A 565,757-nucleotide genomic window follows, 5' to 3' on the forward strand; every position below is an offset into this window, starting at 1 on the left:
GGGAGTTTCGGAGGGCTTTCTTCTGGAAATCATGGTTCTGATGGGTGTCACACTGGGGCTTGTAGTACTGATGGGCATGGTTCTGTAGGTTCTGGTTCTGATGGGTCCAGTCTTGTGGGGACTGATTCTGGAATTTGGTCTTGCCGGGCTGTCCCGGTCATCATGAATTATCAGTCAGACTGTTTTGTTGGGAATTTCAGTTTTGAAAAGCGTCTGGAATCCGCTTTTAAGGGCGGGGGTACTGTCATGATCGCTGCTGCAGCAGGTATTGCTGGAAGTAGTAGTGCTGCAGCTCAGGCAGTTCTGATCTCTTTCCATGCAAGCTGCATAGCTTTGTCTGCCTTTCCCTGCTGTCAGCTTGTGACTGATTATCATTCACCTGTGTGGGAATCTGCATGTCTGCTCCCATTGGATGACCTCAGTATAAAGATCTGCTTCCTGCAGGACTCCTCGGGTTTTCATAGCTTCAGTTTAAGCCTGTCTTGCTGTTGCTTCAGCCCCCGATCGTGTTGCTTGTTCTAAAGATACTTTGCTGGTCTTTGCATCATATATTGGTTCATTGCCAATATATATGCATTGCATACCAGCACATTTATTATTTTCCTTGTATTCGTGTTACGTTGATACATCAGTGTCGCTGATGTATACGTACACGAACTGTTCATATCCTGTGTTCAGTTAGTCAGTTTTCCAGCACGTTTTGGTAGTTTGCGCGTATCGTGATCACCCGTGCTAAGCTAGTATCCTGCTCCTGGTCCTGTTTGTGGATTGCGTTCATCTCTGCGAGGAGATAACGAATCCTTCTGAATCCTGTCCTGTTACCGTTTGTGGATTGCGCTCATCTCTGCGAAGAGATAGCGAATCCTTCTGAGTCCTGTTCCCTGTATTGCTCCAGTGCTAGTCAGTGTTCCTGCTTATGTCATATATTGGTTCATTGCCGATATATACATATGTTAGTCAGACGTTACAAATAGTTTCATTGATAGCTGTAATTGTAATACGCTAGGAAAACATACTTATTGTATTTTTGTCTGTGTTACGTTCATCTATCTTGATCCTGCTATTTCCTGACTATCCTGTCCTGTCTTTGTGAGGCACGCCATCGCTGCAAACGCATTGGCTGCCTCATTCCAGTCTGTCTTGTTTTGGACGCTTGCTGTCACTAAGTAGCGGCTAGCCAGCAAGCGTTCATTCTGTCCACCTGTCTTGATCTCCTCAGTTCTGGTTTATGCGCTCAGCGCTACTTTGCGCTGAGACGTTATAGCAAAAGTATTGTTTGTGGCTGTCGGATCTGCACCGGCTCTGTGCGCCACAATCTACTATTGGAGTCAGTCCTCCCCTCCACTATACTAGGGATAGCCTGTTTCCTTGTGCTAGTGTGTGTACCTCCTTCACGTCAGCTCATGCGTTGCATGCTGACTGTGGAGAATACACCACCAAGCCTTACATTCAGCTTTTTAATATTACAGAGCCACACTAATCCAACATGCATACAGACTGTTACAGATTGATAGATCCTCATCAGTGCATGGCACCTGCATCACTCAGCCTACAATCAGGCCTGCTAAGCATAGGCTTATCAGGCTTACTATATAAATGCAACTCTAAGTCGATTAGACCTTGGTCGATTTATGCACCGGTATTTCAAAGTACACCAGTTTCTAAGTACAAAGAGAACGACCGAATTAGACCAGAATTAAGACATTCACCATGCTCCTCTACCCTCAATCTATTTTTTGGACTGACATCATGTTTTTCTGTTACAGGTATGATATGCGCTTCTGTGAACTTTCGTTTTTACTGCAATCCTTCTGTGAACGCAATCTAACTCTTATGGTATGATATGCGCTTCTGTGAACTTTCGTTTTTACTGCAAGCCTTCTGTGAACGCAATCTAACTCTTATGGTATGATATGCGCTTCTGTGAACTTTCGTTTTTTACTGCAATCCTTCTGTGAACGCAATCTAACTCTTATGGTATGATCTGCGCTTCTGTGAACTTTCGATTTTACTGCAATCCTTCTGTGAACGCAATCTAACTCTTATGGTATGATCTGCGCTTCTGTGAACTTTTGTTTTTACTGCAATCCTTCTGTGAACGCAATCTAACTCTTATGGTATGATATGCGCTTCTGTGAACTTTCGTTTTTACTGCAATCTGTGAATATTCTGAAGTGCTGTAATACTTTGCATTTTACTATAGCTAAGTGACTTGCTTTATATATTCCATGAATTAGTCTGCTCTCCTCTGGCTCCATGCTAATTTGGCCCCAACACCTATAGACAATTAAGCAGCTTCCTGCTTAATTACCTGAGTTGTACTGTGATCTGCTACAGGCTGAGCTCATTCCCTCACCTGCATCAGTCAGCCTACAATCAGGCCTGCTAAGCATAGGCTTATCAGGCTTACTATATAAATGCAACTCTAAGTCGATTAGACCTTGGTCGATTTATGCACCGGTATTTCAAAGTACACCGGTTTCTAAGTACAAAGAGAACGACCGAATTAGACCAGAATTAAGCCAGAAGAGACCAGAAGGAACAGACACAAGACTTTAGCAATCTGATTCACGGTTAGTGAAATAATGTTGTCTCTGCTCTTCATGATTAGCCTGCTTTCCTCTGCTATTCTCAAATCTGTACACTCACTGCATCCTCCTGCTGTCAGCAACACGCTCTACATTTCTCCCTCTCTTTTATCCTCTTCACAGGTTGCTTCTCACGAAACTTTCTTATTCATACAACCGCGCTATACATTTCATACTCCAACTACCCATAAATCTAAATCCCACCCTATCCTCCGCTCTCTCTGCCTCCTACTACTCCTTGCTGCAGGTGACATTTCACCAAACCCCGGACCCTCTCTACCGGCTCGCTCCTCACTCTTGCACACTAATCACACTGCTAACAGCCAACCACATGCACACCGAAACTGCCACAACCTTATTAATATTCCTCTTCTCCCCCCCTCCTCCCCCACCTATCTCTGCTGCTCTCTGGAATGCCCGCTCAGTCTGCAACAAACTTCCTTTCATCCATGACCTTTTCAATTCCAACGCCTTCACCTTCTTTGGGGTCACAGAAACATGGCTGACGCCTTCTGACACGGTCTCACCTGCCGCCCTCTCTTATGGGGGATTCCACTTTAGTCGCATGCCTAGAAGTGGGAATAATCATGGCGGTGGTGTGGGCATTCTTTTCTCTGATAGATGCTCCTTCAAGCCACTCACCCCCATTCCGTCTCTTTCTCTACCTTCCTTTGAAGTCCATGCAGTCCGTCTATACTCTCCCTCTAACCTCCAGATCGCAATAATCTATCGCCCTCCTGGCCCTGCTTCCTTCTTCCTAGATCACTTCTCTGCATGGCTCCTCCAGTTCCTGTCCTCCGATATCCCTACCATCATTATGGGCGACTTTAACATTCATGTTGACACCAACAATTCTGCCGCCACTAAACTTCTGTCACTTACTTCCTCCTACGGCCTGTCTCAGTGGTCCACTGCTCCAACTCACTCTAATGGTCATACACTTGACCTCATATTCACTCGTCTCTGTTCTATCACTGATTTCACTAATACTCCTCTCCCGCTCTCTGATCATAACTTACTAAACTTCTCTCTCTCCTCCTCTCTTCCTACCACCCTGCCTCAAGCACGCTCATATACACACAGGAACTACCGCAACATAGACATCTGTCTCTGATGCCTTGGCACCTCTCCTCACACAACCATTCACTGACCCTGACTCAGCAGCTGCACACTATCACTGCTCAATCACGCAAGTCATGGGCGAAATCGCACCCCTCACCAAAGTCTGCCCACACCGTGCCAGTCGCCAACCCTGGCTGACCAAAGCTACTAAACAGTTAAAGGGGTGCTCTAGGGTAGCTGAACGCCGTTGGAGAAAAACTAATACTAATGAGGATTTCATTACTTACAAAAAAGAGTTGAACAAGTTTAAAACCGCTCTCTCTTCTGCAAAACAATCATACTTCTCCTCCCTCATATCCTCCCACTTGCACAATCCAAAGCACCTGTTCAGTACTTTCAACTCCCTTCTCCGACCACCCCCTCCTCCTCCTTCTTCATGCTTAGCAGCTGAATGATTTGCGACATACTTTACAGATAAAATTGCAAAAATCCGTAGTGTGTTTTCCACGCAGACATCAAACTCCATCTCCACTCCTCTTGTTGACTGCTCTCTTTCCAGTTTCTCTCCACTCTCCGAACATTCGCTCTCTTCCCTTATCTCCAAATCCCATCTAACCACCTGTTCTTTGGATCCTATCCCATCACATCTCATTCCACAGCTATCCACATCCCTCATCCCTGCCCTAACATCGCTGTTTAACCTATCCCTCTCCACCGGAATTTTTCCATCCTCACTCAAGAGGGCTGTTGTAACACCACTACTTAAAAAACCATCTCTAGACCCCACCGAACTTGCTAACTACCACCCAGTGTCACTTCTTCCATTTGCATCTAAATTACTTGAACACCACATTCATGCTGAACTAAGTCAGTATTTATCTGCAAATTCCTTGCTTGATCAGTTCCAATCTGGCTTCCGGCCAAACCACTCCACAGAAACAGCCCTCACCAAAGTAGCTAATGATCTCCTCACAGCTAAATCCAAAGGCTATTATTCCATACTCATCCTTCTAGATCTGTCATCAGCATTCAACACTGTCGACCACACTCTACTCCTACAGATCCTTTCATCTATAGGAATAAAGGACCTCTCTCTCTCTCCTGGATATCTTCCTACCTCTCTGGAAGGTCTTTCACTGTTTCTTATTCAGATCAGGCCTCCTCTTCACATCCTCTGTCTGTAGGGGTACCTCAAGGCTCTGTCCTCGGTCCCCTCCTCTTCTCCATCTACATGCACGGTCTTGGTAACTTAATCAGCTAATTTGGTTTCCAATACCACCTATATGCAGACGATACACAACTGTACCTCTCGGCCCCAGACCTTAACTCCCTCCTCACACGGGTTCCCGACTGCCTGTCCGCTATTTCCTCTTTCATGTCCTCTCGCTTCTTAAAACTTAATATGAATAAAACTGAACTAATAGTCTTTCCACCATCCCTGTCCACCCCTTTGCCTGATATTACAATAAATGTTAACAACACGTCTATAACATCAGTTCCCAAAGCACGGTGCTTGGGGGTAATATTTGATTCTTCTCTCTCATTTACTCCTCACATTAACTCCCTAACCAGCTCCTGCCATTTCCAACTGAAAAACATAGCACGTATCCGACCTTTTCTCTGCCATGACACAACCAAAATGTTAGTACATGCTCTTATTATATCTCGATTGGACTATTGCAATATATTGCTTGGTGGACTTCCAACTAACCGACTAACACCGCTCAATTCTGTGCTGAACTCTGCTGCTCGACTCATTTATCTCTCCTCTCGCTCTTCCTCTGCTGACCCTCTCTGTCAAGCTCTTCACTGGCTACCAATTAATGAAAGGATTCAGTTCAAACTCTTAACCCTAACCTACAAAGCTCTCCACAATCTCTCTCCCCTGTACATCTCCTCACTAGTCTCCAGATACCAACCCAACCGCAATCTCAGATCTGCACATAAGCTTCTTCTATCCTCTTCTACAATTACCTCCTCACATTCACGTGTACAAGACTTCTCACGTGCCTCACCCCTCCTCTGGAATGCCCTTCCACAACACATCCGCCACTCTCCCACCTTTGAAATCTTTAAACGCTCCCTCAAAACCCACCTTTTCCAACAAGCATATTCTCTAGCTTAGGCCATGAACCCACTAAATAGCCTAATTACACACTGCCCGTACATATACTGTATACATCCCCACCTCTTGTTTCCACCCCATTCCTTTAGATTGTAAGCTCGCAAGGGCAGGGCTCTCACCCTTTTGTGTCATGGAATGTTATTAATTTAATTGCTTGCACACTGTTAGACATTTATACATTTTAGTCATCATGTTAAATCAAATTGTAATCAGCAGTGCTGTATCTTGTATCAGTGTTTATAGCTGATGTATATCATTGTCTGTATCATTCTGTATCCCTTGTTTGTTTTCTTACATTGTACAGCGCCACGGAATATGTTGGCGCTTTATAAATAAATAATAATAATATTAATAATGAAATGGATTAATATGGTTCTATGGAGTAGGACTTGAAAAAGACTACAGACTACTCATAAAGCTCATGGTGAACCATAACGTATGTGTGTAAGGGGCTACAATGGACCAAAAAACCCTCATACTAAAATGCAATGAAAACAAAAGTTTGCTTTCTTAAAACAGAAAGTATTTGCAATAATTCAGGTTTGAGTGAGCTCTGAGATGTCTCCCAGTGCATCACTGCTGAAATATGCAAATTATCCATTCTAGCGCATCTGGAGGTGTGTTTAGCTCACAGGGACAACAATTGATAATTTGCATATTTCAGCAGTGATGCACTGGGAGACATCTCGGAGCTCACTCCAACCAACTTTTGGATTCTAAGGTTGGTAGTTGAGACCAGACCAAATCTCCCTTCTTTAAAACAGGAATGTCCCCTCTTTTCTTGTCAGCAAATCTGTAGACCCTTACAATTCTCAGAAAAAGCCAAAAGGCTGTCCTATACCTCAGAGCCCACTGAACCTGGTCTGATATTAGGCAGAGTGGATGGGTAAAACCCGTAATTAGCAAAAGAATGTGTTTGGTTAGTAGAGACATGAACAGTATTATTAATTTATATGCCAACTCAGCGGTAGAAAACAGAGAGATCCAATCATCCTGTGAGGCAGATGTAAAGCATCATAAGTACTGTTCTAAGGTTTGATTGGTTCTCTCTGTCTCACCATTGGAATGAGGGTGGTAACCTGAAGGGAAAAAAAACAACTTAATCTTGAGTTTAGTAAACAACCCCTCCCAACATGTAGAAGTAAAATGCACTCCCCTTTCAGAAACCATGTCAGAACACAATTCGTGCAATAAACAATTTATTTTACAAAAATTTCAGCAGTGCTAACAGCATTGGGAGTGTTCTTCATAGGAAGAAAATGCACCATCTTAGTGAAATGGTCTACAACTACAAAAATTGTTGTAAACCCCTCAGAAGGTGGAGGTTCTATAATAAAGTCTATGTATAACTTATCTCTAAGATGAGAGGGCACAGGCAAAGGACTAAGTAATCCACAAGGTTCTGTCTGAAACTCTTGGACCTGGTACAAATACTGCAAAAAAAAAAAACATATTTACAACAGTTTTTTTTCTGATCTCGGTCCACTAAAAATCTGTGTAAATGTTCTAATGTTTTACTAATTCCAAAATGCCCTACCAAAACATGGCAATGCTGAAGGACTGTGACTTGAAGTTCCTAGCGTACAAAAAATGTATCAGACAGCAGAACAAAACCATCCTCTTTATGTAACTAAACAGCGACATCTGGAGGAAGGAGAGACTATGCCTGTCTAATCTGTGATTCAGAATCAAGCAAGCACCCACGGAGTGGAAATTGTTGATGTGCTCTGACTTGCAGTGTCTCTGCACAGGTAGACACTTAAACAGCTTCTCCTCCAATCAAGTCAGCACCATCTCTAGTATCAATAGCTCTTTATTGTTCAAGTCATAGGATCATCATCCCTTCAGCGACAGCTCCGCTGTTTCGATCCTCAGATCTTTCTCAAGCCAAATAGGATTATGTCACACTGTTAGATCACAAAAACACTCTTTAAATAGGTGTCCATGAGCCCCAGCACCAATCAGGTGCAGGCATCTTGGACCAATCGGAAAGCAGCAATGGTGGGGCGGACCACATAGAAGACTGCAGTCTTAATATGTAAATGGGAAAATCCCATAATATCCCAAGGCCAGCCCACATCCTCCAACCTCCCTCCTATATGACGCTGGGACGTCATCGTGACTTTCAGGAAGCGGCAGACATCGGGGAGGAATCAGCGGCGACCAGCGCAGCAGCTGATGGTAAGGTGTGCGCATATGCGCATAAACTAACATATATTAGCATAGCTAATGGGCGGTTTTCACTGTGGTCCGCCTGGGAACATATAGGAGGGAGGTTGGAGGATGTGGGCTGGCCTTGGGATATTATGGGATTTTCCCATTTACATATTAAGACTGCAGTCTTCTATGTGGTCCACCCCACCATTGCTGCTTTCCGATTGGTCCAAGATGCCTGCACCTGATTGGTGCTGGGGCTCATGGACACCTATTTAAAGAGTGTTTTTGTGATCTAACAGTGTGACATAATCCTATTTGGCTTGAGAAAGATCTGAGGATCGAAACAGCGGAGCTGTCGCTGAAGGGATGATGATCCTATGACTTGAACAATAAAGAGCTATTGATACTAGAGATGGTGCTGACTTGATTGGAGAAGTGTCTAATCTGTGATAACAGTTCAGGTTGGATCAACATGTAGTCGTGTAACGAACGGTGAAGCACAGAGAGGATCTGATTACCGGTGATCTGCAGTATCACTGGGAATACAGATGTATACCAGATTATAAGTGATCTGCAGTATCACCGATAATCCGATATACCAGCTAACCTCTGTTCACCTGAGTAGAGTGTAGTGTTTGGTGTAACAGTAACACTTAAGAGGACTAGGCCTCAGAGCAGTGAGGAGAACTGCGCAGATTCCTCCCGAAGACCTGAACTCTCCAAGACGGGAGGAGTCAGGCTGAGGGTGGGAAGGATAATCTGAGAGTGACACTCTGGAGGTAGTGTCACTCACAAGACAGGGAACCGCCTCTAATAGTAAGGTCGGTTCTCGAGGTCGGACAAGCCAGGTCGTAAACACACAGACAGATAAAGTACAGATTCAGAAGGCGGAGGCGGAGTCAAGGTACAGGCAGGGTTCGGCAACAGGGTATCAGATTAATTGAAGTACAAAATCAGGAGGCAGAAACAGAGTCTAAGGACGAGCCGCTGTTTGGCAACAGAGTATCAGAATGGCAAGGTACAAGATCAGAGTTCAGGAGGATAGTCAGGCAGGCAATAAGTCATAACAGATAATCACAATCAAACTAGTACTTTAGCTATCAACAGAATCTAGCTAAGTGTAGGATTACAGCTCCAGCTGGTCCCGGCACACTTAAGGATCTGACTACAGGTCTGAGTGCTCCCACGTATGTGTTCGCAACGCCAGACAACCAGCAACTGAACAGCCGGCAGTATATATACACATACATATCTCCAGCACCTCCCTAAGTGCTGGACCAATGAGGAGTGGAGCCAGAGTCAGCTGACTCACTTCTGACTGTCATAAAGTCCCTGCCTCCGTGCGCGGGCACGCGTCATTCTACCTCCAGAGGGACTACGTGTCCCAGCCACACCAGCACCGCTCTGCGGTGCCTCCGCAAAGGGGCCACGCTCGCTAACCGCCGCGTCCAACGCGGCGGTTATTCCGCGCTCCGCCATGCCCTGCACGGGGACAGCCGCCTCAGACTGAGTGGAGGCGACTGCCTCCCCGTGCTCTGCCACACTGTGTGCGGAAAGAGCCGCCTGCCGCTGACTCATGGCGGCGGCTCTTCCGCGATTCTTGACAAGTCGGTTTCAAATCTTTTTAGTTTCAAACAGTTTTATTAATTTTTGCAAAAGATACATTAACGGCCCCAATTGGAGCACGCCAAATTAAGATGTCAAGACGTTCAAATTAACAGTACACATATTTCAACAGTGAACAACCAAACCCACATTTTTCAAGAAAAAAAAAAAGAGGATCCACAGCAATGTCATAATGTCAAAGATTTAGCTCATGATAATCCCCAATTCAATAGAGACCAAAATTATGAGATTATTCCAGCTTCAAGTAGATTCAGTCATAGCCTAAACAGACAGCAGAACGAAGCTCATATTCATAACAATGATTTATCCTGTATATCTAATTATTGCTATATGAGGGTGGACAGTTCGGCAACCTAAACCAGGAAGATCCTGGTTGTTACCCTTTCTGAACCACCAATTAAATGCCAAAGTAGCATTGAGATCAGGAGGGTCTACCAGAGACAGTGGGGTTTCTTTCGCCTAGATCATAGAAGGAAAAGCAGGTGAAGAAATGTTAGAAAGATTTGGGTATTTTATAGGGTATTGGGGATATGGGCCCATTTTGCATTAGGAGACTGGACTCCAAGGTAGAGGGGATCTTCAGCTATATATCTGCAGGTTTCAAATCTTTTTAACATGGGTTCAGTGCTTCTCCAAGGAAGTGGAATCTTAGGTTCAGGAGTTAGAGGTATTTGGCCTTGTAGTTCTCACTTCTTGGAAAGATGGACCCCCAAAGAAGGAGAAAACCCGGCCCTGGATAAATACATCAACAGATTCAGACGCAGAATCTCTGACAGGATCCTGAGTAAAAGAAAGACACTGGCCCAGAATGTAACACCACAGGAGCGACAGGCCATCAGATCCCTTAAGGAGAATAAGGACATTATTATTAAACCAGCGGATAAAGGTGGTGCCATAGTCATAATGAACACCAGTGACTACATCCAGGAGGCACAAAGACAATTATCCAACACCGCTCACTATGCCAAATTACAGGGGGACCCCACAAAAGGCTACAGGATGGCACTCAATAGGATGGTTAACAGATTGCCTGCAAACATCAGACTACATGTAAGGACCCTTATCCCTGAAGAGCCTAGAACAGCCTGCTTTTATATGCAGATCCACAAAGAGGGAAACCCAGGCAGGCCTATAATCTCAGGGAGCGGAACTTTTACAGAGAACATCTCAGGGTGGCTGGAAAAAATCTTGAAACCTCTTGTCTGTAAAAGACCCAGCTACATACAGGATACCACCCACCTCCTGAACAAACTGACAGCCATCGGCCCAGTACCTGAGGGAACCATACTGGCCACGATGGACGTGGAGTCCCTGTACACGAACATTCCCCATGATGATGGTATTGCGGCCTGCCGTAAATATCTTCAGGGTCAGGGCATACCTGTAAAGCCTATTGCTGGACTGATCAAATTCTTTCTCACTCATAATTATTTCACTTTTGGACAGGACCTCTATTTACAGCAGATGGGAGTGGCAATGGGTTCGCGATTCGCACCACAGTATGCAAATCTCTTCATGGCCAAAATCGAAGAGTAACACCTCAATGCGTGTGGCATAAAACCCATGGCCTACTTCCGCTTCATTGATGATATTTTAATCATCTGGTCCGCAAGTGAGGATGATCTTCTACAATTCCACAGGAACTTCAATGCCTTCCATCCTACAATCAAATTGAAACTTACCTACTCTCACACAGAGATTAACTTTCTGGACACCACCATATACATCAGGGGTAACAACATACAAACCTCTGTGTATCGTAAACCTACAGACCGTCCCACATACCTAAGATATGACAGTTTTCATCCCAAGCACATTAAGAACTCTATAATTTACAGCCAAGCTATAAGGTACAACCAGATTTGTTCTGACAGGATGGACAGAGACAAGCACCTGGATCGCCTTAAGAACACTTTCATTAAACAAGGTTACAGTCCTCCTATGGCTGAGGCCCAAATCAGGAAAGCCAGCAACATCCCCAGGACTGAACTCCTGAAATATAAGCAAAACCAGAAAGAGGACCGTATCCCATTGGTTGTCACCTACAACCCACACCTGGAAATTTTAAGGAGGATTGCTAAGGAACTGCATCCCATTTTAACCAGGGATCACAGACTGAGAAAGATATTCCCTAAACCTCCACTCTTGTCATATCGGCAACCACACAATCTAAAACAGATGATTGTCAGGAGTTCTTTGAATAGGCCTCAACAAAACGGAACATCACCCTGCCGACAAAAAATATGTGGGACCTGCAGACACATTTACTCCACTGACAGGGTAACGATACCAGGTTCAAAACAGGAGTACAGAGTACAAGGTACATTTTCCTGTGGTTCCACCAATCTGGTATATCTGATCATGTGTGCTAAATGCCCCAATATTATGTACGTGGGAGAAACTGGACAAACTCTGCGCAAACGTATGAATGGACACAGGCACACTATTAAGGATACCAAATCTGGACTCCCTGTTGCTACACACTTTCGGTCCAACGGACACAGCATGGATGATCTTCGTGTCACTGCCCTGAAGGGTGGCTTCAAAACGTCAAATGACCGATTAATAGCAGAAACAAAATTTATAAATTGGTTCAAAGCTGTGCAGAATGGTTTGAATAAGGACAACAACTTCTTATATTGGTATGAGACTGATGATATTTAAACTTTCTCAGCCATCCTAGCTGAACTTATAAACTAAGAATTTACCATACCTCTGGGTCAATCCTAATCCAGGTCTGTGAGCAGGGAGTAAACAAGGATGCTTATCTTAGCTAATAACCTCTAACCCCCATTTAGATGGTCTGTTTGAATTAAGGCATCTTTATGACGTGTATTTATGCTTGAAAAGAATATCTGTTTTCCCTTTTGATGTTGCATGTATATAAGCTGTCTGTACCACCAGCCTGCAAACTAACAGGATATAAGCCAGACGAAGGCTGCAAGGCCGAAAGCTTGCTTGTTTTTATTCATTTTCAGTTAGCCAATGAATGGTATCATCCTGATTTAAAACTTCTTGCTTCTTGGAAAGAGATTCTGATTTCTGCAATCAAATCACAAAGCATACCAATGCTTGGTTGACTTTCAGCAGCCTCCATCTTGGCTGATTGTTGCTGTGAGCTGGTTATGTTAACTCCTGCTGGGTTCCTTGTGTAAAGTTTGAAATTGTGTTGCATTACCTTGCCTTGCCTGCTTGGACGTTCACTGCACCCGTGGGGGTACAGTGAAGTCTTTTCCTATCCTAACAGTTTGGAGACTGCCTTCACCACGTTGGTGACTGGCAGGATTCTTTCTTGTCCTGTTCCTGTGGACGTAACTATAGGCTGTGGTTGCTATTAGTTACGCTCCTACTTGTTTGTCTTATCCGTGTCAGTGTGGATGTTTGCTATCGCTGGGGAAGCGATTAGATTGGCAAGCATTCCGTCTGTCTGTCTGTTGTCTGTCCTTGTTACTTAGTGTGGTGGGTATCAGATGCTCAGTGCTGCGGTTGCATTGAGCAACCATTGTGTCGTTAGCTGGCAAGCATTCCATCTGTCTGTTGTCTGTCTTTGTTACTCAGTGTGGTGGACATCAGATGCTGCGGTCACACTGAGCAACCATTGCGTCTTGTTTATTGTGACGGTTATCGGAAGCTGACAAACATTCCATCTGTCTGTCTGTTGTCTGTCTTTGTTACTCAGTGTTGTGGACATCAGATGCTCAGTGCTGCGGTTGCACTGAGCAACCATTGTGTCTTGTGTGTTGTGACGGTTATCGGAAGCTCAGAGCTGCGGTCACTCTGAGCAGTCTTGCTCCCTTGTTCATAGCTCCTAGTGTGATCTGTGTAACTTCCTCCACAAAAGCATTCCACTATACTACCTAATATCACCCAGCTGCATAGTCTTGTTTGCTCTGGTGGTACTCTGGCTTTCTCGGCCTCAGCCGCTACACCTTGCATGTTAAGACCTGGGAGTAACCAAAGTCAGGAGACATATTCAGTGTCCTGTTAAAGCGGGGCTTGTCTACAGGTGAAGACGTAGGCCAAGCTCAGAGCTACGGCACTAGATTGGGGTATAATGGCTGAAAGAAAGCAGGAGCTCTGCCAAGCATTACACTTTGCTGCCAGGTAGCCACCAGGTCATGACCGCCAGGATTACCCCACCAGAGGCGAGAGAGAGCAGGTGACGCTGCGAAGTGGAAGTACTCATGGTCGGGTAACAAGCCAATAGATCGGGTCAGGTGGAGTTCAACACAATGGTAACAGGAGTGTAACAAGCGGCGGGGACGCCGTTTCTTCCGCTCTCTCGGCTCCCCTGCACGCTGGCCTCTCCCCCGCGCACACTAATAGACTAGTGTGCGCGCGCGGCCAGCGTCACGTTATTTACGCCTCTGGGAGGCGAGTCAGCTGACCGGCAGGTCAGCTGACGTCACAGGGAGCGGTCCTCGCCCCTGATTGGCCGGCTGGTGGGGGCGTGCCTGAGGGCTCCTCTGCCGGCATAAAGACAGCGAGCTGTCAGTGGCTTGCTGTAATGGAACGCGGAAAAGCCGCCGCGTGTACTGACAGCAAGGCGGCTGATTCCGGGTCTAGCGCGGCGGTTTGCCCGCAGCAGCGTGTGTCTGGTGTGGCTAGGTCTGTTAGTTCACACAGATTGAGAAATACGCGCGCGCGCGCTGAGAGGCAGAACCTTTATGACAGCCAAGGAGGGATCAGCTGACCAGGTTGGTCAGCTGACCTCAAAGCAAGTGACTATTGGTCAATCACTGATGGGTGGCGCCGGAGAGCGCTGCTCTATATATAGTCACTGCTGGTCAGTCTCAAGTTGTCTGCCGTTGCGAACACTTACGTGGAAGCACTCAGACCTTAGTCAGATCCTACAGTGTGTTAGAACCAGGAGGACCTGGGAATTCACACTGAGCCAGATTACTTCTGTTTATCATTGTGTTATACTTCAGACTAGTTCCAGGGTGTAGAGACCACGGACCTCACACCCAAGACTAGGCATTGTTTGATATCTGTTATGACCTACTGCTTTTCTGACTATCCCTCTGCTTTCTGATTTGGTACCTACGCATATCTGATTATCTGTTGCCAACCCTGCCTGCCTTTGGATACCGAATCAGCCTTCTGTCTCTGTACCTTGTCTGTCCGTGTGTTGCCGACCTGGCTTGCCCGACCTTGAGAGCTATCTCTCTCCTTAAGAGATAGTCTCCAGACCTGCTAGTGACATCCACCTTCAGGTGTCACTCACTCACAGGTCCTTCCTACTTTCAGCCTGGGACTCCACCCCTTTGGAGGTCTCAGGCTGCTGGAAGGTTTTTGCACTTCTCAGAAGGCAGTATCGCCCATACTACCAAAGACCACCTGCTCCTCGGGTGGTCTTACTCAAAGTCATTACTGTTGCACCAAACACTCACACTATATAGGTGTCCAGAGGTTAGTTATACTTGGATTATCGGTGATTCTGCAGATCATCAATAATCAGGTATATATCTGTATTCTTGGTGATACTGCAGATCACCAATAATCAGATTCTCTCTGTGTGCTGACACCGATCGTTACACTTGCTGTCTGTTGTCGTGAATACTAGTGTGTTAGCGCTCAGACCTTAGATTAGATCCTTTGTGTGTACTTTGACCCGGCAGGACCCCGGAGGAGTCACATTTACACTAGGATTGTATTATATTGTACTGATTATCTGTTTTGACCTTTGCTCATTCCTGACTATTCTCTCGCTCTCTGATTCTGTACTTCCGCCAATCTGATACCGTTGTCGAACCTTGCCTGACCTTTGACTCTGAGCCTGCTTTCTGATTCTGTACTTCAGCCATCTGATCCTGTTGCTGACTCTCCGCCTGCCCCTCACTCCGATTTCTGCTTACCGATTTTGTATCTTATCTGCCTGTGCGTTGCCGACCTTTTTCTGCCTGACTCTCCTAGTCACCAGTGGGCCGATTGCCACTGGTGAGGTTACTCCTGAGGTCCTCAGCTGATCTCGCCCACCTGGGAGGTTAGTGTGGGTATCTTCAGAGTACTACTGTGTGCACCAATTACTCCACACACGTACAATAAAGTTGAAATCTATATCGCTCTTCTCACTATATCTGTACTATTGGTGATTTTTCAGACCACCTAATAATCAGATATAGTATCTGTATTATTGGTGATACTGCAGATCACCAGTACTCAGATCCTGGTTGCTACACACTGTTACAGAACAACAGACCATATTATGGATGCTTTGTGTAACCAGGTTCAGGCCCTAACCACAGCAGTAACCAATCTGACGGCCACGGTTAATGCTCAACAAGACCAAATTAATCGGCTATCAGAGGCGGTTCGGGCCTTGCAAGACCCTGGGTTACCAGCGCCATCCCCTCAGGTGGTGGAACCGAGAATGTCTCTTCCCGAGAGGTTCTCAGGCCATAGGTCAGATTTTAGCAACTTTAGGAATCGTGTATATTCCTATTTTGAGTTACGGCCTGTCTCATCTGGCACGGAAAAGCAGAGAGTAACATTCATTAAGACTTTGTTGTCAGGAGACTCTCAGACCTGGGCGTACAGTTTGCCAACAGGTCACGAGGCCTTATCCTCTGTACAGAATTTTTTTGATGCTATGGCCGTCATTTACGATGATCCGGATATGGCGGTCACAGCAGAAAGGAGACTGAAAACACTCTGTCAGGGCTACAACTCCATTGAAGTTTATGCGGCTGAGTTCAAACGGTGGGCAGTGTCGCCTAGATGGGGTCCTTTTGCCTTGCTAGATTGTTTCCTGACAGGCTTGTCCGATGCCGTTTCAGATATCATGTTGAGTTATCCTGAACCCAAAACACTGGATGACGCCATCACCCTAGCGGTCAAGATCGACAGGAGGGTTTGTTATCAGAGACAGAGTCGGGCCAGAGGTTCTGCTAAGCCAGGGCCCATCCCTGTTTCCTCCCCTACCACTCAGGATGAGCCAATGCAGATTGGTCAGTCCAGACTGTCAGAGCTGGAGAAGAATCGTAGAAGGAAGGAGGGGCTCTGTTTGTACTGTGCAGAGAAGGGTCACATTGTGCAAAACTGTCCTAGGAAGGCGGAAAACTCCTTCGCCTAGGTGTAGTTAGAGGTACTACCCTAGGCGAGCCAGTTTTACCTCTACCTGATAATCGATGTTTGTTGCCCTGCTCTATTGCTTGGGGGGATCAGGTCATATCTAGTGTTGGGCGAACATCTAGATGTTCGGGTTCGGGCCGAACAGGCCGAACATGGCCGCGATGTTCGGGTGTTCGACCCGAACTCCGAACATAATGGAAGTCAATGGGGACCCGAACTTTTGTGCTTTGTAAAGCCTCCTTACATGCTACATACCCCAAATTTACAGGGTATGTGCACCTTGTTAGTGGGTACAAGAGGAAAAATTTTTTTAGCAAAAAGAGCTTATAGTTTTTGAGAAAATCGATTTTAAAGTTTCAAAGGGAAAACTGTCTTTTAAATGCGGGACATGTCTGTTTTCTTTGCACAGGTAACATGCTTTTTGTCGGCATGCAGTCATAAATGCAATACATATAAGAGGTTCCAGGAAAAGGGACCGGTAACGCTAACCCAGCAGCAGCACATGTGATGGAACAGGAGGAGGGTGGCGCAGGAGGAGAAGGCCACGCTTTGAGACACAACAACCCAGGCCTTGCATGAGGACAAGAAGCGTGCGGATAGCAATTTGCATTTTGTCGCCATGCAGTCATAAATGTAATACAGATGAGAGGTTCAATAAACAGGGACCGGAAACGCTAACCCATCACAGATGTTCATTGTTCATGTTACTTGGTTGGGGTCCGGGAGTGTTGCGTAGTCGTTTCCAATCCAGGATTTATTCATTTTAATTTGAGTCACACGGTCTGCATTTTCTGTGGAGAGGCGGATACGCCGCCGATCTGTGACGATGCCTCCGGCAGCACTGAAACAGCGTTCCGACATAACGCTGGCTGCCGGGCAAGCCAGCACCTCTATTGCGTACATTGCCAGTTTGTGCCAGGTGTCTAGCTTCGATACCCAATAGTTGAAGGGTGCAGATGGATTGTTCAACACAGCTACGCCATCTGACATGTAGTCCTTGACCATCTTCTCCAGGCGATCGGTGTTGGAGGTGGATCTGCACGCTTGCTATTCTGTGTGCTGCTGCATGGGTGTCAGAAAATTTTCCCACTCCAAGGACACTGCCGATACCATTCCCTTTTGGGCACTAGCTGCGGCTTGTGTTGTTTGCTGCCCTCCTGGTCGTCCTGGGTTTGCGGAAGTCAGTCTGTCGGCGTACAACTGGCTAGAGGAGGGGGAGGATGTCAATCTCCTCTCTAAAGTCTCCACAAGGGCCTGCTGGTATTCTTCCATTTTGACCTGTCTGGCTCTTTCTTCAAGCAGTTTTGGAACATTGTGTTTGTACCGTGGATCCAGAAGGGTATAAACCCAGTAATTGGTGTTGTCCAGAATGCGCACAATGCGTGGGTCGCGTTCAATGCAGTCCTAGGCCGAAGAGGTCATAGCCTAGGGTCACAAAACCTGTTTATTTGGGCAATTTCAATGGTGGCGAGTCTGACGTACATAAATCGCAGCAATGGCCGTTAGCAACGTCTGAATCTCACGAAATGTCTCATGCAGGTAGAAGACAAATTGTTAGACTTGGGCTCCAAAGATGGGTTCCCTACATCTCTGCAAACCAGAGTTACAGGGCTCCAAATTTGGTAAAATCCCCCATAGGCTTTCATTGGGCCTCCTATTTACAGTTCCAAAATCTCACATCTTTTCAAAGGGCAATTACTCAGCAGTACCAAATTTTCTAGCATTGTACGGACCCTTAGGGGGAACATGATTGGTGAGTTTCGGGCCCCTAGGCCGAAGAGGTCATAGCCTAGGGTCACAAAAACCTGTTTATATGGGCTATTTCAATGGTAGTGATGGTGGCGTACATAAATCTCAGCAATGGCCGTTAGCAAAGTCTGAATCTCACGAAATGTCTCATGCAGGTAGAAGACATATTGTTAGACTTGGATTCCAAAGATGGGGTCCCTACATCTCTGCAAACCAGAGTTACAGGGGTCCAAAATTGGTAAAATCCCCCATAGGATTGCATTGCCTCCCTATTTCACTTTCCAAAATCTCACATCTTTTCAAAGGGCAATGGCTCAGCAGTACCAAATTTTCTAGCATTGTAGGGACCCTTAGGGGGAACATGACTGGTGAGTTTCGGGCCCCTAGGCCGAAGAGGTCATAGCCTAGGGTCACAAAAACCTGTTTATTTGGGCTATTTCAATGGTAGTGATGGTGGCGTACATAAATCTCAGCAATGGCCGTTAGCAAAGTCTGAATCTCACGAAATGTCTCATGCAGGTAGAAGACATATTGTTAGACTTGGATTCCAAAGATGGGGTCCCTACATCTCTGCAAACCAGAGTTACAGGGGTCCAAAATTGGTAAAATCCCCCATAGGATTGCATTGCCTCCCTATTTCACTTTCCAAAATCTCACATCTTTTCAAAGGGCAATGGCTCAGCAGTACCAAATTTTCTAGCATTGTAGGGACCCTTAGGGGGAACATGACTGGTGAGTTTCGGGCCCCTAGGCCGAAGAGGTCATAGCCTAGGGTCACAAAAACCTGTTTATTTGGGCTATTTCAATGGTAGTGATGGTGACGTACATAAATCGCAGCAATGGCCATTAGCAAAGTCTGAATCTCACGAAATGTCTCATGCAGGTAGAAGACATATTGTTAGACTTGGATTCCAAAGATGGGGTCCCTACATCTCTGCAAACCAGAGTTACAGGGGTCCAAAATTGGTAAAATCCCCCATAGGATTGCATTGCCTCCCTATTTCACTTTCCAAAATCTCACATCTTTTCAAAGGGCAATGGCTCAGCAGTACCAAATTTTCTAGCATTGTACGGACCCTTAGGGGGAACATGACTGGTGAGTTTCGGGCCCCTAGGCCAAAGAGGTCATAGCCTAGGGTCACAAAAACCTGTTTATTTGGGCTATTTCAATGGTAGTGATGGTGGCGTACATAAATCTCAGCAATGGCCGTTAGCAAAGTCTGAATCTCACGAAATGTCTCATGCAGGTAGAAGACATATTGTTAGACTTGGATTCCAAAGAAAACAGACATTTCCCGCATTTAAAAGACAGTTTTCCCTTTGAAACTTTAAAATCGATTTTCTCAAAAACTATAAGCTCTTTTTGCTAAATTTTTTTTCCTCTTGTACCCACTCCCAAGGTGCACATACCCTGTAAATTTGGGGTATGTAGCATATAAGGAGGCTTTACAAAGCACGAAAGTTCGGGTCCCCATTGACTTCCATTATGTTCGGAGTTCGGCCATGTTCGGCCCGAACCCGAACATCTAGATGTTCGCCCAACACTACACGTGACCCGTTCGGCCAATCACAGCGCTAGCCGAACGTTCGGGTAACGTTCGGCCATGCGCTCTTAGTTCGGCCATATGGCCGAACAGTTTGGCCGAACACCGTCAGGTGTTCGGCCGAACCCGAACATCACCCGAACAGGGTGATGTTCTGCAGAACCCGAACAGTGGCGAACACTGTTCGCCCAACACTAGTCATATCCACCCAAGCATTCGTTGATTTGGGTTCCGCAGCAAACTTTCTGGACTACGACTTGGCCCGTAAGTGGGGTATTCCCAGCCAACCTTTGAACAGGCATATTGTGATCACCGCGATCGATGACTCCCCATTGCAGTCTAGTCACCCTCTCTCTCTGACGCCTAATCTGCTCTTCGGGGTTGGGGTGCTCCATAAGGAAGAGATACAGTTTTTTGTTCTTAAGATGGCCACTTCTTGTAACTTACCTCTTCTGAAGGAGACCGATGCGCCGAGGACAGCAACCCTTGCAGGTTATCAAATGGAGGCCCTGAAGTGGGTACAGCGGCAAGCAGTTGACAAAGGGCAGGAGCGCTAACAGGACTGATGGCGTGACGCCGAAGCGCGTGACCAAGGTAGCTCTGGAGCGCCCCCACGGGTCAAGTCTTGTAGTGCAGGGACTTGACCAACCAGCAGGAACTTGATTCTGGAGCAATCCGGTAGACAGGTAAGTAGACAGGCAGCAGGGTTCAGGCAGCAAGGCAGGTTCTCGGACAAGCAGAGGTTCGGCAACAAAGCGGGTACTCAGACGGGCCAAGGTCGGTAACAGATCGGGTAGTCGTACAAAGCCAGGGTCGGTAACAAAGCGGGTAGTCAGACGGGCCAAGGTCAGCATCAAAACAGAACAAATCAGGCAGGCAGACACTAAGTCACGTCACGGGAGACATAGGGAACTTGCTGCAAGACTACAGCACCGAGCACTGATCTCAGCAGGCTTAAATAGGCCGTTTGGCGCGAAATTACATCATGCGGAATGACGTACGCATTTGCCCGCGCATGCGTACTTTCAAGCGGAAATACATGTAAATGCGTAAATCCCTCCGCGTGTGTGCACGAACACATCCACCACCACAACTTCCGGTGCAGAGGCCACACGCAGCAACACACGCAGACACACCGCCGGACCCTGTCTCCAGGAGGCCGACAGCATTTCCCAGGACCCGCGGACACCCGTAAGTACCAGCTGCCAAGCCTGCCCATAAGCTGACCGTGACACTTCTACTGTGATTTTGGGTATGCCCTGGCTTCAGAGGCATTCTCCACAGATCGACTGGAGTTCCGGCCAATTGTTGAGTTGGTCTCTCTTTTGCCATCAACACTGTATTGACAAAAATTTCTGTTTGTACCACTCAAGTTCATGTAGAGGGTTTGCCATCACAATATTCGGCATTTTCTGATGTGTTTTGCCCAAAGGCTGCAGATAAACTCCCTCCTCACCGGAGTTTCGACTGCCCAATTGAGTTGAGGCCAGGTACCATGCCTCCTAGAGGACACATTTATAATTTGTCTGGGCCCGAGAAAACGGCAATGAAGGAGTACATTAAGGAGAATTTGGCCAAAGGGTTCATCCGCCCTTCTAAGTCCCCTGCAGGGGCCGGGTTCTTCTTTGTACAGAAGAAGGATGGGGGGTTACGACCCTGTATCGACTACCGGGGACTAAACAAGATCACGGTCAGAAATCGGTACCCCCTTCCTTTAATAGATGACCTATTCTCTCAGGTCACCAATGCCAGTGTGTTTTCTAAATTAGATCTCCGGGTGGCATATAACCTTATCCGTATACGAGAGGGGGATGAATGGAAGACGGCCTTCAACACTCCCGACGGGCACTACGAATACCTTGTGATGCCCTTCGGGTTGTGTAACGCACCGGCCGTCTTCCAAGAACTCGTTAATGAAATTTTCAGGGAGGTCCTTGGTCACTTTGTCTTGGTTTACCTGGATGACATCCTGATTTTTTCCAAGAGTTTGGATGAACATAGGGACCATGTCAAGTATGTTTTAAATTTAAAACTTAGAGGCAACCATCTCTATGCCAAATTGGAGAAATGCATCTTTGAGAGGACTGAGGTACCGTTCCTGGGGTACATCATTTCCACTTCCGGGTTGACTATGGACCCCAAGAAAGTGGAGGCAGTATTGGTGTGGCCTCAGCCTTTTGGGTTGAAGGCACTCAACGCTTCCTGGGTTTTGCTAATTACTACAGGAAGTTCATCAAGGGTTTTTCTTCCGTAGTATCCCCTCTTACAGACCTTACTAAAAAGGGGGCGGATACTTATCACTGGACCAAGGAGGCCTGTTCAGCATTCTCCTTGTTAAAAGACTTGTTCTGCTCTGCCCCTATTCTCCGTCATGGGGACATCCACCTTCCCTTCATTGTTGAGGTGGACGCCTCGCAGATAGGGGTAGGAGCTGTCTTGTCCCATTATTCAGGTTACCAAGGTCGCTTACACCCCTGCGCCTTCTTCTCCTGCAAGTTCTCTTTCGCGGAGAAGAACTATGATATAAGGAACAGGGAGCTACTAGCCATCAAATTAGCATTTGAAGAATGGCATCACTGGTTGGAGGGTGCTGAGCATGTCATCACGGTATATACTGACCACAAAATTCTAGAGTACATCAAGGGAGCCAAGAGACTCAACCCTCGACAAGCTCGCTGGTCTCTGTTCTTCTCTAGATTTAGATTCATTATCACATACAAACCTGGGAACAAGAATGTCAAAGCTGATGCCTTGTCCAGGTGCTTTGAACCAGAGTCTTCCCCACCCTCTCAACCAGCAACAATTCTACCCGATCGGGTGGTCCTGGCCGCCACTGAGATTAAAGAAGACCTGAAGGCCATGCTGAGCACTTTTCAACAGGATTCCCCTGAAGGGAAACCTGAAGGGGTTCTCTTTGTTCCCATTCAGCTGAGACTCCAGGTTCTGGAGATGTTTCACAGCCATAAAGTAACAGGCCATCCCGGTTTTGCCAGAACACTGGAACTGTTGTCCAGATGTGTCTGGTGGCCGTCTTTGTCTCTGGATTGCAAAGAATTTGTGAGGACTTGCTCCGTCTGTGCCAGGAGCAAGTCTTCTCATATACCTCCGGCTGGTACCCTGCAAAGTCTGCCTGTGCCTGAGGAGCCATGGACCCATCTGTCCATGGACTTTGTAGGAGAGCTCCCCAACTCCGAAGGAAAAACGGTCATTTGGGTGGTGGTGGACCGCTTCAGTAAAATGGCCCATTTCGTTCCACTGGAGGGTCTCCCATCTGCTCAGCAATTGGCAGATTTATTTATTTCACACATTTTCCGCCTACACGGAATCCTGGAAAACATAGTGTCGGACAGAGGGGTGCAGTTTGTATCTCAATTCTGGAGGGCATTCTGTCATCATTTGGGCATGGAGCTCTCTTTCTCCTCAGGGCACCATCTGCAGACCAATGGGCAGACTGAAAGGGTCAACCAGGCCCTTGAGCAATTCCTGCGCCGTTATGTGTCGGATGTCCAGCATGAGTGGGTTAAGTTCTTACCGTTTGCGGAATTCGCACATAACAACCTTAGAAGTGGGTCCTCTGGTTTTTCGCCCTTTCAGGTGGTCACTGGCAGATCACCAAAGTTCTCCCCCCTGTCTGTGGTGACCTCTCCTTTTCCTGCGTTGGAGACCTGGCAGGGATCTTTGAAGGAGAAATGGGCGCTGGTTAAAAGCAATCTAGAGAAGGCTTTTAGGGTTCAAAAAAGACAGGGTGACAAGAGGCGGTCAATGGAATGGATGTTTGAGCCTGGAGATTATGTTTGGGTCTCCAAACGTCATATCGCCCTCAAGCAGCCCTCAGTTAAGTTGGGACCCAGGTTCATCGGTCCGTACCTCATTTCCAAGAAGATCAACGATGTAACTTATGTTGTGGCTCTACCAGCAACCATGAGAAGTGCCAAGTCGTTTCACGTGTCACTGCTTAAACCTGCGGTACATGTGGATTCCTCTCCCACCCCCCCCCCCCCCCCCTGTACTTGTTGATGGTGAACCTGAGTACGAGATCGAGGAGATTCTCCATTCTCGTTTTGTACGGAATTCACTTCAGTATTTGGTTCACTGGAAGGGGTACGGGCCTGAGGAAAGATCATGGGTTTCGGGACATCGGTTACATGCGGAGGAACTTAGACTTAGGTTTCATCAATTACATCCAGAGAAACCTTGTAAAACGTGTCCGGAGTCCACGCCTCAAGGGGGGGGGGTACTGTAACGAGCGTCACGGTATTTACAGCTGGAGGCGAGTCACAAGGAGCGCTCATCGCCCCTGATTGGCCGGCTGGCGGGGGCGTGCCTGAGGGCTCCCTTGCCGGCATAAAGACAGCGAGCTGTCAGTGGCTCGCTGTCTGTTGTCGTGAATACTAGTGTGTTAGCGCTCAGACCTTAGATTAGATCCTTTGTGTGTACTTTGACCCGGCAGGACCCCGGAGGAGTCACACTTAGACTAGGATTGTATTATATTGTATTGATTATCTGTTTTGACCTTTGCTCGTTCCTGACTATTCTCTCGCTCTCTGATTCTGTACTTCCGCCAATCTGATACCGTTGCCGAACCTTGCCTGACCTTTGACTCTGAGTCTGCTTTCTGATTCTGTACTTCAGCCATCTGATTCTGTTGCCGACTCTCCGCCTGCTCCTCACTCCGATTTCTGCTTACCAATTTTGTATCTTATCTGCCTGTGTGTTGCCGACCTTTTTACAGCCTGACTCTCCTACTCACCAGTGGGCCGATTGCCACTGGTGAGGTTACTCCTGAGGTCCTCAGCTGATCTCTCCCACCTGGGAGGTTAGTGTGGGAATCTTCAGAGTACTACTGTGTGCACCAATCACTCCACACACGTACAATAAAGTTGGTATCTATATCGCTCTTCTCACTATATCTGTATTATTGGTGATTCTGCAGATCACCTAATAATCAGATATAGTATCTGTATTATTGGTGATACTGCAGATCACCAGTACTCAGATCCTGGTTGCTACACACTGTTACAAAGAGTTTCTGTGTACTGGGGATACAATTCGAAGGCCAGGACAGGCAGATAACAAGTGTAATCGGGTATCAGAGCCAAGTTCATTAACAGGTAATCAAGCAGGATGAGGACAAGCCAACAAGCAGAGTGCTAACATGCACTCTAAGCTGACAGAACAGTCAGCACTGACTGCTCTGTGAACGAGCCTTATATAATTTAGGGATTTGTATTTTGGCGCAAATTTGCATATGCCGCACACACCCAAAATTGCCAGGACTGCGCATGTGCATGAGTCATTACGCCATATGGTGTGACACCCTTTACTAAGGTAATAAAGCCAGGACCTGCTGCGCATGCGCACGTACATGCACAGACAGTACACTGACTAGGAACAAGTTATGACATTTATTTATAATTTGACCCATGAAACAAGTATGCTTTGTCCCCTTCTTAAAGTGTACCTGAGGTAAACCTCGGGTAAGAAAACTCCTACTCATCTAAGAAGAGGGATGCCTCTGAATCCTATAGAGGCTTCCCACGGTGTCTTCCAGTCCCCCGTTGCCAAGCGCTGACCCCCTGTAGCCTGTACATTACCGACAAGGGATTGCAACAGGTATTGCCATGGCCTGGCATACTTTGGAATCAGTATGATAACTTGTGAAATAGCAGATCTGTACTTCCTCTCCTCTCATCTATTTGATACCATCTGTAGCTTTTAAAGAGAATCTGTACTCTAATATTCTTACAATAAAAAGCATACCATTCTATTCATTATTTTCTCCTGTGCCCCTCTGTGCTGTTTCTGCCACTCTCTGCTGCAATCCTGGCTTGTAATTAACAGTTTTAGGCAGTGTTTACAAACAAACTAACCAGCTTCTAATAGGCTCAGCTAAGCATAGTGTGTGAGTCATTCAGAGTATGCAGGGGGCCTGCAGAGGGTGTGTATCGCTTCTATCCAATCACAAGCAGCCCTGCACATTCCACACAATCAAGCTTTAGCCCGACAAACAGGACAGAGGAAAGATACATTGATTTATTACAGAGACAGTGCAGTTAGGAAAGACTGCAGTAAGCCAGAGCAGATTAGAACAGGCATAGGAACTTATAGGATACAAGAACTAAGGCTGAAAAATTTGTTACAGAGTCTCTTTAATGTGTCCATGTCCATCTCCTGTTGGCTCTAATCGGATGTCATATGAGAGCCTATGGGAGATGCACAATCAATCGATTCCGGACTCAACCCTTGCACGAATAATCTTCAGAATTTATTGTAATAATGTATGCGGTTATACAGCAGACAAAAAAGCACAACGTTTCGGGCTACATGCCCTTTCTCAAGCACTTGAGAAAGGGCATGTAGCCCGAAACGTTGTGCTTTTTTGTCTGCTGTATAACCGCATACATTATTACAATAAATTCTGAAGATTATTCATGCAAGGGTTGAGTCCGGAATCGATTGATTGTGTATGGACTGGATTATGATTGGAGGCTTGATGGACCTCCTACGATGATCTGTGACTCCCCGAGATTAACAGGGTGATTCCTGAGGTCTGTGGACAACCCCCGTTGTGTTTGTTAGCCTATGGGAGATGGACATGGATGGGTAAAGGGAGCATAGCTCATGATTACAAATAACTATGCTTAACTCAAAATGCTTTCTTGCACCCAGTCTCTGCATGGAGCCACCAATTTGAAGTGTTCTAAATATAAAATGTTATATACAGCACTTACCTCAGTAGTAGGAAGCCTCTGGATAGCCAGATGCTTCCCATATCTTCTTACAACCCACCATTCCAGCGCAGTCTTTCTTCTGGACTCGCTCCTGGCCTGGACGAGAGCATCCCAACTGGGCATGTACAACAAGAGTAAGGTCCACTCTCGCCCAGTAGAATGAAGCTGCTCATGCACAACTTTTTCCTCCATCACCTGCTGGTCCGGGGAGGACGACAAGCTAGAACTCCTGACTGGGTCTCCCTCAGCTCAGTGTCACCTGCTCAGCTGCACGGACTCCTCTCCTTGCTGTCTTGCCACTGTATACTTTGCTGTCACATGACCCTTGTGAGGCTGTATAGCGGACAATACAGCAGTTAGGACTAAATGGAGAGGTATCCAAGTGGCTGGAGTGGAGATAATTAGAAAGACACGCCTGGCATGCTTCATATGCTTGCTCTGCTGGATGGCTAAGACCTGGTGGTTCTGTTTCTTGCTCCCACCTTGCTCACACAATTGCACTCTCAGTTGTGGCTACACTTAGTGCATATCACTTGCAAAGGTGTCCTGGGCTACTACCCAGACATCTGTTCAATAAAATTGCCCTAATAATTAACAGTATCACATAGCTTTGCAAACATGTTAAACAAATTTTTGCCACTTCTTTTTATTAAACCCCAATGCCAGAATTTTGGGATACCTAAGTCCTTCTGTCCTTTTACCTACCATAGATATATCCAGGGCCAGATTTACAATAAGGCACTGTAGGCATGTGCCTACAGGTGCCTGATGATGGAAAGGCGGGTCACTCTCCTCCCTAAGCTCCTCCCTCTCTTTTTCTCTCTGCAGAAATCTGATGAGAGTGTAAATGAGAGGTTACTCACCCAGCTCCCGGCATTCCACTGCTGAGATCTCCCTTCCGTCAGGGGTACCTCTAGCTTCCTAATACTTGCGGTCACCTCTAGCTACTTAATATTGAAGGTTCTTCTGGCTACCTAACACTATATAATAGTATAATCTTTTCTTCCATCTGAATGAATTACATTTATCAAAAATATGATCGTTCACTAAAAATCGCACTGGTAATGGACACCTTTAGATTGTAAGCTCTCAGGGGCAGAGCTGTTTCACCCTTCTGTGCCTTGGAATTTGCAATACATTTTGATCATCATGTTACATTTGTCACTGTAATCACTACCTACCTATTGATTGAAGCCCATGGTGGGTTACATGACCTCCCCCTGAGTGTGCTGGTGCTGCCAGTTATCCTTGTGGTCCCCCCCTCCCAAGACCTTTTAACTCTTCACCCACCAGGAAGTTTCTCTGATCGCCTCCTAGCGATAATATGCTGCATCTGCGCAGTGAATGAACATGCCCGTGAACAAGCATTTGCTTTCGCTGTGTTCGCGCGGTTCAGAACTGCCCCAGCACAGTTCTCAGTCGCGCAGTGCTGCTTGCGGGATATAGCAAATGACTGGAGGATCCCATCAAATATGCAGAGGACCGGGATGGGGAACTCCAAAGAAAACGAGCAGCGCCAATCATTCATTTTTGGGGGTCTTGGTTCAGGTGCACTTTATTTATGAATGTTGATATTTTGTCTGTATTATTATGTACCCCACGTTTTTTTTTTTGCTCTGCACAGCACCACGGAACATGATGTGTATAAGTCAATAATTATATTAATTTCTACAATTCAAACTTGTTATAATATATTCACTGTAATACAGCTGCACTTTAAAGGGACCCTAAGCAGCACAATAAAATGGGCAAATGAACTTACCTAGGGCTTCCTCCAGCTCCTCGTAGTCTATGAAGTCCCTCGGCTTATGGCAACGGGCGTGCAAGCGAGATGGGCATGTGTAGGGGCCACGCAGGCGCAGTGGCCCATGACCTCTGCTGAAGTCGCTGCCCTAACTGAGCCTCCTGGGGTAGAATGGAGGGAGCCTGGAGGACACCGAGGGACTTCATCGACTGCAGAGGGGCTAGAAGAAACCCTAGGTAAGTTCATTTGCCTGTTTTATTGTACTGCTCAGGGTCCCTTTAACACAGCAAACATTAATAATATAGGTCATATATGGAAAATCAGCATGAGTTGTCCTTTACAAGGTGTTCATTAATAATACAATAGTGTTTGTACAATCATAACAGATCTAATAAGGGTAAACTGGGTGAATATACTTGAATGGGTACTATAGGTAGTTTCTCATATTACATACAAGTGGTAAGATGGTAAAATGAATATTGTATCATTTGTGGGCACCTATAAATGAATGGAGACCTGGTGATTAGAGATAAGTGAATGCATCATGTATCCCATTGACAGTAGATGCCCCCATGTGATTGTCTGCATACAGTCATCAGGCATGTATGGATGGATAGATGGATGGAAGGATGTAGGCAATTACACTCGTATTACATGACATGCTACTGCAAAAACCAATCTGACGACATTCTGACGAAATTTACTCTAGTCTTCCAGAAAGTTATTTGGGTGAGACAGATGGGACGAGCAGCCAATCAGAGCAGCCAGAGCTGCCACGGCAAACCTTCTCATTGGCCAGGTGAGGGGAAGGTGGAGGACGAAGAAGACCTAGACAGCGCATGACGTCACGACAACGTGTGCGAATCCGCGACCGACAGCTTGGGAGCTAGCGTCCAATCGAAGCGATCCAACGAACGGCACTCTGACCAATCACAGCCCTCCACGACCCTGACCGGCTGCTAGGGTATAAAATTAGGCGAGCGGCGCATGGTACGTCAGTCTGACAGCAACCGGCGAATAGAGATTATAGCGAAGGAGTGACAGCAGGGCGCTGCCTGATATTGGTATGTGGCTGCTTGGGCCTGCTGGGGTTACTGGAGGACGGATGTCGCTGCGGGGGTTCGCCTTGCTGGCCTTGGCCTATGATGTGTGCTAATCCTGCTACTGCATAGCTGTGTGCGTGGACGCCCTCATTTGCAATGACTCTCCTGGGCTTTCTCTGTCCCTGTAGCAGTGATTGTTCTTGCCATGTATTGTAGGCTTGTGTGACAATCGGGCTCTAGAGGATCTTTTATCCTTTGTAGAACTACAAGGTTTATCATTCATTCTTTCACAGGGTATGCTGGTACTTGTAGTTCTTAGATTCATTGTCTTTGGCTGCTCATTTACTTCCTGTTTTGTTGCTGTACTATTCTAGGGAGACTGATTGCTAGCTAGACTTTAGCCTGGTGTGGACTGATGTTCATATTTGATGATGCTCTAATGCAAAATGTGTGATCAAAGTCATTTATGCTGGTACTTGTAGTTCTCTATTAACTATCTTTGGCTTCTCATTTACATTCACTTTGTTGCTGTACTATTCTAGGTAGGCTGATAGCTAGCTAGACTTTAGCCTGCTGTGGACTGATGGTGATATTTGGGATCAAAGTTATTTATGCTGGTACTTGTAGGTCTAGATTAACTATGGCTGCTCTTCTACATCCATGTTGTTGATGTCTGCTTATAGAGAGACTGATGACTGTTCTTTAGCTTTGTTGTGAACTGATTGTGATATTTGGTAATGATGCTCTAATTCAAAAATGCATTTTTACTTTGTACTCTGTTAGATTTGTGTAACCTGAATGGCTATGTAGAAGCAATAGAAAGTTGTACCATGTTAGCCAGCAGAAGTTGTGCATTACAAAGTACTTGGACTTTATGAAATTGAACAATGGCAATAAACACTGTAAAATATCTAAATGTTGTTTTATCTTAGTTTGCAGTGTAGCTCTTGTGGTGGTAGCATGTTAATTTCGTACACTTTAATGAAATTCAGTCAGTAAAATCAAGACTGGTGCTCTTCTTCTTTTTGTTGCCAAATTTGCCTGCACATTATTTCCCGCCCCCCCCCCCCCCCCCCCCCAATCACTGTGGTTTGATAGAAGGAGCTTGATCTGAATGCTTTCTTTGATCACTAATTATCATCTTCTAGAGGCTTTCCTCGAAGTCTGTTCATCTAACTGCTTCTGGGGAGCAATTTTTACATGCTTTAATACAAAATAAAAAAATGGTAATATTGTATGAAGTGTTTAATACTTGTGGCTTATAATTGTAGCTTGTACAGGTTATCTTAATGCTGTGTTTCTACATTGCTTTCAGGCATGTAAAATGATGTCAATGTATTAGATTGGGGGCTGTACAAATGACAGGTTGTAGTTGTCCTGTACAGTAGCCTGTGGCTGCCTAAGAAGTACATGTGCTCTGTCAGGGCTTGAATCTCCTCTGCAGAGAATGGGTACCTTGCTGTCTCTCTAGAAGCTTCTCTCCCTCCTTCCTGCCGCCTATGATTCATCACTGAGCCTTTTCATTGGCTGGGAGGAGGAATGCGAAAATGGCACCACCCTGCTCTTTTCCTGCCTACGGTTTTTCAGCAGACGGGGTTTTTTTCCCCCTTGCAGCTCTGCAGTTCACGAGCGTACTTTCTTACTGTTTGTATTAAGTGTGTGTTTTGCAATTTTGCAGTACTAGGTTTTGGTTTAATTACATTTTTATAATTTTCTCTTTTGCAGGCTATTGTTTGTTTTTCACAGAGACCTTCTGCATTTCCTGTTGTAGTGGAGAACCAACCCATGGTCACCATGAAGTTGCTAGCAGTTGTGATGCTGGTTTTTGCCAGCACTTTTGCTGATGAGGATGACAAGAGGGAAGAAGTTGGCACTGTGATTGGCATTGATTTGGGAACCACCTATTCATGGTATGTAGAACAAACATGGTGTTTTGAATGTCAGCTCTTAGCTAAAATGTTTAATATTTGTTGTAAAGGATTTTCTCTGCAGCTTTCATCTATTAACTTGAATTAACTGAAATATAACTTAATTGCCCACGTCAGCCTTGGCAGCTAGTTTAGTTCTTGTCTGCTCCTTCTTCTTTTTTTATTTATTTATTTTTTTTTAATTTTTTTTAAGGAAGGAACCAAAGGTGAAAAAACATGGAAGGTGCCATATGTCTTGCCTTTTAAACCATACCAGTTGCCTGGCAGTCCTGCTGATCTTTCTGGTCAGTAGGGTCTGTATCACACACACACAGCAAGCATGCAGCTAATATTGTCAGACTTTTGTCACAAATCTCTGATCTGCATGCTATGTCTAAAGTAGAGGCAGAGGATCAGCAGGAGAGCATGCATCTGCATTTAAAAATAAACAAATATCACCCTCCAGATGTCTCTCACCTTGGTTTCCCTCACTTCCTGTTCCAGGCTACTAAGTGAAGGCCTTTAAAGGACAACTGAAATAAGACTAAAGGCTCATACACACATCAGACTATAGTCTTTGGAAAATGAAAGATCACAGACCAATGTTACCCCCTTCCATGTAGTATGAGAGCCATACTCTACACAGTCTTTTCTATGGAGCTGATCTCCACATCAGAAAAAAATCTTTGCAAGATGCTGCACACACAGATGCTGTACAGACACAAAAGATCAGTATCTGCAAAAGATCTGTTCCTGCCAAAAATCCATTCCTGCAAATTGCAATGATAGTCTATGAGATCTGCAGATCATCATACACACATGATTTAACTGACATTCATCTGCAGATCAAGCAATCATCTGCAGATCTGAAAATCCATCCTGGTGGATCTGATCTGCAGATGAATGTCAGTTAAATCATGTGTGTATGCTGATCTGCAGATCTCATAGACTATCATTGCAATTTGCAGGAACGGATCTTTGGCAGGAACAGATCTTTTGCAGATACTGATCTTTTGTGTCTGTACAGCATCTGTGTGTGCAGCATCTTGCAAAGATTTTTTTCTGATGTGGAGTTCAGCTCCATAGAAAAGACTGTGTAGAGTATGGCTCTCATACTACATGAAGGGTGGTAAGATTGGTCTGTGATCTTTCATTTTCAAAAGACTATGGTCTGATGTGTGTATGGGGCCTAAGGATCAACACACACCATACAATCTAGGTTGTTCAATATTACCACTTTCATGTAGTATAAGAGCTTATCCAATCAATCATTCAAGGTATTTTCAATCTGTTGGCCCTTATACTACATAGATTTGGTAAATCTGTACAACCAAGATTGTATGGTATGTGTTGAGCTTAAGGAGGATTCCATGTTTCCTTTTTAAACAATACCAGTTGTCTGGCAGCCCTGCTGGTCTGTTTGGCTGCAGAAGTGTCATGTCTGATCTGCTGCATGCTTGTTCAGGGTCTATGGCTGAAAGTATTAGAGGCAGAGGGTCAGCAGGGCTGCCGGGCAACTGGTACTGTTTAAAAGGAAATAAACATGGCATCCTCCATAAACCTCTCTTCAGTTGTCCTTTAATCAAATGGGATGTAGACTAAAGCCCTAGCTGAGATATTATTGGCCTTCCCCCAACCTTGCGGGGGGGGGCTAAAACTTTTAGGCTTTGTTCACCTCTAAAATTGCAAACCTCAGCGTTTTGCAATTTTGTGAGATTATTTCTTTTTTTTTTTCTCCTTGCGCTTACCTACGCGCTACAATTTTGTGTATATCGCTTTTGCAGAGCTGTTTGTCAGTCAGGAAGTGAACGGTTTGACCCGGAAACAAATAATTACAATGTATGTATTCTTAAAAGCGCAAACGCAATCACAGCACAAAGCGATTTTGTGAGCGTTTTGCAGTTTTCCCATGTCTTTTCACTGTAGCAAAATTGCCCTAAAAATGGTACATGCTTTGCTGAGCGGAAAGCAGACCAAAACGCTCTGATATGAACTATCCCATAAGGATTTATTGCACTAGCGCTTGATAGATTTTTTTTTTTTTTTTTTTATAGCCGGCGCTCAAAAAAAAACACAGCAAAATGTGCCCTAGGTGTGAACGAGCCCTTCCTGGAGTTCTAATTCAAAATGCTTGTCTCTTTAGAGAAACTTCCTGTTGTGCTTATAGAGTTACTAGGAAGTGAAAGTATTGGGAGATGTAACAGAGACACAGACAACAAAACAATCAGAGCATGTTAGAATCCTACCTAGCCATAAATACAATCAGAGAATGTTAGAATCCTACCTAGCCATAAATACAATTTTGGCTAAAGTTAAACTGGATAATTGTTAGGAATTTATGCAAGGTGTTTAGGAATACTTCAAGGTGTGGTTTTTGTTTTTCAATTAGGTTGGTTGTAGGCTAAACTAATTTTTTATTACAGTGTTGGTGTCTTCAAAAATGGCCGTGTAGAGATTATTGCCAACGACCAGGGTAACAGGATCACACCCTCCTATGTTGCATTTACACCAGAAGGGGAACGTTTGATTGGTGATGCTGCCAAGAATCAGCTGACTTCCAATCCTGAGAATACAGTGTTTGATGCCAAGCGTCTGGTTGGTCGCATATGGAATGATCCATCTGTACAGCAGGACATAAAGTATCTGCCTTTCAAGGTGAGTGTTTAATCGATTTTTATTCCTTTCCACAATGTTAAGCCCAGCGTGTTAAAGCTTTTACTTCCAAATTACAGCCAGAGTCCAATACCTAGAGGCAGCCCTTCACTGGTCCCTATAGACCTGTCTGTAGATGTGCCTTGTGTTTACATATTTTCAGTGTGTTAATGACTATGCCTTCTCTTAATAGGTTGTGGAAAAGAAAACCAAGCCATACATTGAAGTTGATGTTGGCGAACAGAGAAAGACCTTTGCCCCAGAAGAAATCTCTGCTATGGTCCTGGTTAAGATGAAGGAGACTGCTGAGGCTTACCTTGGCAAAAAGGTATGTACTCTTGGTGTGCATAAAACTGAAAGACAAGTGTGTTCCCTGCCTTAAAGAGGAACTGTTGCGAAAATCTTAAAATGTAATACTCCTTCAAATAAGTACATTTTCTTCGAGAGTAAAATGACCCATAAACTACTTTTCTCCTATGTTGCTGTCACTTACAGTTGGTGGTAGAGATCTGACAATACTGACAGGTTGTGGGTTATTCCAGATCTCCATAGGGAATTCTCAGCATGGCCTGTATTCTTTATAAAGACATTCCCTGAATAAGATTTATACAGAGATGCTGGTTTTTTTTTTTTTTTTTTTTTTTTTTTTTTGGGCAGTTGGACAGAGCAACTGCCATTCACTAAGTGCTTTTAACAACAAAGAAAACCCTAAGAACCCCCTATGAGAAGATGGGCTAGTCCAAAATCTGTCGGTAATGTCAAATTTCTACTACTTGCTGTAAGTGACAGCAACATAGGAGAAAAGTAATTTATGGATCATTTAACTCCGGAAGAAACTTCTTATTTGTATGTTAACATGTATTTTAACTTTTAAGACTTGCGACAGAGGTCTTTTTAATGTGAACATGAAGCAGGGCACAAAGTAAATCTAGCATACAACAACAAAACATCTTGTAAAGTGCTTTTCTCCCCAGGGGTCCCTCTAGATAGTCTAAAAGCTTTCCTTATCCTGAAAACCCACCAATCCAGTCCTGGGGCACTCAAAGCATATCCCACAAAGGTTTGTCTGATATAGTTTCATGGCCATGCTCCCTTCTTTCTATATTCTAAGTCGCCATTTTCCTCTGAATGTGGGAACAAAATCACAAATGCCTCACCCTCTATATCAAGATGGACCCTTCTGGCTGCCAAAGATGATACTCAACATGGGTTCATGGAATTGAACCTACCATTAAGTAGTGAGACCCGGGTCTAAACCAATAACCTGAATAAATACCACTTATAAAAGTCTCCTATAAACCAAGGTAGAAGGAAAAACAAAGTGATTGTATGTGACAATATGCTCATGAGAGATGATAAATATAGTCATGTATGAACAGTGCATATAAGGATTCAGGAATACCTGTGTGTTAAAGAGAGTCTGAAGCGAGAATAGATCTAGCTTCAGACCTCATATATAGCAGGGGCACTTGTGCCCCTGCTAAAACACCGCTATCCCGCGGCTTAACGGGGTCCCTGTCCCCCCAAATCCCTTCGGTGCAGCGGGGGAGCGCTTCCTGGTTGGGGCAGGGCTAACCGCCGCAGCCCTGCCCCACGCGCGTATGTCAGCGCGTATCTCCGCCTCACCCCCGCCCCTCTCAGTCTTCCTTCACTGAGGGGGGCGGGGGAGAGGCGGCGATGCGCGTCTGATAGACGCGACTGGAGGCAGGGCTGCGGCCGTTAGCCCTTGCCTCCAGGAAGAAAAATCCTACGACTAACTTTCCGACCAACTTTTGCGGGGGGTGGGTTGGGGGTGAAGGGACCATCGTGCAGCCGCGGGATAGCGGCGGTTTAGCAGGGGCACATGTGCCCCTGATATATATGAGAGCTGAAGCGAGATTTAGTCCGCTTCAGTGTCCCTTTAAGGGATATACATACGTAGCCCAGGGTGAGTGGTAGAGGCAGCCATGAAGTAAGGGTGGAGGGAGGCACACAAGACGCTCCACGCGTGGCGTGGTTCAAAAGGACCACTTCCTCAGGAGCCCAAGGAGCTCCTGAGGAAATGACAGGCTTCATATCCCTCACACTGGTGTGTGTCCCCCCCCCCCCCCTTTTTTTTTTTTTTTTTTTTTTTTTTTTTTTTTTTTTTTTTGTGTTTTGTTACTTATCCTGTACTTTTGTCTTCAGGTTACACATGCTGTGGTCACTGTACCTGCCTACTTCAATGATGCACAGCGTCAAGCCACCAAGGATGCTGGAACTATTGCAGGACTGAATGTGATGAGGATTATCAATGAGCCGTAAGTAGCTTTTTAAAGCTGTTATATGATCAGGATATTAAATATTGTGTCCTTGATTTTATTTTAAATGTTTTGGTTGTATTCTAAAGTTCTGTTCTGCAATTACAGAACTGCTGCTGCCATTGCTTATGGCTTGGACAAGAAGGAAGGAGAGAAGAACATCCTTGTCTTTGATTTGGGTGGTGGTACCTTTGATGTGTCTCTGCTTACAATTGACAATGGAGTATTTGAAGTAGTGGCTACCAATGGTGATACCCATTTGGGAGGTGAAGACTTTGACCAACGTGTTATGGAACACTTCATCAAGCTCTACAAGAAGAAAACTGGCAAGGATGTTCGTAAAGACAACAGAGCTGTCCAGAAGCTGCGTCGTGAGGTTGAGAAGGCCAAGAGGGCACTTTCAGCCCAACATCAAGTTAAAATTGAAATTGAATCCTTCTTTGAGGGAGAAGACTTTGCTGAAACCCTTACTCGTGCCAAATTTGAGGAGTTGAACATGGTAAGGATCCTTAAGCACAAATTGCAGGTCTATCTGCTAAATTTCTATTGTTCTATTTGCTGCTTTATATGTTGAGGCCACACTTATGAGATGGTTTTTGAATTGACAAATTTTACTTAATTCTAGGATCTTTTCCGTTCTACAATGAAACCAGTCCAGAAAGTGCTTGAGGATGCTGACCTGAAGAAATCTGACATTGATGAAATTGTATTGGTGGGAGGTTCTACTCGTATTCCTAAAATTCAGCAATTGGTTAAGGAATTCTTCAACGGCAAAGAACCATCTCGTGGTATTAACCCTGATGAGGCTGTTGCTTATGGTGCAGCTGTCCAAGCTGGAGTACTGTCTGGAGACCAAGATACTGGTAAGTGACTACTACTGTAATATGAAGTTTAAAAGGAAGGTGGGACAGTGCACTCCTTTTTAAGACTAGCAGTAATAAATTCCTTTACTATTACTACTTGTTTTAGGTGACTTGGTTCTTCTTGATGTCTGCCCTCTGACCCTTGGTATTGAAACTGTTGGTGGTGTCATGACTAAACTCATCCCCAGGAACACTGTTGTGCCTACCAAGAAATCGCAGATCTTCTCCACAGCCTCTGATAACCAGCCCACTGTCACAATTAAAGTCTATGAAGGTAAGGAACTGAATATGTGAAGTTTTGGAAACTCTTAACCAAGTATGGCTCTGCATATCAGTGTTACCAATGATTTCTTCTCTTTTGTCCTGGACTTAACTCTCGTAACCTGATAGTCAAACTGTCGCCATTTACTCGATTAGATCCAACAAAGTTTTTTTAGCATTGGTGCTACTGTATTACTTTCAGACTATAGTCTGACAGGACTACTTGATCCACCAGGATAGAATGTATACAGACAAAGTGACAGTGCTCAAGGATGCACCTGAAATGTAAGCCTACAGAGGCAATGCAGAGCCCCTCTGGAACTAAATACATGCCTTGAATACAAAACGGATGCAAATTATGTGTTAATTCTAATCTAAATTTTTTAAATTGTAGGTGAATGCAGCTATCCACAAATATACTTGCATTCAATTAGCACAGTGGGAGACATGGCAGTGCTTTCAAACAAACATTATACCTGAATGATTTATCTGCATTGATGTGCAGAGCTCCAATAACTGGACTATATTACACAACTAGCACTCACTACCCCCCCCCCCCCCCCCCCCATTTTCCTGTAGTGAGTGCTAGTTGTGTAATCTAGTCCCGTTATTGGAGCTCTGCACATCAATGTAAATCATTCAGGTATAAGGTTTGTTTGAAAGCGCTTGTCTCCCACTGTGCAAATAGGATAGAATGTATGTGTTTAGAAGTGTCAGTCTGTAATGGACATTGTCATATATCACTTTTTTAAAGGGAACCTGAGGTGAGAGGGATATGGAGGCTGCCATGCGTATTTCCTTTTTAAATAATCACAGTGGCCTGGCCGTCCTGATTATGTGTCCTTAATACATTTAGCCATATGCTTGTTCCAGGGTTTTGACTTGCACTACTTATGCCAGAAGTTCATCATGGCTGCCAGGCAACTGGCATTTTTTATAAGAAAATAAATATGGCAGCCTCCGAATTCCTCTCCCTTTGTGTTCTCTTTTAATAATTGAAGTCTGAAGTTTAAACATTACTCAGTGCAGTCCTCAGCCCTATCTTAGGATTTTAGCAACCGTGGGCTTTGGGACTTGAAAGTTTCAGACATAGAAAGGTTGCTTTATCATTGTATGTGCAAAACTGCATTGGTTTCCCTAAATAAGACTTGTTCCTTTTTAGTATCAGAAGCCTGATGGGTTAATCTGGACTACTACTTCACATATTATGCCTTACAGATGCATAATGAGTGCAGCATTGAGGGGCCCAAACTAATTGTTTCCAATACATAATTTCACTTAACTCCAGATTTTCACTCCTGATCTCTGGTTACAGTAAATCCCACCAGAAACAAACATGCAGTTCATCTTGCCCTGAAAATGTCAAACGCCTGATCTTGTTCATGATCTATGTCTGAAAGTATTAGTCAGAGGGGCAGCACGGCAACCGGTATTGTTTAAAAACAAATAAATATGGCAGCCTCCATATCACTTTCACATCAGGTTCACTTGAAATGAAATATGAAAAAATGTATTCACTTAACAGATTTATGGCAGATTTTATTTATTGTGGTTATAACGTGCCAAAATATTACGCTGTGCTGTACATTAAGGTTACAGACAGTATTTAGGGGTGACAAAGCAATAAGACATTACAGGAATACATGCAATCCAGATCATGCAGCACAGGTAATGCTTAGTCAGTCACTGGATGGGAGCATGGAGATTAGGCCAGTCGAGTTCACTCGGATCCATAGGTTGGGTGTATGGTAATGGAGGTGCGAGATCAGGTAGGAGACACAAGGAGGGCCCTGCCCGAAGGCTTACAATCTAGAACCAGGGCTGCTCAAATCCGTCCCGGGAGACATCCAGATAGTTGCTATCCGGATCTCTCAGGAAAGCTGTGGGGGGGGTCAATCTTAGGCCTCCCACGATGCGTTCCAAGCACCGGTCACGTGACACAAACACTTCTCCTTCAACCCGGAAGGAGGAAGTGTTTGTAGTTACGTGACCGGTGCTTTGAGTGCATCATGGGAGGCGACGTACGGACCAGAAGAAGTCATTCTGATAAGATTGACACAACTATACCCTTTTTCCACTGGTTGTGAGGCAGATTTTCAAATTAAGTGTCTGGATGGCTTTCTAGCCACTCCAAATTGTTAGTTTACTTTGGAAGCCCACAAGTGAAACCACTTTTTGTGTGTGTTGGAAATGAAACTTTTTTTTTTTTTTTTTTTTTTTTAAATTCTAATCTAAATTTTACTTCTTTAGGTGAACGTCCATTGACCAAGGATAACCATCTTCTGGGCACATTTGACCTTACTGGTATCCCTCCAGCTCCTCGTGGTGTTCCTCAAATTGAAGTTACATTTGAAATTGATGTAAACGGCATCTTACGAGTAACAGCAGAGGACAAAGGCACAGGCAACAAAAACAAGATTACCATTACCAACGATCAGAATAGACTAACACCAGAGGAAATTGAAAGAATGGTTACTGATGCTGAGAAGTTTGCAGAAGAAGACAAGAAATTGAAAGAGCGTATCGATTCACGAAACGAGCTAGAAAGCTATGCCTATTCCTTGAAAAATCAGATAGGAGACAAGGAGAAACTTGGTGGAAAGTTGTCATCTGAAGACAAGGAAACTATTGAGAAGGCAGTAGAAGAAAAGATTGAGTGGTTGGAGAGCCATCAAGATGCAGATATAGAAGACTTCAAGGCTAAGAAGAAGGAGTTAGAAGAGATTGTCCAGCCCATAGTTGGTAAACTATATGGTGGTGCAGGTGCACCCCCTCCTGAGGGAGAAGAAGCTGAGAAGGATGAGTTATAGGCCACCGTGTGACCTTTGGCTGCTGTAAAACTGTAAATACTGGACTCAGGAACTTTGTTTTCTTTTGAAAGAAGATGTTGAATGATAAACTCTAATGTTCATGTGGATTCTTCACCTCAGTGGAGACAAATGCTAAGCCGTTATGGCTGTTTACTGCTTTTCATTAGCAGTTGTTCACTCAGATCATTATTTTTGTTTGGTTGCTTCCCCTGGGGGTGGGCCTGGTATTTGGGTGAGACAGGTATGATGTGGTTTAAAAAAAGTTGCCCAGATGTTTTATTTATTTGAAAAACTTTGGTCATGTGCATTCTATGTAGAACTTTTTTCTACCATCTTTGACCACAATAAATGTTTGATAATTAAACTATCCACAGTTGTACATAAATGTTATTTCTTCTGACTCAACAGTCTTTAGGAACAATATATCGAGGGTTGTGTTTTTTTTTTTTTTTTGTTTTTTTTTTTTTTAAATATTGGATGTTTAAGCACCATTGCAGTAACAAAAATTAAACAAACCTGCTAGGTGCATGGAAATCATCTAATTGCCTTTAGGAGCTGGTACCAATCACATCCCATGCATGGCCCTGGCTGCTATAAGGCATGTTGGGAGATGGAGCCACATTGATGGACTACATCCCCCAGCCTGTGTTGGTGGGGGGCTGTGCAACTTCACTTTGGCAGGTACAGATAAAACAAAACAGGCTGCTGGCACAATAGGATCTGCTTCAGCTGGCACCATAGCGAGGGCGGCAAAGACAATATGCCGCTAACCTAATTGGGGGGTGGGCTGGGCTGAAGGAGCAGCAGGCTTATGCTGCTGGCACAATAAGGAGGCTGCTGCTGGAACTATATTCACTCACCAGTGGCCTTTGTTGGCCACCCCCCAGCCCCTCCTCCTCCATGCTAGTTGTAGTTCACACACACTGGCTCCCTCCATGCTGTTCCACTCTGCCTCCCTGCTCATAGTAGGAGCAGGGCTACAAAAAGTCCCTGCCCGAACTACAGTCAGAGCAAGGGAGAAGCAGGGAGAGACTGGGACACTGAGTGGTGACACATAACACAGGCTGCCACAATACTCAACGTGTTGCGCCACATGGGTTGGGAACCTGTGGCTTAAAGAGCAACTCCGACCAAGAATTGAATTTTATCCCACTCAGTAGCTGATACCCCCTTTTACACGAGAAATCTATTCCGTTTTTACAAACCAACCATCATGGGGGTGCTGTATGGCTGATATTGTGGTGAAACACCTCCCATTAACCATCCTGGCGGTATGGACGAGCTCAGCTCGTCCATCACCGCCGGAGGCTGCCGCTCGGGCCCTGCTGGGCCGATTTTTAGTGAAATAAAAAGCAGCACACGCAGCCGGCACTTTGCCAGCCGTGTGTGCTACCTGATCGCCGCCGCAGCGCGGCGATCCGCCGCGTGCAGCGGTGAAAGAGGGTCCCCCCAGCCGCCGGAGCCCAGCGCAGCCGGAACAAATAGTTCCGGCCAGCTCTAAGGGCTGGATCGGAGGCGGCGGACGTCGGCTGACGTCACTCCACTCGTCGCCATGGCGACTAGGTAAGCAAAACAAGAAAGGCTGCAAGCCTTCCTTGTTAGTTCTGATCGCCGGAGGCGATCGGAATTACACTTCAGGAGCGCCCTCTAGTTGGCTGCATGTAATAGTTATTTATTTATTTTTTTTTTTATTTAAAAAAAACCCTCCCGCAGCCGCCCTGGCGATCTTAATAGAACGCCAGGGTGGTTAAAATTCTGAGTGTGTACTCTTGGCAGTTTCCTGTCTGTGAACCTTGCTGCATTGTGGGAAATGCTGTTTCCAACTGCCACAAAAGCATGCAGCAGCTACATTCCCTGCCAACAGTAAAAATGGCACCATGTAAGATCAGAATGTAAATCGGGGATTTAAACGATTTTACAATGGGCAAACACTGACTAAATCCATTTATACATAATTATTGTAAAAATGAAGCTAATTTTTATCATTTTCACTGGAGTTCCTATAAGATTTTACGGTTATGGTGCTTTTAGGTAGTGATGTACTCTACTCGCTAACTACAGATTATTTTCAACCAGTACTTGGTGAAGCAATCCTGAATGAATCCTAACCTTTGACAATGTCCGCTTTGGCTTTTTGTCAAGACCTGCATAATGTCAAGTCTTTTTGGGAGTTTTCTTACTGAAAAATCAGAAGAAATGTAATACTTCCAGAGTTTCTAACTGCCACAGACTCTATAACAGGGCTGGGAAAACAGCCATGGGCTTTCAAGTCCAGATGGACTCTAAGGCCTGGTGCACACCAAAAAACGCTAGCAGATCCGCAAAATGCTAGATCTTGAAACGCTTTTTCTTTTCTGTAGCGTTTCACCTAGCATTTTGCGGTTTTGTGAAGCGTTCTTGGTGTAGTAGATTTCATGTATTGTTACAGTAAAGCTGTTACTGAACAGCTACTGTAACAAAAACCACCTGGCAAACCACTCTAGTGCCATTTTTCAGAGCGGTTTGCGTTTTTCCTATACTTAACATTGAGGCAGAAACGCATCCGCAATCCAAAATCTGCAGCAGCCCGGGAGTATGCATTTCTGCAAAACGCCTCCCGCTCTGGTGTGCACCAGCCCATTGAAATACATTACCCTAGCGGATCCGCACCCGCAAGCGGATCGCAAACCGCAGCCGAAACCGCTCTGGTGTGCACTAGGCCTAATTCAGAATTCTGATGAAGTCGAATGACTTCAGGTGTGACCGTGGGGGTTAACTTACCCGGAAGTCTCCGATGTTTCATTACGTGCATTGAAAGATGCGTTGCATTACTCATACAGTGCTTTCTCTTTCAAGGAGGTAGTGCGGTAGTGAGTGGTGGAATGCAGATTTCATTAACCCTACGAGGTGTAATGGAATGTAGGCGTGCCGGAGATTTCTGGGTAAGTTGACACCCAACGCCTGAAGTCATTAGAATTCTGAATTGGAGTCCGTCTAGACCAGGCATGGGCAAACTCGGCCCTCCAGCTGTTAAGGAACTACAAGTCCCACAATGCATTTGCCTTTATGAGTCATGACTGTGGCTGTCAGACTCCTGCAATGCATTATGGGACTTGTAGTTCCTTAACAGCTGGAGGGCCAAGTTTGCCCATGCCTGGTCTAGACTCCAAAAGCCCATCCTGGCCTGCATGCTACTCCCTTCTGGAGAGTGGACTAGAGATGGTAATAGTTCCAGGTTAGGCGTAGGCATTAGTACGCCGCCAGTGAGATGGGTGCAGGGTGAGCTGAATGACTGCTCACCCTGCTGCCACTCAAATCCCTGGCAACATAAAATACTATTCCCCCTCTGAGTCGTAGCAACTCGGGAAAGTTGAGCCATACCCAGGAGCCTAAAGAAATTGCTTGTATTAGGTGATGGTCCCTCCCACTTTTTCACTCTTAAAGGGACTCCAAGCACCTCTCATAGGTATGCCTTTAAGCCAGACTACTTCCAACAAAGTCGTGCTATGACCCCCTCAGGACGAGCCTCTTGCAATGGCTATACGTGTCACTTTTCTCTTCCTGCTTCATTCAGTGATGCACCTCTCTAACAGAGAAGACAGGTGACCTGGAAGTTATAACATAGCCAAGATGGCAGCCACAAAAACTATTTGTTGTAGATTCGGGCATCAAATGAGAGGAGAGCACAAGTTATAGAAATGTATGCATCTTCAAAGGGACTCCAAGCTCTAACTAAAATCAAAATCTGAACTTACCTGGGGCTTTCTCTTGCCCAACGTAGGTCGGGAGGTCCCTCGACGTCCATCTGGCTCTTCTCCCAGGGCCTGGTCAGAAATGGCTCCCGGCGACACTGAGCCCGAGTGTCGGGCTCCTTCTTCCTGAAAGCTGACGTCAAGTCGTCATCACGGCGGCCGGCGTGACAGTACGGCGCATGCACAGCAGGGCCAGGCAGAGGCAAGGGAGGCTCCAGCCTCAGGGCGCAGTATAGGAGGGGGCACAACTCACTCAGCTATCATTCCCCTCTTGTGTTTGAAGCTGAGAGAAATAAAAAAAAAAAAAGAAAAGATACATGACAGTGACTGCAAGCCAGATAACTAGAGATTAAGGTGTTGGGGACTCTGGGGCACCTAGTCTAAGGCCTGGTGCACACCAGAGGAGTTTTTCTGAGCGTTTTGAGTTTTTAAATCTGCTGCTAATGTTATCCTATGTGTCTGTGCACACTGGAGCAATGAGGTTTTGTAAAAAAAAAAAAAAAACATAACATTACATTGGGAAGAGCTTTTAGAGGTTTCAAAAGCTCTTCCCAATGTAATGCTATGGGGTTTTTTACAAAACCTCATTGCTCCAGTGTGCACAGACACATAGGATAACATAAGCAGCAGATTTAAAAACTCAAAACGCTCAGAAAAACTCCTCTGGTATGCACCAGGCCTAATAGCAATCAGTGTGTGACGGCTGGGGTGGGAGGGATGGAGGGGCGCATTTTGGTGTCCCAGCCTTGGGTGCTGGAGGACCTTGTCCACGGCTCTGATGCACAGTACTGTCACGCCGGCCGGCGTGGTGACGACTTGACGTCAGCTTTCAAGAAAGAGCCCGACACTCGGCCCCAATGTCGCTGGGAGCCGCTGGGGAGCCATTTCTGACCAGGCCTTGGGAGAAGAGCCAGATGGACGTCGAGGGACCTACAGTGGGCTGGAGAAAGCCCCAGGTAAGTTCAGATTTTGATTTTAGTTAGAGCTCGGAGTTCCTTTAAGTACTTTGCAGTACTGGTCGGAGTCTCTTTAACCACTTGCCGACCGCACGCTTATACCGTGCGTCGGCAAAGTGGCAGCTGCAGGACCAGCGACGCAGTACTGCGTCGCCAGCTGCAGGCTGATTAATTAGGAAGCAGCCGCTCGCGCGAGCGGCTGCTTCCTGTCAAATCACGGCGGGGGGCTCCGTGAATAGCCTGCGGGCCGCCGATGGCGGCTCGCAGGCTAAATGTAAACACAAGCGGAAATAATCAGCTTTGTTTACATTGTACGGCGCTGCTGCACAGCAGCGCCGTAAAGCAGATCGGCGATCCCCGGCCAATCAGCGGCCGGGGATCGCCGCCATGTGACAGAGGACGTCCTGTCACTGGCTGCACAGTACGGATAGCGTCCTGTGCAGCCCGGATCACTGGGGGGACAGGTAGGAGAGGGAGGGGGAGGGAATGTCGCCGCAGGGGGGGGCTTTGAGGTGCCCCCCCCCCGCAACATGCCACCAGCAGGAGCGATCAGACCCCCCCCCCTGCACATCATCCCCATAGGGGGGAAAAAAGGGGGGCGATCTGATCGCTCTGCGTGCCCTCTGATCTGTGCTGGGGGCTGCAGAGCCCACCCAGCACAGATCCCATCAAACAGCGCTGGTCCTTAAGGGGGGGTAAAGGGTGGGTCCTCAAGTGGTTAAAGTCCTATCCATGAGAGGTGCTCGGAGTCCCTTTAAGACTTACAAGTAGTACTTCAGAGTGGAGTGTTTCAGCGTCCAGTAGAAGAGCTCAATGAACTTAAAGAAGAACGGTCGTGAAAATCTTAAAATTTAAAACGCATACAAAGAAGTACCTTTTTTTCCAGAGTAAAATGAGCTGTAATTTGCGTCTTTCCTATGTTGCTGGCATTTACAGTGAGTAGTAAAAATCTGACGACATCCACAGGTTTTGGGCTAGTCCATCTCTCCATGGGGGATTCTCAGCATTATCTTAAAGGGACTCCGAACTCAAAATAAAAACGAAATCGGTATTCGGGGCTTTCTGCAGTCCAGTGTAGGTCGGGAGGTCCCACAGCGTCCATCTGGCTCTTCTCCCAGGCCTTTGCTCAGAAATGGCTCCCCGGCGGCTCTGGGCCTGAGTGTCGGGTTCCTCTTCCTAAAACGTCATGTCTGTCGTCACCACGCTGGCCGCATCATGCCGGCTGGTGTGATAGTACTGCGCATGCGCCGTACTGTCACGCTGTGATGACGCGAGGTGGCCGGCGTGGTGACGTCAGACGTGACGTTTCAGGAAGAGGAGCCAGACACTCAGGCCCAGTGTTGTCGGGAGCTGCCTGGGAGCCATTTCTGAGCAAAGGCCTGCGAGAAGAGCCAGATGGATGCTGTGGGACCTCCCGACCTACACTGGGCTGCAGAAAGCCCCAGATGAGTACCGTTTTTATTTTGAGCTTGGAGTCCCTTTTAATCCTCTATAAAGAAAATTCCTGAAAAAGATTTATACAAAGATGCTGGCCAGCCTCCTTGCTCACCTTACACCTTTTTGGCAGTTGGGTGGAGCAAGCGCCATTCACTAAGTGCATTTTGAAAATAAAGAAGTCCCTGTGAATGGGGGGATGGGCTAGTCCAAAACCTGTCAGTTCTGTCAGATTTCTACTACCTACTGTAAGTGACAGCAATGTAGAAGAAAAGTAATTTGGCTCATTTTACTCCGGAAGAAACGTACTTCTTAATTGTATATGTTAACATACAGTATATTTTACATTTTTAAGATTTTTGTGACAGAGGTCCTTTAAACTCCCATTTCCACACTGCTTTATAACATCTATGCCAATCCTCTGGCAATACTGAACACTTTAGGTGTACACATCCCATTTTGATTGTCAAAATTTTTACCACTTCCAAGTAATTTGAGCACTCATACACAATCTGTTCCGAGCATTAAAATCTGTTGCCCCTCGTGCTACATGGAACTGCCAAGATTGGCCAATCAAAATGTGGAAATGTGTATGTTAACCCCGCCCCTAACCCCCGGGAATTTGTCTATAAATTTGTGACCTGCCCACATCCTCCTGCTTTTTGATTAGTCCACCAACCAACTGTGTTTCCAGGGTGGGTCCTCCGTATGCTGCCATGGAGTTAAACAGGAAATGAAAATTACGTGAGGTAAGTATACAATTTTCCGTTTTCCTGTCCAACTCAATGGCAGCATGCTACGGGGACTTAACTAGCAATATAATGGGTGGGAATACCATGCTACAGAAACACAATCGTCTGCTTAACACACAAATTTATTTGGTTGATACTAGACTATGATCCATTATCACATATCGCTGTCCTGGCCGCTGCCAGGATCTCCTTCCCGAATTAGACCGTGGACAACGCCCCTGGGTCCACTTTATAGTGTTTTATAAATGTATTTCCCGAAGACCAGCTTGCTGCTCGACAGATAACCTCCGGTGCCATCTTCGTTAATGTTGCCCACGACGCTGCGATTGATCTCGTCGAGTGTGCGGTGACCACTTCTGGAGGAACCCTGCCCATTATTTTGTAAGCCACCTTGATTGCTCTCACCAGCCAACCTGCGATTGTTCTTGACGTTGCTGGGTGTCCCTTTCTATAACCCTCTGGGATTATAAAGAGTCTATTAGTCTTGCGTATGTCCTTCGTCCGCTGGATATAACTCTCCATTATCCGCGGAACATTCCATGCCTCTGGCGTTTCCGTGTCTGGGTCAGAGAAATATGGGAGATTCCATTCTTGGTTAAAATGGAAAGAACTCGCGACCTTCGGTATGAACTGTTGAACTGGCCTCAAAGTTACCCTGTCTTGGAAGAACTGTATATAGGGAAAATCACAGCCCAGCGCCTGAAGTTCTGCCACCCTACTGGCCGACACTATTGCTGTGAGGAACACTGTCTTTAACGTTAGACTATATAGTGTGCAGTCGTTAAGAGGCTCGAAGGGTTGTTTAGAGAGTGCCGCCAAGACCACCGGTAAGTCCCATTGCGGATACCAGTCCTTCTTTGGTGGTCTGATTTTGTTGACCGCTTGGATGAACTGCATCACTAGCGGGTCAAATGCCCATTTCCTGTGTGTTAGCGCAGAGATTGCCGAGATCTGAGTTTTAATTGTTCTGAGAGCTAAGCCTAGTTCAAGACCCTTCTGCAGGAAATCCAGTACATTGGTAACATTGAGATTATTCATCTGAATGTTTCCCTCTTCTAGAAAATCCAGAAACTTGTTCCATGTCCTATAGTAAGTCACATTCGTAGTCTTCTTTCTCGATTTCAGTAGGGTCTCTATGACAGAAGGGGAACAACCCAGAGTCTCTAGTCTTTGCCTTTCAATATCCAAGCCGTAAGGTTTAGAATTTGAGGATAAGGATGTAGTATCTCTCCCTGCGTTAGCAAATCCTTCGGATATGGGAGTGTTATCGGGCTCTCCATTGCTAGATTCTGTAGTAGCGGAAACCAGGGCCTGCGTGTCCAATATGGTAGGATTGCGATTATCATACTCCTCTCCTTCTGAATTCTCTTCAACAGGCGGTGTCGGTGGGAATACATATCCCAGAGAGAATTCCCACGGTGTTGTCAGGGCATCCCAGCCTGCTGCCTGATGACATTTGCTCCTGGAGAAAAAGGTTACACATTTCCTGTTCTCTGCAGTGGCCATCATGTCCACCTGTGGGTTGCCCCACTTCGAGCAGATCCAGTTGAATATGTCCTGGTTGAGAGACCACTCCTTGTGATCCAACCACTGTCGGCTTAATGAATCGGCTAGCTGGTTCCGTATTCCTGGTATGTAGATTGCTTGGAGTGAAGATATGTTGTTCTGAGCCCATTTCATGATGGGTGCTACCTCGTTCAACAGGGTTCTGCTGTGTGTACCCCCCTGGTTGTGTATGTATGCCACAGCAGTGGTGTTGTCCATTCTCATCATCACATCCATTCCTCTGACGTGGTTGCTGAAATGTAGAAGTGACTTGAATGCCGCTCTCAGCTCGATGACATTCGCTGGTAGTTGTTGAGTGTTCCCATTCCCCCTGGGCATACCTTCGATACATATGTGCTCCCCAGCCCCACTGGCTGGCATCTGTCGTTATAATAATCGGTTCTGCAAAAACAAGACTGTGGCAGTTCCGTAAATTGCTTTCCTTTGTCCACCATTGTAACTGACTCTTCTTAGTGGGAAGGAGGTTGATTTTCTGGCTGTAGATCTGCCCTGTCCACTGCCGCAGGAATGACATCTGGAATTCTCTTACGTTCCATCTCACCCACTTCACCATCGGTATGGTGGATGTAAGCATTCCTAGTATCATTAGACATTGTCTGGCTGTCATGAAGGATAGCTGTATGACCTCTGTTACTTTCAAGATTATCTTGAGTATCTTCTGCTCCGGCAGTCTGACCGTATTTTGTACAGTGTCTATTTCCGCCCCTAGGAATAGCAATTTCTGTGAAGGGTCCAGCCTGCTCTTCTTTCGATTGATTAACCAGCCAAAGTCCTCGAGCATTGTTAATAAAATTTCCCTGTGCTGCTCTAATCGCTCTTTTGAGTCTGCCACTAATAAGATGTCGTCCAAGTAGTGGTGTATACATAGGGCCCTCAGTCTTAGGATTGCAATAAGTGTCACCAGGATCTTTGTAAAGGTTCTGGGGGCCGTACATATTCCAAATGGCAGAACGGCAAATTGAAAGTGATGTTCTCCTATAGCGAAGCGTAGGTACTTCTGGAAACTTGTTCGAATCGGTATGTGCAGATATGCATCCGCCAGGTCGACTGCTATTAGCCAATCGTTTATTGCTATTGATGGTATGATGCTTTGTAATGTCTCCATCTTGAATTTCTCTATTCCAATATGCCTGTTTAGTAGGCGTAGGTCTAGGACTGGTCTTAACTCTCTCGTCTTCTTTGCTACGAAAAAAAGTGGGGAATATATTCCTGTAAACCTCTCTTCCTCGGCTACTTGGACTATAGCTTTCTTTTGAATTAGTTCCTCTACGTATTGAAAAAGTATCTCCCTCTTCGCCTCTGAAGTCGGAATATCTGTTACAACAAAGTGGGGCAGAATAGGAGCTGATTTGAAAGTCCAGTAATGGCCCCATCTCAACATGTCTATGACCCAAGGGTCGTTTGTTTTCCGCCCAAGTCTGGACATATTGCTGTAACCGGCCCCCCACTGGCTCCAGATGGGCGGACCGGGAGTCAGAAGGATTTGGTGTTCTGCGTGGAGGCAGTGGAACCGCGCTGCTTGTTATATCTGGCCAGTGAGGACTGTGTAGGTTGCCATGACTTACGAAAGGAATGGCCTCCCCTGCTGTTCTTGAAATCTTTTGATCTGTACCGGAACTGTCTTTTGTCGGCAGGATGATTATTCCTCTGTCTTCTGTCCTGGGGGAGTAGCCCCGATTTACCCCCCGTCACTCGTGAAATGGCTGTATCCATTTTATCTCCGAAAATATTTTTCCCATCGTACGGGATCCTACACCAGACTGACTTCGAATTAGAATCTGCCGACCAAGGTTTCAGCCACATGGCCCGCTTTGCCGTGACTGCGTTTGATATTCCTCTTGGGGCCAATCGAATTGGGTCGCCTGAATTGTACGCATGTACGCGTTCCCTCCGCCTTGATCCGCCTAGCGGGTGTGGACGCGGGGGAAACGCTATGCGTACATCAGTGCGCATGTACACGTTCCCTCCATACTGATCCGCATAACCGCATGCGGACGCGGGGGAAACTCCATGCGTACATGCGGAGAATTGGACGCATTGCGCCTCCGCCGCCACCCCTTGCTTACTGCCTGCCTCAAGCGGTGGTGGGATTGGGTGGGGCTATGGGGGAGTGGTGGCGTCCTCTGGCCGCTCACTGCCATTTTAGGCCGGCTCCTCTCTCCCACAGGCAGCACAACTTTTGAGCCTGCCCTGATGATGCTGGTACTCTTACCAGTGAAACCGGTTGGCTTTCTAGGGCTCTTTCTTTGACCAGACACACTTGTGGTGGCAGCACATGGGCCTTTGTGGATGGACCTTGCAGTGATCTACCTCCTCAGATGAGTATATCTCAGTGTTATGTATTCCTGCTGGTGACTTGAAAACGGCCTCATCAGGAACAATCACTGTTTATTATATTGATACATCCTCCTAGTATGCACCTATATGCTGTTGCTTGCTGGAACTTTGAGTTTGTTTATGTCAAGTTGATGCTGCTGAAGGGGTGACCCTGGCGGACTGTTCTATGAGTGAACTTTATCAACCTCAATATCACATTATCTATACCTGCATATGCCTGGGGTTTAAACATGTGCCTGTAAGAATGTGCTTCTGACTGGGGCACCAACCCTGACAAACTGCCTGTCATTCCTGGGGTCTGCGGATGTGTAAGGCCTGCTGTGAAAATACTGTCTACCAGCCCAAAGTGCTTGCCACATACAGTGTGCGCCAATTTATTTACTTCAGTGCACTTGGCCATCATCAGAGCCCTAAATGAGACAGCCTGCCTGACCTCCGGACTTATACATCAATTTTTTCACTATGTGCCAGCATATGCAGTGAGATCACTTGCTGTGATGAATTTAAATCTTTACCGGCCATTACCCAACCTCTGATCCTATAAACCACTGGAAACATTGCAGCAACACAGCCAAAACTTGATACATCAGTGCTCCCTTACTAGGACGTCCTTTTCCATCTAGGTCTTTAACACCTGGTCCTTAAAATCAATGGAACAATTTTTCTTAGAGGTCCTTTTTTGCTCCAAAATCACCTACTAGGAGTCCTTTCCCCCCCCTTTTTTTTCTCCATAAAGATATCTGATAGACTGCGCACTATCAATATTAAACATTTCTTGGGGGATCCCTGACATTTTTTCATCAGGCCTGGTTATGGTGGCCCACCTGTGTGTTCTGGTCAATTTTAAATAGATTCATATTATATATGTTTGTATTTTGGTCATTAATAAAATTTGTATTTTTATATATAATTTATTTCCTCCTGCTCTTTTAGTCTTACATCGGTCATATTGAAAAGTCTCAGACTTGTGGAGGATCATCTTTGTTAGGAATTTTTAGGACCCATTTGTCTAAATCACATCGATAGCTGCTTCTCCTATAAAGTCTGAAGCCAGGCGGAACTCATCCAGAGCTGATATGAGTGTATTCTTATCCACCTCCGCGTTGATAGCTCCTTCCAAGTTATCAGTCCAGGTCCTCATTGCCTTCGCAATTGATGTAAGAGCTATTGCCGGCTTACAAGCTCCCCCTACATTCGAATACATTCTTCGAAGGTCCTGATCAACCTTTCTCTCCATGGGGTCCTTAAAGGCTACCGAATCCTCGAGTGGTAGCGTCACGTGTTTTGCTAAGCACATAACTGACGCATCTACCAAAGGTGGGTTTTCCAGATTTGTAATCAGGTTCCCTTCCATGGGATACAGTTTAGGGAGCCGGTTGGATAAGGGAGATTTTCTTTCAAGCCTTGACCATTCGTCGTGCACCAATTCTTCAATTTCCTCCATTACTGGAAATGAAATTTTACTTGGTGGTTCCTCTGTGTCCTCCCACTGTATCGCCTCTCTGACCGACTTGATCAGTGTTGGGACTAGTGAAAAATCGAATCCTACTGCCAAGCCGTCTACCTGATCTGCTGAGCCAGCTGCGTCCTCCTCTGGAATCACTGCGGCCGCACTGGTTGAAGGCAGTTGCTCTGTCAATGTTTGCTTTACAATCTCTTTTACTAGGGTTGGCAAATCCTCGAATGCCTCCTGGTACGGGTCAGAGTAAGGTTCATCTTCCGTCTGCATTGAATAGAAGCAGTTGGCGCAGACTAGCTTCCCTGGGAGCGTCCTGTCTCCGCATGCCCAACAGTCCTTAGGCCTGTTAGAGGGTGGTCTGTCCTTACTACCCTCGTTTCTGGAGGCTGACTGATGGGAGGAGCCGGATGATGTTCTTCTCACATCTTTTGAAGTGGAGGCTTGTGATTGTGAGGAGCTGTGAGAGAGGAAGACAGAGAAAGCCAAATGTGCTTCTAAGTACCATGATGCCTCAGAATAGGTTTGCAAAAAATAAAAATAAAAAAAGTCAAATTTAAAAATAAATTACTCTTCCGGTCCTTACCAATCTTTATGTGGCTGGTCTGTTTTTGGGGCAGGTTGAGGTTCCATGATGGTATTTTGCAGAAAGAATATATACAGTATGTGTTGGGTCAATAGTCAAATGTATGTTTGCCACGCTATATTAGAGCATTAGATGCTCACCAGAGTAAGTGCTTGATTATGTGTAGCTTCCGGCCGTCTGACAACCTCAGAGTCCCGACCTGCAACCATGTCATGCATTAATATAATATTAGCATCAGGCACCTCCTTCCATCCCTGCTCGGTGCATTTACAAACCTCCGTCTGCCGCATGCGAGGCTCTGCCGAAAGCGAGGTGCGCCGCTGCCATGCCCATTTAAATACATTTCCTTTCCGCACTCCAGTCCGCCTCCGGGGACGACTTCCGGGTCAAACCGGAAGTCACTCTCATTTCCGCGTCCCAGCGTGGTTAGCGCGACATTTCCGGCGTCTCTCTCCGTTACAGCTCGCTCCCACAGCCACATCTTCTTGCCCCATCCAAATTCCGCCGATTTACGGCGTACTCGTGCCCATTGTCGCCCCAGAAAGACCAGCAGAAAGAGGGGCTCCACCGCAAGCCCTGTTTAAAGGCATACACAGGGACTTCATGCTAGTGAGGCATTTAGCATGGAGGCTGCCAAGAAAACAGCCAGTAAGAGAGAAAAAATAAGAATAAAAATAAATGAATATCTACTTTACAGACACTGTCCCTAGGTAGGACGGAGAAAAAAAGCAGGAGGAGGTGGGCAGGTCACAAATTTATAGACACTAGTCCCGGGGGTTAGGGAGCCCCCGTAGAATGCTGCCATGGAGTTAAACAGGAAAAACATGCGGCTAGAGTACAGTTGCATCAATCGGAACAGGAGGTGCAACCGAGAACACAGTTCAGAATTGAGCAAAAATACAAAAGTAGGATAAGGAGAAGGAAAGGTACACGTAAATCAACTAAACTAAATAAATGTTAAAATATCATGGCTTTTATTAGTATTTCAATCAAATTAAAAAGACACATGGCTTTGCCGGCTCCCCAGGTTCAAACAATACGCACTCCATCATACTTATATGCCCCCTAATGTACTCCTTTAGTAACTGCCAATCTCTGAGAGAGGATCTCCATATGAGATAATTCAAGGGATGTTCCCAGGATCAGCACAGTTCAGTATATCTGCAGCAAATGATCAAAGCAAATAGGATATCGACAGCAAAGCAAGGAAAATGCCATAGCAGGATAGTGGTCAGTACAGCCTGTAAGCAGTGAGATATATAGCAACATAGCATGCCATGGCTGCCGCCACATATATAGCACTGAATCAACAAGCAAGAGATGGTCACAATGCTGTATATTGTACCACACTCATAGTGACAGAAGTGTTCCACAAAGCTGTAGTGAGCATCCAGACACGCTGTGTAAATCCGAAAGAGAGGCTGGTTAGTCCAGTATCGCTTGGAGGCAGAGCAGCATGGTACCAGCAATGCGAGAGGTGATACCGCCAGTGACAGGCAGGAAGATTCCAGACAGGAGCTGTGTGGTCATCCGTGAAGCAGGGGCTGGGATCTAGTGTCATGCCAGCACGCTCTACAGTCCTACATGTTTCGTCGGTGACTATTTCTGGCGAAAGGGGGAGTGTTCTGACCTCCGTCATGCAGCTCTACCCTTAAAGGGATACTGTAGGGGGGGGGGGTCGGGGGAAAATGAGTTAAACTTACCCGGGGCTTCTAATGGTCCCCCGCAGAAGTCCTGTGCCTGTGCAGCCAGTCACCGATGCTCCGGCCCCGCCTCCAATTCACCGCTGGAATTTCAGACTTTAAAGTCTGAAAACCACTGCGCCTGCGTTACCATGTCCTCGCTCCTGCTGATGTCACCAGGAGCATACTGCGGAGGCACAGACCATACTGGGCCTGCGCAGTACGGTCCTGGTGCCATCAGCGGGAGCGGGGACACGGCAACGCAGGCGCAGTGGTTTTCAGACTTTAAAGTCTGAAATTCCAGAGGTGAATTGGAGGCGGGGCCTGAGCATCGGTGACTGGCTGCGCGGGCACAGGACTTCTGCGGGGGACCATTAGAAGCCCCAGGTAAGTTCAACTCATTTTCTCCCGACCCCCTACAGTATCCCTCTAAAGAAAACCTGAATTGAAAATTAAAAGTCAAAATAAACATACACAAGTCATACTTACCTCCTGTGTAGGCTACTCCTCAATCTCTTTTTCCTCTCCTGCGTCCTGCTTGTCCACTGTGATCAATGGAATTCTCCGTCCTCCATTTTGAAAATGGCCATTACACCATAACAGCTTTCTGGTCAGCACACAGTTAAACTGTAACATCGCCCACTTGAGCCATAGGGAAACATGGACACATCAGTTCTCCTCTCAGCTGTAACTGTCAGCAACTGATATATAACAGACAGCAACTGATATATTTCAGTTCTGACAAAATGTCAGAACTGGAAGGGATTATTGCCAGAAGAAAATGGTGAGCTTCTGAGAGGAACTGATGGCAAGGTAATTATGTAATGTTCATTTGAAGTTACCTCATGTGTTTATTTTAAATAATTTTACTCAGTACAGGTTCACTTTAACACTGCTTCTCAGCCAATCAGACAGCCGTATCCAGCAAGGCACGCCCACAGCCCAGACAAGCATCTGCAGCCAGGGAGGGGGGACGCCGAACAGGAGGCAGAAACCTGAGCAGCCACAGCAGCAGACGGGGCAGCGACCAAACCACACACAGCCAGAGTATGTCTGCAACAGACCATCACAGTGTTAGGAATGGAGCAAAGCTCCGACAATCATTTAGGTGTACAGGTTAGCCCTAGATCATGGATCTAGCATGCCTCTCTGTGAAGGGCCAAGCTATCAAAATTGCCACCGCATATACAGTGGCTTGCAAAAGTATTCGGCCCCCTTGAAGTTTTCCACATTTTGTCACATTACTGCCACAAACATGAATCAATTTTATTGGAATTCCCCATGAAAGACCAACACAAAGTGGTGTACACATGAGAAGTGGAACAAAAATCATACATTATTCCAAACATTTTTTACAAATCAATAACTGCAAAGTGGTGTGCGCGTAATTATTAAGCCCCCTGAATCAATACTTTGTAGAACCACCTTTTGCTGCAATTACAGCTGCCAGTCTTTTAGGGTATGTCTCTACTGGCTTTGCACATCTAGAGACTGAAATCCTTGCCTATTTTTCCTGGCAAAACAGCTCCAGCTCAGTCAGAATAGATGGACAGCGTTTGTGAACAGCAGTTTTCAGATCTTGCCACAGATTCTCGATTTTAGATCTAGACTTTGACTGGGCCATTCTAACACATGGATATGTTTTGTTTTAAACCATTCCATTGTTGCCCTGGCTTTATGTCTAAGGTTGTTGTCCTGCTGGAAGGTGAACCTCCGCCCCAGTCTCAAGTCTTTTGCAGACTCAAAGAAGTTTTCTTCCAAGATTGCCCAGTATTTGGCTCCATCCATCTTCCCATCAACTCTGACCAGCTTCCCTGTCCCTGCTGAAGAGAAGCACCCCGAGAACATGATGCTGCCACCACCACATTTGACAGTGGGGATGGTGTGTTCAGAGTGATGTGCAGTGTTAGTTTTACGCCACACATAGCGCTTTGCATTTTGGCCAAAAAGTTCCATTTTGGTCTTATCTGACCAGAGCACCTTCAGGCTTCATCCACATGTTTGCTGTGTCCCCCGACCCCCACATGGCTTGTGGCAAACTGCAAACGGGACCTCTTATGCTTTTCTGTTAACAATGGATTTCTTCTTGCCACCCTTCCATAAAGGCCAACTTTGTGCAGTGCACAACTAATAGTTGTCCTATCGACAGATTCCCCCACCTGAGCTGTAGAACTCTGCCACTCGTCCAGAGTCACCATGGGCCTCTTGACTGCATTTCTGATCAGAGCTCTCCTTGTTCGGCCTGTGAGTTTAGGTGGACAACCTTGTCATGGTAGGTTTACTGTTGTGCCATACTCCTTCCATTTCTGAATGATCGCTTGAACAGTGCTCCATGGGATGTTCAAGGCTCTGGAAATCTTTTTGCAGTTTAAGCCTGCTTTAAATTTCTCAATAACTTTATCCCTGACCTGTCTGGTGTGTTCTTTGGACTTCATGGTGTTATTGTTCCCAATATTCTCTTAGACAACCTCTTAGGCCGTCACAGATTAGCTGTATTTGTACTGACATTAGATTACACTCAGGTCCAGGTGCACTCTATTTAGTCATTAGCACTCATCAGGCAATGTCTATGGGCAACTGACTGCACTCAGACCAAAGGGGGCTGAATAATTATGCACACCCCACTTTCCAGTTATTGATTTGTAAAAAAACGTTTGGAATCATGTATGATTCCATTGGTCTTTCAAGTGGAATTCCAATAAAATTGTTTCATGTTTGTGGCAGTAATGTGACAAAATGTGGAAAACTTCAAGGGGGCCGAATACTTTTGCAAGCCACTGTAGTTCTATGCACGCAGTCTAAACCAATAAACCATAAGCCATCAAACTTTTCCCCATGAACAAACTTGAAATGCAGAGCCACCAGCAACCAGGTAGATGGATCCTCATTTTAACTTTTAATATTTGTTATATGTTCATTGATGTGCCTTCTGAACTCCCTCTTAGTCTTTCCCACGTAGAAGGCACCACATGGGCAAGTCAAGAGGTATATAACCAGGGTCGTTTCACAATTAAAGTGCGAGAATGTCTTGCAGCTTGACATTCCTTCCCACCATCATGTAGCAGCACACAGAGAAACCCCCAGCCCCCCATCTATATGTACCAGTTAATCTGAAATGGTTTGAGGCCACTCCTGTCCCAGAAAAATGACTACTCACAAGCATGTCTCGTAGAGACCGTGCTCTCCGAAAGACGAAATTAAGGGGTCTCCGTTACTATAGATCTTAGTTTGGGATCATTGCGTAAGATATACCAATGACGCTTTACAATATCAGTTACCTGACTATGCTGCGAGCAGAATCTAGTGTAAAAACGTATCTTGTCATCCAGTTATTCCGTCAACCAATTCCCATTAATCATGGAATCTCTATTACATTGTGCAGCCCACTGGTAAGCTTGGCTCAGGCGTACGTCATGATATCCCCTCTCCCTAAATCTTGGTCATGGGCCACTTCCTCAAATATTTTCAAATCGGAGCGGTTCCTTTCCATCCTCAGGTACTGCCCCACCGGAATACCCCTGACAGTATGTGAGGTTTAGAACTAAAATGATAGCTAGTGTGAAAGGAAAGCATACAATTCATGGAGCCCCGATCTGATTAAATGTATTGAAAGTAGATTTCAATGTGTGAGTGATTTGTTTCATGTCAACATCCACCACACCTTATGCATAAGCCAAGAAGAGGGAGGCAAAGGACCTTTCCAGTATCTAGCAATCAGAACTCTATTAGCGGCCACAAGTTTGTTCTGATGCTTATTCATGCCAGGATAATTCTTACAAAACAGAGCTACAGACATATCTTTGTGGAGGGGAACGTCCAACATCAAAGAAAGTTGGTGAAAACCATTCATCCCATGCTTTTTGTACAGGCGGACATTGCCACCAGCGTATCTGCCAAAAGGTGATATGCAATGAAAATATTGTGAGTAAGGACATTATACTTGACCAGCTTCACAGGGGTGAGGTACCATTCGTAAAGTATCTTACATGGTTTCTCCTTGAGTACAATATTCAAGGGGACCATAATTTAAACTGTTGCGTGTGTTTACAAATGCTGCTTAAAGCATGGTACACACATGCAATTTTGATTGGCCAATTTTACCACAAACGTAGTACATAAGCTTACTTACACATTGGGCCGCTCTATTCACAAAACTTCTCATAAATTACTTATTTATCACCTAATTAATTTACAAGCAAAATAATCACTCAAGCTGTTCCTGATTAACTTCATTTCAATATTACTTCCCTTACCTTGCTCCTTGGGAGCTTAAAAAAGTAAAATAGATCAGGTGAAAATGCTTTGTGAATCATGTTCATAGTATTCAAGACTTGTTGGCCCTCATACTACATGGAGGTACTAAAACTGGTTAGTGATTGGTCATTCAAAATTGGATGTGGGTATGTACCTTTAAGACTTGCAGCTTTCACTATGCACAACCTGTGGCTCAACTACTTTTCTTCCCCCCTCCATCCACTTCATATCACAATACGTCTCTAAAACCTGCTATGCCAGACTATCCCCGAGCGGCTCCGTGCTACTGCACAAGTGCGTATTACTCCTGCAGTGTTGCCGCACTTGTATTCCTTTTTATTAGAGGATGAAATAGAGGCTTCCCATGTCCTCCTTGACCTCCATCATTGGCGCACTTGACCCTATCAGATATGTTGTCGCAGCTGCGCTCTCCTTTGTGAATGAGCATGGCTGTGCTTGTGCAATATCACACAGCTGCGTCCGCAATTGTTCACAAACGTGAGAGTCACAAGCTGTCTGAGGTTCACGGCCAGCAATGTTGGTAAGATAGAAGACCCTGAAAGCCTCTCGACTATTCCCTCCCTCTACCTGGGTATCTAACTTTTTGTCTCCTGGAGACTAAAGGTTTACTTAAAGGGATTTGATGAAGAGACGGATTAGGGTTAGCTGAATGATGGGATAGAAGTACCAAATTGAAGATAAAATCTGCTAGCTGAGTATTGGTAACCACAGTACTCTAGCTATCACCTACAGGTGCCAAATCTAAAGCTTCGTACACACGCTGGATGGTTTGGGACCTCTTCTGCCAATAATCTAGTGTTTATACATTTGTCCTCGATCCCCCTCAGCATGTCAACCAATGACCCAGCTGTCAAATACACTTGGCCTTGGGCGTTGATCTTTTACTCACCCCGCCTGCTCTGTTGCTCCATCAGCTCTCCTCCCCCACGTGCACAGCAATAAAATGGTCATATAGCCTCAAGCCCGAACAGTACCCTCTCGAGTGACAGTCCTCATACGAGGATTTTACCTAAATGTTGTTGGAGAATGTATGCTTCAAATCTATGCCACTGGGAGCTGCCACAGGCTGATGAATTGGAAGAGTTTACTACAGGGCTAAAAAGACTACTCACTCTGCTGTAGGCACACTCCGGAGTGGTGCTAATGCTATTCCCCTTCTGAGTTGTCACAACTCGGAGGGGGGGGGGGGGGTGAGGGTGTTAATACATAATTTGGGCACCAGCTGAGTGCCGCTATAGCCATAATTCTCATTACGGCCTATGGTGGCGCCCAAAGCGATGCGCCAAAATTAGCCTATTCGATGTATAGGGTAGTCAGCAGGTAACTAGCAGTTGGCTAGCCATTGTGCAATAGCTTGCACATAAAAAATAGGAAGGGACAAACTCAATCCAACATAAAAAAAATTTCTTCAAAATTATGATCAAACAGGAAAGTTTCTGAAAAGCTACACAAGATGGTAGCTTAAAGGGGAACTGAAGTAAGAGGTATACGGAGGCTGCCATATTTATTTCCTTTTAATCAATACCAGTTGCCTGGCAGCCCTGCTGGTCTATTTCTCTGCAGTAGTATATGAATAACGCCAGAAACAAGCATGCAGCTAGTCTTGTCAGATCTGACTTTAAAGTCTGAAACACCTGATCTGCCGCATGCTTGTTCAGGGGCTATGGCTAATAGTATTAGAGGCAGAGGATCAGCAGGGCAACTGGTATTGCTTAAAAGGAAATAAACATGGCAGCCTCCATATACCTCTCTCTTCAGTTCCCCTTTAAAAAACACCCACTTTTGAATAGCCCTGGTTGTTAGCTTTCCATATTGGTGACGTGTGGCCTTGTTCTGATGTCCTTATTCTTCTAGGGCTATGCAAATAAGGAATGCTCTGTAACAATTAGTGCAAAAAAAAAAAAAAAAAAAAAAAAAAAAAAAGGGACTGTAAAAAAACAAGTGGGTGCACCTTGAAGAGAACTGCATTTCTGTGTATCCAGTTTGTTATCTAATGAGGTATATGTGACCTTATTTTAATCGTAATGAGTTGTACAATACATGTTGATGTGTCTTGAACCCACGTCACATAAAAAAATAGGAAGGGACAAACTCAATCCAACATTTAAAAAAATGTAATTTCAAAATTATGAACAAAGTTGGTAAAATTTCAGCAAAGCTATAGAAGTCAGTAGCTTACAAAATATCCAGTTCTTATTACCTTTCCATTATGGTGATACATGCTGCCATTTTCTGATGTCCAGACTCTTTTGGGGCTATGTAAACAAAAAATGGCTCTAAAATAATTTGTGCAACAAAAATAAATAAATTTTTTTTTAAAAGAAAGCAACATGCATACTTTGGAATTAGATAACCTTAACGGAAAGGGTAAAAAAAAAAAATCAATACCGTTAATTGCTGAGAAGTTATAAATAGAAGAGAAATCAAGAAATTATTGATATTCACCCTGTAATTTGTTCATATTGTTTAATTTACAATCAGTCTGCACATCATCATCTTTACTAAAGGTAGACAAGAAAACCACACAGCACTGCCATTATCTATAACCCTACCCACTAACAATGTGGCAGGCTAAAATGTTGTTTTGTTATAGATCTACATATGCACAGAGGGAGATTGGCATGTATGTAAAGCACCATGAGCATAGCTTAAATGCTGCATCCCCGTGGCAGAATGATGTAATTAAACCCCCCAAATATCCGTGGCAAAATTCGGGGCTCCTCCCTGGTAGAGGCAGAGCTTTGTGCAGCAGCTCTGCCTCTACTTACGTCAATCTCCGCGGATCTCTGCCTCCTCCCGCCCCTCTAAGTCTTCTTTCACTGAGAGTGGCAGATAGAGGGGGCGATCAGCGGAGATTGACGCTAATGGAGGCAAAGCTACAGCGCTAAGCTCTGCCTCCCCGGGCAGCAAAATCCACGACCAGTCGTGGAATTTTGTCCCGGTATTTGGGGGGTATAATTATATTGTTCTGCCTTGGGAATGCAGCGTTTTAGCTGTGTTCATAGTGCTTAACATAAATGTCAAATAAAAAGGATTTTTGAAAGGCTTCAGACTCTCTTTAAAGCGGATCCATTCCTATATGAAAAACTAACTATAACAAGTAACTTGTCTATATATCTTATCTAAAGTTTAGATAGTTTACACAGCAACTCTAGCTGCAAACAGCTTCAACAGTATATGATTATGTCTTGCTGTGACACGAGTGCAGCCATGTTCTGTTTGTGATCATTACACACTGCCAGGCTGCTCTGCATCTCCAGCCCTCAGCCTGTGAAAACTTCACTTCCCTCGCCTCCTCACTCCTCCCCTCTGCCTCTGAAATCTCTGGCTAGTAACACCCCCTCCTCCTCCTGCCCAGACTGAGCTCCCATAAGCTCCCATGGGTCTGAGAGTTCCAAGGCACTGGAGAAGATGTGGGTGAGGCTTGTTTAGTTTATTGGGAATTAGTGTTTTCAAAAAAAAAGTATTTGGCTTGAGGAATGCCCTATAAACTATATGAAAGGAACACAATTATGCAATGAGTAAAGGTTTATCTCGGATCCAATTTAAGGAGACCAGGGTCTCGATTCTCGGCTGTTCTTATTCAGTAAGTGTGAAAAGACATTGCTCGACCTTCCATAACTCGACTGGGGGTGCTGGACAGCAAGTTGCCAGAGAAATATATTCAAATGAAGTCTGCACACTGCAGGTAGTAGAAAAGTCCCTTTCTTCAGCCCCATGAGCACCGATGCGTCCCTCAATCGTTCTCCCGGGCAGCTCCATTCACCTGGTATCGGTCCCGATAATTGGCTCAACTGCGCCAGTCAGGCTCTTCTGCTCGTGGCACGACTAAGCCAGATTACTGGGACCGATACCAGGCGAAAAGAGGCACTCGGGAGGATGGCGAGGGGCGCATCAGTGCTCATGGGGCTGGAGGAAGCCCCGGGTAAGTATAAAATTTTTTAGTGTGCCAATCTTGGGTACACTTTAACACTGCAGGGTGGACTAACGAGTGCGCCCTTAGTGGCTGCAGCTCTCAAGCCCTTTGAGTCCAACAGGAGAAATTAAAAGCATGATACTAATGTTGGTTGGTATTATTATGTTTATTTAAAAAAAAAAAAAAAAAAGATTCTACCAGAGAACAATTCTTGCAGCCAAATAAAGTTTCAGTCTGTTTTAAATAAAGTTATTTAGTGAGAACAGTTACACTGCAGTCATTGTAGAGTTCTCCACAGGTGTCCATGCCACCAAAGACAAGACAAAGCACTACTTGACTTGACTTTCCTGAGCTGTGACCTTGAGAATCATTGGTACCTCCTTCCTCTGTCACTTTATCCTGTTCACTGTCTAAATCTGAGTGGTTAGTCCTTACTCTCCATGGAAGGAGACACATTGAATGATCCAACCGTGCTGCAGGACTAGGAGAGTCAAACATTATTAGTGTCCATGTACGGTTTCCTGTAGGTAGATGGGTAACCATAATCATCATTAATTTGATACAGGTAGTATACTGTACTTCCATAAAACACAATCAGCACAAATAAAAATTCTATAAAGTTTGGTTAGTGCTCTGTTTGTGCCCACTTGCTCCAAAAATGAAGATATGTGCACTCTACACTCCATGCTATTGGATATTTTTAGATACTTAGGGGTTGATTCAGAAAACTAATGCATCATATAAGCACATGAGGAGAGACAATTCATGACATATATAAAGAGAGAAACCATGAGTTAAGTCAGTTAAGGAGTGATAAATCATGAGTTAGGTTAGATAAGGAGAGATAAATTAGGAGTTATGTCATTTAAGGAGAGATAAATTGTGAGTTAGTTAATAAGTAAGGTGAGATAATTCAACAGAGAAGCTTTGTGAATCAGCCCCATAAGGTGTGTACACAAGTCTGATTTTTCCAAACGACCGGTCGTTTGGACATCAATTCAGACGTGTGTGCAAACGATCATTCAGCTGATAAGACTGGTTTTGACCAATCCGCTGATTGGTCAAAACCAGTCTTATCAGTTGAACGATCATTCGTACACACGTCTGACTTGACGTCCAAACCCGGTCGTTTGGAAAAATCAGACGTGTGTATGTGCCTTTAGATCAGGGGGGATAAAGAGGCGCCCAGAGGTATATATAAATAGATTAAAAACAACTGTGGAAAAGGGAGGTAGCTTCCCTCAATAAACACAACTTCATATAGAAATGAAATTTATTATGCACTGGCTATGCGTTTTGTGGGTCTAAACCACAATCATATAATCATATTATACATTTTATACCTATGTGTAGTTGGGACGCCCTACTTGTATATGTAAATATTCAAAAATCAGTTTGTATATATATCTAGATGTGTTTTACGTCTTATATTTTGTGTGCTTGAGCACTGAGCTCCTTGTATATAATAATTTTAGGCACTATCATTTGGCCTGAGGAAGTGGGCTCAGACCCATGAAACGCATTGCCAGTGCATAATAAATTTCATTTCTATATGACGTTGTCTTTATTGAGGTAAGCCACCTCCTTTTTTACTTTTAGTTGTATCTAATTTTATATACCTCTGGGCACCTCTTTATCCCCCTGTGCTTCTCACCCTCCATTGGAGGGGTGTTCTTGGTCCAACGTGGCTCCACCATAATCAGTACCTCGTGTTTTTTCTATAAGAGTAACTGCTTCCAGCATGTCCTGAACACCTGAGTGGAGACGAGGTTGTGAATCTCCACCTGCCTTATGTGGTTGGTTGCCCCCAGTGCAAGCCACCTTTCTGAGTACCACTATTTCTACGTCTCTGCATAATTCTCGTGTTGGAGACATATTGCGCTATTTGGGCTCCCATTGTCTCTGTGCTTCCCTTTTCAAGGTGTACAGCTACATCCTCTTCAGCCCCTTAGATACTTACCTAAGAAGAGTAAACACTGGTGGAGGCGCCCTAAGTAATATATAATAGATGGTGGGGATAACTGTGAGAAGTGTAACTTCTTACCTTCTTGAAAAAAAAAAAACCATAAATAACAGATAAAGGAATAGTTTATTCATGCACGTTAGACAACGCGTTTCTCAGGACACAGCCCACTTCCTCAGGTCAATAACACATGTCTGCAGAATGAGATGAAACCGCTAGGGAGCAAATATCATTACAGACACTTGGAGGTTGCGAACAACCAACAAGGATCGACATTTCCCTACCTAGAGCCTTCCTGAGGTTCTCACTGTGCCATCGTTCCACTGCTATCCCCAGTAAAGTTGTTCGGCCAGGAAGTACTTGCACCCCGAGTACTTCTGAAGAAGAGAGAATCCTTACTGCACATGCACGAGTCTGGGCTCATGCATTTGTAGTATGGCTGCACTCCACTTCAGAAGCACTCAGGGACGCCAGTGCTACGGAAGCTTGCTGAGGAGTCCTGAAGGCACTAATTGTGAATGGGACAGCGGTGGAACAAGAGCACTGAGAAGACCGGGAAGGCTCCATGGGATCCAGAGTCTTCCATCTTCTTAGGTAAGTATCTAAGTCTTTTTTTTCACGTTTCTTTAGGTTGGCTTGGAAGGTATCATACTCCCATTGCAGCATAATGATGTAGCACTCACAGTATGTACAGTCCTCGAAGCGCTCTCTCAGTACTTTGTTTATTTTTATATAATTTTTATTTTCTTTGGTCTTTAAAAAGAACTGCACTGAGAATATCATTTGTTTACACATTCTTCACTTTGTGCTCTCCAGCATACAGTATATCCACCATCCAGTCATATTTGCAAAATGCACTATACTAGTATAAGCACAGGAGCACAAATAGTAATTATAGCAGCAGCAAAAAGAAATATTGTTCCCCCTCATAGCAGCGTTGCCTAGAGCAAGAGCAGTAATTATAGCAGAATTTCAGAGTTATTAAAGTAGCATGGAGGCAATTACAGCAACACAGTAAAATACAGCTTACAAATGTGCCACTGAAACAGACAATACCAGCAATACTGTTTCTAGCCATAAGTGCACTTATAGCTTTATAAGCTTGTCCGTGGCAATGCATTTATAAGCTGTATTTCCCCCATGCTGCTATACTTACTGTGCAATGCTGCTCTGAATGGGTCCAACATTTCCCTTGATGTCGCTTAAATCAATGCATCCCTGCTTATGCTCTGGTCATGGCAGACTAAACCACAAAGATTCTATAGGGACCAAAGGGAACGTAAAAGCTCCCCACCCCCACTAAAAAAAATGTTACATTGTCTTCTAAAAGGAAACCTGAGACTATGTAAACAAGAAAATTTATACATACCTGGGGCTTCCTCCAGCCCCCTGCAGGCTGATCAGACTCTCAGGGTCCTCTCCGCTGCCTGGATCCTCCGCTATAGGTCCCGGTAAGTGAACGTAGTGCGCATGCGCGACCCATTGCGCCTGTGCAGTACTACTGCGCAGGCTGCTTCCACCCACGAGAGCGCAACAGGGGAGCGCGTACTGCTGGACCGCGCTGACTGGCTCACTTACTGGGACCCAGAGTGGAGGATCCAGGCAACAGAGGAGGACGGTGAGGGACAGATCAGCCTGCAGGGGACTAGAGAAAGCCCCAGGTATGTATACATTTTCTGTTTACGTCATCTCAGGTACACTTTAACTGAAGGCATTTGCAATTATTCAGCTTTACGAGATGATACTGCTATAAATTACTTCTGCTCAATGAGTGAATATGCAAATCAATATATACCAGTATGTTCACTCAGTGAGCAGAAGTGTTGCATTATTAGATTATCTTCTTGCTCATGTAAATCTGAACAATTTAAAAACAACAAACAAAAAAAAACCCACAAAACTTCTGCTTTAAAAATATACAACGCTACAGAGGGAAAAAGAAGTGGGGGGAGCACCTGTAGCCTTTCCAAATGTAAATCTCCCAACATGCATTTTGTTTAGTTCAGTCTCTTTATCACATGATCAGAAGCCCAAAAATGTTTTTATAATTTTTTTACCATTACAAAGTATTAAAAAAAATATCAATAAAAACTAGTTATCTGGCCAGCTAGTGATTTTAAAGGGATACTGTAGGGGGGGTCAGGGGAAAATGAGTTGAACTTACCCGGGGCTTCTAACGGTCCTCCGCAGACATCCTGTGTTGGCGCAGCCACTCACCGATGCTCCGACCCCGCCTCTGGGTCACTTCAGGAATTTCAGACTTTAAAGTCTGAAAACCACTGCGCTTGCGTTGCCGTGTCCTCGATCCCGCTGATATCATCAAGAGCGCACAGCGCAGGCCCAGTATGATCTGTGTCTGCACAGTACACTCCTGGTGACATCAGCGGGAGCGAGGACACGGGCGTGTAGGCGCAGTGGTTTTCTGACTTTAAAGTCAGAAGTTCCAGAAGTGAACTGGAGGCAGGGCCGGAGCATCGGTGAGTGGCTGCGCCAACACAGGGTGTCTGCGAGGGACCATTAGAAGCCCCGGGTAAGTTCAGCTCATTTTCCCCCGACCCCCCTACAGTATCCCTTTAAGTTCAATTCCAATTTATAGGTTTGTTTTAAGAGAAAGTCTGTATTTAAAGGACAACCATCTTTAACCAAGTGTTATAAAAATACAGTGTACAAATAACGTCTAGGTATTATTTAACCCTCCTGGCGGTTTATCAAAATCCGCCAGGGGGCAACAAAGCCGTTTTTTAAAATTTTTTTTAAAAGGTCTCGCTACATGATAGCCTCTGGCGATCGGAGATCCCGTTCAAAGAACGGGATCTCCTGGAGGGCTCCCCCCATCGCCATGGCGATAGGCGGGATGACGTCACCGCCGTCGTGACGTCAAAGGGGACTCCGATCCACCCCACAGCGCTGCCTGGCACTGATTGGCCAGGCAGCGCACGGGGTCGGGAGGGGGGGGGGGGGAATTCTGCGGCACGACGGATAGCGGCGGCGATCGGATTGCACACGCAGCTAGCAAAGTGCTAGCTGCGTGTAGCAAAAAAAAAAATTATGCAAATCGGCCCAGCGGGGCCTTCCGGCGGGATAGCCCGGGCTTACCGCCAGGAAGGTTAATAGCTGTGCAAGCACTCCTATCAGAGTCAAAAGCTCTAAGTTCTCTGTGGCCCACCCGCATGGTGGTTTGGGGGCCCCGGCCAGTGAGAGAGTCTGGGGCCCCCAGCTGTCGTGTGAACCAGTGTTTGTGGTTTTAAATTCTTTTTTTGCAGCTTCCAGGATGCAGGTGAAAAGTGAGAGGTTAGGGAGGGATCCCTGTGGGAACAGTGCCTGCATGGGGCGGTCCTGCTAGTGATATAATCTATGATTACATGCGACCGAAGCCAACCACCTGAATGCTGCCTAAGTTATGCAATTCCTGCTAGAATTGGTACGGCAAGCAAAGGGTGTATAAATGTGCACCTGATTGGCTGACAGGCGCCTGCTGACCAAATAAAGGTAGGAAATTGCTAGAGCTGGGAGTGAACAATTGTGTGTGTTGCAGTCAGCATTCAGTATAGAGGCAGTGGGGGTGAATTCCCTGGTGATGAGAGTTCCGGGCCCACCCGCACTTTCCTCTAGGTATCGCATGGAGGTTTGGTGGCTCCGGCCAGTGAGAGTCCGAGGCCCTCAGCTGTCGTGTGAACCAGTGTTTGTGGTTTTAAAAGCTCTACTTTACTAAGAGTAAGTTTTAGCAGAATCGGAATGATGCTTTAGCAGAGGGGAGTCTGTGTTTTATGTGAAAAGTGACAATACAGCTAGTGCTGGTCTCTGGGTCTCTCAGAGTATTTTTTCTTTGACAGCAAAGAACTTTAGTGTGAAAATCCTGCCTTGCTATCAAGTTTCACACACAATTAGCAGAAAATTTCTACTCATAGCAGAAAAGAAGTACACTTCCCTCTGCTTAATGCTGCACACAGGTCTCAACGCAGTCTCCTCAGACACTTAAGTTATCCCTGGAGCCTGGCATCTGATCTGGACAGCTCATTCAGAGATGAAAAAACAGCAGATGAGGTTTACATTGTTTGCAGGCGATAGGTCTCACTAGCTTAAAGGGAACCTGAAGTGAGAGGGATATGGAGGCTGTCATATTTATTTCCTTTTAAAGTCAACGGGAACCTTAAAAAAAAAAAAAAAAAAAACACAAGCCAGATACTTACCTAGAGAGAGGGAAGGCTCTGGCTACTACAGAGCCTTCCATCTCCTCTCCCGATGCCCGTTCCAGCGAAGGGAGGCTTCGGAAGTCTTCGGGCCGCTCCATTCTGCGCACGTGCCCTGTCTCTCATGCTTGCGCGTGCATTGTAAGGAGCCGCCTCCTTACTATGTAAGTAAGGAAGGCTCATTAGGACCCAGAGCTTTCCCTCTCCTTGGGTAAGTATCATTTTTTTTTGTTTTTTTAAGACTCCCATTAGCTTTAAACAATAGCAGTTGCCTAACCGTCCTGCTGATCTTTTGCCTCTTAAGGTAGCCATACACAGGTCGATTTGCCATCAGATTCGACCAACAGATAGATCCCTCTCTGATCAGAGAGGGATCGTATGGCTGCCTTTACTGCAAACAGATTGTGAATCGATTTCAGCCTGAAACCGTTCACAATCCCCCGCATACATTACCTGCTCCACCGGCGCGACTCCCCAGGTCTCCGCTGTCTTCTTCTCCGCTCTGGTCTGGTCTCCGGGTCCGGCAGGCTTCACTTCTTCATGTCTGGGGGACGTTTAAGCAGTAGAGCGCCCTCTACTGTTTAAACTTCCTGCCGGGACAGGAAGAAGTGAAGCCTGCTGGATCCGGAGACGGAGCAGCGGTGACCGGGGGGATACAACGCCAGCTGGATCAGGTAATGTATTGCAGCTGTATTGCGTTGGTCATCGGGCACTCGAACACCGCTAGCGATGCGCTCCCTACCCGCGGGCGATCGACGGTAATTTCCCGGGATCGATCTATTGCAGGACGAAATAGATCGAAATTTAGCGGTAACGTTAACGATTTGACAGCAGATTCGATCCCAGTGATCGAATCTGCTGTCGATCGGCGGGGAATCGGCCTAGTGTATGGCCAGCTTTAGTTTAAAGCGGGATTGTCACCATAAAAATCTAATTTTAACAGCAACTGGTCTGATTGTTTTAAGTGATAAAGATGCTAATCCTGCATTCAAAACTTTTTCTGCTGTTATGATTTGGAGTTATCACATACTTAATGAGCACTGGCATTTTAGTAGTCAGTGCCAAACAGTTGCATGCTGGGGGTTCTTTTATCTATATTATATTCCTCCTCTTCCATTTATTTCCCTGCCTAGCTGCTTATCTGAAACCTGATCCCCTGCTCACTTGTGTTTACAAGCAAGGCTGAGGTGACTCAGCGATTGGAGGAGAAAAGAAAAAAACGTAAAGGGCAGAAATGACATCAGGATTTAGCCTAAACTGTGGGCAAAAGACATGGTTCCCACCAGGAATAGAATTCTTTTAATTTACTATATACTATTCACTGAAATCAAAACGTGGACAGTAAAATACTGTACATGTGTTATGTAAGTAGATCAAGTATTTATCTACTTTTATATGTGTTTTTTTTCCCTGGCATAGTATGGCTAATCCTCCTGCTTTAAGTTATAGACCCTGAACAAGCATGCAGATCAGATGTTTCTGACAAAAATCTTATCAGATTAGCTGCATGCTTGTTTCAAGTGTGCAATTCAGACACTACATCAGCTAAAGACATCAGCAGTACACCAGGCAACTGGTATTGTTAAAAAGGAAATAAATATGGCCGCCTTCATGTGCCTCACAATTCAGGTTCCCTTTAACCACTTAAGTACCAGCGGTCTCTGCCCCTTAAGGACCAGAGACCGCTCATACAGAAACGGCAGAATTCCGATGAATCGCCGCACATACCCGCCGCAAGTCCTGAACCTGGACCACTCACTCTGCCGTCTCTATGATGGCAGAATTCCTGTGAGCCGGTAAGGAGCTGCTTTCATTGGCCAATGGGAGTTGCTTACATTAAAAGACAGTGCCAGGAGCCCATGAAATCGGCTCCTGACCGCTCACAGGGCTCTGCCGTCATAGAGACAGGCAGAGCAAGTGAGCTGCGACAGGAGACAGCGGTGAGATCGGCGGGAGTGACGAAAATGGCGGATGCGCGCATCAGCGTTGAGTTGAAATCTACGCCCTGGCAGCCAGATAACCATCAAAACAGGGCGTAGATTTCAACTACGGCGGTCCTTAACCCCCCTGGCGGTATGAATCGCTCAGCCGCGGGAGGGTTTTTCTCATTTTTTTTTTTTTTTTTAGCATGTAGCTAGCCTAGCGCTAGCTACATGCTTCCCCCCTCCCCGCGGCATCCGCCCGTCCCCTCCTATCGCCGTCGGTGCCGCTTGCCCATAAGGAAATCCCGTTCTGAACGGGATTTCCTTGAGGGCTTCCCCCGTCGCCATGGCGATGAACGGAGTGACGTTATCGACGTCGCCGACGTCGTGACGTCACAGGGAATCCCGATCCACCCCATAGCACAGCCTGGCGCCGATTGGCCAGGCCGCGCAAGGGGTATGCGGGGGGGGGCCCATGTATCGCGGCGGGTAGCGGCGCATCGGTGGCGATCACAACAAACACGCAGCTAGCAAAGTGCTAGCTGCGTGTTTGAAGAAAATGATGCAAATCGGCCCAGCAGGGCCTGAGCGGCACCCTCCGGCGGCTTACCCCGTGTCCAGCACGGGGTTACCGCTAAGGAGGTTAAGTAGTTAAAGTACATACAGGGTTAACAGATGTAGGAAGAGGGAAACCGGGACAAATTTAAAACAGTACTTAGGAACACATGGACAAGCTATTCCCATCCCAGTTTAAGAAATATGTTTCTTGATAGTTAACCTTGAAGCACAAATTTAAATACTTACCTAGGGAGGAGGAAGCCACCAGTGGCTTCCCCTGTCATCCTCCACCAAGCCATTTCAGCGATGAGATCCCTGAAGCACAGTCGCACTGCGGCTCTGCAGTAGCACAGGCCTGCTCTGTCAGAGAAAGCTGAGCCCGACTGGGACTGTACTATTGTGCAGGAGAATGTAGCTTGCGCATGCACAGCAGCACGGACCTGATCGGGCTCGGCTTTTTCCGCCAAAGCCCAACCGGGACTGTGCTACTGCGCATGTCCAAGCCATTGTTGAGATGGGGACAGCGTTGGAATGGCCTTGCAGAGGATTATAGGGAAAGCCTCTGAAGGAGTACCCATTCGGGGCACTTTTTTTTCCACAGATTTCCTTTAAAGAGGATCTGTAACGTCAAAACATCCCCTGGGGGGTACTCACCTCGGGTGGGGGAAGCCTCCGGATCCTAATGAGGCTTCCCACGCCGTCCTCCGTCCCTCAGAGGTCTCGCTGCGGCCCTCCGTGAAAGATGAAGTCAATATTTACCTTCCCGGCTCCTGCGCAGGCGCTCTGACGGCTGTCGGCTCTGAAGTAGGCGGAAATACCCGATCGCCGTCGGGTCTGCTCTACTGCGCAGGCGCAAGTTTCCGGCGCCTGCGCAGTAGAGCGGACCCGACTGAGATCGGGTATTTCCGTGTAGTTCGGAGCCGAAAGCAGCCACAGCGCCCCCGCTGGAGCCAGCAAAGGTAAATATTGAACTGACAGTCGGGTCTGTCGCCGGCTGTTCGGAGGGCTGCAGCGAGACCCCCGTGGGACAGAGGATGGCCTCATTAGGATCCGGAGGCTTCCCCCACCCTAGGTGAGTACCCCCCAGGGGATGTTTTTGATGTTACAGAGTCTCTTTAAGCAATAACAGTTCAATATCATTCAAAAGACAAATAAATACCTGTATCATATCGGTGCATAGTACTTATCGGTCCGGTTTCATTTACTCCACCAAAGATATAAATATATTTTTCCCACGACACTGCAGCATGGGCGGCACAGGCAGGAGGCGTATCTCCCTTCACCGACTGCTCTTTCCACTTCATTGTCTCTGAAGATAAAAATGAGGTTTTACAGGGAAGAATTGCTCGCATCATACTGGGAGGACGGTAAAAATTGAATACTCAGCAGTAGAGATAGTCAAAGACGTGCAAATTACAATAACGGGAACGATTTTGCAAAGTTACCATGGGAAAATCGATCCCATTATTGATCAGGAGCAGTTTGGACATGTACACATGATACAACTTCCCATCAGATTGACAGTTGATCAGAAATGGAATCGTGCGTACCTAGCATTAAGCAACATAAACAGTTTGGATTGTCTTCGGTCAAAAAGCACTGATCATGATCATCTTGGGGGGAAACATAAAGTGTGTGCCCTTACATTATTGTCCTTCCTACAATGCCCAATGCACCTTTCTGTTTTGGGAACTGCAAAGGAAGTTCCTGCAATGCGGTGCGTCTAATGTCCTCCCCCTCCCATCTCCATGGAACACAACATGCTGCTCAACAGGGAGCAAAACTGCCACCCAACACAATTTGTAAGCATCATTTTGGGCAACACATTTTGGAAGTGTGTGTGTGAAGCTTTAGATTTGTGAACCAGGCTGAGGTTCGTTCACCTTCGCAGCAGTTGTCTTTGTATGAAAACAAAAATCATGTTTTACTTATTTGTATATATGTGCCTCTTTAAGATACAGGCAACCAAATAACATCTGTTACAGATCCATCATATCATGTAACCGAAAGCATGCCAAATCATTATTTTACCTGTGTCAATGCAGAACAAGTCCTTAAAAAAGGTGCTGCCTGCCATCCCCCCATGAACATACAGCTTGGTTCCTACAGCGACCAGGATGTGTCCATGACGTGGCTTTGGGGGAACACCAGATGTCTCAGGCTGTGTCCATGTCAGGTTGTCTATAAGAAAAATAACCCATAAAGATTAGGCCAGTTAGAGAAAGGAATAACCCGCGATAAAACGTTCTATATATTAATACTACATTCTTCTGCATCAAAGGATTAAAAATGAATCAGGATATATTTCTGAAATAAAATGACCTTACCTGCATCAAACACATGAAGTCTCTGATCAACAACAGGGTCTGCACCCTTCTCCCCTCCCCCAAATACAAAGAGTTTGTTTCCAACGGCAGCGGATGATGTGTGGAAGGTCCGAGGTGAAGGAGGGGAGCCGTCTATCTTTGGGCTTTTCCAACAACGACTACCTAATAGACAGCAACAGAATCACATGGTATACTTAAAATGTTAAATTATTTCATAGTGAAACGTTTTTGAGCAAAATAGCTACTCCGCTCAGTATAAAATGCCAATAACTATTTTAATTTTTTACAGTTATTTCCTGTATAATGAGAGTGACCAGGGCCAAGCTTAGCACTAGGCACATAAGGCATGAGCCTAGAGGGACCAGTGTGCTGAAGGACTCACAAACTCATGCGGACATTACTGCCCCAGGAGGCGAGAGAGCTTGATGGGCAGGCTGGATAGGACTATGTTACATGGATGGAGCTACAGTAGACTGGTCATTGCCCACGGTGCATAGAGGTAGTCCCATCCAGCCTGCCCATTCAGCTATCTATCCTCCAGGGGCGGGGCCATCAGCACAGCTCCAGAATTTTGAACGTGTGCATATCGAGAACGGGGGAAAGGTGTTGACAAAGATGGCTAGGGAACAAAGTCAGCCCGCACAATTGCAGTGCAGTTCTAGGTGTGAACCCCCTTTGCATCAGGATTTGCAGGTTGGGCGGAGGGCAAGTTTTCGGGCACCTAAAGAGTACAGGGCATGTAGATATGCACTTGCTAATACACATTTGAACAGATGCAATAACAGCCACAGAGCTATACCCACTGTCCTGAATAACAATATGCAGCAAACCTTTCCAAACGTATTATTATTTCCAGATTGTTATCTTATGAACAGGTACCAGTATTGGTGATGTCTCACACCAAGCATCAGCTGCATTAGTAGTTGCACGTGTATTATTACTTACATTTGAAGCCTTCAGGGGCCACATAAAATGGCTTGGAGAGTTGCATTTGGCCCACGAGCCTTGAGGGTTCTGGGTCAAGACATCCATTTCCAGCAACCTCTGCTGAATTCTACTGGGTATACAGTATGAGGACCTTGTTTCTACCATACATAGAAGACATCAAAAATCTGGTTGTGTGCAGTCACTGGCTCTTACCTGCCCTACTGCAACATCCACTTGCGAGGTCCTTCCTGCACTGGACTCCCACTTCTACAACTGATCTTAAATTCTACTGCAAGAGTTAGCCACCTTTCACCTGCTGCCCCTCATTGCCAATCCCTTCACCAATTTCCAGTTCATTCTATACAAAAAAAACTAACTGTCCCTGCATCATCCACTCTCCCGGTCTGTCCGTCCGAAGCTTTTTTGTACTGACAGCCGTTGGGACGGGAGGGCGGGCCAGGGAGCAAGGCAGACGTGTGCGCGCTGACTGGCGGCGGTAATTTCTTTACCTAGAGCCCATTTTTAAACGGGCTTAGGTAGGCTAGTCTGAAAATAAAATTCAAACACCCTTCCCTTCAAATAACTTCACAACTCGTGTAACTGTATTTCTGAACTCAACTGTATTACTAATCTAAAAAATGAAAATACTTCTTTCTTCTTCATTTATAAAATCCTTTATACAGCTACAAGACTTCTCTTGAGCTATCACCCTTCAGTGGAACATTTTACTCCCTGCCCTGTAAGGTGTTCTGCAGCTTCAATATATTTATGCTTCAAAAATTTTACTAAGTTTTTCATAAGAAATGACCACAACAAAACAGTAGAAAAATAAATAGTGATCAATCATATTCTGAAATACAGTGCACTCCTTCAATATGTTCAATCCCTCAATATTGTTTACCCAATCTTTTCTTGACCCTAAGCCTTCACTCACACTAAAACTCCAATCATCTCCAGCTGCTTTTACTGTATTGTTTCCAAGCCTCTTTGAAAGTAAGCCTGATAGGTCAGGGTCTTCTCTCTTTTCAGAGCAGAAGCATCAGGCTACAGTGAGCAGAGAAAGCTAGGAGGTAATCATCCTTTGGCACCATTACATGATACTGCACTATTAAGGTGGCCATGCACTTATAGATGGCCATCAGATTCCATTCCACTATCAGAAAGATCCCTCTCTGATCGTAATCTGAACAGAGATGGATCAATTACTGATGCACACCGTACACAACATGAAACTTACTGAAAACCACTGCCTCCAAGACCCTGAGATTTCAACCATCTAATGCTCCCCCCCTCCCTGCTGTCAAGAGTTTTGGCAGAGGGGTGTATGCTCACCTGTCCACCAAGTGCCCTGCTCCTCCTATGTCCTCTCTCCATTGCCGATGGGGCTCAAGGACCGTTGGCGGCAATGACTGTCTGGTCAAGGGACACAGGCACATTAACAGTAATGGAGTAGGCCAGCAGACAAGTGAGTGTGTGCGCCACTGCAACTCTCCATGGGTCTGGGGGAGCACAACTGGGGTAGGCGAGACCGAGGGGGGAAGTTTCCGATGGTTGTCCCAAAATCTACAGCCGCTACCACCATGCACCCAACCACCCCTTTTCGAGCCCTTCCCTACCAGCACTATCAATAATTGTTATCGATTTCGACTGGAAATTAATTGAAATTACTATTGGGCGGCCATGTTGTCTCATCGATCTCTGGCAGATTCAATCATAATGATCCAAACCTTCTGGGAAAATCAAGCAAGTGGTTAGTTACCTATAGAGGGAGAAAGCAAGCTTTTTACCATCAAAAGTAAACTTTTGAATGCTGTGAGCAGGTTCTATATAATTTGTAATGCCTGCCCTGCATATAAAGACATTCTATAGGTTCTAGGTTCTCTCAAGCAGGCTTTCATTAGCCAAAAACAAGTACAGTTAATATAAAATACTGGTAACATGCTTTGTTAAAAAAGAGGCCAATAAAAGGCACATACCTGGATTCAATACTTGAACAGTATTCCTATTTTCAGCCTGGTTGGCTCCCCCAAACACCCAGATGCTCCCCGGATTCCCAGCAGTGATAAAGCTAGCATGTTCATAGCGCGGCAACAAACCCTCCCAATCTGGACATTCCCATTCATAGGTATCTACAGAAACCAGCAGTACAGGGAGACAAATATCAGTAAAGGTCTACTAAAGTCAGCCAGATACAAACACACAGCTGTCAATATTTCAAGTGTCTATAAGCAGTATTATTACACTAATATTACATACAAATACTTACGTTACAGATAACAAAAGTTATTTCTTGCAAACTGCCAAGATTTCTCTCTTTAGGCCGGTTTTATCATTGCAAAAAAACACAGATACCTGTATATGACCCTGTGGCAGAGTGCGCCGACAAAGTCATATTCATAGCGCCCCTCCCCTTGCCCAGTGGTATACTCCCTGCTGAACAGGAACTATGTCACTGGGATTCCCGGGGAATGCAGCTGCCAACCATTTAAAAAAATGTCTGCATCGCCTATTGACTTACATTACTTCCGCCGCCGTGGAAGTCTGCCGGTAACGTGCTATTGACTTAGCGGCAGCTAAGGCACTCTGGCGCAACACAATGCAGTAAATGTGCTAGGCTACATTGCCTTCCATTGTCGTTGCGTTACCCTGCAGCAAAACTGGGTAACACACCGCAAACTTGCAATGCAAGTGTAAAAGAGGCCTTACTCTTCAGGTTAAAAGGTTGTGTGCTTATAAAGGGCATTTACCCTACAGAGCTGTCAGATTTTATCTAATTACCCTAAAAAGTATCAAGCAGCTACAGCGAGGGAAACAAGTATTTGGTCTGCTAATTTTGCTCGTTTGCCCTCTGACCGAAGTATGACCAGCTTAAAATTGTATTGGCAGCTTTATTGCAGCTGTGAGAGCAGAATAACAACAAAAGAACCCCAAAAAAACAGTGCCCCAAAGTCAGAGCTTATCATTTCTTGGTCAGAGGGCAGACCAGCAAAATGAGCAGGGGATCAAATACTTCTTTCCCTCACCGTACTGCCACCAGTCCTCACCTGTGGGTACCATGGGTCTGGTGCTGCCAATAGCAGACATGCCATTTATTTACATGGACTGTTTCTCCCTCTGGCCAGTAGGCGGTGCTATGCTGTAGATGTTCTCTCCATAAATTGCAATGTGTAACATCAAGTTAGCCAATTTGCAATATTTAGCTTATGGCCCACAGTAATGCCATACCTGTGAAAGCTGCAACAATTTTCCACTACTATCCTATCCTATGCCTTGCTCTTCCTATCTACTGCCCACGCCCACAGAACATTGCATTTAGTACAAAACTACAGTGTTAACTGACCTCACACCCAAGCAGGGGAGTTGCTAGGCTCCTAAGAGATCTGGGGCACTTTTGGGCACGCCAGCCAGAAAATGGGTGCGGCCACGCACCAGAATGTGGGTGTGACCATGGGTGGAGCCAAATTTGCATTAACTTAACAGTGGTCTAAGGACCGCCCAGCAAAATGTTGGATGAAGCCCCCCTCTCCATTAATACAAAAAACCCTGAAAAGCAGTACATCACATAAATAAGCAGAGTTACCTGGCTTCTGTGCTGGCTGGTCTGGCCTGCCGCCAGGTTATCTGGCGTCCCCCCATAGCTTCCCCTGACCTTCTAGTTGACCCCCTACTGTGCTCCCACAGGCCTCCCATTGAGGCACCACAACTACAAGCATGCCTCCATAGAAGAACCACAGCTCCCTGCATGCCCCCATATAGGCATCACAGCGCCAAGCATGGCACCACAGCACCCAGTATGTCGTCGTACAGGCACCACAGCACCCAGCATACCCCCGATTGATGCACCACAGCTCCCAGCATGCCCACCATTAAGGCACCACAGCTGACTCTGCCTGGGGACATCCGGGGCACCACAGAATGGATCCGGGGCACGTGCCACTGATCTTTGGGGCTAGCAATGCCCTTGCACCCAAGTGACATCAATAATTCAGCTATCAAACACTGTATAGAAGGGCATTTCTTGTGGTATTGTATAGGAAGGAAGTAAAGTGGGTGTCAGAGGAAAGGAACTAAGGAAAAATAACCACAACAGGGACAATGTCAGTAATAATAAAGTGTCCTGTTTCAAGCTTGAGAAAGCGTTAGTACCTCCGCTAGGCTGCTTTTGTTATCTGTGTTTCTGGGTATGTCACAAGATACAGGAAGTAGAAATAATTCTTCCCAGCAGAGAGGGGCATAGACAGCAGAAACAAGCTGACTGTGGTTCTACCCCTTTTAAATTGAAAGATGCATTTTGGGTGAAATTGGGCTTTAAAATTAATATGAACAGGGTATTTTCTCCTCTTGGGTGACTGTGTTGCTACTGGGACATCATCATGGAAGTGCCAGTACTGCAAGTTGCTGGCCCAAAATAAGCATGCAGATTAGATGCTTTGACTTTGACTCCTCTGGCTGCATGCTTGTTGCAGGAGTATAACTCAAAAACAACTAAAGTCAAAAGATCAGCATTGTTTATAAGGGAACTTAACGTTTTGAAACCAAACCTTACAATAAACCCTGTACAGTTAGTCACTGAAGTGGTACTGTAGGGTGCAAAGGGGAAAAAGAGTTGAACTTACCCGGGGCTTCTAATGGTGCCCCGCAGACGTTCTGTGGCCGCACAGCCACTTGCCGATGCTCCGGTCCCCGCTGCCGGTTCGCTTCCGAAATTTGCCACTGCGTCTGTGCAGCCTTCTCCTCGCTCCTGCTGACATCACCGGGAGTGCACTGCGCAGGCGCAGTATGGCCTGCGCCTTCGCAGTATGCTCCTGGGGACGTCAGCGGGAGCAAAGACAAGGCCACACAGCCGCAGTGGTTTTGCGACTTTAAAGTCGCAAATCCAGGAAGTGAACCGATGGCGGGGACCAGAGCATCAGTTAGTGGCTGCGCGGGCACAGAATTTCTGCGGGTGAACATTAGAAGCCCCAGGTAGGTTCAACTCTTTTTCCCCTTTGCCCCCTACAGTACTCCTTTAAAAGGTGTTACTGGAATCAGCATTTGTTGGTTTGATGTCTGAATATCTGCTCCACGACTAACACCTGACCATATTTCACTTACTTCAGGTCCCCTTTAAACAACAGCGATGACTGAGGGTACTGTTCCTCTCCTTACCCTGCCCACTGGAAACTATTCTGTCATGCACCGCATCGTTGTCTCTCCTCCTCCCCCCTCCATATCAACAGTACACGTCACCAGGCTGTAGCCTAGCGACATGTCTGTACAGCTCTTAGGTCCGAGCTGTTGCTTGAGATATCGAATCATGATCCCTACAGGTGACAGTGATTGTGCTTGACTATGCACCTTAAAACTTTGCAGCTGATAAAGCTTAAGGCCGGCTTTAGACTGTGTATTGGCGGTAGTGCGGCCCGGAGGCCACACCGCACCGCCAAAAACAAGCCTTCAGGGATTACTGCATTAGTATGCAGTAATCGCCTTCTGGCCAGAATCCAAACAGGAAGTGATGTTCGCTTGCGATCACTTCCTGTTTTAGAGATACGAAAGTGTGCGGAAGTGTATTGTAAAAATACGCTTTTGTGCATGCACTTCACAACGCCAACATTTTGGCAAACCGTGCGTCACCATAGGCTTACATGACTTCTGGTCTGCTGCATGGCCCCGCAGAGGTCGTGCGGTAACGTTGGTTTGTACGCACGGTAGATTGACAACTTCCGGCACAACTCACGCTATATGAAAGCACCCATAGGCTTTCATTAGCATAGCAGTGAGGTGCGGTATATTGACCCTCCGCACCACACCAGTGTGAAAGGGCCCTAAGGTGTACCTGAGATGATTTAAAAGGAAAAATGTACACATACCTGGGGCTTCCTCCAGACCCTTTCGGCCTAATTGCTCCCTTGCTGCTGTCCTTCGCCTCCTGGATCCTCCGCAATCCTCCCGGTAACTTTGGCCAGTCTGCATGGCCAGTAAGCAAAGGCGTAGTGCGGCCGCTCGTGCTCCTCCAAGGCCCGGAAGCATTCTAAATCTGCACAGTACTACTCCTGGGAGGAATTGCGGAAGGATCCAGGCGGCTAAAGATAGCGGCAAGGGTGCAATCAGGCCAAAGAGGCTATAGGAAGCCCCAGGTATGTATACATTTTTCCTTTTCATTCTTCTCTGGTTTACAAAATTGTTTTAAAAGATGTAAACTGCAAATGTTAATTCCAATCATTTCTCAATCTGATGACACTATGGGTAGCATTCACAAAGCTTTAAAGCATGCGGTAATGCAGAAAACAGCTGATTTTACTAATCATATAGTGAAATGTCAATTCACTAATGCTGCTACCATATGGCAAGCTGAAATTACCGAGCAGTGAGGAAAATTACCAATTTATGCGGTGAGCGGTGAACACCTCAATAAATGCCAGCAAATGTCAATTAACCAAGATCTGAGCATGGGGTAAAGCCCAGAAACATGTGTGGTGATTACCGGCAGTTCTCATGTGTTGAAAACTAGCCTCTGCAATGGTTCAGAGTGGATATCCCATGACTGGCATGAGCAGAGAGCCAATAATAACAGCCCCTGTCTCCTGCAAGCCCGTCTCCTTGCTGATAGGATGCGACACCTTCTCCGGAGGAACAAGCTTTTCTACCCCCCAGGCAGCGGAAAAGAGAGCCTGCACAAAGGAGGTTTCCCCTGCAGCCCTACAGACATTTAACCCTTTAGGTTCCTGTTTGAAGTTGCGGAGGAGCAAGTGGGGAAATCACCTAAGCATGGTGTATTTAACGTTTCTTGGAGTTCATCTAAGCTGTGCCAATAAAATGTTTAGAAAAACTAATAGACAGATTCAGAGGGAGCAGAGGAACTATAGCAAATATATACATTCTAAAGGGACATTGGCGATGCCTTTTACTATTTAAATACTGTCACTGCATGGAACAACATGGGACAAAACAGAGACAGCTCCACACACTTCTGCTGTTACCGAACAGGTTTTTTGTGAATTGAAGCCCATTTTTTTTGGTAAATTACAGAATTTCTACTGCACCTGTGAAAATCTTTGTGAATTGGGGGGGAAAAAAAAGACTTAAATACTAAATGCGGTATTTTACCGAGCTGATTTTTTTTAAATTAACGAGTCCTTTCTGAATGCTGGCCTTTGTGGAATTCTCCTTTTAATAGTAAAGGTACCTACCATCATAAGATAATAGTTGTCTACCCCGATATCTGCTTGATACTGGCAGATATCCTGGGACAAGTCATGTATAAAGGTGGCCATACACTGATAGATTTGCAGCAGATTCGACCATCAGATAGATTTCTGCCAGATGCCTGTCAGGTTGAATCTGACAGGAATCTATCTGATGTGTGCCACACACTAGGAACAGAAATCTATTGAAAATCGATCTAAAGGCATTACTGCACTATCCAATGCAACTCTATGGGCCATCAATCTGCTGCCAGCAGCAGATCGACCTACATTTTCCATCCTGTCAGATAGATCAAATCGATCGAAATCGGACACAAATCGATCAATCGGCTGTTCGATCATGCATCGATTTGCGATCGATCGATCTATCGAACGCTGAAATCAACCAGTGTATTGGCCCGTTTATTCATACATGGTCTCCAGTGTTCTGTCATATCCTCAACCAACTTTCTGTATTTTAAGCTAACGCATGTCTTTTTTATCTGTCCTGAAATAAGGTAAATACTGGTATTGTCAAATGAACATCAATGATCTCTTTTACCTAGATTAATGATGTAACAATCAGAATAGCAGCTCCCGGGATCAGCTCCACCAACAACCACTATTCTTCCCTTTCCACCTTCTTTTTCACCAGGCAAATACATGCAAGTATGACCAACCCTTGGGCTTGGGGCAGTTCCGCCAGGGACAAAGGCATACCTGCAGGGAGATTTCCAAGGGCACATACATTAGTTATATGTGTGTGAAAATGTGTGTGTGTGTGTGTGTGTGTGTGTGTGTGTGTGTGTGTGTGTGTGTGTGTGTGTGTGTGTGTGTGTGTGTGTGTGTGTGTGTGTGTGTGTGTGTGTGTGTGTGTGTGTGTGTGTGTGTGTGTGTGTGTGTGTGTGTGTGTGTGTGTGTGTGTGTGCGGCCTGCACAATTTCAGACAGACTCAGCAATAGATTTTAGCTCCCTAAATAAAGGGAGGGGGGGCACCAAGAGCCCAATAGTGTGATATTGTATAGATGAAAATTAATAATGAGTAATATAACAATTTAATACTCACAAATCAGGGTTACCATTAGGCAACCACTGTGAAGGCTCCCTGTAGATGGGAGAAAGATGAGTACAACCCTCCACCAAGGGTGGACTTAGCAATATGTAGAAGCTTTCCAGAGGCGCCAATAGAATAAAAGTCACTTAAACGAGCTTAAAATCGATGGGGCAGTGGTGGACCTATCCCATCCATGTGGACAAAGCAAACAAAGGAAGGACTGTGGCATCAACAGTCAAACAACAATTTATTTATGCTCCACAGCAAAAATAGGCAACGCGTTTCACGGGCTCAATCCCGCTTCATCAGGCCAATCAAAAAGGAGCATACAGCTTATCAGCATCAAAACCACACTGAGCGCCACAGAGGCGCTCAGTGTGGTTTTGATGCTGATAAGCTGTATGCTCTTTTTTGATTGGCCACAGAGGTGCTCAGTGTGGTTTTGATGCTGATAAGCTGTATGCTCCTTTTTGATTGGCCTGATGACGCAGGATTGAGCCCGTGAAACGCATTGCCTATTTTTACTGTGGAGTATAAATAAATTGTTGTTTTATAGGTAAAAGTTGGTGGGTCTGGGCCTATACTCAGGTTGACTTATACTTGAGCATACACATTATATGAAAAAACACAGTCACAACCTTGAGGAAAGCCTATACTCAAGCAGTTTCATAATATGCTGCATTGAAATGTTGATGTTGTAATAGTAAGTATCCTCCTGCATCCACTGCTACACAGTCCATCACCCATTGCTGCATTCTGACCCAACACACAATAAAGGGGTAAACAGCTCTGTCCAATTAGTAAATCAATGCTAACATTTGTTACAAGGAATATACTCACCACATCAATTCTTTAGGAGAATCCTCTGGTTCTAAAACACCCATAAACTCCATTGCGTTGAAGAATGTACTGTAAATAAAATCAATTTTTTTTTAAATCAGACACAAACTAAAAATGAGGAGCAGCTAAAAAAAAAAAGTTTAACAAAAATGTTCGCCCGGAGCTGCCAGCCATGTAAATGGTGGCTACCAATAGGCTGCTAAGTGTCTGCTATTAGTAGCCGCAGTTTGCATAGCGGCAAACATTTTTGTTTGGGGGGGAGGGGGGTAAGGTTTGGTGCAAGGGGGAGGGGTTATTAGTTGCCCACCAGGGAGGATTCTGTGTGAGCATAAGGAGAGGTTAAGTCATAGTAAGATATCAGCAAATGTTACCAATATTTCACTATATCAATTATATAATAAATAAATTAAAAAAAAAACAACGTAAATGTACTGATATTCTACTGCTATATTAGGTACCCTTCATCTTTAATTTCAGTTAACCCCACGCCCAAATTAGCTTACAGCATTTTTAAATGTATGCCTAAAAATATGTTGCACAATAACAAACATCAATACAGTATGAATTATTGCATTTTTTTTAAAGTACTGTATAAAAATTACTTTAAAGGAATACTGTTGGGGGGGGGGTCAGGGGAAAATGAGTTGAACTTACCAGGGGCTTCTAATGATCCACTGCAGACATCCTGTGCCCGCGCAGCCACTCACCAATGCTCCGGCCCCGCCTCCGGTTCACTTCTGGAATTTCAGACTTTAAAGTCCGAAAACCACTGCACCTGCATTGCCGTGTCCTTGCTCACGCTGTTGTCACCAGGAGCGTACTGCACAGGCACAGACTGTACTAGGTCTGCACAGTACGCTCCTAGTGACATCAGCGGGAGCGAGGACACGGGAACACAGGCGCAGTGGTTTTCAGACTTTAAAGTCTGAAATTCCAGAAGTGAACCGGAGGCGGGGCCGGAGCATCGGTGAGTGGCTGTGTGGGCACAGAATGTCTGCGGGGGACCATCAGAAGCCCCAGGTAAGTTCAACTCATTTTCCCCCGACCCCCCTACAGTATCCCTTTAACTACTTCAAAGCTGAATCCTCTCCCCCTCTTACTATTCTGCCAAGGCAATGGATCTGGCAGGATCAAGCTCTCAATTAATGATTTGCATGTGAACTTGCTTAGCAACTAAAATAAGTTCTAATCCCACCCCTATTCTTGTAAATAAAGCCTGGTTCACACCTTCGATTCATAATTTTACCACTTCCATGTAATGTGAGGATCAACAGATTTTGAATACTATGAACAGATTGGGCTCTATTCACAATCACACATGCGGTAAGAGATTTTTTACCGCTATATTACCGCCAGTAATAATTTCCGCATTTTTTTCACATTCACTAAAAATTTTCTTCTGCATGCGTGAACAATGCGTAAAAAAAGGGGAAACATGCGTAATTACATAATAAACATGCAGAAACCATACGGAAAATAAGTGGAATAAAAAAAGTGTCAAAAAAAATAAAATAAAAATCAAGGTCCAGCGAACACAGCGCTCAAGAATCCAGACTCCATTTAAATGGATACTGTAGGGGGGTCGGGGGAAAATGAGTTGAACTTACCCGGGGCTTCTAATGGTCCCTCGCAGACATCCTGTGCCCACGCAGCCACTCACTGATGCTCCGGCCCCGCCTCCGGTTCACTTCTGGAATTTCTGACTTTAAAGTCGGAAAACCCCTGCGCCTGCGTTCCCGTGTCCTCGCTTCCCCTGATGTCACCAGGAGTGTACTGCGCAGACACAGACCATACTGGGCCTGCGCAGTACGCTCCTGGTGCCATCAGCGGGATCGAGGACACGGCAACGCAGGCGGAGTGGTTTTCTGACTTTAAAGTCAGAAATTCCAGAAGTGAACCGGAGGCGGGGCCGGAGCATCGGGGAGTGGCTGTGCCAACACAGGATGTCTGCGGGGGACCATTAGAAGCCCCGGGTAAGTTCAGCTCATTTTCCCCCGACCCCCCTACAGTATCCCTTTAAGTGGTTGCCCTTTATAACCACCATTCGAGACCAGCAGTCTAATGACTGCACTTAGCAGCTTGACACTCTACAGCTCTAGCAGATATTGATGTAGACCATAGACATTTTAGAGCAACATAATTTTGATTAATTTAGTGGTGCATCATGCTTTGGGAAAGGCCATTAAGCTTTAACTGCTCAAATGTACAGCCAGCCAGGCTCTGCCTGGGACTAGCAAGTAGTGGTGCTCAACACAACCTCGTGATCACCGAATAGCCATGATTCACGAGCATTTTTTCACTATCCGACATCGTGATCCGAATCTGTGATCGGACACGAAAATCCGGCTTGTGATTACGATCGGAAATCCGTGATTGGCGAAAATTAGGTCCCTGGGCCAATCAGAGGCTCCCAGTGAAGGCCCTAGCAACCAATCATAGGAGGGGAGGCTCTGCCCTCCTCTCCTGTATATAAAGCAGCGGCCATTACAGAGCTCCGTCCTTGCTAGACTATGGCACTGAGAGACCATCTCCAGGCCAAATTTGAGAAAGCAAGAGCATTTTTTGTGTAAAATACATTTCATTGCTCTATTACTGTATTTGATACTTGTATTTAGCTAGCTAGCCAGTGATTAACTAAAGTTAGTTGTAGTCAGTGTAGTCGTCAGTGACAGTGTACTGAGTGCTGTGCAGCTTAGTGCAGGGCTGCAGGCAAGGTGTTCACTGATTTTATTGCTCTATTACTGTATTTGATACTGGTATTTAGCCAGCCAGTGGCAGTAAGTGATCAACCTAAGTTCGTTGTAGTCAATCAGTGTAGTCAGTGACATTGTATTGTGCCAGCGTGCAGTTACTTTGCTGTGCGTAGTGCAGGCAGGTGTTCACTGATTTTCGTGCTCTATTACTGTATTCAGTACCGTATATACTCGTGTATAAGCCGACCCCCCAACTTTTGCCCAAAAAACTTGGGAAAAATGATTGACTCGTGTATAAGCCAGGGAGGGGATGCAAAGGTCTAAGGTCATTGTTCCATTTGCCATACACTACACAACAAGCACCCAATCCAGCATATGTGGCGTGGTTTAGGAGGATATGCGGCCATGACTGTGCCCCTGCTCCCCTTCCAAAGCAAAATGGAAATTATAGTTGTGTGCGTCTCGGCCAAAGTATCCCACTCTTCTACATAGTGCTGTGTGATTAGGGCACATATGTAGCCAACTAGCCATGCCTGTGTCCCCATCCCCTCTCCAGGGCAGAGCAGTATGTAAATAAAACATGCATTTTAGCCAGAGTATCCCCCTCTACACAATGATGAATGTATGGGGCACATATGCAGCCATGACTGTCCTGTCCCCTCTCCAAAGCAGAGCAGTAGGTATGTAAATAAATCATGCATTCTAGCCAGAGTATCCCCCTCTACACAATGATTAATCAACAGGGCACATATGTAGCCATAAGGGTTTCCCCTGCCCCCCTCCTGAGCGGAGTAGTATTTAAATGACAGCCGTGTCCCCCGAGTGCCTCCCCTGCATACGTACTGTGGTTAAGCCGCACTGACAGTGTCGGCTGTGTCTCCCCCTTCCCCCGTCAGAGCGGAGCGGCATGTAAATATCAGCAGTGTGCTGATCCGAATGCCGCTCTCGCTGTGTGCAAAGTTAAAAGCAGCGGTGCGGGCTTTCTCTACTTACTTTCTAAAGTCCGTCCGTGCTGCGGGGATTCCTCTATAGCAGGTCTGATGCCGGCTCATCTCTATGACAGAAGCGTCCCTAGATGGCGTCATAGAGATGAGCCGGCATCAGACCTGCTATAGAGGAATCCCCGCAGCACGGACGGACTTTAGAAAGTAAGTGGAGAAAGCCCGCACCGCTGCTTTTAACTTTGCACACAGCGAGAGCGGCATTCGGATCAGCACACTGCTGATATTTACATGCCGCTCCGCTCTGACGGGGGCAGGGGGAGACACAGCCGACACTGTCAGTGCGGCTAAACCACAGTACGTATGCAGGGGAGGCACTCGGGGGACACCGCTGTCATTTAAATACTACTCCGCTCAGGAGGGGGGCAGGGGAAACCTTAATGGCTACATATGTGCCCTGTTGATTAATCATCGTGTAGAGGGGGATACTGCAGAAGGGACATTGGCATGGTGCCCCGTGTATAAGCCGACCCCCCCACTTTTGGACCACTTTTTTGGTCCAAAAAATTCGGCTTATACACGAGTATATACGGTATTTGCACCATCTGTGCATTTTTTTTCTTTTCTTCTGTTTAAAAAAAAATAAAAATCAATAAATAAATTCCCCTGTTATATTCCGTCTGTCCCTACACACCTATTATTGACAGTAAAAAGCAGCACACTTTCCACCTTCAAATCTTGTGCACAGAGAATGGCTGGCAGGGCCGTGGCATGAGAGGGAGTGCTGCGTCTGGGACGGGTCCACCGACAGGGAGAGGGCGCTCAGCTGTAGGGGATGCAGGAGAGAGGCTTCCATCAGCAGCACAGCGGGTGGCACCCATTTTTAGCACCTTGGGTCGCCATCTGTCCATTCAGGAGAGTTGGTCAGAGGCAGTGGTGGAGATGATGGTGGAGGACCAGCCCATTACTTGTTCCCAGACCTCCGCTGTGACCAGCACTCCCAGCAGCGGGCAACGCCCCCCACTTGCTGTGACATCTACCCCAGCAGCCAGTGGTCAGCCCTCCCTGGACGAGAGCGTTCTGCCCCTCAGTCCGGCATCTGGGAGTGTCTGGATGGCTGTCTATGATGAGGTCATGGGGCCTCATGTGGAGGAGGTTGTGCTCGAGGATGAGGAGGGGGTCTGTGTCTGGGGATGTTGGGGCAGAAGAGGTGTGGGGGGGTCAGGAGAAGTGATGTTTTCTGACGAAGAGGATGATTGTCAGGAACGTCCTTATGTGCCTGAGGTCACATGTCAGGCAGGGGCCAGGTTGTATTGCCACATGTCAGGCAGGGGCAGGTCTAACAGTGGGCGTGGAACACAGGCCACTGCTTCAGCCGGCACCGCCATCAGCAGCAGCACCACCACCACCACGCAACCACCAACCAGAGGAAGAGCCGCTGCACCCTCTGCGTGCCGTATGGGGGTGTTTACGTCCCCAATATGGAATTATTTCCATGTGTCCTCATCCCTCCAGGCACACCTGAAGAGCCATCACTGTAATGATTTTGCAGAGTTTAAGAGGCTGAAGAACCAGGAAGGGGGTGGTCAGAGCAAGAGACCCACAGCGTAGCATTTAGGAGCAGCAGCATCATCATCATCCCTCCCTCATGGTCAGCAAGCCTCCGCGGCTCTCAAATGCACTTCTCCCTCCAGTGCGCCCTCGGCAGATCATGCCACAGACATTGAGGCTGGTGAGGCCAGCAGTCCTCATTGACCTCCTCTGCTCCTTCCAGTGCTCCCTCTTCAGCTTCTCGTGCAGGACATCGGCAGACCCTGCTGAGCGACAGCTTTCACGGTTTGAGCAAGCCTGCCTCCTGGCCCCAAGTGCATCTGGAAGCTGCATGGCTTGCTGGCCTGGGTCATGTGTTCCCAGTTCCTTCCGTACTCCCTGGTGCAGGTGGGGCGTGATATGCATGTGCTGCTCCAGTTTGGGATCCCAGAGTGGCAAATCCCCAGCCGCCACTACTTTGCAAGGACTGCCATCCCAGCACTGTACGAGTTTATGGTGGCAAACGTGGCCCGTTCACTCAACTACACTGTGGGCGAGCGGGTCCATATCACCATGGACTCGTGGAGCCGCCGATTTGGGACAGGCCTGTCCATTACTGTGCACTGGTCGACATTGGTGGAAGGGGGGATAAGAAGAACGCAGCAGTAGCAGCAGCAGGCCAGCTGATGGAGCCACCACGCGGGATCAGGGGGGATTTAGCAGGCTCCTCTGATCCCATTCCCTCCACAACCCGCAAGCAAGCCCGCCGCAGCAGCAGCGCAAAGCCCCCCCACTGCCAAGCACTGCTGAAATTGGTCAGCCTGGGAAAGAAGAAACTGACGGCCACCCACATCCTCGCCACCCTCAGGGAGCAGGAGCAGAGGTGGCTGACCCCCAGAGGCCTCAAAGTCGGTTACATGGCGTCCGATAATGGGTCCAACCCGGTGGCCACACTGCACCTGGGAAAACTTAAGCACATCCACTGCTTGGCCCATGTTCTCAATTTGGTGGTGCAGTGCTTACTGTGCACCTACCCGGGGATAGACCAGCTGCTGGAAGCTGCCCGGAAGCTGGTGTGCCATTTCTGCTGCTCCGCCACTGCCTCTGCAACCCTGGCCCACGTGCAGCAGCGCGAGGGCCTGCCATCACAACGCCTGATCATAGATGTCCCAACATGCTGGAACTCGACCCTGGCAATGTTGCAGCGGCTGTGCAAGCACAGGAAGGCCGTCACCAGGTACATCTGTGAGGGAAACATCTCCGGCTCCACCAACCTGCAGCTGATCTCTACAGATCAGAGTACTCACATGCAGCAAGTGTGCCTGGTCTTGGTTCCTTTCCTGCAGGGAACCAACATGGTGACCCGTGCGCAGTCATCCGTCTGCGAATGGGTGCCCCTGGTTTGCATGCTGAACAGGGTGCTGTGTGATCTGATGGCAGAGGGGCAGGCAGCCCTGGCCCAGCTGGATCAAGAGCAGTTGGCAGCACAGTCCAGCTCACAGGAGGACGACGACAGGTCAGGTAGTGGAGGAGGAGGTCCCTAACCTGGATGCTGAGGGGGAAGAGCAGAGCACCGCTGCCATTGTGAGGTGATGGCGGTTTCAGGCAGACATGGTGCAGGAAGACAAGGACAGGCACGTCCTCTCGGACGACGACGATGAAGATGTGTCTGCCAATGCCGGCCTCTTCCCCAGGGCTTCGCACATGTTGCGCTGCCTTCGCAGAGACCCCCGGGTGATCCGAATGCGTGAAAGTGAAGACATCTGGATCACCTTGATCCTGGACCCGTGTCTGAAGGGAAGCTGGGAGAGTTCATGTAGCCACCACAGAGCGACACACAAGGGAGTTGGAGGGGGCCCTTGTGCACAGACTGCAGGAAGCATTTCACCAGCCTTCCACCCCCGCTGTTGCTGTTCTGCCAACCCAGCAACAGGTGCCTGCGGCCACCAGCAGCAGCAGTAGCGGAAACAGCAGCAGCATCTGGCGCTCTGCAGACCTGCTGAGCCTATCAAAGAGCCTGTATGCAGTGGAGCTGCCCAGAGCACAGGTGCCAGCCACAGCATCCTCCTCCAACCAGCGACTGACTACATGGGGTCATTCACCGGGCTTGACAATGACAGCCACGTTGACCCCATGGAGTACTGGGTCAAAAGACTGGAGATCTGGTGGGAGCTTGCCCAGTATGCCCTGTCCTGCCTCCCTTCCAGTGTCCTCTCCGAGAGATGCTTCAGTGCGGCCGGTGGCGTGGTCACCGAGAAGCTCTTTTGGCTGTCCAACAACTCTATGGACAAACTCACCTTCCTTAAAATTACCCAAAATTGGGTGGAAGGTGAGTTCCTGGCCCCTGCTGTCGGTGACAGGGGGACATAAAGTGGCTGGAAATTTTAATAATGCCTGCCTTTCCAACGCAGGTTACAACCTACTCCTAATTGGCTTGATTCATTACATTTTTTGCTGTGGTGCCACCCGTCATGTTCCATGGCCTCATATGCTGCAGCTGACACACGCTGCTCCTCCTGCTGCGGCGGCATTTCCCTACTAAAGTCTGTGTTCCAACCAGCAGGGTCCACAAATGCATATCATTTTTGGGCAGCATTATCATGCTGTGGTACCACCAGTGAGGTGCCATAGTCTTCTTCTGTGCTGCCGCTGACTGCTTAGTCCTCCTCCTGCTTCCGCTGATGTTGTAATTCACTACTAAAGTCTGTGTTCCCACCGGCAGGGTCTACAGATGCATATAGTTTTTGGGCAGCATTATCATGCTGTGGTACCACCAGTGAGGTGCCATAGTCTTCTTCTGTGCTGCCACTGACTGCTTAGTCCTCCTCCTGCTTCCGCGGATGTTGTAATTCCCTACTAAAGTCTGTGTTCCCACTGGCAGGGTCCACTGATGCATATAGTTTTTGGGCAGCATTATCATGCTGTGGTACCACCAGTGAGGTGCCATAGTCTTCCTCTGTGCTGCTGCTGACTGCTTAGTCCTCCTCCGGCTTCTGCTGATGTTGTAATTCACTACTAAAGTCTGTATTCACACCGCCAGGGCCATGGACAACTCTGCTGCCATGTCATTGCCATCACTGTAAAAAAAAAAAATACCCCAAAACTCTGGATGTTTTGGTGGTGTTGTCCACTCTTACCACCGCCAGGTGCCATTGAGACTGATCACCTGCCTGCATGGTTGTAGTTTGCTAGGAACTCTGCATGGGGACTCTGATTGCTTAAATTGTATTTCCCTGTATAAAACCAATAAATAGCTGCATTTAAAGTGTTAATTTAACTTTAAAATCGATTTTCTCAAAAACTAAAAGTCCTTTTTGAATTTATTTTTTTAAAGTTGTAGCCACTACTCACCTTTATAATCTATGCAATTTTGGTGATTGTAGCATATATGGGGGCTTTGCTATTAACGTTAAAGCCAAATCCGTGATTATGGATTTTACCGGCAATCACGACGAAAATCCACGTCAAAGTCCGTTTCAAATTAGCCGGATTTGGATTCTGCTGTGGCTGGATTTAGTCAAATCCGTGATAGGGGGTATCCAAGCAACACTGCTAGCAAATACAGACAAATTGCCTCAATTCCAAAACACAGCAATTCCTGGAATCCAGAGCACAAGTCAGCGGAAGCTCCCATGCAATGCTCCAGTGTGAACCTACCATGAGGGCCCTTTTCCACCAGCGCGTTTGCGCTGGCTGAATCGCAAAGTCGCAAACCGCTAGCGATTTTACAATCGCTACGGTTTGCTTTTTAACATAGGAATCGCGGTAGGTCATTTCCACTACCGCGATTTGTTTTTTACCCGAACGCGCGGCGGAGCGATATTTGCCGCGATTTTGCTATGCAGTGCATAGCATAGCAAAATCGCGGCCGCAAAACGTCGGGGAATCGCCGGTTTTGCGATTCAGCAATCGCTAGCGTTCACGAGCGTGAACGCTAGCGACTGCAGGTGGAAAAGGGCCCTGAAGGTGATATATCAATTTGCTAAGATACAGTATTCAATCTTTCACACCAAATCATTTTCAATTTGATTCATTGAAATGCAGTATTTTACATCAGACACAATCATTTTCAGTAACAGATTTATTTTGTTCTTTCATTCTGTCATTTTTTTTTCTTACCACAACCACACTGAAGACTGAACTATAATAATAATAGTCTGAATTACTATATGAATGTCCCATAAGCTCCAGTGTCCATTCATAACTTGTGGCAGTTTTGCTGCACAATAGTATATATGGATTTTTCTACTGAAAAGTGTGTTTAATGGACTCCAAACTTTATTCCCATCCTTTAAAATGCTATATTTCAATTTTCAAATGTTGATATGAAGGAAAATGAACCAGCATAGAAAGGACCAGGATGGTTTCAATGACAAACCAACATATTTTTCCTATGAAATCTTAATGATATGCATGACTAGGGGTGTGCGAGGGGCGTAGCAAGGGTGTGGTTTAAGTGTCCCTCTTTCTTATCTCAAAAAGTTGGGAGGTATGGGTAGGGAAACTGCTATCTTAAACCTTATATTTACACAGATCTGTACATCAGTCCTGAAAGAGGGACAAATGAGAAAGAAAGAGGGACAGAGGGATTTGGTTCCCAAAGAGGCACTGTCCCTCCAAAAGAGGGACAGTTGGGAGCTATGGAATAAAATAGGACAAGAAAGTAGCAATACAAATGCAGTGCAATACTGTCACCCACCTCTCCCCTCCTCTCCTTCGTCAGGACCTCTGCAGACTAGCAGCACTTCCCCACAGCCGCTGCTAGGCCACCATCACCATGGCAACAGCTTCCTGCACTCCTGGTTACACCGCAGCCGTTTCCTTTTTCTTCTTTTAGTACCGAACCCCAGACATCCTTTCTACACATGCGAAGCAGAATAAGGCCATATTCATATCTGCCACCGCAACTAGCTATGCCTGGGAAAAAAGCAGTGTAAGAGCCACGTTGTTTGTTGTTGATAAAGTTTATTTTATAGAAAGAAAAAAAGGTTTCCGCAGTTCTTCCTTTTCCGCGTCTTCAACCCCCAGGAAGTGAGGAAGGTGCTCCGGGCCGGAAGTTACGTTCTCCCGGTGCCTCCCGCCCTAGCAGTTGGTACCTGAGGCAAAGATGGCTCCCCTGGACTTGGACAAGTATGTGGAGATCGCCCGGCAGTGCAAGTACCTCCCGGAGAATGACCTGAAGGTGAGCGGCGGGGATGGAGGCCTCCGGCTGCTGGCTTCTATGTGGATGTGTCATGGCGGAGCTGAGTGCATCGAACTGCTCTGCCCAGTGCTGTATCACTGCTAGCAGCCACTAATTGCAAATTGATAGATGTGGCAGCCGAGCTGTTGGCCTCTTACGCATGTAGCAGTGAGTGGTAACCTGCTGGCTTTCCTGTGACCCCAATCCTTCCCCCCCTACAGCTCAGTCCGTCAATTTAGTATAGAAGACTATGCAGTGCAAAATAAAACAAGGGGTGATGACAACATTCAGTAACTGATCTAGGAGATTTTTGGATAGATGGGCCTGGTTCCTGATTCCAGTTGCAATGTAGTCTGTGACACACCTCCCTTGCCTGAGACCTAGAAGTGAAACTAATTTCATAAGCTAAGTGAATATACACATGTTAACTAAGTTGTAGACAGAATACCTTTATCTGGGGCAGCACGGTGGTGTAGTGGATAGCACTCTCACCTTCTATCACTGGGTACCTGGTTTAAATCCCAGCAAGGGTACTTTCTGCATAGAGTTTGTATGTTCTAAACTAATTGGCTTCCCCTAAAAATTGGCTCTAGACTACACTGGACATATGACTATGGTAGGGATTAGATTGTGAGCTCTTCTTAGAGACAGTTAGAGACATACAATACATTAATAATATAAATATAATATTTGTGGAGTGCTTTTCTCCCATAGGACTCAAAACATGACTATAGAACTCTTACGTGACATACCTTGACATGACTATGTACTCTAAAAAGTGCTGTGGAAAATGTTGGTACTATATAAATACTAATCATGGGCCAAATGGGTTATATTTGACACAGAATCACTTTAGATTGTAAGCCTGCCCAAGGGTAGCGTTCTCTCATTCTTTTGTATCTTGGAATTTGCTATACATTTTGATCATCATGTTACATCTGTTGTAATTTTGTCAACCAATTATGTACCAATCTCTATACTTTGTGTATACCCTTGTCTGTATTATGTAGCCCATGGTTGTTTCTTACTTTGTACAGCGCCACAGAAGTGATAGGACTTGTAGTTATTAGATGTTGAACAGTTGTAAGACCATGGTTTGCTAACAGGAAGGTAGTGGTTTGCTAACAGGAGATAGTATAGGTCTTATGTTTGACTGCATTTGCTGCATGCATGTTTCAGGTGTGTGATTCAGATATTGCTAATGAAATAAAAGATCAGCAGGATGCCAATCAACTAGTATTGATTCAAATAAATATGTCAGCCTCCATATCCCTCTCAGGTCAGTTGTCCTTTAAAGTAACTCTGTAGTGAGTCATTGCTTCCCATATGGTGGGAGTGGTACTTGGGGTTGCTGATATTTAAAGATCTACAGTGCTGACCATAATTATTCATACCCCCTGGCAAATTTTGACTTAAACTTACTTTTTGATGGGAAATGACATGGGTGTCTCCCAAAAGGTAAGATGATGTACAAGAGGCATTATTGTGGGAATTAAACATTTCTCCGCTTTTATTTATAAATGAGCAAAAAGTGTCCAGTCCAAAACTATTCATACCCTTCACAAACTGTCAGTCTGTGGGAAAATCCAAAGTTCTATACCATTCCAAATAGTCCAAGCTGTTCTAAAGTATCCTAATTACCCTGATTAATTGGGAACAGTTGTTTTAATTAACTCAACAGGTGAAAAAACAGCAGCTCTCTACAGTTGGTTTGTGGACTAAGACAAAGGAGCTCAGTGAGGACCTGCGGCTGCGCATTGTGGCTGCTCACAAGTCAGGAAAGGGCTACAAGGCTATTTCTAAATGTTTTCAAATTCCAGTGGCTATTAGTATTAAAAATACAAGATATTCCACACTGTGGAGTATCTCGGAGGACGTGGTCGGAAGCCAAAAGTGACGCCTGTGTTGGCCAGGAGGATAGTGGAAGAGGTGAAAAAGAATTCAAGGATCACCACAAAGGCCATCCTGGTGAATCTGGACTCTGCTGGTGGCAATGTCTCAAGGCAGACAATCCAACGGACACTGCCCACTGCTGGGTTCCACGGATGTAGACCAAGGCCGATACCACTTCTCCAGATAAGGCACACAAAAGCCTGCTTGGCCTTTGCAAATGCTCATCTGGACAAAGAAGACGACCTCTGGTCTTCTGCATTATGGTCAGATGAAACAAAAATAGAATTTTTAGGTCACAATGATGTTTCCGTCATTTGACGTAAAAAAGGAGAAGCCTTCAATCCAAAGAACACCATCCCCACTGTCAAACATGGTGGTGGGAACCTAATGCTTTGGACAAATCAAAAAGGAATTAGTGCCATCACTCCACAGGTACCATGTAAAAAAGCAATCTTTATTGGTACAAAACGCTTAAGAAAGAGACCAAATATAAAAAAAAAAAACGAAAAACACTGGAGCGCTCCGTGCCCAGACACACTACACCTCACTCTTCAAACACCACCCATACAAAGGTACCGGTACCGTTGGCAATGACTTCCTACAATGCAGGGGGGGGGGGGGGGGAGGAGAGAAGGTGCAGATATATCTGAAAAAGTCACTAGTTTTCAGGCCAGAATTCTCTACTCACTACTCTCGTCGTGTTGCCTCCCTCAGTGGAATTGCTATGCAGCGCAGAGCTCTCTGTATGCTTCGCCGGACCTCAGTCCTATAGACAGGAGATGTTTCCGGCGCCAGAGGCTGGTAGCGTGCAAACCAACAGCTGTTTGTCTTCAGTCGGCCAAGGAGAGACTCCAGAGCGCTTCAGGACACAGTGCAGGTTGAGGCCCTGCCCACCTACGCATTGTGCCTGCCTCTTACGGGCTTCAACTGGGTGTAGCTCACCTAATGCTTTGGGGGGGTTTTCAGCCAGTGGACCAAGTGACCTAATCACAGTAAACTGCACCATGAAAAAAGAGCAATAGATGAGGATTCTCAACGACATCAGGCAGTCTGCAGGGAAACCTGGCCTTGGGCACAGTGGACATGTCAGCATGACAATGACTCAAAACGCACAGCAAAAGTGGTAAAGAAATGGTTAGACAACAACATTAACGTTTTGGAGTGGCCCAGCCAGAGTCCTGACGTGAATTCAATTGAGAATCAATGGAGGGAGCTAAAGATCAGGGTGAAGGCAAGAAGACCCTCCAACTTGAAAGATTTGAAGTTCATTGCTAAAGATTAATGGACAAAAATACCTGTGGAGACATGCAAAAATCCCATGTCAAAAGCAGTGCCCTTAACCAGTACACTATCCAGCCACTACATATGACCCCTAACCTCCACTAGAGTTATATTGCCAGATTTATTCTGCTACAAGTATTGATCCAATTATTCTTAGGAGCTTCACGTTTTTCAAAGAATATTTTAAACTCTTCAATTTTGGATTTATAGTGGAACAAACCTTTTTCAGCGAGTACCCCTCAGCTTCTCGTGAAAACACAGCATTGCAGTCCGAAGGTACATTGAATCATTTGTAAAGCTGCTCTAAATAGAGCTGTGCATCAATCATTATTAAAGAGAACCAGAGACAAAATACATAAAAGCTTGTATACATACCTGGGGCTTCCTTCAGCCCCATAAGCCTGGATCGCTCCCACGCCGCCGTCCTCCGCTGCCTGGATCCGCCGGTACCGGATCCCGTCATTTCTGCCAGTTGGCCGGCGGACGCGACCAATTATCTGCATCACAGGGCCTCCCTCCATACCCTTACGCGTGTGGCTCCATACTGTGCAGCCGCATGCGTACGGGTATGGAGGGAGCCCCTGTGCATGCGGATAATTGTCCGCGTCCGCCGGAAGTGATGGGACCCGGTAGCGGTGATAGAGGAAGCGGAGGATGGCGGCGTGGGAGCGATCCAGGCTTATGGGGCTGGGGGAAGCCCCAGGTATGTATACAAGCTTTTGTCATTTTTCACTATCGTTCGTCTCTGGTTCCCTTTAAACTCTAACTTGAAACAATTATGAATGATTCTTTTGGGTGATAGTGTCCAAGATTGTGTACGCTCATCACAAGTGAAATCTCAACACCATGAATAAATGCATGCAAATTACAGTACCAGTAGAGTCCTATGCAAAACCCAGAGCTGCATGACCCTTTTTTTTCTTTCTGATGCATACAATTAGCAAAGACAAAAATCAAGATGTCTGCTTAGACGGATTTCAAATTTTATTTAAAGACCATATAATTTTATCTTTTAAGGGGGATAAGGTATTTCTGTGTAGTTCTTTATATGGTCCTTTAAATAAAATTTGATATCTGTTTAAGCAGACACCTCCTTGTTTTTTGTCTTTGCTATCTGGGTGATATCTCATGAGGTGGCTTTCCCAATTGGGGTGACAAGTGATTCATTGGTATTCTAGAGCTCCTCATTATAATATAGTGTTCGATGCATACAATTGCCACACATTGGGCGCAATAAGAGCACCATCCAGCGAATCGTGACCTGATGCATGAAGACACTGAAGGTGGCCCAATCATCCAAGGGGATTGGAAAACGCTAGGATATTTCGCTGTGCTCTCTTGACGTAGCCATGCACACACATCCAGGCTGTGACGCCAGAAACAAGCATGCATCTTATCTAGGCAGATCTGACTATAATGCCAGAAACATCTGATCTGCTGCATGCAGGGTCTATGGCTGAAAGTATTAGAGGCAGAGAGGATCAACAGGACAACCAGATAACTGGTATTGCTTATAAGGAAATAAATATGGCAGCCTTCATATCCCTGTCGCTTCAGGTTTCCTTTAAAGGGGTTCTGTGGGGGGGTTTGAAATCAAAAATTGACACTTACACACGCCATCCTCTACGATTCGCCATTCCCCACCGTGCAGGCACATGACAGCTGAAGGGGCCGTTTAAAAACCCCACAGAACCCCTTTAAGGGCCAGGGGCTGCAGGTACTCAAGTGGTTAAGTTGACTTATAATAAGACTTTGTGGATGCTGCAATGGCTGACCTAGTTATAGAATTCAAAAAAATAGTTTTTTGCGTAAAAACTAACAGCATGCTTGTTGAAGCTGTGTGATCCTGCGTTCCAAAGATCAGCAAGGCAGCCAGCCTGCTAAAAGCATTTTTCCCAGAATGTGACTTCTAAATGTCATAATTTTTTTTATTTTTCCTTGTTATGTAAGAAATTTTTTTTTCTCAGAAGCACGATTGGCTAAACAACTGTACATTGTATGTTAAGTCCAATTCCTTTAGATATTTCCACCCACTGCCAGTCTACAGTCAATATCTGAGTAATGGTACTTCAGAGGCAAATATCGTGTAGCTAAAATGCCTCGAAGGAGAACCTACAACTACCTTTTATTCAGAAATGAATACAATTGCAAAAGAACAGTTGGAACACCCAGATTGTGCAGCTATATATCTACTAAGCTTCACTAAGTTACATATATCAAGTAGTCAGGCATCTTAGAACTCAACTTAAAATCGAACTTAAAGAGAACCCGAGGTGTGTTTAAAGAATGTTATCTGCATGCAGAGGCTGGATTTGCCTATACAGCCCAGCCTCTGTTGCTATCCCAAACCCCACTAAGGTCCCCCTGCACTCTGCAATCCCTCATAAATCACAGCCGTGCTGTGAGGCTGTGTTTACATCTGTAGTGTCAGTCTCAGCTGCTCCCCCACCTCCTGCATAGCTCCAGTCCCTGCCCCCGTCCCTTCCCTCCAATCAGCAGGGAGGGAAGGGATGCAGGCGGGGACCGGAGTTCTGCAGGAGGCGGGGAGAGCAGCAGACTGACACTATAGAGATAAACACAGCCAGCTCTGACAAGCTGTTTGTCAGCAGCGTGGCTGTGATTTATGAGGGATTGCAGAGTGCAGGGGGACCTTAGGGAGGTTTGGGATAGCAACAGAGGCTGGGCTGTATAGGCAGAGCCAGCCTCTGTCTGCAGATAATATTCTTCAAACCCACCTCGGGTTCTCTTTAAGCTTTAATAGCAATAAGGTTCATAAGTGACTGTTAAGTGTGGAAGCATGACTGTTAAGTGTGGAAGCAAAGTAAAAGTTTAATGAGTCAAATATCATTACACTATAGCTAGCTTACGGCTCTCTCGAGGTTTAGCTCAGGGGTCAGTAAATCTGGCATGACCATGTGACGTCTAAAGTAGGAATCACTAGGCCAGGTTACATAATCCGTCATAAGAGTAGAAAATGTGATTGAGGGTGGTTTTGAAAGCCTTCGACAAGGATGGCACATGGATGTAGTTAGCATATTTGTTTAATTAACTGCTTGGTGAATTGCCACTTATCCATATTCAGGTTTATGCAGAGAGAAGGGCAGACACTTTTATCAGTCATTCTGTGGGCACAGGCTTGTAATTCACAGAAAATGAATTTTCAAGACGTCTGGGAAAGTGAACCTGTGCAGGTGTCTTGCATCTGTAGATGGTGGCTTGATAGTGTAATGGTTAAGGGCTCCGCCTCTGACACAGGAGACCAGGGTTCGAATATCTGCTCTGCCTGTTCAGTAAGCTGCACCTATTCAATAAGGAGTTCTTTGGGCGAGACTCCCTAACACTGCTACTGCCTACTGAGTGCACTCTAGTGGCTGCCTCACAAGCACAGAGTCCGATAGGAGGAAGCGCTGTACAAAAAAAGGAAAAGGAATTATCTGAATGGATAAATGTACAACTGTAGGCAAGCAGATGTGCACAAATACGGTAGATTTTTACATTAGAAAATGCAGTCCCGAAAGAAATACTTTTAAAAATGTGTGCTTTCAGATTTTAAGGTTTAGGTTGACTGTAAGTAAACCTGAAGTGAAAATAAATGCTGAAACTGGCGCCGGTACAAAAATCATCCGACTCAGCCCTGATCTTTAAATAGGATTTTCTTGAAATTCCAGTCTTATTTTGCATCTCATCTAGAAGTTTAAAATGTAAATTTAAAACTTTATTTTCCCAGGTAAATTTTTACTTTCAGCCCCCACACAGACAAATCTTGAACTATTGAACTTATGTCTCCTGCTCTCAGAATTAGGGATGGCCCTGCCTAGAAAAACTCTGAGAAGCATGTGAACAGTTTGATCAGCAGATCGATTTATAATGCTCTATTTTGCTGGTCATGATCAAAGGTTAAACAAGGAAGTCTCCACAGCAAATCAGAACCTTACAATTCTACCAGTTTATCACACTGATCACATGCTTTTCCATGAGTTCTAGGCAGGGCCTTCCCTACGCTGAAGTGTTCCTCAAGGTGTGTACACACACCATAACTGTGCATCCCCCCCCCCCCCCCCCCAAATAGGAATCGGGACCCAATCCCTAGTTAGTTCCTGGCATGAGCCTAAATAAAATGCCTTTTAAAGAGACACTGAAGCGAAAAAAAAAAATATGATTTGTATGTGTAGCACAGCTAAGAAATAAAACATTAAGATCAGATACATCAGTCTAAATGTTTCCAGTACAGGAAGAGTTGAGAAACTCCAGTTGTTATCTCTATGCAAACAAGCCATTAAGCTCTCCGACTATAGTCATGGAGAGGGCTGTTATCTGACTTTTATTATCTCAACTGTTCCTGGACTATTTACTTTTCCTCTGCTAGAGGAGAGGTCATTACTTCACAGACTGCTCTGAAAGAATCATTTTGAATGCAGAGTGTTGTGTAATCTGCACATATTAGAGAATGATGCAATGTTAGAAAAAACACTGTATACCTGAAAATAAAAGTATGAGAATATTTTCTTTGCTGCTAATCTTCTAGTAATTATACATAGTACACAACCAATTCATTACATCATATTTTTTTTTTCCGCTTCAGTGTCTCTTTAAGCCAGCAGCAAGCAAGAAAATATTCTGAATAATTTTGACAGTACTTTTAACCTGTTTTTTTTTTTTCTACATACTTTTTTCAATTGCAGAGAGCTAAATTATGAAAACGTATCTTCTAGGAGTAAACCTGAATTGGATCGGGCCCGATGGGTTTTATTCAAGTAACTTTTTATACCAAGTTTTCTCCCCAAAGATTTTTTTTTTTCATTCTCAATAGAAACTTTTTAGCACCTAGCAATTTAGGGAACAGTTCTCCAATCCTAGTACCCTCTACAACTATTGGGCTAATATTGTGGATGTAATTTACTACAACCGCTTGAAAACCCGCCATTTTGAGAGGGTGCCGCCTAATCATGTTAGTTGAAAATGTAGGCAACAGTACTAGAAATCTTTTTTTTTGTGTGTGTGCTGGGTGCTTTAAAGTTATTTAATTGGTAAAGTTAAAATATCTCATGGGGAAAAAGTTAATTGACTGTGGACCATTGTCTTCTCCTGGTCTCCCCCTTACCCATTTCTCACACACTTCCCTCCTCTCACCATCGCCAGCAAATCTTTTCTATCTCAACACTAAAGCAACGGTGCTTTTTTGTAGTGAAAAATACTGCCAATGCATCCCATATTCGCTCACCCTTTAAAATACATCTAAGGGCCTGTTTCCACTAGGGTGCTGCTTCCGTTCCCATATCAGAGGCAGCACCCGTGCTGAAGCGAAATCGCATCTGATTCCCTCTAGCCGTGCCATGCACAGCTATGGGGATTTGGATGCGATGACCGGAAAAATACAGCAGGCACTATTTCTTCCCCATGTGATTTTGAAGCGGCTTATTAATTGCAATTGGTTGAGATTCCACATCTGAAATTTGCATGCGGTTGGAAACCTGCCCTAATGTTCAGGTACGAGTTGCCAAAACCAAAAAGATTTGACGAACATAAATCTTTGCCTCATTCACTGACGTTTTTAAAGTACCTCGGCTTCTAATAGCTATGCTGTTATTGGGGCATAGGAATCAAAGCTGTTGTAGTTTCTGTTGTGTATTATCTGATGGCAGAAACTGATTAGCTTTTGCAAGTATGCTTTGTGTACTGCGCTTTGTAAGTTTATTAAGTGACTCACACTTTCTCTCTTTTTCTTAAAGCGGTTATGTGATTATGTTTGTGATCTGCTGCTGGAAGAATCCAATGTTCAGCCGGTGTCTACGCCAGTCACAGTTTGTGGAGACATACATGGGCAGGTAAATAGCTGCATTCCCGTGTTGTTTACATTGAGTTTATAGTTTACCTGTAGAATTGCACATCCTCCTTGAACTTGTCAGTTCACAGATAAGACTTCAGGCTCTAGCACACTAATTATGTAGTAGCTAAAGCCTGGTACACGCCATGCAATTTCTCATCAGATAGATGGGTCGCATAGATACTTTCCAGTCTGATTTCCGATCATTCTTCTGATCAATTTGCATAGAAGTGATCAGAAAAACAATCGGAAATCCGATCAGATCTGTTGGAAATGATTGACCCATCTGATGGGAAATTGCATGACGTTTACCAGGCATAAGATGTGTCCATGTGACAGAAGCATATAGCTGGCTGCTGTATGTATCTATCACGGCTGTCGTATCCGTACAGAAATCATCCGACTTCTCAGTTTACCGACTACAGGTACCCAAACTTGCTCCGCCTCCTCGACTCCACCTCCTTAGTCTAATACTTACCAGGGCTGTGGAGTTAGTACAAAAATCCTCCGTGTCCTAAGTTTATGAAACCCCCGACTCCAGGCACCCACACATTGCTTAGACTCCATAGCCCTGGTATATATGTAGCTGCTAGTTGCTGCATGTGATATAGACATTAGCAGCTGCATCTATGAATCCCATGGTGGGCTAATTTATCTCCTCCCTAGATTCCTGTTGCTGCTCATTGTCTTCAGGGTCTCTCCTGTTCCCCATCCTCAGCATTTTACTGGATCCATCAAATATCTTCCCAGAAGTCCCCACCCCACCAGTGTTGAGCAATTCTGAACTGTGCAGGTGCGAGTTTCGAACTGCACACACAGATAAGGTAAGCTCTCGTCCACTGCGCATGTTCAGCTCTATACTCGTGTGTGCAGTTCAGAATCAATCAGTGCTGCTGGGAGAAACTTCTGGGGGATGGGGAGTGAAAGACTGGGGACCCTAAAGACAATAAGCAGTTTCAGGAGGCAGAGTAAGTCTAGCCCACTGTGATCTCCATTCATTCCCCTTCCCCATTTCAATGGTGCTTTAACTGGCATTCGCAGTACTAAAGGTATGTAGTTGCAGAAATTCTCTGCTGCATGTTACCTTTGTGATGTAGCTTTTCTATAGGATTTGGCGGTAACTCCGAGCCATGCTCTGGGTGAAAAATAAGGAGCAAGGAATGGTAATCCCGCGACTGGTCCGGGGTTACCGGGAGGTATGGAGGCACAGCGGCAGTTAGAACTCATCTCTATCGGGATCTGGGTGCTTGCAGCTGGTCGTCTTCCTGTACTCAGAGGTGCTTTTTCGCTTGGGAGAGATTGCCGTTTGTCATATGACGACAGACGGTGATCTCACCATAGGGATAGAGTGCCACCTGAAGGACAGGAAGGATAATTGCAGCGCTGGATCCTGGGGAGGTAAGTAATGTACAGGACAGGGTTGTGGGGGGGGCGAGGCGTTGGAGCAGTTTTTGGGTACTTGATGCATGGGCTGTTGTAGACTCTCTGCAGTATGATTCCCCCCCCCCCCCCAATTTTAGGGTCTAAAAGCACAGGAAAAAATGGTACCACTTTTAGACCCTAACATTAGGGAAGAATCATACTGCACGGAAGGTTAACCCTTATGATTAGGGATGGTCATTGAGATGCAAATGTATGCAGCTTGAAAATGGTGCAAATTAATGCAACTTTTCCACTTGAGCCAGACCATGACCAGCCAGCGGGAGTGGACACCATAGTGTCCACACCGATAGTCTGTTGAGGCCGGGTTGGAGCCTGGGGTACATGCGTTTTGACTAAAACCTATATGGGAAACGCATCCGCTTCCCCGTCGGTTTACCCCAAGTTGCTGACTGACACGTGAGCGGATCCGATTTATAAAATAGGATTTGTCTGTCCGTTTTGAGATGCAGTAAAAAAAAAAGACAAAAATTGTCCATTTTCCGCTGCAGTGGGAACACAGCCTAAATCCTGCCAGGGTGGAATTCAGTTGTTCCATTTTCAGACTGCATACATTTTGAATACAACATTTGCGTAACCCTCTTGCACCAGAGCTGTCCTTTCCCTATTGTGCCGTGTGATCAGTGTGATTGGCTCACAGTACTGACCAAGATGCGGAAGCTGTGCTGTCACTGAGACAGCAGAGCGGGTGCAGCAACGGCACAGATGGAATGAGTGCGCGGCAGTGAATAGTTGGAATGTATGTCCTGCCAGAGCTGCACAGCCACCAGCAGCATGTAGATTCTAACTACGTCGGTCTGGAAGTGGTTAATCTGGTGTCAGCTTGACACTATTTGCTTCTTATTGACCCTCCCTGCTTATGATCTTCAGCAGCTAACGATAGGCTGTGATTTTTCCATAGCTTATGTAAAGGTAATGCTGGTGGAGGAAATAGTTTGGGCTTGTTCACACTCGGGTGCTTTTGGCGAGCGATTTGGCAATTTGCTGATTACCTGCAATCAAGCGCTGTGACTGATATATCCTTATGGGGTCATTCTCACTGCAACGTTAGCAATTTCTATAAATCGCAAACGTGAAATGTGCTGCATGCAGCATTTTGCAGCAATCGCAATTTGATTCTTTACTTTTGAACGGAAATTGCTGCAAAATTGCAGTAACTGGGCGATTGCTATTTGCGCTCCAAGTGTGAAGCAGGCCTTACTGAAAGTAGCCTGCCAGGGTTGCATGTTGCTGTGCTTTACTCCAAGCAGAGCTTTCATTTTCAACACCATGTAGTGTGTAGGAGAATAGTATTGGCACTGATTGGATTTGCTTCTTTAGTAACTGAGTAGAATTATTATCTATACACCATGCAAGCTTCATGTTATTGTTAAAGCCCCAGTTCATGGTGTGACAGCAGGATACAGTGGCCAGAGTGAATGGCAGGGTTGATTGAAATCTATGCTTTGCAGGGATAACCGCTACCAAAAAAGGTGTAGATTTAAATCACCAAGGTCCGGAAGACTTTAGTCTGTTATTCAGGCTAAACCAGCTGCATATGACATTAAACAGTCCAAACTCGTACTGTCTTATGATCTTCCACATGATTTAGACAGGGGGAATGCACCAGCTGGTCTTTCAATGTGAACACAGAGCTCACCCTGTCTGCCTTCATTGTGCTTCTAAGGGAGATCAAGGGTCTGTCTCCACTGCTGTGAATTTGCAGCGTTTACCCACATGCGAATGAGGCAGGGAAACACAGCCTGATTAACTGAATAGGCTACTGTCTGATTTGCATGCAGTAAAAAATCGTCTGGCATACTGCATTTTCTCACATCCAAATGCATATTATTATTTTTTTGTTCATTTAAATACATTGCAAAATGTGCAATGCAGATAAATTTGTGTGTTGCTAATTAGTGCAAACTTGCTATCAGCATATCTGAGAGAGAAAAAACAAAAACTGAAGGCTGAACTAGGGTTTATGGCCGAGAAACAATTGCAAAATGTGCTGATGAAACTGTTTGTCCACCTTCACAAAAGGCAAACAGGTAAGTAGCACACTGCTTTCTGTACCGAAGGAGGGACTGCTGTGACACGGCAGGTCTGGCTGCAGGTCAAATAGCGGTCAAATAATTACACTGAGATATGGAAGGAGCTATTGCAGTCTCCCTTCTGAAAATGCTGCTTTTCTAAGTTTTATGGTGAAACTCTGCTTTTATTACTTTCTGAATGGACCTGAACGAGTATCTAGAGCAGGTGATCTGATTCCATACAAACATCACAGGCTGCATGCTTCTTACATATGTGTGACACAGAAAATTCTGAAACCACAGGATGACTATTGCAGCCAAGCGTCTTCATTTAGCAGAAAAATGAAAATGGTAGGCTCTATATGCCTCTCAGTTATGGGGAGACTAGGGTAGTTGGTTGGTGGGTGTTCTTGTATTTAGGTTTGGGGCAAGGTGTTTCTGTGTCTGGAAGTCTTAGTGGAGATGGATCTGTAGTGGTGGCCTGAAGGGAAGGGACTGAGGAAGCAAGAAGGGTCATTTGCTATTCTGATGGCTCTGATTCTCAGTCTGGAGAGTCTGAAGAGGTCCAGTTCTGGAAGGGGCATTCCGGTGATCCATGGCCCTGATCACCCTCTGTTTTTTGTACCTGACACTTACAGGTGCCCACATACCAGACAATACTGACACCAAAGTGTTTAATTTAAATTACAGAAGTGGTTTCTTACCCTGAGTATCGTCTCAATTATCCAGCCATATAGAAAAAGAAATACTGCATGTGACTGAAGCCTGTTACTACTGACTTCGGGTTTCCTCCTTACTACCTCCTTTTTTGATGACCTAATGCGGTCTTCTCTCCAACTGGGCATCATGAGTCCTCAGAATAGGGGTGTCTTGTGATCACATGGGAGTGAGCAAGTTGTGCTGTGACTTGGCCACTCCATATGGCATGATCAGACAGGAGAAAAGGTTTCCAGGGTTACAAATCTGTGCTTTAATCTTTTCTATTTTAGGATAAAATGGTGAATTCATATGAATGGATCTACTGTATACAGGGTCCTCTAAAATAAGCAGCCAGTTGTTTCACCAGAATTGGTACTATATTTCCAGGTAATTGTGGAAGAGTACTGTATATACTCCAGGATAAGCATGCTGTGTGTGTAGGTGGGCAGGGAGAGACCAGAGGTTTTTGTTTGGGGAAAGGGGGGGGGGGCGCAATAGCTAATGGCAAGATGCACTTTGCCTTATGTCTTCTGTTTTTGTTTCTTCTTCTAGTTTTATGACCTATGTGAACTATTTAGGACTGGTGGACAGGTTCCTGATACAAACTATATATTTATGGTAAGTAACCCTGCTCATTTACTGCTTCATATTTAATGTATTTAATGCAGGTTACTTAGGACTTATTTTCGAACACTGATAATTTTGAAGTGTACCTGAACTGACATTAGACAGACAGGTGTGTGTGTGTGTGTGTGTGTGTGTGTGTGTGTGTGTGTGTGTGTGTGTGTGTGTGTGTGTGTGTGTGTGTGTGTGTGTGTGTGTGTGTGTGTGTGTGTGTGCGCTTTTCTCTGTGCAAATGAGGTAGTGATCAACAGTGGAAGGATCTCCTGAAAAGTAAACAGGAGCCAAAACACTTCTGTACCCCCCATGGATAATTGGCAGTAAAGAAAGCCTTTAGTTTGTTTTCTTATATAACTAATTAGAAATATACTGTGCATAAAACCTAATGCAGGGAGACAGGATATGAAGGCAAGAAAAAGTAAAGAAACCAGGTAAACAGCCGTTGCTCAGCTGAAAACTTTTTTTTTTTCTTATTACTAATCCGTGTGTTTTTCCCTTTTTTGCATGGTTTACCCCCCCCCCCCCCCCATTTTTTTGGTCCACTGTTGACGAACAGCGGACCATTCTCCCCAGCTCTTGATGTTGTACTACGTCCGACAAGGAACAATATGACTGCCGCTGGCCATGCAGCCATTGGCTAATTCGAAACAGCGTCAGGCCCTTTTTGATCAGTGTTGAACTAGGTCTGACACTTTGATCCTCTGTGGCACCATGCCAAGTAATACAAATATTAGTTAGGTGTATTTGAGCTGCACCGCCATCTTATTTATTCCAACACAGGCCCCTTTAATCAAAGTGTCGGACGGAGTTGGGTACTTGAATCTCCCCTGACACCACACTGCCCCGCTTAAAAGCATATTAATGCATTGCAGAGTGGGGCTAGGATGCACCCCCTAGCCCCACTACCAGGGATTTGGATTTGAAATTGTTATTCAGAACTTGTGTTATCTAGCATTAGAACGGAGATGTTTTCAGTTTATTTATTGCCACTATGACTCATACGGACTTTCCCAACTCCTGCTTATTCTACATGCTTGCTGGTAATAGAACTCAGACAAAAATGATTAATAGAGTAACTTATGTAAATGAGCAATCATTGGCTAGAGTCAATTGAGAAAGCATCAATATCTCTTTTAAATACAATACTCCGCTCAACAGAGCTTGTTGCCACGCGCTCCTCCTCATTCACTAGTACCTGTAAACAAATTTCACAGTGTGATACTGTCTCGATTCAATCAATCACAGTCAGCAATAAGAACATTCCTCCAAAGTGTTAGTTCAACACTCCATGCAGTGAATAGGTGACCACTCCGTGCACTTCACTTCCCAACACACTGAATACTTCTAGCAGCTCACCAGATGTAGCCCACCGTTGGTCACTGGTGGTAATCACACTTTGTCAACAGAATGGCTCAGCAGCCTCACTTCCAAAAACCGATCAGTTTAATATTCAAAAAATAAAAGATAAAACCCAGAACATCATAGCGTATTATGTCATAACAATTCAGCCAAAGCCTGCTGCCAATTGCACTTACAGACTCCGGCGCTTGTATCTTGCGTATCTCAATATCTTTATTGATGTCCACCCCCCTCTGGCGAGTACCATGCGGCGTCCCGCTCTCTGCTCGTGTTTCGGCTAGGGCTTCTGGATTCCTGCGCGCTATGCCGGCCGGGCTCTGTGGCGCGATGATGTCATACGTTAGACTGCTTGCTCCACGCTATGCATTTCGTCGTCCTATCCGGACTCATCAGGGGCATGGGAGCGAGCAATCACTTCGTTCTTTAGTACTGTTAGTCCCTCCTTCTAGTTTCTAAGGTTACCCATGTCCGCCCACACTAGAGGGAAGCGGACATCAATAAAGATATTGAGATACGCAAGATACAAGCGCAGGAGTCTGTAAGTGCAATTGGCAGCAGGCTTTGGCTGAATTGTTATGATATAATACGCTATGATGTTCTGTGTTTTATCTTTTCCGTCTGGAATCTTGCGGCAGCGATCCTGACTGAATGAGAGCGTTTATTGATAAATGAACTGGCGCAGTAATCTGTTTGAACTGAAATATCTCTTTTAAATTGACAGTCAAATCTGCAGAGAAACACAAACTGCATAGGCCTGCCTCCAGGTGCAAATAATGTCTGGAGCATTTATTTTATAAGTGAGGTGTAGTTACTTTTTTTTGGTTGGTGCAATCCACAGTTTTGTCACTTATCTGCAGTTTAGAATGTATATGATACTATTTACCATACAGTCTAACACTGCTGTCATTGCTTACCTTTTCATTTTCAGGGAGACTTTGTAGATAGAGGATATTACAGCTTGGAAACCTTCACCTACCTGCTTGCTCTGAAAGCCAAATGGCCAGATCGCATCACACTGCTGAGAGGGAACCATGAGAGTAGACAGATCACACAAGTATATGGATTCTATGGTAATTATACACTGAGATATTCTAAAAAGTGCCTTTGGAAGTTTTGCTTGAATCTGAGAACCACAAATTTCATCCTCATTTTCGTAGTCAAGATCAGAACCTGAAAATAGTGGGTAAAAGTTAATGCATATCAACTTTCATGAAAACCAAAGCACTTTTTGTTCATAGTGGAAATGATCAGCCTAAAAGGCAAACCGGAAGCGAAAAAAAAACTTATTACAAATTGCATGTGTAGTGCAGATAATGAATAGAACATTAGTTAAAGGGACATTTAAGCCAGAAAAAAAGAGATTTACTCACCTGGGGCTTCTACCAGCCCCCTGCAGCCCTCGCAGCCACTCACTAATCCTCTGGTCCCCCGCTGCCAGCTAGTTTCGTTTTTGCCGTCAGGCCCGACAGGACTGGCCACGCGTAGCTTTCTCTGCATTCCCGACTGTAATTTGCGCTATTGCGGGCCACAACACGTACAAAAATACGCGTTGCCACATATCTATGCGTAGGTAATGCGGCAATGCGTATCTTTGTACGCGTTGCGGGCCGCAATAGCGCTAATTACAGTAGGGAATGCGGAGAAAGCTACGCATGGGCAGGCCTGTCGGCAAAAACGAAACTAGCTGGCAGCGGGGGACCAGAGGATTAGTGAGTGGCTGCGAGGGCACAGGACCGCTGCTGGGGGCTGGTAGAAGCCCCAGGTGAGTAAAACTCATTTTTTTTTTCTGGCTTAAGTGTCCCTTTAAAGAAAGTCTCCTTTTTTTTTTTTTTTTTTCCAGTTATATAGGTTTGTTTGTTTTTTTTGTTTTTTTACATTGCTTCATACTGTCACAGTTGCAGTTTTAAAACCACACATTTAAAGGGAAACCTAAGATGAGCTGGAGAGAGAAAAAAATATACGTACCTGGGGCATTCTCCATGCTGATTGCTCCCTTGCCATCCTCCGCCGCCTGGATCCTCCGCAATTCGCATCGTAAAGTCCTCTGTTCTTAAGCGTACTGTGCATGCCTGGCAACACCAGTGCCCCTGTCACTGGGAGCGTCCTGCACAGTACTACTGTGCAGGCGCAGAATGCTCCCGGCCACAGGAACGCATGGCCAGACTGCGCCTGCTTCGACTGCAGGATTTTTTTGGGCGAATTGCAGTGGATCCAAACAGCGCAGGAGGCTGGCGAGGGAACAATCAGCCTTTTTTTCACTCCAGCCCATCTCAGATACAGGTACACTTTAAAGAGGAACTGCAGTGAAAATAATGAAAAAGGGTGCTTCATTTTTGCAATAATTATTTATAAACAATTCAGTCATGATTTATCATGGGAAAGGGAGTATCAGCTACTGATTGGGAACAAGCTCAATCCTTGGTTACAATTCCTCTTTAAGCTTTAAAACAAAGCAGAAATAATGACCCTTCGACCCTTCCTGCAGTAAAACCTTATCAGAAGCTGTCTCGCTTTTTCTTGGCCGTTTAAAGGACAACTGTAAGGAGACGTATATGGAGGCTGCCATAATTATTTTGTTTTAGGCAATACCAGTTGCCTGGATGTCTTGCTGATCCTGTGCTTGTAATACTTTTAGCCATAGACCCTGAACACGCATATGCAGGTCAGGAGACCCTGAACACGCATATGCAGGTCAGGAGACCCTGAACACGCATATGCAGGTCAGGAGACCCTGAACACGCTTATGCAGGTCAGGTCTTATTGACATTGTCAGATCTGACAAGATTGGCTGCATGTTTGTTTCTGGTGGGATTTAACACTATTGCAGCCAAATAGATCAGCAGGGCTACCAGGCAACTTGTATTTCTTAAATTGAAGTAAATATGGCAGCTTACATATTCACTACAGTTGTTCTTTAAGTGCTTCAGAAAATAGAACTGTATTCACTTCAGTTATCTATGCAATTGAGCTCAGAGAAGCTTTTTGCACAGATAACTGAAGTGTTTTCCTATGCTGGAAAACAATATGAGATTCTTTCATTTGCTGCTAATGTTCTATTTTTTAGCTACACATACGATTCATTATCTCTTAAGTTTATTTTCGCTTCACGTTTACTTTAATATAGATTACCTTGTCATGTGTCAGTGATCTGCAAACTTGGCTCTCCAGCTGTTAAGGAACTACAAGTCCCTCTATGCATTGCAGGAGTCTGACAGCCACAGTCATGATTTATCAAGGCAAATGCATTGTGGGACTTGTAGTTCCTTAAAAGCTGGAGATCAGTTTGCAGATCACTGTCATATGTGAACGATTTAGCTTGTGTGCGAGTATACTGTAGAGTGTAATGTTATGTTTTGGGATGCAGCTAGATATGCCCACTACTATTTACAGTAGTATTGCTGCTTTGTCTTTTTCCATCTATGGTAAGCTGACGGTAACCTCTCATCCATGTACTTAATTCTCAGTTTATATTGCAGATGACGCTGTGTGTGAAGAAAACAAGTCCATGTCTATTTAATACCTTTCTCTTTCAGATGAGTGCCAAACAAAATATGGGAATGCCAATGCGTGGCGCTACTGCACCAAGGTGTTTGATATGTTGACAGTAGCAGCTGTGAGTAAATGCACATTTTATTCTTGCACTTATGCTTAAAGAATACTTGACCTGAGGCAACGCTACCTAATGGGAGCACGGAGGTATGGTCATGCTGGAACCACATGTCTCTGTGCGTTGTCCGTTCTTCTCCTTGTTCCCCCGGTCCCCATAACCACTCCTTAAAAAATTTGACTGGGCTGAAGTCAAATGTTCGGACAGGAAGAGGCATGCTTGCTGTAATGTTCCCTCCTATGTCCCTCCCTTTCCCTCGTCTTAATGGGGAAGAGCAGGGAATGGAAGGGAACCGCACAAGGAGTCTGTATCTTTTTGTCCAAAGATTTCTTTAGTCATAAGTCAATAATTTTTTAAGAAGTGATTGAGGGACAATGAGAACGAGTAGGGGAATGCACAACGCACATAGGTATGTAGATCCTTTAGAATGTAAGCCTTCGGCAGGGCCCTCCCTCCCTGTAGTGTATCCTACTTTTTGTGCACTCTGCTCACAGAATAGTGCGAACTTGTATTGTTGGGACTACTAATGATCACATTGTGTGTCTTACTGCTTAATACCAGTATTGTGTTTACTGTCACACCTATTATCATTGTCCAGTGCTGTGTAATATATTGTATATAAATCCATTAATAATCCAGCATGAATATACCTCTCTTTTTACCTCAGGTAATTTTACCTCTGGTCAGATGTGCTTTAGCTGACCTATTGGCCTTTTTAATGAATACATTGGTATTATAATTGATTTCTCTGGGTCTTTCAGTTAATAGATGAGCAAATACTTTGCGTACATGGAGGCTTGTCCCCAGACATAAAGACATTGGATCAGATCCGGACCATTGAACGCAATCAGGAAATCCCTCACAAAGGAGCCTTCTGTGACTTGGTGTGGTCAGATCCAGAGGATGTGGACACTTGGGCAATCAGTCCTCGAGGGGCAGGTTGGCTGTTTGGAGCAAAAGTCACTAATGAGGTAAATTTAAAGATAAACTTTTTTTGTATTCTTGCCATTTTAAAGAGAACCCGAGGTGGGGATATGGGGGGCAGATGGGACACAGAGCCATGTCTTCTGCCTAATGACATGGCTCTGTGTCCCCCCAACCGCCGCTTTCAGCCCCCCAAAGATTAGGGACAAGATTTGTCACTAACTCGGAGGTAGACAGAGGGGAGAGGAATTCCCTGTTTAAAACTCCTGCCAGGGGCGTTCCTACAGGTTTTCCTGAGCTGCCATCGGGCAGCTCTCTCCCCTGGCCACGCCTCCTGCCGCTCCCCCTCCTCCCTGCACGCTATGAGAGACAACTCGGTCTCTAAGCTCAGCGTCATGACCCAGGGGTCAAGCAAGTGAAAGTGGGCTATTGCAGCCCACGGGAGCAGCGGTTTTTGCGGCTACCTGATCCGCTCAGCCCTGTGGATCAGGTAGCCTACTTTTTTTTTTTTTTTTTTGAGCCCCGCCTTTGGCTCTCTTTAAAGTTTATCCCTTAAGGTGGCCACACACGATACAATAAAAAGATCCGATTTTACAGTAATTCGATAAAAACGATCGTATCTCTCGAAAAAATCGAAAGCTTTTTTTTTTTTCATTCGACTGAAAAATCCGATCGGATTTCCCGTTTTTTCGATTTAAATCGATCCGGAATGCCAGATATTTCTCTTCAATTTCTACTAAAGATTGTATGGTGTGTGTTGGATTGTTAATTTATTAATCTACACACCCTAGCAATTTTCTCTGAGTTTCCAATTATTTTTATCATAATTGAGGAAAAAATTGAACATAGGTGTGTGGTACATTGGTCATATTTTTTAAATGTTAAAATCAGTCAGAAAAATGTATTGCAATTCTTAAATTGAACAGATATTTAAAAAATTGTATGGTGTGTGGCCACCTTTAGACTGCTGTCAATGTCTATAGGCATTTCCGCATCCATACACCATGGACGTCCAAAGACATTGAAAAATTAACTTCCTTTTTGCAGCAGACGTTCATAATAAATATATAATAAATATAATTCCTTTTCCTTGGATATCTAAGTGCATTTAGTACAAAGTTTTGAGTCACTAGCAACTTTCTACCTTGCGTGAGATATACAAATAATTTTGAGTTAAAGCAGAATTATGCAAATGTTATCTGTTCAGCTTGAAAATGGATCAAGTAAATGCTTCACTGTAAGATTTGATTAGAAATTTACATTTTCGATTCTTATAATAATTAGCATAATACTGGACAATAATTCTCAATCATCTCAAATTTATTTGCTCCTCAATGACAATACCTACTGACTGTTAACGTAGAGATTTGGGCAACACATTTAATAAGCACAATTCAGACATAGCTGGCACTGGCGAGTAGCTTTTTAAAAATATACTGGCAGTCTAAGGGTTAAAGGAAACCTATACTGATAGAAACTAGCAGACTGTGGTCATTAACCCTCTTCTGAAACCGTTCAGCTTTCCTGATATTAAAGGGAAGGTCCAAGCAAAAAAAAAAAAATGAGTTTCACTTACCTGGGGCTTCTACCAGCCCCATGAAGCCATCCTGTGCCCTCGTAGTCACTCACTGCTGCTCCAGTCCCCCGCTGGGAGCTTTCTGACCTCGGAGGTCAGGGCCGAATTGCGTACATTTTTACACATTCCCGCTCCTGCAGGAACATTAACGCATACATTTTTACGCGTTAGTGGTGCAACGCGTAAATTTTTGTTCCTGCACTAGCTGGAATGCGTAAAAATGTATGCAATGTGGCCCTGACCTCCGAGGTCAGAAAGCTGCCAGCGGGGGACTGGAGCAGCAGTGAGTGACTACGAGGGCACAGGATGGCTACATGGGGCTGGTAGAAGCCCCAGGTAAGTAAAACTCATTTTTTTTTTTTTTGCTTGAACCTTCCCTTTAAGAGCTGGGGCCTACTAGTAGCCATGGTGGCAATTTCCAAATTGTAAAGTACTGCCATGTTCAGTGTGATTCCTGGAGCTATCACCATTTTTCCTCAATTGCTTTGCATACCATCCGGGATTGCGGCAAAAATGCTGCAGGCTGCTCTTTTTCCATCGTAACACTGCTCTTGAACCACTGCCTTGGGGTTCCACTGTAATTACGCTTCTCTTATCACTGGCTAAAGAGCTGCTACTGGGCCTTAGGCTTATACACGTCATTTGACTTGATTATTTCTGATTATTGGACTTGGGCTAAAGATTAAAGGTGGCCACTCACCATACAATTTTTTTAAATACCTGTTCAATTCAAGAATGGCAATCAATTTTTCTGACTGATTGTAACAATTCAAAAATCTGACCAATGTACCACACACCTATGTTCAGTTTTTCTCCAATCACGAATAAAATCTTTGGAAGTTCAGAAAAAAATTGATTGGATTTGTATATCAAGTAATTGACAATCCATCGCACACCATACAATTCTTGATAAAGTTGGTCTGAAATTTCAAACATGTCCAATCTCCAAAAATTAAAAAAAAAAAAACAGGAAATTCAATCGGATTTATCGATCAAAAACAAAGAATCTCGATTTTTCAGGGGAACCAATTGAAATTATCGAATTGGTGAAAAATGTAATCTTTTAACTGTATAGTGTGTGGCCACTTTTTTATTTTTTGACGTTAGAACACATGATCAGTCTTCTTATTTTGGGTTAGAGAATCAGCATGACAGCTAGGGCATCTTTTAGAACAGAAACCCTGGGTTTGTTTAAAGGGACTCCGAGCAGTAAATACAATCAAAATCTGAACTTACCTGGGGCTTTTTCCAGCCCACCATAGGTCGGGAGGTCCCTCGGCGTCCTTCTGGCTCTTCTCCCAGGCCCTGCTCAGAACTGGCTCCCGGCGACACTGGGCCCGAGTGTCAGGCTCCTTCTTCCGCAAAGATGACGTCAGTCGTCATCACGGCGGCCGTCATCTTTGCGAAAGAAGGAGCCCCCGACACTCGGGCCCAGTGTCGCCGGGAGCCATTTCTGAGCAGGGCCTGGGAGAAGAGCCAGAAGGACGCCAAAGGACCTCCCGACCTACGGTGGGCTGGAGGAAGCCCCGGGTAAGTTCAGATTTTGATTGTATTTACTGCTCGGAGTCCTTTTAATGAAGTAGTCCTTCTACATTGTCACTGCGGCCGTAGCTAGAAGATGCTCGGGTTAAGAGTGCCTAGCTATGTCTGGGCTTCAGAACAGCAGTGGAGGTTGAATGGAGACAGTGGATGTACAGGAGTCCAAATTGAGCAGAAGTTTATCTTAGACCAGGGGGTTGAACTCCAGTCCTCAAGGACCGAGGTCCTCGCACAAATTTGCCACAGTTGAAATTAGTTTATGGGGCTGAATTGGGTAGAACACATTTCTCAGTCCATCCTAAACCCTGACATGAATGTGGCCCTCGAAGACTGGATAAATACACCTGTGCCTGATACAAATCCAGTTTGCATTGTAAAGGACACCTGAAGCGAGAGAAGTATGGAGGCCGCCATATTTTTTCTTTTGAACAATGCAAATTGCCTGGCTATCCTGTTGATCCTCTGATACTTTTAGCTATATAGACCCTGAACTAGCATATGCAGATCAGATGTTTGAATCACACACCTGAAATGAGCATGCAGCAAATCCAGTCAGACACTACTGATGCCAGAAAGATCAGGGCTGCCAGGCAACTGGTATTGTTTAATAGGAAATAAATATGGCAGCCTCCATATCCCTCTTACTTGTCCTTTAGCAAAGTTCTCCAGCCTTGGTAAAAAATAATAATCCCATTTATTAAGACAGCCATAGGATGAGCACGACGCCCAGTGACTTTCAGTCTATTTGCATTACGATTGGTTGGCTTTTACATTGAAGACAAACAGTGAATACAGAGCTCAGAGCCTACCCTGCTGCTGATGTTGCTTATTTGATGATTCTCCCATTTATTTAGGATTTTTACATCTTGTATGTGAAATGAATAGTGTTATGATTTTACATGCTGTGTTTTGTTTCTTCCCTTTTGTAGTTTGTACACATAAACAACTTGAAGCTGATCTGCCGAGCACATCAGCTGGTACACGAAGGCTACAAGTTCATGTTTGATGAAAAGCTCGTGACAGTTTGGTCGGCCCCCAACTACTGCTATCGCTGTGGCAACATCGCCTCCATCATGGTTTTCAAAGATGTGAACACTCGAGAGCCAAAACTATTCCGTGCTGTTCCAGATTCAGAGCGAGTCATCCCGCCTCGGACCACCACACCGTATTTCCTCTGAAGTCCCTCCACATTCTGTGTACTGCGCTGGATTTTTTTCCCCCTTTATTTGAAGCACTTTGCTGCTGAAATGCTGCATCTTGCCTTTATTTTTCTTTTAAATTATCGAACGTATATGCTTTATATTTCTATTATTTTGTTCTTTCGATAGGCTTACACAAATGAACTGATGGTGCAGCTCAAAGTGATACACAGAACATCAAATTTTTTTTTTTTTTTTGTAATATCCTTCTCGCATTGTGTTCCTGGATTGAGGGGTATTAAAGTGGACCAGAAGTTAAATATGAGATAAATATAGATAAATGCGTATCTATAGTACTAATACTAGTTAGAGGTTTCCTGGAATCCTATAATTTTTTCCTTTGGTTTTAGGATTTGCAAATCTAGATTGGCAAACTACATTCTCATTGGTTTCACCTGCTCTCTATTTGTTGAAAAGGATGGCCAATGAGATGCAAATGTATGCAGCTTCAAAATAGACCAATGAAATCCTGCCAAGGGGGAGTTCGATTGGTCTATTTTCAAGCTGAAAATTGTGCATCATTTTGCATCAATCAGAATTGACTGTTCCTATTTACGGAGTTGTAGAACCTGAGCAATGGATTATGGTGTCGGGGATAGAATAATGCTAGCTGCAGATATTAGACTTGAGCCAGCTGGAAGAATCTTTAGCTGACATTCTACTAGGTTTGTTACAGTTCATGCATGTTTGGCTCTGTACTGTCCTATGGAGGAAAGGGATAAAGGAAGCTGTCTGCAGTTTCCCGAAAGACAGACCAATCTACTGAAAAAAGTATCACAAGCAATTCCTTGTTGCCCTTTATTTGATGGGCACAAAATATGGCTGTTGCCTATGCATACATTTCAGCTGAAATGGTCAGGAACTGTGCTTTCCCCATCAAGACTTTAATATGTGTATGTAGCTATAAAGAGACACTGAAGCGAGAATAAATCTTGCTTCAGAGCTCATAGTTAGCAGGGGCATGTGTGCCCCTACTAAAACGCTGCTAACTCGCGGCTAAACGGGTGTCCCTCCAACCCCCCCCCCGCAAAATCAATTACCAAATTGGTTGTAGATATTGCTGCTCCTAGAGGCAGGGCTAACGGCTGCAGCCCTGCCTCTCAGCGCGTCTATCAGCAGCGCATCGCCGCCTCTCCCCCGCCCCTCTCAGTGAAGGAAGACTGAGAGGGGCGGGGGAGAGGCGGAGATATGCGCTGACAGACGCTTGTGGGGCAGGGCTGCGGCGGTTAGCCCTGCCTCAATCAGGAAGAGATCCCCGGCTGCACGGAAGGGATTTCGGGGGGTAAGGGACTCACGTTTAGCCGCGTGATAGCGGTGTTTTAGCAGGGGCACACATGCCCCTGCTAACTATGAGCTCTGAAGCGAGATTTATTCTCGCTTCAGAGTCTCTTTAAAGGATACAAGGGGGGGAGCTTTACTAGCCCCTAAAAGTCTGTTAGGTTCCACACCGTACTTCTGCTCCGAGCCAGGACTCTGCTCTCCCCTCCGAAGGATTGCGACCGGGATATTCTGCGTGTGCTTGCGCAGTTGCAGCCGCAGAAGATTCTGGCCATGGGTTACAATTTTGTAGAGGAGAGCAGAGTACTGGCATGGAGTGGAACTACAATGTGGGATCTAACAGACTTTTAGAGGCTGGAGGAAGCCTCAGGTGAGTTAAACTTTAACACCCCCCCCCCCCCCCCGATGTATCCTTCAAGCAACAAATATGGTTTTGGTCTTACTGGGTCTGACTAGAGAGACTGCATAAAATAGCACTGGGTTGTTAACTCTTACAATCAAAATAGAGACAATGGAAATCGGGCAAGTTCTAAGTAGGATTAGTACTGTAGATACGTGTTTATCTCACCATGCCACATGTCATTTTAAAGTACATGGACTGGAGATTGCATAATCCAGAATATTAAAGCTGAACTCCAGGGATCTGTAAAAGGATTTATGAAATTATTAAAAGTATTTTAAATTCTATTTGTATAGCTACCTGAACCTGTCTTTCCACAACGTTCTTCCTATCCATTGTCCTACTGGATTATATTTAGGAAAGGGAGGCTTAGTTCCCTTTTTGGTTCTGTTCCAGCGCAGTTTTGTCAATCTTAACTACATTACAGTGCATTAAGACTGAAAGTGCTGCACCCACCATCCTGGGTGTCCCACCACTTGCTCTGAGCGACTGGCTGTATTTTTGAAGTAGATGACAATTGTAGGAAACTGTGCCCTGGACTTTCCATCTGCCAATACTTCAGTGGACAGTGAACACAGTGCCAATAAACCTTCATCCCCCAAACTTAACCATTTGCAGCCAGCAACAACCTTTCTGAAGTCTTTAAACAGAACACTGCTGCAGATACACATTGCCTGAAGAAGTTAACAAATGTTTCAGCAGTAAAGCTAGCATTAGTACATGAATCCACATTCACACTGAACAGCTTTTTGTTTGGCACCACCTACTTATCCTTAAAGGGCAACTGAAGCGAGAGGGAAATGGAAGCTGCCATATTTATTTCCGTTTAATCAATACTAGTTGGCTGGCTGTCCTGCTGCCCCTCTGCCTGTAATACTTTTAGCCATAGACCCTGAACAAGCATGCAGCAGATCAAGTATTTGACATTGCCAGATCTGACAAGTTTAGTTGCATGCTTGTTTCTGGTGTTAGACCATACTGCAGCCAAATAGATCAGCAAGACTACCAGGCAACTGGTATTGTTTAAAAGGAAAAAAATATAGCAGCCTCAATATCCCTCTCGCTTCAGTTTATCCAGCCCCCTGAAGTCCTCCTGCTCCTTTGCCATCATTCCATGTTGCTCTGTTCCACTGATGTCCCCTTCTGAATGCTGCATTTGCTGCCCAGTGCCACGCGCCTCCTCCATAGTACTCCCATGGCTGGGAGTGTTCTGCACTTGCGCAGTAATTAAAAACTGCTACCGCGCATGCGCTTCTGGCCACGGGAGCGCAATTGAGGTGTGTGGACAGCACCATGCATTTGCAGTGGCTGGTGACTCGTGGAGTCGACTAGCTTAAGAAGGTGGACACTGAGGGAACGGAGCAGTGCAGAATGACGGCAAGGGACCTGGAGGCCTTTGGAGGGCTGTATGGTAAATAACATTCCTTTTAACTAGTCATCCCCCACCACCTTCATAGCACAGAGCAGGTGACTTGACTGTAGCCAAACAGAATTTCTGTACATCGATCATTCAACAAGAGTCACCTGAAATAATCCACAGTTATTCAGAGTGTACAGGCCTCAGTACTGGGAGCTTGCTGACGGAGGAGAATAATATTAGTGGAGCATTAGATAAGCTACTTCACTATGCAGACAGCAGGACTGAGAGGAATTGATGAGCACTTCACCAAATAAAGCCCAATTAAACCTAAACTGAACAAGGGAAAACCAAACTCAGAGCAGTGGATTTCTTCAGCAACTACCATATATACTCAAGTAGAAGCCGACTTTTAAAATGGCCTATAAGTGGGGGTGTAGGCTTATACTGGAGTCACCTCTCCCAAGTACCCCTGCCATGTGAAAAACTGAGGCGGCTGTCTTTTTGAGTGCCTTGCCGGCATGTGTTTAAAGCGGGTGTCCCCCTCATAAACAATGTTGTGAATGGCGTGCGGTGTTATTCGTATATGCAGAGTGATGCGAACTGTGCCCCCCTGGATGAGCCCCCCCCCCGCCCCGGAAATATACAGAGTGATGCGCAACGGAGCGCGCTTCCTTCACTCACCGGTCATCGCCGTCCGCCTCGATTCCGCATCAGCCTCTCTCTCATCGCTATGACACCCGGTTAGCTCCATCCACCTCGATGCCGTATCAGCCTCTCTCTGTCTCACCGCTATGACGCTCTCTGGTGGCGGAGGGCGACATAGGGATGAGACGGAGAGAGAGACTGATACAGCATTGAGGTGGACGGAGCTAACCGGGTGTCATAGCGATGAGAACGAGAGAGAGGCCGAGGCGGACAGCGCCGAACGGTGAGTGAAGGAAGCACACTCCATTGCGCATTGGGGCTGCACTTCACAATCATCACCACCGCATGCATGCACATGGAGGGGGGGGGGGGGGCAACAAGGATCTGCACGCCAGCACAGCACTGTTTAAGGCGGAAACTTGCTCTATACACAGGCGGGCAAGGCACTAGGAGGGAGACGGCACTCTGTGTGAAGGGAGTGCTGTGACATTTACAGGCAGCACCCTTCTTGGTACCCTCCCTGGCCTTTCATTACTGCCTGGGTCCACATGGCTCGCAGACAATATCACACTGGGCTAGGAACAATGACCTGATTGAGACTGGGCAGTGAGCATGCTTGCAGAATAGGAAAGGAACAGCTGCAACCTCTGAGCCCCTGTTCTTATTCCATTAGACAACATTATTTTTGATTATTAGAATAATAATTGCACCCATACCACCAAAAAGTTTCCATTTACATACCTGGGGCCTCTTCCAGACCCCCAAAGTCTATTGGGTCCCTGCAGCATTTACTACCCTCGGCTTATAGTCGGGTCACTCACTTGTCCCTGTTTTTGGGGGGTCGGCTTATACTCTGGTCGGCTTATACTCGAGTATATACGGTACTTGTGGAATAAAGAGTTTTGATTGTGTGCTGTGCAAGAGTTCCACCTTAACAAACTGAGGTATTTTATTTGCTCACCACTTGCTGTCTGTGACTACAGGTCCCGCCTTGTTTATAGACATACCTGTATGGATTTGTACTGTAATGCAAACATTTTTAGAAATTAACTGTTCTACTACTTGTAGTAGTATGGTGACACCTGCTTGATTCACCCACCAACTGAATACAGAGAGCAGGGGAAGCTGAGGTATATTTGCCTTATTCAGTCTCTATACACAGTTCATATTCTCTTATCGACCTGATTACTAATACAGTTTACCTTGTCCAATTTTAGGTTTAGTTGTGTTTTAATCCTCTGAAAAGAATTAGCTGGCCGTACTGCTTAGCAGACGTGCTCATCAGAATGAAATGTTTTAGCAGGGAAGACCTTTGACATTTTATATATTACGAAACATGGACTTCAATCGGTTTTCTATTTCAATCCCATCACAGCTTTTTTACTGAAAATCTTCTTTACCGTATTAGACGCAGATACAAGGTTACATTAAAAATGCGGTCAGAGTGGCAACAGCCCGTCTGCTTTTAATACAATAAAGATTTTCAGTAAAAGCTGTGCTGCATTGAAGTCCACTCTACAAGTCCCGTTGCTACACGGGTGATCCCTTGCATGCTCACACACCTGGGACATTTGTGTGCTGCCCTCTTTCTCATTTGGACTGTTGCATAGATTAGAAAACAGACATCTGAATCTGAAGTGATTCTTTTTCAGATAATCTCTTTATGTGCCATTTATTATCACCCTTGCATTCTCCCTTTATTTCTGAAGGTGTGGCTCTGTGAAGCAGTCCATCCCTAATGTAAACCCTGTAGTGAGAGGCTGACATATTCAATACCTTTGTAAAACATAGCGTGACTAGTTGTTTGCTGTTCCTCAGGCCTTAAAGGGAACCTTAACTGAGAGGGATATGGATTTTTCCTTTTAACCAATACCAGTTGCTTGGTAGTCCTGCTGATCTTTGGCTGCAGCAGTGGCTAAATCACAGACCTGAAACAAGCATGCAGCTAATACATTCTGACTTCAGTCAGAGCATCTGTTCTGCATGCTTGTTGAGGGGCTGTGGCTAAAAATATCCTATACACATGATCAGTGGCAGAGTCAGGCAACTGGTATTACTTTTTAAAGGAAAAATCCATATCCTTCTCGGCTTAGGTTACCTACTTCTGATTCACTGCTACAGAATGAGCATGCTTATTAGTTGTTCTGAAAGTTTGATTATTCCAGATATGTGATTCAACCTACTTCAGCTAGAAGGATCAGCATGACAGCCAGGCACCCGCCATTTTCCCAAGCAAATAAAGATGGCAGATGGCACATTGTCACTACAGGGTCACTTTGAAGGGAACCTGAAGTGAGAGGGATATGGAGGCTGTCATATTTATTTCCATTTAGACAATACCAGTTGCCTGGCAGTCCTGCAGATCTATTTGGCTGCAGTAGTGTCTGAATCACACACCTAAACAAGCATGTGGCTAATTCAGTCAGAAACAGACTCAGCAGGACAGCCAAATAATATTCATTGTTTAAAAAGAAATAAATGTCAGCATCCATATCCCTGTCAGTTAAGGTGTACTTTAAAACTGCACTGAAGCAGCAATACATGGGGACATTCTGCTGTGTCTGCAGAGAAGCATGTAATCGGTGATCAAAATATAGCTCATCATCTGCAGAGGTTTATTTTGACATGGAGCAGTTTTTGGTTGTAGAGTAATTTGAAATTTTTATCTGCAGTCACAAATGCAACAGGCTTACCTCCTTTCCTTCACACCCAGTAAGGCTACAACTGAGTTTACTTCGAAGCTATTGGTCGCTAGTAGATTATCTAGCTTGCATATGCAAATACTAGAATTACTGAGCAACGTTTTCTGCTAGGTACACCACGCAATACAATTTTCTGCAGATTTACCTGCCAGATCGACGATTTCCAAAATGTCCATTATGAAAATCAATCGGAAACTCGATCGAAATTCAGGTGAGTGAATGAAAAACCGATCGAAATTCAGATCGGACATGTTGGAAATAGTTGATCTGGCAGGTAAATCTGCCAGAAAATTGTAATGTGTGTACCTAGCATTAAGCTACACCAAGGTTTATCAGCTCCAATAAGTTGTTGGTGAGAGCTAGACTATGATTGGATTGCAGAGAAAGTGTCTTCACAGCCTTTGATGCTTCACCCTTACAATGGAGGAAGCTAGTTCTAAGTAGGATTGGGACTTTATAACCTTTTTAAAGTTATGCACACACCTTAGATTTACGTAATCTAAGACAATGGTTTGTGTTTATCTCGGGCAAAAATCAATAGCAGAGGTCCCCACACTGTTTAGGCTTGTGAGCTACTTTCAAAATTAGCAAGTCAAAATGAGCCACCTATGTACAATTTTAGGAACACAATTGTATATAGAGAATGATAAATGTAGTGCGGTTGTGATCTACCATGAAGTCTTTGCGATCTACACAATGGACACCCCTGATCTAGAGTATAAGTAATCTATGGAGGAGCCCCTGTAGGGTTAGAACGATTTTACCCACTGCTAGCTGGAAAACAACGGTTCCCAAATATTTCTGATGAATAAAGATGTAGTTAAAAAGAACAGGTAGCGCAGGGTATTTGAATACACAGTTTTTGTACTTTAATTGGTATTAGATCACGTAAAGTCATATAGAGTTAAACATGTTAATGTTCAGAAACACTATTCACATAAATCGGATAAAATGAATACTGTTTAAAAGACATCAATAATCATTCTCTTTATGATGGATGTACAGGTCCCCCACCTCTGCCCCCCCCCCTCCCCCATGCCATGGATGTTTTTGTGGGAACAGTGCCTTTTGCGCTTCCTCCTCCCTCCTCTGTCTGTAGAACAGAAAATGCTGCTCCATAGAGAGCCAAACAGCATGCTTATACAGTGATTGTTGCCAAACTGTAATGATGGATCTTTTCTGGTGAAAATGTGTATGAAGTATAAGGGATTTCCACAAAGAGCACATCCTTATAAATGATCATTCTGCTGGAAATGAAAAAGGTTGATAAATTTTAATTCTTCCTTCTGGTCGTATAAACTGTTTCTTCATTTTCATCTTTTTTATGTCAGACTTATTAACAGCAGTTAAATGTAAATATTTTTTTACAGTTCTAACTAGGCTAGTATTTAACTTGTTTTTTTCTCACCATCTTGGGTTCATTTTAAAGAGACCCAGTCACAAAAAGTGAATGAAAGTCTGGACACATTGATGTATTAAATATCTGCTGGGTTAAGTCAGTTATTATAATTGTTTAATGTTTTTCCTTGATTATAATCTACTTTTATAGATTACTTAAACTGTTCTTTTTTTTTTTTTTTTTTTGCTTCATTCTATTGTTCTTTATTTCTAAAGCATTGCAGCAGGCTTTCACTGTTCCCCTTCCCAAAGGTTTTAAATGCTCATATAAATGTTCAATTGCTGTCACTCTATACAATTGCTGACTTTTTAGGTCAGACTTATTGGAATGATCTCTGTGCAGATATGCTGCTACTGTTCTGTGGGGAGGGGTGAGATAGGTGGGCGGAGCTGGGGTGTTTGGACCATAGTTTTACAACATAGATTATTAGTGTTTGGATGGAGTGGATCTAACAACAACATGGAAAACCTGTATAAACACTAGGGTTTCAACCGAGACAATACTAAACTATTCTTTCAGGTGACAGTAATCTAGAGTCTGTATGCTTAATTCCCATGGCATCTGATTGAAAACTCAATAGACAAATTGTTTGCAAAATATTAGCGGAACACCATTTCTTATGAGACTGCTGCTCCTCTGTGGGTGTTCTGGACTGATGGCCTCCCCTGCAAACAATTTTGGGCTGCCTGTTTACCTTGTCAAAGGTATTTACAAGCATTTTACGTGTACATTTTTAAATCTTGTCATATTGGTCTAGTAGTGGAAGAGGGAGGCTGCTGGGAATGTAATATGTTTGCCTGGAAAGGGGCTCCGAAATTGTTCTAAATATTCTAATGATATAATTCTAGTTCCAGAATGATGATGCTCCTCTACTACCTACCTGTTGGACACTGGGTGACTGTTAGCTGCCAGTACTGACAATGCTGAATCCCAGTTGCTGATGTCCGATTGCAGTTTTGATAGCCATCATGTGACAATGGAAGAAACATAATCTCTGTAATTAACTTCTGTTATCTTAACACATTTATGCAAAGCCCAGTCCAAAGACACTTAGCGGAATACTTCTTTAGATGACAGCGGTTGGCATCTTAAGTACAGGAAGCAGTAGTGGCAATAGCACTAAAACCTCAGTCTAGCCATACTCTGCCAGCTTATGAGAAGTCCATCTCAGAATTGGATTTCAATCACCTTTACACTATGGAGAATTCAGCAGGAATGGAGTGGAGTGGTTTTGAGCATGTAACTCACATCACACTGTTTTGGGTTGGCCCATGAAAGGGAACCTGTTTTTTTTTTCTAGATGTTACACCTGCTCATTCTGCCTATAGACGTCATTGGTTTTTGGGTGATTGTCAGATGGCTCTTGCACATCAAACAGCAACTTCAATAATGGTGGTAGGGACTGTAGCATATAAAATCTCACTGGTAACTTGGTCCTGGTAACTGAAAATGTACTTTATTTGGTTGTTGTTGAATTACAGTCATAACATTAGTGTAATTAAAGTGGACCTGAACTCTTGCACAGGACAGAAGGAAAACTTAGAGAAATGCACCCTGAATGTATTTAGAGAGTTTAGCCTGTTTAATTCCCCCTTTTGTGTGTAATCACAAGTTCTAATTTGATCCTCCCCTGTGTCACATGATTGCCTATGGCAGATAAGCCCATTTGAAAGCACAGGCTGTAAACAATATGTAATGTAAAAAAATGTCTGCTTCCATGAATCAGGACGTAGAAACTGCAAATGGATTTTAGCATTTGCATCAGCTGTAACTAAGAAATGTTTTTGTTCAAAGGTTATGCTGTTGTGTATCTTTTAGAGCAGAGAGGAGTGTTGAGTTCAGTAATGTGGGGACTAGGGGAAGGGAAATATTTGAGTTGAGTTCAGGTCCACTTTAAAATGTATACCCTGATTTTGCTTGCACCAAGGTGCCAAAATAGATTTATACTGGCAGCTTCTTGCAGGCATCATCATGTGGCCACAACCCAAGAAAATGGAAAGTAGAGCACTTTAGATTTCAAACAAAAATACATTTCAAATATTGTGTAGTGACACTAGCTCATCTTTAAGATCACTTGTCTATTAAATTACCGTTTTAGTGTTGACATTTCACAGGATGAATTTGTATGACTATGGAAACTTCACAACCCAAATTAACATTTGTTTTCTCACAGTGTGCCTGAACTTCGGTTGATTTTTTTTTTTTTCCCCTTCAATTTCAAGTATTTGTTTTTCTCTGAATCCTGCCCAGCCAAATACCTTTTACTACAAATGTGTTTGTGCCACACCCCATTCCTCAGATAATCTCACTTCCTGTCTATAGACCTACTGCTGGTCTTCATCTAAGGAATGGGATGACACAAAGACACTTGTAAAGATATGTAGAAATGTAAGCTACATCACTTTACACCAATATTTATATCTTGCATTTAAAAATGCAGAGATCATGATGCTCTGTTTTATCTAATTGTTTTTAAAATAGAGCCATGATCATTAAATGCATTACGCTTGCATGATCACATTTTGCTCCATTTTAAAGGTACTGGAATGTCAAACCCAGTACACCCAATAAAAGCTACTCTGTGCCTTTTTTGTCCTCCCTACTTGTATAGTATCCCTCTGCATTCCTTAACCTATCTACGCATATCATTATTAGCACTGAGGACAGAGTATAAAATGGGCTAGCCATAAATCATCATTATTGGCTTGATGTGTTATTATTATACAATTGGGCTAAAATCTATAATTCAAGTGTCATTATGGACCAAAGCATGTTTTAATCACACATATGCTAACACTGTGTGTATGGGAGAAGCCTTTTTTCCTAGCATGACTTATCACTTTACTTACAATCCCCATCCTAAACATTTTTTTAATTAAAAGTAGAGGTTAAGATGGACATTTATAAGATACTTCTCTATAGTCATATAGCTTTAGGCTAAATATTCTGCTCTCTTGGGCTTATTTGTTAAACTGTCTTTCACCAACTTGGTTACATTAAACTGAATTAAGACTGGCTGTATGTCATCTCTCTGCTCCACCTTACAGGATGAACCTGAGCTTGATAGATTTGTTTTCATGTTGCATTGTTGAATGACCCATGCAGTTTGCTGCTTCCTGGATTGATCTGCTCAGGCATTGCAACCACCTAGAGCTCTCGGCCTCCTATCCTCATGTTCCAAGCATTATTATTATTATTATTATTATAGATTTATAAAGCGCAAACCTTGTTCATTTTTATCGCTTAGTAGGACAAGAAAAGTTCCAGAAGCAAAGTTATCACTGGATTGATTGTAAATGGCTTGTGTTGTAAGTGTGTGTGAAAATGTAATTCACCCTTCATCAGATATGTTTTAATGCAAATATTTAAATGAAAAAGTTAAAGCATTTGTCAAGGGCTGCAATGTTTTTGTTTTCCCTATTATACAGAGATTTTCATTTCTTGCAGCTTTTGGACTTGTACCTGTAAAATAATTGTACTTATCTTAGGTTATTTTCCCTTCCAGATATCTTGTATTTTAATAAAGTAATCATAAAAGCCACATAAGAGATTAAATGGTGGAAATAAAATACATTTGTCTGTTATCTTGTTTTTGTATTTTACAATGGACTAATGTTTGAACTAATGGATTTATTTGAAATTCTTATGCTGGGCATACACGGAATTTCCAGTCCTTATCAATCGAGCTGCTGATGGCTCGATTGATAATATCCGACAGGTCTGATGACCTGCCGGATAGATTCCCCGCCGGCGGGGAATCGAGCGGGTGATAAGGAGCACCGGCGGGGATCGATCTGCACGGACGAGTGGGGATGCGCCGGCATCGAGCCAGAGGCTCGATCCGGCGCATAATTGGCTAGGTGTATGCCTAGCATAAGGGTAGGAATACACTAGGCATAATCACATATGCATTTTCCATAGCACATAGTGGAAAACTCATATGTTATTCTGCCTAGTGTGTTTCTACCCTGAAATGGAACCTGAGGTGTGAGACTTATGGAAGCTGCTATATTTATTTCCTTTTAAATGATACCAGTTGCCTGGCAGTCCTGCTGATCTTTCTGGTCAGTAGGGTAAAAAACACAAACCTGAAACAAGCATGCAACTAATCTTGTCAGATTTGTCATAGACATCTGATCTGCATGCTTGTTCAAGGTCTATGGCTTAAAGTATTAGAGGCAGAGGATCAGCAAGACTGCCAGGGAATATGCATTATTTAAAAGAAAACAAACATGTCAGCCTCCATATCCTTCTCACCTCTGGTTCCTTTAAGGTTATGTTACTTGATTTTCCTGTTTGAGCAACCGTGGAGAATAGATCTGTTCCATTCTGCTTGATCGATGGAAATTGGCTAATATCTACCCGAATCGTTAAACTTACTCAATCGAGCAGCATAGAAAATATTGGACGCTCATAAAGGAATCTGCTAATGTTCACACAATTTTGAACCATGCAGAATCAGTTTGGTTTCAGAGCATAGAAGCACAACATTGTTCAGATCGATTAGTGTAGAAGAATCGCCAGAATCTCGCTTGAAGTGTGTGGGCTACTAGTAGATTTACTTTTGATTGTCCACAGTTTTTGATCACCCAATGAAGTCATTGTTTAATCCCTTGATGGAAAATTGTGTAATGTATGGGCACTTTTACTTCTGTTTTATAGATTCTAGTGATTGCAGTGAACACCTGATAAGTAGCGAGTGTTTTTTTGTTTTTTAAATGGATGGAGGGTAATCTTGCATCCTTTTAGATTCATAACCAACCCTCCCAAATGATAGGCATAGGAAAATGCATTTCTAGGGATTTAGATTAAGGTTTTTATCATTTCCTGCTTGCTTAGGCAACCACACAAGTACAGTTACACATTATGGGAAGCAATGTACACAAAAGTAAAGTTGGCCATACACTATTCTGTTATAAATCGATTTTTCTTTTTTCAATAGATATTATGGTTATTATTACAATCAATATTATGGTTAATTATTTTCTTGACTGATTAAAAACCAACATTGTGAATCTATGTTTTGATTGATTTCTGCCCCTAATATTGATCGAAAGCAAAATCAAGTGATAACTGAATAATCAGTGGTCAGATTCAGGCCACGTTCACAGTGGTCGTTGTGTGGCTTGTAACGGCAAGAACTCAACGGATCAGGCCTGCGACACTGTAAGTCATGCTTGTGCTCGGTACTGTGAAGCATACAGTCAACAATAAAAAGTATTGTTTACCCATACTGTTAATGTGCACGTTTACTGGTAATGTACTGCTTACAGTGCATTACCATACGACAACCCGTTATACTGCAATGCACTTGCAGCATTGCAAACATCACATAGGTGGTGCATTGCAGTAAGCCACGTTACAAAGCGGCAGTTACAATGCAATGCACAACTGTGAACGTGGCCTAAGTGCAATTTGGACTATTTGATTTGTCTACAAAATTAAGTGTGTTTTGGTTCCCCTCTATTGACTTTCATTGGCAAAGTGCTTTTTAGAATCCCCGGCAATTGTCGGCGATCCAAAAACTTTGCTAAAATTGCTCAAGTGTGTCCCAGGTCTAAAGCACTGACTTTTAGCAGAGCGTGGCGTCTGTTTCTTTTATCAGCCAGATCCTCTGCTATGGTGAATTTTGCCTGTAAAGCTGTCTGGCAACTCATGGTAAGGGGGGAGGGGATCCCTCTTCAAAATCATTTATGTTAAGTGATCCTTCACTGGAGAGCAACTGCTTATGCCAGATCTCAAGAAAAGGCAAAGCTTTCACAGATAAGAAAAATTGATTTTCAGTAAATGTTCCTTGCAGGTTAAAAAAGTGCCTCCAAACTAGGGACCATAAATTCAGCTAATCATAAATAGTGGTCCTTTTATAAGATTAACAAAAGGTTCGATTTATTTCCAGTCTTCATCCCAAATCCAGCTTCTGCAATGACAAAATGAGTCAATTATATTTTCTAGACTAGTGTCATGCAACAGTTTTATTCTGTAAACACATTCGATGGATCCCCTTCGGATAAAAAGTTATCATGACCTGCTGTATCTTTTTCTTTCAAGTCTTTCCCCAAGCCTCATATGCGCTGACTTCTGGTACGTAGCCCCTCCCCCTTACAGCCAAGCACTATGGTGCTTCTATGGCACTAGTCTGGAAGGGGGCAAGGCAACACACTGGAAGTAAGCACATAAAAGGATCGATTGGGGGAGGGCTAATGCTTGACAGAAAGAGTCATAACTATTATCCAAAGGGGATCCATCAAATGTGTAATTTAGGCTTTATAGTCTCTTTAAAGATCTGGCATTACAGTTATTATAGTGATGACCAAGTATATTGCTCTACTCTTTACAGTTGTAAGCAGGAAACTGCCCTGTCCTGTGCCGCCATTCCTCTTCCCAATAGCAACAGGATGCATTGCTTTAGTATACCAGAGCAATGTCCCTGCACAGTGCTCACTCCTTGTGGTGCCACCTACGAGATCATACTTGATGACAGGTGACAGTGTGTGTATGCATGTACCAGAGAGGATAAAATAGATTTGCTAAAGGCTGCCATACACTGGTCGTTTGCCACCAGATCGACCAGCAGATAGATCCCTCTGTGATTGAATCTGATCAAAGAGGGATCTATTGGCTGCCTACACTGCAAACAGATTTTGAGTCGATTTCACTATGAAACCGATTCACAATCTGTGGAGCTGCCACTGCTGTCATGCCCCCCTGCATACATTACCTGATCCGGCCGGTGCGAGTCCCCCGATCTCCGCTGTCTCTCTTCTCCGCTCTGGGCTCCAGGGCTCCAGCTTCACTTTACTTCCTGTCGGTGGAAAGTTTAAACAGTAGAGGGCCCTCTACTGTTTAAACTTCCTGTCAGGACAGGAAGTAAGTGAAGCCAGCCGGAGCCCAGCGCGGTGAAGGTACAGCGGGGACTTGCGTCGGCCGGATCAGGTAATGTATTGCCGCTAGCGTCGATTGTCGGACATTCGAACGCCGCTATCGACGCACTCCTGACCCACCAGCGATCGAGCAAAATCTTCTGTGTGGACAGATCGACGGGAACGATCGATTTTGGATGGAAATCGATCGTTCGGTCAGCGTTTGCGCAACGATTTCACAGCAGATTCGATCACAGTGATCGATTCTGCTGTATATCGGCGGGAAATCGTCTAAGTGTATGGGCCCCTTATTTTAAATTTTACCTCACCCCACAAATCTAGAGGATTCAGGAGACTTTGTTTGCCAAACAAAACCTTATCTATCCATGAGACAGACCGGGCCTGCTTTATTAGAGAATCTCCAGTGGGGAGTTCATAAGTAATCTAGCAAACATGGACTGATAGTTTATTTCTTTTTCACCATTGGTATTAAAGTACCCCCGCATCATGGAAATTTTTTTTTACAAAGTCAGTGATGGGCTACACATCAGCTCCTCTATAGACTGAAGTTGCTTGTCTTCAGGATTCTTCCCGTTCCCCGGTCCTCTAAGTATTCAACTAGATCCCTCCGTCTAAGGCTGCATTTCCACTTGTGCGGTGCGAATCGCCGAGGTAAAAATTCGCATGCGGATGCGAATTTCGCATGCGGGTGCATGCGAATTTTCATAGGTGAGGGTATATGCGAAATTAACCATGTCACTGCCTGTTTGAATTACATTGGTACATATGCGAATTCGCATGAAAATTCGCATACCATAGCCGCATGCGAATTTCCTATTAAATACATTAGCGGCGATTCGCATGCATTCCACTCGCAGGCGAATTCGTTGGCTCTTTTGTGCGTTTTTTTACCGCTGAAAAAAACGCACCTCAACAACGCTACAGTGGAAACAGGCCCATCCACTTGCATTACATGTGCAAATCTGCATGCGTTGGACGCATGCAGATTCGCGATAGTGGAAACGAGCCCTTAGAGGCAGATGATCAGCAGGCTAGCCAGGCAACTGGTATTGCTTAAAAGGAAATAAATATGGCAGCTTCCATATCCCTCTCACTTCAGTTGTCCTTTAACACTAACCTACTCCTACCAACTCCTAACATTAACCTACCCCTAACACGAAGCCCCCCCCCCAAAAAAAAGACCCCCCACCTACGGCTATTTTGCTTTCCTGATACCAAGTGTGTTACACCCTCCATTTATTGCTATAGCTACTACAACCGGTTTGCTGCAGCCGCTAATTTTTGTGTTTACACTGTTCGTTACAACCACTTCACTGTCCTGGCACCAAGTGTGCTACAGCTACTATTTATTTCTACAACAACTACTGTGGGCACATGGGCCGGATTTACCATATGGCACTGTAGGCATGTGCCTACATGTGCCTAATGATAGAAAGGCAGCTCACTTCCCTCCCCAAGTGCCTCCCACCTTCCCTATAGAGAGTCCACAGTAGTGTATAAGAGGTTTCTTAAAGAGACTCTGAAGTCTTTTTAAAAATCCTTTTTTTATCACAAAATATTGTATAACATGTTAGCCCTAACTAAACCGCCGCTATACACTATCTAAATCCCCCCTAACTCGCCGGGGGGCAATCCTGGCTGCGTTTCCTTGAGAGGCAGAGCTATGTGCTGCAGCCCTGCCTCTCAGCGCGTTTGTCAGCCCAGATCGCCGCCTCTCCCCCGCATCTCTCAGTCTTCCTTCACTGAGAGGGGCGGGGGAGAGGCGGAGATATGCGCTGACAGACGCGTGTGAGGCAGGGCTGCAGCTCATAGCTCTGCCTCACACGGAAGCGCACAGGGTAGCAAAATCCACGACCAAGAAAGTTGTGGATTTTGCAGGGAAGAGGGAGGGCCAGTTTGGAGGGATTTAGATAGTGTACAGCGGAGGGGACAGAGCCGGATTAAGGCTAAATGGGGCCCTAAGCAAAGTAACTGATTTGGGCCCCCCCATCATGTCGTAATAGAATCAGAAGATGCAGCTGCACAGCAACATGCCGCACACACCGGGGCAGCTGAGCTACTGGTTGCTATGGGCAACATCACGCTTTCCTCTGTGGGTGCACAATGCAGGGAATAGCAGCGGCAAAATGCAGAGTGAGAGATGAATGGCTGGGACATTTGCACTCAGGGGCTGGGGCACCCCTGTGAAGAGGGCGCCAGATATCACAGCAGCAGCACTTTCCCCCTGCATCTCCAGCCTGGCAATAGCAGAAATCTCTGGACACCGCCAAACCGGAAGCAGTTCCCCAGACAGAATTACATAACCACTCCCACCACCGAACAACCAATTTCCTCCCAAACTAGACAGCCACCATGCAGCCTCCATCCCAGTGAATAGTCCAGCAGAGAAGGCAGCCGCAGTGGGGGAGAATGACAGCACCAGATGAATCACATTCACCTATTGCGATCCAAGCAATAGAGGTCCCGTCATCCGGAGCCCATCTGTCTCCTCTACAGTGCTGCCGCTCTGTTACTACTACTATTACTACTTCCTACTTCCTGTCTGATCTGAGAATCAGGAAGTTCAGAGCGAGCGGCTGCACTGTAGAAGAGACAGATGGGTTTCAGATGACGGGATCTCTATCGCTTGGATCATGGATAGGTGAGTGAGCGGTTGCCATCTGCTGCTATCATTCTTGCTGCAGCTGTGGTTCACTGTGGGAAGGGAGGGTAGAGTGGGCAGCGGCAGAGCGCACAGTAGCATGAGGGGGACCTAGGAGTAGGGATGAGCGTAATGACCTAATTACGAATTTCCGAAATTTCGCGAAATTACTACAATTACGATTTCAGCAGTAATCGAAATTTCGTAATTTTCGCAAATTACGCAAATTTTCGTAATTACGATTACGAAATTTAGTATTTTAAAGTTTGCAAAGGTTTCTATCCCTGTAGATGCCTAAAATGAATAACCAACCTCCTCCTTCTTTTCTCTCTTTCTTTCTCTCTCTCTCTCTCTCTCTCTCTCTCCAGAGATTTGTAGTATTTCAAAACCATACTCACATTCATGACATGTCCAGGGATCAAACCCAGGCCAACCACATGGAAGACAGCTATGCTCACCACCATACCACCAAACACACACTAAATAGACTGCTAACCTAAATCTTACTTGTAGACAGTCATATGAGACACATGCTGGGTGCAGGGCTTTGTGATTGGACCATGCGATAGAGTGAGGTGCAAAAATGAAATCATGCCTAGCAGAGGATGGTTTCACAGTGCTAAATGCTAGGCTGGCTGTGGTGCAATTGGTTAGTGTGTCTGGCTGGTAACAGCAAGGTTACAGGTTCGATTCCATCCAGGCATGTCTTTTCCTTTTGCGTTCAACAGTTGTCCAAACAGAGCCAACAGAGCCCCAGATAGCCATGTAGAGTTAGGTCACAGCTAGCCTGGCTGTGGTGCAATTGGTTAGTGTGTCTGGCTGGTAACAGCAAGGTTACAGGTTCGATTCCATCCAGGCATGTCTTTTCCTTTTGCGTTCAACAGTTGTCCAAACAGAGCCAACAGAGCCCCAGATAGCCATGTAGAGTTAGGTCACAGCTAGCCTGGCTGTGGTGCAATTGGTTAGTGTGTCTGGCTGGTAACAGCAAGGTTACAGGTTTGATTCCATGCAGGCATGTCTTTTCCTTTTGCGTGCGCGCGCTGCGCCATTGAACCCCATGGGGTATTTTGCGTGCGTAAAACTTTACGCATGCAAAACTTTGTGCTCGGTGTTTGGACAACTGTTGAACTCAAAAGGAAAAGACATGCCTGGATGGAATCGAACCTGTAACCTTGCTGTTACCAGCCAGACACACTAACCAATTGCACCACAGCCAGGCTAGCTGTGACCTAACTCTACATGGCTATCTGGGGCTCTGTTGGCTCTGTTTGGACAACTGTTGAACGCAAAAGGAAAAGACATGCCTGGATGGAATCGAACCTGTAACCTTGCTGTTACCAGCCAGACACACTAACCAATTGCACCACAGCCAGCCTAGCATTTAGCATTGTGAAACCATCCTCTGCTAGGCATGATTTCATTTTTGCACCTCACTCTATCGCATGGTCCATGGTCCAATCACAAAGCCCTGCACCCAGCATGTGTCTCATATGACTGTCTACAAGTAAGATTTAGGTTAGCAGTCTATTTAGTGTGTGTTTGGTGGTATGGTGGTGAGCATAGCTGTCTTCCATGTGGTTGGCCTGGGTTTGATCCCTGGACATGTCATGAATGTGAGTATGGTTTTGAAATACTACAGATCTCTGGAGAGAGAGAGAGAGAGAGAGAGAGAGAGAGAGAGGGAGAGAGAGAGAGAGAGAGAGAGAGAGAGAGAGAGAGAACGACTGGCTGTGCTATTCATTTTAGGCATCTAGAGGGATAGAAACCCTTACAAACCTGAAAAAGTAAAATTTCGGTTGGAGACACGAAATTCGTCATTACGGGAGTGAAATTTCGATTACGAAATTGTAAATTACGATTTGAAAATTAATTACGAAATTACGAATTTGGGTCGTAATGTTAAATTTCGCATTCGTAATAAAAGCAGTTCGAAATTTCGAAAATTTCGGCTCATCTCTACCTAGGAGGAGAGCCTGGCTCTGAAGACAATCAGCAGCGCACGGCATCATTTGACAAGACAAGACAAATAACATTTATATCGCGCTTTTCTCCTGGTGGACTCAAAGCGCCAGAGCTGCAGCCACTAGGACACGCCCTATAGGCAGTAGCAGTGTTAGAGAGACTTGCCTACGGTCTCCTACTGAATAGGTGCTGGCTTACTGAACAGGCAGAGCTGAGATTCGAACCCTGGTCTCCTGTGTCAGCGGCAGAGCCCTTAAAGGGACTCCAAGCAGTGCCTGTGGATATGCCTTTAAACATACCCACAACTAATTCATTACATCCTCACACCTACCAGCATGATGTTTGTAATTATATCCCCCTGGGTTCCTTATATTTCATTGCATTGTGCTGAATCGAGCTGCCAACTTTGGAGAAAAGTCGTCCTGTGGCCGCGATTTCGATCGCAAAAATATCGAAAACTAAAAGGCATAGAGCAGCCGTTTATATATCATTGAAAAGAGGAGAAAGAGAGCTTTAAAATTATATGCATCTTTCCATAGTTACTGCACTGCTCAGAGTCCCTTTAACCATTATACCATCCAGCCACCGCTGACTTTGGAGAAAAGTCGTCCTGTGGCCGCGATTTCGATCACGAAAATATCGAAAACTAAAAGGCATAGAGCAGCCGTTTATATATCATTGGAAAGAGGAGAAAGAGAGCTTTAAAATGATATGCATCTTTCCATAGTTACTGCACTGCTCAGAGTCCCTTTAACCATTATACCATCCAGCCACCGCTGACAGGATGGCAAGGGCTGGTTTATGTGCTGATGGGGCCCCTTTGACTCTGAATGGGGCCCCAAGCGACTGCTTTTGTTGCCTGGTCGGTAATCCGGCCCTGGGAGGGGATGCGGCGGTTTAGTTAGGGCTAATATGTTAAACAATATTTTGTGATTAAAAAGAGGATTTTTAAGAGACTTCAATGTCTCTTTAAGCAGGTCTCAGCGTTCCACTGACAAGATCTCCCTCCAGTCGAGGGCACCTCTAGCTACGTAATACTTTGGGACACCTCTAACTACTTAAAGGGAACCTTAACTGAGAGGGATATGAATGTTTCCTTTTAAACAATACCAGTTGCCTGGCAGTCCTGCTGATCTCTTTGGCTGTAGTAGTGGCTGAATCACAGACTTGAAACAAGCATGCAGCTAATGCAGTCTGACTTCAGTCAGAGCACCTGATCTGCATGCTTGTTCAGGGGCTGTGGCTGAAAGCATTAGAGACACAGTATCAGCGGGAGAATCAGGCAACTGGTATTATTTTAAAAGGAAAAATCCATATCCTTCTCAGTTTAGGTTCCCTTTAATACCAAGGATAGCTCTGGCTACCTAATACTAAGGGGCTCCTGTAGCCCCCTATGAGGGACATGGAAAATAAGATCTCGTTCACATTGGGTGCGTTCAGAAACACGTTAAAGCGCATGATAAAAAAAACACGTGTTGGTGCACATTTTAGTGTATGTTTCAGTGCGTTGCAGTGTGCTTTTTTTAAGCGGACCCATGCTTTTACATGCGCTTAAATACATTTGTTTGAGCATGTTTTGCTTATTGTAGCAGTAGCAGATGTCAATAAAGATTTGTTTTCATTTGATAATTTTTTTCTTTAATTAGGGGTAAAAAAACATATGTGCTTCTATGCGCTAAAAAAGCGCACCCATTCACTTGCATTGATGTGCGCTTTACAGCTCAGTGCACAGAAATGCATGCAACACCATGTTTTTGTAATGGACATCACAGTGCAGCGCATAGATGTGAACCAGGCAGATTCAATTACATAGGAAAATCATATACCTTGGAAAATGCACAGCGCAATGCGATGTGAAAAGTGCACAAACACGGCCCTGGTGTGAACGAGGCCTAGGGCAGAAGTGACAGCTCGGCCCTAGTATACTTGCAGTGCGGTTCGGCAGGGGTTTGTGGGTTCATGGAGGGCAAAGTCTAGGGTGACAGGACATCTGTGCTCCTGCGATGTAAATCCTGGCCTGGTGGGCACTCATTTTTCCGTGCTCCATTATTTCTGTGTTCCCACTAATTAACATTATACTCAGTAGTGGCAAACTAATTGTTCTGTATCCGTATGTAGGGACTTGATTGTGAGCCCCTCTGAGGGACAGTTAGTGACAAGACAATATACTCTGTACAGTGCTACGTAATATGTCGGCGCTATATAAATACTTTAATAAATAAAATAATGTGCCCAAATTCTCTACCTTCCTTCTAGCCCATGGGTTTCTGTTTTTAAGCACTGTGCAATATCAACGTTATACATGCACATAAAAACAAAGTAATCTAGCTGAGAATGTTTTCCATAATTTCTTGTAACAAAGGGAACCAATCTAAGGACCAGACTACAAATTTCCAGTTTTAGTGGAATTCCCCTTTAATTACAGTTTATTTTCCCGCTCTGCCTATGGTAACTGTAGTAACGGTTTCCACACGAACGGTATCGTCTTCGTGTTGCCGCAAGAGGGCACTTATTCTCCTTCTATACCAGATCAACCGAACGAAAGGGGAGGGCTGCCGCAGCTAACAGGCAGAAGTCTCTGCCAATCGCAGATAGCTGGCCTCCCTGAGCTGACGAGCGCCGACCAATCGCAGGGCGCCAAGGGCCGGTCTGAAGCAGGTCGGGTTTGGTTGCATAGTGCAGCATAGCACGGCTACAGCAACTGGACGGGAGCCGCGGTTGGGTCGGGAGCGGGGCCGGAGGGAGAGGAGGCCGGGAGATAGCTTGTGCTGAGGGCTCGGAGAGCGGGTATGTCACATGACACTGCATGGGAGCCCCATGCCCTGTGCTGGGGACTCTCATGTCTTATGCTGGTCACGTACAGATTCTGCTGCTGCTACATATATAGCATACACATAATGGGATGTCATTGCATGGCTATTCTATGTCACCAATGTAAATACTCCATAGGTGCCAGTCAAGCTGCAGCTCTCTCATGCTTATCAAACCCAATCTCCTATTAGGGTTTCTTAGGTTTTTATATGTGATTGTGTATATATTGGTGTGTGATGAATGTATAGATCGCTATGTAGAATGCTGTGGTTTGATTTGCAGGGACATGTTTGTGCTCAGGATACCTTTGCTGGAGGTATAGCAGATTCTGTCACTGGTGACAATGATGTCCCCAGACAAGGGATAGCACTTTGTGGTTTGTGTCTGTGACATCATGGTGTTAATATGCTGGCAGTGATACCATCACCAAATAAATGTGGCTAGAAACTGATCGCTGGAGCCATGCAAGCGGTTCCTTTTTCCAAATGGTGGTTTGGTGCTGACAGCGATGGCTTTTTCTTCTGGCCTCTTATTGTTTTCCTTTTTGTGATTTTGTTGGTTTTTTTTTTGGGGGGGGGGGGGGGGGGGGGGGGAGATCACCACAGTTATGTAGTAAATGGATTGTTTTATTACTAATCACCTGTACACTTTTCTTCAGCCTTTGGCTCCATCGCCGATCATCATTACTTGCTCCATCACTTATCCCCATGACATGCTCCATCACTGATCCCCACTACTGCCGCTCTGATTTTGTATCTCCATCATTGATTACACCTGCCTCCATTCATGTCCTGCTCTCCCATCTCAGATCCCTACTGCATCCTCCCCCATTCTGCTCCTCCATCTCTGATCCCTACTGCTGCCTCCATCATTCTGCTCCATCACAGATCCCTTCTCTCTCCCCCTTCTCTTATATTCTGCTTCTTCATCTCTAGTCCTCACTGTCTTCTCTCATATGCTGCTTCTTCATCTCTGGTACTCACTGTGTTCTCTCATATACTGCTTCTTCATCTCTGGTCCTCACTATCTTCTCTTATATCCTGCTTCTCCATCTCTGGTCCTGGCTGTCTTCTCTTGTATCCTGCTTCTCCATCTCTGGTACTCGCTGTCTTCTCTTGTATCCTGCTTTTCCATCTCTGGTCCTCGCTGTCTTCTCTCATATCCTCCTTCTCCATCTCTGGTCCTCACTATCTTCTCTCATATCCTGCTTCTCCATCTCTGGTCCTCACTGTCTTATTTATTTAGTTTTATTTATTTATTGTATTTATAAAGCGCCAACATATTACGCAGCGCTGAACATTAATTTAGGTTACAGACAATATTTAGGGGTGACATACAGCAATATGACAATACAGGAATACAAGAAAACCAGATCACACAGCACATTATGAGTAACAGGTAATGCTTAGTCAGTCACTGGATGGAGCATGGAGATTGGGCAAGTTAGGTTCACTCAGATGCATAGCATGGGTTCACAGTAATGGAGGTGCATGATCAGGTAGGACACAAAAGGAGGAGGACCCTGCCCAAAGGCTTACAATCTAGAGGGAGAGGTAAGGACACGAACGGTAGGGGACCAGAGTTCAGCTGTAGGTTTAGAACACTTGTGAGGGGTAGTAGGCCAGAGTGAAAATGTGAGTTTTGAGGGCTTTCTTGAAGATGTTGAAGGAGGGGCTGCCCTAATGGGTGGAGGTAGGGAGTTCCATAGTGTTGGAGCAGCTCTTGAGAAGTCCTAGAGGCGTGCATGGGACTGGGTGATGCGGCGGACGGTTAGTCGAAGTTCATTGGAAGAGCGGAGTGAGCGGCTAGGTGTGTACCTCTGAGTAAGATCGGAAATGTAGGTTGGACAGGTTTTGTGGACAGATTTGTAGGTCAGACACAGTATCTTCTCTTATATCCTGCTTCTCCATCTCTGGTCCTCACTACCTTCTCTTATATCCTCCTTCTCCATCTCTGGTCCTCACTATCTTCTCTCATATCCTGCTTCTCCATCTCTGGTCCTCACCCTCTTCTCTCATATTCTTCTTCTCCATCTTTGGTCCTCGCTGTCTTCTCTCATATCCTCCTCCATCTCTGGTCCTCACTATCTTCTCTCATATCCTGCTTCTCCATCTCTGGTCCTCACTCTCTTCTCTCATATTCTTCTTCTCCATCTTTGGTCCTCGCTGTCTTCTCTCATATCCTCCTCCATCTCTGGTCCTCACTATCTTCTCTCATATCCAAGTACTCCATCTCTGGTCCTCACTGTCTTCTCTCATATCCTGCTTCTCCATATCTGGTCCTCGCTGTCTTCTCTCATATCCTGATTTTCCATCTCTGGTCCTCACTGTCTTCTCTTATATTCTGCTTCTCCATCTCTGGTCCTCACTGTCTTCTCTTATATTCTGCTTCTCCATCTCTGGTCCTCACTGTCTTCTCTTATATTCTGCTTCTCCATCTCTGGTCCTCACTGTCTTCTCTCATATGCTGCTTCTCCATCTCTGGTCCTCGCTGTTTTCTCTCATATCCTGCTTCTCCATCTCCGGTCCTTACATCCTCCTCCATCTCTGGTCCTTACATCCTCCTTCTCCATCGCTGGTCTTTAATCCCTTCTCGCATCCTGATTCTCCATGTCTGGTCCCCACTGCCTCCTCTCTTGGTTCCTACTACTTTCTCTCTTACCTTGTTTCTCCTTAACTGTTCTCTCTCACATCCTGCTTTTCTTCTCCTGTCCTGCTTTCCCATAATTCATCCCCTCAGCCTCCTTTCCCATCCTGCTTTTTCATCACTGATCCCCACTGCTGTGTCTCCCATCCTATCACTAATCACCGATTTCCCCCCAGCCACCTCTCATTGATTATTGATCCCCGCAGCTACTATCCTGCTACTCCATCTCTTATCCCCACTGCTTGCTCTATCACAGATACCTTCTCTCATATCCTGCTTCTCCATCTCTGGCCCTTACTGCCTCCTCTTATATCCTGCTTCTTCATCTCTGGTCCGTACTGCCTTCTCTTATATCCTGATTCTCCATGTCTGGTCCCCACTGCCTTCTCTCTCATACTGCTTCTGCATCACTGATCCTTACTGCCTTCTTTCATATTCTGCTTCTCTATCTCTGGTCCTCACTATCTTCTCTCATATCCTGCTTCTCAATCTCTGGTCCTTACTGCCTTCTCCCATATCCTGCTTCCCTATCGCTGGTCCTCACTGCCTTCTCTCATATCCTGAATAGCCATCTCTGGTCCTCACTGCCTTCTCTCATATCCTGCATCTCCATCCCTGGTCCTCACTGCCTTCTCTCATATCCTCCTCCATCTCTGTTCCTTACTGCCTTCTCTCATACCCTGCTTCTCCATCATTAATTCTCTGCCTTCTTTCACATCTTTTCCATCACCGGTTCCTACTACTGTTTCTCTTACCTTGCTTCTCCTTAACTGGTCTCTCTCACATCCTGCTTTTCCTCTTCTATCCTGCCATTCCATAATTCATCCCCTCAGCCTCTTTTCCCATCCTGCTCTTTCATCACTGATCCCCACTGTTGTGTCTCCCATCCTACTCTTCCATCACTGATTTCCCCAGCCACCTCTCATTAATTATTGATCCCCATAGCTACTATCCTGCTTCTCCATCACTGGTCCCACTTATTTCTCTCACATCCTGCTTATCTTTTCCATAACTGGTCCCCACCACCTCCCTCTCCTATCCTGCTTTTCCATAATTCATCCGTTCTACTCTGTCTTCCATCACAGATCCCCACTGCTGTGTCTCCCCTCCTACTCCTCCATCTACAACTAATCTCCCCACCAGCCTCCTCTGACATTACTGATTATTCGAACTTCTTCTCCTATTCTTCCATCAATTCTGCCCTCTGTCTCCTTCCATCCATCGCCGATCCCCACAGCTTTGTCTACTATCTGGCTTCTCTCTCACTGTACCTACTGCCTCCTCTCACATTCTGCTCTTCTGCCTTTGCTCCCTACTGTTTCCTCTCCGATACTGTTTTATCAGCTCTGATTCTGAATCTCCTCCCCACTACCAGCCTGCTTTTCCATCTTGTATTTTGTATACTGATGTCCACAGCCTCATCCTGCTCCTCAATTACTGATCGCCACTGCATTCTCTCTCATTCATGCTCTTCCATTACTGATCCACACAGCCTCTTCTCCCATTTTTCTCCTCCCTATTTTTCTCTTTCATCACTGATCCCTTATGCCTGCTCCTACTCTCCCATTCTGGTGCTTCACCAGTGATTCTCACTGCTGCCTCTCTCAACTTGCTCCTCCATCATTGATCTCTACTGCTTCAGCTCCCAAAGTTCTCTTATGTTTTTTATTGCCATTACCTTCTCTCTCCTCTATCACTGATCTTTTCTGCTTTCTCTCACATCCTTATCCATCACTGATCCCCACTGTCTCTTCTCACATCCTGCTCCCCCATCACTGATCCTCACTGTCTCCTCTCACATCCAGCTCCCCATCACTGATCCCCACTGTCTTCTCTCACATCCTGCTCTTCAATCACTGATTCTCACTGCCTCCTCTTACATTCTGCTCCTACATCACTGGTCTTATTACATCCTGCTCCTCCATTACTGATCCTTACTGCCTCTTCTAACGTCCTACTACATCATTGATTCTCTCTGCCTCCTCTCTCATATCCTGCTCTTCCATCACTGCTCCCCACTGCCTCTTTTTACATCCTGCTACATCACTGGTCCCAACTGCTTTCTCTCCCATCCTGCTCCTCCATCACTGGTCCTCACTGCCTTCTCTCATATCCTGCTCTTCCATTACTGGTCCCCACTGCCTTCTCTCATATCCTGCTCTTCCATTACTGGTCCTCACTGCCTTCTATCACATCCTGCTCCTCCATCACTGATCCCCACTGCCTTCTCTCATATCCTGCTCCTCCATCACTGGTCCCCACTGCCTTCTCTCACATTCTGCTCTCCCTTTACTTGTCCCCACTGCCTTCTCTCACATCCTGCTCCTCCATCACTGGTGCTCACTTTTTCTTCTTTCATACTGCTCCTCCATCACTGGTCCCCACTGTCTTCTCTCATATCCTGCTCTTCCATCACTGGTCCCCACTGCCTTCTCTCATATCCTGCTCTTCCATCACTGGTCCCCACTGCCTTCTCTCACATCCTGCTCCTCCATCACTGGTCCTCACTTCTTCTTCTTTCATCCTGCTCTTCCATCACTGGTCCCCACTGTCTTCTTTCCCATCCTGTTACATCACTGATTCTTGCTGCCTTCTCTCATATCCTGCTTCTTCAACATTGTCCATCCAGTGTTGCCAACTCATCCCTTTAATTACTGACACATCTAAGTTATACAGGTTCTGGGGCTATTTGCACATAATCAGTGCCTTAACTGCATCTACCTAGCCACAAAACCTGTATAATTCATATGTGTCAGTAATTAAAGGGATGAGTTGGCAACACTGTGTCCATCCCTACTGTCTCCTCTTCTGATCCCCTGGGGTTCATCTCTTCTCTTTATCACTGCATCCTTTTCCTTTTAATTCTGCAGTCACTGATTTTCCAGTGTCACCCCTTTGATCACGCACCTCCATAACTAATCCTCACTGCCTCTCTGTCTCCTATTCTCTGTCTTATGGTGGCCACTTATGATCCAGTCTTTTTTGTCCAATCTTACCAAATCTATGTAGTAGAAGGGTAAACTGAGTGAATATATTGAATGGATACTTTAGGCAGTTCCATATATTACATAAAATTGGTAAGATTGAATCTTTAAAAAGCTAAAACTAAGACAAGGGTTAAAAATTTCAAGTTCATGATTTTAATTCATTTACTGATTCCTTTTGAGCTGTGTGACTGCCACTGTTTTTACAAACAGCTCCTCACTTTGTGCTATACAATACTCCTGCTTGAAGTTGCTTGTTTTTGTTTGTCTCCAGTGTCCTGAATGCTGCTCATAAGTGGCTTCTGAGCATCTGTTCCTCTGTATGAAAAACCAGCCCATTGTTACGGCATGAGCAGGCTTGCTGTGTATGGTTATAGGCTATGCTTGTTTTTAGAACTTGAACTCAGAAGGGTGTATTTTTAGGGACTGAACAAATATCTGCACTTTCACTGCAGTGTTTATAATATTTGATGGGGACTATTGCAGATGGTGAATGCAAACTGAAGTATTGGGTAAATCTGCAGCTATTTAATTTTTTGGCTATTGTGGTTAAAGGGAGCCTGAAGTGAAAATTAACTTATGAGATGATGAATTGTATGTGTATTGCAAATGATAAATAGAACATCAGTAGTATAGAAAAAAAACCTCATATTTTTATTTTCAGTTTTTTAGCTTTATTTTTAAGATTGCATCAGACTGTCAGAGTTGCAGTTTAGAATCCACACTCTGCCTTTTAAGCTGAGAAAGAAGCAGAAGTAATGACCCTTTTAACTTCCCTGCATTAAAGCTCTGTTGATAGTGATTATTCTCCATGTAGACTGATCTTTCTTGGTGGAACAGTTCAGACGATAATTGGTGTTAGTCATTCATACCGAATGATAACAAACGATCGCTCCATTTCACGCTTCTGCTAACAGTCCAAATGGAAGACCGTTGTTGTGCTGTCATTTAATTCAAATGTTCTCTGACGTCGTTCGCTCAACGCTAATCATTGGAGTTCTTCGACAAGCTGTTTGACAAGCTAATTTGCATGGATAACAATGTTTTTACCTCTTATGGAATTGGAAAACAGAAATGGACTTCAGATGTTTTTCCATAGGGATATGACTATGTCTCCCTATATCAGGAAAATGGCGCTACACACAATGACCCAGACCTGCTTGAAATTGTACTTTCTTAAAGGAACAGTTGATTCGCCTCCTGCTATTCATCAATAAACCAGATTAAACTAAGGTGTCAGTACCCAACAGATAGTAAATAAATTGCAGAGTCCACAATCTTCACAGTCCTGAAAGGAGAACTGTAGTGAGAGGTATATGGAGGTTGCCGTATTGATTTCCTTTTAAGCAGTACCAGTTACCTGGCAGCCCTGCTGAGCTATCTGCCTGCAGAATCACACTAGAAACAACCATTCAGCTAATCTTGTCAGATCTGACAAAAATGTCAGAAACACCTGATCTGCTGCATGCTTGTTCAGGGCCTATGGCTACAAGTATTAGAGGCAGAGGATCAGCAGGATAGCCAGGCAGCTGGTATTGCTTAAAAGGAAATCAATGTGGCAGCCTCTATCTACCTTTCACTACAGCTCTCCTTTAACCTGCTGAGCGGTCTGGACGAGCTCAGCTCGTCCAACACCGCCAGAGGCTGCCGCTCAGGCCCTGCTGGGCCGATTTTTGTCAAATAAAAAGCAGCACACGCAGCCGGCACTTTGCCAGCCGCGTGTGCTGCCTGATCGCCGCCGCTCTGCGGCGATCCGCCGCGAGCAGCGGCGAAAGAGGGTCCCCCCAGCCGCCTGAGCCCAGCGTAGCCGGAACAAAAAGTTCCGGCCAGCGCTAAGGGCTGGATCGGAGGCGGCTGACGTCAGGACGTCGGCTGACGTCGATGACGTCACTCCGCTCGTCGCTATGGCGACGATGTAAGCAAAACAAGGAAGGCCGCTCATTGCGGCCTTCCTTGTTTATTCTGGGCGCCGGAGGCGATCGGAAGAACGCCTCCGGAGCACCCTCTAGTGGGCTTTCATGCAGCCAACTTTCAGTTGGCTGCATGAAATAGTTTTTTTTTAATTAAAAAAAAACCCTCCCGCAGCCACCCTGGCGATTTAATCAGAACGCCAGGGTGGTTAAATAGAATCTGTATTGTTAAAATCGCTCAAAAGTAAACATACCAGTGCGTTAGGGGACATCTCCTATTACCCTCTGTCACAATTTCGCCGCTCCTCGCCGCATTAAAAGTGGTTAAAAACAGTTTTAAAAAGTTTGTTTGTAAACAAACAAAATGGCCACCAAAACAGGAAGTAGGTTGATGTACAGTATGTCCACACATAGAAAATACATTCATACACAAGCAGGCTGTATACACCCTTCCTTTTGAATCTCAAGAGATCATTTGTGTGTTTCTTTCCCCCCTGCATCTCTCATGCACTGAAGTTTCAGGCTGCTCTTTTCTTCCTGCAAACAGCTTTGCCCTTGTTTGTAATTCCTCAGTATGTGAAAGCCCAGCCAGCTCAGAGGAGGATTTATCCAGCTGATTAGAGCAGCTTCTCTCTTCTCTCTTATCTAAATAACACACAGGCAGTGTGCATAGAGGGGCCAGGAAGGGTGAGTTCATAGCAGAACCACAACACTGAAGAACTTGGCAGCCTTCCAGACACAGGCCGACAAGTCTGACAGGGGAAAGATACATTGATTTATTACAGAGACTGTCATAGTAGAAAGTGCTGCAGTAAGTCAGAACACATTAGAATAGCTTTTGGAACTTGTAGGATGATAAAAAACAGGATGCAATTTTTGTTACGGAGTCTCTTTAAAGGGGAACTGAAGAGAGAGGTATATGGAGGCTGCCATGTTTATTTCCTTTTAAGCAATACCAGTTGCCTGGCAGCCCTGATGATCCTCTGCCTCTAATACTATTAGCAATAGCCCCTGAACAAGCATGCAGCAGATCAGGTGTTTCAGACTTTAAAGTCAGATCTGACAAGACTAGCTGCATGCTTGTTTCTGGTGTTATTCAGATACTACTGCAGAGAAATAGACCAGCAGGGCTGCCAGGCAACTGGTATTGATTAAAAGGAAATAAATATGGCAGCCTCCGTATACCTCTTACTTCAGTTCCCCTTTAATGTCAGTAGTGATCCTCTCAAAAATGGCACAATTGGTCCACCACCACACCACCTGATGTATACAGACTCACTAGATCCACAGACCTATGTGTAGGTCAGCAAGCATAGTGGAATTTGCATATACAGGAGTGGTTCATCATGGGAAACAATAGTTGCTTACTTAAAGCTGAATTATTGCAGATACTTTCTGTTTCAAGAATGTAAAATTATATTTAGTACCAAAGCAATGTTGCGAAGAAGAATGGAATGGAATGAAAGCCAAAGCCCCTAAGCAGTGATGTAAGAGTCTGATAGTCATACAAAAAAAACCAAAAACGAATGCTGCTAAAAGTGAGTCTATTAGCTGCTGATTTACAAGGGTGTGCATACCGTGTTTCTTTGAAAGTAGGACCTTCCCTGAAAATAAGCGCTAGCATATATTTGGAGCATGCTTGAAATATAAGCCCTCCCCTAAAATAACCATAGCACCTGACATATACAGGAAGTAAACAGAGATGTCACTTCCTGTATACAGCACCATTACTGGGCAACACTAGCTGCCTTCACTGCAGGTCACGCTGATTTGAGGTGTGAAGTATGTCGTTAGGCAATTCAGTAGGGGTATCTGGACTTTCTGGAGGAGGGGGCCGGGAGCAGAGGAGGTAAAACATCAGCGGGGGAGATCTGGCTATATACAAGGGGGATATGGCTATATATACTGGCCATATACTAAAGAGGGATCTGGCTACCCCCACAAAATAAAAGACCTCCCAATAAATAAGTCCTAGCACATCTTTTGAAGGTAAAATTAAAATAAGTGTCTTATTTTCAGAGAAAACATGGTAGTGTTTCAAAATGCATATACAGTATTAATCAACACCATCCAGTTGTAAAATACTTTTTATGGCATCATAATAGACAGAATAAATGTAGAATTATAATTGGAACTAAGCACAGCTTCTTTTTCAATCACCATCCAATCTCATCTAGTCGACTACATGTATTTTTACCCATGTCCGTGTTACACTATAAAAAAAATCAATAACTAGCATATTCAAATAAATCAATCCTCACTGATTCCTGTACAAGCAGACCTGATGGGGAACTGCATTATAACAAAGCATCATACTAGCGTTTGCAGGCGATTCCACAGTCAGAACCTAATGGGCATCCAGAGCTCTGGTGGGTGAGAGAAGCAATGCAGCCAATCTGTACCAGAGAGGAGGGGAAACTTTACCTCTCCCGAGGACCTACTCACCACCAGGTGGAACATGGTCATCAAGAGTGGCGTGGATCTGATGGGGAATAGCATGCATAGCACCCAACATAGGGAGCACATCGTTCCATCATGCCCACATTCCCTGGGACCCACTAGGTGCATGTACATTGAACACTGTTCTGCACCACCTGGTAGTTAGAAACGTTATCATAATAGTAAACAGCATTGTATCCGGCACAACTCATGCCAATGCTGATTTGGACAGGCTGTTGCTGTCCCACAATATGCTAAGGCTATGTTCACAGTGGGTGTTGTGTTCCCTGTAAAAGCAGGAATGCAGCAGAATGTTGTGTAAGTGTTGCATCACATACAGTCAATGAAAATTATGCTTCATTGTCACTATTAAAGAGAATCTGTAGTGAACCCCCCCCCCCCCCCCAAAAAAAAACCAAAAACAAAACACAGATACTCACCTAAGGTGAGGGAAGGGTCTGGGTCCTTCCTGTGCCCCTCCCGGTCCCTGCATTCCCATGTATGCTTCACTGTTCAAATATCGCGCCACAGGAGACTTCGGAAGTCTTCGGAAGCACTCTGGCTTCTGAAGACGGGCGGCTTGCACATATAAAGTACGGAGAAGCCCGAGTGCTTCCAAAGACTCCCATAGCCCACCCAATTCAGAAGAGAGCAGTTTGGAGACTGCTAATGGGGGAGTCTGCGGGGGAACGTGTGGTGTACAAAGCTTAATAAAGGCATCGGTGTGGTATGGAAAACCTTAGACTGAAAGAGTATATATGTATATATATATATATATATATATATATATATATATATATAATATATATACATACTAGACCTGATGCGTCCATGGAGCAGCGGTGTCTTGTGGACCCTTTCCCTCTAAACTACTCTTTTTAAGCTACACTGCCCAGCTATACTACAGTACCCCCTGCTGCCCACACAAGTTACACTGCACTACACTACTTTAACCCCTGCTGCCCCACCAGCTAAGCTACTGTACACTAACCCCTGCTGCCCTACCAGATATGCTACACTGCTCTGCACAGTTACTCTACAACTTTGTTGTAAGCTCTCAGCTGATCCATCTGCTGCGCTCCTCTTTCCCTTTGCTCCAATCCTGCTGCTCTAAATGCGCTCCTCCGACTCCTCTATCTGAAACTGCCCAGTATACACTGCGGTTGCCTGCTGCTATCCGTACTTCCTGTTAGTGGTTCCTTGTTACTGCTTGACCCCATCCCCGGACTGCATTTTATGGACATATGATAAAAAGTAGTTTTAACACAGAGGAAATTTGCATTGATACCAGACATAGAACACTTAGAGAGAAACGTATGTTTTCACAGGCTTGCTTTCTGTGACAGGATTTGAACATGCATTCACGTTCCGTAGAGTTGTGTAGATTATGTGGCTGATGTTTTGTTTGATGGAACATTTCTGTGATTTGCTGAGTAAAATATCACAATATAACACAGCTAAGCTTGCAGCCTGCTAACGATGCTTTGCTGAAGGCTGGCACACAGGCTTTCACTAAGGCAACACATTCTAGGACTGATTTGCATTCTAGTAAGAACCCTGCATTGTTTTTGCATCATAATTACAGTAGATTGGAGTGGGGGTTGGGAGGAGGGATTGAAATATGTTTTTATGTATTTAAAGCAAACGTGATCTTTTATTGTAAAAAAACAACAAAAAAAAAAAGTGATGTGACGGAAGTGCTTCGAATAACGCACAGGCGACGCAGAAACTCTAAAGTGCATACTACAGATTTTGTGGTGCGCAGGGAAGTCGCTTGACGCACTTCCTGTGTGGAAGTGTGCACGTGACTTATATGTCAGACAAGTCGGGAGGGGGGATTGCAGATTTCCTTGCCACCACTATCTGCTGCAGAGACAAATCTGCATGCAATGGCTCTGCGGTAGGCTCTTCTGCGGCTAGGGATGAACTCTGGATCAAATGCAGATGAAATCCGAATGAGTTTGATTCGGGGGGGGGGGGCCTTGGGTAAAACTTTCCCCGCAGCCTTCTTCTTTATGACGCGTCCAGCACTGCGTTCCAAGCGGAAGCAAACACTTCTCCCGGGTTGCAGGAGGAGGCGTAATAGTCACGTGACACTGCTTGGAAAGCAGCGTGGGACGTGCTGTGGGATGGATTAAAAAAGACGGCTGCTGGGTAAGTTTAACCCCCCTGTCCCCCCCCCCCCCCCCCTTCCCCTGACACATTCGCTCAGCTGCACTAATTAGGAGGATGAAATCCGAATGAAACGCATTTGTTTCTGCAGCAAACAAATTGCACCACACCAAGGTCCATATGCAATTCAACTTATCCATAAAATGCCTTTTAAGCCACCAGAAAGCAAAAAAATACTCAAAAATAATGTTAATAATACTTTTTCATCTACTGTTCAGTATGTTTTCAGTTGAAAAGTGCTGGAAAGTTTATTTTACATTGAAAATGAAAAAATATCTCCTAGGAGAAAATTGAAATGCATATGGGCCCAAGTGTGCATCAGCCTCAGATGTAATGCAGGCAAAGAAGCTCTACTGACCATTGTGCACCTTGATTGACAAATATTGTGTTCATCAATGTGTTTGACTCTAGCAACAACGAATGCTCGTACACTTTGAATCATCGCACCGCATAACCATGTGCAAAACCGTGTCCATTACAGCGCAATGTGTCACTTCAGTGTTCTCCCCAGAATTTTTTTCCAGCCGGGTGGCATGAAATAGTAGCCGGGTGGCATGAAAAAGTAGCCGGGTGGGTCGAGATGAAAATGCAGGGCAACTCTGCTTACAGCATAGGAGGAGGTGAAGAGGTGAGCCGATGACAGCCGGGTGGTCACCAAATCTAGCCGGGTGGAGCACCCGGCTAAAAGAGCCTGGGGAGAACACTGCACTTGAAAGTACCCTAAGGGCTCTTTCATACTTGGATGGTTTCGTTTGATGCGCTGTTAAGGTCGCATAACGTACCGCTAACGCAACGCATGTTAGCTTTGAAGTTGGACTCTACATTGCACTGCGTTATGCGTCTCTTGATGCGTACGTGATGCGTACTTTTTGACGCATACGGATCAAACGAAAACGGTGCATGCGGCACATTTTAAAAAAACCTAAACATTACTGAGCATGTGCAAACAGTCTAATGCAGCCAAATACGAGTATAACGCACAGCACGCTGCACTTTCATTTAACGTGCAGCGTTATACTCCAACGCAACATGGGCACTGTGAACAGCCCATTGATTTTTCATTGCTGTGAGTTGGGCTGCGTTACAGGCTGCTCTAACGTGCGTCTGTAACGTCCCACTGTGAAAGCAGCCTAAATTGTATTTTTGGTTCAATATATAGACAACATATTTGATTTTGGCTCAAAGATTTATTTTCATGCCATGTGGATATTGTCACCTTACAAAGTGGGTCACTTAAAATACCCCTATATAGTGCCCTTATTTATTATACCCCCTTACTTGAAGTGCCCCCTACATAATGCCCCCCCCCCCCATTATAACTCTTTCAGATTGTTGTGCCCTCTCATAGTGCCTCCAGTTCTATAGTAACTTGTATTTAATTCCCTCTGTGTATTATTTCCAAGTAGTCCCTAGTGGTTTCTCCAGCCTCCTAGCCTCACAGAGATCAGCATGGGAAGCAGGCTGGGAAAGTATTATAGTTGCCTCTCTTTGTGCAAGCGATCACGTTTCTCCCAAATCCTGTTCTCCAGCCAGCTTCCTCTGCCATCTGTACCACGTCCAGTCTGTACTGATGACATCATCAGGCCTGGACTCCGGGATTATGGCAGAGGAGATTGGCTAGGGTACAGGGCATGAGAGCAATCCCATCAAAGCTGCCACAGGGAGTGGTGATTTTAAAGTGAGCTGAGCTGAAGCTGGGGTTCAAAAACAGATACTTACCATGAAGAAGGGGAAGCCTCAGGATCCTATTGAGGCTTTCTTCGGTTGTTGGAAGCCCCCCTTTGATGAGCGTGCCCCCCCCCTCCGCATCGTGACCGTGCAGCTCCTTTTCCGAATTGTGCGTGCACGGGCGCTAATCGTTGGGGGGGGGGGGGGGCAGCGCTCAGCGACAAGGGACAGCAAACCAGGGACAATATGCTGTCTGAAGCCAGCCTAAGGGCCCTTCACACTGAGTATGTTGGCCGGTTGCTTTGCACTACGACATGATTGCTGCGCAGTGTGCTTAGTGTGAAGGTGAAGCCAACAGTGTGGAAAAAGATGTACTAAGGGACAACTGAAGTGAGAAGATAACAGAGGCTGTCATATTTATTTCCTAACAGTACCATTTGCCTGGCAGCCCTGCTGATCTATTTGGCTGCAGTAGTAGCTGAATCACATCAGAAACAAGCATGCAGCTAATCTTGTCATATCTGACAATGATGTCAGAAACACCCAATATGTTGCATGCTTGTTGTTCAGGATCTATGGAGAAAAGTATTAGAGGCAGAGGATCAGGAGGACAGCCAGGCAACTGGAATTGCTTAAAAGGAAATAAATACGGCAGCCTCCATAACCCTCTTGCTTCATTTCTCTTTTGTTTAGCATTGTGCAGTCTTTTGATCCAATGAGCTAAAGAGGAGAATTCTAGGTGGCTTTTTCACCAAACTGAATTGTTGCTATGGTTACTAGCAAGTTTCCTAAATTACAGCATCAGTAGACATGGGCTGGATTCACAGTGGTCCATTGCGTAACACACACTTTATAATGCGTGTGAACTGCAATGGAGACCAGGCATAAACATTAGTACAAGCCTGCATGCCATGAGTTAGAATAACACAATCAGTGACAACGCAGTACTGTGAACAGGCCCATAGAATTGTATGGGCAGTGAGCTGATACAAAGAATTATTCTACAACACAACTGAGCATTGTGAACTAGGCTTGAAGCATAGTATAATATTTGATACTGTAGAAGTATTTGTGGCTTGTATAGTTATGACATGTATACTAACCCTTACCTAATCATAGTACTAGTCAGACTGTTTATGGACCGGTTCACACGACAAATGAAAAACACGCTTTGATCCAGCGGATGTGTAAATAGATCCTATGTTAATCACGCCGCACGGACCCTTCTCTTTTGTTATTCGTACTGCTCTCCTGACGCTGTACCCCACTTGCGCTGCTGTCATACCGACAGCCGGGAGCTACTGACCCTGTGATCACTGTGAGCCAATCACAGATGAGTGGGCTGCAGTAGCAGCAGAGCGGCAGTATTGGCGGGAGCATACGGTGCCGTGTGCTAATTAAAATCTATAATAAACCTAACATTTATAGCGCTTTTCTCCTGTTGTACGCGAAGCGCTCAAGAGCTGCAGCTACTAAGGGTGCACTTAAAGGACAGCTGTAGCGAGAAGTATATGGAGGTTGCCATATTTATTTCCTTTTACGCAATACCAGTTACCTGGCTATCCTGCTGATCCTCTGCCTCTAATATGTTTAGCCATAGGCTCTAAACAAGCATGCAGCAGATCAGGCGTTTCTGACATTATTGTAAGATCTGACTGGTTTAGCTGCACGCTTGTTTCTGGCGTGATTCAGTCACTACTGCAGCCGAATAGACCAGCAGGGCTGCCAGGCAACTGATATTGTTTAAAAGGAAACAAATATGTCAGCATCCCTATTCTCCTCACGACAGGTGTCTGTTAAGGGTGTTAGTAAGTTTTGCCCAAGATCTTCTTACTGAATAGGTACTGACCCTAACTAGGATTCGAACTCTGGTCTCCCATGTTCAAGGCAGAGACCTTAACCAGTACACTTGCAGCCAAATCTACGCCCTGGGAGGGATAACCGGTCCCAAATAGGGCTTAGATTTAAATAACCGTAGTCCGGAAGCAGTTAAGCATGAGAGCAGAATGGAATCAGGAGCGAATCGCATATTCCTGACCAGCAGGATTTTTCCAGAGGCCGCAGACACTGCATATGTGCAGAGAATCAGTGCAAGTTTCTGAGAATGGACAGTGTCTGTGTCCACTAGGCTGTTTTCCCCCTCTGTTCCTGCTGTAGTGACCTTGTCTTCTATGTCCTCCGCCACAATTGAGCTTCTCCACCGCTGCTAGGCTTGGGGAGAAGCATAGGGCTCCCATTGGATTGCTCAGCAGTGGTGCCAGCATCGATGGAGGACCTGAATGACAATGGCGGCAGCAGTGGACTAGATGCTCAGCGGTGGCGAGTGTGAACATCTCCCTGGACATTGTGACAGGGCAGCATGATCCTTCACATCTGCTTTAATGTGAACCTAGTCTAAGCCTAACAAAGCTCTGCAACTGAGCGCCTATACAGGTCAGGAGAAACCGTTGTGCAATGTCCCGATACGTCGCGATCCTGCTGCTACAGCGAATGCAACGCAGTGGCCTCTGTGAGGCCTCATTCTCACCTAAAAACGCAAGCATTTATGTTTTTCCCCTCTCGGCACTCCACTGCGCGCTGCATGTTTTGAAAAAGCGCTTTTCTAAGCGCGTTGCCAGAGCGGTTTTGTCATTCACTCCCTGACGCAAGTCAGGAAGTGAACTCTTTGACCCAGAAAAGAATAAATACAATGTATTTATTCTAAAAAAACGCAAATGCAATCGGCGCATAAAGCGGTTTTGTGAGTGTTTAGCGCTCTTCCTATACCTTCCATTATAGCAAATACTCCCCAAAAATGGTACAGGCACCGCTTTGCTAAACGCACAGCGCATGAACCGCGCTGATATGAACCTTCTCATACAGATTCATTGCACAAGCGTATTGTGGGCGATTTTAAAAATTGCCTGCGCTTGAAGAAAGGCCGAAAACACCCCTAGTGTGAATGAGCCCTGAACGTGGCCATAGTAAAATTAAACATGCAATGTGGTCCATAGCTGTAGCAAAACTGACCCCTGCCAGAGGTTGTGAACAAAAGCTCCATAATGTTTCCTAAGTACTCGTATAGCACAACACACAAGCAAAAAAAAAACCTCTTACTGTACAACACACAAGTATATTATTGCTAACGAGCCCTTTCTAGTTATGGTTCCATTAATGCAGTAAAAGGGAATTGAGAAAGCCATTCTTCCATCAAGACTTGGTAGCTGCCGCAGCTTCCTGTATTGGCACGCTGCTAGCACTATCAGGCACTAGAAAATACATTTGCATTCAGGATGAGGCTGCCATTTCCAGCCCTGTTACTGTGTGTTCTGTTTCTGTAGTGTCAGAGTGTTGCCACCTGCCAACCTGGCAGCAGCTTACTGTAATAGAATAAATTACCCGTATCTGTCTGACCTCTTAATGCTACCATAATAGGCTTCCGATGCTTCTCTAAAAATGGATTCAGTCTGTCATTTTTTTTCTTCCTCCGCTTTTCTACTTGCATTATAAAGAAATGTGAATATAAAAAATTATCCTGGGAGAATCTAAAGGAGAAACATTTAGATACTTTGCCTATCCCTCTCTTTGCCTCTGTTCCAGCGCTGGGGCTCCCCAAAGTTTTCCCGCACTGCGCAGGTGCAGAGCGCATGAGCTTGCGCTCGAGCTTGGTGGAAAAAGCTGTGCCTGTTCGTCTCTATGCAAGTGCAAGCTATTGGTGGGCCTGCAGGGGTCTCCATGCTGGAATAGCAAGAAGGAGGGCAGGATAGGCTTACATCTCCCAAGTTAAGAACCCAAATTGGGACCTTTTTCAGGAGGACCCAGACGTTTTTCTCTCCCAAGGTAAGTACCCAAACTGGAACCTTTTTCAGGAGGACCCAGAAGCTTCTCTCTCCCAAGGTAAGTACCCAAATTGGGACCTTTTTCAGGAGGACCCAGAAGCTTCTCTCTCCCAAGGTAAGTACCCAAATTGGGACTTTTTTCAGGAGGACCCAGAAGCTTCTCTCTCCTATTGGGACCTTTTTCAGGAGGACCCAGAAGCTTCTCTCTCCCAAGGTAAGTACCCAAATTGGGACCTTTATTTGAAAGCAGGTGCTTTTGGCGCACATCGAAACAGGGCTGTGGAGTCTGAGTCGGAGCAGTTTTGGGTACCTGGAGTCGGTGGTTTCAATAAACTGAGGAGTCGGAGTTGGATGATTTTTGAACCAAATCCATAGCCTTTGTAAAAATGAGGCTAAGGAGTCGGAGTCAGAGCAATTTTGGATACCTGGAGTCGGAGTTGGTGGTTTCATAAACTGAGGAGTAGGATGATTTTTGTACCGACTCCACAGCCCTGCATCAAAAGCCATATAGTTCCCAACTTAGGCGACGCTATAGCACCACTAGTGCTATAGTGAATGCCCTGCACCGATCGATGAACCTCGAATTACTTCTCCCGCCGAAATTGCTACAAATGCAACGAGGCTTCGTGGACAGATGCAAAGAACTCTAATCACGCGTGCAATCCATTGACTTTAATATGCAGCAGTGTACATTTCCCCCTGATTCTGATTAGTGTGCTCCCGTTTTCCGTGCACTACTTCTTGTTTTCATTTGTGATTTTTAATGACTGACCACTTGTTCGGGCCAGTGAAAGCCACGCAGTTCGATCTATTTACAAGTGACGCATCAGCCATTACCATGGTCACATGTCACTACTAGCGTGGACGGGAGGAGTGCCAGTGTGCTGGGCAAAGAGAGTTTATGTCTTCCCGGCACCGTCTGCTTGCTTGGGGGAAACTATGTTACAGGGAACCTCCAACCCTCCCATAATCCGTGAGGTCCATCGGCGTCCTCTGGGCCCCCTCCGTTATTCCGCTGGTTGCTCCATTAGAACAGGACGCTCGTGGGCAGTTGCGCATGACTCCCAGCCAAGTCGCACACTAACGGAGCCACCAGCGGGAGAATGGAGAGAGACCTCAAGGATTTTGGGGGCTGGAGTAAGCCCCAGGTAAGTTCAGTGTGGCATTTTTACTTACTGTTCAGGGTCCCTTTAAAAGGAAATAGGGTAAATATGGCAGCCTCCATATAGCTTTCGTGTGGGGGGGGGGGGGGGGGGGTCTGGTTTTTCTGTTTTTTACCTACAAGATGCCAGCATAGTCTTTGTCTTGTGTATACCATTCACTACATTTGGCCTTTTGCTTTTACAAATGAAAAACCAGGACAGACAGCAAAATATTGTGATCCATCAACCTCCCCTTCTAACCCAAACTCTACTTTTTCCAAACAAAATACATTTTAAATCCACATTAACCACATAAGTGCACTACATCACATTCAAATTGTGCTCTGATCAATAATGCAATTATAATGAATTATTGATTTAGACCCCTGCAGTGATCTGAGAACCCCTTACACAAGCATTCTTTATAAGCACTTCCCCTTTAATGAACTCCAGACTAGAAGAAAATCCTCAGATCCATTACATATAAAATTGAATAAAAATGAAACATTTCAGGAAACAGAGAGCCATCCTTGAGAATCAGAAATGGTGTGATTTCTTTTCTATATTGTGTTTTGGAAAGGGGTCAGTTGGACTTGAGCTTAATCAAGCCCTGTGGCCTTAGAGAGAGCATGTGGCTGATATAGCTCATAGTACTTGCTGTCCTGCCATAAATAACATGGTCTGATAAAACCGTCTAATGAAGACATGCGTAGAGTGCTTGCGGCCCTATCCGAGTGTGACCTTGCTCTAGGCATTTTGTGCAAATATGGCCTAAATAGCTATATATATATATATATACACTATACACCTCGTATGCTTGTTCTTCTTTATCCACTATCTTCCCTTATTGCCGATCTTGTATGTTGCTAAATCAAGAAACATTCTGAATGAAAATAGAATGAGATTTACATGAAACCATTTCTTTGCTGCCCTAGATACGTACCTATATAGCTAAAAAGAAAACCCACAGGAGAAGCCTGACAAAGAGGATACTAGAAAATAAAAATGCCAAAAATCTCAAATTTTTTAATGTTTGAAGTGTTTTGTCTGTTTTTTGTTTTTGTTGTTGTTATTTTAAAGCAGTAAGGCTACGTTCACAGTAGTACGCTGCGGAGCTGCGTCATAAAGTCTTATAACGCAGCTTACTGCACTGCAATGATAAGCCTATGGGACGATCACAGTGCAGCGTTAGCGTCGCATTGTAACGTTTAGTGTTATGGTAACGCACTGCTGCAGTGCGTTACCTCTAAATGCACACGTTACCGGGTACAAGAAAGCATACTTTTCATTGCCTGTATGCATTACTGTACCTACTGTATGCAACGGTAACACAGTATTAATGTGCAATACCACCTTTTTTTGTGTTGTAATGCTGCTTTGCGACTTTAACGTTACATCGCAAAGCAACTGTCCCACTGTGAACCTAGTTTGTCAGTCAGAATGTTTCACTGCAGTGACCTTTTTATTTTAAAGTGGACCTGAACTCTTGCACAGGACATAAGGAAAACATAGATAAATGCACCCTGAAATGTATTTAGGCTGGTTTCACAGTGGGACGTAAAAGTCCCCTGCTACAGCAGCCAGTAACGCAGCCTAACTCACAGCACTGTAAAATCAATGGGCTGTTCACAGTGCACACGTTGCGTTACATAGTAACGCAGCACGTTTAAACAAAGTGCTGCATGCTGTACGTTATACTGGGCTAAGCAGCGTTAGACTGCTTGCACATGCTCAGTAATGTTCCGCAGCCAGCCACATGGCCAATTAATATTCACTGCACTGTGGAGACTCATGGTGGGACTGTAGTGTTGTCCGGATCATGAACGAATCTTCATTTGATCCGGATTTTTTTTGTGAGTCGAATCATCCGGATCATCACATAGGCCTGGTGCACACCAGAGGAGTTTTTCTGAGCGTTTTGAGGTTTTAAATCTGCTGCTAATGTTATCCTATGTGTCTGTGCACACTGGAGCAATGAGGTTTTGTAAAAAACCCATAGCATTACATTGGGAAGAGCTTTTGAAACCTCTAAAAGCTCTTCCCAATGTAATGCTATGTTTTTTTTACAAAACCTCATTGCTCCAGTGTGCACAGACACATAGGATAACATTAGCAGCAGATTTAAAAACTCAAAACGCTCAGAAAAACTCCTCTGGTGTGCACCAGGCCAATGAAAGATTCGGTTCACAGTGGATGTCTGTCTGAAAGAAACAGGAACATACAGAATGTACAGTGCAGGGAAAGTCCTGTCCTGCTAGTCATTTCACCCCCAGTCTGCTTCCCTAGTAAAATGATTCAAATGATTCGGTTCAAAGATCCGGATCTTTTCAATGATCCAATTCAAATGATCCGAATCCTTAAAAAGATCCGGACTTCCTATCACTAACCTGTAGCGGCTGCTTTGAGAGCTGCATAACGCAGCTCAATCTGACGTCCAACTTCAACACCACCATGCGTTGCATTAGGGGCACGTTATGCGGCCTTAACGTCCCCTAAAACGCAAAGTCTTGGTGAGAAAGTAGCCTAAGACAGTTTAGTTTGTCTAATTCCCCCTCATCTGTGTCTAATCACAAGTTGTAATTTTACCCCCAGCTGTCACTGCCACGGTATAGAGGCTAATTTGAGAGCACGGGATGTTAACAAAATGTCTGCTTCCGTGAAAGCAGGAAGTAGAAACACCAGATTTATTGCAGGATTTGTATCAGCTGTTACAAAGAAAGGTTAAAAGGTTATTATGCTGTTGCACATTTTTGAGAGCAGAGGGGAAGTTATGAGTTTAGGTCCGCTTTAAGAAAAACTGAGACATACTTTAAAGTAAAAATAAAATAAAAAAGAAGCATATGCAAAAGTATAGCAAAAAATTAGAGGCAGTGTTAAATTCAAGTCCAACACTGGACAGGTGTTGAGTCTCAGTATTTGGCAGTGTGGAAAACTTGCGTTTTCCCTAATGCATTTTGTAGGAGACTATGCACGGCCACCTGTGTCATTGATTTTAATGAGGAAATGCACACTGTATATAATATTGTACAGCAAGTTCTAAGGGTTTTTCCCCCCAAATGCGAATATCACATTTATATGTGAATGAGCCCATTGAATTGCATTGATTGTAAGTTCTAATGCAGATTCGCATGCAGGAAAATCCAAGTGTAAACCTTGCTACAGGCACTGTTTACTTCACAGACTCGCTGAGTACCTGTTTAAGTCATGGCGAATCTGAACTGCTAGGATTTTGTACGAGAGTAAAAGGAATCGAAAAGCCTGCATGTCTTGCACAGATAAAGGCCAGTTTAGCCTGAAACAGCTGCTGTCTGCAAGTTGGATTAGTATGGCTGTGTAAAATGAATAAGCTATAGGCACACTGTACACCAGCGACTCTGGATGTGTGTGTGTGACTTGCCAGGGTCATAAAGGAATGATTTGTATAGTCACACATTGAACCAAAGTATGCTTCATGCCAATTCCTTTTTTCTCACATATAGCTGAATATTTGCAACAACTTTATGTTGTAAGAAGGCAAATTTTATATTCAAAGACCCTCAAAAAGAGATTTTGAAGGGCACTGATAGGAATTTAAGCTGCATGAAGGGATCTTGGAATCTACTAGATGCATTTAGGCTGCTTTCACAGTGGGACGTTACAGGCGCACGTTAGAGCAGCCTGTAACGCAGCCCAACTCACAGTAATAAAAAAAAAAATGGGCTGTTCACAGTGCCCACGTTGCGTTACAGTTTAATGCTGCACGTTCAATGAAAGTGCAGCAGGCTGTGCGTTATGCGGTTTTAGCCGCGGTTGTTTGCACATGCTCAGTAATGTTGTTTTTTTTTGTATTTTTAAGTGCAGGAGAGGAGGAGGGGAGAGTCCGCTATTATGCTTAGCCACATGGCTAATTAATATTCACTGCACTGCAGTGTTTACTTCCTGGAGCGGCCGCTTATTGGCTGGCGGGACCACGTGATGCGGAGTGTTCCGATCACGTGGTCTCCACAGTCTTTTAACGCATGTGCATATCACTATCGAACGAAAACGGCGCACCAAGAGCTGCATAGCACGGCTCTATGTAACGTCCACCTTTAGCACCACCATGCGGTGCATTAGGGGAAACGTTATGCAAACTTACCGTCCAAGTGTGAATGAGCCCTTACTGTATCTTTTTTTTTTTTTTTGCATTTTGTCCTACCATACAAATTGCTAAAATGTGACATCCCTTGTTAATCAATGGTTTAACCTAGTTCACATCTAATGTGTTTTTTTTTGTTCATGCAGAAATAAAAACTTACAGCCTGTCTCCTCTTTTCGGGACATCATTTTCTATTAACTGCATTGTTCCGCTGTTGAAAATGTGTATGTTTTTTTCAATGTAAAATGCATGAGGTATCTAGAAAACATTGTGAGAAAAAAGTTGGTCCCGACTTACGAACGCCCGACTTCTAAACAACCCGCTGATACGAACGGCATGGATTCTCCGTTTCCATGGGAACAAGCCAAAACAGTTTTTTTTTTAAAAGAGAACCCGAGGTGTGTTTAAAGAATGTTATCTGCATACAGAGGCTGGATATGCCTATACAGCCCAGCCTCTGTTGCTATCTCAAACCCCACTAAGGTCCCCCTGCACTCTGCAATCCCTCATAAATCACAGCCGTGCTGTGAGGCTGTGTTTACATCTGTAGTGTCACTCTCAGCTGCTCCCCCGCCTCCTGCATAGCTTCGGTCCCTGCCCCGGTCCCTTCCCTCCAATCAGCAGGGAGGGAAGGGATGCAGGCGGGGACTGGAGTTCTGCAGAAGGCGGGGAGAGCAGCAGACTGACACTATAGAGATAAACACAGCCAGCTCTGACAAGCTGTTTGTCAGTAGCGTGGCTGTGATTTATGAGGGATTGCAGAGTGCAGGGGGACCTTAGGGGGGTTTGGGATAGCAACAGAGGCTGGGCTGTATAGGCAGATCCAGCCTCTGTATGCAGATAATATTCTTCAAATCCACCTCGGGTTCTCTTGTAGTTTTTAAGAAATACAATTTTAAAAAATTCAAAGGAATAATGGCTTTTAAACTTGTTTAAGCAGGCACAGAGGTGACACAGAGGGGGACACTGGAGGCACAGAGGAGCTACAGGGGACAGAGATAGCACATTGTTCCGACTTAACAGATTCAGGTTAAGAACGGACCTACAGTCCCTATCTCGTTGGTAAACTGGGGACTACATGTACATACAAATTTTCTGCAAGTGGAAACCAGGTCCTAAATGTCATGTTTGTTCATAACTGAGTTGAAGTACAGTTCATGTGAGTTCTTTGCAAGAAATATGTTTACTGGTACATTTGAGTCATATCACTAGGAGGAAATAAACCAAATGTGGACATGCAAATGCGATCATTTAATTCTATAGATTCTACTTTTTGTGCAGAAACGAAACATGGCTACCATGCTATGGTACCTTTTGACCAATTTAGTGCACACTCATAAAAAATGAGTTTTAGGACAAAGTAGAAAGCCCCTCCTCCTGATTAATTTAATTGGGTTGTAAGAAATGGTCTTATAGGTACAGGGAGTAATGAGGTATTATTAATCTCATGTCACCATAAATATAAAACCTTTACTTGGCTTATCCACTGTGAAAAATGGTATTAATGTATAAATGAATACAGTATTGTAAATATAAGCAAGTTAATTCATAGTTCTACACAGTACAAGTTCCTTTTTAAGGGCTGGTGCACACCTAAAAGCGCTAGCATAATCGCAAACGTTTTTAGAAGTGATTTTTCTGAGTAATTCTATGCATTTTCCTAGCGATTTTCTAGTTATGCCTAGCGATTTTATTTATTTATTTATTTATTTTTTTGGAGCGTTTTGTTGTAGCAATTTTTTATTTTATATAGTAGGGCTGGAAGTGTACAGTTTTTGTCAAAAACACTTAGAAAATCGCTCTGTTCTAGTATTTTTTAGAGCGATTTTTCCACTTTCCTATACTTAAAGGAAACCTTAAGTCTGCACAAAAAAATTATTTTTACTCACCTGGGGCTCCCCTCAGCCCCCTGCAGCTGAACGGTGCCCTCGCCGTGTCCCTCCGATGCGCCTGGACTCACCGGCGGCCACTTCCGGTTTGGCTGTCACCGGCCGACAGGCTTGGAACGCGGCTGATTATCCGCGTTCCCGGCCGCAATAGCATTATAGATGGCACTATTGCGGCCGGGAACACAGCTAATCAGCCGCCTTCCCAGCCTGTTGGCCGGTGACGGCCAAACCGGAAGTGGCCGCCGGTTAGTTAAGGCGCATTGGAGGGACACGGCGAGGGCACCGTTCAGCTGCAGGGGGCTGAGGGGAGCCCCAGGTGAGTAAAAGTAATTTTTTTGTGCAGACTTAAGTATCTCTTTAACATTGAGGCTGAATCACCTCAGAAATGCTGCAGGACCCGCGTTTGCATTTTGGGAAGAAAGCACACTGCCCAGGTTACATAGTTACATATAGTTACATAGTTACATAGTTATTATGGTTGAAAAAAGACATACGTCCATCGAGTTCAACCAGTACAAAGTGCAACTCCAGCCTGCTCCCTCACATATTCCTGTTGATCCAGAGGAAGGTGAAAAAACCCTTACAAGGCATGGTCCAATTAGTCCCAAAAGGGAAAAATTTCTTCCTGACTCCAGATGGCAATCAGAGAAAATCCCTGGATCAACATCATTAGGCATTACCTAGTAATTGTAGCCATGGATGTCTTTCAACGCAAGGAAAGCATCTAAGCCCCCTTTAAATGCAGGTATAGAGTTTGCCATAACGACTTCCTGTGGCAATGCATTCCACATCTTAATCACTCTTACTGTAAAGAACCCTTTCCTAAATAAATGGCTAAAACATTTTTCCTCCATGCGCAGATCATGTCCTCTAGTCCTTTGAGAAGGCCTAGGGACAAAAAGCTCACCCGCCAAGCTATTATATTGCCCTCTGATGTATTTATACATGTTTATTAGATCTCCTCTAAGGCGTCTTTTCTCTAGACTAATCAAACCCAGTTTATCTAACCTTTCTTGGTTATCAATTTTGTTGCTCGTCTCTGCACCTGCTCTAAAACTGCAATATTTTTTTTTGTAATGTGGGGCCTAGAACTGAATTCCATATTCCAGATGTGGCCTTACTAGAGAGTTAAACAGGGGCAATATTATGCTAGCATCTCGAGTTTTTATTTCCCTTTTTAATGCATCCCAAAATTTTCTTAGCTTTAGCTGCAGCGGCTTGGCATTGAGTATGATTATTTAACTTGTTGTCGATGAGTACTCCTAAGTCCTTCTCCAAGTTTGATGTCCCCCAACTGTATCCCATTTATTTTGTATGATGCTAGACCATTGGTAAGACCAAAATGCATGACTTTACATTTTTCAACATTGAATTTCATCTGCCATTTATGTGCCCATATAGCCATCCTATCCAGATCCTGTTGCAATATGACACTATCTTCCTGAGAGTTGATGATTCTGCACAATTTTGTATCATCTGCAAAAATAGCAACATTGCTCACTACTGCATCTACTAGGTCATTAGTAAATAAATTGAAGAGCACTGGACCCAGTACAGACCCCTGTGGGACCCCACTGCTAACAGTCTCCCATTTTGAGTACGATCCATTGACCACAACTCTTTGTTTTCTGTCCATTAGCCAGTTCCCTATCCATACACACAAACTCTTCCCCAGTCCTTGCATCCTCAACTTTTGCACCAGACTTTTGTGGGGAACAGTGTCGAAGGCCTTTGCAAAGTCCAAGTATATCACATCTACAGCAGGTGTGATTCATCCCAGGGAAAAACTTTAGCCAAGCGCTTTTCAAAGCGCTAACGTTTTTAAAAGTGCTCAGAAGAGCTCTGTGTGCACCAGCCCTAAGTTATGAGAAATTTGAATCATGTTAACAATCCTTGAGTTTTAGGCTGCTTTCACAGTAAGACGTTACAGGCGCACGTTAGTGCAGCCTGTAACGCAGCCCACCGCACAGCAATGAAAAATCAATGTGCTGTTCACAGTGCCCACGTTGCGTTACATTGTAACGCAGCACGTTCAAACAAAGTGCTGCATGCTGTGCGTTATACGCGGCTAAGCCGCGTTAGACTGTTTGCACATGCTCAGTAATGTTGGAGGAGGAGGTCTCCCCTCCTCCTCCGCGGCCAGCCACATGGCTAATTAGTATTCACTGCACTCAGTGACGTGCAGTGTGAACTTCCTGGTGCTACCGCTCTGTGCGGCAATTGACCGGTGGGACCACGTGATGCAGATCACATGGTCTCCGCATTCCATAGCATAAAAAAGGTGCACCAAGCGCTGCATAACGCGGCTCTTGGTAGCGTCCTCCTACAACACCACCAGGTGTTGCGTTAGGGGCACTTTATGTGACCTATAACGTCCCCTATAACGCAACGTCCTGGTGGGAAAGAGGCCTAAAGCTGGTATAATTTGACAAACTTCTGTATAAGGCCTCTTGCACACTACATGCGATTTCGATTCTGATTTTGATTTTTAATCAATTTTGACATGCGTTTCCAATTTTTAATCGGCATTGCATGCTGCCTTTTTTTTGCGTTTTTCTTTTTATAGCATCCAGGGAAAATCGAAATTGCAAATTGGATTTGCAGTGTGCAGGGAGCCTATAGGTATCATGAATTGAACTTGCATTTTCAATGCTGGTACATAAGAGCAGTATGATTGCAGAAAAGATGTGTGTTTATGTTTTAGCATGCTATTTAGCGTCATCTCAGTAAAACTCCTGCAAAAGCATGGCCGCCTTTTGTTCCTCCATTTCAGAAGCATGGTGCAGTCCATCAGTGGTTAGTACTCGGTTTCCGGCATTCAACGGCTGCGGTCACGGGCATCTGGTTTGCCTCTAATTCTCTTAGACGCTGTAAGCGCTATTGTATTTTTCCCTTGCAGGGACTGCTGACTTGTCGAACATTACGCTGTGTCTTTGAAAGCCAAGTGCAGACGTAGCACAGGTAAAGCGTGAACGTCTGGTAATTAATATGCTCTGCGTAGAGCAGGCCTCCTGATACAGACACAGCAGAGCAGCAGGGGCTGATTTCTGGCTGCTGTTGCTGGTGACTGGAGAGGAGTCTGCATTGATTGCTTTGTTGTAATACAATAACGTGCCTGGTGTTCACTCTCCAGTATTTCTGTCCCGCTGGGTGATTATTGTATGGGGAGAAAAATTAACTATGTCACCTCCAGTAGTGCCAATAAAAATGTCAAAGACTGTGCTGGCTGCCTCTGGTGAGAGCGATTTGCAACACGTCCTCTTTTTTTAGAATTTTTTCCCCCCTTCATTGTGTGTGCTAATTTCATGGCTGCGGTCTAGTCGGTTCCTGTTGCCTCGGAATAATTGTTTTTCCCCCTTATGTAGATAGAATTTGACCAGCATTTCTTCCATTACTATAGTCTGTAGTACTGTACTCCCTTATAAAAAGTGGTATTTACCAAGTTCTCTGTGATAAGGGTAGTGTTATGTCAGTACACCTTAATGCAGCCTTTCTCAAACGTTTTACCCTGGAGTGGGGAAGGATAAACACTTTATTATTGTAATAGTCCCCATTCCATGTTTCTCCTTTACTGGACACCCATTTCACATCCTCCATTATTGCACTCCTCACCGCCCTGTGTAAAGGTTTTCTCTCTTTCCTCTTCATCTGCTGTACATATATCCTTATTTCTGGCATCCCACATCACACATTTATGCGTATGCATATGTACGCCGCTGGTGAGGAGGGCGCAGGGTGAGCCAAATGACGACTCACCCTGTCCAATAGGATAAAATACTATTGTCTCTCTGAGTCATTGCAAATCTGAGGGAGATGCAAATTAAGGTCTTGCAATCGCTGGAACCCCGAATTACCTTTATGTGCCCTTTGCAGTATAACATTACTGCTACAGCGACTCCTAGTTTGCACCGAAACCGCCTGCTTTGCACATTTTATTCATCACTAATCTAATGTGTCACAACAGCCCTGTGGCCATTGCACCCGTGAGGAACAAGTAGGGGTGCTAGAATACAGGATGGGCTGAAAACAAATGAAGAGGACATTCTTCATACACTCATAATTGTGTAGAAATGACAGTTATTTAGTGAGGAACTCCAGTGAAAATAATGTAGTAAAAAAAGTGCTTCATTTTCACAATAATTATGTATAAATGATTTAGTCAGTGTTTGCTCATTGTAAAATCTTTCCTCTCCCTGATTTACATTCTGACATTTATCACATGGTGACATTTTTACTGTGGGCAGATGATGTCACTGGAAGGAGATGCTGCTTGCTTTTTTTGGCAGTTGAAACAGCTGTTATTTCCCACAATGCCACAAGGCTCCCACGGTGTGATGACAGGACCTCAGAGCTGTGAGGCAGTGACATCACACTGTGGGAGGGGTTTCACCACAAAATCAGCCATTCAGAGCCCCCTGATGATCCGTTTGAGAAAATATATCTCACTGATTGGGATGAAGTTTACTTCTTGGTCACGGTTTCTCTTTAGTTCTCAACAATACAAATACCTGGCTCTCCTGCTGATCCTCTGCCTGTAATACTTATAGCCGTAGACCCTGAACAAGCATGAACATCAGATGTTATTCTGACTGAATTAACTGCCTACTTCTTTCATGTATGTGTGATTCAGACACTACTGATTCCAGAATGATCAGTAGCTGGTATAGTTTAAAATGGAATAAATATGGCAGCCTCCATACACCTATCACGTCATGTTCCCTTTATAGCCAGTCTTTACCTTTGTTCTTTTTTTTTTTTTTTTTGTACCCCTCCCTTAAACCCCAACTAACATTAATGTGCCCACCTCTTACAAAACCGCATTGTACTCCTCCTTAACTGCAGTTTTAGTGATTATGCTCTTGGGTTTCAGTCTGGGTCTTTTTGGGCTAAAGGAGGTTGTCTTTTACGTCACTGCAGTGTCCCTGCCTGCCATGGTCACTTATGCAATTGGGTATGGCACACATGTCACTGCCTCCTCCCATTCACTGCCAGTTGGAGGGGGAAGATTAGCTGTTGCTGTCCCTTCAGTCCAGGGCTGCAACCTAATTTCTACATTTTCAGAGACCGAAACATATGGGCCTTTAAAAATTTGGATGGACGGAGTCAGTAACGCACTTTTTGGGAGATGGGGTAGAGCTAAAATGTGGGTGTGCACTCCATAAAGCCTTGTACACACTACGAGTCATGTCGTCGGTTGGGGATCAGTATGCATGCTTCGGATGACATGGCTAGGCCAAGGCTGACAGACACATAGTTAGCCTGCAGGCTAGTGACATGTACTGTTCCTATTCTGGAGGACAGTGCAGGTGTAGTGTCATGCTGCAGGTGGTGTAAGTGGAGAGAACAAAGCTCTTGGCTGTAAGTTAGCCGTAGCAGAGCGGCTGAGAGGGATCAGGGGCTGCAATACACATGCTGGATTCTCGGTAGGGGCGGTAGATATTGACCTCTTTGGCTGAGTTATATCTAGTGTGTGCACGGGGCTTAGAGTGTACCTGAGACATGGTACATTGTAACCTATTTATACTTGCCTGTGACTTCCTCCCACTCCATGAGGACCATAGGCTCCCTCGCTGTCCTCTCTGGCTGCTCCGTTGTCCGGTAGACACCTCCGGTATCTTCTTCATTCGGGGCCATTCGTAGTGTCCTGCACATGCATGGCCTGGCCACACACGCCTCCTTCATGTTCCCGTGGCCAGGAGCATTCTGTACTATGTGGGCCTAGAAGCCGAAAGCGTTACAGGGGGCATGTGCCTGGGCTGCGTATGAACAGAACACCATGACTGAAGAAGATACCGGAGGCAATGACAGGACAATGGAGCAGCCTGGGAGGACGGCAAAGGGGAGTCCACGGTCCTCATAGGGCTGGAGGAAGCCCCAGGTAAGTATAAATTAGGCACAATTAACCGATATGGAGAAAGCAACTATGATCCTTCAAAACAAGGGCAGCATTCCCAAGGCTAGTCCATCATCACCAGCAGCCTATGAATAAATACGCCGCCGGTGAGCTGAATGACGGCTCTCCCTGCTGCCACTCAAATCCCGCGTCGTAAAATACTGTTCCTCCTCCGAGTCGTCACAACTGACAGACAACCGAAACAGTCAGTCACAGAATCCCCCTCTACCATACACAAGCCTTGTAGCCTTATATGCTGCTTCTCTGCTTGTCTGCGTTATACAGTAATGGCCACATGGCATCCTAAACTGACTGCCCTGCAGTGCTTATTTCTTGTCACATTTTTGACAAATGGAAGCACTGCAGGGCAGCCAGCTTAAGATAGTTAATGTGGCCATTACTGTACAACATAGGCTGACAGTGACACACAGCAGCATTTAGGGTTCACAGCTAGCAGTGTAAAGTGTAAATGTCCCACTCACAATAAAGAAGCAGGCAGTCAGAGGTAACTGACATGACTGTAGAAGTCAGCGAGGAGGCTGGAGCTGTTCTGCCTCTGCAGTGCCCCTGGGGCAGCCACAAAGGTGGAGAGAACTTTGCAGCTGGGCGGGGATTCAACTAGAGGGTGAAGTGCTGGGCTGGCTTGGTCTCGCACTGGCCCTTATTGGTTCAGAGAAGGAAAGGCGTGGGAACTTACGGACAGTGCCTTTGCTGTTAGGCCCGGTTCACACTGGCATAAAAAGATGGATGCTTGACAACCCTGCTGCATTCTATGCAGTTTTGTCTACCCACTTACTAAACTTGCTTGATAAAATAAATCTTTAGTGAGCTCTGGCCTGTCCCTAAGTATGAAAGCCCTACTACTCCCAGTGGTCCATCCACTTACTCTAACCCAGAAGCCCATGTAACTTAGGTGGATGAAGAGGAACCTTGATGTTTATATCCAAAATCCTTAGAAATGTGGGAACCTGGCCTCTGGGCAGAACCTTCTGAGATTCAGCGTGAATTGCTGAGGCTTAATTTCAGACATTCGTAGTTAGCAAGTGTTAGTGTACATACAATACACCCTCAATAGCATCTGAAAAACGATTGCCTAGTCTCCAGTCCCCGACTGGTTTTGGCATTACGCCATCATCAGGGATGATTGGAGACTGAGCCACACTAATAATACAATCTATTTATGTATTTTTCATCTGTTTTCACACATTTGCGGTAAACATATTTTTGTTTGTATACAGTTTATCTGTACACCTTGAAAATGTGCAGCGTATGAATGCAAACCCCACTGCAGATTTTCATGTATCATTCATTCCTGTTGTTCACAGCTATATTAGTGTATCACAAATTGCAGCATGTCGTATTTTTAAAAGATGTGCTGAGCTACAGCAGATATTAATAAACGGGCAGACATTTGCTACTTTTGTTCCTCCACCGTTATTTTTTTTCTCGAAGTTGAGCTGTTTTAGGTATATTTGACTTAGATATACCGGTATATAAATGAAAAAAGCAAAATGGTAGATGAGATATTTGTTTCCAGATGTGATTAGAGCTTCGTGTCCTCTCTGGATTCAGCTGCTGGATTATAAATGACCATATGATACCTGTCTACATGTTTTACCATGTTTGTATTATATTTATTTTATTTATGTATTTATATAGCGCCAACATATTATGCAGCGCTATACAGTATATAGTCTTGTCACTAACTGTCCCTCAGGGGAGCTCACAATCTAATCCCTACCATATAAAGGGATGGGGGACACCAAGAGCCCAATAGTGTGATATTGTATAGATGATAATTACTAATGAGTAATATAACAATTTAATACTCACAAACCAGGGTTACCATTAGGCAACCACTGTGAAGGCAGGTGGGGAGATTAACCTGACCCCACTCAGGATTAAAAGTCGCTCTCTGTAGATGGGAAGAAGATGGGTACAACCCTCCACCAAGGGTGGACTTAGCAATATGTAGAAGCTTTCCAGAGGCGCCAATAGAATAAAAGTCACTTAAACGAGCTTAAAACCGATGGGGCAGTGGTGGGCCTATCCCATCCATGCAGACAAAGCAAACAAAGGAAGGACTGTGGCATCAACAGTCAAACAACAATTTATTTATACTCCACAGTAAAAATAGGCAACGCGTTTCACGGGCTCAATCCCGCTTCATCAGGCCAATCAAAAAGGAGCATACAGCTTATCAGCATCAAAACCACACTGAGCGCCTCTGATCCCTACCATAGTCATATGTCTATGTATGTATTGTGTAGTGCATGCATCATAGTCTAGGGCCAATTTAGGGGTAAGCCAATTAACGTATCTGTATGTTTTTGGGATGTGGGAGGAAACCGGAGTGCCCGGAGGAAACCCATGCAAACATGGGGAGAACATACAAACTTTTTGCAGATGTTGACCTGGCTGGTCTACGCTACCGCAGCACTACGCCACCGTGCTGCCCATTATAGTAAAAAGGAGTACCTATGTGAGGAGTTGGATCTCTGTAGTCCCAGGAAGTACGTGTGGAGCAATTGAAGACCTCTGTGCTAACAAGAAAGGTGCCTGGTAGTTTGCTCTGTTGCTACCATATTTAAGGCGCTTGGCTATACTATAGCCGAGCACCCACCTCTACTTGCTGCACCAAAATTAACCTGGCACTCGACTATATTTATACTTGATTGCCCATTTTGTCTTCACTGACGAGCCAAGCACCTGGCCACTAGCCTGAGTTCGGCAATAAAATAGCTGAGTGCTGGCTCCCAAATTATACAGTGGGTCCCGCTATAGCTGCAAATACCAGCCGGGTGCCCCAAATCCCTGCTCCGCTCAGTGATTTTATTTGATTATGCACCAGGCGGTTTTTCGTGGTTGTTTTAATTGAGATTTCTTGGTTTTCTTGGATTTCTTATCTATTTAAAGCAAACTTCAAGCGAGGAAGCTCACTTCAGGTTAGATACATACCTGTGTAGAGGGAAGGCTCTGGATATTACAGAGCCTTGCCAGTCCTCTCTTCTTCACGTTGTTCTAGGGCCGTTCCCCGTTGAAGTTCTATGACCGGCTGTATCTTCAGTAGTCCTCAGACAGCCTTCAGAAGTACTCGCGTCACTGAGTGCTTCCAAAGATGGGCGCATCTGTACTGCGCATGTTCAAGCCTGCACTCCCTTGGGCACAGTATGGATGCGCTAGTCTTTAGGAATGTGAGTTTTCTCACTCCAGGTTCACTTTATCCATAGAAATGTATGAACGATTTAGATTTTGTATTATTCTGACCAGGAAGAGCCCATTTCAACCTGTGCCGGCATCCGTTTCCAAAAAAAAAACTATCGCCAGTACTTGTGCTGACATAGGTATGCATCAAAATCCCTCTAGCCAAGCCATGCACAGCTATCGTTGTTCGGATGTGTCATCCGAAAAAATGCAGCCGCCTTTACGATTTTTTTCCCCCCACATGCGAATTTGGATGCAGCCTATTGATTTTTAATTCTTCAATTCATACCTCTTTCTCTCCATTTGTTTCTCTTCTGTATCGGCCCTCTTCTTTCCATGCTCTGGTTTGGTTTTGCTTGAGGTACTTTGTAGAGGGCCTTTTAGAGGATCCTAGCTAAACTCTTTAAAGGGACCCTGAACAGTCAAAAATGAAATTAGTACTTACCTGGGGCTTCCTCCAGCCCACCGTAGGCCACAAGATCCCCCGGCGTCCTCCTGGCTCCTCTCCCGGTCCCGCTGGAGGCTCAATTACCCACAACTTTAGGGCTGAAGATCAGCAGTACATTTCCTGGACGGGCACGCTACGCGTCATCATGCCGGCCTACATGACAGTCCTGCACATGCGCAGTTCAGAGTTAGAAAACCGCGCATGCTCAGGACTGTCATGATGGCATGATGATGCATAGTGGCCGTTCAAGAAGTGTACTGCCGACTTTCAGCCTGAAAGTCGCTGGTAAAGGAGCCGCCACTAACGCTAATCAGGTGCCTCCGAACGCCTAAATGTACCTTCCTTGCCGCATATTGCAGCTGTGATTTTGCAGCAAAGAACATACATTTCGGTGCTGGGAGTCACCCTATTGTGGGTGCCATTGTGCGCCCAAACTTCCATCCTATGTCGCAAATCGAGGCTTTTATAATAGGTGCCTATGGAGGTGCATTTCTTTCCATAAGAACTCATGCGCCCTTTTTTCCTGTTGCACTCTCCACCACCTGAGCCGAGTGCTAGCAAGTATGTGGTCACTGCTCAGGAGCAGCTGACAGGTGGCAGATTCTGAATTCACCACCTTCAGCCTCCCATGTGAAAGAGACCTATACGCACCTGAAGAGTGTGTGTTTAACATTACAGAGCTGACCTGAATAGGTTGTGTTCCCCCCCCCCCCCCCCCCCAACAGAAGTAGCGTTTTACTTTATGGCCGGCTTTATCCATCTTAGAAGTAACAGTATAAACTTGTTTTTACAGGATCAGTCCGAACATTCGATTCCAGCAAGCAATTCATCCATCCAAAATGAGTTTGCCCTTTTGTCCCTCTTTCACTGGACTGGGAATTCACAGAGAGAGTAGAGTTCATTCACAACTCTCTGTGTGGCAAATTAATCCTTGAATTGGAAGGTAATCCAATACATGAGCCTGTAGTTGGTGTGACCAGCCATCCATGGTTTAACCAGCTGCCTTAGCTTTGTAACATTTCATCCTCTTCCTGTATCCAGATTCTCCTTCTGTACCCAGGGATTCCTAATTATGGATTTTCTGAGGACTGCATGGCTGGCGGTGTGAACCTTTTCTGTTACCGGGGGCCTCTCTGTAGTGACAGTGATAATTATCTATTGGTTTTAGTCACAAACATGAATGAATATGTAAATGCTTTAGGAGATTATCATAATGGAGAATATTAAAAAAGAACATGAACTCCACAGGGGTGCATTGTGAGAGGTGTCATGAGGTGAGCGGTGCAAGCCAGGTAGTTTGGTCTATAGTCGTTTTGTGGTCTATTCCCAATCGCACTCAAATCGCAAAATGCATGCAAAATAATGGAAATTGCAGGAAGCCTGTATTACTTCTGCGTTTTGCTTGTGTTCCCTGAAGCCAGTAAACATTGCAAAATGCAGAAAAACTGCGTTGTAAAATCACACTGTGTTTTGCTGTGTGAGAAGGCCTCTTCCTCACTTGTGGGTTGTGATATGCAGCACAGCAAAAGTACATAGACCGCACTGTCTGATGTTGCCAACCATGTGGTGCGCTTCACGGTGGTAATGCAACGCATGGCTGCATGCAATTTTCAGTAAACCCAGTGTGATTCCATACATCATAAATGAATGGGATCTGAACCGAATTAGAGCTACGCAAATTACGTTTGTTGCTACGGACACCTGCATTGCACACAGGCATCAGTAGTGTCTGAATCTGTGACTAATCCAGTCAGACTTCAGTCAGAAACATCTGATCTGTATGCTTGTTTAGGGAATCTCTGGCTAAAACTATTAGAAGCAGAGGATCAGCAGGACAGCCAGGCAACTGGTATTGTTTAAAAGGTAATAAATATGGCAGCCTCTGCATTCCTGTCAAATCAGGTGTCCTTTAAGCCATGCACACATAATGAATCTAGCGTGTGTACAGGAGCTCCTGATGCCACATAAACATCTGGTATGAAAGATCTTTAGTGATGTCTGACAGACCCCCATTGTATTGTTCTCCTACTCGCCCCAGCCGCTAGAACAGCCATGGGCAAACTCGGCCCTCCAGCTGTTACGGAACTACAAGTCCCACAATGCATTTGCCTTTATAAGTCATGACTGTGGCTGTCAGACTCCTGCAATGCATTGTAGCACTTGTAGTTCCTTAACAGATGGAGGGCCAAGTTTGCCCATGCCTGTGCTAGAAGCTGCTCCATTGTGTATTGCTTGGCCTCCTTCCTCTCCCCTCCAGTGACAAGACACTGTGTCTGTACAGTGCTCGGTCCTGAACTGTCGCCAGGGGATTGAGTCCCCATCCTTACCAGCGACAGTAATTATATGTGTGGATGAGTAGATGAGGCTTTAGGTCCTGGTCAGGAGCCGAGATGCAGGCCTCTTCCATCATTACTGACTGTCTGTGCCATAGGCTACAGACCTCACAGGCAGTCTGTGCCTTCTTCCTTGCAGTCTAAATGGTGGGGATGATACATGATACAGTCCAAACACCAGGAACAGGCACAGCCATACAGCCTGAAACAGACTTGCTCCATTTTGTTGCTTTTGGTCATGTGATATTTCAAGACAGGATTTTTAGCTGCAGTAGCCTCATGCCACACAAAAAGGTACAAATAAACTGTTAAAGGGAATCTGATGTGAAAATAAACTTAGGAGATAATGATTTGTATGTGTTGTACAGCTAATAAATAAAACATTAGCAGCACATAATCTCATATTTTTTCCAGTACAGGGAAAGTTAAGAAACTTAGCTTGGCTGGCTACAGTGCTGTTTTCTGAAGCACTTATTTCAACCTGTCTCTCACTATTTCTTGATTGTTTAAGGTCTTTCTGCCAGGAAGTTCAAAGGGTCATTAGCTCTGCTCTGTTTCATCATTTAAAATACAGAGTGTAATTTGTGAACTGCAAATTATGTTATAGAAAAACAGCTATATACCGGTAACAGAAAATAAAAATAAGAGACTCTTTTCTTTGCTAGTAATGTTGTATTAATTATCCGTACTACACATACAATTTATTATATCATACTTTTTTTTTTTTTTTTCCGCTCCAGTGTCACTTTAATGTTACATTTAGATCTGTGTCTGGAGGTTGACTGAAATGTTATGGTGATCCTGTACAAGGTACTAAATACAGTTGTGTAAAATGCCCCCTCAGTCTCTTGGACAGTCCCTATTACACCTGAAACCTGCCCCCTTATTGTCTGTTCCTGGGAATCTAGAAAAGTAGCACAATGCCTGTTTGCATGCAGCATTACCTCACCATCCTGGGCATTGGATCTACTTTGCGCTAGAAATTACACTAAAGGCACGAGCCCACGCTCGATAGATGCTGCCCGATCGGGATCACATTCCGATCTCACGGGTAACATTACTGGGCTGAGGCTGCAAATGTGGCGTCAGGCAGTGGGCAGGGCAAGTGGCGACAACCAAGAGATCAGCCTTCGCTTGGGCGAATTGATCTGCCTGGCACATTGCTGGCTAGACGGCGGTCAGTGATGCTGTACACACACCAGACTATCAACTCTGATCTGAGGAAGGGGATCCTGCATGGCCCCGAAACAATTGTCACCTTATGGTGTTTGACACACGATTCCAGAATAAACATATGCTCTTTGAGAAGTGCCAAACTATCCTTCCTACTGCCAGACTATTGGCAGAGGCATGGTCGTTGTCGGAACACCTCAGTTTAAGAGTGATTGCAAGCCTTAATTCGCTAGTGAGGCGGCATGCTTACCACTCAACATCTGTTGCACAATCTATATTACCATTCTGTTATTCTCTTACCAATAATGAAAAAATGAGTGGCATTCAGTTATGTTCTAGACTAGAGATTATAATGTTATTGATAAACATAACCAGTTCTACCGATCAATTTTTAGAGGATAATTTAGCAGCGTAGAGAGGGAAATGCAGCAATCAAAGTTTTATTAGATTATTAAAAGATTATTTTATAACCCCCCCCCCCCCCCGGTTGATGTTTTGAATTAATCACTAATTACTAAAAAAAACCAAAAAAATACAAAAAACCAATATACAGTGAATTGGGTGGTTTTATATCATGTCTTCTGGATTTTAATTTGTAGATCTGGTGTGAGACAGTTTTTTTGTTCTACCAAGGGCTTCTTTTGTAAATTTCCCCCTCTAGTGGTCGCTATTAGTATTGTCTCTGATGTTAAGCTATGCTAAAATACAATCAAAAAGAACTAAACCTTTAGGCCTGGTTTTAGTTAAAATGGTGCTCTACACTTCAATATATTGTGTCATTACTACAAAATCATTTTATAGGAATAATTTGTCTCAATATGGAATATTTTACCACAGGAAGTAGTTATGACAAATTTTATATCTGTATTTTTAAAAGAGGTTTGGATGCTTTCCTTGCATTGGACATCTGAGGGAGTAATTACTAGTTAATTTTCAGTAAAGTTGATACACAGATTTTATCTGACTGCCACCTGGAGTCTGGAAGGATTTTTTTCCGCTTAAAGGTTAATTTGCTTGTAAGTTTTTTTGTTTTTTTTTTGCCTTTCTCTTACATCAGCTAGGATATGAGGGTGAACGGTACCTAATGTTTTTTTTTTTCTTCTGCTTGGAATTGTTGGAAAAATGTATTTTTTCAACCAAACTATGTACAAGTAAATTTACAGTCACAGTGATTGCCATTATACACATAACACAATATTTACTCTCAAACAAACTAATCAGAATGTTTTTGACTAGCTTCATGGGATGTAGCTATTCATGTGGGCGGGAGGCAATGGCAACTGGTCATGTGAGTGGAATGTGGCTGTTGCTAACCCTGTAGACAGTAACAATGGTGTTCAAGCAGCCATAGAACTGTAATAGTTAAAAGAATTGTCAGGGGAAAAAAAAGAGTTTCACTTACCTGGGGCTTCTACCAGCCCCATGCAGCCTTCCTGTGCCCTCCTAGTCACTCACTGCTGCTCCAGTATCCACCCACCAGCTAGTTTCATTTTTACATTTTTATGCGTTGCACCACTAACGCGTAAAATGTATGTGTTAGTGGGAATGCGTAAAAATGTATGCAATGCGGCCCGCCGACCCCGAGATTGGCAAAAACGAAACTAGCTGGTGAATGGAGACTGGAGCAGCAGTGAGTGACTACGAGGGCACAGGATAGCTGCATGGGGCTGGTAGAAGCCCCAGGTAAATGAAACTTTTTTTTTTTTTTTTTTTTGCCTGACAATTCCTTTAACCGGTTCGGCCTATCTGGACGAGCTTTCTCGTCATGATAGGCACTGCTGCTGCCGCCGGCTGGTGCGCGCGATCGGGCACGCCCCTGTGCGCGCTCCCGCCACCCGTCGCTAGCCCCCCGATCAGTGAATGGGAATATAATTCCCATTCACCGATCTAACTTCCCCGCAGAAATACCGACGCTTTCTATCCAGAGAGCGCGGTATTTCTGCCCCTAGGAAACTTTTCCCCAGCATTTTAGTTCCTGGATGCGAGATCGTTCGCATCCAGGACTTTTTTCACTGTGGCCATCTTGTGGCCAAATAGTAAACTGCACCCACATACATTTTTAATAAAAAAAAAAAATATTATTTTACATTAAAAATTAGCAATTTTCCTCCCACACCAAAAATTGCCCACATACATTTTTTTTTAGTTAAAAAAAAAATACAATTAAAAAAAAACAAAAAAAAAAAGCATAAATAGTTACCCAAGGGTCTGAACTTTTTAAATATGCATGTCAAGAGAATATGTTATTATATTATTTAAAATTATAAGCTTATAAATAGTGATGGACGCAAATTGAAAAAATGCACCTTTATTTCTAAATAAAATATCAGCGCCATTAATTGTGATAGGGACATCGTTTAAACGGTGTAATAACCGGGACAGATGGGCAAATAAAATACATGAGTTTTAATTACAGTAGCATATATTAATTTCAAACTATAATGGCCAAAAACTGAGAAATAATGATTTTTTTTTAAATTTCTTTCTTAATCTTTCTGTTAAAATAGATTTAGAAAAAAATAATTCTTAGCAAAATGTACTACCCAAAGAAAGCCTAATTAGTGGCGGAAAAAAACAAGATATAGATCAATTCATTGTGATAAGTAGCAATAAAGTTATAGGCGAATGAATGGGAGGTGAACGTTGCTCGGATGCATGAGATTTTCGGCACTGCGGCGTTGAACCGGTTAAAGAAAATAAGATTCTGAGATGCATAAAATGTGAAATAAAGTCTCAAGATGCTAGTATACGACTCCCTCTGTACAAATCACTTGTGAGGCCACATCTGGAGTATGGGACAAAGTTATGGGCATCAGACTATAGAAAAGACATTGACCTTCTACAACGTGTACAAAGACTAAGCTAAATTAATCAGAGGAACGGAAGATCTTACTTTTCACGAAAGGCTGGACAAATTGGGTCTGTTTAACTTGGAAAAAGGGCGACTGAGAGGTAGCATGTGTTAATACATCAGAGGGCAATACAAAAGCTTGGCAGATTAGCTTTTTGTCCTTAGGGTTGTACAGTGGGCAAGGGGACATGATCTGCAAATGGAAAATAGCGAATGCGAATGATGGAAATGAAAAAAAGGCTTTTGCCATCTATTTAGAAAGGGGTTCTTCACAGTGACAAAATCTGGAATATTTTACCTCGGGAAGTAGTTATGGCAAATTTAAAGAGGACTTGGAGGCTTTCCTTCCACTGAAGGGTATCTACGGCTATAATTATTAGGGAATTCCAGGGAGAGTTGATCCAGGGATTTATCTGACTGCCATCTGGAGTCTGGAAGGAATTTTTCCCTTTCAAGGCTAATTGGCTCAGGCCTTGTAAGGTTTTTTCGTTTCCCCCTGGATCAACTGGGATACGCACGGGTTCAGGATGTTTTTAGTTTTTTTTTTTTTACCTTCTGGTGGATGGATGTCTTTTTTTTTTTCTTCAACCAAACTGAAAATAGACGAACTAAACTATAGTTCGGCAGAATTCAATTGGTCTATAGTTAAACTGCATATATTTGCTTAAAAAATGTGCATAATCCTGCAGCAGCTCTGAATTAGTTGCATCTCAGTGGCCATCCCTATTGGGCAATGCAGGGCATCCTGTAAGTAAAGAGAAGTTGTCAGTGCAGCAGAGAACAGCTAAGCTGTGTAAATGTACAGATGTAAGTTAATGGGGAAATGTCTATTGACAGCCAGGAGGGCACCTTCAGCAAGCAAAATCAATAATGCTTTAGAAATGCATTATAATTGCATTATTGATCAAAGGTTAGTTAGGGATGTTTTATTGTATTCATAATGTAAGTTGACTCCTCCTTTTATGAAATCTCCCTTCAAAATCTCAAAATATTCTTAATATTTTATTTCTGAGCTTAATATAGCATTACGTTGTACAGTCTGTGTAGCTAAAGATAATGCTCAGCAGAGTTCAACTGCACTGCCCTTTCCAATAATTGTAATTTACTGGGATTGTAACTTTCTGAAAGCAATACAGCTTTAAACGTGTTTGACACAACAGTATTACTGGGAGGAGGATTGTGCCTATCGATATTTACAACTGCCTGCAGGTATGAACTTGGGGGTGCAGGCAGCGGTGTAATGGAAACCACTGGAGCCTGGAATACATTTAACATTGGCACATCTAATTTTGCACAGCAGTGTTTAGCAGGTCCTATTGATCAAGACCACAAGGTCAGCAGCTGATGTGATCAGCGCTACTAATTCAAACGGATGTGTCAGCCATGTTTGAAACTGTTTGTATGTGTGTTGGTGGGAAAGCTGTAACTGAAATCAGATGGCAAGGGAAAATTCCTGAAAAAGATGACTGTTTTCATACTGTAGAGGGCAGCATAGATTTAAAGCAAACCTGAACTGAAAATTAAAAGTCAAAATAAACATACACACATCATACTTGCCTCCCATGTAGTCTTCTTCTCAATCTCTTTCTCCTCTCCTGTGTCCTGTTTATCCACTGTGATCAATGGAATTCTCCATCCTCCATTTTTGTAAATGGCCATTACCCTATAACAGCTTCCTGGTCAGCATACTGTTAAACTGTAATATCTACCATTTAAGCTAAACATGGACTCTACCTTGCTCATCAGTTGTGCTTTCAGTTATAACTGGCCTCTACCATGCTCATCAGTTGTCCTTTCAGTTATAACTGACAGCAACTGCTATATAACTGACAGCAACCAATATATTTCAGTTCTGACAAAATCTTGTCAGAACTGAAAGGAATCATCGTAAGAAGAAAATGGTGAGCTTCTGAGAGCAATTGAAAGCGAGGTAAGGATGTGATATTCATTTGCAGGTACATCATGTGTTTGATTTTAAATAATTTTACTCAGGTTCAGGTGTACTTTAAAATCACTTGGGACTGAATTACACAATTGTCCTGTTGAAGTGTACAAAAAAGCTCATAGTTTGTGAAAACAAAGGAGTTATTTGAAGTCTGAATTGAGGCCACTGGCTATTTTCCTGCAACACAGACTACAGGCTGCACTCTTCTCAAAAAGATTCAGTCTGTGCCTGCCTCCTTTCAGTATTAACAAGATGATGTAATCCAAGCAACAGCCACATCCACAGAGCCTGAAACTTGACTCTGTACAGTTCTTTATGGTCATGTGATGAAAAACACAGCGTTTGTTGTTGTTGTTTTTTAATGCAGAAGCTTCACTTAAAAAGGGTAGCATTTGAGCACCCTGATTACTCAACTATTAGATGGTATTTATCTCTGTGCCTGAAGATGAGATGAAAATGACAGGAGCTCATTAGCCTGTGAATATGCAATTTTTACCAATCTAGATTTTGTCTTTTTTTGTGCAAATTAGGTTGATCAAATATAAAAATGAAAATTCTAGACGAAAACATGTCGGAACTTGCAACATCTGTAAAGTGATACTGCTTCTCAGTTACATTTAACATACCGGTAGCTTACCTGGTTCTTTTCCTGTATGCAGGGCTGTGGAGTCGGTCCAAAAATCCACCGACTCCGACTCCGACTCCTCAGTTTAGGATTCCACCGACTCCGACTCCACGACTCCGACTCCTCTAATTTGCATATTACAATTTTGTTGATTAAAAGTATGTAACATGAAATTCGTCTCTTAATTGCCAACGCTTAGGAATTTTACAAGACAACTGAAGTGAGAAGGATATGTAGACTACTATATTTATTCCCTTTAGACTAAAACTAGTCCTTAGTAATAGTACTTGTAAAAGGTACAAACCGGAACAAATAACATCTATCAGGCCCTAGGCAATGTAAGTGTGGGTACATGTAAGAATGATGTGCAGGTACTCTGCAGGGGAAGGAGGAGATTGTAAACAGACAACACCTCTGTGTTCAATGTGCACAGCATTCTCAGTGGATTCCCTGCAGCTCTGTGAGGAGTGCATATGTAGAGTATAGTACTACTGTGTAACAAAGTAAACCTGAGACAGATGAAATTAAAGTTTTATACATACCTGGGGCTTCCTCCAGCCGCCTTCAGGATAATCAGTCCCTCGTTGTCCTCCTCCACCACCTGGATCTTCTGCTATGAGTCCAGGTACTTGAGCCAGTCTGGCGTAGTGCGCATGAACACACTCCACCGCTAGGAGCATACTACACCTGTGCAGCACTATTGCGCAGGTGCAGAATGTTCCTGGCTGTGGGAGTGGCATGCGGCCGGACTGCGCTGACTGGCTGAATTACCAGGACTCATAGCAGAAGATCCGGGTGGTGGAGGACAGTGAGGGACTGATTAGCCTGAAGGGGGCTGGAGGAAGCCCCAGGTATGTATAAAACTTTACTTTTCATCCGTCTCAGGTACCCTTTAATTTGTAGTCACCAAACCAAATTTTAATAACATATCAAATTATTTGATTTCATCAGCAAAGGGAGTGCATACATTTGCATAAATCAGCATCAGTGCAGAATTATTTCCATCTCATTGACCATCTCTATTAGTGACACAGCTACACATCAGGCTTTATTCTTACAGCATAGATGTTATTTAGTATATATAAGAGATTCCTGTGTACGCATCATATATACAGTCACAATCAGATATGTATATCTGACCTTAAAAATACGGGGACTGCTTTATTGAAGCAGCACAAGTAACTAATTTTGATTGGTTTATTTCATTTTTGTGGACTAAGCACAGCTATTACTGTATATATACATTATTTTTAATGACTATTATCTGAGAAATAGAACATTTTATCATATTTTCTATTTTAATTACAGTTACAAATTCATTAGGAGTCGGAGTCGGTGCATTTTTTCCCGACTCCGACTCCAGGCACCCAAAATTGCCCGACTCCACGACTCCGACTCCACGACTCCGACTCCGACTCCACAGCCCTGCCTGTATGACCTTCATTTTCTGTACACACTGACAGAGGGTGGGACTTGTCTGTCATGAGCTCATTACTGTCACTTTCAGCCATCAAGTAGCGCAGCTGAACTACCAAAGACAGCGCTTTTACTTGTTTGTACAAAGCAGAAGAAGGTGGATCATACCTTCAGCTCTGAGAAGGCAAGGGCCCTCATGCTCTAGGAAGAGAGCATTATAGTTTGCTAGTTTTCTCTCGTGTTTTTGCATAGCAGAATGAGGTGGAACAATACCTTCAGGTCTGAGGCAACAAGTGCCCTCATGGTCTAGAACACAGGTGTCGAACTCCAGCCCTCGAGAGCCATATCCATGCCAATGTTTAGGATGGACTGAGAAATGGAGAAATGGTTTCTACTGGATGAACCACACCTTTCCTGACTCAGTCCTGTCAGCTAATTTGAGCTGTGCCAAAAATGTGTAAGGACCTCTTCCCATATGGACTGGAGTCCAACATCCCTGCTCTAGAAAGTGGGAATTTCAGGTTGCCTGTCTTCTCTCCACATACCCAATCAGGTCCATTGGTTCTTGAAGGTGAACATTCTTTTTTTTTAAATTTATTTTATTTATTTATTTATTTTTTATAATAAAAGGCTCAAAGCCTCTTTGCAGTGGAGAACCAGAATCTGAATTATTTGCAGGCAGATATACATGTAATACTTTTTGTACAGATTGGTTTGTTGCTGTGAAGCAGGTTATTTGTGTGCCAGCGGCGATGCGGTAAAATAGCCGCCACATAGACTGCAATGTTAATTGTGGCTATAGCTGCGCCCAGAGGGCAGTGTTGATTAAATATTGGGATTAGGGTGCTGACGCAAGATAAATAGTGAAAGAGAATGTGAACTAAGTGGCGATTGAGCACATCTATCGGTGGCAGGTGGTTAGGTTGGTGTTAAGGTAGAGGGAGAGTTAGTGGTAGAATAGGTTTTGTTTGAGCAATAAATATCTGCAGAGATTGCGGCAGGAAAGGGTTAGGCGTCGGTAGAGGGAAGGCTCATGTGAGAATAGGCTTAGATGTTAGTAAAATATTACCAATATTTTACTATCTGAATTAGCCGCTAACTATAGTGGAATATCTGTAATTTTATCGATATTCCACTAGTGGCTTTCCCCGGTGCCCAAAAGACTACGGCACTTTTTAAAAAAATTATACCTGGAACAGCTTGGCTCTGCATCTGCTGTGCAGCCTATTAAAGGGAAGGTTCAAGCAAAATAAAAAAATGAGTTTTACTTACCTGGGGCTTCTACCAGCCCCATGCAGCCATCCTGTGCCCTCGTAGTCACGCAGTGCTCCTCCAGTTCCCCGCTGGCAGCTTGCCGACCTCGGAGGTCAGCGGGCCGCATTGCGTACATTTTTATGCATTCCCGCTAGTGCAGGAACATTAACACATACATTTTTACGCATTACTGGTTCAATGCGTACATTTTTACCTTGGACCTTAAATTGGACCTTCCCTTTAAGCCACATACACACATTGTTAAATGTCGCAAGAACTGTCTTTCCTGATTGTCTTAGGTGATATTCCCCCCCCCCCCCCTGTTCAATGCAGCCCATTCTATAATACGGAAAGGGGAAGGAGGAGCAAGAGCTGTCCTGCTTTATCCCAGGCATTCTACACAGGCCTTACTCACATTGTTATTATTTGCAATCTAAAACAAATGTATTATACATTGTCTAAATCAGAAACTGAGGGATGGTGGTGTCGGTTTTCTGCCAGTCGGTGGTTTTGTGCCTGTGTTAAAATAAGTATTGACTCCTGCACACATTCAGCAGGGTGGGTGTTGATGGGCACTTTGTACTCCAATACGGTTGCCATGGTCGCAAAGAAGTGCATTTGACGTTTAGATTCTGGGAGTTCCAGCAGATGAATTTCAGATTCGGAAACCCAGGTACCAGTAAGAAAAGGAGACACAGAGCACCAGGAGCGCCAATAGTGTAGTATTCCTGGGAAATGGGGAATGCAAAGAAATAACAACTTCTCACAAACTTGGGTTGCTATGGGCAACCACAATTTCAGACATGTGAAGAAAGACCATCTCCATGTGGTTATGAGTACTCAGTTGGGTCAACGTGGGTCATGCTCCAGCAAAAAAAAGAAAGAACCACTGGATGAAGTCTCAGGTAACTTCTGGGACGAGGAGGAGACAATGCAAGATGGGAGGAGGCACCCCAATTGTCAAGTAAATAGGAATAGTCTTACCTCATAATAAAATGGTTAAGATTGTTATAGTTGGACACCAATAAAAAGATAACCCCTTTCACGGGACTCTCCTGCTTCCTCAGATCAATATGAGACAATGGCCTCAATTCACTAAGATCATGCTGCAGATAACAAGGCAAGTGAAAACTTACCTCCACACAATGAGAGAGTTATCTTATCTCTTCATTCCTTAAGTTACCTCCTCTGTAGTTATTTTCACATGCAGTTAATTAACAGCCTGTCTTTAACTCTGGAGTTATTTTAAGGATTGAAGAGTTATTTTAAAGACAGAAGAGTTAACTTTAGGTTTGCCTGAGGTAAAATGTTTCCTGAATACTACATGCCTCGTCACCATGGTGATAACTATAGAAACGTTATTAAAGACAGGAGATAAGCTTAGTGAATCGAGGCCAATGTCTGAAACATTTATCTCATTTCCAGAGCGCTCTGAAACGGACCTATGTAGCTAGGACACTCTTATATTGACCTGAGGAATCGGGCAGGTCCCGTGAAACGCAATGGCCTCAATTCACTAAGATCATGCTGGAGATAAGGCAAGAGAAAACTTACCTCAACACAGTAAGAGAGTTATCTTATCTCTTCATTCCTTAAGTTACCTCTTCTGTAGTTAATTTACCTCCTCTGTATTTAATTTACCTCCTCTGTAGTTAAGTTACCTCCTCTGTAGTTATTTTCACAAGCAGTTAGGGCCTGTTCAGACTATATGCGTTCCTAGCCGTTTTCAGGGAACATGTCCGGGTACCAAAAACGCATAGAAACGGCTCCTAATGCTTTTGAATGGGCTAGTTCACATGTATGCGTATGATACGCATACGTTTCTCATCCGCATTGCTGCACGCAGTTCTGTGCGATACGCATAGAAACGGACGCAATGAAAGTCTATGGACGCGTATCAAAAACGCGTACTATTGCGTTTTTAGCGTCCGTTTTCCTCTGCGGTTCCCATAATTCTTTTTTTTCCCCTGGGTCACGTGTTTGTGCAAAACGCAATAGAAAACTCATTCAAACGCAAGAAAAACGCATGCGTTTTTCAACTTGCGTTTCTTTGAATTTATACGCGTTCTACAAACGCAGCAAGTATTGAACAGCCTGTCTTTAACTCTGGAGTTATTTTAAGGATTAAAGAGTTAACTTAAAGACAGAAGAGTTAACTTTAGGTTTGCCTGAGGTAAAATGTTTCCTGAATACTACATGCCTTATCACCATGGTAACAACTCTAGAAGAGTTATTAAAGACAGGAGATAAGCTTAGTGAATTGAGGCCATTGTCTTTTTATTGGTGTTTAGCAATAAAAATCTTAACCTCTTATCATGAGGTAAGACTGTTCCTATTGCTTACCTCCACTCACTACATATTGTATCACAATTGGGCTGCCTCCTCTCATCTTGCATTTGGTGTTTTAGAGTCATTTTTGTAAATGCTTAGCTGGCTGTGGATTGAAATTGGAAGATAATTTTGAATAATAAAGAAGTCTTGTGCCGCACTGATCTATCGCTATGGCAGTTTTGTAACAGAAATGGACTGACAGATGCTGGATTTACTGCCTGCTCAGCACCTGTCATCTGCTTCTGTACGTGGGCGGTGCTTGGCAGACAGCTTGAGGTGGTGATGGTATCAATTAAGCAAAATCTTAAGTGGGTGGTTAACATTGCCAGACAGTACATTTGGCGGTTTTGAACAATGCAGTTCATTAATTTCCACCTGTGTGGATGTCCACAGTCCTTTCCATGTGCAGCAATTGAGGATGCGATAAATGGCCTCCCACCTGTATTAGCTCTAAATGCTGACAGACTTGCTGTGCACATAGTGCACAAGTTCTGTCTGCCTGAGCCATATCTGGCTTTGCTGCAACTTCCCTGCCGCCTGCTGTCTCTCTTTTTAAGTTACTCTACAGACGCACAATATTTCCTATGTTTTGGGATATTAGGAGTGTTGATTACCATTTCATGGAACAAACATTAGAAGACAGGTCCAGATCTCTTGACAGACACAGTATGATTCCTCCCTCGCACCCAGATGCTGCTGGCATTCCTGCTCGTAAAGACAATTCACATCTCCAGACATGTTTAAATATTTACTCTAATGGGTCAGGTCTGTGCCATGAACACAGTGCTGAAAGTCAAGCCATGTGGGCTGCATGCAGGGGTTATTTCTAGGTACAGTGTGGGGAGCTGGATCACTTCAACTACAAATGTTGTGTAAAAACATTGTGACTCATCTCCTGGATATAGTCCCACGCATTCTGTGCCAGCCATGCTCCCCCACACACACTCCGAGCCTGGTGCGCACGAATGACAAAGGATTATTAACAAAACAGCATTAAAATCTTTCATTGCAATTCAGTTAGGGGGAATAGTTCAAACTTCTGTCCTTTGTCTACTGATACAGGATAGAAGAAGAGGATGAAGTACAAGAAAAGTGCAGTTAGAGAGATAAGATGACACAGCACCTTGATAAAAAACAAAACACAGAGACAAAGGGAGTCCAAACAGTGCAGTATGTTCTGGGAAGATGGCCGGAGAGGAAATGAAGAATACTTTCAAAAGTAGGTTGCTGTGCAGGCAACCAACCAATAAGGCGTGTGGAGAAAGCTTAACTCCACCTGGGTAGTCTGGACTTGGTCTCTGTGTGGTCACTCTCTTTAAGAAAAAAAATAGGTTCACCAGCTAGGTTCCTGAGGGGGGAGTTCATTGAGGGGGGGAATTCATTGGGATAAAAAGGCACCCCACAATAGAGAAAATGGAGGAGACTTACCTCAGGGATGACACAATTCAATGTGTAAGATAGCAGTTTAAAGGACAACTGAAGTAAGTGTGATATGGAGGCTACCATATTTATTTCCTTTTAAGCAATACCAGTTGCCTGGCTATCCTGCTAATCCTCTACCTCAAATACTTTTTTGCCATAAACTCTGAACAAGCATGCAGCAGATCAGGTGTTTCTGAAAGATTAGCTTCATGCTTGTTTCTTGCATTATTCAGACACTACTGCATCCTAATTGACCAGCGGGGCTGCCAGGCAACTGGTATTCTATAAAAGGAAATAAATAAGGCAGCCTCCATATATTTCTCACTTCAGTTGTCCTTATGTCCCCCTGAAGCTACTTCCGGGTAGGGGTGGTGTTTAGTTTGTTACGCATTGCGCTGGTGATGGGCATCCTTGATCCTGCAGCCAGGAGCGCTCTGCGTATGTGCACTATGTTACAACTACGTAGTTCCCATGCACAGAGCGTATCGCTGGGCATCACCTGCGCAGTGTGCACCGACCGTCCCGAACCGAAAGTAGGTTTGGGGGAACCTTAGGCCTTAACGGACGTGGACTGGACGGAGGAGAACGGGGGAGCGGTGGGCATGAGGAGAGCATCCTACACATGCCTTCTTCCCCCCCCCCCCCCCCTCTTCTTTTTAAAAGAGCTAAGGTATCTTTTAAAGAAAAATAACCCGGTGTACTTGACCTGTCAATGTTGGGACTTTTTGATAATCAAAATCACTACAGATAATAGGAAAGGCTAGGTTCACAGAGACACATGGCGTTTAAGTGCGTTTCATCCTACATAGTAAACATACAGTCAATGAAAAGTATTCTTCACTTTTTCTGTTAACGTGCGTATTTTGCGGTAATGCACTGCATGCAGTGTGTTACCATGCCATACTCCATTATACCGCAATGCAGCCGCTGCACTGTGAACGCCACATATGTAGTGCATTGCAGTGTGGTGAGCCACGTTACAGCACGGCAGTTATGGGGCCCATAGACTTTCATTATGTGCAAAAACGCTTGCGTATTCCACAGCGCAGCCGATTCTGCTAAGTGTGCTCCTAGCCTTAAGGAGCCTAAAGGGAAATAAATATGGTAGATTCCATATCCCTCTTACTTCAGGTGTGTTTACATTTTTCAACTCTGTATATGTACATGGTTCATGCTGAGGTTTACTGTGCAATTGAGGTTTTGAGTCTGGTTAAACACCTGGTATAGTGGGCTCTAAACCACTGACATCTGGCTTACAAACTGCTGTATGCAGTTTTTTAGGTGTTTACATAATGCTTTTTAACTGGCCGTAAAGGATACCTGTTTGATATATATATATATTTTTTTTGATTGGCTATCACGGCAGTGTGGGAGCTAATTGGCTGTTGAAAATACACTAAGCTCAGTGCTGATAACAAACGCTCATAAAACTGTCAAATTTCTAAGTTGTTAAGTTATAGTGGTAACAGTATGTAACAATCTTGAGGGGTTGGTGGACCCAATAGAACAGATGGAAGAGACAACGGAGCGCTCCTTGGTGTAATAACGTTTTAATATTGGTAGACATGCAACATAAATACACTTACAGGTCTGACGAAGGCGTGGTTACGCCGAAACGCGTCGTGGCGTCATACGGCTCCAGCGCACCAGGCTCCGCCCACCGCGTGTCACTCCCGCTGCCAACATCGCTCCCGTAGCCCCGGCCAGGCACAGGAGCTCGGAGAGGGCCGCCAGCAGGCTTGATAAGCGCTTACTCCACTGAAACACTGTAAGTGTATTTATGTTGCGTCTCTACCAATATTAAAACGTTCTTACACCAAGGAGCGCTCCGTTGTCTCTTCAATCTGTTCTCTTAGGATTGCTGGCACCACCCAGCGAAAGGAGCAGCACCTGAAACCCATTCAAGTATCAGGGCAGCGCAGGGCAGTTTCTATCTTTGGGCCCAATAGAACAGAATGCCTTTAACATGGTGTAAACTATTCATATACCCCTGCCTTGGTTGTCAAATATCAACAAATACACAGAAAGGGCCCGTTTCCACTTGTGGGGTGCGAATTAGTCGCGGAAAATGCGAAAACTAATTCGCACGCGGATGCAAATTTCGCATATGTTAATAAGTGTGCGAATTTAACCATGTCAGTGCCTGTATGCTTTTACATTGATTTTATGCGAAAACGCCCGTGAATTTGCAGTAAAATTCACATACGAAAACGCATGCAAATTTCCTATTAAATACATTGTGTGCGAATTCTGATGGCTCTACCGTGTAGATTTTTTCTGCACAGAAAAATGCTCAGAAATCCTGACAAGTGGAAACAGTCCCATTCACTTGTATTGTCTATGCGAATCTGTATGCAGGAAACGCATGCAGATTCGCTCTAGTGGAAACGGGCCCTAACAGCCTATCACTGGATTCATGGGCGCTTGCACGGGATCACCTTTGGTTTACTATTTTTTATTTGATTGTTTCCATTATAATATTTTTTCTTTTGCAAAAGGGTTTTAAAGCAGCAGGGGCAGTCATACTATCCCAGGAAACAACAACACATATATAAGTAGATAACTACCTGTTCTACTTAAATAACATACTGTATGTATTGTCCTGCCCACATTTTTATTTCAGTTAATTTATATAGTACATATATAGAAATCTGTTCCTGGCATTTGCCATCTTGAATCTCTCTGACTGAAGCCAATCCTGGTGTTATTTCCTCCCTTACTTTTTTTTTCCTCCTAGAAATTGCGCTGTCATGGCCAGATTGCTTTGTAAACACATGTGAGGACTGCATGGATCAGATTTCAGCAGCTCACTGAACTGCCCTTCGCCAATGAGTGAGGAGCAGGAATGTGGGAGGGGTGATGACAAGATACCATGTCAATGGCAGAAATGGAGCCAGGCTGACTGAGATCTGATTTATTACTGCAGAAACGTTTCTGAAAAGATTGGAGGGCTTGCAATGCAGGGTAAGATTGCATATTAGACACAGAGCAGTGGGCAAATGGAATTTGATTTTGTGGCTTACAATCTTATGTTCTGTCTTATATTAATTTTAGTTCTAAAAGATGTGCTAGGGCTTATTTTCAGGGGATGTCTTATATATCAATCAGGAAGTGTTTCTCTGCAGAACATTTCCTGTTCCTTTGTACTCTGCTGTTCCTGGATTTGAAGGTATGTTACTGTACTGATTAGGCACCTGCCCTGTCTTCCCTGCACACAGCTGATAACCTTGCTATGTGCTGGGATGACAAGACTGGTGCCCAATTGGCACTGCACCACTGTGTCCCCGCTTGTTGGCTGCCCCTTCCTCCTCTTTAACTTCTGCTAGGGCTTATTTTTGGGCTAGGGTTTATATTTTAACCATGCTCAAAATTCCAGCTATGGCTTACTTTCAGGGTAGGGCTTATTTTCGGGAAAAAAGGGTATTAACGGTGTAAGAATGGCGACAGTTTAAATATTTCCCTTGAAAATGAATAGGTGAATTTTGATTGGTTGTTGTAGACTCTCCCGTTTTACTGAATATTAATACCAGTAACCAAGTGTGCCAATTATGAAAACCCTGCAATTAACAGGGTCGGCGCACACCTAAAAGCGCTAGTGTAATCGCAAACGCTCAGCTTTAAAACTGATTTTTCTAAGCGATTCTAGGCATGTGCCTAGAGATTTTCTAGTTATGCCTTGCGATTTTTGGAGCGTTTTGGTGTAGCGCTTTATACTGTAGAGCTAGAAGTGTACAGCTTTTATTAGAAAAATGCTTTGAAAATCGCTCTGTTCAAGTGCTTTTTAGAGCCATTTTCCACTTTCCTATGCTTAGCATTGAGGCTGAATTGGCTCAGAAATACTGCATGTCCTGCGTTTGCGAAAAAAATCACATCACTCAGGTGTGATTCATCCCATAGAAAAACGTTAGCCAAATGCTTTTCAACGTGCTAGCGATTTGAAAAGAGATCAGAATAGCTCTAGGTGTGCACCAGCCCTAAGAATGGCTGCAGCTCACATTTTGCCATTGAAAATGCGTTTCTCAAATTTGATTGGCTGTTTTATGCTCCGCCCACTTTCCCTGAATTTTTCACCTCTGTGCCAAGTTGGGTACTCTGGCTTTTATTGCTGTGAGAGTGTGAGCCTTTAATATTTTTTCCATTGACATGAGTAGGGGAAATCTGATTTGCTGTTTGTGGTTCCGCCCAAGTGTGCAGGGGGGATGCGATACCCCCAGAACATATCATCCCAGGTAGTAAGGGATCTGTATACCACGTTTCGTTGAAATCGGTCAAGGCGTTTTCGAGTGATGCACCTGCCAAATGTAACCATATCAATGGAAAATATTTCAAACACTGTCACATGCAAATTCTAGGAAAAGATGATGCATCAATGAAGCATATGACATTTTTCACATACCTTATTCCTAAGGTTATTTACGTTTTTTCTTTTCTGCTTTTGGACGTCAGCAGTTGAAATATACGCCCTGTTTGTGTCTGCCCAAGCCTGCCAGGCGTAGATTTCAAATTCTGCACACCGCTCTCCTGCCATAGCAGAGCTCCGTGAGCCGGTCAGGAGCTGATTTCATTGGCTTCTGACCACATGCTCACTGAGCCAATCTCATTGAGGAGATGGTGGTAGTGGTGGTGAGGAAGTGTGAAGGTGTGGGCGTCTTACCACCAGTTGCCATAGGGGCAGGGTTTGGATACAAGGATGCCAATTGTGTTGGGGGGAGGGCGGGGTAGGGGCAGTTGTTCCATGAGTTGGACAGGAAGGCAGTGCGCTGTTTTTATTTTTCTGCTTACAGTGATGGACATTGGAAGCTCTCGGGGGCCTTGTGTTTGAAACCTGTTGCCTATGAGAACGGACAGTTTCCGTTCTCACTGTTTGCCCTATACATTCATGCACTTTCTTCTAATGTATTGCTGTCTCCACTCAGTTGCGCTGCTGCTGCCAGGGACAAGTGCCACAATACCGACGGGACAATGGGAGCCCAGGTAGAAGGATTCTCAATTGACCAATAAAGTTCCTAATTAAAGTGCATGCTCCTAACATGAGAGCAAGGGTTTTTTTTTCAACACAAAACAACTGTTGTATGTCCTCCTTTTCCTTGCGCCCCACTTCATGAAGCCACCTTCACTGGCTTTTTGACTGGTTCTTTTTTCAACCAAGCATACCTAGTAGGTTTCTTTGCCTGGAACTAAAGACAGGTGAGCCCTCCATGCAATGCTGAGTTGCTTGGTTGTCTACACCCCACGATCACCGAATGCCGAGTTTCACTGTTCTTTGTTGTTCTTTGTTGTATGTAGGATTCCTATTGGTCTGTTTCAACTCAGTGGGGAGCCCCAGGAGTATGCTTTTGTCAGGGGTTCCCATCAGTATTGTGCAGCTTGTACCCAGCAGTGGTGGACCCAAGCGGATGCACGACAGTGCGTCGTGTGAATGAGGCAATGCATGCTGTGATGGACATAATGTATCCATACAGTGTAGGCTGTGAACTGACCCATCTTAGCGTCAATGTAGCCTTATCCCTTTAAAACCTTTACTTCGTCACATCTTTGACCGCATTAATAACATGTTTTACTGTCTTGTGCAGTTTTTTATTTTTGTAATAGATCTTCAAGTAGTAATAGTGCACTTCTGCTTTTCTTGGTCTTTTACGACTTTGATTAATGAGCTTCTGACCTGCTCTTGGACGTTAGTGAGCAATAATGGTCTTTTCACAAGAATTATGGTCCTGTAGGCATAGATGATTATAAATGCATGCGAGTTATAATTTCTAGAGCTGCCTGTGTTTGTGTGTCCTCTAACGAGTTCAAACCATCAACTTCTAACGTACAAGTCCCAGGATATTTCTTATCACTGGTTAAAAATCTCAATGTGTAGAATAGAAAACTTGTTTTACTTTTCGATGCGTGAAGTTCTGCATATGAATGAGAGATAGATCTTGTTGACACTTATAATATCCTTGGGAATAATAGATTTCAAATTGCTATAAATGATAGGGTGGTATTTGTACAGCTAGGACTGTTATTTTCGTAGTCAGTGTCTCGTTGTTTCTGATTTTTACAAGAAGAACTTTTCGTGTCAGAAGAAGGTCATGCAAGCAAGCATCTATTATACTGCTGCAGCATGGTGACGTAGTAGATAGCACATCCTAGAGTCCCAGGACAATTGGCTCAATTCTGGTATGTGAGGTAAATATTTTTTGTAGGTAAAATACCTCATGAGGTATTTTCCTCTTTTTTTCAGCATTTTTTTTCTCTATTTCTAAACATGAGGTAAATGCATAAAGTGAGGTAAAACATGAGGTATTTACTATTTCAGCGGTAAGCATGTAGTAAATAAATAATAGTAGTCTTTAATTGTCTTCCATTACTTAGGATAGTCTTTGGAAGATGGTTTGTTGAGGGGGTAAGGTGTATTTGATTATGTAGCACCCTATGAAAAGTATATTTATAGGCATCCCTTATAAAAAAAAAATCAGTAAATATTTGAAGTTTTATTTCTACTATTCTTTTCTATTAAACAGCAATAGGAACTCCACTGGAAACTGCAAAATGCATACAAATTGACTTTACCTCCAGGTACAGGCAGGTCTTAAACTAATCTGTAAATGATGTGCTAACATGCCCCCTAATTTCCATGAGAAAGGCTATTTTCGGTAAAATTACCCCATGAATTACCAACAAAACAAAAGTTTGCCTTCTTAACCACCCTGGCGTTCTACTAAGATCGCCAGGGCGGCTGCGGGAGGGTTTTTATTTAATACAAAAAAAACTATTCCATGCAGCCAACTGAAAGTTGGCTGCATGAAAGCCCACTAGAGGGCGCTCCGGACGCGTCATTCTGATCGCCTCCGGCGATCAGAATTAACAAGGAAGACTGCAATGAGCGGCCTTCCTTGTTTTGCTTACCTCGTCGCCATGGCGACGAGCGGAGTGACGTCATGGACGTCAGCCGACGTTCTGACGTCAGCCGCCTCTGATCCAGCCCTTAGCGCTGGCCGGAACTGTTTGTTCCGGCTACGCTTGGCTCGGGAGGCTGGGGGGACCCTCTTTCGCCGCTGCACGCGGCGGATCGCCGCGCTGCGGCGGCGATCAGGTAGCACACGCGGCTGGCAAAGTGCCGGCTGCGTGTGCTGCTTTTTATTTCATAAAAATCGGCCCAGCAGGGCCTGAACGGCAGCCTCCGGCGGTGATGGACGAGCTGAGCTCAGCCATACCGCCCGGCTGGTTAAAACAGAAGGAATTTGCGATCATTTGGAGTGAGCATATGATGTCTCTCATGATGCATCACTGCTGAATATGCAAATTATCCCTTGTTGTCCCTGTAAGCTAGCCACACCTCCAGAATCGCTGGAATGCAATGACGTGTCAGCTTGTTAAAGGTAACAAGCACTTTTTGGTCCTTTGCAGCCCCTTACACACTCCAGTGAGTTCTGGTTCACCATGACCTTGCTGGGTAGTCTATAGGGGACTAAAGAGACTGAAAAGCCCTCCTACTAAAATGCAATAGTGTAGTTTGCGTTCTTACAGTGAATCCGAGCACCTCTCATGGGCATGCCTTTAAGACTCTGACCAGTACTGCAAAGTACTTAAAGATGCATACATTTCTGTAGCCTGTGCTCTCCTCTTTCATCTGATTCCTAAATCACCGTTCTACACCAAATAGTTTTCGTTTAATTTCAATTTCAAAATCGCGGCTGCCATCTTGGTTATGTTATAACTTCCGGGTCACCCAGGCCTTCTCTATTAGAGAAGTGCATCACTGAATGAAGCAGGAAGAGGAAGTGACACGCATGGCCATTGCAAGAGGCTCCTCCAGAGGGGTCATAGCAAGACTTTGTTGGAAGTTGTCTGCCTTAAAGGCATGCCCATGAGAGGTGCTCGGAGTCCCTTTAAAACAGAATGTATTTGCGATATTTCAGAAATGTGTAACTGGTTACCCACAATGCACCACTGCGGAATATGCAAACGATCTCTTTATGCCCCTGAAGCCAGGCTTACATTCAGAACCGCTGGTGTATAGCAAGCCTGTAGCTCATACATTTTACTGAGCCTCAGCAACCCAACATGCAGATTGGTCTTAGGAACAATAGAGGCACAGAACTATGAGTATGGTAGGTTTTAGATTGTAAGTGATTGTAACCTTTGAGGACAATTAGCAATGTCATTATGTACTCTGTACAGCGCTGCAAAAGAAGTCATCACTATATAGATATAAATGGGCATACTCATACCGCCCAACATTTTGAGATAAGATAGAGGGATACTTTAAGACACGCCCCTGCCACACCTCTAACCACACCCCCACTACACCCCTAATCAGGCATATCACAAAGAATTCAGAAACAAAAGACATTCCGTAGTTTTATGGGGACATGTTAACAGATCACTACTTATTTATAAATAGGCGGATATGACTTGTGCAACACCAATATATGTTATAATAGGGGCTGGGTCACACGGGTGACTGCTGGTGGCCGTGTAAGTCGTTTACATCTCAATACATTTACCATAAATTTTTGGGTACCTGGAGTTGGGAGTTTCATAAACTGAGGAGTCGGAGTCAGAGGATTTTTGTATCGGCTCCACAGCCCTGATTTGACGCCAATTGTTTGAACGTTGTAGTATCCAGCAGCAGTTGCGTTCTGCAGTTCCATATCCCCCTAGCGGCTGAAAATGTGATGCGATGAGAGCAACCAATGCCAAACTCTTTATTGCTCGGATGAAGAAGCACTGCCGGAAGACGCCCGTGGGAAGTGGGTCTAAGGTGGAATTTTTTTAATGCTCTAGGACATTAGAGAACGTTTCACCTTTTTGAAAGCTGTAATCGTGTTTGTGTGTACACGCACGCACGCACGCACGCACGCACGCACGCACGCACACACACACACACACACACACACACACACACACACACACACACACACACACACACACACACACACACAACACACACACACGTGTAATGTTCTGTTCCAGTACATTAACTGTTTGAATATGTGGCACACACACCACACACGCACCACACACACCACACACACACGTGTAATGTTCTGCTCCAGTACATTAACTGTTTGAATATGTGGCAGTGTATCTCCTCCTCTCGCTGCTTGCTACATGTTCTGGAGCCAGCAGCAGGATTGAGCAGTTTACAGTGATACATATTAATAAATCATCTGGCAGTGCTGATCACCGGACCGGTTTATGAATAATTTATTTGTTGTGTCCAGAGGCAGGGTAGATTCATGCTGCACGGAAGCTGTGGGTGGCTGTGATTCTTCTTGGAAACAGTCATAAAGGAGAAAGGGAAAATGATTTAGAATCTCCTCTGGAATGTACGGCGGTGCCTCAGAGTGGTCTATCAGTGGAAAGAGCAGGTGCAGCACAAGCAGTCTGTCTCAGAGCAGTTGGCATATTCACACTCTGTTCTTTTTGTTGTTAAGCTGCAAAAAGGTATTGTACTATCAGTTCCTGAAAGGATTGGCCATTTGCTGCTAATCAGTACAGGAGAGATATCAGAGGAGCATTTGTTATCAATGAATGGCTTACCTGAACTCAGAACTTCATCACTGCTCTAAAAGATAAGCAACAGCATAATAACCTTTAAAGAAAAACAGTTTTGTTACAGCTGGTACAAAATGCAATAAATCTGCTTACTGCTTTCATGAAAGCAGACATAGGGTTACCTTCCTGTGTTTACAAATTAGTTGCTCTGCTGAGGCAGCCAGCTGACACAGCTGAGAAATCAAATTACACTCATGATTAGTCACAGATGAGGGGAAATTAGACAGGCTAAACTCTCTAAATACATACAGGGTGCATTTCTCTCTGTTTTCCTTGTGTCCTCTGCAAGTGTGCAAGTCCATTTTAAAAGGAACAAACCGGAAAAGTAAAGTTGCCCATTAATGGTACAATATTTTCCACAGATGCGATCATTCGATCATATTTTCAGGATTGTGGGTAATCGTAAGGTAATTATCGATTGTTCCCATTAACTGGTTGTTTCGAGCACCTGTTCTCTTCAGATATGATGGTAAAGTCCAGCATTTGGGATTGCGGCGTACCATTATAGCCAACTTGTACATCAATAGTGATTGGACCCGAACGCTATGGAGCACAGTTTGGGGACCTCGGTGCTTTACAGATACATTGCTAGGCAACAGCACAGCAATGCACCTGTACAGTGTTGGGTCCTCCATCTGTCTTCCTAGTGATTGCGTCCAGTCACTACGGGTGGCAGCTATTACAGGTGTCCACTAATCTTAGGGCTAAGGATAGGTGACACAAGGGGTTAATTAGGTAGGAGTTAATCTTTTACTTGGGGGTGGAAACACTTTATTATTTAAGTGGTACACTGTCACTTTAATATTTTATTTTTTTTAACTGTTGAACTTTTTTTTTCTTTCTTGTTATCATGAATGAGTCCTGCTATAAGCAGAATGATTTACATTTAAATGAATGCACGCGTAAGCACGGCGGGAGCATGCGCGCGCGCTCGACGGAGAATTAACTGCAAGATGTGAATTTCAGGAGGGCCACTTAGGATGTGAAATACAATACAAGATACAATTCTGAGGCCGATAAATAGTTTCTATGCAAATTGATTGCAAATGATTGGTAGTGCCCATTGACGGCCAAATTCACGCTAACCAATTCGAGCAGATTAATGGAATCTATTCATTCTTTGGATCTATCCCACTTATCTGATCAATAAAATGTAAGATTAAGGCTACTTTCCCACCAAGACGTTGCGTTTTAGGGGACGTTATGGTCGCATAACGTGCCCCTAACGCAACGCATGGTGGTGTTGAAGTTGGACGTCAGATTGAGCTGCGTTATGCAGCTCTCAAAGCAGCCGCTCCGTTAGTGATAGGAAGTCCGGATCTTTTTAGGGATTCGGATCATTTGAATCGGATCATTGAAAAAATCCGGATCTTTGAACCGAATCATTTGAATCATTTTACTAGGGAAGCAGACTGGGTGAAAGGACTAGCAGGACAGGACTTTCCCTGCACTGTACATTCTGTATGTTCCTGTTTCTTCCAGACAGACATCCACTGTGAACCAAATCTTTCATTGTGATGATCCGGATGATTCGACCCACAAAAAAGATCCGGATCAAATGACCGATTCGTTCATGATCCGGACAACACTACAGTCCCACCACGAGTCTCCACAGTGCAGTGAATATTAATTAGCCATGTGGCTGGCTGGAGAAGGAGGAGAAGGAGGAGGAGGAGGGGAGACCTCCTCCTCCAATATTACTGAGCATGTGCAAACAGTCTAACGCTGCTTAGCCCAGTATAACGTACAGCATGCAGCACTTTGTTTAAGCGTGCTGCGTTACTATATAACGCAACGTTTGCACTGTGAACAGCACATTGATTTTACAGTGCTGTGATTTAGGCTGCGTTACTGGCTGCTGTAATGTGGGACTTTAACGTCCCACTGTAAAACCAGCCTAATAGTGATGATCTGCAGAGACATTTGAAGTTGTATAGCCCGAGCCAACATCATAGCTTTTGTACAAGCGATGTACAGGCAGTTAGCTTAGCTTAGCTTCGCTCTAGCAGAGCAACATGTACTGTTACTAGGGGGAGGAGAGAAGGGATAAAGGTGCAGCGCACAGTGGAGTGCCTTCTGGTGGGCAGGATAAGGAGGAGAACAATGCTCTCAGGGGTCACTGACAGATCTTTAAAGTGGACCTGAACTCTTGCACAGGACAGAAGGAGAAATGCACACTGTATGTATTTAGAGAGTTTAGCCTGTCTAAATCCCCCTTATCTGTGACTAATCACAACTGTAATTTGATCACTCAGCTGCTGAGTCAGCTCAGGTAGCCTCGGCAGAGCAGTTCATTTGTAAACACAGGCTGTTAACCCTATGTTTGCTTCCATGAAAGCAGTGAAGGTGGCCACTAACGGTCCAATTTCTAGCCAAAAATTGTTTGAGCGGTCAGAAATTCTGATCGGATTGGTTGTAAATTATCTCAGTTGATGAGCACAATCGATTACAAACAATTATAAAAATAGTCGTCCGATTGGATTTTTGTCAAACCAAAATTTGGATTTTCATGTTGGTTGTGATAGATAGGAAGCAAAGATTGGTTCGTTGATGGTGTAGTGAACGATTTTTCATCCGATCAGAATTTCTGATCGCTCGAACGATTTTTTGCTAGAAATTGGACTGTTAGTGGCCACCTTTAATAGACACACTGCAGATTTATTGCAGGACTAGCTGGTGGCCTGGCGTTGCCTGGGTATGTATTTGGCTAGTGTTAACTCTACCCACATTTTCTAATCCTAACACACAATTACTCAATTATACAATGACCTAGTTTGTGAGCCTTGCGGTCTTTGGCATGAATGATTTGCATTGAAATAAATCTAATTGGCTGTGGCTCCACCCCCCTTTTCTGAATTTGAACCCCAGTCACCCAATGGCCAACTGTACCAGGTTTGAGGCTTGTTCCATTAAAGAGGAGCTGTTAGGTATAGGGTCTCAGAGAAAAAAAACACATATATCAGTAGCTAAATATTGGCTTTACTTACATTACATATGCATTTCACTGTCCATGTTTGGATTTCACAGAATTTTTATATAGTATTTGCAGAGAATGATGCTCCTGACAGCTCATGGCAGGTTCCATGTTTGTCTGTCTCCTATGAAGCCAATTGTGATGTCATATCCTCCCTGCTTCCTGATGATTTGACTCACCAAAAAGATCCTAATGGTTCATGATCTGGACAACACTACTTTGCAGTGAATATTAATTAGCCATGTGGCTAGGAACAATAGCGGACTCATGCAGCATACTCTAACCGAACATGTGCCCTGTAATTTTTCAGTGCTGTGATTTAGGCTGCTGTTACAAGCTGCTGTAACATGAACCTGTAACTTCCCACTATAAAAAGCAGCCTTAGGGCATGATAGGGAAATGAAGGGGAGAACCCAAGGTAGTGCAGTGGGGAGAAGCAGCCCCAGAATGCTTTGCAGTATCTGTTATGCGTCCTGCCGGCCTCCTTAGGAGCTTGGGAATAACAGCCTTGCTGTTCAGCACACATCAAAGTAAGAGAGATTTTTAACTTCAGTATTGCCTTTTTGGCTTCCTTCTAAACTGTTTAACACAGGAGAATAGAGGTTTAAATTAGCTTTTGCAGCCTGACAGTTACTCTTTAACAGTGCAAGAATGGCAGCAATTACATGTTCCCCTTGAAAATCAATAGGTTAATTTTGATTGGCTTTTGTAGGCTCCACCCACTTTTCTGAATATTTATCCCAGTCACCCAGTGACCAACTGTGCAAAGTTTGAGAACCCTGCCATTAAAAGTGTAAGAATGGCTGCAGTTTACATTTTCCCAGTGAAATTTGTATTTGTCTCCGCCCACTGATGACCCGGCATTTCCTGGGAATGCACTTGGCTGGTGTTGGCTGTGCCCACTTTTTCTAACCCTGACACAGCATTTTTCAATGATCAAATTTGTGAGATTTGTGGTCTTTTTCATCAATAATTTGCATTGAAAGGAAACAAATCTGATTAGCTGTTTGTGGCTCCACCCCCTTTTCTGAATTTGAACCCCAGTCACCCAATGACCAACTGTACTAGGTTTGAGGCTTGTACCATGAACAGTGCAAGAATGGCAGCAATGAAATATTCCCCTTGAAAATCAATAGATGAATTATGATTGGCTTTTGTAGGCTCCACCAAGTTTTCTAATTATTAATCCCAGTCACCCAGTGACCAACTGTGCAAAGTTTAAGAACCCTGCCATTAACAGTGTAAGAATAGCTGCTGTTTACGGTTTCCCAGTGAAAGTTGTATTTGTCTCCGCCCACTGATGACCCAGTAAATTATTTGGCTGGTGTTGGCTACGGCCCATTTTTCTAACTCTAACACACGATTACTTAATTACCAAGTTTGTGAGCTTTGCGGTCTTTGTCATCAATAATTTGCATTGACCTGTAACAAATCTGATTGGCTGTTTGTGACCCCACCCCTTTTCTGAGTTTGAACCCCAGTCACCCATTGACCAACTGTACTAGGTTTGAGGCTTGTACGATTAACAGTGCAATAACAGCAGCAATTAAATATTCCCCTTGAAAATCAATAGGTGAATTTTGATTGGTTTTTGTAGGCTCCACCCACTTTTCAGAATAATAATGTCAGTCACCCAGTGACCAACTGTGCAAAGTTTGAGAACATTAACATTAGCAGTGTAAGAATGGCTGCAGTTTACATTTTCCCAGTGAAATCTCCACCCACTTTTTGGTTATGGGAATAAAACATATCCTATATGTTATTCCAGGTAATGTACTATGTGTGTGCCAAATTTCATTCAAATCCGATCAGCCATTGTTGCGTGATCGAGTAACAAACGTCCAAACATCCAAACTTTCCCATTTATAATATTAGTAGGATTTGTATCAGCTGTAACAAATTTTTTTTTTTCTTAAAGGGTATTATGCTGTTGCTTATCTCTTAGAGCAGAGAGGAAGTTCTGAGTTCAGGTCCACTTTAAACAAGTTTGGGGGACACCCGAGTTCGCGGTAGGTTTTCGGCTGAGACGGCTATGAACCATGTCTGCCTTTACTGATATCTGTCTGGTGTGTGTACACAGCTTTATTTCATGCAGGGCGTAAGGGATGTAAGGGTCTATTTCCAGTAGGATATTGCATTTCACATACGTAAGCAAATTTTCTCACTGACATGCAAATTTTCGTATGCATCTAACAATCGTTACATGATTAACAGAAGTGTGGTGCAGAAATCTGCAACATGCCATCCATAGTCTTTTGCATCGTACTGCATACCGAAATTCGCATTCAAATACTCCTATTAACATTCATTGGTTATATTTGCAATGTGAAAATTTGCATTGTGAATTCGCACTTAGAGGAAACGGGCCCTAAAAGATAAACATGGCAGCAGATTTACTTGAATGCCACTCTTTACCTTTCATATAGCTCATCATTAGCTACATAAAAAGACGTGAGTAAGCTGCAAATGAGGTTGCCACAGAGAATTATACTATTTGTTTTACATGTCTTGTAAAAGAATACCGGTATATCTTTTGTGCTCCCATCTTCTGGCTGCAAGGAGTACATATTTTACGGTGTATGTCCTGTATTTCATTCATTACTCACGCGACACCTGGAGGCACCACTATGTGCCACAGAAGTTCCAAACCGCTGCTTTCTGGTACACTGTCAAACTGTTTAAAGAGGAACTCCAGTGAAAATAATGTCATAAAAAAGTGCTTCATTTTTACAATAATTATGTATAAATGATTTAGTCAGTGTTTGTTCATTGTAAAATCTTCTCCCTGATTTACATTCTGACATTTATCACATGGTGACATTTTTACTGCTGGCAGGTGATGTCACTGGAAGGAGATGCTGCTTGCTTTTTTGGCAGTTGTAAACAGCTGTTATTTCCCACAATGCAACAAGGCTCCCACAGTATGATGTCAGTACCTCAGCGCTGTGAGGCGCTGACATAATTTATGGGAGGGGTTTCACCACAATATCAGCCATACAGAGCCCCCTGATGATCCGTTTAAGAAAAGGAATAGATTTCTCATGGAAAAGGGGTTATCAGCTACTGATTGGGATGAAGTTCAATTCTTGGTCACGGTTTCTCTTTAACTACAGATGAGGAAGCAACAACTTTATTTATACCACAATAACAGCATTATCCTTATTCCCGCTGATTCCACAGTGGAAGCCTTTAATTATTTAGACTTTGCCGACTGATAAAAATGGATGGAGGGGTAATGTGCTTTTTTTTGTTGTTGAGAAAATAATGGACATCTCTGCTAATAATGGATTGCTGATGACATGAACTTGCACACATATCTGCTAGGAAGTGGCTTTGCTGTGTACAGTATCATGCCCTCGCTCGTCAGTGCGTGCTCCAGGAAAATGATGTTGCTAAGCAAGGCAGAAAGCCTGTATTTAATGAATAGTGGCAGCATTAGAGTTAACACTCCATCACTTCTGCAAGTAGAAAGGTTATTTGCTGTGATGTTTCAATGTCTCTCCGCTTTGCAATTTGCATAGCCTTGCATAATCCTTCCCACCCATGAATTCGCCAGTAGCTGAACACAGTTGTTTTGGTACTGAAGCAAAGATAACATTGGGAATCCATGCACATACAGACAAGGGTTTGTTGGTACCTGTACACAAATGTAAAAAAATTAAACTGTCAAAAAGTAATTGGCACCCATCTATTATTGTGTATATTAAAAAATGAGACTTTTGCTTTTGAGTTTTAAACTGAATAAATAACACAAATGATAAAGCATGGGCCAAAACGATGAGACCCTTATTGTTTTGTTGAACAGCCTATAAAGGCAATCACTGCAAACAAGAGCTTCCATTTTGTAAGGAGAACAGAGGCGCCAACAGAATAAAATATATCTAAAAACTTTAAAATTCCTCGGGAGGCGGTGGTGGACTCATCTCCCCGAAGCAGACATAATAGTGTAGGTTTTAGTACAAACACATTTATTTATATACTCCAACATACAGTGCAACGCGGTTTCACGGGTATATTCCCGCTTCTTTAGGCAATAATTAACAGGAGTACACACAGTGCAGTCTTAAGGTCACGATAGGCGCTTCTGAGAGTGCTTCCATAGTTTGAGACTTTTGCACCTGTTGTTGGGTCGTTATTATCATTTTTTTTAATTATGTGCCAACATTTTCTGTAGGGCTGTACAAAACAAATAATGGGGAGCATAGATACATGGGAAGGAGGGGGAGGTCCCTGCCCTTGTGAGCTTACAATTTAGTTTGGCCCACTCTTCCAGAGGTGCCAGATTTGACGGGTACCTTCTTTTTACGGATAGTAGTGCTTTCCTATGGCAGGGGTCACACTTGCACCTGCATTTTTTAGTATGACTATTTTTTTTTATTTATTTATTTTTTTTTGCAACCACATTTTTACATTTACCATTTTTCCTCTTCATTCATGAGTTTCCATATTAAAGGGACTCCGAGCAGTGCAGAAACTATGGAAAGATGCATATCATTTTAAAGCTCTCTTTCTCCTCTTTCCAATGATATATAAACCGCCGCCCTACGCCTTTTAGTTTTCGCTATTTTTGCGATTGAAATTGCCGCGGCCGCGATTTCAATCGCGAAAATAGAGAAAACTAAAAGGCGTAGGGCGACGATTTAGGTGTCTCCAGAAAGAGGAGAAAGGGAGCTTTAAAATGATACCCATCTTTCCATAGTTACTTGTATTACACAGGACGACACTTTCCCCAGTGTCAGCAGCTCCATTCAGCAGAATGAAGCTGCTGACTTTAGGAAAAAGTCGTCCTGTGTAATACAAGTAACTATGGAAAGATGGGTATCATTTTAAAGCTCTCTTTCTCCTCTTTCTGGCGATACCTAAATCGTCGCCCTACGCCTTTTAGTTTTCTATATTTTCGCGATTGAAATTGCGGCCGCGGCAATTTCAATCGCGAAAATAGAGAAAACTAAAAGGTGTAGGGCGGCGGTTTATATATCATTGGAAAGAGGAGAAAGAGAGCTTTAAAATGATATGCATCTTTCCATAGTTTCTGCACTGCTCGGAGTCCCTTTAAGACCAATTTCATTGTAATTGGGGAAGTCTGAGAATGCATTTTTTTGTGAAAAAAAAGCAAAAAGCTGTCCATTTTAAAATGCCAAAAACAAAATCTGGTATCACACTGAATCATTAATCCAAAAGTTATTTCTGCATGATTTCCAACTATCACCAGAATTAGCACTACTCCTAGTAGGACTTGAAAAACTACCAACGCGTGAACAACCTAGTATATGTCATGTTATATTAACAGCCTTATCATTAATCCTTTCTAATTGGAAATCTGCAGACCAACTCTCTATCCCAACGCTTCTATCTCTAGTCAACAGAAATTTGAATCTCGAAGCAAAGATTAGGAGTAGATCCGCAGGTTCTCAACTCAATTTTTCCCTCCCAGAAACCTGGTTACAGTTCGCCCCATGAAAAAGAGTATATATGCTTGAAAGAGTATTGCTGACACTAGGTCGGAATCAGTGGACAATCCTTGTTCTTAGTTCTTAGTTTATGTTCTGTAGAGTTACAAGTTATATTCTCTCACAGCCGAGGATATTTCATATTTCATATTCTGCTTAGGTTATACAATGTTCTTTTACTTTCTAAATCTAGGCTTTCGATGGAGCTTAGGCTCACTGGCTTCGTTAGCCCTCACCACAGCACCTAGAACCCATGGTGTCAGCCTTGTCGGCTTAGCAAATGACACTATGATAGGTTTCTGTATTATAACCTTCAGGAGCAATATGTAATAATTGTACTATATATGATCCTTGTGGTTATGCCAAAATTGGCTAGCATTATCAATGATATCAAACAATGATGCTGTATAGTATCATTATCTGTATGCTTTCAATTCAATAAAAATTATTATAATGAAAAAAAAAAATGCAAAAAAAAAAAAAAACAGATTCCCAAACAGGTAATTGACTTCAATGGTATTGGTGTTGGTGCGTGTTTTGCCGCATAAGGCAAAACATGTGCGGATTGTGCAAATGTGACCTCTACCTTAGTCTGTTCTATTGGGACAGATACAGTAATGCAATATGATCATTAACAGCAATGTTTGATAATGTGTCTGTTTAGTTGTTTACTCCAGGTGAGTTGCAATGCGTTCTGCTTTGTGCACCTAAGCAATAAGTTACTTGGTTGTCTTTAACTTAGAGAGAATATAAAAAGTAATGATTTCATGGCTGTAAAATTGCAATTTTGGAGATTTATAGCTGGATGCAAATTTAAATTAAATTAAATTAAATCACTGATATACAACATAGATCTAATAATCAGATTGAATAAAAATCTGGTTGATTTTCGAGTATTCCATCTCCTCATGAGGGATTCTGTAGACCTTCTCTAAAGGGTCTACAGTATACAAAGATTTCAGGCAGCTTTCCTACTCATTTGCACACTATTTTGGCAGTTGAACAACTGGCATGCAGTAAGTGTTTTTGAAAACCCTGACAATCCCCCATGAGAAGATGGACTAGTCCAAAACAGGCTTTTACCGCAACTCCCTTGTGGCTGCGTCCCCCCTCTGCTCCAAGTAATTTCTCCACTGGTGGCAGCGGTATAGTATTCAAGCTGTGAGGGTGCCCTTTGACCCTCACGCTGATGCTGCGCGCAGTATACTAAGTCGGCTCTGCGCTGGCGCTCCCTTCCTGTCATAATCATGTGCGCCTGGCTGATGCATCCCAGGCACACATTGATTATTACATGAGGGGAACGCCAGTGCAGAGCCGACCTAACGTACTGTGTGTAGCGTCAGCGTGAGGGTCAAAGGGCGCCCTCACAGCTTGAATAATATGCCGTTGCCGCCACCACCAGAAAGAAAAATTATTAGTGAGGGGGATGCAGCCACAAGGGAGGTGCGGTAAGAGACCACACACCTCCCCGTCCCAGCTAGGTCTTATTTTCGGGGTAGGTCTCATATTTCAAGCATGCATGAAATATAAGGTAGGCCTTATTTTCAGGGTAGTTTTTATTTTAGGTGAAACACGGTAGTGACTTGCCTAGCTTAAAATTTAAACCAGCAGGTGGAGCACTAAGCAAATAACTTATCTTCATTCCAATTTTTAATATAAAAAAAATGATAAAACCAGATTTGAGAGGAATATGGACGATTCTGTTGCTGACTCATACCGATAGCCCGGGTAATCAGTGTTTTTAAATGTAATCATCGTGGGAACCTTCAGTTCCCTCTCAGTAGAAGTTTTGTTACATACTTTGAATCCTGGACCAAAAATCAAATATATGGATTTTGTATTATTCTTTTCTACCAGATGCTTAGATGTATATGACTGATCTATACATTTGGGGATGCAGAAAATCGGGCAGCTTCTCTGGTTTTATTATCCGCATGAAATTCAACACGGATCTTCTTGTCCACGTTAGTTGCAGTAAACAGCACATTAAAAATACCAGGTTCCCGCCAAGCAGACTTAGAAAGTGATTTATAAAAACAGCATTAATAATCTATTAAGCAGTGTAATTGATCTGCACAAGTTGCCACGCTGAAATATGAGCTGGCCTTGATTTCCTTCAGGAAGAGGAGGAGGAGGGCTGGAGGAGTGGATTCTGTGCTTATCGGCTGCCAGCTTCCCTCTTCAACACTTCATCATCTCTCCACAGACCATTTGCAGACTTCTCCTCAGTAACTAGACTAGGTTAGATTGGCAGAGACCTTGTGAATGCGACTAGAGAACACAGCTCTGCAAGCTGCCATCTCAGTAGGCATTTGCATTTAATATATTTGATATTCATTTTTTTTTATTTTTATGTTGCATTCGGCCCTGACCTGTTTCCCTAAGGGGTCAGTTTACCTATATAATATGTTAGGGCTGAAACCCAGTATGAATTTCTGCAGCGCTTTAAAATCATGTCAGCGCTGTTTGCAATTCCGAGGGCTTGTGTTTCCCGGCAATTAGAAGCGCTGTGCAGTAAATTGTACAGCACTTCCTATTAGCGACTCCTGTTTTGTTTGTTTTTCTCAATAAACTTTATTATACTGACCAAGTGTCCTGATGTCCTGCTTCCATCCGTATCCCTGCCCCCTAAAGGAAGGGGTCATAGGTGCTTCTCTAGGACCAATCAGAGAAGCACTTGTGACTTCTTCTGCTAGGGGGCAGGGCTATGGACGGAGGCCGGACGTCCGGACACCCGGTAAGTCTGAATAACTTTATTTAAATTTACAATTGCTCACCTCTCCCCAGCCCCCCCCCCCCCCCCCCCCCCCCCCCCCCCCCAGTCTCTGCATAATCGCTTTTCAAAGCCATTTTGCAGCATTTCTATGCACAGCATTGAGTGCAAACGCTCTAAAAATGCTGCATGTCCTGCGATTGTGATTCACTCTAATCACAATCGCATTAGTGGGTTCAGCTCCATTTAGATGCATTGGCAAAGCATTTTTGGTAATCACCAGCGATCCCAAAGCGCTGCCAAAAACGCTTTAGTCTGTCACAGCTCTTAATAGTTTTCAAGATCTGTTGGCCCTTATACTACATAGAGGTGGTAAAACTGCCCGATCATTGGCCAATCAAAATTGTATATGTGTATGCGCCCTGACATTATCCAGCTCATAGGATTAAGCCTGGTACTCACTATTGATGTCCAATTGTACCACCTTCATGTAGTATTGGGGTCAACAGATGTTGAATACTATGTAAGGGCAGGGCTCTCTCACCCTTTTGCGTCTTGGATTTTGTTGTTCAGTTCATAGCTCGCACTCTGTTATACATTTTATTCATCCTGTTACATCTGTCATTGTAATCACCAGTTCTGTATTTTGTACCAATGTCCATATTGGATGTATATCATTGTCTGTATCATTATGTACCTCCTTGTTTTCCTATTTTGTACAGCGCCACAGAATATGCTGGTGCTTTATTAATCAATAATAACAGATTGCGTAGGTAAAATATTATATTACATGGAGGTGGTAACATTGGTCAGTGATTGGTCAATAATAATTGAAGGTGTGTATCAGGCTTTTCCAGAGGGCGCAAATGTGAGATGCCATTGTACGCACACACAGAGGCGCTTTGCTTTGTACTAGACCTACATGAGTTTTATGCTCCGTTCACAGCCTGAAGAAGCGGGATATGCCTGCGAAACGCGTTACACTTTCTGGAGTATGGGAATAAATATTTGGTTGAACCCTATCAACATTTTGTGTCTACTTAGAAGTGAAATCCACCTCGGCCTCCCCCGATTTTTAAACTTTTTATCGACTTTTATCCTTTTGGGCGCCTCTGTTTGCCTGTACATTGTACACACAGGTTTACTTTAAACAAAAAGCAGATCTTTTTATGCTATTCGATACTCCTGCTTGGAGCAGGTAATATAGCTGTGTGGGTGTAACAGACTGCATGGCATTCTCTGTATGTGCAGACTAACAGCCCTGTTTCAGTATATGAAACGACTGGTTCACTTTAAGCAAAATGCCAGCTGCTGTTTGTATGACGGCCTTGCCACCCTTGTGTCTTCCACTCGGGCACCCACATAAGCTGGGATGCGTTGTTATATGTGACTGAATAGTGAATGAACATTTTCTTAATTAGAGCTCTAAACACCACTAATGCAAATTAATTGTATCGTGGAAATGTTAATAGGCTGCCAGAGATAATTGCACTTATTATAGGTTTCTGCAGATGAAAGAGTCTCCTAGATTAGACCTAAATATACAGAGCGAGAGGATTTTCATGGTTTTTCAGAAAACCAAACCGTTTCCAATAGGCTATATTTTATCTGTCCTGTATCCCCTGCAAGGGTGAAACGTTAGATGGTGACTGACACAGACCTATATTAAAAATCAGCGTGTTTATTGATCTTTCCTTCAGCCATTAGATAGAAATACATGAATTGCCCTTGTGAAGTTCTGTCATGAGTAGTGTAATGTACGGCTGCTTTGTGGCCTATTTTACCATGAAGGTCACTGGTGGAGCTCTGGTTATATAATACTGTGGCATTATCCGATATCGACATATGGCCTGCATAGTTTCCGTAAGGGAAAGATATCTTCTTGTTATTTACATGTGTCCTCTATTGATTTATAATCTCTGCAGTGCATTCATGGGCAGTCCCTTTGTATAAAATGCAGATTGTAATAATTATTTACTTAGTTGCTATGTTTTTAACCTAAATCAGCTGTTTTGGAAATAGGCTGACTTTTTGAGTCATTGCTGTCATGTTCATAGTTTTGCTTTACTACGTGGCAGTTCAATAATGCAGCCCATGCATCCAGCTGATGAGGGTATCGCAGACCTGAAATTGAGCAAGGTGCATCAAAGAGAACCCGAGGTGTGAGTGATATGGAGGCTGTGGCAATCAGTTGTCTTGCACTCACGATTGGTTGACTGCTGTTCTAAGAGGAGTACTTCAGCTGAAAGGAGGATGACGCCTCCTATTGTATGCAATCTAAGAAGAAAAGCTGGCCCCTCCTGCTGATGTTAACTAAAGCAGCCCATACACTCAGCCGATTTTCTGGCCGATCGATCCCGATCGATCGATCAATCGATTGCAAATCGGTTGGCCAATCGACCGATCGACAGCCGATTTCGATCGATTTCGATGGATTTCCATCGAACTTGGAGGGTGGAAAATTTAGGTCGATCTGATGAGATTGCTTATCAGTTTGCATTGGCCTTAATGGAAATCTGATGGCAAAAAAACGCCATCAGATCGAATTTCAATAGATTTCAAACTGAAATCTATTGGAATTCTATCCTGGTAAAAAATGTTCTAAAAACGCATCAGATAGATCATCAGATGCATTTCTTATCTATCTGCTGCCAATCTGACGAGTGTATGGGCACCATAATTCATAGAAACCTTCCAAAAAGCCAACATTTTGGGACCACACAGGGTCCCTTTATCAAGGCAAAGCCTGCTCAAGTCAAATATCTGTCTGTGGCTTGTGAATACAAGAACATTGGTTCTGCAAATAGGTGTGTTCACCTCCATGTACTCACCGAAGGGATGTGCAGTGTATGGGTGGCTTCAGCCATGGAGGCTGCCAAATTTATTTGCTTTTCAACAATACCAGTTGCCAGGCAGTCCTGGTGATCATTCTGGCTTCAGTAGTGTCTGCATTGCAACCCTCAAACAGGCATGCAGCTAATCCAGTCAGACTTGAGTCGGAGCACCTGATCTGCATGCTTGCTCAGGGTCTATGGCTGAGGGCCCATTCATGCTGGCATGCTTTTCTGCAGCATTTCAGCGCTTTGCTGATTGCCAGTGATCAGCAAAGAGCTGTGTACAATGTGTCCCATTGGGACCATTCTCACTGCAGTGCATTTTTTGAGTGATCGCTATGTGAATCCTATTCCCCGGATGGCAATGCAAAGCACAATCACTGCAAAATCGAAATGCAAAAATCACAAGTGTGAAAGTGACCTAAAAGTATTGGACCCTGGAACACAAGGCCAGGCAACATGCATCATTTAAAATGGAATCAATATGTATGTCAGCCTCCATATTCCTCTCGCCTCAGGTTCCATTTAAAATGGATCTGAGATAAACTTTACTCATTGCAGAATTGTGTTCCTTTCATATAGTTTATAGGGCATTCCTCAAGCCAAATACTTTTTATTGTTTTGTTTTAATACTCCAATTCCCTATAAACTAAACAAGCTTCGCCCACAGCTTTCTCCAGTGCCTTGGCACTCTGACTCGTGTAGCAAGGGCTTATGGGAGCTCAGTCTGGGCAGGAGGAGGAGGAGGTTACTAGCTAGAGATTTCAGAGGCAGAGGGGAGGAGGGAGGAGTACATTTGTCACAGGCTGAGGGCTGGAGATGCTATCAGCTTGCCTGTGTGTAATGTGACAAACAGAACATGGATGCCCTCATTGTATCACAGGAAAAATAATCATAAACTGTTAAAGCTGTTTGCAGCTAGATTTGCTGTGTAAACTATCTAAACTTTAGATAAGATATATAGACAAATTACTTGTTATAGTTAGTTTTTCATCTCAGATCCGCTCATCTGATTCTGGGTGACATTGGGTAGGTTGGGGCTGTTATATAAACGAGTGGAACTTCAAAATGATCCTTAAATAAGTGATCTGTGTTAAGCACTGCCATTTACTGCTGCAGCTGTGTTTCCAGATGGCCTTGTCAGTGAGGTAGTTTAAGGGAAATCCCACTTTCATTGTAAAACATACATTGTCCTGCGTTGTTACTTATTAAACTGATCTTTGCAATAAAGTTTAAAACTAATAAATTCAGAAGCTGATCATATTTTTATTTTATTTAGTTTGTATTTATATTGCGGTGACATCTTCTGCAGGCTTTACACAGTATGTAGTCTTGTCACCAGGCTCTTATATTAGCTGGTTGCTCCACTCGGCTAATTGTGGTGAGCACCCGGCTGTCACTGGCTTGCCTCCTCATTATTCTCCTATGCTGTAAGCAGAGTTGCACCTGCCCTGCATTCCCCCCTCGTGCCCCACCTGGCACGAGGGTTTCATGTCATCCAGCTGGAAAACAAATTCTGGGGAGAACACTGCTTGTCACTAAGGGCCCGTATGCACACACACCAGCACTTGCAGTGATAGACAGCTACAGGGATTCAGTGTGTATTGCGATTTTTTTTTTTTTCTTACTGTATGCCATCCATTCTTTCCCACCACATGAGAACCGGACAGCAGCCTATTGATTTCTATTGGCTACGTTTCCCTGTGCGAATGCACATGCAGAAAATGTAGCGAATTGCTTGTAATAGAAACAGGCCCCACCATAGTCATAAGTCCATCGTAGTCTAAGGCCAATTTTTAGGGAGTAGCCAGTTAAGTTACCAGTATGTTTTTGGGTTGTAGGAGTAAACCAGATCGCCAAGAAAACACGCAGGGATGCAAACTCCTTGCAGATAGCGTCTTGACCCAGATTTGAGCTGGGAACTAGTGCTTAAAGGCAAGAGTGCCATCCACTAGGCCAGAGATTCCCAACCCAAACCACTCTGCCTCCCCATATGTGTCTGTTCTGCCTCCCTGTCCACTCTCTGTACACCCATTGCAGTTACAATAGGATTGCAGAAATTGCCACCGGAGTCCTTATTTTGCAACACATTTTAGTGCATACTGAGTACACATTGAAAATATGTCTGCAAATGCAGACTCCAGCGGCCATTTTTTTTAGTCCTGCAGTAACTACAATGGGACTACGGAAAATGGCCGCAAGAGTCCCAGTCCAGGAGGAGAGGCCATCCCCAAACAGGATGATGAGCAAGGTGAGTGAAGAAAGTCCACATAGGGTGTAGCTTAATTTGGCAAGCATTTCCTGACATGTAGGGAGATGCACATATTTAGGCAACAGTCCCCGTGTCAGCAGCAGCAGCAGCCACCAATTAGAAGTTGCCACTGTACTAGCAGTATTAGAAGCCACTCATTAACAGCTACCAATATGCAAACGGCAGCAGAGGCCTCTCACCAGCAGTTTTCCCCATGCCAGCAGCAGTGCCTGCCACTATGCTAGCAGCAGTAACAGCCACAGATTAGCAGCTGCCACTATGCCAGCAGCAATAAAAGCCCCTCACTAGCAGCTACCACTTTGCCCCCAGCAGTAACAGCCACTCACTAGCAGCCACCACTATGCAAGCAGCAGTAACAGCCACTCACTAGCAGCCACCACTATGCCACCAGCATTAACAATCATTCACTAGCAGCCACCACAGTGCTAGCAGCAGTAACAGCCACAGATTAGCAGCTGCCACTATGCCAGCAGCAATAAAAGCCACTCACTAGCAGCTGCCACTATGCAAACAGCAGTAGCAGCCACTCTCCAGCAGCTATCAATATGCCACCAGCAGTAACAGCCACTCACTAGCAGCTGCCACAGTGCTAGCAGCAGTAACAGCTGCTCATTACCAGGCCCACTATGCCAGCAGCATTAACAGTCACTCACTAGTAGCAGTAACAGCTGCTCATTACTAGCCCCACTATTCCAGCAGCAGTAACAGCCACTCACTAGTAGTTGCTACTATGTCACCAGCAGTAACAGTAACTCACTTGCAGTGACCACGGTGCTATTAACAGTAACAGTTACTTACTAGCAACTGCCACTATGCCACCAGCAGTAATTGCCACTCACTAGTAGCTGCTACTATGTCACCAGCCGTAACAGTAACTCACTAGCAGCGACCACGGTGCTATTAACAGTAACAGCTACTTACTAGCAGCCGCCACCAGCAGTAACTGCCACTCACTAGCAGCCGCCACTATGCCACCAGCAGTAACTGCCACTCACTAGCACCCCCCACTATGCCACCAGCAGTTACAGCCACTCACTAGCAGCCACCTCTATGCCACCAGCAGTTAAAGCCACTCACTAGCAGCAGCCACTTTGTCTCAGCACTGCTGATTCTCCCCCTCTAGTACTTTTAGCCATAGCCCCTGAACAAGCATGCAGCAGATCAGGTGTTATTGACATTATTGTCAGATCTGACAAGATTAGCTGCATGCATGTTTCTAGTGCGATTCAGATACTACTGCAGCCAAATAGGTCAGTAGATCTGGCAGGCAGCCTCCATATTCTTCTTCTCACTATAGTTGTCCTTTAAGGCCTAGTTCAATGCTCAGTTGCATTGCAGTATAATTCTGTCAAACCGAAGCTTGAAAGAATCCAGGCACCTGGGCAAAAAGTCCAACAAGCATCACCTTTATTACATCTTCAGACAGAAATTGGAGAGAGAAGAGAGCGCTTCTGTGGTGCAATACCTTTTAATTCATTTTGCAAATTGCAATATTTTACTTTTCAGTTTGCAAAAACTGCACAGCTAATTACAGAATGTTTAAATATATTTCCCTTAAAATATTTTTCTGAAGTTGGACTTTAATGATATATTTTATCTCGACAATTTATGTCATGTATGCTTATCAAATAGGGAGCTTAGTCATAGATTAGATTTAAAGGATGTCTGAAGTGAGAGGGTTCCATATTTATTTCCTAATAAACAACATCAGTTGCCCGGCTATCCTGCTGATCCTCTTCCTCTTATACTTTTAGCCATAAACCCTGAAAAAGCATGTAGATCAGATGTTTCTGATTGCAGTCTGACTTGATTAGTTGCATGCTTGTTTCAGGTGTATGATTCAGACACTACTGCAGCCAGACAAATCAGCAGGGCTGCCAGGCAACTGGTATTGTTTAAAAGGATATAAATATGGCAGCCTCTGTATCTTTTTCGCTTTAGGTTCCCTTTTACCTCCTTGGCGGTTATCACAAGTCAGGCTCAGGGTGGAGAAAACAAGCCAGGAGCGGTAACCCCGAGTGTGACTTGTGGTAGCCGCCTGCAGATCTTTGCAGAGCATAGCGTTCAGCTGGGGTTTTCATTTGCCTCATCCGGGATCCAGACGCCGGCAGCCATTCTTCTTCCTGTCCTCCGAGGCTCTGCACCACCCTGGCTAGATTGCTGCTACAGCCGACAATCTCACTATGGGGTTACAGCACCACCCGGAGGACGGAGAGAGAACTGCCGCGCTGAATCCCAGGGAGGTGAGTAAGTGCTGGAGCTGCTGCAGATCTCTCTTCGGTGTGACTTTCTCCCAGTTTTAGGGTCTAAAAGCCTGCAAAAAAATTGCACCACTTTTTGACCCTAAAATCCGGAAAGAATCAGACCGCCAGGGAGGTTAATTGGTTGTTTAACCACTGAAGATGCGCTGTCCTTCAAACACCTCACCTTCTGCCCTCACCATGTCCCAAATTCGCCCGTCTTTCCATTTTAGTGCTCCGTGCTGTAGCAGAGTGCACTGGCAGTGTGCTCGGCCTTTACACAAAGGAGCTGCATCTAAATAGCTCCAGCTTTCAGAGCATGCTTGAGTGCTTCATTATTCTCTAGATTACAGTAATACCCGTGTTCCTAAGAATTACCACTATTATGCAGCAGTTATTGCTTGGCACAGGAAGAAGACATTGGAGCGCACTGAAATACAGCACAGAATATGAAAATCCAGATAAGGTTAAAATAAAGAGAGAGGGAAAACAGCCCCTGTAATCCAGCATTGTGCACAGAACAGTAAGTATACTGCATAATGTTTCTTGTTCACTGTTGGGGATAGAAATCGGCACACTAAATCAAGCTACGTACGGTATTGTGCGCTATAAGCCAGCAGTAAGTCTGCCTGTCGCCCACGGCTTCCTTTACATATTTTGTTCTTTTGATTACTCACATTTTGTATTGATTGGGAGAGTGGCAAGTTAACAGATGGGTGTCTACAGGCTTCAATTATTTGACCTTTTTAGTAGGTCTGGCACCTCCGGGCAGAGAGGCAGCCACGGCCACTGGTGGCTTACGGGAATCCACTCAAACTGCGCAACAGCCAAGCCTTTCTATTACACCCTTACCTGCTGGCTAACCTTTCTTTCAATGAAAATGTGATTGCAAATAGCGGTTGGTAGGGATTGATAAAGAGATGTGTGTCAGAACGGAAGAGTACATGTTTCCCCTTTGGTGGCAGAAAGCTGCATTTTCTGGCTCATTCAGTTTTATAGACAGTTTTCACTCTAGGGCCCGTCCAGTTCTATTATCCTTTCTATCAAGTCTGGTCAACATTGCTGTAGGGAAAAAAAATGCTTTTTTCTAGGTTAAAGCGGACCTGAACTCCGAACTTCCTCTCTGCTCTAAAAGATATGCAACAGCATAATAATGTAATAAAGAAAAAACGTTTTTGTTATAGCTGATATAAATCTGCAGCGTGTCTATGTCCTGCTTTCATGGAAGCAGACAAAGGGTTAACATCCTGTGTTTGTAAATGATCTGCTCTGCCAAGGACTGCTGAGATTCCTGAGCTGATACAGAGAAATCAAATTACACTTGTGATTAGTCACAGATGAGAGCGAATTAGGCTAAACTCTTTAAATACATTCTGGGTGTATTTTGTATCTGTTTTTCCTCTGTCCTGTGCAAGAGTTCAAGTCCACTTTAAAGAGAACCTGTAACTCAAAAAAAAGTTCCCCTGGTGGTACTCACCTGGGTAGGGGGAAGGTTTAGGGTGCCAATGAGGCTTCCCCCTCCGTTGTAGCTGCAGGCAATACAGCGCTGCAGCTGGTAAATTTATTTACCTTTCCTGGCAACAGCGTGTGGCACTGCTGCGGCTCTCAGCACGGAGATAGGCGGAAAGAGCCGATCTCCGTCGGGTCCGCTCTACTACGCAGGCGTAGGAGACTTGCGCCTGCATAGTAGAGCGGCCCAACAGCGATCGGCTATTTCCGCCTATCTCTGAGTGGAGAGCCGATACTGCACCTGCGCTGGAGCCGTGAAGGCGCCTGCGCTGGAGCCGTGAAGGCAAACATCCCTGCCGTTCGGAGGGCCAGAGCGAGACCGCCGTGGGACACAGGAGGACGGGGGAAGCCTGGATAGGATCCGGAGGCTTCCACCCACTGAGATGAGTACCCCCCAGGGGAACTTTTCGTTGTTACAGGTTGGGGGCATATGTGGGGGGGGGGGGGAACCCTTGTTCTTTGCAAACCTAGGTAAAGATATATATTCTTTTAGTCAAAAACGAGATGCCTTCCATGTTGCATAAAATGGTTACAGTAGGTCAAAAGCGTAATTTAAGGACACAGTGGGAAGTTGCGTTGTGATGCGACGTTACAATTGGAAAGCAGCATTACAACGCAATCAAGAAAATATGGTAATGCACATTAATGTTGTGTTATCATCACATACAGTAGGTACAGAAAAGCATACAGGCAATAAATGTATGCTTCCCAGTACCTGGTAACGTGTGCGTTTAGAGGTAACGCACTGCAGCAGTGTGTCACTATAAAGCTACACATTACAATGCTACGCTAACGTTGCACTGTGAAGTCCCATAGGCCATTGCAGTGTGGTAAGCTGCGTTATAAGACTTTATAATGCAGCTCCGCAACTTACCACTGTAGCCTCAAAGACTGAGATGACAGCAATGTGTACTGTTTGCAGCACTATGAAAGTCTAGCAGCCATGATGGAACAGGGAGGACAGATGCTCATTGACCCTTCATAATGCGGTCTAATGCCAGGCCCATAAAGCTGAATACTCACCTAATGACGCAGGAAGATAGATCATAGTGACATCACCCAATCCATGTACCTGCTGCTGGGGACACGTGTCAGCAAACATCGGACGCTAACGAGAGCTCACGCAATCTCGGTACTTTATGTGGGAGTTGTCGGGAATTTTAAAGATCTGCCGTGGCCGTCATTAACGCTGCGTGTCCCGAAACATTGTTCGTGTAATAGCGCGCCTGTACCTCCTGGTTATTTAAAAAACCATCGTAACATTGCAAAGTGGGTACAGGCCTTAATGGTTAAAATCTAAAAAGCACCCACATATGGCTTTGTAGTTAATCTCTACTGACCGACACAGAGAGAAATAGTTTTGATGTTTACCAGGCAGCAGTCTTACATGACCAGTTTTATACGGACATCATAAAATACTATGCCAGAAAGAAAGGCCACATGAAGGGAGATGGTTATGGAGGCTGCCGTATTTATTTACTATTAAACAATACCAGTTTCCTGGCAGTCCTCCTGATCTTTTTGGTATCAGTAGCAGAGCAGGATCATCCACCAGGCAACCCTAGGCAGGTGCCTAGTGGGTGTCAAGCAGGGCTGTGGAGTGGGTACAAAAATCATCTGACTCCAACTCCTCAGTTTATGAAACCACCGACTCCAGGTACCCAAAATTGCTCCGACTCCTTAGGCTACGAATTTGGTTCAAAAATTATCCGACTCTGACTGCTCAGTTCATTGAAACCACCGACTCCGACTCCAGGTACTGAAAATTGCTCCGACTCCAACACCTCAACTCCGACTCCACAGCCCTGGTGTCAAGGCCAGGGAACCACTTGCCTTTCTCTCTGACCTTCCTCCATCTCAGCTTTAAAAAAAAAGCATCACAAGGGACCACCAAATCCATATCCTTGCCTTGGGCCCCAATACATCTTAATCCATTTCTGATCATTAACATCTGAATCTCACATCTGAAACAAGCACGGTACACACTTCCAATTTTGATTGGGCAATTTTACAACTGCCATGTGGTAGGTGAGCATACCTACGCAATCTGTTTATAGTGGTCAGCATTTGTTGGCCCTCCTATTACATGGAAATGATAAAATTGGCCAGTCATTGGCCATAGACCCAAACAAGCATGTTGTTTAGAAATGTTGAAAATGTTCACAGATGGGGAGAATACAGGACACCAATAAATATCTAAAATTGATTCTGCCTCCTTACCACATTATCAAAAACGAAAATAAAAAATGTACTTGGGTTTTGAAGTAAAACTATAGACCAGCGAACAGAACAGGAAAACGTGAAGCAGATTCACAGTATTAGCAATGTTAAGGGTCCTTTCACACTGGCACGGCACAGCATTTTACCACAGCCTACCGCTAGGGTAATGAAAGTCTATGGGAGAGTTCCTATTGCCTGCGGTGCGGAGTGCTGTGTACCCTATTTAATACGAGCGCATACCTACGTTACCATGCGGCACCAGCGGCAGACCGGAAGTCATGTAAGTCTATGGCGACGCCCGTGTTTTGAAATGAACCACTACAGTTTTATGCATCGCACATGCGCGGAAGTGTATTTAAGCAATACGCTTCTGCACACATCATTGATTTGCCAACAGGAAGTGAGTGTTATTTCCTGCTAGGCCTGCTGCCAGACGGGGATTACTGCATACTAACGTGGTAATCCTGTTTTGGTGAAACCACTATCGCCAATCCGCAGTGTGAAACCAGCCTCAAGGTGAACGTCAAAATGTGTGAAGTAATTTAATACTGTATATCTATTTGTTATTTTTGCATATTGTTTTCTCTTGCCTATAAAAAATGACCCAAGGAGGTTTGAAATTGCTGTAAAGATTACTTTTAATGGTGTGAATTTTTTTTTTTTTTAGGTGTTTTATACCTCTACCTCTGAACTATATTGTTGTCTGGCGTTTACGCTCTTCTTGGAGTTGTGTCTTAGTCTGTTTATTTATCTATCGGCACATTTATCTCTCCTTCATGGCTACATGGGGAGTTTAAGGCTTGTAAAATCGTTTGCAGCTTTTACTTTTAATGCTGAAAATTCTTCATTATAATTTACGTAAATCCTAAACAAACACAGCTCAGTGCAGTGGATTTCTACAGCATTTATATGTGGAATGAAAACTTTTCATTGTATGCTGTTCAGGACTGCTGTAATTGTTGCTCTCACAAGTGTCACAAATTACCGGAAATGAAAGAAAAGTTTTAAAATATGAAAGCAGTGAAGACATTTTTTACCTGTCCCTGTTTTTTTTCCCCCATTTATTTCCCGTTCTGTTGACAAGTATAACTTTCTCTTTCTTACCTTTGATTCTTGCTTTCTCAAGTCAGTTAGTCAAAATGATAATTACCATTCCATTTTAGGCCATAGAGCACTAGCATGCCGGTCGGAAAAGCAAGGTAACAATGGATCCTTATGGAAGCGGGTCCACAGCAGTGTTGCAATCACTTGCTGCATTTTTGTTATTTCCCCAGAGCGTTAGCTATACATGGCAATTGAGGGCCTTTCGTGATTGCTACAGGAATCGCAGAGAAAATTGTGTCACTTGCACGATTCGAACGCAATTTTCTGAATCACTACCAAATGATTAAAAGCAAACCTGGGCATCATCCAGCCCCTTGTAGTCTTTGAGGCCTTTCAGTTTCCTCTGGGTCTCTTCCGTTGTGCCGATGTTATGGCAATGTGCTAAGGGGCATGCGTTGTCCTGGCCACGCCTGCTCCTGTCGTCACTTGGTCTCTGTAACATGGTCCTGTGGTCACTTGGTCTCTGTAACATGGTCCTGTGGTTACTTGGTCTCTGTAACAGGGTCCTGTGGTCACTTGGTCTCTGTAATATTGTCCTGTGGTCACTTGGTCTCAGTAACATGGTCCTGTGGTTACTTGGTCTCTGTAACATGGTCTTGTGGTCACTTGGTCTCAGTAACATGGTCCTGTGGTTACTTCATCTCTGTAACGTGGTCCTGCGGTCACTTGGTTCCTGTAACATGGTCCTGTGAGCCCTTGGCCTCTGTAACATAGTCCTGTGGTAACTTGGTCTCTGTAACATGGTCTTGTGGTCACTTGGTTTCTGTAACATTGTTCTGTGATAACTTGGTCTCTGTACCATGGTCCTGTGGACCCTTTGTCTCTGTAACATGGTCCTGTGGTAACTTGGTCTCTGAAATATTGTCCCGTGATCACTTGGTCTCCGTAACATTGTCCTGTGGTCACATGATCTCCGTAACATGGTCCTGTGGTCCCTTGGTCTCTGTAACATGGTCCTGTGGTCCCTTGGTCTCTGTAACATGGTCCTGTGGTCACTTGGTCTCCGTAACATTTTCCTGTGGTCACTTGGTCTCTGTAACATGGTCCTGTGGTCACTCTACATCTCTAGCATGGATTTATGGTTACATGTTCTTTGTGGATAACCAGAATAATTCCAGGCAGGCAACAGACACTTTTTTAGTTGTAATTTGTTGTGTTTTTGATAGCATTATGTAGAAAACTTTATTTGTATTTTGTTGCTATGTGCTGTAACTTTTCCTCCTGGTTTTCAGATCACTTTGCTGCACAACACTAGTCCTAACAGACACAATTCATTTTGTACAGAATCATTACAATTCTTCCCCCGTTGCCATTAAATTAGCGAACCGGCAAATAACCAAGTAATCTGGAAATCAGTGGGTGAAGTTTTATATGGGCATCAGATTTGTTAATCTGTTAAACGATTAATTAAGGTAATTCTATAGTTCAAAGAGAAGCTAATTAAAGATGTTAACATTCTGATCATAAACCTGGTTGTTCTTTTAATATGCTTTAATTATTTGCTCTGCCGTTTTAATTGAATAAAAGCATTGAGAACAAAGCATGGGGCTGCTGCATAAATGGACTGATTTCACTGATTAGTATCATAACATCTCAGCACCCTGTTCTGTTACAGTGATTTTTATATAATAAATGCTAGAAGCTGAATGTGTAGGCATCAGAGAGACAGAAAAAGCTAACTGCAGGCACAATTGCAGTATAATCTCATCATAGTAAACTCTGATATAGTAAACATTCGGGTATAGTAAACTAATGTCCAGGTCCCAGCCAAGCACCATTACAAATATATGGGAGTAACGCCTGTTATAGTAAGATATGATAGAATTATGTATCTGGCTATAGTGGAAAGTGGACAGGCACATGCGTCACATCCGTCATATAAGTCAGACACCCATGAGCTGCGGTGGGTAGATGGGCTGGCACCCATTTGTAGCCTTCTCGCTATCTGCACACTACTCTGGGCTTATGTGGATTACCTAGAAAGCACAAGCCAGTGAGACCTAAGCTTCCTGTGTAAGCTGCTGCCTGATTACTGAGGGAATTGCCTGTCATATGTTACTTGCTTGTGCATGGCTGCAACGCTACAGTATCATCCAGGCTGCAAAGAAATGTGGACAGAGGAGCACACTATAAGTGCAGTACCTGCATTAGCTGGTTAGATCTATGCTTCCTGTACAAGCTGTTGCATGATTATTGCATGCAAACCCCTGCATATTTGAAGACTGCGCATTTTGATCTAGCTCAGACGCTGCCTGTGCTCACTTGCTAAAGCACTGAAAAGAAACAATTACCGGTACTCCCAATTATTGACTGAATTAAGATACAGTACCATAGTGTACTTTGTGTTTGAGTATGACAATTTCTGATATAGTAAACCACTTTTTCTAGTCCCTTGGAGTTTTCTATAAAGGATTCTATTGTATTATATAAAAATAATTATTATTAAATGTGTATACAGCGCCAACATCTTCCACAGCACTTTACAGAGTATATATAAACTTGTCACTATTAGAAGATAAATCTATATTCCAGCCAGCCCACCATATTTAGACAAAAATGTTCCTAACATTTTGGGTCGATTTGCTGATGCCTTGCGTTGTGCCCAATCCGGAGGCTTGCCACCTTAGCGAACCTGAGGCATTGACAGGGCCGTTTTTAGTGAAGCCAGGTTGTACGTAAGCCGTGTAATGTTTAAAAAGTGGATACAAACCCCTGAGGCAAATGGTGCCTTGCCTGGGTTACTAAAATGGTTACAAACGGCCCTGCTCAGAATATACTCAAAGTGGATTACAGATAGTGTGGCTACTATTACAATAGACATATGAAGGACATGACAAGATGTAACTCCATCCAAAATTAGGCAAACAAATGGTTTCAATATGGGCCGCATATGTTCCGAGACAGCCAATATGTCCAGAAACAGCCCTGGGCATTGAACACTGTCTGCCTTTATAATTATCACAATACCCAATGTAGTAGCGCTCAGAGTATACCACTTTCCTCAGCCTGATTTCCACACATGTTCAAAACAGCCAGTAAATCGTAGCGAACACCTCAAAGTACACAGATTACATAAAGGTGCATATAGTCACCACATGACTTATCTTATAGCTATCACACGTGTTAGGGTAAGGGGTACACCACCTCCTGAAACTCAGGCTCTCCCCTATTGTAAGTTCCCTGCTCACCATGCGCTGCTTGATACAACTTCCAAAGCTCCTAGAAATCATTAAAACATTATTTCTAAGACTTAAAGAGGAACGCCATTGAAAATAATGTAATAAAAAAGTGCTTACTTTTTACAATAATTATGTGTAAATGAATTAGTGAGCTCATTGTAAAATCTTTCCTTTCCCTGATTTGCATTCAGACATTTATCACATGGTGACATTTTTACTGCTGGCAGGTAATGTCACTGGAAGGAGATGCTGTTTGCTTCTTTAGCAGTTGGAAACAGCTTTTATTTGCCACAATGCAACAAGGCTCCCACAGTGTGATGTCAGGACCTCATAGCTGTGAGGTGCTGACATCACACTGTAGGAGGGGTTTCACCACAAAATCAGCCAAACAGAGCCCCCCGTTGATCCGTTTGAGAAAAAGAAATAGATTTCGCATGGGAAAGGGGGTATCAGCTATTGATTGGGATGAAGTTCAATTCTTGGTTACGATTTCTCTTTAAAAGCCAGAAACGCAACATTGTGTAAAGCCTGACAAGTTTAATGAACTGTTAAAAGTCCATACATGTTAAAAACATATCACATCATATAGTCACCATCTCCCTGTTCTCAGGCAGTGACTGAGTCTGTGTCTCTTACTTCCTGTTTCAGTGTAAAACTGAAACCTGCACTAAAGCAGGAAGTAAGAGTTGTCAAAGAGTGGAAGTTGCTTCCATAGCACAGATCAGATATACTGGTAATGACAAAAGTCCACCTCCCTTTGGTTGTAAAGAGATAACTTCTTTGTGGTTAGCACTGCAGCTACAATTCAGCAGTTCATTTCTGCTTCATGTGAGTTAAAGTATTTTAGTCAGCTTACAGCCCCCACGTCCCCTTCATAAAAGCCACGCATTCCTCCCATCCCCCTGCACTACCTGTAATAAGAAGTTCTTGTGTTTGTGGGTATGTACTAGCTTTCTGAAATTCTTCAGTTCTTGCTGAGAAGGTTTTGGAAATGATACAAGTGCAGCATTAGGAGTACTAGTGTATATCTACTGATCTGTGTTGAAAAGCTTGCCTTCAGGGAAATATCACAGGTTTTCTCCTCTCTCCGTTCACTTGTAGATGATCTTATTAATGTGTTGGGCTTGACTCTGCATGAGACACGAAGTGTCAGAATTTACCAGCCGTCTCACACGTATTTCACGCCCACTATACTTCTACAAGTAGAGAATACCAGAACATGCCACCACTATTCATCAGCTCATTGAGGTGTTACACTGTTACTCCAGTTTGTTAACTCTTTTATTACGATCATAGTATTTTTAATGATGCTATGCCAGTGATTTATTGCAACACGGTTGTAAGAAAGGCAAGAACATGGTAAATCCTTTTTTGTAGTAACATAGGGGAATCTGTTTTCCTCTCACAAGGTCACCTTGTAGACAGCGGAGTAGCCTTTGTACTTCTGGAGGAAAAGAAAAAGTGAAAAAATACATTGATTATTTTAAAGCAGGATTGTCAGCCGCAAAATCAAATTCCATTTACCCACTGCTCTGTGTTTATTATGTAGTCTGCATGCAGTCTGCATTGCAAGCATTCCAATATAATCATAAATGTTTCTGCTGTAATGAATCTTATCTCAGTCATCTGGCTCTATTCTGGTACATTGCCGGGGAGAGGGAAGTTTATCTCCCCTCCCATATTCCTGCTCCTCAATGATTGGCTGAGGGCAGTTCAGTATGACATGAGGCTAAGAAGGGAAATACACCCCACCCCTCTTCAGAATTACGATCTATGCTGTGCTCACGTGTGTTTACAAAGCAAGCTAGATATGACAGTGCAGTTTCTAGGAGGAAAAAGGAGTCAGACAGGAAATTACATCAGGATTGGCTTCAGTCAGAGGCAGTAAGGATGGAAAAATGCCTGGAACAGTTTTCTCTTTATTCACAATATAAAATTCACTGAAATCAAAGCGTGTTATGTGAATAGAACAACTATTAATCTATTTAGGATGCGAGTCAGAGGCGCCAAAAAGAGTAAAATAATTATGAGTTAAAAACACTTGGGGGGAGCTATACTCACCACCCGTTTCACAGACCAAAAAACCAATAGAGACCACAATATTTGGTCAAAGCATTCACAGTTTATTAGTACTCCCAGGTGCTACGCGTTTCACGGGACTAACCCGCTTCCTCAGGCAAAACAGGAGTACAAGCTAAAAGATATAAAACAATAATGTACATAAAAATAGGCCCCAAATGCTTGTAAACAATAAAACACAGAAGTAGGTGTTCCATAGAATAAAGTGCAAATATCCATGCGGGTATATAGTATAGATCTATGATCATTGGGATTCATTAGGATATCAATATATACATGCATACACGTGCTGCAACATTATACCTACAACTCAAATGTATCTACTAGATGTCCCATAGACCACCAATCAATGGTTCTACTATCCACCAACTAGTGATGTGTAATAGCCAAGAGAGATGGAAATATTCTATTGCTGATTATAGGTAACCATACTAAAACAGGCTTGGCATAGAGGGGATGCTCCCCGGGTATATCCTGTACTGTGGTGCTATATAACTATATATATATATATCTCGTAAAGTCCTGTCTAGCGTGAGCAGACAAGGCAGACTTACCAGTTGGGGGTCTGGAGCTAGTATGAGCGCCTCAGTGGGGGAGCAAGGTGTGTTATGTCCTATAAGTAGTGTCTAAATGCGGAGAACGCCGTCTCCGTACTGTTCTATTCAACTTCCGCTGCGCTGGGCGGAAGTGACGTCTATCGCGCATGCGCCGGAGCGTATCGGCGCCATTTTGGAAGTGGGCGCTGTGGGCAATATGTACGCCGCTCGTAAGCGGCTATTTAATGTTAATAAAGCGTCCAATGGGACGCGTGGATGTATAGATTTAAGGCGCTACTTGCGCCTAAACGCCGGTGAAAACAATCGTAACGTTTTTTCGTGTGTATTCAACGGATAGGCCAGGTGGTAGGGGCTCTGCTAGGGGAGTATAGATCAATATCTGGATACCACTAGAATATGATAGGGGGGATTCTGATATATCCAATTTGGCATACCAATCTCCTATTGTCATATTTGTAAACATACATGCCAAAATATGTGACTGCAAATAAACAAACAGTGATCTCATGATCTAAAGATTGCAAAGACATGAAAAAATGTACAAACCAGCATACATGTGGATATAGTCACATAAACAGAAATCTCATGATCTAAAAATGCAAAAGCATGAAGAAATGTACAGATCAGCATACATATGGATATAAATCACTTAAGACAATAGACTAGAATACCTATGTAAATAGAAATGACATAGGTTGAAACAGAACTCAAATAAGAAAAATAAAGATAATAGTAAAATAAATAAAAAAATTTATATAAAAAAAGTAAAATAGATTAAAATGAACAATCAGGGACATTATTGTATCAGCATATAAAAATGATAAAAGAGAGCACACGTATAATAAAACTTTATCAATCGTGGTGCAAATGAGGCACGCATAGATTCAAATGTTGGGTATAGATACCGACTCTATTTTCTAGTCTAAAATGCTTTTTCCAAGACCTCGTTAAGACCGTTAGGAACCAGACTTTTTAGAATATTAATCCAATAAATCTCCTTCTGGCGCAAAGCTTCAAATGTGTTAGGAATGTGTGGGGAAATCGCCTCTATAAAAGTGATGCGGAATAACAAAGGATTGTGATCATGGTGAGTGCCAAAATGCCTAGAGACGCTGTGAAGTGCTAGATTATTGGTAATGTTTCTTTTGTGTTGGCCGACCCTGCTGCGGGCCTCCTGGGTGGTGCGGCCCACATATTGGAGGCCGCATGGGCAGGAGATCAGATAGACAATGAACCGGGAGTCACAATTAATATGTTGTTTAATGGGGTAAAGGCTGGAAGTAACCACTGAACGGAAGGTGTTGGTCGCATTGACAAACTGGCAAGCTGTGCATCGGGGCTTATTACATGGATAGGATCCGGGTGTGATATTACCTTTGGGTTGTGTATTCCTAAGTCTGCTGGGTGCAAGTAGATTACGTAGATTAGGGGCCCTCCTGTATGTGAGTAGTGGTCTATCTGGGATTGCCTGTTTCAGATAGGGGTCTTGAAGCAGGAGGTCCCACCTATTTTGCAGTACCGATCTAATGGTTTTGTGTTGAGCACTAAATCTAGTAATGAACCGTGGGAATGGCGATTCTGGGGTAGCGGTTGGTATAGGTTTAGTGAGGGCCTTTTGGGTTGCTTTAAAGAGACTCCGTAACAAAAATTGCATCCTGTTTTTTATCATCCTACAAGTTCCAAAAGCTATTCTAATGTGTTCTGGCTTACTGCAGCACGTTCTACTATCACCATCTCTGTAATAAATCAACTTATCTCTCTCTTGTCAGACTTGTCAGCCTGTGTCTGGAAGGCTGCCAAGTTCTTCAGTGTTGTGGTTCTGTGATGCATCTCCCCCCTCCAGGCCCCTCTCTGAACACTGCCTGTGTATTATTTAGATTAGTTCAGCTTCTCTCTGCTCTATTATCTTTTACAAGCTGGATAAATCGTCATCTGAGCTGGCTGGGCTTTCACATACTGAGGAATTACATACAGGCACAGCTGTCTGCACTCTGCAGGAAGAAACAGCCTGACACTTCAGTGGAAGATAGCTGCAGGGGGAAAGAAGCACACAAATGATCTCTTGAGATTAAAAAGGAAGGATGTATACAGCCTGCTTGTGTATGGATGTATTTTCTATGTGTGGACATGCTGTACATCAACCTACTTCCTGTTTTGGTGGCCATTTTGTTTGTTTATAAACAAACTTTTTAAAACTGTTTTTAACCACTTTTAATGCGGCGGGGAGCGGCGAAATTGTGACAGAGGGTAATAGGAGATGTCCCCTAACGCACTGGTATGTTTACTTTTGTGCGATTTTAACAATACAGATTCTCTTTAAATCTGGCATCTTTTAATAGCTTATTTGGATATTTACGTTCTTTGAACTTGTTCGTCAAAATTTTTGACTGTGAGTGGAAGTCCTCCTGATCTGTACAGTTGCGGAATATACGTTTATACTGGCAATATCATCTTCTATAAAAGATACATCGATGATTTAATTTTTATATGGCATGGTGATCATAATAGCATCATACAGTTTATTCAATATCTCAACAATAATACAGCGGGCCTACAATTTACCGCCCAACATCATTGCACCAGTATAGAATTTCTTGACTTATCCTTACATGCAGACGGAGAAAAAATAAAAACCAAAACCTTTTTTAAAGAAGTGGACGCGAATAACTACATTTGCTTCAATAGTCACCACCACAAACCTTGGACTACAAATACCCCTTATTGCCAGTATAAACGTATATTCCGCAACTGTACAGATCAGGAGGACTTCCACTCACAGTCAAAAATTTTGACGAACAAGTTCAAAGAACGTAAATATCCAAATAAGCTATTAAAAGATGCCAGATTTAAAGCAACCCAAAAGGCCCTCACTAAACCTATACCAACCGCTACCCCAGAATCGCCATTCCCACGGTTCATTACTAGATTTAGTGCTCAACACAAAACCATTAGATCGGTACTGCAAAATAGGTGGGACCTCCTGCTTCAAGACCCCTATCTGAAACAGGCAATCCCAGATAGACCACTACTCACATACAGGAGGGCCCCTAATCTACGTAATCTACTTGCACCCAGCAGACTTAGGAATACACAACCCAAAGGTAATATCACACCCGGATCCTATCCATGTAATAAGCCCCGATGCACAGCTTGCCAGTTTGTCAATGCGACCAACACCTTCCGTTCAGTGGTTACTTCCAGCCTTTACCCCATTAAACAACATATTAATTGTGACTCCCGGTTCATTGTCTATCTGATCTCCTGCCCATGCGGCCTCCAATATGTGGGCCGCACCACCCAGGAGGCCCGCAGCAGGGTCGGCCAACACAAAAGAAACATTACCAATAATCTAGCACTTCACAGCGTCTCTAGGCATTTTGGCACTCACCATGATCACAATCCTTTGTTATTCCGCATCACTTTTATAGAGGCGATTTCCCCACACATTCCTAACACATTTGAAGCTTTGCGCCAGAAGGAGATTTATTGGATTAATATTCTAAAAAGTCTGGTTCCTAACGGTCTTAACGAGGTCTTGGAAAAAGCATTTTAGACTAGAAAATAGAGTCGGTATCTATACCCAACATTTGAATCTATGCGTGCCTCATTTGCACCACGATTGATAAAGTTTTATTATACGTGTGCTCTCTTTTATCATTTTTATATGCTGATACAATAATGTCCCTGATTGTTCATTTTAATCTATTTTACTTTTTTTATATATATTTTTTTATTTATTTTACTATTATCTTTATTTTTCTTATTTGAGTTCTGTTTCAACCTATGTCATTTCTATTTACATAGGTATTCTAGTCTATTGTCTTAAGTGATTTATATCCATATGTATGCTGATCTGTACATTTCTTCATGCTTTTGCATTTTTAGATCATGAGATTTCTGTTTATGTGACTATATCCACATGTATGCTGGTTTGTACATTTTTTCATGTCTTTGCAATCTTTAGATCATGAGATCACTGTTTGTTTATTTGCAGTCACATATTTTGGCATGTATGTTTACAAATATGACAATAGGAGATTGGTATGCCAAATTGGATATATCAGAATCCCCCCTATCATATTCTAGTGGTATCCAGATATTGATCTATACTCCCCTAGCAGAGCCCCTACCACCTGGCCTATCCGTTGAATACACACGAAAAAACGTTACGATTGTTTTCACCGGCGTTTAGGCGCAAGTAGCGCCTTAAATCTATACATCCACGCGTCCCATTGGACGCTTTATTAACATTAAATAGCCGCTTACGAGCGGCGTACATATTGCCCACAGCGCCCACTTCCAAAATGGCGCCGATACGCTCCGGCGCATGCGCGATAGACGTCACTTCCGCCCAGCGCAGCGGAAGTTGAATAGAACAGTACGGAGACGGCGTTCTCCGCATTTAGACACTACTTATAGGACATAACACACCTTGCTCCCCCACTGAGGCGCTCATACTAGCTCCAGACCCCCAACTGGTAAGTCTGCCTTGTCTGCTCACGCTAGACAGGACTTTACGAGATATATATATATATAGTTATATAGCACCACAGTACAGGATATACCCGGGGAGCATCCCCTCTATGCCAAGCCTGTTTTAGTATGGTTACCTATAATCAGCAATAGAATATTTCCATCTCTCTTGGCTATTACACATCACTAGTTGGTGGATAGTAGAACCATTGATTGGTGGTCTATGGGACATCTAGTAGATACATTTGAGTTGTAGGTATAATGTTGCAGCACGTGTATGCATGTATATATTGATATCCTAATGAATCCCAATGATCATAGATCTATACTATATACCCGCATGGATATTTGCACTTTATTCTATGGAACACCTACTTCTGTGTTTTATTGTTTACAAGCATTTGGGGCCTATTTTTATGTACATTATTGTTTTATATCTTTTAGCTTGTACTCCTGTTTTGCCTGAGGAAGCGGGTTAGTCCCGTGAAACGCGTAGCACCTGGGAGTACTAATAAACTGTGAATGCTTTGACCAAATATTGTGGTCTCTATTGGTTTTTTGGTCTGTGAAACGGGTGGTGAGTATAGCTCCCCCCAAGTGTTTTTAACTCATAATTATTTTACTCTTTTTGGCGCCTCTGACTCGCATCCTAAATACAATACGGTCCACCTGGGGTGGCAAGGATTTTTCCTTACTTCTTCTACAGAGAGCGACATCTTATATACCTGAGTGGGGTCAGGTTCTAATTCTCCCCACCTGCATATGGAGTGGTTGCCTAGGGGCAACCTATGTTTGTGAGTATAAATCCACTTTGATTTATTTCTGCCTTTTTCCTCCTTGACATACCACACCATTTGGGCTCTCGGTCTTTTGTTTTTGTCTCTAAAGTGCAACTATTAATCTATATATATATATATATATATATATATATATATATATATATATATATATATATATATATATATATATATATATACAATATATATTGTGTTGCGCCTATGCAGATCAGCTGCAGGTGCTGTAAAAGGGATCCCACCTCCTTAATATATATATGTTTTTTTTTTCCTGAGATAGCATGACTGTCCCTTAACCACCCTGGCGTTCTATTAAGATCGCCAGGGCGGCTGCGGGAGGGTTTTTTTAAATAAAAAAAAAAAACTATTTCATGCAGCCAACTGAAAGTTGGCTGCATGAAAGCCCACTAGAGGGCGCTCCGGTCGCGTCATTCTGATCGCCGGAGGCGATCAAAATTAACAAGGAAGGCCGCAATGAGCGGCCTTCCTTGTTTCGCTTACCTCGTCGCCATAGCGACGAGCGGAGTGACGTCATGGACGTCAGCCGACGTCCTGACGTCAGCCGCCTCCGATCCAGCCCTTAGCGCTGGCCGGAACTGATTGGTCTGGCTGTGCAGGGCTCGGGTGGCTGGGGGGACCCTCTTTCGCCACTGCTCGCGGCGGATCGCCTCGGAGCGGCGGCGATCAGGTAGTACACACCGGCTGGCAAAGTGCCGGCTGGGTGTGCTGCTTTTTATTTGATAAAAATCGGCCCAGCAGGGCCTGAGCGGCACCCTCCGGTGGTAATGGATGAGCTGAGCTCGTCCATACCGCTAAGAAGGTTAATCTGCAGTGGCAGATTTCACCAACAAGTTAGTGCTGCCAACAAAAAGAAACTGCGCCAGCTACTAGTCCTCAATAAATCCACTCAATGTATAGTAATACTAATTAGCTCCATGGGCTCGCAAGCAACAGTGTTCCAAATGAGGTATACTTGTAGAAGGTTCCCTGCTACGCTCTCCACATATGTAGTTTCTGCAGTTGGAATAAAGCTCACATAGCGTGATACTGTATAAGATGCTTCAAAATGCGCCAAACCCATGTGGCGGTCCCTGCTACCAGTGAACAAATGTTTGTACGCCAAGCACACACCACACTCCTGCGCACACGCCACATTCCTGCTGTACAGGGGCTCACTGGATAGTTCCAACCTCAGAACCAGGTGGCGGTATCAAATGATAAGAGCTTGTATCAATATAAAGTATGTTGTTCACCTTTGCACTTGTATGACAATGACGTGGCGTCCTGCTCATTGCACTTCTCCCTCTGGTTTCCAGTCAGCCCTGGGAGAGGGGGAATGAGCGAGACACCACGTCATTTTTCACACAAGTGCCCCAGTGGACAACATACTTTCTATTGATACACGTGTTTATCGTCTGATACCCATAAGTGCATACCATCACGCAGGGAAAGGATATCACTGTTTTTGTATATTACACTATGGTTCTTTTATCTTGTCTTTTGGTAGATTGTATTAAAAAACTGGAATTCCTTGATATAAGGGAATGGTGCGATTTTTATTCACCTGGAGAGTCGCACTACATCCACCTGGTTCTGAGACTATCCAGTAAGCCCCTGTATGGCAGGAGTGCGGTGTGTGCTGAGCATAGAAACTGGCGGCAGGCACATGGTGCGGCGTGTTTTGAAGCACCTTATACAGTATCGCGATATGTGAGCATTATTCTACCTGCAGGAACTACATATGTGGAGAGCAGAGCAGGTGACCCACTACAAGTTGGTGCTGCAGGTGATATCTTCATCAGAGGTAGAGCTTCCACTTCACACAACAGTTTTAGAAGGTATACATTCTGCAGTTTTTTACACGTTTAGTACAAAATTTCAATTTTTTTTGTTCATGCTTTCTCTTAATTCCAAAAATCAGCTTCTATATAAGTAAAGTGAACCCAAGGCGAACCTTAGGTAAAAAAAACACCCACATACTCAGAAGAACAGGGAGGGCTCTGGAGGCTGTAGAGGCACCCTATGGTCTCCTTGCTGTTGCTGCCTCTTCAGGCACGAGCACGGGATGTGGTGCACATGCGCAAACACAGCCATGCCTGTGCAGCAGCACGGATCCTCTTGTGTGTGGCCATACGTATGCAGGCATAGTACTCTGCGTTCATGCCTAAAAAGGAATGCGGCCACGATCTTCAAGCTCTTGTTGGATATCTTCAGGGGGTTGGGGAGCGGCAATGGAGGCTCAGAGGATGGCATGGGAAGCATCTACGGGATCTAGTGGCTTCCCTCTTGTTAGGTAAGTATGTGTTTTTTAGCCCAAGGTTCACCTAGGGTACACTTTAAATTGTGTCCAAAATCCTCGATTTCACCTGGAAAAAAAGCCCTATAGGTGCACAAAAAAGCTTATTACCTTTATTAGTATAAATATATAGGAAAAACAGAGCCTCGTCGCCATGAATGCTCACTGCAATGATCTGTATACTCTGACTTGGGCTATAACTATGAGGCTGGGGGGTATTTTTGTGTAATTTGGTGGGGAGACTGTATAAATGTGTTTGTAAATAGCACTGCACTATTGTATAGCACCTTCTGACGAAGCCTCTCAAGGTGAAACATGTTGAGGGTTATGTATGGGTGTTTTAGTGCCATATATTATATATATATAGTTAGGAGCTCCCTATAAGTGTATATATTTGCTCTCCAGTGTCAGTCAGGAGGCTGGTTTTGAGACAGTACCATCTGTTGACATCCACTGAATACCAGTTTTCACTGACTACTACATTCAATTTCCAGTGGTAGTCTTCACTCCTCAATCCAGTCTTTCCTTTGGTGCATTGAGCTGTCAAGACATTGGGGATAGCCTCGCCCCACACTGTCCACACTGTTACACTGACAGTAGGGGTAGGGGATAAGCAACGACCCCCCTTAATTCTGAGTTTCAGTACAAAGTATACAGATCATTGTAGTGAACATTCATGACGGTGAGGCTCTCTTTTCACTATATATACTAATAAAGGTTATAAGTGTTTTTTAAGTACCTATAGGACTTGTCCAAATGGACAATGGTGCTCATTCGTTTTCCCTGGTTCCACCACTTTTTTTCAGACAATAGAAAAAAAAATGCAGTGCAAAGTTCCTTGCATGGATCAAAAATTGCGGGGATTTTAAACTCAAGCAAAAGCATTGCAGAACTGTACAAAGTGATTTGGTAACAGGTGGCTTATTGTGTTGCTACTGAACTGGTTAACAGTCTGGGCCGACTGATCCTACTCTAGGCAGCTGAGCTGAGTCACTTCCCATTGAATGATGAGGACAATGATAGAGTTTAAAACCATGTGGTAAATGTGTGTGGCAAACACTGAACACCTGCCAGTGTTACCCATCTCTGCAGGCAGTATCTCTCTGCTAGATTGTCAGGAGAGGAGATGACAGACGATCAGCAGTTTGTTGATAGACCAGCTTGATAACTAATCTATAACAAAGTACTATGGGGTGATTCACTAAACAGTGCTATTGAATAGCGCTATAGTGCTACATGAATTACGCACGGTAAAACTGATAGCGCACATTAATTTAAGCACGTAGAAGTTTACATGTGTAATGTTAACATTTGTCAGCTGTTTGCCTATATAAGCTTTGCTCAACAGCACTTGCTTCAGAATAGTTTGAGACTGGGCAAGTACCGTAAGTGTTTTTTGTTTGTATGTGTACTTTACTATTTTCAGCTGTTTTTGGCCTATGTGTAGTTTTTTTTTTTTTTTTTTAAAGTAGTAATTAAATTGTGTTGGTCATATGTACAATCCCAAGTAACCATAATTTGTATTAATTGTATATAACTGTATGCATTGTAACATGTGGATACTGTGTAGTGTGACTTGTGTTGTGTGCTGTGTAATATGTGTGTACTGTGAAGCTGCAGCACACTGCTGGGGACACTGTGAAGCCGCAGCACACTGTTGCGGACACAGTGTGTGCTGGAGCTGACATAGAGGTAAAGGGGACGATTGGCCTAGGGCACCTGAGCTCTGCAGGGGCACCTGCACTGCTGGACCGCAAGTTGCCCCCCCTCCCCCGCACCCCAGGTTCCCCCCCCATAGGGAACCTGTATTTAAATGGTGTTGTTGGCCCCTTACAGATGCTCGAATGTGCTTGATCACATACATTAGTATTTATGACATTTAAAAAGTATGAATAGTCCTGGACAAATGTTAATATTTTTTTTTTATATTTTTGTTTACCCTTTCCTTCAGTGATGGAACCATTTGAGGCTTGGCTGGATGAGTGCATGTTAGGTAATGAATGCTAACTTTGCTATGTTTTTAAAGCATACACTGTTAAACTACACACTATTTAAATTAATAACACATAATTTTGTATGCGCGTAATTCTTTAACGGCGCAAAGTATTACGTGCAGTGAAAACAACACTGCTCTTGATTATTTCCCTACCAACCCCTATCTAATGAATGCACTCTACCGTACTTGCTGATAGCGCTTGTGGCAGTATGCCGATAGCACGCACGTTACGCCGTACGCGCGTTATGAAATAGCACTGTTTAGTGAATCAACCCCTATATCTGTACAGCAAGCAAATACGGAAATCAGTAAAAATCAGAAGTCCGCAGCCAAAGTCCAGCTCTCAGAAAAGCATTTCTTAAAGATCTCCATGTAACCTGAATGAATGTCAAAACATTAACACGTCTATGACTTAGAATGCATTTGACAGTGTGTATTAATAATAATGGTGCAACTTGTTGCATTAAGCTTGTGATAAACTCACTTTAAAGACTTGAAATCAGTATTATGAATACAAAATCCTGATGGTGGAATTCTGTCTTGCAGGCGTAAGTACATTTGAAGGAGAAGTGATGTCGGCCGCTAATGATGAGGACATACCGCAGGGTGAGAGGAAGACTGTCACTGACTTCTGTTACTTACTAGACAAGTCCAAGCAGCTCTTCAACGGCCTCAGGTTGGTACCCCACAAGAAATAATCTAGGTGAATGAGACACTTGTGCTATTGTAAATGTATTGGAAAAATGATTTGGACTGCTAACAAGCTGAATTTTTTTTTCCTGAGCAGTCCGTAGTTTTTCCTGCCCTGGTTGTTTAAAGAGACCCAGAGATAACTAACTGTTTTATACATACCTGGGGCTTCCTCCAGCCCCATCAGCCTGGATCGCTCCCACGCCGCCGTCCTCCACTGCCTCTGTCCGCCGGTACCGGGTCCCGTCATTTCAGCCAGTCGACGCAAGCGCAGTGCGCTCCCTCCGGACTGTGCAGGCGCATGTGTAAAGAGCCGGAGGGAAGTGACGGGACCCGGTACCAGCGATAGAGGCAGTGGAGGACTGCGGCGTGGAAGTGATCCAGGCTTATGGGGCTGGAGGAAGCCCCAGGTATGTATAAAATATTTTCCTATTTTTTGTTAGCGTTGTCTCTGGTTCCCTTTAAATATACAGTATACAGTATACAGTACAGACCAAAAGTTTGGACACAACTTCTCATTCAAAGAGGTTTCTTTATTTTCGTGACTATGAACATTGTAGATTCACACTGAAGGCATCCAAACTATGAATTAACACATGTGGATGTATAGTACATAACCAAAAAGTGTGAAACAACTGAAAATATGTCATATGCTAGGTTCTTCAAAGTAGCCACCTTTTGCTTTAATTACTGCTTTGCACACTCTTGGCATTCTCTTGATGAGCTTCAAGAGGTAGTCACCTAAAATGGTTTTCACTTCACAGGTGTGCCCTGCCAGGTTTAATAAGTGGGATTTCTTACCTTATAAATGGGGTTGGGACCATCAGTTGCGTTGTGGAGAAGTCAGGTGGATACACAGCTGATAGTTCTACTGAATAGACTGTTAGAATTTGTATTATGGCAAGAAAAAAGCAGCAAAGTAAAGAAAAATGAGTGGCCATCATTACTTTAAGAAATGAAGGTCAGTCAGTCCAAAAAATTGGGAAAACTTTGAAAGTGTCCCCATGTTCAGTCTCAAAAACCATCAAAAGCTACAAAGAAACTGGCTCACATGCAGACCGCCCCAGGAAAGAAAGACCAAGAGTCACCTCTGCTGCGGAGGATAAGTTCATCCGAGTCACCAGCCTCAGAAATCGCAGGTTAACAGCAGCTCAGATTAGAGACCAGGTCAATGCCACACAGAGTTCTAGCAGCAGACACCTCTCTAGAACAACTGTTAAGAGGAGACTGTGTGAATCAGGCCTTCATGGTAGAATATCTTCTAGGAAACCACTGCTAAGGACAGGCAACAAGCAGAAGAGACTTGTTTGGGCTAAAGAACACAAGGAATGGACATTAGACCAGTGGAAATCTGTGCTTTGGTCTGATGAGTCCAAATTTGAGATTTTTGGTTCCAACCACCATGTTTTTGTGCGACGCAGAAAAGGTGAACAGATGGTCTCTACATGCCTGGTTCCCACCGTGAAGCATGGAGGAGGAGGTGTGGGGGTGCTTTGCTGATGACACTGTTGGGATTTCTTCAAAATTAAAGGCATACTGAACCAGCATGGCTACCACAGCATCTTGCAGCGGCATGCTATTCCAACCGGTTTTTGTATAGTTGGACCATCACTTATTTTTCAACAGGACAATGACCCTAAACACACCTGCAGGCTGTGTAAGGGCTATTTGACCAGGAAGGAGAGTGGTGGGGTGCTGCGCCTCCACATTCACCTGACCTGAACCCAATTGAGATGGTTTGGGGTGAGCTGGACCGCAGAGTGAAGGCAAAAGGGCCAACAAGTGCTAAACATCTCTGGGTACTCCTTCAAGACTGTTGGAAGACCATTTCAGGTGACTACCTCTTGAAGCTCATCAAGAGAATGCCAAGAGAATGCAAAGCAGTAATCAAAGCAAAAAGGGGATACTTTGAAGAACCTAGAATATGACATATTTTCAGTTGTTTCACATTTTTTGGTTATGTACTATACTTCCACATGTGTTAATTCATAGTTTGGATGCCTTCAGTGTGAATCTACAATGTTCATAGTCATGAAAATAAAGAAAACTCTTTGAATGAGAAGGTGTGTCCAAACTTTTGGTCTGCACTGTACATGCATGCATAAACCGAACCGTGCATGAAACACACACACACACACACACACACACACACACACACACACACACACACACACACACACACACACACACACACACACACACACACACACACACACTTATCACCTAAAAAAATAGGTAAAAAAAATGTGTACAAATAGGGAGAGGGAAATGTCCCCTGAACCAGCACCACTGTAATAAAGGTGCACACAAGAATTCAATTCCATATGAATAGCTTAAAAGTTCAATTTTTAATATCTATACATAATTACATTAATTACTAGTGCAAATAATAAGTTTTAGTTCGTACAATAGAAAACATGAAGAGCAAAGTGAGATCAAGACAACAGTAGTGCCGTAGATCCCGTGTGGTAATCCAAACATCGGTGGTCAGGTGACCACTATGTGCATTGTAATGTCACACCTATTGGGTGAAAACAAAATAAAAATACACGAAAATTAAGTACCTGGCTTCCTAACTCTTGTGACTTCCATGGTTACCTATTCTGGAGGTGCTACACCTGGCTAACTAATACTGGGAGCCTCTGTGAATAGCTTGACTTGGGGTGGGGATGCATCTGGCTACTAACACTGGGGGCTCTTTTGGCTACCTATCCTGGGGTAGGTATGCATCTGGCTACCTAGTATTGGGGTCTCCTCTGACCAACTCTACTGGGGGATGGGGGGGGGGGGGGCTGTACTTGGCTACCTAATTTTTGGGATTTCTGTGGTGACCTACACTGGAGGGGCTGCACCTAGCTACCTAATACTGGGGGGGCTTCTGTGGCTACCAATCTTGGGTTGGTGATGCACCGGGCTACCTAAAACTGGGGGTTCCTCTGGCTATTTATACTGGGGTTAGGAGACTGCTATTTAGCAAATAAACTTTCCTGATGTTACTGTTTATAATATGCTCATTAGGCCTATAAGATCCTCAACTGTTGTTTTTTGTGCTGCTGGCTGACAAACCTAGGTGAGTGTTTTCTAAACCTCGAGACTCAAGAACAGCGCATATTTTACTCCACACTGGTACGGAAATTCACACTAGTTATACATGCAAGCAAATGGGACAGCTTCTGGCAAGTCCTACATCATTAGTGGCCTTGAGGCCAGGTTTTCAGAACATTGACCTCAGTGATTTCTCAAGTTAGTAAAACTATTTATAATTCACACATGATGCTTGTAAGGCCCTTACTGGGTTCCTGTGTCTTCCACTGGATGACCGAGCTGGGTGATTCACGTAATACTGGTTGGAAAGTTGATGCAAGTTTGAGGGCTCTTGCACAGCATGGCCATGTCATCAAATTTCCATCAACTACCAAGATGAGCTTGTCATTGATCATCTCTCCTGATCCCAAGCAGAGTTTGCTTACCCTTATAATAAACGGGAAACATGTCAGCCTGACATAATCCTGGCTTTTCCAAGTAAGCGTTTATCGCCAATACCTTGAAGTACTAGGTATATTTTTTTCTTTGGTGTTTGGCTGAACTTCCATGTTTGGAGTAATGTTGGCTCTTGTTTATAGCTAGTTCATTAATGTTAATTTATCTAGAAAAATGTTTGTAGTCTATTTACCTGTCACATAATATAGCTGCACACAAACACATACGTTTGCGGTTTTGTTTTTAGGTGTGAATGGGGCCTAAATGTTTATGGCCAACTTAAAGGAGAACTGAAGTGAGAGGGATATGGAAGCTGCCATATTTATTTCCTTTTAAGCAATACCAGTTGCCTGGATATCCTGCTTATCCTCTGCCTCTAATACAGTATTGTTAAAAAGGAAATAAATATGGCAGCCTCCATGTCCCTCTCACTTCAGTTCTCCTTGAGGAGGCCTCAAGGAGAACTGAAGTGAGAGGGACATGGAGGCTGCCATATTTATGTTAAGTTGCGTTGCGACTTTTTTGGGGGCATTGCGTTGTAATTTGCGTTGCGACTTTAACGTCGCATCACAACGCAACGTCCTACTGTGAAAGAGGCTTTCACAGTAGGACGTTGCGTTTTGATGCAACGTTAAAGTCGCAACGCAAATTACAGCGCAGTGCCTCAAAAAAGTTGCAACGCAACAAAATTCTCCGCTACGGTTGCATACAGTAGAGCATACAGGCAATGAAAAGTATGTTTCCAAGTCATAACTGAGCATGTGCAAACAGTCCAACGCAGCTAATAACGTGTATAACGCACTGCATGCAGTACTTTCACTTAACGTGCAGCGTTAGTCACCAACGCAACGTGTGCACTGTGAATGGGGCATAGATTTTTCATTGCAGTGAGTTATTCTGCATTAAATGTTGTTTTAACGTGCGACTTTAACGTCGCACTGTGAAAGAGGCCTTAAGGTAGATGGAGATGCTGTAGAAGCATAAAGCATCTGCAGCATTCCGTTATGCAGTATACAGCCTGCTGGTCAGGATAAACTGTTTATAAACATAAGGCAGCCTGGGGTTCCTCCTGTCTTTTAGGCTGCTTTTATGCTTGTGCGGCGATTCTATGGCATGGCAGCCAACAGGGTCATATGCATAGGCCCGCCCTATTCAGCGATGTACTCCCTGCTGGACATGAAGTACGTCACCGGGATTTGCATCGGTCTGCGCATGATGAATGGATCAGCAGGGTATGCCAGCTTGGGACCGGAAGGACTAAAGGGGGCTAGAAGAAGCCTAAGGTAAGTTAAACTGGGCAGATTTCTTTGATTTTAGGTACCCTTTAAAGGTCAACTGAAGCGAGAGGGATATGGACGCTGCCATATTTATTTCCTTTTAAGCCATACCAGTTGCCTGGCAATCCTGCTGATCCTCTGCTTCTAATACTATTAGCCATAGACCCTGAACAGACAGTAGAGCAGGTGTCTGACATTGTCAGATCTGACTAGATTAGCTACATGCTTGTTTCTGGTGTAAATCAGACACTACTGCAGCCAAAAAGATCAGCAGGATGCAGGGCTGTGGAGTCGGAGTCGTGGAGTCGGGCAATTTTGGGTGCCTGGAGTCGGAGTCGGGAAAAAATGCACCGACTCCGACTCCTAATGAATTTGTAACTGTAATTAAAATAGAAAATATGATAAAATGTTCTATTTCTCAGATAATAGTCATTAAAAATAATGTATATATACAGTAATAGCTGTGCTTAGTCCACAAAAATGAAATAAACCAATCAAAATTAGTTACTTGTGCTGCTTCAATAAAGCAGTCCCCGTATTTTTAAGGTCAGATATACATATCTGATTGTGACTGTATATATGATGTGTACACAGGAATCTCTTATATATACTAAATAACATCTATGCTGTAAGAATAAAGCCTGATGTGTAGCTATGTCACTAATAGAGATGGTCAACGAGATGGAAATAATTCTGCATTGATGCTGATTTATGCAAATGTATGCACTCCCTTTGCTGATGAAATAAAATAATTTGATATGTTATTAAAATTTGGTTTGGTGACTACAAATTAAAGGGTAACTGAGACGGATGAAAAGTAAAGTTTTATACATACCTGGGGCTTCCTCCAGCCCCCTTCAGGCTAATCGGTCCCTCACTGTCCTCCACCACCCGGATCTTCTGCTATGAGTCCTGGTAATTCAGCCAGTCAGCGCTGTCCGGCCGCACCACGCTCCCACAGCCAGGATCATTCTGCACCTGCGCAATAGTGCTGCACAGGTGTAGTATGCTCCTGGCGGCGGAGTGTGTGCATGCGCACTACGCTTGACTGACTCAAGTACCTGGACTCATAGCAGAAGATCCAGGTGGTGGAGGAGGACAACGAGGGACTGATTATCCTGAAGGCGGCTGAAGGAAGCCCCAGGTATGTATACAACTTTAATTTCATCTGTCTCAGGTTTACTTTGTTACACAGTAGTACTATGCATCTACATATGCACTCCCCACAGAGCTGCAGGGAATCCACTGAGAATGCTGTGCACATTGAACACAGAGGTGTTGTCTGTTTACAATCTCCTCATTCCCCTGCAGAGTACCTGCACATCATTCTTACATGCACCCACACTTGATAGATGTTCTTTGTTCCGGTTGTACCTTTTACAAGTACTCTTACCAAGGACTAGTTTTAGTCTAAAGGGAATAAATATAGTAGTCTACATATCCTTCTCACTTCAGTTGTCTTGTAAAATTCCTAAGCGTTGGCAGTTAAGAGACGAATTTCATGTTACATACTTTTAATCAACAAAATTGTAATATGCAAATTAGAGGAGTCGGAGTCGGTGGAATCCTAAACTGAGGAGTCGGAGGATTTTTGGACCGACTCCACAGCCCTGGCAGGATGGCAGGCAACTGGTATTGTTTAACCACTATGCTACCGCGCCGGTTTAAACATCCTATTGGTCCCTGTTAACAGACCACAGGACGTTTTAAAATGTTCTCCCCCACCACCGCTACTGTGAACGATCGCGGGCCATCACTCACCACACTTACTGTCGGAACCCACAGAGGCACGATTGGTGAAAGGGAAGAAGTCTTCCCTTAACCTATCAAAGTGCCCATAAGCAAAAATCATGGCTTCAACGAGAAGCCAATGAGATTTGCTTTACAGGACATCCGAGGTGAAAATAAACTGATGAGAAAAACAATTCTATCTGTCCTCCTTCTCCTAAAACGTTTTTTTTTTAGATATCCCATAGTTTTAATTTATATTTAAATTTAGTTTTTGCGTTTCTATGGTTTCATTGTCTCTGCTCAATGACACCTTCATTGAAGTATGCTAGAGATCAAATCTATGAATTATTGACCCTTTTCATTTTTTTCCTGCTCTCAGAAACCATTTACTGAAAGGAAAGTGTTTTATGGCTGCAATTACTTATCAGTGAGGGTTATGCTATAGTCTGACCCAGTCCGACCTGGTCCCGAGCCAGACAGAAACTGTCACTAGCATTCCTGATGCTTAACTCTTTCAGGCAGATAAAGAATAAAGGAACACAGCCTAGTTATTTGTGTACTTGGCACTGTATACACATGTGTATCTCATCATGTCACATGTCACCTCTGTAGTTCTTTAACAGCACCCTCTCTGTCTCACAGAGACAGTGATGAGTGTGAGGACATCTAGTGGTAAAAAAAAACCATACAAAAATTAAAAGTATACACTACATATTACACATTAAATACAAATCAGTACCCCCTCTCCCCCCCCCCCCATAATTACCAAAATAAAACACAAGTTTAAAAAAAAAAATGACAGCGTTTAAAAAAAAATACTTAAATTGTTGCGTTAGGGACTCTGCTTTATTTCTGTGTATGGCATGAAAGTATATTACTGTTATATATGCATATATGGGCTTGTAATTAGTGATGGATGCAAAACTGGAAAAATTCACCGTTATTTCCAAATAAAATATTGTCGCCATAAATTGTACTAGGGACAGAATTTAAACGTTGCAATAAGTGGGAAAAATGGGCAGATAAAATACGTGGGCTTTATTCACAGCAGCTTGTTTTATTTTAAAACTGTAATGGCCAAAAAGAAGAAATAATGAATTTTTCCCATTTTTTTCTGATTATTCCTGTTAAAATGCATTTAGAATAAAATAATTCATAGCAAAAGGTACCACCTTAAGAAAGCCTAATTGGTGGCGAAAAAAACAAGCTATAGATCAGTTTGTTGTGACAAGTAGTGATAAAGTTATTGGCGAATGAAAGGGAGGAGCACTGACAGATGAAATTTGCTCTGGTCTGTTAGGGTAAAAAAACCTTTGGGTGTGAAGTGGTTAAAATGAAATAAATATGGCGGCCTCCATATACGTCTTGCCTCAGGTGTCCTTTAAGGGGAGAAATGTAATGGATTTTAATTGTAGTATTGATTGAGGTGGGAAGTTAATTTAGCATATTCATACTATAAATAAATGTATCTTTTCAGTTCAGGGTTCGAGTTTTCTACAAAGCTGACATGGAGTAAACATTGTCAGAAAACAACAAACCACTGTCCACAGAACAAAATAAGTGCTCTGTTTATTTGTACTGTCCTTCAGTTCAGGAAACTGGCAGTAAACAATAGATAATGCACTTAGAAAACTATGCATCATGTGGTTCAGTAGAGTCTTTTATGGGGAGGACATTATTAGTTGCCGTAAGTTCCGTAACTGAAATACAAATGTGGAAGTGCACTTAAGTGACAAACTGCACTTTGCTGTAGTTGACCATATTAAGTGCTCCACAGAAATACAGTATATTAATATACATTGCTCAGAGGAAGTCCCATCTGCTAAATGCATCTTGGTCTCTTTACTTATTGTTACAACCTCCATCCTGACCTCTAGCAATAAGAGAGTTATTTGAGTCCGGCCAATAGTAGTGAAATGTATAATGATCACCCCTGAACAATATCCGTCGGCTCCGTTTTCACAAATAGTTCCTGGATTCTAATAGGATCAATACATTGTGCTCATATGCTTCATCCTTATAAATGTATCATAATAGTTCTTGTGCGTCAGCAGAGGCTAAAAGCCTTAACCCCTTCTTGTAGTAGTCATCAAAGTGTCTTGCTTCTTCGCCCTTCAGGATAGAATAATTGGAAAAGAGTCACACTGTACCACCAACTTACCTTTTAATAGAAGAATTTGAGATAGGCCTATAAAGCCAAGTCAAAAATATGAACCCCACGCCCTATGTAGGGTTATTTAACTGAATGCCAGCAAGTGGTTTGTTATGCAATGGCAACATTTGGCACCACTTACATTGCTGCAGAGATGCCATATATAGAAGTTGCTAATACTACTTTTCATTTTTGTATCCTCTATCATATCTGTAACTAAAAAAAAAAAAAAAACCTCTGAGAGATGCTCACCTCGGGAGGGGGAAGCCTCTGGATGCTAACGAGGCTTACCCCGTCCTCCGGTGTCCCGGCAATCTCCTGCTGCAGCCCCCCAAACCGTGGCGAGGTAAATATGTCCCACGATCCTGTGCAGGTGCACTACCGGCTCCCTGTTCAGATTAAGTCGGAAATAGCTGAACCTGATTTGATCCACTCTATTACGCGGGTGCGAGTCCTTTGTGCCTGCGCAGTAGAGCAGATCCGATTGGGATCGGCTATTTCCGCCTTACCCGAACGAAGGCTAGTGCGCCTGCGATGGATAACGGAGAGGTAAATAAATCTCTGCTTGTCGGGGGAGGTCTCGGAGGAGCCAGTGCTGGATTCCCCGAAGCTGCAGAGCAGGAGGAAGCCTCATTGGGTAAGTATCCCTCAGAGGGCTTTTTTTTATACAGGTTCTCTTTAAGTAGAAAAAAAATGTGCCCATTTACTGACATGGTGCTTCTTCCAGCCCACTGAAGGCTTCCATGTCCCTCTCCGTCATCCCGCACTTTAGCGTTTCCCTCCAGTGCTTGATGGGTGGCCCCATGCTGCATGCCTTCTCCAACGCTCTCCGTGGCCGGGCACACGCAGAACACTGCCGCCGTAGGAGCGCAATAGGGGACGCTTGTGGCCAGCGCTTACATGGTGGCTGGGCAACCCATCAGTCGGCCGTATTACAGAGGGGGACAGGGGAGATACGGCTGTGCGGGGAAGCATGGCGCGGGACCAGGAAGACTTCAGGGGGCTGGAAGAAGCCCCAAGTAAGTAAATGGGCCATTTATTTTCACTTAAAGAGGAACTTCGGCCTAAACAAACATACTTTCAATAAGTTACATTACTTATGTTAATTAAAATAGATAAGTAATATAATCTCTTACCCACCCTGTTTTAAAAGAACAGGCAAATGTTTGATTTCATGATGGCAGCCATCTTTTTGGTTGTAATGAGGTGACAGGGAGTATGATACACAGTTCCAACTGTCCTGTTTCCTTATCACCCCTCCCAGTTGCTAAGCAACGTGAATAACAACATAGGAAATCCCATCATGCTCTGCACAGCATCAGGGAAAAAAGCCCGGGCTTTTTTTCTTTGATGGGTGGAGCTTAGATAAAAATACAGTAAAAAATGATGCTTTGGTAAGAAAAACAAAGTTCTGATGCTGTGAAACTGTTAAAGAAACACCAAGCCTTTTCAGTTCTGTTGAGTAGATTTTTAGTCCGGAGGTTCACTCTAAGCCACCCTTTAACCCCAAGGCCAGTTTTACACTAGCATTCACAACACACAAATGAGGCTTCGTGTGATTCTGCCCCACAGTGTTGCAACGGTCATATGCTTAGGCCTTATCAACACCCCCCCCCCCCCCCGGCTAGTGACATACCGGTACTTTCTGCTGAACCCATCAGTCCGCACATGCGCGTCACTCCGTGCTTCCGCCGTGCACACTGCCTGGGTGGCCCATTAACGTGCATTACTGCATAATATATAGTGTAGGCAATAAGCTGGTTGCAGAAAGAATATTTTAATAGCATTAGATTTTGTAAAGACATGTGCATTACTAATCTGTATTTATGGCAATTTTAAAACACAACTGGAGTTTCCTAATAGTTGAAAGACATTTTTGTTCAAGAAACCCACTTACAACCTCCCCCAGCCCCCCATTCACATTCTTACTACGCGGGTGCTGCTATAACTGGTCCTTAGCCCCAGAAAATGCGTAGAAGGCACATGTTTAGTTTATCTGGCCATGAGCTAGTGACATCATCAAGGAGGTCATCTCAGGACTTTTCATTTCTTGATGACCCCTTGGTGGGTAACCTGCTTACAACAATGTGCAGAGCAGCTCCTAGAATGTGAGATTGTTTTTTAGCCAAATATTTGCCACTCACTGAATAATACATGTTCTTGTGCTTGTTATATTTGCTAGCTTGCTGCAGTATTCCTTAATTTAACCACTTAAGGACCACAGTCTTTTCGCCCCTTTAAGGACCACAGTCTTTTTGCCCCTTAAAGTGAACCTCCGGACTAAAAATCGACTCAGCAGCGCTGAAAAGGCCTGGTGTTTCTTTAACAGTTTCACAGCATCAGAACTTTCTTTCTCTTATACAAGCCTCATTTTTAGCTGCACAGAAGAAAACTGCCCGGGCTTTTTTCCCCTGATGCCGTGCAAAGCATGATGGGATTTCTGATGTTGTTGTTCTCCTTCTGCTGTTTTGGTGCAATTTTTTTTTTTTTTTTACATTTTGAATTTGACATTTGAAGCCTAGTGTGTGCAGCTGGGAGGGGTTATCAGGACACAGGACAGTTGGAACTGTGTCTCATGCTCCCTGTCACCTCCTTTCAACCAAAAAGATGGCAGCCCCTATGAATCACAAACCTTTGCCTGTTCTTTTAAAACAGGGTGGGTAAAAGATTATATTATCTATCTATTCTAATTAACATACCTAATGTAACTTAGTGACAGTATGTTTGTTTAGGCTGAAGTTCCCCTTTAAAGGGGAACTTCAGCCTAAACAAACATACTGTCATTAAGTTACATTAGTTATGTTAATTAGAATAAATAGGTAATATATATTTTTTACCCACCCTGTTTTAAAAGAACAGGCAAATATTTGTGATTCATGGGGGCTGCCATCTTTGTCATGGGGCAGCCATCTTTTTGGTTGAAAGGAGGTGACAAGGAGCAGGAAACAGTTCCAACTGTCCTGTGTCCTGATCACCCCTCCCAGCTGCATGTGCTAGGCTTTAAATGTCAAATTCAAAAAGAAAAAAAAAAAAATTGCACCAAAACAGCAGAATGAGAGCAATAACATCAGAAATCCCATCATGCTTTGCACAGCATCAGGGGAAAAAAGCCCGGGCAGTTTTCTTCTTTGCAGCTAAAAATGAGGCTTGGATAAGAAAAACAAAGTTCTGATGCTGTGAAACTGTTAAAGAAACACCAGGCCTTTTCAGTGCTGCTGAGTCGATTTTTAGTCCGCCGGACGTTCACTTTAAGGACCAGAGCCTTTTTTTCCATTCAGACCACTGCAGCTTTAACGGTTTATTGCTCGGTCATACAACCTACTATCTAAATGAATTTTACCTCCTTTTCTTGTCACTAATACAGCTTTCTTTTGGTGCTATTTGATTGCTGCTGCGAGTTTTAGTTTTTATTATATTCATCAAAAAAGACATGAATTGTCAAAAAAAATTTATTTATTTTTTTACTTTCTGTTATAAAATTTGTCAAATAAAGTAAAACTTCTGCATATATTTTTGTCCAAATTTATTGTGCTACATGTCTTTGATAAAAAAAAAAAAAAAAACATTCAGTGTATATTTATTGGTTTGGGTAAAAGTTATAGCGTTTACAAACTATGGTGCCAAAAGTGAATTTTCCCATTTTGAAGCATCTCTGACTTTTCTGAGCACCTGTCAGGTTTCATGAGGTGCTAGAATTCCAGGATAGTATAAATACCCCCCAAATTACCCCATTTTGGAAAGAAGACATCCCAAAGTATGCACTGAGAGGCATGGTGAGTTAATAGAAGATTTTATTTTTTGTCACAAGTTAGCGGAAAATGACACTTTGAGACCAAAAACAAAAGTTTCCATTTCTGCTAACTTGTGACAAAAAAAATGAAATCTGCCACGGACTCACCATGCCCCTCTCTGAATACCTTGAAGTGTCTACTTTCCAAAATGGGGTCATTTGTGGGGTGTGTTTACTGTCCTGGCATTTTGGGGGGTGCTAAGTTGTAAGCACCCCTGTAAAGCCTAAAGGTGCTCATTGGACTTTGGACCCCTTAGCGCAGTTAGGCTGCAAAAAAGTGCCACACGTGGTATTGCCGTGTTCAGGAGAAGTAGTATAATGTGTTTTGGGATGTATTTTTACACATACCCGTGCTGGGTGGGAGAAATATCTCTGTAAATGACAATGTTTTGATTTTTTTTTTACACACAACTGTCCATTTACAGAGAGATTTCTCCCACCCAGCATCGGTATGTGTAAAAATACACCCCAAAACACATTATACTAATTCTCCTGAATACGGCAATACCACGTGTGGCACTTTTTTGCAGCCTAACTGCGCTAAGGGGCCCAAAGTCCAATGAGTACCTTTAGGATTTCACAGGTCATTTTGAGACATTTGGTTTCACAACTACTCCTCACGGTTTAGGGCCCCTAAAATGCCAGGGCAGTTTAGGAACCCCACAAGTGACCCCATTTTAGAAAGACAACACCACAAGGTATTCTGTTAGGAGTATGGTGAGTTCATAGAAGATTTTTTTTTGTCACAAGTTAGCGAAAATTGACACTTTGTGAAAAAAAAACAATAAAAATCAATTTCCGCTAACTTGTGACAAAAAATAAAATCTTCTATGAACTCGTCATACACCTAACGGAATACCTTGGGGTGTCTTCTTTCTAAAATGGGGTCACTTGTGGGATTCCTATACTGCCCTGGCATTTTAGGGGCCCTAAACCGTGAGGAGTAGTCTTGAAACCAAATGTCTCAAAATGACCTGAGAAATCCTAAAGGTACTCATTGGACTTTGGGCCCCTTAGCGCAGTTAGGCTGCAAAAAAGTGCCACAAGTGGTATTGCCGTATTCAGGAGAATTAGTATAATGTGTTTTGGGGTGTATTTTTACATATACCCATGCTGGGTGGGTGAAATATTTCTGTAAATGACAATTTTTTGTTATTTTTTACACACATTTGTCCATTTACAGAGAGATTTCTCCCACCCAGCATGGGTATGTGTAAAAATACACCCCAAAACACATTATACTACTTCTCCTGAGTACGGCGATACCACGTGTGGCACTTTTTTGCACCCTAACTGCGCTCAGGGGCCCAAAGTCCAATGAGTACCTTTAGGATTTCACAGGTCATTTTGAGACATTTGGTTTCAAGACTACTCCTCACGGTTTAGGGCCCCTAAAATGCCAGGGCAGTATAGGAACCCCACAAGTGACCCCATTTTAGAAAGACACCCCAAGGTATTCCGTTAGGAGTATGGTGAGTTCATAGAAGATTTTTTGCCACAAGTTAGTGGAAAATGACACTTTGTGAAAAAAACAATAAAAATCAATTTCCGCTAACTTTTGACAGAAAATAAAATCTTCTATTAACTCGTCATACACCTAACGGAATACCTTGGGCTGTCTTTTTTTTCTAAAATGGGGTCACTTGTGGGGTTCCTATACTGCCCTGGCATTTTAGGGGTCCAAAACCGTGAGTAGTCTGGAAACCAAATGCCTTAAAATGACTGTTCAGGGCTATAAGCATCTGCAAATTTTGATGACAGGTGGTCTACGAGGGGGCGAATTTTGAGGAACTGGTCATAAGCAGGGTGGCCTCTTAGATGACAGGTTGTATTGGCACTGAAGTGCAGGAAGCGCAGGATGTTCTCAAATCGTGACCTGGACATGGCAGCAGAGAACATGGGCATGTGATTGATGGGTGTCTCAGTGGGTGATTAGAGGAGAAAATAGATGCAATCAATGCACTGGGGAGGTGATCGGAAGGGGGTCTGAGGGGGATCTGAGGGTTTGGCCGAGTGATCAGGAGCCCACATGGGGCAAATTAGGGCCTGATCTGATGGGTAGGCGTGCTAGGGGGTGACAGGTGGTGACAGGAGGTGACTGATGGGTGTCTCAAGGTGTGATTAGAGGGGGGAATAGATGCAAGCAATGCACTGGTGAGGTGATCAGGGCTGGGGTCTGAGGGCGTTCTGAGGGTGTGGGCGGGTGATTGGGTGCCCAAGGGGCAGATTAGGGTCTGATCTGATGGGTAACAGTGACAGGAGGTGATTGATGGGTGATCAGTGGGTGATTAGATGGCAGAACAGATGTAAAAATGCACTTTGGAGGTGATCTGAGGGTGGGTCTGCGGGCGATCTGTTGGTGTGGGCGGGTGATCAGATGCCCGTAAGAGGCGGGTTAGGGTCTGATCTGATGGGTGGCAGTGACAGGTGGTGACGGGATGATTGCTGGGTGATTGACAGGTGATTACAGGGAAGAATAGATGTATACTGTACACATGCGGGGGGTCTGAGGTCGTTCTGAGAGTGTGGGCGGGTGATTGGGTGCCCCAGGGGCAGATAGGGGTCTGATCTGATGGGTAGCAGTGACAGGTGGTGACAGGGGTGATTGATGGGTGATCAGTGGGTGATTTGCTGGCAGAACAGATGTAAACAATGCACTTTGGAGGTGATCTGAGGGTGGGTCTGCGGGCGATGTGCTGGTGTGGGTGGGTGATCAGATGCCCGTAAGAGGCAGGTTAGGGTCTGAGCTGATAGGTGGCAATGACAGGTGGTGATTGACGGGTGATTGACAGGTGATTACAGGGGAGGATAGATGTATACAGTACACAGGGGGGGGGGGGGGGGTCTGGGGAGGATCTGAGAGTGTGGGGGGTGATCAGGAGCCCCCAGGGGGCAGTTTAGGACCTAATCATAAAAATAGTGTTGACAGATAGTGACGGGGTGATTAGGAGTGTGATTGGGTGCAAACAGGGGTCTGAGGGGTGCTGTGGACGATCAGAAGGAAGGGGGGACAGATCAGTGTACATGGGTGCTTACCTTGATGGCTGCAGCCTGCCCTGGTGGGCCCTCGATCACTGGGACCACCAGGCCAGGAGGCAGCCTGTATAATACGCTTTGTATACATTACAAAGCATATTATACACTTTGTATGCGGCGATCGGGCAGCTAGTAAGGGGGACGGAGCCTGTCGCCGGCTGCTGATCGCGTCACGCATGACGCGATCGCCGCATAACCACGCCCGCCGAAGGGCGTATTGCGGTCATTTGGGCCCAGCCCTTGCCGCCGCCCATGGGCTGTGGGCGGTCGGCAAGTGGTTAAGATGCCAATCGCCTCTTAAAGATACGTGAAAAAAAAAGAGATTCACTTACCTGGGGCTTCTCCCAGCCCCCTGCAGCGGTCCTGTGCACGTGCCGCACTGGAGTGATCCTCCGGTCCCCCTCCGCGGCTCACTTTCTGTTTCGCCGGTCGACTTCCGTTGAGCACGTTTACATTCATGCTTATGTTGCCAGGAGCGTTCGGCGCAGTGGAGATTTTTTCGTACTGCACCTGCACAGGACGCTCCCGGCTATGGAAGTGCGAACGAGGATTTGCACGGCTAGGCACAGTGGCCGTCGACTTGTAAGTCGGTGGTGAAGAAACAGAGCTGCGTTGGGTAACCAGAGGATTTTTGAGTACCGGCACAGGACAGGATGGCTGCAGGGGGCTGGGAGAAGCCCCAGGTAAGTAAATATCTTTTTTTTTTTTTCCACGTATCTTTAGGTCCACTTTACACTTTAAGTCATGGGATTATGAATATTTTTTGTTTTGATGTATGCAAACAACTTTTACATATCTAATCTCCTACGGCCTTGTTCACACTATACACGTTGCCATGTGTATTTTGGCAATGCATATGGTGTTCGACATGCAGGAACTGCACTGTCTAATGTTCAGACTACATGTGCTGTCGCACTGCTGTACGAATTTTTCATCGCAGCGCTGACGCATTGTGACGGGCATTGTGTTCTGATCGTACGGCCACCTGAGCTTGGAAATGTGAATGAGGCCTTAAATGGTAAGCTTTATCTATGTGGGTCATCATTTAATATAATAAAGCGGACCCAAACCAAACATTTTTAATTCAATATTTAGTTGCACCACTCTGACACATACAAAGATAAATAAACACTCCTTCAAGCCTATGAGCATTTCAGTGCATGCTTTTCAGCCTTCTCTTTTCATAACTAGGGTTATACAGGTGGCAGCCATTAGCAATTCCTCCTTTGCCAGACACTACCTACTCCACCACTTTGCCGGATTCTGGCAATATGAAAGGAAGGGAGGGATTCCTCCAATAAATGTAAAATATTTTATATTTGTCATCAGGCAGCTGAAAAAAGGCTGCTATTTATTATTATAATTTAGAAAATAGATTTCTGTTTTTGATTTGGGTCCACTTTAACAGCATTTTGATTGGAAAATATTATATGCTGGTCTGATCAGGCTGTTATTGACCCATGTATAGCCAGTATTGTTGACATCATTGTCTTGAGTTTTGCTTTTATTTTTGAACATCAGGCAGGATTGAAGTGAACCTGGAGTAAAAATAAACTGATGAGATAAACAATTATATTTATCCTACTCCTAAAAATTACTTTTTTTTTTAGATATCTCATGGTTGTATTTTATATTTAAACATGTACAATGTTTTAGGGCCTGTTCAGACTGTCAGCATTTGTAGAACGCATATAAATTCAAAGAAACGCAAGTTGAAAAACACATGCATTTTTCTTGTGTTCGAATGCGTTTTCTACTGCGTTTTGCACACACACGTGACCCAGGAAAAAAAAAAGAATTATGGGAACCGCAGAGGGAAACGTATGCTAAAAACGCAATAGTACGCGTTTTTGATACGCGTCCATAGACTTTCATTGCGTCCGTTTCTATGCGTGACACACACAACTGCGTGCAGCAATGCGGATAAGAAACTTATGCGTCTCATACGCATACATGTGAACGAGGCCATTAGAAAACATTAGTAGCCGTTTCTATGCGGAAAGTCTTCCTGTACGCGTTCTGGAAAAACGGCTAGGAACGCACATAGTCTGAACAGGCCTTTACTGTTTCTAATCAGTGACAGTCTATTAAGTGTCCCAGAGTTAGAAAAAAGGCAATAATTCATGTATTTTATCTTCCTCTGCTCTCAGAAGTTGTATTCTGCCAGGAAAACATTTATGGCTGTATTTTGTATATCAGTGATGTTTACTATATTCCTGACAAGCTGTCACTTCCATGCCTAGAAATTAACTCTTTCAGGCAGCAAAATAAAACAAATAAAACAGGTTATTAATATCTTTTGTACTGTTCATACACGTTTATCTCATCATGTCACATTTCGCCTCGGGTACACTTTAAAGTGAACCAGAGACGAAGCACCCTCATGTATTTTACCATATATGTCAGTGGGAACATTAGAGAAAACACCTACCCTGTGCTATGTTTCATCCTTCACTGCTCATCCTGCTTGTTAGCAGCCCTGATAAAATCCCCTAATGAGCGTTCAGTCTAACTTTGCTCAGGAATCATTATAGCTGAGTCTGTCTTCTCTGATGTCGTTTCAAGCCCAAGCCTGCCCCCTTCTTGCTTTGCTATAATGGCTCAGTTATAATGATTTCTGAGCAAAGCCAGACTGATTGCTCAGTCGGGGATTTTAACAGGGCTGATAACAAGCAGGCTGAGCAGTGAAGGATGAAACACAGAGCAGGGTAGGTGTTTTCTCTAATGTTCCCACTCATATATACGGTAAAATACACGAGGGTGCTTCGTCTCTGGTTCACTTTAAGGATTCAGTGCTGCGAGTTATCATCTAATTACAAGTTTGACGTCAGTAAAACTTTTTCAGCTCTGCTTGCATTTTGAGAATGATGGCACCAAAGTACATAATAGTTTTGCTAGACTTTTTTGCCAGCTGCTATTAGTGGATTTTGCAGTGATTTAGCAAAATGGACTCATTTCTGTGATCGAATGAAACAAAATTACCTACTATGTTACATCTGGTGAATGGCCAGCTTACACTCTACATGTTCTCTAATTAACAGCGAAATGTCTGTAAAGATTCTGCCGACGGTTATTGAATTGCACATTTTTTACTCTGTGGAGAATTGGCAATTTTTATTGGTTTCTGTGACTGGTATGGTGTAGTTGGACATAGAAGCAAAAAAGGCTAGAAATAACATCCTAAAATATTCCCTAGAAAAAGCTCATTAACCCAGCTATGAGATTTGGGTCTACTCTCACTATTAATCCTTAAGTAAAAATAAAAAATTAGGGGAATAAAACGCATACATGTAAAGAAGGCGCCAGGAAATTTGAGCACAGGGTGAAGCTGAAAAATGACTCATCCTGCTGTGGCAAATTTCCCGGCGGTGTAAATGGATGTTCCCCCTCCAAGGTGTTGTACAGTGGATTTTGGACTAGTCTATCTCCTCATGGGGGATAATTGAGTATTTCTTTATTTACAAAATCACTTACTGAATGGCAGTTGCTCAGTCCTGCTGTCAAAATAATGTGAAAATGAGTAGGTAAGCTGGCTGACATATTTGTATAAATCCTTAACAGAGAGTGTTTTTTGTTCAGTATAAAGGTAATACTGAGGAATCTCCCATGAGAAAATGGATTAGTTCTAAATCTGACAGGTCTTTCAGCGTTTGCTTGCCTACTGTAAGTGACAGCAACATAGGGAAACCCCAGTTTATAGTGCATTTTACTGTGGGAGAAATGTACATTTGTGTATGTTTGTACTGTATGTACTTGAGTATAATCCTAATTTTTGGGCCAAAAAGGTGGCCCAAAAGTGGGGTCTCAGCTGATACTCGAGTCACTACTCTTGAGTAACCCCCACAGTGCCCCCACTATATGCACGGTGGTGCATCATCTGAGGGAGACCACACACTTGACATTTCCATGGGAGGTCCCAGCTAACCTCATCTCCAGTTGTAGCCATGGAAGGCATACAGGGACAGTGTCTACTGAGTGGTGAGAATCCTTGCATTCTTATATCAAGTTTTAGATACATGACTATGTGGCTCTACATTCCTTACTTTATCTTTATGCCAGCTTAAAGAGGAACTGAAGAGAGCGGTATATGTGGAGGCTGACATTTTTATTTCCTTTTAAGCAATACCAGTTCCCTGGCAGCCCTGCTGATCCTCTGCCTCTAACACTATTAGCCATAGCCCCTGAACAAGTATGCAGCAGATCAGGTGTTTCAGACTTTAAAGTCAGATCTGACAAGACTAGCTGCATGCTTGTTTCTGGTGTTATTCAGATACTACTGCAGAGAAATAGACCAGCAGGGCTGCCAGGCGACTGGTATTGATTAAAAGGAAATAAATATGGCAGCCTCCGTATACCTCTTACTTCAGTTCCCCTTTAAACTTTGCATCAGAAGTTCTTTGCTTGTCCATCTCCATTGTAGGCCTATGTTCTGGCTTATTATTACAATCTGCTGAATTTATGCTGCTTTTCTAATATATGGTTGTGGCCGGCCATGGCTGTGAGTGGTGTTGTGGTTGTGGCTTTTGCCACCCCTGGTTTATACTCTGGTCAAACATTTTTTTACCAGTTTTTTAAGGTAAAAGTTGGGGATCGGTTTATACTCTGGTCGTCTTATACCTGAGTATATACAGTATTTTAAATAGTACAAGTTTTTGATGTAGTGGTCCTTAAAGAGAAACTCTGACCAAGAATTAAACTTTATCCCAGTCAGTTTCTGATACCCCCTTTTACATGAGAAATCTATTCTTTTTCACAAACAGACCATCAGGAGGCGCTGTATGACTGATATTGTGGTGAAACCCCTCCCACAAGAAACTCTAAGGACCATGGTACTCCTGGCAGTTTTCTGTCTGTAAACCTTGTTGCATTGTGGGAAATAGCGGTTTACAGCTGTTTCCAACTGCCAAAACAGCAAGCAGCAGCTACATCAACTGCCAACAGTAAAAATGTCACCATGTAATAAATGTCAGAATGTAAATTAGGGATTTAACCCTCTGGGCAATACAACTGCATCGCCCAGGAGGGGGCGCAGCACTTTTTTTTTATTTTTTTAAATCATGTAGCGAGCCCTGGGCTCGCTACATGATAGCCGCTGCGCAGCGGCATCCCCCCACCCACTCCAATCGCCTTCGGCGATCAGAGTAAGCAGGAAATCCCGTTCAGAACGGGATTTCCTGCTGGGCTTCCCCGGTCGCCATGGCGACGGGGCGGGATGACGTCACCGACGTCATGGACGTCGTGACGTCAGAGGGAGTCCCGATCCACCCCTCAGCGCTGCCTGGCACTGATTGGCCAGGCTGCACCGGGGGGGGGGGGGCTGCGCGGCACGGCGGGTAGCGGCGGATCGGCGGCAATCGGAAGTTACACGCAGCTAGCAAAGTGCTAGCTACGTGTAACAAAAACAAAATTATGCAAATCGGCCCACCAGGGCCTGAGAAATCCTCCTGCGTGATATACCCCGAGCTCAGCTCGGGATTATCGCCCAGGAGGTTAAAAGATTTTACAATGGGCAAACACTGACTAAATCATTTATACATAGTTATTGTAAAAATGAAGCACTTTTTTTATTACATTATTTTCACTGGGGTTCCTCTTTAAATGTTCTACATCTGCACTGACAAGATTGAAATTTCTGAGCTTAGCCTTATACTCATTTCACACCACATATTTCAGATGAGCCACCCAGGTATGCATGTGAGTTATGCCTCATTCTTGTGTCTCAAGCATCAATTCCTCCATTTTTCTAAGTCATGCTACTTCATCTATTCAGCCTCACATGGAAGGGAACTGGGATGTTTTCCAGCACCATTAATTAGATACAAGTAATTTACGGTAGGTACTATGGGAGCCTGAAAAGCTGTTTAATAAGAGAAATTCAGGAGTCTTTCCTACTCAAAATGCCATCATTTGCTTTATTTTGTGGCACATATCTTCCCAATATGGTTAAAGTTAATTACAACTCCACAATATATGTAATTAAAGCAAACTTGAAGCATGAAAAAACACCTTACGATATAATGAATTTTGTGTGTAGTACGGATAACGAATGGAACAGTAGTAGCAAAGAAAATAGTCTCATGCAGGAAAAATGCAATCGCACCAAATCATAACCGCTCCAAAAAAAGCAATTGCCCAAAAAAATAACTTCCTCTTTCTCGGCTTCAGAAAACAGGTACTTTCTCTTGACTGTGCAATAATTATTTACAGTGTGGGGGGAGATCATTTATACATTTTAATTAATGTTGAATTCATTTTTTTTATTTGAAAAACAGCTTTAAGATGCCTTTTGCTACCCTTAAAGTCAATGTTACCCGATCTAAACAAACAAAAGTCAGCCTTCCAAGTCCTAATGAGCCTTCCCTCTCCTCTGCCAGTGCCCGTTCCCGCTTAGGATCCCCCGTAGCAGCATTCGATCAATTTGGTCAAATCCTGCTATCTCCACTGCTGAAGGGAGGTTTCGGAAGTCTTCGGGAGCCCAAGTGCTCCCAAAGATGGGCCGCTCCATACTGCGCATGCGCGAGTGCCCTCTATCGCGTGATCACGCATGCGCAGTAGGGAGCCGACTGTCTTCTGGAGGACTCTGCTCCCGAAGACTTCCGAAGTCCCCCACGGCGGGGGATTTGAACGGAGGATCCTGAGTGGCACGGAGGGCACCGGGAGAGGAGAGGGTCGGCTCATTAGGACACAGAGCTTTCCCTCTCCTTAGGTGAGTATCTGACTTTTGTTTTTTTTAGCGTGGGTAACAATGGCTTTAAAGGACAACTGTAACGAGAGGGATTTGGAGGCTGCTATATTTATTTTCTTTTAAGCATCACGGTGACGTAGTGGTTAGTGCCCTCGCCTTCCAGCACTGGGGCTCCAGTTCGAATCCCAGCCAGGTCAACATCTGCAAGGAGTTTGTATGTTCTCCCTGTGTCTGCGTCACATCCTGAAACATACAGATAAGTTAATTGGCTTCCCCCTAAATTGGGCCTAGACTATGATATGCACTACACGATACATACATAGACATAGGACTTTGGTAGGGACTAGATTGTGAGCCCCTCTGAGGGACAGTTAGTGACAAGACAATATACTCTGTACAGCGCTGCGTAATATGCCGGTGCTATATAAATACTATAATAAATAAAATACCAATGCATTGAGTTATGCCTCATTCTTGTGTCTCAAGCATCAATTCCTCCATTTTTCTAAGTCATGCTACTTCATCTATTCAGCCTCACATGGAAGGGAACTGGGATGCTTTCCAGCACCATTAATATTTCTGCAGTGTTAATTAGATATCCTACCAGTAATTTACAGTAGGTACTATGGGAGCCTGAAAAGCTGTTTAATAAGAGAAATTCAGGAGTCTTTCCTACTAAGAATGTCCTCATTTGTTTTATTTTGTGGCACATATCTTCTCAATATGGTTTAAGTTAATTGCAACTCCACAATATATGTGCCTGGCTGTCCTACTGATCCTCTGCCTCTAATAATTTTAGTTATAGATCCTGAACAAGGTGTTTCTGACATTATTGTCAGTTCGGACAAGATTATCTGCATGCTTGTTTCTGATGTTATTAAGACACTACTGCAGCTAAATATATAAGCAGAAAAAATTATATATAGAACCTTAATGATGATCAGTGTGTGCTCTATGTGCAGGTACCAGCACTGGTAAATATACAACACTTGCAAAAAGAGGAAAGGACAAACCAGTAATTGCTGCTCAAAAACTGCACTTTATTAATTAGTCATTAAAACACACACATAAATTACATGGGAATGTCAGGTAATTCCTGACAGTAAATAGTACTGTGAGATACAATATACGTGCTGCAATCTAGGAGGACAGTAAGGAAAAAGTCCCTTATGAAGAGCCTGATTGGTCTATGTGGGGAATCTCCCCTACCCAGCTGGCTGCTGGTAAACAGGAGTAGGGCAAAGCTTATATGTCAAGCAAATGTGTAGCTGCCAGCCCACCCCTGAAGTCAATGAAGCTGATATAATGTCCTTGGTGACGTCCCAACTGTGACCCCAAAAGGGACCCAGGTAAAAGTATCCTGGGGGCAAAGACCACTCACAGAGGGCAGAAAGAACGTGACCAATATGATCAATGATCAGCCTCTCAGCAACCTGCAATAGAAGGGGAAGACACCCAAGTAATAAGACCAATATAATTCATTGAGTCAAAGATATTGAGGACAACCTATCCTGAATCTGTGAGGAAACCAATATTTGGAATTATTTTGTAAAGGTTATAACCACTCACAGAGGATAAGAGGGTGTGACCAATATGATCAAAAAAAGGCTATTCATAGAATGCAAAAAAGCCGGTAAACACAGCAATATAAACGAGTGCCGCCTAATAAAACATATTTTGTGCCAAGACCACACTGAATTCAAAACAAATATTCGATTCAAAAAGCCTCAAAAATGGGTATTGACTAGGAGAGCGCCACATGCACCATAGACCTAAAAAAGGTTCAAAAATTGAAAATCTAATTGCAGCATCACAAATGGTGTAGCTAGGAGCAAACAGGAGAGTCCTCCTATACTAGGCCAGCAATTAGTTGGTGTACAGTTCTCAGTCCAAGCATACTCCTTCAGTAGTGAATCATCTGCACATAGATTGTATACCACCGCAGCATTGCCTATAGGTCCACAAAAGATCTTGAATTGCCAGATAGTCTTAATACTAGGTCGTGCCAGATTCCACCTAAGCCAGCCAAACCACTGCTGTATCCACAGAGATCGCCCTGTTTAAATATGAATGCTCTTACGGGCAGTTTAGTGGACAGTGGATGGAACGCTATGGAGTGAATCTTCTGGTGCTACCAGTAAAGGAAAGTCACATAGTCAGTTGCACATAGAGGTTAGCACCACAATTTGTTTGTGAAGTTGCTGACATTTGGCAGGCATCTTGCAGTTAGTATAGCGCTACAAACAAAACACCAAGCATTTGTGATGGTATCAGGCAAGATAGCCTAATGCGCCATGCGGAAGATGTCATAAAAGAGTGCTAGGCATCTAGTTGTTGTAGAATCAGTGTCCGTAGCGTGCCATGAGTGCAAGCTATAAGTAGCAACAATACGTTGAAGTCACTTATCTGGTCCAATGGTGTGCTTTGATCGATAGGCTGCATACGGATTCCGTGAAAAACGGCTGCTGGTGGCTTGACTAAGTGGCGACAGGCAGGCTCTTCCACGTGTGGTAATGGCGGCGGCTCACATGCGTTAAACCCGGCTGTGAAGTGTAGTAGAGCGTAGCATGACGTCTACGCGTTTCGCCCCGCCCACCGGAGCTTCATCAGGACGTGCTACGTCATCACCCATGACGTAGCACGTCCTGATGAAGCTCCGGTGGGCGGGGCGAAACGCGTAGACGTCATGCTACGCTCTACTACACTTCACAGCCGGGTTTAACGCATGTGAGCCGCCGCCATTACCACACGTGGGAGAGCCTGCCTGTCGCCACTTAGTCAAGCCACCAGCAGCCGTTTTTCACGGAATCCGTATGCAGCCTATCGATCAAAGCACACCATTGGACCAGATAAGTGACTTCAACGTATTGTTGCTACTTATAGCTTGCACTCATGGCACGCTACGGACACTGATTCTACAACAACTAGATGCCTAGCACTCTTTTATGACATCTTCCGCATGGCGCATTAGGCTATCTTGCCTGATACCATCACAAATGCTTGGTGTTTTGTTTGTAGCGCTATACTAACTGCAAGATGCCTGCCAAATGTCAGCAACTTCACAAACAAATTGTGGTGCTAACCTCTATGTGCAACTGACTATGTGACTTTCCTTTACTGGTAGCACCAGAAGATTCACTCCATAGCGTTCCATCCACTGTCCACTAAACTGCCCGTAAGAGCATTCATATTTGAACAGGGCGATCTCTGTGGATACAGCAGTGGTTTGGCTGGCTTAGGTGGAATCTGGCACGACCTAGTATTAAGACTATCTGGCAATTCAAGATCTTTTGTGGACCTATATGCAATGCTGCGGTGATATACAATCTATGTGCAGATGATTCACTACTGAAGGAGTATGCTTGGACTGAGAACTGTACACCAACTAATTGCTGGCCTAGTATAGGAGGACTCTCCTGTTTGCTCCTAGCTACACCATTTGTGATGCTGCAATTAGATTTTCAATTTTTGAACCTTTTTTAGGTCTATGGTGCATGTGGTGCTCTCCTAGTCAATACCCATTTTTGAGGCTTTTTGAATCGAATATTTGTTTTGAATTCAGTGTGGTCTTGGCACAAAATATGTTTTATTAGGCGGCACTCGTTTATATTGCTGTGTTTACCGGCTTTTTTGCATTCTATGAATAGCCTTTTTTTGATCATATTGGTCACACTCTCTTATCCTCTGTGAGTGGTTATAACCTTTACAAAATAATTCCAAATATTGGTTTCCTCACAGATTCAGGATAGGGTGTCCTCAATATCTTTGACTCAATGAATTATATTGGTCTTATTACTTGGGTGTCTTCCCCTTCTATTGCAGGTTGCTGAGAGGCTGATCATTGATCATATTGGTCACGTTCTTTCTGCCCTCTGTGAGTGGTCTTTGCCCCCAGGATACTTTTACCTGGGTCCCTTTTGGGGTCACAGTTGGGACGTCACCAAGGACATTATATCAGCTTCATTGACTTCAGGGGTGGGCTGGCAGCTACACATTTGCTTGACATATAAGCTTTGCCCTACTCCTGTTTACCAGCAGCCAGCTGGGTAGGGGAGATTCCCCACATAGACCAATCAGGCTCTTCATAAGGGACTTTTTCCTTACTGTCGTCCTAGATTGCAGCACGTATATTGTATCTCACAGTACTATTTACTGTCAGGAATTACCTGACATTCCCATGTAATTTATGTGTGTGTTTTAATGACTAATTAATAAAGTGCAGTTTTTGAGCAGCAATTACTGGTTTGTCCTTTCCTCTTTTTGCAAATATATAAGCAGGGCTGCCAGGCAACTGGTATTGTTTAACTACTTGAGGACCGCAGTGTTAAACCCCCCTAAAGACCAGGCCATTTTTTGTTAAATTGTCCACTGCAGCTTTAAGGCCAAGCTGCTGGGCCGCACAACTCAACACACAAGTGATCTCCCCCCTTTTCTCCCCACCAACTGAGCTCTCTGTTGGTGGGGTCTGATTGCTTGTTTTTTTTAATAATATTTATATTTAATAATTATTTTCTATATTATTTTTATAATAAATTGTATTAGTATTATTATTTTTTTTTTTTTACCCGCTCCCTCCCTAACCCCACCAGCCAATCAGCGTGATCGGCTGTCATAAGCTTCAGCCTTCCGCATTACCAGAGGGGACAGCCGTGTCACACAGCTGTCCCCAGTACAGCGCTGCCTTAGATCGTAGCGCTGTACAGCATAATTAGATGGCGTTTTCGCCGTCTAACAGTCTCTGAGTGGCGATCGCCGCTGGGAGACTGAAGGCAGAGACTTCCAAGCAGGAGATGCGCGTGCAGCGTGCTCGCAATCTCCTGCTAGCCCCATAGAAGGCCATTCACGCCAATCCGCTTGGAGCGGTTGTGGGGCTGCCGCCGCGTTCACGCCAGTTGGCATGGAGTGGTCTGCAAGTAGTTAAAAGGAAATAAATATGGCAGCCTCCATAGTCCTCTTGCTACAAGTGTCCTTTAAAGACACAGTTAAATAAAGAGGAATATAGACGTTTGCGTTTTTTTGTACATACACAGATTTGTATCAGAAGAATAACAAGTGTAAATGTGGTGGACATGGTAACTTTCATCTGGAATGACTCGTTTACCCTTGACATTATGGCAGCTTCATTGGTAGCAGTGGGTTAACACTCATCTTGCTTTGTGCCTTGTGCTGTGCACACTGGAGCTGAGACATTTAATAAGGTCATTTCAGAACCGGGATTTCAGAAGCACTTAGGCTCTCGGTGCCGCTGCAATTCATGTGTGTAATGTCAATTTTCTGTTTTCTTTCATTTTCTCCATTTTTTTTCATGAGCAAGGCTAAAAAAATGTCTTCCCGAGCCCTGGAAAATCAGCAACTGTTGAGGTTTTCACTTTTAATTTTCAGCTTCACTGCCCATTTTCCTGCCAGTGGGATGATGTGCTCTGACTATACAAACTCTATTCTTGGGAGGCTGGAAAATTGGGGACAAATGAAGGGACGACATCTCAGAAATAACAGTAAAAGCTGATCTAAGGGACAAATGTTGGTGTTTACACACCAAGTACGAACCTAACCTCCTCAGTGACATAGAATCCTACTCCCTTGCTGAATGCGCTCTTTCTGTGGGCCCAAGTCACTACTGGCTCATGATTTTTTTTTTTTTCACGCTGACTGGGGACACTGGCCTATGCTGAAAAAGCATATTTAAAGCATTTTATGTGAAATCATCACTAGTTGCTAAGGCAGTAAATGCCCAGTTAAAGGGGGACAGGACTAGGGATGATCAATGAGATGCAGATACAGTGGGATGCGAAAATTTGGGCAACCTTATTAATTGTCATGATTTTCCTGTATAAATTGTTGCTTGTTACAATAAAAAATGTCAGTTAAATATATCATATAGGAGACACACACAGTGATATTTGAGAAGTGAAATTAAGTTTATTGGGTTTATAGAAAGTGTGCAATAATTGTTTAAATAAAATTAGGCAGGTGCATAAATTTGGGCACTGTTGTCATTTTATTGATTCCAAAACCTTAAGAACTAATTATTGGAACTCAAATTGGCTTGGTAAGCTCAGTGACCCCTGACCTACATACACTGGTAAATCAAATTATGAGAATGAATACTTAAGGGGGTCAAATGTAAGTTTCCCTCCTCTTTTAATTTTCTGTGAAGAGTAACATATGGGTCTCAAAACAACTCTCAAATGACCTGAAGACAAAGATTGTTTACCATCATGGTTTAGGGGAAGGATACAGAAAGCTGTCTCAGAGCTTTCAACTGTCTGTTTACACAGTCAGGAACATATTGAGGAAATGGAAGACCACAGGCTCAGTTCAAGTTAAGACTTGAAGTGACAGACCAATAAAAATCTCACATAGACAGAAGCGATGAATGGTGAGAACAGTCAGCGTCAACCCACAGACCAGCACAAAGACCTACAACATAATCTTGCTGCAGATGGAGTCACTGTGCATCGTTCAACCATTTGGCACACTTTACACAAGGAGAGGAAGCCTTTTCTCCGGCCACAGCACAAACCGAGCCACTTGAGGTATGCTAAAGCAAATTTGGACAAGCCAGCTTAATTTTGGAATAAGGTGCTGTGGACTGATGAAACTAAAAATGAGTTATTTGGGCATAACAAGGGGCAGTATGTATGGAGGAAAAAGAACACAGCATTCCAAGAAAAATACCTGCTACCTACAGTAAAATATGGTGGTGGTTTCATCAGGCTGTGGGTCTGTGTGGCTAGTGCAGAGACTGGGAATCTTGTCAAAGTTGAGGGACGCATGGATTCCACTCAGTATCAGCAGATTCTGGAGACCAATGTCCAGAAATTATAAGTTCAATGGAATGCGCTTCCCACCAAAGTTCTCATATAATGACAGTTCTCATATAATCACAGGTTGCCTCTGATAAGTCACAAGACGTATCTCCGCCCCAGGCACCACCATCAGCCGTTTCCGACAAAAAAACCGAGAAAAAGCGATCATAGCATAATCTGTAGTACACTCTTTAGAAGGGTAACCATCGCCCTATGGGGTTCTGGGTGCAGAAAAACGCTATTGTTGAGTCACCTCTGCCACCCTGTGCTCCACCAACCAGTTGGCACGCTCACCTGATAGCAAGGGTGCCCCGCCTCACAGACGGCAGTATCACTTATTGTGCAATCCACTTGATCCCCATCTATCCTCTCAGTAGAATGGTATCTCAAAAACATAAAAATTATATCTCATAGTGCAGAGGTTCTTATTTGGTTTAGGCCAAAAAAGCACAGTACACACACACACACACACACACACACACAGGCTTCCTTGCTCACCCTTTTGGACTGCTGCCCACCATCACAAACTGCTGTACTATCCAACAACAGGTATTTCTACAGACTAAAAAGCCTCCAATAGTGTGAACCAGACATAGTAAAAAGTATTATACTCACAAACATTTACTAAAAAGCGCTTTGTATGTTTAAAAACTCCAGAGGACTTCTCCTCTCCTTGCTGGTGGTTGATTCCTGCCTTTAGCTCCGCCCTACGCGTTTCGTCATCAGACTCATCAGGGGCACCATTGACCTTCTAATACTGTGAATATGCATGTAGCGTGTTGAGAGGAGTGCTGCAAGCCCGGATATTTTTAGGTTTGATATCGATTACAGGGGAGCGCAATTGCCTGGGAACTTTCATTAATGTCCAGGAATCAGTGACAAAGCTGAAGTTGCGCTGGGGCTGGATCTTTCAACAAGACAACGACCCTAAACATTGCTCAAAATCCACTAAGGCATTCATGCAGAGGAACAAGTACAACATTCTGGAATGGCCATCTCAGTCCTCAGACCTAAATATAATTGAAAATCTGTGTTGTGAGTTAAAGAGAACTGTCCATACTCGGAAGCCATCAAACCTGAATGAACTAGAGATGTTTTGTAAAAAGGAATGGTCCAAAATACCTTCAACCAGAATCCAGACTCTCATTGGAACCTACAGGAAGCGTTTAGAGGCTGTTAATTCTGCAAAAAGAGGATCTATTATATATTGATTTCGTCTTTTTTGTGGTGCCCAAATGTATTTATGCACCTGCCTAATTTTGTTTAAACAATTATTGCACACTTTCTGTAAATCCAATAAACTTCATTTCACTTCTCAAATATCACTGTGTGTGTCTCCTATATGATATATTTAAGGCCTCTTGCACACTGCACGCAATTCTGATTCAGATTCCGCTTTTTAATCAGTTTTTACATCTGATTCAGATTCAGATTTGCAGTGTGCAGGGAGCAAACTGCAAATCAGAATCTGAATCGGATGTAAAAACTGATTAAAAAGCGGAATCTGAATCGGAATCGTGTGCAGTGTGCAAGAGGCCTAACTTACATGTTTTATCGTAACAACCAACGAATTATACAGGAAAATCATGACGATTAACAATGTTGCCCAAACTCACATCCCACTGTATTTCCATGTTAGTGCAGGATTATGTAAATTCTTATGCAAAATGGACCAATAGACCAATCAAGTCCCACCCAGGTTTAAATTGATTGGTCCAGTCTCACGCTGCATATATTTGCATAACAATTTACATAATCCTATTTGTTATCAAAAATTAAAGGACCACTATCGCAAAAATGCTAAAATTTAAGATCCATGTAAACACATGCAAATTAGAAGTACGTTTTCGTCCAGAGTAAAATGAGCCATACATTACTTTTTTCTTATGTTGCTGTCACTTACAGCAGGTACTAGAAATCTGACAGGTCTTGGGCTAGCCCGTCTCCTCATGGGGATTTCTCAGGGTTTTCTTTACTTTCCAAACCACTTAGTAAATGACAGTATTTATTATAAATAATAAAGGCCATGCTGAGAATCCTCCATTAGACTAGTCCAAAACCTGTCGGTAATGTCAGATTACTACTACCTACTGTAAGTGACAGCAGCATAGGAAAAACCTAATTTATGGTTAATTTTACTCAGGAAGAAATGTACTTCTGATTTGTGTGTGTTTACATGTATTTAAAATGTGAGCAATTTTGCGATAGTAGCAGATATAGCAGAGTACACAAGTGTACCAGCATGCTAAACAGTCCCGGGGCAGTAGAAAGCAGCTGGTAAAGGACATCACTTTTCACTGTTTCCCACTATGCTGGGATAAATGGGTGACAGTGTATGTACCCTAAGGGTTCAGTGAAGGACATGTTGATAGTTCTTATCGGCTCCTTCTCCGGATGCATCATATCAACTGAAGCACAGCCATAGCCTTGTGCATTCAAATGTATGAAAAGAAGAGTCTGGCTGTTACCTGCCTCACCCTTGCTTTTCTTCTGTTTATGCAGTCTACTATTGCTGGTAGAGGGGCTGATATATCAAGGCACTTACAAAGATAAGTGGAAAGTTGGCCATATATCTAGCGACACTTGTAAGAGAAAAATGGGGGGGGGGGGGGGGGTGGGAGGGAATTGGGAAGCCAATGTAGTGTAGTATATTGTGATCAGGGGAAGCTTCAATAATTCTTGCAAGACTATTACTCACAAGAAAGGTTACCACAAAGCCAACCACTGAACAGACAGATGGGGATTATAAAAAGTCACTTTCAGTAGCTGTAGAACATTTGGAGATACACCACTCCACCATGGGTGGACAACAGTAGATATAAACGTAGAAGAAATAGAGACGCCAAAACAGAGTAAAATGCGTTTAAAAGGGAGGTAGTGGTGGACTTACCTTTAGTTAGTTGGTCACTCAGTGTCTATTATCAAAAGCGGTTTTTTATTCATTAAGAAAAAATTGACATCATCATTAAAGGAATACTATTGATGAATGCATTTATTTTTAAATGCTGTATGTTGTAGCACACATTAGGGCAAGTACTAGGAGCAATTTGATTCCTCACACAGCTGTTCCTCTCAGCTGTAAAATCATCCATCAGTTTTGGCATCAGTGTTGGATACAAAATGTATCTAATACTGATTTCCCAGAGGGCTAGACCATGTCTCTGCACAGGGGAGTTGCTATCAACTCCTCAGTTTATAGTTTAATTATCACCTTGCTGAAAGAATCTTGTTGATATGGTGGTAAGGGGTTAAAGATTCTAGCAATGTGTGTTTATTATCTTTGCTTCTCTTGACTGATAAAGATACTAATAATGCTAATTGTAGACAGTGGTCTGCCCCTCTCAGCAGCTTGTAAAGTGGATGCAGCCTGGAGTGAATCACCTCAAGCAGGCAGCCAGTCTGAGTGTAAACACAGACTATAGTTATAGCTAGTTATATTCCAGCAATATTACAGCTCATTTAGTTACTTGCTACCACCTCAGATCAGCCTATTTCTCCTCATGTCTGCTGCATGCTGTGAGTGACACAGTGAAATATATTTGTGAGCTGTGTGACAGAGTAACCAAGCAGCTCAGGGTGACCCAAACTACTATGAGCTGTGTGAGAAATGAATTTTTAAGCAGCGATAGCGAGAGAGAGACCTGGGTGAATAAATAAAGTGCCCCTAGCACTAGTGGTAATGTGTACACTAATATAGAGTATTAAAAAAAAAAAGTCGTTTCAATCGATAGTATTCCTTTAACGCCACTGTGACGTATTTTGTGGGCATAACTGCTTCCCCAGACAAATTGGTGGAGCCTCTGTTTATCCAAGCAATAACAACCGGCCAATTGACCATCCTAATTGATAATTTTATTGAATCGGATGAAAATTGGTGCCACATCAAGCATGCCCAATCGCTGAATGTATCATCATACTGAATAATCTTGGTCTGATGTGATTGATCGGGTGCATGGCGGTAACAGTGTGCGATATGGCAACAAATGCGACAGAACCATGGCTACTGTCCCACCAAATGTAAATGTGCCCGTCTATTGCTTTCCCCTGAGCGGGCGCTAGACGCGTGTATGATGTTACATGGTGGCACATGTATGACATCGGCGCACGGGGGGAACAGCAGACGAGACCAGGAGTGGCCTCAGCTGAGAATTCAGATCAATCGAGAATCCAACAGCCAGATTCGATCAGAGAGAGATCTGTTTTTTGGTCATTCTGCCCATACATCGCTAGATGAACCATTGCCTTAAACAACCAATCAGAATCCAGTTTTTATTTAACAGCTGAGACCTGATAAGGTGTGCTGGGCTGCACTTTAGCTCCAGTTTTCCTTGCACCTGTCATGATAAATCATCCCCAATATATACAGGTGATCAGTTCTCTCCAGCAAAGCTCTCCCACGTGACAGCATCACCTCTGATTTTTTTTTTCCATCTAGAAAAGCCAGCATTTCATGGGCTGCTGCCTTTTCTCTGTAATCTCAGCAGTTGGACATTAATGAGACATTTAGTACCTCTCGGGTGGAAGGATGTCAGAATCATTTCACAGTGTTCAGCATATCCTTGCCTGCTGCCTTCACTTTTTGTTGTTATTCTTTCTACTTGAGAGAGCATTGAATTATCTCTCCCTGACTTGCCTGGATGCCCTGTTTAACAGGAGCTATCAAAGCAAAACACATAAAACACGAGTTTACCTTCTACATCTTGATTAGACGAGTTTATGAGCTGTGCTTATTGGCTGCAGATTTCTTCCTTTTCGCAGTGTTTGTGAAAAATTGTTTCACAGGTATATATTAAATGCGTAGCATAACTTAAAGGATACCTGACTCGAGTTAAAGCTGCCTAAGGTAAGCACAGAGGCATGTTCATGCTGGATCCACATACCTCTGTGTGTTGTCTGCTTTTCTCCTCATTTACCTCCTTTCCTGTAATCCACTCCTTGAAAAATGTAACTTTTGGTTAGTCAAATTTTCAGACAGGAAGAGGCGGGCTTGCTGCAATGTTCCCTCCCATCACCCTCCCAAAGCCCTCCTAAGGGGAGTGAAAAGGGTGGAGAAAAAGAGGGAATGGAAGGGTGATTGGGCAATATTGTAGCAAGCCTTCCTGCCTCTTCCTGTCTGAAAATTTGACTTTCGGTCTCTTTTAGACGGACATCTCAACTGTGCACCATGTCGCGTCTGAGCACAGTTGCGGCCGCACTCAGATGTGGGGGGTGCCTGTCTAGCGCTGGTACAGAACGCTAACAAGCCGGTGCAGGAAGAATAGTAATCAGCCTGGGCCCGGAGTTTGTGCAGAAGCAGGGTGAGCAACTCTGTGAGTTTTACGCCTTCACCCATCACTGAGATGGTCCGTGCTGAGAATAAATAGACCCTATGATTGTGCTGTATGAATGAGTTGTTTCAGTTCCACATCTGCATTATAAAATCAACCGCATACATATTATAATGGTGTCACGCAGTTGGGAACAGGGCGAGCTGCCTGACGGCTTACCCTGCAGCCAGCAAAATTCACAGCAGCGTTGAAGTGAACCAGCGACCAAGCATCCTCATGTATTTTACCATATATATCAGTGGGAACATTAGAGAAAACCCCTACCTTGCCTTCTGTTTCATTATTTACTGTTCAGATTGCTTCTTATGAGCCCAGATAAAATCCCCGACTGAGCATTCAGTCTGGCTTTGCTATAATGACTCAGCTATAATGATTCCTGAGCAGAGCCACAAGGGGGCAGGCTTGGGCTTGAAAAGACAGCACAGAAGACAGACTCCGCTATAAAGATTCCTGAACAAAGCCAGACGGAATGCTCTGTCGGGGATTTTATCAGGGCTGATAAGAAGCAATCTGAACAGTAAATAATGAAATTGAGAGCAGGGTAGGTGTTTTCTCTAATGTTCCCAATGATATATATGGTAAATGCATGAGGGTGCTTCGTCTCTGGTTCCCTTTAAATACTATTCCACCTCCAAGTCGAAGCAATGTGGGTCTGTGTGCGTGCGTGTGAAATGATGACCCCTAATTCGGGGTCGAGCTATAGCCGGCTTCCAAATCACCGATATGCGTCTGTGTAATAAAGCATTGCAGCTATAGCCGCTCCAATACCAGGAGCTACACGGCCCACAGCGTGTGCTGAGTTGAGCTGCTTCAGATTAACAATAGCTGCTGCTCACCTGCTATTGCTTGGCTTTCATTATCTCAGGCTAGTTAACCGAGGCTCAATAAAGCAATATCAGTAGAATATTGCGTATGGCACAAACCCAAATACAAAGCGGCATCATGTGCCACAACGATTATTGCTGTGCAGTCATTCAAATGAGAAGCTGTACCATGTGCCATGGCGATTATTGCTGTGCAATCATAGTATGGCTTTTCTGGCAGTGTAACAGTAGAAAAAGGTGCTCAAGCAGCCTTTTTGCTGATAGAAGGTTGGAGTTTAGACTTTTGGGTAAATATTCACAGTGGCAGCTTGTTTCCATGGTAACCTCACCGCAGGTGTCTTAGCTCTGTGACAGTGCACTGCTGCCTTGTGTTGGCACGCATAAAGGACACTGCCAGTCTGAATGTGGTGAGAATGTGCTAGAAGACGGACGCCCCACACAGAGGCTAGCATAAGGTGCCTGTGGCTGAAATCTAATGTTGCTACTTTGTTAAACGGACGTCTTAAAACACACTGCATTCCTTACCCATGGACAAGGAGACACTTGGCAAGTTCTCAGCATCTCCCAGTGAGTAGCATAAGGTCATGTCATCAGAGGCAGCAGCGTCATCAGCCCCTGGTATCATCCTATTCCACTGCCCATTAATTTCACATTCTGTGCCGCAGCCAGTCATGTGACATCACGCAGATGCATCTAGTGCTCACAGTTGCTTTTGACATGTTAAGGCTAATTTCACACCAGGACGTTGCGTTAGAGGGGGCGTTACGGTCGCATAACGTCCTCCTAACGGAACGCCTGGTGGTGCTGGATCTGGACGTCAGAGTGAGCCGCGTTGTGCAGCTCACTCTGGCGTCAGTGATGCCGTGATGCGCACTCTTGTGCGCATGCGGCATCACGTGGTCCCGCCGGCCAATCGCCACACAGAGCGGCCGCTCCAGGAAGTAAACACTGCACGTCACAACGTGCAGTGCATATTAATTAGCCATGTGCCTGGCCGCTCTCCGCTCCTCCACAAGATTACTGAGCATGTGCAAGCAGTCTAACGCGGCTCAGCCGCGTCTAAAGTACTGCATGCAGTACGTTGTCTTGTGACGCAGCGTTACACTGTAACGCAACGTGGGCACTGTGAACAGCCCCATTGATTTTTCATTACTGTGCGGTGGGCTGCGTTACAGGCTGCTCTAACGTGCGCCTGTAACGTCCCACTATGAAACCAGCCTACTTAGATGTTATTTGGTGTAATGGAAAATCAAGATATTGTTTGTTTTGAGATAAATAAAGTTGAAATAATTCAATGTAGGCGACTAATGCTTCTGCTCTGTCTGCTGGTGCTGTGGTTGGAATGTGTGGAGTTCTTGTATCAGGAATGTCTTGTGCCTGAAGTTAGCCTTTATCCAGCTTTAAACAGGACCATTAGATTTATAGCGATAGTATTTCTTTAATTGATTGACTCAATGAATTTTCTTTATTAATGACAACACCTCTTATCTTGGTGCACAGATGCATCCTAGTCACTGACAATACAAGTAGTCTCGGTTTACACATTAGCTAGATACTGTAAATGTGTTCAATTTGTATGTTTTTTGGCACACTGTGCCTCTAGTGTTCACCTCTGGCTCTCTCCTGTCCCCCTGTGGCTGAAGTGTCCCACTGCACCCCCTTGTGCTACTACTATGCCTCTACAATACCCGTGTCTCACCAGTGACTCCCTACTGCCTCTCTATCTTCCTCTTGTCCCTCTGTGCCCCTTCTGTAACTAGTCTGTTATAGGGATTACCAACCTTTATTTCAGTGCTGTATTTCTGGGCCAGTGTGAATAATGTGGTGAAATCCAACAAATTCATTGTATTTGTCCTAAGGCCTGAACCATCTCTGTTCTTACATCAATAAATACAAAATAAGTCATACAAGCTATCTTACAATCAGGAATGGGTGGTTGTATTCCCTCCGGCTGTAAAGGCCTGAGCATACACGCAGGCTGAGCGTTTGATAGCAATGCACGGCACCTGCATTGCTCTCCATTGCAGAGCTGCCACTATTTAATAATACTGAATGGAACAGTGAATGGAAGTGCATTCTCAGAACACAATGAAGTGCAGCGCATATACATGTCCAGCAGACAGTGCTTGTACTTGCATATTGCATGCCTATCCTGATATAAGCACAGCAATGCCAAAGTGTGCTGAGGCCCTAATGAGGTAACTAAGGGTTCATCAGCTGTTCTGGTTGTAGCCTGTGAGGTAGTCTGGTATTTGCTTTGCACCATACTTAGTTAAATCCTTGCCAAAGTGACTTTAAGAAAAGTGAATACACTTTTTTAATAGCTGCATTTTGAATGTGGCCATTGAAGTGAATCAGTAAAATTTGATTGACTGTTCGTAGCTCCCACAACCTTTTCTACCTTTTGAAGCACAGTTATCAAATGACCAACTATGTGAACTTTCAGGTCCTTAGCTGTTGGTGGCTTCGCCCACTTTTTCAAAATATTTAACTCCAGTGACCTTGTGACCAACTGTGCAAAGTGTTAGGGATTGTGTTATTAATGCTGTAAGAATGGAAGCATTTTAAGTTTTCCCATTCAAGTTAATGATTGAAATTTGATTGGCTGTTGGTGGCTCTGCCCACTTTTCAATATTATTTGACACCAGTGACCTTGTGACCAAGTGTGCAAAGTGTGGGCATTAACGCTGTGAGAATCGCAGCATTTTACATTTTCACATTTAAGTATATATGAGAAATCTGATTGGCTGTTTGTTGCTCCACCCACTTTTCCTAAAGTTTAACCACAGTCACTCAGTGAGTAATTATGCTACGTTTTGTACAATTCACAATCAATTTATGATAATAGCAGCAGTATATATTTTCTTGTTAAGGTCAATGGCTGAAATCTGATCGGCTTTTGTTGGCCTGCCTCCTTTTTTGTCCAATCTGTGAGCCACAGTGACCCAGTAACCAACACTTTAAGGTGTGGAAAGCCTGGCATTCAAAGTGTGAAAATGGAAGCAGTTTTAATACTTCAATGGAAAACCAATGAGTGAAATTTGATTGGTTGATGGTCTTTGATATCAATAATATAAGAATTTAAGCATTTTAAATGTTCCCATTTAAATCAAAGAAATCTGATTGGCTGTTTGTGGCTCCACCCACTTTAATTTAAACCCTAGTTGCTCTAGTCATGACCGACTGTACCAAGTTTGAAGATCCTGCCATCAACAGTCTAAGAATGGCTACAGTTTAAATGTTTCCATTTAAAATTAATGGCTGAAATTTGATTGGCTATGTTAGACTCCACCCACTTTTTCAGATTTATTTTTTTGTTTGTAACCCCAGTCATCCAGGGGCCATCTGTGCCAAGTTTGGGGATTTTGGCTTAAATACTGTGAGAATACAATACTTTTGCAAACGTCTCTGGTTCTCTTTAAAGTAATCTGAAACTCAGCATTTCTTTTTTGCTCTAAAAAACTACTTACAGCTTTAAACCTACTACCAGAAAAAAAATTGTAGCAGAACAGCGTTTAATCAGTTAAAAGGTGCATGCACACGTCTGACTTTTCCAAATGAGCGGTAGTTTGGACCAGGGCTGTGGAGTCGGTCCAAAAATCCACCGACTCCGACTCCTCAGTTTAGAATTCCTCCGACTCCTCGACTCCGACTCCTCTAATTTGCATATTACAATTTTGTTGATTAAAAGTATGTAACATGAAATTCGTCTCTTAACTGCCAACGCTTAGGAATTTTACAAGACAACTGAAGTGAGAAGGATATGTAGACTACTATATTTATTCCCTTTAGACTAAAACTAGTCCTTGGTAAGAGTACTTGTAAAAGGTACAAACCGGAACAAAGAACATCTATCAGGCCCTAGGCAATGTAAGTGTGGGTACATGTAAGAATGATGTGCAGGTACTCTGCAGTGGAATGAGGAGATTGTAAACAGACAACACCTCTGTGTTCAATGTGCACAGCATTCTCAGTGGATTCCCTGCAGCTCTGTGGGGAGTGCATATGTAGAGTATAGTACTACTGTGTAACAAAGTAAACCTGAGACAGATGAAATTAAAGTTTTATACATACCTGGGGCTTCCTCCAGCCGCCTTCAGGATAATCAGTCCCTCAGTGTCCTCCTCCACCACCTGGATCTTCTGCTATGAGTCCAGGTACTTGAGCCAGTCGGGCGTAGTGCGCATGCACACACTCCGCCGCCAGGTGCTTACTACACCTGTGCAGCACTATTGCGCAGGTGCAGAATGTTCCTGGCTGTGGGAGCGGCATGCGGCCGGACAGCGCTGACTGGCTGAATTACCAGGACTCATAGCAGAAGATCCGGGTGGTGGAGGACAGCGAGGGACTGATTAGCCTGAAGGGGGCTGGAGGAAGCCCCAGGTATGTATAAAACTTTACTTTTCATCCGTCTCAGTTACCCTTTAATTTGTAGTCACCAAACCAAATTTTAACAACATACCAAATTATTTGATTTCATCAGCAAAGGGAGTGCATACATTTGCATAAATCAGCATCAATGCAGAATTATTTCCATCTCGTTGACCATCTCTATTAGTGACACAGCTACACATCAGGCTGTATTCTTACAGCATAGATGTTATTTAGTATATATAAGAGATTCCTGTGTACACATCATATATACAGTCACAATCAGATATGTATATCTGACCTTAAAAATACGGGGACTGCTTTATTGAAGCAGTACAAGTAACTAATTTTAATTGGTTTATTTCATTTTTGTGGACTAAGCACAGCTATTACTGTATATATACTGTATATATACATTATTTTTAATGACTATTATCTGAGAAATAGAACATTTTATCATATTTTCTATTTTAATTACAGTTACAAATTCATTAGGAGTCGGAGTCGGTGCATTTTTTCCCGACTCCGACTCCAGGCACCCAAAATTGCCTGACTCCACGACTCCGACTCCGACTCCACAGCCCTGGTTTGGACGTCAAAATGGGGCGTGTGTACAAACGGTCGTTCAGCTGATAACGCTGGTTTTGACGGATCCACTTGGCAGATCGGTTAAATCCAGTCTTATCAGCTGAATGATCATTTGTACACACGAACGATTTGACGTCCAAGCGACCGGTTGCTCAGACTTCCAAATGACCGGTCGTTTGGAAAAATCAGACTTGTGTATGTACCTAAACACAGCACTTTGCTCTGCACTGGAAAGCCCTTTCAGCTTATGACAACTTATGATCCGCATCTGAAGAGCAGATAACATTGTTATCTTCTGAACACAGTTCAGAAGAGCTTATTAGAAGATTGTAATATATAATAAAATGCAGCTTGAATAAAATGCAGTGGCAGCTTTAAGAGCAGATAAACTGTACTTTCTGAACGTGTAATTTTTAAATGGACAATATTACTTGTGCACAAAAGCAAGTACGGTAGCTGTATAGGTAATAAAAAGTAGGAAAATACATTTTTATTGAATGTTATATCTGAGCTTTAGTCCACTTTAAGTAGATGCAGGCCTTTGTTGTGACTGCATAGAAAGTGGCACCTCCTATATGGCATGACTTGAATAAAAACTGAAAACGTTGATTAGATCGGGAACCTGTCAAGTTATACCTACTGTATATTAAAGGATAACTATCAAAGTTAGCCCAAATTCTAAATGTCACATATATTTCCAGTAATTACTAGCTAATAGCAATACAAATGCTTTTTTCCATCTTTTCATTTGCGTGAAGAAAAATGACAGAGAAGAGTTCTCACTGTGGGCATTACTATGGAGGGCTGTGTCCAGGACATCCAACATACAGAGACAATTATCACTAGCAGTAATACTGTGAGTAAAATGAGTTCAGAATGATATAAAGCAGAAATATACCTTCAAATAGTGTGTAAATAACTAATCGGCTGCAACTCTGTGGGTGATCCTGTCTCTCTCTCTTTCTCTGCTCACGCAGTCTAAAGTAAACACAGTTTACAGCCAGGAATGGCTCATTGTGAATGGGGGAGTGGGACATGCACATACAGGTCTTTCTCGTATTATCTGTGAAAAATCTGTGTGTGTGAGCAGCAAACCGTAAATCATTCCTCTGCGAATAGTGAAAGAGAAGTGTAACCTAGCTACATGGTATGGCTCTAGCCTCTAGCATTAACAGTGACACCAAATTGTTACAAACAGCTGGGTAAACAAGACATTTTTTTTTTCACATAGGCTGTGCTGAGAGGCCTCTAAAAAGCTGTCTAATGTTGCTAGCTAAAATCGTTATAGGAATGTGGGGTTTACACAAAAATGGTTTCTTTCTTTAAGATGTATGTCGAACTTGTGTGAACTTTTGATTTCATTGCAACACAACAATCTTATTTCTGCCAATGTGTGCTTGTTGCAGGGATTTACCCCAGTATGGCCAGAAGCAATGGCAGTCGTACTTTGGAAGGACGTTCGATGTTTACACAAAACTATGGAAATTCCAACAACAGCACAGGTGAGATAGGAGCTGTGCAGCGGAAATCCATCCATGGAATACACAAGGTGGATTAAACTGGATTTATTTTAAACAAATACTGTTCTAGCCTTGAAAGTTCTGGGGCGTTTCCCCTCATTCGGATTTGGAGGAATGTAGCCTATTAAAATCATTTGGCTGCTGTGGGATTCATACGCAAAGACAAAAATCAGATGGCATGCTGCATTTAAACGCATCCAAATCCCCATAGGTTTGCATGGCTGTCCTAGAGGAATTTGTATATGTTTCACATCACGGCTGTGCCGGTATCACGTCTTGCTAGACACATGTCGTGCACGGGTTCATGTAATTAAGGCGCCAGGAAATTTGGGCGCAGAGTAAAGCCAAAAAAGGGCTCAATCTGCCCCTGCAAAAGTCCCGGCAGCGTTAATTACTATTCCCCAGGCAGCCATTAGCTCGGGGGTAAGATGTAATTTGGCTGCCAGCTCTTGAATTACATTCTTTTTAAAGTAATTTGGGTGCTGTATTTTGACGGTGCCCAAATTATTGACTGAGAGCTGCTAAAGCTGTAATTACATTCTGGCCTATGGCGCCACCCGGTGCACCCAAATTTCTAGCGCCATTTTTGCCTGACTTGCCTGTGCGCAGTGGCAATGGGTACTTCCTCAAACATGTGGTTTCCTCAGTTCAAATAGAAAGAAGAAAACCCAGAAATGTGTTACTAATGAATACATTTACAGTAGATGCTTCAGGCATTAGAATTTTTTTTCTTAAATAACGGTTTTCAAAAAAGCGTAGATTTAACCACTTCTGTGCCATCGGTATTTTTGCTGATCGGTGCTGCGTGGGTTCTCCAGCCCGCAGCACCGATCAGCTAGCAGCCAGGGCGATCAGACCTCCCCCCTTTTTTCTCCACTAGGGGGATGTCCTGATGGGGGGGTCTGATCGCTGCTTGCGCTTGTGGGGGGGCTCTTCAAAGCCCCCCTCCGCAGCGCTTCCTGGCCTCCTTCCCTCCCTGTCCCTCCCCCTGTGAGCGGCGCAGGACGGATATCCGTCCTGCGCCTGATGGGATAGGCTTTAGCCTATCAGATGCTGGCGATCCCAGGCCAATCAGAGGCCGGGGATCGCCGATCTCCTCTACTGCGCTGCTGTAGATGTTCCCCGTGTGTTTACATTTACCCTGCGAGCCGCGATCGGCGGCTCGTAGGGTGTTCACGGAGACACCCTCCGTGAACTGACATGGAACGGCCGCTCGTGCAATCCACTTCAGGATTCAGGGGCGTACTTAAGCGTACGCAGAATCCTGAAGTGGTTAAAAAGACACCGAAGCAAAAAAAAATATTATGATATAATGATTTGTATTTGCTAAGAAATAAAACATTAGGAGCAGAGACATAAGTCTAATATTGTTTCCAGTACAGGAAGAGTTGAGAAACTCCAGTTGCTATCTATGCAGAAGAGCCATTGAGCTCCACGGCTTTCAAAGTCGCAGAGAGCTCTATCTTCTGAAGCTTGTTATCTCAACTGTCTGTGACTGTAGTTTTTTTTTTCTCTGCAGAGGACAGTTAAAAAGTTCACTGGCCTGCTCTGTAAAATCATTTAGAATGCTGAGTGGTGTGTAAACTGCAAATATTAGAGAATGATGTTATAAAAACAATGTTATAAAAAAACACTATATAACTGAAAATAAAAATATGAGAATATTTTCTTTGCTACTAATGTTCTAGTAATTATCCATACTACACAACCAATTCATTATATCATCATTTTTTTGGCTTCGGTGACTGTTTAACCACTTGCTGACCGCCCACAGCCGATGGGCGGCGGCAAAGTGGACGCCGAAAGGACCGCAATACGCCCAAGGGCATTGCGTCCTTTCGGCATGCCGGGGGAGCGATCGCGTCATTGATGATGCGCGCTTCCCCCGGCAACTGGCTCCGCCCACCCGCGACGACAACCCGCCGGGTTGTTAACCCCGCGATTGCCGCATACAAAGTGTATAATACACTTTGTAATGTATACAAAGTTATTATACAGGCTGCCTCCTGCCCTGGTGGTCCCAGTGTCCGAGGGACCACCAGGGCAGGCTGCAGCCAACCCAGTCTGCACCCAAACACACTAATGTGCCCCCTGATCGCCCACAGCACCCCTCAGACCCCCTGCCCACCCCCCAGACCACTGTTTGCACCTAATCACCCCCCTAATCACCCATCAATCACTCCCTGTCACTATCTGTCAACGCTATTTTATTTTTATTCCCTAAACTGTCCCCTGGGGACTCCTGATCACCCCCCCCCCCCTGTGTACTGTATGCATCTATCCCCCCTGATCACCTGTCAATCACCTGTCAGTCACCCATCAATCACCCCCTGTCACTGCCACCCATCAATCAGCCCCTAACCTGCCCCTTGCGGGTAATCTGATCACCCACCCACACCATCAGATCGCCCGCAAACCCGCCGTCAGATCACCTCCCAAGTGCATTGTTTACATCTGTTCTTTCCTCTAAGCACCCACTAATTACCCATCAATCACCCCCTATCACCACCTGTCACTGTTACCTATCAGATCAGACCCTAATCTGCCCCTTGCGGGCACCCACACATACCCATGCTGAGTGGGAGAAATATCTCTGTAAATGGACAATTGTGTGTAAAAAATTTTTTTGTCATTTACAGAGATATTTCTCCCACCCAGCATGGGTATGTGTAAAAATACACCCCAAAACACATTATACTACTTCTCCTGAGTACGGCAATACCACATGTGTGGCACTTTTTTGCAGCCTAACTGCACTAAGGGGCCCAAAGTCCAACGAGCACCTTTAGGCTTTACAGGGGTGCTTACAATTTAGCACCCCCCAAAATGCCAGGACAGTAAACACACCCCACAAATGACCCCATTTTGGAAAGTGGACACTTCAAGGTATTCAGAGAGGAGCATAGTAAATCCGTGGCAGATTTCATTTTTTTTTTTGTCGCAAGTTAGAAGAAATCGAAACTTTTTTTTTTTTTTTGGGTCACAAAGTGTCATTTTCCGCTAACTTGTGACAAAAAATAACATCTTCTATGAACTTGGGCAGCACGGTGGCGTAGTGGTTAGCTCTCTCGCCTTGCAGCGCTGGGTCCCTGGTTCGAATCCCAGCCAGGGCACTATCTGCAAAGAGTTTGTATGTTCTCTCTGTGTCTGCATGGGTTTCCTCCGGGCACTCTGGTTTCCTCCCACATTCCAAAAAAAACATACGGATAGGTTAATTGGCTCCCCCTAAAAATTGGCCCTAGACTACAGTACTTACACTACATAATATAGACATATGGCAACAGTAGGGATTAGATTGTGAGCTCCTTTGAGGGACAGTTAGTGACAAGATATATGTATACACTGTACAGCGCTGCGTAATATGTCGGTGCTATATAAATACTAAATAATAATATTAATAATAATAACTCACCATGCCTCTCAGTGAATACTTTGGGATGACTTCTTTCCAAAATGGGGTCATTTGGGGGGTATTTATACTATCCTGGAATTTTAGCACCTCATGAAACATGACAGGTGGTCAGAAAAGTCAGAGATGCTTCAAAATGGGAAAATTCACTTTTGGCACCATAGTTTGTAAACGCTATAACTTTTACCCAATCCACTAAATATACACTGAATGGATGTTTTTTTTTATCAAAGACATGTAGCACAATAAATGTGGACAAAAATGTACATAGAAATGTTACTTTATTTGAAAAATGTCAGCACAGAAAGTAAAAAAAAACATTTTTTTTTACAAAATTCATGTCTTTTTTGATGAATACAATAAAAACTAAAACTCGCAGCAGCAATCAAATAGCACCAAAAGAAAGCTGTATTCGTGACAAGAAAAGGAGGTAAAATTCATTTAGGTGGTAGGTTGTATGACCGAGCAATAAACCGTGAAAGCTGCAGTGGTCTGAATGGAGAAAAAGGCTCTGGTCCTTAAGGGGTAGAAAGACTGTGGTCCTCAAGTGGTTAATTACAGCATGAAGAAAAATACATTTCTAGCTTGGGAATTGGCATTTGGAGATTGATTGATTGATTAATCATTAATTTCTAGCACCTTTAGCTCTTTAGACTGAATGAGAAAAGCTATTTCTGAGAATCCTTTACCTCAGAAAGTAGAAAGTAACTTGTTGTTCTTTTTCAGAAATGTAATGTTGGACATTATTTTGTAATACCTGTGCAATTACTGCTGCTGTTAAAATGAGAAGTAAGGGAAAGGCCACAGTTTTGTCCGCATAAAATGCTGGTGTTTTGCCGCAGACAGTTTTTTTTATCATATGTGGTTTTTTGCATACATGTTGTCCATTATAGCCTGCGGACACCTGCTAGCAGTGTATGGAAATCGTCCCCTTTGTGATTTTAAGCGGCAATGTATCATTTTTTTTTTTTTTTACAAGCGCACAAATCGTGGGCAAAAAATTGTGTAGTTAAGAAAAAACGCGTGTTTTGGCGTGTATGCGTGTATGCCTCACTGTACCCAGTGGAACGCATGGATAACATGCCCTGCTGCTGTATCTAACAGTCTGTTGCATTCCTGTCACAGGGAAAGTGATCACTGTGAATGGGGCCTATGCAGTGACACAGTCATTTCCCTGAGCACAGGCAGCATGCACATCTGCAGGGTTTCTGGCTTTGCACATAGTTCCATTAAAGTGGACCCAAATTAAAAATACAAGATTTCAGAAATAAAATCTATTTTCTAAATTATAATAATAAATAGCAGCCTTTTTTCAGCTGCATGATGACAAATATAAAATATTTTACATTTATTGGAGGAACCCCTCCCTTCCTTTCAAATTGCCGGGATTTTTCCGGCAAACTGGTGGAGTAGATTGTGTCTGGCAATGGAGGAATTGCTAATGGCTGCCCCCAGTATAACCCTAGCTATGAAAAGAGGAGGGTGAAAAGCATGCACTGAAATGTTCATAGGTTTGAAGAAGTGTTTATTTATCTTTGTATGTGTCAGAGTGGTGCAACTAAATAATTTTAATTAAAAAAATGTTTGGTTTGGGTCCGCTTTAAGGCTGGGTACATATCATGCAATTTTTATTTAAAAACCTATTTGAGTGATCTGATTGATATTCAGATCTGACATTGATCATTTATAGCAGAAAGCAAGCATACGCACTTATGCGATTTTTCCTGATTCCGATCCATTTTCTGATCATTTTTCCAATTGGATATTGATCGATAATGGATCGAAAGGAACAATACCCAGTATTTCTGTATATATTTTTCGGCACGTCCGATCTGCTTCTGATCAAGAAAGAGGTTGGGTTTTTGAGCCGGGGTTGGTCGCTTGCAATCAGTAGGCTGTACAATTTTTATCCAATCTTTTCCTGAATCAGAAATAGGGCCTGAATCAAAAATTGCATGGTGTGTACCACATTAATGGCACAATAATTTCCTCAGATGAGGTCATTGGATCAGATTTTTATGATCCAATTGTAAAAAAAGTAGTATGTGGAGAAAATTGTTGCAATTTTAAGATTGATTGGGGTGCAGAATTTTGACGATTGAAATGTAGGAATTTAGGATGGTATCTGAAAAGAGAATATTTTCTAATCGACAAGTCTATGGGAAAAATTGATATTTACCTTCCAATTACTTACTTTCTTGCAAATCTGATCGCATCTGAGGAAAATATTGTACCATTAAAGTGCACCTTTAAAAGACCACTACCACAAAAATCGTAAATTTTAAAATACATGTAAACACATACAAATAAGAAGTACATTTCTTCCAGAGTACAATGAGCCATAAATTACTTTTCTCCTATGTTGCTGTCACTTACAGTTAGTAGTAGAAAACAGAACTGACAGGTTTTGGAGTAGCCCGAGTCGGGCACACGTACAGGGCCAGTGGCGTAGCTAAGGAGCTGTGGGCCCCGGTGCAAGTTTTACATGGGGCCCCCCAAGCACTCTATACATAACAATTGATATGGTGCAGAACAATTGATATGGCGCACCAAAACCTGCCAAGGAAAACTCCAGTGTCAGAGTTGCAAGAAGGGTATGGGGAACTATTTGTTAGTGATCACTACTATTCAAAGCATCTATAGAAGTGTTTATTACCAGCACAGGACCAATAGAGAGCTAATACTGTGATAGAGGGTGGACCCTACTGGTCCAAGGGCCCCGATGCGGTCGCTACCTCTGCACCCCCTATTGCTACGCCCCTGTACAGGGCCAATTTCTGCCGTCTGTGGGTGGGGGTGAAGTTAAACCACCATCAAGCAAGAAAATACTCAAAATAATTTTGACAGTACTTTTTCATCTACTTTTTGGTAGAAAAAAAAGAGGTGGAAAAATGATCTCCTAGGAGAAAAGGTTCATGACATGTGGGCCTTTGTCTGCTGTCCTGCATTTTGCTGTAGCAGACATGTAGGAAGGGCCTATGTTTTTCTGTGGGCCCACTCTGACATGTTCATTGCAGTGTTGTCTGTTGTGGTACACTGCGCATGACTTTTGATGCATCCTGAGCTGCATTGCCATTCATGTAATGGATGATGCCTCTCTGCTCTTAAGTGCCATTGGAATAGGAAAAACACTCTGGAGCGGTACAGTACATCCGTACTATATATACAGTAGATATGGGTCTTGTATAGTGTGAACCGGACCTTAAAGGACACCTGAGGTGAAAATAAAGTAATTAAATTAACGATTGTATCTATCTTTCTTCTCCTAAAAATGACTTTTTAAGATATTCCACAGGTTTATTTTATGTTTAAATCTACTTTTTAAGTTTTAACTGTTTTTTATTGTTTTTGCTCAATGACACATTCATTGAAGTATGCCAGAGCTAAAATCTATGAGCTATTGACCCTTTTTATCTCTTTCCTGCTCTCAGAAGCCATTTTCTGTTAGGAAAGTGTTTAATAGTTGGAATTTCTTATCAGTGAGGGTCACACTGCAGTCACTTCCTGTCTGAGTCAGGACTGAGTCAGCCACTTACGTACCTGATGTTTAGCTCTTTAAGGCAGAGAAAGAAAAAAAGGAACACAGCATAGTTATTTGTGTGCTAGGCACTGTACATACCCATGTCTATCTCATCATGTCACACATCACCTCGGTTGTCCTTTAAGAAAACACCAAAGTAGAGATAAAGTAGTCTTTATAATTTCCTGCATCCTCCTTCTACTAGTCAGAGCTTACTAAAGTGTTTTGTTCCTCCTTATATTTATCACCCACTTTGCAGTTTTTTTTGTTTTTTTTGTTTTTAGCTTTATTCTTTGCAGCTATTTCATTTGTACATAATCCTTTTCCTTTCTATTTGCAGACAAGTCCTCGACAACCGATATGGCCTCAAACGCTGGCAGATTGGGGAAATTGCCTCAAAGATTGGTCAGCTATACTACCACTATTAGTAAGTACGGTAACAATAAAAGTAAAATAAAGTGTAAAAATACAAAAAAAAAAGGTGAATCAGTTGCACAGGGAACTGGTTAAATTAGTTGTTTACAACAGCCAATCACAGTCCTTGTCTCAATAGCTGAAACATCATTGGTCACCCTGGGCAACCGCTGCACTTTTAGTCCAGTTTTCTAAGCGCTTTTCTTGATAAAGTTGCCACTGATTCTTCTTCTTCTTCTTCTTATTATTTTTTTTTTGATAAAACTGACAGTTATTATAGTATATATTGCACAGTTCATTTGCTGTCCCTCAGGGGAGCTCACAATCTACCTCACTTATTCTGTGGTATACAACCTAAAGCTGGCCTAGGTTTCATTACTGTTTCCCAACAATTTAATTTCCGTGATCACTTTGGAGAACAGTTTTGGAGGAAACATTGTAAAGATATGCTTCTCAGCTGTCTTCCAAACAGTCTGTTCTCTTCTATGGAGCTGGAAGGGGGCGGGCAAGTGGGACGCACCATGCTGCAATGACTAATAATTAAGCATGATGACTATAGAGCTGTTATGGCTAACCTTGGCACTCCAGCTGTGACAAAACTACAAATCCCATCATGCCTCTTCCTCCCCGAGTTATGCTTAGAGCTGTCAGAGTATTGCAATGCCTCATGGGACTTGTAGTTCCACCACACCTGGAGTGCCAAGGTTAGCCTTCACTGCTATAGAGGGTTGCAGTCTTTTATCAAGGGTTGAAAATAAGTAACATAGCCTCTTGCTTTGTGCATCTAATTACTTCTGCAGCAAGGTGCACGTTTTTGGAGATTCTCATAGCAACTGTATTCCTGAGGCCTGTTCACACATATCTGAAAGAGGGATGATCAGTGAGATGCAAATAATTTCTCCTAACATTCAAATCTTATGTAAACTATATGCATCTGGAACTTTTACCAATAACAATTGACAGGAAGTTATTCTGACTGGACCATTGTCAATGTGCTTGTAGGGGTGCAGCGTGGCCGCCCCTTGGCAGTAACATGGAAAGGCTCGTGTACGAGCTGCTCTGGCTTACTGCGCTGGCATGGCCGCACTCATGTAATTTACAAGAAATGTAAATGTCAGAAGAATTTATTTGCGTATCATTGATCATCCCTATTCTGAAATCGCATGCATCATGTGGAGTTGAGACTTCAAATTCTTCACACAACTAATACCTTTCAATGACATCACATTCCCCCCCGCCCCCATGATGAGCTTTTCTTTTTGTGTGTGTGTTTTTTGGAAAGTAGCCATACATTCTTCATTCATTTGCCTGATCTGGTTTGTTCTCTTTCTCTTGGTGCCATTTGTGCATAGCACATTTAAATATTAGCAAATTTAAGTGAACCCGAGGTGAGAGTTTTAAGGAGGCTGCCATATTTATTTCCTTTTAAGCAATAACAGTTGCCTGGCTGCTCTGCTGATCCTCTGCCTCTAATGCTTTCAGCCATAGGCCCTGAACAAGTATATGCAGATCAGGTGCATGCTTGTTTCTGGTGTCAGCCTGCTTTCACAGTGCGACGTCAAAGGCACACGTTATAAAAAGTAATAACGCAGACTAACGCACAGCAACACAAAGTCTGTGCGACATTCACAGTGCTCAGGTTGCGTTGTGTGTAACGTGTAGCAATATTTAGAGAGTGCTGGATGCTGTGCGTTATAAGCGTTATTAGCTGCGTTGGACTGTTTGCACATGCTCAGTAATGTGGTTTTTTTGTTTGTTTTTTAAATGTAACGCATGCGCCGTTTTCATTCCATCAGTATGCAACGAAAACGGCGCACCAAGAGACACATAACACAGTTAAAAATAACGTCCAACTTCAAAACCAACATGCGTTGCGTTAGGGGCACGTTGTGCGACTTTAACGTTGCATCAAACGCAACGTCCCACTGGGAAAGAGGCCTTATTCAGACACTACTGTAGCCAAATACAGCAGGGCTTACAGGCAACTGGTATTGTTAAAAAGTGAACAAATATGGTAGCCTCCATATCACTCTAACCTCAGGTGAACTTTTAACTTCCACCGAATATGCTTTCTTGCCCCTCATAAACAGATCGGCCAATGTTGTTCTCTATGTATAATACAAGATGTTCATGTATATAAAAAACTATGTATTGCAATTGTGTATACAAAGGTCTGAAGTATGTCTAGAGTTCTAGGTATGGTCTGTGCCACGATCCTCTGTTTCTCCCACAGTCTCCGCACATCTGAGACAAGCTACCTTAATGAAGCATTCTCTTTCTACTCTGCTATTCGACAGCGCTCCTACTATTCCCAAGTCACCAAAGAAGACAGGTGAGAGTTTACAAATTATCACCCTTGCCTTACCAAACATTTTATTAATAGTTTTGCTTTGTTACAATAAGTTTACGTTTTTAACGTGGGAGATATCGCCCCCTAGGGACTGCTAGCTGATTTTGTGCCTCAGTAAACTCTTAGCTACAGGTATTTCTTGCAAGTACGTTGGTGGAACTATTCAATTGACACTGTATACAGTGTAAAGGTGACCACACACACACAGTACATTTTTTTTATTTTTTTTTCAATTCGACAAAACGCATCCAATTTTGCATTGATTAAAAGTTCTGTTGAAGTTGTTTGAGGTTCCACAAACAGGTGTTCGAGATTGCTGCGATTTTGTTCAAAAAAGATCTTATATGGTGAAACGATTGGTGAGATTAAAAAACATTTCACTCAATAATCAACTTTTGATCTTTTTGATTTTTAATGTGAATAGCTTTTTAGTATGGATTTTTCAAATTTTAAATCTTATCAATATTGCATACCCTCACCATTCTCTGTTTAGCATTACAATTACCACTGAACACCACATTGCTGTTTAAAAAAGTCAACATACTTTTTTTCATCTGCAATCACTCATTGATTTCTGTTTATTAATTAAAATAAATTAATAAACTTAATACAATATAGGTTAACAAAAAGTATAATTCTACCTAATAATCACTCTTATATATATTATTTTCACATTACATACCATTTAAAAAAAAAAATTATATATATATATATATATATATATATATATATATATATATATATATATATATATATATATATATATATATATATATATATATATATATATACACATACATTAGTAAGATTTATCCATCAACTACCAAAAAAACCCTTTTGATCGTTCTGTGCACCCAATCGTTTTCATCAAACGGCAGAAAAATCTAACAGAAAAACGTTACCATGTGTCCACCTTAGGATTTTACATTCATCTGTGTTCCAGATATTGGTACTGTATAGTGTTTTTGCTTTGTTTTTTTAAAAATAATTTAGAACAACGTCATAAAAAATTAATATATAAACAGGTGACAACAGCTTGTCAGAGAATCTATAGGTAGCCATAGGCTTAAAACTTTATCTTTCAGGCGATAAGCGGCAACTGACAACCATCCATCTGCAAACTAGCCCATAGACACAGTAGAACAATATCTGCTGAAACTAAGACAATAGGTCCGGTTTCTGATGACAAACTTCATCTGGCCATATGCAGTTGCTGCAATGGACAACTTTCTTTGTTAACTGCAGTGTGGGTTGCTATGGAAATATGCAGGGCTGTGGAGTTAGAGTCGAGAAGTCGGAACAATTTTGGTTACCTGAAGTCAGAGTTGGAGTCAGTGGTTTCATAAACTGAGGAGTTGGAGTTGGATTCGGATGATTTTTGTTACCGACGCCACTGCCCTGGATATATGACACATAACCATGCCTAATAAAAAGAATCCATCCTAGTTTTTATTCTGATAGCAAAAAATGTTTTCAACAAGGGATCGATATGAAGCATGTTTATGTTTCAATCTATCAGCTTAGCCTAACAACAGGTTTAATGCATTATTGGAATGATGTGCAAACTTGTACTAAAGTGAGTATGGGGTGGAGCAGTGACCTGTTTTTCAGGCCTATGCGTTTATAAGGCGGACGACACTCATTCTCTTTATTGTCCTGATCAGCTTTACTCACCATTTTTTTTTTTCACTTTCAACTGAAAGCTTTTTCACAATGCACTGCTATGGAGAAAAAAAAACCACGTACTAACGTATACCAATGCATTAAAGCGGTTTAACACCCAGCATTACAACTTTGCTTTAAAAGATTGCTTACAGCTTACAAACTATTATGCCAGATTTTTTTTTAAGCAGGAATTCACTGAATGGGTTAAACATGACATTTTAGTGTTGGATTTAACTAGGAATCCGCATCAGTTCTTATCTGTAGTTACAAAATGTATCTTTATTTGTAATACAAATAGACCTTTGAAAAGCCTGCTGGGGAAGCCCTCTTTGTTCTCTCAGAGCAGTGTTTGTTTGTTACATTGTAGATAGATACATTTGTAACTAAACAAGCAAGCACGAGGAGCATTTCTAGCTAAATGCAGCACTAAAATGTCATGTTTAATCCATTCAGTGAATTTCTGCTAAAAAAAAAATCTGGCATAATAGTTTATAAGCTGTAAGCAATCTTTTAAAGCAAAGTTGAAATGCTGGGTGTTAGACCACTTTAAGTGTAAAAGGGCCCTTAGCATAGCAACAGGTTTAGTGCATTATTCAAATTAAGTGTGTGTTTGTATCATTAAATGCAGAACTAACCTTTTTTCTAACTAGCATTGAAAATAGGTATCTCTCCATATGGGTTTAAAATGTAAACAAACAAAAAAAGTTAATCACAATAAACCACGCATTTTGTAAGCTGTAATGCAGGGAGATACTCTGTTCAGCCACAAGGTGAGGCAGAAATCATTGCAGAGGTGGGGAAGGTACTTTTCTCTGACAACAATGGAAACTTGTACTAAAGTGAGTGTGGGATGGAGCATTGACCTGTTTTTCATACCTACGCATTTGTAGTGCTGACTGCACTATTCTACTTTACCTATTGTCCTGATCAGCTTTACACACAAACTTTTTAGTTACGAAAGGCAAATGTAGCAGTTGATTGAAGATAAAATGCAGATCTTTTACTCCTCATAGATCTCTTTAAGCTTAGATTTCTTTATCACACTTTTATATTGGGGGACATTTATCAAGAGTGCCTGAGACTAAATATTGGTAGATTTTTAGAAATATGTGCAGAACTGTCTCAGGGAAGGAACACACCTGGCAGAATCACATCAGTTTTCCCCATAGCACATAGTGGAAAACACATATGCGATTCTGCTTAGTGTGTTCCTACTCTTCAACATATTAAGAAATCACCAAATAGTGCAGTTTCCTTCTTAAAGGGGAACTTCAGCCTAAACAAACATACTGTCATCAAGTTACATTAGTTATGTTAATTAGAATAGATAGTTAATATAATCTCTTACCCACCATGTTTTAAAATAACAGGCAAATGTTTGTGATTCATGGGGGCTGCCTTCTTTGTCATGGGGGCAGCCATCTTTTTGGTTAAAAGGAGGTGACAGGGAGCAGGAGACACAGTTCCAACTGTCCTGTGTCCTGAATACCCCTCCCAGCTGCACACGCTAGGCTTCAAATGTCAAATTCAAAATGTAAAAAAAAAAATTGCACCAAAACAGCAGAACGAGAACAACAAATCAGAAATCCCATCATGCTTTGCACAGCATCAGGGGAAGAAAGCCCGGGCAGTTTTCTTCTGTGCAGCTAAAAATGAGGCTTGTATAAGAGAAACAAAGTTCTGATGCTCTGAAACTGCTAAAGAAACACCAAGCCTTTTCAGTGTTGCTGAGTCGATTTTTAGTCCGGAGGTTCACTTTAAACTGTTCTTAAATATGAGGCGTTAGGAAGGTTTCTCAGACAGTGCAGTGTGTGAGGGAAATTGCTACTGCTGAGATAACCAATACATCTGCTGTATTGCATCAATGCCCAGCACTGGAAGGGTTAAGCACAGGACAGCTTCACAGGATTCTGCAGGGGGAGGAGCATTTCACAAATCATGTCTAGCCTGCACTGCACAAGCTGTGTCGATGTGCTATTAAGCACTTCTTAATCTGTGACAGTTTAGCAATGGATTTGCACTTTTCTTCTTACTGTCGGTAAAGCTTTGATACATCTGGCACATTGTTGTTAGCCTCTTAACTCTATGCAGATGACATGCGCCAATTACAGAAATGGGCAATGCGGAGTCTGGAAAATCCCATGTGCAAACTGAGGAATATTGCCATAGTTGCAAGGAAGATACTGTACATTTCCCATTTCATCACACTGGTATTATCATAGGTGGTTAAAGATTCAATTGAAAGGGTAACTTTTTTTTTTAATTAAAGAAGGACTCCACCCACCACTATTCGAGAGACAATCTCTCAGCTGTTAAACGTGCATGTGCTGCTCTTCCTATTTGAAACTTTTTAGTGTTTAATAGATTAACTATAGACTCTTGAAGGGGCACTGTAGTGACATAGAGTAAACTGCAGAAAATGATTCAGGATACCTACTTTTACGATAATTTTCCTAATATGCCTCTCCCTCCCTCCCCACCCCCCCCCCCCCCTCCACTCAATGCCACACTGCCTGTTGGACAGGAAGTACATCACTGGTTTACCGTCGCTCTGTTCATGCGGCCTGAGATCTCTTGTTTACACCTACTTGCTATAGACTTGCATTGTTGCATAATGCAGCAACGCATCAAAGAGTTTGCAATAGGCTTACAGTGATTTCGCTACTTTCATTGCACTGCATAGACTTACATTGCCCTTGTAACTACCTGTGGCTGGGGAAAGTAGCTTTAAAGAGACACTGAAGCGAAAAAAAAATTATGATATTATGATTTGTATGTGTAGTACAGCTAAGAAATAAAACATTAAGATCAGATACATCATACAGATACAGTCTAATTGTTTCCAGTACAGGAAGAGTTGAGAAACTCCAGTTGTTATCTCTATGCAAACAAGCCATTAACCACCCTGGCGTTCTATTAAGATCGCCAGGGCGGCTGCGGGAGGGTTTTTTTTAAATTTAAAAAAAACTATTTCATGCAGCCAACTGAAAGTTGGCTGCATGAAAGCCCACTAGAGGGCGCTCCGGAGGCGTTCTTCCGATCGCCTCCGGCGCCCAGAATAAACAAGGAAGGCCGCAATGAGCGGCCTTCCTTGTTTTGTTTAGATCGTCGCCATAGCGACGAGCGGAGTGACGTCATGGACGTCAGCCGACGTCCTGACGTCAGCCGCCTCCGATCCAGCCCTTAGCGCTGGCCGGAACTTTTTGTGCCGGCTACGCTGGGCTCAGGCGGCTGGGGGGGCAGAGCGGCGGCGATCGGGCAGCACACGCGGCTGGCAAAGTGCCGGCTGCGTGTGCTGCTCTTTATTTGAACAAAATCGGCCCAGCAGGGCCTGAGCGGCAGCCATCGGCGGTGATGGACGAGCTGAGCTCGTCCATACCGCTAAGATGGTTAAGCTCTCCGACTAAGTTAGTCATGGAGAGGGCTGTTATCTGACTTTTATTATCTCAACTGTTCCTGGACTATTTACTTTTCCTCTGCCAGAGGAGATGTCATTACTTCACAGACTGCTCTTAAAGACTCATTTTGAATGCTGAGTGTTGTGTAATCTGCACATATTATAGAATAATAGAAAAAACACTATATACCTAAAAATAAAAGTATGAGAATATTTTCTTTGCTGCTAATCTTCTAGTAATTATTCATAGTACACAACCAATTCATTATATCATATTTTTTTTTTTCGCTTCAGTGTCTCTTTAAGTACTGTATATGAATATGGTATGCACACCCACAATCAAGCAAATACCATCAGTGTAACTGGGTGCTAGTTATGATAAATAAGGCTGATAGCCCCTACAACACATTAAAAGTAAAATACACCTGCACACCAAAATGTATGTTGCAAAAAATATTTGTATTAAATATACATAATCAAAAAGATAGACAATCACATTTAACAACATTATTGCACAAGCTGAGACAAACACTCAATGTGGACACTCTGTCAATGGTAATACATCATAGAAATCAATGTAATTTGGAGCATTAAGCAGTTAACAGCAATAGGTCCAGCATAAATAGGACAAAGTGATGCCGGGGATGCCAAAAAGTAGAAAACTATAGTAATAACCAGACAGACCCTGAAAATACAGCAATTTTAGATCCTAGTAAAGCAGACATAGTGTAAGCTGGGAAGCACAGGATCCTACAGAGTCTGTAGCAGAGTGTTAAAAGTCCATTACCCTGACAGCGCTGTTTCGGATGAAAATCCTTCGTCAGAGGGTCAGGAGATGCCCAAAACCAAAATGACCAAAACATCTTACTTTTTGGTGCAACGACTGATGGTATCATTGCCATTGTAAAGCAAAAGAGGTGAATCCGCGGGCCTCAGGACCTTGATGGTGTTTGCAGAGGAGTCACAGACAATGGTACAAGGTCCATCAAGTCTCTAAAGCACCGTGTGACCAAACAACAAATCCAGTCGAGACTCGGCCATTGCTCTGGGAAAGTTTGGAATACTTTCCCAGAGAAAGGGTTAACTCCGGATTGGATTTGTTGTTTGATCATTGCTGTTTGTCTCATCCATTCCTCTACATGGGTTGATCTGCTGGTTACTTGGTACCCTGTACTCGTGTGCTTTTTGGGAGTGTTGATTGTTTGGTCATTTCTGGTGATTTGGCAGGTCCACTTTACAGCACTGATGGGATCTAATAAAACCTGACACTGTTTTCATTCGATTTGCCAGTAATTAAACCTGTGTTATTGGGCTCTTTCTGAGCTATGGAGCTTTAACCGTTTTGTAAGTAAGGTAGATGAGTTACTGCTTTTTCTCCAAGCCCCTTTGTCCAGCGCTCAGCTTTCCTCTAAATAATTTCAGTCCAGTTTGGTGCTAAGCCAGAGTGCTTTCTGTGACCCAACTCTCAGCCATTTATCTTCAAGCCACACATCACAGTGTAAAATATGGACTGGCTTGCCCCTATTCAGATTTGTTGTTCATGGACAGTCAAGGCAATCAGCGACCTGCAAGCTGCTGACATTGACTGTCTAGATAAATTACTGCAGAGGCTTTCATGGATGGGAAAATAACTCCTCACGACAGGTACAAACGCACTAGGGGAGGGGGGATATTTGTTGAGGAGTTAAGCTGCCAGCTCGACTCATTCATAAGCAAGACTGAGGCTAAGCTACCAGCAACTGGCGAATGGGAAGAGCTCAGCCTGGGTTATACAGTCCTGCTGGCGAAAACGGAGCAGGACACTCGCGGCTTTATGAGATATATGACCACAGTCCTAAAAAGATACCATCTGCTTCCTAATTCACTATTTCTTGTAAGCCAGACGATGGAATGACATGGTGGCATTTTTATATAGCTATACTGTCACGTTCTATGAAAAACTGGCTCTTTTATTGGTAATCCTATTGTAACAGAGATCTTGAGGCTGGTGCTGCTGACTTCTTGTAAAAGTCCTGGTCTTCTGGCTGTCAGGTTGATCATCTGGCTGTAAAACTTTGAGTTACTTACCTGGAACAACAAGCAGGGCTGTGGAGTCGGAGTCGTGGAGTCGGGCAATTTTGGGTGCCTGGAGTCGGAGTCGGGAAAAAATGCACCGACTCCGACTCCTAATGAATTTGTAACTGTAATTAAAATAGAAAATATGATAAAATGTTCTATTTCTCAGATAATAGTCATTAAAAATAATGTATATATACAGTATATATACAGTAAAAGCTGTGCTTAGTCCACAAAAATGAAATAAACCAATCAAAATTAGTTACTTGTGCTGCTTCAATAAAGCAGTCCCCGTATTTTTAAGGTCAGATATACATATCTGATTGTGACTGTATATATGATGTGTACACAGGAATCTCTTATATATACTAAATAACATCTATGCTGTAAGAATAAAGCCTGATGTGTAGCTGTGTCACTAATAGAGATGGTCAATGAGATGGAAATAATTCTGCATTGATGCTGATTTATGCAAATGTATGCACTCCCTTTGCTGATGAAATCAAATAATTTGATATGTTGTTAATGTTATAAACTGTTCTAATCACCTTGCTTCGACACCATCGTCTCACAGACTGTGAGATCACTTGACTCTCCACACCGCAAACAGGATATAGACTTTCTCAGGCTTCTTCAATGTTTACGTTATTTATTCAGGAAACAGGAATACAGATAGATACATACATCATATCCTAGCCATGCCAATCTTCATGTTGCATTACAAGCTCGTGATTAGACTCCCTGCTGGAGTCTATCAGGTACCTTCTTCCTAACTACGTTACACTAAACTACCTATGTACAGCATACATTATATCAGATTACAGAAAGGAAGAACATGCTTAGAAGTCGTCCCAGTCAGCCTTGCTAGCTAGTGCAGAAGGAAGAAGCAGAAGCAGAAGTGACCTCTCGTAGCTCCCTCAGCCTTTAATACTGACTAGGAAAGAGTTAAATATGACATCATCTTCGCCACCCCCTAGACCAGATTATTGGTGGACCCACTCGTGGTGTCATCATACACACCTACTTGATTAATAATCAATGAGGCATTTGGCCTATATGCAGGACCGTGGATGTTTAGTAAACATGGCCAATGTTTTCTGTTCCTGTGGTTGAGGTCAGAGTAGTCCGATGGCCTTCTTTTAGGAACATGTTCTCAGTATCAGCGTGTATCCTCTGCTACACGCAGACCCTGAGATGCCTCTGCCTGCATCACAAAACCTCTATTTATTTTAAAGGCATACACTGCGGACAAGCCTTTTACATAAAACTCAGGCCAAGTAACTGAGGCCTACTTAAATTATAACAGTTAAAATTTGGTTTGGTGACTACAAATTAAAGGGTACCTGAGACGGATGAAAAGTAAAGTTTTATAAATACCTGGGGCTTCCTCCAGCCCCCTTCAGGCTAATCAGTCCCTCGCTGTCCTCCACCACCCGGATCTTCTGATATGAGTACTGGTAATTCAGCCAGTCAGCACTGTCCGGCTGCATGCCGCTCCCACAGCCAGTAACATTCTGTACCTGCGCAATAGTGCTGCACAGGTGTAGTATGCTCCTGGCGGCGGAGTGTGTGCATGCGCACTACGCCCGACTGGCTCAAGTACCTGGACTCATAGCAGAAGATCCAGGTGGTGGAGGAGGACAACGAGGGACTGATTATCCTGAAGGCGGCTGGAGGAAGCCCCAGGTATGTATAAAACTTTAATTTCATCTGTCTCAGGTTTACTTTGTTACACAGTAGTACTATACTCTGCATATGCATTCCCCACAGAGCTGCAGGGAATCCACTGAGAATGCTGTGCACATTGAACACAGAGGTGTTGTCTGTCACCCAGAATCTCCTCATTTCCCTGCAGAGTACCTGCACATCATTCTTACATGTACCCACACTTACATTGCCTAGGGCCTGATAGATGTTCTTTGTTCCGGTTTGTACCTTTTACAAGTACTCTTACCAAGGACTAGTTTTAGTCTAAAGGGAATAAATATAGTAGTCTACATATCCTTCTCACTTCAGTTGTCTTGTAAAATTCCTAAGCGTTGGCAGTTAAGAGACAAATTTCATGTTACATACTTTTAATCAACAAAATTGTAATATGCAAATTAGAGGAGTCGGAGTCGTGGAGTCGGAGTCGGTGGAATCCTAAACTGAGGAGTCGGAGTCGGTGGATTTTTGGACCGACTCCACAGCCCTGGGAACAAGTATGCCTATAAGAGTTCTGACTTCTTTTTAATAGGTTTGCTTGTTACCTGCTGAAGGCAGAACATCAGCATGACAGTCCGACAGCTAGCAATCCCATATGGCGTTCAGTAATGGTGGCCTGAACATCCTCAAAGTTTATCTTATTAGCAATTTTGAATTTAGCCCTGTTGCTTTAAAGCAATATGCATGTGGCAAATTCTCAAAGTAATAATGTTGATTTGTGCAAATGAAAATTATTACCTTTTGACCCATTTTGTTCAGCTCGTGGTGCTCATGCGCAGAGCGCTCCCAGTTGCGGATGGGTAATTAAGGTTACGCGTACTGTGCACTAATGCCCAACCCAGCTGACCAGGAAGTAGCTGCAGGAGGCATTTCCGAGATAAATGAGGGGGATGAGGGAGAATGGGGGGAGCGGTGGACATGAGGACTGCTTCATATACATGCCTGCTCCCCCCCCCCCCCCCCCCCGCTTTTACAATCTGTTTCATCTCTGGTATCCTTTAACAAAATACATTTGCTTGTTGATATAATATCGACCTTTTTTTGTGTCTGCTTGGAGGAGGCAAGTCCTTCACTGCCTTCCAGCTTTTTTTTTTTAAGTTTTAGCTACTTTTATCCTTTTGGCGCCTCTGTTCATTTCCACATTGTTCGAGTCCACCCCTGGTGGAAGGGTGCTAACCCCTTATTTCCAGATCTACAGAGAGCGATTTCTTAATCCTGAGTGGGGACAGCTCTAATCTCCCCACCTGCATTTACAGTGGTTGCCTTAGTGGTAACCTGGTTTGTGAATATAACTTTACACACTTGCCTCTCATCACCCACATCAGTCCAGTACATACTGCACTATATTGGGCTGTCTGTGTTCACACCAGATATATAAGATATATAAAGTATAATTAAGCCTCTCTAAAAACAATCCACAGGATCCTGCTGCTGATATCAGACTGCCATAGAGTATTTCAGAATTACCTCAAAGAATCAATTGATCATAGAGTACCATAAAATGTTTAAAATAAATGTAAAATTGGAAATGCACTCACAAGTGTACAGCATATCAGGACTATGGTGGACCCTCCAGCCTGGGCTCCTGTAGCGTCCCACATCTGCCCACTGTCTGATCTAGCCTGTCTGCTAACAATCCACCTATGTGCCTCCCACAAACCACTTGCAAGCCATGCTCTGGTTAGCCCCACCCAACGCATTTCGTCATCTGATTCATTGCATAGAGCTAATGATAGCGCGGCTTGCAAGTTGTGTCCGGGGGAGCACAGGTGGATTTTTAGCTGGCTAAAAATCAGGCTCATCTCTCTTGAGTAGATTTCTCTGATTTGTATCTCACAAAGGTCTAAGCAGTCAATGGGTAATCCTGCTTGCCACTATCTTCCCATATCTAAGGCTCATACACACATCCAACAAAAGCACACAACCAACCCGACAACATGACCAACTGCACAACAAAGCAATTGCACAACTTTTATTTTAAACACACCAACTAACTGAACGACCAACTCATTAGCATACTAACGAAGGGCTGCACGATCTGGCTGCATTTAAAACAAGTACAAGTCGTTCAAACGATTTGAACACGTGTCCAACTGCTCGATATCAGCCCAAAAGTCATGTGAGTTGATCCGTGGATTGGATCGGGCAAACCGCCGGTTATCAGTCCCTCGTCTAGTCGTTTGCCATGCGTACTCACGCTCAACTGTGTATGAGGCTTTTAGGACACCTGAAGTGAGAGACATATGTAGGCTGCCATATTTGTTTCCTTTTAAACAATACCAGTTCCCTGGCGTCCTTCTGACCTTTTACAAATCAGAAGTGTCTGAATCACACACCTGAAACAGGCAAGCAGCAAATGTCAGATTTTTGGCTGAAACATCATCTCTGCATGCTTGTTCAGGGTTTATGGCAAAAAGTATTAGCGGCAGAGGATCATCAGTACAGCCCAGCAATTTGCAATGTTTAAAGAGAACCTGTACTGAGTAAAATTATTTAAAATAAACACATGAGGTAACTTCAAATGAACATTACATAGTTACCTTGCCATCAGTTCCTCTCAGAAACTCACCATTTTCTTCTGACAGTGATCCCTTCCAGTTCTGACAACATTTTGTCAGAACTGAAATATATCAGTTGCTGTCGGTTATATATCAGTTGCTATCAGTTATAGCTGAGAGGAGAACTGATGTGTCCATGTTTCCCTATGGCTCAAGTGGGCGATGTTACAGTGTAACTGTGTGCTGACCAGGAAGCTGTTATGGTGTAATGGCCATTTTCAAAATGGAGGACGGAGAATTCCATTCATCACAGTGGACAGACAGGACGTAGGAGAGGAAAAAGAGATCGAGGAGTAGACTACACAGGAGGTAAGTATGACTTGTGTATGCCTATTTTGACTTTTAATTTTCAGTTCAGGTTTTCTTTAAGGCTGCATTTCCACTTGTGCGGTGCGAATCGCCACGGTAAAAATTTGCATGCGGATGCGAATTTCGCATGCGGGTCTATACGAATTTTCATGCGAATTTGCATGGATGACGATGTATGCGAATTTAACCATGGCAGTGCTGGTGTGCTTTTCCATTGTTTCTATGCGAATTCGCATGAAAATTTGCATGCCCAAACCTCATGCGAATTTCCTATTAAATACATTGTATGCGATTCGCATAGCGGTATGCGAATTCTGGTGGCTCTGCCATGCGAATTTTTTCTGCACAGAATCCTGACAAGTGGAAACAGTCCCATTCACTTGTATTGCTATGCGAATTTTCATGCGAAAAACGCATGCGAATTCGCTATAGTGGAAATGAGCCCTTAAAGGACATAAATATGGCAGCCCCCACACCCCCCTCACACTGTTGAAGGTTGAAATGGAGAATAAATTATGTTCCTGGTCGAATCTACACATACCTGACGTCCTATTTCTACCCTTAAGTGGTTGGAAGCTGCGGTATAGTCTCAGACTATATCCAAGACAACCATTCCTCTCATAGTGATTGGGAACCGGCATATGTATTGTTGCCCTGGAAGTAGCAAACAATTTGTGAAGCAAAGAGCAGCAGCCTGCATAAGGCCAATATTTCATGACAAACCATATAAATCTTTAGTTTTTTATCCTCTGTGGCTTTTAGAAGTTATTACAAAATAATGTTCAATGCATGTTTTGGCCTGTAGGGCTGGACAGAGTAGAGCTTTGTTTCAATTTGGGGTAGTTGGGCCCTACTTAGTTGTAGTGTATCTGGGGATTCAGGAGCCTTCTGGGTATGTACAAATGAATGTAATTATTAATGCGGACACTGTCAAGTGCCATGTTTTAAAGGACAACTAAAGTGAGAGGTATAGAGAGTGCCATATTTATTTCCTTTTAGGCAATACCAGTTGCCTGGCAGCCCGCTGATCTATTTAGTGGCAGTAGTGTCTGAAAAACACCAGAAACAAGCATGCAACTAATCTTGTCAGATCTGACAATACTGGCAGAAACAACTGATCTGCTGCATGCTCGTTCATGGTCTATGGCTTAAAGTATTAAGGGGCCCATACACCTAACGATTTTCCCGCCGATATACAGCAGATTTGATCACTGTGATCGAATCTGCTGTGAAATCGTTGCGCAAACGCTGACAGAACGATCGATTTCCATCCGAAATCAATTGTTCCTGTCGATCCGTCCGAGCGGACGATTTTGCTCGATCACCGGCGGGTCGGGAGTGCGCCGATAGCGGCGTTCGAATGCCCGACGACCGACGCTAGCTGCAATACATTACCTGCTCCGGCTGGGCTCCGGGTCCGGCTGGCTTCACTGAACTTCCTGTCCTGGCAGGAAGTTTAAACAGTAGAGCGCCCTCTACTGTTTAAACTTCCCCCGGACAGGAAGTTCAGGAAGCCAGCCGGACCCGGAGACCAGCGTGGAGAAGAAGATGGGGGAGTCGCGCCGGCCGGAGCAGGTAATGTATGCAGGAGGGGGGGTCAGCGGCAGCTTCACAGGTTGTGATCGGTTTCATGCTGAAATCGATTCACAATCTGTTTGCAGTAAAGGCAGCTATGCGATCCCTCTCCGATCAGATTCGATCAGAGAGGGATCTATCTGTTGGTCGATATGATGGCAAATCGACCAGTGTATGGCCACATTTAGAGGCAGAAGATCAGCAGGATAACTAGGCAACTGGTATTGCTTAGAAGGAAATAAATATGGCAGCCTCCATATACCTCTCACTTCAGCTGTCCTTTAAGACAATACAGGTATTATTTAATTCTTGAACAGTCCCTGTTAAAATGCTAGTGACAAAAGTTCTTTTTTTTGGATAACTGCAATTATTGTCCCTTATTATTATTGTTATTGTCCCAATTATTAGACCTGAGCTGGTTGTGAAGAAATTGCGGTACTATGCCCGCTTCATCGTGGTCTGTCTCTTACTCAATAAAATGGATGTTGTTAAAGACCTAGTCAAGGTAATCAACGGCTTCCAAGTCTCAGTGATGAATGTATTGCTCCCGCACTGTGTCATTCCCATGAGCTTTGTGCTGTGTTGTTATGCTGGATGTTAGAGCATGGCATGCAGTCTCTGTCACAAAGTGCTGTGTGTGTATGTGTCTGTTAGTGTTCTGCACCTCGTATTGCTTTGTGTAACCCTTTGCTTCCCTGTTTTGGTGGAACTTGCCTTGTCAAATTATACACCAAGACAAAATACACACCTGATTATGTAGCAATACATTTAGCTAAAAGAAAATGGTAGCCCAGCCAGATTATAAGCAGCTGGAACGAAAGAGCAAGAGGACCTGTCTCTAAACTGAATCACAGACAATTAGCAATTGCACATGTTACCCATAGCCCCTGAAAAAAATGAACACATCCATATTAGGACACACATGATAAATCAAAATTAAAGTAGCCCTACTTGGAAGCTTTCAGCTGCAGACTCACAAAAGCATGGGTGCCGTGTCCAATTCGGAAACAGACACGGCAGCCCAGTGGAAATGTGCCCTTAGGTGTAGTAGCCACCATGTAGTTTTCATTGCCTGGAATAGGGACCTAGAGTAGCACAGAGGCTTTGAGGAGAGCCTATGTCTGCAGATATGGGCAACTGGTATCTTATGATTATAGTTAGACAGGTACTCTTGATGACCTGCTGTAATCTGAGTTGTAATGTTCTATTGTATTATTTGGTAAGATACTGGAATTTTTAAATTGATCTTGTGCATGTTTAAACTTCAGATTTCCAACATATCAGTTACCACTTCTTTTGATAGCAATGGTGCACATAGTTTGAAGGCATTGGGACTTTAAGCAAGATTGTCACAGCAAATGTCATAGTCACTCACTACTCTGTGAGTAAAAAAAGCATGCAGGTGGTGACAAAAAAAGACAATAAATGGTCTCAATTCACTAAGGAGTTTAGACTAGTCTACTGATGGTTTTTAGTCTGCTGATGGTTTGGTGTAAATCAGTTGCATCAAAAGGGAATTTGCTAATAATTACCAAATGTTTTAGACCTGGTCTAAAACATTTGGTGATTAGGTCGGTAAAGCAGGGAAAATGATCAAAAAGATGCAATTCACAAATGAGTAGCTATGACTGACTTCCTTCTCCTTTGATGAGCTCGTCTCTGAATACAATTAAACTCCATTCAAAAGGTTCCATCCTCACATCTAAAATGCCTCACGGAATTACTTTACCGACAAGAAATCAGCTGGTCTAATCTCTGTCAGAAAAAGTGGGCGTAGTTGCTCCTTGTTTGCCTTTGTGAATTGCATCTTTTTGATCGTTTCCCCTGCTTTACAGGCCTAATTACCGAAGGTTTTAGACCAGGTCTAAAAACAGGTCTAAAACATTACACCAAACCATCAGTAGACTAAAAACCATCACTAGACTAGTCTAAACTGCTTAGTGAATTGAGGCCAAAAATGAGCAGCTTCAGTTCTAATGAGTGGAAGTTCCTTGAAAACCAAACCTTTTGGTTGAATCATGTATGTCAACCTTCAGACTAGTGAAATGTCTTATAGAATAAAAATAATGTCTAGTTGAAGCTACCTTATATTTACTAGAGACATGACCTGAATAAATGGGAACCTTAATAGAAGCTCTCCCATATGTTTATTATAACAGGTTTTCTTTAAAGATGATTTTGACATAGCTTCCATAGAAATCTCATTTGAGAAAAGTACACTTCTTTTGACCTCATTTGGCAGAGCCCTGTTGTAAATTCTTGGAATGCTTTGATATCTCTCTACTAGCAGAACATATAGAAGCTGAAAGCAGATAAATTGGCTGTTGAAGCATAATATAGTGAAGCCATGATTAATAAAGCTAATCCATTCAGTTTTTTTTACCTGCCATACCATTTATCTAACATGTTCCTGATAGGATATCTGCCAATAGTAAGGTCTAAGAAAAACAGGCAGTTCTGTTGCTAGAGAACAGTTGCTTGTCGCAAACTGCTAAAATGCCCCTGTTAATGCCACCAAAAGTATCACTACCAAATGATGTGCTTTGTTGGTTTTTCTCTAGTGACTTGCATTTTATTAGTTTATCATTTACTATAGTGTAACACTATTACCAGCAATGGTGTGCATTCAGAGAACGCTACAATCGCTTGCTAGGTGCAATGGCCTATCTGTCATCATCCACTGCTGGTCTATTGATCAAGTCAATCCAAGCAGAGTAACCAGTGGAACCAAGTGGTGAGCTCCAGCGCTGTCCAACAATATATTGACTTAGCAAAGCGCATTACCACATGGCTGTTAAGATTTTAGTGCACTGTAGCCCAGACAGTAAATCTGGTTGCCATAGGTTATTGCAGGGTCTCACTAAGCATCCCTTTCTGTATGCTTAGATACACACTCTATATTTTGGAACTTGTTCGCTGGCTATGTTAAAATTCCACAGTCAGAGAAAATAGTATAAAAATAACTGTACTTTTAAGCTGCTTGTTTCAGTTTTAAAATATTTTTTTTCCGTTTTAAAACATTTTAACAAAGCCCCCATGAGCAATACTGTAAACCTACTCTATTATTAAGAGCACTCTGAGTTATGACAAGACAGCATGACTCTCTTGTATATGTTACGGCCAGAACCCGAAGTGTGGCCACTTCTAGTTCTGGCCGGCCACTTCGGGTTCTGGCCGGCCAATATGCGAAGTGGCCGCAGCGCAGCGGCCAATGTGAGAAATGTAATGTTTACGCCGTCTCGCTGCGGCAAAATTGATGACAAACTTGCTTAATTTAATGAAATATAGCCGGCGGCAATGTAATAGATGAAGCCGCCGGCTTTCGCACTGCCTCTCCCCGATCCCCCCTCCCTCCTCTCCCCGCCTCCCATACAATACGTAGCAGCCAGCGGGGACATGCAGCCGGAGAGTCGTTCGTCGCAGCAGGGGCAGCAGAGCAGGGGAGGCTGAAGATATCGCTTCTGCCAGCACCCGCTCTGCAGGAACGGCAGGATTCCCCTGCCGCGACGAACGACTCTCCGGCTGCATGTCCCCGCCGGCTGCTACGTATTGTATGGGAGGCGGGGAGAGGTGGGATCGGGGAGAGGCAGTGCGAAAGCCGGCGGCTTCATCTATTACATTGCCGCCGGCTATATTTCATTAAATTAAGCAAGTTTTGTCATCAATTTGGCCGCAGCGAGACGGCATAAACAAAACATTTCTCACATTGGCCGCTGCGCTGCGGCCACTTCGCATATTGGCCGGCCAGAACCCGAAGTGGCCGGCCAAAACTAGAAGTGGCCACACTGCGGGTTCTGGCCGTAACATATACATAAATCTGCTGCAACAAGCCTGTCTGCAGTGCTTGTCTGTATTTTTATTCCCTTGGCCCACACTTGAGGCCCCTTTCCAACTTGCCAATCTTTGGATCATTTCCGATTTGCTGAACGTGAGGGCACCGTTATTAACAAGTATTAGTGGTGCCCTTTTCTCACTTGTGTGAGTCGATTTTACTTAATCGCCAACACAGTGCATGCTGCATTTTTCCTGCATTAACGCTTAGGGAAAGTCAGTGGAAGCACAAGAAGAGCATTTAGCAATTTTGGTGCTATTGAATTCTCCTGCGATCCAAGAATTTTAACTATTTTACTGTTTTTTTCCCAATCCAATAATCATGATGCACTGATAATTGATGAAATCACAATCACATCCTACCACGATTTTATGTGGAAAAGATCTCTTTAGCTCTCTCCTGTAACATAGGAGTTGATGCAAAAAAGATCGGTAATAGTGCCGCACACACATAGTGCATGGTAATATTACATTTGCTTCCGCCTGCAGCATCGCCAGTTATGGTATTAGCGCGACTTGTGGTAACAGGCATTACCATAGCATTTGTGCTACCTTTAGTACCGCAAGTCACGCTAATAGCATAAATTGTGGTGCTGCAGGAGGAAGTAAATGTAATATTGGCGTGCACTATGTGTGTGCAGCACTATTACTGATCTTTGTACAGCAACCCATAAGCACTATGCGGTCTCTCCGTGCCATTGGTCCATCGCTGTCCCATCCCCGGTTGAAGTTGCTTCGACCAACTGGCTGAATACGCTTTTGGGAGTTTTTGTGAAGCTTGGGAAGTGCTAATGTCGACGAGTGGGTTCATACTGCACACACATGAATCCGGGCTTTTGTATGTACAGTATAGATGCGCCCATCTGCGGAAGCTTTCTGGGATGTGAGTGCTTCTGAAATCTTCCGAGTACTCCCGAAGGTGGGGAATTTCAATGGGGACAGGTGCAGAGAGAAAACCAGGAAGTTTCTATGGGATCCAGAGCCTTCTCTCTTAAAGGGGATAACTGACTATAAATAGCAGTGAAGAAAAAATTGCTGATCTGTTAGTGAATTGGCAATTTTTGGTAGTAAATATGCCTTTGTCACTTTTCCTCTAATAGTGCATGAAGACCTGCTTTTACTTCAGTTCATATAGCTGGTCTTGAAACTCTCTAGCTCTTCCCACAACCACTTCCCTGAACACCAGGAACTCACTGTAGGCAATGCCATTGCTGGGGAAGAAATTGGATGGCAGAATGTGAATTTGGAAAGAGAGTTTTTATATTGGTTCTTTGAGTGGTAAGATAACCAATGGTAAGATAACATGGTTCCCATGTGTGGCTTGCATACCTCTCCTCATGACATGTATTTGCGGTGGTTCTGGAGGAGAGATGGCCATGGCGGCGGTTTTTCATCGTGAATGTAGCTGCTGGCAGGGAAGGCTGTTTTTGTCCCTACTTATCTCACAAAACCATTGGAGGTTCACAGAAGCTTGTCACAGCACAGAACACCAGCACTTACTGCAATTTGGTGGTCATCTGATAAATGTCCCCATTATTTCATGATACTTCAAAGTAATGGTGTTGATTACAATAATTATTAGATCATGCACAGATTTCTGTCTTGTTGCCACTCGTACATGCATATTTATCCACACCCCTAGTCACTGATTCCAGAAAGAATTCAGAAGCAAAAGACAAAATTCAGAGAGTAATAAGAAATATTCAATAAGAAATATCAATTTTAAATGATAGAAATAACATTTAGGTACATTAAACGCGGTTTTTTTTTTCAGAAGAAAAACGCATATATCTGTACATGAATCCTGACAGAGGGACGACAGAGGGACAAATGAGGGAGAATGAGGGATTTAATTTCCAAAGAGGGACTGTCCCTTTGAAAAAGAGACAGTTGGAAGCTATGATAATGTATTGGGCGGCCTTTTATGGCACTAGCTTCATTTGCATTGCTCAAAGCATCTGAAAAATAGACCTGATGCAGTTATTACGTATTGAAGGTGATTCTGCTTTTGTCAAAGTGTACTTTATGTTTGCTGTTGCTTTAATAGATGGGCATTGGAACCCATTAAGGCCTAGTGCACGCAGGTCAATATTTATTTCCTATCAAATCATCAGACTGTCACAAAATAGAAAGTCAATTCTGCTGTAGACCTGTTGGAAATAATTGATCAGTCAGATCAATTAATCATAGACCTCACACCATCAAAATGTGTGGAAATCAAACTGGCACAACCAGAAAAGCTATTGTACACATGTGTACATTGATATGACAATTGATAGAAAGGCCCACAATGTTGTCCGTAGATCTGCCTGTGTGTACCAGGTCTAAGAGTAACTATACTTTAGCACTTGAATATGCAAGCAATATTTTTTGCTTCCAATCAAGATCTCGAACTCCTTGTAGGATTTTAATTTATCTCCAATACTGTGCTTTAAAAAAGTGGACCTTAACTCTTGTATGGGACAGAAGGAAAACAGAGAAATGCACCCTGTATGTATTTAGAGAGTTTAGCCTGTCTAATTTCCCCTCATCTGACTAATCACAACTGTAATTTGATTTGTCAGCTAACTGCCTCGGCAGAGCAGCTAATTTGTAAACACAGGATGTTAACCCTATGTCTGCTTCCATGAAACCAGGAAGTAGACACGCTGCAGATTTATTGCAGGATTTGTGTCAGCTGTAACAAATAAATTTTTTTATTTAAATGTTATTACACTGTTGCTTATCTTTTAGAGCAGAGGGGAAGTTCTGCGTTCAAGTCCGCTTTAAATGAGGTAGTTGTCAAAAGGGAGTTCTATCTCTTGATCTTCAGGAATTAAAATCTTGCACGTAATCCTGGCCTCATGCAGAATACTTTTATTCTGCGCTCTTTTATGTTTTCTTCATACTTTGGTGTCTTGAAGTTCTTAGTTGTTCTGTCACTTGTCTAGTACTGTGTGCTGATTATTTCCATTTTAAAATAAATGTAGGTCAGGGCCCCAGAAACGTGAAGGGAGAGGAATGTAGAAAAATAGTTATAGGGGGTCACTTTTATATCTATTTAATGTAAAACATATGTATAATAAACTTCAATTAGGGATTAAAGACTCTTCTGTATTCTTCTGTTTTTCAACTGTCATTTCTCTCTTCTTTTACTTCTTTCTTCTCCTTTAAATCTTGATTGAAGTCTCCCCCTGACCGCCTGTCCCCCAAGGTCCATGCTGTATGCCAAGCACTGCGGGCTGGTCACTCCACGCCGCCTGGGTCACTGCCACTGATACTGTCCTTTTGTCTGTCTTTCTTGGAGCCACAGCAAAAGCATCTTTGAATCTCCCGCTGGGGCTCCTATTCATCCACTAGTTGAGCCAATGAGAATCATTCTGATTCTCGTTGTACCAAAGCGAATCAGGATGTCTCTCATTGGTCCATCTGGTGGACGAATGGGTAGCCCCAGCAGGAGCTTCAAATATGCTTTTACTGGGGGTCCATGGAAGAGGGAGAAGAAGACAGCAGCATTCACAGTGGGGCCTGTGGCCAGCGCAGAGCGATGGGAGGCAGCTGTGCCAGCAGAGCCTGGCATGCAGAGTGGACATCAGGTGAGTGGCAGGCGGCATTGTTCATCTGGTGACGGACTTCAGGTGACAGCAATGGGTCCATGTGCATCTCCTGGTGAAGCAAGGCAGCAGTGCCGTGGTGCTGAAAGACAGCTCCACTGCACAAATGCCTCCTTCACATTGCGCAGGTTACTGGAGCATTGCTCAGGCAATAGCTAGTACTTGCCTGTGTGATGCTATTAATTCTGAGACATCGCTCAGGTGAAGCTGGCAATCGGATTTGCAGGTAAATTCTGGGCGATGTGAGATTAGATGCTCGCATGTTTTGAGCTTCTTATCAGTTTGAATTGCATATGGCCCATAATGTGCTACTTTTTCTTAAAGGAGACTGGTTGTGGAGAGGTGTACAGGAGGCTAATTAAACAAAAATGAGGGTGTTTCCTAATAGCTGCATATAACAATACAGTTAATGACTTTGAATAATTGCATAACTGGATATTTTAGCAGTTTGTAGTTGATATTGGTGGCTGGATAGTGTATGGTTTAGGACACCGCCTCTGACATAGGAGACCCGGGTTCCAATCTTGGCTTTACTATACAGCAAGCCAGTAACTATTCAGTAAAGAGTCCTTGGGCCAGACTCCCTAACACTGCTACTTCTTGCTGAGCACCCATCTAGTGGTTTCAGTTCTCAAGTGCTTTGAGTCCGACAGGAGAAAAGCGCTATATTATCATTATTGATTTATAAAGCGCCAACATATTCCGTGGCACTGTACGAAGTAAGAAACTAATATGGGGTACATAATAATACAGACAAATGGAATACACCAATATACAAAATACATAATTGGTGACCAAATAGAAAAAAAAAAATACAAAATACAGAATGACAGTGATAAAAGTAACATGCTGAATAACATGTATAATGAATTCCAAGACACAAAAGAGGAAGAGAGCCCTGCCCTTGTGAGCTTACAATCTAAAGAGTGATTTCACTCTTTATATACATATATAAATGTTGGTATTATTATGTATTATATTAAAATGGAACTCCAGCCAAAACGTTTTAGTTTACAGTAGCATAGTGAAGCTCAAGGAAATATGTCCAATGGTAGTGAAAATCTGGAATCGCTCCAATTTTCAGATCAACACCATCAGTCTGATTGAATTGTTTAGCGGGAATTTGATCGTTAATTAACACGATTGATCATTTCCAATCGTTTACCGCGGCGATTAGAAACAATTGACCGGCTGTGGAATTGTAAAGTTAATAGGAACCTTTAGTGTGAAAAATACCTTTAGGCCATGTTTACAGTGGCCGTTGCGTTCCCTGTGATAGCAGTAACTTAACGCAACATATGTTCAGATTGCATTTGATACAGGGAAGCATACAGTTATTAAAAAGTATGCCTCACATTTACTGTTAGCGCATGCGTTTAGCGGTAACGCACTGCAAGCATGCAGTGCATTACCATACCGCAACCTGTTATAGTGCAACACTCCTGCCACACTATGAACGTTGCATAGGTGGGACATTGCAGTGTGGTAAGCCGCATTACAAAATGGCTGTTACACCATAATAAAACCTACAATAGTGAACGCAGCCTAAGGGACCTTTCACACTGGGGAGGTGCAGCATTTTCGCGCAGCCTGCCTCGGGGCAATGAAAGTCTGTGGGTAAATTCACATTGCCTGCGGTGCACTGCGCCAGAAGTACCCTATTTTAACGCGAGGGCATACCTACGTTACCGTGCGGCGCACCGGAGGTCATGTAAGTCTATGGCGACGCGTGTTTTTAAACGACCTGCCTCAGTTTTACAAATGTGCGGAAGCGTATTTTAGCTATACGCTTTCACACACGTCATCTGTTGGCCAAAAGGAAGTGAGTATCACTTCCCGTTTGGCCAGCTGCCAGACGGTTATTACCACGTAATCCCTAAGGCCTGTTTTTGGCAGTGCAGGCCTCTGGCCGCTCTGCACCAATACTGCCAATCCGCAGTATGAAACCAGCCTAAGGATCCTTTTACACTAAATCTGTTGCTGTCAGTTATAAATGATAGGACAACTGATATGCAGCCCAGGTGAATGTCTTTTAACCACTTCAGGACTCAGCCTTTACCCCCCTCCTTAAGGACCAGCGCTGATTTCTAAGATCTGTGCTGGGTGGGCTTTACAGCCCCCAGCACAGATCAAATAACAGGCAGAGCGACCAGATCGCCCCCCTTTTTCCCCACTAGGGGGATGATGTGCTGGGGGGGTCTGATCGCTTCTGCATGCGGGGGGGGGGCACCTCAATGCCCCCTCCACGGCAGGATTCCCCCTCTCCCTCTTCTCCCTCCCTGCCCCGGAGATCCGAGGCTGCACAGGAACTCTAACAGGATCCTGCCTGTCATGTGACGGCGATCCCCGGCCGCTGATTGGCCGGGGATCACTGATCTAGTACAACGCTGCTACTGTTAGAAGCGTTGTAAAAATGTAAACAAAGTGGATTATTTCCGCTTGTGTTTACATTTAGCCTGCGGGCTGCATTTAGCCTGCGAACCGCGATCGGCAGCCCGCAGGCTATTCACGGAGCCCCCCGCCGTGAATTGACAGGAAGCAGCCGCTTGCTGGTCCTGCAGCTACCACTTTGCCGACGCATGTTATGAGTGGGCGGTCAGCAAGTGGTTAAGGAGCCCACTTATGAAACAATATTTTTTGTTCAATTCCAGTTCATTGTAATGGTAGGTACACACCATACAATTTTCTGTTCGATCGATTTTCCAATTGATTTCCATTCACTTCTGTGAGAAATCGACCAGAAAAAATGATTGAATTGAATAAGATCAAACACAACGGAAATTATCTATCGAACCATCTAACTAACAGAAAATTGTATTTTGTGTATCTAGCATAAATTCAGTTTTGAATATTGTTAAAATTAATTGGTCATCTTCCCTTTGAATACACTACTGCTGACTGTATTCTGTATACATGGTTCACGAGTTGTATCTAAATCCTTGAGTTAAAAGAGGAACTGTTACGGAAATCTTAAAATTTAAAACCCATACAAATAGGAAGTACATTTCTCCCAGAGTAAAATGAACCATAAATTGCTTTTCTCCTATGTTGATGTCACTTACAGTAAGTAGTAGAAATCTGACATTACCGACAGATTTTGGACTAGCCCATCTTCTCATAGGGGGATTCTCAGGGGTTTCTTTATTTTTAAAAGCACTTAGTGAATGGCAGTTGCTCCGTCCAACTGCCAAAATAGTGTGCAGCGAGCAGGGAGGCTGGCTTGCATCTTTGTATTAATAATTTTCAGGAAATGTCTTTATAAAGAATTAGGGCCATGCTGAGAATCCCCCATGAAAAGATGGACTAGCCCAAAACCTGTCGGTAATGTCAGATTTCTAATACCTACTACAACTGACAGCAAAATAGGAGAAAAGTAATTTATGGCTCATTTTACTCTGGGAGAAATGTACTTCTTATTTGTATGTGTTTTAAATTTTAAGATTTTCGTGACAGTTCTTCTTTAAAGGTCAACTGTAGAAAGAGGGCTACAGAGGCTGCCATATTTATTTCGTTTAAGCAATACCAGTTGCCTGGCAGTCCTGCTAATACCTTGCCTCTAATACTTTTAGTCATAGAACCTGAACAAGCATGCAGCAGATCAGGTGTTCTGCATGCTTGTTTAGCTGCATTTAGTTCTGCATGCATGATTAGCTGCATGCTTGTCTCTGGTGTTATTCAGACACTACTGCAACCAAATAGGTCAACAGGGCTGCCAGGCAAATAGTATTGTTTAAAAGGAAATAAATATGTCTGCATCCATATTCTTCTCACTTCAGTTATCCTTTAAAGCTTTAGGGCCTGTTTCCACTACACGCAGATTGGATGCAGAATGGATGCAGAAAACCTGTCTCCAATGAATGCCTGTGGGAAAATCTGCATCAGAAAAATCGCGTTTAGTGGAAACGGGCCCATAAGCATTCATTGGAGTCAGCTTTTCTGCATCCAATCTGCGTGTAGTGGAAACAGGCCCTTACTTAAATAATTTGTAGATCTAACCATTGCTGCATCTATCTTTTTTCTGTAATTGCCCCTCCTACTTCCTGGTCCCAGGCAGAAACAGGAAGAGGTATTCAAAGATTTAGACCTAACTACAGATCACAGAACTGTTGGTAAAGCTTTCACACATTAGTGTGGTTTTTGGGGAGAGGAATGGGGAGGCTATGAGAGCAGCATAGTGCATAGACACATTGTACACACTCTACAAACTGCTGTGGAGACATTTTCTCAACATAATTGTAAGGTCGCGAAAGGAAGGCAAAAACATGAATGTATTCCAATTGGCTGATTAGAACGGATTTCCTGCATTTATGCTTTACATACCCATATCTTTTTAAGTGAAAAAAATAATGTTGATAAGAAGCTTAGGCCATGAAGTAAAATCTGCCTTGTGTTGCTATTTTTAGGAGCTGTCAGATGAAATTGAAGACTACACACATCGCTTCAATACAGAAGACCAGCTGGAATGGAATTTGGTCCTCCAGGAAGTGGCAGCCTTTATTGAGGTTCCGTATTCTTGTCTGACAGAAAAAAATAGACCGGTTGCGGAGGATGGGGCTGATTTTTGTCTCATACTGTATATCTGTAATTTGTTTTTTGTTACATTTCAAAGCAGTGGCAGGAGGCTGCTAAGTTATAGACTTCCACAGTAGACCCAGCAGTAAGAAGTTTGATACATTTTTTAGTCATGTAAAAAGCACTGTTAAAGGGGCACTATGGCGAAAAATTTAAAAATGTAAAATATGTGGAAACATATACATATAAGAAGTACATTTTTTTCCAGAGTAAAATGAGCCATAAATTTACTTCTATCCCATGTTGCTGACACTTACATTAGGTAGTAGAAATCTGACAGAAGCGACAGGTTTTGGACAAGTCCATCTCTTCATGGGGGATTCTCAGGGATTTATTTATTTTCAAAAGCACTTAGTGGATGGCAGTTGCTCTGTCCAACTTACAAAAAATGTGTAGCAACCAGGGAAGCTGGCCAGCATTGTTCAAATCCTTTTCATGGAATATCTTTATAAAGAATAAAAGCCTTGCTGAGAATCCCCGATGAAGAGATGGACTAGTCCAAAACCTGTCGCTTCTGTCAGATTTCTACTACCTACTGTAAGTTACAGCAACATAGAAAATTAATGTATGGCTCATTTTACTCTGGAAAAAAACATACTTCTTATTTGTCTATGTTTGCACATATTTTCAGTTTCACATGTTTTCACCATAGTGCCCTTTTAATGATAGATATAAGGGAACATTTCAAAATTCATTCTTGCATTTTAACTGCCAGATTTTTATACCTTTAAAGGGGTTCTTTCGCGAAAAAAGTAGGCTGTTAAAAAATGTGACAGATGACCGGTTTTGGGCCAGTCCATCTTTTTAAGGGGGATTCTCAGGGCTTTCTTTGTTTTCAACAGCATTTTTCTGAACAACAGTTTAACTGCCAAAATAGCAAGATACCAGCCGGCCTCCCTAATCACTTGCACACTATTATGTGAGTTAGATTTTGCAACTGTTGTTCCGGAAATGCTGTTGAAAACAAAGAAAGCCCTGAGAATCCCCCTTAAAAAGATGGACTGGCCCAAAACCGGTCATCTGTCACATTTTTTAACTGCCTACTTTTTTTGCGAAACAACCCCTTTAAAGTATTAAACATAACTGTTTACCCTGGTTGTATCAGTTATTGTAGTTTTTTAGAGAAATTGTATACCACAGAAATAGGACAGTATTGTTTTCTACATGGCCAAAGTGAAAACCTCATTCTACCTGTCTGACCTTGATTCCTTCTTCTGTAGCCAAGCAGTCCTTCTCTGCATAGTGCTCTGAGGGTGTAGCTTTCATAAATAATTGGCTTTTGTTGCCTGAGGGCTTTTTTCCATTGCATGCACTTCCATACGGAAAGAACACTTGCTTTATCTGGTAGATGGTAGTGCTCCCTTTCCACGCTGCCTTTCCCTGGTTGCGTTGCATTGTGATGTGATGCTAGTTGTATCGCAGAGCACTGCCTATAACCTTTCTGGTGCGATGGCCATACAGGACAATTGAATGTAACTTTTCAATCGCACCACTATCAGACCAAAAAATGATGGCAGCCTAGAGCCGGTGACGGGCCACTCAGGATCTCCCCAAGCTATAGTTCTCCCCTGGTGCCTCTGCAGAGTACAGGCAGCAGTGGAACTCACTCATTACTCACCTGACTGGCCGGCATGCTCCCTCCAGTCCTTTTGTCTCCATTCAAGTTTGCAGCCTTGTCTCTGTGACCCGGCACATCTGAGATACTGAATCCCTGCCAGCCAGCGCTGACATCTCTTGAAATGATGTCTGGCACCGCTTCACAGCAGTCCCAGCATAGGCCGTGTGCGGCTGTGTCATCGAAGGGCAGAGCAGAATGCTTTGGTCCAGTATCACAGGATTGGCTAGAAATCAGCAGGCGCAGAGGGTTTCTAAGAATAGGATGCATTTTAGAGGCAATTTAATTGACTTCTGCAGCTTTTTCTTCGTATTCCTATGTGCAGCATATTGTTTCCATCCAGTATATGTGACAAATCAGATGGTTTTGGGTCTCTAATGCTAGGCATACACTGATACAATTATGCTCGTCCTCGCCGGCGCTCTTTATCAGCCGCTCGATTTCCCGCTATTGTCTGCCGGCGGGGATCGAGCGGGGAATCTATCCAGCAGGTCATCGGAGCTGTCGGATATTATCAATCGAGCCATCAGCGGCTCGATTGATAAGGTAGAGAAACTCCGTGTATGCCCAGCATTATATATACCTATAGGTTAACCAGGTAGATTCCCCAAGTGTAGGTAAGCTAGGTAGGGTCCCCCAGTATAGGTTTGCCAGGTAGGTTTCCCTAGTATAGGTTAGCCAGGTAGGTTTCTACAGTATAGGTTAGCCAAGCAGGTTCCCCCGGTATAGGTTAGCCAGGTAGGTTCCCCCAGTATAGGTTAGCCAAGCGGTGGCCTTCTCCTGCAGGAGAGTCCCGAGTCCCCCTTGCCTCGCTTCTAGACCTCAGATCAGCGGAGACCCACAGGGCCACAGGGAAAAGAGGAGAGCGGTTCCCATGGTAATGGCGCATATACCGGAAGTAAGTACCTCCAGTATACACGCTGCTATAGAAGCCACTCTCTTTTCTTCACTGCGGCGCTGTGGGTTACCAGTGATCTGAGGTCTAGAAGAGAAGCAACCGGGGACCTGGTACTGTCCTGGAGGGATGGGGCCACATGACGCAAGATGCCATCTGACTCAAGTCATTCAGGCGGTGTTAGGCTGCCTCTGGGGCTGATAATACTGGGGGCACATCTGGCTGTCTGTGCTTGGGAGATGGGCTGCTAATACTGTGGACACATCTGGCTGTCTGTGCTTGGGAGATGGGCTGCTAATACTGTGGACACATCTGGCTATCTGTGCTGGGAAGGGGGGCTGCTAATACTGGGGCACATCTGGCTATCTGTGCTGGGGAGGGGGGCTGCTAAGACTGGGGACACATCTGGCTATCTATGCTGGGGAGGGGGGCTGCTAATACCGGGGACACATCTGGCTATCTGCTGGGGAGGGGGGCTGCTAATACTGGGGGAATATCTGGCAGTATATGCTGGGGAGGGGGGCTGCTAATACCGGGGACACATCTGGCTATCTATGCTGGGGAGGGGGGCTGCTAATACTGGGGGAATATCTGGCAGTATATGCTTGGGAGGGGGGCTGCTAAGACTGGGGACACATCTGGCTATCTATGCTGGGGAGGGGGGCTGCTAATACCGGGGACACATCTGGCTATCTATGCTGGGGAGGGGGGCTGCTAATACTGGGGGAATATCTGGCAGTATATGCTGGGGAGGGGGGCTGCTAATACCGGGGACACATCTGGCTATCTATGCTGGAGAGGGGGGGGGGGGGGGCTGCTAATACCGGGGACACATCTGGCTATCTATGCTCTGGAGAAGGGCTGCTAATACCGGGGACACATCTAGCTATCTGCTGGGGAGGGGGGTGGGCTGCTAATACTGGGGACACATCTGGCTATCTGCTGGAGAGGGGGGGGGCTGCTAATACTGGGGACACATCTGGCTATCTTTGCTGGGGAGGGGGGCTGCTAATACTGGGGGAATATCTGGCAGTCTATGCTAGGGAGGGAGGGTAGTTTACAAGCCAAAAAAAAGTGTGGGTACTACTTCCTGCTCTAGAGCTTTGTATTTGCTTTCTTGCAGTACCTTCTGCTGCTACTGCCACCTGCTAATAAGATAGGTGGGATTCCTCCACTAAGGTGTACACATCCCCAGCCTGCCCAGGGAGGTACATCACTGCAGTAAATCTAGATGAGCTGTAGGGGTGGCAGAACATGCAATATATCTTCCTTCCTTTTTTTCATATGCACTTTATATTAATATCAGAATGGGATGTTTATTGTGATTATTTAGTGTAGTTTATATAGCAATATCATCTTCTGTAGCGCTGCACAGAGTATATATATATAGTCTTGTCATTTAACTGTCCCTCAGAGGAGCTCACAATGTAATCCCTACCGTAGTAATATGCCTATGTATGTATTGTGTAGTGTATGCATCGTAGTCTAGGGCCAATTTAGGGGGAAGCCAATTAACTTATCTCTATGTTTTAGGGATGTGGGAGGAAAACAGAGTGCCCAGAGGAAACCCACGCCGACAGGGGGAGAACATGCCCTGGCTGGGATTTGAGCCAGGGACTCATTGCTGCAAGGCGAGAGTGCTAGTCACTACGATAGTAAGAAATTAGCTGGGCCATAAATTATGTATTGAGTAGAGTTTAAAAGTTCCCCCATCATTTATGTATTCCAGCTTCAAAGACAGCAGCAAATATAGAGAAAATCCTTGTTTTCCTCTGGAGACAATTCTTTCAGCCTAGCAAGTCATTTACATTTAATCCAAATAATGGAACGTTAGCTAACACATACTGATGAACTGCCGGGAAGTTTCGAGCCTTCTCAATTATTCCCCCATGAACAGGTCACGATCGTTTATTGCAGGCCGCCTTCAGATCTTCTCTCCTGCGATTTCAAAGTTTAAATTTATTTTGTGACTGATGAAACCATTTGAATGTTTTTCCCTGACTGTGCACAAATCAGTCAGGCATTGTGCCGCACACAGCCTTTAACTGGTCTGATGCTAGGCGTTTATCCATCATCTATACGCTGCAGAATTATTCTCAGATATTTAACCTTTCTCTCCGCTGGCAGGCAGACCCCGTGATGCTTTTAAATGATGACAATACAATCGTGATCATTTCGAATCGGTTGTCGGAGGGGACGGGACCGGTGCTGGAACAAGGCATGGTTGTGGGACAGTTAATGCTAGCTGATGCTCTGATCATTGGAAACTGCAATAATCAGGTGAGGAGACGTTTTCTGCTATCTGATATAAAACACACTTTGCTTTAAAGCTGATGTCACTATTGGTATGTTGCTGGAGAGCCTTATCTTCTGACTATAAATATCTCTATAGCGCATGGACACACCAGTTCTTCTCATTGTTATCTTGGAACCTTCTGATGAATGCTTACTAATGTGTTTCCTGACTACAGTACAGTTCCCAGCTGTCCCATTTTAGCAGTCAAATCCCCATTTCTTTTTCTTTTTTCAGTTAGTTATAATGTTTTGCTTGTCTTTAGATCTCTCTCTATATATATATATATATATATATATGCATGTATCTATCTACTAACAGAGTGCATATCTTGTGTGAAAATGATATCAGACTTCTATTCTTCGACTTACGAACACCGTGCTTATGAATGACCTGCCGATAAAAATTGCTCTCAAATGTTTTTTTTTTTTTAAACAAGGCAAAACATTTTTTTTTAAAAAGACTTTGTATTTTTTTTTTAAATCAATTTTAAAAAAATCGGAGAAAAAAAATATTTTTACACCAGTAAAATGACATTTTGCTGCTGTACACTTTACTATATACAGGTCCTTTAAAAAATTAGCATATTGTGATAAAGTTCATTATTTTCTGTAATGTACTGATAAACATTAGACTTTCATATATTTTAGATTCATTACACACAACTGAAGTAGTGCAAGCCTTTTATTGTTTTAATATTGATGATTTTGGCATACAGCTCATGAAAACCCAAAATTCCTATCTAAAAAAATTAGCATATTTCATCCGACCAATTAAAAAAAAAAGTGTTTTTAAAACAAAAAAAGTCAACATTCAAATAATTATGTTCAGTTATGCACTCAATATTTGGTCGGGAATCCTTTTACAGAAATGACTACTTCAATGTGGCGTGGCATGGAGGCAATCAGCCTGTGGCACTGCTCAGGTGTTATGGAGGCCCAGGATGCTTCGATAGCGGCCTTAAGCTCATCCAGAGTGTTGGGTCTTGCGTCTCTCAACTTTCTCTTCACAATATCCCACAGATTCTCTATGGGGTTCAGGTCAGGAGAGTTGGCAGGCCAATTGAGCACAGTAATACCATGGTCAGTAAACCATTTACCAGTGGTTTTGGCACTGTGAGCAGGTGCCAGTTCGTGCTGAAAAATGAAATCTTCATCTCCATAAAGCTTTTCAGCAGATGGAAGCATGAAGTGCTTCAAAATCTCCTGATAGCTAGCTGCATTGACCCTGCCCTTGATAAAACACGGGTGGATCAACACCAGCAGCTGACATGGCACCCCAGACCATCACTGACTGTGGGTACTTGACGCTGGACTTCAGGCATTTTGGCATTTCCCTCTCCCCAGTCTTCCCCCAGACTCTGGCACCTTGATTTCCGAATGACATGCAAAAGTTGCTTTTATCCGAAAAAAGTACTTTGGATCACTGAGCAACAGTCCAGTGCTGCTTCTCTGTAGCCCAGGTGAGGCGCTTCTGTCGCTGTTTCTGGTTCAAAAGTGGCTTGACCTGGGGAATGCGGCACCTGTAGCCCATTTCCTGCACACACCTGTACACGGTGGCTCTGGATGTTTCTACTCAAGACTCAGCCCACTGCTTCCACAGGTCCCCCAAGGTCTGGAATCGGTCCTTCTCCACAATCTTCCTCAGGGTCCGGTCACCTCTTCTCGTTGTGCAGCGTTTTCTGCCACACTTTTTCCTTCCCACAGACTTCCCACTGAGGTGCCTTGATACAGCACTCTGGGAACAGCCTATTCATTCAGAAATTTCTTTCTGTGTCTTACCCTCTTGCTTGAGGGTGTCAATGATAGCCTTCTGGACAGCAGTCAGGTCGGCAGTCTTACCCATGATTGCGGTTTTGAGTAATGAACCAGGCTGGGAGTTTTAGCCTCAGGAATCTTTTGCAGGTGTTTAGAGTTATTTAATTACAACAGAGAAAGAAAATGTGTGCTTCAACCAAGTGAACCTGACAAATCTGGCTTTGCAAATTTGGCCTATTGGCTAATCACGAGACATTGCTCATGCAAATAAGCATTTGCTTTCGCATGCCTAAATATGCAGGGTCAAAAACCAAAACCGCAAAACAATCGCCCTGCGGGAATCAGTTCATGCTATACAGCACTATCCAGGGGCGCCACGAGGAGGCTTCCCATTGCCCCCATACAACCGGGGGGCCGCGGGGGTCCCAGGCACTCTCACCGCCTGGAACCCACACAGCGGCACCCCGGAGGCGGAGGCCGTGGGGTGCAGGCGATCTCCCCAGCGTGATCAGCGCCGGGAATAGCCGCCCGCACACACCTCCCAGAGTTAAAAACAGGCACTTACCTTGGCGTCTATTGCGTTCTGCTATATGCGCATAACCTGGGCGCGACACATAAGGGGAGGACAGGCGCAAATAGCCTGCTCCAGGGCTCACACCTCCTAGAACAAGTCACTCACCACCTGCCTCCAAAGAAAAGAAATGCAATGCTAATTACAACAGAGATAGTGCTGTATAGCATGAACTGATTCCCGCAGGGCGATTGTTTTGCGGTTTTGGTTTTTGACCCTGCATATTTAGGCATGCGAAAGCAAATGCTTATTTGCATGAGCAATGTCTCGTGATTAGCCAATAGGCCAAATTTGCAAAGCCAGATTTGTCAGGTTCACTTGGTTGAAGCACACATTTTCTTTCTCTGTTGTAATTAGTTTAGAGTTATTTAGTTGATTCAGATGATTAGGTTAATAGCTCATTTAGAGAACCTTTTCATGATATGCTAATTTTTTTGAGATAGGAATTTTAGGTTTTCATGAGCTGTATGCCAACATCACCAATATTAAAACAATAAAAGGCTTAAACTACTTCAGTTGTGTGTAATGAATCTAAAATATATGAAAGTCTAATGTTTATCAGTACGTTACAGAAAATAATGAACTTTATCACAATATGCAATTTTTTTGAGAAGGACCTGTAGCAAGATCCAAGTTCTGCAGACACATTTTATACATTTTTAAAGCAATCCTGTGACCCATCGCTGGGACCCTCTGTAAGTTTGAGTCCACGCTCCCATCTGTGAATGAACTTTTATCGCACTGCGTAGGAAGCTTCGTCCCTGCACAGTACCACAGAGCCGCTCAGGCCCGCCTTTTTCCACCAGGCCCAAGCGGCTCAAAGCTACTGCAGAGGTGCGAGGCGTCCTGTGCAGTGTGGCCGCACTTGTTCATGAATGGGAGCACAGTTGCGAACTTCCAGGGGGTCCCAGCGCTGGATCAGTGGTCTCGAGGAGGATGGGGGAAGCTTCCGGAGGATCCAGAGGCTTCCCTCTACCTAGGTAAGTGTGACTAAGGGCCTTACACCGGCAAGCACAGTCGCAAACGCAGTGCAATTGCTTTTTTTTTTTATCAAAATTCTACTGGCGAGTTTTGTGATGCAATTGTGATTTTGCTGAGGCTATATTAGCCTGGTTTCCAGATTGTTTATGTAAAAAAAACGCAATGAAAATCATATGCATTTCGTTTTTCCTGCGTTTCACAAACGCAAGCACTCATAAAGCGCTGCAGGCACTGCAATTGTGATTTTATAAAAGCACATTGCACTGCTGTGTACAGCACCTTGCGCTTTGCTTTAATTTCATGAAGGCTTTGTGATTGAAAAATTGCATGCAATTCAAAAATCGCAATGCAGCCAGAGTGTGTGCAGGCCCTTTTTTCCTCTCTCTTTTTAAGTCAGGTTTGCTATGAAATGTGTATGCAGAACTAGTTCACACTTGTTTACAATTGAGAAATGTGGTTTTGTAATTTACAGGAAAAATCATTTGCGATGGCCGCGTTCATAATTTCGCAAAGAACTAGGCAAAATTTATGAAAGGCTTATGCAAAATCAATACAATTTGTAAAAAATTATAGAAGTAGGCACAAGGGGCAGAGGTGGTACAGAGGAACTAGGGGCATAACAATCACCCCTGCAGTGGATGCAGCTGCTGGGGGGATGTGGGGGGAGAAGCCTGGGGGAGGCCCCCCCAGCTCTGGGGCAGACCAGGGCCGTTTACAGGGGCAGGAGGAGGTCCAGCACAGGAAGGGGGGAGTAGTAGGCACACGCAGCGGCGGGGAAAAGGGCCCCGCCTCCTCCCGTTAGGTGGATCTGAGTCCCCTGTAGGCCTCAAAATATGACAAAAGGATGGGAACCAATGCAAACTGATGCCAAGCACTTTCTCATCTGCAAAAAAGAGTTTAGCATTGGCTAAACCCACCCTCTAGTAATGAGACACCACTAGCGAGCATCATAGAGATGAGTGTGCGACAGAGCTGAAGGGGGATCCCGATGGTGCTGAGAAGTGAGTAATGCACGTCTGCTCGGTTGCTCCACTTTGGCGGTTTTGCTCTGCATTCTCATTTGTCGTATGCGCAGCCACGATCTGCCCAGCAGTCCTTCTCAATCCACTGGTAGATCGTAATCAACAAATTGTGCACCCCTGCTATAGCTATATGTTGGGTGGTAAAAAGCAATGATTGAAGGCCTTTGTCACCAGCTTTCATATACTTGCTCACTTAATGAATGTCTTTTGGTTGTGTAGGTGAAATTCACATACAGTTACTTGTTACGTTAACGAATATCTCTATTGTAGGTGAAATTCAGCGAGCTGACAATCGATATGTTCAGAATGTTGCAAGCTCTGGAGCGAGAACCAATGAATCTCACCTCTCAAATGAATAAGCCTGGATTACAGGTAGTAAGTATTAGAGTTCTCCACTGCGGATGGGTTGCCATTGCAGTTAAGTTTGTTGCTTCTTTTTTTTTTTTCTTTTTTTTTTTGTAAAGGGAAACTATTGCATGGCTTGTGTTATGGTGGCCGTACATGCACTTATATGAATAAATGATCAGTATGAATAATCCATTGTTAGATACCATTGCCACAAATAGTGGGTGTGTCCGGTGGAGGAACTTCAAAGGATGGTCTTCAGGACCAGAGAAGGAAAAGACCAGGAGTGCCACTGCCAATACAGCACTTGCATAATTTAGTAGAGAGAGTGCTACTTACAGGGGTGGGTTGCTAGATGGCAACCACAATATAAGGCAGGATTATTCTTTACATTGTTGTCGGACGCTCTCCAGAAAAAAATCAAAGCCTCTGGGTATAGATACCAGGGAGGGAAGTCCCTAGATGTAGGGAAAGACTGAGTTTGGTGGGAGGAGGCACCACAGGGATATAACATTTTTAAAAACAGTTTAAACAAATTACCAAGTTTTTCAGCATACAAGACGCTCCAGACTATAAGATGCACTTAGGTTTAGAAGGTAAAAGCCAGGGAAAAAAAATATACGAAATCTGGTGCATGCATGGTCCAGGAGTGTCTTGTAGATGTCCTACTCCAATTATTGCCCCCACCTTTTACCTCATGTGTCCCCTTCTGTCCTCAAGCAGTGGCAGCACAGCTCACCTAATCCATTGAAGTCCGCAGCGATCAGAGACCTTTTCTCTCCCTCACGGCTCCCCTAGTGCTGGCTTCTGCTGATGACGCGATCTAGGGGAACAGTGAAGGGGAGGTCTCTGATCGCCATGGGCTCTGATGGATTAGGTTAGTCATGCTACTGCTACTTGTGGTGGGTCAGTGGGTTCGTATTGGAGTGTGTTCGTAAGTCGGGAACTCCCTGTATTTGGCATATATGACGCAATGACTTTTTATCCCCTTTTTTGGGGGAGAAAAGAAAAGAAGTCTTATATGCCGAAAAATATGATAAATAGTCTTAAAACACACAGAGTGGGGGATATGAATATTGGACACAAAAGACGACGCATTTCACAGGTCCTACTCGCTTCCTCAGGTCAATTATACAGTGTCTGTAGGTCGATCTCCCGTACAGGTGCTCCAAGTCTGTGGGATCGCACCCAGTCTGAGATCCCCTGCTTTAACTGATAAATCTGGTCTAGCCTGAGTAACCTCTCTTTTTGGCTGTCACCTTTTTTTGAGTCCGCGTACAATTTCTTTGTTACCAGGCTCTGTGTATGTTATTGTTCATTTGTTTTTATGTTTCATAAACTTTCAAGTGATATAAATTCTCCTCTTCAAGGATCCAGCTGAGAAGCCAACAAAAAGAGAAAACCCTCACAAATATCTCCTATATAAACCAACCTTCAGCCAGCTTTTTACCTTCCTTGCTGCATCATTCAAGGTGAGTGCACCAGAGGTGGAGGCTGACCTAGTTATATAAGATGACTTGGAAGGTAGTAGGCCGAGGATGCCACACAGATAGTGCCGTACACTGTCATTGAGGCACATGCAATCAGAAAACGATTAACATGAAATGGGGCCCTAGGCAAGATAGCACTTTTTGACCACCGCTTATGGTCACCTATATTTTTTTATTAGATTTGGAGGGGGCTAGTATCCACCAGGCCCCTAGACTCTTTGCAGGCCCTAGGCAGCTGCCTAGATTTGCCTTGTGGATGATCCAGATCTCCATGCAGTTGTGATTACTGGCGTCAACCAATCGGAATCTATTTTTCACAGACCTGACTCGAAAATCCTAAAATCTGATTATTTACTGTGCATACATAAAGTAAAGCTGTGCTGAGAGGGATACGGAGGCTACTATAATTTTTTTTGCCAGTTGTCTGGCAGTCCTGTTGATGTTCTGGCATCTGTAGTGCCGCAACCCTGAAACAAGCATGTGGATAATCTAGTCAGACTTGAGTCAGAGCACCTGATCTTCATGCTCATTCAGGGTCTATGGCTAAAAGTATTAGACACAGGATTGAGAGACAGCTAGGCAACTAGCATCATTTAAAAGGAAATGAATATGGCTGCCTCCATTTGACTCTCCATTCGTGTTGCCTTTTTAATACTTCTCGCCCATAGACAATATATTACGGGTGCATACGAGAAACTTAACAATTTGCGTCCAGTATGCACTGACAACCCTACAGGTCCACATCATGTGAAAAATATTGCCCTGTTCTAAAAAGCATTTAAGACAGTTGAGCAACATACCAAATTTAAAGGAAATCTTAAAGAGGAACTCCGGTGAAAATAATGTAATAAAAAAGTGCTTCATTTTTACAATAATTGTGTATACCGGTAAATGATTTAGTCAGTGTTTTCCCATTGTAAAATATTTCCTCTCCCTTATTTACATTCTGATATTTATCATATGGTGACATTTTTACTGCTGGCAGGTGATGTCAGTGGAAGCAGATGCTGCTTGTTTTTTTTTTTGGCAGTTGGACCCAGCTGTAAACAGCTGTTATTTCCCACAATGCAATGAGGTTCACAGACAGGAAACTGTCATGACCATGGTCCTGACATTCCACTGTGGGAGGGGTTTCTCCACAATATCAGCCATAGAGAACCCCCCGATGATCCGTTTGTGAAAAGGAAAAGATTCCTCATGGGAAAGGGGGTATCAGCTACTGATTGGGATGAAGTTCAATTCTTGGTCACGGTTTCTCTTTGTCTAAAAAAAGCAGTATAACTTACCTGGGGCTTCTTTCAGCTCCCTGCAGTCATCCTGTGCTCATGCCGTCTTCCGCGACCCTCCAGCCAGCAGTGGTGTGCCACTTAATGCTGGCCGACCACATACCTCCTTGTCACGTCCCCACGCTCGGCAGGGTACTGCACATGTGCAGTACAGGAAAATTGCTACTGCGCATGCACAGAATGCTGCCAGCAACTGGAGTGTGATCAGGGTTTGGGTCGCTCATACGCAGTATCCTGGGACTGGCCACGACCAGCCAGCTTTGAGGGGGTCGCAGCTGCTGACTGGAGGATCATGGAAGGATGGCGTGGGCACCGAATGACTGCAGGGGGGCTGCAAGAAGCCCCAGGTAAATTAAACTGCTTTTTTTGTTGATTTAAAGAGAATCTGAAGTGAAAATAAAGTTAATTATATAATAATTTGTATGTGTAGTACAGCTAAGAAATATAACATTAGTACTACAGATAGGAGTTTAATATTGTTTCCAGTACAGGAAGAGTTAAGAAACTTCAGTTGTTATCTATGCAAAGGAGCGTCTCTGACCCGTTGATTCGCTATTTTCTGGAGCACTTATACATCAAAGAAACAGTCAGAGACAGATTTAGATAAGAGCAGTTGAAAGGATCATTAACTCTTCTTTTTTTATAGTTTAAAATACAGACAGTGGCTTGCAATTGCAAATATGACACAATTATGCAATGTTGTAAAAAAAAAAAGCTATATATCTAAAAAATTTAATATGAGACTATTTTCTTTGCTACTAATGTTCTATTAATTATCCGTACTACACATACAAATTATTACATCATAAGTTTTTGTATCGCTTCAGCATCACTTTAAGTAACTCTTTAAACTTTGCTAAACTGACTGGGGTAAGGAATGCTCTGTGCAGTATATGATGTCATCTACATCAGAATTCACTTTATTGCATTGTCGTACCTGGAATTAGTTGTGGTTCACATGGCATTGGAAGTGTATGGAGCTTGACATAAAAACTATATGCAGCTTGAAATTGGACCAATCAGAATAACTTTTTGACAATTTTCATTGGTCCAATTTCAAGCTGCATAACATTAATTACATGAAATTTGAATGTTAGCAGAAATTATTTGTATCTCACTGATCATGCCTAGGATGTTTTAAGAAAAATATTCTAGACAACTACCACGATTCCCACTACAGATTTCCTTTAAATAGTTTTGTGTTTTTGTTATTTTCTTAAAGGACACCCGAGGCGAAAATAAACTAATGAAATAAACAATTGTATCTATTTTCCTTCTCCTAAAAATGATTTTTAAAGATATTCCACTGTTTTATTTTATGTTTAAATCTACTTTTTAAGTTTTAACTGTTTTATTGTTTTTGCCCAATCACACATTTATTGCAGTATGCCAGGGCTAAAATCTAGGAACTGTTGACCTTTTTTATCTCTTTCCTGCTCTCAGAAGCCATTCACTTCCTGTCTGAGTCAGGACTGAGTCAGCCACTTACATACCTGATATTTAACTCTTTAAGGCAGAGAAAGAAAAAAAGGAACACAGCATAGTTATTTGTGTGCTAGACACTGTACATACCCATGTCTATTTCATCATGTCACCTCGGGTATCCTTTAAACACTTGTTCATGTCAGTGTACGTGATGGAAGTAGTAAAATGTATCATTGATTCTATCTGCAGGAGTTGCCCGCAAACAGTGCCCTTCTGATCTACTTGTCTGCCACGGGCGTCTTCCCCACAGGTCGCTCAGACTATGAAGGTACGATAAAGGAATGCTCCCTGTCATTCACAGGGCTTCAGTCTTCTTTATTCCATGCTGTGCAATGAGTGCCTCACTGCTGGAGCAGCCTGCCCCGCATGTACAGGACTGCTGTCTTGGCCAATGTTAGCGCTCTGCTCTGTGATATTGGCCCCTCCAGTGGTGCAGGAGCTGACTCAACATTCATATATTTACATGGCTGTCATTGTCCATCCAAGTCATCACATTGCATAAATGCAAAGCTACCAACACACACAATAGTGGTCTAGTTAAGCATGAACTTTAAAGCCTGTAATTGCATCCAGTGGGGTTCTTTGTGGAAATGCATCTAGTCAGCGGAAGGCAATTGACCTGATTTTATTTTAGTATGGCTAGGGCAGAAAACAAAGGTTGATCTGAAATAAATTAATCACTTAGCAACTTCTGCCATGCTTTTCTACATCCTTGTTTATGAACACATGTAAACACTTGGTTCTGTTGTCTATTTTTAGAAAACGGAGTTAGTAAAGCACCATCTTGTGGCCAAAAAGTAAAACTACTTCCAAATACATAATTATACACTTACCACAAAAAATTAAATACATTTTCATTATTTTTTTTAACTCCTTCACCCCAAACCCAAAATAAAATATTATCGCCATACATTGTACTAGGGACACAATTTAAACATTGTAATAACCGGGACAAATGGGCAAATAAAATGTGTCTGTTTTATCTACACGAGCACATTTTATTTTTAAACTACAATGACTGAAAGCTGAGAAATTGTGATTTTTTTTTTCCATTTTTTTCTCCTTCTTTCCAGTCAAATGCATATAAAAAATATAATTCTTAGCATAAAGTACTGCCCAAAGAAAGCCTAGTTTGTCCAGCAAAAAAAAAATATATAGATCATTTTAGTATGATAATTAGCGATAAAGTTATTACCGAATGAATGGGGAGAGCTTTTGAAGGGGAAAAAAACTATGGTTAATATATTCATTACTTGGCCATGGTAGGTGAGGCCCTTATGTGCAGGTACAGTCCAGGGCTAACAAAATTCCCAAGTTCTAACCTTCAGCAACAAACCCATAGGGAGCAGGAGAGTCTGCTTCCTCATTAACTACTAATAAAGATTTAATTTTATTCTGTTTTTAAAGGGACACTATTGTGAAAAATGTTATTCTGATCACCCTACTAACATGTAGATGCTAGGTAAAACAATACTTTTCTAGCAGAGCTTTCTATTTTAAATTCTCTTGGAACTTGCTAATTTACATCATGTGACAGCTTCTCTCCATCAGTAACCATCCTTGCTGAGGTTGTAGTCCCCTCCCCACTGGCTTCTCTCTCCCTCTCTCTCTTTCTCTCTCTCTCTCTCCTCTCTCTCCTCTTAAATAGACACACACACACTTCTGAAGGTGTGGTCTGAGAGGTATGTAAATAATTAGGCAGATAAATTAGATAGCCCCATAATTAAACTCACGACCTCGTGTATCAAAGGCAGTTCCTTTAACTCTATGCAATAGCTTCTGCCATGGTTGCTGGAAAGAAAAAGTTTTATTATTTAGCCCAGTTAATCAGCACATGTAAGTCTTACTCTGGAGGAAGGGACCTCCACAGGTAGAAGAGACAATTTCTTATGCTAATGACCAGGCTGTACTTTTTTGTACCCCTGCAGATCCCTCCAGAGTTAGTCTTACATGTGCTGAATGACTTCTGGCCTTAATCGATCAATTTTGAGCGGGTGGCCACGCTGTGGAATCAATATTTGGCAAATTCCATCATAATGATTGAATCTGCCAGGAAAATCGAGCATATTTCAGACCATAACATCCAGACAGATTCCACATTTCGTTGTTCTAATATTAAGCGATAGGAAAAAAAATAACACAGTTGCTTGTCATAGTCAACAGCCTCACATTTTAGTGACGTCAGACAAATTAAGAAACTCAACAGTGTTTTGACAAGTGAAATACATACCTCAGTAACCTATCAGATTACAGCTTTCATTTTTCTTATAAACACTACAAGCAAACCTGAAGCGAAAATACACTTATGAGGTAATGATTTGTATGTGTTGTATGTGTAGTACAGCTAAGAAATAGAACATTAGTAGCAAAGAACAGAGTCTCATGTAGTTTTCCAGTACAGGAAGAGTTAAGAAACTTCAGATGTTGTCTATGCAAAAGATCTTCTCTGAGCTATTGGACCCCCCCCCCCCATCCCCCCCCCCCCCCAAAAAAAAAGCCAAGAAAAGGTGAGATACTGCTTGAGATAAGGTCTTACTGCAGGAAAGTTCAAAGGGTCATTATTTCTGTTTGTTTTATAGCTTAACCACTTGACGACCAGGGGATTTTCTGGTGACCTGTGCTGCGTGGGCTCTCCAGCCCGCAGCACAGATCGTGTGAAAGGCAGGGCGATCAGACTTCCCCCCCCCCCCCCTTTTTCCCCCCTAGGGGATGTCCTGCTGGGGGGGTCTGATCGCTGCCGCTCTGTGTGGCCGAGCGGGGGGACTCCTCAAAGCCCCCCTCCGCAGCGATTCGCAGCCTCGCTCCCTTTCCCTCCCCTCCTTGCTGTGGGCGGCACAGGGCGGCGATCCGTCCTGCACCGCCTCTGATAGGCACAGCAGCGCGCTGTATGATGTAAACACAGGGGATTTCTTTCCCGCGTGTTTACAATTAGCCTGCGAGCCGCGATTGAAGGCTCGCAGGCTGTTCACAGAGACACCCTCCATGAACTGACATGGAACGGCCATGGTAACACCACTTCGACCTGCAGACGCCTATCGGCGTTAGGCGGTCGTTAAGTGGTTAAAAGACAGAGTGTGGTTTTAAAACTGCAAATGGGACAATTATTTCATGTTATAAGAAATAACAGCTATATAACTAAAAATACAAAATATATGACTCTTTTCTTTGCTGCAAATGCTCTATTCATTATCCGTACTACACATACAATTCATTATATCACAGTTTGTTTTTTTATTTTTTTGCTTCAGATTTGCTTGAAAGATGAAACCTAACTTCTGATTGAACCTAATCCCCTCACTTTTCATTTCCTTTAACTTTGTAAGGTAGCCCTGTAGTTTTTTTTGTTTATGCCAGAATAATAGAGTAATATGGACGAGCTTTGTTTATAATGCTCCTATGAATAAACTTTACAATCAGGAACCAGTATAAAGTTCTGCATCCATAAATCACTGCTCATCAGCTGGATTAAACATGCATTCCTTTATCTGAAGCATGCTATCCATTGCCAAGCTCCAGCATGCATGGCTTATCCTTGAGCATGGAAGACAAGGTATAGCATGACAGGCTTGCAGACACTGCCTACTACTTGCATTAGTTATGATTGTGTTGTAGAGACAAAGGGTCAGTTTACTTAAAACTGCAATTTCAGTATATTGTAATTGGTTGCAGCAATCAGCAGCTCCTTATATGTAATCAGTACTGTGACAAAGAGCGCCCAGCTATAGAAACACGCAGGTCTACTCAGCTGAAGCGATGGTCATGTCTAGGAGACCTAGTGGAGTAGCATGTGATTTGTTTGATCGGCTGATAGATTTGCAAAGCTCGAATTGGCTGTGATCATATCCTGCTGTAGCCCATGATCATGATTAGCTAATCAGACCAGAGGTGCATATACACCTCTCGACTTATGTGGCCCATCTGGGATCAGGACCTGATCCCCTAGGACGTCATCACTGCCTGGCCTGTACAGATGCAAGTCAGCTGACGATGCGGGGGGGGGGGGGGGGGGCGAGAGAGCGGCATGAAATCACGCAGCGGGCAGGGGGGTGGTGCAGACAATGAGATCGGCTGTCACGGGGGTGAGTTGCTCGTGGGTTGGCGGCTGCTGTACACACACCTGACTGTCGGCTGCAGCGGTCATTATCGGCCACCTTAGTCTGGAATGAATACAGGCTTTTACATATCTGTCACATGACCAAGCTGATCACATGCTTGTCCATGAGTTCTCCTTGACATGACCATCACTACTCAACTACTGCAATGCTTTAAATATCTGCGTTTTGACATCAAGCATGCTTAGAGAGTGGCCATGCTTGCAGCACTGGAATCCTGGGCTTTATTCCACCTGGGGCTATTTTATTAAAATAGATCATATGTTGTTCCCATGGTTTTCTATCCTAATCCAAAAACATACCAAACGGTTAATTGGTTGGCTTCCATGCACGTTAACTCATCTTCTGGCTTGTAGTAAGAATATTAAATCTGAGAGATTGGCCTCAGTTCACAAAGTATTACAGAATGTGGTAATGCAGAAAACAGATGAGTTTTAGAGTTTTAGAACATGTTCAGTATAATCCATTCAATAAACCTGTTACCACATGCAAAAGTAAAATTACCAACCAGTGAGGTAAATTACTGACATTTGCGGTGAATATCTCAATAAATGTCAGCATTTGGTAAAACAAGTAAAAGTGCTCCGTAGTTGAAGGATACATGAGCCAGGAAAATGTACTGCTGATTTACTTACCTGGTTCTACCTCCTCCACCAAGAAGCCTCCATGCCCCTCACCACAGTACCGCCGTCAGCCACTCTTCTGGGGTCCCCTCCGTGGCGGCCGACACCCAGGCCGAGTCGATGGCCAGGTCTGACAGCAGAATTGCTGCAAGGGAGCTGGAGGAAGCACCAGGTAACTAAATCAGCAGTACATTTTTTCAGCTCATGAATCCTTTAAGACCAGCTTGGAGCTGTTGGTAACTTACAATTAGACTTGCGGTGTAAATGACAGAGAAAACAGACAGCATTGTCATTGGTGCCAATGTCCTGCTGGGCGGGACATCAAATGTAACCAAATCTGAGATCCAGCAGAAGAGCCCATTCAAAAAGGTTTCACTGTACCCCTTTAGAACTGCAGGGAAATGCCCGATACACAGAGATGCCTGGAGGAACCATTCTGTCTAAAGGAATGCAGTGAATGTTTTGTTTTTACATTTTTACATTACACAGCTGTGCATTACTTCCTAGCAGGGACAGCGTCTCTCTCCCTCTCGTCACATGCCTGCTCCCAGTGTTCTCCTGCGGCTGCACAGCACAGGAAATTCTCTCACCTGTCAGCCAGCTCCCATGAAGCTCCTCTCTTCTTTCTGCAAGTTGTCAGTTCCGTGCTGATAACGCAGAAGCATTAGAGCAAACTCCCGTGTGAGCACTCTGTGCCCTACATACGCTTACCAAACAAATAGTTCAATCATTTACCGCATGTGGGAAAATCTTTGTGAATTCGGCAAAAAAAGTCCTAAATACTGAATGTGGTATTTTAACAGGGAAAAAAATTACCGAACATACCTTTGTAAATAGAGCCCATTATATTGTTGTGAGCAGAAAAGAATCATGGTGAAATGGGACCATAGATCAAACAAGGATGGTTGGTTGCCCATACACTGCAGGCTGATTCCTGATCGATTTCAGCATTAATTTAATTGTAGTGTTGTAATCTCTCCTTGCCCCAACTCCCCATCTTCCCTTGCCCCATCTCCCTTTGCCCCATCTCCTCCATCTCCCTTTGCCACATCATGCACTGGCCTCTGCAGCAGTGGATATGCTAAAGAGTGGTCAAGTGATGTTGAGGAAGTCGGCATTCGTGATCACTCTCTAGGCTTTGCACTGCTGCAGAGGCCAGTGCATGACGTGGCGAAGGGAGATGGAGGAGATGGGGCCATGGAATGATTACCCAGTTGGGCTCAGTGGATCCTAATTTTGTAAAACCAGTAAAGCAGGCACAGTGATAAGGCTGCATAATGTGGGGTCTCACCATCCGTTTCATTATATTAAATAAACTTCAGGTAGGCTTTAAAGGGCACCATGGCCTAAAACTGTAAGATGTAAGATGCAAATGTAGACGTACATGCACCTGTCCCAATATATACACACTGCAATTTCTTTTTTACTTACTGTGTGCTTGTCATTTACAGCAGGTATTAAAATCTGACAGTTCTGAACCTCTTCCTGACTGGTTTTGAATTAGTCCATAACCTTATGTGGGATTTTCAAAGTTCCTATACAAAAAATGCAAGCCAGCCTCATTGTGCTCAACTATTCTGGCGGTAGGACTGTGTCACTGTCAGTCAAAGAGTTCCTTTGAAAATAAAAGAAATCCTGAGAATTTCCCATGAGGAGATTGACTTGTCCAAAACCTGTTGGCAAGGGATCCAGAGTTGATTGTAATATCTACTGTGAGTAACAGCTACATAAAAAGTGAAAAAAAAATTACATTTACACTAGGTCTAGGAGAAAAGTATGTGTTCATATGAGTTTTACATTTTTACAGGTTTTTGCCATACCGCCCCTTTAACCTTTTAGCAGCCAAATAAAGAAAAACGTACTTTATTTGGCTGCAGGGCCAAATTTTTCCTGCCGCTGGGGAAGTGTTCCTGGCTAGGCTGGGTGTGCAGAGTGGCACAGGTAGCGGTTATAGTTACCTGTTCCGACGCTGGACCGGCTTCCTCTCTTCATCCACCTGTAGCGCTGCACTACTGGCATCCTCTTCTGACTTTTGCTAAAATGTTATTTCATGTGATCCGGGCTCAGAAGATATTGTCAGTGGTGCAGCGCCACCCGGTGGTGGAATAGGTGCAGCTCTGCGGGTGGATGAAGAGGAGAAGTCAGTCCACCGTCTGGAACATGTAACTATTAACCACTTGCGTGCCTCAGTACAGTATATCTACGCTCCTCCAGACTTTCTCTTAGCCGGGGGTCCCCAAACTTTTTTCAGTCAAGGGCCGGGTGAACATACTTAAGACCGTTCAGTTGGACAGCAGTGTCACCTGATGGGGAATTGGATTGGAAGCCAGCAAATGACTGCTCGCTGGCTTCTACAGTATGTGGATGGGTAGGGCCAGCACTGCTATTCTATATGCAAGCCACCGATATTTAAAGGTGCAATGGGCCACACTGCTATTCTATATGCAGGCCACCGATATTTAAAGGTGCAATGGGCCGCATCTATAAGTTATACATTTTGTGTTTGGGGGGCCAGTGAAAAAGCCTCGGGGAGGGGGGGGGAGGCGCATTTGAGGTCCACTGCTCTAAGCGGTCGAAGCGTAGATGTATGCACCTCCGCTGCAACCGCCACTGTCCGTGCTCCCGCTTGCTCGTGTGCACGCTCCTGTGCTCTTTCACGTTACCGCCCGGAGATCAGTAAATAGGATCGCAGTTCCCATTCATTGATCTAAGCCGCCGTATCAATGATCGCAGGCATCAATGAGATGCATTGTATGTTCCGGAGTTGCACGTCCATGCATTACTTCCTGTTTAGCGTATTAATAGTACGCAACAGAAAGTAATGCGCAATGACATCTTGTGGCCAAATTGTAAAATTACACCTACATAAATATATTTTAATAAAAGACCCACAATTACATTTAAAATTAACTACTTCCCTCCCACACTCCCCCATAGTATCCCCAAAACATTTTGAATAAAAAAATACGTAATTAGTTACCTTAGGGGCTGAACTTTTTTTAATATGTATGTCAAGAGCATATATTAATGTTAATTTTTAAATTATGGACTTGTAATTAGTGATGGATGCAAAACTGAAGAAATGCACCTTTATTTCCAAATAAAATATTGGCGCCATACATTGTACTACGGAAATATTTTAAACGTGTGGCTTTTACCCAAAGTAGAACATTTTATTTTAAAACTATAGTGGCTGAAAACAGAAATAATGAAATGTTTTCCCTTTTTTTCTTACTATTCCCATTAAAATGCATTTTGAGTAAAATAATTCTTAGCATAATGTACCACCCAAAGAAAACCTAATTGGTGGCGAAAAAAACAAGATACAAATCATTTTGCTGTGACAAGTAGTGATAAAATTATTGGAGAATGAAAGGGAGGAGCGCTGAAAGGTGAAAATTGCTCAGAGGGAAAAAAAACCTCAGTGGTGAAGTGGTTAAAACTCTCCCAGCGCTGCTCTGTATGAAATCATTGGACAGAACGAGTTCTGCTGGCTGAGGTTAAAATGAGTGCAACATCTTCAAACAAAATATTATGTTTGAAGATGCTTGCAGGTTAAAGACTGCTGATGTTAACATTTTACCTTAGTGCTTTTAACATTCATTCAAGGTGCCTTTTACTTCTTCTGCTTAAAGAAACTTTTTCAGCAGCTACTCTCGTAAGATAGACCTACTTAGAGAAGTACTAAAAGTGAAGGTAGTAGCTATGATTTGACTTGTCATATTCTGTAGGGCTGGGATGTCTATGCAGAGCATCTGGATATTTTGTCGGCTTCTTCATGACGTGTTATGCCTCACGTAGAGCTATTGTCTAGTTAGTATAACGTAGAGTTAAAAAAACAAAACATCTTATTTATATTTTAGCTTTTGTCCAAAAACTGAATAAACATTGACTCTGCATAGACATCAGCTGATATTTCCTCCAGTTTAGAATGCCTTAGTGCTGCAGTTATTGCTTTATAAATGATGCATGTAGTGGATGTGCTATGATCATCTTGATAAATTGTGTTTAGATGCTTGAGTCATGTGATCAGCTTTAAGGGTGCCTATCGAAGCTGCTCTTTTGTGGGTTGATTAAAAAGGCAGATCAAATGGAAATCACAGATTGGTGTGTTTTAATCCCTCTGTGCAAGCAATCTACTGGACAGTATCAGAATGTGAATATTTTTAATGTAGTAAAATGCGATAAATGTTTTTTGAAGCTGGTTTTGCCTAAGCAAATAGGGTTTTTAAACCCTCTAACTTCACTCACCATTCAAAGATGGGAATAAACAAAATTGTAGCAAAACATGTATATTCAACTCAAAGGAATAGTTTATTTAGTCCTACAATCCAGTTACAATATTATCTAAGCCCGCAGAATCATAGTTAGTTTGAGTAATTAGAAGAATCCATCAACACGTTACCAAGCTGTTGTAGCATCACCCAGGGAGAATCGGGGGACCTCAGCGACCTCGAAGGGGAAACAGCTGGAACATACACGAACAGTTTGTCTGCTGATCATCTGGAAAGATCCTGAAGTCAAAGGGTTTTCCTGGTTTCCCCCTACCTTTAACAGACAGAATCGTCATAACCGCGCAAGCGCATAAGCAGCTAATCAGAAGCGCAGAAAGAACACATGCTGCTGCTGCCTCAGCGCGTGATCACAACATGATCTTATTCCATGCAAGCGCAGAAAGACCACATGTTGCTACTTCAGCGCGTGATCACAACATGCTCTCACTGCACGCAAGCGCAGAAAGACCATATATTGCCAATCCAGCGCGTAAACAGAACATGTTTTTCTTCTACCCAAGGGCAAGAAGAACATGTTGCTTTGTGGACAAGGAATGTGAGCAAATGTAACTTATTGCACAGCAATTCATTGTTCTTACTCTGCACAAGGGCAGAAAATACAGCAACAATTACAGCAACTTCTCCAGTTGCTGTGATGAACCAAATTAACCCATCCAGTACTACACAGAGAATAATACACATTTAACATTTATATACATGAACAGCAATCCCATACATTAAAGGGAAGGATATCCATACATTAAAGACAGTCATGTCACAAACGTATCACAAAGCTGTAATACACCAAGGGATTCTAATGTTCAAATGCCATTGGGATACTCTAGTAAGTGAGGTTGGGCAACACAGTGTGACAGTGACAACAATTTAGATGCTTTCTTGTACTGTAGTCCTCAGGTCCTTGTTTTAAAGTGAACTCGAGGTGAAAATAAACTGAGATAAACATTTATATTTATCCTCCTACTCCTAAAATGACTTTTTTAGATATCCCATGGTTTTATATATTTAAACATTTACAAAGCAGATTGAATGTTTTGTTGCCTCTGCTCAGTGGCGGTCTATTAAGAGTCCCAGAGTTAAAATACAGGAACTACTGACTTATCTCCTTCCGCTCTCAGAAATTGTGTTTTGCCAGGAAAACTTTTATGGCTGTGATTTGCTTATCAGTGAGATTTACTATATTCCCAACAAGGTACTGACAAGACAGAGGCTGTCACTTCCCTGCCTAAAAATGAACTCTTTCCGGCAGCAAAATACAACAAGTAAAACAGCCTGGTTATTAATATGTTTTGCAGTGTACATACACGTTTATCTCATCATGGCACATGTCCCCTCGGGTACACTATAAGTCCTACCTGGCACACTGAATGGAGTTTGTTTTCTTCATTCTCCTATAAAAGTACCCCTGAACAGAGTCAGCTGGATAGTGTACTGGTAAGGTTGTTACTTTTGATGTAGGATTTGAGCCACTATATAAAGCAGCAAGGAGTCTTTGGGAAAGGCTCCCTAATGATCCTGGTCGCCCATGGAGTACGCCCTACGTGTCTGCTGCCCTGAAGCACTTTGAGTCTACCAGGAGAAGGATGCAGTATAAATGTTCTGTGCCTTGTCTTGTTTTCAAGAGAGGGATATGTAGGTTGCCATATTTACCGTATATTCCGGTGTATAAGGCGACTGGGCGTATAAGACGACCCCCCAACTTTGCCAGTTAAAATACAGAGTTTGAAGTATACTCGCCGTATAAGACTACCCCTTTTACACCCTGTAAACACCCTCTGCACTTAATATGATACATCCCTGTAAACACCCTCGGCACTTAATATGATACATCCCTGTAAACACCCTCGGCACTTTTAAAATGACACATACTGGCAAAGCTGTCATCCCTCCACATTAGCTATTACACATACCGGTGCTGAAGCCATTGGGGAAAGAAAAATCCGTTTACAGTCAAAGTTTCCTGCACAAGCATTAGCATTATGCTAGCAGCCGCTCGCGTGAGAAGCAGAGCAGCTTCCTGATTTTGTGTCACATGACTGGTGCGCTCCAACGCAATTACTGCTGACTGGTGCGCTGCAGCGCAATTACGCTAAGTGAGTGCCTCCTCCAGCAATCTACATTGTGAATGCATACGTCACCAGCGTGTGCGTCATCGGTCATGCGATCCCCGAACCAGGAAGCTGCTGTGTTACCCGTGCGAGCGGCTGCTTGCTTGATGTTAATGGTGCAGGAAGCTTCGGCTTAAGGATTGTTCATTCACAACCTCCCCCCGCTGCTGCAGCAATAGGAAGGCAATCGGTATGTCAATTCCGTATTCCAGCATCCATTAGTTTGGAGTGACACCCGGCGTATAAGACGACCCCCAACTTTTCAGAAGATTTTAAGGGGTTAAAAAGTCGTCTAATACGCCGGAATATACGGTATTTCCTTTTAATCAATACCAGTTGCCTGGCTATCCTGCTGATCTTTCATGCATCAGTAGTGTCTGAGTCACAACCCTGAAACAAGCATACAGATAAACTTAACAGAGACACCTGATCTGCATGCTTGTTCAGGGTCTATTGGGAATGTATTATATATGTTAATATATGTATTTATTATGTATGTGTTATTTAGTACCTCTTTCATATAAAGTATTTTGGGGGTTTCTGTTTTTTGATCCCTTAATATTTTACTTACAATTACCGTATTTTTCGGACTATAAGACACTCCTGATCATAAGTTGCACCTAGGTTTAGAGGACAAAAACCAGGGGAAAATATATACTTAACCTGGTGCATCCATGGTGAAGGGGCATCTTGTAGATTATGCCCCCTTTGTACCTCATGCCCCCTTGTACCGCTTGTGTCTCCCTGTGTCCTCCTCTGTTGCCTTTGTGTCCTCCTGTATCCCCCATGTGTCCACCGCTGTCCTCCTCTATGCCCCTTTGTGCCCACCTTGTGTCCTCTTCTATGCTCCTTTGTGTCCCTCTGTGTCCCCCTCTGCATGGGCACAGTACAGGGAGTATCCAACACTGCGGTGGGTTGGAGGTTTGTATTGGCAGGCATTCACAAGTCAGGAACTTTGGACTATAAGACGCAGTGACTTTTTTACCCCACTTTTGGGAGAGAAAAAGTGAGTCTTATAGTCCAAAAAATACAGTAATATGTGATAGGCACATCGCTCTACACGCTCTACAGACCTGAACTCAGAACTTCCTCTCTGCTCTAAAGCATACATATTGCAAGTGCCCAGGAGCACCACCAATGGCTCCAATAGAAACCGGTGTGCCAAGGTCCTCGCCCTGGTACCAAGGGGTCACAGCAGTACTATCCACAAAAGTACCGGCACCGCTCAGTGTAATGTATAGCTCTTTAAAGCTTTATTCGTATAGTTATGACAGCAACAACAGATGCTGTTTCAGCCTTCTTAGGCCTAAGGAGCCCAAAACAGCGTCTTGTTGTTACTGTCATACCTATACGAATAAAACTTTAAAGAGCTATACATTACACTGAGTGGTGGCAGTCCTTTTGTAGATAGTACTGCTCTAAAACATACGTAACAGCATAATAACCTTTACAGAAAAACATTTCTTTGTTACAGCTGATACAAATCCTGCAATAAATCTGCAGCATGTCTACTTCCTGCTTTCATGGAAGCAGACAGATTGTTAACATCCTGTGTTTACCAGTTACCTCTATGCCATTGCAGGAGCTGACACATCTGCGAGATCAAATTACAACTTGTGATTAGTCACAGATGAAGGGGAATTAGACTGGCTAAACTTTCTAAGTACATACAGGGTGCATTTTTCTGTTTTCCTTCTGTCTTGTGCAAGAGTTCAGGTCCACTTTAATAGACTCTGGGTTTATTTAGTCTAGAGAAAAGACGCCTTAGAGGAGATCTAATTAACATGTATAAATACATCAGAGGACAATATAATAGCTTGGCTGATTAGCTTTTTGTCCCTAGGCCTGCTCAAAGGACCAGAGGACATGATCTGCACATGGAGGAAAAACGTTTTAGCCATTTATTTAGGAAAGGGTTCTTTACAGTAAGAGTGATTAAGATATGGAATGCATTGCCACAGGAAGTCGTTATGGCAAACTCTATACCTGCATTTAAAAGGGATATAGATGCTTTCCTTGCGTTGAAAGACATCCATGGCTACAATTACTAGGTTATGCCTAATGATGTTGATCCAGGGATTTTATCTGATTGCCATCTGGAGTCGGGAAGGAATTTTTCCCTTTTGGGGCTAATTGGACCATGCCTTGTGGGGTTTTTTCGCCTTCCTCTGGATCAACAGGGATATGTGAGGGAGCAGGCTGGAGTTGTACTTTGTACTGGTTGAACTCGATGGACGTATGTCTTTTTTCAACCAAAATAACTATGTAAGACTCTGGGAGAGTGATTTCCTTAAGAAGAAACACAGTGAAATTAGCCTGTTCTCACTTCCAATATTCAATTGTGTGCTGAAAAATTCCTGTTTTTTGCAGTCTTCTGTGCCCGATTGGAAGTTTGAAATGATCCCAGCTTTTCTTCTTTGTCCTGTGCTGCACATTTCCTTGTATAAATCATCCTCCAGCCTACAGTACGGCTGCCTTCTATGTGATATAGTGAAGGGCAAGCCTTAGCCGTTACATTTGGGTTACATTTACATTGGGTTACATTTATCAAGCATATTTACTATAGAGTCTGGTGATGGAGGATAAAGGGGGCCTTGAGTTCTGTTTACATTGCTTTGGCACATTATTGACCCGATGAAGTGAGGGTAGGACTCACGAAACTTGTCAGAAATTGTGCAATAAACAAAATTTGTCTTTACATCAAGTCTAGACATCTTATTGGGGTAAGACACCTCTTTTATTTCTTTTATTGAGATAACTGTACTTTCTCCTACATCAACCTGGGCGTGTCTCTTCCAGTTTCTCCACATGGTGATGGAAAAGCACAGGTCAAGCTACTGCACATGAAACAACTAATTTACACCAGTTTTTAATGATAATTACTGAGATATAAATTTTGATGAAAATTTTGACAAATTGTGCATGAAACTAGGAATTGAAGCAGTCCAGATTGGCAGCAAATGCATTTTATTGGCCCGATTCCTAAGTGGTGTTCAGTTTTCAACAAAATTTGCATAAACCTGGAAAATGTGCATCTTATTGTTCATCTTTACTGTTTTTTCTTTTATGTTTCAGCTCATTTGCCTGATGCCTACCTCATAAATTCAACTGCTGCAACATAGTCACACTGTAGTTTAGAGAGAAACAGGCACAATAGTACTAAATGGTCAGTAACACTACATAGGCCGGATCCACACTATATAGGCGTTTTTGTGAGGGCTTGCATTTGATTAGCGTTAGCTGAGCGCTTGTTAAAAAAATCGCTCCTATTCACTTTCATTAAAATCTCATAAAAGTTGATGTGATGGCGTACATTTTTCCGCGTACGCGATCTCGACGATTTTTACCACAATTTTAATGAAAGTGAATGGGAGCGATTTTTAACAAGCGCTGATCAAACGCAAGCGCTCACAAAAGTGCTTATAGTGTGGATCCGGCCTTATTTTCACTTAAATTGGAGCTGCTTTTCTGTAATACATCTATTGCAAGCTTTTCCTGTTATGTAATCAGCGGTTTACAGCGGGATTGGTGAATCTCAAGTTAAGTAAATGCAAGAGCTGTTCGATTGCACCCTCTAAACTGATTGCTTGACACTGCAAGTTGCCTGGGTGGTTTGTAGATTGCATGCTGTGGTTGGGGAGGTCTCACGCTGAAGCTGCCTTGTTGCTAAATCATTGCAGGTCCTTATGATTTTGGAGGGGTCCTTACCAACAGTAATCGGGACGTGGTCAATGGGGATGCTTTGCACAAGAGGAATCAGACTTACAAAGAAATGCACTGGTGAGGGGAGAATGTGTTCTGTAAATGTGGTGTCCAATTTTAATAACCTGTCTTCAATGTGTTCAGTGTTGCTGGTGTGAAAAGAACGTGCTCATTTATGGGCTGAACCTTAATAATTACTGCATAGATTTATTTTATGACCACTGAGGGGTACTCATGACCTCGTGCTTCACAGTCAGTGGCAGTACCTCTGTACATTACTGCTGTCACTAGTGCCTAAAATAATCTGATATTAAGTGATGCTTCATTGAAATAAGCACATGTACATCAGCTGCTTTATGAGGCTGGCTGCTATGTTGTGCAAACTGGTTTCCGAATTTTGCCATAATGTATCATTCCACTCAAAACTGGTATAATATAAATACTGAAGAGTTAACCTCTCTGGTATTTTCTGTTAGATTTCTGTGCAAAAAGTGGTTAAATTCATTTTCATGCCTGTAACTTACCCAAATGTGTCAAGCAAGGGTCTAGTATACATTTTGAGTATAATAAAAGTTTCAAACACAAAATCATTTAAAAAAAATATTTTTTTCTGCCAGGCCACAATATCTACACTTTATTTGCATTAACATTTGCATTAGTGTGTGAATTTTCACATGCAGGTTTTCAGAAAATTTGCATGCAACTTTTAATGCGAAAAAACAGAAACCTGACTTAGAACTTCAGTTTTCAGCTATTTTTCCCTGGAGGAGTCAGGCTTGTCCATACTGCCGAGGTTAAACCTCGATTTTATGACTCTTGATGGTCAATGAGACGCTAATAATCCAGCTTGCATGCAGATTTAATGTAAATCATATGCATCTTGGAATTTTTCAAAATCACCGGGAAGTGTATTTGACTGGTCCATTTCTAAGATGCATTAAAGTTTCCTGAAAACTGGAATTATTACATCTCTTTGCTTGAGGATCTCCATAACTTCCTCAGCTCGCGATTGGATTACAATGTGTGTCATGATGACAACTGGAAGAGAGGTACCATTCCAGCGTAGGTAGAAACACAACGGTCCCCAAAATGCTCTTTTATTGGATATAAACACAAAAATACAGTTTGTCTTCTTGTGCTTATATCCAATAAAAGTCTGGAATTACTGCAAGCAGTCCTCTCTAAGTTAAGACCAATTATTACCTCTTTCAAACAGTTTAGGCACTTCAAATATCACTGTTGTCCCTTCACAGTATGAACATAGATGCTCGACTTAATCAAGCCTGCATGTTCACGCAAGTAAAGTGCTTTCAGCATTTGGCTTATTCCTGTTCATTTAATATTCCTATACTGTTGGTTAATAACTGAATTACATCTAATATTTACTAATGTCCTTTATTATGCCCTTTGTTAACAACCATCATATAAAGGAGAGAAGATTTTGTTTTGATCCAGCTGTCTCTGAACTCCACTGTACCAGTCTTTTTAGTACTTTCACATTGGTCCCTTATTATGTGTATTTATTGGCAGCTTGTCGACACAGCGTTGCTCGTTGATCATGGGCTTGATCTTGTAATTTAAAGAATGGGTTTAGCACTTGTACAGCTGGAAGATTTGTACTGTGAAACGTCTGCTGTTCTCATCCTCTGGGATAAGATGTTTGATTAAAGATTGCAGACATATGACACTCGGCTGTGTGATATTTCTTATTGTTCTGATCCTCCTGTCGGGAATAAGAGTTCTACCCTGATATTTAACTTGTCCGTTTTACCAAACTCCTTTTTTGCAGCCTTCATCCCGGAGATCTCTACCCCTTCACCAGGAAGCCCTTATTTATTATTGTGGACTCATCCAACAGTGTGGCGTACAAGGTATGGCAGCTTTTCTGTTTTCTGGACATGACATAGCTGTCAAGACTTTGCAGAGAGCATTCTAAGTAGATTGCTAGCAGCAAGTAAATGAAGGGAAAATGTAGCTAAGCAATGCATGTATTTTCTCTACAGTGGGCATGTAGGGACAGCTGCTGGGCTTGTAGCTTCCTGTGGTTGGGCATAAGCTGATATTTAGATGGTATTGTTAGGAGTGCTAGAAGCCACAGCTGTGACACCAACTGCTTCCAGCAGCCTCTGCTGTTCTCAGTATTTAATGTGACAGCTATGGACGTCTGCCAATTGAGCATCTTACTATTAGGCTAAGCTGGCACCAGTTTGTGGTTTGCAGCTCACGCTGGAGCCATCGATGACTATGGGATGAACTTGTCTGCACACTCAAGTAAAATCAAGAATGTCTCGCTTCACAGGTACTTAACCGTCACAGAGTACTGGTCAAAAATATGTGTAGCTGTATTTCATTTCTAATTTATGGGGGGGAAATGAAATAATTACAGTAATGTAATGCCACTCTCCAAGCACTGATGTGAATACACAATCTGATCAGTTCAGTAATCACAGTGCCCAAATTATATTTGATTTAACTTGCGTTAATGACAATAATAGCAGCCTAAATGGGCAGCGATGCTGCTGCTATTCCTTGGCTTGTACTTGTTAAAGGACCATTACAGCAAAAAGTAAGCAGTTAAAATCTGACAGAAGCGACAGGTTTTGGACTAGTCCATCTCCTTATGGGGGATTCTCAGGGTTTTCTTTGTTTCCAAAAGCATTTCCTGAACAGCAGTTGCTCAGTCCAACTGCCAAAAAGGTGTGCAAGCGAGTAGGGAGGCTGGCTGGTATCTTACTATTTTGGCAGCTAGACTTAGCAACTGCCATTCACGTAATGCTTTTGAAAACAGAGAACCCTGAGAATCCCCCATGAGGAGGTGAACTAGTCTAACTGCTTTTTTTTTTTTTTTTTTTGCTATAGTAGTCCTTTAACATTGAAAAGGGAGGGGGGCACAGAGGAAACAGCAGTAAATTTGCCATGTGCAGGTAGCCCACAGAAATGTTACCATGCACAGCTATAGGGATTCAGTTGTGTTCTGTGGCAAACTGCTGCATGCCGGCTGAATCGCACTAGAATGCACATCGGATGGTAAGTCTATTGTCTGAATAGGCAGCATTTCCCTGTCCAGCTTGCATGTGGGGAAAAGCTGTGTATTTGGAAAAAGCGGAAACAGGCCCTTAATCCATCATAGTTTACAGCAAATTTTGAGGGAAGCCAATTGCCTTATCTGGTTGTGAGAGGAACCCTAGTGCTCAGAGGAAACCCACACTTACTCAGAGACACCATACACACTCCATGCAAAAATTGTCCTGCACCAGAATCCAGCCAGGGATCCAGGGTTGTAAGGCAAGAGTGTTATCCACTACACCACTGTGCCACCCATAGCACCTGTATAAATATACCAGAAAGATGAGTGCTCCCTCTTATCCGTCCGCCCAGCTTAAATTCCGTTTCGTACGCATGAATTTTTCGTGTAGGTTTTACCTTTACGTAGTAACATAGTTACTTTGGTTGAAAACAGACATCTGTCCATCAAGTTCAACTACAAGGGTAAAAAAAACAACTTCCTGAACTCTCACATCCCAGGTGATCCATGAAAAGGCGAAAACCTTACAAGGCCTGGACCAGCTAGCTTTAAAAGGAAAAAATCCTTCCCAACTTCAGATGGCAGTCAGATATATCCCTGGATCAACTCTCCCAGGAATTACCTATTAACTACTTGCCGACCGCGTCACACCGATGCGCGCGCATCTCCTGTTTAATGGGCGGAGCGGAGCTGTCCACCGATCGCTGTGATAGGCCGGCTGGGGGGGGGAGGGGGGGGGGAATGTAATTTTTTTAAAAAACGATTTTTTTAATTAAAAAAAACACATCAATGTCTATAAATAAACAATTAAACAACTGGGGGGGGGGGGGGGAGGGGGGGCGATCAGACAGAGCTCTCTGTTGGTGGGGTCTGATCGCCCCCCAGTTGTTTGGGGGGGAATCACTTGTGTGCTGTGTCGTGCGGCCCTGCAGCTTGGCCTTAAAGCTGCAGTGGCCAATTACACAAAAAAGGCCTGGTCTTTAGGGGGGTTAACACTGTGGTCCTCAAGAGGTTAATTATAGCTGTGGATGCCCTTCAATGCAAGGAAAGCACCCAAGCCCCCTTTGAACCTCTAAACACCTTGCTTGTTTGTTATCCATTAAACATTGCAATAGCATGAACTGTTCTTCATTTATAATATTTACTGTCTGTTATTATACTTTAGAGTGTGGGGGGATAATTGAAGCAGGAGATGGGCTTTAATAACTCTGTAGATTAAATAAAGGGGTAGATCAGATACCTGGGAAAAATAGTCACCAAGCATGATGGCGTAGCAGAGGAGTATGCAGCACCAAAGAGCTTACAGTGTGGTGGGACAGTGAACAGTAGGAGATAGTTCAGCGGGAGTCATGGCAGCGCTTTCATGCAGATGGTGTACCCGAATGATCTATCTGCATGATTGTGCAGAGCTCCAGAAACTGGACAACATTACACAACTAGCACTCAAACAGGTATAACAAAAGAGGGTGTTTGCTTCAGTAAATAATTTGTGCACAGATTATTCCCTACTGAACTTCCCCACGGCAATGACAGACCCTCATGGGGAAGACCTAACACTAGTCTAACAATAAAAACATAATTTTTCCTTGTGCTGCTGATCCTAAATGGTATACACATTTCATCAAGCAGGCAGACAAATGACAGCGCTCAAGTCTACACCTGAAATGAAAACCAACAAAGGCATGCAGAGCCCCACTGGGGCAAAATACATGCCTTGAATGCAAAACAGATGCAATTATGTACTAATGCTAATCTAAAAAAAAATTGAATACAGATTGAAGCAATGAATGCAGCTAGCCACAGGTATACATTATGTTCAATTTGTACAGCGGGAGACATGGAAGCGCTGTCATTTGTCTGCCTGCTTGATGAAAGGTGGGAGTTAGTTGCTGTGTAATGAATTGTGTAAGGGCTGCCTTTATTCTGGTGGCATCTGTATAAACTTTTATTACATGCTCTCTTGCAGTGGTGCTCAGTTGACATACTCCTCTTCATTGGTGGTCATTGTCTAAGCTCATTATATTGGTGTTCTGTGTATAAAAGTCCCATACTCTCTACAAGTTTTTTCAAGTAGCTTCCACTGGCGCTGTATGATATAAAGTGCAGCTATGCTCCTATTGCATCCACTGCCTTCATGCAATATGGAAAGCACCCACTGATTGCTACAGTGCAGCTAGGCAGGTCTACCCTTAAACGTGTTAAAGAGAAACCATAACCAAGAATTAAACTTCATCCCAATCAGTAGCTGATACCCCCTTTCCCATGAGAAATCTATTTCTTTTTTCAAATGGATCATCATGGGGCTCTGTATGTCTGATTTTGTGGTGAAACCCCTCCCACAAATTATGTCAGCGCCTCACAGTACTGAGGTACTGACATCACACTGTGGGAGCCTCGTTGCATTGTGGGAAATAACAGCTGTTTCCAACTGCCAAAAAGGCAAGCAGCATCTCTTACCGGCTACATCACCTGCCAGCAGTAAAAATGTCACCATGTGATAAATGTCAGAATGTAAGTCAGGGAGAGGAAAGATTTTACAATGGGCAAACACTGACTAAATCATTTATAAATAATGATTGTAAAAAAATTAAGCACTTTTTTTATTACATTATTTTCATTGGAGTTCCTCTTTCAGTAGGAGTGTTGTTTGCAGGCACTTTGGCTAATGATGGGGGCTGTGCAGGGTGGAGCTTGGATCAGTGCTTCTGACAGCTAGCGTGCGCAATATTCTAGAAAACTGTAGATTGGGATTTGAGTGGATACGGCACTTCTGTAACTCAAGGATGTTTATGTGGAATTTAACAGTGCTGCTTTGAGCAACATGAATGTAAATAAGTGAACATATACATCAATTAAACCAGTGCTCAGTGTTCATGAGGAATGGGCAGTCTGTACGTTTCCCGGGCTATCTCTTCTTCTGGTAGAGCATGAAACGGACGTATCCTCACATTCCTCTGAGCACTGGTATGTTTGATGTATATCGATGCTGATGTACATTTATGTTGCTCAAAGCAGCCCTATCCTTAGGCCAGTTTCACACTGCTAACCTGCGGTTTTAGTGGGGTGCGATCGGTTGATTGCACCACAACACAAAAAGAAGCCTTTGGAGATTACTGTGGCCGTGCGCAATAATCTCTATTCTGGCTGCAAGCCAAGCAGGAAGTGTGGCTCTCTAGCGCTCACTTCCTGTGGCTGAAATAAGAATTGCGTGAAAGGGCATTCATGCGCACCGCAATATGAACGCCAAACAGTTTTTAAAAAATCTGTGTCGCCATAGACTTACATGACTTCCGGTTCACCGCATGTCACCGTGCATGCTGGCCACTTGGCATGCTGCTCCTGCGTCACCCACGCATGAAATTGGAAGCTTCCATCGCGTAGCAAAGCACAGGTATGAAATGCCTCATAGACTTTCATTGGCAAAGCGTTACCCTGCGGCAAAATAGGGTAACACAATGCAACAGTGTTAAAGGGGCCTTTCGCAAAGGTATTAAAGGATACAAATGTAGTCTTATTATACATTGTAGGGGGTCTAATGAACATGTAATGAGGATATAAGCATTACTTTTAAAAAAAAGTACACCCCCCGCCCCCTAGCGTCCACTTTATGCTCATTTAGTGACTATGAACATATATTCAAAGGAATGGAAGGTGGGTGGGGGATTTTAGTCCCAGTGCTTGAATAGCATCAATTTGCTTAGAAGAAGCAGAAAAACAGATGACAAGTTGTATTTTTATAGCCCTATAGTGATCACACTGAAGGGTCATACATCACAGGAAACTCCCGCATGTCTTGTTCCAGTCTGAGCTCCTGTTTCTTAGAATCCTCAGTGGAGCGAGCAAAATCATTCACTCTGCTGGTGAGGGTACCCAGCAGAGGAAAATTAACAGCAAGCATTTTCCATATTCCTGGCCTGTCTAAAGTGTAAGGTCCTATGGGAGCCATCCTCACAATCCCCAGCCAGCCTGGAAGGAAATTCTGATTGACTCTTACAGGGACACCACCATGTTTGTTAGTTTGCTGCTTAATAGTATTGTAATAAGTTCTTGTTCTTTCTTCTTTTTCCCATGTTTTGCCAACCAGACATTAAATCAAACCAATTATATGTAGCCCATAATAGCATAGATTAAAGTGGACCCAAATTAAAGATACAAGATTTCAGAAACGAAATCTATTTTCTAAATTATAATAATAAATAGCAGCCTTTTTTCAGCTGCATGATGACAAATATAAAATATTTTACATTTATTGGAGAAACCCCTCCCTTCCTTTCATATTGCCGGGACAGAATCCGGCAAACTGGTGGAGTAGATGGTGTCCAGCAAAGGAGGAATTACTAATGGCTGCCACCTGTATAACCCCAGTTATGCAAGAGAAGGGTGAAAAGCAGGCACTGAAATGCTTAAAGGCTTGAAGGAGTGTTTATTTATCTTTGTATGTGTCAGAGTGGTGCAACTAAATATTTTGAATAAAAAAAAATGTTTGGTTTGGGTCCGCTTTAAGTGCTGAGTATAAAAACAGTCTAGTGTACTACAGCCACATTCTCAATGAGCAACTGCAAATACTATATTTCTGAAGGGTTTATTTGAGTGAAAAAGGCAGCAATCATTGGGAGAGCTTTCATAAATGGAGGAGCAAGTGTGAAATCTTTGTTCATTTGCATTCATTTTATAAGCTGCCAGTGTTTTTGGATAGTTATTCACTAGTAGTATTATTGCTATTAGTGGTGGCAAGTTGGATGAGTGGTTTGCACTCTCACATTGCAGAGATAGTGCCAAGTTAAAACCCTGTCCAGAAAATGTCTATATGGTGTTCTGTTTTCAACTGGTAGGTGGCTTTTCATTTTGGACTTAAAGGGACTTAGAGCTGAATTAAAGAAAACGTTGTATACATACCTGGGGCTTCCTCCAGCCCCAATGGCTCGGATCACTCCCTCACCACCGTCCTCCTCTGCTCGCAGCTTTGGTACTGGGTCCCTGCACTTGCATCAGTCGGTGCCAGTCTACGCCAGAGAAGTGCGCCCTCTACGTATCTCTCCAGCACTTGCTGGAGAGATATGCAAATAGCGCACTTCTCTGGCTTAGACTGGCCCTGACTGACGGAAGAGCGGGGACCCGGTTCCTGAAGCTGCAAGCAGAGGAGGACGGCGGTGTGGGAGCGATCCGAGTCATTGGAGCTGGAGGAAGCCCCAGGTATGCATACAACATTTTATTTACTTCAGCTTTGAGTCCCTTTAAATGCTTCAAGGGATGGAGATGTCCTGATAGTATGTGGCAAGGAGGTCCAAAGTGAAAGGGCAATATGACAGAGGGCTCTGTCTCCAAATGTTTTAAGGTGGACTCTGGGGCAAGTTTGATGCACTTGCAACAAATCCTTGAGGTATCCAAAGCCCAGATTGCAAGGATTTGAATGTCTATAAGCCAATCTTAAATAGGGGGGGGGGGGGGGGATTACTTGTTTACAGCCTTGCAGCCATGTTCTGTACTAATTGCAGGCAGTGCAGGTCCTTGTTTGGAAGTCCTGAATAGAGAGCATTGCATGGGCCCAACCGTGATGTGATGATGGTATGAACTAGGGCTGAAAGTCTGCTGGATGTATGAGGTTCTTAATTTTTGCACTGTTACGTATGTGAAAGGTAGAGTATACATTCTTAGAGGAACAGTTCCTGGTATGAAATGTTCGGATCACTGAATATATCACTGAAGAAAATATATCAGCACTATATAAATGCATAATATCAATACGTTTATTTAGAGCTGGTGCACAGTCCACAGCACTTTGAAAAGTACATTAACACATTTTTAACAACAAATTCACTTAAACGTAGGTAGTTAGAACCTTACTGCCTTTTGTTACTTATATGGGTACCTTAGATGTGGGATTCTGTTAGTTCCATTATGGAAAAAATTGATATGTTCTATAAAGGCCATTTCAGGTGAGCTCCTTTTAGAATAGCAAATACAGCACAAACTTTACTACTCAATGCTAGGAAATCATGTGTGCCTGACCGCCCTTAATATTTTGTATACACCATGTGCAGAATATTCACCTGTTTTCTACCACACCCTTTATTTAGGAGATCACTATAATTGCAGACAATACCATATAAAGTTAGCCTTGTGTTAAATACAAGCCTGGTATCTTATGACCTAATTTTATGCAGCCAGCTAAGCTATAGCTGCCTTCTCCTTATCAGTTCTCTGGAATTTTGGCACCTTATCTAAGTTGTCTTTCATCCAACTTCCAATCCTGTCTTCTCATATTAACTACACCTAGGCTGGACTAAAAAATGAGCTTTTCTGTTGCATTAGCCGCAAGTCAGATACTTTTCATTTAGAAAAAAGTCAACTTTAATCTGATTGTTTGATATTCAAACTGTGTAAAAGTGCTCATACATCAGTAGACTTGGTGACTGATCGACCATTGGAGTCGATAATTATCGAATCGGATGAAAATCAGTGCAGCCAAGAGCATGCCTAATCAACAATTCAACCAATGTTAGGCCGAAATTAATCACGTTTCGATCAAACATGTTGGGAAATCTCGGGTCGACGTGCACGATGGGGTGCATGGCGGTAACCATGTGTGATAATCACAAATGGCAGATGCAAGGGAAACCCCTGTTCCCGTCCCCCCATGCATTAAAGGATACCAGATGCAAATGGGGGGGATAGGCATATACTGTCAGCCGTTCTGCTCTCTGCCCCCGCATTTTACCTAAATGTTTTTCCGGCAGCCTCTTCCGGTTCGCTGAAGTCAGGCACTACTGCGCATGCGCTGGCCGGGCTGTGCGCATCCTATATCGCACACCCGGGAGTACACTGGGCACGCATATGACGTCATGCACATTATGTAGCACTCCCAGCTGTAGGATGCGCACAGCCCGGCCAGCACCTGCGCAGTAGTGCCTGTCTCCAGCGACCTGGCAGAGGCTGCCGGAAGGACATTTAGGTAGAATGTGGGGCCAGAGAGGAGAACGGAGCGGTAGGCATCAGGACAGGTGACCGTATATGCCTGCAACACCTGTGACGTCACACAAGCACCCAGCGTGCAATAAGCCGGTAACCATACCACGTGGGGCGCCGATGAGGAAGAAGAGTGCAGATACTGAAGCGGACACCAAAGTAGTAAAGTATTAATGCACAGGCACCGGGGAGGTACTTCTACATATGCGTTGCGGGGGGAGGCATCACGGCAATGTCACAAGGCCGATTCCCAAAAGATTTCATGCTGAAGGACTGTTGTAAAAGTCACTGATGGTAAGGATTCAAGTTGTGCATGTTTACTATGAATGCAGAAGCCCCCAGTGCCAATAATGGTGCTCTGCTTAGCCTTAGCATCTGACGCTAGACCCACTTGATGACTTAGGCTGAATTCCATGTTACCTCTGCCCATCCTCTGCATTAGTGCAGAGTTTGTTCTACAACGTAGGTGGTGACATGGCTACTGTTATAAACTGTTCTAATCACCTTGCTTCGACACCATCGTCTCACAGACTGTGAGATCACTTGACTCTCCACACCGCAAACAGGATATAGACTTTCTCAGGCTTCTTCAATGTTTACGTTATTTATTCAGGAAACAGGAATACAGATAGATACATTCATCATATCCTAGCCATGCCAATCTTCATGTTGCGTTACAAGCTCGTGATTAGACTCCCTGCTGGAGTCTATCAGGTACCTTCTTCCTAACTACGTTACACTAAGCTACCTATGTACAGCATACATTATATCAGATTACAGAAAGGAAGAACATGCTTAGAAGTCATCCCAGTCAGCCTTGCTAGCTAGTGCAGAAGGAAGAAGCAGAAGTGAGCTCTCGTAGCTCCCTCAGCCTTTAATACTGACTAGGAAAGAGTTAAATATGACATCATCTTCGCCACCCCCTAGACCAGATTATTGGTGGACCCACTCGTGGTGTCATCATACACACCTACTTGATTAATAATCAATGAGGCATTTGGCCTATATGCAGGACCGTGAATGTTTAGTAAATATGGCCAATGTTTTCTGTTCCTGTGGTTGAGGTCAGAGTAGTCCGATGGCCTTCTTTTAGGAACATGTTCTCAGTATCTGCGTGTATCCTCTGCTACACGCAGACCCTGAGATGCCTCTGCCTGCATCACAAAACCTCTATTTATTTTAAAGGCATACACTGCGGACAAGCCTTTTACATAAAACTCAGGCCAAGTAACTGAGGCCTACTTAAATTATAACAGCTACATTTTAAAACTTTAAGTTTACAGGTGCCTTGAAATAGTTTAGATTATTCTTATGATATCCTAATTCTAGCCATTAGCATGCTCTCCTAGCAGCAGAACTGTTAGGGCACAGGACTGCATGTCCCTTTCAGACTTATAACCTGTTGGCAGCAATGTCACACAGAGTGATTTGTTTTGTGACAGTCACCTAGTGAAAACTACCGATTCACTGACACCAAGTCTGCAAAATTCCTTTCTGTAATTACCATTACCACGAGCAGAGCCAGATTAAGGCCAAATGGGGCCCTAAACAAAGTAGCTGATGTGGGCCCTCAATTACACCCCCACCACCACATTGTTCATTATTTATGTCCCTAGGCACAACAGCAAACTGCCTGCCAGCCCAGTGCCACTGCTGCCTACTCACTCTTTTAAACTGTATGGCCGTGTGCCAGCCGAGTCCTGATGCTAAGAGGAACATCAGTGATCCAGGAGAAAAAGGGGGTGGGACTCATGCAGGAAGAGTCTGACGTCAGCTCAGCAGCGTCAGCCACAGTAAGCATTGGCTAAAATTCTTACAACAAAAGCATACCATTCTATTCGTTACATTCTCCTGGGCCCCTCTGTGCTGTTTCTGCCACTCCCTGCTGCAATCCTGGCTTGTAATTGCCAGTTTTAGGCAGTGTTTACAAACAAAAGACATGGTTGTTACCAGAATGTGATAGGCTCAGAGGAGCTCAGTCTGTGACTCACACAGAGCCTGCAGGGGGCGTGGAGAGGGTGTGTATAGCTTCTATCCTATCACAAGCAGACCAGCACATTCCTGCCTGAGTGCCTGAGCCCGACAAAGCCGTCAGAGGAAAGAAGATTAGATTATATAACAGAGATTATACAGCCACTGTGCAACTAGGAAAGTGCAGTAAGACACACCACATTAGAACAGGTATAGGAACTTATAGGATAGAAGAAATAAGGCTCAAAATTTTGTTACAGAGTCTCTTTAAAGCGTGAGAAAATGCCTGGAAAGGCAAGATCTTTTTTTTTTTTTTAAAGCAAAAAAATCACACACTCGCTCGGACTTAAAGGTGCTCAGTAAAGAAAGCAAAGCAGCAAATTAAATCATTTACAGCCGTATTTTCTTTGTACATTAGTCATGTGCCGTAATTAATGTGGGATGGTTTGCTAATGGGAGGAATTTCACTTTGTGTAACAGCTATTTTGGAATCAAAAATGTAATGTGCAGTGGGCATTTTATGCCATAAAATGTTGTCTTGGATTTGTTTTAATTCTGGTGACTTTCTTTTTCAGAATTTCACCAACTTGTTTGGACAGCCTTTGGTTTGCCTACTTTCCCCTACAGCGTATCCAAAAGCTTTGCAAGGTATAGTATAGTTAACCGGAGTCTCTTCAACATCCTTTTTAAAGTGTACCTGTCACAAACTGAGCATATCATGAAAAATACACAGAGAAGATTACCCACAGTGAAACTGCCTTGTCATAAGGATCAATGATTCCAAAGGTATTCATTTCTAAATGCTGAATGCAATTTTACCTTTTTTTAAGCTGGCCTTGGTCTCCACTGATTACCTCTGAAGCCTTCCTGTTGGTTTTTTAAGTACTTTTAAACTGAGAGGGATATGGTGGCGGCCATATTTATTTCTTACAATACCAGTTGCCTGACTGTCCTGCTGATCTTTATGGCTGCAGGAGTGTCTGGATCACACACCTCAAACAAGCATGCGCATGATCTGTATGCTTCTTCAGGGTCTATGGCTACGGGTGGCCATACATCTCTCGACATGGCGGCCGATCGACCATCCGATTTGATGATTATTGACAATCAGTGCTGCCAAGAGCATGCCCGATCAATGATGCAACCAATTCTGGGCCGATCGGACATGCTGCAAGATGTCGGGCCTTCGTGGTTAATCGGATGTGCAGCGGTAACAGCAACCGATATAGGGACAAACGATGAATGCAACAAAACTGTCCCTGCCCCTCCTAGTGTATAAATGTGCCCTCCTAACGTGCATTTATACATTACCTATGACTTGTCATCCATCCCCGCCGTGTCCATACGTCTTTATTTCCCCGCTCTTCCGTTACCAGTATTCACGCCGCCGGCGTGGCACGTTTGTGATGTCACACACGCCAATGGAAGAGCAGGGGATACCGAAGACGTATGGGCACAGTGTGATGGGTGACAATGCACAGCTAATGTATAAATGCATGTTAGGGGGGGCACATTTATACAGTAAAGGGGCAGCAGCGGACTTGGCCGATTCCCAAGAGATTTAATGCTTTAATCGATCAGGAATCAGCCTGGGGTATATGGGCAGCCGACAGATATCTCTCTAATCAGATTCGATCTGAGAGAGAAATCTGTCTCTTGGTCGAATCTGCCCATCATCACTAGATGTATAGCCACCTTATGAGTATTGGAGACAAAGGCTCAGCAGGACTGCCGGGCAATCTGCATTGTTTAAAAGGAAATGAATATGTCAGCCTCCATATCCCTCTCAGTTCAGGTGTACTTTAATGTCATGGCTGGTTTCAGTGAGCAATAATGACATTGTGGAGCTTAGCTCCTGGTCATTGTATGCAACAGTCTACACCTCTGAACTACTAAGCTTTTGACGTGTAATATTTATAGGAAGGAACATCTGGCTGAATATTTATTCCTCATGACCACCTCATGGTGACCATACTTGCGTTATTTAGTAAAATCTATGAAGGTGTTGTGTTTTTATGCCATGAGTAGAATAGTGACATTCAGCATACCATATGACCACACAAAACTGGAACCGCTACCTGCAGCAATTGTGTTCTGGATCCAAAGCCAAAAATAGCCAAAGCCTTATTAGATGCTGTAGACAACATTCCTTGTTTGCAGCAGGTTTCTATAAAATTGCTAACGCTCATATGAATACAGGCTGATGTATCATGAAATATACAGCTTTCATTATTTACCTTACTGCATTTAATAGAAAAGCCAAACCTCTGGTTATTAAATATATTGCCGAATAAAATCTTAAAGGACCACTCCAGCAAAAAAAAAGTAAGCAATTTAAATCTGACAGAACCGACAGGTTTTGGACTAGTCCATCTCCTCATGGGCGATTCTTTGTTTTCAAAAGCATTTCCTGAACAGCAGTTTGACTGCCAAAATAGTAAGATGCCAGCCAGCGTCCCTACTCACTTGCACACTATTTTGACAGACTTAACAACTGCTGTTCAGGAAATGCTTTTGAAAACAAAGAAAACCACAAGAATCCCCATGAGGAGATGAACTAGTCCAAAACCGGTTGGTTCTGTCAGATTGTAACTGCTTTCTTTTTTTGCTGGAGTGGTCCTTTAAATTAATGTGTACAGAGAAACCCAAATATTTAATTTTCCAGTATCGCTCACTGTGGACCCTGGCATTTCTCTTCATCCACAGTGGATGTGCGTTGAGTTTCCCAGCTCTCTGAGGCATTGGCCTCAATTCACTAAGATCATGCTGGAGATAATAAGGCAAGAGATAACTTACCTCCACACAGTGAGTTATTTTATCTCTTCATTCCTTAAGTTACCTCCTCTGTAGTTAATTTACCTCCTCTGTAGTTAATTTACCTCCTCTGTAGTTATTTTCACACGCAGTTAATAAACAGCCTGTCTTTAACTCTGGAGTTATTTTAAGGATTGAAGAGTTAACTTAAAGACAGAAGAGTTAACTTTAGGTTTGCCTGAGGTAAAATGTTTCCAGAATACTACATGCCTTATCACCATGGTGATAACTCTAGAAGAGTTATTAAAGACAGGAGATAAGCTTAGTGAATTGTGGCCATTGTGTTAACCAAAGCCCCTCCCCTTTCTTTCCCATAGCACCTATCACAGAAAGGGGCAGATTGGTAGCCATCTTTTAAGACAGTTTAGACTAGCTTTTGCCATTGTCCCTGAAGCATACCTCCCAACTTTTTGAGATAAGAAAGAGGGACCATTTAAGACACGCCACTGCCACTCCTCTAAACAGTGGGTTCCCAAAGAGGGACATTTGGGAGATATATCTGCAGTGCCAATAGAGACCTGCAGCGTAAGAAAATGAGGACTGGGGACCATTGAGAGGCTTAGCAGTAAGAAGTGTGGTCACCCCATGTGTTTTTTGTATTCATTGTGAGGTTTTAAAGTGTTCCAGAGCTGGTGAATAATCACCCCGGGGTTTTCTCCAGCCCCATAAGCACGTCTGAGTCCCACGTCCTCCTCCCGCGGTCTACCGTTCAGCCACGATCAGCCCCGGTAATTCGTCCAGTCTGGGTCCCAGATTGACGAGACTGAAGGAGTTACCGGGGCGGATCGTGGCTGAACGATAGACCGTGGTAGGACAACGTGGGACTCGGCTCTGGCTTACTTTAAGGAGTTAAAGACTTATATATATGGTGCCTATTGATTATAATTAAATCTCTCCTAACAACATGGTGAGACATATATTCTGCACTTTCTTCGTGTTTTGTTCCTGAAAAGACTGATTTTGCTGACAGTGAATATAGTAAACTATACCACAAATGGTAACTTCTGCTTGGTGTTTAAATTTACTCTTGTTGAATGAATTATTAATATGTGCATTGCTTTCTACAGCAAGCACTTATCAAAGTGTGGTTTTCAGGCCAGGCTTGTATATGATGAGCTGTGCATATGAAAGGCTGTCCGGTGCCTCTCTCTGCCTTTCCCATCCCCTGGTTTCTGCCTCACCCATATTCTTCACCCAGCTTCTCTCACACACTTTCTATCTCTGCACCCAGTTTCCATCTGTCTTTTTATACACCCACCACACCCCCTCTGCTTTTTGCTTGTTTCTGCCGCTTTATCTACCATATTTTTCTTTTTATCTTCTCTTTCTACCTCTCCCCCCTTTCCCATCCCTACTTTTTGCTGCTCTCACTCCTTCTCTTGCTTCTTTCTTGCCCTCTACCACACAGATATATTTGCTATTTTGAGCATATAATTCACAGTTGAAATACACAGCAGTTCCTTGACAAGTACTATGCCAAGATATTGAGTGTAGCATCTCTTTCAGTATCTTGCGCCGTGTCCATCTGACACCGTGCAGTCAGATTACACTTTAGCAAATGTAGAAGGTATGGTTACATTTAATTGTGACTCCGTTCTGCTGAAGTTTACTTTGTGAGTCATAATTTCTACTCTTCTATCACTTTCTATTTAAGGGCGTCCATTAAAAAAATATATAGACACAATGGGGAGGCGGAATCAGTAGACAAGCTGAGGTTGGTACAGGCAGTAGGCAAGGTTGGTAGGCAAGCTGAGGTTGGTAACGGCAGCAGAACAGGCACGGTCGGTAGGCAAGCTGAGGTTGGTACAGGCAGCAGACCAGGCAAGCTGAGGTTGGTACAGACGGCAAACAATTCGAAATTAGAACGATTCCACTGATTTGTGGATGTGCACAAAACAAAAAAAATACTAAATTTTTGAATGTGGTCTTCCAAATTGCAATTGCTATATTGTGCTACTCAGTACTGTGACTATGGCAGCTGCTAAGATGAGACTCGCCTAGAGGGCGGAAGAGGCAGGCAAGGGATGTGCAGGAATCGAAAAAGGGATCCACACACAGACTTCCGGAACAACTCATTTTTATTGTTCCTTATGCACACATGTAAGACTTAACAGTCGTCTAAGCCTGTCTCCAGCAGCAGCCAAGCTTGAGAACAGGTGTGCGGTTCTGTCGGTTGAAGGGATGTGCAGGGTCATGCTTTTGGCATATATGTAGTGACATTACTAGCATGTATGAGTCCACACTGGTAGATCAGCTAGAGGAACTGTAGTGAAAATAACATAATGAATAAAATTGTTTATTTTTTACGGTATTCATTCATAAATTATTGAGTCAGTGTTTGCCCATTGTAAAATCTTTCCTCGACTTAATTTACATTCTAAAACTTATCACAAATGGCGACATATTTCGTCCTGTCAGGTAATCTCTATGGAATGTTTGTTTGCTGAGAGTTCCCGAAAGCCAGTACACCGTATACATGGTATCCCAGAATGCTCGAGGGGGAATTCCGCATAGCTAACTGGCCTAAGCTGGACAACACTGGGAGGGCGGAGCTAAATACCAATAAGCAGCAATATATAAATATAGGAAGTGTTTCAAGAGCAGAAACCAGGAAAATTATTGTAAAAGAGTATCCTGAATAACCCTATAATTTACTACATTCTATTATATGTCGCTACGGTGCTTATTTGAAGAAGCATTTTTTATCATACCGAAAATAGATTTGGGGTTTGTGCCAAAACTGTTACATATTTCTTGTTTAATAAGGGGTTCCTAAACAGTGAGTTTTTCAGGGGGCTTTGTAGTTCTTTTAGTTTTTTTTGCTTGAAACTTTTTTACTCCCTTTTTAGCTACCTGGTTATTTTGTAACATTTTATGTTTAGAAATCGACAACACAGTGCCACCGTGTGGCCAGATTCCTTGTGCAGCAGACCTGCTTGTTCCTCCATGACATTACGAACTGAGTCCAGTATAAATTTGTAGATGATTGACTAGTAAGCATAATAGAAGGCAAACAGCTGGCTCTGGCATTCTCCATACCTGCCTTGTGTGGTGGAGCACAATAGGTTTTGTAATTTGACTACAGATGGATAGTCCTATTTTTCTTGTCCAGAACATTTAGTGTTCTGCTGAGTCAGCAGACTGGCCTGTGCTGCAGCCTCTGGTGATTTCACAGTTCCGTGTATGTGGCATTCCGCATGTCGGTTTGCCCCTTTGAATCTGTTCTGGCTTACTTGAGCTTTGTGATGCTTGTGTGATCAGTGACCTATAAAGCAATCTGCATGTGAAGCAAGGCATGGCAGAGTCTGGCATGTGCCCAGGCTCTGAACAGTGCCAGTAGGAAAGCACATTTCTCCCCCACAGAAAGGCTGCAGATTTATGTGAAGAAAGAAATAAGTTGCCGCTATAAAATTATTTTTTTATGTATATATTTTTAAGAAATTAAGTAAATCGACACTAGAACGTTTGGTAAAGGAAATAAGCTTTAAAGAGCAGCTGTAGTGAAAATAACATAATAAAATTGCTTTTTTTTCTTTTTTACAATATTCCTTTATAAATGACTAGCTGATTGCCCGGCGTTGCCCGGGTATGTATTTGGCTGGTGTTGGCTCCGCCTAATTTTTCTAACCCTAACACACAATTACTCACTGACCAAGTTTGTGAGCTTTGCAGTCTTTGGTATCAATAATCTGCATTGAAATGAAACAAATCTGATTGGGTGTGAGTGGCTCCACCCCCTTTTCTGAATTTGAACCCCAGTCACCCAATAACCAACTGTACCAGGTTTGAGGCCTGTGCCATTAACAGTTCAAGAATGGTACCAATTAAATATTCCCCTTGAAAAGCAACAGGTGAAGTTTGATTCACTTTTGTAGGCTCCACCCACTTTTCTGAATATTAATCCCAGTCACCCAGTGACCAACTGTGCAAAGTTTAAAGACCCTGCCATTAACAGAATGGCTGCAGTTTACATTTTCCCAGTGAAATTTGTAGTTGTCTCCACCCACTGATGACCCGGCGTTGCCTGGGTATGTATTTGACTGGTGTTGGCTCCGCCCACTTTCTAACCCTAACACACAAACACTCAATGACCAAGTTTGTGAGCTTTGGGGTCCTTGGCATCAATCATTTGTATATTCCCATAGAAATTAAACAAATCAGATAGGTTGTTTGTGGCTTCACCCCTCTATAGCATTTGAACCCCAGTCACCCAATGACCAACTGTAGCAGGTTTGAGGCATCTGCTATTAACAGTGTAAAAATGGCAGCAATTTAAATATTCCACTTGAAAATCAACAGGTGAATTTTGATTGGCTATTATAGGCTCCACCCACTTCCCTAAATATTAATCTCAGTCACTCAGTGACCATCTGGGCAAAGATTGGGAACCCTGAAATAAACAGTGTAAGAAGGGCTGCAGTTTACACTTTCCCAGTGAAATTTGTTTTTGGCTCCACCCACTTTTTGTAACCTGGACACAAAGTCACTACTCAATGCCCAAGTTTGTGAGTTTTTGGGTCCTTGGCATCAATAATTTGTATTTTCCCACGAAATGAAACAAATCTGATTCACTGTTTGTGGCTCTGTCCCCTTTTCTGAATTTGAACCTCAGTGACCCAATGACCAACTGTACCAGGTTTGAGGCTTGTGCCATTAACAGTGCAAGAATGGCAGCAATTGTAATATTCTCCTTGAAAAGTGACGTGATTTTTGATTGGCATTTTTAGGCTCCACCCACTTTTCTGAATATTAATCCCAGTCACCCTGTAACCAGCTATGCTAAGATTGAGAACCCTGCCATTAACAGTGAAGAAGGGCTGCAGTTTACAATTTCCCCGAAAAATCTGTTTTTAACTCCACCCACTTTTTGTAACCTTGACACACAGTCACTACTCAATGACCAAGTTTGTGAGCTTTTGGGTTCCCGGCATCAAAATTGTGCTAATGGAAGCAGTTTATCCAGCAAAGAAATCTGGCTGTTTTTGGCTCCGCCTCTTTACTGAATTTGAACCCCAAACACTTAACGACCGACTGTAGCAGGTTTGAGGCCTCTGCTATTAACAGTGTAAGAATGGCTGCAGTTTCAATATTCCCCTTGAAAATCGATAAGTGAATTTTGATTGGCTCTTGTAGGCTCCACCTACTTTTCCGAATATTAATCCTAGTCTCCCAGTGAGCAACTGTGTGAAGTTTGAGAACCCTGCCATTAACAGTGTAAGAAAAGCTGCAGTTTACATTTCCCCATGTACAAAGTTAGTTGTTTTTGGCTCCGCCCACTATTTCTAATCTTGTCATACAGTCACTTAATGACCAAGTTTATGAGCTTTGGGGTCTTTGGCATCAATAAGTTGCATTTTACCTTTGAAATTAAACAAATCTGATTGGCTGTTTTTGGCCCGCTCCCTTCAGAATTTAAACTCCAGTCTCCCAGTGACTGACTGTAGCAGATGTTAGGCCTCTGCCATTAAGAGTGCATGAATGGCAGCAATGTAAATTTTTCCCTTGAAAATCAAAAGGTGAATTTTGATTGGCTGCTGTAGGCTCCACCCACTTTTCTGAATATTAGTCCCAGTCACCCAGTGGCCAACTGTGTCACGTTTGAGAACCCTGCCAATAACAGAATGGCTGAAATCAATCTAACAAATCTGATTGTCTGTTTGTGGCTCCACCCCTTTAGTGAATTTGGACCCCAGTCACCCAATGACTGACTGTATCAGGTTTGAGGCCTCTGCCACTAACAGTGTAAGAATGGTAGCAATGTGAATATTCCCCTTTGAAAATCAATAGGTACATTTTGATTGGCTGTTGTAGGCTCCACCCACATTTCTGAATATTCATCCTAGTCACCCAGTGGCCAATTGTGTAAAGTTTGGGAACCCTGCAATGTAAAAAAAATGAAGTTGTTGGCACCGCCCACTTTTTCTAACCTTGACATACAGTCACTCAATTATCAAGTTTATCAGTTTTGGAATCCTTGGTATCAATACTTTGTATATTCCCATTGAAAAATAAACTAATCTGGCTGTTTGTGGCTCCGCCCCCTTCCTGAATTTTGACCCTAGTCACCCAGTGACCAACTCTACCAGGTTTGAGGCATCTGCTTTTACCAGTATAAGAGAATGGTAGCAGATGAGATATTCCCTTTGAAAATCAAAAGGTGAATTTTTATTGGCTGTTGTAGGCTCCACCCACCTTCCAAAATCTTAATCTGTCACCCAATGACCAACTGTGCAAAGTTTGAGAACCCTGCCATTAACGGTGTAAGAATGGCTGCAGTTTATATTTTCCCAGTAAAAGTTTTTTTGGCTCCACCCACTTTTTGTAACCTTGACACACAGTCACTCAATGACCAAGTTTGTGAGCTTTCAGGTTCCTGGAATCAAAAATGTGTGAATGGAAGCAGTTTATCCACCAAGGAAATCTGATTGGCTGTATGTGGCCACGTCCGTTTAGTGAATTTTAACCCCAGTCACCCAATGACCCACTGTAGCAAGTTTGAAGCCTCTGCCATTAACAGAGTGAGAATAGCAGCAGTTTAAATATTCCCCTTGAAAATCAATAGGTGAATTTTGATTGGCTGTTCTAGGCTCCACCCATTTTCTTGAATCTTAATCACATTCACCCAGTGACCAAGTGTGGCAAGTTTGAGAACCCTGCGATTAACAGTGTAAGAATGGCTGCAGTTTACATTTTCCCATTTAAAATGAACGGCTGAAATTTGATTGGCTGTTTTATGCTCCGCCCACTTTTCCTGGATTTGTAACCTCGGTCACCAAGTGACCAACTGTGCCAAGTGTGGGGGCTCTGGCTTGATTACTGTGAGAATGGCAGGCTTTTACATTTTTTCCATTGACTTGAATGGGTGGAATCTGATTTGCTGTTTGTAGCTCCGCCCAGGTGTGCAGGGGGGCCGCGAGACCCCCAGAACATATCATCCCAGGTAGTAAGGGATCTGTGTACCAAGTTTCGTTCAAATTGGTCAAGCCGTTTTCGCGTGATCGCGGCACATACACACACACACACACACATACACACACACACACACACACACACACACATACATCCGATTTTATATATATAGATTTATTCAGTGTTTGCCTATTGTAAAATATTTTCTCTCCCTGATTTACATTCTGCAAATTAGCAACATCTTTAGTCCTGACAGGTGATCTCTGCAGAATGTTTGTTTACTAAAAGTTCTAAAGCCAGTAGAAATTATACCTAGTCTCCCAGAATGCTTAGGGGGGGGGGATTCTGCATACCTAATCAGCCTGGGCAAAGTATCTCTGCGAAGATGGGGCTACATATCGATATACAGTACAGCAATATATAGTTATAAGTGTTTCTGATGTTGAAACCAGAAAAATTACCTTAGAAGTGGGTTCCCTGAATAATTTACTACATTCTACTCTATGTCACTACAGTGCCTCTTTGATGTCTTTATATAGTGTTTTCTTGTGTAGCATTAAGCCCTTTTACATGCCAGTGGCAGCAGAATACAGGCAATGACAACGAGGGCAGCGCATATGCTCAAGGTATGTCACCCAGCAGGGATCGGGCCTCGATTCCTTGGGCTACTTTTCAGGGCTGGTGCAGTACAGAAGCATCGTTAGCCTGCAGGCTAGCAAAGTGTTTTGGTGCTGTGCAGGGGGAGGGGGCACAGGAGTCACAACACACTTCGGGCAGGGGGAGTGGGAGGAACAAAGCTCTGGGTTAGCTGTACACATGCTAGCTGCTCAGTAGTGGCGATTTCATCTGTGTGTGTAGAGTACCAGTTGCATCCATGCAGCCACAGCAAGAATTTACACTACCTGCAATAAATGCAGGATAGTAGTGTGAGGGTCCTTGCATATAAGTGCAACTTCACTTACATTTCACAACAGTGTTATGTTCTGATACAACCCGGATATGATTGCAGGCTTTTGCCACCTGTTAGTACCCACTTTTTTACTTTCAAATCCAGTACAGGGTTTTCATACCACATAGGTTCTCCTTTGTTCCTCGTACACAGTAAATTAATCTCTTGGCCCTATTCAATTAACTTTTCCATTGTTTTCTCACAGGAGATGAATTCACACTTTTTCAATAAAACATCTTTTAAAGAAGAAGTCCAGCGAGCTACAGTAGAATTTAGTAAATTATTCAGAATACCCACTTTTACATGAATTATCCTGACTTCAGCCTCAGAAACACTTCTTATATCTATATATTGTTGTGTATTGGTGTGTAACCCCACCTTCCAAGTGGTGATTGGTCTAAGTTTATTATGCCGCCCTCTTCTCCCAAAGCACTTTGGGAGACTAGGTATTGTTTCTAATCACTTCGGAACACACAGCAGGTGAGTGTAAGTGGTGGGCACTAGGGTACTTGCATGTGACAGAGTATTCCATTAAAGAGGAATTGAACATACATTGTTACAATCCATTCCCAGTTGAGGAATGTGGCACTGGTGCTTGTTCAGTGATGTGCCATAAAATGTCTACTTACTTGGCAATGCTCCATCATCTATACTACCACATATGAAAAAGTGCCTGTACAGCTCTATTATAACTGCCCCTTGTGGTTGTTATCCTCTTGGATGGTGCTCACAGTCCATAGCTTCCTGCTGTGCCCTCACATCCTGCCCTGGCATTGATGCAGAGGTTCGGGATACTGGGTCAACTTGGGAGATAGATCATGCTGCTCACCTACATGCCCGGTGCCTGTGCTCATGCACTGTGAAGGGAACATGCTGCTGAAGGATGGGGTCCAAAGACGGTAAGAGTCAGTGGAGCAATTAGAGGAAGGCAGACCCTGAACAGCCTTACTGAAAACAAGAATTAGCTGTAGCATTAGCTGTACTACACATAGAATTCATTATCTCATAAGTTTATTTTGGCTTCAGGTTTGCTTTACTTTATGCATTGATGTTCGCTATAGTAAGCACAGACAACGTTTAAAAGTCTGGGCTTCCCAGGATTCCCGACTGTCCTGCAGCAGCCAGAGTTCCGCTTTAACATGTTGCTGTGTGCTGACCTTCTTCTCACAAATTCAGTTGATACTAAGTCCCAAAAGCTTTTTACATGTTGGATCCTTTTTATTTGCATTGTCTTTAAATAGAAACAATGACTTGGTTTCCTGTTGTATCGCAGATCATTCTCAACGTGGGAGCCTTTTCACCCTCTTCTTAAATAACCCACTTATGGCGTTCCTGTTCATCTCTGGCCTGTCCAGCATGCGCAAAGGATTGTGGGACAAATGTCAGGAGCACCTTCGAAAAATCAACAGGGATATTGCTCAGCTACTCACACATTCTCGCTCCGTAGGTAAGAAATGGCACACCAGATTGGTATCAACCCAATCCGTAACCACCGGGTTTATACATAGTGTGTTTTGGTAGTAGTGATGGTCATGTCTAGGAGAACTCATGGAGAAGCATGTGATCAGTTTGGCCAGGTGATAGATATGTAAGTCTCTGATTTGCTAGTCATGATTGTGTGCTAAAAAGCAGGATGTGATCCCAGCAAATCAGAGCCTTGCAAATCTGTCAGCTGAACACACAAATCGCATGCTTCTCCATGAGTTCCCTTAGTCATGGCCATCACTAGTTGGGAGTTTGTGCTGCTCTAAATGAAAACTTCAAAATATTAATGCGTTAAAATGAAAATATTCATGCTTTAAAATGTGACCTACACATACAACCATAGAATGATATTTTTTCACAAATTAATGTATTGATTTTCATAAGAACAAAGATCCAGAAGTTTCAAATCAGAGTATCACAGTAGCAGATACAGACATCCATTTGTATACATATTGATGATATAATGACAATAGACTAGCAGAAAATCTTCCTAAATCTCTAATACAATATTCTTTAATACCTCACAATTATAAATGAATCCAGTACATAATACAACATGCAGCAACTGGTCTACTTAGGTGTAAAATAAACACATAGAGAAGAGAGAAAAAAGAAAGAGATAGGTATAGAGAGAAAGGCGGAAAAGAGAAGTAGATTGCTTCTCCACTTCTCTGCACTACAAGCATCCCTAATGTTCACCACCTTCTGCCAAATCATCTTTAGCAAGCCAACCAGACCAAATGTTATCAAACTTCCATGGGCAGCTCCTATTTAGACATGTTCGCTCCTATATAAAGGAAATTCTCTTGTTAAACCGGACCTGAACTCTTGAACAGGAGAGAAGGAGAACACAGAGAAGTCCACTCTTTGTGTGTTTTTAGAGAGCAACCTGTCTAATTCTTCTCAGCAAGTAATGAGCTAGTGTAATTTAACCTCCCAGCTGTCTTGCAGAGTTGAGAGCTAATATGTAAAAACAGGAGTTTAACCCTTTCTGTGCTCCCAACAAACCAGGAAGTAACTGTGCTGCAGCATCAATAAGCTGTAACAAGGAGGTATCCTTTGCAGCCACTTTTTGAGGTGTATAATATACCCTATTTAATCCCTGGCGGAAATCATCATGGGGACATATTTTTCCAGAAAGGGAGGGAATATCAGATTTCTGTGTAGATGTGCATCTATCCAACCTATATTTGTAGGTCATTATCATCTTATAGTAAATGGCCGACATTTGTTTCTATGGCTGGATGGTGTTCCTGTTACGGGCTCTGCCTCTGCCACAGGAGACCAGGGTTCGTATCTCAGCTCTTCCTGTTTGGTAAGCCAGCACCTATTCAGTAAGGAGACTTGGGCAAGACTGCCTAACACTGCTACTGCCTACTGAGCGCGCACTAGTGGCTGCAGCTCTGGCGCATTGATTCTGCTAGGAGAAAAGCACAATATAAATGTTCTGTGTCTTGTCCTGGCCAGGGAATCCTGTAGAAGGGTGGATTCAAGCCTGTTGCTTTCAGCTTTAAAATGTTAGTGTGCTTATACATAAAAGGAACCAGAGGTGAGAGGCATACAGAGATAGCCATATTTATTTCAGTTTAAAGAGTACCAGTTGCCTGGCAGTCCTGCTGATCTTTCTGGTCAGTAGTGTGTGAATCACACACCTGAAACAAGCATGCAGCTAATCTTGTCAGATTTTTTTTTTACAAACATCTGATCTGCTGCATGCTTGTTTAGGGTCTGTGGCTCAAAGTATTAGAGGCAGAGGATCAGCAGGACAGCCAGGCAATGTGCATTGTTTGAAAGGAATGAAATATTTCAGCCTCCATATCCCTCTTATGTCCAGTTCCCTTTAAGTGTGTTTTTTGCGTTCTTTATTTTACACCATTCTTAACCTCCTTAGCTGTTATCACAAGTCAGGCTCGGGGTGGAAAAAACACGCCAGGAGCTGTAACCCTGAGCGTGACTAGAGGTAGGTCTGTGCAGAGCATTGCGCGTAGCGAGCGGCTTCACTCACCTCCCTGGGGATCAAGACTCTGGGAGCCATGCTCCTTACAGGTCTCATTACAGGGTTACAGTGCCACCCGGAGGACGGAGGGAGAACTGCAACGCTGGATCCCAGGGAGGTGAGTGAGTGCTGGGGCTGCTGCAGATCTCTCTGTGGTGTGATTTATTTTTCCCTGGTTTCAGGGTCTAAAAGCCTGCAAAAAAACCAGCACCGCTTTTAGACCCTAAAATCTGGAAAGAATTAGACCACCAGGGGGGTAATGATAGTAAACAAGAATCACCCAGTGCTAAACTTTTCTTGAAGAAGGTGCTTTGCAGCCAACTCCAGGGCTTCTATAGGGTTAAATTGACTTTCTAAACGGATTAGCAGGTCTCAGTTAAGGTGCCCATACACTCGTCAGATTGGCAGCAGACAGATAAGAAATGCATCTGATGATCTATCTGATGCGTTTTTAGAACATTTTTTACCAGGATAGAATTCCAATAGATTTCAGTTTGAAATCTGTTGAAATTCGATCTGATGGCATTTTTTTGCCATCAGATTTCCATTAAGGCCAATGCAAACTGATAAGCAATCTCATCAGATCGACCTAAATTTTCCACCCTGCTAGTTCGATGGAAATCCATCGAAATCGATCGAAATCGGCCGTCGATCGGTCGATTGGCCAACCGATTTGCGATCGATCGATCGATCGATCGATCGCGATCGATCGGTCGGCCAGAAAATCGGCTGAGTGTATGGGCTGCTTTAAAGTGCTAATAACATCTGCTAAACACTGAGCAGGGTGTAGGCGGCTTCTGGCTCATTCTTTCTAATGTAAACATCGGCTAAGATAATGTAATGCAATAATGATCAACTGGCGCCTGTGGACAAGCAGCTGAAATTTCCCAGGTGGCTACTCACATCAAAAGTTTCTCTGTGAAGTATACAACAGTACTGGAGAACACCAGAGGATAGCAATCATTAAAATTCCATGGTAAAATAAAAAACATCTAAATTCAGTCATCACTAAATACTCGATGTCATAAGGTATGATGATGATAATGATACTCCCCACCTATGTGCAAATTTGAGGTCTGTAATACTATCCAACGGCTTACACCAAGGCGAGCATAAAGGGCTCCATACTGGCTTGGATACCAAGTCCCCCAACCTGGTTTAGGGGAAGCAAGTTCCACCTTCTCTCCACAAATATAAAGCGGTCTCTGCACTTCATTAAAGGGAACCAGAGACGAAGCACCCTTGTGTATTTTACCATATATATCAGTAGGAACATTAGAGAAAACACTTACCATGCTCTCTGTTTCACCCTCACTGCTAAAAGTGTCTGTTATCAGCAGTCACAAGAATCCCGGACTGAGCAATTAAATCTGGCTTTGCTGGGAATGATTATTGCTGAGTCATTATAGCAGAGCCACAAGGGGGCAGGCTTGGGCTTGAAATAACACCACAGAAGACAGACTCAGCTATAATCTTTCTGTAGCAAAGCTAGACGGAGCAGCCTGACTGCTCAGTCGGGGATTCTTATCAGAGGTGATAAGAGTCAGATTAAACAGAGAACAATAAAACAAAGGGCAGATTAGGTGTTTACTGTCATGTTCCCACTGATTTATAAGGTAAAATACAAGAGGGTGCTTCATCTCTGGTTCTCTTTAAGGAGAAACACTTTAGGCTTCTTGCACACAGGGACGTTACAGACGCACGTTAGTGCAGCCTGTAACGCTCCCCCAACGCACAGCAATGTAACACAAGTGGGCTGTTCACACTGCCCACGTTGCGTTACATTGTAATGCAGCAAAGTGCTGCATGTTGTGCGTTCTCCGCGGATAAGCCGCGTTAGACTGTTTGCACATGCTCAGTCATGTTGGGGAGGAGGGGAGAGCGGCCGGGCACATGGCTAATTAATATTCACTGCACTCAGTGACGTGCAGTGTTTATTTCCTGGAGCGGACGCTCTGTGCGGCGATTGGCCGGGCGGGACCACGTGATGCCGCATGCGTCCAAGAGTACGCATCACGGACGCCAGAGTGAGGTGCACAACGCGGCTCACTCCGACGTCCACACCAGAGAGCACCAGGCGTTGCGTTAGGGGCACGTTATGTGCCCTATAACGTCCCCTAAACGCAACGTCCTGGTGTGTTACTAGCCTAAAAGTCCAAATGCGGAGCTCCTGTTTATAAAGCCACCGCCACATGACTGGCATCACTTCAGCAAACTATTTACCTAAGTTTTGGAGACATATGTTAGGTTTTATTAGGCAATGCAAAGTCCAATCCAACTACAAGCTTTCTGTCAGTCTAGCAGTCGTTTTCCTAGCACTAGGTGATCTCTGCACAGATTTGCAATATGTAGAAAAAAGCACTCCACAGGCTTCAAACTTGCGTTTGCTTGTTTAAAGAGGATCACAGGATATGTTGGTGCTTTATAAATCAATAAGAATTTAAAGCGGTTTAAAACTCTGACAAAATTTTCAACAAAAATGTGTTTTCCTACTTTTTATAACCCATACAATTATCATATTTGCTTTTGAGCACAAGTATTAATATTCATTTAGATATTATAACTTCCCAAAGTTCAGTTAATTTACTTTGAAAGCTGCTGGTGCATTTTATTTATAACTGTTGTCATTCTGTTGTAAATGCTGGCAGCAGTTATTTCTGATGTTTTCCACTTCAGCACTCATCAGCTGAAGTCCTGCACAGCCAGAGAATGTTTACATAAATGTATCAAGTAAAGAATGTGTACACAAGATAAGATTATAAGCAGTTTGGATGCGGGTTCTCCTTGCAGAAGAAAGAGTCAGCCCTGTGATGTAACCCTTTGAATGCTGTTTTACAAAAAAAAAAAAACCATTGTGTTAGTATATTATATGCGGTAAACAATCTTTTTAGAGCAAAGAAGAAATTCTGGGTTATATTCCGATTTAATAACTGTAACCAGGGATTGAACTTCATCCCAATCAGTAGCCAACATTTATTGTATGCGTACAGCGCTCCCACTATGCGGCACAGACCTGATATAATGTATAAACTGTAGCAGGTAGGCGTTCCCTCCTGATACCATGTATAATAAAATGTCCTAAATTTCAATGTCCTCCTTCGATGGACTATAGTACACAGATTTCTTCTATACAGTCCAAAAAATGACCTATCAGCGGTGTCACCACTTCACTCTACTTCCATCAACATGAGCATGGTTGGTGTACAATATTATACTCTCACCAATGTCCAAGGGCTGACATATATAGATATCAGCAGACACGTTTCATTACAATTCACGCAGCATAGGTCCTCAGCAACTTCCCCCTGTAAATGTCCTACACAAACAAGGGAAAAGACATAGCGTAATCCTGCTTCAAAGCAACTTCCAAACAGCTCCCACCACCAGTGATGTTTTAGCTCAACTTCAGCACCTTCCGTGTGTGTGCAATCACCATGCACCCCACACCACTAGTACATAAAACGCTCACCGGATAGGTTGGCTGACCGGCTACAGACCAGCAAATGCGTTTGTAGTCTCCCGTGTCAAAGGATCTGAGGTTGGACCAGCTGTATCCTTAAGAACTCAGAGAGAAAGGTTCCATAGCATAATCCCGTTTATTAAAAGATTAAAACATATAAAAGTGCACTCACAATTGTAGAAAGTTTATGCGCATATCAATATAGGACGTCCTCCTCCGCTCTCAGCACATCTGCGTCTCCACTGCTGTTCCGCCTGAGGCCACGCCCTACCGGTTTCGTCAATGATGACTCATCAGGGGCTTGCCCAGGCGTCAGCAGCGAGACGCTATGAACCTCATGTTATGCAAATTACTTCCTCCATCGGAACGCTACTGGGCTACAATAGCCAGTAGCTTCCGCCAGGTTACCACTTATATATAAAATTTGTTAAAATGATGCCACATTACCACAAACACCTCCTTCCGCAATTCACATCAATACGGAGGGTGTATATTCTCATTTTATTCCCCTTTGGCAAGCAGCAACACTTCCTCCTTACGTATTCAACCCACATGTTAACCATACTACACAGCATCTTCCCACAGGTAGCATTAATGACTTCCCCCCCACACGGAAACCTCTTTCCGCATCAATACGGAAGGTGTATATTAACATCTTATTCCCCTATGGCAGGCAGCGACACTTCCTTCTTAAATATTCAACCCACAAATTCATCATACTACATACCAACCCCCACAGATGGCATCAGTGACTCCCCCCACCCATAGCGCATATAGGCCACTCTGGAACCATACTATTTCATTACCGTGTTTTGTGATATCTTAATACGTTACTTAATTGCTACAGCCTGGGCACATTCCAAATGCATGTGCCCAGACCCAGCAATACCCACTACAGTGATCTGTAGTACCAATTGTGTTATATCCTGTGCCCATCCCACCTCATTAGTGCATATACATTATAGTCCCTACAAAACCTTACACATATTCCCTCTTCTACCCAACATGTCACCCCATCACTTTACATATCATAGCAACATTACATGTAACATACAGTGCTGAAATTACTTCTATCCTTAGTGTGTCAGTTTATCTCTGTGCATATAATTGTGACATATGCCAGTGCTCTGCATCAATATTGGGGTGATGTAGGTTATAGTGCCCCCCACCCCCTAAACAGGGCCCCATGGGAAAAAAGCATGCATAGGCAGATGTCACAAATTACAGCGTCCTTACTACTAGACAGGTTCTAAAACTAGAAAACATATATCCTAACCCTAATCAAACCAGATGTAATACACTACCTCCATTGTGGTTCCCCCTAGTGTATAGTCTGTGAACTACCTAACTCCTTGTTCCCAGTTTAAGTTTTCAATGTGATCCCTAAGTGTAATAGTTGGCCTAATCGTCTGCAATAAAGCAATTGAGATCAAGTTCCACATTCAGACCCTCCGGTTTCATGGTATGCATTTGAAAGATCCATTTAGTTTCCATTTTTGAAATTTCGCGTACTTTGTGGCATCCTCGCCACCTCGTGGTAAGTTTTTGCAACGCGCTAAAGTGCATTAGTCCTGGGTTTCGGCCATGGCTTTCAGCAAAGTGCCTAGAGACACTATGGTTTTTGAAGCCTTTTATTATGTTGTTCACGTGCTCATTAATCCGTGATTTAAAGAGGAACTGTAACGAAAAAACGGCCCCTGGGGGGTACTCACCTCGGGTGGGGGAAGCCTCAGGATCCTAATGAGGCTTCCCACGCCGTCCTGCGTCCCTCGGGGGTCTCGCTGTAGCCCTCCGTACAGCGGTGACGTAATATTTACCTTTGCAGGCTCCTGCGCAGGCGTTCTGGCTGCTTTCGCTCCGAAGGAGGCGGAAATACCCGATCGCCGTCGGGTCCGCTCTACTGCGCAGGCGCAAGTCTCCGGCGCCTGCGCAGTAGAGCGGACCCGACTGAGATCGGGTATTTCTGCCTCCTTCTGAACGAAAGCAGCCACAGCGCCCCCGCTGGAGCCTGCAAAGGTAAATATTGAATTGAACAGTCGGCACAGTCGCCGGCTGTTCGGAGGGCTGCAGCGAGACCTCCGTGGGACAGAGGACGGCGTGGGAAGCCTCATTAGGATCCTGAGGCTTCCCCCACCCGAGGTGAGTACCCCCCAGGGGATCTTTTTGTTGTTACAGAGTCTCTTTAAGCTTCCTTTTTGTTCTTCCTATATATTGGAAGCCACATGGGCACCATATTAAGTAGACTACATGAGTGCTCCCACATGTGATAAATTCTCGAATGGGAAAGCTCTCTCCTGTGACATAGGATACATTGGCAGTCCTCCTACAAGTCTGTGCGACCAGACATGGGTTGCATTGTTTGCAGGGAAAGAAACCTTTTTGTCCGCAGATATCAGTTCTATTCATGACTGCAGGTTCTTCAATACAGGTTTTAACTAGGCTTCTCTGTAGATTATTAGCCCTCCTGTATATAAACTTGGGTTGAGCAGGTATCTTAGCTTTAAGAACAGGATCATTCTTCAGAAGCCCCCAGTATCTTTTAACAATTTTCTCCACTTCTTTGTGTTGCATATTGTATTCCAGGCACAGTGCAAAATCATATTCACCATTATTAGGAACTTTTTGTTTGTCCTTTAGAATTTCTTCTCTATTGAGAGACTTGATTCTTTGAATTTCTTGTCTAAGCGGGATTTCTTGATAACCCTTATTGACAAATCTATGGAGAAGCATATCTGCTTGATCTTCGTAATCAGATATGGTGGTACAGTTTCTTCTCACCCTAGTAAATTGGCCTCTAGGTATTCCCTTCAGCCAACTGTTATGGTGACAACTCTTAATTGGAATGTACGCATTCCTGTCAGTTTTTTTTGAAAAAAGTGCGGGTACCAAGCCTGTCCCTATCTTTATAGACGACTACATCCAGAAAATCAATTTGTTGTTTGTCCCATTTGGCTGTCAGCACAATACCCCTGTTGTTACCATTCAGCCATTCTATATATTCCTTTAATTCTAATTCATTTCCTCTCCAAACCCACACCAAGTCATCTATATATCTTCGCCATGATATCACATGGTTGCTTTGTGGACAGGCTATTACCCCCAGCTCCCAGTCGTCCATAAATATATTTGCCACACTGGGTGCATATTTAGCCCCCATTGCGCATCCTAGGGTCTGTAGATAAAATTGATTACTGTACCAAAAGTAGTTATGAGTGAGCGAAAATTCTAGCAACTGTATAATAAATCGGATTTGTTCTTGTTTCAATTCAGTATATATATTCAGTGCCTGTGCTACAGTCCTGAGGGCTGTGTAGTATGGTTAACATGTGGGTTGAATACGTAAGGAGGAAGTGTTGCTGCTTGCCAAAGGGGAATAAAATGAGAATATACACCCTCCGTATTGATGTGAATTGCGGAAGGAGGTGTTTGTGGTAATGTGGCATCATTTTAACAAATTTTATATATAAGTGGTAACCTGGCGGAAGCTACTGGCTATTGTAGCCCAGTAGCGTTCCGATGGAGGAAGTAATTTGCATAACATGAGGTTCATAGCGTCTCGCTGCTGACGCCTGGGCAAGCCCCTGATGAGTCATCATTGACGAAACCGGTAGGGCGTGGCCTCAGGCGGAACAGCAGTGGAGACGCAGATGTGCTGAGAGCGGAGGAGGACGTCCTATATTGATATGCGCATAAACTTTCTACAATTGTGAGTGCACTTTTATATGTTTTAATCTTTTAATAAACGGGATTATGCTATGGAACCTTTCTCTCTGAGTTCTTAAGGATACAGCTGGTCCAACCTCAGATCCTTTGACACGGGAGACTACAAACGCATTTGCTGGTCTGTAGCCGGTCAGCCAACCTATCCGGTGAGCGTTTTATGTACTAGTGGTGTGGGGTACATGGTGATTGCACACACACGGAAGGTGCTGAAGTTGAGCTAAAACCTCACTGGTGGTGGGAGCTGTTTGGAAGTTGCTTTGAAGCAGGATTACGCTATGTCTTTTCCCTTGTTTGTGTAGGACATTTACAGGGGGAAGTTGCTGAGGACCTATGCTGCGTGAATTGTAATGAAACGTGTCTGCTGATATCTATATATCAGCCCTTGGACATTGGTGAGAGTATAATATTGTACACCAACCATGCTCATGTTGATGGAAGTAGAGTGAAGTGGTGACACCGCTGATAGGTCATTTTTTGGACTGTATAGAAGAAATCTGTGTACTATAGTCCATCTAAGGAGGACATTGAAATTTAGGACATTTTATTATACATGGTATCAGGAGGGAACGCCTACCTGCTACAGTTTATACATTATATCAGGTCTGTGCCGCATAGTGGGAGCGCTGTACGCATACAATAAAGTTATCCAATTAGGGAGGTGATACCCCCAGCGTACATAGCGATCCACTAGGGCGGAGTGGTGATAATCATATGTGTAAAACCTCAGAGTCAGTCAGGTAAGAGGAGCGCCCATACCACAAAAGTAACAAATTGCAGTAGCCAACATTGCCTTTCCCGCGAGAAATCTTTACCTTTTTTCCTCTAGATCATCAGTGGGGTCTGTATGGCTACTGTAGTGAAACCCCTCCCACAGAGTTATGTCAGCACCTAGGTCCTGACATCACACTGTGGGAGCCGTGTTGCGTGGTGGGAAAGAGCAACTGTTTCCAACTGCCGAAAAAGCGGCATCTCCATCCACAGACTTTACCTGCCAGTAGTAAAGATATGGCCATGTGATAAATTCACAGAATATAAATCAGTGAGAGGAAAGATTTTACTATGGGCAAACACCGACTAATTAATTTATAAATAATAATTGTAAAAATTAAGCACTTTTTTCATTACATTATTTTCACTGCCTATCCTCTTTAAAGAGACACTGAAGCGAAAAAAAAATGATATTATGATTTGTATGTGTAGTACAGCTAAGAAAAAAAACATTAAGATCAGATACATCAGTCTAATTGTTTCCAGTACAGGAAGAGTTGAGAAACTCCAGTTGTTATCTCTATGCAAACAAGCCATTAAGCTCTCCGACTAACTTAGTGGTGGAGAGGGCTGTTATCTGACTTTTATTATCTCAACTGTAATTGAACTGTTTACTTTTCCTCTGCTAGAGAAGAGGTCATTACTTCACAGACTGCTCTGAAAGACTCATTTTGAATGCTGAGTGTTGTGTAATCTGCACATATTATAGAGTGATGCAATGTTAGAAAAAACACTATATACCTGAAAATAAAAATATGAGAATATTTTCTTTGCTGCTAATCTTCTAGTAATTATTCATAGTACACAACCAATTCATTATATCATATATTTTTTTTCGCTTCAGTGTCTCTTTAATGAGCAACTGAACACACAGAGTCTGACATGAAAATAACAACAGAACGTGACTCAGTCGTAGGTACAATACAAGCACTGATGTTGACAACTTGGAATAATAAAGTCTCAAACCAGCGGATTCCAATCCACAAATGGAGAATCCGCAAGAAACAATAATTCCTCAGTGCTGGTAATTAGTGTCAGTTTCCCAGAATCTGATACACCTCCTGCAGTCACTCAGTGCTCAATACAGAGAAAAGTGGCTGCCACCACAGGGAACCAATGTTGTCAGGGGATCCCAGTTTCCCACACTCTGATACACCTCCTGCAGTCCCCCAGCGCTCAATACAGAGAAAAGTGGCTGCCGCCACAGGCAACCACCACTGTCAGAGGATCCCAGTTTCCTACACTCTGATACGCCTCCTGCTGTCAGCCAGTGTTCAATACAGAGAAAAGTGGCTGCCACCACAGGGGACCATCACCATCATCAGGGGATTCCCTGACAACAACGGAAGGCCGTAACTGGTTGGGAAGGAGAACAGGCACTTTTTATGACCTTTGGTTTACAGCACTTAGCACAGTATTGTGTTTTTGGGTGGATTGTAATGCGAATTGATGCACCCGGGTCCAGTATTTGTGAACCCACAATGTAAGTTCTTTTATTCCAGATTTTTGAAAATTAAAGTGTATGTTTTAAATAAACTGTACCCTTTTTTGATAAAGCAGCACCTGACTCCCGCTTTTATCTGTATTGAGTGCTGGGTGACTGCAGGAGGCTTATCAGAGTGTGGGAAACTGACACTCATTAACAGTGCTGAGGAATAATTGTTTCTAATAGGATTTGACTCGATAAGGTTAGTGCCACTGTCACCAAGAAGGATTGGGTTAAGTCATAATTGGAGAGAATAGTGTGAGGGTAAAGTTATTGTTAGTGATAGTGCAACGTTAAAGAGGAGCTGTTAGGTATAGGGTCTCAGAGGAAAAAAAACACATATATCAGTAGCTAAATATTGGCTGTACTCACATTACATATGCATTTCACTGTCCACGTTTGGATTTCACAGAATTTTTATATAGTATTTGCCAGGGCTGTGGAGGAGGAGTCGAGGAGTCTGAGTCGGGGCAATTTTGGGCACCCGGAGTCGGAGTTTCATAAACTGAGGAGTCGGAGTCGGCGGATTTTTGTACAAAATCCACACCCCTGTTAAATATTAGACTAAGGAGTCGGAGTCGGGGCCATCTTGGTTACTCGGAGTTGGAGTCTGAGTCGTGGTTGGGGGAGTCGGAGTCGGAAGATTTTTGTACCGACTCCACAGCCCTGGTATTTGCAGAGAATGATGCTACTGACAGCTCATGGCAGGTTCCATGTTTGTCTCCTATGAAGCCAATTGTGATGTCATATCCTCCCTGCTTCCTGATGATTCGACTCACAAAAAAGATCCTAATGGTTCATGATCCAGACAACACTACCGTGCAGTGAATATTAATTAGCCATGTGGCTAGGAACAATAGCAGACTCATGCAGTATACTCTAACGGAACATGTGCCCTGTGATTTTTCAGTGCTGTGAGTTAGGCTGCTGTTACAAGCTGCTGTAACATGAGCCTGTAACTTCCCACTGTGAAAGCAGCCTTAGGGCGTGATAGGGAAATGAAGGGGAGGACCAAGGTAGTGCACTGGGGAGAAGAAGCAGCCCCAGAATGCTTTGCCGTATCTGTTATGCGTCCTGCCGGCCTCCTTAGGAGCTTGAGAATAACCAGCCTTGCTGTTCAGCACACATCAAAGTAAGAGAGATTTTTAACTTCAGTATTGCCTTTTTGGCTTCCTTCTAAACTGTTTAACACAGGAGAATAGAGGTTTAAATTAGCTTTTGCAGCCTGACAGTTACTCTTTAAGCTGGCCACAGTCGATTTTTCTGGCTGACTTGTCCACATTGATCAGAACTGTTGGGAATCTTTTGCCCTCAACATGCTCGATTTCTGAAATCTGATTACAGTCTGGTGGTAGAATAAATCACTACCACCTGATCAATTTTCAGTTGGTGAATGATCAACTTTGCGCCATATCAACGCTGTATGGCAAGCATTAGGGATAGATATGACAGTGTAGAGCACGATGGAGTAACTTCCAGTTGATGGGGTAAGGATAGGAACTGTGCAAACAATCTAGCACCCTCTATCTTTTGGTGACGTATTGGGGCGGCCTTACTCGCACTGGATTCTTGGCAGAGATGGCCCAGACCGGCTGCCTCTGCTGAGTTTAGCCTAGCATGTGTATTAAAGGAAAGGTTCAGGGAGGGTGGGTAAAAAATAAAAATCAATTTCCACTTACCTGGGGCTTCCTCCAGCCCGTGGCAGGCAGGAGGTGCCCTCGCCGCCGCTCCGCAGGCTCCCGGTGGCCGACCCGACCTGGCCAGGCCGGCTGCCAGGTCGGGCTCTTCTGCGCTCCAAGGCCCGGAACTTCTGCGTCCCACGCCGGCGCGCTGACGTCATCGGACGTCCTCCGGGCTCTACTGCGCATGCGCAGTAGTTCTGCGCCTGCGCAGTAGAGCCCGGAGGATGTCCGATGACGTCAGAGCGCCGGCGTGGGACGCAGAAGTTCCGGGCCTTGGAGCGCAGAAGAGCCCGACCTGGCAGCCGGCCTGGCCAGGTTGGGTCGGCCACCGGGAGCCTGCGGAGCGGCGGCGAGGGCACCTCCTGCCTGCCACAGGCTGGAGGAAGCCCCAGGTAAGTGGAAATTGATTTTTATTTTTTACCCACCCTCCCTGAACCTTCCCTTTAAGCGTAAGGGCCCCTTTCCTCTGAACATGCTTCAATTCGCTTTTTGGATCACATGCATTTTGAAAATCACAAGGATACTGGCAAAATGATGGAAATCTCTGTGCCCCTTTTCTACTAATGTGGTTCATGTGTGTGTGTTTTAAAAAATGCAGCATGCTGCATTTTGGTGCGATTTGCCTTTGCATTTCCATTGGGTGCAGTGAATTGGGATTTGCAAATGCACTATAAAATGGCATGGAGTCGCACTGCAAACAATCACATGCATTTGCAGAGGAAAAGGGCCCTTACACTCAGTTGCTTGTTACCCTCATAGTCGTTCAGTTGCCAAAACATGTAAATTAGTATCAGAGTAAAATGTAGCTTGGCTGTTTTGTGTCCATGACCCTTTGTAACGTTATCTGTTCTTTTATAGATCAGGCATTCCTACAGTTTTTCGGGGATGAATTCTTGCGTTTACTCCTTACAAGGTTCATATTCTGTTCGGCAACTCTTAGAATGCATAAAAGTTTCAAGGTAAGTGACATAAAAGCATTCTTCTTCCTATTCATTGGTTGGCATTGCTTTTGGATTTTCAGCTACACTAAAATGTGTGTTAGGACAAGAACACACTCATAGATTCATCATGCACGTTTTGCCTTACACTGCAAAATGCACGCTGTTTATTATTGTCAATGGCCCGCTTGGGAGTCACACGTCCATTCGTGTTCTACCTTCTCTTTTCCCCTTGCAATTTTTAATCAGTTTTCTTAATGCTTCCACATGACATGCTCGTTTGCAATTACAGCGTAATCCATCGCATCTTAAAACTTAGGGAATGAATGCAGAAATGCACGTGTGGGAAAATGTGAAAGCAGGGAATCTCAAGGAAAACCGCACAGTGAGTTGGGTGGGTGTGGGGGCAGAGGCAACAGCTGTTTTGCGTCTTGGACGCTAGATCTGAATGCAAACACCCCTTAGATCTGCCTCCATTGCCTTAGCAATCCAAACACAGATTGTGTTAGAATACGCAGGTGCCAGGTTTATACACACCTGTAACGTTAAAGCAGGTTACGGAAAAAAAGCTGATTACAGGTAGTCCCCGACTTACGAATGACCCGCCGATTCTCTGTTTCCATGGGAACAAGTAAAAAAAAAATTTTAAATTGGATTTGTAGTTTTTGAGAAATTAGATTTTAAAAAATTCAAAGAAAAAAATGGCTTTTAAACTTTTATAAGCAGGTACAGAGGGCAAAGGTGACACAGAAGGGGAACACTGGAGGCACGGAGGAGGTACAGAGGACAGAGATGGCACAAGGTTCCGACTTAAAGAGGAACTCCAGTGAAAATAATTTTAATATAAAAAGGTGCTTAATTTTTACAATAATTATGTATACATGATTTAGTCAGTTTGCTCATTGTAAAATCTTTCCTCTCCTAGATTCACATTCTGACATGTATTACATGGTGACATTGTTACTGTGGGCAGATTATGTAGCTGTACTGGCTTTAACAGACAGCTATAAACAGCCATTTCCTGTGTGTGTCATTGTTACATTGTGGCAGTTTGCCCAGAGTACCGTACGGTACCAGAGCCTCTTGTGGGAGGGGTTTCAGCACAAAATCAGTCATACAGCGCCCCCTGATGGTCTGTTTGTGAAAATCATTATATTTTTCATGTAAAAGTGGGTATCAGCTACTAATTGGGATAAAGTTCAATTCTTGGTCGGAGTTTCTCTTTAAAGGGACTCCGAGCAGTGCAGAAACTATGGAAAGATGCATATCATTTTAAAGCTCTCTTTCTCCTCTTTCCAATGATATATAAACCACCGCCCTACGCCTTTTAGTTTTCGCTATTTTCGCGATCGAAATTGTCTCGACAGCGACTTCGATCGCGAAAATAGAAAAAAATAAAAGGCGTAGTTTTCGCTACTTTCGCGATTGAAATTGCCGCGACCGCGACTTCGATCGCGAAAATAGAGAAAACTAAAAGGCGTAGGGTGACGATTTAGGTGTCGCCAGAAAGAGGAGAAAGAGAGCTTTAAAATGATATCCATCTTTCCATAGTTATATTGTATTACACAGGGCGACTTCTTCTCAAAGTCAGCAGCTCCATTCAGCAGAAAAAGTCGCCCTGTGTAATACAATGTAACTATGGAAAGATAGATATCATTTTAAAGCTCTCTTTCTGGCGACACCTAAATCGTCGCCCTACGCCTTTTAGTTTTCTCTATTTTCGCGATCGAAGTCGCGGTCGCGACAATTTCAATCGCGAAAGTAGCGAAAACTAAAAGGCGTAGGGTGGTGGTTTATATATCATTGGAAAGAGGAGAAAGAGAGGTTTAAAATAATATGCATCTTTCCATAGTTTCTGCACTGCTCGGAGTCCCTTTAAGGACAGATTCAGGTTAAAAACAAACCTACAGTCCCTATCTCGTTCGTTAAGCAGGGATTACCTGTAATGAATAAAATCAATAAGTTTCACAAACAGCTTGTATCTTCAGAGGCTAGTCAATGGATTTCATTGCATTACAAAGAATTTATATTCTATAGTTTACATATAATAACCGTCATCAGGCCCAACTGTGAAGTCTTCTCTAGGGCTTGAGGGATTCTAAAAAGTAAACAAGGTTGTTAGCAGTTGATATCGTTGATCCTGAATGGATTTAAACAATTAGGGTAAGCTCACCACATTGACTGTATTTGAAGACTAGTGGTGGAGATTTGGTATACATTTTTGTCTCCCTACTGTAGTTATCTGTGATCTAAATATTATTTTGTGTGAAGTTCACCCAGTTCGATGACCTACAGACAGTTTTACCTAGTGTAATGATCCGCTCAGCTGTCTGCACAGGCAGACAGCTGTTTGACCATTCCTTAGGTCTGGGGGCTGCAGGTCTCTGGAAAAGAGACCTGTCTTTAATTTGCAAGTTTCAGACTTGCTCTGTCACTGAGGAATTTGCATACACTTGTCATGCAAATTTCCTAGCCGACCTCCTTTGAAGGCTTGCAGTATAAATACCATGTTCTCCCAGGATCCTTTGCTGGTCATGATGGTTTGTTACTGCTAAAACACTCCTGGAGTGTCAGCCTTGCTATTGTTTGCTAAAGATTATCTTAGAGTATTCCTGGGGACTGCACTAGGCATTTCTTCTAGTGCAGTCAGGTTGTATTATTTGTATTTCCTTGTTCTCCCTCTCTGTCTCGATTGCCTTGTCGCCAGCGACGGTCCACAGGGAATCGTTCTGTCTGTCTAGGAGTGTAGGCCAGAGCTGCGGTTGCTACTGGCTGCTCCATCTGTCTGGATTGCATTCGCCCTAGTGGTAGTGGCAGTGCTTCCTTCTGTGTTCCGGAGCAGTGCTTTTCAGCGCTGCTATATTTGGGCGCAGCCGGCGCCTCCATAGACTTCAATAGGAATCATTCCTATTGAAGCGCTCAGTGAGTAACATCGGCTCCGTCAGAAGACAGAGCCGAAGTTGCTTAAAAACATAATAATTCGGCCTCCAGCAATCGCTGGAAGCCGAATTATTTCATTCCCCCACTATCCATGTCGGCCTGGAGGGGGAATAGTAATTAAATCGGCCCGGACTTGTGCAGAAGCAGGATCAGCTATATACCGCTGTATCCTGCGCCCAAGTCTACCGGCGCCGATTTCAAATGTACGCCTGTGTTCTGCCTTAGGGGTGCTAGCCAGAGCAGCGGTTGCTACTGGTTACTCCTACGGTCTGTCTTGCCGTGCGGATCACACTTGCTCTGGTGGAAAAGAGCAGTGGATCCCGCTAGCTCTGTTTCTCTACTTGGTTCACACTTGCTCTGTTGGAAAAGATCAGTGGATCCTGCTAGCTCTGTTTCTGCACTTAGATCACACTTGCTCTGGTGGAAAAGAGCAGTGGATCCTGCTAGGTCTGTTTCTCTACTTGGTTCACACTTGCCCTGGTGGAAAAGAGCAGTGGATCCTGCTAGCTCTGTTTCTCTACTTGGTTCACACTTGCTCTGGTGGAAAAGAGCAGTGGATCCTGCTAACTCTGTTTCTCTACTTGGTTCACACTTGCTCTGGTGGAAAAGAGCAGTGGATCCTGCTAGCTCTGTTTCTGTACTTGGTTCATACTCGCTCTGGCGGAAAGAGCAGTGGATCTTTCCTGTCCTGTCCCTGAACCCGGATCGCACTCGCTCTGGCGGAAGAGCGGTGGATATTATCTGACCTATTCCTGTTTTCTGTTCGTCTGTCTGTCTGGAGCAAACGCTTGCGGTTGCCTGAGGTAGGCAGCCTTTTAGCAAGCGTTCCTGTTATTTGTTCATTTGTGTTCATTCGTTAGTCAGGGTGGCGTGCTTGTCTCTGTTGCGCTTATCGTGTGGAGACCGCGCCGTAAATGCGCTTGTCGCTGTTGCGCCTAACGCGCGGTGACCGCGTTTAGGTATTGCGTTTGTTATTTTTGTTGACATTCTCATTGTATGATATGCTGTGCCTTTCGCTCTGCTCCTGTGTTTAAAATTTACTCTGTCTTGTGTCACTGTTTGCAATCGCCACTCTTGCGATTGCGTTCACATTTTAGTTTTCGCTGTTGTATGTCGATCGTCGCCGGGCAGCGACTAGATTGGTAGACATACATACATTCTGTCTCTGCTCTCTCCTTCGAGAGAAACTATCCTGCTCCATATTGCCCCATTACGTACAATCCTTATCTGGCATCTGTGGCTGTGCAGAGGATCTGTTCCTCTGCACTCCACAGCTCCATCTGCCGGTTGGAATTCCTCTCTACAGATGCATCCGCACCTTAGCTGGGTTCTCTTATCCAAATGTTTGTGGAGGATTTCCGTGGTGTCGGCGCGCAGGTTGTGCGCTGACCACGGAGATAATTCCACATTCGTTACACCTAGTATTCTTTTAAATGAATGATATACTAAAGCCAGGGTGAGTTCCCAAGATATAGCATAAAAGGGCTATAGTCACAAAACTTCCCATAAACGACTTTTTTTTATCGCCCAATTGATAAAAATAACCTTTCAGCATATTTAAGCACAGCACAAGCAAAATAATCACTCAAAGTAAGTTGTTCATGATTAACTTAATTTCAATAATATGTTTCTTACCTTAAGTATATTATGTTTTTGCTCTTTGGAAGCTTAAAAATGTAACATAGATAAGGTTGAAAACAGAGGAAAACAGTTGAAAAGGCTTTGTAAATCATGCCCAATGTGTTTAGAATCATTCAGAGGTGCACAAAATGGACCATAAACAAAAGAGGAAAGAATTCTTATCATGTAAAACTTCAAACAATTATCTTTTTGTTTTGTTTTTCATAAAGTATCTTCATTCTTGCTAAGCTATAGTGCTGTTTCTGTCTTTCAGGAAACTAGGAACTATCCAGAAACCTACCCCACTCTTCCTCGGGATGAATTGGTAGAGAACCTTCACCTGCAGAAACAGATTTTGGAGTTGGCTTCCATATTAGATGTGAGGAACCTATTTCTTGAGACAACTATGGATGAATACTGAGCAGAGTACCAATTTTACTTGAACATTCATGGCTTTTAAGCCACAAACTCTGAAGGTGCATTTTTGTAATGCAAAGCTCTTAAAATTAAGAGTACATGACCTTTTTATTTTGTAAATTTGAGTAAGCCCCTCCCTGAAAAAAGGTACGGAGGAGACTGTTGTGTCTGCACTTTCCCCGCCTTATTCCCCCACGTATGGTCAGTAGTGTGGCACCTAGTGCTTGTGTTTCCGCTTGCAGGTCGATGCCTCTAGCTTTCCTGCGCATGATGTTTTTAGGTGTTCTGTCCTGGAATGAAGAATTGTCCTCTCCCTGCAGCATGGAGATTCCATTTTCTTTAAGAAGCAAGAGAAGTGTTGAAACACCATCATTCAAGGTCTCTTCATCAAGAGATTTTACTGCCCATTTTCACTGCATCAAGAAAAATTCTGCCATCCACGTGAGGCAGATATCGGTTAATGTCTGCATTTTATTCTTGTTGAACTGGTCAAATATTTTTATGATGGTACTTTGGAAAGCTTATGTTTATTAGTTAATAAACAGATGGGAATTGGTAAGACAGAAGGGTCATCAAACAACTCCTGGTAAATAAGATAAAATAAGTAAAACTACTAGATGAAATTAATAATTTACACCAACAGCTAGTGTTATCACTGTTCCTTGCATTAGGACACCTGCTATCCTAACGTTATGCCAATAGTAGCAGGACATAACAAACTGTTCTTATAGTTTGTGTTTGGTTGGTCTCAGTATGGATTATTATGGTCCTAGTATCCATTAGTATGTCCTGTCCTGGATTGTAGCATAATTGGGCAGGGCCCTCTTCTCCCTCTGTATCATAGTTTGTGCTTAGTTATTATTCAATGCTGCATAATAGGTAAGTACTTTTTATAAATTAAGGATAGTAATAAATACTCTTTTTTTTCTAATTAAATTTCCAACATAATCCAATGTGGCTGTACCTCTTCACTTCTCATATCATCAGTTTGTGATGAATGTGGGATAGCTTAATGTGACATAAGTCATTTACCAGCATTATTACCATTGTCGTGTCACCCCCCAAACAGTATACCCTTTCAGTGAAAGGGACAGTAAGGCCTCCCAAGAGAGCATGGGAATAATGATGGGCCAGATTCCTAGTATCTATGGGAGGTGGTTTGTAAGACTACCTACATCGTAAGAAGGTGACGTAGATACCACTTACCCGCCCTTCCTAGAGAAAACTAGTGGAACCCATAAAAAAAACCTAACTGGACAGAAAATGAAATATAAATAAGTATAATAATCTGTAAAATAATGTTGCCTACATGAGAAGGGTAGGAATAGGGATAAAGAAATTGACTATCCAGCCCAGATGCCCTCTTCAGTAACCAAAAGATTTAAACTTCAATTCACTTACAGTATAAGCTCTATGCTGTAATACAGATGTGGATTACCAAGAATTTACCATCTTCCTAATGTAGAGAGGGCCTAGTTTTCTAAGATGTCTCCAACAGGGATATCATAAGTGACATAGCAAACCAAAACTTATCTTATTTTTTGTATTTTGTTTACTGCTGTTAGGTGGCAGCCCTCTCCTGGGTAATTTTGAAACATAGGGGTTGATGCACAAAGCTGTGGTAATATTGCTGTGTGCACACAGTGCATGGCAATATTACCATTACTATTGGAAATAGGTTACAGCGAGTTATGTTATTAGCGCAACCGTGGTACTTAAGTAACGCAAGCGTTTCTATGGTAAAGGCGTTACTAACGCACATCACCGTAGCAGCTCGCAGTACTCTAGTAACATGGGTCACGTTAATAGCGTAAGTTGTGGTGACCTACTGCCAGTAGTAACAGTAATACAGTGGGATTAATGGTCACAGGATGTCATAATGCATGGAACAGGGGCAAACATGCTGCCCAATGATATGTTTTTTTAATGAACAAAGTACTGTCAGCTACATAGTGGCAGAATTCCTGTTTTGTTCAATACAAGCCAGATGGTGATAACTGAAAGCTGATCACAACCTCAATGGATTATTATTTTACTTGAACTTGATATGGATTTGATGCCCTTATGGTTCATATGCTGAGACTCTGGTCAGAAAGCCCCCTTTTCCCACATCGTGGTTGTGTCAAGGCATTTCTAGACTCCATGCCAAGCAACTGTAGCATTTGGCTTGGGTTACACATCAATAGGCAGGAGTGTGTGGAGAATTTAGCTTGGGGCTAAGTGCATCAGCTACTTGGTATTTAGCCAAAAGATGCCGGTTATGGTAGTGCAAGAAATCTTCCCAGCTGGGCTTAGAGCTTTGCACTAGTCCGTCCAAACTGAAATAATGTTTTGTGTGGAGACCTTTAAAGGACATCTATCACAAAAAATATATATATATTTGTCAGTACTGTATAATGTTAACATCATTTTACACATTTTACATTTTGCTTTGAAAAATATCTGCCTTTATTTTCTAAAATATTTCCATCAGTTTTTCTATGTAAAAACTCAGTACTATGGAAATAGAACTGTGCCATTAACAGTTGGGGGTGACTTAAGCGGATTACAACAACTTTTCTCTTTTGTTACATATAAAAAGCTACAGAGCATTTATAAAGAGGTGCAATCACAATGGGATTTATGTTGTTGTTGTAACACCTCTTTATAAATGTCCTGCAGCTTTCAAATGTAAAAATAAAGTTGTATAATTAGCCTTTAGAAGGGTTAACACTTAACATTTGTGCACATTTTGTGAATGTACGAAAACACGTTCGCCACACAGCTAATGGAAATCAATGGGGAATCACACTTCTGCTAAAATGACTATTTTTGCATGTGCGAGAAAAAACGTCTTGCAGCATAAATGTACACATCACATGCAAATTCCCATGGGCTTTCATTACCAAATGCAGGCGAAAATTATTTCATTTTTTTCACTATGATAGGTGTGATCCCCGCCTCATTAACCCCTAGTGTTAATGCACTTGCCTTTTTTCAACTTATCAAGTTTTTTCATAAAAAAAATGACTGATAGATCTTGGAGAATAAAGGCAAATATGCTACAAATTAAAACAAACCTGAAGCTAAAAAAAAAAAAAACAACAACTTATGATATAATGAATTGTATGTGTAGTACGGATAAAGAATAGAACATTAGTAGCAAAGATGAACCTCATATTGTTATTTTCCGTTATATATCTTTTTTTTTATAACATTGCATCATACTGTCACAGTTGCAGTTTTAAAACCACAGTGTCTTTTAGGCTATAAAACAAAGCAGAGATAATGACCCTGTGAACTTTCCTGCAGTGAAACCTTATCTCAAGCTGTCTTGCTGTTTGTTGTCTGTTTAAGTGCTTCAGAAAACAAGACTATTCCACCCGGTGGGTCGAAGAGCTCAGAGTAGCTCTTTGGCATAGATAACTGGTTTTTGTTTTTTTAACTCTTCCTGTACTGGAAAACAATATGAGACTCTTTTCTTTGCCACTACTGTTCTATTTCTTAGCTGAACTACACATACAATGCATTATCTCATAAGTTTATTTTCACTTCAGGTTTGCTTCAAAGTGTCCTCTGTGATTATTAGAATGGCGGTAATAGTATACAATATTAACAAAAAAATAAACCTTTTCCTGAGAGATGTCCTTCAATATTTCTCTGCACACCCTCCCTATATTCCATGTATGTGTCCAACTGTGTGCCAAAGAAACACAACTTTGAGTAGGTCTTTAACGCCCCTCTGGGATCAGTGTACTTAACACTGAGTGTGTGGAAATAAAACTGTTACATGTAGAGGAGTTGGAATTCAAACCTGTGTTTGACACATGGTCAACATTACATAGTAGTGCCTTATGTGTTATGAATATAATTTATTTTAACCAAAACTCTTGTTCATTTTTTTAAAAAATTGTGTGATGAATTGTTCTTTGTGGATAGATTAAGGAAACTGCATGTAGAAAGTAAGCTTGCAATTTTTCATTTGTTTGTTACCGTCAATGGATATTCCACGGTTGTTCAGAACTATTTTACTGTACAGTAGCTTTAAACACAACTAGTCAACTACAGGCATTCATAATATGAATCTCGCTTTCGAAAAACTCTTACCTGCCAGGGATGGTTTTAAATAGCTTCTTCCAAAATTCAGCTAAGGATTGTGTCTGTGGGTTTCATGGGAGACACCAACGGTGTAATGAAGGCCGGTTCTGTAGACAGCGGCAGGCAGGTAGGATAAGTAAAACTTCTCCAGAAGTTCTACTTTTGCTGCTGTCGGTGTCTTCTCTCTGCTCCTACCTTTGTCCTGCATTGAAAATGAGGCTTTCTACAAGAGAAAGCCTAGATTTTGCTAACCCCTCTGGCCGTTGGAAGTGCTACCAGAACAGTTTTCAATATAAGCAGTCTTAATACCTGTAAACACTTGCAACTTGGGTCACCTGGAACAACTAAGATTGTTTTGCTCAAGTTTGACAAATATGTACAAGTATCCCATGATGCTCACCAATTGCTCATTAGCATCTATATGTATGGGCCTTGAAAGGACAATCTTTAAATGGTTCAGAGGGAGAACCTATAAAGATTTGTCAAACCAAGTGCAGGTCTCAGGAAGATCAGTCGAGTTTAACTACAATAGCAATAGATATAAAGAATATGGCCACAAAGTGGACACTGGAAAAAGACATACCTAACAGAGATGAAAGGGCTGTCACTTAAACCTAAAGGGTGCTATGCCTCCATTCTCGCAATACTCCTTTATTACTGAAACTGAAATGGTACAGAAGGGAGATATTTCTAGCCAAGTAGAGAAAATCTCCAAATCCTTAAAAGTAAGTTTTCCTTGTAAATACTTAGTGGCTACCGTGGAGTCACGGTCATGAAGCCATAGACGCTTTGAGATAGCAGATCGGTCTTCTGGGAAGTGGCCTGGGCTCTTCACTCACCAGAGACCTCAGGGACGCATAACTGATTCTTTGCAGCCACATTGGAGCAATGAAGTTCATGAACGCATTCCCCCTTTTCTATTACCCTAGTATCAGGGCTTAAAGGGTGGAAAGCATACAACATAGGAAATTGCCAGGACTGGGCTGATGTATCAATGATTTTTGACCCACCCCAGGAGTCCAGAGGAGAAAAAGTTGGAAGGTTTCTGTTGGTGTGGGACTACAGAAGACCTAATTATTGGATACCCTGATGTCTTGTGATCTGAAGGAAGACTTCTGCACTGAGACTAAAATTCCAAATTACAATAAATAGGATAGATCTACATACTTGTAAGTTCTCTGCTTTGATACTTTTATTTCAGCATACATGCTGATAACTGGCACAAACTTTCCGGCCCCCACAGCTGTTTGTGCTGAAGGACACTTTGTGATGCTCTAGAACGTCAGTTGTCAGTGTACATGATGGAATAGAAGCATCAGAACAAGAGCGTGTGAGTGTGTGGATCTGTTCTAATTATTGTACTACAATTGTGTGATGCAAACCCATCCAATGATTTCTAACGGTTTGGCAACTATTTTTTGTTTTCGGTCTATGAATCCTTAAATCCTGTTTTTCTTGTCTACATCCTTAAAGGATACCAGAGCCCAAACACATAAGAAACAGGGGGAGCAGGTATGTTTTGTGAGACTTCCCCCGTTCTTTCTGCCGCCTCCTGTGGCTGCTATTGGCCTGTGACCCCGTCTTCTGGACAGCTGGGTCAGGAGCATCGGGGCTTTGGCCAGGCTGCATGCGTGCTATAGCACGCAATCTCTGCCGCAACGCGTAAATAAGTACGGAACCCCCAGTCAGGAGCGCACTGCACTTGCGTGTGAGCATTCCTGGTCGGGGGTTCCGTACTGATGCCCGGCCAGAAAGCCGCAATGCTCTAGACCCAGCTGTCCAGAAGACGGGGCCACTGGGCAATTGCAGCTACAGGAGGCGGGAGAACGGGGGAAGCGGTGAGCATCAGGACAGCTCATCATACATACCTGCTCCCCCCGGTTCTCATATATGTTTGGGCTCTGGTATCCTTTAAAAGCCTTAAGTTTCCTGGCATCCTGCTGATCTTTCCTGCATCAGTAATGTCTGAATCACATACCTGAAACAAGCATGCAGCTAATCCAGTCAGACTTGAGTCAAACATTTGATTTGCATGAAGTTCAAGGTCTATTTTTAAAGACGCGTACACAACTTTGATGGTTGTTGCCCATCAAGGATTGGGACCCAATCCCCTTGGGCACCATCGCTCTGCCAGACTGCACAGACATACATAACCACACCTCTGTCATATCAAAGGCGGTATATGTCAAAAGAACGTGATTGGCTTACTTTGTAGACATGCTGACAAATGCCCACCTTGCACCGCCGTGGCAGCTTGGCCAGTGTCTGGGGGGGGGGGATCAAATCCACAAACATCAGTCCGGAGGATGCCTTTCCTCTTGCCTGTGGCCTTGCTGTACTTTATTGTCAAAAAGCAGAGCCAAGTTCTCTCTGGGAACATGGCAACCAGGGCTACCTCCATAACTGTGGCCCTTGTCTGACCTATAAACAAAGATCTACTGGAGGTTTTCCCTAGATGCAGCATCTCCTTCCGTGGTGAATAGTATCCTGTCCTTAACCAGGAAACATCAAAACTTAGGATTAATAACGAGGCCTTAATTTTGTAGGAGTGGTACTGTTGTTTCTTGCTCATGGGGAGAAGTCTTACTTTTATGGTATTATCACTAGAAGATAACTGGGGAAAGAAGAATTTCTGGCCCTTTTTTTGGTTAAAATCTGATACTCTACTACAGGTAAATGGGGGCACAGTAGTGAGTTCAACTGTCTGCCAGGTGTTCGCTATTAGAAGACAATATAATTACATTTAAACTGGTGATGTTGTCTGTACCAGACAATCCTATGTTAAATTTTATTTTCAACTGTAAACTTAAAAAAAACAACTTAAGTCTGGAAGGTCAATCAGAAATGTCTTCTTTGGTGCATTAGAAACACTCTGGTTATGAATGTAATGACAACTTGATGTAACAGAATACAGTCCAGGTACTTGGCTATAGAGAAAGTACATCCAGATATTTTGGAGGTACATATTCTCACCTAAGGGCTTATAGGGGGGGGATGTAAGTAGCCACATTTGTTACATTTGATTTTCAAGATGCAGCATGTTTTAGTGGGCAAACTGGAGTACATAAAGCAGGGGCGTAACTAGAAATCACTGGGCCCCCCTGCGAATATTTGGATGGGGCCCCCCCCATAGGTGCCAAATAATCGTAATGGGGCAGCGTTTCACTGTAAATTAATTGTAAAGTGGGCAGCATTTTACCAGACAATCGTAATGTGGGCCAGAAAATCGTAATGTGGGCAGAGTTCACCAGAAAATCGTAATGTGGGCCTTTAGAAAATCATAATGTGGGCAGAGTTCACCAGAAAATCGTAATGTGGGCACCAGTCACCAGAAAATAGTAACGTGAGCAGCAGTCACCAGAAAATTTTTACGTGGGCAGCATTTACCAGACAATCGTAATGTGGGCAGCGTTCACCAGAATATCGTAATGTGGGACAGAAAATCGTAATGTGGGCAGAGTTCACCAGAAAATTGTAACATGGACAGCATTCACCAGACAATCGTAACTTGGGCAGTGTTCACCAGAAAATCGTAATGTGGGCCAGAAAATCGTAATGTGGGCAGCGTTCACCAGAAAATCGTAACGTGGACAGCATTCACCAGACAATCGTAACGTGGGCAGTGTTCACCAGAAAATCGTAATGTGGGCCAGAAAATCGCAATGTGGGCAGCAGTCACCAGAAAATCGCCATCTGGGCAGCAGTCACCAGAAAATTGCAATGTGGGCATCAGTCACCAGAAAATCCTAATGTGGGCAGCAGTCACCAGAATATCGTAATGTGGGCAGCAGTCACCAGAAAATCCTAATGTGGGCAGCAGTCAGTCACCAGAATGTCGTAATGTGGGCAGCAGACACCAGAAAATCCTAATGTGGGCAGCAGTCACCAGAAAATCGCAATGTGGGCAGCAGTCACCAGAAAATCGCAATGTGGGCAGCAGTCACCAGAAAATCGCAATGTGGGCAGCAGTCACCAGAAAATCCTAATGTGGGCAGCATACACCAGAAAATCGTAATGTGGGCAGCAGACACCAGAAAATCGCAATGTGGGCAGCAGACACCTGAAAATCGCAATGTGGGCAGCAGACACCTGAAAATCGTAATGTGGGCAGCAGACACCTGAAAATCGTAATGAGGGCAGCAGACACCTGAAAATCGTAATGAGGGCAGCAGACACCTGAAAATCGTAATGTGGGCAGCAGACACCTGAAAATCGTAATGTGGGCAGCAGACACCAGAAAATCGTAATGAGGGCAGCAGACACCAGAAAATCGTAATGAGGGCAGCAGACACCAGAAAATCGTAATGTGGGCAGCAGACACCTGAAAATCACAATGTGGGCAGCAGACACCTGAAAATCGTAATGAGGGCAGCAGACACCTGAAAATCGTAATGAGGGCAGCAGACACCTGAAAATCGTAATGTGGGCAGCAGGCACCTGAAAATCGTAATGTGGGCAGCAGACACCTGAAAATCACAATGTGGGCAGCAGACACCTGAAAATCGTAATGAGGGCAGCAGACACCAGAAAATCGTAATGTGGGCAGCAGACACCTGAAAATCACAATGTGGGCAGCAGACACCTGAAAATCGTAATGTGGGCAGCAGACACCTGAAAATCACAATGTGGGCAGCAGTGACCAGAAAATCGTAATGTGGGCAGCAGACACCTGAAAATCGTAATGTGGGCAGCAGACACCAGAAAATCGTAATGAGGGCAGCAGACACCAGAAAATCGTAATGAGGGCAGCAGACACCAGAAAATCGTAATGTGGGCAGCAGGCACCTGAAAATCACAATGTGGGCAGCAGACACCTGAAAATCGTAATGAGGGCAGCAGACACCTGAAAATCATAATGAGGGCAGCAGACACCTGAAAATCGTAATGTGGGCAGCAGACACCTGAAAATCGTAATGTGGGCAGCAGACACCTGAAAATCGTAATGAGGACAGCAGACACCTGAAAATCGTAATGTGGGCAGCAGACACCTGAAAATCGTAATGAGGGCAGCAGACACCAGAAAATCGTAATGAGGGCAGCAGACACCTGAAAATCGTAATGTGGGCAGCAGACACCTGAAAATCGTAATGAGGGCAGCAGACACCAGAAAATCGTAATGTGGGCAGCATACACCAGAAAATCGTAATGTGGGCAGCAGACACCAGAAAATCGCAATGTGGGCAGCAGACACCTGAAAATCGCAATGTGGGCAGCAGACACCTGAAAATCGTAATGTGGGCAGCAGACACCTGAAAATCGTAATGAGGGCAGCAGACACCTGAAAATCGTAATGAGGGCAGCAGACACCTGAAAATCGTAATGTGGGCAGCAGACACCTGAAAATCGTAATGTGGGCAGCAGACACCAGAAAATCGTAATGAGGGCAGCAGACACCAGAAAATCGTAATGAGGGCAGCAGACACCAGAAAATCGTAATGTGGGCAGCAGACACCTGAAAATCACAATGTGGGCAGCAGACACCTGAAAATCGTAATGAGGGCAGCAGACACCTGAAAATCGTAATGAGGGCAGCAGACACCTGAAAATCGTAATGTGGGCAGCAGGCACCTGAAAATCGTAATGTGGGCAGCAGACACCTGAAAATCACAATGTGGGCAGCAGACACCTGAAAATCGTAATGAGGGCAGCAGACACCAGAAAATCGTAATGTGGGCAGCAGACACCTGAAAATCGTAATGTGGGCAGCAGACACCTGAAAATCACAATGTGGGCAGCAGTGACCAGAAAATCGTAATGTGGGCAGCAGACACCTGAAAATCGTAATGTGGGCAGCAGACACCTGAAAATCGTAATGTGGGCAGCAGACACCAGAAAATCGTAATGAGGGCAGCAGACACCAGAAAATCGTAATGAGGGCAGCAGGCACCTGAAAATCACAATGTGGGCAGCAGACACCTGAAAATCGTAATGAGGGCAGCAGACACCTGAAAATCGTAATGAGGGCAGCAGACACCTGAAAATCGTAATGTGGGCAGCAGACACCTGAAAATCGTAATGTGGGCAGCAGACACCTGAAAATCGTAATGAGGGCAGCAGTAATGTGGGGCTGTGGTGGGCAGCGAGCGGCGGGCAGATACATACCTGCTTCCGTGCGTTCCATTGGAGACTTCTCCCTCTAGCGGCTGACGTCACTTCCGGAAGTGACGTCAGCCGCTAGAGGGAGAAGTCTCCGATGGAACGCACGGAAGCAGGTATGTATCTGCCCGCCGCTCGCTGCCCACCACAGCCCCACAGACACTTACGAGCTGGAGGGGAGCACAGAGGGGAGAGCCCCGAGGTGAGGGAGAGGGGGGAACTACCCCTCTCCCCGCCGACTGTGGGCAAGGCTTTCCCCTCATGCTGCCACCCCTCCAGCACCCACAAAACGGCCCCAAGCGGGCCCCAGGGGGGGGCCGGGCCCCCCCGCGGGCGCAGGGGCTGCAGGGCCTATTCCTACGCCCCTGACATAAAGCAATAAATCTGGTGGAATGATCCAGCCCTTTTTTTTAATTATCTTATACAAGGGTTCGTCTTTATAATTTTTTCCACTTTTCAAAATCCATTTTTTTTTATAAATGCAGTAAAAATTTTGGACTTTTTCTGTTGATCAGACTAAAAAAGTGGAAACGCAATATGGTAAATACTCAAGTTAGGAAAATACCACTGAAATGCACAGGAGATGAAAAATTAAATAAGCAAATGCCTAGCAAAAAAAGCCACATTGACTTGCACTGAAGTGACTACAGACAGTCGATGAGATCCAGCAATTATGGCTTGCATGCAAATTGTTATGCAACTTGAAACTGGGCCAAGCCAAATCATTGTGCATTTGAGTATCTAATCTGCATATAATTTGCATGCAAGCTGTAACTATTCACATTTTATTAGTGACCAAAACATGGTAAAAACAATAAGGCCAAAGACATTGCTTAGTTCTGAGCACTATCAAACAAGTCCGATCACCTTTTAGAAATATGAAGATAGTCACAAAACTGGTAAAAAATAAAGTAGTGTATTTGTACTTTTATGAATAAGGCAAACAGGAATGGTGACATTTACTACCAGAAAGTTGGAGAATTGGTTGGTACTTTATAAATAGGCCACTGACACAAATGTTTTAGCTTTACGAGAGGTTATAATCAGTTGCCAACAGCAACAACTGTCCCTTAGATATGTGTGGCTCTATGAATTTTATGCAGTTACGGTACTATTTTCTTCATCCAGTCAGGTATAAATGAGTTTAAAAATACAGATTTTCATGAACCTGATTGGGTATTTAACGTGCCCAAAGGCTAAGTGAGTTTTCTCTTATTAATGCATTAGGCTCAGTGGAATGCCATCTAAAAAATCTCATTGTAGTTTTGTATAGTGGGAAAGGATATTGATATCTGTCTTCTCTTTACTCCTAGCTGAGTACTGTATGATGAGATTTCTCTTTACCTGTGTCACAGCGATTGGGCCATTGAGAATAGAAAGTGCAGGGAAATTTCTCTAGTGGGCATAAAGACAGCAATAACCATACAGAGTACCTTTTGGGTTTGTATTACAGACTGGGGTTTAGTTAATCAGAATGCCTGTACTAGTGATGGGGTTACCAAGTACAGGAAATGAGGAGAAACATCCTGTAACAAGGACATGAGTAGCAATAATAACAAAAGTAGGCTCTAAAGCCTTGTACAGATATTGTATTCTTTATGCTTAAAATTATCACTTGTAGAGTCACAGGCCAATGTCTGTTCAAGCATCCCTCTTCCACTGCAGTCAACATAATTGGTCCAAATATCAAATCGGCAGGACTGAAATTTTTTTTTCCCAGCCAATTACCATTGTATTTTCCAGCATATTTTCACCCCCTCTCCTGAGTCCATTTATTATTAGCGTGGGCCATTTCGGTGCAGGGTGAAGCCGAAAGACGTCTCACCCTGCTCTTGCACAAAATCCGGGCCTGCGCTAATCACCATTCCCCCTCTAAATTGTAGCAGCTCTGGTGGATTCATAATTCGGGCGTCAGCTATTACCGGTAGCCGAATTACACTTTTTTTTTCTAATTCATTTGTGCGGCGTCTGACGGAAACTCGGGGTGCCCAAATCTGATATGCAGCGCTAGCGCCGACACAATTGGCACAGCTCTGCGCCAAAATCAGCTGCCTCATTCTCCCCAATTCCATAAAACTGAACATGCCACGTGACCATTTTGGCACACATGTCCCCTTGAAATGGTCATATTGGTCAACAAATATAATGTTCATATAAGCCTTAACCCTTCTTTATGCTATATCAATTACTTAAATAAAAACCTTTCCCTGAAATTAAATTACCAAAACTGCTATTGAATGAATTGTGCAGCTTCCAGGAAAATTGCTATATAGGTATGTCTGTTATTTGGAAAGTCATAGCTTTCATTAAAGGAATACTGTAGGGGGTCGGGGGGAAATTAGTTGAACTTACCCAGGGCTTCTAATGGTCCCCCGCAGACAGCCTGTGCCCGCGCATCCACTCACAGATGTTCCGGTCCCCGCCTCCAGTTCACTTCTAAAATTTCCGACTTTAAAGTCGGAAAACCACTGTGCCTGCACAGCTGTGTCCTCGCTATCGCTGACGTCACCAGGAGCGTACTGCGCAGGCACAGACCATACTGGGCCTGCGCAGTACGCTCCTGGTGATGTGAGCAGGAGCGAGGACACAGCCACGCAGGTGCAGTGGTTTTCCGACTTTAAAGTCGGAAATTCCAGAAGTGAACCGGAGGCGGGGCCAAAGCATCCGTGAGTGGCTGCGCGGGCACAGGATGTCTTCGGGGACCATTAGAAGCCCTGGGTAAGCTCAACTCATTTTCCCCCAACCCCCTTACAGTACTCCTTTAAGGTGTTAAAATTCACAAACTGTGCACTACTCTCCATGGTGCGTGAATATTTTGAAGAATTGCAATCTGCCTGTAAAGTATTTATTTGCTTCGCTGGTCATCCGCAGCCTCAGAACTGCTTGTTAGGGTTGAATGCTGTGATGGGTTTGTTTTTTTAGATTTTTTACAGCTCATAAACCATCCTAATGTGAGATGTAGGAGTTCTATGCAAAGAAGGTTCCAAGGATCATACAAACAAGACTTCACTGGCTCTTTACATGAGGTGAGCAGTGAAGGCTGATAAGCACAGAATCCTCACTGATGTTCCTTAAATAATATCCTCTTTCCCCGCCCCCCACACCTCTGTATTCTTGTACTTTATGCTGTTTAGCCGCAAGAGAATGGTTGGGATTAAGCAGAGGTATTTTCATTAGCACAGTGTACATTGTGTAAACTTAAAACATAAAACAAAATATAGTGATTTTAGAGGATTTTAGCATATATGGTAATAAAAATGAACATGTTTAAAAAAAAATGTTTGTAATCAAGAATATGTGTTTTTACAACAGTGATGTTTATTTTAAGCATAGTGTTCATAATTAGCACTGTTAAATGACAAAGTTCCAAAGTCTGGAATTTAATTCCATCTAGGAGCACTTGTGACCGACACACAGGAAGTCTGTGGTCTGAAGGAACATTTTAAGAGGATTAGTAATGACAGAGGCTATGGACTGACAGTATCTCATGGTACATGGGTAAGCTTCTGCCAATGGCAGATTAGTCCATTAAATACATGCCGCCATTGTGCCTCATTCGCAAAATAGCTGCCCCCCCCCCCCTTCCTTTTTGGGGTTCACCAAGAGAAGGGTAGCTGTCATTGTGATTCCTCTATAAATGACTCTCCCCAACATGGTTTCTTCACATGGCTTCCTCCAATATGGTTCCTCCACACGTGGCTCCCACCTATTCCTTGACAGATGGCCATCTCCAATGTGGATCTTCCACATATGGCTCCCACCAATGTGGTTCCTCCACATATGGCTTCCTCCAAAGTGATTTCTCCACAGATGACTATATTCAGTGTGGTTCCTCCACATACTGCCATGTCCAGTGTTATTCCTTCACAGATGGCCATCTCCAATGTGGATCTTCCACATATGGCTCCCTCCAATTTGATTTCTCCACAGATTGCCATATTCAGGGTGGTTCCTCCACATACTGCTCTGTCCAGTGTTATTCTCTCCCACATGACTATCTCTAATGTGGTTCCTTCAACGTGGTTCCTGCTCAGATGTCTGTATCCAGTGTAATTCCGCCACAAATAGCCATCTCCAGTGTGGTTCCGATACGGATCCTCCACAGATGGCTCTCTCTATTGTGGTTTCTCTCCAATGTCATTCTGTTAATGATGTTTTCTTTAATGTACTTTCTCTAGAAAGGACTCTCTCCACTGTGGTTATATCTACAAAATAGTCCTCGGTGCTGTGTGCATAAAACAGGTGCTCTCCAACATAAGCTTTTTTTTGTTCTTTTCTTTTAAGAATTCAACAAAGCCTTGACAAAAGCCTCATGTTTTAATTTTGTGTTTTTATGTGGTGTGAAATGTGTAATTTACAGTTTCAGTATGCCTCTGTTGTTGCAAACCAATTCTTGCAATAAATGGTAAACTGACACTGTCAATTACTGTAGATTAGTTGTGGCTGTTCTCTAGCTGATATTTAAAGCCAAATCTTTAGGATTACTGATGAGCATTGTGCCATTGTGAAAGACACTTTATTAAGCTTGGGGTGTTATAGGGTTGTTTTCTTGCCATTGTTAAAATAGGTTGATCTTTGTCTGCAACTTTATTTTAGTCTTTCTTTTTTTGTTCTTTGGGAGTCCCATGTTCTCTGTCCGCAGGCATGACTGTGCCCGGACTACACAGATTGTAACAAAGCAAACACTCCTGAGCTATTGTAAATAATATTCACAATCGGCCTCTTTGGTCATGTTGTAAATGTTGTTCTGGAATCCGAAAGCAGAAAGAAAAGATACATGAACATGTTGATTCTTAAACTTGAATATATTTGCTTGGTGTCTGTGGTTACTTGTATGAGCATTTTCTTCTTTAAAATAAAGATTTGGGTTTTTCCAGAAAATGGTGTTTGTGTTTTTTTGCTATACTGATGTAAGTGTGTGCTACCTGGGCTAGAAGGTATCAGGATGTATATCAATCATTGCGTTTGAGGTAATCTTGGTCCCTCTGTTGCTCTGACATGGAAATGAAAGTGACAGAGATCAGTAGTGCCAGAGATTGTTTACACTGGAGTGGGATGGTAGAGGCTGCTGTGGGGTTTAGTAGAAATGGAATTGAAATGAGAAAGATATTAGCATGGACCAATCATAGAAGTGTGGGATGTGAATAGAGGCAGAGGGGTTCAGTAGCAATGAAGCTGAATGGGAGGAGGCAGCATGGACCAACCATATTGGTGTGGGATGGGAGAGGAGGCCATGGAGACCAGTAGCAATGAAGCTGAGTGAGAGAGATTGTAGCATGGGCCAACCATAGTGGCGTGGGATGGGAGTGGAGGCAATGGGGTTCAGTAGCAATAAAGCTGAATAAGAGAGGAGGTAGCATGGACCAACCATAGTGGTGTGGGATGGGAAAGAGGCCATTGAGAGCAGTTGCAATTACGCTGAATGATAGGAGGTAGCATGGACCAACCATAGTGGTGTGGGATGGGAGAGGAGGCCATTGAGACCAGTAGCAATGAAGCTGAATAAGAGAGGAGGTAGCATGGACCAACCATAGTGGTGTGGGATGGGAAAGAGGCCATTGAGAGCAGTTGCAATTACGCTGAATGATAGGAGGTAGCATGGACCAACCATAGTGGTGTGGGATGGGAGAGGAGGCCATTGAGACCAGTAGCAATGAAGCTGAATAAGAGAGGAGGTAGCATGGACCAACCATAGTGGTGTGGGATGGGAAAGAGGCCATTGAGAGCAGTTGCAATTACGCTGAATGATAGGAGGTAGCATGGACCAACCATAGTGGTGTGGGATGGGAGAGGAGGCCATTGAGACCTGTAGCAATGAAGCTGGATAAGAGAGGAGATGACATGGACCAGCCATAGTGGTGTGGGATCTGAATGGAGGCAGTGGGATTCAGTAGCAATGAAGCTTAATTAGAGAGGAGGTAGCATCGACCAACCACAGTGGTGTAGGATGTGAGTGGAGGCAATGCAGTAACATAGGAGCTGGATGAGAGAGAGAACATGGAACAGCGATCAGTCAAACAGGAGAGTAGTGGATAAAGAAGCAGCAGGTAGGATTGCCAAATCATCCTTTGAAATAATGACACATCTAGGTTATTCAAGGTCTGAGGCTACTTGCACACAATCGGTGTAACTAGCAAAAAAAAAGTGCTTCAAATGGATAGTTATTTTAATAGATAATCCGTCCTCCTCCACTGGGCCATTCCAGTTACTACTGGCATATCTTTTCATGGGAAAACACTGAAGATTTGACATTTTGATACAATGTGAAGTAGTTAGTACAGCAAAGTCCCTAGTATCTGGCATTGGCAGGGATTGCCTGATGCTGCATACATGTACTTACCAGTTGCCTGAGCATCCGTCCGAAGAAGCACAACCCCCCCCCCCCCCTTCATGCAGGATAAAAGGATAAAATACTCACCAAGCCTGCAGCAACAATTTCTAGCCTTACTGTCACTCCTAGTGGCTGTCCACCTTCCTCCGTGTACAGCTCCCGGTATGTCACCAGGACCTGTGCAGTTGCCGGAAAGCCACTAGGAGCTACAGGAAGGCTAGAAGACATAGCCGGACGATAAGTGAGTATTTTATGGCTTGCACCCCCCCCCCCCCCCAAAAAAAAACTTGTGTAATTTTGCTGTCCCATCATCAAAATAACTCAACCCACAACCATTAACCCTTTCCGAAAAAGGGAGTTGTTTCTACTCTGAGTTTTTTATTACAGAAATGCACTCTCCCTCTTACTCTCTCTCCCATTCTTACATGGAACGTAACACAGTAACATGGTATATCTTATTTTAAAGAACACATTATAACGTTTAATTTCATACTTTATTTGGACAGTTTAGTGTCTTTTATTGGCTGGTAGCAGAGAAGTTGGCCAAAGTATGGTACACTTTAAACCAATTTCCTGCGTGTAATCCTGGCCTGCGTGAGCAAGTTTCGCAATAATGGGTGTTTTTTTGCCTGCCACCTGGTGTCTTCCTGTCACTGCACACTGTGCAATCTTTGGTGTTTTGATTGGGCATATTAGCAATAAAATGCTGGATATAATTTAGACACTCCTCCACATCCAATGAAGAAGGGCGGCAATATTTCCGCTGAGGCCTAGAGGCTCGTTGTTCGCGAACCAACTCTGGAATTAAGTTCTTGCGGTAGCTGATATGATCCTTTGGTTCATGTGGATGCAACTGGTTGTAAATTATGAAGCTATTCATTACTGCCAGCTCCAACAACCAAAAAAAGGTCTTCCTCCACCACTTCAGTGACTTCCTGTTGAAAGAGTAACTACTGGTGTAATGATCAAATCGGTCAACCGCTTCCATGTGTATAGTATTTTCTATGACTGCTGTGGGCTTCTCAATATTTTCAGTCGCTCTACCTTTCATTCTTCTCTGCTGTGTTGTTGTAGTAGCAGGGTAGAAAGTGCTAAGCATGTGTATAATACGCTTATCCTTCCATGCCAATACCATCTCTTCACTGTCAAGTTTCCAAGCACGAACTTCACTACTCTTCAGTTTCAATTTTTTTATTTCACTTGGTAGACCTTTACGATTGGGCATGACCGTTCCAGTTATGTGATTTTTTTCTTTTAGTAACTCTTGTGCCAATATGTGACTGGTATAAAATCGATCTGTAAATAAATGGTATCCATGTCCAGGAGTGGCTTGTTTCAGATGTGTACAAAGATGAAGAACAATGCGAGCTGAAAATGGCAAGTCTGGCCTTGGCAAGCTTTCTGTAGTTGCTGATCCATAATACGGTTCAAACACAAAGAGGTATCCAGTCTCACAATCAGCCATAGAAAACACTCGTAGCCCCCACTTGCTTGGTTTCTGAGGATTGTACATCTTGTACTTTAATCTTCCTTTGAAACTAATTGTGCTTTCATCAATCACTACATTCCTATGGGGTACAGATTTCTGCATCTTTCTTTCATATGCTCAGTCAAGTTTCTGACCTTCCAACCCCTAGTTTGAGGGCCTTCAGGACCACTGATGGGTGGAGAAACGTAGCATCCAATGGATCTGACTAAATTGCTTGTGAGAAAAAAGATCTCCAAAAAAAGGGGTGTAACTGATCCACCGAGTTGAGAAAATATCCTGGATAGATCCCCTTTCTTGCAGTGCCATCCTAAGAATTACTCCAAAGTATGCCTTTATTTCCTGCATAGTAACATCAGTCCAGCTCCTCCAGATTGATCTGGGTGAAGGAGGTTTATTTTCTAACTTCCTTTTTGCATAATCATTTGTTTCATTAATAATTTCTTGTAATAGGGCTGATGTATAACAGAATGATAACACAAGTTCCCTAGTCTTGGGTGTGAGGTCCGTGGTCTCTACACCCTGGAAATAGTCTGAAGTATAACAGAATGATAACACAAGTTCCCTAGTCTTGGGTGTGAGGTCCGTGGTCTCTACACCCTGGAACTAGTCTGAAGTATAACAGAATGATAACACAAGTTCCCTAGTCTTGGGTGTGAGGTCCGTGGTCTCTACACCCTGGAACTAGTCTGAAGTATAACAGAATAATAACACAAGTAATCTGGCTCAGTGTGAATTCCCAGGTCCTCCTGGTTCAAACACACTGTTGGATCTGACTAAGGTCTGAGTGCTTCCACGTAGTGATCGCAACGGCAGACCATTTGAGAGTGGCCAGCAGTAACCATATATAGATCAGTGCTCTCTGGCGCCACCCTAAAGTGATCAACCAATGGTTACCAGCTCTGAGGTCAGCTGAACGGCCTGGTCAGCTGATCCCCCCCTTGGCCATCATAAAAGTTCTGCCTTTCAGCGCGCGCGCGTGTATTCCTAAACCTATGTGAACTAACAGGCTCAGCCACCCCAGCTGCACACTGCTGCGTGCAAACCGCCGCGCTGGACTCGGAACCAGCCGCCCTGCCATCAATACATGCGGCAGCTTTTCCGCGTTCTGCCATGTCACTAGGTGCACGCTTCAGCGTGCAGACCGCCGCGTTGGACACGGAATCAGCCGCCTTGCTGCTAGTACACGCGGCTGCTTTTCCGCGTTTTCTCACAGGTTAATGTAACTGCTGACAACAGTAAACTCCTAAGTGAATAATGTTAAAACTCCGCCTTCAAGAGAATCTTTGACCAAGGATTGAACTTCATCCGTAGCTGATGTCCCCTTTCCCATGAGAAATATTTTCCTTTATACAAATAAAGCATCAGGGAAGTCTGTGTGGCTGATATCATGACCATCATTTTTTGTCTGTGAACCTGGTTGCATTGTGGGAAATAAAGGCTTTTTACAACTGCCAAGCAAGCAGTATCTCCTTCTGTGCATAGAAGTCTCAGAAACCAACATTATGCACAAATCAACTGACAAGACTAAAGATGTTGCCACCTGTGATAAATTTCAGAAAGTTCATCAGGGAGAGGAAGATGGGCAAACACTGACTACCGTATTTTTTGGACTATAAGACGCTCCTGACCATAAGATGCACCTAAGTTTAGAGGACAAAAACCAGGGGAAAAAATAAATATATATATATATATACTAAACCTGGTGCATCCATAGTGAAGGAGCATCTTGTTGATTATGCCACCTTTGTGCCTTATGCCCCCTTGTACCTTTTGTGTCTCCCTGTGTCCTCCTCGGTCCCCTTGTGTTCTCATGTGTCCGCCTCTGTCCTTCTTGTGTCCTCCTCTATGTCCCTTTGTGTCTCCCTTGTGTCCTCTTCTATGTCCCCCTTGTCCTCCATGTGTCCCCTGTGTCCTCATATGCATAGAAGACATAGCCGGACGATAAGTGAGTATTTTATGGTTTGCACCCCCCCCCCCCCCCAAAAAAAAAAAAAACTTGTGCAATTTTGCTGTCCCATCATCAAAATAACTCAACCCACAACCATTAACCCTTTCCGAAAAAGGGAGTCGTTTCTACTCTGAGTTTTTTATTACAGAAATGCACTCTCCCTCTTACTTTCTCTCCCATTCTTACATGGAACGTAACACAGTAACATGGTATATCTTATTTTAAAGAACACATTATAACGTTTAATTTCATACTTTTTTGGACAGTTTAGTGTCTTCTATTGGCTGGTAGCAGAGAAGTTGGCCAAAGTATGGTACACTTTAAACCAATTTCCTGCGTGTAATCCTGGCCTGCGTGAGCAAGTTTCGCAATAATGGGTGTTTTTTTGCCTGCCACCTGGTGTCTTCCTGTCACTGCACACTGTGCAATCTTTGGTGTTTTGATTGGGCATATTAGCAATAAAATGCTGGATATAATTTAGACACTCCTCCACATCCAATGAAGAAGGGCGGCAATATTTCCGCTGAGGCCTAGAGGCTCGTTGTTCGCGAACCAACTCTGGAATTAAGTTCTTGCGGTAGCTGATATGATCCTTTGGTTCATGTGGATGCAACTGGTTGTAAATTATGAAGCTATTCATTACTGCCAGCTCCAACAACCAAAAAAAGGTCTTCCTCCACCACTTCAGTGACTTCCTGTTGAAAGAGTAACTACTGGTGTAATGATCAAATCGGTCAACCGCTTCCATGTGTATAGTATTTTCTATGACTGCTGTGGGCTTCTCAATATTTTCAGTCGCTCTACCTTTCATTCTTCTCTGCTGTGTTGTTGTAGTAGCAGGGTAGAAAGTGCTAAGCATGTGTATAATACGCTTATCCTTCCATGCCAATACCATCTCTTCACTGTCAAGTTTCCAAGCACATTATTCACTTAGGAGTTTACTGTTGTCAGCAGTTACAACATTAACCTGTGAGAAAACGCGGAAAAGCAGCCGCGTGTACTAGCAGCAAGGCGGCTGATTCCGTGTCCAACGCGGCGGTCTGCACGCTGAAGCGTGCACCTAGTGACATGGCAGAACGCGGAAAAGCTGCCGCATGTATTGATGGCAGGGCGGCTGGTTCCGAGTCCAGCGCGGCGGTTTGCACGCAGCAGTGTGCAGCTGGGGTGGCTGAGCCTGTTAGTTCACATAGGTTTAGGAATACACGCGCGCGCGCTGAAAGGCAGAACTTTTATGATGGCCAAGGGGGGATCAGCTGACCAGGCCGTTCAGCTGACCTCAGAGCTGGTAACCATTGGTTGATCACTTTAGGGTGGCGCCAGAGAGCACTGATCTATATATGGTTACTGCTGGCCACTCTCAAATGGTCTGCCGTTGCGATCACTACGTGGAAGCACTCAGACCTTAGTCAGATCCAACAGTGTGTTTGAACCAGGAGGACCTGGGAATTCACACTGAGCCAGATTACTTGTGTTATTATTCTGTTATACTTCAGACTAGTTCCAGGGTGTAGAGACCACGGACCTCACACCCAAGACTAGGGAACTTGTGTTATCATTCTGTTATACTTCAGACTATTTCCAGGGTGTAGAGACCACGGACCTCACACCCAAGACTAGGGAACTTGTGTTATCATTCTGTTATACATCGGCCCTATTACAAGAAATTATTAATGAAACAAATGATTATGCAAAAAGGAAGTTAGAAAATAAACCTCCTTCACCCAGATCAATCTGGAGGAGCTGGACTGATGTTACTATGCAGGAAATAAAGGCATACTTTGGAGTAATTCTTAGGATGGCACTGCAAGAAAGGGGATCTATCCAGGATATGTTCTCAACTCGGTGGATCAGTTACACCCCTTTTTTTGGAGATCTTTTTTCTCACAAGCAATTTAGTCAGATCCATTGGATGCTACGTTTCTCCACCCATCAGTGGTCCTGAAGGCCCTCAAACTAGGGGTTGGAAGGTCAGAAACTTGACTGAGCATATGAAAGAAAGATGCAGAAATCTGTACCCCATAGGAATGTAGTGATTGATGAAAGCACAATTAGTTTCAAAGGAAGATTAAAGTACAAGATGTACAATCCTCAGAAACCAAGCAAGTGGGGGCTACGAGTGTTTTCTATGGCTGATTGTGAGACTGGATACCTCTTTGTATTTGAACCGTATTATGGATCAGCAACTACAGAAAGCTTGCCAAGGCCAGACTTGCCATTTTCAGCTTGCATTGTTCTTCATCTTTGTACACATCTGAAACAAGCCACTCCTGGACATGGATACCATTTATTTACAGATCGATTTTATACCAGTCACATATTGGCACAAGAGTTACTAAAAGAAAAAATGGGCACAGTAGAAGGAGTCCCAGATATTGCGGCAGGTTGTTGGAGGCTCATATTGGCAGGTGTTCACAAGTCAGGCACTCCCTGCATTTAGACTATAAGATGCAGTGAAATATTATTTAATACCCTATTTTTACTACAGTTCCTCTTTAACTCTCTTGGATATGGGGTTTACTACATCTTCACAGGTTGCTACTGCAATCTTCTTCTACTCCGTGAAGAAGCTGGTGGATGTAAGAGACTTTGCACTCCTCCATCATCTGTTTGAGGAAGCCCAACAAATGCTCAATAGGGTTTAGTTCTGCAGACATGTTTGGCTGCCTCCAGCTTCTTTAGCAAGACAGTGGTCTTCTTGGAGGTGTGTTTGAGGTTGTTATGTGGGAATACTGTTCCGTGGCCCAGTTTCCGAAGGGATTGGATGATGTTGGCATTCATGGTTCACTCAATGTACTGTATGTAGCTCCTCAGCAAGCAAAACTCCTTTTAACTCAGGCAGGATTACATTCACCAGGGAAGTCAGAGCCCTCTAGCAGGACACTCCACCCCACTGAGCAATACAAGCCTTAACATAACATTGCAGTACGCTTGAAAAAAATGAGTTACATTGGGCCTGTTGCACTAATGTGGTAACATTGCCATGCACAGATGGTGTACGGCAATATTACCTTTACTTTTGTCACTAATACAGCTTTCTTTTGGTGCTATTTGATTGCTGCTGCGAGTTTAAGTTTTTATTATATTCATCAAAAAAGACATTCATTTTGTCAAAAAAATGATTTTTTTTTACTTTCTGTGCTGACATTTTTCAAATAAAGTAAAATTTCTGTATACATTTTTGTCCAAATTTATTCTGCTACATGTCTTTGATAAAAAAATCTCTGACTTTTCTGGCCACCTGTCATGTTTCATGAGGTGCTGAAATTCCAGGATAGTATAAATACCCCCCAAATGACCCCATTTTGGAAAGAAGACATCCCAAAGTATTCACTGAGAGGCATGGTGAGTTCATAGAAGATTTTATTTTTTGTCACAAGTTAGCGGAAAATGACACTTTGTGACAAAAAAAAAAGTTTCCATTTCTTCAAACTTGCGACAAAAAAAAAATGAAATCTGCCACGGACTCACTATGCTCCTCTCTGAATACCTTGAAGTGTCTACTTTCCAAAATAGGGTCATTTGTGGGGTGTGTTTACTGTCCTGGCATTTTGGGGGGTGCTAAATTGTAAGCACTCCTGTAAAGCCTAGAGGTGCTCATTGGACTTTGGCTTACAGAGATATTATTGTGTAAAAATACACCCCAAAACACATACTACTTCTTCTGAGTACGGCGATACCACATGTGTGACACTTTTTTGCAACCTAGGTGCGCTAAGGGGCCTAACGTCCTATTCACAGGTAATTTTGAGGCATTTGGATTCTAGACTACTCCTCACAGTTTAGGGCCCCTAAAATGCCAGGGCAGTATAGGAACCCCACAAGTGACCCCATTTTAGAAAGAAGACACCCCAAGGTATTCCGTTAGGTGTATAGTGAGTTCATAGAAGATTTTTTTTTTTTTTTGTCACAAGTTAGCGGAAATTGACACTTTGTGAAAAAAAAAAAAACAATACAAATCAATTTCACAGGTCATTTTGAGACATTTGGGTTCAAGACTACTACTCACGGTTTAGGGCCCCTAAAATGCCAGGGCAGTATAGGAACCCCACAAGTGACCCCATTTTAGAAAGAAGACACCCCAAGGTATTCTGTTAGGTGTATGACGAGTTCATAGAAGATTTTATTTTTTGTCACAAGTTAGCGGAAAATGACACTTTGTGAAAAAAAACAATTAAAATCAATTTCCGCTTACTTGTGACAAAAATAAAATCTTCTATGAACTCGTCATACACCTAACAGAATACCTTGGGGTGTCTTTTTTCTAAAAAGGGGTCACTTGTGGGGTTCCTATACTGCCCTGGCATTTTACGGGCCCAAAACCGTGAGTAGTCTGGAAACCAAATGTCTCAAAATGACTGTTCAGGGGTATAAGCATCTGCAAATTTTAATGACAGGTGGTCTATGAGGGGGCGAATTTTGTGGAATCGGTCATAAGCAGGGTGGCCTTTTAGATGACAGGTTGTATTGGGCCTGATCGGATGAATAGGAGTGCTAGGGGGGGTGACAGGAGGTGATTGATGGGTGTCTCAGGGGGTGGTTAGAGGGGAAAATAGATGCAATCAATACACTGGGAAGGTGATCAGAAGGGGGTCTGAGGGGGATCTGAGGGTTTGGCCGAGTGATTAGGAGCCCACACGGCGCAAATTAGGGCCTGATCTGATGGGTAGGTGTGCTAGGGGGTGACAGGAGGTGATTGATGGGTGTCTCAAGGTGTGATTAGTGGGGGGAATAGATGCAAGCAATGCACTGGCGAGGTAATCAGGGCTGGGGTCTGAGGGCGTTCTGAGGGTGTGGGCGGGTGATTGGGTGCCCTAGGGGCAGATAGGGGTCTAATCTGATGGGTAGCTGTGACAGGTGGTGACAGGGGGTGATTGATGGGTAATTAGTGGGTGTTTAGAGGAGAGAACAGATGTAAACAATGCACTTGGGAGGTGATCTGACGGTGTGGGAGGGTGATCAGATTGCCCGCAAGGGGCAGGTTAGGGACTGATTGATGGGTGGCATTGACAGGGGGTGATTGATGGGTAGCAGTGACAGGGGGTGATTGACAGGTGATCAGTGGGTTATTACAGGGAAGAACAGATGTAAATAATGCACTGGCGAATTGATAAGGGGGGTCTGAGGGCAATCTGAGCGTGTGGGCGGGTGATTGGGTGCCCGCAAGAGGCAGATTAGGGTCTGATCTGATGGGTGACAGTGACAGGTGGTGATAGGGGGTGATTGATGGGTAATTAGTGGGTGTTTAGTGGAGAGAACAGATGTAAACAATGCACTTGGGAGGTGATCTGACGGCGGGTCTGCAGGCGATCAGATGGTGTGGGTAGGTGATCAGATTGCCCGCAAGGGGCAGGTTTGGGACTGATTGATGGGTGGCAGTGACAGGGGGTGATTGATGGGTGGCAGTGACAGGGGGTGATTGATGGGTGACTGACAGGTGATCAGGGGGGGATAGATGCATACAGTACACAGGGGGGTGGGGGGGTGATCAGGAGTCCCCAGGGGGCAATTTAGGGAATAAAAAAAATAGCGTTGACAGATAGTGACAGGGAGTGATTGATGGGTGATTAGGGGGGTGATTGGGTGCAAACAGTGGTGTGGGGGGTGGGCAGGGGGGGGGGGGTCTGAGGGGTGCTGTGGGCGATCAGGGGGGGGGGAGATCAGTGTGTTTGGGTGCAGACTAGGGTGGCTGCAGCCTGCCCTGGTGGTCCCTCGGACACTGGGACCACCAGGGCAGGAGGCAGCCTGTATAATACACTTTGTATACATTACAAAGTGTATTATGCACTTTGTAGCGGCGATCGTGGGGTTAACAACCCACCGGCACCCCCGAACGGCCGGCGGGTTGTCGTCGCGGGTAGGCTGAGCTAGTTGCCGGGGGAAGCGTGCGTCACCAGTGACGCGATCGCTCCCACAACATGCCGAAAGGACGCAACGCCCATGGGCGTATTGCGGTCCTTTAGGCGTCCACTTTGTCGCCACCCATCGGCTGTGGGCGGTCGGCAAGTAGTTAAAGAGACTCTGAAGTCTTTTTTTTTCCCTTCTTTTGTTTAACATTCCTCTTCAGCTTTAATGCCAGAGTGAAATCGCCGCATCCCCGCGGCAGAGGAGTGATTTATTACTTAGCTTAAATGTACAACATTGAAAAAGCGGGTGAAGTTCCACAGCTGGGTTGGGCACCTGCTTGAGCACCATGCGTTTTCTGCACTGTGCATTATTATTTTTTTGGGCACATTTTTGGTGCGTTTTTGTATGCATTTGCGCTTGCATTTCAGTTGTGCGTTTTTAATTAGTTTGTCGTGTTTTTTTTTTTTTTTTTGCGGTTTCCAAATCAATGGAGTTAAATACGGTGAAATAAAAAAATAGAAACAAAAAAAAACATAAACCATTTAAGCCCATGGGTATTTTTCACCTTATGGACAAGAGGAATTTTCACATTTCAGCGCTCCTCCCTTTCATTCCCCAATAACTTTATCACTACTTATTACAACAAAATGATCTATACCTTGTTTTTTCCCGCCACCAATTAGGCTTTCTTAGGGTGGTATATTATGCTAAGAATTATTTTATTCTAAATGCATTATAATGGGAATAATAAGAAAAAAAATTGAAAAAATTCATTTTCTGTTTTCAGCCATTATAGTTTTAAAATAATACATGCTACCGTAATTAAAATCCACACATTTTATTTGGCCACTTGTCCTGGTTATTGCAACGCTAAAATGATATCCCTAGTATAATGTATGGTGCCCATATTTTATTTGGAAATAAAGGTGCATTTTTTCAGTTTTACATCCATCACTCATTTTTTGCACATAATTTAATAATAATATGCCCTCTTGATATACATATTAAAAAAATGTTATTCCCTAAAGTCAGTAGGTGTAATTTTACTATTTGGCCACAAGATATCCCAGCTGAGCAATTCCTATTAGCGTACAATAAGTACCCTATAGGAAGTAATGTGTTGCTACATTGTAACTAGGGAAGTCACGCAGGCATCAATGGATGCCTGCGATCACAGTGGCCTAGAGGGGAGATTAATGAATGGGAACTTAACCCAGAAATGGTTAAAAACTCATGTAAAAACACATTCTCTGTGTCTCTATTGAGAAACATTATGTGCGTTTTAGACGCATTTTTGAAAATTATGGAGCACATTGTACATTTTCAAAAACGCACAATGTAAAACGCACATGAGGCCTCGAACCCACTTCAAGTCGCAATAGCTATCGCTAGCGTTTTGTAAGCAATTTCATGAGCGTTTTCCGGTGATTTTGCTAGCGTTTTAAAATGTATAAGCTTTTTGCCAGCGATTGTGATTGCGATTTGTGATTAGCGATTTTAATTCTGATTGGTTGTTTCAATTTTTTTTTTTACAGTTTGTAGTCATTTAAAATCGCACACAAATCCCTATGTGTAGCGATTCATGAGCAATTTGAATCGCTACTTTACATTGAAGTGCAAAAGCTCTCAAAATGCTGCATGTCCTGCAATTGGGATTTTGTTAATCGCAATCAATTTTGTAGAATTTGTTACATTTATTTACATTGGCAGAGCGTGTAGGGAAATCGCTAGTGATTTAAAGCAATCTCTAAACGCTAAAAAAAAACGCTCTAGTGGGTTTTGCGGCCCATTAACTATCATTAGCTGCAAAAACTGTAAAAACGTTTCTGCCTAGTGTGTTCCTAGCCTGAGAAAGGTCCCTGCCCATACACGCTTACAAGCTAAAAAGGACCGGTTCTCTCGTGAAGCAAGGTCAGACATTCGCATCAGGCACAGAGATTACAGAGGCGGCATGTTTGTACTGTGTTTATACTCAGCCTAGGTTCACACTTGGTTCGTAAACTTATCCATGGCTCCGTTTTTCTGCCCGGATCAAAAACTGAGCCACGGATACCAATGTTAAAAATAGCAGCCGTCTTGAATTAAAAGAAAAATGGATCCGTCTGCATTCAGAGGGATCAATTTTAAAAACCTGAACGGAGGGTCTGGATTTGCTGCATTTTCCCAGACCACACATGGATCCGGATACATGGAGGGGTAGTGCAGGGGAACAGGAAACCGGATCCCCCTCTATACAGGCAGTTTTGGACACAGAAACGGGGGTAAGAAAAAAAAAAGTTTAGTAAACTGTATCCATTTGAGTGAGGGGGAGACAGGAGAGCAGCAGAATGGAGGTGGCAGTGCTGTCCTGACTGAGGAGGAATGGAGTGGCTGAGAGTGAGTTTGTTTGCACAGACTCACAGCCAGTGTGCTATTGTGTTGAGCTGCAGCATGTCTGAGAACATTAAATGAAGCCGAGTAAATTGTCTGGTACTCTGCGATCATTCCAGATCAGTGGGGGTGGGGGGCGCATCCTCACAAGTTTGCCACAGGCAGCAAAAAGTCTAGAACCGGCCCTGAATCTAAAGACAGCTATACACAAGGTTGGTCTTTCATCTCTTAGAACAAATCTGATGCAAATGTATTCACTGCCACTTTCCTGATTCATTTTGAACAGTTAATGGGCAACAAGCATGATTGGCTGATGCAGGTAATAAGAGCGCTACCACAGAGCGCAGTTTTAATTTCAGCTACAGCTACACCTGATGTATAATTTGCAACAAATACTGTGCTGTCTCTTTTGATGGATTTTAATTCAGCCACTTTCCCAAAATAGACAACAAACATGGGTGTGAGCATTCTGCTTTCTAAACACTGTTTCTTTAAGCCATTTGCCCCACTGCCTTCCATGTGTCTTTCTTATGTTGAGGTCCATGTGATCTGTATCTACTCCCCCCACTGAAATAGTCCTTTCTAATGTTGCTGGTGACCACCTAGATCAGCCTTTCTCAACCTTTCTACCCTGGAGGAACCCTGCAAATGACTTTTGGATCTCAAGGAACCCCTGCAAATAATTTTTTGATCTCGAGGAACCCCTGCATTTATTTTGCAGGAGGCATGGTCTTTGAAAGTATGTGTGGCTGTTTATTTCATTACCCCTATTACACTGCCACTCATTCTATTGTCTCCTGAGCCCCCAATTTAGTGCTTTTTGTTACAGTACCACCTATTATGGTGTGCTCTATTATACTTCCCCCACGATGGGGGAAAATGCCAGGGAACCCTGGTTGAGAAAGCCTGCCCTAGATGCAGAATCCAGAGGCCAATTCTCCATACTCTTATTTTTAGACCTATTCCTTGTTCTTCTAGCTCTTGCCAGTCAAACCAGCAGGTGGAGCACTAAGCTATCACATTATTATTATTATTACTACAGTATTATAGATAGACACATTTTTAGCTACACTTATAATTATTTTTACTTCTAGAGTACCAACATATTCTGTAGCACTGCACAACGCGCAAAACATACAACAGTATGGAGCATAGATATAAGAGCAGTTCAACATACTGTACAATCAGGACTACAATTGACACAAGTACAGATACGTACAACAGGTGTGTAGTTTAAATAACATCACCAATACTGATAGATGCTCATTCACAGAAACAAGAAAAATTAGGGGGTGGTCCCTACCCTTGTACGCTTACAATCTAGTGGGTAGTGGGTTGAGACACTGAGGGAGTAGACAAATGAGTTAACAGATGAGGCAGTGAGCTTTAAATTCTAGCTATAGCATACCATAAGCTTGTCTGAAAAGGTCTTGAAGGTTCGTTCTAAAATGTCCAGGCTTGGAGCATGACAGATAGGCTATGGTAGAGAGTTCCACAGGAAAGGTGTCACATATGAGAAGTCCTGGATGTGAGAGTACTTCATGAAAAGCGAAGGAGGATCCGCAAGCACAATATTCAGGTGTTTTTATAGCATTTTGTTACATCTTTTTGCATATATGTGATCACACTATAATGTTATTTAATAATGTCAATCATGAGATGTATTCTGTGACTTTAAGAGGTGTATGCTTTTTGCTGGTGGGGTGGGTGTGGAGTTTTGTCTCCCTCCCCCCTTCCGGCTATAAAGTCCCCACCTCTTTTCAGGAGCAACATGATTATGATTAAGGGTGAACCTTGAGCCCGATATGCGTTAGTCTTTCCTGTGGCCTTTTTGTGTTTTTTTATGTGGCTTTTTCAATAAAGAATACCAGCTTTTACTATTCCACTGTGCTTGCAGATCCTCCTTCACTTGTCGTTACCTATGGTTTGGCTCACCTGATCCTGCACCAGTGGGTAGTTATTTTTGGGGGGTTCCAGAGCGTTTAACCTTCTACCCACTGAGAGTACTTCATAGAGTACATTGCTTGATTTGTGTCGGTGCCCCCTTAATTCAGTAAAATGCCATTTTGGAATGGAGAGAAAGTGCACAGATGGGAAAAACATGCAACATCTCTCTCTGGGCTGGTGTACACTAAGAGCGGTTCTGAGCGTTTTAAAAAATGCTTGCAGGTTGAAAACCGCTTGGCTAATGTATTGCAATTGGACGGCAGACACAAACTCGGGTCCTGCAGCATTTTTGCAGATTTCTGAGGCGTTTATGTCTTAATGTAAAGTATAGGAATGTGGAAAGCCGCTCTGGAAAACGCTAGATCAGAGCGATTTTCCAAGCATTTTGTTACAGAAGCTGTTCAGTTACAGCTTTACTGTAACAAAATATAAAAAAATGCTACACCAAAATGCTCCAAAAACCGCTAAGCATGTTTAGAAAATCGCTCCAAACATGCCTAGAATCGCTCTGAAAAACTGCTTCAAAAACCACTAGCATTTGCGGATACGCTAGTGGTTTTTGGAGTACACTGGCCCTCTCTCTTTCTCCCCCTATGCTTATTTATCATCTCGCACACACCCTCCTTAGCTTACATGTAAAGTGAACCTGAAGTAACCTAAAATATGAGTGAGGCCAGGAACTCACTAGGAGCGATTTCTAATCGCTAGTGATTTGAAAAGGCTCTTGCTAATGTAATGCTATGGGGGACTTTTATAAAATCACATCGCTCAAGTGGGATCACACCCATAGCATTACATTAGCAAGAGTTTTCAAAACGCAAAATGCTCAGAAAATCGCTCCTAGTGGGTTTATGGCCTTGAATAGACATCTCACCAAGTGGGAAGGTTCTCGCTCCCATAGAGCTTTCACTATTCACCATCTCCTCGTTCCATCATTGTCCCCCATTCAAAATGTGTGATTTTTCGGAAGGCTTCAGAAGCACTGTTCATCTTCGGAAGTACTTGGGGACACATATATTTTGAATGCTGCCTAAGGAGGGATAAAGGGGTATTCGGCCTGCTAATCGAATAATCTTACCGGGGACATCGGTGGAACAAGGGAATGAAGATGGGACCAGCAAGGCTCTATTAGATCCAGAGCCTTCCCTCTTCTTATCTGAGTATCTAAGCCTTTTTTTAGGTCGCTTTCTTATCTGCCTACTACATCTCGTGCTGCTGGGGATATATCACCAATCCAGGCCCCTCTCCTAGTGAAGCAGGGATTTTCTGCGCCTGCTGCTAGACCGAGCAGCGGCGAAGCTTGGCGTGGATATAGCAGTAATGCTATAGTCCACGCCTCGCGCCCGGGGTAATTTGGGGATCCGGCTATTGCTGAATCCCAAATTACTTCTTCCTCCGAGTTCCAACGACTCAGAGGGGGAATAGTATTTAACACCCCCCTGAATTTGTGCGGCTACAGGGTGAGCTGTCCTTCAGCTCACTCTGCGCCGAAAAGCCCTGGTGCCAGGACGCCATGTACGCCTCTCCCAGACCTCTTACTTCTCTGATAATCTGGTCCATTTCCAATTCCTTTACCATCCTGGGCTTACTAAGGCATTGCTAATCACTTGATACTGTGTCGCAGGCCTGGAACCCACTTGGAGCGCTTTTCTGAGCGATTTGTGATTTGAAAAGCTCTTGCTAAGGTAATGCTATGGGTGTGATCCCACTTGAGCGATGTGATGTTATAAAAATCCCCCATAGCATTGCATTAGCAACAGCTTTTTCAAATCACTGGCGCTTAGAAAAGGCTTCTTGTGGGTTTGAGCCCTCAAGCTGCTTTCTCATATGGTGAAATTACATGCAGACACACCGATTTTGCAAAGGATAAAGTTCAAACTCCTAATGCCATCATACAACCCTCATGTCCTCTAGCCTTGTCACATCCAGGATTTCTCAAGAGTGTCACCTTTCATTCGGAACTCTTTCACGCAACTTGTCCATCATGCTACCAGCCTGGAAACCTTCAAACGCAACCCTCAGACAAGCTTATGATCTGTTGTAGGGCTGGGCCACACCAAGAGAGCTTCTGAGCACTTTTAAAAACGCTAGCGCTTTGAAAAGCGATTTGCTAATGTATTTGTATAGGATGGATCACACCAGAGCAATGTGATTTTTTTCGCAAACCTGCAGCATTTCTGAGGCGATTCAGCCTTGATGTTAACCCTCTGGGCGATACAATTGCATCGCCCAGGAGGGGGCGCAGCACTTTTTTTAAAAAATTTTAAATCATGTAGCGAGCCCTGGGCTCACTACATGATAGCCGCTGCGCAGCGGCATCCCCCCACCCACTCCGATTGCCTTCGGCGATCAGAGTAAGCAGGAAATCCCGTTCAGAACGGGTTTTCCTGCTGGGCTTCCCTGGTCGCCATGGCGACGGGGTGGGATGACGTCACCGACGTCGTGACGTCAGAGGGAGTCCCGATCCACCCCTCAGCGCTGCCTGGCACTGATAGGCAAGGCTGCGCAAGGAGTCTTGGGGGGGGGGGCTGCGCGGCACGACGGGTAGCGGCGGATCGGCGGCGATCGGAAGTTACACGCAGCTAGCAAAGTTGTGAAAATAATTTAATTCTAAAAATAAAGACATAAATTCCCAATAGAAGCAGAATCAATATGGAAGAGGAGTCAAAAGATGGATATAAGAAGAAGCAGCAGAGTCAGAACAAACACAGGAATAGACCTATGATTTCTCACAACGCAGGTGGCTGAGGATTCCAACGTTACAACTTATCAAATATTGATATCACTGTGGACTGTATACATACCAGGAAAAGTCATTGCATTGGCAAAAACTAAGCCTTCAGTACGCATGTGCAGAGTGCTGACACCACACATTTCCTTTAGCCAATCAGACTCACGAGTTACGTTTCGCCTGACCTCTCTGCTTTGCTCTCAGCCTGCCAATAGTATTCAGCCTCACCTGACCCAGGCGCTGCGGTGACGTCATCGGCCACATCCACCAGAGAGCGACAATTACCGGGGTCTGGCAGAGAACAAGATCTGTGAAAGACCGTTCCGGAGTTTTCCCGTGCTGGTACAAAATACACGTCTAAAGTGTTCCCCCTGTGTGTTGCCTTTATACTATGCGTTTCTTCTCATTCCTCCATACTGTGTGCTTCTCCTGCTCATCCTTCCATACTGTGTGCTTCTGCTCATCCTTCCATACTGTGTGCTTCTGCTCATCCTTCCATACTGTGTGCTTCTCCTGCTCATCCTTCCATACTGTGTGCATCCTCTCCTCATTATCCATACTGTGTGCTTCCTCTCCTCATCCCTCCGTACTGTGTGCCTATGCTCCCCATCCCTTAAAGTTTAATGCTGCTTCTCCCCTTCCCCTTTGCACCATGCTTTGCTTGTCCCCTTCCCTTTGCACTGTGCGCTGCTTGTCCCCTTCATTTTGCACTGCGCGCTGCTTCTCCCCTTTCTTTTGCACTGTGCGCTGCTTGTCCCCTTCCCTTTTCACTGCGCACTGCTTGTCCCCTTCCCTTTTCACTGCGCACTGCTTGTCCCCTTCCCTTTTCACTGCGCACTGCTTGTCCCCTTCCCTTTTCACTGCGCACTGCTTGTCCCCTTCATTTTGCACTGTGCGCTGCTTGTCCCCTTCCCTTTTCACTGCGCACTGCTTGTCCCCTTCCCTTTTCACTGCGCACTGCTTGTCCCCTTCATTTTGCACTGTGCGCTGCTTGTCCCCTTCCCTTTTCACTGCGCACTGCTTGTCCCCTTCCATTTTCACTGCGCACTGCTTGTCCCCTTCATTTTGCACTGCGCGCTGCTTGTCCCCTTCATTTTGCACTGCGTGCTGCTTGTCCCCTTCATTTTGCACTGCGTGCTGCTTGTCCCCTTCATTTTGCACTGCGCGCTGCTTGTCCCCTTCATTTTGCACTGTGCGCTGCTTCTCCCCTTCATTTTGCACTGTGCGCTGCTTCTCCCCTTTCTTTTGCACTGTGCGCTGCTTCTCCCCTTTCTTTTGCACTGTGCGTTGCTTCTCCCCTTTCTTTTGCACTGTGCGCTGCTTCTCCCCTTTCTTTTGCACTGTGCGCTGCTTCTCCCCTTTCTTTTGCACTGCGCGCTGCTTCTCCCCTTTCTTTTGCACTGCGCGCTGCTTCTCCCCTTTCTTTTGCACTGCGCGCTGCTTCTCCCCTTTCTTTTGCACTGCGCGCTGCTTCTCCCCTTTCTTTTGCACTGCGCGCAGCTTCTCCCCTTTCTTTTGCACTGCGCGCAGCTTCTCCCCTTTCTTTTGCACTGCGCGCTGCTTGTCCCTTTTCACTGCGCGCTGCTTGTCCCTTTCCCTTTTCACTGCGCGCTGCTTGTCCCCTTCCCTTTTCACTGCGCGCTGCTTGTCCCCTTCCCTTTTCACTGCGCGCTGCTTGTCCCCTTCCCTTTTCACTGCGCGCTGCTTGTCCCCTTCCCTTTTCACTGCGTGCTGCTTGTCCCCTTCCCTTTTCACTGTGTGCTGCTTGTCCCCTTCCCTTTTCACTGCGTGCTGCTTGTCCCCTTCCCTTTTCACTGCGCGCTGCTTGTCCCCTTCCCTTTGCAGTTTGCACTGCGCGCTGCTTGTCTCGAGAAGGGCAGGGAGTGGGTGTGTACGTGGTGTGCGCTCTGCAGTGGATGCATGCACGGTGGTGGGGGGTGTTGCAGTGGATTATTAAAAAAGAACGGGATTACTGGTTGCTACTAAAGGCCTGTCCACCCTCTCAATTTAAGTCATCTGAAATGTTCCTTCAACGATTTTTGGGCATGTTTCCTGGCATCTGCTGCCAACATGTTAGCATTTAGGCATGCTGGCAAATCATGCATGATAGTTGTTATTCTATACTTAAACTGGTAAACTAATCCCTGATTGTCCTGCCTCTTGCCTTTCCATATAACAGAACACACTGATGTTCAGAGAACTGAGTACTAGAAAAGGCCAACCTAAGCAATAACGAACAGTTGTTTTTTTGGATGATAATTATGACAGCTATGTACTGGCTTTATATTGGAGAAACAAAATATATTCTCAAAGAGTCTCACTAGTTGTGAAAAAATGTAGAAAAAACTTTATTAACCCATTCGCGTTCCGTCGTTTTCACTTGAGCAATGTTCACCTACCATTGATTAGCCTATAACTTTATCACTACTTATCACAATGAACTGATCTATAGCTTGTTTTTTCCGCCACCAATTAGGCTTTCTTTGGGGGGTACATTTTGCTAAGAGCCACTTTACTGTAAATGCATTTTAACAGGAAGAATAAGAAAAAATGCATTATTTCTCAGTTTTCAGCCATTATAGTTTTAAAATAATACATGCCTCCATAATTAAAACTGACATATTGTATTTGCCCATATGTCCCGGTTATTACACCGTTAAAATTATGTCCCTATCACAATGTATGGCGACAATATTTTATTTGGAAATAAAGGTGCATTTTTTTCCGTTTTGCATCTATCACTATTTACAAGTTTAAAATAAAAAAATATAGAAATATTTCATCTTTTACATTGATATTTAAAAAGTTTAGACCCTTAGTTAAATATTTACATGTTGTTGTTTTTTATTGTAATGGTTTTTTTGTGTTTTTTTTTGTTTATTAAACATTTTATTTGGTTATTTTTGGGAGAGTGGGATGTAAACCATAGTTTTTTAATGTAATTGTGTGTTGATTTTAATTTTCTTTACTTTTTGTTGTAGTTTTACTTTTTGGCCACAAGATGGCGGCCATGAGTTTGTTTACATATCATCACTCTAAGCGTAACACACGCTTAGAGTGACACATCGGGGAGGGAACAGCCAGAAAAGGCGCAGCTTCCGAGAGAAGCTGTCGCTTTTTCAGCGGGGGAGAGGAATCAGTGATCAGGCACCATAACCCGATTCACTGATTGCCTGGCTAACGAACCGCGGGCCGGGAGTGCGCGATAGCGCGCATGGTTCCTGGACGTGGTTTCTACGTCCAGGAACCAAAATAGGTTAATCATGTCACAAATTTTGGTGTGGACCTGCATGTCCATAGAGTCACACAGAAAACCAATTAAAATGAGGCTAAATACAAAAGGGGTCGACCCCATATTTGCATCTCGCATGCATGCTGAAAAGTCATGGCCATGACCTGCAGATGACGCTAAGGATATGTTAAAGGTGAGGCAATGTGTGTGATGATATATTGGGGTGATGATGATATGTACGGTAATATGCAGAACATAGCAGCCGTGGCGCTGCAGACGGCTGCCTCGGCACAAGGCTCCTGCTTTCACCTTAGTTTTTTTAGTTTATTCCTAGCTTACTAGTTTTTTTTTTTCCTTATTATTTTTTTATTTTTATTTTCCCCCAAATAGCTACACTAGTAGCGCAGGCCCATGCTCCTTTGTTTTAGCAGGGACCCACCTCACGCTCACCTGGGGAATTCAGTCCTGCCGTGAACAGGACCCCCGGCACACAGGCTCGCAGCCTGCCATCACTCCTCCTCACCGGACAGCCTCGCCGCAACCACAAGCTCCCCGCACTCCGGAGATCCGGTCCTCCACGGCAGCCAGAAGCCCCTCTCAGCAGCGGCAGCTACTTCCTCGACCGCGCATCCGCGCTGCCACCCACGTGGGGACCACGGGGGACCTCCGACACACCAGGCCTGCAGGCTCGCAGCCTGCTATCACTCCTCCTCACCCGGACAGCCTTGCCGCCACCACAAGCTGTGGACAAACGGAGAGCTGCTGCTCCCCGCACTCCGGAGATCCAGCCAGATCCAGCCAGAAGCCCTCCTCAGTAGCGGTAGCTACTTCTTCGGCCGCGCGCCCGCACGGCCACCCATGAGGGGACCACGTGGGGACCTACTTTCAGGGCAGCCCGATCAATCCACTGCCACTGCACTTTGAAGGAACCCGCCGCTGACTCCGACGAAAGAGCCGACACCTCACGCTGGGCCACCCACGAGGAGGAGCCGGCCGGCTGCTGCCGATCAGTCACCGCTCCTCACTGCTTGCCGCTGGATCCCCGCCACCCAGTAGCCTCTCCATACAGCTGCAGCCTCGCCACCCTGCCACAGCCTCTCCACTCAGCAGCTACAGCACGCACGCATGGGCTCTGGATCCGTATGCCACCTCGCTGGGGCCCACCACTCTGGCCCTCCCTCCATGCCAGGTGAGACTTGGGTGCTTTTTTTTAACCTGTGATGCTTCCACTCTTCATGACCCTTGCACTGGCACCCCCCTTGTCTCTGGCACTGCCGCTGTACTGTCCTATACTGCTGCACACTAGAGCCTGTTATTTCTGCCTATGCACCCAGCCCGCTATGACTTCTATGCTGTTGCTAAATGTTGGTCTGTACTGAACTGCTACATCCATCTGTGACACACTGCTAAACTATAGACTTTTTCGCACTGCCATACACATCTGTGCTGCACCGCTGAGGGATGGACTGTACTGCACTTTATTTTCATCTGTGTTGCACTGCTATATGATGGACTGTACTGCGCTGCCATATTGGTCTGCCTACTGAGTCTGTCTGTGTCTACTGTATAACCTGCATCGCACCACTGTATATACCTGGGTTGAACTGCTGGGAAGGTTGTACTGCTGGGAACGGTCTGTGTTGCGCTAATTTTTTAACAGGTGCTGTACTGCTTGAAATAGACTGTCGCAATTCTAGGCATGTATGTTTTCGCTGCTAGACACGGTATTGTACTGCTACTTTGTAGACTCCCACTGAGCCGACATGCATCCCACGAGGCACCCTCCACGTACCACCTACTCTAGGGCACAGCTCCTCACATGGGAACATGCTGCAGCCCTACATCCTGAGGACTGATTCCTGCCCGACTCCGTATGGAGCCACGTCCAGGAAATCACTGCCCCCGAGCCAGAACCCCGCGCAAGCCGGCGGCACAGAGGCTGCAGAGCAGGCGCTCGGGTGAGACTGAAGAGGAAAGGCCTGCGGTCAGCCATCCCGGCAGCCCTCCTTGCAAATGTCCGCTCCCTCCCAAACAAGTTGGACGAACTGAGACTCCTCGGTGACAAGCGTGAACTTGGCAACAACACCCCAATTCTTTGCTTTACAGAAACATGGCTCCATGACAACATCCCTGATAGCGCACTACATCTCCCAGGCTTCAGCCTTATCCGGGCAGACCGTGACAGCACCCTCTCGGGGAAAAAGAAAGGGGGAGGCATCTGTTTTTACATTAGCTCTGCTTGGTGCTCCAACTCCTCCGTACTTGCCAAAAAATGCACACCAGAGCTGGAGCTCCTTCTGGTAAATTGCAGGCCGGCATACTCACCCAGGGAGTTCTCCTCCTTTGTTCTCGTTGGTGTGTATATCCAACCTGATGCTGAGGTAAAAAATGCCCTGTGCGAACTCAGCGACACTGTCACGCAGTGGGAGACGGCCCTCCCTGACTCACTGTTCATCGTCATGGGTCATTTCAACAAGGCCAACTTCCGCCAGGAGCTACCCCGATTTCATCAGCATGTCACCTGCCCCACCAGGAATGCCAACACACTGGACCACTGCTACACGGTCTTGAAGGGGGCATACAAAGCCACCCCTTGGGCAGCACTAGGTTCATCGGACCACTGCCTCATACACCTGTTACCAACCTACAGGAGACGCCTGGAGACTTCGAAACCGGTCCTTAAATCCTCCAAAGTGTGGTCAAGCGAAGCTAAGCTACAACTTCAGGCCTGCTTCGACTGCACAGACTGGCAGACCCTGGAATCGCCAAACTTGGACGAATGGGCAGAAAATGTTACCTCATACATTAACTTCTGTGAGAATCACTGTATTCCAACGAAAACTTTTAAACTCTACCCTAACGACAAACCGTGGTTCTCAAAAAAACTACGGAAACTGCGCAGAAGCAAGGAGGACGCGCACAAGTCAGGCAACCGTGATGAATACAGAAGGGCAAGGAATGACCTGAACAGAGAACTGAAAGCTGCCAAGAAGAGCTATGCAGATAAACCTCTCCTCTAACGACTCACGAGCTGTGTGGAAAGGGCTCAAGGCCGCCACTAACTATAAGCCCCCCCCGCAGCATGCAACACCGAGCGCTGTGCTCGCCGAGAATCTCAGCGAATTTTACTGTAGATTTGAGAACCAGACTCCCCCAGAGCCACGAGGACCTCCACCCCTCCCTGCCTCTGAGACCCCGAGAACAAACTCGCCCCCTCCACCGGTGAACGAGGCTGATGTTCTGCAACACTTGTTAAGGCTAAATGTCAGGAAAGCCTCTGGCCCGGACGGTGTGTCACCAGCCTGCCTGAAAACCGGCGCTCGACAGCTCGCCCCTATTCTTTCCTCTATCTTCAACAAGTCCCTTCGGAGCGGTAAAGTCCCCGCTTGCTTTAAGAGGTCCACCATCATCCCTGTCCCCAAAAAGCAGGGTGTCGCCGACCTTAACAACTTCAGGCCCGTGGCACTTACATCAGTCATCATGAAGGTTCTTGAAAGTATGGTGCTCCCCCTCCTCAAGCTCGCCACTGAGGCCCTGCTGGATCAGCACCAGTTCGCATACAGAGCAAACAGGTCCACCGACGACGCCATCAATATCTGCCTGGAGCTTATCCATGAACACCTGGACAAACCCGGCACGTACGCCAGGATCCTCCTTCTGGACTTCAGCTCAGCGTTCAATACCATCAGCCCCAAAATACTTCAGGAGAACCTTGCCACACTCGGGGTCCACCCCACTCTGCGCCTGTGGATCATGGACTTCCTCACCAACAGATCCCAGGCCGTTAAGCTAGGCACCATCTCCTCTCAACCTCGGATTACAAATACAGGAGCACCTCAAGGGTGTGTCCTGTCGCCATTCCTGTTCTCCCTGTATACGAACGCCTGCAGATCCACAGCGGACTCCGTCAAAGTGATCAAATTTGCTGACGACACCACCATCGTCGGCCTCATCACCAAAAATGATGAGGAAGCGTACCGCCACCAGGTTGAGAGCATCTGCCACTGGTGCAGGGAGAACGGGCTGGTCCTAAACACGGCAAAGACTGTTGAGATGATTGTTGATTTTAGGAAGCACGCCAACCCCCCTCCTCCAATCCGTATTGATGACAAAGAAGTTGAAAGAGTTCCCTGTGTACGACTTCTGGGCACAATCATTTCCAACGACCTGAAATGGAAGGCAAACACCTCCACCACCCAGAGGAAAGCCCAGCAGAGGTTATTCTTTCTCCGCCAACTGAAGAAGTTCGGTATGTCCCCAAAACTTCTGACCAACTTCTACTCCGCTACGATTGAATCTGTCCTCTGCTCTTCCATCCTAGTCTGGTATGCCAGCTCCTCCGCTAGCGACAGACACAAATTACAGAGAGTCATCAGATCAGCAGAGAGAATCATTGGTAAACCGCTACCTGCTCTGGACCTCCTCTACCACTCAAGGCTGCGCTCCAGAGCTTTGAGGATTGCAAATGACCCCTCACACCCAGGAAACCGGTTATTCAGCCAGCTCCCTTTGGGCCGGAGGTATCGGTCCATCTACGCCAGGACCACCAGACAAAGAAACAGCTTCTTCCCCTCAGCTGTGAACTCACTGAACTCTCTCCACGCACTCCCCACTATAACGTGATTTTGTAATTATAGAAGAATTGCGCGTTTTTTTCGATTGTATGCTTTCTCTGTATGTAATGTGTGATATAGTGTTGTTGATCCTTCTTATGTTTTCTGTGTGCCCTATCCTGCTTTCTCTGTATGTAAATGTGTGATATAGTGTTGTTGATCCTTCTGATGTATTCTGTGTGCCCTATACTACTTGCATCCTGTACGTGCCAAAACCAATTCCGGGCACGACCCAGTCGTGCTTGGCGAAAATAAAGATTCTGATTCTGATATCTGGTAGAAGACCTATTTTTCATCTGCTGTGTATCTTTCAGAGGTGTATGTATGCCAGTCTGCCAGCGGGCTTCATGTGAGTTCCTGTATGTAAATGTAAATTAACTCTGCATTCGTTGTCCAGCAGGGGAAGCTACCATTGTCTGCTTCTAATTACGAAACACTTAATCAGACAGTTGCTTTGAAGCCTATACAGGTGATAGGACCCTTTAGTCTGACTACTGTCTCATATGTATACTTTGCTTTGTCACCTGTAACCTCCCAGCAAGGAAAGAGGTCATTAGATAAAGCCCCTCTTTTGTCCTGCATCCTGCAAAGGGGTTGCATTGCTTTGAACTTTGTGTATATATAAACAAGCCAATATACCTGAGTCTGGGAACTTCAAGGGGCTAACAGGAAACTCTGGAATTTACATATGACAGCCTGCTGGAATGTTGAAAGCCTTGCTCAAAGTTGTCACCAATGTGTTTGTCACCTGTAACTTGAAGTAGGGAAGTCTTTGATGTGTGTAAATATAAAATGGAGAGATGGGAAATGTCTGAAAAAGTTAATTAAAAATAGTTCCTCCCCTTCCCCAATGAAGTTGAAGCCTCCAGGCATATCTCCCAGTATAAAAGGCAGGGCCAGATACCTAAAAATTATCTTCTCCTGAGAGTAGCACATCGCTAGAGATGATCCCGATCGAATCGGAAAATTCATGTCCCTCCATGGTTACACATTTACGTTGGTAAAAGTTCAATTTCCGTTTATTCACGTTTTATTTCTAAGCAAATTGTCTTGTGTATCTTTGTAACTTTTATTTTGTAATTTTTACTTTGTTTTTGTAAATCTTTTGTATATGTTATTGTCTGCATTGTTCCACTCTTTTCTGGAATATTAAATCGTTATTTAATAAGTTTGACTTCTGCTGTACTAAGCCAACGCTCACAGCCTAGAGAGACTGCAGTGTAACTTGCGTTACAAGATTCAGGGCCTGATTGTGCCTTGCTACTGTACGATTATACTGTGTGTGTGTGAGCGTGGCTTTCCCGTACTTGGCATAAAGCGCAAAGCTGACCCGAATACGAAAACGCGGACTGCGTGTAGATCACTCGACAGCAGAGTGAAAATCGCTGAAGTGTCTAGAGGCAGCTAGCGGTGGCAGTGAGAAGTGTTCTGAGTGGTCACAGCCTTGTGTCAGCTCGACTAAGGCTGCTTCCCCTCTCGATCTGGTCAAACCCGCAGTCGGGAACCGTATCTGCAGGCTTGCCGCGGGGCCGGTTCCTGACAATGTGCTATAAGTCAGCTTGGTTGCAGAAAGGACATGCAGCAAGCGCTAAACTTCCTCCTATACGCTATGTCCATAGGGGCGCTGAGTCCGGTGTGGGTTCCTCAAGGGTTAAAGATATTCAGTGCTGTGCGATACTAAGTAGTGCGTACAAAGCGTCTCATCCAGCAGCCGGTTTGTCAGCCCACGATTCGCCGAAATGTACATATGGGGTCGACCCCCTTTTGTATCTAGCTTTACTTTAAATGGTTTTATGTGTGACTCTATGGACATGCGGGTCAACGCCAACATTTGTTACATGATTAATTAAGGTTTTTTTTGGTTTTTTTTTAAGGTTTTTTTTTTTTTTTCACAACTAGTGAGGCTCTTTGTGAATAACTTTTGTTTCTTCAATATAAGTTTATAAACTTGTTCAATTTAGCCCCACCCCTATATTGTGTGGCAGTTGAGACGCAGGTGCGTCCCTATCACTTCATTTTTTGTAGAATCGCCCAAGGAGTGTGCAATCATTTATCAAAATACCCATGTACTGGCCTAAGGTTCGCTTTATAGAGCATACGTTGCATCAGCATTTCCATTGCCGCCAAGATCTTGTGCTGTTGCTTAAAATTGCATCTCATCTGTTGCTGCACAAAATGCTCTGCTGTATGCATTTCTGTTCCATTGAAATTGCAAAGGATCTGTGTGGTAACAGACTTGTAATGAAAGGTAAAGTTCAGTGTAAGGCCTGGAACCCACTACAAATCCCAATCACTTTTAATGAGCGTTTTGTAAGCGGTTTCATGAGCGTTTTCTGGTGATTTTGGTAGCGATTTTAGAAAGTGTGAGCTGATTGTATAGCGATTTTGCGATTAGCGGTTTTAATTCTGATTGGTCCTTTCAATGTTTCATAATTTTATTTACAGTTTGCATTAATTTAAAATCGCACTCAAATCACTATGTGTATGTAACGATTCATGAGCGATTACGCCAGCGTTTATATACTTTGCAGAAAACGCTAACGCCACCAAAATGCTGCATGTCCTGCAATAGCGATTTTGCTAATCATAATTGCTCCATTACCATAAGCTGAGCATTTAGGGAAATCGCTAGCATTTTGAATCGCTCCCTAAAAAAATCTCTCTAGTGGGTTCCAGCCCTCAAGTGAGCCATGAAGGATGACTATATGTTGATCACTTATCCCGGAAAATTGGGAATTGTTCATTATTTCTTTTCAGTTCGCAGACTTGAGTGTGTAAGGAGTACCTTGATCTTCCTCTGCTTTGTACTTCATGATCTAAATTGTTTATAGTTTTATAAAGCTGAGAACATTATTCATGACTACAGAGTCCATTATAACTGATTATGCACCTCTCCATGACATACTATCCTATTATTAAGCCACCCCTGTGCTCTGCATCTGAGATTACTTGTCAGTTCGATGTGTTTGGTTTCCTCCCTTAGTTTTGCTAGATTTAACCCATTAACAAAGACTTGCTAGACATTCTTGCTTTGTTACTTTCTAGCCTTGCTGACTTACAGCATTTATACACTGGGCTTATGTAAGGATTATAGAAGCTCGATCTGTTAACTAACTATACAAAATATTGGGGTGTGTGCATTAAACTTCATTCAGCAGAATTACATGTGTAAAGTTTTACTGCATGAGGAGTAGAGTGCATTGCATATAATATATTGTTTTCTGCTCTACTTATCGTGCAGTAAGACTTTATGCTTGTAATTCTGCTTAATGCAGTTTATTGCATACACCTTATTTTGTGTTATTAATGTGGCTAAATGGTGTACAAGCCTTCTAAAGACAAAATCCTTCACACATTCCTAATCCTCTGATTAGCTATACTTTAAAACCGAGCTGCCCAGACTTTGTTTATTTTTTCTCCTTAGCATGTGAGTTACTTAAAAATTACACATTGAAAATAATCTACCAGGTAGAATCTACAGATGCTAGCCACAGCTATAGAACATGCACAGTGGCATTCCCTCATTGATTACCACAAACTGCCAGTCAATCAGATGCAAATCATAGAGTTCTACTCAGTAAGCAGTGCATGACCAAATAGTTACAATATCATGCTCGGTATCGGGTATAGCACATAATGCATGTACATTTATGGCTCCCCACCCCAGCTTGTTGCGTTAACCCCCTTGGCGATATGATTCTTTCTGGATTTTAGGGTCTAAAAGTGGTACAATTTGTTTTGCACCCTTTCAGACCCTAAAACCTGGAAACAATCACGCTGCCAGGGAGATCTGCAGCAGTTTTACAATAACTCACCTCTCTGGCTCCAGCGCTGCAGTTATGCTTCCATCCTCCAGGTGACACTGCAACTCTGAAGTGAAATTGCCAGCTGTCGTCATGACAACAGCCGGCGATCTCACCAGGAGGAAGTAGAGACCCGGAGGATGGAAGAAGAATGGCGTCCGACGTCGAGAACCCTGGGAGGTATGTAGAAACGCTCCCACTGCACACATTACTCTGCATAGAGCCTCCGGCAGCTACCCCAAGTAGAGGTCGGGGATTACTGATCTGAGCTGCGGATTTCCGCTGCGACCCTAGCTTGGGATCACCGCCAAGTAGGTTAAGCTCACCCAAGTCAAAGAGACAGAGTATGACATGTACATCACTCAGACAGGCTGTATGCGATCTACCCAGAAGTCCTTCGCAATCTACCTAATTGGCACCCCTGCTTTAAAGGATGCATCCAAGCAACTGGAAAAAAAAAGATCCACTTACCTGGGGCTTCCTCCAGTCTGTGGCAGCCGTCGTGTGCCCTTGCCGCAGCTCCAGTGGCTCCCGGTCTTCTCCGCTGGCGCAGGTGCAGTACCGTCCTGATGACGTCGGAGAGACCAAGTGACCCGCGCGGTGGAGCGCAGAAGAAGCCAACGCGGAACTCAACCTGGCGAGGTCGGCTGCGCCGGCGGAGAAGACCGGGAGCCACTGGAGCTGCGGCGGGGGCACAGGACGGCTGCCACGGGCTGGAGGAAGCCCCGGGTAAGTAGATCTTTTTTTGTTTTCAGTTGCTTGGATCACTCTTTATTGCATAAAAAAAAACTTGATCACTTAAAATGACACTGAAGCAAAAAACTTATGATATAATGAATTGTATGTATAGTACGGATAATTCATAGAACATTAGTAGCAAAGAAATGAGTCTCATATTTATTTTCAATTATATAGATTTTTTTTTATAACATTGTGTTATTCTGTTATATTTGCAGTTTACAAACCACAGTCTATTTTAAACTATAAAACAAAGCAGTGCTAATGACCCTTTGAACGTCCTTACAGTAAAATCGTATCTGAAGCTGTCTCTCACTCTTTCTTTAATGTATAAGTGCTTCAGAAAACAGGACTGTCTTTGACCCAAGTTGGGTTCGAAGAGCTCAGAGAAGCTCAGATAACAACTGGAAAACAATATGAGGCTATTTTCTTCGCTCTTAATGTTATATTTCTTAGCTATACTACACATACAATTCATTATATCATGCGTTATTTTGCTTCAGTGTCACTCTAAACAGTTAGTTTAAACTGACTATGTATATATGTACCCTGGGAAACAATGGAATTTGTGTGCGTCTTTGAAGATTTGACAGTCACCCAAGCTTTCAAAAAAGTCAATAGTGTTGAGCCAACTAGAGCGCTTGCAATTTTGAAAATCACAAATGCAGAACTGCAGCATCCTGTGAGCGTTTTGACTCCAATACATAGTATATGAGTTACCGTAATTGCTGGAAAATGCAGCACAAATCGCCTACAAAACGCTGACACTAGCGATTGCACTTCGTGATTTCTAGTGTGCCCCTGGCCTTAGGCTGATTTTCCACTAGAAAACGCAAAATCTTCTTGTGATGCGATCCCTTGCCCTCTATTTCCACTACCCACCGTTGCAACACTATCCATCCTGTACGAACACAAATGCGCAAAAACCGCGCAAGAAGCTGATTGCGCTTCGGGAAAAATAAAAACGCACTAGTGGAAAAAGAGCACGGTGATTTACATGTTATTACGATACTCTTGCGACCAGCAAAATGCAACTAGTGGAAAAGGGTCCTTAGGGCTGCTTCACACTGCAAGCGCTTCTGAGCACTTCTCTAATAGCCTGTGGTTCAAAAAGCACTTTACTAACGTAACCCTATGATGGGGATTCTCCCTGCAGCATTTATATTTTTTGGAGCATTTCAGCTTGAAGAAAGGTGCAAAATCGTACATGCTTTCAGGCCCCATTCACACTTGAGCGTTTTGCTGGCGATTTTGGCAAAACGCTCAAACGCTAGCGCTTTTTAAAGTGCTAGGGTAATAAAAGTCTATGGGCCTGTTCTCATTTGGGTGATTTGCGCAAATCGTCCAAAAATGCTAAACGCAAACGCATAGCCTGCACCATTTTCAGGCGATTTCCCGGCGATCCTGTTTTAGTGCTATAGAAGCGCAAAAAAAGCGATCGCTAAAAAATCGGCAGGTGTGAATGGTGTTTTTTTTTTTTTTGCGTTAATGCCAAAAAACGCCAGAGAAAAACGCTAGCAAAATCGCTAGCGTTTTGCGATCAGCAAGTGTGAATGGGCCCTCAAAATTCGTTCTAAAAATAGGATTGGAAAATTGTAGTCACAGTTGCTAAGTTTTGGAGTGTGAACTAAGCCACTCTGAACTAATCGTTAACAATTTTAATGAGATGGCAAAGTTGCTCTGGAAACCTCCTCATAGGATCTCATTGCACTAGCACTTTGCCAATAGTTGGTGTATGGCAAGCAGCAGTGTTCTCCCCAGGCCTAATTAGGTGGGCGGGCCGCCCGGGTGATTTGAAACCCCGCCCGGCTGCCAAACCCTCGGTGCTGTTTAATTAAATGCAGGAAGGAGTGCTCCATTGCTGTCAATCAGCGCTCGATAGCGAAAACAGTCGTTGAACAGCACTCCTCTGTCATTCACTGGCTGGGCGGGTTGTAGGTGGTGCTATCGGCGGGGAGGGGCCTCGGCGGCTCGGCATTGCGAGCAATGGAGCTTCTATCCAACCCCTCGCTGACTGGGCGGGTTGTAGGTGGGGCCTCGGAGGCTCGGCATTGTGAGCAATGGAGCTTCTATCCAGCCCCTCGCTGACTGGGCGGGTTGTAGGTGGTGCTATCGGCGTGGAGGGGGAGGCGGGTAGCTGAACGATTATCGCGATCAGAGCCGATATTCAGATCGACGCTACTGCCTGCTCCGCTCTCAGCCTCCTCCTCTGTAAATTCTAATTTCATTCGGCGCCGCGGCCGGAGAAGAAATAGCTGTGCCGGTGGATGGGGGCGGGTCCCACCTCTCAGGCTCATTGCGGCCAATCAAGCTTTCTAAAAAGTTCGCGCGGAGTACAAGTCGGGATGGAGACTCCGCCTTCCACATGCCCGATAGACATTGAGCGCATAACAAGGGGGATGTTCCCCACTCCTCCTGATCCTGGTGGTACTGATCTGCCTGGCCGTCCGGAGCGCTGCGGGTGAGGGAAAGTGGCTGCCTGTACCCATGCTGAATATATAAGTACATACTACATTCACAGAGCAGCGGTCCTTTTCTGTGATGATTGGAGATTGGGGAGATGGAATGGTGCGGGGATCGGTAAAGGCAGAAGATTGGGGTAGTAAAGGTATCGGTGACAACAGAGGATTTGAATAGTGCAATGATCAGTGACAGCAGAGGCTATATATAGTGCAGGGATCAGTGAAGGCAGAGGATTGGAATACTGCTGGGAATCGGTGAAGGCAGAGGAATGGGATAGTGCAAGGATAGAGTGAAGGCAGAGGATTGGGATAATGCAGGGATCGGTGACAGCAAAGGATAGCGGTAGTGTAGGGATCAGTGAAGGCAGAGTCTAGGGATAGTGTGGGGATAGGGTGAAGGCAGAGGATTGGGATAGTCCTGGCTAACCTGTACTGTGGCACCTATACACTAGCTAACCTGTACTGTATCACCTTGACTGGCTAACCTGTAGTATGGCACCCATACTAGCTAATCTGTACTGCGGCACCACCCCACTAGCATGACTATCTACCCCACTAGCCACCGGCCTGGCCACCTACCCACCCACTCACCCCACTAGCCACCAGCCTATCTACCCACCCACCCCTCTAGCCACCAGCCTGACTCACCTACTCACCCACCCACTAGCGTGAGCACCTACCCACCCATCCCACTAGCCTGACCACCTACCCACCCACCCAGTAGCCTTACCACCGACTCACCCATCCCACTAGCCCCCAACCTAACCACCGACCCAGTCCCCAGCCTGACCTACTTACCCACACACCCCACTTAGGTGTAACTTTCCCTTTACACCCAGCATGACCTTAGGGCCCTTTTCCACTAGCTTCGATTTGCTTTAGAAAGCGGATCGCAGCAGTTTTTCTGACCACAATGAGCACCACAATAACATGTTAATCGCAGTGCTCATTTTCCACTAGCATGTGTCACTTTATCCGAATCAGAATTGGTGGCCGATCATGCTCTGTTCCCAGTAGCTACACGGTGCAATCACGGATAGTGGAAATTATAGGTTGCGTGATCGCAGCCCGATTGCGATCACACTTCCTAGTGGAAAAGGGCCCTTACTTCCCCACCCGGCTACTTTTTCATGCCACCCGGCTGAAAAAAAAATTCTGGGGAGAACATGAAGCACATAGCAAGTGACGTTGGTGTTGTGAACCAACCTTTTGTCGTGAATTGTGTCCACCTTTTTCCTTCCTTACCTGGTTACTTTTATTGGCCAGCTGTTCCCATTTGCAGTCATGATGTGGGTGGTAGGATTATTGGACACTGGTTTAGTGACCATAAAGACTACATTCAAAAAGCAACAAGTAAAAAGAAAGTGAAAAACATTTTACTGGATGCACTCTTTCAATTAGGAAGTAGTAACATAACAATAGCACCTGCGACCCTCGCTATCATTGGGGGGGGGGGATTGGGCTGTAGGGGCCCACTCCTCTTTCCTCTCCCCACCCACATGCACAGTAGTGCAGGGAGTGATGTAATGTTTACCTGCCCCAGCACTGCAGGTCTCCTCCATACTTCACAGTCGCACACTCTCTGCTCCCGATATATGACTGATGCAAGTCACGTGCTCAGGAGCCAAAGCATGGCAGCAGAGAGCGTGCAGCTATGAAGGAGAAATGCAGTTCTGGAGCAGGTAAATGGTACAGAGGAACTACTTACTATGATTGGCAACTAGTTCAAACCAAATTACTGCCACTACTTCATCAAAATGTTTTCAAAGCAAGCTGTGATCAAGAAAAGTTTGATACTTAAGTATTTGGGAGCCTCTGTGCAGGATCCTCTTCTAGCTTGTGGCCAGATGCCAATCCGAGTACAAGGTTCTCCATGCTGGGCATGTACGAGAAAGGTCCGCACATGCCTAGTAGAATGAAGCCCCCGTGCACGGAGCAAAATTTATAGAGCTAAGTATTTTTTTGTTCTTTTAGGCCTCTTTCACAGTGGGACGGTGCGTTTGATGCAAAGTTAAAGTCATACAACATGCCCCTAAGGCAGCGCATGTAGGTTATAAAATCGGACGTTATTTTGTACTACGTTATGTGTCTCTTGGTGTGCCGTTTTCGTTGCATACTGATGGAACAAAAACGGCGCATGCGTTACATTAACAAAAAACCATTGCTGAGCATGTGCAACACGCATAACGCAGCAAATGTATTGCTAAACGCACAGCATGCAGCACTTTCTAAATATTGCTACACGTTACACACAACGCAACGTGTGCACTGTGAATGTCGCACAGACTTTGCATTGCTGTGCGTTAGTCTGCGTTGGAACATTTTCTAACGTACGACTTTAACATCGCACTGTGAAAGAGGCCTTACTTCGGGTATGCGTTCAGTCAAGCTACAGGTACCACTTAGAGCAGCCCAGGTGCTGGGACTGAGTCGCCCATCTGACTTGGCCCTGGTGATGCTGATTCATTGTCAGTGAACAGGCAGGTGAAACAAGCTGCATACATAGTTATTTGGGTTGAAAAAAGACATACGTCCATCGAGTTCAACAATACATGGATGTTCAGTTTGTTAGTCTGTGAATCACTAGGCTGGCAGTATGAATTCCTTTGCCTGTTAGATTGCTGATGTATTTTTGTGAGTGTTTGCTGGAAGTTCACTTAAACTTGTCATTGTTGTCTATTTCTCCATGTTTCTTTTGATTAACGTTCTCGGCATGAATTATATATTTCTAGTGCAAAGCTTTAGGAATCCCTGTAAAAGAGCAGAACAAATAAAGTCACCTTTAGCATTTAGAGCCCTGTCACCTTATACTTTGTAGTTCTGCAAGATCAGATGACAGTCCAGCTTTTTATAAGGCATTGCAGTCAGGCCATAGATCTGGTATGACCTAGCTGAGAACCAAGATCTTCTCAACAGGTACCGTAGTATGTGGACCCAAGGAAGCGCTTCTGCGTCATGTACTTGATTCATTTTTACACTTAAAGAGGAACTCCAGTGAAAATAACATAATGAACAAAGGTAGTTAATTTTTACAAAAAATATGTATAAATGATTTAGTGTTTGCACATTGTAAAATCTTTGAGGATGTAGGAACTTGGGTGAATTAGAACTTTATAACTTTTACTAGTGACCTTAGCCCATTTAAAAACGGGCTAGGTCTGTCACCACTGCCCGTCATGCAATCCCGCCCACCCCTTCTGGCCCCGTCCTCCCTCAGCTCTCCTCAGTGTCTCTGCGTCCCTCCCTGCACATGTGCAGTGCAAAAAAGCACTGACACAGGGACATAGCGGACGCAGAGACACAGGGATATTCTATAAAGAGATGGGAGTAATGGCAGTTCATGTGGGGCACTGCATAATACCGTATTTATATTATTCGGGCACACGTTTTTACGCTATATAATGAGAATGTGGATCTTTTTACGATTGATGAGGCGTACATGCTTTTATGCGGATGTTGTAGGCGCGTTGGTGATTGGATGCGTACTTTTGTACAGGTGTGACGCGTCTCTAGTCTTTTGGCGGACATCGTCGGCAGTGTGGCGTTTGGCCTGGGTCATGCGTACTTTTTTACATATCTGTGTGGTTTTAAGGCGGACGTTGTCGCTATGCAATAGGGTTGGCTGTGTAGCCCATGATATGTCAGTCTCCTCCCTCTACACCGAGGTTTATGTATTCAGGACAGTTTTATTTTGATTTTGGGCAGCTAGGTATCTAGTCTGTCAGATTTAAATGGCTACATGTTGGCAAACTGTTCCATGAAATAGTCTAAACCTGTTTTAGTGATATTTCACTTTATTCACTCATTTGCTTATATCCACACTTCTGATTGGTGGATCTCACACATGAATATGTTAAGTGTAAGTCTTCCATCAGGTCCTCCAGAGACCTATAAAAGGAGATGTGATTTGTGATGTGTTGTCAGACTCTGCAATGATTTGAGAAAGAAGGGTCGAAATACCTGTTTTTACTGATGTCATTTTTATCAAGAGTTATAAATAAAGAAACTTGAACTTTTGATGGTGCGAACCTTCAGTGATTCTTGAAGATTCCCTGTGACTCCAGGGATGGTCTCAGCACATCTGACCCATTAGTGCAGCAACGTTGGTTAACCTGATTTACATTCTGACATTTATCATATGGTGGCATTTTTACTGCTGGCAGGTGATGTCAGTGGAAGTAGCTGCTGCTTGCTTGTTTGGCAGTTAGAAACAGCTGTTATTTCCCACACTGCAACAAGGCTCCCGCAGTGTGATGTCGGCACCATGGTCCTGACATTACACTGTGGGAGGAGTTTCAAACACAATATCAGCCATACAGAGCTCCCTGATGAACCGTTTGAGAAGAGGAAAAGATGTCTCATGGGAAAGGATTTATCAGCTACTGATTGGTACGAAGCTCAATCCTTGGCCACGGTTTCTCTGAGGTGCTCATACATCTAGCGATGTATGGGCAAATTGACCAAGAAACGGATTTCTATCTGTTCGGAGAGAGGTCTGTTGGCTGCCCATACACTGCAGACCAGTTCCCGATTGATTTTTAAGCATGAAATCGATCCAGAATTGGCCTTGTGATGCAGCCGATTCCGTCCGTCAGCCGCCCACAAATGTTAATGTCGTCCCCTTCAGTGCCTGTGCATTGTAAATCTCCCCTGTCCATCTGCACCAATTCCCTGTCTCCTCCACTGTCCCCCCCGGAGCGCATTGCCACACAGAGCATCAAAACATTGTGGCGAGTATGTAACAACACCTATATACATGCACCAGGCGGCACTTGGTGGAGACAGTGGAGGAGAGTTGGAGCAGCTGGAACAGGTGAGATTACTATACACAGGCATCAGGAGGAACATTTTACATTTGGGGGGACAGGGATTCGCCAGTAATCGAGATATCGCACATCGCCATGCACCTAATCTACCACGTTGGACTCAGATTTTCCAGCTTGATACATCGATAGGGCATGCTTGTTTCAGCACCGATTTCTCATCCGATTCTGTAAAGTTGTTAAATCAAATGGTCGTTTGGGCCACGAAATCGCTAGGTGTACCTTTAGTCTCCTTTTACACTATGCATGTTGCAATACCCAAAAGTTGCATTGAGCGTTAAAAGTGTGATGTGACGCAAACAGTATGTTGAAAGTATGCTTCACTGCCATTGAAAATGCACGCATTGCTCGGTAAAAACGCTGCACATTATTCCCACAGAACCCGCCACACACCGCTGAGGCACCAATCTGAATGTTCAATTGAGATACAAATGCATTGCGTCGAGATGCGATTGTATTGCCTGTTGTGAAGAAACACAATGGACACTGTGTGAAAGGATGAAACAACGCCAAGTGGCACAGGGAAATTTAGGGGCACCATGCGCCGATATAGGCCGTAATGTGAATTATGGCTATAGCGGCCCACAGGCAGTACTTTGGGCACCATCAAAAGGTGGAGCCCAAATTACTTTAAAAAATGGTGTAATAGCTGGCACCTGAATTACGTCTTTCCCGAGTCAATGGCGGCCTGGAGGGGGAATAACAATCAATGCCATTGGGACTTTTGCAGGAGCAGGGTGAGCCATTTTTGGCTTCACCCTGCGCCCAAATTTTATGGTGCCATTTTTGCATTTATTTGTGAAAGGAACTTAAAGGCATTCGGAAATCCATTTCTTATGCGTGAAAACATGAATGCTTGCTTATAACTAATCAAAAGACATGTATTTCAAGTATGAGGGACTTTCGCAGTGAATGAACATATATTTGGGTTTACAGCACCAGTAATAAATGTTATTGGGTGGCGTACTGGATAGCACTCTTGCCTGGTCGTGCTAAGGTGTCCCTGGCCAGGACAATATTTACATGGAGTTTGTATCCTCCATGTCAAATTCCAATTCCTTCCACATCCCCAAAACCTACTGTGAAGTTAATCTCTCACCCAAATCCATATGGCTCTCACTTCAGTTTTCCTTCAAGCGGGCCAGCCATTACCTTCCTGATGATTTTGATTGGCCTGGTTTCGAGCGTAATAGAATTTGTGTGACTTTTTTATGCAAACTGCAATTATTTGATCATCTTTGGGAAACCGTAGTCAAACATTAATTGCAATAAAGTGATATCACTAGTAGGATACTCTTTATGATATAAAGTACCCAGCAAGCTCCTGATGAACCAGAACTCCCAGGACTGTGTAGGGGGCTAGAAGAGACTGAAAAGCCCTCTTACTAAGATGATATGAAAAACAGAAGTTTACCTCCTTAAAACAGAAGGTATTTATTCAGGTTTGAATGAGCTTGCTGGGTACTTTGTAAACTCTGGGTGTTTCAAGTCCCATAGAGCCACATTAATCCATGCCATGCACTGATGAGGATCAATCAATCTAAAACAGTCTGTAAGCATGTTGGATTAGTGTGACTCTGTAATATTAACAAGCTGACACATCATTGTATTCCAGCGGAGCTGAAAGTGTGGCTAGCTTTCAGGGGCATCAGAGAGATGATTTGCATACAGCGCTGTGGAGTCGGTACAAAAATCATCTGACTCCGACTCCTCAGTTTATGAAACCACCGACTCCAGGTACCCAAAATGGCTCCGACACCTCGACTCCAACTCCTTAGTCTAATTTTTACAAAGGCTATAGATTTGGGACGAAAATCATCCGACTCCTCAGTTTATTGAAACCACCGACTCCAACTCCAGGTACCCAAAATGGCTATGACTCCTCGACTCCAACTCCTTAGTCTAATTTTTACAAAGGCTATAGATTTGGTACAAAAATCCTCCGACTCCTCAGTTTATTGAAACAACCGATTCCAACTCCAGGTACCCAAAATTGCTCCGACTCCACAGCCCTGTTGGCATATTCAGCAGTGATGCATTGTGGGAGACATCTCAGAGGATCACTCCAACCTGAATCATTTTAAATGCCTTCTGTTTTAAGAAGGCAAACGTCTGTTTTTTTATGTTATATTAATTTAACATATTTTAATAGTTGTTAAAAAAAGTTCAGAAAAACGACTGCATTTTTAAAAGCCATTTTATGCATTGAGCGTTGAGTTGTTTATATTGCATTTGTGAGTGCTGTATCTGAGTGGATTGTGTTTCTCCACAGATGCAGAATGGCATTGATGCTGGATGCTGTGGTGTGAAAGCCTGCAGGGTATTGTGAAGCGCACCTCTCACAGAGTTCCTGGCACATACTGAGCCTGCGCCATCTGTCACTCCAACCTAAAGGGGAGTGCTATGTTCACCAAGCTGAAAAAGAAGATTGCGGAGGAGGCAGCCATCGCCCCGAGGCCTGGGGGTGCTGCCCGTATTCCTCGCTCTGTCAGCAGAGAGTCTATTACGTCTGCAGGAGCTGACTCTGGAGATGACTTTGTGAGTCACGACTGGCATTTACACCCTTTCACTGTACAGTAGAAACATTTAAAGGGCCAGTAAACCCAAATTGTAATTTAATGTATTCTATATTTACATTTTGTAAATAGTATCAAGCTATAAGAGACACGTTCTACAAAATATGCTTTTATCATTCACATCAGTCCCTGCCAGAGTACAGTGTGTTTTCTGTATAAGGCCTCGTTCACATTAGGTGCGCTGAGAATTGTGTAAAAGGGCTTGATAAAAAACACGTGCGCTTTAGTGTGCGTTTCTGTGAATTGCATTGCGCTTTTTTAGCAAGTTTTGCTTATTGTAGCAGTTGTCAATAAAGCTTTGTTTTCATATGTAAATTTTTTTTCCATTTAGGTGTAAAACACCGCATGCGCTTCTATGCGCTAAAAAAGCGCACCCATTCACTCGCATTGATGTGCGCTTTACAGCTCAATGCACAGAAATGCATGCAACACTATGTTTTTGTAACGCTGCTCAGCGCAGCGCATAATGTGAACCAGGCACATTTAATTACATGGGAAAATCAATACCTTGCAGAACGCACAGGGCAATGCACTGTGAAAAGTGCTCAGAAACGTCCCGAGTGTGAACAAGGCCTAACAGGAAAACAAGAGAATCAAAAAGTCATACTGCACATTACGCCCGCATTGTTTCACAAACCATGTGATGCATTCAGTCCATTTCAATGAAAAGTATGCTTCACTGTACCTGTTGTACACCACTGGGAAAAACAGTCCTAATGTAAACAGTAAGAAAACAATTTTACACTCCTAAGGCCTTTTTTAGGTTAAATAATGTTACATGACAATCCATCAAATAGACTACTATGCATGGCAAGTGATGAACCCTTATTCATGGCACTTACAGAGGCTTATTTATCAAGAGAGTAACCAAGCAGCTCAGGGTGACCCAAACTACTAGGTTACTGAGCTGCTTGGTTACTCTGTTGTACTGGTCCAAGCCCTATCTTATACAGCCTTATCAATCCCTGCCATGTACTGATGAGGACCAAAAGTCCGAAACAGGCTGTGTAAAATTTAAAGCTATAGGCTTGCTATACATCAGTGGTTCTGGATGCTTGCTTGGCTTACCAAGGGTGAAAAGGGATACTTTCCCTATTCAGTAGTAGTGCATTGTGGGTAACCACAAATGTTCACTTATAGCTTAATTATTGCAGATTTCCTTCTGTTTTAAGAAGGCAAATACACCAAGCCTTATCAAGATATGTGTAGAATACTAGAGCAGAAGTGGAGCTGTTCCACTAGAGCAGGGAGGTCAAACTTAAATACACAGTGGACTGAAATTTTAAACCTCGATGTCTAGTGGCCTCCTCTGTCCCTTATACAGATCCCCTGGGGTCTAGTGCCCCCTCCCCCCCATCCCCTATACAGTTTTCTGGTGTCCCGTGGACTCCTCCCTCCCCTATACATTTCCTTGGTGTCTACTGGACCCCTCCCTTTTCTAAACAGTTCCCTGGTGTCTAGTGGCCCCTTAACCATGTGGCTTCATAGTTTCAGCAGCCATATAGGCTTAGTGCTTGGGTGCTTGTGGCCCAAATACAATGCAAAATGAGACCACTTGCAGGCCAAATTTGATGGCACTGCAGGGCAGATTTGGCCCACAAACCAGAGTCTGATATGTATGCAATAGAGCAACCACCAAGATTGGTGGCAATAGGCAACTCCTTTAATCTCTCTGTCTCCTATGCATCAGTTACGGTAAACCAGTTAAACCCATGATTTTTATAAGAAGCATAAATCACCCATATACAATGACGCATGTGCACACCACAACCGCTGCCTACTATATGAACACCACCCCGTCGCCTACAATGTAAACGTTAGCTCCACCCAAAACCTGCGGGCGCGCACACCACAGCCGCCGCCCACAGCGCCAATGCCACCCAAAGCCTACGTGCACACACCGCAACCGTCGCAATGTGTCCCTGCGTACTCACATCCTTCATTTAGTATATAGGATTCCTGGCAGATCAGCTGTTGAATGAGCAGTTACTGCTTGCTAACTGTGCAGTTTAACTGTGAACTGGCCGTAGTGTGTTACAGCTGCATATTAGTATATAGGCTCTGCCCCACAGTGCCTGCATCCCATCTCAACATAACCACACGATGAAGTGGATGAGCTGCTGGAGCTCAATACTAGATTACCTGCTGTTCACATGGAATAAAGATGACAAGCAAGTGGTAGGTTCTGAAGTCTTGTATATGTTACAGGTAGATCCCAATGTCTGGCCATTTCGGTGTGTGCAAATATGCAATGTGGCCAGGCTACTACACCAGAGTGTAAAACAAGTCGCCTATGGCACAAGTTTCAGGACAAGTTACAAGAAATCTGCTCGTTTCCTGCCCCTTGTGTCCTCCTTTCAACTCTGCATGCAGGGAGGAACAAATCAGGGCAGCCCTTTCAGTGCATCTGCTTGTTCCCTCCCTCCCTGTTGAGTGGATTCTCACCTTTTTGTTTTATTTACAAAAAGCACTTAACTGCAGTTGCTCAGTCCTACTGCAAGAATAGGGTACGAAAACTGACGGATATCCTTTCCAGGGGTTGCTTGTCTGAAGAATAAAGGTAATAATGAAAATGTTCCCATGGGGAGATGGACTAGTCTAAAATCTGTCAGACCCATCAGCTTTTACTACTGCTGTGATAGCAACATAGGAAAGAGGTAATTCTGCAGTGAATTTTACTGTAGAAGAAATGTACATTTTATATATATATCTTACATTTTTTTTTGCAATAATGGTCCTTTAAGAGAACTTTTTGTATAGTGCTTTTCTCCTGTCGGACTCAGCGCTTGCGAGGCATCCACTAGCATGCACTCGGTAGGCAGCAGCAGTGTTAGGGAGTCTTGCCCAGGAACTTCTACTGACTTACTGAACAGGAAGAGCCACACTCTAACTCTGTCAATCACCCTTTCCACAGTCCTACCTTGTGTCCCCCCACCCTTTAGATTGTAAGCCTTGGCAGGGCCTCCCCCCTCCCTTAGTGTGTCCTTCTTAATTTTACTACCCCAGCAATTACACCCTTCTCATGGACTAACTCGTACTTGCTTTGCCGGGTCTCTGTAAACAGCATTTTATACCCTGATTGTATGTATAACCTTGTGCTATGTTGTATAACCGTTTGCTACCTCTCTGTCTGTCACCCCTTGTTGCAATGTATGTATCCCTATTTATTGTCCAGCGCTGCGTAATATGTTGGCTCTTTATAAATACAATAAATAATAATAATAATAAAAGAGCCAGGATTTGACATTACACACAGTGATGAGCTTCGAATGGATTCCAAATTGATTTCGACTCGGAATCCACATGTTAATTACTACACCTGGGCGGGTGAGGGAGGGTTAACTTACCCAGGCTACCGTCTTCTTTAATCTGCCTCCAAGTGCGTCCTACGTCGTGTCCCGTGACTCACGCTTCCTCCTTCAACCCGGAAGGAGGAAGCGTGGTAGTCACGTGACGTGACTTGGAACACAGCATGGGACGCAATTGGGGGCAGATTAAAGAAGACAGCAGCCTGGGTAAGTTAACCCTCCCTCTCCCGCCCGCTCAGGTGCAAAAATTAACGTTTCGATTCCGAATGATTTCAAGTCGAAATCAATTTGGAATCCATTCGAAGCTCATCGCTGATTACACTATCCAGCCACTTAACCTGGAAATGGCCTTGGGCTATGTGTCATGTAGTTATGGCAACTAAATTGCCTACTAAGATATATTTCTGTGCATGCCTGAGGGCAGGAGCAGCAATAGCAGTTTAATGGTCACAATACTGGATGTACTGTGTATATTGAAACCCTTTTCTCAACTTGATTACAAGCCAGACCGCTACCTTACTGACTTTAGGTTTAGCTTATGGAAGGACCTGGAGGGACACTTGCAGTTGTCAGAAAATGTACCGATGACCAGAACTTGGTGGATTTTCAGAACTTTGATAAATAACAATTACGGTAGTGCCCAATTACTGGTGTTGAAATTATGGCAAATAATGCAAATCAGAAGTTTAAAATACTTTCTGAACAGCGACTGTTGCTGGTTTATTTGAATATTAAATTGCCTAAACTGTGTAGAAAGGTGTGATGTTTTCAGTCCAGCCATTTTACTGAAGTGTACACCGCTTTCTTTCCATGGTTTAATATGACTGATGATAACGTGTTTGTTATACTGACCATTCACTGTTTAAAGGGAACCTTAACTGAACGGGGGGTAAAGAGTTTAACTTACCTGGGGCTATTACCAGCCCCCTGCAGCAGTCCTGTGCCCTCGGTGCCGCTCAGGAATCCTCTGGTCCCCTGCTGTCACTTAGTTTCGTTTTTGACGACTCACCAGTCGCCGGCTGCCATGCGTATTATTGGACGCATTCACCAATGCAATTAGTGCTATTGCGGACCGCAACGCGTACAAAAATACGCGTTGCCGTATTCCGCACGTGTAGATATGCGGCAACGCCGAGGGCACAGGACTGCTGCAGGGGGCTGGTAATAGCCCCAGATAAGTGAAACTCTTTACCCCCCGTTCAGTTAAGGTTCCCTTTAAGCATTGGTTCACGCATCAATCTGTACATTTCCAGTCAAGTCCTGTCCTGTCACTTTTGCATCAGTTTTCTATCAGTTTTACCTGACAGGAATGGAGCCCTACACCTTTTATGTGTGAACACACCCATAGAAAACTGATACAAACCTGACAGGACGGTAGCGGACTGGAAATGAACACCTTTTATGTGTGAGCCAAGCCATAGAAAACTCATACAAAACTGATGCAAAACTGCCAGGACAGGACTGGACCGGAAACGTACAGATTTGCTAAGCAAGTGATAGAAAACGCATACAAAACTAATGCCAACTGTCAAAAACTGACAGGACCGGACACTTCTTATGTGCAAACCAAACCCCAGCTGTGGCCATAAAATAATGATATGTGGCGTATATATTGTTTTTAATTGGTTTAATTGTGCTTTTGCAGGCATCAGATGGCAGCAGCTCTCGTGATGATCACCCTTCTCAGATCTCTAGGAGGAATGATCAGATCCGCAGGCTGGAAGCCAAATTATCAGGTAACATCACTATCCGGTATCCTGAGCCACCAGCCTGCACAGTGTAGCAAGATGCCAACATCCTTACTGAGGCCACATTGTAATCATGTATTCAGCTGTTATTTTGATGATATTTTAGGACCACATCTTGCTCTGAATTCATTGCGGGAAACAAAGTTTACATACCAATGGATAACTCCAGTTAATGCTTTTAGCTGTGGATAGAGTGAGGAAGAAGTGATAGCGCTTCTCTCTGTCTTTTACCGCCGGCTAGATTCTGGTTCGGGTAGGTTTCCAGTGGGTTGGAACCACAGGTAGAGATGACCAATGAGATGCAAATAATTCCGAGTTCATGCAGGATTATGTAAATTTAGAATGCAAATGTATGCTGCTTGAAAATAGACCAATCAAGCCCCACCAAGGGTTACATTGATTGGTCCATTTTCTCGCCACATATATTTGCATCCAGAATTTACATAATCCTGCATAAACACTGAATTATTTGCATCTCATTGGTCACCCCTAGTTTGAATGTCTTAGGTATTTTGTTGTGAAGATTGTCCTACTTGCTCTCCCAGTAATGGGGTCAAAAAGAACAGGCATTTAGGGAGGTTCTTCCCAGAGTCAGAATAAAACTGAACAAGCCATTTAAATGCCCTCCATTCTATGTAAGGAAAAAAAAAATTAGGTTGGAGTACTCTAACAATATTTGGTAGAAACAGGGAAGTTGGCTACGCCATCCCTTACTTTTAGCAGTTACTATCTCTATGGCTAATATGCTGATCCTATGGTGTATCTATGCAGGTCATGACTTTCAGGCATCACTAGCAGTAGCCATAAGACACACATTACTGTTGGGTAACAGCATGTTTTGAATGTCAGCAGTAGAGGCTGCCATATCTTCTGTCTTAATACACTGCATGGCTTTAACACTTAAATTGTAACCAGTATATGCAGACTGCTGCAGTGTAACCTTAGTCTTCACAGAATTTTTAAGATAATTGCTATTCCTTAATTTTTTTAGATAGTCTGTGACAGCTATGTTATGGGATTTGTGTGGGGCAGTGCCCATTACCCTTTTAGCACAACAAACTTTACCGGGACTATGTGTGCGTTACTATGGTAACGCATGGTACACTCCTGGCACCATAGCACTGTACACACAACCCCTGTAAGGCGTGTTGCACTACTGGTGAAATTGCCATGCCTTCCTGAGCACTGCAATTTTGCCACTGCTTCATGCATCAGACCCGAAATCACTTAGCCCATTAAAAAAGAAAACACACATTTGTCTATATTAGCCTACAGTGAGGCTTTCAGCAATGATGGTCAGTCGGCAGTTGTGCAATTGCTGTCATGCTATGTGCTATCCTATCACTGAAAAATAACTTGGTCATAGGTACGTAAACAAAAACAATTCTTGCTGCAGATTTGTGCTTAATTCACAAACACACTCAAGGCAGCCATACATCATTCGATTTTCCATCAAGCGATTAACATTATTGGGCGGTTGATCGACTAGTTGCCCATACACTACAAGCGAGTTCCTATGCAATTCTTATATTGATCTGAATGATGATGTGCCTCTATACTCTGAAACCAAAAGATTCTGTGTCAATCGAAATCATGTGAACATTCCTTTACGATCGACCAACATGTTCCATCTGGTCGATTCCACCAGAGAATGGCCAATATCCATTGATCAAGCAGTACGAAGCATAAATGAATACTTTCTCGATCCAATAAAGTGATTGAATTGATTGGTCGATCGTACAGGAAAATCAAGTATGGCCATCTTAAGGCCTGATGCATGAAGCAACTGTAAGATTTTACTTGAGAAAGGGCAAACAACCCAAAGTGTTGTGCTGGTTATTCTGTAAACAGCAAAGTACCCAGTAACCGGCACCGGCAGGGATTGCCTGATGCCGGAGACACGTGCTTGCTGGTTGAGTAAAAAGCACAAACCTCAAGAACACCGCCCCCCCCCGTGCAGCATTAAATACTCGCTGCCCTTCCAGCTACGCCCTGTAGCTATCAGCAGGCTCCTGGCAGCTTTCTGGTGTCCTCCCTGTACGGCTCCCAGCGTGTCACCTGACCTGCATCGAGTCATGTGTCACACCGGGAGCTGTGCATGGACACAAGAAATCTTCTAGGAGCTACAGGACGTCGCTGGACGAGCGGTGAGTATTTTAAGGCCGGCAAAACACCCTCTCAGGCGTGCCAGTTAGTTGAGACTTCTGGTTGCCTGTGTTCTGGATAACTGTATTCTGCTACAAATACATTAAAATCTTTACTACCGGTATACAGTAACCGTTGGTTGAACCCTGGTTTATTCACACACTTGTATTTGTTGGAAAGTAGCGGTTTCCTTGTGTCCAGTGGCTCCCAGAGTATTGTGGAAGGCCTGCAGGATTTCTTGTACACACTATCAGTATTTGTTCATATCAAGCATACTGCTGGATTGTTTACATACATATAATTAGCAGACAGATGTTCATTCTATGTGTAGTTGATACGTTAGTGTTAAGATTTATGCAGAAATAACCACTTGTTGCCCACTACAATGATATGGAGAAATGTACTAAATGTACTTGTTTGGTGTTCGTTCCTTTAGTGGTTTCTCCCTGTAAGTGAAATGATGCTGACAGTGTACCTGTCCCTGCCCTTTTCCCACTCATGTTATTTTTTTGTTTTTGTTTTCTGTTTGGTCGTGTGTTGTCCTCTTGTTGCCTTTCCCACTTTGTCCTCTCCTGGTTCTTCCATTCTGTATGTCTTCACTTCCAAAGATTACGCAGAACAGGTCCGCAGCCTGCAGAAGATGAAAGAAAAACTTGAGCTTGCTTTAGAGAAGCATCAGGATTGTACGTATTTACCCGGTCCTGTCATCTTTTTCCTGTCCTGTCTCTCCACAGCCATCCAGCCTGTCCTTCAGAACAATAACAGGGGCTCATTCACTTAAAAGCCAGACCACCTAAAGTCTTATTTAATTCATGGGTTGATGCTGCCACTGCTATTGTTTCGGCCCTACTCTAGTTGAGAGGACCCAGCAGGAAACCTCATAGGGAACAGATCTCCAATCACAGCACCCTTTACAACACAAAGCATTGTGATTGGCCTAGAAGTGTGGGCGTAGTTTACTACAACCTATCTGAAACCTAGCAGAGGGTGCTTTCCACCGAATTTTGTTAGCTGAATGTCTCTGACATTTCCTGCTGGGTCCCCAAAACTAGAGTAGCACCATTGTATCTCTCCTGAATCTATTGGCTAATTCAGCCCTATGTAGGCATTTCCTGGCTGCCAGTATGCTGCACATAAGAGCAGAGGTGTTCCGGAATGTGTTGAAAGCACTGGAGATGTGCAGTTGCTTTTGCTGCTCGTATCCACCCAGGACTGAAATATCTGTTTTAGCGTGGACTGACTTTTAAAGAAAACTGGAGGAAAGTACTTGTAAGGTACTAGGGAGGGTGTACCAAAAGAAGTATAACACATACTCACTAGTTCCTAACTTGCAATGGAGAAATAATAAGGCTTGTATAGCACTCCGGTCTGACTCAAATCACTTGAGAGCTGCAGCCACTACTGGTGTGCTCAGTAAGGCCACCCTGCAGTGTTAGGGAGTCTTGCCTAAGGACTCCTCACTGAATAGGAGCTGGATGCAGGCAGGATTTGAAACCTGGTCTTCTGTGTCAAAGTTGGTTTCTCTAACCAGTAGAATATTATTATTATTATTATTTATTGGCTTTATATAGTGCCAACATATTACGCAGCGCTGTACACATGCTATATGCTTGCTATATTTAATATCTGGACTTTCCTCCTTTTTTTTGTGAATTAGTCCCATTGTTCTTAATGTTAATCCTTTTCCTTATGGTCATCTACTAATACATTTATGTAATAAAGTGAAGATAATTAAATGGTTGCATTAATCATTTCTAATGACCTAATAAAGTTAACCAAATGCAGCCTGTGATGGTAGAGGTATAGAGACTGGCAATGTTTCCTTATAGCAGGATGTTTGTGGTTGGTATCACAGCCAGGAAACTAATGTTAAAGGATACCCGAACTGAAATGTGACATAATGAGATAGACATGTGTATGTACAGTGCCTAGCACACAAATAACTATGCTGTGTTCCTTTTTTTCTTTCTCTGCCTGAAAGAGTTAAATAAAAGGTATGCAAGTGGCTGACTCAGTCCTGACTCAGACAGGAAGTGACTGCAGTGTGACCCTCACTGATAAGAAATTCCCCCTTTTTACCTTTTTCTTGCTCTCAGAAGCCATTTTCTGCTAGGAAAGTGTTTTATAGTTGGAATTTCTTATCAGTGAGGGTCACACTGTAGTCACTTCCTGTCTGAGTCAGGACTGAGTCAGCCACTTGCATACCTTATATTTAACTCTTTCAGGCAGAGAAAGAAAAAAAGGAACACAGCATAGTTATTTGTGTGCTAGGCACAGTACATACACATGTCTATCTCATTATGTCACATTTCAGTTCGGGTATCCTTTAATGACTACCTTAAATATAAAAAGACAGAGCCTGCAGTACTGGGGGGGGTCTCAGGGTTAAATGCTCAGCTGATCCGGCGTAATCGTGACTCAGATGACACTTTGCCCGCCACTGCCCTGCCAGGGAACGCAGTCACGGACATGGTTCCACAGTCCGCCGAAGCCCTTCTTGATCCTCCACCTGCATTGCCAAGGGACCCCCCCTTGCTCGGCAGCCACTAAATAGGCTATGGCTGCTATGCTGGGGGTGGCCTGTGGCCACACAGATGGGAGTGGCCAGAGCCTTTGCAGAAATTTGTTAAGAAAAAAAAAAAAAAAACACTGGCCACAATTTCAAGGGGCTATCACCTACCTGATTGAATTACATCGGATCATGTAAGAATTTAACCCTGAGACTTTCCTCGTCCTGTATCATTAAAGGGTACCGAGCACCTCCACTATAAAAAATAAATAAATATGTAAGATGAACCTAAACCTAAGGGGAGGGGGGCTGCATTGAATTAACACACTTATGTGGGCTGCTCCGTAGTGCCCTTCTCCGTGACAGTCCATCCTGCAGCTGTCATTACTGCACGCTGCAAGTCCAGTGCATTCACAGCCAGTGGTGTAAGCCAGGACATGTGTCGTTCCCAGCTGCTAGTGCATGCTGGAAGATGTAGAGTGCCCAGCCGGCATGGAAGGTGTAGTCTTTGCATCTCACAGCTGGGAGATGTGAAGGCGTTAGACTCAGTTCCCTATAAGACAGGCTCTGTCTTTTTTACTTTAAGAACTCTTCGACCACTCACTGGCAGATTGGCCTGGCGGATTTTTAAAAGTGCCAACAATATATATTATCGCACGTGAAACCATATTTATATCCACTTCCTAATGGTACTGTAATCCCCTATGCCCCCCTGCTCTCTGATGATAAGGTGCCACTCCCCTCAGTTACCCCCTTTTTTTTATACTTACTGGAACACCACATGTTCCAGCCATGATGCTACGTAGGTACTTGGGTCACAAGTAATCTTCCGGAGTGAATCCACTATGACAATGCAGCAACCTGGCCTTTCACAATCACCCCCGCTTTTCGCATTCTACTTGCTTCACTTACCTCTTCTCTTAGCTACCTATTAGAGGCAAGGGGCAATATGCAATTCACTTTTTCTCCTGAATATCTCCTAGAAGATAATTTTTCATCTTCAATTTAAGTTAACTTTTTAGCACTTTGCAATGGAAAAAGGTACCAACAAATAGGTGAAAAAGTACTGTTAAAATTATTTTCATTTGTTTGCTTGCTGGTGGTGTAAAAGGTATTTTATTTACAACGTAAAAGGGAAAGAGGTGCCCTGGTGTAATAAAAGCATCTAAAATCAGCTTAAAATCGAAAAGTGATATGAGGTAGCTTTTCTCAATGACGAAACCTCTGTAGTTAATACAAGGGATTTTTATTAGCACAGGCAACGCGTTTCGCGGGTCTCGGCCCGCTTCATCAGGCCAGTAAAAGTGCCAAATAGAAAAGATCATCTAGCATAGGGAGCCTCTCTTGTGAAAATATCACCTAGGAGAAAACACAGGAGAAAAAAATGAATTGCATATGGCTCAAGGTGTTGCTATTGCAGTCTGACTTCCCATCGGTATAATGGCCAATGAGGTTGTGGCTTCACTATTGCCGGAGGACGAGACGATGTGGGTGTGGCGCAGAGGTTTTTGGGTTGAGAGGGAGGAGGAGTTGGGACAGCACTAACCGGCACCAAGGTGGTTGGCTGCCTTGAAGTTGAAGATCCTATAGGTAAGTTTTGAGGAGAGGGGATGAGATTAGGCTGTTTGCGGGTAGAGTTGTTAATAAGAAAAACTTTGCCATAGTGCCCCTTTAATTAAATATAATTCTTACCAGTCTGTTGTGCTGATCTTTTGCAGTTAATATTTTGTAAGTCACTGACTCAGACTGGGAATGCAGATCAGGTATTTTGCATCACTGACACCACTGACTGCAGGCCTCGTACAGGTGAAAATGTCTTAGGACAAAAGATCAGCATGGCCAGCATTTGCCTTTTTTATTTACTTCAAATGTTTTACCAGTGGCAGCCTCCAGACTACCTTTAGCTTTTTGGCTTTGGCTTCTGTTCAATTCTGTTTGGCTAGCTTGGAGTGTTGTCTTTTCTCAGCTTATGCAATTTGGAAAGGAGTGCGCACATACCATTTCTGCTACGGTTGAATTAAAGCCAACCAAAAGAATATACAGCTGAAATGTGAATTGTCTCACCTGCTGAAGCATTTTCTATAAAGGTGAACTCTTATGATTTATACAGCCCTGCCGCACCAGGCACCACGTAGCAAAGCAGCTGATCTTGATATTTCCAATTTCAGCTTTGCAGCTTCCTGTGCAATTTGTGCGTTAAGTAAGAAATCAGTAATGTTAAGATGCTGATTAAAGTGGATGTGAACCAGAACCAGGTAGGAGCCTGCATTCACAGCATCCTTACATCCCACTGGTGCCTGTGAGCTGCTGCAGGTCATTTTGGTACACATTGGCCTCAATTCACTAAGCTTTATCAAACACTTTATCAAACGTTTGATAATTTACTTCATGGGTAAAATCTAATCTTGAATTCGCTAAGGTGTTATAGATTTATCGAATGTTTTATCAATAAAATGTGCAATAAATCTATAACACCTTAGTGAATTCAAAATTAGGTTTTACCCATGAGGTAAATTATCAAACGTTTGATAAAGCGTTTGATAAAGCTTAGTGAATTGAGGCCATTGGGGGAAGTGAAGGGATGCTTTTCAGTAGTGTCATCCTCTGGCCGCCGAGCCAGTGTGGGTGAAGGTGGAGTCCTGATCCCTTGAAGGACAACTATCAAAGTTAACTAAAATTATAAATGCCACATATATTTCTAGTAATTACTAACAAATAACAATACAAAGGCTTTTTATTAATCTTTTCATTTCTTATGTGAAGAAAATATGACATTTACAGAGAACAGCTTTCACTGTGGGCATGACTATGGAGGACTATATCCAGCACATCTAGAATACAGAAACAGTCCGTACTGGCTGTCATCCTGTGACTGAAATGTCTTCAGAAGGACAGAAAGCAGAGCTTTGGCATCAAAATACTGTGTAAATAACTCATCAGTTGCCTTGTTCGTGTGAAATTCTTCATGAAATTATAAAGTAAATAGAAGATTGCAGCAAGGAAGAGCTCATTTTGAATTGTGGGTGTACGCATCCAAGAACAGTGAAAAAAAGCAAGGTTCTTCTCATTAGATCCTTTCGCTGTAGTTGAAAAATCTCTTCGCTGTTCCCATATGATCTGTGAGAAAGCAGTGTGTGTGAGCAGGGCAGAAACAAACCTGGTACAGTCCTGGTATCCATGCCGACTTGTGCAGCAGGGACCTGTTACACAAGGCATTTCCATCACACAGGTTGTGATAAGAGACTTCTGAAATGCCTTCTATTGTTACTGGCTAATAGCTCTATAGATATGTGGGGTTTACAGAATGACAGTTTCTTTGATAGTTATACTTTTAAAGCTCTTGACTCAATCCTACTTCAGGGGATTTGCAGCAGCTCAAAACACTGAGACTAGAATGCCTGGGAGAGGTAAGTAAGCCTTCTATGAAGGCACCTTTTACTCTTGGTAGTAAATATTTGTTCCAGTACAAGCTGGCTTTATGTCCACGTTAATCTAAGTTTTATGAAATTAAAGGGAAACTAAACTGAGAAGGATATGGATTTTTCCTCTTAAAATAATACCAATTGACTGACTCTCCTGCTGATCCTGTGTCTCTTATGCTTTTAGCCAAAGCCCCTCAGCATGCTATGACTGAAGCCAGACTGTACTAGCTGCATGCTTGTTCCAGGTGTGTGATTCAGCCACTACTGCAGCCAACGAGATCAGCAGGGCTGACAAGCAACTGGTATTGTTTAAAAAGAAACACCATATCCCTCTCAGTTAAGGTTCCCTTTAAGTAATTCATTTTACCAAAAATTCCTTATTAATTATCTATAACACTTGGAGCAATCAATCTGCGTTCCTTATTGCCTGCTAACACAGCCAAAGCTTAATTCCAATCAAGGGTCTGCTTTTGTAAACATAAAATATACGTTATTAATTGTGCAGTCTGTATATTGTTATTGTGGGACTATTTTCTTTCCCCCCTAGTAATGTACCAAGGAAAGCTTTCAGTACACTCAGAAGTAATGGGGTATTGATCTTCTTTCTATCTTAGCATCAATGAGAAAATTCCAAGAGCAGAATGAGGCCCACCAAGTACACCGAGCCAAGATATTGGACGAACATGCTGTGGCACTCGAAAAGAAGGACCAGGTAAGTGGCTGGATCTCCATTTGGTACACTGATGAATTGATTATTACCGTGTTCCATCTAATTTGCTTCATTTCACCTGGAAGTTTTTTTGGTTTGACCCCCCCGCCCCCCTACCCCCTTTACTCACACTTGGTATGGTCAAGCTGCATGTACTGTGCTATAGAGACTGTTTTTTAGTGCACGATGCAAAGCTGTTGACTAAAAGATTCCATCATGGAATTGCTTGTTACCTGTGTTTTGATGGGTTCAGAAGACAGGATGCCCATATAGACATCAAATTGGTGGCTAAAACCATAGCAAAGGATAATTTTGGTCATCGAAAGTTAAATGTCTGTTCTTCTCTTCATCCTTATGCTGTATTGGTCGTCATTCCTGTTAGTTTCAATAGATTGGACATTGAGTAAGAATGTTTGTTATAAGAAGAATAATTTGTAGTACAGTTTTATGCTTTTCTGAGAACTTTTTATTCTTTAAAAGCAAAAAGGACTGATCTAAGATAAACTGAGGCACAAGAAGGAAATAAAATACACTAAAAATAGTGGTGGGAGGGGGGCAGTGGTGCACTTACCTCCCAATAGAGAACACAGTGGGTCTATTTAAAGTGAACCAAAGATGAAGCAGACTCATGTATTTTACCATATATATCAGTGGGAACATTAGAGAAAACACCGACCCTGCTCTCTGTTTCAATAATAAACAAAAGACCAGTTGCGCTGGGCCTAAAGATGTTATCTATCAATTTCACCAATAATGGGTACTGATCAGCTTAATGAAAGGGTATCCATAAATGTATTCAAAATATGCTTGTAAAACATAGAATATCAGCTATTGCATGAATGGAACAATTTCACATCACAATAATTGCGTACATATTTCACACGTAGCAAATGTTCATATATTATGCTCAATACCTATACATATCATCCATCCGCTCAAACATACACAGACCTTCCAATGTGCACAAAGATTGGGATAAAAACTGAGATAAAAAACTTAGATAGAAAAAATTAGGGATAAAAAATCTGTATAATGTATTCTCTATTAATACATCTGATTGTTATATTATTACGGTGTCCTTGAATCCTTGATGGAGATAAAGTATGCTGGTATATTCCAATATAGGTACCTTGTGGGGGGCTGGTTGTCGCAAGAATATATCCTCCTCACTGTAAGTTCTATATATGGAGCCAGATAAGGTGATAAAGTTTAACCTTGGTGTTTATAATCTATAGTTCCTGCAATAAGGTGGTTACAATGGTGGTACTCACGTCCCTGATGTACTGATAAAGATCAGGCTGGTATCCAATCATTGAGTCAGAGCCCCGGCCGGCAGCTCTTTGACTCGGCTCAGCGTGTATACGCGCTGTATCCTCAATCCGTTTCGCCGTCCACCACGATAGTAGTTCCGGGTCACGGCTGGTTCACTTCCGGTGACGTCACCTGCTCCCCGCGTCCTATGTTGCTAGGCTGTTGCTGGGTTACGGCTGGAATAGTTAGATGCGTACTGTACCCAGTTAATACAGCCACAGAGTACTTGCTCCTGTAGCAATATTAGGCAGCGTGAGATGTGTAATGAGGGCTTACGCGTTTCAGCGGTCTATGGCCGCCTTTCTCAAAGCCTGTAATTTGTGAACAGCCGTTTCTGGATTGATATAATCCTTTAACTCCTCCTCTCCTCCCGGTGTGGATTCCCCTGGGTCCTAATAGGCGTACTTTGTATCAATACAAATTTCACATGAGTCCTGCACACTGAAGTCCTCTTGCATGCAATTACGCATTGTAGCAAGTCCACAAATAAAAAAATGAAAAAATGGAAACATGAAAATTGGAAAAATGGAAAAAGCTCTGGGAACTGGGGATATTTGAGAAATATTGATTACATGAAATCGCATGTACGTGTGTGCAACAGATACACGCGCACACACATGCGATAATCCGCATGTAGAGCGCTAGTGCACAGGACAAACCCACCCGCACACGGAGGAGGAGTGTATAGTAGATAGAGACTTCATACAAACAATTCTTTCATGTATTGTTATAAAAAATATATAAAATATATAAAAAATACAATATATTTGTGTGAAGATGGAAGGGCCACATAGTCTTATGCACATATGGATTGTCTGCCACATTGGGTAGGTCTGGTTGCAGAAATGTATATTTATAAGAACCCAAATATCTCAAATTCTGCATTCAGTCCCCTGGGGGCCATAGTTCCTAGGCTAAAAATCCAAAAACTCTCCCTATTGGACATTCTAGCTATGTAATCACCCCCCCTGGGGTCTCTGTGTACTATTTCTAGGCCCATGAATTTAGTATCCTGAATGCTGCAATTGTGTTTTTCCTTATAGTGTCTTGATAAGGGATGTCCATCCCATCCTTTCTTCATGTTCTTGAAATGTTCCCCTATCCTTTCTCTGAGTAGTCGTTTAGTTCTGCCTACATAATATTTGTCACATGGACACCTTATGCAATAAATCACTCCTCTTGTGTCACATGTGATTAGTTCATTAATCTTCATAGGGCCACTCTCTGTGGCAATCTCTATAATTTTATTGTAGCCTCTAGTATCTCTACAATTGGAACATCTTCCACATCTAACAAATCCTTCTCCAAGTTTGATGTTTTTATTATTTTTATTCCACATGCTAGTAGCTGTAGCTACTTTCAAGCCAACTGTGCTCGCCCTCCTGAATATAAAGGACAGTGCTTCCGGGATAATTGCATATAGTATCTTGTCTCTCCTGAGGACATTCCAATGTTTTGTTATGATGTTCTGTGTTCTTTTATTATTCGTATGATATCCCATACTGATCCTTATCGCATGATCATCTGTTGGTGTCTTGGGTTTTTTCTTTAATAATTCCTCCCTATCCATATCTTCCATGGTCTGGATGGCTCTATTTATATCGTTCTTTTGATATCCCTTCTCTATAAATTTATCTCTAAGTGTGTTGGCTTCCTGTTTAAATTGATCATCCTCGGTGCAATTCCTTCGGATTCTCGCCATTTGTCCCTTTGGGATGTTTACCAGCCATGGGGGAAAATGGCAACTTGTAGTTAGTATGTAGCCGTTTACATCCGTTGGTTTTGTATAAGTTCTTGTTTTCACAACGTTCTTTTCAATGTATATATCCAGATCTAAAAAGTGTATGTTTTCCGTGCTCTTCTCTCCTGTGAAGATCAACCCTAGACTATTGGTATTTATCCTTATCATAAATTCTTCCAATGCTACCATATTCCCCCTCCAAATGAACAAGATGTCATCGATAAATTTACGCCAGAGGACCAGGTTCCCTCCGGGTCCTTCTCCACCATAGATATGGTGGGATTCCCAATAGGCTATAAATAAATTTGCATATCCCGGAGCGAACCTGGTCCCCATGGCTGTCCCGCTCTTCTGTAAGTAGTGTTCACCATTATACACAAAATTATGTATTAGAATGAACCATATGGAGTCCAATATTAATTGTCGCTGTTATATACATTTTTATAACAATACATGAAAGAATTGTTTGTATGAAGTCTCTATCTACTATACACTCCTCCTGCGTGTGCGGGTGGGTGTGTCCTGTGCACTAGCACTCTACATGCGGATTATCGCATGTGTGTGCGCGTGTATCTGTTGCACACACGTACATGCGATTTCATGTAATCAATATTTCTCAAATATCCCCAGTAACCAGAGCTTTTTCCATTTTTCCAATTTTCATTTTTCCATTTTTTTCATTTTTTATTTGTGGACTTGCTACAATGCGTAATTGCATGCAAGAGGACTTCAGTGTGCAGGACTCATGAGAAATTTGTATTGATACAAAGTACGCCTATTAGGACCCAGGGGGATCCACACCGGGAGGAGTTAAAGGACTTACGAGGCGAATCTACTAAAAAAAGTTATTTACCTTATTGCATTAGCTGACCTCAGACCAGACGATCGGCGCCTCCCTTGTCATTTTCAGACTCTCTCTTATCTAAATCCACGCTTCATTACACGACCCTCCCCTCCCTCGGGTCGCCTTATCTGATGGCGATCAGAATCGCCGCTTTAAAATTCAAATGCCTTCGTAGGTTCGCATAGCCGCTGTTGCGGCTGCGCAGGTTTCCAGCCCTGTCTGCGGGCCGTCCTAGCTCCGTGCACGCTGAAATACGTCATGTGGGCGTCCCCACATGACCGCCCACATGACTAAGTTGTGTTCCAGTCAGCCGCGCCCCCTGTAATCACGCTGTGCCAGCGTGTGCCAGCGTGATTACAGGGGGCGCGGCTGACTGGAACACAACTTAGTCATGTGAGCGGTCATGTGGGGACGCCCACATGACGTATATCAGCGTGCACGATAGGCGTCGGCGGGTTGTTAGTGGTATAGCATGGAAACGGCCGCTCGATCGAGCGGCCTTTCCATGCCAGTTCACGGAGACTGTCTCCGTGAACAGTGTGCGAGCCGCCGATCGCGGCTCGCACGCATAATGTAAACATCCGGGGAAGAAATCCCCGCTGTTTACATCACACAACGCTGCTGCGCAGCAGCGCCGTGACGTAGATCGGCGATCCCCGGCCTCTGATTGGCCGGGGATCGCCGGCATCTGATAGGCAGAAGCCTATCCTATCAGGCGCAGGACGGAACTCCGTCCTGCACCGCTCACAGGGTAAGGGAGAGGGAGGGAAAGCCGGGGAGGGCGGAAAGCGATCCGGAGGGGGGCTTTGAAGAGCCCCCCCCCCCTGGAAAGTGCGGGTAGCCGGCGGCGATCAGACCTCCCCAGCAGGACATCCCCCTAGTGGGGAAAAAAGGGGGGAAGTCTGATCGCCCTGGCTATTTCCTGATCGGTGCTGCGGGCTGGAGAGTCCACGCAGCACCGATCAGAAGAAAATACCCTGGTCCTTAAGTGGTTAAGCTGATCAGTACCCATTATTGGTGAAATTGATAGATAACCTCTTTAGGCCCAGCGCAACTGGTCTTTTGTTTATTATTGATTTATTAGTTTATATGAGGTGAGTGGGTCCCCATGTTTAACTAGTTTGCAGCGGGTGAAATAGAAACGCTCACAGAGCACCTACACAAGCGCCCTCCATTCTCTATAAGCCTGCTCTCTGTTTATTATTTACTGTTCAGATTGCATCTAATCAGCCCTGATAAAATCCCCGACTGAGCATTCAGTCTGGCTTTGTTCAGGAATCTTTATAGCTGAGTCTAGTCTATAGCTGTCTTCTGTGCTGTCTTTTCAAGCCGAAGCCTGCCACCTTGTGGCTCTGCTCAGGAATCATTATAGCTGAGTCATTATAGCAAAGACAGACGGAATACTCTTGTCGGGGATTTTATCTGGGCTGATTAGATGCAATCTGAACAGTAAATAATGAAACAGAGAGCAGGGTAGGTGTTTTCTCTAATGTCCCCATTGATATATGTGGTAAAATACATGAGGATGCTTCATCTCTGGTTCACTTTAAATATAGAACACATTTTTATTGGAATTTTACTACACTTTGTTGCAGCGCGTTTCACAGGTCGGATCTGTTTCTATTGCAATAAGAGGTTGTACTGTGACCACAAATTAGTATAATCTATTATCTTAAAACTGAGGTTTATATGAATATAGGCATAAAAAAACACAGTTTTTAGTGTATTTTATTCTTTCTGGCACCACCTGGTTTATCCTATATCGGTCTATATCGGTCTAGTTTATCCTATATCGGTCTACTTAACTCGAGTGGGGTTGGGTCTAACCTCCCCACCGGCATTTACAGTGGTTGCGTAAGTGGTAACCCACACTTGTGAGTACTATTTCAGCTGTCAATATATTTGTCATCTGCAACAAACCTTTACATACTACACCATAGTGGGCTCTCTGTTGTGTCTCCCTCTCCCATTTTGTATTCAATCCATTGCTAAAGGTATGTGTTGAAAATCAAAAAAACAAACATATACAGTCACTTTGTGATCAGGCCTCAGGTTTCAAACTGCAAACTTTCTGTATCCTGCAACAGTGAGTTTTAGCAGTCTAGGTTGTGTAAGAAGATCTGCGTCTGCAGATGTATCAAGAAATGCCGCTGCTGAAGTGGTTTGCTTCACTGCTGCCGCGCTCTACAAAACCCTTTCTTCAGGACTTGGCCAACTGGCTCTTCTTAGATCATGTTCTGGCTGGCCAAAGTCCAAAAGACATCTAAAGCACCAATTAAAGGTTACAACTGTTATAAAAGACCAGTAGGAGGGGATACTTGATATAACAAATCATCCAGCAATTGTGAGATTACATCAAATGCTAGCAATTAAAAAACAAAGTGGGTTATTTTTTTAACTCAATCTTCTGTAAATTTGCCCTGGTTATTAGTGATGGGCTCACGAGTAGATAACTACTCAAATTCGTGATTTGAATGAGGCTTAATAGCCTCAGGTGTGTGCATGGGAGACAGGGGGTTAATTACCCAGATGTCTGCCGCTTCTATGCATATTACACTCTCGCACGTTGCCAATGGGACACATTCCACGACTCACTACTGCGCACTTCCTCCTTCCGGGCGAAGGAGGAAATGCGTGGTAGTGAGTCGTGGAACGCGTCCTGCATGCGAGAATGTGATACGCATAGAAGCGGCGGACATCTGGGTTATTAACCCCCTGTCTCCCATGCATAAACCTGAGCCTATTAAGCCTCATTAGAATCCCGAATTTGAGTAGTTAGCTACTCGGGAGCCCAGTGTTAATAAGTGTGGACTGCTTTTATATATGTACATTTTATTATTATTTTTAGGAATGGATGGCAAAGCTTGCAGACCTTAAACAGGTAATTAATATTTTATAACCTTTTATTCTGGAACAACTACTCATCAAAGCCATATAATTAAAACATTTGTTATCCTTAACCTCCCAGGAGAAATTATACTTGCCAGTGTTGAAATTACTTCCCATGTAGGTAACAGCCCTTGTGTTTATCATAGTCCACAAAGACTTGACTGCATGTTTGTTTCATTGCCTACTTTTTCACACTAATAAATATTTCGAGAAGCTCTGATTGCTTTTACCGAATCTGCCAGTTATCTATTGACATATCCAACATATTGACTTCCAAACCATTTATGGCACGTGGGTAGATTTTTTTGTTGAGTGGGTATGGGATCTATAACCACATAGCTTTGTGTTGTTACAAGTGACACAGCGCTAGCAAGAGTAGAATGCATTTGATTTAGGCATTTTGTTTTTCCAAAATCTATTGAAGAGCCAGGTGATACATCAGCTTATTTCTGCTGATTTAGTTGCTTCTTTTATTTTTATGTTGAAATAGAAAAAACATATATGCAAAGTTTGTACTATAACAGCAAAGACTACAAATCAATACAGTGCAATACAACAGCCATAGCAAAAGGCTATCTAGAGTTCCAAAAAGAACAGTTACAAAAATAAGACATAAGTCAATAGTTGAGCAGAGTGAAAGACAAACTATTCTTAAAGGACAACCGACGTGACATGTGTATGTACAGTGCCAAGCATACTAGACTGTGTTCCTTTTTTTCTTGCTTTGCCTGAAAAAAAATAAACATCCGGTATGCAAGTGACAGTTCCTGTTAGGGTCGAGACTGGGTCAGACTATAGCATAACCCTCAATGATAAGTAATTACAGCCATAAAACACTTTCCTGTCAGTAAATGGCTTCTTAGAGCAGGAAAAACATAAAATTGGTCAATAATTCATAGATTTGAGCTCTGGCATACTTCAATTAAGGTGTTATTGAGCAGAGACAATGAAATAGTAAAAACTTAAAAACTAGATTTAAATATAAAATAAAACTGTAAGATATAGTAAAAGTCATTTTTAGGAGACTGAGGATAAATACCAATTTGGTTTCTGATTAGGGAGTGATCAGTACTTGTTGAATTAGCCTGTTATTGGCATATGATGAACTAGCTTTACAATTGACTCACACAGAAAAGTGGTACAACTTTTATATATATTCTCAAACGTAGTAAAAAGGGGCAGGATCTGGTCTAAACCAGAGACTTAGAACCAACACCACCACATCCATGTTTGACATTTAGTTTTAGGGAGAGCATTTGGTAAATTTACGCAGTTATTTTGGATGTATATGTGAAGGGTTTTTTGTAAGTACTAATAATATGCATGCAAAATTTGCATAACCTTGCATCAACTCCTTTTTGCATCTCACTGACCACTCTAAATCTGTACATTAATTATGTGTAGATGTTCAATTGCCAGCATTCAAGAGCTATAGCAAATTTGGTACTTTGTCCTGGATTGGTGAAGAACACTGCTGAATCTCTGTTGCTGTTACTGTGCAGAAAATTCTTGTTTGGGATAGCAAATGAGGCTGCAGTAGTGAAGAATGTTGTACGTATTTGTCACTGCATATAAAGTGTCAAATTGGGCAGCGTAATGGACAGCACTCTTGCCCTGCATCTCTGGGTCCCTGGTTTCGAATCCCAGTCAGGGCACTATCTGCATGGAGTTTGTATGTTCTCTGTGTTTGTGTGGGTTTCCCCCAGGCACTCCAGTTTCCTCCCATACCCCAAAAACATACAGTTAAGTTAACGGTCTTCCCCCTAAAATTGCCCTAGACTACAATGGACATATGACTAGGGTAGGGGTTAGATTGTGAGATCCTCTGAGGGTTAGATATGCGATAAGACTATGTACTCTGCACAGCACTGCAGAAGATATTGGGGCGATATAAATATTAACTAATAATAGTAAGTAAATCGTCACAACATTGTTTCCTAGCTCTAAAGTTACATTAAGATGTGTAACAAACAAATAGTTGCTCGATCCCCTGATGCTAGCGATATTCTGCATTGGAGCTGACAGCACTGCTTATGTCTTTGCACAACTATTTACAATATTACTCTAGGCAGAACTCCAGGCTGTGTTGAATAAGAGTATGCCCCTGTTTTATCATTTTTTCCAGCTAATATTTGAATTTTTGTTTGCGCTCGCTTTTAATATTCTTTGAAAATAAGCTTTTTGCTATTAAAACACTTTGTGGAATAAGGTTGATCGAATCTGCAGAAAATTGATTTCCAAAATGATTCCTAGTCAGCTGATTTCCAATTTTTTACCTAAAATTGGTCAAAAGTATCGATGGGACTGGATGGAAGATTTTGGTAGGTCGGAGGCGAGGATGGAGTGAGTTGAATGCTGCTGTTTCAATAGAATTCCAACAGATTCCCAGCTGGAATCTATTGAAAATCTGTGCTACGCATGGTTGGAATCGATTCCTCTGTGAATTGATTCTCATCATAGAGGAATCAATTGTTTTTGCCACATTGGGTATGGGTACTTTAAAGGGAATGTGAAAGTGGACCTAAGCCCAGAACTTCTTCTCTACCTTCTAAAAGATAAGCAACAGCATAATAACCTTTAAAGAAAAATCTTCTTTGTTACAGTTTATAGAAGTCCTACAATAAATCTGCAGCATCTACTTCCTGGTTTCATGGGAGTACAGAACAAGTTAACTTTCAGTTCAGACTGAGCTGACAGCTCAAATTACACTTGTGATTACTTGCAAATAAGGGCGAAATAGACAGGCTGCTCTCTCTAAATACACTTGGGGTGTATTTCTCTCGGTTTTCCTGGTCTACTGTGCAAGAGGTTAGGTCCGCTTTAAGTAAAATTGTAAAGAAGCCAGTTACTTACCTGGGGCTTCTTTCAGCCCCTGAAGTCCTCCTGGTGCTTTGCTGTTATTCCACACTGCACCACTCCCTCGGTGTCCCCTTCCGTAAGCTGGACAACTCAGCAAGTCAGCTGCCACCGTGTATGCATGGCGCTGGCCGCGCACCTCCAGTGGTCGAGCTCCCATGGCCAAGAGCGTTCTGTGCATGAGCAGTAGCAATATTCTACCTTTTTTTTCTTTGCGCAGAAAAAAAAAAACACCTGCAGAAGTCTCACTTGATGCACAAAAAGAATCATATCAGTACTTTGCCTACCAAGCTGCCACCTGATATATTCAGATCTGTGCCTGGAGTTTGCCTTTTAGCCTCTGTTAGGGCTGGTGCACACCGAGCGGCTTTTTGGGCGTTTTCAGATCCGCTTGCGGCTGCGGATCTGCTTGGTCAATGTATCTCAATGGGGTGGTGCACACCAGAGCGGCAGGCGTTTTGCAGAAACGAAAAATGCCTGGGTGAGGCATTTTTTGGATTGCGGGTGCGTTTCTGCCTCAATGTTAAGTATAGGAAAAACGCAAACCGCTCTGAAAAACGCCTGTTCAGAGCGGTTTTGCAGGCATTTTTGTTACAGAAGCTGTTCAGTAACAGCTTTACTGTAACAATATATGAAATCTACTATACTGAAAACCGCAGCAGCAATCCGCAAAACGCTAGCAAAACGCCTCATAAAAATAAAAAAAAGCGTTTAAAAATCTGCTAGCATTTTGCGGATCTGCTAGCGGGTTTTGGTGTGCACCAGCCCTTACAGTCATTCCTTTGTGTCAGGATGATGGTTAGTAATAGTGGTAAACTCTTTTTTAACAACATTTTCCACTACAGGAAAAGAAGCAGCTGTCCAGTGAGATAAAGCTCATGAAACAGCAGAGCCTTTCCTTGTTCCAAAAACGAGAAGATCTGGACGAGCTTGAAGTATTTCAGCAACAAGAAATGGCTAAAGTGAAACATATGGTAATCAATGGACTTTAGTTTTTACCAACCATATGTAATATTGACACCAATGTTTAGCGCATTAACTACTGTAGTTCCGGAGCAGTGTTATGCCTACTCCAGGGCCGTTGTGTTGCAATGGACCATGAAATCAAAACACAGTGCAATTTTATTGCAAGGATACAGTTGTGCTCATAAGTTTACATACCCTGGCAGAATTTATGATTTCTTGACTATTTTTTATAGAATATGCATTAAACTTTTCTTTTGCTCATGGTTAATGGTTGGCTGAAGCCATTTACTGCCAAACAACTGTATTTACTTTTTTTCAAATCGTAATCCCACCCAAACTACCCAAATGACCCTAAATAAAAAAATTCACATACCCTGGTGATTTGGCCTGATAACATCCACACAACTTGACACAAACTGGTTTTAGGGCCCGTTTCCACTTCGACGATTTCGCCGGCAATTCTGCAGAGTTTCCCCGCACATGATTCGCACGGGGAAACTCTGCCATAGGGGATGACGGGGCCGCGGCGGAATCGCTTGCAGGAGCGATTCGGCCGGTACCCCCCGCAGAATTCACCGCGGAGGCTGCGAATCCCATAGCCATGCATGGCACGGCTCATGGGATTCGCCTGCGATCCCGCCCACCCGCTCAGTGCCTCTCGTAGACGCACGCCGCACTAGTGGAAACGAGCCCTTAATGGCTTCACCTGTGATCTGTTTGCTTGTAATTAGTGGGTGTATATAAAAGGTCAGTGGGTTTCTGGACCCCTGACAAGACCCTTGCATCTTTCATTCAGTGCTGCACTGATATTTTTTGGGATTCTAAGTCACGGGCGGGGGGATCTGTGGGAAGAGGTAGTCGAACGCTATAAAACAGGAAAGGTACGGTATATAAGAAAATATCCTTGGAATTGAGAATGCCAATCAGCAGTGTTCAAACTCTAATTAAGAAGTAGAAAAGTATTGGTTCTGTTAAAACCACAGCACAGGCAGGTAGACCAACTAAAATTTCAGCTACAACTACCAGAAAAATAGTTTGGGATGCTACGAAAATCCTCCCCAAAAAACTCCAGGTGAAGTACAGGACTCTGAAAAAAATGTGTGGCAGTTTCAAGATGCACAATAAGGAGGTACTTGAAGAAAGACGTTCTAGTTGCCAGAAGAAAGCCCTCCGCAAATGCCACAAAGTATCCCGCTTACTACATGCCAAACAGCACAGAGACAAGCCTCAAACCTTGACCTAAAATTTTTAACTTTTTGGCCACAACCATAAACATTATTTTGGGGATGTGTAGCATGTAAAATAATGTAATAATCTTCCTTAAAGGGAACCTGAATTGAGAGAAATATGGAGGCTGATTAATTGAATTTATTTAATGCTAAACATTACCAGTTGCCTGGCAGTCTTGCTGGTCCTCTGCCTTTAATACTTTTAGCTATAGACCCTGAACAAACAGACAGATCACATGTTTCTGACAAAAATCTGACAAGATTAGCTCCATGCTTGTTTCAGGTGTGTTATTCAGAAACTACTGATGTCAGAATGATCAGCTGAGACTGCCAGGCATCTGGTACTGTTTAAAGTGGACCTGAACTCTTGCACAGGACAGAAGGAAAACATAGAGAATGCATCCTGTATGTATTTAGAGAGTTTAGCCTGTTTAATTCCCCCTCATTTGTGGCTAATCACAAGTTGTAATCGGATCTCTCCCCTGTGTCACATGACTGCCACAGCAGAGATGGCAGATAAGCTTATTTGAAAGCACAGTCTGTTAACAATTTGTCTGCGTCTATGAATCAGGAAGAAGAAACAGTGCAGTTTTATTGCAGGATTAGCACAAATTAACATTGTTTAATGGTTATTATGCTGTTGTGTATCTTTTAGAGCAAAGAGGACTTTCTGAGTTCAGGTCCACTTTAAAAGGAAGTAAATATGGCAGCCTCCATATACCTCTCAATTTAGGTTCCCTTTAAGGTTTATTAAGGGCTTGAAGTAATTCATATTTGACCTTTAAAGGGGCACTACAGCGAAAAACTGTAAAATTTAAAATATGTGCAAACATATAAAATTAAGAAGTACGTTTCTTCCAGAGTAAATGAGCCATAAATTACCTTTCTCCTATGTTGCTGTCACTTACAGTAGACAGTAGAAATCTGACAGAAGTGACAGGTTTTGGACTAGTCCATTTCTTCGTAGGGGATTCTCAGCAAGGCTTTTATTCTTTATAAAGATATTCCCTAAAAAAGGATTTAAACAATGATTTTGGCCAGCTTCCCTACCCCCTGCACAGTTTTTGGCAGTTGGAGAGAGCAACTGCCATTCACTAAGTACTTTTGAAAATAAATATATCCCTGAGAATCCCCCTCTAAAGAGATGGACTTGTCCAAAACCTGTCACTTCTGTCAGATTTGTACTACCTACTGTAAGTGACAGCAACATAGGAGAAAAGTAATTTATGGCTCATTTTACTCTGGAAAAATGTACTTCTTATTTGTATATGTTTGCACATATTTTAAATTTTACAGTTTTCGCTGTAGTGCCCCTTTAAAGAGAACCCGACGTGTGTTTAAAGAATGTTATCTGCATACAGAGGCTGGATCTGCCTATACAGCCCAGCCTCTGTTGCTATCCCAAACCCCACTAAGGTCCCCCTGCACTCTGCAATCCCTCATAAATCACAGCCGTGCTGTGAGGCTGTGTTTACATCTGTAGTGTCAGTCTCAGCTGCTCCCCCGCCTCCTGCATAGCTCCGGTCCCTGCCCCCGTCCCTTCCCTCCAATCAGCAGGGAGGGAAGGGATGCAGGCGGGGACTGGAGTTCTGCAGGAGGCAGGGAGAGCAGCAGACTGACACTATAGAGATAAACACAGCAGCATGGCTGTGATTTATGAGGGATTGCAGAGTGCAGGGGGACCTTAGGGGGGTTTGGGATAGCAACAGAGGCTGGGCTGTATAGGCAGATCCAGTCTCTGTATGCAGATAACATTCTTCAAACCCACCTCGGGTTCTCTTTAAATCTGGGTAATTAGTCTGCATTTTTTTTTTTACTTTCGTGCCAATGAAAGCCAAGATGCTATAGATTTGAAAGTGTAGTCTGCAAACTGTATACAAGCCAGTTTACCTTCTGGACATGGCAGACTGTCTGCTGGCACAAGATCTGTTGGCTGTGTTTTGGAAGTCCTGTACACACGTTGGATTATAGTTGGCTGAGGCGACAGATAACAGCCTCAATAATCTGGCAGATGTACAGCAGCCCCTGATGGCCAGAGATAGTTTTGTTCTCCCCACTCATCTCGCCCGCTGCATGATGTCACATATACTGCAGTCTCTTGGCCCCATGCTCCCCCCCCCACGTTGCAACAGAACACACTGTTAGTCTGCAGACTAAGCATCCTGTTTGTACAGCCTAAGCTCAGCGATGTCACCCGTGGGATCAGGCCCAAAGCTTGTCGCGCAACATCCATCTAGCACGTGTACTGGCCTTAAACAGGTTTTTCATAGGAGTGTCAGTACAGCAGTGAATGGATTTTGTTCTTTCTCATGGCAGGTCACAATGGATATGCAGCACCCTACTGTTCTTTGGTCAGGAATCCACCCCTTCTTTTGGGCCAAGGGTAGATATTCAACAAAAAGGTTAAACCTCTATTTATCAGTATTTTGGTCAACATCAACTCTTTCAGCTGATCAAAATGTCACGTCTGTGGCCACCTTTAGGGCTTATTCATACAGGATGCTTTTCCAAATAACGCATACCACTGGGCACTGCTGCGTCCTGCCTTTTGCTGTCAGGGTGTGTTTATAAGCAGAGTGCACTGCATTGTTGTGAATGGGGTGCTATGGATTTGAGCGTTGCTGAACAGTGACCACAATTTGGTAATTTTGTGATTGACCCCATTACACTCACAGCTAAGGGCATTGGACTGCCAACATCACAGAGCAATGTACCTGCTTTAATAACGTATTAACATATACATTTCAGCTATTAAAGAAGGAAGAGTTGTTGAGTAAAGTAGAACAGGAGTTGGAACTGCAAAAGACGGAGGTGGAACTTTCACGAGCTGAACTTCAAGATGCCCAAGAGTTATCGGCCAGGCTGAGAGAAGACCTTCAGGGACTGCAGGAGGAAAACGACCAGCTATCTCTGCAGAGGTGGGTGACACAGTGCAGCAGTAGACATAGATGTAAAGCACATATTATGACTGCCTTCTGCCTCTTGTGGAAATGATTGAACTGATTATTTACATGAGCATTAGTGTTGGTGTTGAATCCGGGTTTCCTAATTTGGTACTCACTTCGGTACCTCAGCTAGTGGAAGGGGTCATGGGGAGGTCACTCGTGGTGCGGTTCACGCCGTGCTTCATGAGACTCCAATGCTCCCTCCTTTCTCCTTCTTTCAGGAAGTATCTGAGTCACGTGAAGTGCGGTGTGGTCTGCAATCCCATGGCTCTGTCCACAAGCTTAGGTACTTAGGTACTGAAGTGTGGTGCGCGGCGTAATCTGGGTTACCGAATTAGGAAAACCGGATTCAAACACCAACACTACTGAGCACCTTAAAGGGTGCCTAAACTGAGTGAAAATGTATATGATCATACCTCAGTGTCCTTCTAAACTATGTGGCCTCTAACTTCACCAGCTTCCCCTCTGTGTTAAAGAGAACCGAGCAGGTCAAGATCCTTAACAAAAAGCTTACTACCTGATCCGGAGTAGTGATCTTTGGGGTCACAACGCTGGAAAAGCATCTCTGTGCTCTCCTTCCAGAGCACAGAGTAGAGATTAGTATGGAGGGGGAGCAGGCAGAGGAGAGCTAGTGAGAGGCTCTTGGAGGCAGGTAAGGGGCGTTATGCAGGATTTCCTCTTCTGCAAGTGATTCCCCCTCCCCATTACTCTGCCGACAAGCTTCCTGTGCAGGGACTTTCAGGAGAGGACACACAAAGGCATGTCCTTCCGATGTGACGATGCCTCTGGGTCTCTTTTTTTTTTTTTTTGTTTGTTTTGTTTTTTATTACACTAAAACTCGCCTCGGGTACACTTTAAAGAGGAACTTTAACCCAGAATTGAACTTCATCTCAATCAATAGCAGATACCCCCTTTCCCATGAGAGATCGTTACCTTTTTTTCTCAAACTGATCATCAGGGACATCTGTATGGCTTATATTGTGGTGAAATACCTCCCACAGTGTGATGTCAGAGCCATGGTTCTAAACGTTTACTACCTGTGAACCTCATTGCATTATGGAAAATAATGGCTTTTTCCAATTGCCAAGAACTCTCAGTAAACTAACATTCTGCAGAGGTCACCTGACAAGACTAAAGAGGTAGCCACCTGTGATAAATTTCACAACGATGCAATTCCAACTTAGTCACCGATCAAGTAATATTTTCCAACTAGAACGATCAACTGAATCAATTGATTTAGGCCAAAAATTGTTCAGCAATCATTTGCAGCATCGATTTCTAGCAGATTTGATCAAATGATTGAATTGGCGTCCTTAACTACTTGCCGACCGCGTCATGCTGATGGGCGTGGCCCAAGCTGCGCGTGCATCTCCTGCTCAGGGGGCGGAGCAGAGCTCCGCCTTCAGTCTCCGAGCAGCAATCGACGCTCGGGAGACTGTTAGACGGCGAAACCGCCGTCTAAGTACTGGTACAGTGCAGTGATCTGCAGCAGCGCTGTACTGGGGACAGCTGTGTGACACAGCTGTCCCCCTGGGGGACTTAGAAGCGATCCGCTGTGATAGGCTGAAGCCTATCACAGCGGATCGCTGTAATAGGCAGATGGAGGGAGGGAGGATAATTTACAAACAAACCTGGGGGTGATCAGACCCCACCAACAGAGAGGTTAAGACAACTTTGTGAGCCTAGCCTGCCAGATAACAAATCAAAATACAAAAATGGTTTATATGCAGTGCTCATAATGGTAAGCTTTGCATATATGCTATGCTCCCTGCAGTATGTATAGTGAGAAAAGTACAGCTTTAAGCATGCCTATATTTTAGTGATTATATTTACTTTCAGGTAGCTAAATGTTTTTATCTTCTCTTTATTTCATTTAGGACAGACCTGGCAGCGGCTCAGGAAGGGGCAGAGAAAAAGATAACAGAAATGGAACAGAGACAGCAGGAGCTTCAAGACTTCATTCAGCGGCTTTCCGTAGACTTGCAGAAGGTCAGTGAGTGCCTGAAAACGTCATTTTTAATTTTTTTTTACTTTATTTAAAGGGACACCGAGCAGTAGATAAAAATGAAATCAGTACTTACCTAGGGCTTCCTCCAGCCCACCGTAGGCCGCGAGGTCCCCCGGTGTCGTCCTGGCTTCTCTCCCAGGCCTGCTAGCGACTTCATTACCGGCGACACCCGGGCCGAGTGATGACGGCCGGCGTGACAGTCCTGCGCATGCGCGGTTCAAGCCCACGTTGTCCGCGTCATACTGCGTAGGCGCAGTAGTTCTGCGCCTGCGTAGTATGCCACTGACAACATGGGCTTGATTGACAGTGGCGCTACATGCAGGTGCAGTAAGGACGACTTCGAGGTCGTCCACTGCACCGTGCGGGGACCCCAGACCGGCAGCTGCGTACGGAGCGAGCACCGTGGGACAGACAGCTGGGAGGGGCTAAAGAAAGGTAAGTAAATCAGATTTTAGATAAAGTTGGTTGATGATTCCTTTAAGGGAACATATTCACATGACACAGTGGCCTCAATTCACTAAGTTTTATCAAACACTTTATCAAACGTTTGATAATTTACCTCATGGGTAAAATCTAATTTTGAATTTACTAAGGTGTTATAGTTTTATTGAACGTTAAAACGTTCAATAAAGCTAAAACATCTTAGTAAATTCAAAATTAGATTTTACCAATGAGGTAAATTATCAAACGTTTGATAAAGCTCCGTGAATTGAGGTCAATGAATAACTAATATAATGTTACCAATGGGAGTGATAGAACAGCATAGTTGTACAAATTGTACATAAAAAGGTCTGAAGAAACATATAATGCTCAGGAACAACACTAATATACAAACATTAGGCAACAGAAGTATATAATATATCTTGTATAACATACTGTATATTATTATTATTTATTGTATTTATAAAGCTCCAACATCACACAGCCGCTGGACAATAAATATATACAGTGATACATATATATTTTTAGCCTAACAATGGCATGTTCTAGAAAATCGGTTTATTCCAGTCACACATTTCCCCTCAGCATACACAGATATGACTAAATACACATTTTCCTTGTTGTCTCACAAGTGTCAGCTGACTTTCTGTGCAGCACTGCAGACACGATTTGATCTACTGCTGCTTCTGGTGCAGGCACGCAATCACTCTTATGCCCAGTTAGCTTGTTTTTCATTTTCCACTTACTATCACAATATTTGTCGCCATATATATTGTTACTGTGTTCTCAGGCCCAGTCTACAACATGCGGTAGTGAGAGGAGACTAAAAGAAGTCCAGGAGGAATACGAAACGCTAAGGTTGCAGCATGAGCAGTTCAAGTCCAAGGTATGCTTTTCCATTGATTTGTTGTTGTTTTTTTTTTTTTTCGTTTTTTTTTTTTTTTTTTTTTTGTCATGGCCGGTTGTTTAAATAGCAGGGTGTAGACTTGAATTATTGCTATTCTTTACTTTTTAGTCTATTCTATTGGAAACCACTAAACTATATTGTGTGTGAGTTGCCACTGATTCCTTCAGCATACATACATTTGGTTAGGTTCTAAAACAAGTTCTGTTTGAGAGCCTTTCTCAAGTCTATGGGGCAGGCTCGGAAGTCACTACTGCTCAATCCTGAATTGGCTGTTCTGGCGGGGTGACTGGATGCGCAACAGCGTTAAGTGAGCAATCAAACAGCTTACCAGATCTACCACCAATTCGCCAGCGCAATTCTTGACCTCCACCGTAGCCGTGATGGCATGTGGCACCAGGTGCATGTGTAATGTTGCAAGCGCCTGGTGCCATGTGGTACAGGATATTGTAGTGACTGCAGACACGGCAGAGGAGGCCAGGAATCATGCTGATGGATTGGTGGGATTTTAAAGGGACCCTGAACACTTGTTAAAAATGAAATATTGACTTACCTGGGGCCTCTTCCAGTCCACTGTAGGCCGCAAGGACCACGGCGTCCTCCTGGCTCCTCTCACGGTCCCAGCTCCATTATCAGACTACTTCGGCCCAAAGTCGTCAGGCCTGCTTCCCGCTTCCTCAATTAGCGTCCCCACACTGGCCGGCATGAGAGTCCTGCGTGGATCAATATTAGAGAACCGAGCATGCACAGGACTCTCTTGCCAGTCGGCATGATCATGCGTAGCCGGGAATGCTAATTGAGGTATTGGGCCGAAGTCTTCTGATAACGGAGCCACCAGACGTGACCGGGAGAGGAGCCAGGAGGACGCCGGTGAACCTTGCTGCCTACAGTGGGCTGGAGGAAGCCCCTGGTAAGTTAATATTTCATTTTTAACAAGTGTTCAGGGTCACTATAAAACGCAACATGGGGGAATACTTTACACTTGGGAGGACACTGACCGAGGGCATGTCTGCTTCGACCGAGATTTTCCAGCGTGTCCGATCGATCCTCTTGACTGGTTTCGGCCCAAAATCAATTTAAACAACAATCGGACAGACATGTTGCGGCACCAGTTTTCCTCTGATTCGATAATTTTATTAAATCGGAAGGTTGATCGGCCCACAAAGTCACCTAATCTATGGGCACCTTTAGAGATCACTTTTGACTGGACAGACCCTTTACATTTTTACAATATGTTAATAGAAATCTGAATATTCTTACACTGCTCTGTGTCTGGCTTCTTGTAATGATCGACTATCTCCATTCTACGGTTTGTAGCTTCTACCCTTCTCTCCTCTTTATGGTCTGTTTTGATTGCTATCCCCTAAATTATGTTTTTCCTTTTAATAATCACAATTGTGAAACACTGCTGTATATAAATCAGAGCATTTTATCTCTTGTGGTTATATTGATTAGTATGTTGTACTGTTCTTGTTACGGCTTGTACAATAAAAACCTGCTGCTATAATAGATATTTGGGGGTTATTATTATGTTCCAGGTAGCAGTTGAAGTTAAAGAAAAGGATGCACTAGTAGTCCGACTACAAGAGAAAGTCAGCTCATTGGAGAAGACTCTTGAAGGTAGTTTCTCTGGCGAGGAAGGTCTACAGAAGCTGCTGAAGGAGGTAATTACACTGCAGAATCGATGCCTAAACTAGCATCTAGTTATGTGGAGCAGCACTGTGGTGTAGTGTTTAGTGCTCTTGCCTTGCAGTGTTAGATCCCTGGTTTGAATCCACACTATCTGTACGAAGTTTGTATGTTCTCCCCATGTCTGCATGGGGTTTCTCTGGCCTCTCTGGTTTCCTCCCACATACCAAAAACATACAGATAAGTTCAGTGGCTTCCCCCTAAATTGGCCCTAGCTTACGATACATACACAACACGATACATACATAGACATGTGACTATGGCAGAGATGAGATTGTGAGCCCCTCTGAGGGACAGTTAAGTGGCAAGACAATATATACTCTGTACAGCGCTGCACAAGATGCCAGCGCTATATAAATCCTAAATATTGTAGGGAATGGTGGAGCACTTCTCTTAGATACGTTGTGATGTGCTTCAGTAAGTCTGGCTGCACTCCAGATCGAAGTCGGTGAAAAAGATATCTGACTGGCACTATCAAATCAATGTAATGCTTTTTTTATTTCATAAATGCTTTGCAGCAAAATACAGCGACGTTTCAAAGCTTACACTTCTTTATCAAGCTTAGCTGAATTTCTTCAGCTATACTGTTGTATCCCTTTATAGTAAACTACAAGGGACCAGGGAAAGTAGTTTACAGTATCAGAAGTTGACTATATCAAAATTGGTCATACATTGTGTACAGATGTATTATTTATACGGATGTATTTGCTGGGACCTGGGGACTGAGTTTGCTATATCCAGTGGTTTATTATGCCAGAGTTTACTATAATGAGATTCTACTGTATTATGCTTCCGTGACGAACTACCTACTAAAATATATGGGTGGGAGTTGTTGAGATCCCCTATTTTACTCAACGTAAACTTTATCCATAGATGGTCGAGCGGTATTGTCTCACATTGTTCTTTTTGCTCCAAGACATTCTTTGCTCCATCATTGCCATTCCACCCAACAAGATGCAGACAATTTCTACTTGACATTTTTATGCCAAAAGACCAATCTGATCCCACAGAGGCTTCGTTTATTGGTCCGTTTTTCAAGCTGCATAAAAATTAGCATGAAATCTTTATCAGCTCGGTGTTATTTGCATCTCATTGACTGCCCCTAGAAGTGACCAATTAACCGTCACTTTTACCAACAAGTATAGAACGTGTGTCAAAGCTGTGGCACTGACATTTACTTGAAAGCAGATGTGTTTGCTGTCTTACCACCTCCTTTTGATGTTGTTCTCCTCAGAAAGATGCCCTAGAGATGAGACTAGATGAGACCAGACAACAGCTCTCAGAGACACAGACTCTGCATTCAGATACGGTCGCCCAGATGGAATCCCAGGTAAACATGTCCTGACTGCGCTGATGTCATGCCGCTATTTTACATGAGCATTGTTCATCTTGCACACGTAGATGCGTATTTAAAATAATCCAATCAGCATTTTTTCCAACGGCTTTACTTCAGCTTCCTTTTTGTTCAATGAAAGAGCACGGTGTTAAATATTCATGCTACAGACAGCTGTTTTTTTAGGCATAATAAATGCATAACCTGCCTTGTCACTCCACTGTTTCCACAGGTGGCAAAACTGAATAGCCAATTACAGGAGACACAGGATTTTCTGCAGCAGAGGGAAGAAGAGATCTGTCACTTTAAAGAGGAAAGTTCTTTAAAGGTGAGGGGTTTTTTTTTGTTAATGATGCAAGCATTTACATTGTACAAAATTCTACAGTTTGTCATTTATTCCACACGTGTCAAATTGTAATAAGAAATTTAAGGTACCATTGATGATATTGATAATATTGAACTATACAGAGTATTCAGCTATATCTCTGGTGAATCGACTATAGCTTTGTGGGTTAATTATGCAGCATCAGTAGAAAGAGCCAAGAGGCACATCTCATCATTCAGATTTCCATGGGGTAATATGCAAAGTGTATGGAGGAGAAAGGGGGATGGGGGCGATTATGGCTGTGCTTTCAGTCCACCTGTTCTTTATGTGATGAAATTCTGATATATAGCCTTGATGTGAATATATCAATTTCTTGCAGACATTTTGATCTATTTTTTATTACCCATGCAGTTTCCATAGTTTCCATATAACAGGCTCTGCCTGTTCAGTAAGCCAGCACCTATTCAGTAGGAGACCTTAGGCAAGTCTCCCTAACACTGCTACTTCCTATAGAGCGCGTCCTAGCGGCTGCAGCTCTGGCGCTTTGAGTCCGCCAGGAGAAAATCGCGATATAAATGTTTTGTCTTGTCATATTTGCTTTTATGCGCAAGTCATATTGTCGGGTTTACAAATTACAAGTTCCCAAAGAACAATGTATCTGCTGCATAGCTGCTGTATTTATATATTTAAATCTATCTAGGAAATTCCCAGAGGGAAATTTCTAGAGTTATTGCACAGCCTATCTTTTCATATAGGAGCCTGGCTACTTTGTTTTCGGTAGTCTGTGATCAGGTTTGTGCATTCTGGGGTGTTGGGTAGGCAAATTTGGGACTTAGAGATAATTTGGCCTCGATTCATCATTCTCTTTGAGATAACTTTTTCCAGTTTGTTAAATTACCGAATTCGAAGTTTAGCGATTTTTAGTTGTATTCATCAAGGTTTTTCCTCATTCGGTGTGAATTCGATAACAATTCGGTAACCATTCGGTAACGTGTCGATATTTCCATTTTACAGCGGTAATTTAACACAAGGCCATAAGATTCCCATGGAATTGTGGGTAAAAGGCAGTCCTTTGAGCACTACGTAGCAACATTCTGAATAGGGCTTTACACCTGGACCAGGATTCTGAAAGTGGTTGGGACAATCCCACAATTTGATAGGAGCCTTTTCTAAAAAATTATAGTGCAGCTAGCAAATTAGTTAACCCTGACACTGCCTGTGTTCTCTTACAAGATGATTCAAGAGAAATGCAGATGTCGTGTTATAGCAAATAAATCTATTCTCTTACAAATTTACATGGTTGCAGACCTTATTCTTGCCCTTCTGCGCCTTTGAATCACTCTCAGCTGATACATAACCACTTCAAATGGCTCCATCTTCTCTGTCAGCAATGATCTGACAGGAATAACGACAGAGCAGTGAAGGAGATAACTAATCCTAAGGCTTCTTGCACACCAAGACGTTGTGTTAGGTGCCACGTTAAGGTCGCATAACGTGCACCTAACACAACGTATGGTGCTGCAAAAGCCGACGGTAGAGTGAGCCGCGTTCGGCGGCTCGATTCCTATAATGTCTCCCAGAGTGGCGCTGATTGGCCAGCGGGACCACGTGATGCGGAGCGAGACACTCCGCATCACGTGGTCCCGCCGGCCAATCAGCTGCCGCCAGTGCAGTGAATATTAAGTAGCCATGTGCGCGGCTACTGTAGCTGGCTCTCCCCGCCTCCTCTCCGCCCCTCACTGCGCATGTGCAAACAGTCTAACGCGGCTATAGCCGCTCCAACGCCGTAGCATGCTGCACTTTGCACCGAACGTGCAGCATTACATGTAACGCAACGTGGGCTGTGTGAACAGCCCACTTGTGTTACATTGCTGTGCGTTGGGGGAGCGTTACAGGCGCACTAACGTGCGCCTGTAACGTCTTGGTGTGTAAGCAGCCTAAATGTAACGCTAAACCACGCCCACTTTCTTTTTCATGAATTGCACTTTATTCCGTTTTAGCGAATCGTTACCGAATCGTTACCGAATGTTCGCTAACAGCTGTAGATAACTTTGATGAATCCTGAAATGAAGTTAATAAATTCGGTATTTTACCAAACTGTTGTTAACAAATTTGCTAAGTGTTGATGAATCGAGGCCATAGTGCCCGCCAGGACATGGGACAAGTGTTTGCGTTAATATTTGCAATTTTTATGAAATGCACAGGTGTGCACTGCTGAGTAAGAAAACATGGAAAATATTGCTAGAACCAAGTATGGATTGGGTATTTGCTCCACCCTGCTAAACAGCTGTTCACGCCATGTGCTATGCACAGTACAATGCAGGAAAAAAAAATCAGTGATGACTTATAGTTGGAGTATCTTTTTTTGTTGTTTGGTATCTTTGAGGCTGATTTATCAATACAAATGCATAGTATTTTTTTTTCTGCACCTGTCCTGGTAAATCAGCCTCATAATGTGTTACTTTATTTTGTATATCTGCATAGACTGACCTGTTTTTGTAAAAAGTTTTTTTCTTATGTGCATTGTCCTTTCATGTCCTTCCTGTATTAGCTCAGCAATTTGGAGCAAACACTACAGACTGTTAGGGAGGAGCTGCATAATCGAGAGGAGGAGCTCAAACAGAAGGAGGAACAGATAAGTTCATGTGTGCGTACTTTATTTACCTGGATTGTTATTTATCAGTGCGATAGTGTGTCATCTATTGGCCAAGTCTGGCTTACAGGAAGATGTACACACTCCTTGTCCATTGACAAAAATTCAGTGCTGCTCAGCTTCAAAGGTCATCTTTTATAAAGGAAGACACTGAGAAAACAATTACTGTAGCAACAATGTTTTAAATGATTCCCGAAGCAGGGTTAAAAAGTGGAGTTTTACTACCTGGTTCTTCTTCCATCCCTCCTCTGTTTTTCCTCTTTCCCCACTCCAAAAGCTCACCTGGTGGACCAGTCACGGGCTGCTGCATATGTGCAGGCAAAGACTTATGCTTCATACAAACTTGAGATAAAAGTCTTTGGAAAAGGCAAGATCACAGACCAATTTTACCCCCTTCCATGTAGTATGAGAGCCATACTCTACACAGTCTATTCTATGGAGCTGCACTCCCCATCAGATCAAATCTTTGGAAGATGCTGCACACAGAGATGCCCATACACACTCAAAAGATCATTATCTGCAAAAGATCTGTTCCTGCAAAAGATCCATTCCTGCAAAATGCATTCATAGTCTATGATATCTGCAGATCATCATACACACCTTGTTTAACAGACTTCATCTGCATATCTGGCAATCATCTGCAGATCTGAAAATCCATCCTGGTGGATCTGATCTGCAGTCTGTTAAACAAGGTGTGTATGAGGATCTGCAGATATCATAGACTATGAATGCATTTTGCAGGAATGGATCTTTTGCAGGAACAGATCTTTTGCAGATAATGATCTTTTGAGTGTGTACGGGCATCTTTGTGTGCAGCATCCTGCAAAGATTTTATTTGATGGGGAGTGCAGCTCCATAGAATAGACTGTGTAGAGTATATGGCTCTCATAGTACATGGAAGGGGGTAAAATTGGTCTGTGATCTTGCCTTTTCCAAAGACTTTTATCTCAAGTGTGTATGAAGCATTAAGCTGCGCATGTGCAAAACACACCTGCCCATGGCAACGCAATGGAGGAGGCACATGGTGGGGGACCCCCGCCTGAGGTTTTCTTTAAAGAGAACCTGTACTGAGTAAAATTATTTAAAATAAACACATGAGGTAACTTCAAATGAACATTAAATAGTTACCTTGCCATCAGTTCCTCTCAGAAGCTCACCATTTTCTTCTGACAATGATCCCTTCCAGTTCTGACAACATTTTGTCAGAACTGAAATATATCAGTTGCTGTCAGTTACAGCTGAGAGGAGAACTGATGTGTCCATGTTTCCCTATGGCTCAAGTGGGCGATATTACAGTTTAACTGTGTGCTGACCAGGAAGCTGTTATGGGGTAATGGCCATTTTCAAAATGGAGGACAGAGAATTCCATTGATCACAGTGGACAAACAGGACACAGGAGAGGAGAAAGAGATTGATGAGTAGACTACGCAGCAGGTAAGTATGACTTGTGTATGGTTATTTTTAATTTTAATTTTCAGTTCAGGTTTTCTTTAAGACATGTCACAGCTATTCATCAGTATCCTACCGAATAAGACGTCGGGTGTCTGCGTCCACCTGTGTCCGTGAGTGGCGCAGGCCCCCAGCCATTGGCTAGTAGCGGTTCTGGCTGTAGGCGGGTGAGCGAGCATACATATGGAGGTCGCGGGCATGTGCACGTTTGTGTTGTGGCCACGACCCTGCACAATACTGTGGCATATTAGCGCCTGCTAATGTAACAGGCCTGACAGCTGGTGTTTAATTACTTGTCTATTGCAATGGTAGTACAGTTATGAATGACTAGTAAAAAGGCCCGCCCATTAAAAAATGGCCGCTAGTCACAGCCGCTACCCCCCGCAAAGTGCGCACATACGCATCCCACTTGCTCGTTCCCCACCACTGTCTAAAGTATATGCACACAGGGAGCTGCTTGCTTGGCAGTTGGAAAAAGCTGTTATTTCCCACAATGCAATGAGAACCTCTGTGAACCACACACAGCAAACTGTCAGGTCCGGCCCTGTGTCCTAACTGCCCTGGCTGCGCACATGCTCAGTACAAAAAAGCCAGGGACACACAACCATTCAGTTGTTGATGCAGGGACACTTGCATCTTATTGTATAGGATTTGACATCCTTAGATGATATGATTATTGCTTCTCCACCCATTTTTTTTTAGTATTAAGTTCTTTGAGTACTCATATTAACTCTTTGGACTTGAGGTGGAAATACATTTTGAGATGATTGAGAATGATGCTTATTATTATAATAGCATTATGCTAATTTTTATGAATATCTATTGTAAAATGGACTAATGAAACCTAGCAGTGAAAACATTTGATTGGTTCATTCTAAAGTTGCATAGATTTGCAGTAACATTTACATAATTCTACATCATCTTAGAATGATTAGCATATTTCAAATAAAGTCAGCACTGCAGTCAAAACTTAGTACTGAACTAAACACTTTTAGAGGGCTGTGGCACAGGAATGTCTATGGCAGTCAAAAGGTTTCTCTCTCTCTCTCTCTCTCTCCCTCCCTCTCCCACTCGCGCTCTCTCTCTCTCTCGCTCTCTCTCTCTCTCTCTCTCTCTCTCTCTCTCTCTCTCTCTCTCTCTTCCTTCTTTCTTACTTTCTTTCTATCTTTCTTTCTTTCTAAATTAGAATTGCCCACCATTCTAAATGGAGGAAAACTGAGGCCGTAAACACAAACAAACGATAGGTTGATACCATCAGTTCTTGAGCGCTCTGGTTCTATTTCTACAGTGCATAGGGGTGCGCTTACACCTTAAGTATGGCTTATACTGTCAGATTATATACATTTGTAGATCCAGCGCACAACCCCTTTGTACACCCCTGCACAAACAGTTCATTGTCTCCTATACAGTTCAATATTCATTACTGCTGCAGCCCATGCTGTTTCTTGCTTCCATTAAACTGTGATATATCCTCCACCAGACTCCCCAATAAGCAGGACTCCATGGCCATAATAGCTCTGACAGACAAAGTGATAGGAAGAGAGCCTACAGTGCTAAAGAAGCAGCAATGCAGTTGCTCCTGTTAATTGCCTGAGGAAGCAGGTTACGGACCTGCAAAACACGTTGCATTATTTGCGGAGTGTACAGTAAAGCTTTTGGCTATACCAGACAAGTTGAGTCTTCAGTGGGGAGGTACTGGAACGTACGAAGCAGTAATATTGATGTTGGACCAGGACCTGTTGCGCCGGGGTATCCTGGGTACATGTGATCTATGACCAGTCTAGCAGTGGTCACTGTTGACTCAGTGAGTCTGTTTCCAGTTGGGTGTTATCTGGTGGAGGATATATCACAGTTTAATGGAAGCAAGAAACAGCATGGGCTGCAGCAGTAGTGGATATTGAACGGTATATGAGACAATGAACTGTTTGTGCAGGGGTGTACAAAGGGGTTGTGCGCTGGATCTATAAATGTGTATAAGATAGGTTGATACCGTTTTTTTTTTTTTTATTCCAATGGATGGTGTTTTCAGTAATGAGATATTTCAGGATAGTAACTGAATGTGGTGTTTTCTCTTTTCTTTGGGTTCAGCAATCAGAGCTCCAGTCTGAGACGGTGAAATTAAAGCAACAGTTGCACAGCGCGAGGCAGCAGTGTGCAGAGAAAGTAGAACGTCTTGAAGCCCAGTTATTGGCGTTAGAAAGTGCTCGAGACATTGACCGGACGTCAGTGCAGCACAATATTGTAAGTATTGTTGAGTCATGACCAGAAGTATACACAACTCCAGACCAATATTTGCTGAACATTTTATTTTGAGACCATAAAGTGGACCTGGCCCTAAGTTGTTTTGAGGAGAAGGCTGCCTAGGATCAGCCTCATAGTCATGGCCCCACTGCTCCTGGGAGACCTTACTCAGGCTTCCTCTTTTAGACTTCCTTCTGTGTCCATGTACATCAGTTTACACACTTGCATCTAATAACATCATCGCATGTGTCACATATGGGGGCTGCTTAGCTGTCACTTGACATGGGATGGAAGCCGCACAGTGATTGGCTGCACAGGACTTATACACCAAAGGGTGAAGTGGACCTGCTGGGAGCAAGTAATGTATAATGCTGGGAATACACGGTAAGTTTTTGCGGCTCAATTCTGCCGCCCGATAGATTGCCCGCTTGATTCCGGGGGCGATTCTCTTGTCTTCCGCTCGTTTTCCTTATCTTTTTCCATGGTCCCCCATGTGGAATCGAGCGCGGAATCGATCGGGCAGGAGATCTGACATGTCGGAAATTATCTATCGAGCCATCTAAATGGCTCAATCGAGTGGCAAAAACTTGCCGTGTATTCCCAGCTGTTAGGCTTGGTGGTATATTCTCCACAGTCAGCACGTGGTGTATATCCTGACGTGAAGGAGGTACACACGCTAGCACAAGGAACCAGGATATCCCCAGTTTAGTGAAGGAGAGGACTGACTCCAACAGGAGATGTGGCGCACAGAGCAGGAGTAGATCAGAATAGCCACAAACAATCCTTTCACTATTGTGGCTCAGCGCAAGGTAGCGCTGAGCGCATAAACCAAAACTCAGAAGACCAGGACAGGTAGCAGAGTGAACGCTTGCTGAACTTGTCACTGCTTAAAATTGTAAAATTGAAAATATGTGCTAACATATACAAATAAGAAGTACGTTTTTTTTCCAGAGTAAAATGAGCCATAAATTACTTTTCTCCTATGTTGCTGTCGCTTACAGTAGGTAGTAGAAATCTGACAGGAGTGACAGGTTTTGGACAAGCCCATCTCTTCGTGGGGGATGCTCAGGGATTTATTTCTTTCCAAAAGCACTTGATGAATGGCAGTTGCTCTGTCCAACTGCCAAAAATCTGTGTAGTGAGCAGGGAAACTGGCCAGCATCATTGTTTAATCCTTTTTAGGGAATATCTTTATAAAGAATAAAAGCCTTGCTGAGAATCCCCTATGAAGAAATGGACTAGTCCAAAACCTGTCGGTTCTGTCAAATTTCTACTACCTACTGTAAGTGACAGCAACATAGGAGAAAAATAATTTATGGCTCATTTTACTCTGGAAGAAACGACTGCTTATTTGTCTAAGTTTGCACAAATTTTAAATTGTACAATTTTTCGCCATAGTGCCCCTTTAAGTGACAGCAAGCGTCCATAACAAGACAGACGGGAATGGGGCAGCCAATGCGAATGCAGCGGTGGCGTGCCTCACAAGGACAGGACAGAATAGTTGGGAAATAGAGTCAAAGAAGGCAGACGTAATACACACAAATATACAATAGGTAATGTTTCCCTAGCGTACTACGATTACAGCTATCAATGAAACTACCAACGCCTGACTGACATATGTATATATCGGCGATAAACCGATATATGACATAAGCAAGGAACACGAACTAAGAACTGGAGCAGGACGAGGAACAGGACTAAACTAGCTAAGCACGGGTGATCACGATACGCGCAACCTACCAAAACGTGCTGGAACCTGACTGACTGAACTCAGGATATAAACAGTTCGAGTACGTATATATCAGCGACACTGATGTATTAACGTAACACGAATACAAGGAAAATAACAAACACGCTAGTATGCGTATATATTGGCGATGAACCGATATATGATGCAAGACTAGCAAGTAGCAATTACTGATAAACAGAACAGGACTTAGAAGGACTCACTGACCCCTTTGCAGGAGTCAGTGCAGTCCACACGAGATTCAGGAGCGAGGAGGGCCAAGACAGAGTAACAGACTGATCTGAAACTATGATAGCTCGAGGAGCCCTGCAGGAAGCAGATCTTTATACTGAGGTCATCCAATGGGAGCAGACATGCAGATTCCCACACAGGTGAATGGTAATCATTCAATCATGAGCTGGCCAGACCTGCAGAGCCACTGCAGATGGAATCAGCAACTAGTTTGAGTGCAACCCAAATTATGCAAGCAAATGCATGTAATGACATCAAAAACTGCTTGTCTTCAATAAAACTGCAGCCAGTAGTACATGCCGCAGACATGATCATAACACCAGCATAACACTCCGCTGCATGTATGCATATTTACAGGACCCGGCCGCCCTTGTTTCCACCCCTCCCTGCCTCTGTGATTGAGGTTGGGGGGGGGGGGGGGATCCTGGCTATAGATCACTGCAAGAGTGAGAGGGGAGGGGGCTGCCACTAGAGTTACACAACTTTGAGGAATTATTTTGTTTGAATGCTGCTGGTTACAGCAGTTAGTATATTGCTTCTTGCCTTACTATATATGGCATATTTCTCATTTTAGATCATTTCTTGAAGTATATTTTCTGGTAACTGGGCAGTGTATTTAAGACTGTGGTTAACTCCTGTGCCTGTGCTTATGATTAGTAGGAAATGTTCTGTTACTTATGTACATTATGTGTAAATCTACATCTAGTGTTTATGTGTTTCATAGTAGTTTACGGGAAATATCCTGCCAATCAGATAAACCTGTCCCTGACCCAGCTTCTATTCTACTGTTCCTAATGCTGTAACTATATAAATGCTTGCTCCTTCTACTGCTATGCCTGTTAGCTTGTGGTGTCTTTCCGCATTATGAATACACGCTATCAGAATTACTCTGTTAGAATTTACATCCAGGATCCAGTGCTAATCTTTGAGTCCTCATGTTTCCGTACCTTGTATTTCACCTAGTTTGGTACTGTCTTATTCTATATCTGACAAATGGCTTCTTCTTTAGGGTCAGTTGGAACAAGAGGTAGCGTCTCTGAAGGAGAAGAATTATAACCTTGAGGTGGATCTGAAGAAGCAGGAAGCGGATCAGGAAAAGATGAAGGTGTGTCCAAAAAGCACAAGATCTCTTACTACCATACAAAAATGTATAAAAGTGATCCCCATACAGGTCACTTTATAGCGGAATTCTATTTACATATTGCGCTGAAACTTTAGGACCAATTCACATGGATGTTTGCCGCAGGCCCTACTCTCATCGTTAAAGCGCTGCCAAGTCGATTCTTTTTTTTCTCCATCGTTTCAGCTGACCCTGGAAGCAATATGCTGCTTCCAGGGTCACTTACCGCCACATCTCTGTGTCCCACTGCGGGGGTGAAAAATGGCAGAAGCCACCAAAACCGGTCTAGTGCTTTTCTGCAGGCTTGCAGAAAAGCATTTGGCCGACACGCTGCCAGAAGCCCCTGTGAACTGGCCCTAAGTCTGCCACTACTATAATATTTTAGGAAACTTACTGTAAACCATGGACACAGTATATAACTTTGTGTCAAGGATACTCAGAATTTCTCTATTGTCTTTTTGTATTGCTTCCTTTGCATCTCTTCAGCTTTGTTGGCTCTCTGCACTGACCTATTCATCCCCGATGGTGGGGGGATCCTCCACATACAAGTATTGCAGGGAGGAATAGCTCCCATCTCAATAACACCTGGCAGCCATGCAGGGCAGCATTCTCAGTGACTCACTGAGAAGCATGTAGAGGGATTCAGAGGAGAGATCAGAGAAAGCCACAAAGTAATCACCGGTATCTCAGGGAAATGCAGCCCGTTAAAATATTTAATGTTGCTCCATGCCAGCCGGTCTACCATGCCCATAAGGTTAAAGTGTAGCGTGATATGTACACTGATCGCCTGGAGGGAGACCTACCAAATCTCTTAAGTATATTCCACTGGAGGGCAATTCTAGCTTTACCCCAGGTATATTCCATGTGAACTATAGGAAATAGATGGACAGAGGCATTACCAAACTCTAAAATGTAATTGATCTATTAAACAACAAATTACTATTCTTTAAGATTATGCAAAAAATATGGAATTCCAGGGGCAGATTTCTTAATCTTTGGACAGATGCAAGCTTTTGTTAAAGAGACTCTAACAATTTTTTCAGCCTTAGTTCTTCTATCCTATAAGTTCCTATGCCTGTTCTAATCTGCTCTGGCTTACTGCAGTCTTTCCTAACTGCACTGTCTCTGTAATAAATCAATGTATCTTTCCTCTGTCCTGTTTGTCGGGCTAAAGCTTGATTGTGTGGAATGTGCAGGGCTGCTTGTGATTGGTAGAAGCGATACACACCCTCTGCAGGCCCCCTGCATACTCACACACTATGCTTAGCTGAGCCTATTAGAAGCTGGTTAGTTTGTTTGTAAACACTGCATAAAACTGTTAATTACAAGCCAGGATTGCAGCAGAGAGTGGCAGAAACAGCACAGAGGGGCACAGGAGAAAATAATGAATAGAATGGTATGCTTTTTATCGTAAGAATATTAGAGTACAGATTCTCTTTAAAGCCCATCTGCATTATGTTTCAGCTACAGTATACTGTGTATACTACCTTTTGATATCTTCCTAAAACCGAAGGGTGATAGGATGTCGGTGTCAGACCTCCAACGGGAATTAGGAAGTTAAGATATCCAGGAATAGACGATCAAAAATATGGCTGACGGAATAAGCATTGCGCTGTTCCTCAGCTAGGGAGCTGTATTTTGGATGGTATTAATTAGGTCAGGAGGGTGATAATTAGCGAGAAATGGGGGGGGGGGAGTCTCATTTGCTGATGCTGTACCAGGCCAAATATCCTTTTAATGTGGGGTATAAGGTGCCAAAAAACGGAATATGTGGGCGGGGCCGGCGCTACCATTAAGGCAAAGGAGGCAGCTGCCCCAGGGCCCCAGAGCTTGTAGGGGCCCCCAGTGGCTACAAGAGGAAAAAAAAATTCAAATCGGCCTTATAGTTTTTATGAAAATCGATTTTAAAGTTTCAAAGGAAAAAAAAAAATACACACTTAAAAACCTGCTGATTTTAATGGTTAATAGCAAATTCACCTTAAATGCTAGAAACCCTAAATTTGCAGGATATGTTAAGGAGATCATTAGGAATAAGAGGAAAAAAACAATTTTTCAAAAATACCTTATAGTTTTTGAGAAAATCGATTTTAAAGTTTCGAAGGAAAAAAGTATACTTTTAAATGCGGTAAATGTCACTTTTATTAGCAAACCTAACGGTAGTGTAATTTTATATGCATCAAACGAAAGCGCAATAAATTTCCTGACGGGGTTTCCAGGGGGTCTATATGCAGCCGCAGCGCTATGGCCAGGGATCGCTATACAGCCGCAATATGGCTGTATGAAGATCCCTGGCATTTTTTCCTATTTTCCCAATTTTTTTTTTATGTTTAGAGTGTGGGAATTTTTTTTTTTAATTATGTGGGGTCCCCCCTCCTGAAGCTTTTTAACCCCTTGTCCCCATGCAGGCTGGGATAGCCAGAATGTGGAGCTCCGACCGATTGGGACTTCACACCCTGTTATACCAGCTGCAAAAGGTCCCTAATGCCGATTTTTGTTCCGGGGTATATGTTGGGGGGGCCCCCAGGTTTATTTTGCCCTGGGGCCCCATTGTTGCTTAAACCGGCCCTGTATGTGGACTACTGCCCCAAAATGCAAGCAACCTTTAGCAGACATGGCCCACAGTGTCTGGTTCTGCTCTCATTCAAGCATACTGGAACAAGGTTATCCGATTTCTAAGCAAGCTGAGCACATATACGCTTAGTAAAGATCCAGTTATGCGCCTTGTCAATTCCCCGGAGGGAGAATTTCAGCGCAGGGGAAAGCCGATAAACGGCTTACTATGCTTCTGCACAAGTCCCGGCGGCGTTAATTACTATTCCCCCTCCAGATCGCCAAGGATAGTGGAGGAAAGCTGTACTTCGGCTTCTAGCTATTGCTGGCGGCCGAATAACACGGTTTTTGCAGTGATTTGTGCTCTCTCTTATGAAGGCATCCAAATCATTCACTGAGCGCTGTTATAGCCAGAACTCCTTTTTTACAGCGCTGCCTCAGAGGAGGCTACACCCCCTACTAAAATACTTTGGACTACTGGCAGCCTGCAAAACTATGTACTGTATAACAGATAACAGATGGAGCTATGCTGCTCCCCCCTACCGTCAGTGATTTGAAGAGAGAACTGAGACATTTCATGCTCCTTGATAAACTGGAGGCCAATCTTCATAAGGAGAAAGGTACAAAAATGTTTGTAAATAGTGGAAGGCATTCCTCCTGTACTCCATGTCACCGCTGATCACCGGCACCGCATGCAAGTACACCTGGTACGCAGAACAACTCAAATACACCCTGGAGTGTCTAGAATAGGATACAAATTAGCCAGCACAGCTTTTCTTTTCCAGAGTTTGTTACCAAACCTAAAAATAAAAAACTCTATTTATCGAGAGAGGAGAAAGTGACCCGGGGGGTGGGGGGTTTGGGGGAATGTTATGTTATATGCATGTAAAGACTTACTATTCCGCAGTGTATTCCTTTTGGATTAAAATGTGAAAAATCTAATAAAACGGTTATAAAAACAATTAAAAACACATACACACGCACACACACAGTAAAAGTGAATTTGCACTGTAAATACAATAATAGGAACAATTTGTATATATAATGCTTTTGGGGAATTCCATATACATATTCTGGTTTTAAGATTTAAAATTGCAGGCTTGAAGTTTATACTAGCATATGATACACAAGTTTTATGACCCAGTAGTTATCTGGGAGATTTATGTTTGAGTCGGACTTCACCAGTCTGCATAGAAAATAATCTGAGTTGTTTAAGTACGCACACACTTTTTTTTTCCACTGGAATTTGATGGCGTATTTGCAGTGAGCAAAGCAAGGATCTATCACTGCTTTATAAATGGACCCCTTAGCTTATGGTTAGACAGTTCAGATTCAGTTCAATCCTATGTATATTCCACAAGGGGGCGCATGGTGACAGTGTAAAGACGAGCAAGAATTGTTAGATCACCTGAAAAAAGAACTGATCTTTAAAGCCGGACCGAGCTAGAAAAAAAAAACTGAGTTATCAATATAAACTGCCAAACCACCTAGCTAAACCTCACCTGCTGTTGAACATTTCTGAAATATAGGTTCCTGTATCAAATTCATTCTACCACCATCTTAAAAATGGAAATGCAAACGCAACCCCATGCAATTTGTGATTCTGGGAGAGGCTCTCCCAGGAGCATTACGGCAGTTGATAGATTGGGGGGGGGGGGGGGTGCGTAATTACATTAGAGGGTAATGGGAGAGGGAGGGAAAAATAAAAACCTTTTTAAAGAGAAAAAAAATCACTATTTAATGTCTGTGAGGAGGCCATTAGTTATGACCCCACATTTGATCTTGGATGGATCCATGGAAGGGTTCACACATAGGAGTTTTGCATTCGATTTTCCTGTATTTAATCAGACAGCCCATGTTTTACAATGGGGTCATTCACATTTAGTACCTTTCATGCATGTGAAAAAAGAATTTACAACATGCACACCCAGTTTCTTCTTTACTATCACTAGCTATTGTGCTAAAACACTTGTAAGGTAAACCAAGCAGTATGTCCCTTGGCTCTGTGAAGTGAGTGGCAGACCGGGTCAGACTTTGGCTTCACACGGCTTTAAACTCTTAAACACTCTGCATGATTTTAAAGCAAATTGGTAGCCAGATTGGGGGCCTTGTCTGTACTCTCTTTGCGGTTATTTCAGCGCTGTTCTTTTTAGGTTTTCCGCAACCAGAAGTTTCTGAAGACGGTAAACTCCATATTGTGCATCTGCGAGTGAACGGTCATGCATGCGCAGTACAGCTCATCTGCCTTTAGGAGCACAAATGCTTACAATGCCTTCCAAAGGTCCCTGAAGGCATATTTGATCAGTGGAATGGGGGTGATAGTGCTGTAATGAGGGGGCTGAGAGAGGACAGAAAAGGCTCTATAGAATCCAGTTTTGTCTAGCCAATTGTCTCATCCTACGGTGGATGGGAACCTTTTGAATAAGTCGCCATTATTCAGCATCTCTCTTATTGCAGATGGAATTGAGCAGCAGAGAGACTGTCAGTGTGGAAATAGCAAAGGCTCTAGAGGAGATGCGAAAGCAGAAGGAAGATCTCCAGCAGCAGGTGAGTCAGGCCCACTTGTAGCTGTAGGACATTGGATATTTTCTTGATTATAAAGTCATTATCTGCCTTGAATACAACTGAGCAGAACATTCTTCCGGCATGATACAGTTCTGTAACATGCTTGAAGAAGAAACTTAAGAGTTTCAAAAACTTACAAAGAACTCTTGTACAGTTAGGCCTCAATTCACGGAGCTTTATCAAACACTTTATCAAACATTTTATAAACGTTTGATAATTTACCTCATGGCTAAAATCTAATTTTGAATTCACTAAGGCCTCAATTCACGGAGCATTATCAAACGTTTATCAAACACTTTATCAAACGTTTGATAATTTTCCTCATGGGTAAAATCTCATTTTGAATTCACTAAGGTGTTATATATTTGTTGAACGTTTTATCGGTAAAACATTCGATAAATATATAACACCTTAGTGAATTTAAAATGAGATTTTACCCATGAGGTAAATTATCAAACGTTTGATAAAGTGTTTGATAGACGTTTGATAATGCTCCGTGAATTGAGGCCTAAGGTGTTATATATTTATCAAATGTTTTACCGATAAAACGTTGAATAAATATATAACACCTTAGTGAATTCAAAATTAGATTTTGCCCATGAGGTAAATTAGCAAACGTTTGATAAAGTGTTTGATAAAGCTCCGTGAATTGAGGCCTTAGTCATTAAAGGTATCACTGAAACCACTTTTGTTGTTATGTCTTTGGATTCTCTCTATGACTAACACCGGACCACACACAACAAAGTTGTCTTCATGTACAAAATATACAATATTTTTTTTTATTACATATTTTTGTTTTGAAATGCAACAGTATTGTATAAACTGTTATAGGTCATTTAAAACCGTTTAAAAGCACATTGAAAACAACCAAAAAGCATAGTTTATTTATACTACACAGTTAGGTCCATAAATATTTGGACAACCTTTTTCTAATGTTGGTTCTGTACATTACATTACCACAATGAATTTTAAATGAAACAACTCAGATGCAGTTGAAGTTCAGACTTTCAGCTTTAATTCAGTGGGATGAACAAAATTTACAATCTACCGTAACGGAACTTGTTTGTAAGTAGGGGCCACGTCTACTTTTTTTTTATGGAATATCTGTATATTTTCCCTTTTTTGGCAGGTGGCAGATTTGCTGGCATTAACTGAACAGAATAATCGAGATCTCTCTTTGAAGAAGGAGGAACTGAGTAAGAAGGATGAGGAAGCTGCTATTTTAAAAGGAGGTAAGAGAGGCAGAGAAGTTCACCTGACTTCACAGAGGCATAAACTTGAACTATGCATTTTTGTCTAAGGTCCTGTTTTGATTACTTTTTAGGTAGTAAAATTTTTAGCGTGCATTCAGACTGCTGCCTAAACCATATCCACCAACATAAAGGACCAAGATTGTGAAAAAATGTAAAATGCCTGTGTATGCATATACAGTGTATAAAATGTATATTTGTTCCAGATTACAATGTACTATAAATTACCTTTCTCCTATCTCATTGTCACTTACCATAGGCATTAGAAATCTTACAGATCTGACAGGTTTTGGACTAGTCTATCTCCTCATAGGGGATCCTCAGGGTTTTCGTTATTTTCAAAAGCACTTACTGAATGGCAGTTGCTTAGCACATCTGCCAAAATAGTGTGCAAGTAAGTAGGGAGGCTGGCAAGCATCCTTACACAGATCTTTTTCATAGAGTGCTTTTCTAAATAATAAAGCAAATGCTGAAAATCCCCTGTGAGGAGATGGACTAGTCCAAAAACTGTCTGCCTACTGTAAGCAACAGCAACATAGACAAAAAGTATTTTATAGAGCTTATCTATATATGAGCTGGTTCATACTGCACGAATCAAAAATTAATAAATGGGTAAAATCTGATCCGTCAAACGAATCAGTTTTTACATTTGGCATCAGTTTTTTGTGGGGGTTTAGGTCCATGTTAATAATTAACATTAATTTCTCATCCTCAGATTATGATGCTCTTGTATTACAAATGCAGCAGCTGCATTCTGACCTGGAGATGTACAAAGCCAGAGTAATCCAGAGTGAGGAGTCTACAGCCAGGCATGTCAGTGCTGTGCAGCAGCAGCAGGAGGCCCTGCTGGCTAGCGAGTCCCAGGTATGAAAAGCTACAACTGTAGGCATATAGATTTATGTCATGCTCTGCTTGGGTGGAAGCATTGTGGTATGAAGCAGTACGCTCCTACTATTTGATGAGGGAGCAGAAGACACAGTTCTGCTTTGTCAGGTAGTGAAATCCTGATTCATTTATACTTCCTTTTAAAAGTTCACCAGATGTAGCTGATAAATAGAGATGGCCCGAACTGTTCCCCGGCGAGCAGTATTCCGCAAACATCCGCTGTTCACATTTGCGGCAAAGATCGAACATTTGGTGTGTTCGATTTGCCCCCATTATCATTGAGCTAAACTTTGACCCCTTACCTCACAGTCAGCAGACACATGGCAGCCAATCGGCTAGCACCATCTCCTGGACCCGCCACTCAGGCTCACTCAGCCTCACTCAGCCTTTGCGATGTTGTAGGGGGACTGAGTGAACTTTTGACCTTTTATAAAAATGTGAATATCTCAAAAACTATAAAAGATAGAAAGAGGATTTGTGCAACACAAATGAGCATATGCACAACACTACCCACCTATACCGGTCTCTTGTATGTAGGTTGTTGTATGGGGGCTGGATGATGGTATTGTTTTGGAAATAATACTATTATCTTCAAAATCAAAGCCGCACAAATCTTAATTTTTGCTGCACGAATGGGCACAAATGTAGCACTAACCAACCATGATTGAATTTTTATTTGTGCTGATTGTAGGGAGGTCAGCTTCACGGAGCTTGGAGCAGCGGTGCAGTGTGTAATTAACTCACCCGAGCGCTCACTCCGTGTGGTGTCCCCTCCGGCAACAGGCTCCTCTCTGGCTGCCTGATCTGTGTATGACTCATGCGTCATACAGGGAAACACCACATGGAGGGATCAATCGGGTGAGTTAATTACACACCTGGTTCCAGCGCTGTAGGGAAGCACAGGAGGGATCAGAATCAGAATCTTTATTATCGCCAAGCACGACTGGGTCGTGCCTGGAATTGGTCTTGGCACGTACAGGGTACTGATACAGGATATACCGTATTTTTCGCCGTATAAGACGCACTTTTTCTTCCCCAAAATGTTGGGGGAAAAGTGGGTGCGTCTTATGCGGCGAAGGTACGGATTTCGGGAGGCAGAGGTGCGCAGGGAAGCACTATATACATTACCTGCTCCTGCCGCCGCGCTCCTGGCTCCAATCCTGGCTCCCCGATCCTCTTTTTCCATCTACCGCTGCCCGCTGCTGCCCCCGCCGAACATCGCTGGCCGGTCTTAATTAGCCGCATGGATACGCTATCAGCACACCACGTGCCGGGTACACGCATGCCGCCGAACGCTGGCCGGTCCTAATTAGCCGCGCAGGGATACACTATCAGCACACCACGTGCGCCGGGGTCACGCATACGCATGTGTGACCCGGCGCACGCTGATAGCGTATCCCTGCGCGGATAATTAGGACCGGCCAGCGTTGTTCGGCGGCATGCGTGACCCCGACACGTGGTGTGCTGATAGCGTATCCCTGCGGCTAAGACCGGCCAGCGATGTTCGGCGGGGGCAGCAGCGGGCAGCGGTAGATGGAAAAAGAGGATCGGGGAGCCAGGAGCGCGGCGGCAGGAGCAGGTAATGTATGTGTACTCACGCTGCCTGCACAGGGGGACACCGGCACTGGAGGACAACAGGGGGCCACAGGCACAGGGGACACTGCCACAGGGGACACTGCCACAGGGGGACACTGCCACAACAGGGGGACACTGCCACAGGGGACACTGGCACAATAGGGGACACTGCCACAACAGGAGACACTGCCATAACAGGGGACACTGCCACAACAGGGGACACTGCCACAACAGGGGACACTGCCACAACAGGGGACACTGCCACAACAGGGGACACTGCCACAACAGGGGACACTGCCACAACAGGGGGACACTGCCAAAACAGGGGGACACTGCCACAACAGGGGGCCGGGGACACTGGCACAGGGGGCTGCAGGCAGAACAGGGGGACACAGCAGGCACAGGGGGACACAGCAGGCACAGGGAGACACAGCACAGGGGGACATAGCAGGCACTGGGGGACACAGCACAGGACCAGCACAGGGGGACACAGGAACAGCCAATCACTACACTGACCACATAGAGGAACATAGGCAGGCAACATGGGAACAACCAATCATAACACTGTCCCCTTATGTAGTGTAATAGTATGTAATGTAACTGGAAAGGGGGGTAAAAAGTCCTTAAGACACCCCTGCATCATAGACACACCTAGGTTTAGTTTTTTCTTTTTTTCCTGATTTTTGCCCTCTAAATCTAGGTGCGTCTTATATGCCGGAGCGTCTTATACGGCGAAAAATACGGTAGATACAGAACAAGTCAAGCAGTCAGAAAGGAACATAACATAGTTACAACACAGAAAAACACCCAAAAAAACACCCCAAAAGTCAGCTTGAGCTAGGGCGCCGTCTATCCACGTGCAGAGTGCCTCAGTGCAGACATGGTGTTGTGGTGTGGGGATGGGCAGTTACGTGGAGAGAGTTCAGAAGGTTGACAGCCGAGGGAAAGAAACTGTTTTTATGCCTTGAGGTCTTGGTGAAGATGAACCGGAGCCTCCGGCTCGAGGGTAGCTGACTAAAGAAGCGATGGCCTGGGTGTGAGGGATCGCTGGTGATCTTTAATGCTCTGGAGTACAGCCTGGAGTGGTAAAGGAGGTCCAGTGAGGGAAGGGATCTCCCGATGATCCACTCCGCTGATCTGATGACCCTCTGCAGTTTGAGTCTGTCGCTGGCAGAGGAGCTGGCGTACCAAACCAGGATGGAAGAGCATAGGACAGATTCTATTGTAGCGGAGTAGAAGTTTGTCAGAAGATTTTGGGCCATACCAAACTTTTTTAGTTGGCGGAGAAAGAACAGTCGCTATTGGGCTTTCCTCTGTGTGGAGGCAGTGTTGGCCTTCCACCTCAGGTCATTGGAGATGGTTGTGCCCAGAAGGCGGATGCTGGGGACCCTTTCCACCTCCTTGCCATCGATGTAGATTGGAGGCGGGGTGGAGGCGCATCTCCTGAAATCAACAATCATCTCCACGGTTTTCGCTGTGTTTAGGACCAATCCGTTCTCTCTGCACCAGTGACAGACACCTTCGACCTGGTGGCGGTACTCCTTCTCATCATTATTGGTGATGAGACCGACAATGGTCGTGTCGTCAGCGAATTTGATTACTTTTACAGAGTCTGACGTGGATTTGCAGTTGTTTGTTTATAGAGAGAACAGAAACGGCGACAGGACGCAGCCTTGTGGGGCTCCTGTGTTGATGATCCTAGGTTGTGAGGAGATAGTGCCCAGCCTAACAACCTGGGACCTGTTGGAGAGGAAGTCCGTGATCCACAGTCGTAGGGTGGGGTGGACTCCTATCGCGGCAAGATTGTCTTGCAGTATTCTGGGGCTTATGGTATTGAATGCTGAGCTGAAGTCCAGTAGGAGGATCCTGGCGTAGGAGTCTGGTCTGTCCAGGTGATCATAGACGAGCTCCAAGATGGAAGAGCGGGTGGGAGCAAGCTGACGAGCGCAAGTTTTCAGGCAGGCTGGTCCCATGGAGAGAGGGAGGAATGATGTTGGCCTCCTACCCACGTCTCCCAGGAGAAAAAATGCCAAAAACACATAGAGTACAATTTTGTCAGTAGGAGCCTTTGCCTGCCAGAACGCACTAGGTACGTGCTTGGCAGGCAAGCCAGGGTTAAACAATGGTGTCCTGCTGATCTCTTTGGCTGCAGTAATAGCGTAGCACTTCCAGGACTCTTCCCACAGCAGTTAAATTAGTCGCGGCCAGCTCTGTTCAGCCGATATATAGGGATGCGTATAGCAGCAGTATTTCTTACCTGTACTCCCAACCGCTTATTACCAGCATTTCTGCTGACTGCATGGTTGCCGGGAGATCTATGTGCCTGTACACCGTACATCGGCCGCATAGAGACAGCCGTAATGTAAGTGTGCTGGGGGGGGGGGGGGGCACTAGGGAGTCCTGGAGCACAGGCAGCTTAGCTTTCACCTAATTGTGCTATGGTATTGACATTTAAAAGTTATATTTACCTGCCTACTCCGTTCCTCCTGAAAACTTCTCGAAAAGGGTTCCGTCGCGTAGCCCCGACCCCTGCATTCTATTCTCTATCTCAAGTAGAGAAAACTGAATCGCAGTTAAAATTATCTGAGAAATGTGCCGTTACATTTTTGTTCAGATTTTTTTTTAGATTTTAGATGTAGTTCCCCTTTAAATTAAAATAGGCTCATAGGTGATTTTTTCCAACAGTTGCTAATCCATATTTTTTTCCCATATTGGTAACATTGCATGAGCTTCATGGAAAAAAAAAACAGACGACCTTTCAATGCAAGTGCTGTAATACGTTTTTTATTTATGTATTCCCAGCATTTATATAGTGACAGAATATTACTAAATACACTAGAGTATATTGAACAGTTTACATCCCTCAGGCCAGGTTCACACTGCATATGTGCGGTATGGGGATCGCACCGCCAAAAACAGGCCTTCGGGGATTACCGCGTTAGTACGTGGTAATCCCCGTCTGGCAGCTGGCCAAGCAGAAAGAGAGACTTCCTGTGGCCGAATCGATTGTGTATTGCTAGAACACGCGTATGCGGCGGTCATTTAAAAAAAACGCGTCACCATTGCGCAGGAACCTGGTAATGTAGGTATGCGCTCGTGTTAGGGTACTTCCTGCACTGCTGAGGTAATATGGCTGTATACTAAATGGCCTTATTACCAGGTAGAAAGGCAGGGACACTTTAACAATGCTGCTCTATTTCTTATGTTGTTTCTGTTTGCTGCACGCTCTGCCAGGTCTCCTCATTGCAAGAAGAGGTCTCTGCTCTGCATGAGCGTCTGCATGGCACATCAAGCCAGGAAACTAATGGACAGGTTACAGTGAGTGACATTGCACTAATACAGAAGGAGAACCGGGAGATGGAGCAACAGATAGCTGAAAAAAATAAGGTCAGTATGTATCGCTGTGGTATTCACTTACAGAAGAGCATTTCACGTGTAAATCTTCTTTACCTTCTTGGTTAATGGCTCCCTATAGCTGATATGAGTGGGTGGTTTTCTTTACTGAGGTTGTGCAGAAGAGCAGTGGCGTAGCTAGAGATTATGGGTCCCCAGACTCCCCATAGCAAAACTTTCAATGGGCCATAAGATGCAGGCACTCTCAAGCAATGCCGCCTGCCCCTACCCTATTGTAATTTTCAATTCAGGTTTGTTTTATTAACTGGAGACTGGAGGGACATAAATAATCATGTATTGGAGAGGTTTTAACTGATAACTTGAATGAACTTCAATTCCAGCTCAGTGAAATGCTAATACATTTGAGTTAAAGGGGTTCTCTGGGGGTGAGGGGTTGAAAATAAAAAACGGATATCTTACCTGGGGCTTTTACCGGACCCCTGCAGCTGTAATGTCCCACGCCCTCCTCCAACGATCCGCCGGTCCTGGTCTGATATTCGTCTAACAAGACAAATAGTGTGCGCTCTCACGTGTGGCATAGGGAGCTTACTGTGCAGGTGCAGTTCGAAGTTTTCTTGTACTGCGCCTGCACAGTAAGCTCCCGATGACGCATGCGGGAGTGAGTGCAGCCGCGCAGCCGCAGTTGGATGAGATGCCGCGTTAGACCGGGACTGGCGGTGGGGAACGGCGGATCGTTGGAGGACGGCGTGGGACATTACAGCTGCAGGGGGCCGGTAGAAGCCCCAGGTAAGTGTCTGTTTTTATTTTCAAACCCCTCTCCCAGAGAACCCCTTTAATGAGATGATGCAAAATTGATGTTAATTTTATTCATACATGCAAAACTTGGAACTGCACACAGAGGACCCACTTTGCGGAAACATTTAGGAGCTCTAAGCATATACAGTGAGGATCTGTGGGATCTGCTTAAGTCACCAGGATTGGGCAATACGGATCTAATGCCAGTAGATATTTGAGGTCACCTTTGAGTATTTAAATGGCATAAAAATGCTAATTCAGATATTACATTCCGAGGTCTGTGAATATCCTTGTGTAACAGTCGGAAGCAAATTACCCCATCAATGAAAGTCCAGCAATCTGTTTTCACGGGAAGGGTAACAATCCAATAAATATACATATCCTGTCTGTCTGGAATTGATTTTGAAAATGTCGTTTTTAAAAGCTAATTTTCTGAGATCTTTTGTTTTTATTCCCTGTAGACTATAAAGCAGCTCCAGCAGAGAATGGCAGAGCTGAAGAAGACTTTGCAGAAGGAGCTGGTGAGAGAATTTATAGAGCATCCTGTTACATGCTGTGCAGTAAATGGGTTTAAAGGAAACCTGCAAGTGTATGTCCATGATTAAGGCTGAACGCCAAGAACAATGATATTACATTATCCCAGTCTTTTGTCACTATTCCTCAAAGAACGCTGTACCATTCTGCAATATTTTCCTTCTTGTGTATGGTAGGAATCAATTTTTTTTCAGAAGGTACCAGATTGCTCTGTTCACACTGCCAACAGCTGTGATCTCCTGTGTACACATTATACTGTTTTTAAAGAGACTCTGAAGCGACATTAAAAATTGATTTTTAACTTATAATCAACATGGGCATGTTTGCCCCTGCTAAAACTCCGCTATCCCGCGGCTGAACGAGGGGTCTTTACCCCCCAAATCCCCCCTCCCCTGCAAAATCCACGACCAACTTGGTCATAGATTTTGCTGCAGCTCTGCCTCCATGCGCGTCTATCAGCGGCAGATCTCCGCTTCTCCCCCGCCCCTCTCAGTGAAGGAAGACTGAGAGGGGCGGGGAGAGGCGGCGATCAGCGCTGATAGACGCGCTGAGAGGCAGGGCTGCGGCCATTAGCCCTGCCTCAATAGGAAGCACTGCCTGGGAACAACGGAGGGGATTTGGGGGGTAAAGACCCCTCGTTCAGCCGCGGGATAGCTGCGTTTTAGCAGGGGCAGACATGCCCATGTTGATTATAAGGTAAAAAGCGATTTTTAATGCCGCTTCAGAGTCTACTATATTTGGTGTTAGCGTGAATAAAGCAGTGTATTGAAACAGGGAAGCCCAGCTCGTGTACACTTTAAATGAGCAACTCTGGTTTCCCATGATCCATCACTCCTGTATATATAAATCATCTGTTTATGCCCTTAAAAGCCAGGCACACATCCAGAACCACTGGTGTTTAGTGTGCAAGCCTATACCTTACGAATTTCACAGAGTCACACCAATCCAACATGCATACAGCTGTTTTAGACTTTTGGTCCTCATCATTGCATGCCAGGGACTGATATGGCTCTATGAGATAGTGCTTGGACCAGTACAACAGGATACCCACAGAGCTCAGGGTGACCTAGAACCATTAGGAGAAAATAACCGACTGAAAGAGACAAAAAAAGCCCTCTTACTAAAAAGCAAGAAGTTTTGAATCAGGATGATACCATTTATTGGCTAACTTAGAGATGGATAAACAGTGAGCTTTCGACTTATAAAAAGCCTTCGTCGGACTGGTTCCTGACCAGAACTAAAAAACACAGCTTATATACACTGACATACAGAGGAGAAACATTCTTTAGCAAACATAAATGTAATTAGATGCCTTAACTGTTACTGAGGAGGCTTTCCCAGGCATCCTATCTAAATTGATAAGATCAATAGAATCCTCAACATGACATAAAGCAGACTCTGGTGATGAAGAGACATCGTAAATTCCGAATTCAAATGGTAACTGGCCTGGTTACATGCACCATTAATTCTAAGCTTAAGAGAATTGTGGCATTTAAAGCCAGCACCTGAAAGCAAATAAAATGAATAGTGACAGTGAATTCCATCTTACACAGCATATGGCACAAAAATGAATGAAAAGATAGAAAAATTAAAATTAAAAGAACTGTGGCATTTAAAACCCATCGTACCAGCACAAGAAGTTGGAGTCCTTGTTTAAACCATCTTGTACAGTTTTGAACCAATGTATAAACTTAGTTTCTTGTGTTAGTCTCATGTTTCCTGATTTGAAGCCACCCATTAATACAGTGACGCGAAAATCGCTTAAACTGTGTCCAGGTAAACAAAAGTGTGTTGGTATTGGGAGATCAGTATAATTTGTAATATCCTTTTTCCTGCTGTTAATAGTGGATCTGTGGTGTGTCATGCGATCCCGCAGTGGTTGACTTGTTTCTCCCACATAAATTCCTTTGGGGCATTTTGCACACATGATCAGGTATACCACATTAGATGAGTCGCAGGAAAAGGTGCCTTGTACTTTGTATTCCTGTTGTGTACCCGGTATTAGTATCCTGTCAGTGGAATGGATGTATTCACAGGTCCCACATGTTTTCCCTCGGCAGGGGAATGTTCCATTCTGTTCTTGCCTATTTAAGGCACTCCTCACTATCTTCTGCTTAAGATTGGGTGGCTGTCGGAACGCAAGGAGGGAAGGTTCAGGGAATATCTTTTTCAGTCTCTGATCCTTGTGTAGAACAGGATGAAGTTCTTTTGCAATCTTTCTTAAGATTTCCAAGCGTGGGTTGTAGGTTACTACCAGTGGGACACGGCTCTCTTCCTGGCTCTGCTTGTACTCCAGGAGCTGAGTCCTAGGGATGTTGTTAGCTTTCCTGATTTGGGTCTCAGCCATTAGAGGATTGTATCCCTGTTTTATGAAATTCTTCTTCAGGTAACCCAGGTGTTTGTCTTTGTCATCCTTGTCAGAACAGATCCGATTGCATCTTATTGCCTGGCTGTAAATTATGGAATTCTTTATATGTTTGGGGTGGAAACTGTCATACCTGAGGTATGTGGGACGATCCGTCGGTTTGCGGTACATGGACGTTTGTAAGCTGTTCTCTCTGATGTATATGGTGGTGTCAAGAAAGTTAATCTCCTTGTGAGAGTAGCTCAATTTCAGTTTGGTTGTGGGATGGAAAGCATTGAAGTTCCTGTGAAATTGGACAAGATCCTCCTCACTTGCAGACCAGATGATCAAGATGTCGTCGATAAAACGGAAGTAGGCCATGGGTTTTATATGACAAGTATTCAGGTATTCTTCTTCAATCTTTGCCATGAAGAGATTTGCGTACTGCGGTGCAAACCGTGAGCCCATTGCCACTCCCATTTGCTGCAAATAGAGGTCCTCCCCAAAAGTGAAATAATTGTGTGCGAGAACGAATCTCATTAGTCCAGCAATTGAGTTTATAGGTGTGCCCAAACCTTGAAGATATTTGCGACAGGCCGCAATTCCATCATTGTGGGGAATGTTGGTGTACAGAGACTCTACATCCATAGTGGCAAGAATAGTGCCTTCAGGCACTGGGCCAATGGCTGCCAGTTAGTTCAGGAGGTGTGTAGTATCCTGTATGTAGCTGGGTCTTTTACAGACTAGAGGCTTCAAAATGTTTTCCAACCACCCTGAGATATTCTCTGTGAGAGTTCCATTCCCTGAGATTATGGGCCTGCCTGGGATTCCCTCTTTGTGAACTTTGGGAAGCATGTAAAAGCAGGCGGTTCTCGGCTTTTCCGGGATAAGAGTCTGTACATGAAGCCTGGTGTTTACGGGCAATTTCTTTACCATCCTATTGAGTGCCATCCTGTACCTTTTTGTTGGGTCCTCCTGTAATTTGGCATAGTGCATGGTGTTAGACAACTGTCTTTGTGCCTCCTGGATATAGTCACCGGTGTTCATGATGACTATGGCACCCCCTTTATCCGCTGGCTTAATAATAATGTCCTTATTCTCCTTAAGGGATGTGATAGCTTGTTGCTCTTGCAATGTTATGTTATGAGCCAGTGTTTTTCTTTTATTCAGAACCCTGTCAGAGATTTGGAGTCTAAATTTGTTGATGTATTTGTCCAGGGTAGGATTTTTTCCAGCTGCAGGGGTCCATCCGCGTTTTTTTGTGGATCTGGTGTGTGTTGGCTCATTATCAGTAGTGTTGCAAGATTCCTTGTCATAGTAGTGTTCCTTGAGACGTAGCTTCCTGAAGAATTGTTCCATATCACCACAGAGTGCAATCTTGTCTATGGGCTTTGCAGGGCAAAATGACAGGCCTTTGGACAGTACTGCCATTTCAGCTTCAGTGGCCTGATAAGAGGAAAGGTTAATGACACCTGTGGGTTGCTCTTTCTCTACTGCTGCGGTATCCAAGTGTCCACTCTTTATTTTGAGTCTCTGAAGTTTTTTCTTCTTGTTTTTAATTAAGATCCTCTGCAATTTCCTATAAAAGGTCTGTAGCTGTTCCCATGCTCCTGTAGGGTCATCAGTTAAAGATGATTTCAGACTTTGTATATGGTCCTTCACAATCCTCTTCAGGTTATAGCAGATTTTTAATAGGTTGTTTCGTACTCTCTCCGAGCTCCTCCTGCAGATTTGTTCTGCAAACCTGCTATTGTATGTATGCAGGGTGGGATTCTGTATCCTCAGTCCTTGTGGTATAAGGTTCTCCTTTTTGCATGTAGTCAAGAAAAAGATGTCGCTGTCCAGCTGTGCAAGTTTGTTTAGGTCTTTTTTCAGTTCCAGGAATGTGCGGTACATTGCGGTATCTTTCAGCATAGTAGAAGCAGTAAAGTGTTGTACCGTGTTAGCCATGTTTTTTTGAATCAGGATGATACCATTTATTGGCTAACTTAGAGATGGATAAACAGTGAGCTTTCGACTTATAAAAAGCCTTCGTCGGACTGGTTCCTGACCAGAACTGAAAAACACAGCTTATATACACTGACATACAGAGGAGAAACATTCTTTTGTTAAAGAGACTCCGAGGCCTTTTTAAAAATCAGTTTTTAGCTCTTCTTTATGTTAAGGATCTATGCCTGATCTAAAACGTCGCTATCCCGCGGCTGAACGAGGGTTTTATCGCCCTCAAATCCCCGGGGCAAAAACGGGGGAGCATTTTCTGGAGGAGACAGAGCTTTCTGCAGTAGCTCTGCCTCTCCTCGCATCAATACCCGCTGATCGCCGCCTCTCCCCGCCCCTCTGTCTTCTTTCACTGAGCGCGGCTGGGGAGAGGCAGAGATCCGTGGTGGATTGACCCAAATGGAGGCAGAGCTACAGCGGTAGTCATGGATTTTTGGCCTAGGATTTGAGGGTGATCAAACCCTCGTTCAGCCGCGGGATAGTGGCGTTTTAGGTCGGGCATATATATCCTTAACATAAATAAAAACTAAAAACTGACTTTTAAAGAGGCTTCAGAGTCTCTCTTTAAAACATCAGAGGGTCTTTTTGGTCTCTTTTAGCTTCTTCATACTCTCCAAGTGGTTCTGGGTCACCATGAGATATATGGGTAATACTACACAAAGTCCCACAGATTAATTTACATCCCCATGTCAACAATTCAAAGCACACTAATGTAGCAAAACGTAAAGGATACCTTAGTCCTGAAAATATGGTAAAATAAATAAGGACGCCCTGTGTGTGTATCGCCCTCTGCGTCACCTTCCATTTCGCTGCAAAGCGCCTGTTCCAAAGTCCTGGTCGGCACATGTCTGCGGGAGTAAGTGTGCACTCCGGCGGGAAAACCTACCCGGTGCACGGGCCCTCTGACCTGTACATACTACATGCACGAGCGTCTCCACGTTACTGCGCAGGGACAGCTGTACTTGTGCAGGCGGAGTACAGCAGTGCTCATGGTTAAAAGAGGAGCGCGGCCTCAATCCGATTTCTGACAAAACCCGTGTCGGAAATGTTTGGGAGGTCCACGAGCGGCAATGGGGGACCGGAGGACGCCGTGGGAAACTTTTTACAGGATCCAGAGGATTCCGCTTCCTTAGGTAAGTGTTTCATTTTTGACCAGAGCTTCAGCTTGGGTAGACTTTTAAAACAAAATCTGTAATGTGCAAGTGTCATAGAAGAGTTACTAACCCATCCCGTATCTATTATTATTAAGTTTTATTTAAGTAGCGTAGACACATTATGCAACACTATTTCTTATTCACCTTCTGCCAACTAAATATCAGCAGCTCCAGGATTATCCTCTCTGAAGCCCACACAATAATATCGTACCGTTTTAACTTGGCTAGTGAAGGGCTTTCATCTTCCCCTTAGGGTTCATGAAATGTGGTTCATGTCCGTTTGAAGTCTGAAAAGCAATTCAGATCATACATATATTATAGGATTCCTCATATTTATCTCTCTGACACCGAATCCTTTTCTTTGCAATTAGCAACCTGTTGACTGTAGAAAATCATGAATTTTTGGTAAACAGCTATGTTCTTCCTCCATCTGACTGGTATCCTTGTGGATGCATCAAGTACAAAAGAAATAAATGATGGACTCCCAGGTTCTAAAGCTATGTTACCAGTTTTGATTTCTTTCTAAAAAGCAAACCTGAAGCAAAAAACCTCTTATGATTTAATGAATTGTATGTGCAGTACAGATAATGAATACAAACATTAGTAGCAAAGAAAAGTCTCTTCTTTTTATATTCAGTTATATAACTTTTTGCGATAACACTGCATCATTCTGTCATATTTTCAGTTTACAAACCACACTTTGTATTTTAAACTATAAAACAGAGCAAAGTTAATGACCATTTGAACTTTCCTGCAGTAAAACCTTATCTCAACCCAACTCTCACTGTTTCTTGGTTGTTTAAGGGCTTCAGATAACAGGACTGTCTTCGACCCAAGTTGGGTCGAATAGCTCAGAGAAGCTCTTTTGCATAGATAACTGAAGTTTAACTCTTCCTGTACTGGAAAAAAATATGATACTCTTTTATTTGCTACTAAAGTTCTATTTCTTAGCTGTACTACACATACAATTCATTATCTCATAAGTTTATTTTCACTTCAGATTTGCTTTAAAGGGACTCAGAGCTCAGTAAAAGGAAAAAAAATGATACATACTTGGGGCTTCCTCCAGCCCCATCCACTCTGATCGCTCCTACACTGCCGTCCTCCGAAGTCTGCAGCTCCGGTACCAGGTCCCCACACTTCTGTCAGTCGCAGCCAGTCTACGCAGGAGAAGTGTGCTCTTTGCGTATCGCTCCAGCAGCTGCTGGAGAGAAAGGTAGAGGGCGCACTTCTCTTACACCAGACTGACTGAAGTGCGGGGACCCGGTACCGGAGCTGCAGACATCGGAGGACGGTGGCGTGGGAGCGATCCAAGCGGTTGTGGCTGGAGGAAGCCCCAGGTATCTATTTTATTTTTTTCATTTTTGAAGATGTGCTTAGTTGGTGAATAAGGGATCACCACAACAATTATTTTTCTTTATTCTACTCTCTATGGCTAAAGACTCATACACACACTTGACAATAAAAACAGCCTCCACTGATAATCAGGCTTGCGGCCCCCAATCCACAGGCGCTCTTCCTAGCGGATCAACTCGCACCTCCCCAACAGCCAATCCTATTGTGCACGCTGCTCCCCATGTCATGCATGCGCCGCTCTGTGGTCCCTCTGTCATTCCTCCACCTCCTTGCATAGCAACAAAGCGTATCGTTGGCTACACAGCTGACTCGCGTCTGTGCAGCCTGGCCCAGCGATGTTACTCAAGGGGATCGGGATGGGGGACGTTAGTAACAGGTGTGTATGCACCATAACACAGTTCTGTGTGCTACTAGTCCTCACATATGAAAGACAGCAATATTGTTGGGTCATTTCTTACATCCACACCTCCAGAGTATAAATTGTTATTTTGTCATTTTTAGAAGTTAAAACCAGAGCTGGATTTGAATGACGTGCGGGAGAAGCCAAATTCTGATCCACTGGCAACTACTGTCACTGTGACCAGCTCCTCTGACCTCAACGACTCGCGGGAGATCAATTTCGAGTACTTGAAGCATGTTGTTTTGAAGTTTATGTCTGCTCGAGAAACAGAGGTAAGAAACAATTGCGTGGCAGCAGGTCCATCAGAAATCACAAGACCTCCCCTATTTTTGTATTTGTGGACCTCTTCATCACAGTACCTTTATAGCTAAAGAGCCCAGTATACAATAGGATAACTTTTATTGCGAAGAAGAAGAAAGACCCCATGTACAGAACTAAGACCACTATGACTTGTGGAAATGAAACGAGAACTCTTCCAGTGGTCATACAGGTGTAACTGTTTTATTAGGGTGGTGCATGTCACTTTCCCTTTCAATGTTGGGTTTAGCGGTGGGTTTCATCAGTGCTGTTCAGTACACCACTCATTGCTGCAATCAAATAAATAATCCAATCGAATAAAAATAGGTGCTGACAAGAGCATACCAGGGTGACGAAGCGATCAATTTCGGGCTGAAATTGGTGGCATGAATCGATTGGTCATGCTGCAAGATATCGGGCCGAAGTGGTCTATCAGATGCACAGTGGTAGTGGCGACCGATATCGGGATGAGCGATGAACACGACAAAACCCCCGGTGTCGTTCCTCCTAGTGTATAAATGTTCCCCTCTGTGTGCATTTATACAGTACCTGTCCTATTTCGCCCGACACGCTGCGCCCATTTTTCTTCTGCTTCTTCCTCTTCTATTTTTGCCTCATACGTCACCACTGGCCAGTGAGGAGCAAATGGGGGGGGGGGGGGGTGGAAAACCGGATGGGCACTGCATGGTGGGCAGCATTGGACAGGTAATGAAAAAAACATGGTGTAAGGGAATTAATACAATTAGGGGGCAGAGGCTGATTACCGAGAGATTTCATGCTGAAATTTGTTTAGGAATCGGCCTGCTGTGTATGGGCAGCTGACAGATCTCTCTCTAATCAGAATCAGTCAGAGAGAGATTTGTCTCTTGTATCTGCCCATCATCGCTAGATGTATGGCTACCTTTATATCACTACTTATGAGTACAGGAACTTTGTTTATCTGTAAGATGGTGTGAAGCCAGGATCCTTTGGTAGCACGTAAGCTGTTGAGTTATTAAGCCAGCGCAAGCTATTTTTAACCCAGGCGGATTTATTATGGCATGGAGGTAAACTGAAGCCAGGGTGTGTTATGACGCTAATGTACCCTGTGATAAAGCCAGGATGTTGACTAGGGTGTTCTGAGGTCATTGTAATCCATGATGGAGCCAGGGTAAGCTGTGATGAGACAAGGTTATTTATTATAAAGCCAGGAAAATTCTAGCCACACACATTTCAGCTTTAGTAAAACCACTGCATTATCTACGCAAAATCAGATGAGGCTATGATCAGTTAATTGCAGTTGTAAAGCGTTATAAAGTCAGTGTCCTAACACATTGGGTTTCAGATCTAATCAAATTAGACTGTTGTAAAGCATTCAGACTGTTTAGATTTTTGTGATTGAATTAGGATTACCTGAAAATCTTAGTGTGTGGCCAGCCATATTCACTACAGCCTATTAATAACGTCTTGAAAAGCCAGGCTAAGTTATCGTAACGGTGAGGTCACGTGTTTTGAAACCCAAGATGTGTTATGACATTACAGCAAGCTGTTATGAAGACATGGATAGTTTACATATACAGTATTCTCTGCAGGCGAGAATGAGGTACCAGGAAGTCAGGGACTTGTACCACATGGGGTATGCTTCTACACTAGGCACGATCTTTGGTCTTAAAGCAGCAGGGAGAGCCATACTATCCCAGGGAAAAACACATACTGTATATAAATAGAGAAATACTTGATCTACTTACATAACAGGTGTATTGCACTGTCCACGTTTTGATTTCAGTGAATGTTATATACTGTAGTAAATGAAGAGAATTCTGTTCCTTGCTGTCTCCATGTCTTTTTCCCACAGTCTGAAGCTAAATCTTGATGTAATTTCTTCTCTTACGCTAGGTACACGCAATGCAATTTTCTGGCAGATTTATTGTCAGATCATTTCCAACATGTCCGATCTGATTTTCGATTGATTTTCCATATAAGTGAATGGAAAATCGATCAGAAATCAGATCTGGCAGTAAACCTGACAGAAAATTGCATAGTGTGTACCTAGCATTAGTTCGCCAATCTGCTGTATCATTCTGGCTTGCTTTCTAACCAGTGTGAACACAGGATCAGATTTCAGCCAAGCCTGTCACACTGCAGTGTGCTCAGCCCAATCGGAGAGGAGCAGGAATGCTTCCCTCTCTCTCTGTCTTCGGCATCAGGGAGAGAATAGAGCTTGGTATACTGAGATAAGATATTTACTGCAGAGAGATTTCTGAATAGATTGGAGAGCTTGCACTTCAGGATAAGATTCTTAGCAGCATTATAAACACAGTGCAGTGTTTAAATGAGATTTGATTTTGTGGCTGAGAACCCAGCTTTAAAGTGAACCTGAAGTTAAAATTAACTTATGAGAGAATAAATTCTTTGTGTAGTTCCGATGGAAATCAAAACATTAGTAACAGAGAAACAGGTCTCATATTTTTATTTTCAGTTTATTGAATAAATTTTTAAGATTGCATCAGACTGTAAAGGTACAGATTGACCAAGAGATGGATCACTCTCTCATTGAATCTGATCGGAGAGTGGTCTGTTGCCCACCATAAACCGCAGGCTGATTTCCGATCGATTTCAGCATGAAATCTTTTGGCAGTCGGCTTGGTGACGCCGCTTTGCATATAGCATTGGGGAAGACAGCAGTCAGGGTTCCGTTATATTCCTTGGTCGCAAAATCACCAGATGTATGACCACCTTAATTGGTTGGTTGTAGTAGGCAACAGCCTCAGATTAATGAATCAAAGGTACAGTAGGAATGTCACATTGTATGAATCTTTCTAATGCAGCTGACCGTTTACCTTATTGCAGTTGAAAACCTCTTCAAATAGGAGTTTTCATACTTATTTTTTCAGGCTTTTCATCTTATCAAAGCTGTATCAGTATTGCTCAACTTTTCTGTGGAGGAAGAAAATCTACTTAAAGAGACTCTAGAATATAAGGTAATGTCTGTTTGTTTTTTTGTTTTTTTTGTTTTTTTTTTGCATTCTTGATGCTAACAGTTTTTAACTGACTGATGCCACATACAGTGCATCCGGAGAGTATTCGCAGCACCGACAACTTTCTCTCCTTTATTTGCTCACTAATTATTTAATTAGGAATCAATCTGATAATTTGTCATGCAAAAGGCAGTGATGTCAATTAGCTTCAGTGAGGTGTAAATATGCATTCAAATGACATCAGAGCAGTTTTATAGTGTTTGATATTCACATTTTACTGTGTTTAATGCATTAGATTGAAAATTTAATTACGAGTGTAATCCCACTTTAAGCATTTAGGTAAATGTAGAAAAGTATATTTTTCGGTGCTTATAATTCTACTGCAAGGAGTAGAGCATGTCAGCTGTGTGGGTGTGGGTCCATACAGAGTGGGTAGGGTGGTTTATTTTCTTCCTTAAACTGACTTTGGGAATTTAGTTTTAATTGTGACAAGCAATCACCTTCCACTCAAAAACTGACTTCAAACTGAACTGTATCTCTGCAGATGTCCTGGTTTGGCTCTAAACCTTCTCCAAAGGGTACGGTCCGTCCATCCATCTCCAAGCCAAGGACACCCTGGTCTTGAGCTCACGGATATGAAGGAACTGCTTCCTCAAAAACTGCACTTTGTACTAAAAGGACATAATTTGCACTGGAAGGTCTTAGTGCATCCTAACCACTGTCTCTGCTGCGTGTTCTAAGAGCCTTTCTTCCAAACCTGTTTACAATCCGGGTATCTCGGGGGGTGACTTGTTCTGGTTTGGGTGGATGATTGGTGTTTGCTCCACCAGCATGGAGAGGCAAGAACCTCTGGTCACTGTACATGTGATTCTATGCAATGAGAGACTTTTGTACTGTTCTGTGACACACGGTCAGGTAGAGGGTTCTGACTCCCTTCCTGTTGTTTCACAAGCCCTACCATGTAAGACTTCAGCAGTCTGAATCATCTTTCAGTACTTTTTAAGGGCTTTTGGAGTAATGAACAGGATCCTGATGACAGCACAGTGTAATATTAAGTGTTTAAGGTACAGTATATGTAGTGCAATTTCTGGTAGTTTAAATACATGTAATGCTAAGGGGTTACTTACTGCTATGCTATGTTTCAATACTGTAATTTATAAGATAAATTATAAGACTTTATTTTAATGAAAATCCAGATGACAACACTCTGTTAATACAGTGTTATGATTCCAGTGGGATTTAACTGAAGATTTTCTAGGCAGCCCGTTTCAAAGCTCCTTAGCGTCCCATCACTCCCTCCCCTCATGACCATGCTGAGGTGCAGAGGCAGGAAGTGACATCAGAGAGGGTCAAGACTGCACTTACTTTACTCAGGAAGGTATCAAGATCTGCTGGTACTTAAAGCAGACCTGAACACAGACTTACTCTCTGCTCTAAAAGACACCCAACAGCATAATAACTTTTAAAGAAAAACATTTCTTTGTTACAGCTCCTGCAATAAATCTGCAGTGTCTACTTCCTGCTTTCATGGAAGCAGACATAGTGTTAACATCCCGTGTTTACAATTTAGCTGCTCTGCCATGGCAGAGGAGATTCCTGAGCTGACACAGCTGAGAGATCAAATTACAGTGATTATTAGAAACAGATGATGGGGAATTAAACAGGCTAACCGCTCTAAATAAATACAGGGTGCATTTCTCAATGTGTTTCTTCTGTTCTCTGTAAGAGTTCAGGTCCACTTTAATAAGGTTTGTTAAAAAAACAAAGTGTACTTGAAATGGGAATTAAAAAAATATACATACCTGGGGCTTCCTCCAGCCCCCTCCAGGCGTATCGCTTCCTTTACCGTCCTCCTCCACCTCCTGGTTCGTCCGCAACTGACCCCGGGAAAATCATCCAGTCAGCGCAGGCGCAGTCTGGTCATAGTCCCCTAACCAGGAGCGTTGTGCACCAAAGCATTGGTACTGCGCAGGTGCAGTACACCCCCAGTGACGGGAACGGCTGGGCTGCTCATGCCCTGCACATGCCCATTTGGCCCCAGACGTGTGGACTTTCCAGGGCCAATTGCAGAAGAACCAGGAGGCAGAGGAGGACTTTGAGGGAACCCTAAGCCTGGAGGGGGCTGAAGGAAGCCCCATTTATGTATATGTTTTCATTCCTGCCCCATCTCCAGTTTACTTTAAGGAAGCCTGTAAAGCCTTACTCTGAATTTGTCCACCAGAAGTTCAAGTGCACTTTAACTGTTGTAATTACATTGGTGGAACATTGATGTGCCCTTTTCTCTCTCCTAAAGTTCACAGAACTTTGAGCACTTTGGGAGGAAAACATTATTTTTCTACAGTTATTATGAACTACCAGCTCTTTAGGCCTAATTTTCCGCATCAGAGAAATGGACATGTTGATGGATCCTATGATATTTATAGGATCCATGCACACTTGTCAATTGTTGCAGTAAGCGGAACGCAGATTTGGAACCTGCGTGATAATTTGCAGATGCTGAGGGAATCGATGTAAGCCTACGAAAATGGATAGTGTCCCTTCTCACTAGGCTTGTAGCCATGTTCTTACTCTACTCACCTGTCTTCTGTGTCTTTGGTCATCTTGGGTCCTCCACCACTGCTGCTACACCACTCGGTTCCACTGCATGGGACACTCTCTGGTATATATATCAGTCCCGGAAGAAGCAGGCTTCCATTGGATTGCAAAAAAAAAAACTGTGAGAATCTTGCATAGAAACAAGGAAGATTTTCATTGGCTCACTTAGTGTTGGACCAATGAGAATCCCTGTTGTTAAGCAGGATTCTTATTGCAATTCCAATGGTAGACTGCTTCTGCTGGGACTTATCTATATACTGGCCAAGTGTTCCATTCAATGCAGCCGAGTGACGGTGGCATCTACAGAGCTGAACAATGGCGGCGATAGCAGAACAGATACACAACGATGAGTAGTGGGAACAAGTTGGACACATGAGGGGACACAGCAGATCCGCTGAAGACTCACTGTGAATTTACCATTGTGCATCCAGTGTAGTGGGGACCCAGCCTTACTGTCAGTCAAGCTATCCATCTGCCTTGTTCCCATTGACCATTGTAGAGCACACAGGAATAACTGAAATCATTTTTCCTGTGTGCTTGCCATTCAATATTTGTCGCCCTTGCAAGCTCCCATTTAGTTGTACTAAATGCAACAAGAAGCACAGCTCAAACAAAAAGTCAGCATTCTGTGAGAATCACAATTCATGGGTGACATGGGCTTTCCATGAGGGCCTATGTCATTGGGATTCTTCAGTTACATGCAATCCAAAAAGTGTATCAGATTGTGTGCAGTGGGATTAAGGTCTTTCTGTGAACTGTGGAAAGTTGAGATTTGCATTTTATATCGATCTGTGTTTTCTACCTCTTGGAGCACCATTCATGGATAAAGCTAGAGGTGTGTGCCTGCAGGATATTCACCTCAGAAGTTGAAAGGGTTCCAGTCATGTTTCTACTGTTTCTTGTGGCACATATCATGTCTCCAAAGCATCCAACACATGTCCTTTTCTCCACATCCTGCTGAAGGACAGCTATCAAAAACCTCTAGAGAAATACTCCATGGGTGTATTGTGTATACTTGCTGTAATTGTTTTGCAGTGATATGTAAATTTTGCTTATAGCTTTTCACTATGACCTTGTTAACCACTTATGGACCTTACTAATTGAGATCTACTCCACATTTTGGACCTGCCATAGCGTAGAATTACCGTGCCGCACGCTACTACTGCTCTCCCTGCAGCCCACTCGCTCTGCTGTCAGTATGACAGCAGAGCTCCATGAGCCAGCCAGGAGCCCATTTCATGGTCCCTGACCTTTTGATCACTGGAATTGGCTGTTATTGGCTCATAGTGATCACAGGGTCAGGTGCCAATGAAACCAGCTCACGAAGCTCTGCTGTCAGAGCAAGTGAACTTCAGCGATGGGAGAGTGGCGCAAACAGTGAGAGAGATGGTTCTGTGCGGCGTGATGTCGGATTAGTTCCGTCTTCTAACCTAAAACTCTCCAGTCCTTAAAGGGATACTGTAGGGGGGTCGAGGGAAAATGAGCTGAACTTACCCAGGGCTTCTAATGGTCCCCCGCAGACATCCTGTGCCCGCGCAGCCGCTCACCGATGCTCCGGCCCCGCCTCCGGTTCACTTCTGGAATTTCTGACTTTAAAGTCAGAAAACCACTGCGCCTGCATTGCCGTGTCCTCGATCCCGCTGATGTCATCAAGAGCGCACAGCGCAGGCCCAGTATGGTCTGTGTCTGCGCAGTACACTCCTGGTGACATCAGCGGGAGCGAGGACACGGCAACGCAGGCGCAGTGGTTTTCTGACTTTAAAGTCAGAAATTCCAGAAGTGAACCGGAGGCGGGGCCGGAGCATTGGGGAGTGGCTGCGCCAACGCAGGATGTCTGCGGGGGACCATTAGAAGCCCCGGGTAAGTTCAGCTCATTTTCCCCCGACCCCCCCCCCCCCTACAGTATCCCTTTAAAGGGAACCTAAACTGTACTAAATAAAAACCTTCTACCAGTCCCCTGCAGCCGTCCTGTCCCACTACAGTCCTCAACAATCCTCTGTTCCCCCACCGTGGCCTAGTTTCGGTTCTATTCACTGCATCTGCATGGCCCTGGCCGTACGCGTCCTCGTGCGCTTTCATGGGGCCGAAAGCGTCCTGCGTGGGTGCAGTACGAGGTTTTCTCTAACTGCACCTGCGCAGGATGCGCGCGGCCAGGGCCGTGCAGGCAAAGTGGACAGCCGACTGATCAGCAGAACCACAACTAAGCTGCGGATGGGGAATGGAGGATCGTTGAGGACCGACACAGGACAGGATGGCTGCGCCCAGGTAAGTGAAACTCTTTTTATTTAGTACAGTTTAAGTTCCCTAGAGTGCCAGAGACTGCTGGTCTGTAAGTGGTTACATTTCACCTGTAAACAGTTCCTTAACATTTCAGTAGGTCCACGGTCATCACTCAGATGTGGAGGGATTGGGTGCAGGACAGAAGAGTTGGACTTCTCTGTTAGAACTGGTAGCTAATCATATGTTCTATTTATTAGGGAACACCTGTAATGCGTGTTGATGAGGGAGTCTGTGATACTGTGTATTATGGAATTATAGTTCATGGAACAGGAGAAAACATTCCCTATGGGCCTGAGCATACTGCCATATTGTTAAACTGATTTAGGCAACATGTCTCGGTGTATGATACAAGAGGACATCAGTGCAAAGACACCATGACAACTAAAAGAAAGCTGTGTCCCTCCTAAGGAAACACAACAGCCAATCAAAATTCACAGCATCCTATAAACTCTTCCTCTTATCACTATGCCTCAGTCCTTGTGTTTCTCATTAGGAAGGATACAATCTATTTGTGCAGGTGCCTGTATCTTCAATACTTTTTACCTCCTCTTTCTCTAGGCTGAATTGTGGGAGCTGCGTGTTAAACTACCACGCCTGATACTAATGCTGTACTGAATAAGTAATGAACAAGTTTATTGCCTTTATGAGGAAAGAGTTCTCTAAAACTTTTCAGACAATTAGATCTAGGATGGCTACTTTGGTGCAAGTATGTCAAGTACCATTACAACCACCTCCAGGGCCACTGATGAACACTCCCCCTGCCCCCCTCCCCAGCACTGCTTATGCAACTTGCACCCGGTGTGACTATTCAATGGGTCAGTAGGAAATGTTGATTTTTTTTTTTTTTTCATCTGCAAAAGATTCATTAGACGAGGGAGAGGAGAGGCTCTTGTCAGATTCAGGCCTGGAGCTCTGAAGGTAGCCCGCTATTTATTTAGTGCTCGTTCATTTCACAGAGAGTTGGAAGGAGAGTACTCTAGATTATTTTATTCTAAATTTGGTACCCACAGAATACAAAATAGAGTTTGCAACATCACCTCCCCCCAAGTTTAGGATAATAGGTCTTCCTACAGACCCAGAAAATCTGTGGCAATTAAAAAAAACAAAAAACACAATTTTGACGCTGTTAGACAAAAAAGTGATTGTCAAGACTCACACTAGAGACTGGGGTTTTACTCCTGAGTGTTTGTGATAAAAAAAAAAGATTCTGAATTTGAAACAACTGAATCCATTCTTTATAGACGCAAAGCGTTTTAAATCAGGATGATGCCATTTATTGGCTAACTAAAAATGAATAAGAATAAGCAAGCTTTCGGCCTTGCAGCCTTCGTTGGGCTTACATCCTGTTAGTTTGCAGGCTGGTGGTACAGACAGCTATATATATGAAACATCAAAAGGGAAAACACATTTTTTTCAAGCATAAATACATGTCATTAACCTTCCTGGCGGTAAGCCCGAGCTGTACAGCGGCTATCATGTAGCGAGCCCTTAAAAAATAGTGCTGCGCTGCCCCCTGGCGGTTTCTAATAGACCGCCAGGGAGGTTAAGATGCCTTAAGTGAAACAAAACGCATCTTAATGACATGTATTTATGCTTGAAAAAAATGTGTTTTCCCTTTTGATGTTGCATGTATATAGCTGTCTGTACCACCAGCCTGCAAACTAACAGGATGTAAGCCCGACGAAGGCTGCAAGGCCGAAAGCTTGCTTATTCTTATTCATTTTTAGTTAGCCAATAAATGGTATCATCCTGATTTATAGCTTCTTGCTTTTACTGATGGCTAACACGGTACAATACCCTACTGCTTCTTCTTTGTAGACATAACCTTCAGAATGGAAAGCATTTTTACAATACAAAATATCTAATTCAATGGTGGGATTCAAGGTAACACTGGATTTATAGGCTGCTTGTTTACATATCCTGATTCACCCAGCCTATCAACAATGCCTCAGATTTGCGGTAAGGATGAAGAATACGACTCTTCATTTTCAATACAGTACTCTTCCAATTGAAATAATTTTTTTCAGATCTGTGCATTTTTACAATGGTGTTAATGGAGGTCATGGCTTTATTTCATGTATCATATTCAAGTGGTCCCATACTTGGACGACCTGCTGATTTTAGGGGGAGGGGGGGGCGTCCAATGGCATTGTTAAAGAATTTGGATGTAGTAATACAGTGGTTATCCCCGGATTGCTTCTGAACTACGACAATTCAGCCTTCGTTCATCTCAAAGGGTGATGTTTCTGGTGTTTTGGGTAAATTTAGGTCAACGAATTATTACTATTACTAGTAGAAAAACAAATGAAGTTGATTATGAAAGTACAGCATCTGTTGCAAACACTACATGTCTCTCTAAAGCTAATCCTATCTCTGCGGGGTCTTATGACTTCAGTAATGCCAGCAGTGGTCTGGGCCCAATTTCAAACCCAGCCTTTGCAGATCTGGTATCTAAAGATCTGGGAAAATCTCAGGAATCGCTGGATCAGTTGGTGGTGATACTGGGAGAGGTATGTGGCACAGACCAACCCTATTTGAGTATTTACAGCTGCCAGCGACTGGGGCTGGGGGGCTCATATTAGGCAATTGCAAGCCCAGGTTAGGTGGAGTTCTAAGCCATTCTGAAGGATACAAAGATAAAACATGGTCAGAGTTAACTGTTGCAGGATTTCTGCGAATCCTTCAGGACGGCTACCTTACTTCCCACCCTATATTGTTTATCTTGGTGTATTTTATGTAAAGACTACATCAATCTTATCTATAGGTTCCTCGTGGTTCCTCATGACATAACTGAGGCATAGTGATAAGAGGTGGTGTTTATAGGGTGCTGTGAATATTGATTGGTTGTTGTGTTTCATTGGAAGGGAGCCATTTCATTCTCTCATTTGTGAAACCATCCTGAAGGATTTGCAGAAATACTACTACCATTAAGTCTAATGGTGCTCATACATGGTACAATGTTTTTCATATTAGATCATTCTGTTAGATCATTCATTTTGTTTGGTTATTGTGTTAGGTCGAATATACATTTTTTTCCAACATGTCTGATCGGATTTTTATCGAAAAAAAAACGGGATAATCGTTTGTTTTTCTTGATAAAAAAAGATTATTTTTGACTTTCAATTGTTTCAATTGTTTTGGTCGAATAAACAGGAAAATCAAATGTTTTCATTGAACAGTGTATGGGCACCATAACTGTTTATTGACACACTGCTGTATTAATTTTGTGTGCAACGCAGTGCTGTCCCATTCAGTACAGTTGAATGGGGTCAGTGCTGCAATGTAAAGGCGCTCTGTTACAGGGGCGTAACAATGCTGTCTCAGGACCCACCGGAAGAGATTGTCATCCAGGCCCCTTGGTGCCGCCCCTCTCGAGTTGACCCCTCCTGGAAGTTGGGGGGGAGGGGGGGGAGCTGCGCCTGTACATAATGCAAAGAGGCAGCTGGGCTTTATGCATTACTTCCTTCCGGCGGGAAAAGGCTCTCTTCACTCTTTGGTGTACAATCGCCTACAGCCGATCACTGTGCGGCTTCCGTCCTTGCAGGTCATGTGACGACGACGAGAGACGCATAGTGATTAGATGTACGCCGCGTGTACACTAAGGAGTGAATAGGATCTGTCTCTGCCGAAAGGCAGTCATGTCGAATGTTCCACTGCTGCTCTGCAATATATTCAGGAGCACATCCCCTTCCATTTTACAATGATGTCGGAGGTCGAAGGGGCTATTGTATGTATATACAGTGGTGTGAAAAACTATTTGCCCCCTTCCTGATTTCTTAGTCTTTTGCATGTTTGTCACACTTAAATGTTTCTGTTCATCAAAAACCGTTAACTATTAGTCAAAGATAACACAATTGAACACAAAATGCAGTTTTAAATGATGGTTTTTACTATTTAGTGAGATAAAAAACTCAAAACCTACATGGCCCTGTGTGAAAAAGAAATTGCCCCCTGAACCTAATAACTGGTTGGGCCACCCTTAGCAGCAATAACTGCAATCAAGCGTTCGCGATAACTTGCAACGAGTCTTTTACAGCGCTCTGGAGGAATTTTGGCCCACTCATCCTTGCAGAATTGTTGTAATTCAGCTTTATTTGAGGGTTTTCTAGCATGAACCGCCTTTTTAAGGTCATGACACAACATCTAAATAGAATTCAGATCAGGACTTTGACTAGGCCACTCCAAAGTCTTCATTTTGTTTATCTTCAGCCATTTAGAGGTGGATTTGCTGGTGTGTTTTGGGTCATTGTCCTTCTGCAGCACCCAAGATAGCTTCAGATTGAGTTGACGAACAGATGTCTGGACATTCTCCTTCAGGATTTTTTGGTAGACAGTAGAATTCATGGTTCCATCTATCACAGCAAGCCTTCCAGGTCCTGAAGCAGCAAAACAACCCCAGACCATCACACTGCCACCACCATATTTTACTGTTGGTATGATGTTTTTTTGCTGAAATGCTGTGTTACTTCTACGCCAGATGTAACGGGACACGCACCTTCCAAAAAGTTCAACTTTTGTCTCGTCGGTCCACAAGGTATTTTCCCAAAAGTCTTGGCAATCATTGAGATGTTTTTTAGCAAAATTGAGTCGAGCCTTAATGTTCTTTTTGCTTAAAAGTGGTTTGCGCCTTGGATATCTGCCATGCAGACCGTTTTTGCCCAGTCTCTTTCTTATGGTGGAGTCGTGAACACTGACCTTAATTGAGGCAAGTGAGGCCTGCAGTTCTTTAGATGTTGTCCTGGGGTCTTTTGTGGCCTCTCGGATGAGTTTTCTCTGCGCTCTTGGGGTAATTTTGATCGGCCGGCCACTCCTGGGAAGGTTCATCACTGTTCCATGTTTTTGCCATTTGTGGATAATGGCTCTCACTGTGGTTTGCTGGAGTCCCAAAGCTTTAGAAATGGATTTATAACCTTTACCAGACTGATAGATCTCAGTTACAGTACTTTTGTTCTCATTTGTTCCTGAATTTCTTTGGATCTTGGCACGATGTCTAGCTTTTGAGGTGCTTTTGGTCTACTTCTCTGTGTCAGATAGCTCCTATTTAAGTGATTTCTTGATTGAAACAGGTGTGGCAGTAATCAGGCCTGGGGGTGACTACAGAAATTGAACTCAGGTGTGATAAACCACAGTTCAGTTATTTTTTTTAACAAGGGGGGCAATCACTTTTTCACACAGGGCCATGTAGATTTGGAGTTTTTTTTTTTCTCACTAAATAATAAAAACCATCATTTAAAACTGCATTTTGTGTTCAATTATGTTATCTTTGACTAATAGTTAACGGTTTTTGATGAGCAGAAACATTTAAGTGTGACACACATGCAAAAGAATAAGAAATCGGGAAGGGGGCAAATCGTTTTTCACACCACTGTACATACGAGGACTTTTGTCTGCAGTGATCAGGTTCCCTCAGGCAACAGTTTGGGGCCAAGTGCTCTACAGGAGCATTGCTAGCCTACATTCTGTGCTATTGGGGGGGGGGGGGGGGAGAGGATGGCTCAGCACACAAGGGCCCGTGTGCAATTAACTTTTCCTCCTAAGTTTTCTCCTAGGAAAAATATTTTCATCTTCTTTTTAAAGTAACTTTTCAGCACTCTGCAATTGAAAAGGTACCAAAGAGTAGGTGGAAAAGTACTGTCAAAATTATTCTGAGTATTTTCTTGCTTGCTGGTGGTTTAAAGGGCATTATATTGACAAGTTTAAAAATATTACCAAGAATAAAACTCAGGAGAAAAGGTTAATTGCATATGGGCCATGTAATCAGGGAGATGAGGAAAACAAAAGCCTAGGCCTATGCTTGGACTAGATGGGCACTACCAAGAACCTAGCATGTGGTGTGTACAAAGCCTTTAGATGGTTTGGTTGTAAGTAAACAATTCAGAGGGGGCAATAACACGGTCATGTCGCTATTTGGAATTTGTCACAACTTAGCTGGTAAATTTTGGGGTGGGTATGAGACTAGTTAAAAAAAAAAACAGTGGACAGACCTTGTAATATCAAAGCTGCAGTGTATTATGGCAGCTAGATTTTCTCATCAACCCCTGTTGTGGTAGAATAGTACTGATCCCAGGTGAACTAATGCAATTTCAATAAAGGGAAAGAAAAGTAAAAGGAATCGTACATACGAATTTAGAAATTGTTGATATAATACACCTCAAATTAAGGCTTTTTTTGATGATTGTCCTTTAAATCTGCAAGGAAAATAATGACTATCTTCAAGATCCTGGGTGTCTGTTAAAGCCTATAACACCAAGCAACCTCTGGCTCATAAGGAACCATCCATTGCTCTCTAGATTGGTTTTCCATGATGCTTTGCAAGGTAACAACATCTGACACCACTGTTGAAAATTCAGCAGCTGTTAACTTCTGGTGTCGGAAGCTGAGAGTTTGGGCCAAGTAAGAAGACAGATATCGGGTAACATTGCTATTTAGAAATATTTAAACATTGACCACAAATTTATACCTCACATTTGAAGGTTTGTGTCTCCTTGGGCATGGATTTTAAAGGGTATCTGAACTCAATAGGTGGGGCTTCTTCAGCATGCACATAAACTCCTCAGCCCTTAAGCTTTTGCCAGCCTCCTGTGTGTTGGGGCTGTGCTCTCTCATTCACAGCTAAAAGGCGCATGCTCTGTCCACTCCTTGCACTTCTTCTGTAGGACTCCAGACAACTGCATAGCCGCCACATCTGGGAGTGTTTTGGGCATGACCATTTCGGAACCATCCTTAACCGTGCATTCCCAGGACAGTCTCCTGGCACCTGCAAATGGCAGTGTGGGAGCACACACAAAGAGGGCGTGCAGACTGAACAGAGCATGCGCCTTTCAGCGGTGAATGAGGGGGCACAGCTCCAACACAAAGTGGAGGCTGCAAAAGCTGAGGGGCCATAGAGTTTCTGGGGACATTAAAGAGGCCCCAGCTATGGCCAACTCATAAATTTTGATTGAGCTCAAATGTGTTAAGTGTTCTAGGATTCGAATATTTTTGTGTGTATGTACCGTATGTATGACATGTAAAACTGAAAAGCAGACTTTTTTCGTTTTTTTTTTTTACTTTTAGGTAATCTTGTTTTACTTTAACCACTTTTTCCACCACTACAGTATATCTACATCCTCTGTGACTTCATCTAAGCCACGAGGACGTAGATATAGGTTGTGTAGCTGAAGCACAACTGTGCACGATTAGGCTTAATCCTGTGCAAAACCTCTGGCACTATCTGCTACGGCACTAATTGGTGAAAGGGAATATATGTTCCCTGAGCCAATAAGATTTTTTTTTATCATTAAAAATACTTTTATTTTCTCTGTTCATAGTGAAAAATACACACTGTAGCATTAAGCCATAATTCAATATCTTCAGCATAAATTGTGACAGAAACTTAATTTAGGTTTTGTGATAAATAGCCAAACAAAATTTGTGATTTTGATCTACAATAGCGCTTTTTATTTTTAAACTGGAATTGGTAAAAACTGAGAAATAATGTGTTCTATTTTTTCCCTCTTTTATTCCTATTAAAATGCATAGAAAACAAAATTGTTCGAGGGGAAAAAATGCCATACAAGGAAAGCCTAGTTAGTCTTGAAAAAAATGATATATATTTTATTTAGGTGTCATAAGTGGGGATAACGTTATTGCTGATTAAATAGGGACATAACTAAAATGTCAAATGGTTAAGGTATACAGGTCGACTTGTACTCGGGTCGGACCTAAATTTCTGACCAATAGCCAAGCGGGTGGGACGTGCACCTCTCTCTTTACCCTGGAGACATGGCCACAGTGGCCAGCAAGCCTTACCATTTTCCCTGCCGTTTTATTTTAATTGCATGCTCTGCAGCCTCACATTCTTTTGTGCCTCCCCAGCATAATGCAGAGCGTCAGGGAGCACTTCATGTTTACCAGATCCAGACGCAGGCTTTGCTATCCCCTTGCAGGATCAGCTTTTGTCTTCTACCACTGAACGGCTCTGTAACTTTGACATCCTATCGTGTTCGGGACCCGAAGGAGTATGTGAATGTTACAGCACCGCACGGTGATGGAAGAAGAGAAACGATGCTGCAAGGGAAGAGTAAAGCCTGCATCTGGATCAGGTAAATATGAAGTGCTCCTTGCTGCTCTGCATTTGGCAGCCCAAGTTTAGCCAGTTGAGGTCTCTTTTCCACGGACTGTTGATAGGCAGTGAAATGCCTCTGAAACTCTCACAACTGCTTGCTGCTGCCTGGTAACTGCTCACTGCAGCCTGGCAACTGCTTGCTGAGAACACAATTGAACAGTCCGTGGAAAAGAGGCCTGAGGCAGCCAAGCAATCAGCATTGATTTAAATTATAAAAAAACAGGTGGCCCTATCCCTTTTAAAAAAAAGTTTACTTTGAGGTCGGTCTTACACCTGGCCAATGCGTTGCAGTGCGATGCTTTGTCCCCATTGCATCGCAACGCAACGCAAAAAATGTCATTCTTGTGACCCTTCAGCAAAGTTTGCCGATACAGTCATATGCATAATGCTGTCCCTCACCTAGTGCCGTTCTCCCTGCTGGACAGGAAGTAATCACTGAGATTCCCAGGTTCCCCGTCCTATTCACATCGTTCTGCACATGCGTACACCCCCGCCAACGTATTAAAACTTTGTGTTGCCAATTTACTTCCTTGCATTCCCTTACCCCAGTTACATGCTGTTGACTTTGTGGCGGGTTGGCGGTCAATTGGGCACTCCTGTTGCAACGGGAAGTGGTAAGTGTGCTAGGCCCCCTTGGCTTGCATTGTCATTGTGTTACCCTGCAGCTAAACAGGGTAATGCAATGCACACTTGCACGGCATGTTTATAGCAGGTAGGCCCTATGGACCCTCAGATTCAGGTTGCTTTATACTTCATCCACCACAGAGTGACAGGTGTTTGTTGCACTCATTTTGAGGCTTTTTTCTTGCAGTAAATATGCAGTAATATATCACTAGACTTGTGGTTTTGCATGTTGCAAGTGTATGTATTTTGTTAACACTATCATGTTCCTCACCTTAACAAGTTACAGCCCATCATTACAGTGAGAGCAGGTCCTGCCAGGGACGGATCAAGACCAAGTTGCGCCTGGGGCAAGGTCAGGTTTTGGCGCCTAAAGGTCAGGTTTTGGCGCCTAAACTGCCATTCATTTTGCCGCCTTTTTAAGAATTCAACAAACTGCGCCCGGGGCAAGATACCCGCTTGCCCCCCCCCCCCCTATATCCGTCCCTGGATCCTGCAAAACTTCAAGGTTAAATGCCTGTTAAAATTATTAGGTTAGCAGGAAGTGAAGTTGAAAAGAATGCATTAAAGATGATCTTCTCACAGTAGACTAGTAAAAGGGCCTGTGGCATTGTTTAGTATCCCGTTCTGAATTAGGGATGTATAGATTTATGGAAGTGTTTTCTGCTGTCCTTTACATGACAAACCATGAAAAGAAGGTGCATCTGCTATTCTAAATTTAATGGGAGATCAGATTTGTTGTGGTGGGAGATTTGAGCTGCATCTCTTCTGAGGTTAGTAAATGGAGATTACCAATGAAAGTTGACAATTCCTTTGCTTCTATGTAAACTCAGTTCACACTGCAAAGCTTTTTTTCCAGAGTGCAAAAAATATAGACAGACGAGGGATCCTATGTTATAACTGTAGTAGGATCTGTTCACACTGTCGGAATGTAACACAAAAATCCAACCTACTTGATTGTGCATACCTCCCAACTTTTGGAGCCAGGAAAAAGGGACAATAAGACACGCCCCTGACTCACCTTTAACCATGCCCCTTGTTTTCCAAAACCACGCCCCTACCTTATACAGTACCCCAGTGTCTTGTGGTTTCCCCCTCCCTCCTATGCAGAGATTTGGGCACAGTGCGATGGTAGGCAAGTTATGTAAATAATAATCACTGCACACATATGTATTAAAGTATATACATTAGAGTAAACAGCACTACATGAAGAATTATGCATATATTAACCACTTCACCCCAGAGGCAGTTTTACCCTAACGGACAAGAGCGGTTTTCACCTTTCAGTGCTCATCCCTTTCATTTGCCAATAACTTAATCACTACTAATCACAATGAAATGATATATATCTTGTTTTTTTTCACCACCAATTGGGCTTTTTGGGGTTGATATTTGTTTCCAGTAACTACTTTATTTTCTATGCATTTTAAAGGGAAAAAATAAACTATTTCTCCAATTTCATCCCCTATAGTTTTAATATAAACACTGCTATTGTGTATAAAGCCCACACATTTGATCTGCCTATTTGTCCTGGTTATCACAACATTTTCATTTTGTCCCTAGTACAAAGTATGGTGACAATATAGTATTTGGAAATACAGTGGTGTGAAAAACTATTTGCCCCCTTCCTGATTTCTTATTCTTTTGCATGTTTGTCACACTTAAATGTTTCTGCTCATCAAAAACCGTTAACTGTTAGTCAAAGATAACATAATTGAACACAAAATGCAGTTTTAAATGATGGTATTTATTATTTAGTGAGAAAAAAACTCAAAATCTACATGGCCCTGTGTGAAAAAATGATTGCCCCCCTTGTTAAAAAAATAACTGTGGTTTATCACACCTGACTTCAATTTCTGTAGTCACCCCCAGGCCTGATTACTGGCACACCTGTTTCAATCAAGAAATCAGTTAAATAGGAGCTATCTGACACAGAGAAGTAGACCAAAAGCACCTCAAAAGCTAGATGTCATGCCAAGATCCAAAGAAATTCAGGAACAAATGAGAACAAAAGTACTGTAATTGAGACCTATCAGTCTGGTAAAGGCTATAAAGCCATTTTAAAAGCTTTGGGACTCCAGCGAACCACAGTGAGAGCCATTATCCACAAATGGCAAAAACATGGAACAGTGATGAACCTTCACAGGAGTGGCCGGCCGACCAAAATGACCCCAAGAGCGCAGAGAAAACTCATCCGAGAGGCCACAAAAGACCCCAGGACAACATCTAAAGAACTGCAGGCCTCACTTGCCTCAATTAAGGTCATTGTTCACGACTCCACCATAAGAAAGAGACTGGGCAAAAACGGTCTGCATGGCAGATATCCAAGGCGCAAACCACTTTTAAGCAAAAAGAACATTAAGGCTTGTCTCAATTTTGCTAAAAAAAAACATCTTAATGATTGCCAAGACTTTTGGGAAAATACCTTGTGGACCGTTGAAACAAAAGTTGAACTTTTTGGAAGGTGCGTGTCCCGTTACATCTGGCAGAGAAGTAACACAGCATTTCAGCAAAAGAACATCATATGAACAGTAAAATATGGTGGTGGTAGTGTGATGGTCTGGGGTTGTTTTGCTGCTTCAGGACCTGGAAGGCTTGCTGTGATAGATGGAACCATGAATTCTACTGTCTACCAAAAAATCCTGAAGGAGAATGTCCGGCCATCTGTTCGTCAACTCAAGCTGAAGCGATCTTGGGTGCTGCAGCAGGACAATGACCCAAAATACACCAGCAAATCCACCTCTGAATGGCTAAAGAAAAACAAAATGAAGACTTTGGAGTGGCCTAGTCAAAGTCCTGACCTGAATCCTATTGAGATGTTGTGGCATGACCTTAAAATAATGGTTCATGCGAGAAAACCCTCAGGCTAGATTCACAGTGGGACGTTGCATTTTGATACCACGTTAAAGTCGCACCGCAAGCTTACAACGCAACGCACCCAAAAAGTGGCAACGCAGCGTTACTGTCGCATACAGCAGATACAGTAAAAAATACAGGCAATGAAAAGTATGCTTCCAAGTCATTACTGAGCATGTGCAAACAGTCCAACGCAGCTAATAACGTGTATAACGCACTGCATGCAGTACTTTTACTTAACGTGCAGCGTTAGACATCAACGCAACGTGTGCACTGTGAACAGGGCATTGATTTTTCATTGCAGTGAGTTATTCTGCGTTTAATGCTGTTTTAACCACTTGAGGACCTAGGGCTTTCTACCCCTTAAGGACCGGCCACTTTTTTTCCATTCAGACCACTGCAGCTTTCACGGTTTATTGCTCGCTCATACAACCTACCACCTAAATGAATTTTGGCTCCTTTTCTTGTCACTAATAAAGCTTTCTTTTGATGCTATTTGATTGCTCCTGCGATTTTTACTTTTTATTATATTCATCAAAAAAGACATGAATTTTGGCAAAAAAATGATTTTTTTAACTTTCTGTGCTGACATTTTTCAAATAAAGTAAAATTTCTGTATACATGCAGCGCGAAAAATGTGGACAAACATGTTTTTGATAAAAAAAACCCCATTCAGTGTATATTTATTGGTTTGGGTAAAAGTTATAGCGTTTACAAACTATGGTGCCAAAAGTGAATTTTCCCATTTTCAAGCATCTCTGACTTTTCTGACCCCCTGTCATGTTTCATGAGGGGCTAGAATTCCAGGATAGTATAAATACCCCCCAAATGACCCCATTTTGGAAAGAAGACATCCCAAAGTATTCACTGAGAGGCATAGTGAGTTCATAGAAGATATTATTTTTTGTCACAAGTAAGCGGAAAATGACACTTTGTGAGGAAAAAAAAAAAAAAAAAAAGTTTCCATTTCTTCTAACTTGCGACAAAAAAAAATGAAATCTGCCACGGACTCACCATGCCCCTCTCTGAATACCTTGAAGGGTCTACTTTCCAAAATGGGATCATTTGTGGGGTGTGTTTACTGTCCTGACATTTTGGGGGGTGCTAAATTGTAAGCACCCCTGTAAAGCCTAAAGGTGCTCATTGGACTTTGGACCCCTTAGCGCAGTTAGGCTGCAAAAAAGTGCCACACATGTGGTATTGCCGTACTCAGGAGAAGTAGTATAATGTGTTTTGGGGTGTATTTTTACACATACCCATGCTGGGTGGGAGAAATATCTCTGTAAATGACAATTTGTTAATTTTTTTTACACACAATTGTCCATTTACAGAGATATTTCTCCCACTCAGCATGGGTATGTGTAAAAATACACCACAAAACACATTATACTACTTCTCCTGAGTACGGCGATACCACATGTGTGGCACTTTTTTGCACCCTAACTGCGCTAAAGGGCCCAAAGTCCAATGAGTACCTTTAGGATTTCACAGGTCATTTTGAGAAATTTCGTTTCAAGACTACTCCTCACAGTTTAGGGCCCCTAAAATGCCAGGGCAGTATAGGAACCCCACAAATGACCCCATTTTAGAAAGAAGACACCCCAAGGTATTCCGTTAGTAGTATGGCGAGTTCATAGAAGATTTTATTTTTTGTCACAAGTTAGCGGAAAATGACACTTTGTGAAAAAACACAATTAAAATCAATTTCCGCTAACTTTTGACAAAAAATAAAATCTTCTATGAACTCACCATACTCCTAACGGAATACCTTGGGGTGTCTTCTTTCTAAAATGGGGTCATTTGTGGGGTTCCTATACTGCCCTGGCATTTTAGGGGCCCTAAACCGTGAGGAGTAGTCTTGAAACGAAATTTCTCAAAATGACCTGTGAAATCCTAAAGGTACTCATTGGATTTTGGGCCCTTTAGCGCAGTTAGGGTGCAAAAAAGTGCCACACATGTGGTATCGCCATACTCGGGAGAAGTAGTACAATGTGTTTTGGGGTGTATTTTTACACATACCCATGCTGGGTGGGAGAAATACCTCTGTAAATGGACAATTGTGTGTAAAAAAATCAAAAGATTGTCATTTACAGAGGTATTTCTCCCACCCAGCATGGGTATGTGTAAAAATACACCCCAAAACACATTGTACTACTTCTCCCGAGTACGGCGATACCACATGTGTGGCACTTTTTTGCACCCTAACTGCACTAAGGGGCCCAAAGTCCAATGAGTACCTTTAGGATTTCACAGGTCATTTTTGTTTCAAGACTACTCCTCACGGTTTAGGGCCCCTAAAATGCCAGGGCAGTATAGGAACCCCACTAATGACCCCATTTTAGAAAGAAGACACCCCAAGGTATTCCGTTAGGAGTATGGTGAGTTCATAGAAGTTTTTATTTTTTTGTCACAAGTTAGCGGAAATTGATTTTAATAGTTTTTTTTCACAAAGTGTCATTTTCCGCTAACTTGTGACAAAAAATAAAATCTTCTATGAACTCACCATACTCCGTACGGAATACCTTTGGGTGTCTTCTTTCTAGAATGGGGTCATTTGTGGGGTTCCTATACTGCCCTGGCATTTTAGGGGCCCTAAACCGTGAGGAGTAGTCTTGAAACCAAATGTCGCAAAATGACCTGTGAAATCCTAAAGGTACTCATTGGACTTTGGGCCCCTTAGCGTACTTAGGGTGTAAAAAAGTGCCACACATGTGGTACCGCTGTACTCAGGAGAAGTAGTATAATGCGTTTTTGGGTGTATTTTTACACATACCCATGCTAAGTGGGAGAAATATCTCTGTAAATGACAATTGTTTGATTTTTTTACACACAATTGTCCATTTACATAGAAATTTCTCCCACCCAGCATGGGTATGTGTAAAAATACACCCCAAAACACATTATACTACTTTTCCTGAGTACGGGGGTACCACATGTGTGACACTTTTTTGCAGCCTAGGTGCGCTAAGGGGCCCAACGTCCTATTCACAGGTCATTTTGAAGCATTTGTTTTCTAGACTACTCCTCGCGGTTTAGGGCCCCTAAAATGCCAGGGCAGTATAGGAACCCCACAAGTGACCCCATTTTAGAAAGAAGACACCCCAAGGTATTCCGTTAGGTGTATGGCGAGTTCATAGAAGATTTTATTTTTTGTCACAAGTTAGTGAAAAATGACACTTTGTGAAAAAAAACCAATAAAAATTAATTTCCGCTAACTTTTGACAAAAAATTAAATCTTCTATGAACTCGTCATACACCTAACATAATACCTTGGGGTGTCTTTTTTTTCTAAAATGGGGTCACTTGTGGGGTTCCTATACCGCCCTGGCATTTTACAGGCCCAAAACCGTGAGTAGTCTGGAAACCAAATGTCTCAAAATGACTGTTCAGGGGTATAAGCATCTGCAAATTTTGATGACAGGTGGTCTATGAGGGGGCGAATTTTGTGGAACCGGTCATAAGCAGGGTGGCCTTTTAGATGACAGGTTGTATTGGGCCTGATCTGATGGATAGGAGTGCTAGGGGGGTGACAGGAGGTGATTGATGGGTGTCTTAGGGGGTGGTTAGAGGGGAAAATAGATGCAATCCATGCACTGGGGAGGTGATCGGAAGGGGGTCTGAGGGTTTGGCCGAGTGATCAGGAGCCCACACTGGGCAAATTGGGGCCTGATCTGATGGGTAGGTGTGCTAGGGGGTGACAGGAGGTGATTGATGGGTGTCTCAAGGTGTGATTAGAGGGGGGAATGGATGCAAGCAATGCACTGGCGAGGTGATCAGGGCTGGGGTCTGAGGGCATTCTGAGGGTGTGGGCGGGTGATTGAGTGCCCTAGGGGCAGATAGGGGTCTAATCTGATAGGTAGCAGTGACAGGGGGTGATTGATGGGTAATTAGTGGGTGTTTAGGGTAGAGAATAGATGGAAACACTGCGCTTGGGTGGTGATCTGATGTCGGATCTGCGGGCGATCTATTGGTGTGGGTGGGTGATCAGTTTGCCCGCAAGGGGCAGGTTAGGGGCTGATTGATGGGTGGCAGTGACAGCGGGTGATTGATGGGTGGCAGTGACAGGGGGTGATTGATGGGTGGCAGTGACAGGGGGTGATTGATGGGTGATTGATAGGTGATTGACAGGTAATCAGTGGGTTATTACAGGGGAGAACAGATGTAAATATTGCACTGGCGAATTGATAAGGGGGGGTCTGAGGGCAATCTGAGCGTGTAGGCGGTCGATTGGGTGCCCGCAAGGGGCAGATTAGGGTCTGATCTGATAGGTAACAGTGACAGGTGGTGATAGGGAGTGATTGATGGGTGATTGATGGGTAATTAGTGGGTGTTTAGAGGAGAGAATAGATGGAAACACTGCGCTTGGGTGGTGATCTGATGTCGGATCTGCGGGCGATCTATTGGTGTGGGTGGGTGATCAGATTGCCCGCAAGGGGCAGGTTAGGGGCTGATTGTTGGGTGGCAGTGACAGGGGGTGATTGATGGGTGATAGGTGATTGGCAGGTGATTGACAGGTGATCAGTGGGTTATTACAGGGAAGGACAGATGTAATTAATGCACTGGCGAATTGATAAGGGGGGGGGGGGGTCTGAGGGCAATCTGAGCGTGTGGGCGGGTGATTGGGTGCCCGCAAGGGGCAGATTAGGGTCTGATCTGATAGGTAACAGTGACAGGTGGTGATAGGGGGTGATTGATGGGTAATTAGTGGGTGTTTAGAGAAGATAACAGATGTAAACGATACATTTGGGAGGTAATCTGACGGCGGGTTTGCGGGCGATCTAATGGTGTGGGTGGGTGATCAGATTGCCCGCAAGGGGCAGGTTAGGGGCTGATTGATGGGTGGCAGTGACAGGGGGTGATTGATGGGTGATAGGTGATTGGCAGGTGATTGACAGGTGATCAGTGGGTTATTACAGGGAAGAACAGATGTAATTAATGCACTGGTGAATTGATAAGGGGGGGTCAGAGGGCAATCTGAGCGTGTGGGCGGGTGATTGGGTGCCCGCAAGGGGCAGATTAGGGTCTGATCTGATAGGTAAAAGTGACAAGTGGTGATAGGGGGTGATTGATGGGTAATTAGTGGGTGTTTAGAGGAGAGAATAGATGTAAACAATGGATTTGGGAGGTGATCTGATGTCGGATCTGTGGGCGATCTATTGGTGTGGGGGGGTGATCAGATTGCCCGCAAGGGGCAGGTTAGGGGCTGATTGATGGGTGGCAGTGACAGGGGGTGATTGACGGGTGATTGATGGGTGATTGACGGGTGATTGACAGGTGATTGACAGGTGATTGACAGGTGATCAGGGGGATAGATGCATACAGTAAACGGGGGGGGTGGTCTGGGGAGAATCTGAGGGGTGGGGGGTGATCAGGAGGGGGCAGGGAGCAGGGGGGGGGGGGATAAAAAAAAATAGCGTTGACAGATAGTGACAGGGAGTGATTGATGGGTGATTAGGGGGGTGATTGGGTGCAAACAGGGGTCTGGGGGGTGGGCAGGGGGGGGGTCTGATGGGTGCTGTGGGCGATCTGGGGCAGGGGGGGGAGAAATCAGTGTGCTTGGGTGCAGACTAGGGTGGCTGCAGCCTGCCCTGGTGGTCCCTCGGACACTGGGACCACCAGGGCAGGAGGCAGCCTGTATAATACACTTTGTAAACATTACAAAGTGTATTATACACTTTGTATGCGGCGATCGCGGGGTTAACATCCCGCCGGCGCTTCCGTATAGCCGGCGGGATGTTGCGGCGAGCGAGCGGTGACAGGCGCCGGCGGAGGATCGCGTCACGGATGACGCGATCGCTCCGCCCATGCCCTTAAATGGACCGCCGCCTCTGTGGGTGAGGCCGTCCTGCAGGGCTCCACTTCCCCGCCGCCCCTGTGTAGTGGGCGGTCGGGAAGTGGTTAACACGCGACTTTAACGTCCCACTGTGAACTTAGCCTCAAATAAAGCTGAATTACAACAATTCTGCAAAGATGAGTGGGCTAAAATTCCTCCAGAGCACTGTAAAAGACTTGTTGCAAGTTATCGCAAACGCTTGATTGCAGTTATTGCTGCTAAGGGTGGCCCAACCAGTAATTAGGTTCAGGGGGCAATTTCTTTTTCACACAGGGCCATGCAGGTTTTGAGGTTTTTTTCTCACTAAATAATAAAAACCATCATTTAAAACTGCATTTTGTGTTAAATTATGTTATCTTTGACTAATAGTTAACGTCTTTTGATGAGCAGAAACATTTAAGTGTGACAAACATGCAAAAGAATAAGAAATCAGGAAGGGGGCAAATAGTTTTTCACACCACTGTAAGTCAGCTTGTCATTAAGTGGTTAAATAAGAAAATAAAGATGAAATGCGCAAAATATTAAACACTTAATTTCTGGCTAAAAACTCCACATAAAAGAAATGTTAACACTGTGTTAACCCCTATACAAGTACATAACTATTGTACCACAATATGGGTTATTAATAAGAGCAATAGCACAGATGAATGCAACCAATATGATTGATACATCTAGGATTTCTAGCACGTCACTGCAAGCATACGGTATATGAGTGCACACATATTGAAAGATAAGATATCCACTTCTCTATTCACATCATGGTCTGCGAATAGATAGCAAGTGTAGATATCATTATCTCTGTAAACGTATCTACTGCTTCCTTAAGGTGCGCGCACACACACTACGGCCGTCAAAGGTCCATCAGACCCTCTCGCTGGGCGGACGTTCAGCCGACAGTAGCGCGCATGTACGCGCTGTCGGCGGACTGTCCATACACACGTGCTACTATCGGCTGAACACCTTGGTCTTTGGCGGCCGTAGTGCATGTGTATGCACCTTTAAACTTCAAAAGCCTGTGTGGATGTTTATGTTGGGCTATGATGAAGTGTGGGGGGAAGGAAGCACAGTGTGATGTGAAGCGTGTATTGTAGTGGTCTCTGCAGAGGCTCTGGGCAGTGAAGCAGTTACGGGTCTGTTTGCACTAAACTCAGTTCAGTTCACACTGAGCTAGATTACAATCTATTTGCAGCTTGGAATTAGGCCAATCAGATTCAACAGGAAATGTGTCTGGTTGGCCCAGTTTGAAGCTGCAAATTGCAATATATTTGCCTAGGAAACGGGGGGTAGCTTGTAAACTGAACAGGAAGATTCCAGTAAGTTTTATTTTTTTTACTCTATGCCCAGAATTCTGTTGTTCATCAGAAACCTCATGAAGTGGCCTAGTTCTGTGCATGTGTATCTGCTAATTGTCAGAACAGTGGCTTTAATAAGAAAAGATAATGTCTGAAATTTGCTTTGGCTGGATGGCCCACGGGAAGCCTTTAATTACATGCTGAAGCCTGCTAATCAGCATCCCTAGCAGAGGACCTTCTGTGCCCTTTTATGAGGATTATTTATTAGTAAAATCATCTTCACCATTTTGTCTTAATAGATCATTTTAGACTTCATTGTTTATAGTTTAGATTAATTGTGGGTAGAAGTGGAAAACTGGGATTCTAAATTACACTTTAATGGCGGTGAGAATAATCATTTTCATTATATGATTCTGTTGTTTGTACGCACACGCCGCAGTATCATTAATATATCAGCAGTGGCGTTCTCTTGGTGGTGGCTCTGTGGATCTTTCTGTTGTCGGGCTGAACAAATTGCTAGAGGCAGGCTCTGAAATAAACTGCTTCTGGTTCCTGATGTTCTGCAGCTTTTATCAAAGTGACACTGAAGCGGGGAAAAAAAAACAATTTTATGATATAATGAATTGTAAGTGTGGTACAGCTAAGAAATAGAACATTAGTAGCAAAGAAAATAGTCTCATATTGTTTCCACTACAGGAAGAATGAAAGTGTACCCGAGCCGGTGCTGGGGTGCAAAATCAGTTAACACATGGTTGTCAAACTTAAATGGAAAGTGGGCTAAAAATATACACTGGGACCCAGTTGCGAGCCAACCTCAATGTGTACTGGCCACCTTCCTCCCTTATTAACCACTTGAGGACCCTGGGCTTAAATCCCCCTAGTGACCAGGCCATTTTTTTTTACAAAATAGGCTACTGCAGCTTTAAGGCCTTGCTGCAGGGCTGTACAACTCAGCACATACGTGAAATCCCCCCCTTTTCTGCCCACTAACAGAGCTCTCTGTTGGTGGGCTGTGATTGCTCCCCCAATGTTTATTTTTTTACACAAATATTTATTTTTTTAATGTAACAATAAATGTTGATTTTTTTTATTTTATTATCTCTCCCTCCCCGCCAGCCAATCAGCGTGATCGGCTGTCATAGGCTTCCTTGCTGCCAAGTACAGCGCTGCCATAGATTGCGGCGCTATACAGAGTATAATTGTCTCTTAGCGGTGATCACCGCTGGGAGACTGATGGAGGAGCGGAGCTCTGTCAGCCAAGCGGAGATGCGTGCACATTGGTGCGCGCGATCTCCTGAACATCCCCGCCCCAGGACTTGACGCAGATTGGCGTTAGGTGGTCCTTGGGCTGCTGCTTCGCTCATGCCCATTGGCGTGGGGTGGTAGTTTACAAGTTAAGTTCCTGGGTGTCTAATGGCTGGTGTCTAGTGGTCCTCCTTCCCCTATACAGTTCCCTGGTGTCTAGAGGCCCCCATCTTCCTCTATACAGGCTCCTGGTGTTTGGTGCTTTCCCCTGCCTTCTCCATATGGTGTCCCTGGTGTTCCAGTGCTTCATCTCCAATATTGTTTCTCTGGTAGTCTAGAGTGGGTCAAACATATTGCAAAGTGGGGTAACCACTTGAGGGCAAAATTAATTGGCTCTGAAGGCCAGATTTGGCCCGCAGGTCAGAGTTTGACATATATGCCTTAACCACTTGCCGACCGCACGCTTATACCGTGTGTCGGCAAAGTGGCAGCTGCAGGACCAGCGACGCAGTATTGCGTCGCCAGCTGCAGCCTAATTAATCAGGAAGCAGCCGCTCGTACGAGGGGCTGCTTCCTGTCAATTCACGGCGGGGGGCTCCGTGAATAGCCTGCGGGCCGCCGATGGCGGCTCGCAGGCTAAATGTAAACACAAGCGGAAATAATCCGCTTTGTTTACATTTGTACGGCGCTGCGCCGTAAGGCAGATCGGCGATCCCCGGCCAATCAGCGGCCGGGGATCGCCTCCATGTGACAGGGGACGTCCTGTCACTGGCTGCACAGGACGGATAGCGTCCTGTGCAGCCCAGATCTCCCGGGGGTGGCAGGTAGGAGAGGGAGGGGGAGGATTTCGCCGCGGAGGGGGGCTTTGAGGTGCCCCCCCCCGCAAAATGCCAGCCAGGAGGAGCGATCAGACCCCCCCTGCACATCATCCCCCTAGTGGGGAAAAAAGGGGGGCGATCTGATCGCTCTGAGTGCCCTTTGATCTGTGCTGGGGGCTGCAAAGCCCACCCAGCACAGATCACCTAAAACAGCGCTGGTCCTTAAGGGGGGGTAAAGGGTGGGTCCTCAAGTGGTTAAGGGAAGGAAGCCTCAGGATCCTATTGAGGCTTCCCTCAATACTCTGTGGTGATTCAGCCCCCCCGTGGTCCCCGTTGCTTAGCACCGCCCCACAGAAGATAAGCGACAATGCATTGTTGCTAATCACATTGGGGCTGCGCAGCTCCTCTTCCTGGATCAAGTGCGCGCAACAGACAACCGAGCCCGCATGCGCAGTAGCACGGAGCCTTTGGCTACTGCGCATGCGTGGGTGGGCTCACACGGCCAATGCGTGCACTTGATCAAGCAAGAGGAGCTGCGCGCCCCCCATGTGTAGGGGGCCTCGCTCAACAGCAGGGGGTTGACAACAACTGAGGGAAGCCTCATTAGGGACATAGAAGATACGTCCGGTCAGGACCTCAGCGCCCCCTGCCCGCCGTAGATTTGTACTGAATCGGTTAAAGTGAACCAGAGACGATGCATCCTCATGTATTTTACCATATATATCAGTGGGAACATTAGAGAAAACACCTACCCTGCTGTCTGTTTCATTTTTAACTGTTCAGCTTGCTTCTAATCAGCTCTGATAAAATCCCCGACTGAGCATTCAGTCTGGCTTTGCTATAATGACTCAGCTATAATGATTCTTTAGCAGAGCCATAAGGGGGCGGGCTTGTGCTTGGAAAGACACCAGAGAACACAGACTCAGCTATAATAATTCCTGAGCAAAGCCAGACTGAATGCTCAGTCGGGGATTTTATTATGGCTAATAAGAAGCAAGCTGAACATTTAAAAATGAAACCGACAACAGGGTAGGTGTTTTCTCTAATGTTCCCACTGATATATATGGTAAAATACATGAGGGTGCTTCTTCTCTGGTTCACTTTGAAGAGAAGAAGATAGGCCGTGTGGGCATATTTATACTCACCTGGGGCTTCCTTCAGGCCCCATGAGGTGCATGGGGACCCTCCCCATCCTCTCCATTCACTTGTAAATTCCCCCAGTAATCCAGCCGGCCGTTCTCTTCTGCCCATGTGCAGCTCAGCCATGTGCACCCCGTCCCGCCGCCGCGGTATATTGCTATTAGAGTGTCACTTACAAGATAAGTAGTTTGAAATGAGCAGCGTGGGCGTCCCCGGGGGTTCTGATGATGGGCACAAGGGACGGGTGGGCGGGTCTTAGTCCGTATGTGTCTGCAGCATCATAATGCATTTTGGTGTTACCATGCCTTCCTCACATATGATGAAGGTGTGATAATGCCAAAACACGTAATGACGCTGCAGACACATTAGAACCCACCCGTACTGCTCCCTCCCGTCCTCGGAACACCCAGATGTCCATGCTGCTGGCATCATTGCTTTTACCTGATGCTGATCAGCCACCACCATGTACTACTAGATATGTCTAATATCAGCCCTGCTGCTGCTGCCACCGCTAGTGCTGCACTGCCTGGTGCAAATAATGAAGCCTCAATGAACTAACAGCTGCTGTCTGCATCTGATCATTCTATCAATTAAATATTGATCGGGAAAGGCAAATATAAATAGAGAAGTCCTTTAATTTCCCGTTGATTTTTGTTAGAACCAATGTTTTTATTGAAGCTAAAGTTAATCTATTTGTGAGTCATTATTAGGTAGCACCGCAGTGTTTAAGGTAAACTAGTAAAATGGGTCACTAGAAAGGGATCATTTTGCTGGCCTATTTCTAAATCATGCACATGACCACCCTCGGGTAACGACCTGGATCTGAAAGTGAAACGATCCTGCAATGCTGCATGTAACAAAGAGCGGCTAAATGGGCCACAAATAGATTATAGGACACCTGAAGCGAGAGGGATGTGGAAGCTGACATATTTACTTCCTTTTAAAGCGGGATTGTCATCACACAAATCAAATTTCAACAGCAACTGGTCAGAGTGTATTAAGTGATAAAGATGCTAATCCTGCATTCAAAATTTTTCTGATGCTATGGTGTGGAGTTATCACATACCTTAGGAACACTGGCCCTTTAATTGCTATTGCCATTGGCTGGCAAAAACAGTTGCATGCTGGAGGGGAGGGGGGGGGGGGGGGTCTTTTTACCTATAATATATTCTTCCTCTTCCCTTTATTTGCCCCTCCGTCTAATGACATAAACAGTGCACTTCCTAGCATAGACCTCAGTGGGAGTGTCTTAAAGGGACACTTAAGTCAAACAAAAAAAATGAGTTTTACTCACCTGGGGCTTCCAATAGCCCCCTGCAGCTGTCCTGTGCCCTTGCCGTCTCACTCCGATCCTCCTGGACCCGCCGGCAGCCACTTCCTGTTTCGGTGATAGGAGCTGACAGGCTGGGGACGCGAGTGATTCTTCGCGTTCCTGGCCACAATAGTGCCATCTATGCTGCTATAGCATATATCATATACCATATAGCAGCATAAAGGGTGCTAATGTGTCTGGGAACGCGAAGAATCACTCGCGTCCCCAGCCTGTCACCGAAACAGGAAGTGGCTGCGGGCAGGGCCAGGAGGATCGGAGGGAGACGGCGAGGGCACCGGACAGCTGCAGGGGGCTATTGGAAGCCCCAGGTGAGTAAAACTCATTTTTTTTTCTTTGACTTAAGTGTCCCTTTAAGACTCTGGGAGGAGGGCAGGTAACGAATACAAAATTAGCAAGAGGAGAAAAAAAGTGAGGGAAGAAATGTCAGGTTTAGCTTCATTCAAAGGTAACCAAGATGGAAACTGTCTAGAATCGGATTCTCTGCTTTTCCTTTATAAAATTCACAGGAATCATAATGTGGACATTGCAATACATCTGTTTTGTAAGTAGAACTAGTATTTATCTACTTATATATGTATTTTTTATTTCTAGGTTAGGATGGGTGTCACTTGTTCTTTAATACTGGTTGCCCGGCATCCTGCTGATCTATCATGCATTAGTAGTGTCCAAATATCACTCCTTAAAGAAAACCTAAAGTGAAATAAATGTGGCCAGTGTAACTTCCCTGGGGCTTCTTCCAGCCCTCTGTAGTCTTCCTGTCCCCTGCTTTCTGCAGTCTTCCATTCAGTAGCTGTGCCCTTCTGAAAGCTGCACTTACTGTCCATGGATGAACTGGATCCCACTTTTATTTCACTTTAGGTTCCCTTTAACCATTTATGCCGCCTGGACGTGAGCCTCACATCCAGGCCGCTGCTGCAAGGCTGATGCGCGCTTACCGTGCCGCCCCCCGTTAGCCTAGAGATCAATGAATGGGAACATGGTTCCCGTTCATTGATCTATGTCCCCAGCAGAAAAACCGATGGCTTCTCAATCTCATCAGAGGCCGAAGTCTTTCTGGGAAAAAAAAAAAAAGTTTCCCATCCTTCTAGTGCTTCCATGCTTCCCGGACGAAAAAACAAAAAACTCACTGTGGCCATCTTGTGGCCAAATAGTAAAACTACATCCACATACATTTTTTAATAAAATAAACTCACATTATTACATTTAACATTAACTGTTTAACCCCCACACCAAAAATTACCCAAATAAATTTTTTTATGGAAAAAACAAAAACAAAGTTACCTAAAATACTTACCTGAACTTTTTAAATATGGCTGTGAAGAGGGTATATTATGAAGCTTTTTTAAATTATAAGCTTGTAAATAGTGATGGACGCAAAACTGAAAAAAATGCACCTTTATTTCCAAATAAAATATTGGCGCCATATATTGTGATAGGGACAAAATTTAAATGGTGTAATAACAGAGACAAATGGGCAAATAAAATACATAGGTTTTAATCATGGTAGCATGTATTTAAAGCTATAATGGCCGAAAACTGAGAAATAATGAATTTTTTCCCATTTTTGTCTTAATATTCCTGTTAAAATGCATTTAGCAAAAAAATAATTCTTAACAAAATGTACCACCCAAAGAAAGTCTAATTGGTGGCGGGAACAACAAGATATAGATCAATTCATTGTGTTAATTAGTGATAGTTATTGGCAAATGCATTGGGAGGTGAAAATTGCTCTGTTGCATAAGGTGAAAAATACCCGCGGGCTGAAATGGTTAAAGTGAATCCGAGGTGAGAGGCATATGGAGGCTGCTATTTTTGTTTCCTTTTAAACAATACCAATTGCCTGGCAGCCCTGCTGATCTCTTTGGCTGCAGTAGTGTCTGAATTACACCAGAAACAATCATGCGGCTAATCTTGTCAGATAAAATGTCAGAAACACCTGATCTGCATATGCTTGTTCCGGGACTATGGCTAAAAGGATCAGAGGCAGAGAATCAGCAGTATAGCCAGGAAATTGGTATGGCTTAACCACTTGCCGACCGCACGCTTATACCGTGCGTCGGCAAAGTGGCAGCTGCAGGACCAGCGACGCAGTACTGCGTCGCCAGCTGCAGGCTAATTAATCAGGACTTCCTGTCAAATCACGGCGGGGGGCTCCGTGAATAGCCTGCGGGCCGCCGATGGCGGCTCGCAGGCTAAATGTAAACACAAGCGGAAATAATCCGCTTTGTTTACATTGTACGGCGCTGCTGCGCAGCAGCGCCATAAGGCAGATCGGCGATCCCCGGCCAATCAGCGGCCGGGGATCGCCTCCATGTGACAGGGGACGTCCTGTCACTGGCTGCACAGGACGGATAGCGTCCTGTGCAGCCTCGATCGCCGGGGGGGGGCAGCAGGTAGGAGAGGGAGGGGGGAATTTCGCCGCGGAGGGGGGCTTTGAGGTGCCCCCCCCCGCAACACCCAGCAGGCAGAAGAGATCAGATCCCCCCAGCACATCATCCCCATAGGGGGGAAAAAAGGGGGGCAATCTGATCTCTCTGCCTGCTACCTGATCTGTGCTGGGGGCTGCAGAGCCCACCCAGCACAGATCAGTAAAAACAGCGCTGGTCCTTAAGGGGGGGTAAAGGGTGGGTCATCAAGTGGTTAAAGTGATGAGATATGTCTCAGGTACCATACTTACCTGGGGCTTCCTTCAACCCCCTTAAGGCCGCTTATTCCCCGCCGTCTCCCCGGGTGGCTCCGGTTCCCAACAAATCAGCCTGAAAGCCTGGCTGAGTCGCACTCATTAAGCATGGGCGGCCCAGCCAGGTGCGCTCCCACGAATGGGAGTGTTCTGCGCTTCCGCTGTACTACTGTGCAGAATGCTCCCAGGGACAGGAGTGCGACGGGCCAGCGCTCCTGGCCAGGCCGTGCTGCACAAAAAAGCACTACTCAGCCAGGCTTTTGGGCTGAATTGCAGGGGAAACCAGGAGCCACCCGGGGAGACTGCGATGGACAAGCGGCCTAAAGGGGGCTTAAGGAAACCCCAGCTAAGTATGGAACCTGAGATGCTTCTCATCTCAGGTTCCCTTTAAAAAGAAATAAATATGGCAGCCTCCTCTCATCTCAGGTTCACCTTAGCAAGCATGTGTCAAATCCAGTCAAACTTTACTGATCTGCATGCTTGTTCAGGTTCTGTGGCTAAAAGCATTAGAAGCCGAGGATTAGCAGTACAGCCATGCAATGTGCATTGTTTAACCACCAGGCGACCGCGTCACGCCGATGGATGTGGCGCCAGCCCCAGGACCACCTAACGCCGATCGGCGTAAAGTCCTTGGGGCGTGGATTGCAGGAGATAGCGCGCTCCGCTCTGCCTTCAGTCTCCCAGCCGCTCGTAGACTGTTAGACGGCAATCTACAGCAGCACTGTACTGGGGACAGCCGTGTGACACAGCTGTCCCCCTGGGAGACACTGAAGTGATCCGCTGTCATAGGCTGAAGCCTATGACAGCTGATGACGCTGAGGGAGGGGGGATTACAAAATTAAAAAGAAAAATCGGAATAACATTACAAAAATAAACAAATATTTATAAAAAAAAAAAACACCTGGCGAGCAATCAGACCCCACCAACAGAGAGCTCTGTTGGTGGGGAGAAAGGGGGGGGGGGGTAATCACTTGTGTGCTGAGTTGTGTGGCCCTACAGCGAGCCATAACTATGTGTCATTCTGGGGTAAGTTCCTCTTCACCCTTTAAACTGTTTTTAAGTGTTTTTTGGGGGTGCCTCCTTCCCTTTCAATCTACTGGTGAAGGGAAAAGATGTTCTGGAATTCTATGAATGCATTATACTGGGTGGGGATGGAATCTTGTTCTTAGTAATGAAGTCAGCAGTGGGGTGGTTGTGGGAACAGGTGGTGAATTTCATGAAATGCAAACTAAATACAAGTAAAAACCCTTTCCCTGCCGTGATTCATTTTTTTTAAAAAACGTATTTGCATGATGGAATATTTGCATACCTCCCAACTTTCTGAGATGAGAAACCGGGACACTTAAGCCACGCCCCGACCACGCCCCCAACCACACCCCCTGACACACCCCTAGTCAAATATATATATATATATATATACATATATATATATATATATATATATAAATGGTGGGGAGAAGGGTGAGGGTGCCCAGCTAAAAAGAAGGATCGAGGCGCCAGCCGCGGCTGTGGTGTGCGGGATGCGGGCCAAGCTTGTCCCCCCTCCCTCCGAATGTGCCCCCCAGTGTCCCCCTGTATGGCGAGATACGAGCGCAGCAGAGCGGCAGTCTTACCATTCCTCTTCGCATATGGGCATCTCGTCTTCTCCGCTTCCTGTGACGTCACAGGAAGTAGTTGGAAGACGAGATGCCAGTACGCGAGGAAGATGGTAAGACTGCCGCTCTGCTGCGCTGCGCCATACAGAGGGACACTGGGGGGCACATTCGGAGGGAGGGGGGACAAGCTTGGCCCGCATCCCGCACACCACAGCCGCGGCTGGCGCCTCGATCCTTCTTTTTTCCTCCGCTGGAGAGGAGCTGCTGTCTGCCGGGACACAAGGGGGGCTATCCCGGGACAGCGGGACCCCTCCCCCAACCCGTGACGGTCCCGGCGAAAACGGGAAGGTTGGGGCCCCTGTATTTGTATGGTTGAATCTGCTCTGAGGGCCTGGGCACATTGATGCATTGCTGAGCTGATTTCAACAATGTGTCTCAGGGCTGGTGCACACCAGAGCGGTTGTGAAGCGTTTTTTAAAAAGCTTGCAGGGGGAAAACCGCTTGGCTAATGAAAGTGAAAGGGATGGTGCACACCAGAGCGGTTCGTTTTTTCCACAAACGCAAACTCGGGGGCTGCAGCATTTTTTAGATTTCAGAGGCGTTTCTGCCTCAATGTTAAAGTATAGGAAAGTGGAAAACCGTTCTAAAAAACCACTAGATCAGAGCGGTTTTCCAGGCAGTTTTGTTTCAGAAGCTGTTCAGTAACCGCTTTGCTGTAACAATATTTGTAATCTGCTACACAAAAACGCTCCAAAAAACGCTAGGCATGTTTAGAAAACGTCTCTGAGAACCATTCACACTTGCGTTTGCAAAATGCCGGCGATTTTTGCCAGGGTGTTGCAGGAGTGGTTTTTCCACAATTTCACGTGGAAAAAACACTGCGGCGATTTCTCCGCGATCGCGTTTAGCGCTTCTATAGCATTGAAACACGATCGCCAGGAAATCGCCTGAAAATGGTGCAGGCGACGCGTTTGCGTTTCGCTTTTTTGGGTGATTTGCGGCGATTAGCGCAAATCGCCCAAGTAAGAATGGGCCCATAGACCTTTATTACACTAGCACTTTAAAAAGCGCTAGCGTTTGAGCGTTTTGCCGAAATTGCCGGCAAAACGCTCAAGTGTGAATGGGCCCTAAACATGCCTAGAATCTCTCTGAAATCTGCTTCAAAAACCCTCTAGCGTTTGGCAGATCTGCTAGAGGTTTTTAGTGTGCACTGGGCCTCAGTGTGTAATATGCACAGACAGCACAGTCTGATGGGCTCACTTGTGCATTCTGCTGCACACATTTTGAGCACAGTGCAGAGCTGACTCGTTCAATGTAATCAAATGGTTTAGGGCTGCAAACAGGACAAGGTGAGTATGTGCTTGTGCCCGATGTATGTATATTTTGAAAACTTACACCATAGTACACTGTATGTAGGCCGTATATGATAATAATCTAATTTAGATTTAATTTATATTGCAGCACTGATTAAATATCACTTCTGCTTCGGTTGGATATCTCATGCGGTACAATTACAGCTGCAGACAGCTGTGTTATTTTCATGCCCCAGTATTTATCAGAGCTGATCTAGAAAGTGCGCTAGCATCCGCCCATAAAATTACAGGTTTAATAATGGGTGGGAACAGAAACTAAAGACACTAGAAGCCATGAATGCTGCTATAAGGTTTAATTGAGTCAGTGACAATTGTTATTGTAATCAGCAGCCTATATGGTATCTTTAATCTAGTATGCTCTGAGCAGCCTGCCAAGAATAACTTGATCTTATAGAAAGATTGCAGCTTGTCCTACAGCACCCTATGCCTCTGCTAACACAGAACACATATGGGACGATGGGTGCTGAAAAGGCCCCACTGTTTGCGCGATTCAACAGACAGAAGCCTGGCACACGCATGCAATTTTGATTGTCCAATTTTACCACCTCTGTGTATTGTGATTGCTTACTTACACAGTCTGTTCATAGTGTTCAATATCTGTTGACTCTCATAAGTGGATGTGGTCAAATTGGTCAGTGATTGGCGAATCATAATTGATAGTGTGTAACAAGCTTAATAAGGGTATCTATGCAATCAGGTGCAGAGCGATGCGGTCATCTTACATGTGGGCAATCATTAACCCTCTGCACATAAAACACAAGCTCATAATAAGATGTAGCTCTGACAGCAATAAACACAATTGTGTTGTCAAAATGGAGGCTCTTAGTCATTTATAGCTGAACGGACAACTGATGTGCAGGCCAGTGTCCATATTGTCTTCAGTACATTTTACCCAGAGTTTCACATGGAAGGCTGAAGGTAGTGAACTCACTGCCTATCAGCTGCTCTCATTGGACAGGTGCTTGCTGGGAGGAGTGACTGCTCTCTCTATTGAGTCACCGACTCTGTGGCCATGCTCAGTCGCGATCTGTTGCTTGTTTACCACTAGGTAACTACTCTGTGTCAAGCGCTGATATTCGGCTGGATTAGAATTGCCGCCAAAAAGTGCTTATGGCCGGCAGATAAGAGGCTGAACTGCGGGACAAGTGTGCAATTCTAAGTGAGGTAGTGAACTGCCCGAGTACAAAACTGCAGTTTTTTGGGGGAACCTCAGGGAAACCTACTTCTCTTCACCTGCATCAACTGTTATTTCCATCTCATTGATAATTTCTATAGAGCCCATCAGGTGCGTTCTTAGCGGTATGCTATAACTTAGGTTATAATCACACAGCAATATGCTGCGATGGTCTCATTCACATCATCAAACTGGCTACACCAGGCATGTCCAAAGTCCGGCCCGCTGAACCATTTCTGGTGGTCAACCCAAAGCTCTTGCAGTTGTTAATTCCATGCGGCCCGCAAGCCGTAGCTGCAGTTACAGCCACTGATTAGCAGCTGCCACTGTGCTTACTGCACATGGTATGTGGGTTATTTCCCATGGTATGACAAGATGTCACAGGCAAAGTGTATCAAATGGCAATCAGCAAACATTGTTTAATATTGCTAGTTTGGTGACCTACTGTAATGATCGGTGAAGCACAGAGAGGATCTGATTACCGGTGATCTGCAGTATCACTGGGAATACAGATATATACCAGATTATAAGTGATCTGCAGTATCACCGATAATCCGATATACTAGCTAACCTCTGTTCACCTGAGTAGAGTGTAGTGTTTGGTGTAATAGTAACACTTCAAGGACTCGGCCTCAGTGCAGCAAGGAGTACTTCACAGATTCCTTCCGCAGACCTGAGCTCACCAAGACGGGAGGAGTCAGACTGACAGTAGGAAGGATTGTCTGAAAGTAACCCTCAGGACGAAGGGTCGCTAACAGAGCGAGGAACCGCCTCTAATGGTAAGGTCGGTTCTCGAGGTCAGACAAGCTAGGTCGTACACACACGGACAGATACAGTACAAGATCAGAAGACAAAGGCGGAGTCTAAGTACAGGCAGGGTACGGCAATGGGGTATCAGATATATCGAGGTACAGAATCAGGAGGCTGAGGCGGAGTCTAGGAACGAGCTGAGGTTCGGCAACAGAGTATCAGAAATATCGAGGTGCAAGATCAGAGTTCAGGAGGATAGTCAGGCAAGCAAGAAGTCATAACAGATAATCACAATCAAACTAGTACTTTAAGCTATCAACAGAATCTAGCTAAGTGTAGGATTACAGCTCCAGCTGGTCCCGGCACACTTGCAGATCTGACTACGGATCTGGGTGCTCCCACGTATGTGATCGCAACGCCAGACACCAGGGGAATGACCAGCTAGCAGTATATATGCACCTGTACCTCTCCAGCACCTCCCACGGTGCTGGACCAATGAGTAGTGGAGCCAGAGTCAGCTGACCAGCCTGGTCAGCTGACTACTTCTGGCTGTCATATAAACCCTGCCTGAGTGTGCGCGCGCGTGTCACTCTAAATCTAGAGGGACTACATGTCCCAGCCACACCAGCCCCGCTCTGCGGTACCTCCGCAGCGGGAGCATGCGCGCTAACCGCCGCGTCTGACGCGGCGGTTTCTCCGCGCTCTGTTGAGTCCTGCACGGAGACAGCCGCCTCATACTGAGAGGAGGCGGCTGCTTCTCCGTGTGTGGCGCCATTATGCGCGGAAAGAGCCGCCTGCCGCTGGCTCATGGCGGCGGCTCTTCCGCTTTTTCTCACACCTACCACTTAAACAGCAATATGGCCCTTAGCCTAAAATGTTTGGACACCCCTGGACTACATGGTGCTTCCAGTTCCATCATAATTAACGTGAACCAAGATGTGTGCTACCGGACAATGTGCAGGTTATATCCACATTAAAAATGACTGGCAATGAGGTACTATGCATTGTGACACACACATTACTAGAATACAGATGCACATTGCAAGGAGTTCAGTTTGGACTTACCCCTGCTTGTTGGAAGGTGGGTTGGGTATGTTCTCCTTAGGGCCCTTTTCCACTAGGGCGTTTGCGACTGCTTAATCGCAAAACCGCAAACCGCTAGTGATTTTAAAATCGCTACGGTTTGCTTTTTAACATAGGAATCGCGGTAGGTAATTTCCACTACCGCGATTCGTTTTTTACTTGATCGCGATCGCGCCGCGGAGCGACTTTTGACGCGATTTTGCTATGCAGTGCATAGCATAGCAAAATCGCGGCCGCAAACGTCGGAAAATCGCCGGTAAATTTTTAGCTTTTTCGATTCAGCAATCGCTAGCGTTCAGCGTGAACGCTAGCGATTGCTAGTGGAAAAGGGCCCTTACAGGCGATTCAGTTGTGGCTTTTTTTTTTTTTAAATCTCCAACTTTCCCTCTGCCACGATTCTCCCTTTTGCAAGGCTTATTTCTTGGGCCTGAAATGTTGTCTTTACACCAGTGTTCCCCAACCCTTTTCTTTAAGACCCGCCTACAGTATGTGTTGCCCAGAAAGCACGCATATTCACAGGTGGGGTCATTAGCGTTTCCTTGTTGATTTGTGGATTTCCACAAAATATGCACTGTCAGGCCTGATGCACACCAGAGGAGTTTTTTCTGAGCGTTTTGAGTTTTTAAATCTGCTGCTAATGTTATCCTATGTGTCTGTGCACACTGGAGCAATGAGGTTTTGTAAAAAAACCCATAGCATTACATTGGGGAGAGCTTTTGAAAGGTTTCAAAAGCTCTTCCCAATGTAATGCTATGGGTTTTTTTTTACAAAACCTCATTGCTCCAGTGTGCACAGACACATAGGATAACATTAGCAGCAGATTTAAAAACTCAAAACGCTCAGAAAAACTCCTCTGGTGTGCACCAGGCCTTAGTGGACCTTGTGGACAAGGATGGAGGACATGACTTTACCTCTTTCCTTGGTACTCGTGTATTACTTTGGGAACCCAAAGTTACGTGTTTAACCAATCACTCCACAGGCTGCTTTACCCTTCCCGCCAAGAGCCATTTTCACCTTTCAGTGCTCCTCCCATTCATTAAGCCATAACTTTATCACACCTAAATAATCTATATAATTTAATACACCACAAATTCACTGATGTTTATTTTCAATAATTACTTTTGCTATGCATTTTAAAGGTAAAACAAGAAAAAACAAAATACACTAATTTTCTAAATCCATAAAACCTACACAATGGGCAAGATTCACAAAGCTTTCTCATCTGTTTTCACTTTATCTGTTACATTTTAAGCTCCCAAAGAGCAAAATAATAGAATTAATATAATTAAGGTAAGAAAAGTAATACTAAAATTAAGTTAATCAGGAATAACTTACTTAGTCATTATTATGCTTGTAAATAATATATGTTGCCCGTTCTAACAACATATATTTTCGGGGAGGAAGTGACAGTTCTTCCTCCCTGCTGTGCGTACATAACTTTGCCCCCTTCACCTGCTGCTTTAGTTCCTTATGTGTTACACTGCACACAGCGCAGGGGAGCTGCGCCGTTTGTGGGCTCAAGTTAATTCGAGGTTGGAAGAATATCCGATCTCAATTATCACAAGTCCGCACACAGCGCAGCTCCCCTGCACGCTGTGTGCAGTATAATACATAAGTATCTAAAGCGGCAGGTGGAGGGGGGCTGAGTTATGTATGCACAGCGGGGAGGAAGGACTGTCGCTTCCTCCCTGATAATATCCGACATTCTGCCTCAGTCGAACACTTTGACTGAACAGAACAGGGGCTAGAAGGGGCACAGGAGGGGGAAGCTAGTGCTGTGTGCTATTCGCAGCACCAGCAATAAAACAATATTAAAAGTTTAATGGGAGGGAAAAAGAGGGTAAGCAGTACTTTAAGACTCCTTTTGGCATCCAAGTAGATCTGTCAGTTGCTGTGCACAATGCCTCAATGAGCGTATTTTAAGGGGTAACGCTGTTGAAATGTGTATTTTGGGGGATAAACTGCCACATTATGTGTACTCCAAATTGCAACACGTTTCACAGGCACAATCCTACTTCATCAGGCAAATCAAGGGGAACAAACGAGTAAGGGTCAGGTATACAGCCAAGCGCATCTCAGTTTTATCTCACCTCCCCTGGGATCTAGACGCCAGCATCCTGCCTTCAGAGGCTCTGCATCCCCCTGGTGAGATCGCCGTATGTCGTCATGACGACAGATGGCGATCTCACTATAGGGTTACAGCGCCACAGAGGACAGATGGAGAATTGCAGCACTGGATCCCAGGGAGGCGAGTAAATGTTGGGCTGCTGCAGATGTCTCTGCGGTGCGATTTTTTTTTTCTTTTGTGATTTTTAGCGTCTAAGCGCATGCTAAAATCTGGAAATCAAACCGCCAGCTAGGTTAAGATGTAATGGGGCCCTAGGCAGGGTAGTAGATTTGGTGCCCTCTTGTGGTCCTTTTGTTAAGCTGAAGTGGAGAGAGGCCTGAGAAGGTGGCAGGTAGGTCCCTTAACACCCACTGGGCCCCAGTGGCTTTTTCACTACCTGCTTGCTGCTGCCAGGTAACTGCTTGCTGTGCACACAGTTCAACGACCCGTGGAAATGCCCTAAATTAAAGGGAAACTGAAGTAAGAGGTATACAGAGGCTGCCATATTTATTTCCTTTTAATCAATACCTACCAGTTGCCTGGCAGACCTGCTGGTCTATTTCTCTGCAGTAGTATCTGAATAACACCAGAAACAAGCATGCAACTAATCTTGTTAGATCTCACTTTAAAGTCTAAAACACCTGATCTGCTGCATGCTTGTTCAGGGGCTATGGCTAATAGTATTAGAGGCAAAAGATCAGCAGGACAGCCAGGCAACTGGTATTGCTTAAAGAGACTCCGTAACAAAAATTGCATCCTGTTTTTTTTTTATCATCCTACAAGTTCCAAAAGCTATTCTAATGTGTTCTGGCCTACTGCAGCACGTTCTACTATCACCATCTCTGTAATAAATCAACTTATCTCTCTCTTGTCAGACTTGTCAGCCTGTGTCTGGAAGGCTGCCAAGTTCTTCAGTGTTGTGGTTTTGTGATGCATCTCCCCCCTCCAGGCCCCTCTCTGCACACTGCCTGTGTACTATTTAGATTAGGGCAGCTTCTCTCTTATCTTTTACAAGCTGGATAAATCCTCCTCTGAGCTGACTGGGCTTTCACATACTGAGGAATTACATACAGGCAGAGCTGTCTGCACTCTGCAGGAAGAAACAGCCTGACACTTCAGAGGAAGCTGCAGGGGGAAAGAAACACACAAATGATCTCTTGACATTCAAAAGGAAGGGTGTATACAGCCTGCTTGTGTATGAATGTATTTTCTATGTGTGGACATACTGTACATCAACCTACTTCCTGTTTTGGTGGCCATTTTGTTTGTTTATAAACAAACTTTTTAAAACTGTTTTTAACCACTTTTAATGCGGCGAAATTGTGACAGTGGGTAATAGGAGATGTCCCCTAACGCACTGGTATGTTTACTTTTGTGCGATTTTAACAATACAGATTCTCTTTAAAAGGAAATAAACATGGCAGCCTCCATATACCTCTCTCTTCAGTTGTCCTTTAATAATCTTTTCTCCCTCAAAACCCTCATCTGAAGCTTGCAGAGCCTTTCCCCTCCCTTCGGATACAGTGGTTAGCATTATCTTTGCCTGTGCACTCTCCTTAACTTTAGGGCCTCTTTCCCATGGGCTGTTGAACTGTGTGCTCAGCAAGCAGTTACCAGGCAGCAGGGTTACTCTCACGAGTAATCGCGAATGATTACCCATGATTCAAATGAGGTTTAATTGGCACAGGTGTGCAGCGGGGATACAAGGGGTTATTTACCCATAATTCCGCTGTCCGCCCCACATTCCAGACAGCCTGCACGCGTCTTATTTGTCATGTTGCAAGCCTCACCCCAACACACTTCCTCTTTCCGGCTTGAAGGAGGAAGTGCGCTGGTGTGAGGCTTGCAACGCGACTAATAGGACACCTGCAAGCTCTTTGGAACGCAGAGCAAAAAGCAGAATTATGGGTAAATAACCCCTTGTATCCCCGCCGCACACCTGCGACAATTAAACCTCATTTGTGAGAGCGGCCCGGCAGCAGCAAGCAGTTGTAAGGGCCCATTCACACTAAAGCGTTTTACCGGCGATTTCAGCAAACCGCTCAAGCGCTTTTTAAAGCACTAGTGCAATGATATCCTATGGGCATGTTCTCATTTGGGAGATTTGCATTAATCGCAGGCGATTAACGCAAATCGCCAAACGTGTAGCCTGCACCATTTTCAGGTGATTTCCCAGCAATCGCGTTTCAGTGCTATAGAAGCGGTAAACGCGATCGTGGAAAAACTGCTGCAGTGTTCAGTGATTTTTCTGCGTTAAATCGCAGAAAAATCACTCCCGCAAAACGTTTTGCGCTTTTAAGTGTGAATGGGCCCTAAGAGTTTGTGAGGCATTTAACCAGTTCACCCCCAAGGGTTTTTACCCTAACGGACCAGAGCAATTTTCACCTTTCAGCGCTCCTCCCTTTCATTCACCAATAACTTTTTCACTACGTATCACAGCAAATTGATCAATACCTTGTTTTTATAGCCACTAAATAGGCTTTTTGGAGCTGATATTTATTTTCAGTAATACCTTTTCTTTTTATGCATTTTAAAGGGAAAAACAAGGAAAAAAAATGAAAAATACAAGATTTCTCCATTTTCATCCCCTATAGTTTTAAAATAAACACTGCTAATGTGCATAAAACACACACATTTTATCTGCCTATGTGTCCTGGTTATCACAATATATAAATTATGTCCCTAGTGCAAAGTATGGTGACAATATATTATTTGGAAATAAAGGTGTATTTTTCCTATGTTGTGTTTTTTGTTTTCTCATTGCATACTACCAATGAATTCAAGCCCTTATTTGCAAATATAACAGTAGTTCACCCTCATAGCATACATATTTTAAAAGCTGAGTCCCTAAGGTAACTATTTATGCATTCGGTTTTCAATTCTGTCACTTTTGGTGTTTTTTTACAAGTGTTTTATTTTGGTACAGAGTATATGGAAATAACAGTTTTATTGCTTCTCATTCAGTTTGCCAAAAAATCAAAATCAAATGACATATGCATAATCTCTCAAACACCCCAAATTCTCTTCTCTTGCTTGTCACGGTTAAAATGATACCCTATACACATCATCAGATAGTGTTTTGGCCACATAATACACTGTTAATCATGAGCAGCGCCAATGTATTTTTCAAGGCCATTTTTTGCACCAGAAACAATACAGTCATACTTTCCTAGCAAAACCCCTGGTGTCTCAGAACATTGGATATAGGTCATAAATTATACCATTCTGAAAACTAGAGAACCAGACCTACCCAAATATACATATTTTGTAACATTTGCACTTTTGCGGTTTTGATGAAATTGCACCGTAACTTTGAAAATGTTTTTTTTTTTACAGTTTTCTTTACTTTGGCATGAAAAAACAATTCAAATGACATATGCATAATCTCTCAAACACCCCAAATTCTCTTCTCTTGCTTGTCACGGTTAAAATGATACCCTATACACATCATCAGAGTGTTTTGGCCACATAATACACTGTTAATCATGAGCAGCGCCAATGTATTTTTTAAGGCCCTTTTTTACCAAATGCAACAATGTAATTCTTTCTTCTCAAAGCCCCAGGAGTGTAAGACCATTCAATAAAAGACACAAATGTTACCATTCTGAAAACTAGAGACTCAGGCCTACTCAGTTGCAAATAGAATAATTTAAGTGAGGCCTAAATCACTATCCATAACATGAATGACAGATACATTGGAACTCACCATTGCAGGTCTAGCAGGATGGAGACAATCCAGAGGTCATACGCCAAGGCAAGCCAGTGGTCAGAAGATGGGGGGTAGTCTGCAGAGTAAAGTCCTGTGGCGAACACTCACGCCTTGCAGCAGCAAGTCCAAATGGGAAAAAACTATTTGCAGGTTGTAGGAGTCTTGGGTTTCCTCTAAGCTTCTGGGTTTCCTCCCACACCCCCAAAAAAGGTGGTAATGTTAACTAGTGGTAATTGTGAGTTCCTTTGAGGGACAGTAAGTGGCAAATAAAAGTAGAGAGGAAAAAGTCCAGTGAAAATTTAGGGTAATGAAGAAAAAAAAATAAAATAAAAAATAAAGTCTAATAGCTGCTGAGGGTATGGTATGCCTCAAAGCAGTCGACAACGCAGAGTCCCGGCTGTGAGGGGCACTTTGGGCAGTGGTATCTGCTGTCTTTCCGCCTCTTGTGCTTGGTGCACACCCGGCATCGCTTCTGTGGCTTCGCCTTAATTGGGTTCGGGGGGATCAGGGCAGGAAAATGTTTTCCCCTTAGGCGAACTGCACCATCCAGTTGCATTGGATTGAATTCCTCCATAAGGTTGACGCTTTCATTGATCAGCGATCTCAAAGCTTGTCGCATAAATGGGAGGTAGCTGTCACCGTGGCATTTCTTTTTATAAAGCACAAATGCGTTGTGCATGGCCATCTGCAGGAGGTAAAAAAAAAAAACTTTTTTGTACCAGGCCCTCTTTTTTTTTAAAAAAAAAAGTAGTAGGAGAGCATTTGGTCCGCAAGATCCACCGCACCCATATTTTTTGTGTAGTCGACCAATGCCCCTGGCTTCTCGATCCGCTCTCTGGAGGTTGTGACAGGAACCACTTCTTCAGTGTGAATTGAAGTCAGGACCATGACGTCTCTTGTCCCTGAATTTTATAGCCAGGAGCTCACCACTTCTGAGACTGTGTGTTTCCCCTTTGGATAATTTTTTATTAACCACCTGTGGTGGGAGGCCTTTGCGGTTTGGCCTCACTGTCCCACAGGCACCAGTCTCTGCAGAATATAAAAATTTGAAAAGGGGAATGCTGGTGTAGAAGTTATCCACGTACAGATGATAGCCTTGGTGGAGGAGTGGGTTGGCTAGTTCCACCACAATTTTCCCACTGGTTGGCATGTATGGTGGGCACCCAGCTGGTTGCAAATGGCTATCTTTGCCCTCATACAGAAAAAAAGAATAGGTGTAGCCAGTGCTGCTCTCACAAAGTTTATAAAATTTTATCCCATACTTGGCAGCCTTACTTGGAATGTATTGTTTTATCCCTAATCTGCCATGGAAGGGTAGGAGGGATTCATCCACTGCAACCTCTCTCTCTGGGGTGTACACCTCGCTAAATTTTGTACTGAGGTGGGTGAGTATGGGCCTCAGCTTAAAAAGCTTGTCATGGGCAGGATCACCTTTGGGGACATTGTCTGAATTGTCGGCAAAGTGCAGGCACTTCATAAGAGCCTCATAGCGCTGCCTGCTCATGGAAGCTGGAAACAGGGGTGTTGCGTGCATAAAGTCCTTAGACCAGTACAGTCTTATTTCTGGCTGTTGGAGTATGCCCATGTGTAGTGTTAGGGCCAGAAACACCTTTAGCTCAGGTATGGTGGTGGGCTCCCATTTCTCAGCCAAATAGCAGGTGGGCTTCTGGGCAATATACTGCTGCGCAAACAAATTGGTTTGCTCCACAATGTGCTGCAGCAAATCATCACCCACAAAGAGCTGGAAGAAGTCAGCAGGCCCGAAGTTGTCAGTGGGCACTAATATTTCGCTTGCCCCTGTAAAAGGCGGGATGTTGGGTGCTACAAGGTTAGCGGGTGACCAGGTGCCCCGAATTATGTCCTCAGGTACCGGTGGGCGTACCGGCCTTTGCCTGGCTCCCCTTCGGCCTCTGCTGCTAGCTGCAGCAGTGCTACCCACTGAGCCCCCTGCGGTGGCATCTGAAGGGCCCTGGACAGTGGTTCCCCTCTGGCCTGTGCTGCTAGCTGCAGCTGTGCTACCCACCGAGCCCCCTGCGGTGGATTCTGAAGGGCCCTGAACAGTGGACTCATCATCCCTCCTGAAGCGGCGAGACAGCTGCCCAACTCTCTCTGAACTGTCAGAATCTGACTCAGAGCTGCTGCTCGTTGGGTGCCATTCGCTCCCTGAATCGTCCCCACTGCTGCTGCTCTGCTGAAGGTAGACGGCTGCCTCCTCAACAGAATACAGTCTCCTCGCCATAGTAAGCAAAGGGGATAGATAGATAGACAGACAGACAGACAGACAGACAGATCGATCGATCAACCAAGCGATTGATCAATAACAAAGTTTTTTTTTTTTTTTTTATATGAAGATAAAAAGAAAGAATATAGATAGAAAGTATAGATAGAAATATCAGAGTAAGGGTAAAAGAGGGGTGAAAAAGTACAGAAAAGTACTAAGAAGTACTAAAAAGTACTAAAATAAAACAGAAAACCAGTAAATGGCAAAGGAGGGGGAGGATAAGGGGTTAATAAAAAAGTATGGGGATAAAATTTTATTTAAAAATATAAAAATCCTACCACAATCACAGTCTTTCTCCCTCACAGCTCCTGTCACCTCTGAATGCTGATTGACAGCAGTCTGAGGTGACAGATGAGCTGGGAGGGAGAAAGCAACTTTGTTTACTGACACTACAGGACAGATCATTGTTACTGGCTTGTAACAATGATCTGCCTTGTTACTGGCACTTGATTGGCCCAGGGACCATGTGATTCCCTGGTCCAATCACCAAGCCGCGGGACCCGACGTGCGGGAGCGCGCCCGCTCGCACACAGCAGCAGAGTTACAATGTAACTTATTAAAACGTCCTGTTGCCATTAATAGCGGCGAACATGACGTTTTAATGCGTTACATTGTCCCTAAATGGTTAACTGCCTAACAACTGTCCGTGGAAAAGAGGCCTTATGGTCACTCGTATGGATGGTCAATGAGATGCAAATCGGTTCAAGATGAAGCAGGATTGTGCAAATAGATGAAGCTTAAAAATGGATCAATCAAATCCTGCTGAGATGTGACTCAATTGGTCCATTTTCAAGCTGCATACATTTCCATAGACACACACATTTTAGTTTTCCTACTAATACAAGGTCAATATTTTTCTTATGAATTGCTGTACACATTTTATAAAGAAGTGAAAAAAGTCTAATGACTGTGACCCATTGCAGAGAAAATAAAATTGCACAGAAAAATGTGAATTTCTATGAATTTTTGCACTAGCAACATTCACGGTGTGGTAGGTGCGTGGTGGTATAACAGCGTGTGGCATGGTAATGCATTGCATGCAGTATATTACAGCAACATGCGTGTTAACAGTGAAGCATACTTTTTATTGACTGCATGCTTCACTGTACGTGACACAATATGTTAATGTATGGCACTGCTCATGTTTTGGTTTCAGGGTTAACTATTGAAACTCCAAAAGGAAAAGATAGTATCAACTGGATGTTTGAAAATGAGATGGGGCCTTGTTAAAAGCTGCGCTTCATGTCTATAAACGGTAATTATAGCTGCTTTTTACCATTTATAGCCACTTATAACAGCTATTTAGCCATTTAAAGCTGCTATTTACCATATAGCTACTAATCACAGCTTTTAACATTGCCGCCTAATGCTAGGTACATGATACAATTTTCTGTTAGATTTACCTGCCATATGATTGATTTTTTTCAACATGTTCAATCTACATTTTTATCGATTTTTCTAAACTATTTTCTGTTCACTTCTATGGAAATCGATTGAAAAAAAAAATCAAAATTAAGATTGGACATGTTGGAAAAAAATAAATCAATCTGGCAGGTAAAGCTAACAGAAAATTGTATTGTGTGTACCTAACATTAGCTGGCAAAGGCGAGAGTCTTTAGTGTATGGGTGGATCCTTATTGGTTAAGGTTAGGCAATGGGAGGGTTCTGTGTAAGAGTAGGGTTAGGTTAGATCATAGTAAAATACTGGTAAAGATTACCATTTTATTATTGTAATTAAATAGTAGAATATCTGTAAATTATCTAACCCATAGAATCACGAAGAGTTGAAGACGACTGAACGGATGATAACATAATCATCATCATGCAGCCTTTTTACGTATGTGCCTTAAGGTGGCCCTACACCAATAGAGGTGCCACCAGACTGACCAACAGGTAGATCCCTCTTTGATATTCTAAAACACAGAATAGTGTGACTACTTGAAGCTTCCTTATTTTTCTTTGGACATACCATAACCTGCTAGTTGAGAACTCTTGCACATTTTTGTAAAATGTGTCACCATTAAACAACTGTTTTTTTTTTTTTTATTTGTTCAGATGGGGTGAAGGAAGACCAAGAAACTACCATAATTCTACCCTAAACTTCCTCTACCCCCTGTACAAATCTGTACACTTTTCAGTACACTGTATTACTGCACCAGGAAAGCACATGGGCCAACAATGGATGGATAAATCTTAAAGTCAAGGATAAAGCACTCATTTGAGGTGTTGAAGCTGATTTGGGACATAGAAAAAAACAGGTTCAAAAGAGGTGCAGAAATCTGGACTCAAATATGATAGGGGACCTTTGGCACTACTGATCATTGACACCTAGTTTTACATTGACATCTAGACATCTTTACCCTGATGGTTTAATAATAATTGACACCTTTGGTTAAGTTACTTTAAACATTTATACTAGAAATGACTACATTATACATACAATTAGGGATGGTACTTCCTTACCATAATGTCCAGCAGGACTTCTGACCAAGAAGTTAGCTGGCCAATAAAGATGGAGTTCGCCGCAGTGTGCCTTCCGGACACGCAGGTTCATGAGTGTTATTGGCCAGCTGACTTCAGGTCACACGTTATGCTAGACATTATGGGATAGAAGTTTGCCACACCTAACCAGCGTTGCAGCTACCTAATCTCCACATTCAATTACATGTGAGTATTCCTCACCTCATTTTAACTGAAGAAATAACTGGATTTGTTCCGAATTGTCTTCAAAGACACAAAAAAACAAACAGCTGAAATGACCACATGCTGTATTTCTTTGGTCATACCTTGGCCTAGCAAAACGAACACTTTTATGAGGCATTCAATCTTAACCACTTGCCGACCGCGCACTCATAACGCGCGTCGGCAAGGTGGCAGCTGCAGGACCAGCGACGCAGACTTGCGTCGCCAGCTGCAGCCTAATTAACGAGCGATCGCGCGGCTGTAGCCGCGCGATCGCTACGTCATACTATTCGGCCCCCATGTGACTTCAGCCCGCCGGCCAATCAGCAGCGCCGGCGGGCTGTAAAATTTCAAAACCACCAATAGAACGCGTATAATACAGTTTGTTTAGGTAACAAACTGTATTATACTGCCTGCCTCCCGCTGGTGGTCACACTTAGCGATCGACCACCAGCGAGGAGAGCAGGCATAGTATCAGCACACACACACACACATTAGGAGCCCCACAGACCCCCCGATCACCCGCAGCACCCATCAGACACCCCCCTGTACCCCCCTGCAGCACGCAGATCAGACCTAACCAACCCCCATATCACCCATCAATCAATCCCTGTCACCACCTGTCACTCCTATTGATCAGATCAGACCCCTAACTACCCCTTAGGGTTATCTGATCACCCCCCACCCCTTCAGATCTCCCCCCCGACCCCCCCCCCCCCCCCCTGTATACTGAACCTATCTATCTCCCCTGCATCTGTCTATCTCCCCAGTGATCAGCTGCCAATCACCTATCAGTCACCTGTCAATCATCCCTTGTCACCACCTGTCACTGCCCCCCATTAGATCAGACCCCCAACTGCCCCTTAGGGGCTTCTGATCACCCACCCACCCTTTCAGATCCCTCCGAGACACCCCCCCTGATCACATCAGCAGTCCATTGTTTACATCTGTTTTTCCCTGTAAACACCCACTTATCACCTGTCAATAACCCATCTATCACCCCCTGTCACCACCTGTCACTCCTATCCATCAGATTAGACCCCCAACTACCCCTTAGGGGTATCTGATCACCCCCCCCCACCCCTTCCGATCCTCCCCACACCGTCCTAGTTCATTGATTGCGTATATTCTCCCCCCTGCCATTGTGTATCTTATCTCCTGTCTGTAAGGCTTGATTGTGCTTTGTTTGGCTACAATTGTCTCAATTGCACTGTGATTGGCATCGATTGTCGTGTGATTGGCTTCGATTGTCACGTAATTGGGCTTCGATTGTCGCGTGATTGGCTTCAATTGCCCGTAATTGGTTTTGATTGTGCCAATTGCCCACTGATTGGCTGTTTTGCCCTGTGATTAGCATCGATTGTCGTGTGATTGGCTTCAATTGTCACGTAATTGGTTTTTGATTGTCACGTTATTGGATTCAATTGGTCCGTGATTGGCTTTGATTGCGCCGATTGCTGTAATTGTGTTGTAATTGTCTCGTGATTGTTTTTGATTATTTGTGATTGCTCTCTGATCCCCAACCCCCCCCCCCCCCCCCCTCACCATCACTATCACTATCCTAGTGATCTAAAAACTTTTTTAGTATCACTAGTGGTAACAAACAGTTAGGCCAGTTAGCTAAGCAAAAGGGTTGTTAGTGTCAGTTAGTGCTCAGCCCACTGCACCACAGTCACTAATTAGCGTCATCACTGTCGCTAATCAGCATTGGTACTATATAGTATCTGTAAGTGATTATTAGTGATCACAGTCAGATCTATATTAGGGTCTCTAGGATCCACAAAAAAACGCAGTGTTTGCCCGATCAGACCTGATCGTTCGCCTGCACTGCGTTCAGCCCGCCCCACCGCAGTGACAGAAATTTCTTTTTTCTGATCACTGCAAAAAACACTGTACACAAGCTGTGGCACTGTAAACATCAGTTTTGATTTTTTTAATCTAAACTCAGTGACCACAGCTTTCTACCTCTCAAGTACTCCCTTTCGCTAGGTAGGTGCTCTTTTCCTGGGTAGTCTCAGAGGAATACCTCCTAAATTTAGCAGGCCACCATGGCAAAAAAGAGGTTTTCCAATGAAGACATCTACAGGTACATGGACCAGTCGGATGAGGATGATTGGGTCGACTTATTCGACGAATCTTCGGGTTCAGAGTACGATCCTGTAGACAGCAGTGGCTCTCAGACCGATAGTTCCGATGACGAGGTTGAGGTCCCGGCTAGAGCCAGGCGTACCACACCCCATGTCACTGGACTGCAGGTGGCGGAAGATCAGTCTCAAGGGCAGCAGAGTGGCGCTGATCTGATTTTTCTTGGTGAGGCATGCACCAGCAGCGCAGCATCTCCTGGGCCTATCAACACCAGTACTTCCGCAGAAGACCCTGATGAAGTGGCGGACACCATCCTGGAAGTAGAAACTGGTTCGGTGGTACGTGAATTAAGATCCGATCCGCAGCCACCAAGTAGACGGGCCCGTACTCCCATTGGTTTTCCAGAGGTGCTGGCAAACCCTGATTGGCATTCCCCTGATCCCGCCGCACCCATACTGCCCCCTTTCACCGCCCAGTCTGGAGTCCAGGTGGAGACAGTTGAACTAGGATCGGCCCTAGACTTTTTTGAACTGTTCCTCACCCAGGATCTCCTTGACTTAATTGTGGCTGAGACCAACCTATATGCCACACAATTTATAACCGCCCATCCGAAAAGCTGCCACGCCCAGCCTTTTCGGTGGAAACCACTCCAAGTTTCCGAACTTAAAATTTTTTTGGGCCTTCTCCTCAACATGGGTATTACTAAAAAAAATGTATTGCGCTCTTATTGGTCTACACGCCAAATACATAACATGCCCGTGTTCTCTGCTGCCATGTCCAGGACGCGATTTGAGATCATCCTGCGCTTCCTGCATTTCAATGACAACGACACCTGTCATGAAAGAGACCACCCAGCTTATGACCGGCTCCACAAAATTCGGCCCCTCATAGACCACCTGTCATCCACATTTGCAGATGCTTATACCCCTGAACAGAACATCTGTGTAGATGAGTCCCTCGTACATTTTACCGGGCGCCTTGGCATCAAACAGTGCATCCCAAGCAAGCGCGCCCGGTATGGGGTGAAACTGTATAAGCTCTGTGATAGGGCCACAGGCTATACATCTCGTTTTAGGGTCTATGAGGGAAAAGACTCAAAATTGGAGCCGGTCGGATGTCCTGACTACCTGGGGAGCAGTGGAAAGATTGTGTGGGACTTGGTGTCACCCTTGTTCCAGAAGGGGTACCATCTTTATGTGGACAACTTTTACACAAGTGTGGCCCTCTTTCAGCACTTAAAGTTAGAAGGAATCCGATGCTGTGGCACCGTGCGGCCTAGTCGCCGGGGCTTCCCCCAACGGCTCGTTAACACCAGACTTCAACGGGGGGAGAGGGCCGCCTTGTGTACCGATGACTTGCTCTCGGTGAAATGGAAGGACAAGAGGGACGTTTACCTTCTGTCTACCATTCACACAGACACGACAGTACAAATTACACGGGCAACAGAGGTCATTGAAAAGCCCCTCGCCGTCCACAGCTATAATGCCAACATGGGAGGGGTGGACTTCAATGACCAGATGTTAGGGCCCTATTTAATTTCCCGGAAAACCAGACGCTGGTATAAGAAAGTGTCTGTGTATTTAATTCAATTGGCGATGTACAACAGCTTTGTTCTCTACAGTAAGGCTGGGAGAACTGGATCTTTCCTTCAATTCCAGGAAGACATTGTTTCGGCACTCCTCTATCCAGAAGGTGCCAGAGCCCAACCCCCAAATGCAACTAGCCGGCTGCATGGAAGGCATTACGCCTACCCGATTCCCAGTACCCCAACTCAACGCAACCCCAGAAAAAGATGTCGTGTCTGCAGCAAGGCTGGAATAAGGCGTGACACCCCCGTTTACTGTCCCCGCTGTCCTGACCAGCCTGGCCTATGCCTAGGGGAGTGTTATGAGAGGTACCACGAGAAGGCACACTTTTAGAACCTAGGGAACTACAGACACAGCAGTAGGCACACAAGGGTCTCTCAGTGCTATTTCACACTGGCGCGATGCGTTAGGGCAAATTGCCTAGCAAAAGTCACACTTTGCGGTCCCCCCCTACGCCGGAAGTGCTTGACTTAACGCTAGTGCATGCCTACGTTACTGCGTGGCTTCTGCGGCAATTTGGGTCGGCCCGGAAGTCATGTTAGTCTACGGCGACGCAGTTAATTACTAGGCCGAATGCTACTCTTGTGGTATTCCCTGAAGATCTATTTTGGGCGAGACGGTGCGGCGGGCTCGACTGACCGGATAGGCCAGTATGCAGTGTGAACCCAAACATCAGGTTTTGAGAGATCCAAATACACTGGCCTGCCAGAAACCTCTCCTTTCACTTGGGACAGAATGCATAATGTACTTCGCCACATATCTGTGCGATTTGCACTTTGCACATTGACCCATGGGGGAGGAGAAGTTTATCCTCAGCTCGCAGGTAAAAAAAACAAAACAAAAAAAACAGGTAAGCAAAAAAGTTAATATTTGGTTACCAATGTTATTGTTTGGTTTGAACATATTTAATAAAGTTTAAAAAGTTAATGTTATTGAAGTGCTTTGCTGCTTGCTTGCTTTTTTTTTTCTTCTTCTTCTCTCTTTTTTTCCAACCGACCAATCAGCTGCAGCACTGATGATGCATCCTGACAGAAGCATTGCGCTTCTGTCAGGTTACACAAAATCGGTGCATGCAGCGCTGTAGGACGAGATTTCTCCTCCACAGTAAAAAAGATACGTTTGCCGAGGCATATGGGTCAAGGTGTGGTGTTGGGGATTCATATGCTTTGGCAAGCACTTTGTATCAAAAAAGAACTCAAGCAATGATTTCTCCATTCACATCGATCAATGTGGATGAATAAATCAGGATTGCCTGGGCATACGAGCTGGTGGGTTTGGATTTTTGGGGTGGCAGCTCCTATGTCCAGGCGGACGCCTTCCCCTCCTTTTTGTTTTGTTTTTTTCGTTTTTCTTCTCTTTTTTCTATCCAGACCGACCGACCGACCGACCAATCAGCTGCAGCACTGATGGTGCATCCTGACAGAAGCATTGCGCTTCTGTCAGGTTACACAAAATCAGTGCATGCAGCGCTGTAGGACGAGATTTCTCCTCCACAGTAAAAAAGATACGTTTGCCGAGGCATATGGGCCAAGGTGTGGTGTTGGGGATTCATATGCTTTGGCAAGCACTTTGTATCAAAAAAGAACTCAAGCAATGATTTCTCCATTCACATCGATCAATGTGGATGAATAAATCAGGATTGCCTGGGCATACGAGCTGGTGGGTTTGGATTTTTGGGGTGGCAGCTCCTATGTCCCTCTTTCTTTTCTTTTTGTTTCACATTTTTTGGCAGATATTTGTTCATCCACATTGATCGATGCGAATGAAGGGATGTTTGCCGTTCATTTTTCCTTTCAGCCAAGAATGCACTACCTGTATGCCCAATATAAGGAGTATAGCAGAAATACTGGCCATACATGTAATGATTGCAGAGGCCCTAAAATGCCAGGACAGACCCCACAAATGACCCCATTTTGGAAAGAGGACACCCCAAAGTATTCCGTGAGGTGCATGGTGAGTTCATAGAAGATTTTGTTTTTTGTCACAAGTTAGCATAAATTGTTGTTTTTTGTTTTTTTCACAAAGTATCCTTTTCTGCTAACTTGTGACAAAAAAGAATTTTTTTTATAAACTCACCATGCCCCTCATGGAATACTTTGTGGTGTCTTATTTTTAAAATGGGGTCATTTGTGGGGTTTGTTAACTGTCCTGTCATGTGGGGGGGGGGGGCTAAATTGTGAGCACCCCTGTAAAGCCCAAAGGTAGTCATTGCACGTTGGGCCCCTTAGCGCAGTTAGGCTGCAAAAAAGTGCCACACGTGCTATCGCCGTACCCGGGAGAAGTAGACCAATGTGTTTTAGGGTGTATTTTTACACATACCCATGATGGGTAGAAGAAATCACTCTGTAAATGACAATTTTTTGATTTTTTTTTACACACATTTGTCCATTTACAGAGATATTTCTCCCACCCAATATGGGTATGTGTAAAAATACACCCCAAAACACATTGTACTACTTCTCCCGAGTACGGCAATACCACATGCGTGGCCCTTTTTTGCACCCTAACTGCGCTAAGGGGCCCAGAGTCCAATGAGTACCTTTAGCATTTCACAGGTCATTTTGAAACATTTGGTTTCAAGACTACTCCTCACGGTTTAGGGCCCCTAAAATGCCAGAGCAGTATAGGAACCCCACAAATGACCCCATTTTAGAAAGAAGACACCCCAAGGTACTCAATTAGGAGTATGGTGAGTTCATAGAAGATTTAGCTTTTTGTCACAAGTTAGCGGAAAATGATTTTTATTGGTTTTTTTTTACCAAGTGTCATTTTCCACTAACTTGTGACAAAAAAAAAATCTTCTATGAACTCACCATACTCCTAACGGAATACCTTAGGATGTCCTCTTTGTAAAATGGGGTCATTTGTGGGGTTCCTATACTGTCCTGGCATTTTAGGGGCCCTAAACCGTGAGGAGTAGTCTTGAAACCAAATTTCTCAAAATGACCTGTGAAATGCTAACGGTACTCATTGGACTCTGGGCCCCTTAGCGCAGTTAGGATGCAAAAAAGTGCCACACATGTGGTACCGCCGTACTCAGGAGAAGTAGTATTATGTGTTTTGGGGTGTATTTTTACACATACCCATATTGGGTGGGAGAAATATCTCTGTAAATGGACAATTGTGTGTAAAGAAATCAAAAAATTGTCATTTACAGAGATATTTCTCCCACCCAATATGGGTATGTGTAAAAATACACCCCAAAACACATTGTACTACTTCTCCCGAGTACGGCGATACCACATGTGTGGCACTTTTTTGCACCCTAACTGCGCTAAGGGGCCCAGAGTCCAATGAGTACCTTTAGCATTTCACAGGTCATTTTGAAACATTTGGTTTCAAGACTACTCCTCACGGTTTAGGGCCCCTAAAATGCCAGAGCAGTATAGGAACCCCACAAATGACCCCATTTTACAAAGAGGACATCCCAAGGTATTCCGTTAGGAGTATGGTGAGTTCATAGAAGATTTTATTTTTTGTCACAAGTTAGCGGAAAATGACACTTGGTAAAAAAACCCAATAACAATCATTTTCCGCTAACTTGTG

The 565,757-nt window shown here is 43.8% G+C and overlaps 5 protein-coding genes across 11 annotated transcripts; 4 read left to right on the plus strand and 1 right to left on the minus strand.

Moving 5' to 3' along the window:
• The first annotated feature begins 29,322 nt into the window (after positions 1-29,322).
• HSPA5 (heat shock protein family A (Hsp70) member 5) lies at positions 29,323-40,584 on the plus strand. The gene is made up of 9 exons (XM_068248190.1): positions 29,323-29,464; positions 31,169-31,353; positions 33,774-34,005; positions 34,196-34,330; positions 36,169-36,281; positions 36,390-36,780; positions 36,907-37,144; positions 37,251-37,418; positions 39,656-40,584. Exons 2-9 carry the CDS (start codon positions 31,229-31,231, stop codon positions 40,213-40,215), a joined length of 1,962 nt encoding a protein of 653 aa, XP_068104291.1. The 5' UTR covers positions 29,323-29,464; positions 31,169-31,228; the 3' UTR covers positions 40,216-40,584.
• A 22,469-nt stretch (positions 40,585-63,053) lies between these two features.
• RABEPK (Rab9 effector protein with kelch motifs) lies at positions 63,054-94,026 on the minus strand. Of its 2 annotated transcripts, XM_068248191.1 has the most exons (8): positions 93,717-94,024; positions 83,854-83,922; positions 82,522-82,679; positions 76,770-76,922; positions 73,867-74,028; positions 73,571-73,720; positions 72,699-72,848; positions 63,054-63,427 (listed from the first exon to the last, which is right to left on the minus strand). In XM_068248191.1, exons 2-8 carry the CDS (start codon positions 83,904-83,906, stop codon positions 63,156-63,158), a joined length of 1,098 nt encoding a protein of 365 aa, XP_068104292.1. In that variant the 5' UTR covers positions 83,907-83,922; positions 93,717-94,024; the 3' UTR covers positions 63,054-63,155. The 2 variants fall into 2 exon arrangements, with proteins under 2 accessions (XP_068104292.1, XP_068104294.1); XM_068248193.1 differs by lacking the exon at positions 76,770-76,922 and having other exon boundaries at positions 93,717-94,026.
• Positions 93,857-120,138, plus strand: PPP6C (protein phosphatase 6 catalytic subunit). The gene is made up of 7 exons (XM_068248194.1): positions 93,857-94,199; positions 103,103-103,198; positions 107,901-107,966; positions 110,257-110,398; positions 112,862-112,941; positions 113,697-113,906; positions 117,904-120,138. The coding sequence occupies exons 1-7, from the start codon at positions 94,125-94,127 to the stop codon at positions 118,150-118,152; spliced, it is 918 nt and encodes a 305-aa protein (XP_068104295.1). The 5' UTR covers positions 93,857-94,124; the 3' UTR covers positions 118,153-120,138.
• A 19,933-nt stretch (positions 120,139-140,071) lies between these two features.
• Positions 140,072-392,897, plus strand: SCAI (suppressor of cancer cell invasion). Of its 3 annotated transcripts, none has more exons than XM_068248199.1 (18): positions 140,072-140,228; positions 238,127-238,168; positions 238,718-238,847; positions 280,338-280,433; positions 287,721-287,807; positions 290,028-290,126; positions 303,816-303,912; positions 315,235-315,333; positions 320,041-320,193; positions 324,808-324,912; positions 326,253-326,354; positions 329,333-329,411; positions 343,959-344,058; positions 345,770-345,851; positions 356,518-356,590; positions 367,888-368,061; positions 382,073-382,173; positions 386,987-392,897. In XM_068248199.1, exons 2-18 carry the CDS (start codon positions 238,129-238,131, stop codon positions 387,131-387,133), a joined length of 1,764 nt encoding a protein of 587 aa, XP_068104300.1. In that variant the 5' UTR covers positions 140,072-140,228; positions 238,127-238,128; the 3' UTR covers positions 387,134-392,897. The 3 variants fall into 3 exon arrangements, with proteins under 3 accessions (XP_068104300.1, XP_068104302.1, XP_068104301.1); XM_068248200.1 differs by lacking the exon at positions 140,072-140,228 and adding an exon at positions 218,472-218,487 and having other exon boundaries at positions 324,808-324,909; XM_068248201.1 differs by lacking the exon at positions 238,127-238,168 and having other exon boundaries at positions 140,073-140,228.
• A 27,299-nt stretch (positions 392,898-420,196) lies between these two features.
• GOLGA1 (golgin A1) lies at positions 420,197-511,701 on the plus strand. Of its 4 annotated transcripts, XM_068248195.1 has the most exons (24): positions 420,198-420,304; positions 441,906-442,171; positions 447,163-447,253; positions 450,019-450,093; positions 455,956-456,053; positions 462,795-462,827; positions 466,537-466,665; positions 470,635-470,804; positions 472,709-472,820; positions 474,071-474,166; positions 475,723-475,848; positions 477,108-477,203; positions 477,439-477,534; positions 480,083-480,178; positions 483,722-483,874; positions 486,862-486,957; positions 491,980-492,069; positions 493,217-493,319; positions 494,053-494,201; positions 499,032-499,184; positions 500,408-500,467; positions 507,834-508,004; positions 510,903-510,989; positions 511,531-511,701. In XM_068248195.1, exons 2-24 carry the CDS (start codon positions 442,037-442,039, stop codon positions 511,609-511,611), a joined length of 2,496 nt encoding a protein of 831 aa, XP_068104296.1. In that variant the 5' UTR covers positions 420,198-420,304; positions 441,906-442,036; the 3' UTR covers positions 511,612-511,701. The 4 variants fall into 4 exon arrangements, with proteins under 4 accessions (XP_068104299.1, XP_068104298.1, XP_068104296.1 ...); XM_068248198.1 differs by lacking the exon at positions 466,537-466,665 and having other exon boundaries at positions 420,197-420,304; XM_068248197.1 differs by lacking the exon at positions 450,019-450,093 and having other exon boundaries at positions 420,197-420,304.
• Positions 511,702-565,757: the final 54,056 nt, after the last annotated feature.

Source organism: Hyperolius riggenbachi, chromosome 8 (assembly GCF_040937935.1).
Source record: "Hyperolius riggenbachi isolate aHypRig1 chromosome 8, aHypRig1.pri, whole genome shotgun sequence".
NCBI lineage: Eukaryota > Metazoa > Chordata > Amphibia > Anura > Hyperoliidae > Hyperolius > Hyperolius riggenbachi.

What these genes read in the sequence shown, in the direction of transcription:
- RABEPK (XM_068248191.1), bottom strand. Translation starts at nt 83,906, where the DNA reads ATGGAGTTTATGGGTGTTTTAGAACCAGAGGATTCTCCTAAAGAATTG. An exon ending in TCTCCTAAAGAATTGATGTG is followed by an intron (nt 82,680 to 83,853) that starts GTGAGTATATTC and finishes ATCTCCCTGCAG; the next exon opens with GTATGCCTTTGTCCCTGGCG. An exon ending in TGTTCAAGTATTGAATCCAG is followed by an intron (nt 74,029 to 76,769) that starts GTATGTGCCTTT and finishes GCTGTCTATTAG; the next exon opens with GTAGTCGTTGTTGGAAAAGC.
- GOLGA1 (XM_068248195.1), top strand. Translation starts at nt 442,037, where the DNA reads ATGTTCACCAAGCTGAAAAAGAAGATTGCGGAGGAGGCAGCCATCGCC. An exon ending in CACTCGAAAAGAAGGACCAG is followed by an intron (nt 456,054 to 462,794) that starts GTAAGTGGCTGG and finishes TATTATTTTTAG; the next exon opens with GAATGGATGGCAAAGCTTGC. An exon ending in AGACTTTGCAGAAGGAGCTG is followed by an intron (nt 500,468 to 507,833) that starts GTGAGAGAATTT and finishes TGTCATTTTTAG; the next exon opens with AAGTTAAAACCAGAGCTGGA.
- PPP6C (XM_068248194.1), top strand. Translation starts at nt 94,125, where the DNA reads ATGGCTCCCCTGGACTTGGACAAGTATGTGGAGATCGCCCGGCAGTGC. An exon ending in GTGGAGACATACATGGGCAG is followed by an intron (nt 103,199 to 107,900) that starts GTAAATAGCTGC and finishes TTCTTCTTCTAG; the next exon opens with TTTTATGACCTATGTGAACT. An exon ending in ACAAGTATATGGATTCTATG is followed by an intron (nt 110,399 to 112,861) that starts GTAATTATACAC and finishes TTTCTCTTTCAG; the next exon opens with ATGAGTGCCAAACAAAATAT.
- HSPA5 (XM_068248190.1), top strand. Translation starts at nt 31,229, where the DNA reads ATGGTCACCATGAAGTTGCTAGCAGTTGTGATGCTGGTTTTTGCCAGC. An exon ending in TAAAGTATCTGCCTTTCAAG is followed by an intron (nt 34,006 to 34,195) that starts GTGAGTGTTTAA and finishes TTCTCTTAATAG; the next exon opens with GTTGTGGAAAAGAAAACCAA. An exon ending in ATGAGGATTATCAATGAGCC is followed by an intron (nt 36,282 to 36,389) that starts GTAAGTAGCTTT and finishes CTGCAATTACAG; the next exon opens with AACTGCTGCTGCCATTGCTT.
- SCAI (XM_068248199.1), top strand. Translation starts at nt 238,129, where the DNA reads ATGGAACCATTTGAGGCTTGGCTGGATGAGTGCATGTTAG. An exon ending in CAAGTCACCAAAGAAGACAG is followed by an intron (nt 290,127 to 303,815) that starts GTGAGAGTTTAC and finishes CCCAATTATTAG; the next exon opens with ACCTGAGCTGGTTGTGAAGA. An exon ending in TTGGAAACTGCAATAATCAG is followed by an intron (nt 320,194 to 324,807) that starts GTGAGGAGACGT and finishes TCTCTATTGTAG; the next exon opens with GTGAAATTCAGCGAGCTGAC.